The sequence below is a fragment of the Balaenoptera borealis genome (genome assembly GCF_965194805.1).
Source record: "Balaenoptera borealis genome assembly, chromosome: 13".
NCBI lineage: Eukaryota > Metazoa > Chordata > Mammalia > Artiodactyla > Balaenopteridae > Balaenoptera > Balaenoptera borealis.
Window position 1 is genome coordinate 88,383,459 of NC_138870.1, and position 478,024 is coordinate 88,861,482.

The 478,024-nt window shown below is 44.9% G+C and overlaps 3 protein-coding genes, 1 long non-coding RNA gene and 2 pseudogenes across 11 annotated transcripts; 3 read left to right on the forward strand and 3 right to left on the reverse strand.

Moving 5' to 3' along the window:
* Positions 1-11,236: 11,236 nt before the first annotated feature.
* On the forward strand, positions 11,237-72,401 carry TXNRD1 (thioredoxin reductase 1). 3 transcript variants are annotated; one of them, XM_082349915.1, is made up of 15 exons: positions 11,346-11,494; positions 12,979-13,088; positions 32,717-32,839; positions 34,304-34,376; positions 36,244-36,363; positions 39,730-39,872; positions 40,286-40,401; positions 41,988-42,213; positions 44,483-44,575; positions 45,160-45,236; positions 46,535-46,691; positions 53,158-53,265; positions 58,739-58,834; positions 62,115-62,249; positions 71,613-72,401. In XM_082349915.1, the coding sequence occupies exons 3-15, from the start codon at positions 32,753-32,755 to the stop codon at positions 71,673-71,675; spliced, it is 1,494 nt and encodes a 497-aa protein (XP_082206041.1). In that variant the 5' UTR covers positions 11,346-11,494; positions 12,979-13,088; positions 32,717-32,752; the 3' UTR covers positions 71,676-72,401. The 3 variants fall into 3 exon arrangements, with proteins under 3 accessions (XP_082206042.1, XP_082206041.1, XP_082206040.1); XM_082349916.1 differs by lacking the exon at positions 12,979-13,088 and having other exon boundaries at positions 11,237-11,494; XM_082349914.1 differs by lacking the exons at positions 11,346-11,494; positions 12,979-13,088 and adding an exon at positions 11,524-11,652.
* EID3 (EP300 interacting inhibitor of differentiation 3) lies at positions 22,502-24,850 on the forward strand. Its single transcript, XM_082349928.1, has one exon. The coding sequence runs from the start codon at positions 23,221-23,223 to the stop codon at positions 24,346-24,348; it is 1,128 nt and encodes a 375-aa protein (XP_082206054.1). The 5' UTR covers positions 22,502-23,220; the 3' UTR covers positions 24,349-24,850.
* A 90,198-nt stretch (positions 72,402-162,599) lies between the features above and the next one.
* Positions 162,600-440,917, forward strand: CHST11 (carbohydrate sulfotransferase 11). Of its 4 annotated transcripts, none has more exons than XM_082349929.1 (4): positions 162,600-162,854; positions 293,334-293,419; positions 378,712-378,741; positions 435,122-440,917. In XM_082349929.1, the coding sequence occupies exons 1-4, from the start codon at positions 162,737-162,739 to the stop codon at positions 435,974-435,976; spliced, it is 1,089 nt and encodes a 362-aa protein (XP_082206055.1). In that variant the 5' UTR covers positions 162,600-162,736; the 3' UTR covers positions 435,977-440,917. The 4 variants fall into 4 exon arrangements, with proteins under 4 accessions (XP_082206055.1, XP_082206056.1, XP_082206057.1 ...); XM_082349930.1 differs by having other exon boundaries at positions 162,600-162,839; XM_082349931.1 differs by lacking the exon at positions 378,712-378,741.
* On the reverse strand, positions 196,325-204,188 carry LOC309609061. Its single transcript, XR_014233239.1, has 2 exons — positions 202,429-204,188; positions 196,325-202,384 (listed from the first exon to the last, which is right to left on the reverse strand). It is a non-coding gene; the product is annotated as an uncharacterized lncRNA (long non-coding RNA).
* LOC309609037 (prostacyclin synthase pseudogene) lies at positions 262,735-270,909 on the reverse strand (annotated as a pseudogene). Its single transcript, XR_014249722.1, has 2 exons — positions 270,808-270,909; positions 262,735-270,551 (listed from the first exon to the last, which is right to left on the reverse strand). The product of XR_014249722.1 is annotated as a prostacyclin synthase pseudogene (transcript).
* On the reverse strand, positions 293,426-302,723 carry LOC309609053 (cytochrome b-c1 complex subunit 10 pseudogene; annotated as a pseudogene). The gene has a single exon. The product of its transcript is annotated as a cytochrome b-c1 complex subunit 10 pseudogene (transcript).
* Positions 440,918-478,024: the final 37,107 nt, after the last annotated feature.

Sequence of the window (478,024 nt, forward strand, 5' to 3'; positions counted from 1 at the left end):
AGTAAGCTGGAAAATACTTTGTTTTCTTAGAAAGGCCAATGACTTTACAGATTGAGGTAAGTGACAAAGACAAAAACAAATACCATATGCTAACACATATATATGGAATCTGAAAAAAAAATGGTTCTGAAGAACCTAGGAGCAGGACAGAAATAAAGACACAGACGTATAGAATGGACTTGAGGACACAGGGAGGGGGAAGGGTAAGCTGGGACGAAGTGAGAGAGTGGCATGGACATATATACACTACCAAATGTAAAATAGATAGGTAGTGGGAAGCAGCTGCATAGCACAGGGAGATCAGCCTGGTGCTTTGTGACCACCTAGAGAGGTGGGATAGGGAGGGTGGGAGAGAGTCGCAAGAGGGAGGAGATATGAGGATATATGTATATATATATACATATATATATATATATATATATATATATATATAACAAAGCTGATTCACTTTGTTATAAAGCAGAAACTAACACACCATTGTAAAGCAATTATACTCCAATAAAGATGTTTTAAAAAAAAAAAAAGAAAGGCCAGTGACTGAACATTGAACTAGAGACCTAGTAAACTCACTTAATGGGTAACATTGAACCCTATCAAGATGAGTAGGAGGTAGTCCAGCCTCCTTTATTGCAACAAGGCCTCAAAAGAGTTCCTGAGATTATTGAAAGATTAAGTGAGCGTTGTAAATCTGTAGATAAATGAATTCAGAAATATTCTGGTGGAGAACCACAATGTTCTCATCTGTCTTTAGAGTGGGAAAGTTGGTCTTAATACATCTGAAGTTATAAATGAGACATAGGTCACTCTTAGTTCAAATCAGCTCTGGAGTATTAGTTGCCAATCAGGAAGATTCAAGGCTACTTTATGGGTGACCATAGCCCTCCACCAACGATTTGTAGTCATAAACTGTCTTGGGATTCTGGAATTTGGGCTCTTGGAGAATCAGAGGGGGTGTTCCTCTCAATGTCAACTACCTAATAGGGTTTAAGAATTTGGAGGTTAATAATGATAATAAACTATATGGCACTTCTTTCATCTGTAAGATCTACAAGCTGTTTATGACTATTAATTAATACTCACACAACCCCTTGGCTCATGGTGAGGGTGGCTGATCTCCAGTTTTATAAGATGAGACGTCTGAGGCTTGACTGCAATAAAGCCTGTACCTCCTGAGGTTCTGCTGGCCAGTTCGTTTTCTAGATTAAAAAGGTTTTTTTTCCTCTAGAATTGAAATGGGACGCTGAGAGACCTAAAACAAATGGAATGCAGGAGGGGAATGTTTCTGCACTAGTGTTTGTACATTATGCATGTATGTATATGTAGTACAAAATGCACATATGTACATGTAATACAAAATGGATGAAAGACATGAGGAACTTTTTTTTAAGTTCCTCATGTCTTTCCATTTCTTTTAGCAAGTTGTTTGAGAAAATTACGTTTTTCTTCTACCAGAGAAAGAACAAGCTGTGAGCAATGAGAGTGGATGACTGTGAAAAATGGCATGCTTAACAATAGACTGCTAATTAAAAGAAAGATGAATAGGTTAGCCCCTTGAATTAAGTTTTAAACAGAGTCTAGTGTAACACATTTTTAACAGTTACTGTGAATGACTAACTTGTCAAAGGGGAAAATCCAAACTCTTAACCACACTGAGGTCTTCCTAGATTTGTACCATGCCTAAGGACATAATGATGATAATAACAACTCAAATATTGAATACCTACCACATTCTGAGCCCTTTACATCTACTTACTCATTTAATTTCCACAACTGCCACATAAAGTGCAGGTGCTATTTCTTACGGCCATTTACAGATAAGCAAACTGAGGCACAGAGAGGTAATGGAACCTTGCCTAAGGGCATGCCGCTTGTCAGCAGAAACGCCAGGTTATGTGATGTCAGAGGAGGCTCTGCTCCCATAACTATTGTGCCATACTGCTTGTCAGCAGAAAGCTAGATGAGGCTGTGAGATCAGCTGAAATATTCACAAAAGAGGAGACCTGGGCACATTTGAAGACAGAAGGCTTAAATATTGAATGGTCATGGATACAAGATAAGAAGAGGATGTTTAAGGGATGTGGAGTCCCTAAGACTACTTGGAATTAGAATAGGTCATGGGGCTCTGATAAAGGTGAGCTTTAGCAGAGGTAGAAGAATCCTTATCCTTTTGAGGTTGCAGTGAAGTCTAAGTGTAGAGAGCTGCCGTGCAGAGGACATGTAGGAGGGAAAGTAGTTTGTACCTGATGACCTTGAGCTTTTAGATGGTGTGCTGGAGCTGGCTCTTACCAGCTCAAGAGAGCCATGTTTAAACGTTCAGGAATATTGCAGGCAGGTTTGTAGCTTGAAATCAGCCAAAGTGGGGTATTTATACCACAGAAACTGGCAGATGCTTCAAGTGAGGGCTTCTCCCCGCAACTGCCACCCAAAGCTGGTTTACCAGGACACCTTAGACTCTCTTCTCTTTACTTCATGAACAGTCGAAAGCCTGCTATCCTGTCAGTTGAATTCAAACCTTGAGTGAATGCCTGCCTACTATGGGGAAGGCACTGTGCCAAGTACGGGGGTTGCAAAAACCAGCCCCCAGAGTGAAAATGACTGTGGTGGAGAGAAAAGAGCATGAGGACATAAGTCCTGGACTAGCTCTCAGACCTTTGGCCACTCACTTATCCTTGGTTTACTCATCTGCAAATGGAGATGATAATATGTATCCTCCCAAAGGGTTAGTAAGAGGATTAATGAGAACATGTAAAGCTCCTGGCACAGAGGTGCTCACTAAGTGACAGTTCTGAGAGCGGCAGACGTGTAAACAGACAGCTTTACTGTAGCCTGACATAAGAAATAAAGGAGTGACTAATTCTGTTTGATCAGAGAAGGCGTCACAGAGATCATGGTCCCCCAAGCAGGATTTCAGGTAGTTGCTTCATGGATTAATTCTGACCTGGTTCTTGTCAGAAAATTAACCTTTTTTTTTTTTTTTTGTCCCTAGAGCATGTTCCTTTTGCCTTTTTTTTTAGCCCGTACCTCACTATACATTATTGAGTAGTAAGACAAACAATAGATTTGGAGATACACACACCTAGATTTATATCCAAACTCCAACACACCTGCTTTGTGACCTTTGGCAAAATTCTTAACTTCCTGGAATTTCTGTTTCTAATTTTATAATATGGGTGTAATACTTGGATGATTTTAAAAATTAACTGAGAATGTAGGGGAAAGAGCCATACACTTAGCTGCCTTGGGAACCCCAAACTGAATCCAGCATATATTTATAGTTTCATCTCCCCTTATGTTTCTGCATGTCATGCAAAAACACACCATTTCTTTCCTACTACTGTGTCTTTGTACCTATTGCTCCCTCTGCCTAGAAAAATTCTGTTCAAGAGTTGAACAGCATCGTGGTAAGAGCCAAAGGCTGGGCATCAGTCTCAGCTCTGCCAGTTATTAGCTAGGTGACCACGGGAAGATAATTTTCCTCTTTATATCTCAGTTTTTTTCAGATATCTGTAAAATGGGGGAAATAATGGTATCTCACTCATTGGATTATTGTGAGGATTAAATTAGCCATGTAAAGACCCAAGTTTATGCCTGGCATATGGTAAGCACTGAAAAATTCTTAGGTATTACTCCCACTCCCATTACTACTACCTTTATTATTCCTCCAGATATGGTTCAAATATCACCTGCTTCCCCAATTTCCCTACACCATTATTTGCTTGACCTCTGTGAAGTTGATGGACCACCACATGTTCTAGGCACACTCCTAGGCATATTACAGATGTTACTTTATTCAGATCACCCAATATGTTCTCAGCCACCCTCTGGGATTGATCAAATTCTTGAAGGTCAGATTCACCTTTATAAGAGGACTGAGAATCTTTGACAGTTACCATGTAAAGACTCTTTTTCCTTTCCTCTTAGAAAAAGTTGAAATCTACAGGTTAACTAGTAATATCCCCACTGTACAGATCGAGTCTTTTGACAAACATTTTTTGAGCAATTACTAAGTGTGGGCACTGTATTAAGTGCTAGGAACACTGTGGTGAACATAAATAATCCTGGTCCCTGCCCACATGTGGCTATTTACATTTAAATTAATTAAATATAAATAAAGTTTAAAACTCAGATCAGCACTTGCACTAGCCATATTTTCCAAGGATTAAACAAGGAGAAATCAGATGGAGATGCTGGGGATTGAACCCAGGACCTCATACATGCAAAGCATGCGCTCTACCACTGAGCTACATCCCCATACGCTCTAGTTATGTTTTATTTGCTCAATAACTACATGTGGTTAGAGGCTATTGGGTTGGACAATGCTAATATAGAATATTTGCATCATCCTGGAAAGTTCTATTGAACTAAGCTGTTCTAGAGGGGGAGGCTGACATTGATCAAATAAGCATACTTAAAAATATAACTGCAATTGTGGTAAGTACTAATCAGAAAGAATACATGGTAACACAAGAGCATTTCATAGGGGAATTTGGCTTATGTGACTAAGACATGTTTGAACTAAGATGTGTTGAGTGATTGGGAGTTAGCAAAGCCTGTGGTTAGATTAATTAAAGGGATTGAAAAAAGGCTAATGGCTGGGGCATAGAGACGGTGGGAAGGTTTGGGTGAGATAAAGAGGTAGAAGGACCACAGAGGACCTTGTAGAAAGAGGATGAGAAAGCTGAGAGGCTTAGTAATTTGACTGTCTAATCAGTGATGGAACCTAGATTTGACTTAAGTCTATGCTGCATAATAGATGTATATTCAAAGTACTTTGCCTCTGTAATTTACAGATCTCATCTTGCTCCTTTCCTCTGTGGAAATCACCAAATTTCCTCTACTAGATTATTTCTTCAGCATTAAAACATGCTATAATAACTTCCTTCTTAGACAAAACAAAAAACCCTTCCTACATCCATCTTCAGCTACTTTCCCATTGTTTTCTGCTCTTATAGCAAAACTCCTTGAAAGAGTTGGCTATACTTACTACCTCCTTGTCGTTTTTTTCTGTTTCTTGTTGAACCGCCTCTACTTAGACTTTCTTTCCCCCCATCATTTTCAGTAAAGTCAGCAGTAACTTCCATGATTCAGTCCTTATCTTGCAGGATTTCTCAGCAGCACCTGATATAATTGATCTTCCTCCTTTTCGAAGCACGTCTTCCTTGGCTTTTGATTTAGCACATTCTCTTGGTTTTCCTCCTACCTCCCTTCTCAGCCTCCTTTGCTGGACCCTTCTCCTTTGTACTTTGCCAGGGCTCAGTCCTGGACTGTCTTCATTTCTCTAAATGCATTAACTTACTAGGTAATTTCATCCAGTCGCATGATGTGATGGCTGAGTTTATGGTACCCAGTTGTTTGGTCAGACACCAGTCTACATGTTGCTGTGAAGGTATTTTTTAATGTGATTAACACTGAAATCAATAGACTTTGAGTAAAGCAGATTACTCTCCATAATGTGAGTGAGCTTCCTGCAATCAGTTGAAGGCCTTAAGAGAAAAGATTGAGGTCTCCTGCAGAGGAAAGAATTGTGCCTCCAGACTGCCTTCAGACTCAAGACTGCAACATTAAGACCGCTGGAATTTCCAGCCTGCTGACCTGTTCTGTAGGTTTCAGACTTGCCAGCCGCCAAATGCTGTGAGTCATTCTCTCAAAATAAATCTTTCAAACTTCCTTGGTGGTCCAGCGGTTAAGACTCCACGCTTCCAACGCCGGGGCGGCACGGGTTCGATCCCTGGTTGGGGAAGTTCCGCATGCTGCGCAGCCAGAAAAAAAAAAAGAAAGAAAGAAAGAAAAAATCTCTCTCTCTCTCTCTCTCTGTTTCTCTGGAGAACCCCAACATTATCTACAATGCGCATTAAATACCTTTTATATTTGACTAACAATTTTTATTTCTATCCCTGACTTCTCCCCTGAATTCCAGATTTGCATACCAACTACCTACTCAAAATCTCCATTTGGAAAACAGTAGGTTTCTCAAACCATACTATGCATTTGTCCCAAACTATTGCTTTCCATCTCTCCCATTCCCATCTTTTCTCCTCCTCCCTGAGTATCCCCCCTTTTCCTTAGGGAGTGCCCCCATCTACCCAGTTGCCAAGGCCAAAACCCTGGAGTCATCGTTGATTCTTTTCTTTCTTTTACACCCCTCGTTCCATCCATCTGTAAAACTAATTAGGTTTATCTTCAGATATATGTTCTCACCTCACTAATCCAAACCTTCATCATCTCAGCTTGGACCACCACGGTAACTTCTTGACTGGCCTGTGTTCCTCCACTCTGAGTCCCTACCTTAGTCTCTTCTCCACACAGCAGAGCAATCCTTTAAGGATACAAACTAGATCATTTCCCTCTCCTCTCTTGTGACACTTTGGCTTCTTATCACATTAAGAATGAAATCCAAAGTTTTGACTATGGCCTTTGGGATCTGACCCCTGGCTACTCCTCTGACCTCACTACCTACCACTTTCTTCCTCACTCACTGAGCTGTAGACACATTGGTTCCCTTGCAGATCTGTGGACAAATCGGGCAGGCTCCCAGCTTAGGGAGCTGTCTCCTGTTACCTCTGCTTAGAAAGATTTCCCCCTCTTAAGTCTTGCTCCTTCATTTCACTCTGGTCTCTGCTCGAGTGCCACGTACTTAGATCTTTCCTGACTTCCCTACCCTACTTTATTCTCAGGGTACAAAGAATTCTTTCCAAAAAAAATTTTTTTTCCCCCTGTGAGGGGAGAAATGAAGTTGGGTGGTAACTACAGGGATTGGGCATATGGGATCTTGGGAGACTTTTAAAAGTGGGAACATTACAGTGTGTTTGTACGATGATGGGAATGATCAGGTAGAGAAAAAGAAACTGATGATGCCAGAGAGGGAGGCTAATGGGAGGAGTGAATTTATCGAAGATTGAGAAGTCAAGAAAAGATGAAAATCTGCACACAAGTGGAGAGGCTGGCCTTCATTAAATCAAGAGCGAAGGCAGGGTATATGGCAGCTTGGTGGTTGAGATGGAAGTTGGTGGGAGTTTGGGACTTCCTGGACAGTCCAGTGATTAAGACTCCTTGATCCCAATACAGGAGGCATGGGTTTGATCCCTGGTGGGGGAACTAAGATCCTGCATGCCGTATGGCACAGCCAAAAAAAAAAAAAAAAAAAAAAAAGGGAAATAGGTGGGGAATTCTGTCTGGTTGATTCTCTTTTCTTAAAGTAGAAAGCAGGTTATGAGCCAATGGCAAGGTGTAGGTGTTGTCGACTTAAAGAAAAACACACAACATAGGAGTTGTGAGTTTAAGTTTTATTCAGGGTCTTATTGAGGACTATAGCCCAGAGACAGCGCTCAGTTAGCTCTGAGGAGTTGCTCCAAAGAAGTAGGGGAGAGACCCGTTTATATATGATTTTTTTTTTTTTTTTTTTTGGCTAGGAAATACACACTGTCAAGCATACATCTTGGTAAAAGATTACTGCTAATCACAAAGAACAGATATCTCAAGTTAAGTGCTTATCTAAGTACGAGAAGATGCAAGAATCTGGGGTCATTGAAATTCTTCCTGAGATATACATCTAGCTATTTAAGGGCCTGTTTATCTAAAGCATGGAGTGCTTCATCCTGTTTCCATCCTAAATTCCTCTCAGGTTGGTGGGCAACTGAATTGGGTTCCGACTTAACCCTTGTAGAACTGGGTGGTGAGTGTTGGCGAGGGGGAAATTTCCCAGTCTACCCCTCTTGAGTTCTTATACCTGGACCAATAATAAAATTGACACAAGACCGATTAACAGGAGAAAGAGAAACAAATTTTAATTCATGCGCATGGAGATCCCATAGAAATGGTACCCAAGAAGTGGCCAAAGCAGGCAGCTTTTATACTTTTTTAGACAAAGAAACAATACATTTGTGAGGAATTGACAGGACAAAGAAACTTAGGTTTTGGGTGCCCAACTAGTGACAAATATCAGCAGAGTTTGGGCTTGGCGTAGTATATTAAAGAAGTAATGAGTTTGTTTATATAGTCTTCCTGGCCCCAAATTCCCTATCTTTTGCATTAAGGGTGTCCTTCTACCTCTAGATGCAAGGAGTGCACATTTCACGTGAGTGACTTATTTCCTATTTTCAGTGAGACAGAAAGGAGAGTCAGAGTGTCCCTCTTGCGTTGGCTGTTTCTTTTTTCTTTTCTAATTTATTTATTTAATTTATTTTTATTTTTGGCTATGTTGGGTCTTCGTTGCTGTGTGTGGGCTTTCTCTAGTTTCGGCGAGCGGGGACTGTTCTTCTTTGCGGTGCACAGGCTTCTCATTGCGGTGGCTTCTCTTGCTGAGGAGCTTGGGCTCTAGGGGCGCAGGCTTCAGTAGTTGTGGCTTGCGGGCTCTAGAGCACAGGCTCAGTAGTTGTGGCGCACGGGCTTAAGTCGCTCCGCAGCATGTGGGATCTTCCTGGACCAGGGCTCGAACCCGTGTCCCCTGCATTGGCAGGAGGATTCTTCACCACTGCACCACCAGGGAAGCCCTAAAGTGAAATTACTTTTAATTTCTGTGTTTTCTCCAGCAATGTTTTCTGGTTAAGTAGGGTACAGTATATGTGGACATCTAGGTTTAACAAGGGTGGCCCTTGCCAAGTCAGTACAATTGAGGAGTTTGGACTTTATTTAGAGGTTCCTAGAGAACTACTGGAGGTTTGCGCAGAGAAGACCTGGGTGTCAGAAAGGTGGTTCTAGCTCAGTGTGTATGTGTGAGAAAGGCTTATTGAGGAATGGTAGTTTAGTGCAATAGGACCCTTCATTGAACACCTGCATAGACCTGTTAATAGTGTCCTTAGATGATAGCTCAGGAACAGAGGGTCTTTTCCAGCATTTTCTGCATACTTACTATATATAACAGGTTCTGGGAGGGCATGATAAATCAAGCAAGGTTTTGCCTTCTCAAAACTCTCTTGGATTTAGGTGATTTGTAATTATTTTTAGGTGTTTGGGGACACAGAAGAGAGAAGGAGTGATAAACACAGGGTAGAAATCAGGCAAGCCCTCCCACAGGAGATGACATTTCAGATGAGCTTTGAGGGAGTAGGCCCTTGGGGGGAAAGATAATTTTAGGCAGGAGGAATAACATGAACCCAGTCAAGAGATGCAAGATGTACCACTAGAACAAATGCTGCATGATGAGAAATGGGGGAGGGGTGTGTGTGTGCCAGCGATCGGCTCTTCTTCCATTAACCAGCAACTAAATAGAACTAAGGCGTTCTATTTCCTGACAAGGGTAAGGCATCTGGGCCCTGAACTGTAGCAAGAATGGTTTGAAAGGAAAGTGAAGCTTTTTTTAACGGTGATTTTTTTTTTTTTAACTTAAAAAATAACTACATGGAGCTACTCTCGGGATTTGTGCTATAATCTGCTCACTTAAGAACAGTTTGAAGTTAAAATGCCTTATCTAGCCTTTTCTGGAATGCCATTAGAAAATGTTAACTATGGTAACTCGGACCTGTCTGTCCCTGAAGGCTCTTAGAAGTCAACCCTTATCACTTGCTTTTAGCACATTAAGTTAAATGATTTTAAAGTCCCTCTGTATCCTAAGACGTGCTTTTGCAATAAACTGTAGCTTCTATGGATGTTTAAGAATGTAGAGTTACGATGCCAGCTCATTGGTTGTTTTGTGTAGATTAAATGAAAGAAGGCACGTAAACTGGTTAGTGCAAAGCTTGGCACAGCAGCTGGGAGTAAATGGTAAGTTCTCTCCCTTAATCCCAGCTGTCTTTCCTTCACATTTTTCTTTCTTTGCTTCCTAAGTCATCTTGTTTCCTGAACACCTATGTGCTAGACCCATCTTCTCTTCTAAGGACCCCAGAATCAGGTTAGGCACTCACATAAATAACCACCAAACAGGGAGAGTGTCAGTTTAGCATCTTGTAGGGTAACAAAACTTTCCAGCCCCAAATGTGTCTCTTTGGTTTGAGGATGATTTGGGGCTGATTATTTTTAAGAAACAAAACCTCAGGAAGAACTTTCTACCTTCTCCCCTTAACCACCTAAAGGGCCTATTCAGGAAGAACAATTATCACCATAGAAAACTAAAGTATACCATGAACTAGGTGTGGTAGACTAGGGGCACTCAGCAAGGCCTGTTTGATCAAAGTCCTCTCTGGGTCCCATTGTGTCTGCATGACTCAGCAAACATTTGTTTATCAAACATTTGCTCATTTTCATCTTCCTGTAAGTTGCCTTCCCTTTGAAGTCCAAAACGCTTACTCTCTTCTCCTTTGCTGGGAAGGTATACAAGCTTCAGTCGCCTGACTTGTCCTTGGACCTCATATTCTGCTCTTGCTCCGCTACGTATGTAATTAAATTTGATTTTCTCCTGTTAATGTGTCTCATGCCAATTTAATTCTTAGACCAGCTAGAAGAACCTAGGAGGCTAAAGGTTTTTTTCCCTCCCCCACAATGTGTAGAGTGTGTGTGTGTGTACACGCGTTCTGAAACTGAGAGGCTGCAACAAGCCTCTGCCTTGCACCTGGGAGGGGACTCAAAAGGAGCAAATTGTGGCTTCACGGAGCCTTTAGAAACCAGCAACCTGAGCGTGTTTCAGTTTGGCAGTATCCAGACGAAGAAGTGGGAAAGACATTCATTTATTTATTTATTCATCAAATATTCATAGCCACCTACTAGCACAAGGTGCTGAGTAAGAATATGAGTAAGAGCAGGGAAGTATGAGAGAGTGTGGCTCACTTGGGCAGCTGGCTGCAGGTGCCTGGCATGGCTGGAGTTAAATATACTCAGTTTTCCTTAAACAACATGACGAACCAAAATCTGAGTGGGATAAGGAGGAAGTACTATAAAGCGAAGTTATGTGTTGGTGAAAATTTGTCACTTCTTTTCAGAATTAGTCAGGATGGACTAGAAGTTTTTTTTTTTAAAGCCTAATCGCTTCCTTTAGGGAATCGCCAGACTGACAAATCCATTACTTTAGGGCAATGGGTCCCAAACTGCTGTTCACTAGAATCATCCAGGGAGTTTTAAAAACCTCAGATGGCCAGGTCGCACGCAATACCAATTACATCAGAATGTCTAGGGGTGGGAGCCAGGCGTCAGTATTTTTGAGGATCCTCGCATGATTACCATCAGTAGCAAAGTTCTGGAGTCACTGCCCGAGGGCATAGTCCAGTTTTGTTCAATTAAGGCACACCCTTTTGGTTCCGGTTCCCAACATTCCTTAAATTGTTTTTGCTCCTTTCTTGCTTTGGGGGCGCTGTGAGCAGGAAGAGGATGTGCTGTCACCCAATTAGGAGATCCCACTTTGCTAAGCCCATCAGCCTAGTTGCCAGTGCTGCACGAGGAGTGGATTTTTGCTTTGTCATTCTGACTCTGGCGGTTTGCCCGCCCATTCAGAGGAGGGCGTGGCTTCTCGGAGCTACTGGGAACCCGCAGCCCTTTCTCTTCAGTTTGCTTCAGTCCCGCATTGCACCGGAGCGGCAGGTGCTGGGACGTCTGAAGGAGCGCCTGGTGCCCAAGGACTCGCGTTCGTGTAAGCTTCGGGTTTACTGAAAACGGAGGAAGCCCCAGGCCCCTGGGCTGTGAGCACTCTGGGCCGAGAGCATCCTCCTGCCGGGTGCCTTGTGGATGCAGGGGAAGGGGAGACGTTTGAATGCGTGTCTGAGTAGGGCCGAGGTTTCTCTAAGTCGGGTGAGCTTCTTGGCGGGGTTCATTGTTTCGCCCGGGTCGGTGAAAGCTTGGCGTGTTGGTAGGTGAGACCGGCCCCCTGTCGGCTGTTGGTTTCCTGTCTCTAGCTCTTCTTTATAGAGACGGTTTGCAGAATATCGGAGAAAATGGTTTTTGTATCATTTCTTAATGCACGAGTCTTGAAATGTAGGTGATAATATGATGAATAGATTGACAGAACCTTGTCAGCAATAAGCGAGTGTAACGATTAAAGGATGCCTTTCGAGGAATTTTCACACCACTGAATCCTCAGAAATTGTGAGAGATTGGCAAATCACGTGTGTCTCCGTGTGTTCAAGTGCGGAGACCAAGGCTTAGACTCCTGTGACTTTCCCTAGGCTGTTAAAGGAGACAACTAAGAGGAACCGGTGCTTATCTCACTGTATCAGGCAGTACAGGGTAGGGGTTAAAGGCTACACTGCACTGCCTTGTTTGAATCCTGGCTCTGCTGTTGACTGACTAGCTGCTTGAATTTGGGTAGGGAAGCTTTTCTGTGCCTCAGTTTCCCTATTTGTGAAATGGACCTGATTGGACCTACTTCAACAGGGTAGTTATGAAGATTAAGTATTAACATATGCAAAGCACTACAGAATCGTTAGCTGCTATTACTATTGTTATTGTCAAACAACTATACTTTTGGGGGCTGGTGTGGTTTTTGTCTCATGAATGGACCTGATGTCAGTATAACTAGAGTCTATTTTTAATTCTCACTGACTCATTCTCTACCTCAGTTCGCCCGTTTGTAAAATTGGACCAGTTGCACCCAGCATGTCATTTAGGGTGTCGCTGTATTATTTCAGGGTTCTCAAATCACCCCAAGTGGGCAGTGTTCTTAATTTTGCCTCGAGGTTTCAAATTTCAGAGAAACTTTGGAAGTTGGTTTTTTGGCATTCTGTGTATACGATGCAGAGTTCAAAGGAAGATTAAGTTGGGAGGTGTTTTATAAAAGCTGAGATAATTAATTGTGCCTTAAGCTTGCTTTTGAGGCTTTTCTGAATTCCAGACATACTGGGAAAGTGGGACGTGTATTTTAGAGAGACTTGCTCTTCTTCCATTCCGGCCGGAATCGTGGGGTTTGTAGTTGGCCTCGAGGCCATGTTTCCAGCCCGCGTGTAGGTCCGGACCCGAGCCGGCGGCGGGCCTTAGTCAAGGTCAGGGCCGGGGCTGGGGCCTGGGCGGTCGCCCGGGCGAGTGCAGTTTGGGACGCGGAAGCCCCGCCCCCGCCGCGCACTTCCCGCCGCGGCCGCGGGCGGAAAGACTGACCGGATCCGCTCTGCTTTTGCGCCACAGAGAATGGGCGGGGCCTCGAGGGAGCGCTCTGCGAACTGACCTGGGGAACCGACGTACCCGTTGTGTTTGTGAAACGGAGAAATCTAGGCGGCCATGGTCCAACCCTGAAGGTAGGTGGGGGACCTTAACGTCTCTTTTGCCGCCTGAACTGCGAACGAGCTCATCGATCCGGTCGTGGTCTCAAAGCCAGGGTGATCGTGAGCGAACCTCCAAACGGAGCACATCCTTAGAAAACGACAAAGAAACGTGGGGGCCAGCTCACGTGTTAATCGACGTGGATGAGACACACATTTCGGAAGTGGGAAGCTTGGAAGGGCAGACGGACCTATTTTCATCTTTTAAAATAGGTTTTTTAAAGTGTCCTTTTTCTTTCCTTCCCAGTAAATCCAAATAACTTAAAATTTTTTAGCAGCAGTGTAAACTGCTGAAAGTGAGTCGTTTATAGACGTACTGAGAAAAGTGGGTCAGGAAATGCTTTATCTTTGTCCGTCCCTATCGTCTTCCTCTTTAATTCTCGGGGAGGGAAACCCAGAAACCCCGGAACCCCAGGCTCAGGGGAGAGCAACCAGCAAGCTCCTAGAGTGAGTTCATTTCCCTTCAGGTATCTCTTTTCTAGCCCAGAGTTAACAACTGGGTAGAGGGGAAGAAGAGAAAGAAATCTTTCCTTTGGGTGGTGGTGAGCGTGGTGGCAGCCCTCCCTTAGGATCATCCACTGAGGGGTGGATGGGTCATGGCCCGCCATACGGGCAAGATGCTGGGAGGCTGGATGGGTCATGGCCTGCCATACAGGCAAGATGCTGGGAGGCTGGGTGCACATTTAGGGGGGGATATGCAACGTGGATGACCAGGTTAGAAAGCCTCAGAATCCCATCACCTTGATACATCTGCTTTAACTTTTGCTGATTTTTTTGTCCTCCTTGTCTGTTTGTATCAATGTAATGTTCAAGAAATGGGTCTCATACTTGAACATTGCCTTCTTAGAAGTAAGCCTGAGGCCTCAGTTAAATGTAACAATGTATTTTGATGTGTGTGTGTGTTTAGGAAGGTTATAACAATTTGTATTTTTATTTACTACCTTTTCTTTTAAAAGAATCTTATTTATTACCTTTTTTGAAGAATGGGTATAAGAAATGGAGATAGACTTCAAAGGCAAATAATAAATTAATGGAAAATAATTAAAGGAGATTAAGGCTTTTAGCTTGATATAAAATACACTGTGTTACTCAGACCTTTAGTTTGCAAGTAAAATGAGACAGAGTCCTGTTAATATTCTTTCCTGTCTGATCTTTTTTCCGCCTGTGTCATAAATTTGCACTTAAAAAGCTGTATAGGCATTTGATCTTTATATAAATTCTACAGATGGTCCTAGTTTTAACACCAGTGGGAGTAAAAAGTAAAATCACTTTTTTATAAGCTTTGCACCCACTTTATTGGTAAGATCTGATGTTCTCAATTCTTTATGATCATAGTTAATTTCAGACATTCAGTGACGTGCAATGCCATGAATGAAAAGCCTACCACCAAGTTATAATTAAATTTTAAAAAATGATTTAGTACATCTCCTTTAAGTAAACTTACCACTCTCTTTTGTATCATTTGATATATTTTTGGTTTTTAATGAGTACTAAGATGTGGAAGAAGACACAACAAGGTAAGGCTACTGCTTTGAAATGTTTGTGAATTTCTAGATAATTGTTGCCCACATTTGGGACTAAATGGTAGGTCTTGAAATTCTTTAGGGAACGTTGGGTTTGAGTGGAGAAAAGCATTTATTTAGTGGAGAATTGAGTGCTTATAGGATTAGTGTTATAATCCTGAAGTCCACACCATAAAAAAGGTTAAGATTTCCTGCTTTAGTTGCAACCTAAATAATGGAGAGGGAGGGAGCTCGTTAAAACATGTGCTTTTCTTTTCTCCTCTTATTATTGTTTTTTCCTTTGTCTTCCTTTCTCCTCAATAAATAGCAGCAGCAGCAAAACCTGCCTTGTTTTCACAGCGTACTATGGAAGACCAGGGAGTACAGCCCTATTACTAGGAACTGATAAATTTAGATGACTACCTACAGGATGAAGGCTTTAAAGAAGTGCCTTTCAAAAAACTGTAGACTATGGACCACCTGCACAGAGTCCCCTGGAGTGCTTGTTAATTAAACACACATGCTTGGGCTTTACCTGAGATCTTGTTCATTAAACCCTCTGTAAGGGACTAGGTTCTGCCTTTTAATTTATTTTAAACAAGCCTCCTCAGGTAATTCTTATAACTATCACGTTTGAGACTTACTTTAATGTATAAGGTAGTTTGGTCACGATTAGTTGCTAAATAATTAGAATCGAGGAAAACCAAACAAAAGATTACTGTTTAATATCTAAAAGGTGTTTGAAGATGGCAAAGAGTAACTTAACAGGCAAGTAACACTTTCTACCTGAATAGAAAAATGGGGAACTATGCTATCTGTGGTCAGGGCCTGTATGTGCATGTGTGAAATTAGCACTAGCTAGCTACTAAATTCTAAGAACTATGAATATAGTTCCTGTTGCACAAAGACATACGGCTTTCATAAACATTTTAGTTCTTAAGAGCAAGCTTGCAAATTTTCCTACAGGGACTCTTTCTTATATGTAAATCAGTGTCTCCAGGATTCCAGAGTTTTGAAACCACTCATATAAAATGAATGCCTGTCGGTGGTATTGAGAGGTAAAGCAAAGTGAGTGAAAAAGTGCTTACTGGAATACAAAGTGCCAGACATAGTTAAGACTTCAGTAGTTTGAGATAATAATCTTGGGAGATTAAGACTAAAACTTGCAACATGGGACTTAATTTCTTCCAGGCAATAATAGGAGAGAACAGGGACACAAAGCGGTGCATGATTAACATCCAAGGGAATTATGGAGCCAGTGTGGGAGGAGCTCAGAGGTGATGGTGTTGTGGTCAGGCTGGGGGCCCCCCACATTCTGGGCCCGGGGTAGGCACTGAAACAGGCAGGTCTCCTCTCAAGCCTAACTTCTAAAAGTTACCAGAAATCAGACTCCTAACTGAATAGACATCGGGAAATGAGTGGTAATTTAATAACTCTCTGACCATTCCCTTTCTTTCTTAATACTCTACCAAAACAGGCAGAAAACTTGATTCTCTCCTCAGATAATCCCTTCCGGGGAGATTAGTAGTGTATGTGCTTTTTGGCCTAGTTAAGGTTGAGGCCTAAGGAGAATTGAAGGACTGCTTTGACTCTGGTTTATTTAAGAAGGTAAGAGTAAGGACTAACAGTGTTTACAAGAGGCATAGATTGTTAGTGCAGCAAATAAATTTATTTGGTGCTGATTATATAGTAAAATTTTTGCTAGCTGTGAATGCATGGTGAGACCCAGTGCCTTTTCCTCCCGCTTTAACCAGGTGACAACACAAACCTCTTCTTTGCTGTCTGTCAGTCCTTGTACAGTGGTGTCACTGTTCTGGTCCAGGCTTCAGATTTCCTCTCACCTTTCCTGTCTGTTCATTTACCAGGGCCTGTTTCCCACACAGGTGCCCACTTCTTCTATTAACTTTTTGCCCAGGCTACTTGAGGTACTGTTGCCTCCTACCTGAACGGTCGCTAACTGGCTGCCCACTTCTGATCTCCCTGCCCTTGCAGTCCATCTGCTGCAGAACCATCTTCCTGATTGCTTCTTTGCTGCCCCCAGATCTGCATCCAGGATGAGTATGTATTTCTTAACTTGGTTTTCCATGTCCTCCAGGGTCTGGCCCCAACCTGCTTTTCTGGTGATCTCGTGCTCTGCCCCCTTTTACCTCTACTGGAAGCTTGTGGGAATACTGTTGGAGCTGTGGTCCCTAAAATTTCCCTCCTTTGTTCTGTTCTTCATTTTCTTTCCTGACTTTTCTTCCTGCTCAGACCCACTTTTCCAACTGCCTACCTGTGTCAGAGTACAAGGCCAGATTTGCCTGTTCTCTCCCTCCTCTGCTCCCGCAGCACTCCCACAAATCCCTGTCTCTGGGAAAGGAGGAGTCCTGCCAATATCAGAAGTGAAGAGTTAGACTTATTCCTTGTGCCTATGATTCTAGATCTGCCTTAGAGCTCATCAGATATTTAAATGAATGTCTGTCAATGATAGCAGCTACCATTTATTGAACGTCTACTGTGTGCTAGCCTCTAAATGCTGTGGTACCTAGTTGATTGAAATCCTTCCAGTAGTAGTCCTGTGAAGGAGGTGGTGTGATCCATTTTTACAGATGAGCTAATGGAGGCCCTCAGATCTTAAGGAGTATGCCCAGATGACACAGCTAGTAAAGCAGCAGAGCCAGGATGGAGCGCAGGCCTGTCTGTAAAGTTCACTCTGGTGTTCTCACACTTCTGGCACTTGGCTCTGTGTTACTGCTATTGGGATGCGTGCCTGATCTCCCTGGTGTGATTGTGCGCTCATGATTCATGGCTGAGCCCATGCACATCTTGGTATTCCTAGCATAGCTCTGGCAAATTGGCCTTTGTGCATAGCATGCTTGCTGAGTGGGACTGCATTCCTCTGTGCCTGCTAAATTATACCCTCCTTTAGGGTGAAAATGATTTATCTTTGTATCTTCCATGTATTATTTTAACACCTAGTATGCACTCAGTAAATAACCTGTGGAATGAATGGTTGATGGTAGGGCCGGAGGACTGACTTCAGTGAGGGATTTAGCTACAAGGTGTCTGATTTGGTGAAAGTGGACTGTCTCTGTTAGTGATTAAGCCCCAAGTATAATAGTTCAGGAGAGGTTCTAGGCAGCATATAAAGCAGTTCAGACTTTTTTTTTTAAAAATAAATTTATTTATTAATTAATTTATTTTTGGCTGTGTTGGGTCTTCGTTTCTGTGCGAGGGCTTTCTCCAATTGCGGCGAGCGGGGGCCGCTCTTCATCGCGGTGCGTGGGCCTCTCACTGTCGCGGCCTCTCTTGCTGCGGAGCACAGGCTCCAGATGCGCAGGCTCAGTAGTTGTGGCTCACGGGCCCAGTTGCTCTGCAGCATGTGGGATCCTCCCAGACCAGGGCTCGAACCCGTGTCCCCTGCATTGGCAGGCAGACTCTCAACCACTGCGCCACCAGGGAAGCCCCAGACTTTTAAAAGAGCTGTATGATAGCGGCATTGTCCATCTTCAGTTTATGTAGCTGTGTCCAGGTCAGTTGAGAAGAAAGTCACATTATGTCTATTTAGCTACTGTTTATTGAGCCCCTGTGTTCTCGATGTTGAGCTAGGCTCTGTCTTTGTTATCTCTAACTCAAGCCTGTAGGGCAATGTATATATTTTAAAATACCTTTGTCAACAGATGTTTGTATATGATTTTTTACAAAGAGTCGTGGCTGCTCTGTATATGACAGAGAAGACATCGGATAGAAGACATTTACAGAAGAGGAAACTCAAACTCCAAAGAAAGCACTAGTTTTGATTTTAACCCAGGGCTCCAGAGCTGAGTTTTTTCAAGGCTGCCTCCTTTAGAAGCCAAATACCCAGTGCTTTCCTACCCTTAGTCTATCAGAGTGATGCTCCTGGTCATTGCTGACTTCTGAGGTGTCCCAAGAGAGTTGATAGTGGCTCTTACAACAGGAAAGGTTCTATTCTCATCTCACACCCTTGTTTATGTTAGTTCTTCAGGCTTGGCAAGTCAGCCAGCACTTGGTTTTCTGAAGTGTCAGTTAAATATATGACTTTCAACCACAGAGCAAGGGTGGAAGTTTTATATATTCTAAAGTATTTCAGTGGGCAGGTCCAAATTATTTTGTGGGGCTTGATTGTCATTTTATCTTCTACTTCAACTAACAGTAAAGCCTTCTTATTTGAATAGAACAGTTATTCAAAGCCTCTTTTAGATACCAGGTTTTTTCAAAGAACCTGCTGAAGTCCAAGGAGCCATTTATGAGAAAAATATACATAAAGAATTGTGCGGGAATTCCCCGGCAGTCCAGTAGTTAGGACTCTGGGCTTGCACTGCAGCGGGCACAGGTTCGATCCCTGGTCGAGGAATTAAGATCCCACGTGCCACGAGGCACAGCCCAAAAAAAAAAAAAAAAAAAAAAAAAAAATTATATGCCATTTAACTGACATTAGAATTTAAATAAACCCACACTGATTAAATTTAATAAATTTTCCCAAAAAAAAGGAATTTTGCATATAATCTCAGACTCTTCATGGCCCTGATTCAGAATTTCTAGTAGAGTGGTTTACCCTTCAGAGTGCTATACACAGTTCCATTAGTTGAAGCCTTAGTAGGTTTTTAAATTTTATTATATGACAAATTTCTTTTCACTGGTATTATTACAGTGAGATATATTTCCCTGTCTTCCTTATGGATATTTAGCCTTTAAAATATTTTTCTGTTCCTAAAACAACATCCCAGGAGTGAAGCTACTGGTTTGTATACACTTTTTTTTTTTCCTATTTAGTGTCTAATGTTTATTAAACACTTGCTATCTTTGGGATAACTGAAGATTTAAGTACCTGCTCAATAGTTGAAAATATTGTCAGATCTATCACGTAATTCTCGTTTATTCAATACTTACAGTAACTTTATGATGTAAGTAGTAGTATTCTCATCTTACAAATGAGGAGACTGGAGGCTGACAGGTTAAGCAACCTAAGGTAGTGCTAATAGCTAATAGGTCATGAATGGAACCCAGGTTTGCCTCCTTCCACTGTCCATGGTCTTTTCAGAAACTCATTTAAAAAACACAGATATCTGCCTTGATCATTGGAAAGTTTACCTTTAATACTGAAAAGCTAAACAAAGCAAAAATATACACACACAAACATAACCTTAAAGGAAATTCAGATGAAAGAGAACATATACCTAACATCCAGCTACTCCAGCAAATCAAGCTAGGCCTTCACCACATCTCTTCACAGCTCAGTATTAAATCAATACCCTGGCAGGATGAGGGGAGAAAAACTGCTGTGAAAGGAGGAACAGAAAAGTGTCAGGAGGTAGCTAACAGCAGGATAAGCATATCTTTTAGAGTGCGGGACTCAAACCTGACTGGTTCTTGGCTTTGGCTCAGAGGTCTCTTAAATATCTGTTGGTTGTAGATTAATCAGGCAATAAAACCCCACTGGAAAAGATAGTGGGTCCTATGTGACTTTTAAAATTTGACCATAGAGAGACCTATAACCTATCACATTCATCCGTACCACCATGTTTGTGTTGAACACTAGGGGTTGTGGGAAGGAGCTTAAGAATGCTTGGAATGAATGAATCTGGACTTCTAGCAAAGGGACTGAATAATAATACTGGAGGAAAAAAGTGAAGAAAAGAAGAAAGGAAATGGAGGCCCTATGGAGCCTTTAGCAGCAACTCCTGAAAGAGAAAAAGGGGTAAGAGGGAAGCTAAATTATTTTGGAGGCCAAGTTGTGTGTTAAGGGACCTGAACTAGTCTTACCGCAAGAAGAAGGTAGACTTCAGTGATTTCTTTAAAGTACCCGCACTTTTTGCCTTCTGTTAAGAGTCACAGAGAAGTTTACTGGTATAACAAATTAGGTATTGCTGTGCATTCTTTTTAAGCTGCATTTATATAATTATTACTAGTAATTGGACCTCGGGTTAGAAAATCACCATTTAGTAACTTAAGGATTCACAAGTGTAGAAATCCCGTTCTTCAAATGATCAGGGAAAATCATTAGATTTGAGATTTGTATTTTGTAGCCACATCTAAACTTTGCGCTTTAAAGGCAGATTTTAAAAGGCAGAGTATAATGCAAGTATGACTTTCTGAGGATGACCTAAGTTACATGTTACCAAGGTTCTTACGAGCAGGGATCTAGCAGAGAATAAATTCAGCACTGAAAATCACAACTTAGTAATATGATGCTGGTCTTGATGTGTGCTGTTGCTCCGAGCAAGTTGTGTGGGCTGTTATCTCCTGTGACATCCCTATAAATGATATATTAGTAATACTTTATAAGTAAGTTGGGAGAATTAATTTATTTTTCTAAGGCATTTAAAAATTGTTTGATGAAAGGCTCTGTATGGAGCAAATTGGTGTCGGTCTGTTTTCCATCCTCTGAGCCAGGAGAAAATAGGCACCTTAGGGTGGGAAGGTTGGCTTATCTTTTGGAGTTCTTTTATAAATCGTTTTTATTGAATTTGAAATGGATATCAGAAGCTCCCAAGAATATGGTTAACTATAAAAGCAAACTTTTTTGAACTTGGAACTATGTGTTTTCATCAAAGATTTAAAACGGGTAAGTGTTAGTTTGTAATTGGCCAGACTTGGGGGTAAAATATGGCCCTTTGATGATCCTGGTCCCCAACTTTTTCTCTTTCTTTTTCTTCATTTCAGAGAAGCGATAAGGCTGACTTTCTGAAAAGCAGTCAACTTTACCTTTTTTTTTTTTTTTTTTTTAATTAGTTATTTTTGGCTGTGTTGGGTCTTCATTGCTGCGCGCGGGCTTTCTCTAGTTGTGGTGAGCGGAGGCTACTCTTCGTTGCGATGCACGGGCTTCTTGTTGCGGTGGCTTCTCTTGTGGAGCACAGGCTCTAGGCACGTGGGCTCGGTAGTTGTGGCCCACGGGCTCTAGAGCACAGGCTCAGTAGTGGCGCATGGGCTTAGTTGCTCCGCGGCATGTGAGATCTTCCTGGACCAGGGCTCGAACCCATGTCCACTGCATTGGCAGGCAGATTCTTAACCACTGCACCACCAGGGAAGTCCCAACTTCTATTGTCAATGTGTAAGATATATTTCTTCCATTAATCTGTGAAATATTTTGCTCCAAATAAGTTGGCAGTAGGTGCTGGAACAAAGGTTTTCATCTACGCTTACACGTTCAAGTGTGCATACTCAAATGCCTCCATGTGAAAATAGCTTTGCTTGGAAGATTTATAACCAAATTCTTGCTTTAGGGAAGCTAACAGTCTAATAGGGCAGGGTAATGTATATGCACAAGTAACAGTACTGCATGCTGTTTTTGAAAAATGCATGTTTCTTTCTGAATTTTGCCCCTACTTAAAAAGAATAATGGTGAACGAATAGTAATATAACTATTTTGAAGTAACTTAACATGAGGCTTGGCTGTTCATGTATTTGCAAGAAACTTTATGCTAATGTCAAAGAAAAATGAACCAGTGTAGATGCATAGGAAGGAAGGTAGGGCCAATATACTTCCTGGTGCCTTGAAACCAGAGCTTCAGATGCAATGTGGTGGTCTCTCTCTCTCTCTTTCCCTCTCTCCTTCCCCTCTTGTGACTGATGAGCTCTGAGCCCTTTCTCCAACTGTACGTGATTTCCTAGTGAACTAGGGGGTGTATTTTTCCAACATAGATTAGTCACCCGACTTACAGCATTCACGTTCATATCCTTATAACAGATTGTGTTTAAAATCTTCACAGATTTCTCACCTTTTAGGGTTCAGATTTACTATCCACTCGGAGTCTGTGACCCTCACTTTTGGCAAGCTTCCAAACAGCTCTTTGGCGGAGACCCTGTCCACTTTATTCTTGTACCCTTGGCTGGCGCAGCACCAGAGATCGCTTGCGTAACGCTTGGGGCCGGGGGGGCCGGGGGTGGGAGTGGGGTAAGGTAGCGCACCTTCCCGCATGCGCCAGTCCGGACCTGGCTTACCCGATGACCCCGCCCCCCACTGGGGTAGGTTAGAGAGGATTTGGCTTTTGAAGGTTTTGAGGGCCCGCCTAGGTAATTAGCACAATTTACATTAGTATAATTACAGAGTTCCAAGCAACCACCTTGCAAATGGACCCTGAGAGTTCAGTTTGTCTGTAATGGAGATACCGCAGGCCACGATCCTTGGCTTTGTGAGCAGTTTATAATTTAGCCAGATTTAGTTTCCCCCCCCTAAAAAGTCTTTTAATCACAGAGCGAAAAAACGGTGCCGCAACATGTGACAGCAAATGTTTTAAAGCACGGGACGTTTGGTCCCCCATAATTTTGTCATAAGATTGTCCAAGCGTTTCTTTGAAAGCTAGATGACACTGCCAGTAAACGCCAAAATAGTAGCTATCGCTTGAACCGAGCGGTGTTACTCTAGGGTGGGGGTGGGACCCATTCTCGCGCGCCTTCTGCGCCGGCCGGGGGCTTGTTAACGAACACTGAAGGGTCTGGCCTCCGCGGGGCGGGGCCGCCGGGAGGCGGGGCGAGCCGGGCGCGGGACCGCCGGGCTGCGCTAGTGCGCATGCGCAGGCGTCCTCCTCCGCGCCGGCTGACCCCTTGTTTCCGCCGTTGGCCGAAACACTGCGAAGGTCGTTATCTGAGCGCTACCGGTCGCCGACATGGCTGAGGAAAAAGATTGCCTGAGTGGAGACTTAGAGATGGGCGAGGAGCCGGTGGTGACCATTACCGGTGGTGCGTACTCTGGGAAGCAGGCGGCGGAGGAGGAGGCGGCGGCGGCGGAGGAGCCGATGAAGGTGGAAGCGGCGGTGGGGACTGATGCCTGCTCTGAAGACCTTAGCTGTGGGGAGGCCGACATCGACCCAAGCCTGCTGGAGCTGGTGGATGAGGAGAAATGCCGGAGTATCCGCAAGCAGTACCGGCAGCTCATCTGTAACGTCCAGCAGAACCGTGATGACATAGTGAACACGGCGAGCGAGTCCTTAACCGAGGCTCTCGAAGAAGCCAATGTCCTGTTTGATGCAGTGAGTCGAACGAGGGAAGCGGCCCTCGACGCTCAGTTTCTTGTTTTGGCTTCTGATTTGGGTAAAGAAAAAGCAAAGCAGCTAAACTCTGACATGAGCCTTTTTAATCATGTGGCATTTTGTGATTTTCTGCTTATATTTGTGGGTCTAAACTGGATGGAAGATGATGGACGTGATGCGCTGAGTGACTGTGATGATAATATATCTCGCTCTTTTTGGGAGACAGTACAAAAGGAAGCAACGTCGTGGATGCTGCAAGCTGAAACATTCCACTTTATTTTCGGTTCATGCAAATCAGAGACTTCCGCGCGGAAGCCGCGACTTGAGCACCGGAAAAAAGTTCACAGAATGGAAGAAAACGGGGATATGCCTACAAAGCTGAGGAAGCTGGACCTGAGTAGTAATCAAGAAGCGACAGAAAAAGAAGTAGAAAGAATCTTGGGATTGTTGCAAACGTACTTTCGAAAGTATCCTGATACTCCCGTGTCCTATTTTGAGTTTGTGATTGACCCAAACTCTTTCTCTCGTACTGTGGAGAATATATTTTATGTTTCTTTCATTGTAAGGGATGGTTTTGCAAGAATAAGGCTTGACCAAGACAGGCTGCCAATATTGGAGCCCATTAATATTAACCATGTGGGTGAGGGGAATGATTCCAGTTCCCATGGCAGGAAACAAGGAGTTATATCTTTGAGTTTACAGGACTGGAAAAATATTGTGGCAACTTTTGAAATTTCAGAGGCCATGATCAGAAACTCGTACTAAAGATTTTTGTTCTTAGTGTAGGAGACATTTTGTGGTTTTTCTTAAGCATCTCAAAATGGAGAGTAAAATCTAAACAGAAGCACATATTGTATCTCTTGTAAAGTGAAAAAGTATTTTCAAGAACATCAGAAATTGTTTTACTGTGCAGTGTATTTTTCTTGGTAGTTTATAAAGTTGTCATGATTTTCTGTTGCTAAAAAAAATTCACTGGCATGTTCATGGGAAAGTTTTTTTGAATGCTCCTTAAGACTTTAATAATAAAAGTTCTGAATTCCATAAATTAAAAGGTATTTGATAATTTTCCAAAAAAAATTAGTTATGGTGCTCTGTGATACTTACTGCCTTGCTTTCCTCTGCTCCAGGGAACCACAGGAATCCCAAATGGGGCTCTTGACCAGGTTGGGGGGAAGAGTGGGTGGAAAAAATGGTCAAGGAAGACTATCTGTAGGGCAGAGCCTAAGTGACGTTAATACTGTTAAAAAAAAAAAAAATTCAGATGCCATGCTTCGTTGCAAAGAAGACTCAGTTATATTAATGAGTGGGTATCCATATTCTAAATAATTTCTCCTGTGATTGGACTCAACAAAAGTAGAATATCTCTACTGTAGTAGGTGAGCCATCAACTAAATGCTGGAAGGCGAGTAAATTGGTCAAAGGTAAGGAAGGTAGTCTCGCAGAGAAATATGGAGGCCAAATACGTGGAATTGTGAGAAGTTATGGCTCCAGAGAGACCTGTAAGATTTTTTGGAAGACTACTCCATTTGAATGTTATCCTGGGCAAAAATTGGCATACCTCATCTGTTAGTGTCCTCAGGAGTAGCAGGTAACCTTTGCCAGATTATTTCAAACAAAATCTTTTAACATCCAGTTACATAGTCTTTATGTACTGGCTTCATTTCTTCTCTGGCCCCTAGCTTCCCTTTGTAATTTCTGCTGATACAGAGTGTCCCTCAGAATCAGTGATGTTTCATCATGGTAACAGCTTTGAATATTTGTTCCCAACTCCATTTTGATTTCTTAAGTAGGGCTTTAAATGCCTGGAAACTTCCTGTTTAAACTGAAATATGTGATTAATTAATCCAAGTTTTCTTCATTTTCTTCACTTAGGATAAAGCCATAACGGCTTTTTAGTGTTGTTGCTTGTAATTGTTTTAAGAATATAAATTACCACCTTATTTGGATGCTACTGCTGAAAATTTGGGTCTTTAAGAAAACAAGTTTTGAAGGTGCAGTGAGCATGCCTGTGCTTTCCTTGATCCCTATAGAAACTAAATCTTTGGTAGCAGGGGGTCTTGCCATTAAATCTTATTTGGCAAGTGGATAAGTATCTGCTTTGCATGGCAGTAATGATAAACTTTCCCACTAAGTCTAAATGTAGTACAGGGAAGGGAAATCCAAAGACTAAATGAATGACTTTGAGATCAAGAGAAGATTGAGATTGAGAGGTTCTTCAGTAATAGTGGAGGTTTTTAGCAAAAACAAATTTCTCATGAAACTGGGCCAATTATTTTCTAAAGTAGTCAATTTTTCCCCTTTTTTATATGAAGGGATGCTCACCCTTCCCAGTGTCTACCACCCTTTGATCTAGCGATTGTGGAAGCATCATTTGGTCTCAGATCCTCCCTTTAGCATGCCTCTACCAACCGGGTTCCTTAGGTTTTCCAGAGCTTTGCTGTTTGGGGAAAAGATAATCTTTGTGATAGCAAAAAGATCTTGCCTCAGGTCTACTCACCACCAGTTCTGTCTTTAAACGCCAAGTGCCTTTACTAGGAGTATTTGAAACTTAGTGATGACTAAAAGCATTAAACAGAGAATGTGGAGGTTTGGGAGGAAAGTAATCTTCTGGGTCTTCTCTAAAGTAATAGCTGTTAACATATAAATCAGGTTGACCACTTGTTTCTACTTTTAATTGGTTGTCATGACACATAGATTGCCTCATCACTTGGAAATTAAAGCGATTGTTTACCTTGAAGAAAAAAGGAAAATTGACCAATAGATAACTCATTTATAGAGATTAGATGTGAACCAAGCTGCAAGTCTGCTGGTTTCCCACTAATATAGTTAGAGTGCCTTATATTTCGCAGGTTCAGTAAAATCAGCTGAACTTCAGGAGAATATTATGGAAATCTTTTAAACTAGGATTTTGTTGTTTGACAGAACCACTCTCTGGTCAAAGGACGTGGGATCAGATCCTCTGTAATGTTCTAGTTGGAGACTTTGGGCAAATTAGTAAACCAGCAGACCTTTAGGTTTTTTATTTGCTAAGTGGGAATAATTACCTGTTCTCTTAAATTTACAGTAAGGATAAAATGAGAAAATGTATGTGACAAGTATTTTGAATTAATGGATGTGGTATAGTGAGAAAAGCAAGAGATTTGTAATCATTTAGATCTGGGTATAATTATTGACTCATGGGCAAGTTTCTTAATCTCTAAGGGTTTCTTTTTTTTTTTTTTAATTTATTGTCTTTCTTTATCTTTGGCTGCGTTGGGTCTTCGTTGCTTCACGCGGGCTTTCTCTAGTTGTGGTGAGCGGGGGCTACGCTTTGTTGCGGTGGCTTCTCTTGTTGCAGAGCATGGGCTCTAGGCGCAAGGGCTTCAGTAGTTGTGGCTCATGGGCTCTAGAGCGCAGGCTCAGTATTCGTGGCGCACGGGCTTAGTTGCTCCACGGCATGTGGGATCTTCCTGGACCAGGGCTCGAACCCGTGTCCCCTGCATTGGCAGGCGGATTCTTAACCATTGCGCCAGCAGGGAAGCCCTCTAAGGGTTTTCTTATTGTCATTTCTGAAATGGGAATGGCATGTGATTAAATGGGATGATATATACCAAACATCTAGCCCAAGGTTGGGCTCGCTGTGAGCACTCATGTTAGTCCCTCACTCAGTAGTAGATCAAAGTCAGAAAGTCCATGCTGCTGCCTCTTTCCATGGTGACATCTCTGTCCCGGTTCGTACACTTTGCTTTAAGTCTAGATGTCGTGACTTTCTCATATTCTTGCGTTTGTTGTGGGGAAACCATTACCAAGTGATTAGAATTGGCACTTTGTTAGTTCACTCAACAACTGTGCCAGGCACAGCTCTAGGCATGGCGGGTGGGGGGTGGAAAGTGGTGAACTGAAAATTGCCTGTCTCTCATGGAGTTTATATTCTAATGGCTGTATTAGTTTCCTATTGCTGTTGTAACGAACTACCATTTAGTGGCTCAAAAACAACACAAATTAATTTTCTTACGGTTCTGGAGGTTGGAAGTCTGAAATCGGTTTCTCAAGGTGTCAGCACGGCCGGTTCCTGTGGAGGCTCTGAGGAGAGAAATCTGTTTTGCCTTTTCGGAGGCCACATGTGTTCCTTGATGCACTAGTCCTCCGTTTTCAAAGCTGCCAGTGCAGCCTCTCTGTCTTTGCATTGATTACTGCAATGAAGTCTCCCTCTGCCTCCCTCTTATAAGGATACTTGTGAATAAGTTGGGCCCGTGGGATAATCCTGGAAAATCTCCCCATCCCCGGATTCTTAAATTACATCTCCAGAAACTCTTTTACAGGTAATGTATTCACAGGATCTGGGGTTTGGACTTCAGTGTTAGGGGACCATTGTTGAGCCTGTCACAGAGTGGGAGACCACGGTAATTCTGTCAGTGATGACTGCTCTGGAGAAAAACTGCTTGGAGAGTGGCTGAGAGGCTGGGTCGGGGTGGGCCCTGGGAGGAGGCATTGAAATGGAGTCTGTTTGTTCTAAGCCATTTGCCAGAATACTTGGTACAGAGTGAATGTTAACTATGACTGTGGCTCTAGACATTTTAGGCACATGATAGCTGGCAGGTCTAGATGGTTAATTGGTCGTGGAGAATCAGCTTCCCTGGTTCTCCTAGGAGGAAGGTAGTGTAGCAAGCATCTCTACTTCACTGGGCACAAAGACAATTCTCTGATTTGTACTCACCTCAGTATTACTGTTTGATAGTTTTCACCCAGCACCACCTGTCAGCATTGATTGAAATTTTCCCTAGGCCAGGAGTTGGCAATGTTTTTTCTGCAAAAAGCCAGGTAGTAAATATTTTAAGCTTTGTGAGCCATATGGCCTCTGTTGAAACTAGTCAACTGTGCTCTTGTTGCAAGAACAGCAGCTCTAGACAATATTGAAACAAGTGGGCGTGGCTGTTTTCCAATAAAATTTTATTTATGGATACTGAAATTCGGGTTTCATATAAGTATTGCTCTTGATTTTTTTTTTTCCTTTATCATTTAAAAATGTTAAGAAGAACCATTGTTAGCTCAGGGGCTGTGAAAAAAAAAAAAACGAAAACAAACTACAGGCCTGCTGGGTTTGCCCCTCAGGCTGTAGTCTGCCAGTTCCTGTTATAGACCTGGGGCCCAGGCTCTTATAGAAAGCCTGTAGCATTTAAACCATCATTTAGTTTTATTTCTTTCGTGGCCCATAATCCTCCAAAGCAGAGGCTTGAGGTATATCGCCTAGTGGATGCTGCAGCGTGCTGGCAACAGCAGTCAGATTTCAAAGGAAACAAGCAGTCAGCAGCTCGTATCATTTATATAATCACTGCAGACAAGGAACCCAGGCAGGAGAATTTAAGCAGTTTGCCCAGGATCACATAAGTGACAAAGTCAGGTTCAGATTTGGACTAAATCCAAGCTCCTAACCTATTATGCTACACCCCTGGTACATTTTCAGTGTTTTCCCACAGTTTTATTCTCAGGGATGAGAAAGCTGAACTGAAGCTCAGCCTCTCAGTGTACATAACAGAGTAGGAACTAGCACCCAGGTGTTTTATTCTAAGAATATTTTTGAACATCACATGCATGTGGAGTTGGCACTGGTGATGCAGAAATGAGACAAGATGCTTGTCCTTGTAGAGTTGATGGGATTGTGTGAAGATGCCAGCAGGGGCATCAGAGGAGGATCCAGCCTGCTGGGCACAGTCAAGTAAAGGCTTCCAGCTAAATCTTGAAGGACAGGAAGGGGCGGAACAGTCTTCACTAAGTGCTCTGAGAATCTGTGTTAATGCAGTTGCAAGAAACAGGAGAATGTTGTTTGGGAACCTTAGGGAAACAATGGAACAAACGGGCCTTACGTTGGTGTCTTAGGATGTTGGTAAAAGAGCCTAAAGGAATGCTTTAGAAAGGGTGACATGTTTGTGTACATTGAATAAAAATAATAAAACATCGTGCAGTTGATATACTGGATCAGAATTTGATGGGAAGAGGGCATTTCAGGTGAGAGGCGGTGCAGGTAAGTGCAGGGGACGACATCTGTAAAACATGCCAGAGCTTTTTGACTTAGCCCCTTGGGCAGGCAGGTTCCCTTTTGTAGGAAAGGGAGAATTAGTGACTGAAGGGATTTTTCCTACCAACCACGGTGCCAATATGCTTTATCTCACGCTCAGCAGTTGGGGGCGGGGGTGGGGTTGGGGGGAATGTTGATTTTACAAAAGGAAAAAACAGACTCCCAAGGATTAGGTGATTAGCCCAAGTCACCTAGCCTTGAGAGTGAGAGCAAGTATTTTCACCTAGGTCACTTCCACACCAGAGCTCATGTGTAATAGTTAAAAAAACAAAAACCTGTGCCCAAAGGATAGGAGTCATGTTTGGGGGAAAAATAAAGATGACTTACTCAGATTTTAAAGAAATCTGAATTGCTTTCAGCGTTGTGCCTTTCTGGGGGAGTCTGGAGCACTGTTTTTGCTGGGGGTGGGGTGGAGGAAAGGTGTTGAGAGGCAGATGGAAGAATATACAATCTGTTAAACCTCACAAACAGCTGCTGGGGGGGCGGTGTGTATGTTTACACTGCTGTCCTTGGTTCTCAAAATGTGGTCTTCATTCTGCCCACCCCCTTCAGGAAGTCCTTGAGGTCAGAATTATCTTAATACTAAGATACTCTTTGCCTTTTTCACTCATTCTCTTGCACGTCTACCATGGAGTTTTCCAGAGGCTACATGGCAGGCAGAGTGGTGCAACAGACTGAACACAGAAAAGGCATGAACTGTCTTTTATCAAGATAGTTATCACAGAGAATTACAGAGATATAAAATAATGCCACTCTTCTCACTAATTAAAAATGTTTTAATCAATTGTTTATGTTTAACAATGATGTTTGATATTTAAAATTTAAAGATATTTTAAGAACTTAAAATATTTTAATATTTAAGATATTAAAATTTTTTTCTTAGTTTTAGTTACCAATATACTAAGCCCCACATTAACCAAAGCTCTAAATAATTTAAGGTTCTAAAGGGATCCTGAGACTAAAAGTTTGAGAACTCCTGTTCTTTATCAGCTTCTCTGGTCAGTAGTAACCAATATTTCTAGCAGTCGTAATTGGAGAATGGGGGGCATTTTTTTCTCTTGTGTCTCTTTACCCCATCTGTGTGCGCCTTCCTTACACTGTGGAGGAGAGAGCTGTCTTATATTGTCTATCTTACTTTTATCTCAGGTGGGCAACCACTTCCTTGCAGTTAAATGACAGCAACTTCAGTTTTAAGTTGGATTAAAATTTTAAAACATCATGTTTAGTTCTGGGGTCAGCTGAATGCCTCAGTTGCCTGTCTTGCTGATTTTACTTTACAGAACTAAAAATGTTCAGGCTCACTCAGAGCTTTCTTTGTAAAATCTGTGTGCCTGGTTGATATAATTTGACTTAAACTTGAACCATAAGAACCCAGGTCTGATACAAAATTTCAGTACAGAACAGATTTTTATAAACATTGGTAGAGGGAGTATGTAGCTTTCCAGCATGACAGCGCATTTTCCTTCTTTTGTTTCAGTAGATGTGTTGGGGGAGGTGGTTATAAGAACGGGTGGTTTTTATTTAGGCAGCCAGTGATTGTGTTTTGGCACCATCTGTGTTAAAGTACATGCAGATAAAATGAGGCTGAGATTAAAAATGGTTATTTTTCCAGAAGAACATCTAGCTGCATCTATTTGTTAATTCTTTTCAAACAGCAAGTCAGCCCTTCCACTCTGAGATAGCTAGAGGGAGGAACGCTTGTGACCTGAGGCTTACATGGCTCCTTTGCTCTGAAGGGCTGTCATTACCAAATTGTCTTTCTCCCCACAGTGCCTTGCACTGGAGGAGGAGCCTCGGCCATAATGCCAGTTGATGAATACTGGCTCTGTTTACCAGCCTCTCATGTTAGACCTTTTGTACAGACGGTCAGGGTGATACAGTCTTGCCCCTGCTGTTGCTGGTTTCCAGGTGCTCTCCCTTCAATCCCTGAGCCATGGTGTGTACCTGCCGTGCTGCCCGGGGGCAGCCGCGGTGCCGCGCCTCCTCCGCCTTTCCATACTGCACCCCCTTCTACATCCCGAGCATCCAGTTCTACTGATCCTAAGCTCTTCCTTTTGTCCCCCACATCTGATGGTAGGCAGGAGAAAAATGTGCAGTCTGGGCTGGTAAATTTGGGGGCTTTTTTGATTACCAAGGTTAAAACTTGACTAAAAAAAAAAAGAAAAACATTTTTGTGTGCTTGTTAACAACTTTTCCAATCATACTCTCATGTTAGCAGATTTTTTAAATAAGAAATAATTTTAAATATTCACCGAAACAGTGTTCCATGCTAATACGAAATGTAACTAATGTGTTTTAAAACTAGTGGAATCAAAGGATATTTTAAAATTAAAAGTCTAATGTTTAGATTATAAATGCCAAGTACACGGAAACTACTAAATATAGGAGGCTTCATACATAAGCAGATTAAAGAAATGAGCTTTAAGGGTCACTTGTTTATTTATTTAACCTTTTTTCCCCATTTATTTAAAATGTCTTATGAAAGCAGGGACTTTTAACTTTTTGTTCAGGTCAGTGTCAATTAGTGATTTTGTTCTGAATTTCTAGATTTTACGCTTTACCTAAACAATGTAGAAAAACTTTAAAATATTTGGCTAACCTGTTTCAGTTGCTATTTACCAGGTCCCTATCTTAATCTATGACCTTAGCCTACTCATTATTCTACCTTTGACTAGAAAGTGAAAATGATTGCCAAATTGTATTGGGTCTATTAAAAACATATAGTACAGATGTTCTTAAAACCTAATTTAAAGCCTAGTTTAAAAATTCTAGGAAAAAAGAGCTGATCAAACTTAATTTAGGTCTAAGTTGATTTTGTCGGACCATCAGGGCCTTAGTTTTGTGTACTATGAGGACACTTCAGAGTAGCTATCTGTGATGTGGAGATGCATTAGGACAGTCCTAACAGAAAGCAGGTAACTGATGACCACTTGAAGGAAGGTTGAACATTTCCATTTGCATGCTATGATGTAAATCAATATTTTTCCTTTGCTTTTCTTTGAAGAAAGGTTTTTCACAAAACTTTTCAGACGTTGCTGCTTTTAAGTTATTTTTACTTCCATTGTTTTTCTTCTTTAGGCTTATCAGGAGGGCGGACTTCAAAATCTACTGAAAATGAATGGCTCCGAGGATCTCCCCGAGTCCTATGACTATGACCTCATCATCGTGGGAGGGGGCTCAGGAGGACTGGCGGCTGCTAAGGCAAGGAAGGCTTCTTGTGTGTTCTGGGATGTGGATAGAACAGTCACGCCCCCGACAGCATTCTCCAGGTTCCCTGTGGAATTTGTTGGAGCTACTCTTGTGACGTTTCATACGTTAACTTGGGCAGGGAACGTTAAGGACATTTTTCCAGGTTCAGCTGTATATTCTTTGTATAAAAATACTGGGGCCAGTATTTTGGGACATATTTTCATTCATTTTAAGTTTGGTTGATTTTTTTTTTTTTAAGATAATAAGGGGTTTGTATGCAAATGGCTTGAAAAGAAATAAATATATTTTTATTCTTTATAAATACGATAATTATTTGTTGTTTTCACTTTGATGATTTCCCTAATCACAGAACCTCCTCCCCAGTAGAAAGATGGAGAGCAGTTGGATTTCTTAAGCTTAATCACTAAAAGTTTTTGCCTCCCCTGTGTATGAAATGAGGTAAGAGTGTATCCACTCACTCTGTGGCCTGGAGGTGATGGAGTACAGGAAGTATAAATACAGGAGATTAGGAGTACGGCTCCTGGCCCTGAATTGAGATACATTTTCCATGTGTGAGGGGCCCTTGTGCCTGTCATTGTTCCCCATCACCTTGTTTTAAAAGATGAGGTAGTTGTCCTCCTCTAAGGTGTATCTTGTGAATCAGTAAAGGTAGATTCAAATGAAGCTGTCCAAATTGGGAGCAGGCTAATGTCTGGCAGCAAGCATTGCTTTGCTGTAAATGATTCAGGAGTAATCTCAGATTTTTTTTATTCTAGTGGTGGTGGCTTTGAAGGACACATAGACTCAGTCCTTTCAAATAACCTTTGGAGGTCTAGTTGCAAATACACAAAGCTTATTCTCTGAGAAAGATAAAGGATACTCTGCAGAATGAACTTGTGATGGTTGTCGTCACTCCCCTAAAATAGATTCGGAAACCTTATAGAGATCATCAACTTCTCCATTGGCTCTTCACATGAACATTTTAGGAAATCTGACAATTTCAGAAGAAAAACTTTTCCAGTATTCTGTTTAGAAACTGAAGTAGATAAAACTTCGAAGTACTTATAAAAATATTGTCTTACTGGACACAGGTTGAATCAAGGATTGTAGACTATCAGTATATCTGTTTTACTGCCTGTTTACCACTTGCTTAGAAATGGCCACATATTTTTCAGATTATTGCTTAATTTGTTATCGTTTGGCTGGAATTACATAAGAGGATTCTAGAGATTCCAGCTGACTGACAGTTCTACAATTGTAATCTGCATATTCTTTGAAGCTACCTTATGACTAAGTATTGCTTAACTTTTACCTTGGAGTTGAACTAATCGTTTTGGTATATGAAATTCTCAGGTATTAATGATTGGTTATGCTTTAGGCATTATAGCTTAGTAAAAATAGCATGGGTTTTCAACAGCCCATTTCCAGTCCATCATGTTAGCCATTCCAACTCATTTTAATAATTTTATTTTCCAGGAGGCAGCCAAATATAACAAGAAGGTGATGGTCCTGGATTTTGTCACTCCAACCCCTCTTGGAACAACATGGGGTAGGCTTTTAAAATACCTTAAAAGTGACCTTGTAGGAGCAGGTTTTTCCCTGGCATGGTTTAAATGGCCCCTAAAGTCCAATTTTAAAATTAAAAATTAAATAAGAAAAAAAAAATAACCGGGGCTTCCCTGGTGGCGCAGTGGTTGAGAATCTGCCTGCTAATGCAGGGGACACGGGTTCGAGCCCTGGTCTGGGAAGATCCCACATGCCGCGGAGCAACTGGGCCCGTGAGCCACAGCTACTGAGCCTGCGCGTCTGGAGCCTGTGCTCTGCAACAAGAGAGGCCGCGATAGTGAGAGGCCCGCGCACCGCGATGAAGAGAGGCCACCGCTTGCCGCAACTAGAGAAAGCCCTCGCACAGAAATGAAGACCCAACACAGCCATAAATTAATTAATTAATTAATTAAAAAAAAAATAACCCAAAACATGTACTTCTTTCACTTGTGCTAAGTTAAAATGGACTCCAGTTAAATGTTGAAATAGGTAAGTTTTATCAAGATGACTCAGCTGCTTCAAATTAGAAGGAGGCAAGAAGAAGCAGGAAGTCTGGATAAAACAGTGTCACAATTTCTAATTCATTCATCAAATATTTGTGAAGGTGTCACTTCTGTGTCGGGCACTGTTCTGGTGCTGGGTGTAGTCCCTCTGGCCTGTGGAGCTCGCACTCCGTAGTGACACTCGGCTAGCATTCTCCTGAGAGGGCTTCGATTTCCTCGCTGTGGAGTCCACTGCCATCTTGCAGTCTTACGCCATTTTGGCTGCCTCCCCACCTGTCTAACGGAGACAAGTTATCACCATGTTCTTTAAACTCAGGGACACTAAATCCTTTTTGGGGGGGGGTGGGGGGGTGGTGTCATGAATCCTTTGGTGAGAATCGGCGAAGGCTGTAGACCGCCTCCGTAAAGAGATGCTCGTATACACCAAACTTTCTGTGTGGTCCCAGGCCCACTGCAGTCCAGCCACGCCCAGCTCAACAACCCCTTGATCAGTTCTACTCCTAGGGCTGGTGGCAAGTGTAAGGTTGTGCACAAAGTAAGGCTTCAGTTTCTGGCATTTTTATCAGCAGTCAATTAATTTTGAATCTTTGAAGTATGTGGAAGTTGTGGAAACCTGCTCATTTTCATTTTAGGGTAATGTTGCTGTCTTTGGTCTGTAAGGCTCTCTGAACTTAGAAATCTAAGTCACGAGACTTAGTAATAAACTCATATAAACGGTATTGGCTACATTAAGCAAGTAAATTATGATGTTTAGTAGAATAGCACTGGTGCTTGGGGCAGGCCACCCCAAAATACGCACAGTGGCATATTGATTATTTTGAATTAAAGTTACTTAAGAAATGGCCAGTGCAAGAGGGACACTCTGGCTCTCCTTTTTGTCTCTGAAAGCAGGAAATAAGTCACGTGAAAGGTGCACTTCCTGCATCTGGAGGTAGAGAGACAGCCTTATCACAAAAGATAGGGAATTTGGGGCTGAGGAGCCTATTGTACACAAACCTGTCACCTCTTTAATTAATCCCAAGCCTAAACTCTTTAGATTCTTAAATAATTGGGCACCCAAAACCTAAGTTTCTTTGTCCTGTCAATTTCTCTCAAATGTATTGTTTCTTTGTCTAAAAAGTATAAAAGCTGCCTGCTTTGGCTACTTCTTAGGTCCCATTTCTATGAAACCTTCATGTGCACAAATTAAAATTTCTTTCTTTTTCTCCTGGGGATCTGTTATGTCAAATTTATTATTAGTCCAACCACAAGAACTCAAGAGGGATAGAAGGGAAATCTCCTCCTCTGTGATGTTAGTAATAATCGTTGCCCTTTTTCTTTGGAGGATTGTAATACAGGCTGTAAACTGATTTCTCAATGCTGTTGCAGGTCTCGGAGGAACATGTGTGAATGTGGGTTGCATACCTAAAAAACTGATGCACCAAGCAGCTTTGTTAGGACAAGCTCTCCGAGACTCCCGAAACTATGGGTGGAACGTCGAGGAGATAGGTATGTGGGGGAAGCTGCTCTTCCGTTTGTGCTTCTGAGGGGTTCAAGCTGGGATCTTGCAATGCGCCATCCATCTAGCAAGTAACCCGGAAGTTGTTTCTGTTGTTTGTTTTTTTAATGGATAAAATCACTGTGGTTATCCTGTGTCGTGTTAGCTCTGTAGCTATTATTATGTATGGTAAGAACAGATATTGCACTTGGAGTACCTTTTTATAATAGAAAACCAGAATTCTTTCAGATAAATTCTCATAATTATATAGAGTTTCCTAAGGAAGTGCAAACTACATTTGCTTTCCTTTGAAGCTATTACATTTCTCTCTCACCAAAAAAGTCTGTTCCATGAGCTGATATTTGGGGGGATTGTTTGTTGAGAAGGGGGTTTTGTTGGATTAAAAATATTTAAACTACCACAGAAACCCTAGAAAAGTTGAAGAGGAATCTGTTGACTTTAGAAGGTATAGATGACATTATCTGTAGAAGAATAAAAAGAGGTCTGGCACAGCTTCCTGGCTAATTAATTACGTAGGTCACTATGTCCTTGAAGAGTGAGACTCCAACCCTTAATCTGATTTTAGTTCTGAGGGACATTTGAGGGAAAATCTTCTAACCAGCAGCTAGGGTAAATTGTATTGTGGCTCTTTCTGAGTTTTAATTAACAGTTATTAGATACCCATATGTAAAAGGTATAAACACATGCTTTGAAAATTTTTGCTGTTATTCAAAACTAGTCATGCTTCCTTTGTTGATGCTTTTACTTGAAGTTTTCTTATGCTGGGGTCATATCTCTTTCCTCCGACCCTTAGAAGGCTGCTTTCTGTCTGTGACCTTTGGAGGCCCGAGGCTGGTACTGAGAGTTTTGTTATTTGGTTCTAAGGTGCCATGCTCCATGTCCTTTTCCCTTGCCCAACAAATAAGGCAGTTGAGCAGACTCTTGACCTATGGAACATGAATTTAACACGTCATCTGCTGATGGTCCACCTCTGTTTTTTTCACCTCTACCCCCCCACCTCCCAAGTTATTCACTCCCATGTCTGAATGCCCAACTGAGTCTGCCGTTAATCCACTCTTTCCCTTCCTGGGAGCCTACTATCAATGTACTACCCAGTTAACAACAGAATCTCCCTTCCGTTAATGTATTAGATTTTTTAGTAGACTTTTTAGAAATCCTACTAGTGAAGTTATATAATATTACTATCGAGTGCTCACGCTTTGTACTTGAGTCTGTGCTGGGGAAATACAGAGATAAATAACACAAATCTGTAGGTACACAGGTTTTGTTATCATTGATGTACCAACTAAGTACCCTGGGAGCCCGGAGGTGGGATCGGTAAATGATTTAAGGGGTGACTGGAGCTGATTTTTTAGATGTTGTGTCCTTGACAGCCAGCAGAGGAGGGGAAGGTCAGTTCATTTAGACAGTGAAGGAACGAGGTACATATTTGAAGAATAGTAAATACCCTGGCATCTCTAGAGCAGGGAGCATGTGGGGAACATAAGCGAGGACATTTGCTGTGGGCTGAACACCCTGGGTGGTTTGGGACAAGGGTAGGAGGAGGACCGTGGACCAGCTTAGGGGGCTGCACAGTTGTGCTGAGAGCAAGTTGGAACAGATGTTTTGTGATTGTTGGGGTAGTAGCGGGAAGAAAATGGGAAGAGGAGATAAAGACCATAGCTGTAGCAGAAAGGAAGCTACCATCTTTCCCCACTACCCACCTCAGCCTCCTGCCAGCCTTATGGATTCATCGAGGTCTTGCAGGACAGGAGTCGTGATTAAAGTCAGATCATCTCATTTTCCTCTTTATTCTCCATTCCATCTTATTCCAGTACATATGTAAGCCTGCTGTCCCTGGAGGGAGATCCCGTTGTTCCATTTGGCAGACAAGGAGACTGAAGCTCTAGGGGGTGGAGTAGTACGCCCATGTCATAGCTGAGAAATTGGCAGCACTAAGGTTTAGACTGAAGCCTTTCTGACTTCACAGCAGGTGGAGTGTGCACAAGTGGTGTTCTTTAAGCCCTCGTGGCTTCAGTGGCAACTCCTTTGTAGGACCAGAGTTTTAGGAGCTGTTGTAGGGGCAGGTACTTTCAGAGCTTTTGACATGGCTCTGTGTTTACCTCTCCTCACCATGGTCCCCACAAAAGGGGCAAGTTCTATATGTGGTCTGTAGGCCATACTCCTCTGGGTCTTTGGGAGGAAAACCTAAGAACCACTCATTTTATTTTCTAACCACTCTCATAAGATCTGTGATCCCTCCCAGCCCCATCGTTCCACACATACTCTTTTTACCAGTATTCTCAGTGAGACTTCTTTCCCCAGGGCACCTAGGGTTAAGATCCTTCCTTTGCCCCATTAAAGTGTAGGTTGTTAGCGTAGACAGACTTGGGCACTAGTGCTGACTCTGCTATGTACTACTGTGTGGTGAGGATTAAATTCAACAGTGTGATTAAAATAACCTGCCACTCAGTGAATGTTAGTTTCTGTCCCTTCCTCCTGGACTTGCTTCTTGTAACTCTTCCATATTCGGAGCGTCAGTAAATTGGAGCAGACTCCGCCAAGCACTTTTCTTGGCTCTTTGTTTAATGGGTTGTAGAAAACATTTGTGGATCTTACAGGAAGTTGTATATTTGAACAGTTTATTTCCCTCTTAAAGAGAAGGACATGTAACAAGAATACTAATCTGAAAAAGTCTAGTATTTGTTGGGAAAAGTAAGGTCGTTCCAAGCAAATTTTGACTTGTGCGGTAATAATTTCCATATAGTGAATGCCACTGGCCCTTAAATCTCAATCAGTAACAGCTCTGGAGAGCTATAACTCAGAGTCATGAAAATGTTATTCATTCATATAAGGTCTAGTACTCAAATTGGTATGTAGAAGTAGTGGATGTTAGCTTTAAACTGTCAACTCTTACGAAAAATGAAGTAGGTGGAACAGAATACTTAGTTTGGTTAGAAATGTAGGGAAGTACATATAATGGGTACTTAGAATCTTTAAGAGATAAGTATAGGCGTGTGCCGAGGCACATCAGAATCTCTTAGAGATTGTTACACATTCAGAATCTTAGGCCTTTACCTAAGTACCTTGTTACCCCAGCAGTCAGTGTTCGCAATCCAAGGTACAATTCCCATTCGTTTCTAGATAAAGAAGAAAAAACTTTGGGTATGGTTATTTTAGTCTTAAGAACTGCCAGGAATTCTGCACTATTTAATTGTATGGTAGTTTTCTAAAAGGGAAAAATATTTGAAGTTGAAAAGGTTGTTTATGTGCTTGAAATGAAGGACTTGCCCTTTTAGACTAAATAGTTACCGGGAAGTGATATTTACCAGGTGGCAGCAGAAAAGCTAAACATTTTGTCTTACCTTCCCGTGCAGTGAAACATGACTGGGAGAGAATGACAGAAGCTATCCAGAATCACATTGGCTCTCTGAACTGGGGCTACCGTGTGGCTCTGCGGGAGAAAAAGGTCACCTACGAGAACGCGTACGGCCAGTTTGTTGGGCCTCATAGGATTAAGGTAACCATGTGACAGCGTAAGTAGCTGTTTTTGGTGTGTTTTTAAGCTTTTGTTGGGGGAGGAAAAGAGAAGGTGATTATCCTAATAAAAGTGATAGCCACTGTGACCCAGACCATCCAGTTTGGTGATTTTGCAGTCACTTCTTAGGGACTTTCTCTTGTGGTGTAGTAAAGGGTAATCTGGATCTGGGGACACATTAGCTGGATTTGAGTCTTGCCTCTGTCACTTCCTAGCATTGGGACTTTGAGCGATCCCTTAACTACTCAGAGTCTTAGTATCTCTTTCTTACTGCATTAGCAAATTTTTATGAGGATCAAATTGGGCAATGTGGTAAAACAGCCTTTTTAATTATAACGTTTACAATTCTAAAGGATAATAATTTATTAAAAATCGATATATTGGTTCCTTCGTAGGCAACAAACAACAAAGGCAAAGAGAAGATTTATTCTGCAGAGAGATTTCTCATTGCCACTGGTGAAAGGCCACGTTATTTGGGTATCCCTGGTGACAAAGAATACTGCATCAGCAGGTAAGGACAAATTGCAGGGAGAAAAGGGGATTTATGCTTTTTCTTTTTTCTTCAAACCCATTTAATCCTTTTCCTGAAACTTAGTTTTTCCACCACATTTTTGTCCAGAGGGACAGGGAATTAGGAAAAAGAGAAAGGAAAAACTATTTTAAACCGGAGAACATTTAAAAAATTCAGAACTATAAACATTGGTCATCTTATCACGAAGAGTTAATATCGCTGCTAACATATAGATACATGCTTACAATATTTATATTTGAAATTTATATTTGAGTATATGTTATACGTGTATACTATATAAAACCATATGGATATTCACATTTTATAAAATAATTGATAGATACGTTTGTTTTTGTTTTTTCAAAACTAGAATCACATATTACCTTTATGTAGATACTAAAAAAATTAGAGGATAGCAGGCCATTTAGGTTTCTCAAATCCTAGTTTTTCCTTACTCTTTGCCATTTGTATGGTTGCATTGTCAGTGTAGAGGGACCTTCTGAAATCAGTGAGTCAAGCAAGAAGGTTTTGCTGTGTGGTTTATTTTTGTCCATCAAGTGATAATACTGGTGACATTATTGTTCAGGAGTTTTGAATTATGAAGTCATTAAGACATTGTTGTTAAGTATGTCTTCTTGGATGCTTTTTGCCCAGGAGTTTCTGGTTTTCTGATGGTGTTATAAATTATTTGTTTTCAGGCTTTTTTTTTTCTTTTTCTTTTTTTTGTAATAGGAGTTTATCCTTTGAGCCTCATCGGGGGCAGCTCACCTGACAACTCTTGTCATTGCTGTCTTGGATGGGCTCCCTTCTCATATTTTAAAAAACTCATCTCCCAACAATGCTTTTATGATCTCTTATGTCTTGTATCTTCCTCACTCTGCTAGAAGATTCTGTCAGGTTTTACGTTTTTATATTATAAAACCCATATGTTGAAAGTTTTTCCCCGCCCCTCTCCCCACTCTTTTTTTTTTTTTTTAATACTTTTTTATTTATTTGGCTGTGCTGGGTCTTAGTTGCTGCACGTGGGATCTTTTAGATGCGGCATGCGGGAGCTAGTTCCGTGACCAGGGATCGAACCTGGGCCCCCTGCATTGGGAGTGCGGAGTCTTAACCGCTGGACCAGCAGGGAAGTCCCTCTCTCTCCCCCTTGATAATTGGTGTTGTAGGTGAGGGGAAGTAACACCGGGTTTGCACCTCAGGGAGAGCTGAGTGGTGGGAGGAGGGTGGGAGTTTGGGTTTGCAAATGTATGGTTGTAAACATGTAAGTGGAGAATTATTCTGGATAGTACAGAATAAATCTGTTTGACTGGGAGTTGGGCTAATGTCAGAGTTGTATGGTTTACTGTGCTCAGCCACGGTAGCTCGAGCTGCTCCCAGAGCAGCTGAGTGGCAAGACAGGAGAGTGTCTAAGACCTTATAAAAACTTCTCAAATATTATGTGTGTAGCTAATTGAATGTTTTTAATCTTAAAAGTGTCTTGTTCTTAGGAAAGTAAAAAGGTCTACTTTGATATGGTCATTATTCACATATGAATATTTTTCTCTTCTTTCTTTTCTTCCTTTTTAAAAAAAATTTTTTTTTTTCAGTGATGATCTGTTCTCTTTACCCTATTGCCCGGGTAAGACCCTGGTGGTTGGAGCATCCTACGTTGCTTTGGAATGTGCTGGATTTCTTGCTGGCATTGGTTTAGATGTCACTGTTATGGTACGGTCCATTCTCCTAAGAGGATTTGACCAGGACATGGCCAACAAAATTGGTGAACATATGGAAGAACATGGTATCAAGTTTATAAGACAGTTTGTACCAATAAAAGTAAGTGGGGTTGCCTATATGTTTGTTGATTCTATACTCATGTTAAAAGGCAAGAGAAGAGAGTTGGGGTGAGTGATAGAAGCCTCCTTTCAGCATTATAAACCATTGGGAATGCTGTAATTCCTCAACTTGTGTGATTTAGGTGTATAAACTGGTACCTTCCTACCACCTAAATAGCTTTGTTCTTGTTTGCAGATTAATAATTTCCTTCCCTTCTCAACTTTACCACCTTTATTAGTTCTCTTCTGTTTAATGCTTTCCTTTATGCATTCCATTATTTTATTATCTTTGGTCTATTATACTTGTTTCTTTCTACATACCAGTTATTTAAATAAGAGTTTAAGATGACTGATTTTTTTTTTTTCTTTCAAAAGACATTTCTACTTTGTATACAGTATAGTCCACAGATGCACTATATTATTCTGGCCTCCCTGGAAATGATTATCTAATTTTGTTATGTGGGCTGGTCTTTTTTGCTCATTTAATCTTATTTTGAAAATGCTGAATAATATGCCAAGTTATATTTGAGACTTGTTAACATTACCACAAATGTTTTGATACATAAGAGTGGCAAAATCGATCACTTTGCATATCTCAAAGTAACAGTTTCCTTTAGGGCAAGTAAGGATGGGACTGTTTTGTTAAAATTAAGGAATTTTAGCTGTCATTTAAAAAATTGCTTCATGGGTTAATAACTTAGGTTTTTTGTGGGACCATGAATCTCTTGATGCTGATTATCTCTTGATGAGCATGGGAATCAGAATGACTTGGGTTCAAATGCTGTTCTCCCAGTTTCTTGCTATTATGACTCTGGGAGAATTACTTAACTTCTCTGGGCCTCAGTTTCTTCTGTAAAATGATGATAATTGATAGCACCTATCTTAGAGTTCTCATGAAGATTGCGTTAGCATTACGACGATGATTAGAAAACGACAGCTGTATGTATATGCTATACTGATAGAAAAGTGGCATCTTCCTTTATAATATCTTAACATTTTGGGCATTGTAGGCCCTTTGAGAATGTGGTGGACTATCCCTAGTGAAATAAGCTTGTGTCTGTGTACATAATATCTTGCTGGGGTTACCAGGGTGTCCCTGATGCCCGTAGGCAGGTGGTGAATGCTGGCTGTATTATAAAGTGACCCAGTGGACGAAGCCTTCTGTGGAGAGGAGGGAGAGAGAATGCATTTTAGGTAAGAATATAGCATGTGCAAAAAGGCCATGGGGAATGAAATTGTTCTAAAGGCAGAAAATGTGCTAGTTACAGGAAAGGCCTGACTGGAACACAGAAGTGAGTGAGGCAGAAAGGAATTTGAGGGAGGGATGAAGCCTTTAATATTTTTAAGCAAATCTAAGCCATGGACCAATTCAACTCTTCTCCAAAAATTAGAATATTTTAATTTAAACGGAAAGACATTTCCAGTATGTTCAAAGGGGCTTAACTACGTAAGAAAGGAAGGGCATATTAGAAGGGAATCTTTACTATTTGTTGATGTTGAAAATAAAATGACGCTTCACAGTTTTCCCATACAGAGTGTATTGTATTTTAAAGGTAGGGTAGAAATTGCAGTTGATTTTATGGGTCTCTTCAGTAAGTATTGTACAGAAACCCATGATTTGGCTGTTGACATCTATGTGTAGTAGGTTAATATGTTCAGACTCTTTTGCCAGAGCACAGGTACCAGGGCTTGCTCACCATTCCTACATCCTCACCTGAAGACAACCCCTAGTTATGACAAGCCCACATACCTCCTCACCCACTATGATTTTTAGGGCTTTTGAGGGCTTTCTAGCTCTTATCTGTATCGTGATTGATCTATTTCCATGCCTATTCTTTGTTGACAAACCTGAACATATGTAGTCAAAAGAGAATCTACGAATGTGAGCAGCATGGGATTAATGGTTCTGGGTAAGTCATAAGATAGGAGCCTGGCAGAAGCAGTAAGTCATTGGTTTAATTTTAGAGATTGTAGTGTACTTTCTCTGGCTTTCTCCTTTCCTGTGCTTTCTGTCTGAATTTTATTCCATTTGAGAACTATTTGAAGGAAAGCCCCTCTAGCAAACATTAAGCAGTGAGAAAGAAGGAAATACATAAAAGAACCACATGTCATCCTAAAGATGTTAATGCGAGGGAGATGGGACATAAAAGACCTTACAAGCCAAATTTCATGTTTTAAGTTTGGGTTAACCAGATAGAAGGAGAGGACATAATTAGCCATCTTGATATTGATACATGTCTTTATGGAGTAAAACTTTATCACTTTTGTAGGTTGAACAAATTGAAGCAGGGACACCAGGCCGACTCAGGGTGGTAGCTAAGTCCACTGATAGTGACGTAACCATCGAAGGAGAGTATAATACGGTAAGGAATGGACCTCGGTCCTACTTCATTAGAAAATAAGTGTGCTCACTGGATGTTTGCTGGGTTGCTAGTTCCAAAACCCTTGGTTCTGTTCCTATTCTAAGACAGCTTTATTACTTATGATATTATAATTTGTTTTGGTACAGGGATGGATTCAAATTTTCTCCTCTATAACTTAAATATTGTTTATCAGATGGCTATTAAAAGGTATCAACATTTAAAAATGAGCTAGAATTTCTCTGCTCCATGTTCTTTCATTTTCCCAGCCCACCACTTTAAAAAAATAACTTACTTCAGTCATAGGCTATGCTGTCTTTGTCGCTATACTTGGCTAGATTTATTAAGGAATTGTTAACTCCCTTTTTCTTAACAAGAAATAGGTAAGGCTTTTTACTATATCATGTTTAGAAGATTTAATTTAAATGATTTTGATTTGTTTAAACTCTTGCATTATTATCTTAATAGAATATGTCTTTCCAGGTCTAGAAAATGAATCACATCGCCTTAATAAACAAAAAAATATGATTAAATAACTCATGCAAGGCCTTTCTATTAACAGTCACTATATATTAATAATTTTTCAGGTATTGCTGGCAATAGGAAGAGATGCTTGCACAAGGGAAATTGGCTTAGAAAACGTGGGGGTAAAGTTAAATGAACAGTAAGAAAAAAATCTTTATTATGTTTTGTTAAGTACTATTTCAGTTATTTATAAGATCGATTAATACTGGAGTTTTAGATTTTAAAGTTAGTTTTTAACCATAGTTGGAACGTTCCCTTTTTAAGCTTAGAAGACTCTTCTTTCAGTGCCAATCATGATATTTCCTGTTTGTCTTTTTTTTTTTTTTCCTTTTCAAAATCTAAGTGAGAGATACACTGGCTTGCATTTTGTTTCTTTAATGTATATGTGTACAGAAAAAGATCCAGCTTCCCAGTGAATTGCTGGTATGTGCTTTGAAAGCTTCATTGAATATGCAGATCTGAACCATGTTCAAAGCTACCAAGTTTTAGGATCACTAGAGTGGTCGCTACATTTCTAGTGACAGCTACCAGTCTGAAAACTTTGATGTTTTATAAGTTAAAATCCCTTTTGGACTATACCACTGCACTGGGTAATTGAGACTCTGTTGTCTGCTTACAGGAGTAGCATGGGGTATTTCCCAGTATCACCCTTCTTATATCCAAGTAAAAACAAGTGCTCTGAGAGGCTAGCTGCCTTGGAAATTGAAAATACAGGGTGCCCCCTCTACCTCCTTCCAGGAATAACATTTATACAGAAGAGATTTCTTAATCTTAGTGTGAGCATTTTTGCTTTATTATTTTCTTTCCCCTTTGGGTTGGATAGACAAGGGAGTTGAGGAGGTCTGATAAGATTTAGCAGACCAAGTGTTCCACCATTTTAATAACCTACTCGCCTGTTTCCAACTGGGGCCAAGGTTTAGATTTTGTATAATGTTAACAGCTAACATTTATTCTGTACTTACTGGGGTCCATGGACTATTGTGCTTAATGTTTTATACACATTCTCATTCAGTCCTCACAACTCCTTAAGGTAAATGATGGTATTCTTTTTCTTCTCACAATTATTCCCATTATCATTATTCCCATTGATAGGTGGGAAAATGAGGCTTAGAGATGTTAAATAGCCCTCCCAAGATCACAGAGGTAATAACTAACAGACCTGGTTATCACACTTTAGAATCCTCATTCATTCTTAACCACTGTGTTCTACTTTTCCCATTCCAGGGTTTCTTACAGTTTTCTTATTCCTTTGATTTTCAGAATAGCTAGAATCTCTAAGCTTTTGGTTCCTCTGAGTTTTGTTGTTGTTTTGGTAACACATGAGAACATTGCCCTCAGTTAGAGCCACAGTTTTGGGCTTCTTTGGGAGAAAGGGGATTTTGATCTACTTACTTAATAGTGGTAATTGATGATGATTTTAACTGAATGAATTTGCAGGACTGGAAAAATACCTGTCACAGATGAAGAGCAGACCAGCGTGCCTTACATCTATGCCATTGGCGATGTGTTAGAGGGGAAGCTGGAGCTCACCCCAGTGGCAATCCAGGCAGGAAGGTTGCTGGTGCAGAGGCTGTATGGGGGCTCCGCTGTCAAGGTGAGTGTTGGGGCTGTCACCACGGACATGCTGTTGTAATGGTACCTCCCGGTGCTCTGTGTAGGGTGGTTGTGAAGTTTTCCAGGTCTTGAATAATTTAGTTATTTTGATGATGGCATCCTAGATGTGCTTTATTAACTCTATTCCAGACAAGACATTGTTAAGACCACTGTACCTTTGTGATTTATCGTGGAAATTGTCACTCTTAGAATCACACTAAGAATAAAATGAGCCTGGTTAATCAAGTTTCAGCACTATTATGTTCCATATACTCCTAATAGTTGCATTTTACATCAATTTCATTATTACCAATTTGAGTTATAATTTTCTAAATCTTTTTATGGCCCCTGTCTAGGCTGCAAAAGGATTTGGGGATCTAGGTAGTAATGTCAATGTGCAGAGCTATTTAAACCAACATTCAGGCTTTATTCCCCTGTCCTTTCTAAAAACAGATCTTCTGCTCTTGGAGTGTTGAATGTGTAAGTGATTTTAAAAGTCACTGCAGGAAATGGAAACTCTTGGTTGTGTGTCTCATGGGACTAGATGGCAAGAAAAGAATAAATATGCTCTAATTAGTTTTTTAAGACTTTTTAAAGAACAGTTTTAGGTTCACAGCAAAATTTAGAGGAAGGTATAGAGGTTTCCCTTATATCCCCTGCCCATTACCAACGTTCCTTCCCTAAATATTTTTTTAAAAGGATTCTAGAAATATCGATTGTAAAGAATTTAGTCACTACCCATTTTCCTTGTGCATAAATTATCATGGGTTGATTTAGTTTGGTTACAGCAACTGAGACTTCAAAGAATACTGCTAGTAGAATTTGTGACAAGCATTTTGAATGTACCTGGAGTTGGTTTGGATTGTAACATATGTTTTGAGGATAACAGGATTGAGGTTAAAAAAGGGTTTTTAATCCAAGGTTGTCTGATCATCCAGGGAATAGTAGTTGGTTCATATCACTATTTGAAATAAACTTAACTACCTCTTTAACTGTTGGAGTTTTTGAGTAATGGTGAACCAAGAAAGGGGTATTCAGAAATAAAATGTGAGGTGCATTTAATTTGTTTTTGACCTTGAGTCTTTGTGATTTCCTAAAACGGAAAGAGATTTTTTTATACCAGTAATAACCAGAGGGCAAATATACAAAAATTTGGTACTAAATAAATTTAAAATGATTGTAGCACAAAATTCCTTAAAAAAAAAAAACCCTAGTGAATCCACTTACTTTGGACATATCCTTCTATGTGTGAGCATAGTACTGTATTCTAGCATTGGCCAGGTAGAGCAAATTCTTTCTTAAAGTGCCTTAAGCTTTTATCAGCATCAGAATTTAATGGAAATTGAAATTAAAGGACTCTTTTTTTGTTGTTCGTTTTTTTCCCCCCGTTTTTAGTCTAACTAATATGACAAGTGCTTTACCGAACAGGAAAGTAAACAGGTGGTGCTAAGTCCCTGAGTTTGAAATCTCACCAGTCTGTCCTTCAAATATAGTAAACAAAGCTGAAATGCTAATAGATATCTAGGTTAATTGTATTTGGGGAAATTACACATTTTTGTTTTGCTTTTAAAGAACTGCGTAATCCTTTTAATTCTTTTTTTAATCCTTTTAATTTTGCCCAGTATGCATTAATTAGAACATTCCCACATATCTGAGAACGTCAGAGGATCCACATCTGCCTTCCTTCCTTCCTTTTAAAGGAGCAGCTCTCTGTTGAAAAATTCAGCTTAACATAAACACCTGCCTAAATTAAATCTGTTCTGGGATTTTAAGAGAACCCAAATTGAATCATGGATGTTTGTGCCTTCCCTCAAAATTGATAACATATTCATTGCTTCGTAAGAGTGTTGGGAGGAAAGGCGACAGAGAGCGGCTATGTTTGACGTGCTTGGCACTGTGCTAACAACTGCTGTATACACATACCTCGTTCCACCTTAGGGCAACTGTGGAAAATGCTGCCATCTTACAGGAAATTAGGTAATTGTCCAAGGTCACAATGCTTGGAGGCAGCCAAGGCATAAATCCAGTCTACATCTGATTGTAGGTACTGCTGTCTTAACGATGAAAATGTATCATCTAAGAAATAAGGAAGATTTGGGAAGTATGGATTATAAAGCGTGCTGAGGATAGAGCAGATGTCTCAAGACTTAAAGAATCCACCACCAAGTACAGAGGTGCTTCTACTAAATAAAATGAAGTGGAGGGCTTCCCTGGTGGCGCAGGGGTTGAGAATCTGCCTGCCAATGCAGGGGACACGGGTTTGAGCCCTGGTCTGGGAAGATCCCACATGCCGCGGAGCAACTAGGCCCGTGAGCCACAATTGCTGAGCCTGCGCGTCTGGAGCCTGTGCTCCGCAACAAGAGAGGCCGCGATAGTGAGAGGCCCGCGCACCGTGATGAAGAGTGGCCCCCGCTTGCCACAACTAGAGAAAGCCCTCACACAGAAATGAAGACCCAACACAGCCATAAAAATAAATAAAAAATAAATTAAAAAAAAAATGAAGTGGAAAATATATTGGAAAAATTTAAATGAGTCTTTTTAGCAACAATGATTAAAGTCATTTTCAAAGCTGCTAAAAATATTTGCCACTAAATATTCTGTTATTTTGGGAACATACATAAATGAAGGAATAAAAAAAATGTTTTTATCATTTCAAAAACAGAACAGATCATAAAGCTGAGTCAGCCTGTAGATGATGGACATTCCACTAAGCTCTTTAAAAAGCCAGATGATAAGGCACATGTACCAGCTTCAGAACCCAGTGTGATGGGCACTCCAGCTGTCATCTCCAAGGACCAGTAGTTGTCTCTTGGATCGTTTTAGAATTGCTCTCAAACACTTGAATTACTTTTATTTTCACAAATAGCAAATGTTAGCATCTTTATTATTACTTAAAGTGGTGCTTTGTAAATTAGTTCAATTTTACAGTAAACGTAAAACTATTTGATGTGGAAACTATAGAGAAACCACGGTACACATATCTGCAACTTGAGAATGGGTTGTGTTCTAGAAGCTTATTAAGTTGTTTATTGTGAAAACTGCAAAGTGTTTTATCCAAATAAAGTATTAAAAAGAAGGATTAGGGCTTCCCTGGTGGCACAGTGGTTGAGAATCTGCCTGCCAGTGCAGGGGACACGGGTTCGAGCCCTGTTCTGGGAGGATCCCACATGCCGCGGAGCAACTGGGCCCGTGAGCCACAATTACTGAGCCTGCGCGTCTGGAGCCTGTGCTCCGCAACAAGAGAGGCCGCGATAGTGAGAGGCCCACGCACCGTGATGAAGAGTGGCTCCTGGCTCCCACTTGCCGCAACCAGAGAAAGCCCTCACACAGAAACGAAGACCCAACACAGCCATAAATAAATAAATTAATAAAAAAAAAAAGAAAGAAAACCATCCATCTTTTAAAAAAAAAAAAAAAGGATTACATTTCTCAGGCTAGGCCACAATAGTCTATTTAAGCCAATTGGAAACTGAGTTTTTAGACCAAGGAGAAAAAATGTCTTTTATGTGGATCCAGATTTCCATCTGATACACTGTTTTCTGCCTGAAGAACTTCCTTTAACAATTGTTTAGTGCATGTCTGCTCAAGGGGAATTCCTTGGCTTTTTTTTTTTTTAAGTTTATTTTGCCTTTATTTTTTTTGAAGATATTTTTGCTGAATATAGAATTCTAGATGTACAGTGTTTATTTAAATATTTGCCCATTGTCTTCTGGTTGCATAGATTCTAAAAGAATATGCTATCATTTTTATCTTTGTTCCTCTTAAGATTTTCTTTTTATCACTGTTTTTTAGCATTTTGATCATTGCATGTTTTGGCATTCTGCTGGTGGTATGTAGAGATTTGGGGTTTATCTGTTTGTAGTTTTCATCAAATTTGGAAATTTTTTAGCCATTCAATTAATTTTTCTGCTTTCCCCCTCAGCCTCACATTAATGAATGTTGGTTCCCTCAATGGGTCTCTAATGCTCTGTTCATGTTTTTTCTCCCTGTTTCTGTGCTTTATTTTTTTAGAGAGCCTATTGCAATGTCTTCAAGTCCACTGATCTTTTGTTTTGCACTGTCTTGGGATATAAATCCCATTCTGTGTAGTTTGCATTTCCAGCAGTTTCTGTCATCTCTACGAGTTTTACTTATTTAAAATATATTTTCCTTTTCTCTCCTCAGCAGATTCCTGTTTTTCTCTAGTTTCTTGAGTCTACAGAACACATTTTATATAGCTCCTTTTTTTTTTTTTTTAACTATTTATTTATCTTTGGCTGTGTTGGGTCCCCGCCGCTGTGCGCAGGCTCCCTCTAGTGCAGCGAGCGGGGGCTGCTCTTCGTTGCGGCACGCGGGCTTCTCATTGCGGTGGCTTCTGTTGTTGCGGAGCACGGGCTCTAGGTGCATGGGCTTCAGTAATTCCTGCACGTGCGCTCAGTAGCCGTGGCTCACGGACTCTAGAGCACAGGCTCAGTAGCTGTGGCACACAGGCTCAGCTGCTCCATGGCATGTGGGATCCTCCCGGACCAGGGATCAAACCCGTGTCCCCTGAATTGGCAGGCAGGCTCCCAACCACCGCGCCACCAGGGAAGTCCCTATAATAGCTCTTTTAATGTCTTCTGTTAATCCCCTTATCTCTTTTGCAATGTCTGTTTCTTTTGATTGATTTTCCTCTTGGTATTAGTTTGTGTGTTCTTGCTCATTTGCATGTCGTGTTACTTTGGATGGATGCGCACTTTGTGCATTTTACACTGTTGGGGGCTGGGTTTTGTTGAATTCCTTTATATAGTGTTGGACTTTGTTCTGGTGGCCCGTTATGTTACAAAGGATTAATTTTATCCTTGTGTAGCTTGCTTCTCAGCTTTTTTAGGGTTTGTCAACAGCAGCCTTTCATTTAGGCCCAATTTAGTTCCACTACTCAGTTGTTACCCTTCCAAGGACCCTGCCCCGTTTGTCTTACTACGAACTCTTTCTCTACTCTGGCCTGTGGGAACAGAAACTGATTCCCGTCCTGTAAGAGCTCTGGTCATTTGGGGGCTCACTGATTTCCAGTGGTTCTTTCCTCACCCTTGAGTGCTTTCCTCTGGCATCCATTTACAGATCAGTACTCAGCCCAAATCTCAGGAGGCCCTCTCTGCAGATCTTAAGTTCTCTTTGTGCAGCTCCACCCACTTTGGTGTTCTGCCCTGCAGCTTCGGGCCACATTGGCTTCCCTGAACTTGGATCTCTGTCTCCATAACTCAGAAAGACCCTGCACTCTGTTCCCTCTCTTTGCACCAAGCCCTGGAAACTGCTCTGGGCAGGAGAGTAGAGCAATCGCTGGTCTCACCTCATTTGTTTCCCTTCTCACAGGGACCACAGTGCTGCACACCCTACCAGCCAGTGTCTTAAAAAGTATTTCATATTTGTCCCGTTTTTTAGTTGTTTAAAACAGGAAGTAAACCTGGTCCATTATGGCTGTAAGTGGATGTCTGCCTTTACTTTTGAATCGGAATTCCAAGGATTTGTGCTCTGTTTAGAGAAAAAAGACTATATATGCTATTTCTAGAGGGAGGCACATTTAAAAAATTTCACCCTACTCTGTTAGAGAGGGAGAGTTGTATTTTTCATATTTTAAGTGCTTACCTTAAATTTAGGCTTGACCTCTATGTCCAAATGTGACTGGGTAGGTTTTTACCAAATAACATTGGTAAACATATTTGGCACGTATATAATTACATTTTTCACAATTCACATCAACATATCAAAGGCTCTGAGGAATCTGATAGTTGAGAAACCTGTTTATTTGCTTAATAAAGCATTTTACAAACTTGTTTGACTTCAGAACCCTTCCGTCATCTATGCCTATTAAAATGTGCTTTGGAAATACTGTCATAATCATGAACTTTTTTGTTGCTGTGGTCTTCATTACCATTTTAATGGCTGCATAAGATTGCATGGAAAATAAGTACTACAGAATCACTTCCTTATTTGCATTTTAAAGCCACTCCAATATTGCCACTATTGATGAGAACTGCGGCATTGCTCAATTAATGCATGTGGCTTTTGCTATATATTAAATTATTATTATAGATTTCTAAAAGTGGTGTTATTGGGCCAAAAATTATTAAATGTTTTTACGGCTCTTGATTTCTATTGCCTGATTGATTTTCCAATAAAGTCTGTTAACTTCTGCCACTAATAATAGGAGACTTTCAGCACTGGGTGCACTGGTGTTGTTTTTGGCTGCTTTATTTAAGGGAGAGAAAGTATGTCCTTGTAATATCTGTTGGTAGATGGGTGGAGAAGCCATGCAAATCGTTTGTTCATGACTAGTATTAACAGACTTTAAACCTCTGCTGAAATTTTATCACATCAGTTAATGGTTGTCAGCATAGTAGGTTTTTATTAGTCTGCTTTCCTCTCCTAAATTTGAACCTTTTTGAAGTATATGCTCTTTTGAGTTATAATTCCTTCTGTCATAACTCTTTACCTCCATTTTGAAACAGTGTGACTATGAAAATGTTCCAACGACCATTTTCACTCCTTTGGAATATGGTGCTTGTGGTCTTTCTGAAGAGAAAGCTGTGGAGAAATTCGGGGAAGAAAATATTGAGGTAAGTTCTACTCTTTACTACTACTTTTCCCCCCAAAATTTAAAATAACTTTCAGCATACCGAGAAATTGAAAAATAGCCCAAAGAATTTCTGTATACCCATTATCCAGATTCATGTATTATTAACACTTTGCCCATTTGTTTTATACTTTTTTGCATGTTCTCTTCCTCTGTCTTTGTGCATCTGTGTGTATTTCTTTTTCCTGAACCATTTGAGAGTAAGTTGAGTGCCCCTTTACCCCTGAATACTTTAATGTGTATTTCCTATGAACTAGGACATTTTCCTGTATAACCACACAGTGGTTACTGTTTTTTAGACAATGTAATGTTGATACAATACTTTTATCTGACCTGCCTTCCATTTATCAGTTTTATCAGTTGACCCAGTAATACTTAGTTCTACTTTTTAAAACCACTTTTACTGGTTTCTTTTTATTATTTATATGGTTAAAAATACAAGGAAGGAAACTAAAAAGTACCTACATTTCTACTGTCTTACTAACTTTTTTTTTCTACCATTACCCTCTAATTTATACTAACTTTGCCAGTCACCTTTTATCCTGTATATAGTCAAGGAAAATGCACACGAAATAACTACTTTTATATATACAAATAATGCTGCACAAAGGGTCTGCTGTTTTAAATCACTTGGGAAAAAAGTTTCCAGTAAAAACTTCTAAAAGACCAGATTTGTGAATCAGAGTAAATTTTGTAATATAAAAGTCTATTTTAAATTTCTTAATCTTTTCTTTATTATATGCTTTAGTAGTAGCAGGTAATATCAGTCTATCAGTAACACATTATTAACACTTCTTTTCTTGATGAATTGGTAGATTGGGATTGACATATTACACTAATACGTATTAAATGGATAACTAATAAGCACCTGCTGTATAGGGCTTCCCTGATGGCGCAGTGGTTGAGAATCTGCCTGCCAATGCAGGGGACACGGGTTCGAGCCCTGGTCTGGGAAGATCCCACATGCCGCGGAGCAACTAGGCCCGTGAGCCACAACTACTGAGCCTGCGCGTCTGGAGCTTGTGCTCCGCAACAAGAGAGGCCGCGACAGTGAGAGGCCCACGCACTGCGATGAAGAGTGGCCCCCGCTCGCCGCAACTAGAGAAAGCCCTCGCACAGAAACAAACACCCAACACAGCCAAAAATAAATAAATAAATAAAGAAGCTTTCATTAAAAAAAAAAAAAAAGAACCTGCTGTATAAAAAAATTAAAAACATAGATGCAAAATGAACATAGATGCAAAAATCCTCAACAAAACACTAGCAAACAGTATCCAACAACACATTAAAAGGATCATACACCACAATCAAGTGGGATATATCCCAGGGATGCAAGGATTCTTCAGTATACGCAAATCAATCAATGTGATACACCGTATTAACAAATTGAAGAATAAAAACCATATGATCATCTCAATAGATGCAGAAAAAGCTTTTGACAAAACTCAACACCCATTTATGATAAAAACTCTCCAGAAAGTGGGCATAGAGGGAACCTACCTCAACATAATAAAGACCATGTACGACAAACCCACAGCAAACATTATTCTCAATGGTGAAAAACTGGAAGCATTTCCTCTAAGATCAGGAATGAGACAAGGATGTCCACTCTCACCACTATTATTCAACATAGTTTTGGAAGTCCTAGCCATGGCAATCAGAGAAGAAAAAGAAATAAAAGGAATACAAATTGGAAAAGAAGAAGTAAAACTCACTGTTTGCAGATGACATGATATTATACATAGGGAATCCTAAAGATGCCACCAGAAAACTACTAGAGCTAATCAATGAATTTGGTAAAGTTGCAGGATAAAAAATGCAGAGAAATCTCTTGCATTCCTATACAATAATGATGAAAAATCTGAAAGAGAAATTAAGGAAACACTCCCATTTACCACTCAACAAAAAGAATAAAATACCTAGGAATAAACCTACCTAGGGAGACAAAAGACCTGTATGCAGAAAACTGTAAGACACTGATGAAACAAATTAAAGATGATACCAACAAGTGGAGAGATATACCATGTTCTTGGATTGGAAGAATTAATATTGTGAAAATGACTATACTACCCAAAGCAATCTACAGATTCAATGCAATCCCTATCAAATTACCAATGGCATTTTTTACGGAACTAGAACAAATCATCTTAAAATTTGTATGGAGACACAAAAGACCCCAAATAGCCAAAGCAGTCTTGAGGGAAAAAAAAACGGAGCTGGAGGAATCAGACTCCCTGACTTCAGACTATACTACAAAGAATCAAGACAATATGGTACTGGCACAAAAACAGAAACACAGATCAATGGAACAAGATAGGAAAGCCCAGAGATAAACCCACGCACCTATGGTCCAACTAATCTATGACAAAGGAGGCAAAGATATACAATGGAGAAAAGACAGTCTCTTCAATAAGTGGTGCTGGGAAAACTGGACAGCTACATGTAAAAGAATGAAATTAGAATACTCCCTAACACCATACACAAAAATAAACTCAAAATGGATTCGAGACCTAAATGTAAGACCGGACACTATAAAACTCTTAGAGGAAAACATAGGAAGAACACTCTTTGACATAATCACAGCAAGATCTTTTTTGATCCACCTCCTAGAGTAATGGAAATAAAAACAAAAATAAACAAATGGGACCTAATGAAACTTCAAAGCTTTTGCACAGCAAAGGAAACCATAAACAAGACGAAAAGACAACCCTCAGAATGGGAAAAAATATTTGCAAACGAATCAACAGACAAAGGATTAATCTCCAAAATATATAAACAGCTCATTCAGCTCAATATTAAAGAAACAAACAACCCAATGCAAAAATGGGCAGAAGACCTAAATAGACATTTCTCCAAAGAAGACATACAGATGGCCAAGAAGCACATGAAAAGATGCTCAACATCACTAATTATTAGAGAAATGCAAATCAAAACTACAATGAGGTATCACCTCACACCAGTTAGAATGGGCATCATCAGAAAATCTACAAACAACAAATGCTGGAGAGGGTGTGGAGAAAAGGGAACCCTCTTGCACTGTTGGTGGGAATGTAAGTTGATACAGCCACTATGGAGAACAGTATGGAGGTTCCTTAAAAAACTAAAAATAGATTTACCATATGATCCAGCAATCCCACTACTGGGCGTATACCCAGAGAGAACCATAATTCAAAAAGACACATGCACCCCAATGTTCATTGCTGTGCTATTTACAATAGCCAGGTCATGGAAGCAACCTAAATGCCCATCGACAGACAAATGGATAAAGAAGAGGTGGTACATATATACAATGGAATATTACTCAGCCATAAAAAGGAACAAAATTGAGTCATTTGTTAAGACGTGGATGGATCTAGAGACTGTCATACAGAGTGAAGTAAGTCAGAAAGAGAAAAACAAATATCGTATATTAACGCATGTATGTGGAACCTAGAAAAATGGTACAGATGAGCCGGTTTGCAGGACAGAAGTTGAGACACAGATGTAGAGAACAGACATATGGACACCAAGGGGAGAAAACTGCGGTGGGGTGGGGATGGTGGTGTGCTGAATTGGGCGATTGGGATTGACATGTATACACTGATGTGTATAAAACTGATGACTAATAAGAACCTGGAGTATAAAAAAACAAACAAAAAAAATTCAAAAATTCAAAAAAAAAAATATTATCCTAAAGCCAACGTGCTTTGGAAGGCAATCCTTCTTCTTATCATTTTTTTTTTTTTTAATAAAATCACACGTTGCATTCTAAAATTAGGAAAGTTAGTTTTTGGATTGAAAAATAATAAAATGATATAATTTGTTATGTTCATCTTTTCCATTAGGAATGCTAAACATGAGTTGACTGTATTAAATAGGAGCTTTCTACATGTGACAGCCAAACCTCTTTCTGATTTTCAGCCTAAAATATCAAATTTTCACTTGTTTGCCTGTCTGTAATATTTCTAGATATTGTGTCTATTAGTGATTGTACAGTGAATGAAAGTATTGTTATCAAGTGAAATTTAAAACTATATATAAAAAAAACAAAAACACACTTCATTTCTGATTGTAAAAAATAGTATATCCTCATAGGAAATTTGAAAAATTAGGAAAATATGAAAACAGAAATTTAAATTCATGAAAAGGTAACTGCTATTAATATTTTTGCATATTCTAATTTCTAAGTATTTATATGTTATATATTGTGCGTGTGTATAATTTTGTGTAGGTATATATATTTTAGTTTAAGCATGATTAAGTTATGTGCAGTTTTCTGTCGTACTTTATAGTTAATGTTAAGTCACAAGCAATTTCCCTCTAAAAACACCGCTTTTAAAAATGGCTTGTGCAATATTTCCTTTTAGGGGTACTGTACGGTAACTTGGTAAGCCTTTCTTTTATTAGATTACAGTTTTTCACTGTTATAAATAGAATTTTGAATCTCTTTGCTACTCATTGTCTGTTACTCTGATTTTTTGCTGAGGATAGATTGTTATCAGAAGGTATTTAAATTTTAAGGTTCTTAATACATATATTCTGTATTTCTTCACAGATAATCTTTGGCATTCGTTTTATTAGAATTTGCATTTTTTTTTTATTATAAAAACAATGCATTTGAGTTGAAATCTTGTGAAATGCAAGGGAAATAGGAAACAGTTACTCATAGGCTTATGTTTACAACGCAGCAGTTGTTAGCCTTTGGGGGTAATTGCTTTAATCAATTTTTTCTGGGTGTAATTGTTGCAGTACTACACATTCAGTATTGTAACCCACATTTAAAAAAAAATCACATCATATTACAAGATGAAAGAATGTTATATAATGTTTACATAATCAGTACTTTTTAAAAGGTCCTGCCAACCATATGTGTTTTGAATTGAGGCTAGCAGTTGGAGGAGGAAAAAATCCCTTTAGTCATCCAAGACTTAAGTTTATGAAATATCAGTAAGGATGTCTGTTTGTCCTTCTATCTACCATCTTCCCTCCCTCCTTCCTTCTCTCCTTCAGTACTTTTGGTGAATAATTTCAGAGGAGAAAATGTTTTTGGAGGTATTAAGTAAGAACTAGATAATTGCTATAATTGTTCCTGGCACCTTACTTGTTTCTTGCCCAAAGTTGTCATTCCTATGAGGTAGCTAGATGGTGTTTTTTTGTTTTGTTTTTTTCCTAATGCAAGACAGCAAGTAATTACATGGCTTCTTTCTCTCATTTGTTTGCTCTTGTTGTTGTTACATGAGGTTGAAATGTAATTAAATGTAATTAAGGGATGAGCTTATAGCAAAAGGGCTTGTCAACTATGAGTTTAAAGTTATTTACCTTCTGACCAGGTTCCTATGTATTCCATGAATTTTATTGTTTAATGAAAGTCTAATAATTAAACATTAAAGAGCCTCCACCGTCTTCACACCACAACTCATGTTTGACAGACATACTTCTTAAGATGATGGGTCTAAATTGTGCTTCCCTCTTCTTAGGTTTTCCATAGTTACTTTTGGCCATTGGAATGGACGATTCCATCAAGAGATAACAACAAATGTTATGCAAAAATAGTCTGCAATATCAAAGACAGTGTAAGTGCTAATCTTATTTACTCCTTTCTACTAATTTTTCACATGGTACACACATTGCATTCCTTTAGTGTTCAACCTGTAGGTCTCCTGTTGGGACATTATCCCAGGGCGAGGCCCATGATGACACTGCTTGACTCCCCTCTGCAGTGGATGTAGTGGGCAGGCAGTCAGAACTTTCTGGAGGAAGGAACCAGAGGGACAACTTGAGAACTGCTTGTGTTTATTAGAGGGGACCAATGAAGCCATCGACTGTCTACAAATAATGACAAAACAAAAAAGAACAGTAATAACCCAAGTTTGTATCCTATGTATCACCATTCAAAGATATTACATAATTACTGACTATATTCCCCACACTGTACATTTCATACTGGTGACTGATTTATTTTGTAACTGGAAGTTTGTACCTCCTGATATCCCTCACCTATGTGGATTGAATCTTTATGAGAATTGGTATTTTTAACTTAGCTGAGATCTTACTTTTAAAAAAAGTGTCCCCAGTAAAACTATAAACAGTGCTAAAGAATCCATGTGTTAAAAGGCTAATAAACTCATTTTCTTATCTTGGGATTTGAGTATAATTAACTGATATATCCTGTTTAGAAACTGCCACTGTACACAGTAGCACAGTTGCAGATAGCTTTTTGTAGAACCCAAGGTTCTAGGAAAACCTGGATCCTCTACAAAAAAGATCATCATAGATGCATTTAAAAAATGGACATACTAGGATAACCTCTAACAAGCTATACAGAGTTGACATAGAGAACAATTTCATGTAGAGTTTTATCTTTTTAGACATAAGTTTTAAAAAAGTCATTTGTATGAGTATACATTAGATACCATGCTACTGTAGAAGAGAAAGGAGAAAAGGAGAAAATGTCAGACGTTCTCATTGGCAGCCTCATGTCTAGCAAGAGATACTTCATTTGCACAAGGCAATCAATGAAACCTCAAAAGTTTCTTTCACACCAAGCAAGTCTTTAATTTTAACTGTATCCAGTTGTTTTGTCCTTTTTTTTTTTGAACTGCCATGTCATTTTTTATATAATGGCATTTTTTTATATAATGTGAAAAATAATAGCATTTTTTATATAATGGCATATTATTTTTTAATAATGGAATTTTTTATATAATGTGAAAAATAATTTTCATTACCGGTAAACTCACCTTAATTAAAATGACTGAGGCGATAAATAGGATGACATTGTTGTCAGTTATTTTCATTAAAAAAGATAGTATTAGAAGAGACGAATACTTGTCATTGCTCTTTTGTCATGAGCCGTCTCGTACAAAAGCTTGCTTCTGGAACTTGACCATCCTTGGGGCTTGCTTTATTTATTTTGAGTCGGTCACTTCACACCACCTAAATGTGCTTGGTTTTAGATAATACTTGCTTACCAGGCTTTTATGCCTTTTGTGTGCTACTCTTTTTTTACACGAAATATTTAAAATTTACAGAAAGGGATGGGGAATGTACCTACCATCCAGACTCAAATGAATATTAACATTTTGGTGTATTTGCTTCAGAGCTTTTCTCTTATCAGAGATAAACCATCACAGAGGCAGTTTATAATAGCCTATATGTAATTGAACACTTGAAATGTGCCAGGGACTACTTAATGGTCCACATGTATGAACTTATTTAATCCTTACATAACCCTATGAGGTATGTGCTATTGTTATCCGCATTCATAGACAAGGAAACTGAAGCGTGGAAGTTAAGTAGTTGTGCCAGGGTACTTACTAGTTAATGGCAGAGCTGGAATTCAGTCCCAGGCAACGTAGAATCCATGCTGTTAACCACTAGCTGGTGCCGGTGCTGTCTTTCATATTCTTTCTTGATCCTCTACCCCTCACTCCTTCCCTACTCCAGAGGCAGCACAGTCCTCAAGTTGGACTCTCTCACCTGTTCATATTTTTATATGTTTGCTGCCTATTACTTACCATAAATGTTATACAATGTGGTTTAAAGAAGAGTGGTATCCTCAGCTAACTAGAAGCCTGCACTTTTTTTTTTTTTTTTGAATCTCAGTTTGAGATTTATCCATATTATTACATGTAAATCTAGCATATTTTAAGAGCCTAGTATATTTTGTGCTTTATTTATCCATATACACAACCCCTGACTGTCGGGATGAATAATGTAAGAGTCTAACATGGAATGTATCACATACAGAATGCCCTTCCTGTTTGTTTCCAGGAGCACTGCACCTTAGATAAGGCTCTGCACCTCACCGCCTGAGCTACCTGGTCTGTTGTGAGGGTGCTGGACTGGATGCAGTAGCCCCGAGCTGGCTCGGAAAGTCTGTGCAGTAGAACGCAACAGGCTTGCTTCCCTGCTCTTGGCAGAGGTAGCCTGAGTTTGGGATTTAGAATTTATCCAAAGTAATTCCCAGAGTTGCCAAATATTTTTTTTCCTTGCTTTCATTCATAGAGATTGACAAATATCATATGATATTGCTTATATGTGGAAGCTAAAAAAAAGGGTACAAATGAACTTATTTACAGAACAGAAATAGAGTCACAGATGTAGAAAAAAACAAACTTGTGGTTACCAGGGGGTAAGGGGGTGGTGATAAACTGGGAGATTGGGATTGACGTAATACACGCTACTATATGTAAAATAGATAACTAATAAGGACCTACTGTATAGCACAGGGAACTCTACTCAATACTCTGTAATGGCCTATATGGGAAAAGAATCTAGAAAAGTGCATATATGTATATGCATAACTGATTCACTTTGCTGTACACGTGAAACTAATATAACGTTGTAAACCACTATACTCCAATAAAAAATTTTTTTAAAAAATGTTTTCACATTGGAAGGATCTTAAGTCTGTGCTATCTACCCCCAAAACTTTAGTGTAAATGATTTTTTAATTTGAATGATTGCTCTTAAATGTTTCAGCTACCACAGGTCGTTTATCTGGAGCTTTGAGACAATCAGATAGAGGAGATGAGGGCACAATGGAGCAGCCCTTTGAAAACATTTTCCAGAACATATTGGTGCTTATGGGGTTGCACACATTTTTGCTTTTCTTGTTTTTCCTCATCATCATCCATGGCCGATTCCTGTCTTTTCCTTCTTGCTTGATGTCACCACACACTCTGTATTGGCCCATGTTGGAGTATCTTCAGCCTAGACAGCTTTTAGCAGCAAGCATTAGTATAAGCCTTGGCCATTTCTGAATGGGGGTTTTAGATTAGACTGGGGAAATATTCCAGTCTGTTAAGCGGGGGGAAAGCCGCATAATTGTATTACTTTTTTGTACCTTAGGAACGTGTTGTGGGCTTCCACATACTGGGTCCAAATGCTGGAGAAGTTACCCAGGGCTTCGCAGCAGCTCTCAAGTGCGGGCTGACCAAAGACCAGCTGGACGGCACCATCGGAATCCACCCCGTCTGCGCAGAGGTGGGTCGCTACGTTTTAAAGGCTCTGTTTCAAAGTGACCGTCACCTGGCTTACAGGGGGCAGATCTAGGACTCTGCAGCTAGTGTTCTTTCTAATGTACTCGAGCTACTTTTACCTCTTTAGAGCTTATTAGTGATGGAGAATATCTCAAAAGGAAGCCTTGTCTCTAGAAATGATTTTTTCTCTTTCATGTGTTTTTCATTCCTGGTAACCGGATAGTACCGTCATGCTAAATGGTAAAAATGGTGAGAGTGCTTTATAGAGATGTGCCTCAAATCTTTTATTTATCATGTGTCCTAAATTATTTTCATGGCAGTCAGCTAATAATGCCGTTCGTACCCAGAAAGAGCATCAATCCTAGTTATCCCTGAGCTACCTGGAGGCTAAATGATGTCTACCTTGTGAGCTTTTGACATCGAAGAATGAGAATGAAAGTGAGGCTTGTAAAAGATCAAGCAAATGGCAGTAGAACTGGAAATTGACCAGTGTGGGTCTCTGGGTGTCAGTGTTTCTTCATGCCTGTCAGTGCTCATTCCTAGAGTCGAATATTGTGATACCACTAAGTAGGGCCTGGAAACCAAAAAAGCGTCTAGCTGGAGAACTTGGAGGTGGGGAGAGGTTATCTCATAAAGAGGCTTAGGTGTACGGAGCTGAGAATTGCAGCCTGGAAAAATGTTCTCATTTCCTTTTTCTTTGCCTTTTCCCTGAGTAGGGATAGTGTCTTCCTCTGTATTAATATGCACCTGTTTAGTGGTATTATTCATAGAAAACTTTGTGTGTGTGTTGTTTTGTTCTGTGTTTCTGTTCTGTGTGGGTTTTTTTTTCTTTTTTTTGAAAACTGTTGTTCTTGTGAAGGAAAACTAAATTTCAAAAATTATAAATAAAAATTGAAAAGAGAATAGATTTTAAAAGCTCTTAAAGAACAGGCAGTATGTCTTTTATTCAGTGTAATGACTGAGACTGTCTAGGGAAGGAGCCAATTAACTTAATTTTTTTTTTTTTTCAAGAACACTTAGTGTGTTAGTTTCCTGGGGCTGATGTAACAAACCACCACAAACTGGCATTTGAAGACAACAGAAATCTATTCTCTCAGAGTTTTGGAGGCTAGAGTCTGAAATGAGGGTGTCAGCAGGGCTGTGCTCCCTTCAAAGGCGCTCTAGAGAGGATGCCTTCTTTGCCGCTTCAGCTTCTGGGGTTGCCGACAAGCCTTGACATTTCTTGGCTTGTAGATGCATCACTCCCGTCTCTGCCTCCGCTTTTCAAGTGATCTTATCTCCTGTGTATCTAGGCCAAATTTCCCTCCTATTGTAAGGATAATTAGTCACTGGATTAGGGCCCACGCAGATCCAGCATGATTTCATTTTAACTTGGTTACATCTGCAAAGACCCTGTTTCCAAATAAGGTCATGTGCACAGTACCAGGGCTTAGGACTTGAACATCTTTCTGGGAGACTTAATTCAACCCACGACAGTGAGTATATTTAAAAGTCTAAGATACTTAAGAATAACAACAGTCATCTCCAACAGGGATAAAGACGTAACTTCCCAACTTGGTTATGCGAGTGTCTAATTTTTTAATCTGAATTCGGTTTTCAGTGGGCTGGTTGAAAAGGCTGACGTGTGCTTGCCTCCTGCCGCCTCACTTGGTTGTGTTGTATCGTGTCGTGTCGTGTTGTGTTGTGACCCAGCAGCAGTGAGAGCGCGGCAGCATCTTCGCAGGATGACTGCCAGCTGGGCAGAGAGGTGCAGTGAAGAGGCAGGTGTCCTCCTGAAGCCCGGGCCCGCAGGGAGATCAGCCAAAGGCCTGCTCCCGCAGTACACCTGGCACCATGGGAACCCTTTTTAAGTCTTGATGTTTGCCACTGTGCCTCTCCACCTGTTGGTTCTCTTATGACGTTGAAGCTCAGAGGTGAATGTTCTACTCCTCTGATAGGGCTTTTTTCTTTTCCTTTTTTCCAAGCTGGCGGCTGATTAACGAGATGAAAACCCTGGATGCTATTTTGTCACTCCCTGAGCACATCTGTTGTGCAGCCATGTGCCAGGCACTGGGGAGCAGCAAGGATTTAGGATGTGAGTCAGAGCAGGGAGGCGGGTGAGGGAAGTGCCAGTGACAGTCCAGTGTGACGAGTCCTGGGGTCAGGGCTCGTGTCAAGTGGGGTTTGGGACAGGTTGCGGGGTGGTCCTTGCCTAAGAGGAAGAGAATGCATTGGTGTTAGTCAGTCAAGAGGGAACACCAAATAAGAGAACTCTGTGGGAGAGATCATGGCTTATTCAGGGACCTGAAAGGCCCTCAGTACTGCTGTAGCTTGAAGAGCTCAGAGAGGGGTAAAAAAAATAATAATAAAATTAGGCTGGAGAAGTAGGTAGGAAGGTCATGGCCTCAAAAACCAAGGCAGGATATTTCGACTTTATCCGGGGGCCATTGCAGTTCAGCTGAGAGAGGTTTAAAGCTGGGTCGGGGTTGGGGGGTGGGGGGAACGTGATCAGACACCTTACTGAGAGAAATTCCTCCGGCTGCGCTGTGGGGAGAGGTCCCCCGAGGCACGTCTGGAGGCGGGTGGGGGCAGGGCCCTGAACCGGGGTCGTGGCAGCGTGTGTCAGAAGACACGGTCCAGGCGAGAGGGAATAGGAGATGGAGTTGATCTCACTAGCCCACTGTTTGGAAATGGGAAGAACTGGGGGTGGTTCACATTTGCGGCTTGCAGTAGGGAGCGGTCGCGGCTTGCAGTAGGGAGCGGTCGGCTTGCAGTAGGGAGCGGTCGCGGCTTGCAGTAGGGAGCGGTCGCGGCTTGCAGTAGGGAGCGGTCGGCTTGCAGTAGGGAGCGGTCGCGGCTTGCAGTAGGGAGCGGTCGCGGCTTGCAGTCGGGAGCAGCCGTAGAAAGAGCAGCTTCCCGGGGAATCCCACTGCGGAAGCGCCGAGGTTCCTGAGGGCTTACTGACTGTCAGGACCCTGCCCTCCGCGTGCTGACTCACTTATTAGTCCTTACAGGAACCCCACGGGGCGGGTGGCAGGAGTGCCTCCATTTGACACCCAAGGGAATTGAGGACAGAGCGGTTGAGTGACCTGGCAGCTTGGAAGTGGCAGAACTGAGATCCAAACTCAGGCTGGCTGGCTTCCGAGGCACCACGCAGGGCAGACGATGCACTGCACACCTTCCCACAGCATTTGACGTGGAGATGCTGTAACTCACAGGGCCAGTGGGCCGTGCTGTGCGGAAAGTGTCTAGGGGAGTCCCTGGCATTCGGCAGATACTCAGTAACTGCATGTGTTAGCTGGTTTTCCCCAGGGTATTTCATTACAGAAGATGTGGCTTGACTAAAAAGTCATCATTACTGTATTCTGGGGAGAGGGGAGTTGGAGGAAGGAGGTATATTTCGAGAAAGCTGCTCTGGTGATTTCTTTTACCTCTGGTTTTGAGCAACTTGCTTAGAAACTAGATTTTGAAAAACCAAACACTTGTGACAAAATCCTGACTGTGGAAATCTTTCTTAAAGCTTCTTGATTGAGGGAAAGTAAAATTTGATCAGTAGGGGATTTTTAGGGACACTCTTGCTAAATGCTGAGTTCTGGCTGGCATAGTATGTAATTGGATTTGCTATTGGACCCACTGGTTGTTTTTTCTGTTTGTTTTTTAGCAAACAGCCATGTGCTGTAGAGGAGTGCCACTCAAAATGCAGTCCACAGAATGTTTGTTACTAGTCCATAATGAGGTCAGGATGGAAATGAAGAAAAAGGTTTAGAAACTTAAAGGGTAATTTGACAGTATCTAATATAATAGAAAATTGGGGTTGTAATTTTACATGCCTTTTAAAAGTTTGTTTCCTAATAATTTTTATCAAACTCCACAAATGTCAGTCCATTGGATGGATTAGAAACAGTAATAATTTGAAAATTGCTCCTGGGCATTGCTTTCAAGTGTTTAGAACTAGCCCGGCTCCCGTGCCAGCTGTGGGTGGTTTGCAGAATGATTCATTGAATGAACTCTTCTGTACCATTTCGATAAAATAACCTGGGCAGTTGCACAACCTTTGGCTCTCAGAAGTAATTGCTTACAAAAGTTGATGAATTCCTCAGTTGGAGGCTTTGCTTTTTGGAGCAAAATAGTTTCCAAAGGGTTTCCTTCTGGAATTGCTGGAGGAGGAGGAGACACTACTCTTGTTTTGACTGAAGGCCCCTTGGTGTCAGTACGAGAGGGGGTCTTAAGGCCTGGAGCGTCAGTGATGGCACAAGCGTTATTCAGTGTGAGGACGGTGTGGTGATAATTTATTCTGGACATCTGAGTAGTAATAGTTGAATAGGAAACTGATTACACATCATTTTGAGTAATAATTTCAACTTAAGTTTATTTGTAGAGAAAAAAAAATGGCTCAAGAAGAAGGAGCATCAGAGAGAGGACCCTGTGAAATGTCTTAAAATGACTTTTAGTGCCAGACATCAGAAGTTTTGTTTTATTAATAGTCAGCATAATCACAGTCTTCAGTGAAGGGAGTCTTGTGAGGCTGGGAGGTGTTGGCCAGATAAGAAATGTGTGAGGTACATGCCTACCGCATTTGCCCTTTTGTGAGTGTTCTTTGTGCTGGGATCGAAAAGCTGCCTCTGCTCATTTTTTTAAAATGTATTTTTATGAAAATTCTAAAGCAGCTCTGCACGTATAAAATCTGTGTAAGAATTGACCCCATCAGTTTTTCCGTTTAGACTAACCAACAACAGCAGTTCGGCTTCCCCCATCTCTTTAACATTAGCATGTTTTCCAGTATAAGAAAAATAGATAAGAGCTCTTTTTTTTTTAAATATCTTTATTGGCGCATAATTGCTTTACAATGTTGTTAGTTTCTGCTGTGCAACAAAATGAATCAGCTATATGCATACATATATCCCCATATCCCCTCCCTCTTGAGCCTCCCTCCCTATCCCACCCCTCTAGGTGGTCACAAAGCACCGAGCTGATCTCCCTGTGCTATGCAGCTGCTTCCCACTAGCCATCCATTTTACATTTGGTAACATATGTATGTCCACGCCACTCTCTCACTTCGTCCCAGCTTCCCCTTCCCCCGCCTCGCCCCCGTGTCCTCGTGTCCTCGAGTCCGTTCTCTATGTCTGTGTCTTTATTCCTGCCCTGCCACTAGGTTCATCAGTAACTTGATTCCATATATGTGCGTTAGCATACGGTTATTTGTTTTTCTCTTTCTGACTTACTTCACTCTGTATGACAGACTCTAGGTCCATCCACCTCATTACAAATAACTCAATTTCGTTCCTTTTTATGGCTGAGTAATATTCCATAGTATGTATGTGCCACATCTTTATCCATTCATCTGTCTATGAACATTTAGGTTGCTTCCATGTCCTGGCTATTGGTAAGAGCTCTTTTTTCCCCCCTTAATTTGTTTCCATTTTTGATGGGTTTAGTTTTTTAACCACATGTCCTACAAGTTCTATTTCTAAATGAATTCCTGAGAAATAAAACATAAGCTTGCAAATTCACAAGCCTGGAATTTGCTTTAATGTATTCCCTGTCTCATTATTTTTCTTCCTTTATAAAAATTGGAAAGAGAGCATGTTTGATGGTATTTTAAATTGCCCGTGATACCATCATCCGAACATAGCTATTTTCATTATCGCATATTATCTTTCTGTCCTCATCCACAGTCACACATTTTTTTGTTTTTTTAGTCACACATTTTTTAAACAAAGGAGTTGTATTGCTTTTCAAAAAAGAATTGTACTAGTTTACAGTGTCATCAGCGTTGAATTTGAGTGCTAATGAAAATGTTGCAAAATTCAGTGTAACTTTTTCTTTAGTAAGTATGAAAGATAACTATTACAAGGATTTCCACATATCTTTATTAATAAGGATGAACCTTTTGTTGTTATAATTACTGTTTTTTTGGATGCGAGTTGTTCACACATTTTTCTTCTGGGTTCATACTTTAAATGTTTTACTAGCCATTATTACTTGGGTCTGACTTTTTTGAGGTGCTGCTGATATATAGGAAGACAAAAGGCTTTGTTGCTGCTTTTAAGGCTAAAATAGACCACGGGTTTTTCTCAGTCTTGTTCCTCCTTTACACAAAAGTATTTTCCCCTTTTATTCACAAGTATTTTTGATGCTGATTCCTGTTGCTTTGACCTATATAAGTCAAAGTGGCCTCGATTTCTTGTGCTCTTTCCTCTTTGTATTAAAAGTCAGGAGACCAGTTGTTTCTCAGGAATCAGAGAATGCAGCTGACCAGAAAGCGTGTCCAGGTGTGCTGACAGTGGTACAAGCACTTGATGAGTCTCGCTTCCACTGGGCTCTCTCCCACATCAGCCATGGCCTCCTGTCTCAGTATGACACTTACTCAGTGGTTCTCAAAGGTCGGTCTGGGTTAGAGTAGGACAAATGGACTCTGCAGAATCTTACTAGAGTTACCTTTCGTCTTACTTGGTGTGACCGAAAAGATTTGGATTGAAATCTTAATTGTATTCAGTAGCCAAATAAGTTTCTAAGTTTAATTGATTTTACACCAAGTCCTTTTATGTCTTCATGCCTGGGCAGTAGAGATGATCAGTTTGGGTGGCGATTTTCTTTGGGGTTTTTTGGCCTGTAAAAACAGAGGTTTATTCCTTGTTGGGTGCTAAGGTCATCACGGAGCAGCTGCAGCTCAGCTCCAATTCCATCATCACTCCAGGGCCCAGCTGATGGGGCAGCCTCTCCTGGGGGCACAGCTGGCTGAATGGCAGAGGGACAGGAGGCATAGGAAAAGCACCTTGGTGCCCGAGGCTTCTGTTCAGGAGTGATGCTTCCCACTTCCACGTGTGTCCTTGGCCAGAGCAAGCCCCGGCCCCCCATGTCCGTGTCCAGTAGGGCGGGAATGTATAATGTGCGGTCCACACAGTGTCATCACAGGGAGGTGAAGGCACCATATGTTTTGGAAACTAACAAAAATCTCACAGTTCAGTCAGGGTTAACATGAAGAGGGATCAGATTTGACAGAAAAGAAGCAAAATATCTAAGACTTATTAATTGATGATACATCAGCAGTAATGGAAATAGAGGAATTAAGGGTCAATTCTAGATGCGTGGCACGTGGCCTGGTCAATCAAGTAGTGGCGCTGCCATTCACCGGGAGCCATCTGCCTAAAAGGGAGTAGTTGCCTGAATGAGACCATGACGAAAGCATCTAAAGGGGAGAGAGCTGAGGAAGGACCCCTAGGGCCATGCTGCCTGGCCTTGTTCATGCACGTGCACGTGTGGACGGTGGCATTGTTTGGGCAGCACACTGGAATAAGCAGATCAGGCACCTGGTTCTGCAGCCCACCTGCCCTGGGGCTCTGACCACCCTAAGGGCTGGGGGAAATCAGTGTTTTAGGGACGTCCCTGGTGGCACGGTGGTTAAGAATCCGCCTGCAGGGGACATGGGTTCAAGCCCTGGTCCGGGGGGAAGATCCCACATGCGGCGGAGCAACTAAGCCCATGTGCCGAAACTACTGAGCCTGTGCTCTAGAGCCCGTGAGCCACAACTACTGAGCCTGCGTGCCTGGAGCCCGTGCTGCGCAACAAGAGAAGCCACCGCAATGAGAAGCCTGTGCAACGAAGAGTAGCTCCCACTCGCCACAACTAGAGAAAGCCCGCGTGCAGCAACCAAGACCCAATGCAGCCAAAAATAAATAAATAAATAAATTTATTTAAAAAAAAAAAATCAGTGTTTCAGCAGCACACCTCTAAGCCATGGCTGAGGAATAGCCACAAAAGAAGGAAACAGGAAAGAGTGCTTTCACAGAAACAAAAAGAAAGAATTGTTAGAAGGTCAGTGAGATCGACAACAAGAAATGCTCCAGAGAGGCTGAGAAATGAAAGCGGCAAGGTGTCCTCTGGATTTGGCAATTTAGAGAGTTACTGTTACAGATAGACTGTAGGAGAGCTGCAGGTTTCCTGTTTGGGGAAACTACAAAGTTAAGCAACCAATGGTTAGTTTACCATGCAGTGGGCTTCTAGGCTTTGGACTTTGCGTTAAATTCTCAGTGCGTTGCCTACACTGGTGTTCCTGAAGAAGTTCTAATCTGTGGTCTTTAGGCAACCTGCATTAGAATCACTTGGGACTCTTGCTAAAAATGAGATTCCTGGGCCCCACCCTAGACCTGCCAAATTAGAATCCGTAATTTCCGTGTATTTTAATCAGCGTGAACAGGCTTTAAGGTTTGAGAGGCCTTGTTTTTTTTGTATGGGCAATCCTGAGTAGTAGCAAATCAAAGCCACCTAAAGATCTTAGGCTCTAAGTCCACAAGGACCAATGTTTCAAGGATGTGAAACCAGGAGAACTTGTCAGTCACTGCAAATGAGAGCATCAGTTGGTCAGGCACTTTGGAAGTCTAGCCAAGTCAGAGTTGCACCTGCCCTCCCACCCAGCAATTGTACCTCTAGCTCCAGGCACAGGGAGATGTACCAGAATGTCACAGCACATTGCAGATAGCATATTGGTTATAGCTTGAGTGGCCAGCAAAAGGAGCCTGGGTATGTAATTTGTAATATACTCACTATTTGAGTAATTGAATATTATAGTACAGGGATCCCCAACCCCTGGGCATGGCCTGTTAGGAACCAGGCCACACAGCAGGAGGTGAGCGAGGGACGCTTCATCTCCCACTCCCCATCGCTTGCATTACTCCCTGAACCATCACCCCCTTCCTGCCCGCCCCGCTCCATCCATGGAAAAATTGTCTTCCACGAAACCGGTCCCTGGTGCCGAAACGGTTGGGGACCACTACTATAGTATATATACTATACTCTAATATGATGTCGTATACTATAGTAATTGAATACTCTTCAGTGAGAAGTGGAAGAATTAGAGCTATCTGTGTCCATATGCATGAATAATAGAAATAAAGTATTGAGCCAAGAAAGCAGGTAGCAGAAGAGGATGTATATACCATCTTGCCATTTGCATATTAAGTTTTTAAAAACCTGCAAAAGAAAAGCACCAGTCGGGGCAGGGAGGGAGAAAGTTATCAGGAAGGGGATACACATGGGGCTCGAACCATGTGTTATGAAGCTCCCTGAGTTGGGTGGGCACAACGGTGTTTGTGATAGTACACTTCACTTCTTTCTATGTGTCCAGAATATTTCATGGTATATTTCTTTTAGAGAACTGATAAACAACCAGGGTATTATTTTAATCACCCTCATGCAAATAAGTGCTTTATTAGATATAAGCTACATTTTTTTCTCTTTCACCTTGGTTTTGAAATGCTTACCTTGGTCATATTACATCTCTGTTGTAAGTAGTCACCCAAGTCATTCTTAGTCCCGTGGTGTTACCTGAGCTGCGCCCAGTTAACTTCTGCGCCGGTGTCCGAGTCTCATGCTGTCTCCTCCCCTGCAGGTATTCACGACACTGTCGGTGACCAAGCGCTCGGGGGGAAACATCCTCCAGACCGGTTGCTGAGGTTAAGCCCCAGTGTGGGTGCTGCTGCCAGGACTCCAAACCACTGACGTATTTCTTGCCCAAGTCCAAGGCGAAGTTTGTGGAAGGCTCTCGGGCTTCAGCAGCCACGTGTCCTGTGCTTATAGCCCCGAGGCCCCCTTGGATCTCATGGGCCGGAGGTGACGTGTGGGTGGCAGGCAGCATCGCACTGGGGTCAGCATGACGCACTCGAAACTGACTTTCGGCAGAGCTTCGCAGAGGGGCGTCCATGAAGTCACCAGCCTCAAGCCCGCGCGGTGGGTGGTGATGGAACCGTCGAAGCAGTTTTTGCATGGCCTTTCCTTTGTAGGTTTTCTTATTCTCACTGTCAACCTTTCTCATGTTGGTTATTTTTTTCTTTTTTTCTCCGCCGTGTTAGTGAAAGTAGAGATGATAGCAGACAGTTTTTATCCAAAAGCAAGTCGTGGCCACCGTGTGCAAATAAGGCGGCTCGTTGCTGGGACGGCACGCTGTGGCTCCTAGGCTTGTCCCGGGGAGAGAGCGTCTCCCCAAAACAAGTGGTCACCACTGGCCAGGTGTGCTCCCAGGCACTATACCACCGATGATGAAATGGCTACCTGGCCAGCCTGTTGGAGGAATGTTCCACTGCAGGGAACTTGGTCGTACAGCGTGATCTCCACTGTTCTTCATCATGGAGGCAGATGCACAGCTGAAATGGGGAAAAACAATAAATGTCTTTATTTAGTCCGTTGTGTGCTGGTCTGAGTGAGCTGAGATCTTTTGCAATGGGAAACATTTAGCGCTTGTTTAAGACTTTTGGGGGGGTAGCTTTTGTTTTAAGCTAAAATCACAAAATACTACAGCTTTATTTTTCATGTGTGTTATGCATCTATCCCTTCCTAAGAACTACATTCATGGGAAAAATAAGTCTTTCCACACTTAACAATTTAACTCTTGTGGTAATTACTTTTTTAAAGAAAGCTGTTAATATCATAATTTATTATGTTTGAACACAGGTGGATGTGAAGGATTTTCATGTAAAAACCACATGGTTTTGGCTTTTTCTGTTGACTGTACTTGGTGGAATTTGGGCAGAAGTGTTTCTGCTCCATTAGCGTTCCAACTCGTATTATCACAAAGAGGTATTAACCCTACAGTTACAGATGTCTGGCTAAATGTACTGACGACGGATCTTATTTAGGCCGTTTTCCCACTACAGAAGTTGGATTTTAAACATGTTGTGGACGTCAGACCTCCCACCAGCAGTTCTTATAGCTCCTTTTTCGTTTCCTCCCCTCTGTGTGTGTTTCTCGGCTACAGCACTGAATGGTTGATTGAAAGTACGTTTCTCGGTCACCTCAGGGAACTCAGCATCTGCCCAGCATTTAGTCAGCAGATCCCCTAACCCTGTCTGCCTCACAGCCCTGCCTCACCCTCCGTCCCATCTGGTTGTGTGGAGACAATGGGAAAAGGAAAAGAGGAGAGGGGAATTGAGACAGCCGACTGTGTTCAGTTTTCTTTATTTATTTAAAAATTTTTTTTTTCTCATTTGTTTTTTTCTCCAAGTCTGCCAATCTCTGAAATTAGAACGTAGGCAGTACGGGGTGATCATGCCTAATCATGTTGTGATTCTGTCTTCTTTGTGGAATAGAATGTTCTGCCCCCACGAGAAGGATTCCACTTTATAGACTTGTCTGTGTAATTGCCCAGTGTATCAGAACTCATATTAAATTCCATGTATTTTTGTTATAAATCTTCTGAAAAGAAACAATGTGAAACCTTAAAAGCTGTTAATATCCACCCTGTGTGGCTTCTTGTTGAATGGTGGTCTTGGGATTGTTCAACTGAGAGCCCAGTGGACTTCAGGGCTCCTGTTGGCGATGGTGGGCACTAGGTGCTGAGTAAGTTTCATCGGTGCTGTGCTGCGGGGCTGGTTGGTGTGCTGAGGCTCACATTTTAGCCGTGTTGGCATTCCAGATCCATTTTCAGCTTATCCCCACTTGATCTGTCAATCTTAGTTTTTAAGGTGGCAAAACTGCCCCACCTGACAGCAGCACTGTGCGGGTGCATGAGCCTTCCTTTCTCTCTGAACTGGATCAGTAAGTGTTTACATTGATGTTTATTGTCATGCTCAGGTTATTCACTCATATGCACTTAATTTTCTTAACGCATCAGTTGTTGAGCAGAAACTCCTATCTTGTGGTAATCCTTACCAAAAACCTTCCCAGAATTCCTCTGTGTCCTGAGTAATTTGCAGAGTGCTAACAGTACCACTTCGTGCTTGTTACTGCAGCATGTACCAGGCACATAACAGCCCTCTCAGGACGCTCCTGTGCCCACTTACAGGTGGAAGAGCAGGCTCAGAGGTAGGAATCCTTGCTCAGGGTCACACAGCTAGTTAGTGGTATAGCACATTTTTGAAGCCAGAGACGTCTGTGACTTCAAAGGCCCAGAGCTCTCGACCACCTTGCAGTCTGCCTTCATTCATCTCTGACGGATGGGAACTTTCATGAAGGGCGACTGAGCCGAAGCCTGGGGTCCCATCGTTTTTTTCACATGCCCTCGAGCAGTGTTGTCCGCACAATTAACAAACACCTTGTCTGAGATGTTGTAGTGCTTTTTCTAACTGGTCTTAACACTGCCGGTGTATTTCCACACTACTGCCAGGATCTTATTCCTCAGGCTTCCCTTGCCCCGAGTCCCCAGGGTCTTCCAAAGCCCTGTAAATAGGCTCTGGGCCCTCTGTCAGACCCTGGGCCAGTCACCTGCACCTCTGACCTCTGCCCCAAAGACACCGCTCCTAACCCCCCTGCGCTGGATTGCCTCCAGCCAGAACTCTTTCTGCATGTACTCCACAGGACTCTGTACTTTCTCTAGAGCACTTCAGGTTACCCTGCACGAAGCCACTTCTAGATAATTAGGGTTCTTTACCTCTGTGTGCTGCGTAGCTTCCAGCACGAAGCCTACAAGTGCGCTACAGAGGCGCACAAAACTGTGTAATTGGGTGGGCAGGTAGAGCCTTAACCACTTGGATCAGTACCCATCAGAGATGACCACTTCAGGATACCGTTAATCTCTCGTGTCAGGAACCTTTGATCCAAATGTTAATGAAAGTAGAAAGGGCATAAACATAAAAATGGCCAGCCTCCCTCATTGAGGAAATACAATTAAACTGCTGTGAAATACCATTTCTGACCCATTCTGTGGCACAGTTTAGAGAGTTTGACAGTATCAAATGTTGGCAAAGATGTGGTGCAAATGGAACACATTTATTGCTGTGAGGAGTGTAAATTGGTACAATCACTTTGGAAAATGATTTGACATGACCCAGTAAAGTCAAAATCCTGTGCATACTCTAGGTGTGTACCCAGCACAGGTGTATCTGTGCACCAAAAGACACGACACTGTTAGCAGTAGCAAAAAACGAAACATGGAAGCAACCCAAATATTCATCAGAAGAAGAATGGAGAAGTCAACTGTGGTGTATCCATAAAACAGAAGGCAAGTAACAGCAAGATACATATTATAAACAGTGGATCAGTGAGTGAAAAGGTCAAAGGCATATGTACAGTGTGATTCCATTATATACATAAACAGGCAAAACTAAACGATATGTGTGTGTGTTTAGATGGACAGTTGGAGTAGAACCACAAGGGAAACAGCAATTCAAAATGAAGAATATGGAGTTTAAGCTGAAGGTCAGAGCAGAGGCTGGAGTCAGGAAGGGGCACCCAGGACCTAAAGGCTTCTTTCCTAACCCAAGTGGAGGACTTGTGCATTTGTTGCATCATTATTTATGTTTGTTACAAATGTTCCTTTGTATCTACTCAGTAGTTCATTCAAATAGCTTTAAAAGGTGGGGAGGGGGCAGCTGGGAGTATCAGAATGCCAGGAGCAGGAATGTGTCCATCAAGGTCTCACACAGGAGCTAGGAGACCAGACTCTAAAGACAGAGAATACAGCAGAAGGCCTTTCCTGACCATCTATGAGTCCATCCTTGATATGAGGTCTGGGAATGGGCTAAACATGCACTAGGTTTGGGAGTAATTGTGACACAGCAATCGATAATGAATACATGGGAGTTGGAGAGGTCGCACAACAAGCAGGCCAGGTCCTCTTTCTTAAACCCACTTTAAATCAGAGCACTCAACTTTTAACATTTCAAAAGATTTTATTTAGAAAAAGAAAAGAGCTTAAAATTTTTTTTTTTTTAATCTGAAATTCACTCCTAAGGAACCAAGGTTTTTCCTGCAGACCCTTTCCTACGGATGCCCTATATCACTGATACGGTATGTTGCCCTCTGGGCACTCCTAAGAATCTCCGGAGGAGCTGAGCAGAACAGGGTTTTCTGGATCCCTGGCTATCTCTGAGCGTGATCCCACCACTGAACAACCTTACTACAGCTGTTCGTTTCTCAGGCGCTATTTCATAGGCTTTGAGATTGGAAAGGGAGGTCAGCTTCTCCAAGTCCGTCTACAGATGCAGAAACTGAGGGCTAGACAGGTGAAGCTGACTGATCAACATCAAGGTCAAGGTTAAACAGCTAAACACAGATCTGAGACCAGAAGCCATCTGGCTTCCAACTCTGTGCTTTTCTATGACATGATACTACTTAGTTCCTGCCACCATCTCCTTTGTAAGTTCTCCTACGTGCTTAAAAACACCCAGCCATGTCAGCACACTCTGATTGCTGTGAAGATGAAGGGCATGGGAGCGTGTGTTGACTCTGAAAAAGCCAATAGGTAGGTCCTTGGCCCTGTGGTCAGCACACAGCAGGTGTGCAGGAAATGCAGGCAGACTGACCTGAAGGGAGGCATCAGAGCCCTCCGTGTTGGCTTTCCTGCGTGTGTGATGGGGACACCTTCTTGTCTGTCAGGAAAATGAGGTAGAGCCTGCCTCATAATTGCAAAAGCAGCACCTTGGAAGAGCAGTTGCTAAAGGAATGAAGAGACAAGAAACAAACTTCATGGCATGTGCTGTACATCAAGGCACAGTGGATACAAAGTGAATGAACACTGATGGTTAATTTATGTGTCAGCTTGACTGGATCACAGGGATGCCCAGACAGATGGTTAACCATTATTTCTGAGTGTGTCTTGAGGATGTTTCTGAATGAAATTGCATTCATCAGTGGACTCAGTAAAATGGTTTGCCCTCCCCAGTGTGGGTGGGTATCACCCAATCCATTGAGGGCCTTAATAAAAGGAAGGAAGAATTTGGCTCTTTCTACCTGATTGCTTGAGCTGGAACACTGACCCTCGGCAGTCCTGGTTCTCAGACCTTTGGACTCGGACTGAACTACTCCACTGCTTTCCTGGGTCTCCATCTTGCAGATGGCAGATAGTGGGACTTCCAGCCTCCGTATTGGCATGAGCCAGTTCTTTATAATAAATGAATCAATCTATCTGTCATCTTACCTGTCTCCTACTGGTCCACTTTCTCTAGAGAACTTTGACCAAAACAAACGCAGACCTCACTCTGAAGGTGTGTGCAGTCAGGTAGGGTGGGTGAATGTACACAGTTACTCCCTCAGTTTTTCAACAAATACTATGTACCAGGTACTGTTCTAGGCAGGAGAGTTCAGCAGTGAACAGAAACATCCATAATCCTTGTCCTCAAGGGGTTTACATTATAGTTGAGGGAAATAGGCAAAAATAACATAAATAAGTCATTGTATTGAATAAGTGGTGATAAGTGCCACGGAGAAAAATCTAAGCAGGGAAGGGGAGAGGTGTGTGGGGCGTGGGGAGTGGAATTTTAATTAAGGCGGTCAGGGAAGACCTCATAGAGAAGGTGACATTTGACTGAACACTTGGAGGAGGTGAAGGAGATCCTGGGGGAAGGAACATTCCAGGCAGGGAGGTCAGCAAGTGTAAAGGCCCTGAGGCAGAGAATGACTGGGATGTTGGGGGAATGACTCTAAGTCCAGCATGGTGGGTGGAGTCCAGCAAGCAAGGGGGGGAAGAATTAAAAGTCAAGGTCAGAGAGAGAACAGATAGGTAGGGTCTTGTTGGTTGTAGTAAGAAGCTGTAGCATTGGGAGCCATTGGAGGGCTCTGGACGGAGGAGGGGTGTGACCCCACTTCCAGGTGATCAGGAGCACTCGGGTGGCTGGTCTGAGGGCAGCCTGAGGCTTTGGGCCGGTTGGAGGCTGCTGCAGTGATCAGGGGTGAGAAGATGATGTCTTAGTCCAAGGTGGTAGCAGTAGGTATGGTGAGTAAATCCCAGTCTGACATAATTTGAGAGGAGAACCAATAGGACTTAGTGTTGGATTGGATGTGGGATGAGAGAGAGAGGTTCAAGGATGACTCCTACATTTTGGGCTTCAACACTGGAAGGATTGAGGCTGGAGGTGCAATTTCACCGAGATGGGAAAACTACGGAGGAGGGGCAGGTTTCGAGAGGAATATCAGAAGCTCGAGTTTTAGGTGCCGAGGTTGAGATGCCTTGTAGACATCCGAGTAGAGGTTTTGGACGGTTAGCTGGACACATGAGTCTGGAGTTCCAGAAAGAAGTTCAAGATAGAGAGTTAAATGTCAGAGCGTCAGCCCAGAGAGGATATTTAAAGTCCTGAGAAAGATGAGGCCCCAAGGGCATGAGTGCAGGTAAAAAGGAGAAAAGCTCTGCTAGAAACCAGCAGCTGCCCCAAAGGAAGGGACCCCATGCCAGGAGAACAGAGCAGGACTAGGGTGAGACTGTGCAACTCAGATTGACACTGGAACCCACATGCTGGGACTCAAACCCAGCCGGAACCCAGATTGGGACTTGAACCCAAGGCCTTTTAATTGAGATCACACACCTGGTTTCAGGACTTAATGAAGCTCAGGTTATTGATGTCTCCTTGCAGAAAGAATTCAGTGAGAGACAAGGTGATAGGTAAGAAGTGGATTTATTTAGAGGGAAACACTCTCCACAGACAGAGTGTGGGCCGTCTCAGAAGGCGAGAGGCCCTAAAATATGGGGTGGTTAGTTTTTACGGGGTGGGTAATTTCATAGGCTAATGAGTGGGAGGATCATTCCAACTATTTTGGGGAAGGGGCGGGGGTTTCCAGGAATCAGGACATGCCCACTTTGACCTTTTAGGGTCAGGACTGTCATGGCGCCTGTGGGTGTGTCATTTAGCTAATGTATTGCAATGAGCATATAATGAGGCTCAAGGTCTACTGGAAGTCGAATCTTCTGCCATCTTGGACCTAGTTGGTTCTAACCAGTTTTTGTCACGTCCTGTGGCTATGTCATTCCTTTAAAATGTCGTGCCCTGCCCCCTTTCCCTCCTGTTTCAAGGGGATCTCCTGGGGACCCTTCCTGTGAATGCCAGGTGGCAGGTTTTAGATCCACAAGGGGTGGGAAAAGATTCAAGGGGTAGAAAAAGGATGTTCCACACAGACAAGCAGTCAAGACATGGAAATAGAAAATGAGAGAAAGATGGAGAGATGAGTTGTAAGTTGCCTCAAACAGCAGGCCAACGCTTTGGGGCATCATTCTGGGGCTCTGGGAAGCGAAGAAAGTATACAACTGCGGGGCCGGGACTGGGGTGAGGAAAGTGAGGCAGGCACACTCAGGGTCACGTAAGAGCAGGAGCGACCCCTGCACAGCTCTGAGAATCAGATTCCGCACCCTCGGCTCCTCCCTCACCCTAATCCCGGCCCTGCATAGATGATGAGTAGCCAGGTTTGGGGCAGATCAGTGCCCTCCCTACCCTACTCCAGACCAATGCAACGTAGGCTAGAATCACAGCTCTGCCACCTCTTGGCCAAGTTATCCATGCTTAACCTCACTCTGCCTCGTTTCCTCATCTTCAAAACGAGAACATTAATCGTACCTTCCTAGGGTGGCTGCGAGGGTTAAATGAGTCGATACACGTAAAGCACTGAGAGGAAGCATATGGTAAAGTCGACTGTTATTGTCACACCGTTTGGTCAGAATAAAGAATGGAAGGAGGGTCGGAGAGATAAATTTGTAGGCAATTGCAGGTCAGAGTAAGAGATAAAGGGAGCCTAAAGAGGGAACTTGTCCTGAAAAGGTGAGGTGATGGATGTTATGAAGAATGGTAAAATCAGTGGGACCCAGCGGTGTGCTTGCATTCCACAATTATGTGTAAAGTTACTACTGTGAACTTGGAGTTGTTCTGAGAGCTGGTTGATTGGAAAGCAAGGGAAAGTCTAGTCTTCCAAAAAAGACTCTTGAGGGACAGAAGGAGACAAGTGGCCTCAGCTCAATCCCCAAACTTCCAGCTGGGCAGTTCAGCAGAACAAGCCTAAAAACGGGCTAAAGGGAATCCCAGGTGATTTAGGGGCTGTGGGTCTCGAAACAGGAGGAAGGTTTGAGTCTCCAGCAGGGCCTGGGGCAACACTTAACCGCTACTGCCCAAGGGGGCCTGACCCATGCATGGGTCCCTCAGCAAAGAGCAAGGTCTGAGCCCCATGAGCTCCAAGGCAAGTCCACTTGCTCTGTGAGTCCCAAGCGAGGCCCCAAACCCACAATGGGCAGGCTGAAGTGGAGGTTGGGTCATAGGTAGTACTTCTGGTCTCCGTGACGGGTCTCACCTGAGAAGGGAACTACCCATTCCATCACTGTGTATTAGTTTGTCCAGGCTGCCGTATCAGAATACTGCAGACTGTGCAGATTAAACAACAGAGTCTGGAAGCCAGAACTCCAAGAGCAAGGTGTTGGCAGGTTTGGTTTCTTTTGAGGCCTCTCTCCTTGGCGTGTAGACGGTCACCTTCTCCTTGTGTCTTCACATGGCCTTTCCTCTCTGTGCATGCATCGCCGTGTCTGTGTCCAAATTTCCTCTTCTTTTAGGACACCAACCATGTTGTCTGAGGACCCCACCACATGCCCTCTTTTGACTTTAATCACTTCTCTAAAGACCGCATCTCCAAATACAGCCACATTTGGAACTTACGGCTTCAACGTAGGGATTTGGAGGTGGTGAGGGACACAGTTCAGCCCGTAACACGTTCATTCTCAAACATTTCAGAGCCTACAGTGCCCTGTGCTAGACCCATATTCATGTTGAGCTAAAAGGACAAATGACATTGGTTTCCCTTTGAAATAAATGTATTAAATAGCAGTATAGCTGATACATGGATACAGGAAAAATCACAAAGGTGAGTTTTTTAATGGCTCCAGTTTAGAAAACACTGAAAGAGACCAAAATAGAAGTGAGAACACAGACTATTTGACTGACATGATCATTGAGTTTGTATAACTCTGCCCTTACAAATAGAAAATACACATTTTTCTTTTATGTCCATGAAACATTTGTAGAAACCACAAAAGAAACCTGAGTCCATTTCACAGAGATGTAATATAACAAGTATAATACCTGATTACATAAATCAAAAGCAAAAATATAAATTCAGGAAACTTACCCACCTGGAAATTGAGAAACATTCTTCAAAAACTGGATCAAAGAGGTGATTAAAACTATGATAACTGAAAACAACAGAAAGAATACTTATGGGATACAGTTGAAGTTGTACTCAGAGGAATATTTAGAGCTTTTTTATTTCAAAAAAAAAAACAACAAACCCAGAAAAATTAGTTGATAAAAACAATTTTCAAAAAAATGAAATAAAGAAAATATAGAAAGAAATAGTTCAAGAAGCTATTGTTTTTATGCAGAGTGACTAAGATGAGAAAAAGGAACGGAAGCTATGCACCAGGCATTATGCAGCATGATACAGGCTTTATTTTTTTAATTTTCACAATAATCTACATAGGTCTTATTCCCATCTTTCATAGGAGGAAACTGAGGCTTAGAGAGATTCTGTAATTTGCCTAACAGTGTATGATTCTTACATTACAAAATCGAGATTGAATCTAGGTTTTGAGCACTTGGTAAAATACAGATTCCAGGGTCTCACCCTAGACCAACAGAATCAGATCTTCAAGGGAATCAACCAACCTGGGGATCTGTATTTTTATCAAGTACTCCAGGTGAGTTTTATGAGCAAGCCCATCTTGGAGACACTAGGGTACATCCTGTGGAGAAGACAACTTCTCTGAACAGAGCAGTAGTAATAAAAAGGGAATTTAGTACTTGTCCAGGTACTTTGCACACATGACTCCTTTTCTATAATCCTCACAACTGCCTTTCTGAGGTCAGTGTCATTAATATCCCATTTTACAAATTAGGAAGTGAGCATAGAGAGGCTAATGAACTTGCCCAAGATCACAGCTAGAAAATGGCAGAACGAGAATTTGCACTTGGCCTGGCCCAGGGCCTGCGTTCTTGGCTCCTGCACTAGAAACAAATACCGCACATCCTCGAGTGGACTTAGTGGGGTCGATTGAGTGGAAGATGGGTAGGTGGGTCTCAGGCTCAGGAGGCAGGGGAGGTGCCGGGTTTGAGCCAGTACCTATACAGCAGGGCTATCGACAGCCACAAGGTGAGTTAGTGCTGCTGAGGCAGAGAACGCTGGGCTGTTTTATCCACTAAGTACTATGAGCGAAAGACCTAGTGTTTATAAAGACATTTGAGACCTTTTACAAAATGCTTCAAAATATGAAGGAAAAAAAAATTGGTGCAGCAAAAATTGCAATGGACGAGTCTTTAAATGCCTCCGTAATATTATTTCAGCCAATCAACTGCCGTTGGATCCAATGCCCATATATTTATAAACGTTATATTTAAGACAGGAAGGGCTGCAGTTCACTATGTTTGGAATGACGTGTGGGTAGCTCTGCAAGTACAAGGGCATGGGGGGAACAAAGGCCTTGAAATTGGCCCCAAGAGGAACTATGAAGAGAAGATGCACTACTAATGGGGGCTGCAGACAAGGAGAAAGAACTGCACCTCCAGGCCACTTTCTGTGCAGTGAGTGGTTCTGTTTTCATCTCTGTAAGAACCCTTAGAACTGTGGTACCCATTTTCCAAGTGAGCAAAATGAGGTTGGGAGTTACCTAGTCTTGTCCAAGCTCACACGGCTTGTGTGGAGCAGAAAGAGAAGGTATGCCCCCTAGTGTCCACCTCTGTGAACAGCAGGCTGCCGCTTCTGCTTCGCAGCCCTCCGTTATTTTGCTTGGAACACAAACTACCCTCTTGAATAAATAAAGCCGCAGAGCTAAAAAGTTGCAGGGCTTGCAAATCAAAAGAAAAGGACAAATACCTTAGCAGATAATACTGGAGAAACTCGATCACTGTATGTATAACTATAAAACTGCATCCTCATCAAGCACCATATAACAAAGCTAGGCTTCAAACAGTAAAGACCTAAATGTATATGGTACAACCATAAAGTTTATATGACAAATACAGAAAATATCTCTGTGATCTAGAGGTGGAGAAGGACTTCATACACCGTGCCCTCAAGGCACAAACCATAGGGAATTCCCTGGCGGTCCAGTGGTAGGACTCTGCGCTCTCACTCCCGTGGGCCCGGCCGGGTTCAGTCCCTGGTTGGGGAACTAAGATCCCACAAGCTGAGAGGTGCGGCCAAAAACAAAAGCACAAACCATAAGGCAAAACGACTGCATCAAAAGATCTGACCCACAAAGACCACCACGGAAAAGAGTTCTTAGAGAGGCAACAACATTGGGAGAAGATAGTTTCAGTGTCTAAAACTGACAAGAGACTTAGACCCAGATGACAACAAGGAATTCTGGCTCATCAATAAGAAGACAGGAACCCCAAAGGAAAGCAGGCAAAGGACACTGACTTGGTTATTCCTGGAAGAGGAAACCCCAAAGTCTAACAAGAGATGAGAGATGTGCACACTCATGAGTGATTAAGAGGTGAATGTTAATAACGAGAGAACGCCTTATACTCATCAGACCTGAGACAGAAAGCTGATTAACGCCGAGTGAGGGGACTCCCAGGCTCTGCCGGTGCGAGAACAGACCGTTGGCTTCTTGGTGTTTAGACAGATCATGCACCATGTACGCCATGACCCAGCAGTCCTGCTCCTGGCCATCAGCCCCGGAGAACTGGACAGACATCTCACATGTGTCCATAAGGGAACACCCATAAAGATGTCTGTTGTAGCATCGTGTGTGATGTTGGGAAGTTGGAGCCAATCCTGATATCTCTTACTAAGGGATGAATGAGTAGGCCAGGGGGAGGCAGAGGCAGGAGGATGCAACAATATTGCGGGATGTACCATGCGGTGGGTGAAAAAAAGCAAAACAAGAAAGAGAATGAGCCCTACAACTGCCTGTGTACATTAAAGATGCAGGCACATACCGCCATGGCCCGAGTCTTGCAAGGACCCCCGCAGACAGCACACATCGAGCAGATCAGAGCAGCCGACTGTGGAGCTATGGCACTACAGGGAAGTTGAAGAAAAAGAGAGCCTCTCAGGGTCTCTCTTTTCTTCCCCATTAAATGGGGATAATAACAGTCCTCACCTCCCAGAGTTGCCTCGAGGATCAAGTTAGTTTCGCACGTGATCAAGCGCTTAGAATAGGGGGCACAAAGCTGGCAGTGCTGGGTGAGTGGATGCCATTGTTATTATTATTTATTATTCTTATCAGTTGAGTTATGAGTAACTCAGCTCTCAGCAGATGAGGTCCAAAAATGTGAAGGGGCAGCACTGAGATTCAAGTTCAGGACAATTCCTTGTCTCTCTCTACTCCAGCCCCACTCACTCCCACCTACGACTAAAGCCTCCAGATGTCTGTCATTCCTGGGCCCCAAGCCAGGGAGTCTGTTGGGAATTGAGAGAGCACTACACATTTTTCAATACCTTCCCGGGGGACCCTGAGCCCAGTTGACGTGGGGTGTGTCTCAGAGCCTCCACTGATGGCTCAACGATGTGAGGGTGACCCCAGGGCGAGCGCGGGGCCAGCAGGAGGGAGACCAGAAGGAAAGGCCTGTCTCTGCCTTGGGGACAAGCACAGAGGCCAGGGAAGAAAAGGCCCCTCCACACTCTGGCCCACATCAGCCAGCGGGAACCCACACAGGCCTCATCTGAGAGTAGTTACAAAATTAAACAAGAGCACAGCCTTGCATTGTGCCTTCCCATTTAGGAACCCTGCAAGGTAACTTGATGGTGGGTGTTATCAGGAGCCAGTACCCCCCAGCCCTCCCCCAAAGCCCTAGCGTGGAAAGGGGATTTTGTGGGACGAGTCCCCACTCTAGGGTGTGGGGTGGTGATTGCCTTTGTCATAGGCACCTCCCTTCCCCGGCCCCTTTCCTGCTGTAGTGAATTTGAGCCTAATAGTTGGTGAAATGAATTTCTCATGGTGAAGTGAGGAGACAGGAACGTGATTAGGAATTCAATTACCTTGCCTGCTGTGTGGCTCGCACAGCTTAATGACTGCCTTGTTCTAAATTTCTTTTTATGATTCTTGTGGCATTCTGCCGGAGTCCACATTCAGGGCCATTAAGCAAAGGAAGGGAAGCAAAGGCCATCAGCAGCTGATCAGGGCTGGGCCTGCCAGGGGTCATTTCTTGGTAGGTGTGGTGTCAGGCAGCTCTGGAAGACTGGGGTGGGACTCCCCCACTGCCACATGCAGAATTTCAAGAGCTGTGCTTCACAAGGGCTTAGTTCACTGTCACTGTTATAAACTCTACTCTCCCCTGAATCTATGAAATAAGGATACTCTAAGAAAAGCACCCCCTCTCTGCACACCATCTGAGGCACTTTCATGCATCATCTCATTCAGCTCCCAGATGGACCCAAGAGCTGGGCATTATCATCTCACTTTCCAGAAGAACCTCTGGGTGGTAACACATGCGCAGAAAGGTAACACATGGTTTCTTCAGCAGATAAAGTACAAAAGGGGGAACAACAAGATGGAAGGAACCAGGGTTCCTTCAAGGACCCTCCATCTGCTGGATGAGAGAGAAAGACACGTGTCGTATTTGGACCACTCTTTGATATAGCAGCTTAGCCTGTACTTCAACTAATGCAGCCATTAAAATTTTTTTTCCAGAAAATAATGATATGAGAAAAAGCTTATAGATTGTAGATCGGGGGAAAAGTCAGTATATTAAAGGAGATGCTTAGGGCAGTGAAACTACTCTGTATGATACTATAATTGTGGATACATGTCATTATACATTTGTCCAAACCCATAGCATGTACAACACCAAGAGTGATCCCTAATGTAAACTATGGACTTTGCGTGATCACGATGTGTCAATCAATGTAGGTTCATGAACTGTAACATATGTAGCGTTCTGGTGGGTATGTTGATGGGGAGGCTGCGTGTGTGTGCGTGTGTGAGTGTGTGCATGTGTGTGCAGTGCGCGTGCACGCGCGTGTGTGCATGTACGTGTGCATGCGTGTGTGTGCGTGCATGTGTGTGTGCGTGCATGTGTGTGTGCGCGCGTGTGTGTAGGGTCAGGGAGTTATGTGGGAAATCTCTATACCTTCTCCATTTTACTGTGAACCTAAAACTGCTATAAAAAATCTAGTTTTTAAAAACCCCAGCTACATAGGTGTACACCAAATATAGAAGACCCACACGTTTTTCTGGGGTGTGGCCTCAGCCTTCCCACAGCTCACTTGAGAGGCCCACATGTTTATTGAAGGCAGTGCCTGGGACTTGGGGTTTTGTGTTCCAGTGAATAACTCTCTATGTAAGATGCTCAGGTAGGCTCAGCTGGGCCTGAGGGTCTCAGCATCCCTCCAACCAGTGAATGAGCAAGAATCCAGTGATCACAAGAAAATCAAGCCTGTTACTATGTAAGGGACCATAATGGCATGACACGTGGCATATCATGAAGTGACTATTTATGACAGTTGTAGGCATTTCTGAGCATGTTTTCATCTGATCCTTTTGAAATCAATCTTAACATTGTTCTGTGCAATGGTAAGCATGCCCCACCTCTTTTGAATTCAACACAGCTCCTTAAACTATTTCTAAGAAGCACACGCTTCGAGTTATAAGGGCCGATTTTGAGAGTCTGCGGATATCTTGTGAAATCTGAATTCAGTTATGGATAATGACAGTATTTGACTCTCTCTAAACTTTGTGCATTAGATCCACGAGGTGTTGTATCTGAGAAGAATGAGAGTGTTAATTGTATTTATAATGAAATTCATTAGTGCATAAATAAAGTGCATTAATATTTTATTCATAACGATTAAGGGCTGTGAGGCAGGCCAGCACTGTGGTGGGTACAAGGAGTTTTGAGCTATTGCTGCATTTCTGCAGCTTCCCTGCTCCTTTGTTCAGACACACGGGGACCCAGAGGTACTCACGCAGGCACGAGTGTACACGTCTGCACCGAGGCCCCTTGCGCAGCAGGAAGAAGGACGGTGTCCAGGGGACTCATCCTTTCTGGAAGCAAATACATGTCAGGCGTGATCTAATGGAACCTCCATTACTTGGATGTAACCGTAGAAACAGAGAGACCCCAAATGGTCTGACGTTCTGTGAGAGACAGGAGGCCCAGGTCCTACCAAGAGATGCCCTCTGTGGCTGGGAGCCTTCTCAGTAGGGTCTGTGCCCTCCGCCTGGGCTCCCCTTCCTTCAGAGGAGAACGGGTCCTGGGGAAGGGCTGCTCTTGAACCTCAACAAAGCACCTTCCAGCCTCTCTCGCTGGGGGGAGGAGGAGGAGGGGGTGAAGACTCTGCCCCCCAGCCCCCTCCCCTGCAGAGATCCCCGTGGACTTCCTGTGTGTGTCATCCCATACCCGATTCGTACTTTTTGTCACCTCTGTGTATTTACTTAGCACTATTCCTTAAAGTGACTCCCCTTCTTTTAAATGTAAACACAGTTATTTGAAAAGAAAATATATATCAAAATCATAAACGGGAACCAGCTTTATTTGCCATAAATAGGTATTAATTTTTTAAATACATGCAAAAGCATATTTGCATATGCTTACATACACATAAAATATTTCCGGAAGGAAGGCATATGGATCTCCTATGGAGAGAAGAGCTGGTGGCTGGGGATGGAGGTGGGGACAACGTTTAGTGACTCTTCCTGTATATTCCCATTGATACTTTCTGCTTTGGAAATTAAATAAAAACAAACGGTTTGGAAAAATGCAATGAAAGCAAAACATTGGCATTAAATTCTGGCTAGATACGTTGCTTCCTAAAGACGACAAGCTGGAGGCCTCTCCCTGATAAAGAGGTTTAGCAGCTCAGGGAGGTGGTAAGGATGTGGTACGCATCCAGCTGAGACTTTCTCTTTGATGCGATGAAAGGACCCAGCATAGTAAGAGGCTATCTTTCCCACGCTGTTATTCACTCCACCTTCCTTTCCGCCCTCAGTCATCCTGTCCCCAGGTCGCTGCATCCTGGCGCTGACTTAGGGTCGTCAGCGCGTTGCTCCGGTGTTGCTTCCAGGCCCCAGGAAGTAGGAACTGAAAGCAGCCCTAGAGGCCTCTAACCGAATATTCCTGCCCTGGTCCAGGCATCCTCAAAGGGGCCCTGTGAACTCCTGAAACTTTATGCAACATTTTATGCTCACGTGTATTTCCTAGGGAGATGGTGCCTGGTCTTCGTCAGATTCTCAAAGAGGTTTGTGGCTTCAAAGCTGCTCACTTTGCAGAAGCAGAAACTGAAGCTCAGAAAGGAGTGACTCATCCAAGGACGAGCAGCTCATGCCCATCAGACCCACCACAGTTGGCGTCTGTCAGCAAACTCTTGTGGGACACGTTAGTGAGGTCATGGGTGTGGGGAGTGGTCCTAGATCTCTAACCTGCAAGGACCCATTTTGTTCAGCACTCTGCCTCGGAGCAGGTGAGGGCTTCCCAGCCTCAATTTCCAAAGGAGGCATGGAGGTCCAGAGAAGTAGCTTTGAGGATGCTAATGGCTCCAGCATTTACACAGTGGTCGAATGTCACACTTATGCAAAGCAAAGCAACCTGAGTGTGGGACGCTCCGCCGTGACCACGGGAAAATGGGAATTTCTGACATCACCAACTGAGAAGGCGCTGATGACAGATAAGGCGCTGATGAGGTGTGCTCCAGGGCACCTCTGCCGTTCAGGTTGTGTTCCTTCCCAACTGTTAAGATGATTCAAAGACTGGAATGTGCATCCGGCCTAATTCCTCCGTAATTTTTGAGGTTGTCTCTCCCCTAGAAAGCGGAGCCGCAGGACTATGTTTTGGCCGCGAGTTAGTTCACAGCCTCAGGTCTTATGCGAGGTTGAAGGATCCTTCCTTTGATTAACGGATGTGTTGGCTGTTTTGGAATTTCTAACCCGATAGTTCTAGAGCAGTAGTTCCCAACTCCTGAATGTCCCCAAGAGGGGACATTCAGCCGAGTCTGGAGCCAGTTTGGGGAGGAGGTAGGGAGGGAGTGCTACAGGCATCTAGTGGGAGGAGGCCAGGATGCTGAGAAACATCCTGTCATGCACAGGACAGTTCCTGCCACAAAGAATTATCCAGTCCAGATGACCAACCTTGTCAAGGTTGAGAAACCCAGCTCAGGGCTACTTAGAATATCTTTCCAAGCTGTTTCCAAGTCTCCACACGAAAAACCCCACGGGACTCTAAAGGGACCCAGGCATTTGGTATTGGGTTGAGTCACCTCTATACTTTCAAGGCCTAGGATAGAAGCCAGATTATAAGAGGAGGGAAAATTGCATCTGCCAAGAGAAACTTCCCGAGCTAGGTGGAAAGACTAGGGTTCTGAATTATAGGAAGGAGAAAGAGCCACTGAAGCCGTTTAGTTATTTGTTCATTTATTCACTCAGAGACCATCATCAGGGGCCTCTGATGCCCAGGCTCTGTGCTAGACTTGAGGGCACATCTGTAGGTAAGACCAACAGGGTACCTGCCCATGTGGAGATTCCAGTCCAGTGGGGGGAACAGACCTTAAACAAATAATTGCATAAATAATTATTTAATTACATTGCAATAAGTGATACAACATACAATGAGTATTTGAAGAGAACCTGAGTATTTGAACAGGGTGAACCACTATAGTCTGGGGGGGTGGGGACATGGGAACTGGATGGGACCACACGAGTGTTTACACAGGCAGATGGAGGCTGAGGGTCATTATGTCCCTTTGTGCACATAGCAAGTGTCCATTTTTCCTGACATCATCCAAGAAGGTGGTGGCCAGGACCCAAGGGTACCAGGGACTGCATTCAACCATACCTCTAAGATGGGAGGGAAAGTTTGCTCAGTATTACTTAAACCAGACTTCTGACAGCTAAGACAGTTTACTTTTCCTTTCTGTGACTAAAGTCCCTACTGGTTAATGTCTGAAATTAATTGAGAATGCCCTCTTGCTGCACACAAACCTGGACCACTGACCCAGGAAGACATATCAATTGCTTGAATGAAGTACTAGACATTCATGGCCAATAGATTTTTCTGCTACATGGAATTTCTGCCACCACTGTGGAGGCAGCTGTGAAACAGTGGGGAGAGGCTAGGAAAAGGCATGAGAAAACTTTAGTTCATGTTCTGTTGATTAGCAATGGGACTGTAAACAAGACACTCTGTGTCTCTGGCCTTGCTTTCCTCATCTGAGTAATGGAGATAATAACACCCAAGGGTATTGTTTAGGAGCAGTTTTGGCTGCAAGTAACAAGCACTCAGTAACAGGAGCTTAAAGGAATGTTTATTTTTCTCACATAAAGAGAAGTCCCAAGGCAAGTGGTTTTGGCTACTGGAGCAGCAGCTCAGTGATGTCAGGGTTCCAAGTATGCTTTTTTGCAATTCTCTTGTCCTTTCCCTCATGGTCAAAGGATGGCTGCTGCAGCTCCAGGCATCAAGTCCATAGTCAAGGCAGTAAGAAGAGGGGGCAAAAAAGGGTGGAACTGCCTCTTTACTTTTAATTCAGCTGCCCCAACATTCTCCAGCAGACTTTTGCTTTTATCTCCTTGGCCAGAGCTGTGTCCATGGCCACCCCTAGCTGCAAGGGAGTCTGGGGAAGTGAGGTTTTCTTTTTTTTTTTTTTTAGCTTTTCTAGTCTAGTGAGTGGATTAGCATGTAAAGCAGAGACAACCTTGGGTAGTGGAGGGAGGCAGAGCAGAAACTAATCTTTGTTTCATGTCATCCTCCTCCTACAGCCTCCATCACTCCCCCTCACAGTTGTTGTAGGACTCAAAACAGATTGTGTGCATGAAAGAGCTTTGTAAAGTTATAGTCATCACTCAGAATATCAGAGCTGCCAGGAGGGAAAGCAAAACTAACCATCCTAAAACAGTCTGCTTTTCCCCCGTTTACTTGTTAGAAGGTTTGGATTTGAGTTAAATCATCATTAAACAGTTTCAGCATTTGCTTGAAAACCTCCCCTCTTGTGATCCCTCCTTGTTCTGTTCATTCTTTGTTCTCGGTGCAACAGGGGCCGGTCAGTTCTCTCTGCAAATAAAATCAGTGAGAAAACTTCCGTGTACGCTTCAAGGCATATATAGCGCAGAGAATGCCGACTGGGCTGGGGTGTGTTAATTCATCAGCGGGAAAAAAAAACTCTGTCAATATTTGCAGAGAAGAGAAGTCTCCACAAATAAGAAAGGCCACATTATGGAAATGGAATGTTTTGTGCAGAGAGACATTTTAGAATCAGAGAGGGTCACCGCAGAGGCTCGCAGGGTTAAGTACTTGTGCATAAGAGTAAGGCACAGACAAGTCTACTGGCTGAGAAATAAAATGAGACTTTGTGACCTACCCCTCCCCACTGCCCCACGTCCCCATTTGAAGAAATAACGGGCATTTCCCAGGAACAATTCTGTGGAAAAATCTAGAGGTGTTTATGCCAAAAGGACCTCGGGGAGAACCACCTCTACGAATCACCACAGTGTCCTGTGTTCTGAAATGGATTGGCTGCTTTGTTCCTCTTCAGTCGAAAAGGATTTAGGGGAGGGTGGCTGAACCAATAGCTTCTTAAATTGGACAAGCTGGGCTCAAACCTAGCTTACCACGTACTGTGTGACTTTGGGCTTGTCGTTTAACCTCTCTGTGCCTCAATCTCCTCAGCTATAAAATGAGGTGAAAACATCAGTACCTCCCTCTCACGGTTGTCATGAGGACTAGATCAGTTAACTTTGGTCAGTAGGGTACTGACAACGGAGCTTGCCCCTAGAAAGTGCTCCGTTGGTGTTAGTGATTGTTATTATATGTGAACCATTGGCAGATGGCAGATCTGGCCGTCAGGAGACACTGGCTTTTCCCCAGCCACGCCCATGAATGTCGCATGTAATCAGTCCAAAGACACGTTTTTTCTTTCTTTCCTCTTTGGTAACCAGAGCAGTGATTTTGCAAGCAATCATGCATTTTCAAGAAGGAAGGCACAAGAGACAGGGGTAACCAGGTGCTGATCAATGGCATAGCCCAAAGGCTAGGAATCCAAGCTTTGCCATCAGACACGTTTTGGTTTGAACTCAGTCGCTGCTACTCACTAGCACGGTCCTGGGGAAGTTATCTACCCTCATGTGTAAAGGAGAGCTGGTAAATGCTCCTGGGTCAGGGGGGGCTGCTCAGAAGATTCAATAGGACAATGATGTAAAAAGGTTGGCACCATGCCTGGCACACAATAAGGGTTCCGTAGGTTAGTTTAGTAACGATAATTCAGTCAAAAGCAGCCTGTGGCCGAGGGATTTGCCTCCCGATTTTCTGCCCCGTAATCTTTCATCCCACCAAACGGCAGACCCAGACCAAGTGCAGGTGGAAGTATTGCTTAGGTCCTGGCTCTGGGTGGAATGCTGCCATTTTCCCACTCCGCTCATTTCCAGTCACCCCTCAGCCTGCTGACAAGGTCCCGGAACCCTGGAGGGCCAGTCCCAGTGGCTGGGCTTTGAGGGGAGGTGGGTGTCAGGAGCTGGTGTTGGATGGGGAAGGGGGCTGTAAGCAGAAGAGACTGGACAACCTCCCCCCCGCCTCTGGAGTCCCCATTCCTGTTTCCATGCAGCGTGGGAGCGGGGAGAGTGGCTCCGGATGCAATCGCATCCTTCCCTCCGTCGGGAGAGAAGCGAGTTATCCAATCCGGGCGCTCAGGGGAAGGCGCTAAGCATGTTCGGCACATCCTTTCCCCTCTGAGAGCAGCCTGTCCTCAGGAAGAATACTTTCCACCAACCCTGCACCCCACATCCTAACAGTTTATAGGTGCAGGCCCAGGGGGTGGGGAGAGGCCTGCAGAGGCCCAGACCTGCCCCCATGATGGGGTGCAAGTTCATGCTGCAGTGGCCTCTTAAGGCACCTTGTGCATGGTCCCTGGTCTCCTGGCCTCCAGCCTGGCTCGTGTAGAAATGAGCTGCTGTTAATGGAAAACAAACTGATGGTTACTAGAGGGGAACGGAGGGAGGGATAGATTAGGAGTTTTGGATCAGCAGATACAAACTACTACATATAAAATAGATAAACAACAAGGTCCTACTATATAGTACAAGGAATTATATTCAATATCCTGTAATAAACCATAATGAGGGAATTCCCTGGCGGTCCACTGGTTAGGACTCTGCGCTTTCACTCCTGAGGACCAGGGTTCGATCCCTGGTCGGGGAACTAAGATCCCACAAGCCGAGTGGCCTGGCCAAAAAAACCATAATGAAAAAGAATGTGAAAAAGTGGTGCCTATACATACGTACATATATATAGGTATCACTTTGCTGTACACTAATACAACATCGTAAGTCAACATCGTACTTCAACAAAAGACAAATGAATGAAATGGGCTGCTGTTTTGCTCTCCATCCTGTGACTCCTGCAGGCTCTGGTGAGGGGTGGGTAAGAGAGGGGTATCCCGATTCCCCCCAACTCTGTGTGTCACTTCTACAGTCCCCAGTTGATGCGTCTTGGCTGCAAATGCTACAATTTTTCATTCAGAGGGTCCTTTTTGTATTTGAGACTCACTCAGGAAGATCTGAAAATTATTAAAGGATAGACTGTTTCGCCTTTGGGGCAGAGGCTGTGTCTGTTTCGTTCACTTATCCCCTGGGCCTAACATAATAGGAATCCAATAAACATCTGTTGAATAAATAACTGAAAATCAATTTAAGTAGTGAGTCTGTGAATATACCCAATGTACAAAGATGTTTGTTGCAGCATTATTTATAATAACGAAAAACGATTTTTTTATAGTCTGGTGAGGAAATCTGTGTATTGAATACAATGAAATGGATGCTATTATTAGAATCAACATGAGGACTATAAAAAACATGAAAAACTGTTTATGGAATAGAAAGGAAAAGGATATAAATGAAATTTAATAATACTGTGATTAAAACAATATGAACAATATGAAATTTATACGGATTAAGATAGGAAGGCACATTTAGAAGTAAATTATTGTGTAAAATTAGTGGGCTTATGAACAATGAAGAAACACTTTTGATGAAGTCTCACAGTGGATTCTAGAATATTTTCTAAAAATCTTTTAAAGAAACCCCAGCAGTACTTTCTAAACAGATGAACCAGTTGTTTGCTGTTTTCCAGGGTCTATTTGGTAAGCTGTGAAAGGCCCCAGTGGATAGGGGGCTTCTGAAAATTTCCATCTCCCCACCTCCTGGTGCAAAGCAGTTCGGACCTGGCAAAGTTATTCTTGGCAAATGTAATCTGTCTGAGTCCTCAGCGCAAAGAGCTTCCAGCAACCAAGGTGCTATAATCTGTGCTGGTAAAACTTGGTCCAGAGCGGGGATTTGACAGAGGGCTTTTCAGGCTTTTCTTTACAAGTCTGTTCCTTCTCCTTTTCTGTTTTTCAATTTTGGTAAACAACCCAGGGGTGTAGTCCTGCGTTCCTCCAGGTCCACGTGGTTGGGACACAGGGAAGGATGCCTTGTCCTGACTCCACCCCCCCGCCTCTGCCCCTGCAGCCCAGCCCAGACCTCTGTCCCCCCAGCCACTCCTCCGGCTGCCCTCATCCACCCCTCCCACCCCGGCACCCGCCTGTGGTCTCCCAGAGGACCCCAGCACTCACGGAAAGCCAACCTGCGCCCGCCCTCGCACCTCCTCCCGCTGGACCGCCCGTGTCCTTAATGCCACAGCTTGACTCTGTGTGGGACCTGCTGGGGTCCTGCCCAAGCACTGGGGTAACTTGCCTCTGGAACTGCAGCTTCGAACTATCCAGGGCTTCATTTCCAACAACTGCACCCTGGGACAGCGAAGTAGGTCTCTGAGGAGGTCCAGGTGGGGCTGGCCTGGGCTCTGCCCCCCCAGCCGGCGTGCCAGCAAGACAGAGGGCCCCAGCACCACCACGGTGGGCACAAGCCAAGCGGGGCCACTGGACGAAATTCCACTGCATCTCCTGGTGGCCCCTTCCTCTTACCCAAATTTCTGGGCCTTCCACTTGGATGAGTTAGAGCAGAACCCTGAAGGTCAGCTTTGGGGGCTGACAGATTAGAAGCGTCTTAGTGTTTATCTGGTCCCACGTGACATCACAGGACAAGTAAAGGCTTTCATTTCTCTTGTATTTCCCAGTGCTGTCATTTACTAGGGCAAGTTTCATAACTGCTGTCATCTATGCAGTGCCAGTTAGGGATGTGCTCAGTGTTTCGTATGCTCCATCCTCTGTAATCCTCTCCACAGCTCTGGGGTATGTGTACTCTTCAGAGATGAGGCCCAGAAAGGGCAAGCTACTGGCCCAGGGATGCCCAGCTTGCAGCTGGTGAAGGCAGGATCCAAACACAGATGGGTTTTCCTCCCAAGCTGATGACTTCATCCCCACTCTGTGCTCCGTCCTCCTGTCCCGCTAAGCCAGTATCCCTCACAAAGCGGCAGAATGATATATAGACCACGTTCCCTTCTCCATAAATCTACACTGCAAAAATTCTGACCTCTGAAAGTTGCTTTTTCTTTCTTAAACATACTTCTAGCTCCAAAACTTATCTACTGGCAAAACCTGCCCTGAGCTGCCACAAGGCTCTTTGTGATCTTGATTTATCTCACTTATTGTGAACATTCATGTGTTTTACTGAGGAAATCTTTTTTTTTTTTTTTCAAATTTTTATTGGAGTATAGTTGATTTACAACGTTGTGTTAGTTTCAGGTGCACAACAAAGTGACTCAGTTATACATATATCCACTCTTTTTTTTAGATTCTGTTCCTATTTAGGCCACAGAGGAAACCTTAATGATGACTTGGATTGTGGGTCTGTCCTGGAATCTGCTGGAGATACAATACGGTGCATAGAATGTACACTATGGTACTTCTCTAGAACCTGGAAAATTCTGAATTCTGAAATACATCTGGTCCCAGGGGATTCAGATAAGAGCCGTGGACCTGTATAAAGCTGCCCACTCACCTCACAGGGCCCCCCTGCTCACCCATTCCCTGCAGGATCTCGACAGATGTAGGCAACTTGGTCATAAATGTCAAAAGTTGACATGTACATGCCCTTTGACTCAACAATTCCTCTTCTAGGAATTTCTTCTAAGGATTTAGGAATAAGGATATTCATCCCAGCAAAAATCTGGAAACAGCCTAAACATCCCAAACTAGGGAAACAGTTTAAATAAGGGCTAATACATTCATACAGTGGAATGCTATGCAACCATTAAAATCGCTGCTTGACTTGTAAATTTAGTAATATGGAAAAATACTCATTATGTGCTGTTAAGTGGCCTGGGGTGCGGGAAACCCAAATTTACAAAATGGTACGTACTATATGGTCCCAGTTTTGTGAAAAGGGAAAAAAAAAAAAAGATAAAATGACAAGAAAGAACAGTGTCAGCACATTTCCACTCCTGGAAGAACCATTGTCTGCTTTGCATTTCTCTTAGACAAAGGGCAGCCCTGGGCCATCAGAGCGCTGAGCAGGCAGAACTGGCTGTTGATCTGTGATGATAAAGGACACCATCTGTCCTTATGTCACTAGGACCCTTCCTGTCTTCATCACTGCTCTCCCGAGTGAGGGGACCTGGGCATAGGTGGCCAAAGGGCCAAAACAGATTTTAATTGGGCACTTTCTGTAAACTGATGTGGGGTCATTTAGGGATTTTTTCACCCATTCCTTCAACAAACATGTCTTTTCTTTGCTGGGCACTGTGCTCAATGCCAAGGGTGTGGAAATGAATAAGACAGGAGGCTCCTGAACTGTACGCTGCCCAGCGGCTGTGGCTGTGTCTATTCATCTCTGTCTGCCATGTTTAGCATGGGACCTGCCATGTCCTAGGTGGGGCTGGCCAGACGAATGACGGATGAACAGGGTCCCTGTCATGGTCTAGGGAAGGGAAGCAGATGAAGAAATACGCTTGATAAAGTGCGGTTGGTGGCATGTCCCGGGCCGGGGGTGGGGGGGTGGGGGCGGGGACATACACAGGAGGGAAGATTTATTCTGAGGGGACAGGGGGAGGGGAAGGCTGGTGCTAATTCAGCCTTTATTGGTTTCACAAGCACTCTCTCTGGATGGATGATCTCATTATGCCTAACCGCATGGTTAACGCCAGCGCCAGTGCAATGAACAAGCTTATTCAGTGCCTTGGAGCAAAGAGGGTAAATGCCTTCGAGGTGCTGGGACAAAGGGGCCCTCATGTTACATCGCTAATAAAGGATGGTGACAAAGAAGACAATTCAGGCTCCTGCCTGTTTAACCCAGGGGGCTCTTTTCCTCTTTGATCTCTCAAGTCATGGGGGCCATGGGGAGGGGTGGAGTCCTGGGGGAATTCACAGGTGGAGCTGTTTTATTTTTCAGAATAGTTTCCCTGCCCTAAAAATGCCTTGTGATCTGCTTATCCCTCCCTCCCCCCAACCACGGACAACCACTGATCTTTGTACGTCTCCATAGTTTTGCCTTCTCCAGAATGTCATACAACTGGAATCCTACAGGACGTAGCCTTTTCACACGGGCTTCCTTCACTTAATAATATGCATTTAAGGTTCCTCCATGTCTTTTCATGGTTTGATAGCTTGTTTCTTTTTAGCGCTGAATAATATTCCATTGTCTGGCTGTACCACAATTTATTTATTCCTTCACCTGCTGAAGGGCATCTTGGTTGCTTCCAAGTTCTGGCAGTTATGAACAAAGCCACTATAAACATCAGCATGCACGTTTTCATGTGGACGTGAGTTTTCAACTCCTTTAGGTAAATACCGATGGAGTAACTTGGTTCATGGCCATTCTGCTTCCTGGTTCATGACCCAACAGGAAGGACCTGGCTAGGAGATGCACAGTCAAGGGCAGGGCCAGAGGTGGGGTGGATCTGGGCACCGATAGACAACTGGGAATTTTAAAAGTCTGTAAATCAAGGATAATACCAGCATTGCCTACTTCATAGAATTGTGGGGGAGAGGGGTGTCAAATGAAAAATGGATGTAAGAATGCTTGGTAAAGTGTAAAGCATGATACTCTGAGGCTTGAGGTTTTATATTTGTGCAATAGCCATTTTGCCACTGCATGGAGGCACTTGATAAATGTTATCTGCTTAATTTAAAAAATAAGTATTTATGCTCATTAAAATCAGTCACTTAACAAGTAGTTCCAGAGTGCCTGCTCTGTGCTAGAAACCAGGTTCTGGGGATTCAGCGATGAACTGAAGGATCCACTCACATAGATCTGACTTTCCAGAGAGAGCCCCTTGCCCCTTCAAGCGACAATGCACGTGAAAGTGCAATTGTAGGCCAGAAGCTCTGAGAACCCAAAGGCACTGGGGTATCTGTCCTTCATGGGGAAATGAGTAGGGGACACGTGAAGGGGGACGTTGGGCAAGGGAAGCCCCGTGTCAGCCTGGAGCCTTCCTGCATCATCTTCCCAACCCTGGAAAGTTCCCTCTTGACCTTTCGGAGGCAGTCAGAGAGACTGATGTCTGTCCACCAACCAGAAAATACAGCCACCTGCAGCTCCCTGATCACCGTGAGGTCACTTCAATCCCTTAACCAGGGTTTGTGGGTTCCCTTCCTTTAATAATAATTACGCCTAATGGTATTGAGCGCTCTGGATATACCAGGCGCCATTCTAGATGGTTTACATGCAGTAACGCATGTAAAATTCTCACAACTCCATGAAGGTAGGTCCTGTGTTATTCTTTTTATATCCGTTTTTCAGATGAGGATGCTGAGGTAGAGAAAGGTGAAATAGCTTGTCCAAGGTCCCAGCTGATAATCCATAGAGTTAGGATATGAACCCAGGCAGACTGAACTCAGCACCCATTCTCCTAACCCCTAGGCTCTGACACCTTTGATTATATGACGGTGCATAGGATACAGTCCACACACAGGAGGAGCTCAGGGCTTATCAAGGGAGACAGGCCTATAAATAAGTAGCTATAACGCGATGCAGTCTGAACTGTGATCATGGTCTGTGTCTGGTGGTGGAGAAGTGCTGAGGGGTGACTGCCCAACACTTGTCTATCTTCCTTCCTCTCCCCCCTTCCTTCCCTCTTTCCCTCTGTTCCTGCCTTTCTGTCTTCCATCTCCAAATATTGATTGAGCATCTATGATATACAAAGATACGGACCAGGCTACAGGACATACAGGGTCCTGTCCCTGTGGATCACTGTCTAATGGGGAAAGCAGAGAGTAAGCAATAATTATACTGATCCCATGAGTCTTGTGTAGGGTTATCAAATCGTCCTGGCTTTAGCACACAAAGTCCCCAATTCTGGGAACCCCCTCAGTCCTGGGCAAACTGGGATGGTTGGTTATTTTGGTTACCCTAGCTGTGTGAAAGGGGAAGCATGAATTATTAACTTCCGTTTGATTTACTTGTAAATTTGCTCATTTGACTTTTTTTTTTTTTTTTGGCTGTGCCACGTGGCTTGCGAGATCTCAGCTCCCTGACCAGGGATTGAACCCAGGCCACGGCAGTGAAAGCCCAGAATCCTAACCACTAGGCCACCAGAGAACTCCCTTGACTGCTGTTTTTATGTTGCCTTTCTTTTGATCATCAGGGAGGTTGAACGATGCTTTCGATGCTTTTTAACCAGTTGTATCTACTTGTCTGTGAATCAGTGGCTCCTATTACCAGAATTTGTCTACTGAGGCAGAGGCTCTCAAACTTGAGTGGACATCAGAACCGCATGGAGGGAGGGCTTCTTAAAACACAGATGGCTGTCTCTGATCCAGCAGGTATGGGGTGGGGCCTGAGAATGTGCATTTCTAACAAGCTCCCAGATGAGGCTGATACTGCTGGTTGGTTGGCCCGTCCTTGGAGAAGCAAGGGGAGAGCTCTTCATTTCACAAAGCGGTTCTCAACCTGGCTGCACGTAGCATCACCTGGGGAGCTTTCCAAAATTCAGATGCTCAGGCCCTCCCCTGGATTGAGTGAATCAAATCTCTGGGAATGGAACTTGGGCTTTGGTAGTTTAAAAAAGTTTCTCATGTGATTTCATCATCACTGTAGGGATGAGCAGCAAATGGGAAGGTGAAGAAAATAAAATGCTTTCTACTTTATTTGAAATAGGTTATTGTGTGGGTGTGTTTTATATTTTTTTAAATAAATTTATTTATTTTTGGCTGCATTGGGTCTTCGTTGCTGTGCGTGGGCTTTCTCTAGTTGCGGCGAGCGGGGGCTACTCTTCGTTGCGGTGCATGGGCTTCTCATTGCGGTGGCTTCTCTTGTTGTGGAGCACGGGCTCTAGGTGTGCGGGCTTCAGTAGTTGTGGCTTGCAGGCTCTAGAGCGTAAGCGTAGTAGTTGTGGCGCACGGGCTTAGTATCTCCACGGCAACTAAATTGCTCCTGGACCAGGGATCTAACCTGTGTCCCCTGCATTGGCAGGCAGATTCTTAACCACTGTGCCACCAGGGAAGTCCCATGTTTTGTTTTGTTTTGTTTTTTTCATGTTTTGTATTTTTAAAAATTAAATTAAATTAGCCTAAACCCAATCCCGAAGATTTTCTCCTGTCTTTTCCTGAAAGTTTTACAGTTTTATGTTTTGCATTTAAATCCATGATCCATTTAGAGTTATTTTTGTATTAAGTGTATAGTTTAGGTTGAGGGGTATTTTTTCTTTTGGTTGTGTTTTAGGTTTGTTTGTCTATGGAAGCCCAATTCCACTACCACTATGTATTGAAAAGGCTATCTTTCCTCTCTTGAATTACTTTTGCACCTGCCAAAAATCAGTTGAGCATCTTCGTATGGATCTATTTTGGGGCTCTCTATCCTATTCCATTGATCTATGTGTCTATTCCTCCACCAACACTACACACTCTTGATTACTTTTGCTTTTTAAGTCTTAAATCTGAGTAGACTGATTCCTACACTCTATTCTTCTCTTTCAAAATTGTTTTAGGTATTCTAGTTCCTTTGCTTTCTCATATAAAGTTTAGAATAATCTTGTCTATATCTACAAAAATCTTGCTAAGAGTTTGACAGGAATTGGGTTAAACCTGTATATCAAATTGGGGAGAATTGACACCTTTACTATATGGAGCTTGCCAATCCATGAACATAGTATGTCTCTTCATGTATTTAGATCTTCTTTGATTTCTTTCCTAAATATTTTGTGGTTTTCAGCAGAGGAGCCCTATACATGTTTTGTTAGATTTACACCTAAGTATTCCATCTTTTTGTGAACAACTGTAAATGGTATTGTTTTCAAAATTTTGATGTCCATGTGTTCCTTACTAGTATATAGAAATACAACTGATTTTTATATATTTATCTTGTAATCTGTGTCTTTTCTAAGCCCACTTATTAGTTTGAGGATATTTTTGTAGATTCCTTGGCGATTTTCTACCTGGATAATCATGTCATCTGCAAACACATCTTTCTTTCTGGTCTGCATGCCTTTTATTTCCTTTTCTTGCCTTACTTCACTGGCTAGAACTTACAGCACTATTATAAGAGTGGTAAGAGTAGATGTCTTTGTCTTGTTCCCAATCTTAAGTGGAAAGCATTCAGTCTTTCACCATTAAGTAGAGTTTTATGGGTTTTTTGGTAGATATTCTTTATTAAGAAAATATTCCTCTATTCTCATTTTTCTGAGTTTTTTTTAATCATTAATGGGCATTGAATTTTGTCAAATGCTTTTTCTGCATCAACTTATATGATCATGTGATTTTTCTCCTTTAGCCTGTTAATAGATTCCACTAATTGATTTTCAAATATTGAATCAGACTTGCATCCTTGGGATAAACCACACTTGGTCACAGTGTACAGTTCTTTGTATGTATTTCTGAGTTCCTCTTGCTAATATTTCATTAAGGGTTTTTGAATCTAAATTCATGAGGAGTATTGATCTGTAGTTTCTTATTTTGTACTCCCTTTGTCTGGTTTTGATATCAGGGTAATACTAGGATAATACTAGCTTCATAAAGTGAATTGGAAAGTGTTCCCTCCTCTTGTATTTTTAAGAATTAATTAATTTAAAAGAAAAAAAAAAAGAATTAATTAATTTATTTATTTTTGGCTGCATTGGGTATTTGTTGCTGCACACGGGCTTTTTCTAGTTGTGGCGAGTGGGGGCTACTCTTCATTGCAGTGCGCGGGCTTCTCATTGTGATGGCTTCTCTTGTTGTGGAGCACAGGCTCTAGGCACGCGGGCTTCAGTAGTTGTGGCACACGGGCTCAGTAGTTGTGGCTCATGGGTTCTAGAGCACAGGCTCAGTAGTTGTGGCACATGGGCTTAGCTGCCCCGCGGCATGTGGGATCTTCCCAGACTGGGGATTGAACCTGTGTCCCCTGCACTGGCAGGCGGATTCTTAACCACTGTGCCACCAGGGAAGTCCTTGTATTTTTTTTGATAAAGAATATATATAGTGTTATTTTTTCTTTAAGCATTTGATAGAACCTTCCAGTGAAAGCATCTGGGTCTAGAGACTTCTTTTGGGGGGAGCTTTTAAATTACAAATTCAATTTCCTTAACAGTTGTAGGCATATTCAAATTATCTAGTTCATATTGAATGAGTTGTAGTCATTTGTGTTTTTCAAGGAATTGGCCCATTTTATCTAAGTTGTTAAATAATGTGAATTCTCAATGGCTTTTTAAAATTCACTTTCCTCTATTAGTTCCTCTCACATTGAAATGAGATGCTGATTCCCCGACACACCTTCCCTACCCTCATTCAGGTCACAGAGCTGATAAATGACAAAAAGCATTATCCTGAGTGTCAACCCAGAACCAGCATCCTGGACCCTCAGGCAGAGCCCAGGATGCGACAGTCCCAATGTAAGCTCGCAGAGTTTCAGGGAAGCAGCTGGCCTTGGGCTTCTCTAAAGTGTCCTGGGATCCGAGAGGGCTGGAGATCCTCTAAGTCCTCCAAGACTCCCTAGAGCGACCTCAGAGGAAGGGAGATAGTTGGAGCCCCTTCCTCTGACCAGGTTTCAGAAGAAACGCTGGGGACCCTGGGCACCACTAGGTGGCGCTCAGAATGCACACTTGCTTGCAGTGGCCAGTGGTGGCGCCCAAGATGCTCAGCTTAGCAAGACAGGGCTGTGGGGTGTTTTGTTCTTTCAGTGAGATGAGCTCTAGAGTCCAGAGCCTGCAGAGACCTCAGGAGCACTGGGCTGGTGGAGTTTGCAGCACTTCCTCAGATTTCCCTGCAGACAAAGGTGCTAAAGCTTGAGAGGGTGGAGCTGGCTTTGAGGTGTCAGGAGCACCAAAGAGCAGCCGCGGAGAGGAGAACGTCCACCGGAAGCCTCTATCTGGTTAGGAAGCAGTGACCCACCCCCAGCCAGTCCTGGAGCAGAATCCTGAAGAATCTACCCCGGTCTCCTTCCAGGCCTGGCTACTCAGCGTCCCCCCTCCCATCCTAATTCCTCGACCAGGGATCAAACCCATGCCCCCTGCACTGGAAACGCGGAGTCTTAACCACTAGGCCACAGGGAAGTCCCTTTTTTTTTTTCAACCCCTGAGGAAAGAGTCCTCTGGTCCTCTGGAATCCGTCGGGACGCTGAGGTTGTTCCTGCCTCGGCCACTAACCGTGCACCTTGGGCAAGTCTTCTGCAGCATCTTTTCTAGATTCTGGACTAAGTCCAAATCCTGACTACCACTCACAGGCTGTGCCACCTTGCACAGCTCCTTAACCTTCGTGAGCCTCAGGTTCACGTCTGCCGCGTGGAGATGCTGGCACCCATGTCATAGTGCTGTGGCACTTTAATCTGGGTTGACGTGCAGGACAGTGTAAGCCCTCGGCGGCTGTTAGCGGTTATTTTTATTGTCACTCTTATTACTAGTTTTTGTGCCTTTCCCACCCCAGCCCAAGCAGTGGATGTATCTGTTTTCTGCTGCTGCTGTAACAAATGATGACAAACTTTGTGGCTTCAAACAGTGCAGATTTACTCTCTTACAGTTCTAGTGGCCAGAAGCCTATGATCAAGGTGTTGGCAGCATTCTCTCTGGAAACTTCTGTGGAGAATTTGTTTCCCTGGCTTCCAGAGGCCACCCACATTCCTTGACTCATGACCCCATTCTCACATCCCTCCAACCTCTTGCTTCTAACTCCCATCCTCTTTCCTCCCTCTTTTTTTTTTTTTTTTTGTCTGCACAGCTTGTGGGATCTTAGTTCCTCGACCGGGGATTGAACTCATGCCCTGCAGACTCCACTGCTTCCTGCAATGGAAGCGTGGAGTCTTAACCACGGGACCGCCAGGGAAGTCCCTTTCCTCCCTCTTTTAAGGATCCTTTTTACCTTGGACCCATTCAGATACTCCAGGATAATTTTCCCATCTCAAACTCTGTACCTTAATGATGTCACCTAGTGAGGAGAGGAGCAGTTTGTGAGAGACTCCAGGGAAAGTTCTCTCTTCCACAGGACAGGAATGAAAATGAAAATCACTTAAGCAGTAGGTGTGTAAAAATGCCATATGCGGAAGATTTTCATCACAGCATTACCTGTAACAGTGAACAACTCGAAGAAACTGTAGAATTTGGTTAAGTACGTGCTGGTGTATCGATAAAAAAATGCCCTGCTCTTACTTAAAATTATATGGTAACTATAAAACATGAAGAAAGGTTTAGAGAATAATATTAAGAGAAAAAAATTATGCACAAAACTCTGTGTGTGTGTGTGTATATATATATATATATATATATATATATATATGCTGTGATTATAACTATGTAAACATTATATGGATTTATAAGAATTAAAATTAGAAGGCCATTATTAATAAATGGAAATAATTACTTTGTAGGGCTGCTGGGATTTTGAGTAGTTAAAAATACACTTTAAACTATTCTACAGTGGCCTCTATATATTTTATTTTCTCTAAAGACCCCCCTGCAGTAATTTCTGAACAGGCGAACCAATTGGTTGCCATTTTCCAGGGTATGCTTGGTGAGCACATTATCCCGATTTCCCTGGCAGTCACCCTCCGCTCTCGAGGGTCCCAGCCTTCAGAGGGGCGCTACGTATGGCAGAGTGGAGGGACGGAAAGGGACAAGATCCCTCAGGATCTCAGCGAGGTGCTGGCCCGAACTCCTGCCCTCCTCCTGGGGGGGCCAACATATTTCCCAATTGTTTAACACGGCTGGGATTGGGCTTTTGATGGAGACAGAAAGCATCTTAACCTCAACCCTTTCCATGACTTCTCCACAGCTTTCATCTCATTTTAACAACACTATAAAGTCAACATACTACTTTAAATATTGTATATTAACGCATATATGTGGAATCTAGAAAAATGGTACAGATGAACCTATTTGCAGGGCAGGAATAGAGACGCAGACGTAGAGAACAGACATGTGGACACAGTGTGGTGGGGAGTGGAGGGTGGGATGAATTGGGAGATTGGGATTGATGTATGTGCACTGCCATGTTTAAAAAAGATAGCTAGTGGGAACCTGCTGTGTAGCACAGGGAGCTCAGCTCAGTGCTCTGTGGTGACCTAGATGGGTGGGATGGGGGGGTGGGGTGGGAGGGAGGTCCATGAGGGAGGGGATATAGCTGATTCACTTCATTGTACAGCAGAAACTAACACAACATTGTAAAGTAACTATACCCCAATTTAAAAAAAAGAGCCACTTTTGATACATCTCAGTGTTCATTGCAGCACTATTTACAATAGCCAGGACATGGAGGCAACCTAAATGTCCATCAGCAGAGGAATGGATACAGAAGATGTGGTACATATATACAATGGAATATTACTCAGCCATAAAAAGGAATGAAATAGTGCCGTTTGCAGAGATGTGGATAGACCTAGAGACTGTCATACAGAGTGAAGTAAGTCAGAAAGAGAAAAACAAGTATCATATAGTACCACTTCTATGTGGAATCTAGAAAAATGGTACAGATGAACTTATTTGCAAAGCAGAAATAGAGACACAGATGTAGAGAACAGACTTATGGGTGGGAGGAGGGGGGAAGAGGGGGTGGGATGAATCGGGAGACTGGGATTGACATATATACACTGTTGATACTATGTATAAAATAGACAACTGAGGGGAACATGCTGTACAGCACAGGAAGCTCTACTTAATGCTCTGTGGTGACCTAAATGGGAAGGAAATCTACAAAAGAGGAGATATATGTATATGTATAACTGATTCACTTTGCTGTACAGCAGAAACTAACACAACATTGTAAAGCAACTACACTCCAATTAAAAAAAAAAAAGAGCAACTTTTGGAAACTGTGTTCTGTAGAAACAACTTTCCTTATGCTCCCCTCCCCCCCATGTCCTTTGTCCCATCTTTTGCCCATCTTTTCCTACCGTCTTTTTTTCTAGAACTGTGACCCTCAAACTTAGGTCATGTCAGAATCATGGGGAGGAGCCAGTTTTTTAAATATAAATTCTTGGATCTCACTTTCAGAGTCTGCTTTAGTCCAGTTCCCGAGTGTGGTGTTTGTAGGTACATTTTTACCAAGCTCTCCAGGTGACTGTATAGGCACTAGATTTCAGAACCAGTGTTTGGCTACATTTTAGGGGTGTGCCCTGGAATTGTGGGCAGACCTAGAGGGGATAAAGAGAAGAGACCATCTGAAGAGAAGCAATACCATGCTTGCTTCCTTCTCCTTCAGATACGTGATCAAACATCCAAATGAAAAATGACAGTGATATTTGCAAATTATATATCCGATGCAGGGTTAACCTCCAAAATATATAAAGAACCCGAACAACTCAATAGCGAAAAAACCCAAACAATCCTATTAAAAAATGGGCAGAGGATCTGAATACAAATGGGCAACAGGTACATGAAAAGGTATTCAACATCACTAATCATCAGGGAAATGCAAATAAAAACCACAATGAGGGCTTCCCTGGTGGCGCAGTGGTTGAGAATCTGCCTGCTAATGCAGGGGACATGGGTTCGAGCTCTGGGAAGATCCCACATGCCGCGGAGCAACTAGGCCCGTGAGCCACAACTACTGAGCCTGCGCGTCTGGAGCCTGTGCTCCGCAACAAGAGAGGCCACGATAGTGAGAGGCCCGCGCACCGCGATGAAGAGTGGCCCCCGCTTGCCGCAACTAGAGAAAGCCCTCGCACAGAAACGAAGACCCAACACAGCCATAAATAAATAAATTAATTAATTAAAGTTAATGGGTTATTTAAAAAAAAAACACACACACAACGAGATATCACCTCATACCTAGAGGTGAATGTGGCTATTATCAAAAAGACAAGAGATAATGTGTTAGAGAAGGTGTAGAGGACCCTTGTGCACTGTTGGTGGGAATGTAAATTGGTTCAACCCCTACGGAAAACAGTATGGAGTTTCCTCAAAAAATTAACAATAGAACTACCATATGATCTAACAATTCCACTTTTGGATATTTATCTGAAGGAAATGAAAACACTAATTCAAAAAGATGTATGCATCCCCACATTCATTGCAGCATTATTTATAATAGCCAAGACACGGAAGCAGCCTGAGTGATGGATGAACAGATTAAGAAATTCTTGTATATATACACAATGAAATATTGTTCAGCCATAAAAAAGAATGAAATCTTTCCCATTTGCAATAACATGGATGGATTGGAGGGCAGCATGCCAAGTGAATAAGTCCGACAGAGAAAGACAAACATGGTATGATCTCACTTATACGTGGAATCTAAAAAACACAACAAAACACGGAGCTCAGAGGCCGGAGGTGGGTGTGGGGATGGGAGGGAGAAATGGGTGAAATGGATCAAAAGATACAAATTTCCAGTTGTAAAATAAGTAAGTCATGGGGACGTAATGTACGTATATTTGAAAGCTGCTATGAGAGTAATCTTAAAAGTTCTCATCGTAAGAAAAAAAATTTTATGTTAACTAGAATTATTGTGGTGATCATTTCACAATATATACACTGTATTATGAAATACAATATATTTCACAAATATTGAATCATTATATTGTAACCTGATGCTAATATAATGTTACATGTCAATTATATCTCAATTTAAAAAATGACTTGTGACCTGCAAATCCAGAAGAAACTTTGGTAAAGATGTACATGCACCTGATTGGGGTCAAAATTAAGCAGCCGAGCTGAAAATTGTGCCCTCGTGGAATGACAAATTGCATGTGCTCAAAAGATGCATTTAAGCAACTGGTTGAGATTCTGACGGAGTTTAACAGTTCTTTACAATTAGATGAAGGTGTGGACTTTGATGATTCAACCATTTTTATACACTTTGTTCTATTTATAATGAGAATGCAATACTATTAACATATTCTCATTGATTCTAAGATACAACCCCTGCCCCCCTGTACACACACTTTTAGCAGCTGTGTAATTGAGATGTCTTATGATCAATGTGTCAAGTCATAACATGGTTGTCATTGCCTGACATATCCAGAGAGTAGCACCCTTAAAAGAAACACTCCCTCATCGATGCCACTGATTGCCTGGAAGCCTACTTCAGGTTGAAAATATGCGCCCTGACAGCCTTGGGTTGAAAATCACTAAGAAGATTTGGTCTCTGTGAAGAAGTTTTTGAGAATAACTTAACCAATTTTTTTTCACTTATACCTTCCTATTTAGGTGTGCCCAAGGGCGACATGTGATATACCTAAACAAGTACTTTTGATAAACCTAAAATAAAAATGTTAAAGAGCTAAAGCATTGCATCATAGCTTAATTGGCAGCATTGTTTTTTCTTTCTTAGTTGTACATAAAACAGTGGTGCTTCTTACAACTGATGGCATCTTAGATACAATGAAATGAAGGAACACCTCACACACAGCACTCCCTGCTTGCCAGACATTAACATTTTATACCCGGGCTTCCCTGGTGGCGCAGGGGTTAAGAATCCGCCTGCCAGTGCAGGGGACACGGGTTCGAGCCCTGGTCTGGGAAGATCCCACATGCCACGGAGCAACTAAGCCCGTGCGCCACAACTACTGAGCCTGCGCTCTAGAGCCCGCGAGCCACAACCACTGAAGCCTGCGCGCCTAGAGCCCCTGCTCTGCAACAAGAGAAGCCACCACAATGAGAAGCATGCGCCCCACAACGAAAAGTAGCCCCCGCTCTCCGCAACTAGAGAAAGCCCGTGCACAGCAACAAGACCCAACGCAGCCAAAAATAAATAGATAGATAGATGATAGATAAAACGCTCCAATCTTTAAAAAAAAATTTATACCCACTAACTCATTCAAATCCTCCTGATTTTTAGTCTGTTTTACAGATAAGCAAACTGAGGCACTTGGGAGATAAGGTCACACGACTAGAGATTGGTAAAGCTGGGTGGGGTTCCCACCCAGGCAGTCAGCTCCAGGGTCCAGGCTCAGATGCTGCACCGCAGGATCTCGCGTAGAAGGGTGTAAATATACAATGTGTCAGTTAGTAACTGGTGAAGTGTTTTCAACTGGATTGGTTTTTTAGCATTTGAGGGAGCATAGAATTAATTAGGGAAAAAAGGTGCAAATATGTTGCAAAGACAAGGTCAAGTGTGTGACAGGCAAAAGGGCAGTAGAGGTAGCCTACATCAAGGTTATTTCTCACCCTGAACTCCCCAGCAAGCACTGCCTCATTTTACCACAAGCACCTCACATCAGAGAGTTTCTCTCGGTTTTCTCCTTGCATCCAGTGAACATTGAAAAGAGCAGGAACAAAAGCTGCTTGGCTGCTCATCTTTTTCCACATGACATGGAAATGGGGAGTGACTTTTTTTAAAAATAAATTTATTTATTTTACTTATGGCTGTGTTGGGTCTTTGTTGCTGTGTGTGGGCTTTCTCTAGTTGCGGCGAGCGGGGGCTACTCTTCGTTGCGGTGCACGGGCTTCTCATTGCAGTGACTTCTCTTTGTTGCAGAGCACGGGCTCTAGGCGCACGGGCTTCAGTAGTTGTGGCTCGCGGGCTCCAGAGCGCAGGCTCAGTAGTTGTGGAGCACGGGCTTAGTTGCTCCGCGGCACGTGGGATCTTCCCAGACCAGGGCTCGAACCCGTGTCCCCCGCATTGGCAGGCGGATTCTCAACCACTGCGCCACCAGGGAAGCCCCGGGAGTGACTTTAATGAAGACTTTTGCACAGATATTTGCTGCCTTTGTCAAAGAAAGAGACAGTCCCAGTGTTCAGGGATCAAATTCGGGGTTGAATTATTCTTCTTTGCAAAGGATTAAGTAGACATGAGGACAAAGAGTAAAAATGTGGATTCAGTATTTGACCTGATGGTAAAGGCTACCTCCTAAGTTTACTTTACTTAGCAGATTTTTTTGCCCTGAATTAGGGCAAATTTTATTTTACTGCTTTTACACACATGACAAGATTGATAGGATGACAATGAAATTTGAGAGATGGGTACCTGCAGTTGATCACGAAGACTGAATCTTTGAAGGATTAGTTCATTTACAGGTGACAAAAGTTACAACCTCGGTGATAAAACAAGAACAAAAGAACCAGTCGTCTTTGTTCATGGAAAATTTCTTTTGAAACCTGTTGTTTTTCCAAGGTAAAAACAACCATCAAAAAAAGAGACTGGGATCAGAGACCTTAAAGCCCATTGTCTGACCCAGGTTTCCTGCCCTCTCAGCAAGAGGATACTCGTAGACTGTCTCAGGACAGGAGCCCCGAAGAGGTGCAGGAGGCTTCTTCGCTCCCCGCCGCCCGCCGCCTGCAGCACTGTCTCCTGTGACTTCCCTGCCGCCATCTGCCATCTGACTTCTACAACCCACATCTTTATGCGCATTTGAATTCTCAAAAACCAGGAAAAGAAATTGCCTGGGTCCTGAATCTGCTATGCAGCAGGCACTCCCTTCAGTTCAGCCTGAATTTTCTGAAATGTACAGTCTTGGTAATTTAGCATTGACCAAAAAAAAAAAAGGCAGAAATTTTTAGGAAACTTATAAGTAATTTAAAGCATTAGTTTTGTATTAAGAATCAAATGCAAAAAAAAAAAAATTAAATGCGACTGTGTTATTGAGGAAAATGTGAAATCTAGATGAATTTAAAGAGAAAATTAAAATTAGATCCATTTCCGGCTTCCTGGTCAGCTTCAGACCAGACACCCTCCCAACCCCACCCCCGAAGCCCCCAGGGTTGAGCATTCATTTTCAGCTGCCCTGAGGGATACTGATGTGGAAAAGTTTGAGAAGTTCCACTTTACAAAGAGTCCCTTGAGCCTCATGGCCATTGATCGTTAGGCAGAAAAGTACAGCCAGTTCCTTCGGTCCTAGGCTGCTTTCCATTGCTGTGCACGCATGACCATGGTCTGCCCGTTGATGGGCAGGGTCTTCGGAGTTGAAGGCTCTCTCGGTAGAATGTCCCCTGTAGTTTTAGCCCAGGAGCCCATGTAGTGCGGTTTTCAAGGTTAAATTAGAGACCACCCTAGAATTTGGGGGCTGAACTGAGGCCTTTTCCTCTCTCTGTCCCGTCTGGCTTTGGTAGGGAGTCAGAGCTGTGACGGGCTCGATTTGGGAGCCTAGTGAAACAACCAGAGCACTTTGGAAAACCAACAGAATCCACATCTCTGTGCATAGAGAGGATGGAATCTTTGCAAATCTTTAAATAAGTTTTTCTTATGGTACTGAGCTTTTAAAAGAAGATAACACATTTCCATGTATTCTGATATTCATTCATTCAACAATATTTTTGTACTGCTTTAGGCATGAGGAATATAGCGGCAAACAAAACGGATAAAAATCCCTGCTCTCAGGTAGCTTACGTACTAAGGTGGGGAGAGAGAGAATTTTAAAAATCACTAAGATATCTAGAATATCTGATGGTGATCTATAAAGAAACATAAAGGAAGAGGATGAGAGTATGTGTGTATTAATGGGTTGGTTGCGATATTAAGTCAGATATCGAATATCACTTAACAGGTGACATTTGAGCAAACAATTGAGGGATTCTGGGTGTGTTGTTTTGAAGGGACAGCCTGTTGGGTTGCCTGATGAATTGGATATAGGGTGTGAGAGAAGGAGAAAAACTGGGGCGTATTGCAAGGTGAGACAGGCAGCTTCTGACACGGCTCCTTACGATCCCCGCCTCTTGGTAGTCATGTCTCTGTGTAATTCTGTTCCTCTTGAGTCTGGGTTGGACCTAGTGACTTGTTTCTAATGACTAGAATATGGCAAAGTTGATGGAATGGCACTTCTGTGATTAGGCTACAAAAGATTATGATTTCCTCTTGCTGGCATATTCTCTCTGTTGCCCTCTCAGCTTGCGCGCTTCAGTGAAGCAAGGTCCACATGGCAAGGATCTGAGGGCAGCCCCTGGCCAACAGCCAGCAAGGAATTGAAGCCCTTAGTCTGGCAACCCGTGAAGAACCAAATCCTGCCAACAACCATGTGAGCTCAGGGCGGGTCCTTCCCCTTTTGAGCTTTGAGATGAGACCGCAGTGCCTGCTGATACTGTGATTACATCCTGCGAGAAACCCTAAAGCTGAGGGCCCAGCTAATCCATGTCCAGGTTCCTCACCCACAGAAACTGAGAGATAATACACGTATGTTTTATTTTTTTATTTTTTTAAGAAATTCACGTTCTTTTATTTATTTATTTATTTATTTATGACTGTGTTGAGTCTTCGTCTCTGTGCGAGGGCTTTCTCCAGTTGCGGCAAGTGGGGACCACTCCTCATCGCCGTGCGCGGGCCCCTCACCATCGCGGCCCCTCCCGTTGCGGAGCACAGGCTCCAGACGCGCAGGCTCAGCAATTGTGGCTCACGGGCCCAGTCGCTCCGCGGCATGTGGGATCTTCCCAGACCAGGGCTCGAACCCGTGTCCCCTGCATTGGCAGGCAGACTCTCAACCAGTGCGCCACCAGGGAAGCCCTACATGTATGTTTTAAATTGTCATGTTTGGGGATAATTGATTATGCAGCAATGTATAACTAATACACAAGGGTTTTGGTCTGGGCAACTGGAAGAAAAAAATGATCACTAATCATATCATAAGATGAGTGTAGATAGAAGAGTTTTCTGGTTGGGAAATAGTCAATTTGGTTTTGGATATGTACAATACACCCATATTTCTGTTTCTGTGATCATGTTTCAAATGGTAGTTAGCTACCAGTATCTATGATCTAAATGCTCTCCCATGAACCACTTTAAAAAATGTTAATGCAGCTTCAGAAATCGGATTCTATAATAATTTTAGTCACAATTATTTCTAGAAACTGAGAACATCACATCCAGTACCAACCTATTAATTCTGGTGTCTCATTTTTGAAGTTTTTTTTTTTTAAGTTTATGCAAAAACTGGGATAATTTCATCTTTTTATCTCTATAAGGAAAAGATTTGCTGGAAGAAATTGACAGTACAAACCATTTAACAGAAAGAATCTTTAATTTTTAGCATTTGAGAAGTACTTATTTATATGTTAACGAAGTTATTCCCTGTCAGTAGAAGATTGCCAGCCTACTGACGCTTTGAATTATGACAGCCTAGATGATGACCAGAAGTAAGGCATGGAACCAAGAGAAATGAAGGAGGTAAAACTGGCAGGTGGTGGTGATTGGTAGGGCGCTGGGGTTAGGAAAAAGGAACTGTGCAGACATTGTATACTGCTTATCCACTCCCTCATCTTTCTTGCCCAAAGAGCACCATTTTGGTTCTGGTAATAGGTGGCCAGTGCGACCAGAGAGACTGGGTCTCTATAGGACCCCAGAAGGTGAATCGTTGTTAATCTCAGCCATTCTGATGATTCCATTCCCTTTGCCCATGACTGGCTTAGGAATGGACATACGACGAAATCCTGACCAGTGGGATGTGAAGGAGATCTCCACTGGGGCACCTCTGTGAAGTGTTTCTTTGCTCTTTAGAAGAGAATGCTGGGGACTTCCCTGGTGGCACAGTGGTTAAGAATCTGCCTGCCAATGCAGGGGACACAGGTTCGAGCCCTGGTCTGGGAAGATCCCACATGTTGCAGAACAACTAAGCCTGTGCACCACAACTGCTGAGCCTGCGCTCTAGAGCCCGCGAGCCACAACTACTGAAGCCCGCATGCCTAGAGCCTGTGCTTCACAACAAGAGAAGCTGCTGCAATGAGAAGCCCGCGCACTGCAATGAAGAGTAGCCCCCACTTGCCACAACTAGAGAAAACCCACGCGCAGCAACGAAGACCCAGTGCAGCCAAAAATAAATAAAATTAAAAAAAAAAAAAAAAGAAGAGAATGCTGAGGGGAAACTTTCCTTTTCTGCCTGTGGACATTGTTGTCTGCTCGTGTGACCTGGAACCCGGGAAGCCATCATGGGAGCATGAGGGGAGTCAGGCTAAGAGACTGAGTCAACAGGCCGAGGGTGGCCCAGTGGAAAGACAGAGGAACTTGGGTCCTCGGTGCTGTGTTTGCTCCACCACATTAACCAGTCCTAGAGCTGCTGCATTTGGGGGCTTGTTTTTATATGAAATGGACTATTTCCTAATGGTTTAAGGCAGTGAGTTGGGTTTTCTGTTACCTGCAGCTGAAAGCATTCTGAGAGAGGAGAATTCTAGGATAAGTTCTAGTTTTCTGGCTTGGTCAGCAGACTCATTTACTGAAACAGGAAATTCAGAAGGAGAAGGTGCCAAGGCTGGGGGCGTGGAGAGAAATGATGGCCTGGGTTCAGGATACATTTATTAGCGGTACCTGTGGGACAGCAAGGTGAGGACATCTGTGGAAGTTCCGATGTGCGGTCCTGCAGGTCAGGAGCGAGCTCTGAGCCGAAGGAGAGCTGTGAGAATCCTCGTGTAGCACAGAGGTTGTGGCTTTATCACAGCCTTGGCTTGGGCTTGAGTCCACGCTTTACCTCTTGATACCTGTGTAAGCTGGGTCAGGGAACTTAACGTTTCATTTTCTCATTTGTAAAGTGGAAATGCTTACCTCAGTGCTTCCCAAGAAAGAATCTTACTGTACTGTAGCAGAGACCATGCTAGATCTTCACTAAACCTGTTTTCCTTTCCCCCTGGATCCATGGGCAAACCTCATATCTCAGGGTTCCATGCTATTAGGTGGGGTCATATGGAGGAATTCTGGCCAATGGGATGTGATGCTCTCCCTTCCCGCATCTGCCAGCTGGATGCAAAGGATCCAGGGGAGGCCCTGAGGCTCCAGGGAATGACGGGACCTTTAGATGGAAGAAGCCTGGGTCCCTGAGTGACTTGGTGGAGAATCCCCACCTCCCAACCTACACAAAACTGTGACATGAACAAGGAATAAACCTAGACCGTGTTGTTTCTATAGCAACTAGCGTTCCCTACCCTGATTCACCTACCCAGCATTCCCTGCCCTGACTCACATACCCAGTATCTGATAATCAAGATGATTTAGATGGTACCTAAATGATTATAAACTTTAAATTGTTACCCATTTATTTTATAGGTATTAGAAAAAATATAGACATGCACAGAAAACTAGCTCACAAGTCTTATGATTTCAGAGATATTATTACTCGAGACAAAGGTTGATTTAATAAATTGAGAAGGTTAAAAATATCGAGTAAATGCAAAACAGGTGTTAGGTGAAAATGGTAAAAATGGTAATGGTGGCACACACACGGGCTTACTTTGTGAGGCGGTTGTGTGGCTAAAAGGACAAAATGTATGCAAAGTACCTCTCCTAGGCCTGGCACATAGTAAGTGTGTGATAAATGGTAGCTCTTATCTTGTAGCTCGGAAGCCTGTATCGTAGGATTTATCATATGCATCATGTGCCTGGCTTATTGTTTACTTGCTTATCACCCCTGCTAACGGTGAGCGCCTTAGGGATGGGGATCTGTCTTACCTCTCACAGAATCTCTAGTACTAGCTCAGTGCCCAGCACCTAATGGGAAACTGATAAATGGAGATTGAATGTTGATAATCTGGGGGCATAACATTCTTACTAGGATTACAGATTTGAATACACTGGACTATGAACCCCACACAGACAAGGCCCATGTCTGACTCAGTGCTGGGTCCCAGCACGCAACACAGCAGCTGGTACATCGTTGGTGCTCAGGAAAGATTTGTTGTAAATGAACATACTTATTTTAATCATTCTCGCAGACTCCTACACCGTCCACACGGGCCTGAACCTCGAGAACAGTACTTCTCACTATAGATGAGGGAAGTAAGGTCTGGAGAAGCAAAGTCAACCTAAGAGATCACACAGACACAGGAATATGCAGTGGGGCCTTTGAAAGTCCCATGGGATGTGGAATAATTCTTCATTATATAAGACTGTCCTGAGCATGGCGGGACATCTAGTATCCTTGCCAATGCCCACTCATGCTAATGGTGTCCCCCGTCATTGTGATCATCAAATATGCTCTCACAGATCTCCAGAACACCCCATAAGGAAGAGTACCCCAACTGGGAACTACTGGTCCCAGAGGCATGAAGACTGAGAAAAGGAGAATGACTTGTCCAAATGACTGAGCCAGGGTTTAGACACAAATCTCTGATATTGCGCCAGTAATCTTTCTCCAATCATTGATAGTATGAAAGTTCAGATCAAAAAGTGAGTTCCGGGAGGGAGCAGGGGTTTGGGGTTAGTCATGCCTTAGTACCCCAAGGTGGTGTTAGGGCTCCTGCCACCAGCTCATGAGGAGCGGAGCCCATGGGACTCCCCTCCCCTGTCCCCTTGTCCTTTCTCCTGTTTCCCAGCAGCTCAGCCCTGCATGCAGGAGTGGGGAGAGTGGGGCAGATGTATCTCCCTCTGAGATAAAAGCTGGCGCTGCCTCCTGATAGAACTGAGATGAGTGTGTGTGTTTTAAAGCAAATGTTTCAGGACCCGAGAAGGGAGATGTTAATGGCTCCATTCGAATCCAGTGGAATTTATTTTCCATCAGGGCCAGACTTTCTGAGAAGCGTGGTTCAATCAAGGTTAGACATGAAAGAAGCACTTGTGGGCTGAATGGACACAAAGTCAACCCGCAAACATTCATCCACTGCACATTTCTTAATTAAATCTCCAAAACTGCAGCTGCCTCTGGTTGGTACACAGAGAGACATGCTAGATTTTTCTTGCTCTTTTTGGCTTTTTCCATGGTGGAAAAGGTAATCTTTTCAAACTTGTTTTCACAATCAGCATTGAGACAACCAGCTAACTACCTACCCAGGCTGACCTGTGTGTCTCCATCTGAGGGGCCCATCAGTCAGTAATGACAAGTTTGGCCTGCCCTTTCAAAATGATTATTTTAAACAATGAATGGTGTTTACAGAAGTGAGGCTGGGAATAGAGATTCATAATGAATAGCTCCAGCAATAATTGCTTATTTTCTATATTTATCGAAAATGACTGCATACAGTATTGCTGTTTTCTCTGAAAAGAAAAATGCGGTAATTATCACAACTATTTATCTACTTTCCTATTTTAATGAATAGCAATTGGCATTTTTTAATTACTAGGGCAAAAAGGAAAATGTTACCCCTTGGATGAGAGGGCTCTAATGTCATTAAGAACACATTTGCACATTTATATCAGTAACTGTGCAGAGAAAAAAATATATATATATACACACACACATATATATATATGACATTTGAGCCTTGCAGCATAGCATCCAGCTGTTCGGCCTATGACAGAAAAGTAACTTGGGGTTGAAACTGCCCCTGGAATCCTCGAATGAGTTAGTTTTCCTTGGAGTTGTATGGGAACTACCTCTCTTAACCACAGAGGCATATTCTAATAGCACATGTTCACTTATGTTTAATGATATACTGGCAAATGCTCAACAACCAGCTTTCCACGGAGAAGAAGTCCCCATATATGTAGCACTGGCCAATTTCTATGGTGTAAATATTCCCTTCATGGCAGATTTTAAGATACCAACACGATATCATTGAACTTGCGTTTGGGTCGAGATGTGTATAATTGACTCTCACAAGCTGTGACTGGCTCCAGCACATCACTGGATATAAGTCACATCTGACACATTTATTGAGACCCTACTATGTGTGAAGCACTGTCCTAGGTGCTGAAGTCACAGCAATGAACCAAATAGGCAAAGTTCCTGCCCTAAGATTGAGTAAGAGACAGATGATCAACAAACAAGCTACATTTGTAGAGACGTGGATAGATCTAGAGTCTGTCATACAGAGTGAAGTAAGTCAGAAAGAGAAAAACAAATATCATATATTAACGCATATATGTGGAACCTAGAAAAATGGTACAGATGAACCGGTTTGCAGGGCAGTAACTGAGACACAGATGTAGAGAACAAACGTATGGACACCAAGGGGGGAAGTGGCAGGGGGTGGTGGTGGTGGTGGTGTGATGAATTGGGAGATTGGGATTGACATGTATACATTTAAACATGATGTGTTTAAAATGGATGACTAATAAGAACCTGCTGTATAAAAAAATAAATAAAATAAAATTCAAAAAAAACCAAACAAGCTAACTAGTGAACATGTAACATACCTTCGAGGAGCAATGAGTGAAACATGAGGCAGAGTAAGAGGGAGGGTTGTGACAGAGTGGGGACAGAGTGCTTTTGTGTACAGTGGATGGGGAGGGCCTCTCTGACGGGTGTCACAAGCACAGGTTCAATGAAGTGAAGGAGTGAGTCCAGAAGGATGCCTGGGGAAAGAACATTCTAGGGAGAGGGAAAAACAAGGGCAGAGTCGATGACGTGGGAGTGGGGACGGTGCCTGGGGGGTTGTGTTTGGTCTGTGTTTCCGAAGGGCCTGAGATGTGGGAAGCCTGGGGCTATCTTCTAGGACACAGATGTATTTCTGGCTATTCATGCTCCAGTGAAGCATTCTCGCCCTAAATATAGGCAAGGGTCGAGACTGGGGTTGACCCACAACTCTCTCTCTCCCACCCAAGTGCAGAGGCTCTCCTTCGGGATGTGTGATATCCTAGCTTTTATTCTCATGTCTACCGTGCCTCCAGCTCCTTCAGTTTCCTCAAGTAGATGGCTCCTGATCTCTGCGTCCCTCTTATGTTCAGACTTATGCCCCCTGCCTGGAATGGCGCTCTGCAGGGAAGAATTTGTTCACTGCTGATTTCCCATCTCCCATAAAACTGCCTTGTCTCCTGCCCCCTGTTCAGCATTCAGTAAATATTGAGTTAATTAACACAAGAAGATGCAAGCATCTAATTAGTTCATTAAGACTTCCAGCAAGGTCTGGCCTGAGCTGTTAACGCACACCCTCAACATTTTAAAACCCTCTTTCTGCCGGTTTTGCTCACCGTTCAGCACCTACAGAATTGCCTGGGAACAGGCACTCATAAACATTTGTTGAATGATTGAAAGCATGAACATTGTTTCATTCTAATTGACTTTTATTTTTATTCTAAATTTATTTTTATTTCTCCTTCATACATTATAGATAGGGCATTCTACTTATTTTCTTTCTCCAATTGTGTGGGAAGGGAGGTAAAATTATCTCTGAATTTCATTTCAGCGCTGTGGAGGAGGCATTACAATCGTTTGTTCTGTGAAGTGGTTGTTGGGTCTGACAGGTGTGAGAATTCCTGGGCTGGACAGAATGAGCCTCAGTTACTTTCCAGTTACTAACAGCCCCTGGGGGTCACCTGGAGCATCTCAGAGGCTGTAAGAGAACTTGGGCAGGCCGAGGGCAGCTCTGGGGACCTTGGGAAACTTCACCGGGGTCTTCAGTGAGACCCACATCGGGCACAAAGGCAGGCCTTCCTTTCTGGGCGTCCCCGATGAGCATGAGTTGGAATCAAGAGGGAAAACCGTTTCATTTCCAGCGCTTTTAAAACCTGTGCAATGATTCAGACAGTGGGGGCTTGAAGTGAGTTTCTCACTTCAAGCCGTATTTGATGTTCAGCACACAAAGAAAGTACAAAGTCAGAGAGGTGACCCGAGAAGTGAGGGTCCCTTTCTTGAGGGAGCAAAGTCTTGCCAGGTTTAAACACAAATCAGTGTGCTCTATGCTGATAATGAGATTGGGAAATATATTGACAGTGCAGGTGTTTTAAGTGTGAAGATAAAACAGACGGCTCTTTTTATCTATTTATCGGTGACAAGTCTCCCAGCTCAAGAGATTTTGTTGTACTATTTTATTTTATTTTTTTCACGCTGACTTCTAAAGTAAAGAAATTCACAGCAGGACCTAATCTTCAGAAATAGGTAACTGGCAGCTCAGGTTGGACTGTCACAGCAGTAATCATTGGCTCTGTGCCCCGCACCCTGCGATCAAGGCTGGAATGGTCATCTCTGTGTGAGAAACCGGGAAACCAGGCTCAAGAAGGTGAATGGATTTACCTGAGACCAGCCTTCTTGTAAGGGGCAGCTGGCTGTAAGACTTTTGACAGGAGAGTTCATAATAGAAGGCAGGAACCATGCTGTACAGTCAGGGTTCTCCAGAGAAACAGAACCAACAGGATGTGTATACATATATATTTAGAGAGATAGAATTTATTGTAAGGAATTGGCTCACAGAATTATAGAGGCTTGGCAAATCCAAAACCTGCAGGTTAGGCCAGCAGGCTGGAGGCTCAGGGAAGAGTTGCAGTTTGAGTCCAAAGGCCATGTGCTGGCAGACTTCCTTCTTACTCAGGGGAGGTCAGTCTTTGTTCTATTCAGGCCTTCAACTGATTGGATGAGGCCCACCCAATTTATGGAGAGTAATGTGCTTTCCTCAAAGTCCACTGATTTCAACGTTAACCTCATTCAAAAACACCTTCACAGAAACATCCAGAATAATGTTTGACCAAATATCTGGGCACCATGGCCCAGCCAAGTTGACACACTAAAATAACCATCACACGTTCATTTTAAAGTACATTTCTTAATGATAGCAAGGGTAGGCCATATTCAACATAGAAATATGAAAATTGCAAAAAATATAAAAAAGGAAAAACTCTGAGTCCTGCCAGGGTCTATTAGGATGGATATTCCTTACTATCTTCATTCTGGGCATGCAAACAGTATAACAGTGTGTTTTCATGCCCCCACATGGTGTCATTTCACAGTAATGTCTGGCAGCACCCTTTTTTTTTTTTTTTAGCAAGACCCTATGAATTTTTCCCCAGGTTAATAAATATTCTTCTCCATCCTGAGGTCTGTCTCACGATGGCTGTAATGAATGGCTTCCCCTCCTGCTCAACATCCTTTCTCTTTTTTTTGTCTGATAACAGCATTTGGCTCAGGTGGTGCTAAGTCCTACCTCTTGAGCCAAAGGATAGACAAAAGTTGTAAATATCAAGAAAGAGGGTTTTCTTTTCTTTAGGTTTATAGGCTGGCACAAGATAGGTCTAGGTCCAGGACTGCTGGAGGCCATTTTTGTCAGTACTTGGACTTGATCCTAAGAACAAAGCTGGTCTAGAGGAAAGCAAAATAGAGAAATGAAGAAAAACAGACTCCTGAGTACATTGTTTGAACACCTGGATCCAGCCATGCCTAAAGCTACTCTCCTTTACTTTTCAGCTATAGGAGATCATAAATTCCTCCTTTTTGGCTTAAGCCAGTAGAATTAGATTCTATCACTTTCCCCTGAAAGAGTTCAGAATCCTGTCTGATATGGTATCACTCCACCTGACATGCACCAGCACATGACTGTCTGATGTTTTTTGGTTTTGGTTTTTCTGATAATTTATCCATGATGGGAAAGATGTTGCAAAGGGATTTGGAGATTGCAAGATGACTTAGACATATTCCCTGATCTCAGGGAGCCTGTGATCCAGTAATTGTGGCCAAGTGCATTTTTGTCATCTACAGGGATGTAATTCCAACAGTTTGTGGGGATCAGGGCAGCTTCCCAGAGGGATAAGCATTTGACATTGACCTTGAAGGAGAGGGAGAAAGGGTTTAAAATTCCTTTTCAGGATCTAAAAGGTCCTCCATGGCCTAGTTTTGAACCACATATTCATGTGCATATGAATGGCTTGGAGATCTTACTAAAATGCAAATTATAATTCAGGAGGTCTGGGGTGGGGACAAGTTCCTGCATTTATAATGAGTTCCCAGGTGAGGCGGGCTGCTCTTTGAGGAGGGAAGGGAAGGCTCTTGCCCATTCCTCCAGCCTCACCTCACAGCAGCCTCTACGTGGCCCCTCTGCTCAGCCTTCAAGGCTCCTTTGTGTCCTGGGAGCTCACCCAGCTCTGACCTGCCTCAAGGCCTGCAACCCACTGGACCTTTGCCTGGATTGCTCTTTCCTGCAGTGGCGGTCGTGCTTCTCTCCAATCTCCCCTCACAGGTCCACACCTCAGCAGGCCATCAGCATCCTTGCCTGTTCCACATGGTGCTTCCCCAGCACTCGCTATTTTCAAGCTTGTTTCACATCACCCGCCGCTAAAGCAGAAAATGATACTTGCAGGGCTCACTGGCCTAAATGGATGAGGGAAATGCGGAGGGGCTCCGTATCTCTCACTCTGTAGTCCGTTCTTGGCACGTGGCCTGGAAGCTTGATTAGCAGTTACTAGAATCTGCAGTGATCAAGTTGAGTAGTTCACCATCTGCCTGAAAGGCAGAACCTGTTCATCTCACTCACGGCTCTCTCAGACACATGGCAGGTGCTCAGCAAATATTCCCCGAATGAATTGCACACATGTGTGGAGTGAGACAGGAAGCAGGAAGGACACCTGCGGCAAAGGGAGGATCGTGGGCAAAAGTGGGGAATGAAATGAGTCCCCCGGTTGAGCTGGAGCCTGGGTAGAGCACGTAGAGGAGGCGAGAGATGGGAAGGAGGGCTGGGACCCTTCCGCAGAGAGTGCTCCAGAGGCAGAGCCGGTAGGTGATGGGCACCGTGATCAGATCTGATCACAGACCAGCTCGAGCAGCAATCCCTCTGGCCGGTGGGAAGGGGAAGAGGGAGAACGGGGACTGGGGATGGGGCTCCAGTCATTGCCAGAAAGCTCTTAAGGCAGTTCAGGTGAAAGTGGAGGTGGCGCTGGAAGGGAGGAATGGAATAGATGAGAAGGCAGGTGAGGAGGGTGACGGGAAACACAAGACTTAGTGATTGAGTCAGGGTAAGGGACCAGGGACGTGCGCCCAACAAGGGTGATGCTCCGATTAGAAATGGAGAGGTTAAAGGGAGGGGCAGATTCTGAGTGAAATTAGAGTCATTCCTTGGTTCGCTGATTCTAGTTTGGAGGACGGATAGAGTTATATAACATGAACTTCCGAACTTAATGAAAGTGTATACCTGCGCTACTGACAGCCAAAGCGGGGGGTGCATCACCTTCTTGTTCTGAACGTCAGTGTCTGCGATCTAGAATGGGGGTGATAAGCATGCCTTGTAGAACCGTTGGGAGGTTTTGAGACAGCACACGTAGGTGAGCGTTCATGGGAGGATGCAGGGGACTGCGCGTCGTGCTGTGCCGGCCGGAACTCCTCCAGGACAGAAGCATTTATTTCCCCAGTTGCTGGGCATGTTGGTGGCTGATGGGTGACAGAGAGCCCTGACTCGCCCCAGGTCAGCCACATCCAGGGACGGGTGGATGTCGGGTCCAAAGGCTCAGCTCCCCGCCAAGCTGGGACAAGTCTGAAGCACCAGCCTAGCGACAGAGCTCCCAGTGGGATGAGCTAAGCTTTGTTGTGACGGCACCACAGCCCAGCCTCTCCCTCTGTCTAATCCTGCTTCCTTTCTTACCCCACAGGACAGGGTTTATTCCCAAGTACACTCCCCAGTAAACTTCCTGTATGTAAATCCCCATCTCTGAGTCTGCTTCCTGGGGAACCCAACTTTTGATGGATGATGGTATTATCTTGGCACAATGATTTTAAACCACTAGAATATCGGGTGTTACTAGCTGGGCAGAATCTTAGACACTAGTCTGTAAACCTTCAGAAGCTGAGAAAGAGGCCTGGCCTGTGGGTCAAGAGGCTTCTCACGCATGTCAGAAATTCTTTTTTGTGCTATTGAACCCTTCTTAGATTAATGTTTATAAACACGTAAAACAAATACATAGGATTGCAAACTAAACGAATTTTATCGAAACATAGTTATCAAACTGTTACAAAAATAAGGCTATGCCTATTAATATATGATACAGCCATGTAGAAGGTATTACGATACCGTAATATAGTTAACGAAAGATGTATCAGTGGGTCTAATAATCTAGAAAAACAGTGAGTGTTGATATCTCAAGATGTATATGGCAGCTGTAGTGTGATATGAAAAGATCTGACTTCTGTTGATGAGAAATTACAGGGTTTGCAAATACCGAGGTCAACAGAAGTCAAGATGTCATTTTCCCCTACGCACAACCATGGACCCCCTGAATTCTCTGCATGGAAGCCCAGGGGGTCTGTGGACCTCAGGTTTAAAAAAAAAAGCCTCGGTATTATAATGTCTGTCATCTACTTTAAGATGTTTAGTTCTAGATGGTTAAGCCAGGCAGGAATCCACACTCCTGGGGTGACAGATAACATTAGATCAGAAGGCTCCCACCTCAAGGCATCTGCAGCCAGCTCCTCTGTGTTCTGTATCTCTGATCAATGCCTGGTGTCTTACTAATTAGTACAGAGAATAGCAAAAAGGGGGGAGGTTTACTGGTGGAATCTGCGGCTAACAAATGTTAGAAATGGGCCCTCGTTAGTAAAATCAGTGGTATTCAAGATTAGGTGATTGGCTGAAATGTTTCTGAGACACTCTCCGTGCTTGGTTGAATGGGGCGGAAGAATCAAACAAGGCTGGTCCTACACCCTCAGGGATGGTGCCTGTGTCCGGCCACCTCGTTGGAGGTTAGCTGTTTGCCTAACGTCAACCATAGGGATAACAGGATCCTGCCTCTGAAACCTTGCTGTCTAATCCTCAAGAAAACTTTCCCTCTAACGTGTGAACAGATCAGTTAAAAAGTTGGAGAGCTGGAACTTTACCAAGTTTATAGTTGTGTGGTATAAACCATTTGTTAACTGTATGCTTGTTAAAGGTAAAGTCTGTGAAGTGTGGTGGAATTTAATCTGAGGCTCACTTTCAGTCTAACTGGTAGCAAGAGGTTGCAAGAGAAGTTAACCCTTGCCCACTTCAAACGTTCTGGAAAATTCTTACAGCTACCAAAAAGAACCCAAGAGATTGTGCATGACCATATTGGCTTAGGTCATTTTGCAACAATGACACAAATTTTCAAGAGTTCTGTCAATCTAACATCATCTACACCACCACCAGTACTTTACAAGAGACGGATTTAGGATACAGATGCGAGACCAGTCAGAGCAAAGTGGGTGGAGCTTTGAGTTAATTACCCGATGGATGTTTAGATAATTAGCCTGGAGGGGATGAGAGGAGGTCAGGGTCTAATGGCCCCAGAGAGAGGGTCTATTTGACTTGGCTGCTTCCCTACGCAGCTAATGTGAACAATTCTTGCTTTGTTGGGATGATTCCAGTCTTAGCAAACAGCCAGCAGGGCTTCCCTAAATGCTCCTCCAGAGGGAAATGAATCCTGAGAAGGGGGCGATGGTGGTCAGGGAGAGCCGAATGTGAGAGTGCTGTGTCTGCCCTCCTTGCTGTATTGGGCTTCACTGGGGATGAAGAAAAATCTCTTTGAGTCTTACTTGGAAAAAACACAAGATTTTATCAGGAATGGATCATAGTCCAAACTAATTCTTTCCTTTTACCAGTAATCCTGTTGTATAAAACCAAGTAGCAATCACAAGACTAGGGTGAAAGAAAATAATACACTGATGCATCTGTAAGTTATAAGGGAAGGGGAAGAGGAGGGAGATGAGTAGGAATCCAGTCCACATCACCTCAATAAACACTTTGCTCATCCCGAAACAGAAATTGTAGACCAGCAAGCTCATCCATCCAACCATCCACTCATTCATTTGACACATGATTTTTACTTCCTACAGTGCCCCAGTTCCTGTACTAGGTGTTGGGGTATGTAAAGAACAGGAGAATTAAGGTCTCATGGATCTTAGACTGGTGGGAGAGACAGACAACAGACACATACTAGATGTAATTACACAAATTAGCATGTAATTCTAATCATAATAAATGTTAAGGAGGAAAAGGAGGATAACATGAAAACATAAAACAGGAGGAGGGGTGGTGTCTTACCTAGCCTGGGAGATCAGGGAAAACTTCCCTGAGGAGGTGACATTTAAGTTGAGGCCTGAAGATTGAATCAAACATCAGGAATGGCTCCTAGCAGGTGAAGGGTGTGTCCGTGTGTGTCTGTGTGTGCATGTATAGAGCATTACTTGTAGAACTCATGCAAAAGCCTTAAGGTGGGTAGTAGCCCGGCCAAGTTCAAGAAGTAGAAAGAAGGCAGAGTGACTTAGGTGGGGCATAAAGGCAGAATGGTAGGGGAAGAGGCAGGGACTGTGCTGGGGATACGGATAAGAATTAGATACAGCTGTCCTTGGGGCTTGCCATCAAGTGGGAAAGATCATTGTGTGACTGGGTGAGTCATGGCAAAATAGAGGTATCTACCAGGGGGCTGAAAGGCTTCAGAGAACAGTGTGGCTGATACTGCCTAGAGGAGTCAGAGAAGGCTGCCCAGAGGAGGTGGTATTTGATCTGGGTCTCAATGGTTGCATAAGAGTTTGTTAAGCCAAGAGAAGGACAGAGAGGAAAGCATATGCAAAGGCCAGGTAAGCAGTCAGAGTGACCAGACCATAGAGTGTGGTACAGGAAATATCAGGAAATGATCCAAGACCACCATAAGAGCTGAGGGCCAAGGAATATTTTTTTCTTTTAATATTAGTTCAAATGTGAACTTTACTCTGCCTGATAGACACAGTCAGCTACATTTTTCTAATTTTAAACACTAAAAATATTGCCATCATTTTTGTTTTCTGGGTTCATAAGTGGATTCAATTCTAGTTCTTGGCTGGGTGGAATCTTTTCAACTACCCAAAAGCTAAGGCCTCTGCAAATATGTTTAAAATAGTTATATTTTTGCAGATTTATTCTACACTACCCAGCCCTGGAGTCTGTGATATTTACATAACTCAGATGTCTGAGCTGGGGGCCATGACACTGATTAAGCTTTGAGGAATTTACATTTTTCTATTTGGAGACTTACTGAAGCACAGAGATGATTCTTGCTGTATCCTTAAAATCCTCTCATTACACACATACACTTCACTGCCTAGATCTATCTGGGGGCTTCTTATTTCTGGAATATTCACTAATCCCATCCATTTTCCAGTCCGTCAACAACATACCTTGTCTACGATTTCCCATCAATAGACTCATGTATTTGTTTTGGTTAAATGTTAATATTTAAACTATACCAGTAATTAGCTATGCAGTAGTGTACTAGTTAATGGGGAGGAGAATTTGTAGTTTGCCAATTTCTATGGTGTTAATATTCCCATCATACCAATTTCAAGCTACCTATTTTTGACAACTGGCTCACAAAATTCCTGAAAATTTAGCGATTGGCACCCCACTGGAGCTGTGTGACCTTTGTCAGTTTACTTAACGTCTTCAGACTGTTTTCTCATCTGCAAAATGGAATAATAATAGTAACTACTGCCTGGGGTGGGTATGAATATTAAATAAGTTGATACATTGAAAGCATTGGCCAGGGTACCCATATGTATAATAGAATGTACATTCAACAAATAATTGTTGTGATTGTTGTTATAGTTTACAAGTACCTGATTAGTATTTAATGAATTAAGCCAAAACAAACAAACAAAATACTTCCTCTAGAGCTCCTATTAGGTTGTGGATTTCTACAGATTGCCAGAGAGGTGGGTCATGTATAGTTATTTTGCTGCGTATGAGCCTTTTATTAATAGGTAGGATTTTATTCACTTCCATTTAGCAAAAGATAGTTCTACAATTGCTTCAACAGCATCCTGCTAGTGTACTGTTGGACTTTCATGACTTTGTCATCTTAAAAAACAAATCTTTTGGCTTTTCATGATTCAAAAAAACACTGCTGAAAGCATGAAAAGTGTCCCTTATGATTTTCTCTTTAATACCTAGAAAAGACTGAATTATAACTTATTCCTTAGTGTATTTCAGAGGGAATGGAAATTAACTTGCCTGCTCTATGCCGCTAATAATATAGTACATGACGCTGTCAAAACAGCTTTATAGATTAGCAACACTACCCGCAGATGCCCTGCCAGCCTCCAGAAGTTGTATTAATGGGCAGCTGCTGAAAATCTGGCAGAGGGAGCATCTGAGATAATGGTTTTGGTGAGAGCTTCTGGAATGTCTCTTTTGATCCTTAAAGAAAAACAGACTAGGGGTGTAATAATCTTTCATTTTTATAATAAAGTGTCAGGATGTGTCTGGCTACACATTACAGAATACCTAACGATGGCTGGAGCAATAAAGACATTTAATTATCTCTCATAACAAGATGTCTAGTGATAGGCGGTTCCAGGTTGGTGCAGTGGCTCCGTGATGACTTTCTCTCCTCATCCTCCATGCGCTGCCTTTGTTCTTAGGCTTGTTGCCTCATGGCTGCAAGATGGCTGCTGCAGCTCCAAGCATCTTGTCCTTACACCACCATGTTCAGAGCAAGAAGAGGGGAGGGGATGGCTTTAGGGAACTCTCCTCTCATGACTTTTCTTAGAAGCCCCCAAGCTGACTTCTCCTTGAAGCTCATTGGCCAGAACTCAGGCACATGGCCATGCCTAGCAGTAAGGGAGGATAGGAGAGACAGCATCTGGCAAAGAGCAGTGGTATCATCATGTTGGTTTAGCCCAATCATGATTTATTGCCTGGAGCTTTGGGAGGAGTCCTCAGTCCCTGAACTCAAGGGCTCTTTATCATCTACCAGAGCAAAATTCAAGTTCTAGGTTCTGTTAGCAAGAGATGGGGGTGTGGAGGTGGTAGAGCAGTATATGCCACCTATAATAAATAAATGTCACATGTATGACCTTCATATGTTAAATTTGACTTTGTGAGGAAGTTGAGGTTGAGTAGTGGGCACCTGATTCTGTCTGCCCGACATTAGTTCCTCTTTCTTCTAATGACCAAACCTTGATTTGCCTTTGGTGAGTCGTCTCTTGCGGGCTCCTGGAACACGTGCAGTGGATCGAGACTCCTAGGGGTCCGGTGACCCTGGCTGATCCGCTCCATCCACCTTCAGTCCACAGTGATTGTTTCGGGGTTGGACACCTGGCCCAGTCTAGTTCATGAGCCTCAGTCCTAGGGGATTTTGGGTAGCTGTTTGAAACAATTAGGTTTCTTTGGGGGCTGCTGGTAGGATGTGAGCCTTGGCCATCTCAAGAGGAAAGCAAGACAAGAATTAGAAAAAGAGGTTGCTGCCAACATTGTGTGAACGCCTGATTCCAGCTGTGCCTCGTCTCCTTGATTTTGGCACACACAAGCCATCATTGTCCTTTTGCTTATACGAGTTTGTGGGAGGTTTGTCTATTGTCACAGAAAGAGCCCTCAGTTACCTTCTAAGTGAAACTTACCTGACCTCCTGAGGGAGCGTGACTCACTCTTTCATTTTTGCCCCCACTGACCTGAGCTAAGCTCCGTGGTCACCCTCTCAGTGCCCAGCATTGTTTTTTCCTTTATGTATGCACCTGTCTCTCCCACTAGGTTGTGAAGCTTCTTGTGACATGGACCATAGTAGCTAAGAGCACAGGGGCTGAATCCTGGCTCTGCCTCTTCCTGGTGTGACTGCTCCAGTCAAGTTGTTTAACTTCTCCAAGCCTCGGCTTTCTCATCTGTAAAATGGGGACGATATTGGCACTGCATGTATTAATTTCCTTTAGCTGCTGTAACAAGTTACCACAAATTTAGTGGCTTAAAACAACACAATTTTTTTTGGCCATGCCGCACAGCATGTGGGATCTTAGTTCCCTGACCAGGGATTGAACCCATGGCCCCTGCAGTGGAAGCACGGAGTCTTAACCACTGGACCACCAGGGAAGTCCTGACAACACAGATTTTTTAATCAATATTTTTTAAAATTGAAGTATAGTTGATTTACAATGTTGTGTTAATTTCTGCTGTGCAGCAAAGTGATTCAGTTATACATATATGCACATTCTTTTTTTTAATATTCTTTTCCATATGGTTTATCATAGAATACTGAATATAGTTCTCTGTGCTATACAGTAGGACCTTGTTGTTTATCCATTCCATGTATAATAGCTTACATCTGCTCACCCCAGCCTCCCACTCCATCCCTCCCCCAACCCCCTCCCCCTTGGCAACCACCAGTCTGTTCTCTATGTCCCTGATTCTGTTTCTGTTTCGTATATAGATTCATTTGTGTCATATTTTAGATTCCACATGTAAGTGATATCACATGGTATTTGGTTTTTTTTTTCTGACTTACTTCACTTAGTATGATAATCTCTAGGTCCATCCATGTTGCTGCAAATGGCATTATTTCATTCACAAAACAACATGGGAGTTCCCTGGCGGTCCAGTGGTTAGGACTTGGCACTTTCACTGCCAAGGCCCAGGTTCAATCCCGGTCACGGAACTAAGGTGCCGCAAGTTTCAGGGCACGACCAAAAAAAAAGAAAAAACCCACAGTTTTATTTTAACCTTACAGTTCTGTAGGTTGGAAGTCAGAAATGAGACAGGTCTCACTGGACAGAATCAAGATGTGGGCAGGGCTGCATTCTTCCTGGAGCCTCTAGGGGAGAAATCGTTCCCTTGCCTTTTCTAGCTTCTAGAGGCAGCTTGCTTTCCTTGCTTTGTGACTCCCGTTTTGCATCTTCAAAGCCAGCACTGGCGGGTCAAGTCTTTCTCACGTCTCATCACTCTGACTTTGCTTCCGTCGTCAGTTCTCCTTCTCTGACACCGACTCTTCAGCCTCCCTCTTCCCCATTTAAAGTATTCCATTGGGCTTCCCTGAATATTGCCCTTATTCCAAGCTCAGCCAATTAACAACCTTCATTCCATCTGCAACTTGAATGCCCCTTGTCATGTAACATAATATAGTCACAAGTGATGTAACATATGCACAGGTTCTAGGCATCTTTGGGAATCTATTATTCCACACCATATCATAAGGGTTTTTGTTTGTTTATTTGTTTTAATGTTTAAATGAGATAGTACATGTATACTGGTACATAGCAAGTGCTCAGTAAATGTTGGTTATCATCTCTGTTTCCTCAGTGCCTGGCACATAGCAGGTTCTTGTCATAGCTACTCCTGCCATTGAGATGTGGAATCTATGTCCCCTCTCTTGAATCTGGGCTATGAGATTGCTCAACCAATAGAATACGGTGGAAGTGACACTGTGCCAGTTTTGAGGCCCAGGTCTTAAGAAACTGACAGCTTCTACTTCCTGTCTCTTGGGACACTGGTTCTCAAAGCCCAGCCACCATGCTGGGAGGAAGCCCAAGTGGCCCCATGGAGAGGCCCCCATGGAGAGGACCTGACAGCCAATGCCAAGCAGACAGCCATGGGAGAGAGCCGGCTTAGAAGTGGGTCGTCCAGCCCTAGTCGAGCTGCCCCAGCTGACGCTGAGTGGACATGTGACACGCTGTCCAGCAGAGTCCTGCTCAAATTGCAGATGTGTGAACAAATGAAATGGTTATTGTTGTTTAAGCCACTAAGTTGGGGGTGATTAGTTATGCAGCAACAGGTAAAAAACAAAAAAAAGGCTCAAAAAATTATTCAGGGAATGACTAAGTAAATAAACCATCAGGATTTAAAGAGAGGAAACAATCTGCTCTTTAAAAGATTCTTGCACGTTTCACCCACAGATCATTTTAAAGCTTATGAAGCATCTTCACAAGGGCCGTGAAGGATGACGTCTTTACAAATGACTAATGCCCCAGCTGCATTTGCACCTTGTAACAACCAACTGAAAAGTAAAAACCTTCAGGAATGGCCACTTCACTCTGAATGGCTGGACTGGATGGAGGTATTGACACAGGCTTTGTGAGTTGAAGCTACTTGGAAAGGAAGATCTCAGAGTTCACTCTGCTGCAGTATCTATTCCCACCCCCGCCCCTACCCCCAGGCTAAATCCTGAGCAGGGAGCTGGAATTGGGTTTCCAGGGTGGGAGGATCATTTCCCACCCAGTTCTGGCATCACACAGGGTGACATTCTCATTCAGGTGCAACCCAAGGTTCGATTACATCCCTAACAAGAAGGCTGAGGGGAGAGCACAGAAGCCCTTTCAGAGGAAAAAGGCATTAAGAATGCAACACCAAGATCTTGATTTATAACGTTCACATCTACCTGTCAGTCTCCTTGGATACGCCTCTCAGTTGCAGGGTATGGTTTCGGTTAGGAATTCTGCTCACATGCCGGGGTTGGTAGCTGCATAATTAAACGAAAAAGAGCCACCCAAGGAAGCTGGAGAAAGATGACTGCCTTCGGATGGATGGCTAGGGAGGAATCCTAGGACCTTGGAGCCCACTGCTGCTCTTTGCCACTTCTTCCCACCAGAGCGGAAGGTGTTTTGCTGCCTACAGAAGGTGGGGTGTTATCAGAACTCCCTCTGACCTTTATGATTGATTGCATGGCCTAGGTCAGACGCAATGGCTTACGGATCCATACGTGCCCTCCCTCACTCTGCATTAGGCCAATTCACCTACCCAGGCGTGGCAAGTGCAGGGCTAGACCACTATAGTGGGTTGAATAGTGTCCCCCCAAAATTCACGTCCACCCAGGACCTCAAATTGTGTCCTTATTAGACATAGGATCTTTGCGGATGTAACTGGTTAAGATGAGGTCTTACTGGATTAGAGGGGGCCCCAAATCCAATGACTGGTGTCCTTATAAGAAGAGGAGAGGACACAGAGAGACACACAGAGAGAAGACCCTCTGAAGACAGAGCCAGAGATTAGAGGGATGCAGCTACAAGTCAAGGACACCAAGGATTGCTGGCAACCACCAGAAGCTAAGAGAGAGGCAGGGAAAAGATTCTCCCTCAGAGCCTCCAGAAGGAAACAATCCTGACAACACCTTGATTTCAGACTTTTAGCCTCGTGAACTGTGAGAGAATGAATTTCTGTTGTTTTAAGCCACCTGGTTTGTGGTACTTTGCTATGGCAGCCCTAGCAAATTAACACAACGGTCCAGCACAGTGATGTTCTAGGCAGGGTACAGAGTGAAAGATGCAGGAGGGACAGAGCCGAGAATGCCCTGGTTCTCTCCCAACTCACCAGGAAAAGAAGTCACATTTGGGGTTGGAGGGAGAGCCAGGAGTGAGACCCTAGTGGTGCTCATTCACGCGGAGACTGGAAGCAAGATGAGAAGTGTCTCTCCCAGCACCACCAACAGACTTCACCCCAGTGGAGCAGAGCCTTAACTGAGCCTTGCGTTCAGCTAGAGCCCTGACCTGGTGAACTTTCATTTTTTCCTCTCTCTTTACTTGTCAGAAAAATAAACAAGCTTATCTCAAGTACTAAATCAAAACACAACCAGGGACTTCCCTGGTGGCGCAGTGGTTAAGAATCCGCCTGCCAATGCAGGGGACACAGGTTTGATCCCTGGTCGGGGAAGATCCCACATGCTGCGGAGCAACTAAGCCTGGGCTCCAAAACTACTAAGCCTGCGCTCTAGAGCCCGCAAGCCACAACTACTGAGCCTGCGCTCTAGAGCCCGCAAGCCACAACTACTGAGCCTGTGTACTGCAACTACTGAAGCCCGTGCGCCTAGAGCCAGTGCCCTGCAACGAGAAGCCACCGCAATGAGAAGCCTGTGCACCGCAACGAAGAGTAGCCCCCGCTCGCCGCAACTAGAGAAAGCCTGTGCACAGCAACAAAGACCCAACGCAGCTGGAAAAAAAAAAAAAAAAAAAAAAATTAAAAAAAACCCATAACCATGTCCAAGGGTAATCATAACCACACACAGATGTTTTTATCCGCAGATTCACATGTACACTGTTGGTCTCAAGAACAGTGACCACAGCTGTTCAAAATGGCATGGGTCCACGGGGCTCAGATTACTCAGGCAGGAAAGGCCACTAATAAATGCTGTATTCTCAACCGCAGGTCTGGGTATGGCTTAGTAAATAAGAATATGCAATCAAGCAGAACATATATGTATTTGCCTTGAAAATTGTAGTTAATCAAGTTTCACTTCTGTCCAAGCCAGCCTAGGGATAGAGCCAAGCCCAGATGACACAGAGCAGCGGTGGATCCTGGTGACATTGCCTGAGGCCTAGATGAAGCTGTGCCTGAAGCCATCTCTGCCTACTGCCTTTTTTTTAAAAAAAATTGAACAGCAGTGGAGAAGGCCGAGTTAATCATAATCCTCATATCGTGGCACTTTATGCAAAATCTCCTATTTACTTCTTTATTTCCAATAACTCTTAGTGCTTACTCCTTTTTCCCCTCCCTTCCTATGGGCAATCTTTCTGATGTGTCTAACATGTAACTTTGTGTTTGTATGCTTTGTTGTATGTATTTTTAATTTACACAAATTATTTTGTCGTGTCTCATTCTTCCTTTTATTTTTTTCACTGAGTAACATGTTTTTTTTTGGTTTTGTATGTTTGTTTATTTTTTGGCCGCACCGCATGGTTTGTGAGATCTTAGTTCCCCGTCCACGGATTGAACCCAGGCCCTCGGCAGTGAGAACAAGGAGTCTTAACCACTGGACTGCCAGGGAATTCCCGAGTACCATGTTTTTAAGGTCCATACATGAGACTACGGCTACCATGCTATCCATGCTTCTTATTAGTTCATACTTCTCCCCGGTGTACATTTACTATATTTTATATATCCATTCCCCTGCCACAAAATACACTGCATGAACATACCGTAAGTGTCCCCTGATAGAGCTGTGTAAGAATTTCCAAGGATCATAACACTCTCATTAGGATTGCTGGGTCCTGGGAGCACTTCATCTGACTAAGTTGCCTGATTTCCCTGGGTAGTATCCCAGTCTACACTCCCAACAACAATGTCTGAGGGTTCCCCCAGCACTTGGCATTTTCCAGCTTTCTTGTTTCTGCCAGCCAAGTAAAAATAAGGTAATAGCTCATGTTTTTAAAATTGGCATTTCTCTGATTACTAATGGTTTTGAGCATCTCTTCATATAGCTATAAGTATTTTGAGTCACCACTTCTACAAACCGCCTTCTGTAAACTTCTTTCAACTGCCTGTTCATACCCCTTGTCCAGTTCCTTTTGTTGATTTGCAAGGATTCCTTATATATTATAATGATTAACCCTTGTCGGTTTTAGAAATGGAAATATTTCCCTCTGTCTTTCATCTGTCCATGAACTTTGCCCATAGCGTCCTTTGTGGACCAGAAATCTTTAATTTTAATGTCATCGTGGTAGGTAGAAATCTAAAGATGTCCCCCCAAGATTCTCGATCCCCGATCATCCAATCAAACACTAATCAAGGTACTGCAGTGAAGGGACATTGCAGACGTAATTAAAGTTATGGGCTGTGATAGTCCGTTCTGGCTGCTATAGCAAAACACCAGAGACTGAGTGGCTTATAAATTTGTTTTGTTTTAAACAAAAATTTATTTCTCATAGTTCTGAAGATCAAGGTGTTGGCAGATTCAGTGTCTGATTCATAGATGGCACCTTCTAGCTGTAACCTCACATGGAGGAAGAGGCAAGGGAGCTCTGTAGGGCCTCTTTCATAAGGGCACTAATCCCATTCATGAGACTCTGCCCTCATGACCTAATCACCTTGCAGTGGCCCTACCTCCCAATGCCATCACTTTGGGGCTTAGGTTTCAACTTACGAATTTTAAAGGACACAAACGTTCACACCTCAAAATAGGGAGATTATCCTGGATTATCTGGGTGTGCCCATGCCAAGCACTTGGGTCCTTAAAAGCAGACATTTGTCTGGCTGACATCAGTGAGATGCAAGAGGAGAAATCCAGGAGAAAGGAGGTCAGAAAGACTGGAATCGGAGGAGAACTTGACTGTATCCTGCTGGCTTGAGAGAGAGAGGAAGGAAGCCACTAGCCAAGGAATGGGTGCGGCCTCTAGAAGCTGAGAAGGATCCCTGGGCTGACAGCCAGCAGGCAAACGGGGAGCTCAGACCCACAACTGCACGGAACTCAACTCTGCTGACACCCCGAATGAGCCTGGACATGGATTCTCCTCCACAGCCTCCAGACAAGAATCCAGGCCAGCCTGCTGGGAACCTAGGCCAAGCTCCCAGCTGAGTCCACTGGACTTGGGACCTACAGAACTGTGAGATAATAAATAAATGTTGTTTGAAATCAAAAAAATTGTGGTAATTTGTTATGGCAACAATAGGAATTAGAATAGTCATCAAATTTATCAGTCTTTTGCTTTATGATCTGTGCCTGCTTTTGAGTTAAAAAAAAAAAAAAAAAGTCTCTCCTAACCTATATGTGTGCAACATTGCCAGTGGGTGGGGTGATCACGTCCAGAAGGTGAAAATTACTTTTGCGGGGAGGTGAAAGGAATCTTAACTCCTTCTACGTGTAAAGCACAGAGATACATACAATATGTAAACAGAAAATCAGTATAACTGTGGTATTAAAATTTCCCTGGGGTGAGGGTCAGGGGTTACAATTAGGGGGAAAATGTCTAAAAAAGCTCCTTGAGAGGTGATAATAGAAAAAGCTTGAGAAACATTGACCCATGTCACAATGATAGTCTATAGTTCAAAAACTTAACTTTATGGTTCTATCTTTCATATTGAGGTTTTTAATCTATGTAAAATCTTACTGAGTTCCTCTAAAAGAAATCCATATGGGATTTTTATTGTGACTGCATTGAATCTGGGGGGGAACTGACAACCTTAAAATATTAAATCATCCCACCAAGAACATAGAAAGTCACTTCACTTATTTGGATCATCTTCTGTATCCTTCCCCAGAGTTTGAAAGTTTTCTCCATAGAGGTCTTGTGTATTCTTTGGTAAATTGTTCCCGAGACACTTTAAAATATCTGTGACTATTATGAATGGTGTCATATTTTCAGTTCTGTATTTATTCAAATCTAAGATGCCATCAATGTAAGATGCATCCCAATTTCACAGACATTAAAATGTGGAAAAAATTTGTCTTAAAGTTACTTTTTTCTATTGATGTATTGCTGGTGTAGAGAAATGCTATTGATTTTTATGGGCTAATCTTGTATCTGGCAACACTGCTTATAAATTCTAATATTTTGTCTGTTGATCCTTTTGGTGTTTCTAGGTAAATGATGACAGTTTTATCTCTTACCTTCCAATTTTTACACCATTTCCTTCTTTCTTTATAGCCTTGGCTATGATCTGTAGTACTATGTAATCATTAGTGGTGATAGTCGACTGCGAATTTTCAGTTTATGGGCTGGTAAGTTATTCTTCTTAAGTCAGTATGCTTGGGTTTTCTGAAATTTACAATCCAAGAACCCTAACTGATATGAACTAACTTCTTCAAGGATATTGAGTGCGGAACTATATAGCCAGTTCTTGAAGGAATCCAGATTCTTTAGTCATCTGTCTTCTCCACGGCACCTGGTACAAATTTAGTGGCTTAGTCCTGCCTTGGTTTGTGGATAAAGGCAAATTCTCTTAGAAAGGGGTGTGGGCAGGAAGTGAATAATTGGTGGGCTTAGCAGAGTGATAATAATAATTAAGATAATTACAAAGATAATGATTCTTCCATCTTTATGATTTTCAGTTTTCAAAGTAATCCTTTATCACATTTGATTCTCATGATAGTCCTACGAAGTTGGGTAGGAAAAGTATCATTATCTTCATTTTCCACATGAGGAAAGGAGAGTTTTATTTTCTACTTGGGTCCATGGGTAGCTTCTTGGGAATTGGCTTACAAGAGTTGGTGGGGACAGGGCAGTGGGGTAGAAGGGTCCCTGGATGGAGTAGAGCTGGGGGGCGGGGGCTGCTTATCTAAGACAACCTGCAGAGCATGGCTCAGATATAGAACTAAAAGTGAGCAAGTGCACAGTGTCAGAAAGAGTATTGGATCTGAATGGAGGAAGTCTAGGGTGGTAGTTCAGAACTAAGACTTTGAACCCAGGTTGGTGAGAGGCCATGACTGAAAAAAAGCCCACATCATATTTAAAATTTTATGTCTGCATTGTGCTAGCATTTGCAATAATGCTATGCTAGCGTATTGCTAGGACGGAGCAGCCCTGTTTGAAATTTTGTTAAAAGTCCTTCAGCCCCTATATCAGTGAGGGTTCTACCAGAGAAGCTGAACCAGTAAAATTCATATATATATATATATATATATATATATATATATATATATATATATAATATTTCCTACTGGTTATAAATGGAGAGATTGATTGATTGCAAGGAACTGGCCGAAGCAACTGTGGGGACAGTCTAGGCAAGTCTGAAATCAGTGGGGCGGCCGTGATGAAGGGCAGGCTGACTTCTTGGCCTTGAGCTGAAGCTGCTGCTCACAGGCAAAATTTATTCTTCATCAGAAAAGCCTCCGTGCTGCTCTGAAAGCCTTTCAACTGATTGAATCAGGCCCATTCAGATTATCTAGGATAATCTTCCTTCCTTAAAGTAAACAGGTTATAGACTTTAATCACATTTATAAAATACTGTCCCAGCAACACCAAGATGAGTGTTGGATTGAATAACTGGGAACTACAGCCTAACCAAGCTGGCACGTGAAATTCACCATCACAGCCCCTATGGAAATATACAATAGAGCATGTTCATCCTTGAGTTCATTCTCACTTGAGTCTGTTGACTCAGGACAGGGAAGGCTGTAGAAAGCGAGAGAGCTCTGAATTACATGAAGGGGAGACAGTAGTAGGTTGATGACATCAGTTTCTTCCTCCCAAACGACCTCTCCCAATCTTCCTTACTTGCTGACTGGCTGACTGGCTTACAGGAGCAAACAAGCTGTATAGGTATAATATAAATCAGAGAGAAATATTAAAACCAAAAGAGGAATGTCCGCCCATTGTGCCTGAGCTGCCCCACCCTGCCTCTTTGCTATCCTTGGAAACAGTGCAAAACATAGATTGTGTAGGTTAGAAGAGAATTGTATTGTAAAGTTCTTGCATTTGTTCCATTTTCCTGTTTAGTTATTTATTGTGCCCTTGTATTTTGTAGCTTTTCTTTTTTGTGTTTTGCAAACTCTTCTGAGGGTAATGTGGTGAGTTTCGAAGGTGAGGAATGAAGTGGAAGAGGAGAGTTCTAGGGCTAGGTCTACGGACAGTCCTGATATGGTTAGCGATGAGGGATAACAGGTGGAATCTGACACCAGAAGTCAGTGATGAGAAATTACAGCCTCTGAGACACTGCGCTGTGCTACTCAATTAAGGGACACAAGCGACGCTGTTCTTTACAATGAAAGTCATGAACGTGATTCCACAGGCTGGTGACCCACGAGGTCCTGTCCCACCGTGTGTTGGTGTGACAAAAAACTCGAAAGTGCAGCCATGGCCTGGCCCACTGAAAAGATGCTGAGCTACAGGCCATGGCCATTGGATAAGGAGAGCTAGTCATTTTAAACAGCAATTGGAATCTCAAACAAACAGTGTAAAGCTTTGGAGAAAAACTCATACTCAGGCACAGGAAGCAAATTATCCAGCAGCAGAACTTAGTGCCCAGAAAAATAAAGGCCACACAGTTGCTGAAAACCTAATAGTACCAGTAAAATTGTGGCGAGTAAAGTGCCAGGACAAGATGCAGGATGAGGAGTTGGAAAGGTTTTTCTCTCAAAGAGTATAATCAACATAATGATGACATGTCACATGATGCTGAAGAGGTTTCTATAATAAAGTGAAAAACAATACCTTCTGTATCCAAGCTGATATGTCAACAGATTTCACCAATACATGTCATGGTGTAGCATTTGTAAAATTTATAAATGATGACATTCAAGAATACTTTTTCTGGGGCTTCCCTGGTGGCGCAGTGGTTGAGAATCTGCCTGCTAATGCAGGGGACACAGGTTCGAGCCCTGGTCTGGGAAGATCCCACATTCCATGGAGCAACTAGGCCCGTGAGCCACAACTACTGAGCCTGCGTGTCTGGAGCCTGTGCTCCACAACAAGAGAGGCCGCGACAGTGAGAGGCCCACGCACCGCGATGAAGAGTGGCCCCCGCTTGCGGCAACTAGAGAAAGCCCTCGCACAGAAATGAAGACCCAACACAACCAAAAATAAATATAAAAATAAATAAATAAATAAAAGATTATTATTTAAAAAAACCAGAATACTTTTTCTGCTGGAAGGAGTTGCCCCAAATAAATAAAGACCAACATGTATTTTTTTTCATTTAATTTATTTATTTTTATTTTTGGCTGTGTTGGGTCTTCGTTGCTGCACATTTCTCTAGTTGGGGCTACTCTTCGTTGCCATGCACGGGCTTCTCGTTGCGGTGGCTTCTCTTGTTGCGGAGCACAGGCTCTAGCCGCGAGGGCTTCAGTAGTTGTGGCACGCAGGCTTAGTTGCTCTGCGGCATGTGGGATCTTCCCGGACCAGGGCTCGATCCCGTGTCCCCTGCTTTCGCAGGCGGATTCTTAACCACTGCGCCACCAGGGAAGTCCCCCAACATGTATTTTTTATTAAGGTTTTTTTTGCATTATTTGATTTGATTGTTCATTGTTAAGGTATAATTGCCATACGATAAACTGTCTAATTTGATGAGTTTTGACATATTTGTACACCTGTGAAACCATCGCCACAATCAAAATAATGAACGCACTCAGGAACCCCAAAGCTTCCTCATGCCTCTGTGTGTAATCCATTTCTCTCTACTCCTGGGCCCAGGTGAAAATATTGATCTCACTGCTAGTATAGTTTGCATTGTCCAGAATTTAATATAATGCAATCATATGGTATGTATTCTTTGGTGTCTGGCTTCTTTCACTCAGCACAGTTATTTTGAGACACCACAGAATCATCCCGTTGTGTGTATCTGTAATTTGTTCCTTTTTATTGCTGAGTTGCATTTCATCGTATGGATAGACATTTGATTTGTTTCTTTTGACAAAGCTGCTAAGAACATTCATGTAAGTATTTATGTAAACATATGCTTTCATTTATTTTGAGTAAATACCTACCTCGAAGCGGAATGGCTGGGTCACATGGTAGGTATATGTTCAACTTTATAAGAAATTAATGAACTGCTTTATAAAGTGGTTGTACCATAGTATATGTATTACCTGAAGACTGTAAGAGTTCCAGTTGCTCTACATCTTCACCAGTGTTTGATATGGCCAGTCTTTTTAATTTTAGCCATTCTAGTAGTGGGTAGTACTATCTCATTGTGGTTTTAGTTTTCATTTCTTTAATTACCAATATGTTGAGCATGCTTTCACGTGTCTACTTGCCACCTATATCACTTCTTTGGTGAAGTGTTGTTCAAATGTCTTGCCCATTTTTTTTTATTAGGTTGTTTATTCTTATTGAGCTGTTAGTACTCTTTATATTCTAGATATAAGTCTTTTGTCAGCTATATGTTTTGCAAATATTTTCTTTCCAGGTGGACTTGCATTTTAATTTTCAGAGCTGTCTTTTAAAGAGCAAAATTTTAAATTTTGATGAAGTCCAATTCGTTGATTTTTTTTCCTTTCATAGTTCATTTTTTTTGTGTGCCCTATTTAAGAAATCTTTGCTAAGCCCAAGGTCACTAAGATTTTTTTCTAATGTTTTTGTTTAGAAATTTAATATATTTAATGTCTTTTCATGTTTGAAAACAAATGGTCTGTCTTGAAGGAATTATTTGGCATCTGTAGGGATGGTGCTCCATCCTTGGTTGACTCCAGGAAAGGTTTTGCCTTTCTTATAAAACAGAAAATCTGGATGTTGTCAAAACATACTGCTTTCTTCCTTGACACCTGATGGTATGAAAAACTCTTGGTGATTAACTGAAAAAGTTCTAGTTGATGCTACAACAATAGTTAACTTTATTAAAGAAAGACAAATTCATTCAAGATTGTTTAAAAATGGTGTGAAAATCTGGGGTGAGGAAGAAGGACTTATTTTCTCTTGGAACACTCACTCTTGTGATCCAGCTGCCATGTAAAGAAACCCAAGCTGGGTACGTGACCATGGGAGAGAGAAAGAGAGATGTCCAACCTTCTGCTGCTGCGGTGCCAGATGTTTGAGCAAAGCCATTTTGAGTGTTCCAGCCCCAGCTGCCATCTTACTGAAGCCACAAGAGAGACCTCAAGTGAGACCAGCAGACACTGTTACCAAGCAAAGAGCTCAGTGCCCAGCCTACATGGAAGCCAATGTCACGGCACCGGTTTTTGAGAAAAGAAAGAGCTGTGTTACGAGGCTGACCAGCAAGGAGACAGGAGGCAAGGCTCAAATCTGTCTCTCCGATCTGGGGTTTGGTCAAACTTCTATGAATTAGGGGAGGAAGGTTGGGATGTGCAAGTGCTGGTGGGCAGGTTTCAATTGGAGGGCCTTGGAACTTGGCCTTTTATGATAAGGTGTGGTATAGGGGCTTCAGCACCGGATCTTCCTGGACAATGGACCCTGTGCTTCTGAAAGGGCTCTGGCCTTCAGATTCCGGTCATGTCCCTGTCCTTTGGTTCTAGGTGTGGTTTGAGGTCAAAATCTTCTCCTCTGAGCATGCTTCGGCTGCATGACTTGCAGTTTTGTTCCATTGTCTCTGAAAAACAACTCAGTATCTTGTTAAAAACAGGATAGGGCCCGTTTGGGGCTGGTTCTGTGGTTACAAAATGAACCATCTGGTCAATGCAGAGAATTTTGTGAGTTACTAAAATGGTTGTTGTTTCAGCCATTAAATGTTGGGATAGTATATTACCTGGCAATAGATAGTCAAGCAATCTAGTATAAAGGTCCCCAGTGAAGCTTCCGGGGTTGAGAAGATAACCCTGCTGTAGAGTATGACATCTGCTCTCTTCCAGCCTTTGGGAATGTGCTTCCACTACTGAAGAAGGGCAAAACTCAACCTCTGCCTCTGCAGCTGGTCCCCAGCCTCCTCCGAGCTCAGCCAGACCTACCACCACTGTGCCCAGAGCAGGGGGGTCTGTGGGTCAGAGCTGTGGACTCATATTCCCCTAGGCACTCCTGCTTCGGAAGTATTTTCCCTCGTGCCCCAACATCCCTCTCTCTGCCTTTTCTCTAGAAAGATCTGTGGCTCTCAGGTTTGTTGCAAGAAAAAACACACCTATGTGACTTGTTAAAATGCAGACTCCTGGCCCACGATGCTGCAGATTTGGCTTCAGGATGCATATTTTTACATAGCGGGTGATTGTGTATAGGCTGTCATGGGAACCGTGTTTTGAGAAACTCCGCCCTGGGTTCCCAAGGTTCTCCTGGTGGACAAGGGGCATTTCTCTGTCACGAGTTGTTCTGGATGAGTGACAGTGTGAACGTGCGTGTGCGCGTGTGTGTGTGAGCGTGTGACTGTCAGCAGGCGAGCATGTGTGAGTGAGCAGGGACGTGTGATAACGTGTGTGTCAACCCAGCACCGTGAGCGTGCGCGGAAGGTACTAGACCCCGGGTAGGACACAGGGTCGGGCGGCCGCGTGTGCGAGGGGCAAGCCAGGGAAGGGGTGTAGGTGCCCTCGGGAGGAAGAGAAGACCTTTGGGGTGGGTCTGGGTCCCACCCAGTTAACTTGATGGCAGGGTGGGTCCCACCCAGTTAACTTGATGGCAGTGGCTGCTGGTCCTGGTGGCCGCCAGCGCCCAGCAGCTGCTCTGTTTTTCCTACAAGCACATGCTCCTGTGCTCCGTCTGAGTCCAGAAGCTCACGTTATAAAAAGGTGTCCTGTGCGGGTGATGGAAAAAGGGCAAAGAAAACCACGTGGACCTGGGAGGGGATCTGGGCTGCGCTGGAGCTTGGCAGGCGGCTGGGCCCTCCCGAGGCGCCCACGGCTCCCTGCCAGCCCTCTGTGGCCCGCGGCCACGCTCGTCAACGGCCTGGACGCTGGGGATTTCACCTTGTTTGGTACCGCCCCTGGCCCCCTTTAAACGAACTCCTGGCAGTCGAGCTGGGAATTAGTTGTGGTGTGCTTTTCAAAAATTCTTCACTGCCGTTTGGAAAGTGAAAGACATAATAAAAGTAATAATAACACTTGCTAGAATTTATAGAGCGTAGCTCTCCCTTCCAGACACTGCGTTGAGTGCTTTGGGGGCATTTACTCATTTAATTTCAACTTGGAAGATCACAGACATCTTCTGGAATAGCGATCCTGAAATTAACATTTAAAGCAAAGTATAGATTATCTCTGCTTAAAAGTTTTAAATAAAAATATAACATATAGGAAGATGCACAGTCCACCAGCGTGCACCTCAATGAGTTAGCACAGGTGAGCACAGCTGTGTAACCAGCCTCCAGGTAAAGAAATAGAGCTTTGCCTCCTTCCCAGACCCCTCCCCCGGCCCTCGCAGAAGTGGAAGGAACCGCTTACCCTGCTTCCTTCCCAAAGGAATTGCTGTCCTTTCCTCTAACCCCTAGGTTCATAAACTTTCTATGAATTGAACCACACAGGTAGTTTCTTGTGTCCAGCTTCTTTCCCTTGATGTGTGTCTGTGAGATGCATGTATGCAGGAGCATCTGGCAGTGTCTCCTTCGTTTTCTTTGCTGTATAGCATTCCATTGTGTGACTACATTGCGTTTTATTTATCCACTCTGTTGTTAACAGATTTTTTTTTTTTTCTGGCTTGGGCTATTACAAATAATGCTTAGATAGCTCCACTTTTCCTTGTTTGGTTTAAGGAAATATTATGATATGTCCATATTCAACTCACAGTCAAAAGTGCTAGATTCACATCCTGGATACACTACTTACTAGTTCTGTGAACTTCAGGAAAAGTCCTTAACCTGTCTGAGTCTCATTTTTTTTCCCCCTCTGGAACGAATAATAATGCCTGCTGACTTTAGTTTCCTCATCTTTCAGTAGGAATGAATAAAATCTACTTCCTAGGACTACAGGGAAGGATGGATAAGATAAGGCCTTTCCTTGATTCCTCCTGGGACTGTTGTGGACTTAAATGAGGTCATTCCTCTCATGTGCTTGGTGACATCCTCAGAACTGTGCCAACACATTTCCCTGTCCTTGTGTTAATACTGGGAAAAGAAAAAAAAGAAGTATTTGTTCCTGGATTATATTAAAGAGAAAAACCACAGACTCCAAATGGTGTCACTTGTGCTAAGGCCCATGATACCAAACTTAGATTTAATACCTAACCTAATTGTAGTTTCAACGTTCACCAGAAATGTAATCTTAATCAACCAGTCTGAAATTTTCCAGTCAGCACAAATGAAGTGATTTTCAAGGGGACTATCTATTCCTGCTGTCCCCCTCTTTCCCCAAGAAGACGCAATCTGCATGATAAAACCTTTGTAGTTCCCTCCCCCACAAAAGATGTCCTGGCCTAAAAATAATCCTTTTGTTTCTTTTACTAAGAGCTCCCTTGCCCCATCCTTCTTCTATATAAACCTTCCAATTTGTTCAACCCCCTCAGAGCACCAGGGATGCTGGCCCATTCGTGAATTACCTAATAAAGCCAATGAGACCTTCAAATTTACGTGCTCGAATTTCGCTTCTTAACAAATATAAGACTGTACACTAACCAAATAGTTTGCTCATCAAGACTGACAGCTTGGTCGTGAAGAATCTCACCCCGTGATTCACACCAAATCAAAAGCTATTGTATCACTATATTTGAAGCAAAGTATAGATTACTATACTATACAAAGTATAGTATACAAAGTATAGATTTGTCCCCAAATCTCAACAGTCTCCAGCTATGCAAGACCCACTTTGAAACCAACCATCTCCAGCCCTAAACCCTGTAACTGTCCTCCTAGACATCCTTCTTCTGAGACATCACTCAGATGTTGTCATGGTGATGTTCTCCCTTATTGCAGTAAGTCCGATGAACTTGCGTGACCTATGGGTTTTTCTGGGCTTTTGGGAGGTCAGTGGTCAACATTTCCCTTTCTGCCCTCCTCCTCCTTCCATAGGCATCATCTCATCTGATCTTCCTAACAGTCCCAGAAAGTGGGTATTATTTATCCCTATTTTATAGATGAGAAAGCTGAGGGTCAAAGAGAAGTAGCTTGCTCAAGGCTACAGTTGGCAAGTAGAGGATTTGACCTCTGGCCCACTCTAAGTCTCTGCCTGTCTTTGTGCTAAGCACATGGGGGGCATTATTCATGTTGTTATTACCTAGAGTCAAGCTGAGTCATAGGGAGCTTGGCCCATCAGGGCTCCTGAAGACATGGAGGCAAGAGTGATCTGACCACTACCTCCTGCACTGAGTCATCTGTTCCAGACCCTATTTTGTAGGGGAGAAGGGGCTTCTTCCCTTCTAGGTTCTACTCTGAAAAGGTGGAAGTCCTCACCTTAAATACCATCTTCAGCTAAAGACGGGAGAAGATGTCAGGGGTGGAGAGTCAGTTATGGGAGGTGACCAGGAAAAAGCACAGTGAACAAGGGTAAGGTTGTGATGCAGATTTAAGTCCTTGCTTTCTCCACTGATAAGAGTTTCTAGAAGCTGAGTCATCCTCCTTTTCCTGGTGCAGCAGAGAGACACCCTTACAAATGGAGATTTCCTTATACACGGAAACATCTCTTAGGAAGGGTAACTTCTACTTGATTTTCAGAGCTTCTCCCACGTCTGCCGTTTCTTAAAAATAACCAATTTAAAATAATCCTTATTCCAAAAAGACACACTTTGGGGTGGTAAATTCTGCTCCCCTACAGTTTATATTCTAAACTAAAATAATCTGCTCACCAAGACTGATAGCTGAGTAGTGAAGACTCCCACCCTTTGGCTCACATCAAGCCAAAAGCTATTGGATCATATTCTATTCACCAAATCCCAAACACATGTTACTATTCCATACTCAACTCTCAGTCAGAAGTCCTGGATACAGTACTTCCTAGCTCTGTGACCCTTGAGAAAATTACTCAGCCTCTCTGGGCCTCATTCTCCTCTGGAAGGAATAGTGCCTAACTTACCTCAGTTTCCTATTCAATCAACACGTATTTGTCAAGCATCTACCACATGCCAGGCACTGTTCTAGGAGATTAAGGAGCCAATAGCACAAAGATCCCAGTGTTGTTTTGTGCCTTTGTCTCTTCAGTCCCGCCCCCTTTTTTCTTCCAGTTTTACTGAGATATAATTGACATACGGCACTGTATAAGCTTAAGGTGTACAGCATAATGATTTGACTTATATACATCATGCCATGATCACCACAATAAGTTTCGTGAACATCCATCCTCAGATAGATACAAAATTAAAGAAAAAGAAACAAATTTTTCCCTGTGTTGAGAACTCTAGGGATTTACTTTCTTAATAACTTTCACATACAACGTACAGCAGTGTGAATTATATTTATCATGTTGTATATTATATTCCCTGGTACTTATTTATCTTATAACTGGGAGTTTGTACCTCTGACCACCTTCGTCCAATTCCCCCTCACCCACACCGTTCAGTTCCCTTTTCTGAGAAGCTTTCTCCCCCTGAATCTACCCTCTTCCTCTCCCCCGACCTCCACATATTTGCCTAGCTATTGCCTCCTCATGCTTCTACTCTCAGATCTGATGTCCTTTACCCTAGGAGCCATCCAACAGAGCACTGGCCACTGTTTACTGAAATGCTGGGGAGCTCAGTCTCCACAATTGTCTCCCCATCACCTATGAGCTTCCCCAGGGCAAGGACCAGATTCCCTGCACTTTTGTATCCTCGGTGCCTGTTACAGGGCTTGGCTTATGGTACAATCTCAGTATAAGTTAAATATAACTTTTCTTGCACAGGTGGCCAAATAATACAGTGTGATGGACACTCAGGGCACATCTGTTGAGTCATCAGCACTCCAAGGACGTCAGTACTGCCCTCAGAAACCAGAATTTAGTCCAGGTAGGTTGCAAGGGATTCAGCCATATTATGGGGGTCTGGGTCAAGAACTTGCCTTCTCCAAGCCTCTGTCTCTCATCTGTTAAATGGGAAGAACAAGAGCTGCCTTTACATATATCCAGTGTCGACTGAAGAAAAATGCACAACATAAAAGTTCCAAGTTACGTTTTATTTGGGGACCTTACCGAGGACTATAGCCTGGGAGACAGCCTCTCAGGGAGCTCTAAGGAACTGTTCTGAAGAGGTAAGGGAGGAGCCAGGATATTTAGGAGTTTCTGCTGAAAAAAAAAAAAAAGAAAAAACTATGTGGTCAAACATTGAAAGATTACTGCTAATCCCCCAAAACAGACATCTCCAGTTAATGATTTTAGTGCTTCTCTGTGTATGGGAAGATGCAAGAATCTAGGCTCATTGAAATTATTCCTTAAGCATGCATCTTAAAAATCTAGGACCAGTATCCTGTTTTAATCCACCCTGAGTTCCCCTGAGGGCACACCATTGGGGGACAGCTGCAGTGGTTGATGGCTTGATGGCAGGCAACCTTCATTGTTTACTGGTTTGGCAGGCAACATTTTTTTTGTCCACACCAGCTTAAAAGGTGCTTTATATTATTTTAACTCATTTAATCATCTCAACACCCTCGAGGGAGGGGCTATGATAATTGTCAATTTATAGACAAGGAAACCAAGGCACAAGGGGTTTGGAGAATTTTCCTAAGGCTACACTGACACAGCCAGCAAGTAGCAGACCTGGCAAGGAGACTGTGATCTTGACCACTACAGACCACCCTGCCTGGGGCTGTGGCTGCCACCCTAGAGACTCATTACAGAAACTTCCATAGAGCATGTTAGCACAAGCTCTTCCCCTGTTCACCTAGAGCCAGTTCCTGGCAGTAAAGTCGCGGCCAAACACAGCTTCCTTTGAAAGTCCAAACTGTTCCCCTGTCTTTCTTGATGAGGCCTCAGGAAAAATGAATTGTTGCCTCTGTGTCTCTGTCACAAAGAAACAACTGCCTTAACATAGTAGCAGCTTGTGTGTATGGGAAGCACAGGGAAAACTAATGATAATGAATTCATAAGTTCAATTCCAGATGTGTTGATGATAAAATGAATTGATAAATTCATTCATTTATTTAACAGATATTTATTGAGTACCTACTCTGGCAGTGTGGAGAACTAATTCTAAACAAGGCAGTTGAGGCCCTTGCCTGGATGGAGTTTATGTTTTTGAGATGGGAGGTACAAAAAAAAGTTTTCGTTGTTTTTTTTTTCCCATACTTTTCCTTCTTTTATTTATTTAGTTTGTCCAAATTTTGGTATTTTGGCTTTTCTTCAAGTATTTCATTCTTGCATTTTCCCCTAAAATATGAAAGAAGAATTTAAAAGCATTTAAATTTAAAAGCATATATATGTGTATGTGTGTATATATGTAAAAATGAGAGTGTTAAAGAGGGATTTATACAATCTAAGAAACATGAAATTATAGCATTGGAAAGGAACTTTCTGATCCAGACACCTGTCTTGAGTGAATTCCATATGAAAAATCACAGCACGTTAGAGCTGGCAGGGACTTCTTAGGTCTACTAGGCCAATATTCCTCAGGCACTGATTTATGGGATGGCCTTGGATTTCAGGGAATTTTTTCCTACTTATAAAACTTTAAAATCTGAAGGTATTTACGTTTGACTCACCTGGACACAGATGGATAAAGACAAACTTGACTCTCCATGGTCAAGCCAAAACTGAATTTTTTATGGACCTATCTGTAAATATAATTTCCCTATGAAGATTTGTAGGGTTTTATTAAGGATAATGAATAAAAAAGGAAAGCTTAATAAAAAATTCCTAACTTGGGACTTCCCTGGTGGCTCAGTGGTTAAGAATCTGCCTGCCAATGCAGGGGACACGGGTTCGAGCCCTGGTCTGGGAAGATCCCACATGCCGTGGAGCAACTAAGCCCGTGAGCCACAACTACTGAGCCTGCGCTCTAGAGCTCTTGAGCCACAACTACTGAGCCCGCGTGCCATAACTACTGAAGCCCACGCGCCTAGATCCCGTGCTCCGCAACAAGAGAAGCCACCGCAATGAGAAGCCCATGCACCGCAACGAAGAGTAGCCCCCACTCACCGCAACTAGAGGAAGCCCACACGCAGCAACGAAGAGCCAATGCAGTCAAAAATAAATACATAAAAAATAAATATTTATTAAAAAAAAAGAGTCCAGAGCCTTCTCCCGGTGGAGTCACACAGGATACTCTTAACTGCTTTAGCAGTGAGTTGTGACAACACGTGTGAAACGGTGTCTATCAGGGAAGCTCCACTGAGCCTAGGAGTCCAGGGACTTTACTGAGGCCAGTCATGTAGGGACCCTTTGCCTAGCATGTACCAAATTTTCAGACTTCCAGAAGGAAGGCAGGGGTCTGCATAAACCATACTGTTAATACAAAGAGTTTTGGCCTAGCGAGCCACTGTTTTCTGTTCTGGGGATGGTGAGAGCCCTCTCCAAATCCAAATTCTCAGATGCCAGCCAAGGGCTACCCTTGCAGATACTCTCAGGTCAGCTACATTAACTCTTTTCTGCACAAGGCCTCGGATCCACATGTGTCTTTTCTGGATCAGTGACCACTGCATCACAATAGGTTCTAGGTTCCGTTGGAGGCGACTTGCTTTCTGAAGCCATGCATATCCCACACAGGCCACAGGAAGCTAGGAGTGGTGTGGCAGGCCACCTCGCCTGTCAGACACATCCTTCTACTGTGTCTGCCACCCTGTGCTGGACTCCTTTCCACCCCTCCGCTCCAAGTTACTTATGGGAAAATATGGCATGACCCCCCTCCTGCTAGAGTCCGATATGCCCCTTGGGTCTGATCATTCATCTCTGGCTGGGTCCCAAGGCAGAGGTGGAAGGCGGTACAAGGTCCTGGCATTTGAACTACTCCCCCTGCCTTCTTTTCTCTTCTTCCCACAGTCCACTGCGGTGGGAACAGGTGGCTTCCCATGTCTTCTGGGTCACAACATCATATGTGGAGTAAACTCTGGCATCTGGGCCACCTGGCCTGGTTGTTGCTAACGGGTTAATGGGAGCTAAAGAAATATAGACAGTCCTTTTCTCTCTTGGCAAATCCTGGCTTCCAGTACTACTTCATGACTCAAAGCTGATGAATGACCTTTTTGCTTTAGATGAGGCCTTTCCTTCCACGGGGAGAGAAGCCTCGTGGTACACAAGGCATGGCTGGCTGCAAAGGTGGGTGAAATTTAACATCCCCGCATTTCATTCCAGAAATGATCATTTGCATTTGTATGATGCATCACGATGTAAATGTGCTTTTACGAACATTGTCACAACAACTCAGCCGTTGAGGTAAGCATATTCATCGTGCAGATAAACTGAGACTAAAAGAGGGCTGGTTCATGGCAGAGGTTGGACTTGAATTGATGTCATCAGACTTGATGTCCAGGAAACTTCTGACATTCATTGCTGGCCAGAAATCTTTATTGACTTTTGTACTCTATGGACAGATGTGGTAAAAAAAAAAAAAAAAAAAAAAAAAATCTGTTCTTTCCCATCCAGCGCGGTAGTCTGAGTAATGGCCCCCAAAGATGTCCAATCCTAATCTATGGAACCTGTAAATATGTTGCCATTGAAGGTAACATATTTACAGGTGTGACTGAGTTAAGGATTTTGAGATGGGAAGAGTATTCTGATTATCTGGGTGGATTCAGTTTAATCACTAGGATCCTTATTAAGAGGGAGACGGAAGAGTGAGAGTCAGAGAGAGAGACTGGAAGATGCTGTGCAATGGCTTTGAAGATGGAGGACAGGCTACAAGCTAAGGAATGCAAGTGGCCTCCAGAAGCTAGAAGAAGGCAAGGAGACAGATTCTTCCCAGAGCCTGCGGAAGTGACACAGCCCTGATGATACCTTGATTTTAGCCCACTGAGACTGCTTTTGGATTTCTGACCTCCAGAGCTGTACGATGACAAACTTGTGTTACTCTGAGCCACTAAGTTTGTGGACATTTGTTACAGAAGCAATAGGAGACGAATACATCTAGCATCCCTTCTTGTAGCAGAATCCGTCTCAGCCTCTTGGGGTGGTTGCCTCTGGAGAGCCACCCTGCCCCCACCCTTGCTTCCTGTGATGTGGGTGGGGCTGACCCCACATCTGGCTCCAGGACGAACATGTTATCCAGGCCTGGCCAATGAGAATACCACATGCTCTGTCCCAGTGACAGGTGAGGGCATGAGCACATGACCACAGCTGGGCCCAGCAGAATGAAGCGCTGGACTCTTGCTGGAGCCGTTGGGAAGGAGGCAGGCAATTGCCACCGTGGGTGCAGAGCTGAAGCAGGTAAGCCTGGAGCAGGTGGCAGCCACCTGAGAATAAGGACGACACATAGGGGAGCAGAGCTCTGGAAAGAGACATTGTCCTCAAGACAGTGCTTGAAACCTTGAATCCAGTCATGCCTAAAGGCGGCTTTGACCCTTGAAGCTCCCAATTACAGGAGCCAGTAAAGGTCCCTTTTGGTTCACCCGAGTTGGAGTTGGATTTCTGAACCCAAATGTCGCTGGCTAATAGAGTTGCTTGGTCAGAGGTCATCTAAATGGTAGCATTGGATGACTGATTTTGTTGAAGTTCAACACTATTGAGCATAGCCTAGTACTACTCAAGAGGAGGCGTGTTCTTGTCCAAATGGCACTGACCTTGCAATTAAAACCATGGAGAAGAGGTGGATCCTTTCCGCCCAGAGAATGTTACCGCTGAGTATTACTACCTGAGTCCTTTTACTTAACAGAGCCTAACAAACACTTAGGTATCTGGATATTGCATTTCTCTGGCTTTATCTCAGGTGGCTACTGAGACCCAGGGAAGGAGAATGACTTGCTTCAAGCCACATGATCGGCAGCTGGCCGACCTCGGATCAGAACTCCTGCCTCTGAGTCCCGGCACCGCGCTCCCTCTGAAGCATCTCATGTGAGCATAATCCCTCCCGCTCCCACGGCTCTGAAAATTCACACCCTACTGTGTACAATTAGTCCTTGCTGCTCTCCCTTGCTGAGAAGCAGTCTTAATTTCATTTTCAGAGCCCTGGGTTTGTCATTATCATGATAAGATTATTTCACATCTTGAATATTAAAAATTTGACTCCGCAAAATAAGGTTTGTGTTCCAAGGTGATTGTTGTTTACCAGCCCCCAACATTCAGCCTGCTCTCTTTTGAGAAACGTCACTTTGAGGGTAAGTCGCCCGCCACCTCCCCCACTCTCAGTAGAGGTCATGTTCAAAAGGATCTCTGTTTGAGTTCCTAATATCGATGGCATTGCTCTGACTCATCTACAGGAACCTAGAATTATCAGCTTTCAATTCTAGAATCACCCCAGCATCTTAAAGTTTACGTAGTCCCATGTTTGCAATTCTCTGAATCATAATTTTTTCCTATGATTTAAAGACGTCCTTTTAGGGAGTTCCCTGGTGGCCTAGTGGTTAGGACTCTGGGCTTTCCCTGCCATGGCCCAGGTTCAGTCCCCGGTCAGGGAACTGAGAATTCCGCAAGCCGTGGCACAGCCAAAAACAAAAAAACAAAAAAAAAAAAACAAACTAATTAAAAAATAAATAAAGGTGTCCTTTTAAAATTAAGACAATTTTTTAGAGCAATTCAAGGTTCACAGCAAAACTGAGTGGAAAGTACAGAGACGTCCCGTATACCTGCCCCCACTCATGCATCACCTCCCCATTATCCACACCCACACCAGAGCAGGACGTTTATCACCACTGATGAAGCTGCACTGATACATCATAATCACCCCAAGTCTATAGTTTCCATTAGGGTTCGCTCTTGGTGTTGTACATTCTGTGGGTTTAGACAAATGTATAGTGACATGTATCTCCCATTATGGTATCATACAGAGTATTTTCACTGCCCTAAAAAATCCTGTGTGCTCCAACTCTTCATTCCTCCCTCCCCCCAACCCCTGGCGACCGCTGATCATTTTACTGTTTCCGTAGTTTTGCCGATTTCAGAATGTCATATAGTTGGAATCATACAGTGATTGGCTTTTTTCACTTAGAAATATGCATCATTCCTTGCACTTTCCTGTGGGGAAAGTAAGCTTTGGAAAGTCAAGTATGTATCACTCAGAGTTCTTGGTTAAAGGCAACTACTCTGCTAGCTTAAGAGGATCGTGAATATTTTAAAGGCTGTTCAGTAGCTCACAGAAATCCAGGAGGGTCAGAGAAACAACTAGGTGCCCACTCAACTGCAAACAAGCCCCTCAGGGTCTGCTCCAGTAAAGACATCCCTGTTGCTGTCTGTAGTGGGTTGTAGCGGATGGCTGGTGGCCGTCATACTTTATAGGTTATAGGTAACCACACTCGGTGCCTCAGCCCCACTGCTGGGATAAAGGACACCTGTACTCCCAAAGGAGTTGTTCCAGTTGCTTCAAGGAAAATGTATCATTTCACACAAACCTTTGCTACTTTGATACACTAAAATGGTGTTGTCTGTTTTGGTTTGCTTGGCTTAAATTATTGAGGTTGTAACTTTCCCCATGTTCTATTATCGAGTTATATTTCCTGCCTGTCTATATGAAGAATTCCGTCCATGTTTTTTGTTCATGTGTCTATTGGGGTCTTGGTGGTGTTATTAGTTGCTCACATGAGCTTTTTATATATAGTAGTTTCATATTTCATTTTTCTTTCCTCCTTCCTTCCTCCCTTCCTTCCTTCCTTCCTTCCTCCCTCCTTCCCTTCCTCTCTCTCTCTCTCTCTCTCTCTCTTTTTCAATGAATATTTCCATCACATTTTTACTTGCTGTTTACCTTTGTTCCTTTTCCTCTGACATATAGGAGTTTTATATTTTGGAGATGAATATTTGACAACTATTTCTCAGGCTGCCCACATAACCCAAGAGATTGTTTTATGGAAAAACATCTCTAACCCTGAATATTTAGATAATTCCTTTTTTTGTGTCCTGCCACCTCACAACACGTTTGGGTCAGTAGGTTTGTAGAGAGCCCTTTCATCTCCAGAGAGGGTCATAAACAACTCTGAGAGGCATGGTTTTTCACTACACCCCAGGGCAAAAAAAAAAAAAGATGAAGGTGACTATTGTTTGAGCCAATCTTTTAGACAGACTCATCTTATCCTCCCATCTAAACAACTGTTGAAGGGAGAGAGGAGAGGGGGGCAAGAGAGAATGTTAAACCCTGGTTTAAAAGTCACTGAGGTTTGACCTGCACTAGGAAAGGCTCTGAAAGTGAGCATGTCTGTGAGTGCAAAGGGGAAAATCCAGATGACTAGTGGAAAAATCTCTCTGTTAACTCCTGATTGCCTGTCCCCCAACTCCCGTGCGCTTATATGACCTCTGTCCCCAAGCTCCTCAAAGGGTTGATCTTGATTAGGCATGACCTTGATGAGAAGTCTAGGCGAGGTGCTGTTCGATGTTTGAAGAACGGATAGACGTGGTTGATTCACTCTGAAGCATGGGTCTTGGTGCCACATAACCGTGGTTCAAATCCCACCTCCCACCTGCACATAACAGCTGCGCAAATGTGAGCAAGTCCCTTAATCTTTCTGAGGCTCAGTTTTGTCATCTGTGTAATGGGATGCTCACACTGTCCTTGTGTGACTGAGATGAGGGTTAATGGTGGTGGGTGTCACGTGTTAGCAGTGTCTGGCCCGCGGCAGGTAGCAACAGGAGCCCATTGTAACATATCAGGAAATTAACTGGCAGTCCTCGAGGGTCATCTGCTATGTGTCCGGCATTGCAACAGGTCTGTGGCAACAGGTCCCAATGTCACCCTCCCTGAGCTTATGCAGTGTGTCCCAGGAGATGGGGCATAGCTCACCAAATGACTCGCACCTGTATGACAGTGTAGACATGCTAAATTATAGAGGAAGGGCCCAACTCTTACAAGCGGGAAGAGATCTCTGTAAGCTGAAGTAAGTAGCGAAAGCATCATGGTGGAGGTAGGGGTTTACCTGGGTTTTGGTGATTTAAGAAACATATTCTCTTTTTTTCGACAGAATATTTTTCCCTCTGAAAATGAAAATAGCTGTACAGTTTTCCTTTTTAAAAATAATATGTACTCTTTAAAAAATAGTTAGAGGGCTTCCCTAGTGTCGCAGTGGTTGAGAATCTGCCTGCTAATGCAGGGGACACGGGTTTGAGCCCTGGTCCGGGAAGATCCCACATGCCGCAGAGCAACTGGGTCCGTGAGCCACAACTACTGAGCCTGCGCATCTGGAGCCTGTGCTCCGCAACAAGAGAGGCCGCGATAGTGAGAGGCCCGTGCACCGCGATAAAGAGTGGCCCCCGCTCGCCGCAACTAGAGAAAGCCCTCGCACAGAAACGAAGACCCAACATAGCCAAAAATTAAAATGAATAAATAAATAAATTAATTAATTAAAAAAAATCACTTCCACCATCAGTATTTATGGCTTCTCTTTTCTCCATACCCTTCCCAGCAGTGGTTATCGTCAATATTTTATAATCTTCGCCAGGCTGATAGGTAAAAATGATATCATTCATTTAATATGTATTTCTACACTGCCTAGCGTCTACGCTGTCATGTTAGACATGATACAGGAATGGTCCCAGTGGTCCCAGAGCTCAGAGACCACTGGAAATAGACACGTTGAATAAGTGCCCAGTGAGGTTTTTCAGTGATGTAACCTCATGTCTAACAGTGGACCAAGGAGGTGGCTGTTCTTTTCTGCCTCTGTTAACTCACGTAAGGACACAGATGGTAGGGAGACAGTACAGGACATCCCAGGGATTCAGGGGAGGAAGATGAACTCAATTATGCTTTTCTACAGCATCCTTGGAGTCCTATTATTAATGTCTTGAGGACTGCACCTGCCTATGGGGATTTATATTCTGAGGTGGCATACTTTAATTGTACAACATGGGATAAAATAATAATAATATTAAAAGGTGCTGGAACAACTGGATATCTGTATTAAAAAAAAAAAAAAAAAAAGACCCCCATGTTTACCTCATACCGTACACCAAAATCCACTCAAAATGGATCAAAGACCTAAACCTAAGTGCCAAAAGTATGACACTTTCTTCAAGAAGCCACAAGAAAAAAAATCTTTGTGGCACTGAGTTAGGCCAAGATTTCTTTAACAGAACACAGAAAACATGAACCATCAAAGAAACAATTAATAAAATGGACTGCGGCAGTTTTCAAAACTTTTGCTCTTCAAAAGGCACAGTTAAGAGAAACAAAAAGGCAAGCAGACTGAGAAAAAATATATAAAAACATATATCTGAAGAAAGGCTGGTATCCAGAATACATAAAGAATTTAATAGTATTACAACTAATGAAAAAAAAAAAAAAGAAATAATGAAAAAAAAACAGCAAAAGATTTGATCAGATATTTCAGAAAGGAAAATTTCTGAATGATCAAGAAATGCATGAAAAGATGCTCAACATCACTAATCATCAGGGAAATGTAATTAAGACTACAATGAGATATTACTGCACACTCAGTAGAATGGCTAAAATCAAAAAGACCCACAGCACTAAGTTCTGACAAGGATGTGGGACTCTCCTACTTTGCTGGTGGGAATGCAAAAGGGAACAGTCACTTTGAAGAAGACACAGTCTCATAGAGTGTCTTAGGTAGTTTTCCAAGATAAATGAAAACATTTGTTCATACAAAGACTTATATGCAAATATTCATTGCAGTATCATTCAGATTAGTTAAAAATTGGAAAGAATGCCAATGTCCATCAACCAATGGATAGATAAATTGTAGGAAATTGATTATCATGGAATACTGCTCAGCATTATTTCTTCCAGAGTTTTAAATTTTTCCCCAAGAATGTCTTTATTAAATCCCTCAGGCAAGGTAGCACAAAGCCTGCTTGAAATGGAGGAGCGAAGAAGTAAAGAATACCAGAACAAGCACAATGAATATTTCAATAAATTACCATGCCGTTAATGTCAAAGTGTGCTTAAGAAATGCTACTGTTGTCACTGAGGAGGGGGCACAAGGAGGGACTAGTAGAGGTGAAAAGGGAAGAAGAAAACAGGGAAGGCACCCAACAGTCACTGAGTGCCATGTCATCCTCTTCGGTGTTCTGTCCTTCGAGGCAGCTGCAGCTGCCTTCATTTTATAGGTGGAGAAAGTAGGGCTCAGAGGGGTGAAGTGACCTGCCGCAGGTCACACAGGTCCACCGGGTCTGTCTGAGCCCTCAGTCCAACTGGCAGTCTGGGAAGAGAAGAGAGGGGACCCTGGACCCACCGCCACTGCCTGGCTTCTGGCTTTTCAACCTTGGATCTGCCAGCACCAGCCCCGTGACCCTGGGTATGTCACCTTTCTCTGCCTCAGTTTTCTCCTCTGTAAATGAAGATAAGAATGGCCCCCACCTGGAGGCTTGTGGTGAGGGGAAATGCATAAAGCATTTTAGACACCATGTGAACGATGGCTCCCTCTGTGACCATGCTGGAACAGGGGTGCAGGGTGGGCAGGGGGGTGGGCGAGACCATCTGACTGGGGCTGGAGGGCTTTGGGTCATCTGGATAGGAGTTTGGGTGGTGACCAAGGACCCCCAGTTAAGAAATCCTGGAGAGGGATGAGAAGTTTGGGGAGCTGATTTCTGGGCTGCGCGTGGAGACGGGGAGGGTGGTTGAGGCCACCTAGAGGGCAGTCGGAGGGGGCTTGGGGTAGTGCCCAAGGGTCCGAGGGTCTGACAGACCTCCTTCCTCAGTAAGGGAGGGAGAGGAGTCTCTTGGGCCTGAACTGGGTGGAAGGGCAAAGGCAGCATCAGAAAGTGAAACAGAATAATAGCGCCTCTTTCTTCCCTCCTTCCTCTCCTTCCTCCCCTATTTTCTTCCCTCCCTCTCTCCTTTCCTCCCTCTTTCTCTATCGCTTCTTCTGTCCTTTCTTTCGTCCCCACCTTGTTCTGAAAGGCCAGGGAAGAAGAGCCTCGCTCAGAGCCATGTCATGAGTAACCCACTTGTGTCCTTGTGGTTTACCTACCTGAAGAAGAGTTGTACCCTAAGATCTCCACATGCTGTGGGCACATGGTTTCTGATTCAACTCCACAAATATTTACTGTGCTCTGGTTAACTGAGTGTACTTTGTGCTGGAGGTGCCAGAGAGATGCAAACAGGCAAAGCCCATCCTGGGAGGAGTCAGTCTGGTGCCCCTGGCTGATGTTGGCCCAAGACATGCCCCCCCTTCCCCAAGGATGCAAAAGAGCTCTCTGTCTACCAGTGCCCTAGGCCCACATCTCTCTCCAACAAAGTGCAGAAACTGGCGCCAGTTCTGCAAGATCTGAACAAGACAGTACATTGAAGGCATCATCTACAGGAACGAGGTACAGCTCAGCCTGCAGGTATTGGCGGGCTTGGTAAATATCTGTCGGTTCACTGCTGATGGCAGACACAAGCCGGAATTCTGATTTTGCATCAGTTTCTTCCTCTCCTCTGAATTTTCCAAGATCATCCACACACATAGAACTTTCTCCTCAACACCGTGTTCAGGGGCCACGCCAGGTTTTGAAATAGACCCCAGATTCATTTGTATGTTGTTTCACTTGGAGAGTAAGATTCATGCCTCACAATCAACCAAGGTTTATTAGCCAGGCCCCACGATGAGCCTGGTGTTGATTTGCAGAAACTCTTGGGGTAAAAGGGAATTTAGAAAAATGAAGGAAAATAAGGTCTGAGGAGGGATGAAGGGTTGCAGCCAGGAAGACTATTTCTTTTTTTTTTTTTTTATAAATGTATTTATTTATTTATTTATGGCTGTCTTGGGTCTTCGTTGCCGCACGCGAGCTTTCTCTAGTTGTGGTGAGCAGGGGCTACTCTTGGTTGTGGTGCGTGGGCTTCTCATTGCGGTGGTTTCTCTTGTTGCGGAGCACGGGCTCTAGGGTGCGCGGGCTTCAGTAGTTGTGGCACATGGGCTTTAGTAGTTGTGGCTCGCGGGTTCTAGAGCGCAGGCTCAGTAGTTGTGGCACACGGGCTTAGTTGCTCTGTGGCATGTGGGATCTTTCTGGACCAGGGCTTGAACCTGTGTGCCCTGCATTGGCAGGTGGATTCTTAACCACTGCGCCACCAGGGAAGCCCCAGGAAGACTATTTCCCAAATGCTTTGGGCTCTCTGACTTCCTGGCCTGGATGGGATGTGGAACAGTGGGTGAGTAGTTCTGGTTGATACATGATGAGCAGAAGTGACACGTGCTCTTTCTAGGTTGGATCACTGAATTGTTGGGGTCAGACCTGCGAGAGACCCTCTTTCCTCAGGCACTGCAACCGGCCAAGTTCTAGGTGGGGGCTGCTTCGGCCTCATCCTGTACATGGTATTCCACATGTTCAGCTCCTCTGCTGACCCACGGCAGGCATGTGGTGGAGCGAGACCTAATCCCTGGTTGTTTTAAGACACTGAAGTTAGGGCTTGTTTGTTATTGCAGCATAACCTCACCTGTCCTGACTGCTACACTTGGAAAACAAAAAACTTGATTTGAGAGGCAGCCTTCCATTGACCTCTCTTCAAAATTCAAAATATCAAATCTCCTTTCTCCTCAGTCTTATCAGTCAACACTGTCCTTTATCTGGTCGATATTTATCATGTAGCATGCATAAAAGATACAACAAAGTTTTGTTAGGATAAGAATGGAAAGAAAACAATGACTGTACTTGTGGTTGGGAAGTTTATTACTGTGTGATGAGGAGACAAGAAATAGAACTTTTCTCTCACCCCTAAGGGGCACAGAACAACAGAATCGCAGACCACTACCACTGACCGTGACCGTAGATTTTAGAGGGGATCTAATTTAACTTCCTAGCCCAAGAAGGCATCACCTCTCCATCTCAGATTTATTTTTACCTACCAGGTGCCAGTCGCTCTGCTGAGCACTAGAGAGAAACAGAGATGAATAAAACTCAGCTTAGTAGGTACAGTGACCCAGGAGGGGTTTGGACCTAGTGCTCAGAACACAGAGGAGGAAAAAGGCCACTTCTGGTGAGAAATCAGGGAAGGCTTCTTGGAAGAGGTGGTAGTTCACTTGTCAGAACCTTATCCCTCACTGTATGTTTGGGCCCATTCCTGACTGTGAGAATGCAGAAAGGTATGCTGGGCATGGTTCACCATCCTTCCTCACCAGGTGGGCCAACTCAACTCACCATGACCCACCAGGGATTAGGCTTCTGACCTCTCCCTTGGCCCTGAGACTTCCCAGACTGCCTTATGCGTGTCCAGGCTTTTGTCCAGGTACAGTGTGGTCTCTGCCCTGGCAGGCGAGGGACCAGTTGGGTGACCTGGGAGCAAATCCCAGCCTGCTCTATAAAACTAGGAGTTAAATGAGAGCCTGCTGTTCTAGGCCAAACACTGCAAGTGCCCATCTAGTCATGCTCCCTGCGGGGAATCCCTGCCTTGGTCAAGGATGGACAGGTGGGTGGGTAAGGGCAGCTCCCATCCCTGATCTCCCGTTGGGGGGAATCACTGGAGAATGACTTTGTACTGGATCTTGTTCAGCTCGGCTGCTTTAGTAAGCAGCTCATTCACAAGTGAGCACAAATTAATACAGTACAAACCGGCTACATAAATATCGTGCTATAATTGATTGTCTTCTGTAATCAAAGGCAAGGCTGCTGACTTTGTTACTTTCCCTGCTTAGCAACTGCTGGAGGAAGACTTTGCGTGGAAGGGAACTGAGGTTGTTGAGGTGGTTTTTGCTGCAGGTATCTGTTTGCAAATTGTGTCTCTGATGTATTGAGAGGAGGATAAGGCCCATTACATTCAGATTCAATAAGTATCAAATGCCTGCTGTGTGAGAGGTATAGAAAGACCCATTATCTTATTTCATCACTAATTGCGTTAATAGTAGTAAAGATCTGATAATGTGCGCAAAACTTATTGTAGTCTTTACAGTAACTTTTTTTCCTGGTATATATTATCGTTGGAATTTAAATAACCCTTTAGATCTTCCATTCTAGGTAGCTTGATAAGTGGACTATAGGAACCGATTTTCTCCAGCTAGTACTAGGTAGGTGAGACAGTGATCTCTGCACTGTTTACCTGCATCCAGTTTGACTGCTAAACAATCTAAACACATGGAACTGGAATTTTTAAGTCACTTCACTCAACACAAGAAAGCAACGCCATCTTTCCATTTACCTGCCAACGCTAAGGCGGGCTTGGTTTTTTCCAGCAGTTGGTTGTACTGGGAGGAGTGACTTAGTGGGGGCATCCTCTCCCATCCACCCTTCTAAGACTCTGCCCTTTGGAGGATTTGGAGGGAGCTCTACGCTTTGGGAAATCAGGCTTCGAAAATCCACAAAACCCCTTTTGCCCTGTTGAGGTGGGGTGAGTGTCAGACTGCATAAATCCCGGGGAAAGCTCAGCTGTCTCCTGACCCCTGAGAATTACGCAGTTTTCCTAACCTTGACCTGAAGTCAGACGTCTTTAATCCCTTTCCAGAACGTCGCTCGTGGTGGGCTGTCGTTGGAAAGAAAAAACAAAACAAAACAAACAAACAAACAAAACCCTAAAAAACAAAACAAACCCCCCCCCAAAACCGCCCTATTCTGAGACTCGGGAAAAGGGCACTCGCTCCCTGGGGGCTGGGGACAACTTCCCGGCTACCCTGCCCAGGGATTTTAAATAATCGCGTACCGCCAGACCCCTTCGCGCTTCCAGTGCCCGACCCGCACCCCGCCACCTCCCTCTTCACAGGCCGGCAGGAGGGGGTGGCAGCACCGAGGCGATTTTATTCGTATTTTTTTCCTCCGGGTTTTGTCATAGAAACGCTGACACACAACCACCAGACTGCACGCTGACACACAACCACCAGACTGCGGCCGGCCCGGCGGGGGACTGAGGGCTTTTGGGACCCTGCGGGAGCGCGGCGCGCACTCCGCGCTCCCCGGGAAACAGCTGGACGCGACCAAATCCCCGGTAGGGGCGGGGGGAGCGCGACGCTCCGCCCCGGCGCTCGGGTCCCTCCCTCCGCCCGGCTCTCCGCAGGCGCCCTCCCCTCGCCGGGGGCTGTGAGTTGCATTTGGTAAAACCCAGCCCCGGAATATGTGGCTCTTTGGAGCGCAATGAAGTAGCCTTTGGAGAGGAGGGAGGGGGCCCGTCCGACAGCCACAGCGGCCAGAAAAGCGGCAGCGGCGGCGGCACCACCACCGCTCGCCCCCCAGCCGCCTGGCCCGCGAGGAGGCAGCGGCGGCCGCTGGCGGGGGCGGAGGCGGCGGCGGAGAGGCGAGGAGGAGCAGCGGGAGGAGCAAGAGCGCGCAGCCGGCGGGTCCACGCATCTCAGCACTTCCAGAGCAACTCCGGCGCCTTCCACACCCCTGCCCGGGGCTGGGGGCTCCGAGAGCGGCCGCGAAGCCAACCCTATCCTCCCTGCGAACCCTGCCCAGCCCTGCCCTGCGCCTCCCGGGCTCCGCTCCGCGCGGCGGGTTTCCCGCTCCTGCGCTCCGGGCGCGCCTCCCGGACGCCCGGGTCCCCGCAGCCAGGACAAAGCCATGAAGCCGGGGCTGCTGGAAGTGATGAGGATGAACAGAATTTGCCGGATGGTGCTGGCCACTTGCTTGGGATCCTTTATCCTGGTTATCTTCTATTTCCAAAGTATGTTGCACCCAGGTAGGGGGCGCGTTAGCGTGGTTTTGTTGGATATTTTCTGCTCTCTCGCGCTTTTGCTCCCTCGCTCGCTCCGCCTGCCTTCTGCCTCTTCCAACCTTACCTCTTCTCTGTGGGCCACCTCGGGGTTCCTTGCTGACCGAGTCCGCCCGGATACCCGAGTCGGGATGGGGAGGAGGAGGAGGAAAGATGTGCTCTCTCTTCTTCTTCCTCCCGGCTCCAGGCTGGAGGATGAGACCCGAGGGGCGGTAGTTTTGTTTTGTTCTGTTTTCTTCTTTGTGTCTCTTGTCCGTCTGTCTGCGAGGTAGCAGGGCAAGCTAGAGGTTGTGGGAAGCTGCTGAGGGTGGAGGGTGGGTTTGAAGAGAACGAAACTCCTTCCCGGCTTCTGCCGAGGTCCGAGGATGAAAAAGGCGCCGGGAGCCAGCCGCCCGGCGCCCCAGCGCGCTGCCTCTTCCTGGTTGGGGGGCCGGGGGCGAAGGGTGCGCGCCCCGGCGAGGTTGCCAGTCCCCTCCGCGAGCTGGGGAGCCCGGGGCTAGGCTCCCACGTGTCCGGGGCTCGGCACCGCGCTGAGCAGGTGTAGGGAGAGGTTGGGTGCCCGGCACTGCCCCTCCACCAGGCTGCGGATGGGGTCCGGCGCCAGCTGTTTGCCCCGGGGTTCGGCTCCGGCTCCGCATTGACCTTGCGGCTTGTGCCCCGGGGCCTGCTCCCTCCCCGCAACCCCGCTCCCGACCCTGTGCTGGGGGACTCAGAGCTCCTGGGTCGCGCGCGCCACCGCAGTTTGGGAGGAAACTTTGGCCGGGTCCTGGGCTGACCGTCAGGTTGCATCCCCCACCTCCTGCGTTCCGAGCACCCCCGGGCCCGCCGGGCCGTGTGGGAATGAGCCCCCTCCCCGCAGTCCCCGGTGGCTTAGACAAGTTCCACACCTGAAATCTGCACTCGGGAAGGGACAAGGCTTGCTCCTTCCGAGGGGCGCGAAGGAAAGTTTGAGACCTGGGGAGGGAGGGACGACCTCGACCGTGGCGGCCCCGGGTTCGCAGCTCCGCTCTGGAGCCCAACAGGTAAAACCTTACAAAGAAGCTTCCGGGGCAACGGGAGTCTCCCCGTGGAGCCATGGTCCTCCACCCCACCAGGCCCCCACTGGGCCACATCGGCTCCCAGATCCATTTTTCACGCCTCCGAGTTGCCTTTCTCAGTATAGTCACAGCAGTAACTTGCTTTTATAATTGCAAGGAGGGAGGTGCAAACACATTTCCTTCCAGGGCTGTAGGGTTGGTGTTTTCTTTTTGCCTCCCGCATTCTCCTTTCAGTGTGTGTCTAACCCAGACGCAGCCCCGAATTCATCTAGCCTGCATTTGGGTCGACGGCATAAAGCTGTTCTTTCCGTCAAACAGGCAGGGCTGCCCGGTGCGGGATTCCTTGACAGCTCAGGGCAGAATGGCCTCTCTGCCCCGCTGGGCCTGGAGCAGTTGTTAAGGCGGCCACTTTGCCAAGAATATGGTCATATGGCCTGGCACTACCACATGTAACCTCAGGACACCAAGCCAGCCTTGTAAAGGGTGGCTTTTGTTTGCAGCTGGGTATTTTTAGTTTCATGTCAGCAAACTACAGCGGTGTTTGTCTCCTCACCCAAACCGGTGGTTGTGAAACTTCTAAGGGAATTTAAAAATGGACCTGGCTTGCTTGCCGGCTGCCAGGCGACGGTTGCGATGGGCAGGACCAGACAGACAGTGCCATCCCGGGCCAGATTCCCCTGGGGCGGGGTGGGGGGGCGGGGGCTGGAGACTGGGTGGTGTACAAATACACTGGAGCTCCAGCGGTTTAAACAAAGGGCCGAATGATTTGGTCTAGACACTACAGATGTGTTTAGGCCACTTAAAGTTTTGCCTGGACCGAACATGCCAGGTAATTCTCTGCAGAAATGCCTGGAACAGGGATGAATATTAGTCTCCGGCAGGAATGTACTTTAACTTCTCTGTACCTGTTAATTGTCCGGTGAGATACTAACTAGAAAGACTGCTACTGTCCATGGTTTTCATGCATCCTGGGCTTTTCTTATCCTCTGTGAGAATTAGGAAATAACTGTCTAGCCAGAGATACCAGGAAGAAATTCCCAACTTGTAATTTGCACTTTGTGAAAATTTCCAGCTCCAGTTGGAACATTAAGTTGACTTGAAAGCAGTGGTGTTAGCTCCTTTCAGTCTGGCCTTTTGGAACCAGGGACAGAACCTTTTCCAAGGCTATGCTGATAAGGATCCTCTGCTCTCAACCTTGGCTTCCCTTCCGGGTCCCACTTCCTCCCCCAAAAATAGCATTTGTTGATTATTTGTGTCTATATGAACATGTTCTTCTGATACTTTCCCCCAGTCCATAGCAAAGACTACTTTCAATACATGCTATTGAATGTAGAACTGCAGGTAATTCAATTGAAAGGTCTTCCTTATTTTTTTTTTGGCCACGCGACAGGCGTGTGGGATCTTAGTTCCCCAACCAGGGATCGAACCTGCGCCCCCTGCAGTGGAAGCGTGGAATCTTAACCACGGGACCGCCAGGGAAGTCCCGAAAGGTTTTCCTTATTTTGAATTACATATGGTTCCATGAAAACTCCATGTCAGTGTCAATGGGACATAAAAATATGCTTTGAAATTCATATTAAACATTTACCCCCCCCCATTTTATTAAACTACACTGTTGATGACAGCTGATGCTATATCTTTTTCCTACCGCTTTGCATTTCCTTAAAAGTTAGCTGCTCTTTGGTTCTCCGAAGGATTTAGGGTAATGATAGCTGATCCTTTAGCCTGGCTCTGCAGTTTCTGTTTCTCCAGATCACTCAGGGAGAGGCAGAAGGGACCACAGCATGGCACAGATTGTGTTGCTAAAAATTTGGAGCCCTCTGGCAGGAGGGCTATTTCTATTTCTATCTGAAATAGCAAAGTAGTATTCAAAAAAGAAATGGATTCCTGGCTTCGTTGATGGCTAGAGAATACCTGGAATGTGTGAGGAGAGAGAGAAAGAATAAAAGGAGACAGCTGGCGGGGTGGGGGGGCGTGGCGCTGGCTGTCTCTCCCTCTGATTCTAATCTAGGGTTCATTGTCTTCTGTACTTTTCTAATATATAAACTTTAGTAATTGATCTTTAATTTGGTTGGAGGGTTCAGCAGAAGTGGGCCTTGTCAGTAAAGGCAGTTTTCTTTAGAGCTTTGACACTCTGAGTTAATAGTCTTAGGGCAGGGACTGGGTTTTAGACCCCATTCTAACCCCAGTGTTTGGCACAGTGCCTGGTACATAATAGTTTCTCAATAAAATATTTGCTGGATGAATGCATGAAGTGGCTAGACTCTAGGAGACCTGCTTCTCCAGTTTCTGGGAAGGTTACATTAAACCTTGCCAAGAATACCTGGTCAGTAAGTCTGGCTCTCTAGGAGGAATGTGGAACACCGGGGACAAGGTCTGGACACTTCTCTGCCCTCCTGGCCTCTGAGATCCCCCGAGTCATGGATCAGGTTTAAGCTCATCATGCGCCAGACAGGAGCATTCCCCATGGCCTAGATTTGCTGCCCTGAAGTGTGAGGCGGTGAGACACTGCTTGGGTGTCCTGGGTACTGGGGAGGCTTGGCCTCATTTAGCCACTGACCTATAGAACCCCATCTGCAGGGGACACCTTCTGTGGGCGTGAACCGCTCCTGATGTCGGTGAGAATGGAGCTCCATGCCTGTGGTTTCTGCACAGGTTTGACTCCATCAGCGATCATGTCCTGTGAAAGTGCCTCCCGAGCATTGACGTGGCTCGCATACCTGCCGAGACCATACCTGCCCCAGATGGCTGGCCTCTGATGGAGCTGCGTTGGGCCAGGCAGAGCTGAGAGGCCGCCAGGCTGCATTTGTGCTGAGTGTGTGAAGGCAGCTCCTCTGAACCTTCCCTTTGTGTTACTCCGTAGGGTTGTGGTTTTGTTTGAAAGCTCCTGTTCATAGGAGAGAAGCCTGCGGAGAAAGCCTTTTTTTCTCTCTTGCTCTTCCTCTCTCTCTTTTTTTTTTTTTCCTTTTGCGATATGTTTACTTTCATTGTCGCTTGGGATTTCTTTGCCTTGCTTGAATGTATTGAAAGATTATACCCTTTATTTAAAGAGTTCTTGGGTTACCCCTTTGTAGTTCACTTGGTTAGATTGGATGTGAAATGCTCTTGGGTTATAATTTTAATTTAATTATAAACGTAATATGTGCTCATTTGAGAAAATTTAGGAAGTACAGAAGAAAAACAATCATCCATTAATCTACGACCCAGAGGCAATGGGTACTTTTTTTCTGTATATTATGGAATATATATATTAAAAAAAATTTGAGATCACATCCTGGATTTTGTACCTTGTTTGATAGATAATATGTATTTTAGACAAATACATCATTATGGTCATTATGGTGACCAGTTATTAAGTTTAAAGACAGAAAATTTAACCACAAACTTTTAAATTTATAGAGTTGCATATACCTCTCACCTTCCATCCCCACCCCTTTGCAGGATGTCAGTTTGGTATCATGTCTTTTTTTTTTTTTTTTTCCCCCTGCATGTATTTAATTTTAAAGAATCTTTTTGCTGATACATGAAATGAATTTGGAGTTATACCAGTTCATAGGGACTGTTCTTTTATATCTGACATCTTTATCCTTTGAAAAGTTGTCAAGAAGGTCTCAAATATGACACTGTTTTAAATCCTGGAAACAGCATTAAATGACTGAAAGATAAGATGTTTCTAGCATGGGGTCTCCCCTTGGTGGTTTAAATGTTTGCACCTCAATGGGGAATTTCATAGTTGCACAAAGGTAAGACAGATACACTTAGGCAGTTTCCTTTCACAGTTATAGCTGCTGTCCAGGAGTCTTCATTTCGTTGCCTCTGAAATAAAAGTGGTGATTGGGCACCAGAAAAAGAGTGGTTGGGGTACTTCTGATGGGTGAGGGGTGGGAGAATCCACCCTCCAGCAGAGGCTGCTGTTTGTATTTATCTGGATGAAAAGTCATTTTGCTTATGACGAGCTCTGTGGGCAACAGCCATTTAAAAACAGGAAATCAAAGGCTTACAAGCATGGGTACCACCCTTTCCCTTCTTAAACCCACGAAAAGGACAAAGCTCTTCTTAATCTGGGGACGGTGAGTGGAAAGACTTTCGTGAAAGTCACGGCTGCTTGTAAGGTCAGAGTCTGAGACAAAACAGAAGTTGTTTTACATACTCATTTTCACTTTTTAGTTTTTCTTCTCTTGACTTTTGAGACCCCATCTTTATCACTGGTGAAGAGGGAGGCAGTTCTGCCTCTGACATCATTGAATAATCTGATCTGTCCATTAAAAATTCCTAGAATTTGTAATTTGATGCATCTCACACCAGATGTGATTGATCAGAAAGTAAGAGTGGAGTTGCTTTTTCTTTCTCTCTGTCTCTCCTCTACTCTGTGTGGGGTATTGTTCTAGGCACTGGGGATGCAATGAAATATTATTTTTGCCCTCATGAAACTTACATTCTAGTGGGATAGGCAGGCTTTAAGGAAATTCAGAAGTCACATAGGTGCCACATCAGATGGTGTGAAGAGAGAAAAACAAAGCAGGGGAGATGAATGAGGGATGTGAGAGGCCAGGCTTGCAATTTAATATAGAGGACGTTACGGGATGTCGCTGACAAGACGACTGGACCACAGAGACTGGAAGGAAGTGAAGGAGCTGACCACGTGTCTGCCCAGTCCCAGGCAGAATGTTCCGGGCAGAGAGCAGCACAGGTCTGTGCCCTGCGGCAGGACCATGCCTGACAGGCAGCTCTGAGTGTCTGGAGCAGAGGGAGGAAGAAGCTGAGACTAGGAGGTGGAGAGAGATTGTGTGGGCCTTGGCCGTGACTGGGGACAGGATGGGAAGCCCTGGAAGAGTTTGGGCCGAGGACTGTTGGGGGATGGGGCACAACAGGGGTGGATGAACCGAGGCCTCTTGCTTGCGCTTCTGTGTTTATCTTCAGCAGCCCTTGGGTGCACTTGGGTGAAGTGGTTACCATGTAAATCCCACTTCCCCTCCACCACCCCCCCACAAACTAGACCACCCCGTTGTCAATTTTTTAAAGCAGTACAAATCAGAAAAAAAAAAAAAAAAAGATTTGACAGGAATTTTAACTGAGCTTGTGTTGGGAAATTCTTAAAATGTTCCGGGTGTGATCTACGGCATTCATAGATGAGAACAGCCATCAACAGCCGCTGACTTATGGAAGCACTCAGGAAAAGTAGAGATTGAATGGATTGATGATTTGGGAGTGAAAGACCCAGGTCCTACTGTGGGCATTCTGCCTAACCCTATGAATTATTATGTTTTATCAATTCTAAAACACTCATTTTTTTCCCCACATTTTCCTTTTTATGAAATTTGATGTGTTGTAATTGATAGTATCTTAGCACTGTGCTGACCTTTAACGGAGAGCCTTTTTTTTTCTCGGAGGAACATAAAGTGGCAGTGTCTTACAGTTGATGGCTTCGGACCCACCTCTGTAAATCGTGAAAGTACTTTTTGTAACCCATGGTGCACTCCATAACCTCAGTCAGGTGATGAAAAATGGCACTCAGGCTGCAACTGAGGGCCTGGAGGTACCTGATTAGCCCTGATCACCTGCTTCATACAGGCTTTGCCGGCGTGCAGGCCTTTGAGTCTTTTCTGCTGTGCCTGGGAAATTTGCACCTATTTTCAGAGCCTCAGGGCTTGCAGTTAGCATGTCTCTCTGGTTAACTGATGAGGTTGGTAAGAGTCAGAATGGGGACGTGGGGGAGTGAGTTATTTAATGTGGGGCTCAAACCTGGAAGTTCACAGAGAAATAGACCTCGTGATGTTTCTTGAGGAAAATGTCACTGATGTGGATTTTTACTTTCTTTCGAGGCCACTGAACGCCCATGGCCTTCGTCATTTCTCTTCTCTAGCCCTTTTAGAAATGGGTAGTAGTTATTTGTTTACTTGTACATCTCCACATTTTGAGGAACCTCTACCAGGTTCCTCTTTATAGCCTCTAAGGTCGGCCCAGAGGTGCTTAGGAAGCATTTAAAGAGTAAATAAGTGATTGGCAAAGACGTCTCTTCTGCCCCCTTGCCCACCTCACCAATATGCGTACGGCCCAGAGGGAAGAGCCAGGTTGGTTTGCTGTATCCAAATAGCTTCTGGTGCGGTCTTGTTTTATTTGTCTCCCAAACCTCTTTGCTCCTGGTTTGCTAGGATTCAGTCAGGCTTCGGGGCAGGAACTAGAAAGCGGTCTAGGTATTTTAAGCAGAAAAGTATTTAATGGAGGGAATCTTGTCCTTACCAAATTGTTGGGAAGGCTGGAGACATAGAGCTGTCGGCTGGACCTCCGTGAATGAGTCTCAGCTAATAGTAGTAGTATATGTAATAACATATAGGCAAACATATATTGGCACGGCTGCTCAAAAAAACTGACCCACTAAGTGTGCTACCACTTCTGAGACTGTCTCTGGAACTACTGAATCCAAGAACAAACTAATGACACTGAGAACCTGGGATCAGAAATCTCAGTTGCAGAATCGGGGTGCTTCCCCCACTGCAGCCACCTCTCGACACCCAGAAAGCCATAGGGTGGTCCCTTCCATGCTGTTGCAGAAAAAACCCTCACATCCCCGTCCCCGGGAGGGTGAAAACAACCCAAAAGGCAGGAAGGTGTCCTCTTTCTAAATCTGAAGTGAGTGCTTCTATTTGGGGGAGTCAGACTCACATTCAGAACCCTAGCTTCAAGGAAGCCTGGGAAACACAGCTTTTAAATCAATAGCCTCTGCGGTATAGAAAGACCTTCTAGAAGGGGGTGGAATGGATGGTGAGCCGACATCCAGAGTACTCACCACACCCTATTGGTAAAACATATGTGAGCAGCCATCCCCCACATATTTTGTTTATAGCAAGTGTATACATATCACTCCCATTATCTAAATATGTAGGATAAGGATATTTCTAAGTTTCTAACAATAGTGATCGTAAATCCACATGTTCATTACCATCTGGGAAGTTCTGTTATCTAACTCCCCGTCAACTCCAAGTCTCTCATCCTTTTTGCCTTGTGATATGGCATACAAGACTCTGGGAGAGAGAGGAATGCCATTTTCCTGTGTGCGTGCGTTGTGAGTATTATCTCCAAGCTGTAGTTTCTTTCTTTTTTTTTTTAACTTGGCCACGCCGAGCGGCTTGCGGGATCTTAGTTCCCTGATCAGGGATTGAACCTGCGCCCCGGCAGTGAAAGCACCACGTCCTAACCACTGGACTGCCAGGGAATGCCCTCCAGGCTGTAGTTTCTTGACTGGGATCTCTTTAAGCCTCTATTCCATTTTATGAGGATTAGTTTAGGTGAAAGTAGATAATATAATCTGTAAATCTACTTACGATTCAGTTATAAATGGTGATCCATCAAAATATGCTGAGAGCAGTGGGGTGACTGAGTTCCTTTGTCCTTCTTCCGTCTCCCTCCTCAGGATGCCTGAGTTTCGTAAATGGCATGTAACTTGCTATGACAGTTTAGATGGGGGTGTTTGTTTCGATTAATATTTAACATGAATTCATATTTTTAACATTAAATTTCTTTTTCTAGAGTCAATGAAAATGGAAGGCCTGATGTTTCCTTCCCAGGCCCCTTTGTGCTAGATCGAATGTCCACTGGACTTTGGGACCCCAGGTGTAAACTGGTCTTGAATATAGTTGCTGATTGTCAGACCTGCCACAGTCAAGTGTGGGTGAAAGTACAGTGTTCACCTGGAGCTCGTTCTGGCAGTGGTGAGTCCGAGTTCGGCTTTGGATACATAGTATGGGCAGGAATGATATTTCCAGTATCACTGGAGTTCAGGTCCCACTCAGATAGGTATGGATAGAAATAAAGAAACTCGGTAATGTAAGCGTTGAAATCCTAATCAATCTCTGGCTTGAGTGCTTATCTTAAAAGCCTTGTGAAAAAAAACCCACAAAGGCAACGCCAGTGCAATAGGCTGGCGGATGGGTTTCTGTTAGAAACTGTTAACTTCACAGGATCCCAGAAGAGGGAAAACACAAAGGCCCCTCTAAGGTAGTGTTGTTAACACTTTACATTTCTTAACAGTGGACATATTTTACCTCCAATACTGTTGTTCATGATCGTTCACTATGGTGGAAAAAAGCACAGAATTTGCAGCCCAGGACCAGCGTTCAGGCCCTGGCTGTCCACTGTATCCATTCGACATCACTCAAGATATTTTTGTTGAATACTTGTTAAGGGTTAGGCTCTGTGCTCGGTGCTGGAGATACAGCAGGGACCCAAACAGACATGGTTCATGTCCTCATGGTACCTTCAACGGACGGAGACATAAACAAATGCATGTTTAAACCATAGAGTGTGTGTGATGGTGACAAGTGCTGCAGAGAAAAAATAAAGCCGGGAAGGAGGATGTGACATGGAAGCGGTGAGGGGACTACGCTTTTAAATGGAGGGGTCCGGGAAGGCTCCCTGAGAAGGGGGTTTTAAGATTGAAGGAGATGCGGGTATAAGGGGGATGAGCTGATAAAGAAATTCAGATATTTATTGGGTATTATTTCCTGGAGGCTGACATGGGTCACGTGCTTAACATGTATTATTCCTTACAGGACTCTTACAAGGTTCACCTATTATAGTCACCATTTTACAAGGCGAGGTGGGGAGACTGAGGTCACACAGAGAGGAACTGATGACACGAGAGTTAAACCATGGTTGTCTGACTGTTGCTCTGAATGTCTAGTAGGGGCTCTCAGTTGGGGGCTCCCCCCTGGCCCCCACATTTGGAAATGTGTCTCGCCATGCTTGTTTGTCCCAAGGATTGAGGACATCAATTTAGTGGGCAGGGCCAAGGATGCTAGACATCTCGCACGGGGTGGGATCTTTGTGCCCATCAGATAGTCATCCTAACCAAGGGCCAATGATACTCCTCCTGGAGAAATACCTCAAGACCCTACACGTTTCATCGACATCTGGTATAGTACCTGGCCGTACTCGATGACTTGGGAGGGTGCCCGGCTCATTGTAGGGGCTTAATAATTGATTGAATACAAGTCACAAACGCAAGAGATTTACTCTCCTCGTTTGCCAAGGGAAGGTAGTAATATTATCTCTCTTCCGCGGTGGTGGTGAGGATTAAATGAGAAATGAGATGTGAAAATACATTGAAAATGGACGCAAAAACAGTGTATGCATATTGTTAAAATAAATGCACTGTGTTTCCTCATTCTAAGATTTTAATCTTTGTGTTGACAACAACGCTGTTGTGTTTCATTCTGCTGGAATCCTGAGCAAATGTTTTCATGTTTATCCGTTTCGTGGGTGTGACCTACCCTGTGAGGTTTACCGAAAGGGTCCTCTGTCTAGACTCCTATGATATCGTCTTTCTGGATGCCCTGACCCTCTGTCTGCTGTGCTGTCGCACCTCCCATGCCAAGGCCAAAGCTTAGCTGTGCCTCTGTGTAGTGTTTTGCAAAAGCTGAGTTTACCCTGTGAAAGATCAGCTTGCGGTTCCATGCTGAATGCAAAGGACATGGGTTTTCCCCCCAATTGTGCACATAAATTACCCCTCAGGTTCCCGTTAGCTTTAAGAAGTGACACTTGAAAAAATACAACCCAGGGCACCCGTCAGTGCCATTTCTGCAGCGGAACTCTGAGGAGGATGAAAGTCGTTCCAGAAGAATAGCCATTAAGGAACGGCAGCCCTTACAGGAGCCGTGGTTGGGTGCATTGCACAGGCCAGGACCGAATGGCCTGGGTCTCCACATTCGAGCCTGTGGTGTGCGGAGGAGGACTTTCTGAGTTCTTCTTGCACTGGGGCCAGTCACCCCCCCCCCCCTTAACTGCGGGCCTGGTGGGGCTTCCTCTGCTGGCTGGCACTTCTAGCAGGGGCAGAGGCCCATTTCTGCCCGTCATCACCAGAGCAGGTACTGAAGTTTAGTTGAAAGACTGTAATCCTGATTTGCGCGAGGCCCAGGGTTCTTCAGCCTGAGACGGAGGGCCTATCTGATGCTCTTCCACTCCGCCTCTGGCCCTTCAGACAGTTCCTGCTGGGCTTAGTGCTTAAGGGAGGGTGGGAGTCTGTCAGTGCTCCCAGTTCTTTACAAGAACTTTATCTTTTTAAGCACGTGGCGCGCCGGATGAACTTCCCACCTCATCTAACTGATTTAGACCAGTGGTTCTCAACCGGGGACAGTTTTGCTCCCTTCTCCTCCCCAGCGCAGGGACATTCGGCAGTGTCTGGAGACAATTTGGTTGTCACAGCTGGGGAGGTGGGTCCTACTGGCATCTAGTGGGTAGAGGCCAGGGATGCTGCTAAACATCCTATAACACACAGCACAGCCTTCCACAAGGAATACTCCAGCCCAAAATATCAGTAGTTGGGAAATCCTTATTTAGATTCCATATGTTGCTGATGCTTTACTAAAATAACACTAATGAGATGATCACTTAGTGATACTATGTATCAGACAGTATGCCAGCTGCTGTACTTGGATAATCACATTCACTCTTCACCACAACCTGGTGAGATGGGCGTTTACCAATCCCATTGTACAGATGAGGAAACTGAGGCTTCGAGAGGTTAAGAAGCTTGCCTGAGGTCATAGAGCTGGAAAGTTGGGACAAGATCCTGCCTGGCTTAGGTCTAACTGACACCGGAGACTGTTCTCTTCACCTCACCAGTGTATCGCATCTACATGTTCTTGGTTTTAGCTAATTAGGTCAAGAAGTAATTATTTTATAAGGGCCTTAAGCACAGCTGTAGATTCTCTGTGGGGCATTCAGTGATAGCCCCTTCTCTTCTTACCTACACTCTATCCTGGGTGAGCACATCCCCTCTTGGGGCCAGTGCTATCACCTGTGTTCAGATGACACTCACCTCTCTTCAACTTGGTTGCGTCTTGAGGTAAAATTCCAGTTCATATGTTACCTCCTGTGTGAAACCAACATCCATCTCCTCTTGGCCAGGTAAGCGGATGGGTGTCCTTCCCCTGTGTCCCAGGGTACTTCCTATGTGCACGCCTCTGTCATTACGTGCGCTGGTGCATTGGCTCGTCACGAGCAGGCCGTGTCTTGTGTGCCACGGTATCCCAGCACCTAGAATAGAGCCTGGTAATGGTAGTTGTCTTACTCCGTTTGGGCTGCTGCAACAAAATCCCACAGACCGGGTGGCTTATAAACAAGACATTTGACCTCTCATTGCATCGCCACAGGGCGGAGGGGGTGAGGGAGCAGTCTCGGGCCTCTTTTTTTTTTTTAAATTAATTAATTAATTAATTAATTTATTTTTGGCTGTGTTGGGTCTTCGTTTCTGTACGAGGGCTTTCTCTAGTTGTGGCAAGCGGGGGCCACTCTTCATCGCGGTGCGCGGGCCTCTCCCTATCGTGGCCTCTCTTGTTGCAGAGCACAGGCTCCAGACGCGCAGGCTCAGTAGTTGTGGCTCACGGGCCTAGTTGCTCCACGGCATGTGGGATCTTCCCAGACCAGGGCTCGAAGCCGTGTCCCCTGCATTGGCAGGCAGATTCTCAACCGCTGTGCCACCAGGGAAGCCCTGGGGCCTCTTTTTGAAGGGCACTAATCCCATTCATGAGAGCTCTGCCCTCATGACCTAACCACCTCCTAAAGGCCACGCCTCCTAATATTATCACCTTGGGCATTAGGTTTTCACAGTATGAATTTTGGGGGGACACAAACATTTAGACCATAGCAGTAGTCACGTAGTAAATATTGATTGAAAGGACGAATACATTGATAGTAATTGGTGGCCAAGAAGAAAATCCTTTATTGGGATGGCAGGTATGGAATTTTCAGCAATTTCACTGCTGATTTGATTTCGAGTGTGATTCTACAATGAGCTGCCAGGTAAGAGAGCAAAGAGCAAATCACTTAACACCCTGGTTAGATGTAGACACAGCCAAAAAGTGAACAGTTCTCAGAGATACGGTTATTATAACGCTGTAAGCAGTGTGTGCCGGGATCTGCAGATGCAGCTCGGAGTACCCTGCTAGGGCAGCGCTGCCCAATAGAAGATGCTGTTAGCTGCATATGTCACTCTAAACTTTCTAGTAGTTGCATTAAAAAGGTAAGAAGTAACAGGTGAAATTAATATCTAAAGTAGCATTGGGACTTCCCTGGTGGCGCAGTGGTTAGGAATCCGCCCGCCAATGCAGGGGACACTGGATCGATCGCTGGTCTGGGAAGATCCCACGTGCCGCGGAGCAACCAAGCCCGCGCGCCATGACTACTGAGCCTGCGCTCTAGAGCCTGTGCCCCGCAGCAAGAGAAGCCACCGCAATGAGAAGCCCACGCACCGCAATGAAGAGTAGCCCCTGCTCGCTGCAACTAGAGAAAGCCCGCACACAGCAATGAAGACCCAACGCAGCCATAAACAAGCAAAGTAGTATCATTTTAAGAGGCAATACATATTAAAAATCATTGAGATATTTTGCATTTCTTTTTTTGTACCAAGTCTTCAGAAACTCAGTGTATATTTTACATTTACAGCACATCTCAATTCAGATTCACCACATTTCAAGTGCTGCATACTGAATAGTGCAGCTCTGAAGTGTTGGAGAACTTTCAATGCATTGGATTTAAGTTTTTTTGTTTATTTTTTTCTCTTTTTTTTGCCCCTTCCCCCCTTTTCTAAGGGGATGTTTTCCTTCCTGGGTTTAAGCTGTACCCTTTGGGAAGACTATTGATTCTCTTAGGACTCTAGGTGTTAAATAAGAGATATATGTTGTGGAGTCGCATATGTATAGCTGAAGTAATTTCAGGCCTCTAAGGAATCTTCAGTCTTGTTAGCTAATCAATCGCCATCTGAAGCTTGACTCTCCTAATGAGAGCCTAACAAACTCTGTAACCTAGAGAGTCTGTCAACTTCATTCTACAGATGAAGTAGTGGAAACTCAGAGGGGTTCAGGGAACTGCTTAAATTTGGTTTAAAATGGGTTCTAAAGCAAACATTTGCGTGCAGAGACTGGTCCAAGGAAGAGTCATTCTATCGAGGTGGACAGAAGCACACATGATTAACTGTCCGATGGGGCCAAATGTGATTGGGGTTACGAAGAGAGAGAGAAACAGCTAAGGAAGGGAGGGGTGATTGATTTAGAGAGGGGTGTTGAGGAAGACTTCAGAGGAGAGGTGATGTTTCTGCACTGGGCCCTGGAGGACGACTGGAGATTTGCTGGGGAGATTTAAGAGGAGAGAATGGACACTTCAGGTGAGGGTACCTGCCAGAACCAGGGTGGGGTGGGAAGGAGAGCGATGTCTGGGGACACAAGAAGCTCCAGGCTGGAGAGGTGGGTCGGCCACCAACCTGGAGGGCCCTGAAGGCTCTGAAGTTTGAATTTTATTCTTGGGACCTGGGAGCTATAGAAGGTTTAGGGTCTCCTGTTTTTCAGATGATGAAATTTAAGTTCAGTTGAATGAAACTGTCTTTGAAGAAATGTCTATTTAGGTCTTCCGCCCGTTTTTCGATTGGGTTGTTTGAATGAAGCTCTCTTGTTTCATTAGAAGGGCAGAGGTTTTCAACTCACTTTCTCAAAATGAACTTGGAGCCATTTTGAAAGAGTTTCTATTATTATTATTTAATGGGGGAGGGGTGGAAGAAGATTATTCATGAATGTCTAAAGTGCAAAGTAAGTAATAGCTTAAAAGCGCTCTGGGACGGGATTGAAAACTCCGCTGTTTGCATTGCTCCTGCCGAAATCAGAGGCCACGGAGGTTACGTTTCAGTCGCTCAGTTAGTTGCTAATGGTGCCCTCCGTTCACCCTGGGAGGGCCCTGGGAGAAGTGGCAGGAGAAAGGGAAAGTGTGTAAATAGTTGCAGGGCGGAGAATTTCTTGCTTCATTGTGGGCTCTTGGGTCTGTCTGGGGTTGTCAGGTTGCGGCTGTGGGCTGCCCCGGAGGTGAGCAGTGTAGGCTGGACCGAAGTCAGACCCTTCCTCCTGGGAACCAAGACCCCAGGCTTTAAGGCCCCGTAGAGACTCGCCCTGTGCGCTGTGTGTGGGGTCTGATCTCTTTGTCTCCCTGAAAGATGCTGCCCTGTGTAATCTTCATATCAAAAGGCCGCCTCTTTTGAGTCCCCACTCCTGGGCTGTGGGAGAGAGGGTGGGTTAACTGTAGAGCTCTTGCACCACAGAAGAAGCCATCTCTCGCTTTCAGAATCACTTCTGAGGGTCATTGTGCTTGGTAGGAAACTGAGGGCCCCCTTCATTTTCTCTGCTAGCCAGTGGCACTTGACATCCATTGGTAAATATCCTCAGAGCTGGTTTCCTCATTGGGGTATCTCATCACCTTTGATCTCCTTTTTTTCCCCATAAAATAACAACCCACAGGGAGAACTCTCCCAAGTGCTTAATTAAAAAAAAGGAAGAAAGAAAAAGCAATACAATGTCATTACAGACGTGCAGCACTTTTTAAGGGGGTGTGTGGCTGTGCAAACTACAGTGGTTTTGGGATTTATACTTGCAGACTTGTAAGGATTTAGGGATTAGGGATTGGAAGGTCTAATTTAAGACAGTACTTATTATTGGGAGTCTATGCCAAAGTACTGGAATGGAGATTATTTTGAAAATGGAAGAGGTAGGTCGTGAATCCTTTTAGGAGCCAAGGTTTTACGGTATGTAGGGCTCTCTGTATAATTCTGCTGTTCAAAAATAGAAGTACAGGTTTGAAATCAGAAACTGAACAGGCAATTTTTTAGTCACCTGTAATAAAACAGCTTTTATTGGGAGAGTGTGGGCCACCCATGAAAGACAATTATGTGCTTAAAAATATTAACTAGTAATGGTGGCCTTGCTCATTTTAGCATAATCCATTTAACTCAGGAGGGGAGTGGTTCAGGGTTCTTTTCTACAGGATTCTGGAAAGAATTCTTTTGAGGCTTGTGCCGACTTTTGTTTCCTGTGTCTGTAAAAGCAAATTGAGAATTTAAAAATAAATATAGGTCTGATAGCAAGTGCCTTCCTGAAAGTGGCATTCAAGCAACGTGAAGGATGTTGTCATTGGAAAGTCACAGCGACATTCCTCCTATATTTTCATAGGAAATAAAAGAGCCATGAATTCAGAGCACTGAGTTCTCAGCATGTAAGCCTTGGCTGCCATAGCTGAGGGTTTGATTTGTTCTAAAACAAGGGTAACCCTGACTGGAAGAGGAGGTGCAGTTAAGTTGAAAGGGCATTGGGTGAGGGGTCAGGAAACAAGGGTCCTGGTCCTGGTTCTTCCACTTCCTTCTGGGGACCCTCTCACCTGTTACTAACGGATGTCAACGTTGGCAGTTTTTAAACTGCTGCTTCAATCCCACAGGGTCCAGAGCAGATAACTTAATGTAAAGGAGGGTTCCAGACCCCACCCATCTCAGAGTGGCTCTGTGCCTGTTTTATATTTTGGGGTTCTGAGTAAAATTTTGTTAGAAGAAAGTGTTTCAAGGCTAAAACCATCAACAACTTTGCAGTTGACTGCTGATACTATTTCTAAGACTGTTTCTCCCCTCTCAGATTTTATTCTGTTAGCAATTCTCAAAATTGATACACATTTACAGTTAAATCTCAGTTGAAGTGAATAATTACTGTTAATCCAGTATGAACAGGCTGACATCTCTACACCCCTCCATCCTTCACTCAAACATTTATTGACCAAACATTCATCTGACTACAGAGACAAATCTAAATAAGACTTAGTTCCTGCATTCAGATAACTTGCAATTTAGCTAGTGGTGACAGACCCATAATTGTGAGCTGTAAAACTTTGTAAAAACGGCTCTGGGCCTCTAGAAAAAGAGGAGTAATTAGTTTAAGGGAGGTCAGGGAACTTCACAGAGGAAGAACATTTGAGCTGGACTGCAGTCATTCATTCAGTTATTCAACAAGCATTTATTGAATGCCTTCCGTGTGTGCCAGGACCCTACCAAGTGCTAAGGAAACAGCAGGGGACGAAGCAGACAAGATCCCTGTCTCAATGGAGCTGACATTTCTTGGCATACAATCTATCAAGTGGCAAGGTTGGCAACACCTCTGGCTCCTTTCCATCATCACCCCACCCCTGCCCTGCAATATCAAAGTAAAGCAATGGTTTGTATATATATATATTTTTTCTCTTTTTCAGATTATAAACTTAATTCAGGCATATTATGGAGAATTTTGGAAAAAATGCAACCCACTTCCAAAAATGTCACCGCTGATCCTACCGCCCAGGAAGGATCTCTGTTAACCTCTAGTCTGTTTTCCTATGCATCCATACAAATGCATATATTTATGCATCTATACAAACATATGTATTTGTATAGATGCATAGACGTTATCATGCATATATTACAGTGTGTCTTGCTTTTGCTGCTTTGTACTGAATCATAGGCATTTTTCTCATGTCATCCAATTTTCTTTGAAAACACTGTAATATTCCATCATATGGATGTCATAATATTCCATTGTATGGATATGTCATCATATGGATGTAATTTAGTCATTCTCTTTTGTTGAACATTTTTGAAAATGATTTTCCCTCTTAAAAAATTGCCACAGTACACCTTTCTGTACCTAAACCTTTGTCTGAGTTTCTTAATGTCTCTTTGAAATAAATTTTCAGAAGGGGAATGCACAGGTTATAAACTATCGAAGGTTCTTGATTGGTGTGGCCAGAGTGTTATCTAGGTGGTTGTATCTATTTATGTTCCAACTGCAGTGTATGAGAGTGTCGGTCGTACTGATGGCAGCCAGTTTGATTTGGCTGCTGTCCAGATTCCTAACAAAACCTCCCTCAAACTCAGCATGGATGGTCTTGTTTAGTTTTTGGTCCATACTAGATAACAGGCTTCCAGAGAGCACCAAGTGAGTCCCCAGTGCCTGCCCTGTCACAGACTTGCAATAAAATGAAGGTTTGTTGAATACATGCTTTTGTGTCTGAACGAGTGAGCCACAAAGGGTAGGAGGGAAGTTTCACTTGACAACTGGGAAGAGAAGAGAACTCCCGTCCTTGTCCCAAATCACCTTATCAATGGACTTTCAGGAAGAGGGAAACCCATCAGTACACAAGTGCTTATCTGAAAGCCACCTCCACAATCTCCATGCATGTCCGAGAGGCCTGTTGATCATCCACAGGGTTGAAATTCACTTAAAAGATATGTGTTGACTGCTGACTCCTTGGGCGTCCTTTATCTTTGTTAAATCATTTAGTCATCTCAACAGCCTGGTGAAGGTAGCACTCACTTTTAGGTGGGACTCAGAGAAGTTCTGTAAGTAACTTAAGGTAACACAGCACTATGGTCTAAATATTTGTGTCCTCTCAAAATTCGTATGTTGAAATCCTAACTCCCAAAGGTGATGGTATCAGGAGGAGGGAACTTGGGAGGTGCTTTGGTCATGAGGATGGAGCCCTCAGGAATGAGAATAGTGCCTTATAAAAGAGGCTCCAGGGAGCTCCCAGCCCCTTCCACCAGGTACGGGCACAGAGAGAAGGTGCCAGCTATGAAGCAGGAAGATCACGCTGGCACCCTGATCTTGGATTTCCAGCCTCCAGAACTGTGCAAAATTGATTTTCTGTCGTTTATGAGCCCCCCAGTCTGCGGGATTTTGTTGCGGCTGCCCGAAGACACACAGCTGGTAAGTGGTAGAGCTGGGATTCCCAGGTCTGTTGGACTTCAGATGCTCTTAACTTCTGTGTGCAAACATGGGCTAGTGTCTGTGTGAAAACCTCCTTTCTGTGATTGAGGAGGAAAAATGGATAGCAGGGCGATCCCTGAGCTGGAAGGAAAATGGACAACTGCTCAACGGTTGATAAGACATAATAATAGCTCTAGGAGGCATTGTGCACTCAATGGTCCTCAACCAACGTGAAGAAGGAATTCAGATGAGAGGGTGTTTGTGTAGTGACCAGGACCTAGGTATTATGGCACCATGGAGCCATTCTTTACACGCCTTGCACCATTCCCAGAAGGGTGACAGTTAGCAGTGCCCTGAGAAGGAAGCCTCTTCCTGGGCAGCTGTGCCTTGATGCTCTCAGGGTTGGGGGATCAGGCTCCCCTAAACAGGAAGCAGGAGTAGAGGGGGTGGGGAGAGAAAACCAAAACCAAACCCAGCTCATGACTATGTCTTTCCTTTTGCAAAAGTGAAAGAGACAGACACACACACACACACACACACACACACACACACACACACACACACACACACACACACACACACACACACACCAGATGGGGGTTTCCTGTGTGCTCTCTGCATTGCCTCTGCCTTCAAAGGGGAGGCCTGGATATATTTAATCATTCTCTTTTCTTGGGTATTTTAAAACAAGATTTTCCCTTTAAAAAAAAAGCCACAATAATCATTTTTTTTTTTAAATTATTTATTTTATTTTTGGCTGCATTGGGTCTTCATTGATGCACACAGGCTTTCTCTAGTTGCGGCGAGCGGGCTTCTCATTGTGGTGGCTTCTCTTGCTGTGGAGCACAGGCTCTAGGTGCACAGGCTTCAGTAGTTGCGGTGCGCAGGCTCAGTAGTTGTGGCGCACGGGCCCAGTTGCTCCGCGGCATGTGGGATCTTCCCGGACCAGGGCTCGAACCCGTGTCCCCTGCATTGGCAGGCGGACTCTCAACCACTGCGCCACCAGGGAAGCCCAATAATCATTTTTATACGTTCATCTTTGTATTATTTCTTTGAAACAAGAATGGAAAGTAACTTATTCTTGATATTAGAGTGAGACTGGATATAAGCCACTCTGGTGGCAGCAGCAAGGGGTGTTTTAGGGCAGACTGTAGCCGCCCCCATAATTTCCACCAGCCTGCACTGGATCGCCCCAAAATACACACTAAGGAAAAATGCAATGTCTGCTATGCAGACGTAGTACCTGGCACCTCTCTTCCTCGAGACAGTCTCCCCAAAGGCTTTTCATCTCTGAAGTCTGGAGTCATCACCTTCCCCCTTCCCATATTCTTTCTACGCACACCCTGACTCTCCATCAACCTAGCGCTGTGGTAGAAGTGGATGATGGGGAAGTGAGATGAGTCTAAAATAGCTGGCTATTAGGTTTCCTGTTAAATAGGATGTGGTGAATTAACTTCGGTTATCTGTGTGTCTAGTTCAGGCCCTCGTGCAACAGTGCGTGTACAGAGGGCCCCGGAGCGTCCTGCCTGGGCTGAAAGCAATTTAAGCAGCACAGGGACCCAGTAGCCACCTTGGAAAAGCCACTGTGATTTAGCTCTTTGGGAAATGAAGGTGATGTTCCCTGTAGCTGTCACCAGTAGCAGGCAATTTCAAGAGCTCCAGGAGGTGGCTGGAATCATCTAGTCTGGTCGTTTTGGGGCTGTTGACATGGTCTGGTTCCTAACGCACAGTGGGAGAGGCCGTGAACTGGACCCTCTGTTCCAGGAGGTTATTGGAGGGAGGTTTTTTTCAAACTGTAAATGACCACATGGAGGGAGGAGGGTGAGTGCCTGGGGTGAGGAATGTTCAAGGGCCAGTTTCAGAAAAGTTACCTGTCTTTATGGCATTTCCAAACTTGCCTCAGATATCTGAGGAAGTCTTAAGGGATTGGTCAGGAGTCTTTTTTTTTTTTTTTTTAATTTTTATTGAAATATAGTTGATTTACAGTGTTGTATTAGTTTCAGGTGTACAGCAAAGTGATTCAGTTATACATATGCATATGTATATATATATTCTTTATATATATGATACATATATATTCCTTTTAGCATTCTTTTCCATTATAGGTTATTACAAGATATTGAGTAGAGTTCCCTGTGCTGTACAGTAGGTCCTTGTTGTTCATCTATTTTATATTTAGTAACGTGTATATTTTAATCCCAAACTCCTAATTTATCCCCCCCGCCCTTTCCTCTTTGGTAACTGTAAATTTGTTTTCTATGTCTGTGAGTCTATTTCTGTTTTGTAAATAAGTTCATTTATGTCGTTTTTTTTAGATTCCACATAAGCAATATCATATGATATTTGTCTTTCTTTGTCTGACTTACTTCACTGAGTATGATCTTCTCTAGGTCCATCCATGTTGCTGCGGATTTTTTTTATGACTGAGTAATAGTCCATTGTGTATATATATATGGGTCAGGAGTCTTTTATTTTTTTTATTTTTTTATTTTTATTTTTAAAATTTATTTATTTATTTATTTATTTTTGGCTGTGTTGGGTCTTCGTTTCTGTGCGAGGGCTTTCTCTAGTTGTGGCAAGTGGGGGCCACTCTTCATCGCAGTGCGCGGGCCTCTCACTGTCGCGGCCTCTCTTGTTGTGGAGCACAGGCTCCAGACGAGCGGGCTCAGTAGTTGTGGCTCACGGGCCCAGTGGCTCCACGGCATGTGGGATCTTCCCAGACCAGGGCTCGAATCCGTGTCCCCTGCATTGGCAGGCAGATTCTCAACCACTGCGCCACCAGGGAAGCCCCAGGAGTCTTTTAGATGCAAATCTTCTTCCTCCTAACCCCAGTCGAATTGGTTCAAGCCAAAAAGGGACTTTGTTTTGGCTCAGGGAACTGAGCGTCAGTAGGGCAGGATTCAGGGACTCTAGGATCTGGTCTTTTATGCCTTATCTCTCCTTGTGGTGGCAGGATAGCTGTCTGCACTTCCAGCCTCCATCCCATCCTCTCAGCAATCCCAGTACAAAGAAAGGGTACTTCTCTTTCCCACTAGTTTCCACAGAAGTCCAGGAATAGAAACTCCATGAGGGCAAGGATTTTTTTTTTTAAATAAATTTATTTATTTGTTTATTTATTTTTGGCTGCGTTGGGTCTTCGTTGCTGCACGCAGTCTTTCTCTAGTTGTGGCGAGCGGGGGCTACTCTTCCTTGAGGTGCGTGGGCTTCTCATTGCGGTGGCTTCTCTTGTTGTGGAGCACGGGCTCTAGGTGCGCGGGCTTCAGTAGTTATGGCACACGGGCTCAGTAGTTGTGGCTCTCGGGCTCTAGAGCGCAGGCTCAGTAGTTTTGGCACACGAGCTTAGTTGTTCCATGGCATGTGGGATCTTCCCGGACCAGGGCTTGAACCCGTGTCCCCTGCATTGGCAGGCAGATTCTCAACCACTGCTCCACCAGGGAAGTGCAGGGATTTTTATATTTTGTTTACTGTCACATCCCCAGCTCCTAGAACAATGCTCGGCTTAATATGTGTTCAATGAATAAATCTCTTTGGTGTTGCTGAGGTCAGATGTCTAGTCCAAGAGTTGGGCTGGGAGTGGGGGAGGATGGATCCCAAAGCAAACTGGGGGTGCTGATTCCCAAGATGCGGCATTGGATGCTAGACAGAAATCACCCAGCGTTTGAGTTGAGCTGTACCAAGGCTATCAGGCCCATATGAGAGCACTGGGGGAGCCACGAGGCAAAACCAAGGTGACTACTGAGTATAAGCCTGATAACCGGGCCAGCAGGAATTCTAGCCGGATCCTGGAATCCTCTAACTTCATGATGCCCTGATGGAAGAGTTCAGGTAAGAGCTTCCAAGACTTATCTTGCAGCAGAAATAGGAGGCTTGGAATTGGCCGTTGAAACCTTCTTGAAGGTTTCCATGGCCACTGGGGACTCCGCCCTTTCTGGCCTTCACCTCACCCCAGAGGGTGGACACAGCACATCTAACACCCAGGGTCGTTCGGCTTCTGTGCAGCTGTGACAACAGTAAAATGACTGAGTTTCCATTTTCCCTGCAAAGGGCAGACCGACACAGGCTCCTCTTCATGTTCCCATCCATTGTCAGACTTGGGAGCCGGGTCACGGGGAGCCTTGAATTCAGGTCCAGAGGTTGGTCTTTAACGTTGCACAGCGGTTTTCTGATCAGCGGGGCTCATCGTAGCGCTTGAGCTGAAAATGGAAACAGTGGGAGAATGAAAAGGCCTCTGACCACAGACTTCCTGCTGGCCGCCTTCCTCCTCCACGCGGGGTGCTCCTCGGGTTGTAATTACCGACACGCCGTTTTTAGGTGGCGCGGCAATCTAAGGTGAATTGGGGCTTTGCACAGCTTGCCTTGGTTTACAGCTGGAGCATAAATGATCACGCAGCTCTGTGTGTGTGTGTGTGTGTGTGTGTGTGTGTGTGTGTGTCTCCCCTCTACTCCTCACTGCCTCCTCTGCTCTGCTGGGGCTTCAGTGCTTTTCCTGCCCCACGAGTCTCAATTTGCTGGGTTGCTTCCAGGCCACGGTGCCGCCGCTAGTCATTCCTGCTTGACCTTTAGATTTTTTCTCTTTAGGGAAAATATGATCCTTAGTCTGTATTCCCCAGCAGATGGATTTGAATCACAGGCCGTCTTCCCACCTCATTTCACACCCATGGAAGAAAAGTGTTTTAAAGTCCATGCACATTTAAAAAAGTTTTTTATTTTATATGGGAGTATCGTTGATTAACGATGTTGTGTTAGTTTCAGGTGTACAGCAAAGTGATTCCGTTGTACATGTACATGTATCTGTTCTTTTTCAAATTCTTTTCCCATTTAGGTTATTACAGAATATTGAACAGAGTTACAGAAATGAATATTCATGAGAGGACCACTCTGTGACTAATGGCTATTCAGAGGGGCGTGCCCGCTTTTGGAGATGATGACTTCAGCTTTTCGGGGGTCTGGATTTTGGCCTGCTGGGGACACAGTGTGGCTGGACTGTGCGGTTGGCTGGCCAGAGTCTGATCCTGGGCCCCGCAGCCGTGTGTGCCGAGGAGTTGGGGAGAGCCAGGCCGAGTTCGTGGGCTGCCTGTTCTGCTTCATTCCTCTGGATGGTGAGAGTGTCTAGAGGGTGTGTTCCCGGAACTTTTCAGTCAGGCTTCGCTGTGGTGTGTATTTAATGACCACACATGAAAGGCCTGACTGCCAGGGCCGCCCCTAGGACAAACCGAATCATGGAATTTCAGAGCTGGAAAGAGCCCCCGAGCAAATCTGAGGGAGGAGACAGACCTTCCACAGGACCAGGGAGACCCCGGCTCGGGGCTCCGATTCCACTCCCGGATTTCTGATGGAGGAACATGTTTAGAAGCACCAGAGGACTTGCCAGCTTCCTACTTTTGTTACACAAATTAATAATGGTCCAATTTAGCAATCTGGTAGAGCTAGGTTTTTAAAAAGAGGCAGACCCAGACGGAGTTAAGACTAAACACAAGCCAACCATATTTCTGGTCTGAGCTGTTTTCAAGTCTCACCTTGCTTTTGGTGAATCCACTGATGGATGCGTTAGACTAGGTAAACGAAGGACCCAGCCTTGGGTGATTTTCATTTCTCTTTGCCTAAAAATAGTCTTCTCCCTATCCCGTGACTTTGTCAAAAATTCTTGCTTGTAATGACCCATTGTTCCCAACAGTTACTAGGCTCATAATAGTGGCGCCTCTTCTTGAGTGCCTTCTACACGCGATGCCAGGTACTTTAGAAGCAGCCTTGTCTTACACAGCTTTGGAGAGGTCCTCACAGATGAGGAAGTTGGGCTTGGAGAGGTAGGGAAATTTTTTTCAAGGTCACCCGTGGAACTTAGATTGCTGGTTCCTTTTGCGTTAAGAAACCTGTTAAAAATGCACATGGAACAGTATGTATCTCTTTTTGTTAAAAACATAAGTAAATCTTCCTGGGTGGAAGGTAGGTCATTTTATTGTTTCTGCCTCCTTGTATGTATTCTTTGCATACCGGTAAACGTTTAAAAAAGACGTATTATCTGACAACTAAACTTTTGATGTGGATGATTTTTTTCTTTTTTGTTAAGTTAGCTAGGGAGGGGCCAGGACTTCTAGGAATCAGGCTGTGCATGTGGGAATAGTGCTTGAGGGAAGGAGGAGAAAGAGGCTTGTTCTGTCCCAAGAGGCAGGTCCAGGTCAAGACACCCGGGAGACTGAGGATTTGCTGCACCAGCTAGAGCATCCGCAGAGTGGAGTAGTGTGTGTGTGTGTGTGTGTGTGTGTGTGTGTGTGTATACACCTAAGCCTGCTGCTTTTTCACTGTTGTATTAGTCTACTTGGGCTTCCATAATAAAATACCACAGACTAGGTGGCTTCAACAACAAAAGTTTTCTCACCGTTCTAGAGGCTGGAAGCCCAAGATCAAGGTGTCGGCAGGTTTGGTTTCCTCTGAGGCCTTTCTCCTTGGCATGTAGATGGCCGTCTTCTCCCTGTATTCTCACATGGGCTTTCCTTTTGTGCACATGCATCCCTGGAGTCTCTTTTTGTGTGCAAATTTCCTCTTCTTATAAGGACACCAGTCAGATTGGATTAGTACCCACCCTAATGGCCTTTTTAAAACTTCAGTTACCTCTTGAAAGGCCCAGTCTCCAAATACAGTCACATCCTGAGGTCCTAGCGGTTAGGACTTCAACATATGACTTTTGGAGAGATGCGGTTCAACCCTCAACAACCATTACTGGCATACTGTGGCAGCGATCTGTGCCTCCAGCATTTCAAGGGAGCCGAGGGCCACCGGGCTTCCCATATAATCTGTCGCGGGAGTGTGAGGACGAAATTGAGTCTTAGACCAAATTCTGCCTCATGTACATTTCCAGAAAGCAGCCACATAAACATTCATTTACAGCTTGTCCTTGGAATCTGGTGAAGTCCAGTTGTCTGTACTTTTAGGCTCTCTGACTGCATCCTGCATGGACGTTTCCCTCATGGCAGGTGAGAAAGCTCTGGGGCAGCATTCAGCTCACTTTTTTTTTTTTTTAAATTAATTAATTAATTTATTTATTTTTGGCTGTGTTGGGTCTTCGTTTCTGTGCGAGGGCTTTCTCCAGTTGCGGTGAGCGGGAGCCACTCTTCATCGCGGTGCGCGGGCCTCTCACCATCGCGGCCTCTCCCGTTGCAGAGCACAGGCTCCAGACGTGCAGGCTCAGTAGTTGTGGCTCACGGGCTTAGTTGCTCCACGGCATGTGGGATCTTCCCAGGCCAGGGCTCGAACCCGTGTCCCCTGCATTGGCAGGCAGATTCCCAACCACTGCGCCACCAGGGAAGCCCCAGCTCACTTTTTAATTGAATCAGGCAACAGCATCCTCTGCAAACATCTGCTCACAGAGCAGGTGATGCTCTGGGCCAGAGTGTACTCTGAAATATGTGGGTCTTGGCCTACAGTTTGTTGAGGAAAAGTAGATAAGTTTAGCCAAACCACACATCTTGTACACCCCTCACTTCATGGATGCAGAATTAGTTCTAACATTCACTAAGCTACATTTCCTACCTTCTGGTGCCTATGGGGAATAAAGATGGCAGACGTGCTATTAGACAGACAATGGGGAGTGGGATTCTGATGGTCATCTGTCAAATACTGACCATCCCCAGCAGTGTGTGTTTCCTGTTTAGGGACCTTAGATGTTACCTGACTGCACCTAGATTAAAATAGACATACCCTATGTCACACAGCTGGTGCCAAAGTGTTTTAAAGTAAATTGCAGACAATATAAGGGTTTGTCAGAAAACTTTACCATATCAACATGGTGTCTTGAGCCTGCCCTGTTCCCAGATCAAGACAGAAGCACAGTGATTTATTTCCTTCCTTGAACATTTCAACAAAATCAAGAGGGAGATTGGATTTGATGCTGCATTTTTATTAAGTCTTGAAACTTTTTGCTGAACATTGGTTAGGGGAATTGGAGAAGTAGAGATGGGCCTTCTCTCAGCCTTTGAAAAGAGAGGATAGATTCATTGGAAGAACGGACATTTAAAAAAAAATGCTTTAGGGATATCCCTGGTGGTGCAGTGGTTAAGAATCCACCTCGTAACTCAGGGGACACGGGTTCGAGCCCTGGTCCAGGAAGATCCCACATGCCGCGGAGCAACTAAGCCCGTGAGCCGCAACTACTGAGCCTGTGCTCTAGAGCCTGTGAGCTGCAACTGCTGATCCTGTGCTCTAGAGCCTGTGAGCCACAACTACTGAGCCCGTGTGCCTAGAGCCCGGGCTCTGCAGAAAGAGAAGCCACCGCAATGAGAAGCCCACGCACTGCAGTGAAGAGTAGCCCCCGCTCACCGCAGCTAGAGAAAGCCCACGCGCAGCAACGAAGAGCCAACACAGCCCCCCCCCAAAAAAAAAATGCTTTAGTATGTGTGATGAGTCTGAAGAGACAACAGATCTCAGGAGTGCCTATTTTTGAACTGTTTCCAAAATCTAGAACAAGATTTGAGAAATAATAAAATATTGACCATCGTTCAAAGAGAAACATACAGGGTGATCTTTGGCAAAGCTTGTCATTTTGCTTACATTTCACTCGTTTCTCTAACTTGTTGTGAGCCCCTGCTGTGGACCAGGTCCTTTGCTGCATGTCAGGGGAAGTCTCTGACTCTTTTTGATCTCTGTCTTCGCATGGAGCTTAGGGGAGACAGTATACTGAATCATTTATCCAACAGGCATTTCTGAGAGCCTGTTGCGTTTAGGCATGGTTCCAAGCTTTCAAGTATTCGCTCACTGGGTACATAGCAAATGCACATCCTGTTAGATTTTCTCCAGATATGTCCTCTCGTGACCATCAGAGAGAATCCGGGCATTGCCAGCCCTATCCACCATACCCACTTCATTTGATCCAGAGTTTTCTGAGAGTGACCTGGGGTAGGACGGACAGGAGAATTTAGCAAGAGCATCTAAGTAAAATCTGCGTAATGAAGACTCGCCCCTTATCCCCAAGATCTGTTCTTTACACAGTAGTCTGAAAGAGAGTTAAAAACAAAAATCCAGAGCTTCCTGTTGTACTTAGGATGAAATTCTGACCACCACTTACTAGGGTCTACAGGCTATTCAAGACCCAGTCCTTGCCCACCTTTTTGACTGTTTCCTACTACCCACAGCCTCACCGGCTGTGCTTCAGTTCCATGGATCTTCTTCCTATCTCAAAAACTGCCTCAGGGTCTTTGTGCTTGCTATTCCCGCTACCGAAATGCTGTTCTTCCCGAAGACTGCCTGATTTCCATGAATCAGTCTCCGCTTACATGTTACCCCCCTTGGAGACACCTTCCCTGACCATCTGTTATAAAGAATTCCCCCTTATTACATCACTCTCTTTTATTTCCTTCAAAGCATGTATCACTCTCTGAAATTTGTTTCTTTCTTCTTTTTCCTTATTCTTGCCTTTTTCCCCCAGTCAGCACAGAGGCTGCCTGAGGGCAGAGCCTTTGTCTTTTCATTCCTCCCTGGGTATCCCTGGCATATACTTAACTGCCGCCTCCAAAGTAAGAGCTCAGTAAATATTATTGTTGACTCACTGAATGAATAAATCCCTGTTAATGCCCTTTGGAAGCTGTGAATGAAGAATGGAATTCCTGTTTAAAATTATACTTTTGGCTGTTGAATGGTGCTTCTGGAACAAGACTCAGCTTGGAGATACCACCATGGGGTATGACATCAGTTGCGCTGATTAGGGTTTTATTAACAAGCGCCCAGGATGTAGCTGAGGAAAATTTTGAGTTGAAATCCTATGCCACACTTACCCATATTTCTCTTTCCTGCTTTCAGCCAAGTTAGATTTTCTTGACCAGAAAAAAAAGATCAGAAAGTGAAATAAGACAGTAATCTAAATGGTGTGTTACAGCTCAGTGGTTTGCTGGCAACACGACGTACAGGCTATTCACATGCATGGGGGTAGTTTCTGATCTGTGTGTACTTGGGAACTGGTGTCTATTGACGTCTCAAGATCTTTACTGCTTTCTCATCAGATGATGGATGTAGAAGAGAACATTTTTACCTGGAACCAGGTAGGCCTTGGGACATTTAATTGGCTCTTTAGTAGACACAGGTATTTTCAGAGGGCCCCAGGCATTCCCTTAACAGCTATTGAATACCACCTATTAGATGTGAGGTGCAGGGTGTACATTGGTGAATAATACAGACATGCCGGCTTGTAATCTGGTGGCTTTGGACCTGTCCTGTGTGAGAGAGGTGGAAATAATATATGCAGATATGTCAAATGCTTCATAAATGGTAAAGGCGTTTTTTTACTTACGTGGGAGTTGTGCCAGGAAAGCAGACATCAGGTTGGCAATGGAGGGACCATTTGAAGGCCTGAGGGTGTGAGCAGCCAGCAAAGCTTCCCTCCCGCTGTCTTTTTCCCTTCCCTGACTCTGGTTCAGACTCACGCTGGCAGTGACTCACCCTGGGAGGAAGGGAAGGACAAGAGGGACTTGTACATAAGAAGATGGGTTTAAGGTCTGTGGAGGGCAGTCCCTTCTGAAGCATTTCATCAGTTGGTGCGATGCTCCCTGGGGTCTGACATGCGCAGAGATGAGCTTTTTGTTATTTATGACCCAGCGGCTGTATGAGGATTTGGGGCTAGAGGCCGGTGGATAGAATTGGGCTCATTTCCCCCGATCTCCCACAGGAGTCCCTCTGAAGGCATGCCCGGGAGACGAAAGATAGAGCCTGCACTACCAACCAGAGCCCTGGAACTTGGTAGCCTGCTGGCTGGCCCCTCTGGCTGCGGCCTCACTGGTATCTCTGAGCCCTCACTGCCTTGGAGCCATCGCTTCACATGTTAAATGTTCCTTATCAAGGCTCTTATTTGAATGGTTCGGAGATAACATCTCCAAAGTGAAAAGTAGGGTCTCCACTTAGGAGGATGTGATAAGTGAGTTCGAGGCAATTTCCCAGGGGAAGGATTTTGTCTCAGAGCATGAAAAAAAAAAAAAAAAAAAAATATATATATCTATTTAAATTAATTAATTTATTTTTGGCCGTGTTGGATCTTTGTTTCTGTGCGAGGGCTTTCTCTAGTTGCGGCAAGGGGGGGCCACTCTTCATCGCTTTGCGCGGGCCTCTCACTATCGCGACCTCTCTTGTTGCGGAGCACAGGCTCCGGACGCGCAGGCTCAGTAGTTGTGGCTCACGGGCCCAGTTGCTCCGTGGTATGTGGGATCTTCCCAGACCAGGGCTCGAACCCGTGTCCCCTGCATTGGCAGGCAGATTCTCAACCACTGCACCACCAGGGAAGCCCTATATATATTTTTAACATCTTTATTGGAGTATAATTGCTTTGCAACAGTGTGTTAGTTTCTGCTGTATAACAAAGTGAATCAGCTATACATATACATATATCCCCATATCCCCTCCCTCTTGCATCTCCCTCCCAGCCTCCCTAGCCCACCCCTCTAGGTGGTCACGAAGCGCCCAATCCATTCTCAGTCAGAATACTTCTTTTATAAATTTATTTATTTATTTATTTATGGCTGTGTTGGGTCTCCGTTTCTGTGCAAGGGCTTTCTCCAGTTTGCGGCGAGCGGGGGCCACTCTTCATCGCGGTGCGTGGTCCTCTCACTATCACGGCCTCTCTTGTTGCGGAGCACAGGCTCCAGACGCGCAGGCTCAGTAGTTGTGGCTCACGGGCCTAGTTGCTCCGCGGCATGTGGGATCTTACCAGACCGGGGCACGAACCCGTGTCCCCTGCATTGGCAGGCGGATTCCTAACCACTGCGCCACCAGGGAAGCCCCAGAATACTTCTTTTAAAGTTACCTTCTCAAACTCCTCCACTCCTGAGCCTCTTGCTAGCAGCAGACTCCCACGACGAGCTCTACCACTTCTGGGAGCAATCTTGTAGGCAAGCATAGGCGTTCTGCAAATTGCCATGAATTCTGAATAATAACTCTGGGGTGGGGTGGGATGGGGGCTAGCTGACTGACTTGGAGGCATCTAGAGGTCATTTTTAAAAAGCATGTAAACGATGCAGTTGCTTTTCTGGGTGGAGAGATTTTTTAAAAAATTTGATTGTAAAAATAACATAAAATTTACCATTTTAAACATTTTTAGGTGTGCAGTTCAGTAATGTTAAGTGTATTCACATCATTGTGCAACCGATGTCGAGAACTCTTTGCAACTTGCAAAACTGTATCCATTAAACAATTCCCCCATTGTGCCTCCTCTCAACCCCTGGCAACCACCCTTTTACTTTCTGTCTCTTTGAATTTGACTACTTAAGTGTCATAAAGTAGTATCAGTCTTGTGACTGGCTTATTTCCCTTAACATAATGTCCTGAACGTTCATCCATGTTGTAGTATGTGTCAGAAGTTCCTTCCTTTTTAAAGGCTGGATAATATTCCATTGTATGTATATACCACATTTTCTTTATCCGTTCATCCATCAGTGGACATGTGGGTTGCTTCTACCTCTTGGCTATTGTGAACAGTGGTGTTAAACATGGGTATGCAAATATCTCTTTGAGATCCTGCTTTCACTTCTTTTGGATTTATATCCAGAAGTGGGATTGCTGGGTCATATGGTCATTCTATTTTTAATTTTTTGAGGAACCACTGTACTGTTTTCTGTAGCAGCTGCACCATTTTATATCCTCACAAACAGTGCACGAGGGTTTCGATTTCTCTACATCCACGCTGGCACTTGTTATTTTCTGTTTTTTTGATAGTAACCATCCTTGTGGATGTGAGGTGGTATCTCATTATAGTTGAACAATGCAGTTTTATTACTTTATACTTTATGTTGTAATCAATATATAAATTGGTACTAATCCAAACTAATAACAACTGTTGATTAAGTCTTCCAAATATTGTACCTTGCATGACTTAACTCTCACTACCACTCTATGAGGAAGGTTCCATTTTTCTTTTTTTTAATAAATTTATTTATTTATTTATTTTTGGCTGCATTGGGTCTTTGTTGCCCTGCTTGGGCTTTCTTTAGTGGCGGCAAGCGGGGGCCACTCTTCATTGCAGTGCGCAGGCTTCTCATTGTGGTGGCTTCTCTTGTTGCGGAGCACAGGCTCTAGGCACGTGGGCTTCAGTAGTTGTGGCACACGGGCTTAGTTGCTCTGCAGCATGTGGGATCTTCCCAGACCAGGGCTCGAACCCGTGTCCCCTGCATTGGCAGGAGGATTCTTAACCACTGCGCCACCAGGGAAATCCCTGAGGAAGGTTCCATTTTACCCCATTTTACAGATGAGGAAATTGAGGCTCGGAGACTTTGAGTAACTTATCCAAGGTCATACAACTAGTAAAGGCTTACATCTGGATTTGAACCTGGCTGTCTGGCTTCCAGAGAATTCTCTGCCTCCTTTTTCCTAACTAACTAAGCTGTTTAAAATTCACATCCTGAGCTGACCCATATCACAAAAGGTATAATAGATAATGAGATCCTTCCTTGAGAATAGAGTTCCTTCATGGGCTCAGGAGTTGAAGATTCCAGAATAAGGCCCATGCCTCAGTCGTTATGGAAGTGTGTAAAGCCCAAAGCCAGGACTCTGCAAATAGTGGCCAAGTCTCTTTAAGCCCTTGGCTTGTAAAAGACTCTGTGCTTTTTTGGCCTGAATTCCCCTAAGTCTTGAGTAAATAATAGAAAAAGTGAGGAAAGAGACACATAATTTTGAATATTTTTTCATGACACTATTCAACTCCTGAATTTGGTTTCTCTTCTGTGTGTGCATGTGTTAGGGGGAGGGGGATGTTGAGTTAATGAGCTATTATTGCATTAGAGGGTTTATTCTTAGAGCCCCTGGATTTTCTAGAAAGCCATGGAAGCATTGGAATGCCTGCCAACTTAAAAATAAATGTCAAGTACAGTCTTCCCTTGATATTCTCGGGGGATTGGTTCCAGGATCTCCCGCAGATACGAGAATCCTCGGATGCTCAAGTCCCTTGAATAAAATGGCGTAGTATTTGCATATAACCTATGCACATCCTCCTGTACACTTTAAATCGTCCCTAGATTACTTATAATACCTAATACAATGTAAATCGTGTGTAAATAGTTGTAAATACAATGTGAATGCTGTATGAATAGTTGCCAGTGCATGGCAAATTCAAGTTTTGCTTTTTGGAACTTTCTGGACTTTTTTTTTTTTTTTAAGTGGAAGCGAGTGTATTCCATAGGCAGAAAGTAGTCCCTCTCAGAAGGTGAGAGACTAGAAAATTAAAAAAAATTTTTTTTTGTTCCGTGTTTGGTTGAATCCGCGGCTGTGGAACCTGCAGATACAGAGGGCCGACCGTACTTGGTTTATTTTTTGTTAATCTTTATCTTCTTTAATTGTGTTTTTTGATCAGGACTAATATTAGTCAATTTTCCTTTAGGGTGTTATTGAAGTGACTGCTGGCCACAATTCCCCATATCAGTTCTCATGTTTGTGTTGGATTATTGTGTTAACAAACGCTTCAAATTACATTAGGAAAAATACATTACGTTATTTCAAGCCAGGGGAGCAATTCCACCTCACATCTGCTAATCCTATCAGTAAATAATGGCGCAGGGCCAATGAAATTTGCAGGCCCACTCCTCACTCTTTGAGATGTTTTGTTTACAGTTGTCTTATTTTGGCACCATAAAATCAAGTCTCCATTAAGAACTCAACTCACAGACTCCTCCCCTAAAACTTTTTTTTTTTGTTTTAAACAAGACAGAAAAACCCATAATGTGTCGTTTCCTATCACAAAATCCTACACAGAGTTTGAAGGATGAGTTTTATGGTGTGTTCTGAAGATCATTGAACTGGGGAGTCTGAGAGAATTTGCCGTCTAGAAACAGCCTTTCCACTGGAGCTGGGGAAGGCAGGCCTCCTCATCCCCATCCTGGGCTCAGACCTATCTTTATACTTATGCTGTGGATAATTTAGCCACCTTCTAACTGTGTGACACTTGGAACCCTTATCCATGACTTATAAAGGAGAATAACTGCCCTCATGGGACCTCTGCAAAGATTTAACAAGCCGAGGTGCATCAAGGACCTGGCATAATACGATTGTCATATGCCTTAAAGGACAGTTACTGTCATTAACAGTGTTACGGGCTGAATTGAGACAGGATCTTTAAAGAGGTGATTGAGTTAAAATGAGGTCATATGGGTGGGCCCTAATCCAGTCAGACTAGTGTCTTTGTAAGAGGAAATTTGGACACACAGAGAGTCAGCCAGAGGTCCGTGCTCATAGAGGAAAGACCATGTAAGGACACAGGGAGAAGGTAGCCGTCTGCAAGCTGAAGAGAGAGGCCTCAGAAGAAATCAACCCTTCCCTGACACCTTGATCTTAGACTTCTAGCCTCCAGAACAGTGAGACAATAAATGTCTGTTGTTTAAGCCCCCCAGTCAGTGGTATTTTTTTATGGCAGTCCTAGCAAGCTCATACATGAGTTCATTCCTCTGATGTTGTCACAACTTCTTGAGTACCTTGTGAATGAAAAAAAGGTTCACATACTATTTTTTCTACAAATAGTTTCCTTGGAGTTTTCTTCTTTAGTTGTTTTCTGTGTTTTTCTAAGAGGGCCCGAAGTCTGTTGGCCTCCACTAACCTTTCCTCCTGTATGTTGATTTCTGTCTTCTTTGTCCCACTCTTTCTGAGGCCCTGGATCAGTGACGGGGTAAGATGGCATGGAGAGGAGGAGGGCCAGGTGACAGCAAGCGTGCTGAAGCCAGCTGCTCCTTGACAAGCCGTTTACTTTGTCCGCGGCCACTCTGCCCTGCATGAGCTGCTGGTGGGCATTTCCTGGGTCATTCTTCCTGTCCCCTACTTCGTGCCATCCTGTGGCTCCAGGGATGTTGGACATCACGTTTCACCTTAATAACGTCTCCATCTTTGTCGGCGGAGGGGTGCCCTCTCTCCCTCCTGGTCTGTGCATGGGTAAGATGTAAGATGTAAAATGTTTCCCTAAGCATATGTGTCCATTTTTATTTAAAAGGCTTTACTGCCAACCATTACTGGGAGACAAGCAGATAGAATGAAGAGTGACTAGATTTTAGGGAAATCTTCAACTGCCAGGGTGAGCTTCACTTCAGCCCAATAAAAAGCCAGAAGAACAAAGGAATGTACACATGGAGAATAGGGATAGTGTTAGTGTCTCATGACCGCAGTAATCTACTGCGGAGTTCACAGGAGGGCCAGGCCTTCAAAGATGCTTTTGTTGGAAACTTCCCTAAGAGACCCTTTTCATTGAAGATTTCAGCAAGTTTCACTTCTGGGTTATCTGACTTGTCGGGAAGGGGTCTTCTTGGTTATTTGTGCAAGTCTTAATGATTTCCAAGAGCCCATTCAAGCGGATGTGGGGAGGATTCAGTTCAAAGGGCTGAATGCTTGAGTTAGCTATTGATTTTAATAGTCTTTTGCAGCTGATAACATGGTGAAAATTTTCTTTGAGAAAACTTCTAATAGTTTTTAGGTGGCTGGAGGAAGGGGTTATTTTTGTTAATATTCTTTACCAGCAGTAAGAAGAAAGAGGTGATTGAGTTTTGAATTTCTTCTCATGGTGTCTTTATCTTTTTAACCCCTTTTCAACATGGCCGCCACTCTATTGCTCCGCAGCCTTCAATGGCTCACTATTGCCAGTCCTCATCCTTTTTTTTCCCCCAGGATTAGCTTAATTTAGGTCTCTCTGTCTGGTCCATGGTTCTTGTTTTTCAATTCACCTGGATCCCAAAGAATAGAGCAAGCACTTAACAAATGCTTATTGGTGAATCTTTTCTGTGGGGAGGGAAGGAGTGTTAGGTTTTTTATCCTTTTCTTAGAGGCTGTTAGAGAAGCAGACAGTTTTTTTTCTCATTCTTTTTTTCATTGAAGTGCAGTTGATTTACAATATTATGTTAGTTTCAGGTGTACAGCAAAGTGATTCAGTTATATATATATTTTCAGATTATTTTTCATTATAGATTATTGTAAGATATTGAATATAATTCCTTGTGTTATATAGTAAATCCTTCTTGCTTATCTATTTTACGTATAGTAGTTTGTATCTGTTAATCCCTAACTCCTGACTTATCCTTCCCCCTCTCCCTTTCACCTTTGGTAACCGTAAGTTTGTTTCCTATGGAGAAGCAGGCAGTTTTGATGTATTCCTCTGCACCGGGGCTTTCTGTAGAGGCCACTGGGGTGGGGGTGAGGGTGAGGGGCGGGGGTGGGTATCTCTGAGCCTCAATCAGAGCTGGGGTGAGGCCTGTAACCAGCCATTGGAGCCTCAACAGTTGAGGTAGAAACACCTGTAGCCTACTTCCGGTTCCTCACCTGAATGGGGTGGGAAGGGAGAAATTGGGGGAACCCCGTGTCCAGGTGCCTGGACTGTTCTTCGACCCCGCACCGCCCCAAAGCCTGGAACAGCAATTGCTTGTTGGGTCATTAACTTTATGCAGCTCTGGGGCCAGACTCTGCATTCTTTAACCTTGGCTTCAGCAAGAAAACGTCAAGAGGGAAGATTTGGAGAAAATGTGCCCTGACAAATGGATACAGAACCATGCTGGTGGGTCATGACAGCTTTGTGAGTATAACGTAGTCGTTATTGTATAAATCAAATATACACTTAAGTCTGGACAGCAGGTAGCTCAATATTGGAGAATTCAGACCAAAAAAAAAAAAAAAAAAAGACAGGAAGAGGAATCATCAAAAATAAGCATGGGTTCTCCGGGGCCTCCGACTGCCTCCTGCCATGGTCTAGGTCCTCAGCGGCCCCCTCCTCTCATTCTGCCCCCCCTTTTCTCTTGTTATCATTTTCTGGGCATCCTCCCTGGCCACGAGGCTGCCACCGTAGGGTTTAGGGCATTCTCTGAGCCCCCTGTGCCTGGTACAGGCAGCCTGGGGCCCAGTGGGGAAGCTCTCCATCAGTATTTTTTGATAGAGCTAAGTAAGATTCATATGGCTTTGCAGGATTTGATTGTGGACTTTTAATCCAACACCCCAGGTGACCCTTAAGCTCCTACTGTTTTTCCCTGTAGCTATCTTCTGAGATACATTTGCCAGGCCTTATTAATAGTTTGTTTTTTCCGCTTTGATTTATTAGATTAGAAGCTCCGTTCTTGACCTCCCCTCTCCTTGGGAGAAGTTCTTGCTTTGTCTCCATAAAACATTGCTGTTGGGCCTTTTCCTGGTTTATTACTTTGCATTAATACCTGGCAGTTTACATCTGAGCTCTCCTTTTATTTCCTAATGTGTAATATTGCCTCCCTTTCGGAGGGCCTGGTGCTTGCTAAGGGTTTATTGGCCTCTTTTTTTTTTTACATTGGGAGGTAAGGGTTTGGATTTATCAGTCCTAGCTTAGTGATAGGCGGCACAGAGAATTTTAAATGTTTGTTTTAAGCCACATGATTAGCAGGGGCAAAATGAACCAAGGATCCAGAAATGGATGAGAGAGGAAGAAGGTGAATGAACTTCTGATGTCTTCCTTTGTTGTCTTACTCATACAAGACTCATTTGTGTTTGGCGTGGTGTTTCTCTGTGAAGGGATAGAAAGGATTACATGAGCTAAGAGAGGAGCGTTCAACAGGAAAGGGGTAGAGGAATAAAATGCCATGATGATTATGACGCTGGATTTATTGAAGTTGCAGGTATACTTTTCCCCACAAGACCTACTTTGGTAGAAGAATTACAAATCCCTTGCATTGTGAGTTTTCAGTTGGATGACAAAGCTGCCAGTCATTTTTCACCCTAGGTTGGTGTGGGACTCACTCATCCACAGGCTTTTAGTTTCAATGCATGTGATTCTCTGCAGTAAGGAAGGAGAGGAATTGAACTATTGCAGCAGGCTGGCTGGCTAGTCTGGGACATTAGGGAATAAAATGGGGGGAGGTTCCTCAGGTTCTGGTCTGTGTAGGGCCCCGGACGGGAAGGTAGGTTTGATCAAGGGGGTTGAATAGAGCCCTTTGATTCCATCCCTAGCACAGGGCCGGCATTCATTGCAGACAAGGGCCTGTTGGTAAGGACGCTTCATTCCTCTTGGAGTCCTTGAGGATTGCAAGGGCTCTGGGCTTCTCAGTCTTAGAGAGAGAGGGGCAGAAAAGTGGAACAGCTTTTCAGAGCATTCTGGAATAAGAGATGGGACCAGGTTCTGGGTATGGAGTAGAAAGATGCTCGAGATAGGACCCCTCCCACTGGCATTCATAGCTGGACCATGAGTCCATCTGTCTTTTGCAGGTTTCCTGTCCTTGACTGTAAAGCCTGCACCTAGGAGTTACCAGGGAAGGACAGGTGTTAGCGTGCATCCTGGGTGGATACATAGTGGGACCCTGGGATCCAGGAAGTAACGAGAGGGCAAACACCAGGTCCCTGGAGGCAAACACCCTAATTTTGCTAGGTAGTCTTGTGGAGGCACCGAATGGAAGGTGCTGGGCTCAGAGTACCTTTCTCCCTCTTGGGGAATGTGGTCTAGCGTTTGATGGTCAAATCCTCAGTTCCAGTCCTTGCCCAACCACAACTAGATCCTTGACCTTGAGCAAGTCATTTAAGCTTGCAGATACTCAACTGCAAAATGGGCTCAGGTTGGGTTGGGGTGCACCCTCGTGGGCATTTGTGGGGATTAAATCAGCTCATGCAGGAAAAGCGCTCAGCCTCAGGGCCGGCCGTAACATCAGCCAGGAGGGAGTGAACTTGTAGTTATAGTTTGCACGTGTCGAGCTCCTTCAGGTGCCCCCAGATGCAGGAGGAAGGAGTCAACCTCCCCCTCAGAACACAGGGCAAGTCTTTTGTTTTTGGCCGTGCGGGGTCTTAGTTCCCTGGACCAGGGATTGAACCCACGTCCCCTGCAGTGGAAGCACGGAGCATGGAGTCTTAACCACTGGACCGCCAGGGAAGTCCCCAGGGCGAGTCTTAAGTGCCTTCCACCAAACCCTGGTGTCAGTCACTGAGGAATGTATTAATGCCGGTTTGGGTAAGGCACAGCTGTGAGCAAACACGTGACCTTCCCCTCTTCCCCTGACAGCACCTCCAGGACCTCAGCTGCTCTTTCCTATTCCTTCTACACGCATGGTTTTTACAACAGACTGGATTGGCCAGATAATTCAGTTAATGGAGATACACTTGTACCTGTTGATCGCTATGCAGCAAAACAGACAAAGACATGAGCCCCCAAACAGAGCTCATGTCTTCTCCCCAGATTGCTAGTCATTTAATTGGATGGAGATCATTTGATTAGTGAGTGGTAATTTCCATCTGCCCTGCAATCAGTCTTTGAACTTTTTAGCCACCACCGGCTGTGTGTGTGAGACAATTAACATGTGAGCTCTCTGGAAGGCAGCGGCCGGTGCTAAATTGGGCAGCTGACAGACGTTGTGCAATTCAAACCATCACATGCGCCGATGAGGTGGAGAAGGGAGAGACCGAGGGGAGCCATCGGGAAAGAGTTTGAAGGGAGTACAGCAACGCAAAAAAAATCTTGTTAGACTCCAAAAACTCCTGAGGCCCAGACCCCAGGAGAGCAGCTCCTTATATTGAATCAGGAAGATAAGGATCTTATCAGCGCTTCTCAAACTGGATTCAGGAGGTCTGGGGCAGGGCTGAGGAGTCTTTCTTTCTAACAAGCTCCCCGGTGGTGCTCCTGCTGCTGGTCTGAGGACCACCCTTGGTGTGGCCAGGTCTTAGATGATAGATTAGGCATTACCTACAGATCTGTATCAGGTGACTAAAGGTGTTAGTTACAAGGGAGAAGGAACTGTGGGCGCACGGGACTAACACAAACGCCTTGCCAAACGTTCCCCGCAGTGGTGTAGTGGCATCGCATGGGCTGTGTTCAAACCCCACCTCTGTCGCTTCCTAGGTGTGTGACTTTGGTGTCTTAGTCTGTTTGGGCCGCTCTCACAGAACACCACAGACTGGGTAGCTTTTACACAGCAACTTTATTTCTCATAGTTTTGGAGGCTGGAAGTCTGAGATCAGGGTACCAGCATGGTCGGATGAGGGCCTTCATCTGATGGAAGGGGCTGGGGATCTTTCCTCACCTGATGTCCTCACCTGATGGAAGGGGCTGGGGATCTTTCTGGAGCCCCTTTTATGAGGGTGCTAATTCTATTCCTGAGAGTTCCACCGTATGATTTAGGCACCTCTAAAGGCCCCACCTCCTAATACCATCATCTTTGGGAGTTAGTATTTCAATATAATGAATTTTGGAGGGAAACAAACATTCACACCATAAAACTTGGGCAGTCATTAACCCTCTCAGAGTCTCATTGCCCACCTGCAAATTGGGGATGGTAATTCGTACCCACCTTTATTTATTTAATTTTTAAAAATGGAAGTATATATATTATTTTCAGATTCTTTTCCATTATAGGTTATTACAAGATATTAACTGTAGTTCCCTGTGCTATACAATAGGTCCTTGTTGTTTTATCTATTTTATATATAGTAGTGTGTATCTGTTAATCCCAAACTCCTAATTTATCCCCTCCCCCGATTTCCCCTTTGGTAACCATACATTTGTTTTCTATGTCTGTGGATCTATTTCTGTTTTGTAAATAAGTTCATTTGTATCATTTGTTTTTTTTAGATTCCACATATAAGTGATATCAAATGATATTTGTCTGACACTTCACTTAGTATGATAATCTCTAGGTCCATCCATGTTGCCACAAATGGCATTATTTCATTCTTTGTTATGGCTGAGTAACCCACCTTTAAAAGTGTGTGTGCATTTAGGAATACAAGAGCAAATCTGTGTAAATGCTTACAACAGCTCCTGGCCCATACAAAGTAGCCAACAAGGTTCTTTCCATCCTCTCATCTGGGAGCACCTCTACTTAATTGGACTCGACCAGTGAGACTTTCGGCCTGTGGCCTTCTGTCCCCAGCACGTATTTCAGGACTGGGAAGCTGGCCTCCTCTCACCTGGTTCATGGCAGGGCTACCTTGATCCCTCCTGGGGATTCTGGCCACCATCAGCACATGGGACCCGTTAGGACCTCTAACCCCTTTCTCTGTTTCAGGTACTGATGGGAAAAGCCAAAAAGAAGGGCTGTGACTGAATGGACAAGGATTTATGGGAAGAAAAAGAAAATCCTTGTAAGAAGAGAGAAAAAATATCATTGGGCAGATTCATGAATTAAAAGTGGTAAAACGCTTTTGGGCTCAACCTAGTGTTTTTGAGCTCAGAAAGCCCCTCGGTTGCTTTGCTGTAGGGCAGAGACTTGGTCATAGTAACTTGGTGTTTAATTCTAGGAATTGCAGGTCTGTTCCTGGGGCCAGGTGCCCCAGCAGTCCCGGCTTCTACTTACACCCTTGGGGCTGTTGGCTGAATATTAAAGTTGGTTCAGGAAAGTTCCCTTCAGATACAGGAAATAAAAAAGCAACAAGATAGGGCCTCTGGGGTTCTTAAAAATGAGCCCACTTCCCGTCCCACCGTAAGTGCTGGGTGTCCTGGAGCAAATTACTCTTGAGCTCTGAGCCTCAGTTTCCTCATCTGTAAGATAGAGTCCGTCAGGCTTCCTTGCAGCGTGGCTTGTGCTGGGGTGAAGGAGGTGGTGCACGCGTGTTGATGCTCTCCGTAAATGTCAGCTGTGTCTTTCTGGCTCTTTTGAGTACCTTCGACTGAGCGAGCCGTCGTCAGGAAACGGTTCCGGCCCTCCGGCTGTCTTCCCTGGGGATACCCGATGCACTCAGGGCAGCGACCTCGCAATCAGTGTCTCGCTGCCGCAGAGTCCGCGGCTGGGAAGGAACCTCTCCAACGGGCCTGCGCTCGCACCGCATGCAGTTCTGCAGCTGTGGAAAGAGTCTCACGTGTGCGTCTCATTTCCCACGACTGCCCCTGGCTGGAGCAGCCCCGCCTCACCCGACTCCATCTGACTGTGCTAACGTAATTAGCGGCAGGTTTCCGCAGCACTTAAGACAGTCAGGCCCCGCGCGCGCTGCCTTCATTCCTGCCGAGTGCCACGCTGGAGGTGGGATGCGGCCGCGGTGGGCCCGGAGCCCATGCTGGGGCCCGGTGTGTGGTTCATGCTGGTTGGATCGCACGGGACAGCCTGAGGACTCTCGGTAGGATTTGGTTTCTTTGAGTCAGTAGCACCTCTGGATGGGGAGGGGGCCTGAGTCACTGACGAAGAGGGTAAAATCCTAGAATTGGGGGGCCTTTTGAAATGTTCTGGTCTACTGCTTCCTAAAAACCAGTTCAGGGATGAAGTGCATAAGAATATCTTGAGAAGCTTATTAGAGAAGCTGATTCCGGGGCCCGGCGGGGGTGGGGGGCCTTGTGGGGAGGGCACCACCTAATCTGTATTTTTATTTATTTTTTTATAAATTTATTTTTGGCTGCGTTCGGTCTTCGTTGCTGCGCGCGGGCTTTCTCTAGTTGCGGCGAGCGGGGGCTACTCTTCGTTGCGGTGCGTGGGCTTCTCATTGCGGTGGCTTCTCTTGTTGCGGAGCAAGGGCTCTAGGCGCGTGGGCTTCAGTAGCTGTGACTCACGGGCTCAGTAGCTGTGGCTCGTGGGCTCTAGAGCGCAGGCTCAGTAGTTGTGGCACACGGGCTTAGTTGCTCCGCGGCATGTGGGATCTTCCCCGACCAGGGCTTGAACCCATGTGCCCTGCACTGGCAGGCGGATTCTTAACCACTGCGCCACCAGGGAAGACCCTAATCTGTATTTTTCAAAACAACTTCCGGGTGATTCTCATACGCAGCGAGGTTTGGAGGAGCCCTGCTCTAGGTCAGCCTTTTTGGTGGTGGGGCTGTATGCAGAGGTGCAGACCTGATTCTGTCACTCCCAGCTTCACAGGGCAGGCAGTGACAGACCTAGAACCCAGTCCTTGGAACCCAGAGGTTCTTTTTTGGCTTACAGACCCCTAGGAGACAGGCCTCTCATTTGTGCATACAAACTTCTACTCCGTGCCAGAAATTCAGCCCAGCAGAAAAGCATTCTCATCTAGCCAGTGGTTCTCAGCTGGGGGCTCTTTTGCTCTCCCAGGGGACATTGGATACAGCTGTAGATATTTTTGGTCATCATGACTTGGGGAGGAAGGGGGGTTATTATTGGCATCTAGTGGGTAGAAACCAGGGATGCTGCTAAACATCCTACACTGCACAGGACGGACCCCCACAGCAAAGAATTATTCAGCCCCAGATGTCAGGAGCGCTGAGGCTGAGAAACCGTGGTTTAGACAGATGCTTCTCTGACTTAACTGTGTACTCAGTCCTGATTTAGTAGGTCTGGGGAGCGGCCTGAGATTGTGCATTTCTTTTATTTTTTTATTTTTTAAAATTAATTATTTATTTATTTATAGCTGTGTTGGGTCTTCGTTTCTGTGCGAGGGCTTTCTCTAGTTGCGGCGAGCGGGGGCCACTCTTCATTGCGGTGCGCGGGCCTCTCACTGTCGCGGCCTCTCTTGTTGCGGAGCACAGGCTCCAGACGCGCATGCTCAGTAGTTGTGGCTCACGGGCCCAGTCGCTCCGCGGCACGTGGGATCTTCCCAGACCAGGGCTCGAACCCGTGTCCCCTGCATTGGCAGGCGGATTCTCAACCACTGCGCCACCAGGGAAGCCCAGATTGTGCATTTCTAATAAGCTCCTGGTCGATGTTGATGCTGCCCTTCTGGGGACCACTCTTTGTATAGAAAGTGTTTTTACAGCAGTTGATTTCAGGGTGACACTGATGTGGGTTGGAATCACAGCTCTGCTACTTAATTAGCTGTGTGACCTTGGGCAAGTTACTTAGCCTCTATACATTTAGGTTTATCCGTCTGTAAATTGGGGAGAAATATTACTTGGGCTCAAATGAGATGGTATCTGTAAAGAAGTTGGCCTTGGCAAGCAGTCAATAAGTGCAGCTGTTATTTTCATTATTACCGTTGTTATTATTTGCTTAGCAATTCAGCTTTATTTTTCCAGCATTTCATTATTTACCTACTTTGTGCCTAATGCTTTGCTAAAATAGGATTAGTTGGAAGGAGGCACAAATGATTATGTCTGTGATGGTGAATTATAAAGACAACTAGTGTCAATTTTCCTTGTAAGTCACTCCACCCTCTGGCACTGGGTGGGAAATTGAGGCTGGAATAAATGTAAAATCAACAGTGTTCTTCACATCCATGGAACACAGTTATACTACACTTGCTCATCAAAAGTGAGTATGGAGAGAATTTCCTAAAAATAAGGTGCTTGTTTTCTGAGTTTTCATTCTAATGACGGTTTTATGGGTAATAGGGAAACATCACAAGTGAACATAGATACCCAGTATCATCAGCTTTTGGAAATACCGAAGTCATCTAGCATATGAGGATTTCAGAGCAGGTTTAGAGCATGGGGTTGATCTTTGTTCAAAGCCAACATTACCATGTATTAGTCATGTGACCTGGGAGTTATTTAATATCTCAAAGCCTCAGTTTCCTCATCTCTAAAATGGGAGAAAAATTGTACCCACTTCTAGAGTTGAAATGAGGCTGATGTGAGATGAAGCATAAATTACCTGCTGACTGTGGACCAGTATTGTTCTAGGCCTGCAACTGAAGGTTGTCACTAGGAAGACTGTTTTCAAGAGTCAATGCTTTAGAATCATGTGGGAAACTTACTATGTATGAATACAGCTTCTAGGGCCTCCCTCAGGTAGTCTAATTCATTAGGGCCAAGCTCAGGAACCTGCATTTCAAATAAGCAGCCCAGAGGATTCTGTACTGGTGTGCCACTTTGAGAAACGTAGTCCTAGTACTGAGGTTAGAGTGGTCACCTTTGGTACCATGGTGTTCGGCAGAGATGGAAAACACACAGGAAACCTGGCCAGGCGGAGGGGTAAGAGGACACAGTAACTCTTGCGAGTTGTTCTGACAGACTTTTTATTTTGGCAGAGGGTTATCTTTCTTTGCCAAGCCATCATTCATTACTTGGAAAGAGGAGGCAGAGTGGGGAGGGAAGAGGGGACAAATACAGCTGGCTGTCAGAACAGTTGACTTCCAAATGGGATAACCTCAAAGCCAGGCTTAAGCACTCCAGAAGCAAGAAGTGGAGGTGAGGGAGGTGAGAGCAGAGGCAGGTGCTGGAGGCATTTCTGCAGATTTCCTGGTAAAGGTGAAAAGATGATGCTGGAAAGCCTGGCAGGGGGTGAGCATGGGGAGGAGGGTGAGTGGAGAGGAAGCCCCTGTTGGCTCCAGGTGTGGGTGTTACCGAACTCAAACTTGGATCTGCTTGCCCGACACACAGCAAAGCCAATCTGCTGACACTGGTGGTGGTGAAGGAAAACACAGTGTTTACGGCAGGGTGCCAAGAAAGGAGAATGGGCAGCTTGTGCTCCAAGACTCGAGTTCCCTGATGGCTTTCAGGGAAGGGTTTTTAAAGGCAACATTTAGGGTGAGGGCTGCAGCTTGTGGACCTTCTTCTGATTGATTGGTGGTGAGGTAACAGGGTGATGTTTCGGGAATCTCCATCATCAACCTTCTGGTTCCAACCAGTCTGGGGTCTCCATGCTTTCGGTCAGCAAGTAGTCATCATCTTCCACCACGTAGGGGTCTTAGTTTCTGCAGAACAACTCAAAGATATGCATCAGATTCTTATCCATATCCCTTCAGGAGGAACTGTGACTCTCTCTTGTCCTGATCATTAACTGCTTGAGTCTGCTTTTTGGAACTCAGATGGCCAAAGAAAAAGCGGGGCGCCATGGAGCGGCTTTTGTACCCAGGAAGGCCCTGCAGGGTCCTACTTGGTTTCATTCCCCCCTTTTCTTTGATACTCCTCAATCCTGAGGGGAACAGGGATGGACAAGAAAGGGAATAAAGTTTTGGATAGAGAGGTTAATCATAAACTCAGCAGGGGAACTCGGTTTTAGGGGGACTCGCTTTCACTGGCCCCGAGGAGGCATCTTTGGAGGAAAAGGATCTGAGCTGTGACAATGCGATGCAGGGAAAGGTAGGGAGAGCTCAGGTGTTGCAGAGCTCCCGGGGAGAGCAGATGGTCCCCATCATGCCAGCACTAAATCAATGACTAGAGGGAGGTGAATGCCACCAATTAGCAGGATACCCAGGATCCCTCCTCCCAGCCTGGAGGCCCCACCTGGAGCCCAGGCAGAGCACTTTGCCTTCTGATAAAGATTCAACTCTCACTGCTTTATGGAGAGAAGTTATGGTGAATGAAATGGATAAGAGCAAAGACTATAGAGCCATTGCCTGCCTTCAAATTCCGGTTTTGCCACATACCAGCTGTGTAACCTTGATGAAGTTACTTCACTTCTTTTTGCCCCTGTTTCTCCATCTGTAAAATGGGGATGATGACAGTAGTACTCCACCAGTTATTGCTGTAATAATGCTGCCTAGCAAACAACCACTAAGCCTCAGTAGCACACGGTAATAACTGTTTATTGTTCACGCATCTGGTGGTTCAGAGGGCTCTGTGATCATAGCTGGCCTTGCTCACATGTCTGAGGGTCACTGATCCAGAATGGCCTTGGCTGGGATGAGTGAGGTGGTTGGACTCAGCTCCACACGTGTCTCTCATCCCCTGGCAGGGTTGCCAAGGCAAGTTCTCATGGATGTGACAGAGGTGCAAGAGACGGTGAGCCAGTCATGCAAGTGCTTTTAAATCCACTGTGGAATGTTAGCTCACATCCCATTGACCAAAGCAAGTCCCCTGGCCAAGCTCAGAGTCAGAACGTCGGGCAGAATGTGCTGCCCAGAATGGCATGCAGACTTCCATGGCCAAAGGAGTACCTCAGGGTGGGGTGAAGAAACGGGGCCATTTTAGTGACTTACCACAATTACTAACCTCACAGTTTCTTATACAGGCAAACCCTCGCTCACCCAATTATCATTCTTATGACGTAGGATGTATGATTTGTGTGTGTGTGTGTGTGTGTGTGTGTGTGTGTGTGTGTGTGGATATGATGATCATGTGAGAAAATGTGAGGGTGGCAGTGGAAAGTATCTCCTGTGATTGTTCATTTGATGGGACAGTCCTTCGAATAGCTGACCTACCATCATCACCACCACCACCTAAGGCACAACCAGAATTATCGTTGTCATCCTTTCTGCTCTTTGCCAGATCATCTCCTCTTGGCTAACGTTCCTAACCAGCTTCCCCCACACAAGTAATAGTACTCTACTATTTTGTGTTTTCTACATGCTTCTATTCTATCATAGTGTGTTTGAAGTCCAGTATTTGTTGATGGGTGTCTCTTTGCCCCTCTTTAAGAGGGTAGAAAACATGTCTCTGTGCCTTAGTATCTAGAAGAGAACCTTTCATATGCTATCAGTTAATACCAGTTGAGGAACTATTGACAGAGGAGTTTTACATCACTCTTGTGATACCCTTGTTCTAAGACCAAAGACTGTGGGAGAAGGCCCCCATGCTGCTATGGTTTCAGAGGCACATAATAAGAGTAGCATTCACAGGTGACACAGGACACTGGGTTCTGTGGATAGGCACATTTTAGGAAGCCCCAGAGCAAGTAGGGGCTCTTGATGCTTATAAATGGACTCTTCATGACTGCCTGTATTATATAAGGTAACACTAACTTCTGTAACAGAAATCACCAAGTCTCAGTAAATGAACCCAAGAAAAATTTCTCACGCAGAAGTCTAGAGTAGGAGTTCCTGCTGGGACAGCTCTCCTCCATTTGGTGTTTCAGGGACCCAGCCTCCTTCCATCTTGTTGATCAGCCATTTTCAACCCAAGGCTCCCAAGGTCATTCTGAAGGTCATCTCCTTTTTGTAGGCAACCAGGCAGAGGGATAAGGACGTTGAGTTTACTGAGCCAGGCCTGGAATCGGTTCCCATCACTTCTGCTCCCATTCTGCTGGCCAGAGCTTGGTCTCCATGGGGCAGAGAAATGTAGCTAGCTATATGGTCATTGTCTGTTTAGCAAGACCTCCCATGACAGTGTTTATGTAAGAGATGTGCAGCATTCTTTTTTTTTTTTTTTTTTTTAACACCTCTTCACTGTTAAGCCAATCTTAACCAAATCCTACTTCCATTTCATGTAACACTGGGTCTTGGTCTGCAGCCCTGTGACGAAATGAGGATCTTGGAACCAGGAAGGAGGGGTTGGAGATGTGAGCTGCTGTTTATGATTTATGATTGTTGCTCTGTGCCTTTCCCAGAACACAGTTAATTTTTAGGCTAAATGTTTATATGTGTGGTATTGCTGGCTGGCAGCTGCAGGGACACAGTGCCCAACTTGCTTGGTTTAAAACCTTTGAGATCAGTGATAGCTGAATGTGCTTTTGGGAGCAGAATTTAGTCTGCAGGGAGTTAGTTGGTGACTATTGAATTTAGTGACTGCAGCTTCTTTCTCCTCGTCGTGGAAACATCGTTTGTACAGCATGTCTTCCATAATCAATCTAAGCGAGGCATTAATGAGAGTCTCTTGTTCAGCAGACAAAGCTTTCTCTTTGTTGGGATTGAGATGCTCAGCTAATTTCCTGGGAGTGTATTTATGAGAAAGAAGGTGGTTTGTGATTCTTGCAAGTGTATACGTGAGGTTCCTGTATTTTTTTTTTTTTTTAAGGAAAAGTCAACAACCCATTGTGCTCTTGGAAAGTATTTTGGTAGCTTGTAATTTGAGGAATGTACCCACGCGAGTCCCTAGTTTTACGGATTTGGGAAATTTGTACACACTTTAAAATAGGTGGGGTGGAGGGGGAACGTTAAACACGGACATCTCACTTGGAAGAACCTCTTGTGTTAGATGTGAAACTGCCATCAATCAAAGCATTATGGGAGACGAATTTTCTAGGCTTTGTGTGTGGAATTTCACTGACAAGAAGTTGGACAAAGTGCCAGAGAACGCTCGATTCCATCAGTCTCCACCCTCATGGAGTTTACAGCTTAAATTCCCTTCCCTCCGTAAAAGCAATTTTCATCGCTCCTGTTTAGTAATAACATCTCTTTCCCCTCCTCCCACTGTTCCCCTCACCTCGCCTCAGAAAAGCAGGTGCTCACTTCTTTTTATCGCTTAGGAAATTCTGTTTGTGGGTCCCATTTGTGGGGCTGGCCAGCAAAGCTTATTTGACATTTGGATATCAAGATGCCAGTTTCTGCCTTCCTGCTTTTTCTCAAAGAAGGGCTGTGCTGTATGTTATCATAGGGTCTTGCCAGCGTTCTTCCAGGTCTCCTCTTTTTCAGTTAGTTTGAATCCACATCACGTTAGAGGAAGTACAGTAGACAGTCAGTGGTATAGTTGGGCCACGCATCATCGATTTCATGGCTTTGCATAGCTTGCTGAATGTTATGGCACCTTGTCTCAATGGTGAAATGGTTTTGAAAAGTAACACTCTGGAACTAATATGTTATGGTTGGTAAGTTTTCTAGTCAATGGAAGGGAATGAGCTTGGCCAGAGTCTGTGACCTTATGGGAATTATTTATCCTCGCTGAGCCTCAGTTGCTTCATTTAGAGACTAGGTCTACAAATGCTTTCCTTGTTAGGGTTGTTGGGAGAATGTATCTATGGTTCCTCAACTGTAATTAACATACATAGGACTCAGTGATAACTACTATTAATTATTATTTTACACAAAATCACTGTTGGTGAGAGATTTAAAATTAGCCATGGTGGAAATGAAATAGAATATCAGAAGCAGGGATTTTTCTGGTATGATTGTATTTTGTAATAATCTACAGCATCCTTTGCAGAGACAAATCCATAGTAGCTGGTACCTTTGGTACCTATTATTTACAGATTCAATTCCACAAATGTTTATTATTTAGCACCTATGGTGTTTCAGTGCTATGCTGGGAACTGTTCGGTTAAAAAGGTGGGACAGAGTCAACAAGGTAAGATAAGTGCTCTCCCTCTAAGACCTTATAGTTGGAATGACTCTATGCCCCAGTTTGCCATGGACAGTCCTGGTTTACTGTGGTTGTCTTGGCATAATTATTAATAGTGCCCCTTTCATTTCAAAAGTGTCCTGTTTTGGGAAGTCAATTATATGGTCACTAATATAGTCAGTTATTGAGGCAGAGGGAGTTGCTTGAGAAGAGGACTATTGAAGTACTGAACAGGAAGGAGCACAGTGAAAGCTGTTCCTCCGTGAGTTGAACTCAGGCTAGAGGTAGAACCAGAGAGGAGGTGACAGAGGGAAGGCATTTTGGAGCTAGATTAAGCGCTACCAGTGGGATTAACAGAAACCCAACTGGAGACGCCAAACCCAATCGAATCGAATTCCGGAGTGTGAAGAACCAGCCTCAGATGCTCAGGCTTTTTTTTTGTTTAGGTTTCATCCATCAGCAGGTCCCCATATTTTTTCGTGGAGACCTTGACCATTAAGCTTTAACTTTTGCTTAAAGAATTCCCTAACAAAAGGAGGGAAGGACATCTACTGCCTGTCCTTCAGATGCTGAGCTACGCTGAGTTATTGCCCTGGTTTTTATGGCCATTTCCTTTCTGATTCTAGGTAGGTACTCAGGTCTTGAGAGGTGAAGCCCAGGGTTAGTTTTGCATTTCCACCAGGGATTCAAAATAACCTGGTTCCTGAGTGGAGGGGGGGCAAGGTAGTTAACCCTTCCTTGACACAGTGTTTGAAATTGGAGGGCTTTGGTTTGTTTGTGCCACGTCTCACATACACTGAGAAAACATTGGTTGCAATAGATTTGAGAAGCATTATAAGGTGATATATCCATCTGTCCAGAGGTTATTTCTAAGGCAATAATCATGTGGAATGCAGTTCAGACTTTTTGGATTTTGGATGTGAATTTTTTTTCCCCCGAGTGTTTGCCTTTGGTTTGAGTGTCTTAATTACTGTTCAGGGAACCTTTAGGAAATTAAGGTGGAAATAGAGTCACGGCTGGCTTAGGTATTAAAGTATAACACTATGTGTTTTTTGTGGAGGCTTCACCTTTAGAATTCCTATTTGCCATCCTGGGCAGCACAACCAATTTTCTGTGTCGTTAACTTTTTCCTGTAACACCAAAGGGCAGGAGGCTGCTGGTATCCACATTTTCTTTCTCTGAGGCAAGTTGAACAACCATCAGTGCTGTGAGATGGGCTGCCCTCTTGATTTGGTATTTGTGTTTTGATACACGAATCTTTGCTGATTCTGGTGCTTACTTCATTGGAATGCTCCTGCTAATACTCTGAAACCAATAATGGCAGCCACTATGGAAAACAGTATGGAGGTTCCTTAAAAACTAAAAATAGTTACCATATGATCCAGCAATCCCACTCCTGGGCATATATCTGGAGATAACCCTGGTTTGAAAAGATACATGTACCCCAGTGTTCATTGCAGTGCTGTTTACAATAGCCAAGACATGGGAGCAACCTAAATGTTTATCGACAGAAGACTGGATAAAGATGTGGTCACATACACAGTGGAATATTACTCAGCCATAAAAGAGAATGAAATAATGCCTTTTGCAGCAATATGGATGGACCTAGAGATGGTCATACTAAGTGAAGTAAGTCAAAGACAGATATCATATGATATCACTTATATGTGGAATCTAAAAAAATATATACAAATGAACATATTTACAAAACAGAAGCAGACTTACAGACACAGAGAACAAATTCATGGTTACCAAAGGGAAAAGGGCATGGAGGGAGGGATAAATTAGGAGTTGGGGATTAACAGATGCACACTACCATACATAAAATAGATAAACAACAAGGACCTACTGTACAGCACAGGGAACTATATTTAATATCTTGTAATAACCTATAATGAAAAAGTATGTATATATGTATATAACGTATAACTGAATCACTTTGCTGTACACCTGAAACTAACACAATGTTGTAAATCAACTATACTTTAATTTAAAAAAATCAATAATGGATTGAGGTTTTTGTATCCATATTGGCAAGGATTTGTGACAGTCTGTTCCATGCGGAAAGAATCCTGGCAGTGGAGTCAGAAAGCTACGTTCTGTGACTTCAGGCCTCAGTTTCCTGAAGGTAAACTGAGGTAGAGAAGGATGTGAAGAACCACCCCTCCCAAGGTTGTCGTGAGGATGAATGAGATGATGATCGTGAAAGGACTCTGGGCCATCCCAAGGGTGTAATGTTTTAATGAATAAATCACCAAAATTCACAAAGACCTAGAACAAGGATGAGCAAACTGTGGCCCACATGCCAAATCTAGCCCGTCTCCTCTTTTCGCATAGCCCTCGAGCCAAGATCCTTTTCACATTTTAAAATAGTTGGGAAAAAAAATCAAAGAATAATATTTCCTGATACATGAAAATTCCATGAAATTCAAATTGCCAGTGTTCTTAAATAAAATGTCACTGGAACTAAGTCCTGATCATTTGTTTACGGATCTTCTGTGGCTGCAAAATTTTGCATGACTGTGGCAGGGTTGAATAGTTGCTCCAGAGACAGAATGGTCTGCAAAGCTGAAAATGTTTGCCTGGCCCTTTACAGGAAAAAGTGTGCCAACCCCAGCCTAGAACAATGGTTCTCGTAGCAGGATGAACCAGGTTCTGCACAGAGATCTTTTCCCCTGATAATGCTAAAGCTTGGGGAAAGATGAAGCCCCCAACTTCCTCAGGAAGGACTCTAAGCTAGATTGTTTGTTTGTTTGTTTGTTTGTTCATTCATTGTTTCACCAAATATCTCTTGAGTGCCTGCCATGTGCCAGACACACTTTTGGGTGGTGAGGGAAAAGCAGTTAAGTGACACAGAAAAAGATCCCTGCCCTCATAGAGCTTACAATCTAATGGGAGGAATTAGATACTACACGGGTAAAAGTACCTGTCACGTCAGGGGGTGAACACTGCTCTGGGGGAAGGCTTGGATGGTCAGGAAATGTGAAAGAGGTGAGGTGTGAGCCCTGAACACACATGATGGGTTGGGGGCAATGAGGGCGAACTGCCCAGAAAGAGGGAAAAGCAAGCTGCAAAGCCTTGGGATGGAAGCACTGGGGAAAGTCAAGCAAAGTATGGTATGCACAGTGGGGTTGTGTGTTTATTTTCACCATTGGCCACAGAGCTTGGTAATCTGATTTATGGTCATGTTAAAATAGTATCTGTTGTCCTCTTCAGGCACATTAGAAAACAAGAAGGGAGACGATATAGTACAGTGGATAAGATTGGAAGTTCTGGGGCGGGGCTTCTTAACCTCTGCACTGTTGACACTGAGAGCCAAATAATTCTTTGCTGTCCTGTGCACTGTGGGATGGTTAGCAGTATTCCTGGCCTCTACCTACCAGATCCCAGTAGTAATCCCCCAGTCGTGACAACCAAAAATGTCTCCAAACAATATCACACGTCCGCTGGGGGCAAAATCACCCCCATTGAGAACAACTGCTCTGGGGTTAGGTTGCTTACCAGCTGTGTGACTTTTGACAAGTTACTTACCCTCTCTGGGCCTCAGTTGTATCATCTGTAGAGTGAAGGTAATACCTCCACCTGCCATCCTAGGGCTGTTGAGATGGTTAAAAGGGGAATGCACCCAGCACAGCGTGGTGCTTGGTGTGGCCCAGGCCGTTGACAGATGTTAGCTGGGAGAGCACAGACCCTGGCTCTCACTTTTCTCTCATTCACCTTGTTCTTCAGCCGAGAGCACATTGTCTACCCATGGCCTAGTGAGAAGTGTATTTATATGATTTATGTGATTGGCTCAGATCCTTGTGTTAAAGTACAAGCCAGCAAAATGTCATCTTTTGTGCTTTTTTTCCTTTAATAATCACCATCCCTCCTGTGTGGCTGCCATTTGACAACTTCTAAATTGACCTGTGATGCAATGAGGTGGACACGATTTCTTCCACTTTTAGCAGTGGTCAGAAATGGAGGGCCTCCGAGCCAAGGAACACGCCCGAGGTCCCCGAGTCGAAGGGCGAGAAGCCCTAGCTCACGGTCATTGGTCATCGGGCTCTGGGTTGCCTGGCCAATGGGGTGTGAAAGGGGAGGCCGGTTGTGCAGTTAGGAAAAGGGAGAAGCCTTTGCACTATTCCTCTGTGGCTCTGCTGTTAACACATCCGTTTAAAAGGGCTTCTTTGCACCAGGGAGCCCCCAGGACACGCTGGCTGACTCATGTCACCCTTGGCCCTCCTATAGAATGAAAGAGACACCTGCTGTAAAGAGGAACGGCAGCCAGGGGAATCGGCGGACACTAGGCAACCTGGCATTTTTATCTCCCAGTCTGCTCAGGGCACCTAGAAGGGGCACGTGGGGAGAGCCTGAAGGATGTGCCTCTGTGAATCCGTGTCCGTGTTGGACTCATTTGGGCTTATTTCCTCCCCTGCACCTCCTCACCCGTGCCTGTGCTGGTCACGGGACAGAGTTCCTGTTGGTGCTTCCTTCTAGACTGTTAGATGGCCAAGGAAGGATGAATAATGTTTTGAGCACTTACGATGTGCTGGGAAGTGCTCTCTGTGCATTATCTTGTTTCACCCTCTTACTCCTCCCCATCAGGGCTCTTATCTCCACTCAGAGACCCGGAAGAGAGTTCCCAGGAGGTTAAGTAACTTTCCTGGGCTCAGCAGTTAAGTAATTTGGAGAAGCTGGAATTTGATCCCCATGATTTTTTTCTTTCACAAAATCTTGGACGCAACAGAAGGGGAGGTTGACGATTCTCCAAAGAAATTAAAATTGTACACCGAAGCTCGGTGCCTGGTGGGATTCCTGGGCTCCACCCTCAAAGCCTTTCACCTGTCATTGAATCCACTTTTCAGTATGCATGTGGATGAGCCCCTTGAAGTCCGTCTCGGTGATGGACCCACAATGGATTGACATCCATCTGGGGAGTTATTTTTAATAGTATCATAGTGTCTTCTTCCTTCTGCCCATCCTCTTCCTTCTGAAGCTTGTCAGATTTAAGGTTAGTTAGGAGAACCGGCGTGCATGAGGGAGCCTTCCTGACCCCTGTCCCTGTCGTCATCCTTTATAGAGCACGCCTGGATGTGGGAGAATCCCCCCCCCCCCCCCCCCCGAGGGATCTGGTTTAAAAAGCAGATTGTGATTCCTTTGTAGTCCTGCCCTGGGGCTTGAGTCTGCGTTACAAATAAGCTCCAGGGTGATGTTGAGGCTGCGGTCCACCGCTCACACTGGGTAGCCAGATATATCAATAGATGATGGTGCTCTTGCCCCTACTGCAGAGGCTGAGCCAAATTCTTAGGAGTTTTGGCCCAGAAGAGACTCAGGAACCAGGCTCCAGGAAGAGTTCCATCTTTTAGCGGCACATGGAGTCAACGTGATGTGGTGTTACTTAAGTTGACTACTGATGAACCTGGTGAAATTAAACCAGACATTTTATAATTGGTCCCTTCTCTTAAGAGAGTAGCTAGCATTTTCTGAATACCTACTATGTGCTTTTACTTTTTTCCACTGAGTAGCACACTGGATCCCTGGACCTAAGGTCCCTTTGGCAATGAGAAATGCAACTCATTTCTAATAAGCTCCAGCTTTGAGTCAGCAAGCCTGCCATCGATTTGCATGCCAGGAGCCCGTGGGTAAGATTTAGGTTTTACGCACATTTTCATGCTGTATTTCCTTCATTCGTTATATGGGTTCTGAGGGAGCTGGCTTCTTGGAGGCCCAGTAAGGAATGTTAGGGAGCTTTGTCAATTGCCTCTGTGCCGGATTCACTTAGATTCTCATAAAGCCCCTGGAAAGGCCTTCACTCTCAGACCCCGTAACGTCTGTGCCTGGTGATCTGGGCAGCACTTAGGAGAGCCTGGGCAGAGATGCCGTCACTATCACTCTACCCCAGGCTTTCCCCTCGCTCTGTATATGGTGGCTTGTGTGAAGAAAATGGGAGACTAGAAAATCATTTACGTGTCACTTGCAGGATAAACACTTCAGGTAATGAGACAGGATTTGAGGACTTGAGGATTTGAGTGGGCAGGTGACTATAGCCAACCCTTCATTCCTTCTCTACAAAATAGTTAACATGCTGTCTGCCAAGCTGCCTCATGAATGTAGCATCCAGCTGGAGAGGTCGGGTGGGTTTATTCTTTTATCTGTGATCTGATATTAATTTGCCTTAAACAAAAGAAGTAATTTATGGTGTAATTCTGAGGCTTATGGTGTTTCTACTAAGTCCTTTCATCTTTTAAAAGATGGTGCTATGCATTTTAATAGAAACTATTGTTTTCTTAAAAGTCTTTTCTTTTTTTTAAATGCTTTCTTCTCTCTTCAATCAAATCATAGAGTTGGAGCTAATACTGTAGGAGATTTGAGGCCCAGGGCTGCAAATCTTGAGGGGTGTGTGTGTGTTTCTTTCTTCATAACAGTACCAGCCATACAGAGAAGTGTGGCACGATACCTTTTGTGGACAAAAGCACTGTTTCTCTACCAGGGGATTTGAGCCTTCACAAATTGTACTCAATTTGGGTTTTTGTGCCTGTGTATGACGCTTAGCCAGTCTATCAATTACAGACTTCCTTTAAGGAGTTTCCAGGAAACTCACTTACCATGAAGTTACAAATTAATGTTTTTCTAGTTTAATTACAGCAGTTTCGAAAGGAAGCACCTTTCAGACCATTATCTAAAGCCAGCTTCCTTTAAAATTAGAGGAGGGCACAGCGTGATAGATGGAAATCTGCCCTAGCCTGCTCACATTCACGCGTGCCTGGGGGCAGTCACGTGATGTGTTTTTGACCTTGGAGGAGAGGATTGTTTTTTTGGAGATCAGGGCTGGGGATATATGCAGAACAGTGAGTGGACCGCCTTTCTCTTAAGGCTGTCATCACACTTGTCCAATTGCAACTCTCTCTTTAGTAACTATCTCCCTGCCCTCCAGTGAAGTGACCCCAAGGAGCCCATTGTTACGGTCCTGGCTTGATGGATAATTACTGGTTATGAGGTTTGGTTTGACACCAGCATTTTGCGTGATAGCCTGTTGGATTTGCTTGGCTCAAGTTGATATTTCCATTCATGTGAGCCTGCGGCGTGGAAGCACGGTTGCAGTGGGGTTTGCCAAGATGTGAACATTTCCTGTGCTGTAGCCGGACTAGGACAGCTGTCCTGAGAGCTGTTTCGGCAAAGCCTTCCCAGTTGGTTGCATTGAAGGTTCTTCGGCAGGTGTGGGGTTGACTTCTGAAGGATGATAGTCTGGTTTTCCTGGGAGACTACTTGCAGTGTGTGTGTGTGTGTGTGTGTGTGTATTTAGTATAAGAGGGCCCCACTAGGAGAGAAGGGGACTCTGTCAGAGTATAGGAGCTCCTTCTGTCCTTCCTAGCTGCTGGCATCAGAACAGGACAAGGGTGCAGATTTGTCTTCAGAGTCACTTGTCTTTGCACAGCCATGCAACAGGCAGTGAGGGGGATGTAGTAGCAAAAAAACCCAAAAAACCTTATTGCTTATCAGCTGTAAGCCCTTAGAGTAGTCTCTGAAGTGCTGAGCATCAGTTTCTTTAATCTGTTAAGTGGGTCTAATAATACCTGCTCTGCTTATCTCACATGGTCTTAAACATCCTGTAAGATACCAACAAGTAAATGCTTTATAAACCAAGAAGGAATAGATATGGGTCCGTTCAGTGAGAGGCAGTATAGCCTGATGGTTAGTGGAGATAACGTCAGCAGAGTAGTTGTAGTAGTTGTGAGTAATAAGAAGAGCTAGTTAGTTCATGGCTGGTAGTTAGGAGGAGTACTACCGCTGCTACTACTTAGCCAATTGTGGGGTTTTTTGCTTTTTTTTTTTTTTTTTTTTTTTTTAAACTCTGAGTTTACTGTAAGACAGATGGTTCTGTCGCCTGACATTCCAAAGCACTTGAAGGAGATTCTTAGTTAGGGTGTACTAGTTTTGTTCCGAGATAGGATCTTTTTCCCCGCGGCATGGCCCTGGCAGTGGACAGCTGTATGCATCGAGCCAGTGTGGCAAAGTCTTCTGTGGCTGGAGCTTAATCTGTCCTGGGCTCTGAGCATCAGAGGGGGAGGTTTTGAATTCCCTTGAGAGCCCTTGACCTTGGCTTGTCTCTGCTCAGGAAGTCAGACAATCTACTGCCCCTGGTACATGCGTCTCCCCTTGTGTTTTCTGGCCTTGGAGGCTGTGGGCCTTTTGTTTTGAAGTCAACTGCCTGATATTCCTTTGGAATATGTGAGTCGAGGGGGAAAGAGTTGGACATGTTCCGAATCTTGCTGGTGGACTTTTTTCATCTATTAAAGGAATCTTGGCATCACTTAATTAGACATCTTTTCCCCCCCAGTTGATTTGATTAAATAATAGTAGTCATAATAATAATAATGATAATAATATTGATCATAGTTGATCTCAGTGTCCCCTACCCCCAGTGTAGTTGCTCATATATTCAGTGAGCAGTTGGACTTGGAGACCTACAGAGGAAGATTTGGAGATTTACCATTAGCTTCAAGTCTGGGGAGACTTTAAGGCAAACATTGTTTTTTTTTTTTTTTAATTGAAGTATAGTTGTTTTACAATGTTGTGTTAATTTCTGCTGTATACAGCCAAGTGCTTCAGTTATACATATACATATATATATGTACATTCTTCTTCTTCTTTTTTTTTAAAGTTATTAAGCCCCAGGATGCTTTCCAAGAAAGGCTTTTTTAAGAAATAATTAATTAATTAATTTTATTTTTGGCTGTGTTGGGTCTTCGTTGCTGTGCACGGGCTTTCTCTAGTTGCAGTGAGCGGGGGCTACTCTTTGTTCCGGTGCACGGGCTTCTCATTGCAGTGACTTCTCTTGTTGCAGAGCAGGGGCTCTAGGTGCGCGGGCTTCAGTAGTTGTGGCTCGCGGGCTCTAGAGCTCAGGCTCAGTAGTTGTGGCGCACGGGCTTAGTTGCTCCACGGCATGTGGGATCTTCCTGGGCCAGGGCTCGAACCTGTGTCCCCTGCATTGGCAGGCAGATTCTTAACCACTGTGCCACCAGGGAAGCCCTATACATTCTTTTTTTAAATATTCTTTTCCATTATGGTTTATCACAGGATATTGCATATAGTTCCCTGTGCTATACAGTAGAACCTTGTTGTTTATCCATTCTATAAGTTTGTGTCTGCTAATCCCAAGCTCCCAATCCATCCCTCCCCCACCCCCTCCCCCTTGGCAACCACAGTCTGTTCTCTATGTCCGTGAGTCTGTTTCTGTTTCGTAGATAGGTTCATTTGTGTCATATTTTAGATTCCACGTGTAGGTGATATCATATGGTATTTGTCTTTCTCTTTCTGACTTACTTCACTTAGTATGATCATCTCTAGGTCCATCCATGTTGCTGCAAATGGCATTATTTCATTCTCTTTTTATGGCTGAGTAGTATTCCATTGTATATATGTACCACATCTTCTTTATCCATTCATCTGTCAGTTGACATTTAGATTGTTTCCCTGTCTTGGCTATTGTGAATAGTACTGCTATGAACATTGGGGTGCATGTGTCTTTTTGAATTAGAGTTTTGTCTGGATATATGCCCAGGCGTGAGATTGCTGGATCATATGGTAACTCTATTTTTAGTTTTTTGAGGAACCTCCATACTGTTTTCCACAGTGGCTGCACCAACTTACATTTCCACCAACAGCATGGGAGGGTTCCCTTTTCTCCACATCCTTTCCAGCATTTGTTGTTTGTAGTTTTTAATGATGGCCATTCTGACTGGTGTGAGGTGGTAACTACTCATTGTAGTTTTGATTTGCATTTCTCTAATAATTAGTGATGTTGAGCATTTTTTCATGGCCTTGGCCATCTGTAAGGCAGACGTTCTTTTTCTCTGGATTTCTACCCTTTCCTTTTCCTATGTAACCACTTTCTTCTTATCCACATGCATATGGCAGTACATATCTCCCACTGGTGAGCACCGCAATCCAATTTCAAGCAGGGTGGTTTTCTCCCTCCTACAGCTTTCCTGTGCTCAGAATCTTGGGAACACCCCCCCCCCCCCCACCTCCCGACTGTCCTGCCGGCCTGGTGGCTACTGTGGTCTGGGTTTCATATGTTGTCAGAGCTGACAGGGGATTCAAAGATGGTCTCATACCACCTTTGCATTTTGGAAACTCAGGCCCAAAGTGAAGTGACTTGCCCAAGAACATTGAGTTAGTGGGGCGGCCAGATAGAAACCTTTGTCTCCTGACTCCTCCTAGCCCTGGCCTAATTCCGAGAAAGCAGGCTGTGACTTCTGCCCCGGAAGGTCCGGCAGAGATGATATCCTGGAGGGCGATGTCCTGCATGGGGGTGTCAGAGTACCCCACTCTGCCCCTCTCGGGGACCTGGGTGACTCTGATTCTTTGGACACTGAGGGGAAATGGGCTTGGGTCTTCTCTACCATCTGATTAAGATGCGGCTGTCCCTCCCCCAACCTGGGGAATGGTATCCTGTTTCCCTGCCCGTGGGCATTTTCTGCCTTTATCTCTCTCCTGGCTGCTGCGTGGGACGCCCAGGCTGTGGCCTGCAGAGCTGCCCTGCAGGCGAATGGACTTGTTTGGCCCAGTTCCTGCTTGGTGGTAAAATCCCAGATAGGATCTTCACACCCTCCCTACGCCCAGAAAATTTGACTCTACTGAAGCTGATAAAATTGGGATGTCTGTCTCCACTAGCGTTGCTTTCTCAGTTTTATTAATCAATAATAGGAAATTAAGTCAAGAAGTTCCCTGAATCCGCACTAGCCTCTCAAATACTTTTATGGGCTCTATGTTCTAATACTCTCCCTGGCTCTTTTCCTCAGAAGATTTTTCTCTGCATCGTAGGAGCACAAAGCAGGCTTTCTTGGGAAAGCCTGGGAATTCACACCTCCTGGGCAAATCAGTATATATTTGCAGGTTCCGGATCGAATCTGCGGGTGGGTGAATCCGCAGGTACAGAACCCGCGGATACGTAGGCCAGACTGTAAGGTACTTTAGCATCTGGGGATTTTGACATCCATGGGCGTGGGTAGGGGTGCTCTGGAAGCAATTGCCGCAGAAACCGAGAGACGACTGTATTACGGTGAGGCCCAGTTTTCTTATCTGTAAATGGGTGTCTTGTGCCAGTCTTGAAGATGTCGTAAAGATGACTTGACATTATACTTTGTGTGGAATATGTCTCCCTCGGTGTTTGGTGCTTGGTGGGTCTACACATTGCGGTGGGTGCTGTCCAGAGAGCCTTCACTCCAGAGTGATCTGTGTAGGCGTCTTGCAGGGGTTTTCAAGCAGCTGGTCATCAGTTACCGGGGTGCTTTCAGACACTAGCACCCCCAGCACCAGATACCTGGGCCCCTCTAGACCACCCACTCATTCAAATTTCTAGAGGTGGGCCCTGCATTCCGTCATTTAAAAAGGCCCCCTAGTGCTTCTTTTGACCCTCAGCCATGTTTGGGAACCTCTGCAGGGTGGGTTTTTTTCTAATCATCTTTGACCAAGGCTATGTGGTGGTGTGGTATAAATGATATGAGGGTTTAAATATTCTGGCCATGTATTGGTGTTAGATTTGGGCTCTGTTTTTCATAGCAGGTTATTTCGATGGGTTGGGACGCTTTGGGTGGGAAATGGGACAATTATAAGAAATTGTCTAGTAAGAGAAGATGTGATGCTTGACTAATTGGAAATGGATAATTTGCTCCTAAAAAGGCCTTTTTCATAACATGAAAGTCAACTGGATTGTCTCTATTCTGGTGCCCCTGGGTTCACTTGCTAGACACAGAGGTTTGTCTCTGAGATAAAAACTTTAAGATGGGGACAGTCAGCTTGCAGTTTCCTCTCTGTGTTGAGATGTGTGGGTGGAGTTTCTCCTCTGTCTCCCTTGCCCCTCCCCCCCACCCCCCACTCCTTCTCTCCCTCCTCCTCTGGCTGGCTGGGTGCTGGGAGAACTCTTAATCACCTCCTGCAGGACCTTGGTGCTTGTGGAGTCAAGGAAGCCAGCTTAAGTTCTGGCTCCAACCCTTAAATGGCTGGAAACTTCATAAAGATGGGAACTCTTCCCAGCTTGGAACTTAACCTGAGTATGGCCTGGCACTTATCGTGAGACCTTGAAATGTTTCTGTTGAGCAATGAGAAATATATCATGGTTGGATGTAAAACGTGCCCCTTTCCCTTTCCTGGTTCTATGACCTGAGACAAGAAATTGAACCTAATCAAGTGAGCTATGGTTCTCTTCCTGGTTAAAAGGGGTGTTCACATTCCTGTCCTTAGCTTTCCCAAATGAAATAGTATGTAAAGATGTTTTATAAAACCACAGAGCCGTGTCACCTCGTATAAGGAATGTAAGGAATGTTTCGTTGCTTGTTAGAACACTGGCATTTACTCAAAATTTTTGCTGATTGTTTGCCTGTTATTTCTATGTTTAACATGGCAAATTATTTGTATGTTTCTTTTTTTTTTTTTTTTTTTTGCTTTCTAGTGCCCTGGGAACCCTGCTGCACCCAGGCACTTTGAAGAAGGGTGTTCTGGGAATCTCACATGGGTCCCCACCCCCACCCTGGCTATCTTTATAAGTCCATCTCCTGTGCTGTGTTGCTGGAGAGAGAGGATAGATGCCTGTGAGCCCTGGCTCTGACCAGCGGCCTCAGAGCTGCGGTGTTCACAGAAGCCAGAGGATTGTTTCTTTCTCTTTGTTCCTCAATCAGAATCAAGTGGCACTGCAGGACTTGTTTTCTGGAGTAGTTATTGACCCAAAGTGTCTTTCTTGTTACTAATTGTTGCTTCCCACTATGGTGACTGATGAATGGGAAGGACACAGGGAGAAGATGACGAATATGCTTTGGTGCCGACAAATGGGGCTGCCTTCCAGAAAAGTTATTTGCATTCAGCATGTGTTTAGTTAATGGGCAGTTATAGAGTGCAGTTGCTGGCATCTGTCTGCCTGTCCTTGGGGAAGGTCATAGATCGGAAGCAGCCCACGTTTGGTCCTACTGTCACTGTGCTAGTGGGCTCTGAAGCTGGGTCATTTGTTTATCTGAGTCCAGGGGGACGGTTGAAAAGTATATATTTGGCCAGAAACAATCTTAAACATACAAACAGAGGGAGAATAAGTTCCTTACAGATAATTTTCATTTTTAAGCATTGGAATAAGCATCTCTTCGTCCGTCCACCCACGCATCCATCCATCCATCCATCGATCCATCCATCCATCCATCCTCCATTTTGGCAAATGGTTTTTAAGCATTACTCTGTGCGAGTCTGTGCTAGACTCTGGGGATAAGAAGTGACATAAGACATGATCCCTGTCTTCAAGGAACCAGCAGTTTGGGTGCAGGATGTTTTCCTAAATTTTAAGTCAAATTCTTATTCGACACATACCTATTTTTGTATTGTTTTGGTTCTCATCTCTTTTGAACAAAGAACGGCATGTAACCATTGTGACATTCTCACTTGTTTTTGTAAACCCAAGTTCTGGTTGGATTTCATGTTTTGCATAACTCTAAGCATAGTGTAAGTGCTTATATTATTAAACACAAAAAGAGGGAAGAAATCATAATCCAGAAAAAAAAGATCAAATCTTAGGACAGCAAAAATGTATTAAGGTACCCACTGGAATTCTTAAAAGCTTTTTAAAAAGCCTCATCATGTATAATATTCAAAATTGCTTTTTCAGCCTTGGGTAAACTTAAGTGCAAAACATCTTCTAAATATATTAAACTAGAAGGCCAGTTGGGTGGCAGAGAGTTCCGTCTTTCAAATTAGCACAGAGACATGCCATTACCATTAGTGATTCAGAGCATAGATTTGGAATCTGACCAACCTGGATTTGGATCTCCATTTTGCTGCTGTCTACCTGTGTGACCTTGGGCAAGTTTCTTAATCTCTCTGAGCCTCAGTTTCCCTCTTTGTAAAATGGGAATAGCGACAGTATTCACCTGAGAGAATTATTATGAGGCTGAAGTGAGAGCAGAGATTTGCCAAGTGCTTAGCACAGGCCTGGCCTGTAGTAAATGCCCTGGAAAGTCTAGCTATTTTGATGATTATTAGGAGAAAAGGGATTGGGGTCGTTCCAAATATGTATATATAAATCTGGGCAACTTGAGGTTTTAGTGGTGGAAATGAGATACGTGATGCCTTTTGGTTTTACACAGCTAACAATCCCCTGAGAAATATTAATGTAATGCTTCTCCTATAGCCCCTTTTTGCATCTTTGGTGTGACGGGCATGAATGGTGAGCTAGCTCTTTTTGCAGCTAAAGGGTTGGTGAGTGTTTGTGCATGTAGAGAGAGCAGGGAGGTGAGAGAGCTTTAAGCCTCTGGGCAGTGTCATAGATTTTCAGCCAACAGGCCTGAGCTCTTAGTGTATCATTCAGGTGGGTCACCTACTCAGGTGAAATTTCTGAAATTAATTTCAACAAATCAAAAGGCAATTGGTAATTGTAGCTGACATTTTTTAAAGGGCCAACTAGAAAGTTGGATTTTATAGTAACACTTGAGGCAAAGGGTTCGGTGTAGTGGAAACTGTTTTCACAAAAGGATAGTTTTCTTAAAAAAAAAAAAAAAGAGAGAGAGAGGAGGGGGGTTTCTCTTGGTGTTTTGTTTTGTTTTGTTTTTTTTCCCATGGAAGGTAGTTCTATATACTGTTTATAGAGGCCTTGATCCTTTTTAAACTTTAAGGAGCACAATTGGCCTCCATGGTAATAAATCAAGAGCCATATGGCGGCTCAGGGACCCTTAATTTATGTGCTTGACTTCTTCCCCCAAATCAGCTGGCTACTTCCTGGGATGGCGTACTTGATTGATGAGTTTCTGGCATTTTGTGCTGCTGGGATGTCTTTTGAAGTTTCTCCTATGGGCCCTGATGTTTGCCCCTGTGAGGTGTTAATGTTATGGGGGCCTCAGAGGGGCAGCTGGGGACACCAGAGTTCTTGTTCTTCTGAAGGGTTCACTTTCAGGCATTGGGTCCCCAGGCTCCCAGCTTGTGTTTGGAAGACACTGCAGCATTGTTTTTATTCCTGTTCCCCAGACCACTGTTTGTTTAGCTTCTGGGGCCCCCCAGACCCTGGCAGGTATTGGTGCTGGGTGATCAGGCCCAGTCTGGGAACATGCTGGAACAGTGGGTCCAAGAAGAGAATCGAATCCACATGGATGGGAAAAATCCTCCCAGCAGAGGACAGCAGGGATTTGCCCTGGGTAAGAAGAGATTGTGTCTTGAACAAAACAGCCAAGTTCCAGCTAAACACATGCCCGGGGTTGGTCCCTGCATTGTCTCTTTGGTGGCCTGCCTGCCTCGAGGCTCTCCCCAAATTCCATTCTCTTCATCACCAGCAGAGTACTCTTCATCCAGTGTAAACCTGTTTATGTCACTCTCCCCTTGCAGCTCCTTTCATGGTGTTAGGGGTTGAATTGGGACCTCCCGAAATTCACATGCTGAAGTCCTAACCCGCAGGACCTCAGAATGTGACTGTATTTGGAGATGGAGTCTTTAAAAAGGTGATTAAGATAAAAGGAGGGCATACAGGTGGGCCCTAATCCAATCTGACTGGTGTCCTAATAAGAGATTAGGACACAGACATGCATGCTCGAAGAGGTAAGGCCGTGTGAACGCACAGGGAGAAAGCAGCCGTCTACAAGCCAAGGAGAGAGGCCTCAGGAGAAACCAACCCTGCCACGACCTAGATCTTGGATTTTTAGGCTGCAGAACTGTGAGACAATACACTTCTGTGGTATAAGCCATCCAGTTGGTATTTTGTTATGGCAGCCCTACCAAACTCATACACACCGGCTACCTTTGACTCGGGAATAAATTTCCAGCCCCAAGGAATGTCACAGGAGGTCCTTTGTTTTCTGGCTTCTGTCCGCCATTCTCCCCTGCCTGATGAACTATAGATCCTTCAGCTAAATTCAAGGGCTACCTGCCCTGTGACACCCTCTTAGCCCACCCCTCTCTGTCCCCGCACACTTGGATCTCCCCCCAATACTCCTGCAGCACCAGCACTTACCTCAGCTACAGCTTTATCAATCATTCTATACTTGTCTGTTGTTTTGTCTCTTTCCCACATTAGATTCTGAGAACCTTGAGGGTACGGATTTTGTTTATCTCTTCACCCTAACACGCAGCTCTGAGCCTGGTAGTTAGTCAACATTTACTGAATCAGTTAAGACATACCATTTTCTTAGGAAGCCCTCGTTCCCCAACCTTTGTACTGTGTTAGAAGAGTTGATAAACCTTGATTCTCTACGGAGTGTTGCTGGCTCCCCACAGGTGTGTCCCCAGGTGGCAATGATAAAATCAGTGATTTTAGCTCGTGTTGATCGTGCACGTTCTGTATGCCAGATGAGCATGTACCTCATCTAACCATCCTGACACCCTTTCAAGTAAGCTTATCTTTGGATAAACTTGAGCCAACTTTCCCTAGAGGATGGTGTAGCCTTAGCTGTGAGCAAGAAGATCCGAATGTTAAAGGCTTCCAGGTCCTTCCTGGCAGGCCTTGATACCCAAAGCAGAATTTTCTGAAAATGCTCAATCGCATAGCAAAATTTCAGTGAAACTGGTGAGAAAGTGAAACCTGCTTTAACTCACTCTTCATTTGAAAATGTAGGGAGGAATTGCTTTCAGTGAAAGCTCTGTTCACTAGAACTGTCATTAATTCCCTGGGCGCCCTGCCGCTTGGGAGCTGGCTCTTCTTCCCCCTGCCACTTTTTGGATGTGGAAACTGAGACCTGGAGAAATTTCTGAGACTTTGTCAGGTCCTAAGAAAAGTTAGTGAGTGAACCAGCCTCTGTGCTGCTTTTCCTTTCAGATAGAATTTTAAATTCACTCCTCACTCTTGGTACTCTTGGAACTTTTTAGTTGTACTTGACTTTGAAAACTGGTGAAAGAAGAATGACGACTTAGCTGTTTTTCGATTGAGCGCACTTGACAGCATTTCCTTGTGCTGCTGTGTCCCCGGGACCGACTTTGCAATTCTTTCTGAATTGTACCACTGAGGAGAACCGCACGTACCTTTTGGAAGGGAAGTGAGAAGATTAAAGAAGTGTAGAAATGCAATAAGCCTGTCGCTGGACTTAGAGGACCTCAGTCTAGCATTGAGAGACCCAACTTAGGTGAAGAAATAGCTGTGTCTGCAGCACTTCAGCAGCATTCCTGTTTCACTGTAGTGCTCAGATCAGCCCTGCAGAGGAAATGAGATTTAAACGGAGAGGTGGCAGAGTCTCTAACTGAGCTTCCTTGAATCTGGGGAAGGAGACAAAGGGCAGGCTGATTCCCCCAGAGACTGAAATGGCCAAGGGCAGCCAAAGAGTTGTGGCCACTCCCCCGTGGCTGGAGAGCTTAAGGCTGGCCTCAATCTTTGGAAGTTGGTCAGATCCCTTCCTTGGTTCAGGTTGACTGGTTTTGTGGCAGGGAGGTGTTATATATATGTATTTTTTTTCTTTTTTATTGAAGTATAGTTTACAATGTTGTGTTAGTTTCAGGTGTGCAGCAAAGTGATTCAGTTTTATATATTTGTGTTTTATCAGTTCAGCTATTTTGAGAGGCTCAAAATAATAATTGCTTCAAAAAAATGAAAGTTAATTTCTCTCTGAAATATGGCCAGGGTAGAGGGGCCCAGGAGGCTTATAGAAGTCCCACAATGATCAGGGACTAAGCTCCTTTTACCTTGTTGCATTGCTATCCTTAATATGTGCCTTCTATCTCATGGTCCAAGATGGCTGCTTTAGTTCCTGCCATCATTTTCTACATTCCAGCCAGGAAGGGGAAAAGGGAAGTGGAGGGTGTGGTCTGAAGTTTGCCCACTGTCTCATCCCATTGGTGAGAGCTTAGTCATATGACCACATTATTCAAAAGTGAGCTAGGGAAATTTTAGTTTTTAGCTGGTACCTAACTAAAAGCTCTATTACTATGTAAAAAAGAGAGATTGGATATTAGGGAACGACTGGCAGTTTCTGTTCAAGAGTTAGGTGTTCAATAAATGTTAGTTATTATCACCACCACCACCGTCATTACCACAGTCATCACGGTCATCATTTCTGATCTTAGCCTATAAGATCATCCTCCATGAACTCATGTACTAATTTGCCCCTTATTTTCCATTTTAGACCATCTTAGCTTGTACTTTGTTCCATTGCACAATTTGTTCCCTGTGCATGTACTTCTGACCCCTTTTTATACCTAGAGGTTGGCAATGTAACCACAGCCCTCCAATATCTGTGTGACAGAAATTGATATTAAAGCTGGTGAAGACATTGACGATTTAGGAATAGGGGAGACTAGAGCATAAAATCTTAATAATCCATTTGGCAGCTTAATTAAAATATTGCAGGAAAAGTTGACGAAACGAAGAAAAAAGTCCAACTACCTTTAAATGTAGGTTAAGAATTTGTTTTATTTTTAACCACTTCCACTCACATGTTTGTGGGCCTGTACTGAAGATGCCTTGAATATCCACGGAGTTCTTCTCATGGCATTAGTCTGGCTATCCAGCCTCCTGACTCTCCTTTGGGGATTTCAAGATGCAACAGGCTCAAAATCCTTGTCCCTGGAAGGATGTGGAAGCCGAGTTTCTTTTAATTCAGAAGCACTTGAAATAAATGAGGGGATTTGTTCCATAGACCCTTATTCATGATTTAAATGCTCTGCAATAGTCTTTTCTGGTAGAGATGGTTCATTGAGAAATCACATGGACTTTGGACTCATTACAGCCTTGAGGAAGACGGATGCCACTTTCCTGCTATAAATCCCAGTGAGGCTAATTTAATGGAGCTCTAGCTAGCCTTCATGGTTTCCATGAGCCACATCTCACCTCCATCATTTGTCTCCTCCTTTAAAAAGTACTGTGTCAGAAAGTGACATTTTTTCTCCTAGGAGGAATTGTGCCAAGATTATAACCTTGCTTCTTTCTACCAAGTCACTTATCTTTAAAGATGATGGGCCATGGAGACAAGGGACTGGGATATCTTTGGACAGAAGAATTGATGTCATCATCATTTTTTTACTCTCGCTCATCCTTTTCTCTTCTCAGCCCCCGTTGATGCTCCCTGAGAAATCTCTTGGTAATTCCTCTCCATTATATTCCTTCTGTTACTGTTCTAGTCAGGCCTTCAGCATCCCTTGCCAGGACTGTTGCAGTAGTCTCCCAGTTTCCCTGCCTCCTGCCTCTCCCCCATCCCATGTGTGTTCTCCCAGCATAGATCTGGCTGGGTCACGTTCTTGGTTATAGTCACTTCTTTCCATTGCAATCAGTGGCACGGAGTCAGCCTTCCTTGGCATGGGGTCCAAGGCCAGGCCATTACTATGGTTGTCTGCTAGCATGTCAATAACAGGCAGAATAGTTAGCATGATGGTAGGTATTCTTTTTTTTAAAAATAAATTTATTTATTTATTTATTTATTTTTGGCTGAGTTGGGTCTTTGTTGCTGGGCGCGGCTTTCTCTAGTTGCAGAGAGCGGGGGCTACTCTTCATTGAGATGCGCGGGCTTCTCATTGCGGTGGCTTCTCTTGTTGAGGAGCACAGGCTCTAGGCATGCAGGCTTCAGTAGTTGTGGCTCGTGGGCTCTAGAGCGCAGGCTCAGTAGTTGTGGCACGGGCTCATTTGCTCTGTGGCATGTGGGATCTTCCCGGACCAGGGCTCGAACCTGTGTCCCCTGCATTGGCAGGCGGATTCTTAACCACTGCGTCACCAGGAAAGCCCGGTAGGTATTTCTGCATAATCCTCTTTTACAGCAGAAGAAATGGAGGCTAGGGAGTTTAGGTAACTTATCTCATGACGCTTGCTAAAAAGTAGTGAAATCAGAATTGGTCTCCAGAACTGGTGCTCAAGCTTCACATCATGTGTTGGACTCATTTCTTTCTGGCCTTTCTCTGGCCACTTCCTTTCCTCATGCCCTGGCTTCCAGCCCCACTAATCGCCTTTCACGCCTGTCTTGTTGCCTTGAACAGCAAGCCCTGGATATTGGCCATGTCACCGTGTCTATGCCTTTGCCTTTGCAGTTCCTTCTGCCAAGAGTGCCTTCCCTTGCCTTTTTGACCAGCAGAGTTTTCCTTCAGGGTCTAGTTCACAGCCTCCTCTCTGAGGATTCACCCCTCCCCCTCCTGTTATGTAAATGAGCCAAAGATGGCCACTGTGTATTGGCCCCAAGGTTTTTATTTCTCCACTGCAGGCTGAGACCCAGGAGCTCAAAAACCTGCTGGTGCCAAATGCAAACTTCTACACATCCAATTGCTTTAAAAATAGGCCAGACAAGCAGATTTTTAGCCATTTAGGGTCTGTCTGCCTGCTTTGCATACCCCGTGAAACTGCACCCAGCATCTGTTGGTCGTTGCTTAAGACGGAGCTATGTGGTTCTGAAACCCCAAGCTGCTACTGCCCTTTGGAACTCTGTGACTCTAAGACTCCCCCCACTGCTGCTGAATGACATCCCTTAGACAAGTAAGCCTCCTCTGCAGTTCCCCTCCCCCGGGAGTTCCCTAGTCCCCCTCCCCTTCTGAATGGTGGACCCTGAGCCAAGCCTCTGGTTGGTCTCTTGCTGTGAAGGACACCCCTTCCCAGTAAAGCTTGTCGTGGGTCTCTCGTGTTCATATCTTTTTCCTTGATCAGCCCCCAAATCACTTGAACCCCTACACCCCCAAAAGGTTTGATCACTCTTTTATGAGTTCCCATCATATTTTTGGAACCTGCCTCCGTTACCGTACTCATTGCATCCTGCCCCAGTTGGCCATGCATCACAGACCAGGAATCAAGGGAGCCTAGGGGCCCTGAGTTCAGAACTGAAAGAAGTTTCACCCGTGAACATGATCGCACTTTCCCATCATTATAGACCCATTTATTGTTTTGCACTTAATCACACTTCACCTTGACGTCCAGTATAAAAGTGTCGGTATTTTGTGAAATAGTAGGGGTAGGTCTCATGAGTTTAATTTTCCCTGATTCAGAAGAATTAATGACCATTGGAAATACATTGAGTAGGAAGGATGGCTAAAATTTAGAGCACTTTTCATCAAGTCTTATTTTGATGGTTGTGTGTGTCCCGCCCCCTCTTTTATCCGGTTGGCCAACAAAAACAGAATAAATAGAATAAATAAACAAGGGGGAGGGTTACTGGCATTACGAAAGGATTCTTAACAGGGTTCCTTCCCAGGTGTGCTCCCCTAAGACACTGAAGTGGTGGCTTGTGGATCAGTAAGGCTTGGTGGGGAGAATGGAAACGCAGGAGCCAGCGGCAAATGCCGAAAAATATGCAGTGACATGAAAGTGCTCTGAAATGGCCTGCAAGTCACATGCAGCTTTTCCAGAATAAGCCTTTTTTTGGGTCTAGCTCACGTCCTGTTTATATAAATCTCCATCGGATTGGCCTAAGGCTGGCAATATGAAGGCATTTCTTTTGCTTGCTTTCTTCTTTTATTTATTTTTTGATTTTAATTGTGCAGCAGTTTTTTCCTAGTTTTATTGAGAAATCATTGACATACGTTACTGTATAAGTTTAAGTTGTACAGCAGGATGGTTTGATTTACATATATTGTGAAACGATTACCACGACAGGTTTAGTTAACACCCATCATCCCATAGAGACAGAATAAAGAAAAAGAAAAAAAATTTCTCCTTGTGATGAGAACTTTTAGGATCTGTTCTCTTAACAACTTTCCTGTGTGTTCTACAGTAGTGTTAGCCATAGTCATGTTACATCCCTAGTACTTACTTACAACTGCAAGTTTGTACCTTTGGACCACCTTCCTCCAGTACCCCCCCCCCCACCCCGCCCAAGGCATTTCTTTAGAATGAAACTAAAACATACTCTCCCCACAACCCTTTAAATGGGATTAAAGTTACCCCATAATAAAAGGAAGGTCTTGGGTTAGTAGAAATGCTCTTTAAAAAAACAAAACAAAACCCCCAAAATCCTAAAATGTGGTTTTCTTGGCATTTGGCAGGGTTCATTTTGAAGAGCTGAGTTCTCTTTTCCTTCAGAATTATTAATGTAATAGTGATATAACTCTTTTGTTAATAAATTTTATTTATTTATTTATTTATTTTGGCTGCGTTGGGTCTTCGTTGCTGCACGCGGGCTTTCTCTAGTGGCGGCGAGTGGGGCTACTCATCATTACGGTGCTCGGGCTTCTCATTGCGGTGGCTTCTCTTGTTGCGGAGCTTGGGCTCTAGGCACATGGGCTCAGTAGTTGTAGCACGTGGGCTCAGTAGTTGTGGCTCGTGGGCTCTAGAGCGCGGGCTCAGTAGTTGTGGTGCATGGGCTTAGTTGCTCCACGGCATGTGAGATCTTCCCGGACCAGGGCTCGAACCCGTGTCCCCTGCATTGGCAGCCAGATTCTTAACCACTGCGCCACCAGGGGAGTCCTATGATATAACGTTTTAAGGGCAAATAAACTTATTGAGCCAATCAAGTTATTAAAAATTTCTGTGACCAGTTGGGTTTCTTAGTTGAGAGTATCTTATTAAGGAGGAAGAACAGCAAAATGAGGGTCCAGGGCTGTTCCTTTCATTCCCGTTTTCTTTGATGGCATAATAGACACCACACACGAAGACATCGGCCCTGAAACAGTGTGTGGTTTCCCTAGCGATTCTCAAGATTTAGCTTCTTAACTCTTCTTCCCTCAGAGCCAGGGAAATCGAGCAGGAACACATTTCCGACAATATTTTTCCAAGTGGCAATTAGTCAGTTTGCACTCACGGCTTCTCTTTAGTAATTTCCATTTCGCTGAACTTTTTGCTTAGCATGGAGTGACTTTTAAATTCGTTTTGATCACATTAGAAACACATACCTGAGGGTTGCGGGGTGGGTGGATTTCAGCTGATCGCGTGGAGGATATGAGAGAAACTGTTGTCATCTTTGTGTTTCCTTCCAGGAAGGAAGGCTTCCGGGGGGGTAGTCCAGTATTGGCTTTGCGTGGTTTCTGCAGTGCTCATCTCCAGTCTGCCAGATTAAAGAACGGGATGAATGTGTCGATTGATTTCTTGGGAGCTTTTGTTTTGATTATTTGCATACTGGCTCATTAAGTGCCGGCACATAAGGCCTAAGATTTTTTATTTTTATTTTATTAAGGAGCTCAATTTTTCTTTGTTCATAGAAGCCACCCATCTTCATTAGGCAATTTAAGATGTGAATTATACACTTTTTAGAGAGTAGCTAATTAGGGTAAAACCTGACGCCTTTGCATTTCCATAAAACATCTTTCTGCAGCAAAGAAGAAGCGAGAAGACTACACCGTACTGAGTTGTAAATAGCTCCCACCACTTCTGGTGGGAGCTATTTCTTTTTGTAAGAAAACTTGTAAATGTGAAAAGATAGCACGTTATGCCTTCTCAGCCTCTTTTCAGAGGCTTCACTGCCCTTCGGAGTCTGTGGGCTCTTACAGCCCAGGGGCTCTCTCCTTGACATCCCCATAGAGACTCCCTCATCCTCCTGGACTTCGGGGTGGATTGGGGGTAGGAAGACAGGAGTCTAACGATGTCAGAGTGTGACACTCTCTCCTGTTCAGGTGGCAGCTTGTCTTTGGGAGTGTCTGTCCTTGGCGCTCCATGGGTCATCCTGCACTGGGTCTGAACTGCAGACTGTCTCAGCACAATAGGATCTTAATGTCTGGGTGTTCTAATCTGCCCATCCCAACGAGGCCTGCATGTCCTTAAACCTCAGGGCCAGATCTCACACTGACTCTGTGCTGCATTCCAGAAACCATGTGGAATGTTGCTTACCTAGAGGAACATAAACCTTAACATTGTGGGATGGAAGCATTTGAAAATATCTTCTCCTCTCCTATTGCCAAGGTGGCTCAATGTGCACTAAAATTACATCCATATGGGTACGCTGAGCAGATGGGGAGCTTTGGAGGGGTTGGAAAGTACACTGCCTTATGTATCTGTGATGACACTCATTTACCCAGAGGAAACCTCAGAGTTATAAACCGGGGCATTATTGCCTAAACAGGATCATGTCTTCATTTATGGTGCTATAGAAAATTTAATTTATACATATACATATGAAAGAGATCTTAGCTCTGGATTCACTGTTAATAATCAGATTCATTTTAGAATCCCACATACAGTTAGATGGTGAAGGACAATTCTTTTTATTATATTACATTAACTTTCCTTTATGACATCTATTAGTTCAGCTATTTTCAGTGGTAGGTCAGCAATATTTAGAGGGGATGTACATTAGAAATGGGGGAGAGACTGTAATTTGATAAAGCATATCAATTCAATTTGTCATATATATATATATATATATATATATATATATATATATATATATATATATATATATATATATATATATAATGCAGAGAGTAAAGCTGGACAAGTCTTCTGGCGCAGTAGGGACCAGATGGGCTGGGAAGGCATCTTAGGGACATAGGTTCTGAAAGGCTGAGAAATGATGCCTTGGGGTTCATGAAAAATGATAGTGGGTACTTTCTCACATCCTTTTGGGCCAGAGTAAGACCATTTAATTTAAGTCTGGTGTTGGTGTCCATAAACCCTGGATGTAAGTCTAATGAGGCCAATCTCTCCTTCACATAGAGCGGTCTGTGAGTTTATGGCTTTTGTGGCTTGGTAAGGGCTCTTACTCAGACATGTGGTCTGAGGACCACCAGCATCACCGTTGTCAGGTATTAGAAATGCAGAATCTCAGGCCTCACCTGCCCATGTCGTGTCCTTGTATAAATTGCCTGCACCTTTGCTTCGCCGTCCTTCCCTGTTATCCACAGTAGCCCACCATGGATCACTTTCTTCCTTGGATGGCAAGGAGTCCAGATTTGGGATCATGACAACTGCACTTATCTTGGCTTTGCTGCTTGAAAGTCATGTCACGTCTCTCTGCCTTGCTTTCCTCATCTATAAAGCGGAGAGAGCAGCAACGACCTCATAGGGATTTTTCAAGCATTAAGAAGAGAATATTTGTAAAATACTCATCCAAGAGCCAGGCAGATAGTACGTGGTGGTTATTAGTGCAGCAATGGTGATATTCATGTCATATTTCCCTTGCTGATGGTACGTACATGCCTTTGAAAGAGGCTTCCCGTCTGCTTCATCTTTGTTTTCTTCCGTGCCCCTTCTCTGTACCTGGAACCTATTTGATGGATGATGGAGTTGTTGTCTAGCACTAGCATTAAAATCCTTGGTCTTTGGAAAATTCAGTTTGAGTGAGAGATGGCAGTCCTGATAACTTTAACTCCACGGGGAGCATTCTAGAAGGCTACCTATTATGAGACAGCTCCTTTGGTGTCAGGTTCGGGCAAGTCCACGACTGCTCTTTGGGTGCATACCACATTGCACACAGGTGTGTGGAACGAAAAGGAGTCGTTGCTGAGAAAAGGCCAGCTCACAGTTTCCATCATCATGTCACTTTGGAATGAGATGGAAAATGAAGAGCCTGAATACATTTTAAATGGGCTTAAATTGCATATCAACTTGGGAAAATGTCATCTTGGAATGGGGTGTGGTTGTGAGACACAGAAGCTCTAAAACAACAGATCCTAGCATGGTGGGCTAGGGTTGACCATGGACACAGCCAACCAATCAGGTGGGACTTTTAATCACAGGCATCCTGAGGGCCCAGCATTGAATTAGCACTGGTCTTGCAATAGTCACATGGGCTTTTCATCATATTAGGGGATAATGAGGTCAAGTATTAACTGGTTGGGTTCTGAGGTCTGATGACCCGGCTTGAAATCTTAGCTCTGTCTTCTAGCAGCCGGATCACTGAATCTCACTAAATAGATGAATTTATGCCCTGCCTGGTCCCCGAGGTTTTGAGTTGGCTGATCAATAGACATTTAAAGAAATCTTTAAGAATGGCTATCATCAAAAAGTCTACAAACCATAAATGCTGGAGAGGGTGTGGAGAAAAGGGAACCCTCTTGCACTGTTGGTGGGAATGTAAATTGGTGCAGCCACTATGGAGAACAGTATGGAGGTTCCTTAAAAAACTAAAAATAGAGCTACCGTATGACCCAGCAATCCCACTCCTGGGTATATATACGGGAAAGACGAAAGCTCTAATTTGAAAAGATACATGCACCCCAATGTTCATAGCAGCACTATTTACAATAGCCAAGACATGGAAACAACCTAAATATCCATTGACAGATGAATGGATAAAGAAGATGTGGTACATATATACAATGGAATATTACTCAGACATAAAAAAGAATGAAATAATGCCATTTGCGGCAACATGGATGGACCTAGAGATTTTCATACTAAGTGAAGTAAGTCAGACAGAGAAAGATACCATATGATACCACTTATATGTGGAATCTAAAAAATAATAAATGCAAATGAACTTATTTACAAAACAGAAATAGACTCACAGATATAGAAAACAAACTTATGGTTTCCAAAGGGGATGGGGTGGGGGATAGATTGGCAGTATGGGGTTAACAGATGCACACTACCATATATGAAATAGATAACAAGGATATACTGTATAGCACAAGGAACTATATTCAATACCTTGTAATAAACTATAATGGAAAAGAATTATTAAAAAATATCTATATGTATAGCTGAACCACTTTGCTGTATACCTGAACTTAACACAATATTGTAAATCAACTATACTTGAATAAAAAACCTTTTAAAGGCATTTTTAATTTTGGAGTAGCTTTAGATTTAGAGAATAGTTAGTACGGATAGTGAAGATAGTACAGAGTTTCCATATACCCCTGACCCAGTTTCCCCTATTAACATCTTATATTAGTGTGGTACACTTGTTATAACCAATGAACCTATATCAGTACATTATCATTAACTGAAGTCCATATTTTATTTCGATTTCCTTAGTTTTTGCCTCATGTTGTTTTCCTGGTCCAGGATCCCGTTCATGAGATCACATTACATTTAGTTGTCGTGTCTTCTTAGGCATGTGACTGTGACAGTTTCTCAGACATTCCTTGTTTTTGGTGATCCTGACCATTTTGAGGACTACTGATATTTTGTAGAATATCCCTCAGTTGGGATTTGTCTGATGTTTTTCTCATGAATTGACTGGGGTTTTGGGATTTGGGGAGGAAGACCCCAGAGGTAAAGTGCCATTGTCCTCACATCATATCAAGGGTACATACACTCAGCATGACTCATAACTGTGGATGTTGACCTTGAGCACCTGGCCGAGCTAATGTTTGTCAAGTTCAAGTTTCTCCATTAGAGAGTTGTCTCCGCTCACCTGCCTTTCCATACTGTGTTCTCTGACAGGGAGTCATTATCTGTAGCCTATACTTAGGAGTATGTTCAAGAGAAGTTTTTTTTTTTTTTTTTTTTAATTTTTCCCATACCTTTATCCAGCACTTTCTACATCCCACATCTTATTAAAATCCACCCTATTTCTTTCCGCCACTAGGTTGTAATTTCCTTTATGGAAAGAAACATGGCTGATTTGTATAAACATTATAGGTCAGTTGGCCAGATTACTTGACATTTGGGATTTCCTGATTTCCAATCCTTGGTCTTTGGAAAATTCGGTTTGAGTGAGAGATAGCAGTCCTGATAACTTTAGCTTATATAATATTATATATATTATATAATATTACCCCAGTTCAGTATTATGGTATCCATCATTGGGACTCTTTACCGTCTGCATTTTGAGAAATGCTGATTTTTGAATAGTTGAGGCCTAAGGATTTCACAATAATATCAATGAAAGCTCACACCTACACATACTTCTTATGTGCCAGACACAGTGTTAGCCTTTAACACATGCTAACTTTTTTACCCTATAAAGCAGCCGCTATTAATGTCCTCATTTTACAGATGAAAAAAGTGAGACACAGAGAATTGTAGTCAGAGAAATATTGCCCCAGGTTGTACAGCTAGTAAACTACAGAGCTGGGCAATGGAATTTGGAGAGCAAAAAGTTATCTGTGTGTTTGCTAACTGTCCTTCCCTGCTATCCACACTAGCCAATAACTCCAGTATCCCTTTCCTCCTGTGACAGCAGAGAGTGCAGGCTTTGGAGCAGAACAGCCCTGCGTTTATTCCTGGCTCCAGCACCTACCCGCTGTGTGACCTTGGGCAAGTTATTTCCCTTCTCTGTCTCTGCATTCATAAAATGCAGATAATAATAATATTGGTACCTCCCTGAGAGCTTTGATAAGATAATGCAAGTAAAGCACCAAACCTAGCATTTAGCATATATTACAAATACAACTGCCATGTTTTCTGAATTAAAAGTAGGGAAACACAGATGAAAAACTGTGTCAGTTTAGGGACGATAGATGAACTATTTAAAATAGGGATCATCTCCTAAAAGTAGGATGGCTGCCCAGTGGAATTATAAGATACTCACAAAGAAGGTGGAGGAGCTCAATGGTGGAAGCGACTGAGAAGCTGGGACAAGGCAGGACCTGCGTCGTTTGGGAGGGACGTATCTCAAGACCATCTCATATACCCCAAAATTGTCAGCCATAATAGCATAATACATAGTAAAGCATAAACTGAAAAACTTAAGTTATCTTTTCAGACTCTTAACAATTATCTAAATACAGGAGTAAAGGTCACAAATAACATTAATAAGTAAAGCTTGTCGTTAAAGTGACCTATGTTTTAAAATGTTATTGCAATTTAAGATCCATAAGAGGAATATAGATAGGTAGCATCTCAGATTTAGGGAAAGTCACCATTTTTAAGCTAAGGACCATCAGTTCCTAGACTTTTAAATTTTAACTTTGCTTCTATCAATAGCTCTGGCAGGCAGCTTTTCGGGGAGAGCCATATTTTTGCAAAGAAAGAATGAAAGGAAGAGAGAATGTGTCAGAGATAAGAAACCCCATGCCATCGCCAGGTGACCGGAGGCCACACTCCTGGCCTTTTCCACTGTCACCTGGATGCTCTTGACTCAGATTCGTGCCTCAGGAAAATCAGAAACAATTGACATGTCAACATGTCAAGGACCTTTGGGGAACGTTGCAAATGGGTAAACCACAGTGTTTGGTCTGGGAATGCCAAGTCTCCATCCTCTCTAATTACAAAGCTAATGAGAATTGGAGACAAGGGCTGCAGATGGCCTGCAGTGGGCCAGGAAGAATTTTGATGCCCTAAAATGGCACATGTTTTCATCCTGGAAACATGGTCTTATCTATTCGTGTGTGTGTTGGATTGAAGCAGTGGAATGGAAATTGAACTGTACCTCTAAGATGCGGCTTCCTGAGTTAAGGTTGAAATCAGGTCAGAAAAATACTTTTCATCTGCCATGTTTTGAGAGCAAAAGCAAAGAGTCAGTGGCAGAGCTTCTGAATGACTTTTAAAGGAAGACCTGGCATCCCTGAAGTATCCAATACACTAGCTTGTAAGAACAAGGATCAAAATGAGACACACAAATTTTTGTTCCACAGAATGTTTTCAGAGTAAGAAAAGGCTCTGGGATTATATCCAGCAGCCCTTTTCGGTTTTGTTTTGTTTTAAACACACACACACACACACACACACACACACTTAAAAAGTTTTCATCTGCCCTGGTCATGCTGTCCTCATTTGATGATTAATTGTGAGTCTTTGGCTTTGTTCTATAGACGCCAAAGCTCTTGAAGGTGACGTACACGGAGTGGTATCAACCTACAGAGTGATTCCTCACAAGACTGAGAAGTTAACATCTTAAATGACAATCTGTCTTAACATCCCTTTTGGGAGTTTCTTCTCAGTGTCTGCAAGACCCTTCACATTCAAAGTGGTCCATGTTCAGGTGGGAATGTAAATTGATACAGCCACTTTGGAGAACAGTATGGAGGTTCCTTAAAAAACTAAAAATAGAACTACCATATGACCCAGCAATCCCACTACTGGGCATATACCCTGAGAAAACCATAATTCAAAAAAAAGCATGTACCACAATGTTCACTGCAGCACTATTTACAATAGCCAGGACATGGAAGCAACCTAAGTGTCCACTGACAGATGAACGGATAAAGAAGATGTGGCACATATATACAATGGAATGTTACTCAGCCATAAAAAGAAACGAAATTGAGTTATTTGTAGTGAGGTGGATGGACCTAGAGTCTGTCATACAGAGTGAAGTAAGTCAGAAAGAGAAAAACAAATACCGTATGCTAACACATATATATGGAATCTAAAAAAAAAAAAAAAGGTTCTGACGAACGTAGGGGCAGGACAGGAATAAAGACACAGACGTAGAGAATGGACTTGAGGACACGGGGAGGGGAAGGGTAAGCTGGGACGAAGTGAGAGAGTGGCATGGACATATATACACTACCAAATGTAAAATAGATAGCTAGTGGGAAGCAGCTGCATGGCAAGGAGATCAGCTCGGTGCTTTGTGACCACCTAGAGGGGTGGGATAAGGAGGGTGGGAGAAAGACGCAAGAGGAAGGGGTATGGTGATATATGTATACATATAGCTGATTCACTTTGTTATACAGCAGAAACTAACACAACATTGCAAAGCAATTATACTCCAATAAAGATGTTAAAAAAAAAGAAGTGGTCCATGTTCAGCTTGCATATAAGTTCTGGGCAGTTCTTTCCTTTCACTGAAGCAAAAATAATGGTAGTGTTCTCTCTTTGATTTCTTAAACCTCCTTGTCTGACATTTATGAGGCAGTTCTCTTTAACATTTAAAAAATTTCCATGCTGGCCCAGTGGGTGTTCTGAAATAGAATTTTGGCCATTGCCTCTTCCTTTTGAATCCCTCTGCTGAGGCTGGGGTATTTACTCAGAATGCATGTGCTCAACATTTTGGAGACACTCTTCCTCTTTGCTCCATTTCCTGGGGGAATTGGGAAAACAGCTGAGAAAAGGGCAGTGAAAGTTATTTCAGGATAGCTAATCTGAAGGGAAAGAAGTATCTTAGGAGTAAAGACCATCAGACAACCTGTTGTTAGACCATAACTAATCATTGGATAATAATGCATTTTAATTCCTAGCAATTCTCATGTCTATCATTCGAGATCTTGGATGTGAAGGATCAAGTTGGGATAACAAGTAATTTCATTTTTCCTTAACTGAGAAAAGTGAGGACTGCATTTTAAAATGGTAGTATAGAACATCGTGGAGAATATACTAACATTTGTCTTAAGATAATCCACATGCAGCTGCCATGAAAAACAGTATGGCGGAACCTCAAAACTTTGATGTAGAATTACCAGTGGAGTTCACTTCTGGGTATATACTCAAAAGAATTGGAAGCAGGGATTCAAACAGATATTTGTACACCGATATTTATAGCAGCATTATATACAATAGCCAAATACTGGAAACAACCCAAATGTCCATTGACAAATGAATGGATAAGCAAAATGTGGTGTATCTGTGTGTAATGGAGTATTATTTACCCTTTAAGAGGAAGGAAATTCTGACACATGCTGTAGCATGGATGAACCTTGAAGATATTCCGATAAATGAAATGTCGGTTACAAAAGGACAGATACCATATGATTCCCCTTATGTGAAGTACCTAGAGTAGCCAGATTCATAGAGACAGAACATAGAATGTTGGCTACCTGGGGCTTGGGGGAGGAAGAGGAAACAGGGCGTTAGTGTTTAATAGGGACGGTTTCTCTTTGGGAAGTTGAGAAGGGTCTGCAGATGGCTGGCTGTGGTTGCACAACAATGTGGATGTACTTAAATGCCCTGAACTTTAAAATGATTAAAATGGTACATTTTATATTAGGTCTGCTTTACCAGGGTATGTAAAAAAATATTCCACACATACCAGCACATGTACCCACTTGCCTTTTGGGGAGGACACACTGGAAACTGGTCCAGTGATTATATAAAACAGGCCAGGGCCTAGAAGCACAGTGTTCTGGCACACAGTGTATGTTCTGTGAATTCTTTCGAACAGACCGTGGTTGCCTAGGGCGGGTGGAGGGGAGGAGGGAAGACGTATTTTCATCACAGGTATCCTTTCACGCCTTTTGGAATTTTTGGGTACTGTGCGGCTTCATTACTTATTCAAAAAATAAATTCACCCCTCAGATCCAGTGGCAGTGAGGGTGGTCCAGGGAGATGTAAGTTCACCTGAGAACATTTTGGGGCCATGGAAGGGTCATTGCTTTGTAGAACAGTTGACGATGGCACTCAGCCTCTGAGAGGTCCTCAGGGACAGAGGGCTGGGCAGGGGAGGATAGCTCTGTGTTTCAGTTTTTATGTGAGTGGGACAGGTGGTTTTCTCAGTATGTCATAGTTCATGTGTTTTCATTTGTTCCTGGATGAGGGGGAGGGGTGTGGTGATCTCTTCTAGCCCTGGATGCCTTTACATTTTTTCTGCAGAGGAATGTGGTCTTTCCCCCTACCCTCCCTTCCCTCCTTCCTACTCTGGAATTGGCCCGGTCTTGCAGGAGCCCAGAAGTGTAAATTGAGGGAAATTAGTACATTTGGTTGAATCCTGCCTGATGTCCTTTATCTGTGTGTGGCCTCCTGAGACGCACAGTGACAGTCACCAAAGTCATCTGATACTTCCCCCTTCCCCCTGCCACCTCTACCTCTCCCTCCCCGGCTCTAGTAACCTACAGATTCCACTCACCTGGGCTGATTATTGATCTTCTTCCCTTCGCTTACTACGGGCACCGGGCACCGGTTAAGAAGCATGAAAAGAATGTCCATATGTAGGATTTCTAAAAAGAACCTTCCTGATTCTGAAGAAGGTGTTGGCCGGCTAGCCTCTCTGGGCTAGTTTCTCAGAAAGTAATGAGCAGAGTTAAGGATATTAGAGAAAAGTGTAAACTGTTGGGAATGTGCCCCATGTCAGCATGGAAAAATGGACAGCTTTTGGGGGGAGGGAAGGGGAGAAAATTTGTTCTGCTGTTGCAGAAATCAGAAGTTTGAGCTGAAACAATGAACTGTGGTGGTCAGAATCCTTCCCTGGAGATAACAAATTAGGTACTGTCTTTTGGGTTTTTCAAAATAATAATAAAGGCCTTTCCAACCCCATCTGAATCACTACAGTAAATTTATATGGGGTGGATGCTGGCCTTCTCACAGCAGCCGTGCGGTTTAGAAGTTCACTGTCAGTTTGCCCTGTGGCTGGAACATGAGGAAGTGCTGTTTGGTTAGATCCGGATGCAGAATCCTTGTTCTGAGAAGCGGGAGGTGTCGGCAGTGGTACAGGGTCCTTCTTGTCTGGATGGTCTGTCTGGAAAGCGGAAATCCCTAGAGAGAGGCACAGATCCTGGCTGAGTATCCTTGCTGTTACCCCGCAGGGTGAGAGGGACCAAGGCAGATTTTGTTATAAATTGGAAAAAGAAATCCATTTATTGCCTTCTTAACTCCTCTGCCGTGTTGTGCATGTGAGGTTTAAGGACTATGCGCCACTGGCCCCTCGAGGGTAGGGGGCGGTCTCTCGGCTCTCCTGAGCTCTGGTGTTGTGACCCTTGGAATGTATCCATCATGTCAGTGTTGCTTTGTGGAGCTGGTCCAGGTTTCCTTCGCTGAATGAATGCGGACTGTGTTCCGAAGAAGGGCAGAGGGAGAAAAACCACCCTGAGTCAGGTTTTTGAGAATAACAGTCCTTGTCTCTGTCTGCTGGGTACACGCTTGGTTGATTGATTGAAAATCTAGAAACCTGGGCTTAAATATAGAACAAATGGATATTAAGATTTTTTTTTTTTTTGAGAGGGAAACTAATATTTGTTGAGTGGAAACTCAGTGTTCTAAACAGAATTTTTTGCATAATTCTCCCAAGATCTAGGGAGGCAGATAATAATGAGTAACATTAATTACAAACAAAACTATGTGTCAGGCTCTCTTCTAAGTATTTTGTGTGTAAAATTTACAGATTACTCCTTTCAACAGTGTTCTGAGGGTAGATGCAAGAACTCAGGATGCTGAGACACATCAAGGTTAAGTGACTTGTTTAAGATTACGCTTGGTAAGTGACAGAGCCGGGATTCAAACCCAGGTGTTCTGGCTCCAGAGCCCAAGCCTGAACTTACCCGCTTCCCTAGGGATGAGGAGCCACATGTGACTTGCCCGAGGTCATCGGACTATAAGTGATCTGTTTTATTTCTCATTATTTGTGATTGATCAGGGGTAGTGAAAAGTTTCGCTTTCCTTCCCAAGGTCTTCTTGGCTAGCATTAGCATAATGGGGATACTCTGAGCCACCCAGGGTGCCCATTTAGAAAGCTCAGGTTTTGCTTCAATGCATATTGAAAAAGGAATTGCAAGGCCACCCAAGAAAGAGGCGTGTGCAGCACTTGGAGATCCTTTTTTCCAGGATGGGGAACAGTTCTATCACGTCAAGTCCCTACAGCTGCTTCACTCCAAGCACTTCTTTTCTCTCCTGGACAAAACCAAAACAAAGCAAAACAAAAAGTCCAGAGAGAAGTGGTGATTGGACTAGCCATGTTCCCTTTGGATAGTTGGCACTTGCTCAGGGATTGAGCCCAAACTTGCCATGACAAATAACAGCCCCAGGCTGTGCCTTTTCTAACAACATCCTCTAAAGCACTAGTTAAGCGGTGCTTAGATTTCCAAACCAGATAGATGCTTTTCTTTGCAGATCAGGATTTCTAAAGCTGGCGTATGTCATAGAGACACCAGAGCAACCAAGTAGAGAACTTACATTTTCTATTTAAAAATTTATTGCTAATAAAGGACTCAAGTCTTTTGGCCACTCTAGCAAATACTGATGTTTTTTTCTCCTGCTGTGTCTAGGGAGAATAGTTTGTGATGGGGATGCCAGTGGGGTTAGAATTTTCTGTGATGGGGGAGTAATTGGAATAGTACAAATAGTAAGATCTGTAAAAAGGAATGCAGCCCTAGCAAAGGGGGTGTGCAGTTACAGGCAGATGGGCCAAGGGGATGGTCTGATTGCCAAGTGGATTGGAGCCCAAGTCTAAAGGTTTTCAAGTAGGTAATTAGCAGAGGAAGGAGCCAAACGCAGGCCTGCTGGCGCCTGGAACAGCAAGATTTTCCGTTCAGGTTGGATAGTCTTAGAGCTGAGATGGGTGCATATCAGTTAACAAATGCAAGCGCCTGATATTATGTTCATGATTGGGAGCGGGGATCATAGAGGAATGAGCAAACAGGATTTCTGTTCCTGAGCAACAGAAGGTCTTGGGCTGAAAGATAAATACATGCAGCAATGGAGAACAGTCCAAGGCAGATAATTAAGCAGTAGATTGCGTGCTTTGCTCCCAAGTGCTGGCATCTCTAGTTAGTGGTATACCTGACACAGCACAGGCTCTGGAGTCAGAATGTTTGGGTTTATATTCTGGCTACCCAGGCTGCGTGGCCTTGAGCAAATTAGTTCATCTTTGGGGGTGTCAATTTCCCTATCTATAAAATGAGAATAGTTCTAGTAGCTACCTCATGAAGTTGTTTTGAGGATTAAATGATTTTCTTCCTGGATAAAAAGAAAAAGGCCACTTACCCCTGCTTCTTGCTTTTGAACACAGGCTCGATACCTAGAACTGCAGCAGCTCTCTCGTACACGTGAGGCGATGAGCATGAGGGAGAAAGTTGATGACGTTGGGATCATTAATGACCCGGCTGGGCAACCAGACCAATGCCTACCTCCAGACTCTGGACTCTCTCCATTTAAGAATGAACCACTGCTGGTTGAGGTTTCTGTTGTTTGTAGCCAAATGTATCTTAATTCATACAAATGTATTACCAGACTGGAAATTCACTGAAGGCAGGGCAATGACGTAATCACCTTTGAGTTCTCAAGGAGAATCTAACATAATACCCTGCATACAGTAGGTACTGAGTGGTTTATGAGGAAGATAGATGGTTGGAAAGAGGGGAAGGAGGCTGGTTGAAGCGGTATGCTGGTAAATGTTTAACTGTTAGCTCTCTGGGGGAAAAAGGTCCTGATTTGTAGCATTCGTCAGTTTCCGTGGTGTAAATATTTCCATCATGGCTGATTTCAAGCTACCAATGTAGCTTGAACTCAGTGATGGGGAGAGAGACACGTGTGATCAGCTCTTGTGAGCTGGTACAAACCAGCCCCAGCTCACCACTAGAGGGACAGAGGGGAAAAAGGAGGGAGAGAGAAAAGGGAAGGAAAGGTTTTATTAAAATTGATAATAGTAATAATGGTAATAATAATAGCACCTCAAATTGACTGAGGATTTACTCTGTGCCAGGTTCTGCTCTGAGTCGCTCCCAGGGGTCTTCTTTCTCCTCCTTGTCCTGAGCAGAGTCACATGATCTTTTCCAGCTACAAGAGAGGCAGAGAAGAAAGAACACAGGGGAGTGGGCAATGCTATAAATCAACGGTCCCCAACCTTTTTGGCACCAGGGACTGGTTTCGTGGAAGACAATTTTTCCACGGGGGAGGCGGGGTTGGGGGAGAAGGTTCAGGCGGTAATGCGAGCGATGGGGAGCGATGGGCAGCGGCAGATGAAGCTTTGCTCGCTCACCCGCCGCTCACCTCCTGCTGTGCGGCCCAGTTCCTAACAAGCTGTGGACCGGTACTGGTCCAAGGCCCCGGGGATGGGGACCCCTGCTATAAATGGCTTAGACCATTCATGTGTCATTCTCTAGAGGTGGGCTGCTTGCCTCTCTGAACGCAGGTAGGCATCTGTCAGTGATAAGGGACAGCTCTCAGATGGGCAGCCAAGAGTGTCCAAAAGGCAAGACTTTCCAAGCAGAATGGGATATTTTTCAAACTTCAAAACTGCCTTTTCTGCAAAGTTAACTAGCTCCATTATCATCAGAATTATAAAGTTCTCCCCTGCCTTCCTCCATCTCTGGATACTACTCCAGACATCATAAACTGACCTTGTCCTTCACAGTAGAACAGTTGGTTTTCTCAACCAAACAGGTACCAACACCAGTGATAAATGAGGTGGGAAGAAAAAAGATAACATGTGGATCGTCAAAACACGATTGCAATAAAACATCCAGAAGAGAAAACAAGTGCTTCTGATGTGCTGACTCGCTGCATTTCATTTGGGCTGTGAAGTCCTGCGTGGGTTTGGGGTGGGGACCAGCTATGGCCAGAGCGAAGTGACGAGAATGATTGGGGTTCCTACTGCAGAATTCCTTCCTATGGGATCAGCTTCCTCCTTTATACATTCTCTGGGCAGACTGCTCATATCAGACTCCAGAGTTATCACTGTCCTCTGGCAGGTAGAAAATATAAAGGAAAATGCCAACATTGGGGTTATTGTTGGGGGGGGGAAAAGGCAAGAACTAAAGGATATTCCTGTACTGTCTTCAGGATTTTTGCAGATTTTATATCTAGGTGTCAGTTTCTTAAAAAAAAAGAATTACAAGTGATTTATCGGTTCCACCTCATCAGAGGCCCAGAGAGGGTGAGCAAAGGCGGGGAGGGAAGAGATGGGAGGAGATGAATGATTCTGCTTGGAGGACTTCTTGTGAGCTTAGGCTCTGCTGTGTATCTAGTGAACGTGAGAATGATGAAGCGCTCAAAGACCAGACCGTGCTTTTTTTTTTTTTTTTTTTTAATCTTTATTGGAGGATAATTGCTTCACAATACTGCGTTAGTTTCTGTTGTACAACAAAGTGAGTCAGCCATATGCATACATATGTCCCTATATCGCCTCCCTCTTGAGCCTACTTCCCATTCTCCCTCTCCCACCCCTCTAGGTCATTGCAAAGCACCAAGCTGATCTCCCTGTGCTATGCTGCTGCTTCCCAGTAGCTAACTATTTTACATTCGGAAGTGTGTATATGTCGATGCTACCCTCACTTCGCCCCAGCTTCCCCCTCCCACCCCGTGTCCTCAAGTCCATTCTCTATGTCTACATCTTTATTCCTGCCCTGCAACTAGGTTCATCAGTACCATTTTTTTTTTAAGATTCCACATATATGCGTAAACATACAGTATTTGTTTTTCTCTTTCTGACTTACTTCACTCTGTATGACGAGTCTCTAGGTCCATCCACGTATCTACAAATGACCCAATTTTGTTCCTTTTTACGGCTGAGTAATATTCCATTTTATATATGTACCACATCTTCTTTATCCATTCGTCTGTCAGTGGACATTTAGGTTGCTTCCATGACCTGGCTATTGTAAATAGTGCTGCAGTGAACATTGGGGTGCATGTGTCTTTTTGAATTATGGTTTTCTCTGGGAATATGCCCAGTAGTGGGATTGCTGGGTCATATGGTAATTCTATTTTTAGTTTTTTAAAGAACCTCCATACTGCTCTCCATAGTGGCTATATCAATTTACATTCCCACCAACAATGCAAGAGGGTTCCTTTTCCTCCACACCCTCTCCAGCATTTGTTGTTTGTAGATTTTCTGATGATGCCCATTGTGACCGGTGTGAGGTGGTACCTCATTGTAGTTTTGATTTGCATTTCTCTAATAATTAGTGATGTTGAGCAGCTTTTCATGTGCCTCGTGGCCATCTGTATGTCTTCTTTGGAGAGATGTCTATTTAGGTCTTCTGCCCATTTTTTGATTGGGTTCTTTGTTTTTTGATATTGAGCTGCATGGGCTGTTTATATATTTTGAAGATTAATCCTTTGTCCATTGATTCATTTGCAAATATTTTCTCCCATTCTGAGGGTTGTCTTTTCGTTTTGTTTATAGTTTCCTTTGCTGTGTAAAAGCTTTTAAGTTTCATTAGGTCCCATTTGTTTATTTTTTTTATTTCCATTACTCAAGGAGGTGAGTCAAAAAAGATCTTGCTATGATTTATGTCAAAGAGTGTTCTTTCTGTGTTTTCCTCTAAGAGTTTTATAGTAACCGGTCTTACATTTAGGTCTTTAATCCATTTTGAGTTTATTTTTGTGTATGGTGTTAGAGAGTGTTCTAATTTCATTCATTTACATGTAGCTGTCCAGTTTTCCCAGCACCACTTACTGAAGAGGCTGTCTTTTCTCTACTGTATATCCTTGCCTCCTTTGTCACAGATTAGTTGACCATAGGTGCGTGTGTTTATCTCTGGGCTTTCTATCCTGTTCCATTTATCTGTATTTGTTTTTGTGTCGGTACCATATTGTCTTGATTACTGTAGCTTTGTAGTATAGTCTGAAGTCAGGGAGTCTGATTCCTCCAACTCTGTTTTTTTTCCCTCAAGACTGCTTTGGCTATTCGGGGTCTTTTGTGTCTCCCTACAAATTTTAAGATTTTTTTGTTCTAGTTCTGTAAAAAATGTCATTGGTAATTTGATAGGGATGCATTGAATCTGTAGATTGCTTTAGGTAGTATAGTCATTTTCACAATATTGATTCTTCCAATCCAAGAACATGGTATATCTCTCCATCTATTTGTGTCATCTTTGATTTCTTTCATCAGTGCCTTATAGTTTTCTGAGTACAGAAAATACAGTTTTCTTTTACATCCTTAGGTAGGTTTATTCCTAGGTATTTTATTCTTTTTGTTGCAGTGGTGAGTGGGATTGTTTCCTTAATTTCTCTTTCTGATCTTTTGTTGTTAGTGTATAGGAATGCAAGAGATTTCTGTGCATTAATTTTGTATCCTGCAACTTTACCAAATTCATTGATTAGCTCTAGTAGTTTTCTGGTGGCATCTTTAGGATTACCTATGTATGGTATCATGTCATCTGCAAACAGTGACAGTTTTACTTTTTCTTTTCCAGTTTGGATTCCTTTTATTTCTTTTTCTTCCCTGATTGCCATGGCTAGGACTTCCAAAACTATGTTGAATAAGAGTGGCGAGAGTGGACATCCTTGTCTTGTTCCTGATCTTAGAGGAAATGCTTTCAGTTTTTCACCATTGAGAATGATGTTTGCTGTGGGTTTGTCATATATGGCCTTTATTATGTTGAGGTAGGTTCCCTCTATGCCTACTTTCTGGAGGGTTTTTATCATAAATGGGTGATGAATTTTGTCGAAAGCTTTTTCTGCATCTATTGAGATGATCACATGGTTTTTATTCTTCAATTTTTTAATATGGTGTATCACATTGATTGATTTGCATATATTGAAGAATCCTTGCATCCCTGGGATAAATCCCACTTGATCATGGTGTATGATCCTTTTAATACGTTGTTGGTTTCTGTTTGCTGGTATTTTGTTGAGGATTTTTGCATCTATATTCATCAGTGATAGTGGTCTGTAATTTTATTTTTTTTGTAATATCTTTGTCTGGTTTTGGTATCAGGGTGATGGTTGCCTCGTAGAATGAGTTTGGGAGTGTTCCTTCCTCTGCAGTTTTTTGGAAGAGTTTGAGAAGGATGGGTGTTAGTTCTCCTCTGAATGTTTCATAGAATTCACCTGTGAAGCCATCTGGTCCTGGGCTTTTGTTTGTTGGGAGATTTTTAATCACATTTTCAGTTTCATTACTTGTGATTGGTCTGTTCATATTTTCTATTTCTTCCTGGTTCAGTCTTGGAAGGTTATACCTTTCTAAGAATTTGTCCATTTCTTCCAGGTTGTCCATTTTATTGGCATAGAGTTGCTTGTAATAAACTCTTAGGATGCTTTGTATTTCTGCAGTGTCCGTTGTAACTTCTCCTTTTTTCATTTCTAATTCTTTTGATTTGAGTCCTCTTCCTCTTTTTCTTGATGAGTCTGGCTAAAGGTTTGTCAATTTTGTTTATCTTCTCAAAGAACCAGCTTTTAATTTTATTCACCTTTACTATTGTTTTCTTTGTTTCTATTTCATTTATTTCTGCTCTGGTCTTTATGATTTCTTTCATTCTACTAACTTTGGGTTTTGTTTGTTCTTCTTTCTCTTGTTCCTTTAGGTGTAACGTTAGATTGTTTATTTGAGCTTTTTCTTGTTTCTTGAGGTAGGATTATATTGCTATAAAATTCCCTCTCAGAACTGCTTTTGCTGCATTCCATAGGTTTTGGATCATCGTGTTTTCATTGTCATTTGTCTCTATGTATTTTTTGATTTCCTCTTTGATTCTTCAGTGATCTCTTGGTTATTTAGTAACGTATTGTTTAACCTCCATGTGTTTGTGTTTTTCACGTTTTTTCCCCTGTAATGGATTTCTAATTAGCGTTGTGGTTGGAAAAGATGCTTGATATGATTTCAATTTTCTTACATTGACCAAGGCTTGATTTGTGACCCAAGATGTGATCTACCCTGTAGAATGTTCCCTGTACACTTGAGAAGAAAGTGTAATCTGCTGTTTTCGGATGGAATATCCTATAAATATCAATTAGATCTATCTGGTCTATTGTGTCATTTAAAGCTTGTGTTTCCTTATTAATTTTCTGTCTGGATGATCTGTCCATTAGTGTAAGTGAGGTGTTAAAGTCCCCCACTAATATTGTGTTACTTTTTATTTGCTCTTTTATAGCTGTTAGCATTTGCCTTGTGTATTGAGGTGCTCCTATGTTGGGTGCATATATATTTATAATTGTAATCTCTTCTTCTTGGTTTGATCCCTTGATCATTATGTAGTGTCCTTCCTTGTCTCTTGTAACATTCTTTATTTTAAAGTTTATTTTATCTGATATGAGTATTGCTACTCCAGCCTTCTTTTGATTTCCATTTGCATGGAATGTCTTTTTCCATCCCCTCACTGTCAGTCTGTATGTGTCCCTAGGTCTGAAGTGGGTCTCTTGTAGACAGCATATATATGGGTCTTGTTTTTGTATCCATTCAGCAAGCCTGTGTCTTTTGGTTGGAGCATTTAATCCATTCACATTTAAGGTAATTATCGATATGTATGTTCCTATTACCATTTTCTTAATTGTTATGGGTTTGTTTTTGTAGGTCCTTTTCTTCTCTTGTGTTTCCCACTTAGAGAAGTTCCTTTAGCATCTGTTGTAAAGCTGGTTTGGTGGTGCTGAATTCTCTTGCCCGTAAAGCTTTTGATTTCTCCATCGAATGTGAATGAGTTCCTTGCCGGGTAGAGTATTCTTGGTTGTAGGTTCTTCCCTTTCCTCACTTTAAATATATCATGCCACTCCCTTCTGGCTTGTAGAGTTTCTGCTGAGAAATCAGCTGTTAACCTTATGGGAGTTCCCTTGTATGTTATTTGTCATTTTTCCCTTGTTGCTTTCAGTAGTTTTTCTTTGTCTTTAATTTTTGTCAATTTGATTACTATGTGTCTCGGTGTGTTTCTCCTTGGGTTATCCTGCTTTGGACTCTCTGTGCTTCCTGGACTTGGGTGGCTATTTCCTTTCCCACATTAGGGAAGTTTTCAACTATAATCTCTTCATATATTTTCTCAAGTCCTTTCTCTCTCTCTTCTCCTTCTGGGACCCCTATAATGCGAATGTTGTTGCATTTAATGTTGTCCCAGACGTCTCTTAGGCTGTCTTCATTTCTTTTCATTCTTTTTTCTTTATTCTATTCTGCGGCAGTGAATTCCACCGTTCTGTTTTCCAGGTCACTTATCCCTTCTTCTGCCTCCGTTATTCTGCCATTGATTCCTTCTAGTGTATTTTTCATTTCAGTTATTGTATTGTTCATCTCTGTTTGTTTGTTCTTTAATTCTTCTAGGTCTTTGTTAAGCATTTCTTGCATCTTCTCGATCTTTGCCTCCATTCTTTTTCTGAGGTCCTGGATCATCTTCACTATCATTATTCTGAATTCTTTTTCTGGAAGGTTGCCTATCTCCACTTCATTTAGTTGTTTTTCTGGGGTTTTGTCTTGTTCCTTTATCTGGTACATAGTCCTCTGCCTTTTTCATTTTGTCCATCTTTTTGTGAATGTGGTTTTCATTCAACAGGCTTCAGAATTGGTGTTCTTCTTGCTTCTACTTGTATGCCCTCTGGTAGATCTGTTTTTCTCTTTCTGACTTACTTCATTCTGTATGACAGACTTTAGGTCCATCCACCTCACTACAGGTAACTCATATCCAAGAAACAAACAATCCTGTTAAAAAAATGAGCAAAAGACCTAAATAGACATTTCACCAAGGAAGACCTATGGATGGCCAAGAGGCACATGAAAAGATACTCAACATTACTAATTATTAGAGAAATGCAAATCAAAACTACAGTGAGGTATCACCAGACTGTGCTTTGCAATGAGGACTAACTTCAGCTGGAAGAAACGTCTAGAAGAGCAGAGTTCAAAGAGGCTGTGATTTCTCAGCAGCCTGCAGACTGTACACTGGGAGTCAGGGTTGATCCCTACCTGACCCCTTTGTTCCAGGGGAACCTTGGAGGAGGTATCAGTCTTTTGGGGCTTTTCCAGTGTTGAACCTACAACCACAGCAGAGGAGCAGTGTTGGTTCTTTGTTATTTATAGTGTTTTTCCTGGGTTGGCTGGCCTCCTCTCATGAGGTCCATCCTGTTGTGTTATAAAGGCAGAATTCCTATAAATTAGACATCAGGATCTGGGGAATTGGTCATCCGCCAACTATTTTGACCTTTCTTTAAGCAGAATGGAAAATACGTTGTACGTTTACCCTGCTACGCGCATTGCCTCGTTCTTCTAAAGCAGAGGCTGGCTAACTTCTTAAAGGTCCAGGTATTAAACATCATCTTAGGCTTTGTGAACCATATGGTGTCTGTCACAACTTCTCAACTGTGCAGTTATAGAGCAAAAGCCATCTGTAGGTGCTAAGTGAATGAATGGGTGTGGCCGTCTTCCAGTAAAACTGCGTATTTACCAAAACAGGCAGCAGGAAGGGTTTGGTCTGTGGGCCATTGTTTGCCTGCTCTACTCCCCCTGCTCTATGGGGCGTCTTAGATGGAGTGGAAGCCTCTCTCTTGCCAATATGGATGACACTGCATTGCAAATGTCAATGCGTTATTATGCTACAAGACCCTTCCCCACTTGAGATGAGAGTGGGGAATGAAAAGGGGACAGTAGACCCTCCCTTCTTGTCCCATTGATGCTGATGTGGCTAATCAAGGGGTGTGGAGGCAGAGAACATCTTCAGGCCACTTTAATGATGTCACTGCTCTTGTCTGGATGGTGAGCCGCCAGGGCTTGCAATGCGATGGTGTTAGTGTGTTTTGTGTTGGCTGGCTGGTTGGCCACCATTTAACTTTCTGCCTAGGACTTTGCTAAGACCTTCCTTCTCTTATTTCCTTCATCCTTCTAATAGTCTAGATAAAGAGGAAAATAAGGTGAGTGCTGACGACTTGACACATATGGTAGTTTAGTTCTCTGCAATTTTCAGGCTTTAGTCTTATTTCAAAGGCAACCTACTCTGCCATCTTGAAGTGTGGGTTGGGATTCACTGGCTTTTCCTTCCGGATGGGGGATGGCTGAAGAAAGGAAAGCAGTTTCCAGTTTTATAAATGTGATTTCCTTGATAGACTTCCAACAGGAAAAATTAACACACAGTTGCACACTGCACGAATCTATTTTCACATGAAGACCCAGAGGAGGTACACTGGGGTCAGGCTGATGCCTCATAGACCTACACATTCAGTGTTAAAATGTTCAAATGCTGGCAGCACAGTTCCATGTGGTGGGGTGCAGGGAGGTTGGCTGGTCTTGTACCTTGTGTCTGCTTGCTTTTGTACGCATGTATTGGTTATAGATTGTTAGGAGTAGTTCAGCTTCAAGCGACAAAAGCCCTCCTCATGTTGCTGGAACCATCCAGTTTCAATCACTTTGAGGTCTTGCAAGAAGAAATAACATAACCTTACCCCCTCTTTTCTGGCTTACACTGTGCCATTGTAACTTAGGTGGGTGCCCTCTCTGTGAAAATGCTGGATTAACATCTTTTGCTAATTACAGCTGATTTAACAGAGTGATTTACAGGTGATTTAACAGTGGGGAGGCTTCATGAGTGTGAAGAGTATTTTTAACCCAGCCATGTGGGTTTGATAACCATTTGCAGGTGAGTTATGGAATTTGGAGCTTCATGTGAGGCTGTGGGGAAGCAGTGGGAGGTGGAGGGGGACTGAGGCTGTGGAAGACTTGCATGTGGACAGCCGTTGGGTGATTTGATCCTGAAGTGGGTTGGTGGTCTCCTTCCACGCTCTGATGACAGTTGTCAGTTGGTCTGCTTCATAGGGTGTGAAATTGACACCCTCGCTGTTTGGGATGGTGAGGCTGTCTGGGTGCTGTTATGGGTACAGCTGGAGTCAGAAACTTGATCTGCAGGGCATTTATTCAGTCAACAACTATTTGTCGAGTGCTGTAGACCAGTTTCTCCAATTTTCATGTGCATTCAGCTTACCGGGTGATCTTGTTAAAATGCAGATCCTGACTCAGTAGGTCTGATTCAGTAGGTCTGAGGTTGGGCTGAGATTCTGCATCTCTAACAAGTTCCTGGTTGATGCTGGTGCAGGCACCACACCTGACTCGCGAGGCCAAAGCTCTGTGTCATTTTGGTGACATATGACAAGATGAAAACAAGCTTCTTCCCGCCTCGGTGTCTTACTTTCCCACCCACCCACCCAGATGCTCCTTCCCTGGGTCTCTGCCTGGCTGTCTTCTTCCTTTCATTCAAGTCTCAGCAGCAGTGTCACCACCTTGGAGAGACTTGTTTCCCTTGATGGCCCAAATCTAAAGTAGCTCCCCATCTCTAATTTACCTCTTACATTTCTCTGAGATTATCTTGTTTCATATGTCTTTTCTGTCTGTCTCTGTGAGAAAATGAGCTCTAGGAGAGCCAAGTATGTGCACTTGGCTGTTTTGTTGACTCCTGTCTTGTCCTCCCATCCTCAGCTGTGCTAGCAGAATGCCTGGCAGATAGTAGATGCTCAGTAAAATTTGTTGCATGAAAGATCAGAAGTGCCGTCTTTAAGGATCCCACCGGCTAGATGGAGAGACAGAAAAGTCAGTAACTAGTTGTGTCTGTGGTGTTAAGAAAGAGTGTAGGGAAAGAGTTATCGGTATAGAGTAGTGTGTCTTTAAAAAATCTCTCTGGGCCTCAGTTTCTCATCAGTAAAATGAGCTTAAGTAGCAGTACCTCCCACATACGTTTGTTGTAGGATTAAAAGAGATAATAGATATAAAACACTGAAACCCCAGTACCTGGCATAGAGTAGAGCCTGAAGCAATACCAGTTGTGATGATGAAAATGGTGAAGGTGGTGGTTATGGAGGGAAAGCCTGACTTTTCACTTTTCAAAGTGCCCTTTGAGCTCTCTTTCAAAAGGCAAGTGGTAATTCTTTAGGGCAGTATATTAGATACCAGTGCCATGTAACCAGTTGTCACAAATTCAGCAGCTTAAAACAACACACATTTATTATCTCCTAGCTTCTGTGGGTCAGGAGTATGGGCATGGCTTAGATGGGTCTTCTGCTTCAGGGTTTCTTTCAGGTCATGGTGAAGATGCCAGCCAGGGCTGTGGTGTCATCAGAAGGCACAACTGGGGAAGGATCCACTTCCAAGCTCACATGGTTGCAGGCAGGATTCAGTCCCTTGCAGCCTGTTGGATTCAGGGCCTCAGTTCCTTCCATCTGTTGGTTGGAGGCCTCCCTCAGTTCCTTGCCAGCGGGCATCTCCGTTGGGCAGCTCACAGTGTGGCAACTTGCTCCATCAAAGCCATCAAGGGAGAGAGTGATGGCCAAATAAAAGTTGTAATTTTGTGTGATGTAATCACAAAAGTGACATTTTTACTGTATTCTATTAATTAGTAGGAAGTTGCTAGGCTAGCCCTACTCAAGGGGGAAGGGAGATTACACAAGGCTATGACTGTCAGGATTTGGGGATCATTGGTAGTCATCTTAGAGTCTCTCCACCAAAGGCAACAAGAGGGAGCAAGACTGGGAGCAAGGATGCGTGGGCTCTGGTGCTGGCGCCGCTGCTCCTGGCAGTGAACGAGGGTCTGTCCCTTGCTCTAGCCTTCCATTTCCTCTGCAGCACACAGTGAGCTGAGGCATTTTCACTTGGGTGCCAGGGAAGCTGGGGCTCCACGGAGGCGTCTCAGGGGCTGCTGGGGAGGATAGAGGAGTCGGGAGGTGTACATTCCCTCCCCATCAGAGCAGCTTGGCTTCCACCTGTGTTCGAGATTGGCTCTTCTGTCCAAGGTTTTCTTTGAACAGAGACTTCCACGACTTAAAATCAGGTTGGAACCATTTGCACCAGCTGCCCTCGGAGGGCCCTCTTCTGCTGGCCCCATGTGGTTCTCTTAGGGTTCATAGTGGCTTGCGCCAAGACCAGAACTGTAGACCCTGAGCCAGTTAATGACATTGGCATCATTCTCCCATCCAGAATTACGGGAAAGAGGGACCTGAGGCTGCACTGGGGTGGGTGGGGAGGTGGGTTACTGAATTATTGGAAGACCAGTTTCTAAGCCACAGTGGGTCCTGGTTTAGGAACTAACTGCTACTAACCAGCTGTGGGACCTCGGACCAGCTGCCCAGCCGCCCTGGGCCCAGGTGGAGGTTGGGCTGCATGATTTTGAAGCCCCTCCTGACCTTGCCTGGTAGGTAGGCTTCTATCTGATTGCTGTGTCCAGAAGCGTTAAAATTCATTGTCTTCCCGGGAGCCAACTGTCGCTCCATTAAACAGCTCGTCCCTGAGGCAGATGGAGCTGGCAGGGGGACTGTCCTTAAAAGCAACAGGTTGGGTGCTTGGCTGGCTGACAAAGGAAGTCTCCGGGGAGGTCCAGCCTCCCTGCTGCTCCCTGGGCAGGGGCTCTGGGCCCTGTCACAGCCTGAGGGGCGGGAGAGGGGCCCTGCCCTCTGGGAGAAGGGGTTACTGAGCCGGGGAGGGGGGAAGTGCTCCCAGAGGCAGACCCTGGAACACTTGACAGAGGTGGAGGACAATCCTGGGATGAGCTCTGGAAGGACAAGAAAGACCTCCCAGGAATAGGAATTGTAGTAGTATCAGCTGATGCTTTCCTGAGTCTTCTGTCCGTGCAAGATAGTTACGTACACTATCAATAATACCGGGGATGACGTGGTGCCCCATTTTACAGAAGGAAACTGAGGCTCCGAGAGCTCAAGGGACCTGGCCCAGGTGACTCAGCTGGGAAGTGATGGAGCTGAGACTGGGAGCCAGGTTTGGTTTCAAAGCCCCCCCTCTTTCCATTGCCCCCAGTGAAAATATCATAAGAGGGATGCAAAAAGGGGTTCTAAGTCAGGTCACATTCACAGACAGGCACCTGGCGGTTAGGATTTGGACCGATCTTTTTGGGGGACACAGCTGAACCCACAATTGTGGGGATGCCTTTAAGGTGAGAATAGGCAGAAAGCGAGGGGTAGGGCTCACGCGTAGCTGGGACCCCTGAAGCTGGAGAGGCCAGCTCACAAGGGCTTTTGGACCCTGCTGAGGACTTTGGACTTAGTCCCCGACTAGGCACTGGGCAGGGTGGGGGGCATGGAGTGTGGGTGTGGATGGTCAGGTGGGCGTGGTGAGCGCTGGGAGGAGGGTGCATGGGACGAGGACAAGAAGGGTGTGATCTGGGGGCCATCACGAGTCTTCTGTAAAACCCCTCTGGGAGAGACGAGCAGGGCCTGAACCCAGGCGTGGATGGAAGGGTGAGAGAGGAGGGGTGGGGGGTGACTGGGAATTGAGGTGGCCAAGTGGGCAGGGCTCGATCTTGAAGGCAAAGGGCAGGAGAGGAGGGAGTGTCTGTCGAGTGATTTGAAGGAGTCAGTCGAGGAGGGTGGACTTGCCCTAGAAGGAGCAGAGAGCATGACGGGAGGAAAAGCACGCAGGAGAGGCACGGAAGCCTGGCCACTCCACCTCGTGGGCCTCGGATTCAGCTCCCAGAGAATGTGGAACCTGGCCTGGTTCATCTGAAAGGTGCCTTCCGGCTCTCACATTCCGAGGTTTCTGTGATTCTGAACCAGTGCAGGCTGCGGCAATCAGAGGAGGCTTCGTGGGGGAGGGGGTCTTGACTTGGGGGAGGATGTGGAGGGCGTTTCAGGGGTGGGGACGGCTGACACTGAGGCCCAGAGCTGAGCTGAGTGCTTTGATGAGCCCGGGCAGCAGCAGGGCCTGTCCTCCTGTCTCGGGACATGCAATTACTGTCCCTCATCAATATTTCAGTCTCCGCTTTCACAGAGCTCTTCCCTCTGCCTTTCACCTTTGTCAGCGGCCTCCGTAAAGAAAAGGAAGAAGCGCCGCCGGCCCAGCCGGTGGGCCCGACAACAGAGGGGCTTCCCGGGCCCTTGAAGCCTTTGCGTTTGTTTGTGATTGGAGACAAATGAGACTTCTGGAAACTGAGCCCCCGGTCCCTTCACCTGCAAACTGGAGGCTGTCATGCTTGTCCCCCCCCCCACCCCGTTCCTCAACTCCCCTCCCCACGGGTGTAAAATTAATTCTGTTGTGCCATCCTCCTTCTCTCCCTTCAGACAGAAACTCTTCATCCCAAGCCCTCAAACACTGGGATCACCTCGAGTAGAGACCTTAGAGACTTTTCAGAAATTTTTTTTTAATTAAAATTTAATTGACATTATCTAGTTTTTGTTTTCTTTTGTTTTGGCTGCTCCGGGTCTTAGTTGCGGCATGCATGCGGGATCTAGTTCCCTGACCAGGGATCCACCCCGGGCCCCCTGCATTGGGAGCTCAGAGTCTTAACCACTGGACTGCCAGGGAAGTCCCCAGAAATGGTTTTAACTGGTTGTCAGAGGCAGGGGTGGGCAGTAGGTGAAATGAGTGGAGGGGCTTCGAAGCTACAGGCTTCTAATTAAAAAACAAGTAAGTCATGGGGATGTTGTGAATAGCATGGCGACTGTAGTTGACAGTACTGTATTGCATATTTGACAGTTGCTGAGAGAGTAGATTTTCAAAGTTCTCATCACAAGAAAAAATATCTGTGACTGTGTGTGGGGACGGATGTTGACTTATTGTGGTGATCATTTTGCAACATAGAAAAATATTGAATCCTTATGCTGTACACCTGAAACTAATGTTATATCTCAGTTTAAAAAATAGAAACTAGTCATGTCAGTTTAAAAATGGAAAAATTTTAAAAATGGTTTTAAGCTTCTGTGTAGGTGACTACTTTTGAAGCAGAATCCTCACCTACACGGCATAAAGAAACGCTGTGGTTCAATTTTCCGTCTGGGGTCAGTGCGGAACCCTTGTCTCCTGTAAGCGGAAGAGGCTATGCATCTGAGGGCAGAGCTTATGTCACACAGGTTTGGGCCCCCCCACTGGGAGCCAGGGCTTGTGGTTCCTCAGTGTCACGCAGTGGGGTGGGGCGGTGCTCCCAGAACACCGTTGGCACCCTCTCCTCTAGCACTGCTCGACTGAGACACCTCCCTCTAGCATCTCCCTCTCTCAGCTGTGAACGCAGGGATAGGAACATTGCCTTGCTTGTTTTTAAATCTCTGTATGCTCAGAGCCTCATGTAGTAAGTATACAATAAATGTTGGTGGATACAGATTAATGTATCCAAGGCATTTTGCAAATACTTACTGAGCACCTGCTATGTGCCAGCCTCCCTTCCAGGCTCTAGAGATAAGAGCAGTGAACCAGATAGACAAAGCCTGCTCTCACGGAGCCTCCATTCCTGTGGGCAAGACACACTATCCATGAATGAACACGTGGGACAAATGACATGATTTGGGGTGATGAGGAACGCCATTCAAGCAGGGTTAGGGAACAGAGAGTGGGAAAGCTATTTTGGAAGGGATGGTTGAGGAAGGCCTCTCTGAAGAGGTGACTTTTGGGTAGGCACTTAAGGGATGTGAAGGGGTGAGCCAGGTGAAATTCTAAGGGAAGAGTGTTGGTGGCAGAGGGAACACCGAGGATGAAGGCCCAGAGGTGGGGATGAGCTTGGCAGGTTAGGGGAATGGTGGCTGGAGTGGAGTGGGAGAGCTAGGCAAGGGCTAGATCATGCAGGCTCTTCAAGGTCAAGGTTGGCTTCATTTCCAGGAAGTCTGTTGACGCAGAGGATGACCCTGGGGGTTTCCTGGCAGTCTTCCATGTTGTCTACACAGAATAGAATCCATTGGTAGAAACGGCTTTGTGGGGTGGCCCCTTGGGGGCCATATGTTCTCAAGAACAGTTATTTGAGATCCTACTACTACGGGGAGACACTGAGGCGGCATCAAGGACAAGGCAGACTCAGAGGAAGGAGTCTCTGCCTTCCAGAAGCTCTGTCCCGCAGGACTCAGGCTCCCTCCCTCCAGCCTACCCTCCTCCCTGCAGCTCCAGTGGGTGGCACACGCCAAAGTGGGCTGGGGCCTGGGTTTCCCCCGGTGGGCCTCCTGCGTGTGTCTGCGTGTTTCAGCATCACAACGTTCCCCTTTGCGGATTGGTCCATCTTGGGTATTAAATCTAGCATCCGGATGCTTAGGCTTGGATCCCAGCCCAGCCACTCTGTAGCTCCCGATCTGGTGCAGTGCCTGGAGCCACATGTGAAATACATAGATGTTGAAGGAACGGGTGAACAGCGTGTTGCTTTGGGCAAGTCACTGAATCTCCTGGTGTCTCAGTTTCTTACCTATAAAGCAGGGATAACAGAGGATTAAATGAGACAGTGCTTATGATAGGAGTCTGAGTCGCTGTGCCCAGTGTGTAGCAGGTGTGCAGAAAACATAACTGCTATTTTTATGACGTTGTTCCCGTCGTCCCTGACTGCTCAAGGCTTTCAGAGCCTAGTTTCCTTTCCACATTCACTCCCCATCATATCTCTTTTTCTCTCCAAGTCTGTCCAAGATGAGACTCAATGATCATTTGCCAATGTACTATTTTTCCCCCAATAAGACATTTGCCTTTTACCTCCAGGGGCCTCTGATGGTGGGACTTGAAGGTTCCTGGCTGCACATGGTGATAAAAGTCAGAACCAGCTACAGCTGTCTCTGAGCTGCCATCCTGGAAGAGACTCCAGAGACCACCTTGTGCAGCCCCCATATTTTTTAGGACATTAGTAACTTGCTTTCTGTATTGGACTGATATTCGGTATTCTAGGAGTCTGCAGGCAGCGTGGCAGGGGTGGGGAGATGTGAACGCGTGAGGATGCCAGGGCCCAGGGGAGGAACCGTGTGGTCCTGACATCACCTACCGGCGGTTAGAAGCCTGACTAATGAGGGCATTCTGCACTTGGTGATTTCTTGTTCTTGTCAGCGGCCCCTTGAGATCGGGCTGGTCTCCAGATCTTTTCAGAGATAAAGGAGCAGGGCGTAGTGTTCTTTCTTCAGCAACCGTCGCATCTCTCTCAGCCGGGCAAGCTGGCGGGAAACGGAAACGGAGGCTGAGAAGTTGGGATGGAGACACCCAGACGATGTTTACTGAGTTTCTCTGAGCCATGGGATGGGCCACGTGGAAACCACCTTCTCCTTTCCTCATGCCTCCTCTTTGTCTTCACTCCCTAGGGCCTGGCAACATTCCAGATCCTCCGGCCCTGCCCCACTGCAGCCCCTAGAGGTGTCTAGTCTGTGTTACTACAGCGTGGAAAGGACAGGGCTTGGAAGCCGTTCGCTGGCTGTGTGCCCGTCCCATGGAGTTAAACATCACGACTCTGGGCCTCGGTGTCACTGCTGTATGGGAATCTAGAATGTCCCGCACAGACAGGTCATGAGGCTTCAGGGTCCCCGTAAATTATTCTTTCTCCGTTGCCTCTCCCAAGGTCTGTCTCAATATCCATAGACATCATTATTGTCACCTGTGTCGCCGTTCTCTTTTTCCTTAGTTGCATTGAGGGGAGTGAGGGTCTTTCTATAAAGTGAAAGCTGCTCATAATAGAAATCATTTTAGACCCTCACAGAAGTTATTATCGTGACTCAACAGCTGTGCAGAAATGCTGGGAAACCATTCCCCTTGTCCCACTGGGTCCCAGTGGAGGAGAAACTTGTGACCGCACCTTGGGGGCCTGCGCTCACAGGGAGCTTGTAGGAGTGGGTTTGGGAGGGATCTTCCCAACACAAACAGCACTTTTTTCTCTATTTGCAGCAAGGGGATGGCTTTGAACCCATGAGTGTGGCCTTTATAACTCAACGCTCAGAGTGTTCGAACCAATAGGCCTTTAGAGATTCTAAAAGAACCCTCTGTTTGGGACTCAGTTCTAAGATCCTGAAAATCATCTATCAGGAGGGTCCTTTGAGCTAATCCAGGTACCAGCAAACACACCTCCCATCTCTCCTTAGTGTGACCACAGCAGACATCACCAGTAGATCCTAGCACTTTTCTCCACACTGAACTAGAATGGAGCCTTGGGATCCTCGCCCCACAGTGTCCAAGACTGAGAAACCCTATCCTATGCCTTTGCAGTTATAGAAATTGAGACCCAGAGCCTTACATATCCAGCTCAAGGCAGATCTCCTTGTTAGGTGGGCTAAAACATACACACACACAATGTTCATACACACATAAAGTTTATACACATATGAAGTTTATATAAGCAGCTTTCATAATGTATAAACGCACGTGTGTGTGTGTGTGTGTGTGTGTGTGTGTATAATAATATATACATAAAACTTCTCCCCCTAGTTCTTTAAATCTGAGGACCGATTCACCAGAGGCAAAATTTGCTGACGTCCCTAAAGAATAAAGTGTACCGTCACTCCGATAAAATATCATAGCCACTTCAGTCAGCCACATTAAAGCTGCAAGAATCTTTAGGAAATTGAGCCTCGTGGGTCAGACGGACCACATTTTGTGGAACAGGCGAAATGCATCTGAGGTTGAGGGTGACTGACAAGTCGGGACATTTTTAGATAGGCAGGGAAGTGCAGTTACAAAATACCTTTGAGCTTCAATCAGATCTGGCAGAAAATTCAATCCTTTTTTAGAAGGCAGAGAAAGGTTTGTTTTAAATGGTGAGTTTCTCTTTGGGTAGAAAGGTGTTCCTTGGGTGCGTGGGACTTGTGTCACTGCCCTTCTTTCCCTGCCTCTTCCACTTCCTTGTGTCTCTTAAGATCCAGCTTCCTTCTCCGGGAAACTTTCCCTCTCCTGACGGCACCTCTAGTTACATTCCTGCTGAGATACACTGTCTTGTGTTCTGTTGTTCTGTCCTCAGTGAGACATTCCCAAGCTCCAGTTGGGCACGAGCTCTCTTGCGGATCTGCCTCCCTTCCTGAGGTATGGAGAGCGGTTCCAGGCCCACCTTGAGCTGTGTGGAAGGTTTAGAGGCTAAGCTGGTCCATGCATTTGTGGCTCCCCAGGGCAGGTCACTATAGGGAAGGACCAATGTGTCTGTTCCTTTCCACACCAGGATTCACAGGCTGGGGCTGGGCCCTATCACCAGGGCTGCTATTTAGGGCTGGGGTCTCCTTGCCTTCCAGCCTCATGGATGCTTTGATGCTGACTGCATGCAGGGGCCAGGCTCTCCTCTCTCATTGCAGTTTACTGATGCTCTTCTGTCTTGGCAGCTCCCGTTGCCATGCAACAGCCAAAGGTACCGCGCCAGTGGGCCCCTCCCACTGTTTGTGCATCAGCCCTGCTGTCTGTCCCCCTTAGCTCTCAGTCCTGCTGCAGGATGGGGATGGAAGGACCTGGAGCAGCAAGCTGGGCCAATTTTAATTGAATTCTGCTTGCTACGCCTTCACTAATGATCTGTACATTAGCAACTTTGAACAGAGCTAAGATGGGGTGAGAGTGGCTAATGGCTGGTTGCCTAGTTGCTTCCTGGGACTTTGAATGTCATCTTGACGTTTTACAAATGTGACTCTTTGTTGCTGATGGGACCTCCCCTAGAAATACAGTGACAGCCGCACACTGTCATGCTTTGTTATTACTTACTATGTGTTTGTATTCACTTAAGCGTGAAGGCAATATTAGTTCCATTTTACAGAAACTAAATCTCAGAGAGGTTAAGTAACAGCCAAGATCACACAGCAAGTAAAAGCAGAACTGGGATTCAATCCCAGGCAGTGTGGTTTTATAGTTTGTGTTCTTAACCAGTATTCTATACTGCCTTTCTACTTATAAAAGTTGAAACCCACCCTAGGAGATTTTAAAAAGCTAATGACCTACTTTTAAAGGCAGTGCTGCCTTATGTATATAGCTACATTTATTAAGTAGTTAATAAAGTAAGTACTTAAAACTGTGCTAGGCACTCTTTTAAGTGTTCTTATCATAGCTCATTAATCCCCACAACAGTCCTGAGAAGTATTACTATTATTCTCATTTTAGAGATGAGAAAATTGAGGCAGGTGGAGATTCAGTAACCAGTCCAAGGTCATAGAGCCAGGATGTGACAGAGCCCGAATTGGAACCCAGTAGTCTGATTCCATATTCTACACACATAAGTAAAACTACTAGTTTATAAAAGAAAATAAGGCAAACTTCTTGACTTGGTGATTGTGGGGGAAGAAATTCTAGGGATAGAGAGGGATAGAAAACCCTCCGGGAGTTGCCATACTAGTTACTACAGCTCAGTCTATGAGACCCCTCATTTTTCAGAATGTTTTATATTCTGAATGAAAGAAAAAAAAAAAAAAGCACATGACAAATAGAACCCGTCAAATTTACTTAAAGGAACAATCATTAGGATTTGTGGGCGGTTTACTTAAAAACCAGTCTCCCTTATGTTCTCAATATTCTGTTATGAGCAGTTGCTTTTAAAATTTAGAGAAGAACTCAGAGGATGTCTGATTGCATTTTGTAATCTTCCTAACTCGTTGCCCACAGCTGAGCACATCATAGGCACTTGGGAGCAGAGTGCACATGCTGGATTGATTGAAAATTGAAGTGTTATGTGTGGGATTAGAAGACAATGAAGTGGGGAGATTCCAGGCTAGGTATTTAGGGACCACATTTTTTGGGTGCCTCCAGGGTACCCAGGCTATACCTTATCCATCTATTCTCCCACTCGTGGATCATTGGGGGATAAATTACAGCATTGTCAGTGATGGTGGTGCAGGTAGTATTGGGGTGGTGCCATTGACCATGCGGTGCTGGGAGCCCCCAACACCTGGCTTTCCCTCTTGAAGGCCGACACTCCACGTAGCCATGTTGATTCTGCTTCATAATCTTAGTTTACAGTTGGCAGAAGAGGACAGGATTGCGAAAGAAACTCTTCACAGTCAGCGCGCTTGGCCATCCCAGCAGCTCCGCTCCACATTCTGCCAAATTGCTAAATTCAGAAACGGTTAACAGTTTTGACATATCTGATAACCTACAAAACCGACATGTCCTGGGTTTGATCTTCCCATCTGTGTCAGAGGAGCATGAAATGAGCATGCGAGCCAGGCTGTGATGCAGCCCATTGGGGAGGATCTAAATTAAATCTGTGGCTCCCCTGCCGTCCCCCTACTCGACTGCTTTCCAGTCCCGTGTGCCCCCCACCCCACCCCTTCCTCCCAAAGGGTTAAGTTACACAAGAGCGGGGCCCAGGTGCCTGTTTCTCTCCTTCTCACCCTGTTTGTTCCTCTCCCCATCACTATCTTCCTTGTTGATCTTATTGTCTAAGAGAAAGTTGACTCATTTGTAACATTTAAACCAGCCTCCCCCTCCCACTAGTAGGTGTGTGAGCAGCTGGGGGCTTTACCATCTGTGATCCTCCACACTTCCAGCAAATTCTCTTTCTACCTTTGTGGCGCGGTGCAACCAACCCAAGCTCCGTGCCTTCTCTGTGTCCCATCTACCCCCTCTCTCACACCAGGGATCAAGCTGGAGGGTGATGGGCGTGGGATGACCTCAAAAAAAATCCCACTCATTTCCTTCCTTCTAGAAAAATGTGCCAGGCATTTAGTGTTAGGGATAGAGAAGTGAGTACACAGGGTTTCTGCCCTCAAGGAGCTCATGCTTTTAGGAGGAAAGGCAACAATATGCGTGTTACTAATTGCTGCAGTTTATTGAGTGCTCAGGATGTACGACGCACCGTACTTTACCCAGATGATCTCATCTGATCCTCACAACAACCTTGTGAGCTTAGGAAGTCTTCTCATTTTATTTTATTTTTTATTTTTATTTTTGTTTTTTTGGCTTTAGGTAGTTTAATAAAAATTTGGGGACAGAATTTATTTCAACAGATGCACTGCTAGGCCCCAAATGGCCTTTTTATGGCCAGCATCTGCTTTGACTGGTTAGGGTCTGGACCACACCATTGTCAGGGCCTTGGACGGCAGCCCATGGGGGTTGGGGGCAGAGCAGTGGGGTCTCCTCGTTGTGCCCCGTCTGCCCGAGCTTGAGTGGATATCATTAAGGTGAGAGAAGCAAGAGGGGCTGGGGACGGAAAGAGCCTCATTTTGGAACTTAACCTTTGCAGCAGATAATCTGCAGAGCTTTTGGTGTCTTTTCTTCGCTCCCCTTCTTTCCCCTTCCCCAGACACAGCCTTCTAGGAAAAACAGTAGGGAAGGGATAATGCTTGGCACCGTTGGGTGTGCAAAGCTCTGTACCCAGGCCGAACGTAGGCACAGAACGTTGGGCGACTAGGGACAGGCTGGGTGCATGGAGTCCCATACGCCCCGGAGCCCAAGGCCGGATGCGGTAACGGACAGGCACGTCACGTTCCGGCTGCATCAGCCAGAAGCCGTACCTGCTGAGGTCAGACTCGGGCATCTCCACGTCCGGGCTGATCAGCTCCAGGTCACAGTGCGCCAGCACAAAGAGCACGAGTTGTTTGGTGCTGCTGGTGGCGTAACCCCTCCCCAGGCACTGGTTGTGCCCTGCTCCCCACGTTATGCTGTAGTTCTTCAGTCGCTTCCCATCCTCGCAAAAGTCTTTCTTCTCTGATCCATCAGGGCTCAGGCATCGGTCGTATTTAAATACCTCTGGGTCTGTGTAGATCTCCGGGTCCTTCTGGGGACTCAGGAAGGGGAAGAGGGGGAGGCGGTCGCCACATCGCAGGGTGAAGTCCCGCCCCTCTGCCACGGGCAAGGCCAGGTCCACCACGACCTCGCGGTGATGACGGGTGCGGCGGTGAGCCTGAGGCTGTCACTCAGCACGCTGTCCAGCACAGGCACGCTGTCCAAAACCTTCTGTGGGAGGGCGGTCATCTGCGAAATGGGCTGCTCTGCTCGCAGGAGAAGAGGCTCCAGCTCTCCACGGACAGCAGCCAGGGCCTCGGGGTTCTTGAGGAGGAAGAGCGGGAGCCGGAAGGCAGCAGGATCCACATTCCCCTGCGTGGCCCAGAGCTGCAGCACCAGCCCGTGCCTGCATCTCCTCCGACACGCCCGTCTCCTCCAGCCATTTGCTCTGGTGGGCCCAAGTGGCCAGCCTGGCAGGGGACGGCAGCTTCCCCAGGTGACCTTCGACCCTGCACACCTGGTCCTTATCCCCCAGTGACAGGGAGCCACGTGCCAGTTTGGGGAGCAGCAGGTCGAGCTGGCGGAAGGCGTGGAAGCCGTCGGCTGAGTGGATGCGGTCCTGGGTCTGGCTCTCTCGGGTGTGCGCGCTGTCTCGACGCGGTGCAGAGTCAGGCAGCCGGCTCTGAGCGGGCGGCTGTAGGAGAATTCGAGGAGTCCCGTCTCATGCCAGCCACTGCCTGCTTCCCTGGTGTCACCCAGCAGGACAGTGTGGAGGTTGGTATACACGGCTTCCGTGCGCGCCTGGAGTTCTTTGTGGAGGAGAGTCAGTTTCATTTTGGGCTTTTCATCGCTGGGGCTGTAATGAGAAGCTGCACGTCGAAAATCCTCTCCATGAGGAAGACGGCACAGGCGTGGAAGTCCAGCCTGGTGCGAGGCTCCCACACCACCATGTCATAGGAGTGTGGGTCCAGGAGGACAGTGGCATACCTCCCCCCACCAGCACACTAAAGATATCACCATGCTTCTCCTTCATCCCAGTGAGGAAGCTGGCGGCATCTTTTCCAAACTCCAAAGCATAGCCCAACCGGGGGATACTGCCCAGATCCGGCGGAGCCTCGCCAGGTCGCCTGTGAGCCAGCTTCTCCCGAAGGCTCCGTTTAAAGGCTGGCGCAGCCCAGGGCTGGAGGAGCCCAGCGTGCACCAGCCCTCTCCCAGCCCAGGTCTGAGCCCACAGACAGGACACGGGAGCGGCGGTTTTCACACAAGAGGCAGGAGGGCAGGATGGTTACGAGCCTGACTTTAGCACCACACCTCCTGGCTTCAGATCCCAGCCATGCTTCTCGCTGGCCGTGTGACTTTGCTTCCCTACGCCTGCTTCCTCACCGCGTGGGCCGGCGGGTCAGCAGCAGCGCGGCCAGAAGACCGAAGACCACGGCCCAGGACGTGGCAGGGCCGGCGACCAGGCTGCGGCTGCGGAGCACTGTCTTCTCATTTTAGAGATGAGAAATGGCAGGGATAGTAGGTAAATTGGCCAAGGTCACATGACTGGTAGGTGGTGGACTCGGTCCTCTGTCTTCAGAGGAGCAAAAATGCTATTATTTTTATTATTCATAATAACATTTATTGAATATCTACCACGTGCCATGTATCAGGTGCCTACATACGTGCTGTCTTTCAGTCTCTCTGAAATACTCCGAGGATGGTTTTATCAGACAGTCATGACTTGCCGAGGACAACACGGTAGGAAGTGGCAGCTTGGGACTGATACCAAAGTTGGTCTGATTCTAGAACTTCCAGGCTCCTAGCCCCTGGGCGGTATCACCTCTCATTAGAGCAGTGCAAGGTTCACCATCAAACCAGCCACTTGTTAGAATGAAAGGAAGAGCTTTTAAACTTGGCTCCAGGCCCACAGGCATGAATGGGTCTCTTAGAGCTTGACGTTCAGGAGGGAGGGGACCGTGGTGAGGTCCCTTCAGGTCGGGGGTCAGTGCTCTGAGGAAGACACACAGGATAATGGGATGAAAGGGATGCTGGAGAAGGCGGGGCAACAGAGCTGCAGCCCGAGTGACAATCTGGGTGAAGAGGGTCTTGGCTGAAGCATAGAAAGTTCTGGAAGCAGGAACAGCTTGACCATAGGAAGGAACAGAAATTCCTGGGTGTGTTCTGAGATCTCTGAGTGGTTCCGTGGGGCTGGAAGGTGACATCAGTGGGTGAGGTGGGATGCAGTCTGCAGACTGTCCTGCCTGAGGCACGGAGTCCCCACGTGGCTCCCTTCTGAGGGAGGCCGCTCTGGGAGCAGCAGGGTTGGAGGGCTTTCTGATAGAGTGGAGAAACTCACATTTGAAATAAAAGGGTTGGCTTCTCAAAGTCATGCTTGTCACCTCTAAGCCAAAGGGCCGTGATTTGTAATCACAGGGTGGATGGCACGCACAAGTTCTGGTCTTTTCTTAAATAATAGAAGTGTGAAAACGGGCATCTGTTAGATTTGTTCCCTACCAAGCACCCCACGTGCAGCGTATTAATAAATACAATAAGAGTTAATATTTCTTAAGTGCTCCTTGTCTGTGTTCCAGTGGGTTGAGAGCTTTTCTTGCATTAGTCCCTTTAGTCCTCATGAGAGCTCTGTGAGCTTAGTACTCTTTTTATTCCCGTTTGAATGATATGGAAGCTGAGGTCTAGAGAGGTGAAATGTAAAGAGCCCAAGGCCACACAGTTGGGAGAACAGGGCCTGGAACCCCTGATGCAACAGCCCGAGGAGTCAGCCAGGGCAGGTACTATCAGGCCCATTTTACAGAGGGAGAAGACTGAGGCATGGTCATGAAAAGGGTGTGGAAGAGAGTCGGGCCTGGAATCTGGGTGTTCTGGTTCTGGCGGAAGGTCCACTAGCCGTGGGGAAGGTGGGAACCGCACACTCTATACTTTGCCCAGACTTATTCAAGGATTCAAAGCCAAGGGCCTCCTTGAAGTTGGGAAAGAGCCCCTGGCAGCCTCCACTGGGGAGCAGTCCCCGTGGCCACACCCCTTTGGCTGATTCTAAAGCCCACGTAAGGGCTGCATCTGGTCCACCTACCCCCCTGCTCAACCCTTTAATACACCCCAAGTGCCTCCAAATCACCTGGGACATTTTTTAAAGGGCACATTCCTGGGCTTTGAGAGAGGCCTGTTGAATCAGGATCTTGGTCATGGGACCCTGGAATCTGCATTGACCTTCCCCCAGGCAGTCCTGAGGGGCGTTCAGGTTGGAGAACCACTAGTCTAGGTCTCAGTACTGAGCCCTCTGGGAAGGGTGGAAATGGCTGTGGATTTACTCTAAGGCTCTAGGCATGATGCTTAAACAAATTTCGTGGTTACTTTGGCCAGGCGAGAGGCTATTATCATCAGCCCCAGACGTTTTGGGGACAGGCTGGAAATAGCTCGCTGGCTGAGTGTTTCTATTTTGCATCAGTATGATTAGGTGTGTCTGGGGGCTGCAGTCTAAGTTTTTTTTTTTTTTTTTTTTTGGTATCTTTAAAAGACATTGTGGTAAAATATACGTATCATAAAAGTGACCATTTTAACCATCTTTAGGTGTACAGTTCAATGGCATGAAGTACATTCACATTGTTGGGCATGCAGCCCAATCCAGAGGGTTCCTTTTGGAACAGTCTAGGAGGAAAAGGCTGTGTACACATTAGGTGCTTAATAATTTCTTTCAGATGACAGTGGAGCAGCGGGGGTTATTGGGGTGATGGGGTAAATTCTTAAGCATTAAGTAAGCATCCCCGCTTCAGACTTTCTTGTGAGCCACTTAACCTCCGTCTGAGATGCTGGTGAGCTATGTTTAACGTTCAATTTCTATTTCTGGGCCAGGCAGGATGATGAGTTCATTGTCTGGTCAATGCCAAGGGCTGGTCGATGCCAAAGGCAACTTCCCCTGCCTCCCCCAGTTCCCCAGCAGAATAGAGGCTATCTCTGTAAAGAATCCAAGTTTCCCTCCTATGTGTGTGTCGCTAAGAGGCAACCCACGGTCACGACTGGGACTAGGGTTTCAAATGCTGCCGACTCAAGACTGATTGAGTTGAGAACCCAACAAATGGGCCTTTTTATATTTAAGAGGAGATTTTTTTTTTTTTTTTTTTTTTTTTACCGTGTGTCAACAAAAGATCTGTAGATCATCTTGTTATAAATTTCACACTGCTGACTTCATACGTATGAGAGCGCTCACGACCCATTTACATTTTTTGGTGCATTTGGGTTCATTTCTGTGGTTACCACTCTGAGGAGGCCTACAAAAGCTGGCCTGTTCGGTGGTGGAGCGTGGTGCCAGTGGAATTTGGTGAGCCTCACAGCAGCGGAGGGGAGGGCGTTGGATCAGCACGTGGACTGAGTTGCAGAAGGATTGAATTTTGCAGCTGGAAGGGATCTTCTATAGAGTAACCCCCCTGATTTAAAGATGAGGAAACTGAGACCCAGAGAAGGGGGTGGGTGCTTACCCAAGGTCACCCTGCTGGTGAGGAACCCAGCCCAACACGGGCCTCCTGGTCCCCAGCCCACTGACTTTCCACTGCATCAGACCTTTCTAGTTCTTGAACTCTGGCTTCCATTGACCGGTTGGCTTGCAATATTAAAAAAAAAAAACAAAACCTGAAGATAAGTTTTCCTGAATTGAGAAGTCTTTCCAAAATCATTTATAGATCATGTGCCTTCTCCATTTGCCTTTTCCTGTACTAGGGTAGAATCAATCTTTGCTCCTGGGCAGACGCTTCAGTTTCTTTCCTAAGATCTTTATCTTCCTGATTACATTTTGGAACCCCCTGCCTCTGTTCTGATGAGAGCCCTGGGTGCCGTGGCTCTCCTTCCAGGATGGCAGCACAGCTGGTTTGAAAAGTGGAATATTGAGTCATCAGCTTTCTGGCGTGGCTTATCCTTTCCCAGAATTCTGAAGTCCCATCTGATGTTATTTAGTCACTGTCCTTTCAGTCTGGGAAATGATTCAGATATAAGCTACACAAAGAACTCAGCAGAGCCCTCTGTGATAGGGGTTCTCGAGGAGACGTGGAAAGCTGGCTCTATTGTTTGGACACCGACCATCGCTCGAGAGCCAGACCCCTCACATTCCCCAGTAAAAACTTCTAGGAAGATTCTGGGCTCTTGTGATGTATAATCGTCTCAGCTGCAAAATCAGATTAATTGATGGACTAAATATTGTGTTTATGGAGGACTTATTTTGTACTGACCCCACTCAAAGTAGGAGGTACAAAAAGGAATTTAACATGGTCTCTGACATAGGGAAGAAGCCATGAGTTGGTGCCCCGGTATCTCTTAAGGGGCTTTATTACATGCTTCTGTTTTCTTGTTAGCCTTAAAGAATCAGAGAAAGTTGCTAGAAGAACAACAAAGGGCACTATTGAGCCTTGAAGCTCAGTGAGGGCTGATCTATTCTCTTTTGCCTCTGTGGTCCCAGGACAGTGTGTGGATGCTCAAAGAATATCTCTTTGCATGCACAACCCCTCCCCCGCCTTCTTAAAACAAACTTCCATAAAGGAGGCACCTTTTGTGCAGAGGGATAAGACTGAACCTGGGCCTGTATTACCTGGGTTTGAGTCTCTCTTCCACCACTGAGCTCTGTGCCCCTGAGCAAGTCACTTACGTCCCCGAGCCTCCGTTTCCTCATTGATAGAATGGAGACGCCATGGTTCATCTTGGGACTGTGGGTGCATCACTGAAGCTCTCTGATCGGGGACTTCTCCTTTTTAAAACAAGAGGCAGTGAGGATGCGTGTGGAAGGCCACTGGAATAGGCAGACAGCTAAACAGGTATTCATTGTTATTCATCCCGTGTCAGGAATGGGCTGTTTTACTCTTTCATCTCCAATGGAGTTTCAAGGGAATACTTCCATTCCAACACAGGTAACTTCCGATTGCCAGTGTGTTGGTGAATCCCCTGGGCTGCGTCCCTGCCCACCCAGCCCCGATTCTGCTGCCGTGCTCACAAGACGCAAGGTCGTTTGAGTAACTTTTGAGGCCAAATGTAACTGGAGGTAAAATCTAAACGTTCAAGGATCCTGCTTAGCAGTCCCAACCGACCAGAAGCGACATTTTGGATCACCTACTGCTTCTGAATGGCTTGGGTCACCACACCCTCAATTATCACCGGCAGTGATAATTGAGAGGCACATGGAATGGTTATTTACAAATGGTTATTTGTAATTGATAGACCACCGATAATGGTCACATAAGGTCAACCCTAAGTAATCAGTCCCTTTTATTTCTTCTTTTTTTTAAAATTTTATTTATTTATTTATTTATGGCTGCGTTGGGTCTTCATTGCTGTGCGCGGGCTTTCTCTAGTTGCATCGAGCAGGGGCTACTCTTCGTTGCGGTGTGCGGGCTTCTCATTGCAGTGGCTTGGCTTGTTGTGGAGTATGGGCTCGAGGGTGCGTGGGCTTCAGTAGTTGTAGCACGCGGGCTCAGTAGTTGTGGTTTGCGGACTCTACAGTGCAGGCTCAGTAGTTGTGGCGCACGGGCTTAGCTGCTCCGCGGCATGTGGGATCTTCCCGGACCAGGGCTCGAACCCGTGTCCCCTGCATTGGCAGGCGGATTCTCAACCACTGCGCCACCAGGGAAGCCCAGTCCCTTTTATTTCCGATAGACATTTGAAGAAAAGGCTTGAACATTGAATAAAACCATTTGCTTTTTGCTGTCACGGCCCTTCAGTTATTTCATTAAGGGATTGAAGCCAGAAATCATTTGTGACTTTTCCCCCATACATTATAGATTTTGGGGATAAAATATCTTTTGGGATTTCTGTTAACAAGAAGGAAGAGTCTAGGCTTAAGCAAGAGTATAAAAGAAAATTGAAACTAAAAATTGGTTTCTCGATTTGACTAAAGTTTCCAGTACAGTAAAGCCAAAAGCTTTGACTACATGCACGAGCCAGCATAGTAAAGGTCAGGGTGTTAAAACAAAAAAGTTTAATTACAAAAAAGTTTAATTACTTAAGTTTAAATTCGACATTGGGCTGCCTGTTTCCAAATACCCTGAAGCTCAATTATGCTCATCATGAAAAGCATGTGTTGATGTTTATTGAGATCAGAGGGAAGTGAAAGGCCAAAGTGCTTCTGTTTCTATGGCCCTCCCACGTCTGTCCTGATTTCCCTCTCCGTGAAGTCACTCACCCGTGACCTTGGACATCCAGGAGCTTACTTCTCCCATCAGAACCTCTTAGAAGCAGGTGCTTCCTGCATCCTCACTCTTATGGACTTGGGTCCTGCTCCCAGGATGCTGACCTCCTTGACCTTCTGCTGGAGGAATAACCTCAGACTTGGTCAGATGGAGGACCACCTGGAAATCACCGTGCTCTATTAATATATGTCAATGTATGTATATATCTAGTCATGTATATGTCAAGCATAACTGTGTCAAAGTTTATGGGAGAAAAGCTTGATAATAGAGAAAATTCGACCCCTATTTGTTTGCTTTTGATGTTGTGGTTTTTCAAATGTTTAGAAAGCTGGTTGTTATTTGATTTAGTGGCTTAACATTGGAGACGCTGTCTGGGATTTCTGGCCTCAAAAATTCTATCACCCTTAGGGCTAACATCTTTAGCCACTTTGCTCTACCCTCTGGCCGTGAAGTCCGGGCAGTTATTTGGAGGAGGGTTGGGTCTTATAATAAGGGGGTCTTTCTTGGTTCTGCTAAAGACCACTACCCCACTCTGCCCTGACACTCACAGGGTGTGGTGGCTTCCAGTGTTATTCAGGCCACTGGTGCAGGGACCTTGGCGTTGTGATGAATGGCTCGGGTACCGGGCTATCTCAGGGGGGCTGCTTATCCTGGAGCTTCCTGCCTGCACCTGAGCAAGCCTTCTCTTTGGGGTCACCCTCAGAGGGTACAGGGCATTTTGATGCTGCAGCACTGTGTCGTTTGGACTTGAGGATATTTATCTTGGCTTGGAAAAGAAAGCATTAAGTTTGCAGTCGGGAGAGAGAGGAGAGAGGAAGGGAGAAAGGCAGGGAGGGACACATTCCTTCCAGGGGTTTAGACTTTAAGATGAGGCGTGGGGATGGGGATAGGGATGAGGGGAGGCCCACAGGTCTGTGGAGGGAGTCAGGGATTGTCACCACCACCATCATCATCATCCTATCCTATCTTATCCAGTCGAAAAAGGCTATGATTGTAAGATGCCCCTCGATTTCAGAGAAGTTAAAAAACATGAAAATGACATGAATCATGGTTGGCAATGTTGGTGCTTTCATCTCACGTAATCCTCTTAATCTTAAAAGGCAAGTTCTCTCGTTCCCATCTTATCGGTGAGAAAACTGGGACACAGAACTTGCAGAAGATCACTCAGCTGGCTAGTGGAGGAGCTGAGATTGAAGGAGGTATTCTACCACCCTTAGGGCTAACATCTTTAGCCACTTTGCTCTACCCCCTGGCAATGAAGTCCGTGGTGTTTGAACACTTTGATGTCAACATTTTGACCCAGCTGTGTCAGACAGATATGTTAACTCTGTTACATTACTTTTAGTAAGTAACTTAAATCTCATTGACATGTTTTCACATTATTATTCTTAATAAGGGCTGGACCCAGGGTTGTGAAATGCTGCTTTCGGTGTGTTTCATGTCTGCTCTGCTCCTCCCCCTCTCCTACATCAGGTAGATCTCTGTTGGTAACATTCAGATAATAAACACTTACCTGCTATACTAGTCTAGAGAATCTGTTAGTTACTGGCTGTGTGACTCTTTGCAGATACCTCTCTGCACTTGCTTCCTCGTCTGTAAAATAGGAATGACAACACTTAACGTTTCAGGATGGTAGTGAGGAAGGGAAGGTTAAATAACGTTTACTGAAGTACCTGGCATTCGGCATGGTGTATAATAGGAACTCAAAATATGTTCAGCTTGTTCCTGTCCCCCTTCTCCCTGGGTCACTGGATAGTAGGTGGCCACAAGCCCTGAACCAGAACCCTTTCTAACACACCTGGCCATGTCTCATACATATAGACAAGCAAGTGGCTCTCACATCCCCTTGTAGCTGGAATCATTTGCAAACACCTTATTATTGTTTTACAGCTTTTTAATTTGCCTGCACAAATAGAGCCTGCCTGGCTGACTTTGAAGGAATTTTAATATCTAAATGCAGCCTGGACGTGTGTGCTGCACCCCAGGAGGGCATGCCTTCCTGCTTATCATGCCAGCAAGGATCTCGTGCATGACTTCCTTACTTTTCGGAGAAAGATGGGACTCTGTCTCTCCATATTGTCAGAAAGGTTTTTTTTTGTTTGAAAAAAAAAAAAAGTCTCAAAATGGGGAACATTTTCGTGGGGAAAATCGCTGCGGTAGCTCAGGTCCTTTCTTGCCCCTCCTTGGGTTCATTCCCATCCCATTGCATGTCTTCGGAGGGACTGTGGAGTGAGGTTCAGCCTTGCATCTTGGATTCCCTAAGAGGGAGGGAGGGAGGGAGGGAGGGAGATGGGAAGTGTGGGAGTGTGTAATAGGATACAGCTGCAGTGGTCTTTTCCCTCTGACCATATTTCAAGAATAACATTTGAAGCACAGCCTAGCTTCCCCCAAAGGCCACATGTGCCTTTTCTGCCCCCATCCTGAGCCTCCCCTTCACTCATTTTTGGATCTTCTCCTGCACCTGCCTCATCCCTCCACTACTTGGTGGTGGCAACATAAATTACACTTCAGCAACTTATGGCCCTGAGACATCCAAAAATTAAGTGCTCTCATTTTTCAAAGATCTATTGGGGAAGACTGTCCACATCAGTGGCTGCAGATAATTTTGGTGTCCTCTTTGAGAAAATTCCAGCTTTTTGTTTGGAATGTCTCTGGCTTTCCAGTAGCACCTTTAACACTGAGAGCTGATCTGGATCTAGTATTATATTGAAGCCATCATTTTTAAGTGGGAAAAATGATATACAACATAGAAGAAAGGCACGAGGCACTCTGACAATTGTTTTCATTTTTATATGTGTGTACATTTACCTAGCCAAGATCCTGATCCTCATAATATTATGAATTCTGCTGCTTTCACTTCAACCTCTTTTCCATATCTTCGTTATTGCTTTTAATAACAGTATCGTTTTTTTGAGTAGTGAATATACTGTGATTTGTTAATGATGTACCTAAGTGAACTGTGATTTATGAAATTATTCCTCTGATCTTGGACGTCTTAGAGTGTTTACAGTTTTTTCCCATCAGAAGGGAAATATTATAGTAAACATCTTTGTGCATAAACCTGTTAGCTTCTGTTGAATTGTTCCCTTGGTGTAATTTCCCAAGAGGGAAATTGCTGGAGTTGAAGGCAGTAAACATCTTCACAGTTCCAGTGATGTAGCGCATATGGGGATATTTTTAAAAATCAGTGTTCTCTCTGCTAGCGTCTTGTGCCAGAAACATGTCAGAAGAAAATAATACAAGTGAACAATTAAAAAGATAATTTCCATCTTCAACTCATCTAGACATATGGAAATGAAAATGTGGGTTTGCGTAGATGGGTGGCTGGCTGCCTTGGAAGGCTCCAGCTCTTTATTACTGTGACTGTGTCTTTCACTGTGGGAGACGATCTGTAGCTGTCTTGTGCTTCTGGAGAAAAGGTGTGCACGCTGTCTGTTCAACACCCCCGCTTCAGCATCCTGAACCTGCCTTACGCTCATTTGGAGCGGAATGGTTAGACCTCCATCATACGTCACCAACTGTGACGAGAGTTCCTCTCCCATTCGTGAAATAACCTAGTGTCCACAGATTAATATGTGTATATCATGTGTACAGCAGTGAGATTTTGGGTTGGAATAGACGAGGATTTTGAGGTGCTCTTTTGGGAGAGAGAAAAAGAAGGTACTGGACGTCAGGAATGGTTAGCTAATTATAGCTTATTGAGGACTTATCTCAGACCAGGTGCTGTTCCAAACGCTTGACATGGATGAATTTATTTAGTCCTCAAAACATCCCTACTAAGTAGGCATATCATTATCCCCATTTCACAGATGGGGTAACTGAGGCCAAGAGGTTATCTTGTCAGGGTCACACAGGACATGAACCCACGTGTATTCGTTTCCTAGAGCTGCCATAACAGAAGGACCACTGTGTGCGTCTGTCTGTGTCCTCCCTTCTTATAAGGACCAGTCATTGGATTTAGGACCCACTCTAATCCAGGACAACCTCTCTTAATTTAATAACATCTGCAAAGACCCTATTTCTAAATAAGATTCCATTCTGAGGTTCTGAGGGGGACAGTATTCAGCCTACGACACTATGGGCAGGGTGGAGAAAAGGGAAAGAAAGCAGGAGCCCAGGCAGGAGCAAGGTTTGACCAGATGGCCCTGAGAGAGACACAGGATGGGCGAGAATCCCCTTGGGCCTTTGAAGAGGCTGTGTGGCCGGGAGCGAGTGGAGGAACCCTGTGCAAGAGATGGGGGTGCCTGGCACAGCCCGGCTGTATCAGCGTGAAATGATCCTGCCCGGAGCCAGCTAGCTTTGTGGGGCTGGCTTTAAGGAGTAGGTTTGGGGTTAATGCCCTGCCATGCTTGAGTAGCTTGAGGAAAGGTTACCTAGAATAGTTCCCTTCTCAAGCAACCGAGTTATTCATTACACCGTGTCTCTGAAGCTGCGGGGGAAGCCCAGAGGCAGACATAAATGTCTCCAGTCGTAAAATCAGACTTGGAGCACCAGCCACAGGGAAGAAAGTATTTTGGCATATTATCTGCATCACTGCAAAATAAATTCATAAGCATTCCAAGAAAACTGCAGGGGAGAATGTAGAAATTCTCCAGCAGGCAAGGAAAGGTAAATGAAAATTAACTGTACCATGCCCATTAATTATTCCTTCCAGGTGTGTAGAATGTAATTAATATGATGCGGACCGCCGTGCTGTCTCTCTTGTTTTATTTAGGTGACCATAAAAGGTAATTTATAAGGGCTTTCCTAGGTTAACTGCCAATTTAATTCCTTGGACTGTGTTTTTCCACAGGCTCTTAGGTTTCTCAACAGTAAAATTCATCCACCGCTGTAGGGGCTTTCAGGAATGTGTGGTGAGGTTTGGGTTGGGGGCTGCTTCTCTTCACCTCAGATGCTCAGTGTCTCCACCCTGAGACCAGCCCGAAGGTGCCAATTCCTGTTAATCCTCTGTTAATGTGAGCGTTTTCATGTCACTGAGTGTGACAGTCGTGTACAAGAGAAGCTTTTAAAGAACTCTAAGTTATAAATCTAGCAAGCTAGCCTTTAAGTTAAGAATCTTACTCTGCAACTCATAAATCTAGTAAATTTTAAGTTACATTTAGGATAGCCTCTGATTAATCATTGACCCTTGGACAAACTTCACCTTCTTTTAACGTTTTAAATTGCACTTAAAATCTCATATACTTAATGTCCTTTTTGAGTACTTCAGATGTCTGATTAACAAACAAATACTTAAATAATATAAATCTAATACCTCAATGATAAACATTAAGTTTCTTAAATGCTCCAAATGTTATATGTAAACGTAGAAGATTTCAACTTAAAATCTCAAGTCAAATAAATTGTTCAATTAAACCCTCCATATTGGTAAGGCAGGGTAACTCCTCCTACTTGAGTAGGTCAAAATCTTAAAAATATTAATCTTATGGGTTTTCTTCTTAAACATTTCTGTACTTATTTAAAATAATAGCCTTATTGAGATACAATTTACATATAAAATTCACTTACTTTAAGTGTAGAAGTCAGTGAATTTTAGTATGTTTGCAGAGTTCTACAACCATCACCACAATCTAATTTTAGAACATTTCCATCACCCTAAAAAGAACTTTTGCATCTATTTACTGTTCCTTGCCTCCCTACGCCCGGCCTTACACAACCACTAGCCTACTTTCTGTGTCTTTATATTTGCCTGTTTTGGACTTTTTTGGTACTTAATTTGAAATCATGCTGGGTTTTTAAGGAAGCAATTTTGATGTCTCAAACAATTTTGGGGTCACCTCCAGCAATTTTTGGGGTTACTGCCTCCGTGGCTGGAAGTGTCTTTGTGAGCCGACCCCCGGCTGGGGAGCTGAGCTCTGCCTCCGAGTGGGCGCTCTTGTAACCCTTGACCCAGACTCAAGTCACTTACTGCCTGATTCAAATGTCTCCCCACGGAAGACCAAACCCCACCTGGGGGCTTCATTCCATTCTGATTCCCTGCCCGCCCACTGGGCTCACTGCCCTAAGACCCAGTGAAAGTGGCAGCTGACTGCAGACCGTGGTGTCTCGCGCCAAGGCCACGGTTCTGAGGTCACGCCCGGCGAGCCACGCTCCTGTGACCGCCTAACGTCCTCACATCCCACTCATAGGCCACCAGTCAAGGCACTCACCGAGCAGCCTCTTGGCCTATCTCGGATTCACGCTCCATGTCCCAGTGAGACAGCTTAGAAAGCAAAACCCCGGCAGGGACTCAACCAGATATTTGTACCTCCACGTTCATAGCAGCATTATTCACAGCAGCCAAAAGGCGGAGGCAACCCAGGTGTTCATCAGTGGCTGGATGGCTAAACAAAAATGTGGATATACATACGGTGGAATTTCATTCAGCCTTAGAGGGAGATTCTGACGTGCTACACCATGGAAGAACCTTGAAGACATTACGCTAAGTGACATAAGCCAGACACATAAAGGACAAATACTGTTTGATTCCACTTATATGAAGTCCGTAGAGGAGTCAAACTCATAAAGACAGAAGGTACCATAGAATGGTGGTTGCTAGAGGAGAGGTGATAAGCGGGCAGGTGGGTCACGTGGGGCCTCCTGGGCCATAGAAAGGACTCTGGATTTTGTTCTAAGATGGTGGGAAGACTTCGGAGCAGAGAGGATGTTGTGAACTGGTTTATATTTTGAGAAGGTTATTCTGGCTGCTGATAGGGAGTAGGGTAGGGAGGCCAAGATGGCAGCAGGGAGACCAGTTAAGAGGACTTCGTCCTAGCCCCAGGGGCGGTGATGATGGCTCGGACCAGGTGTTAGGGACCAAGATGAGCTGATGGGGGGAGGGGGTGATGGCAGGTAAGGCACAGGAATTAAGAATGACTCCTGGCTGTTGAGTCTGCCCAGCTAGGTGCATAGTGGTGGTGTTTACCACAATGGGGAACATCGGGGAGAGGGACGTTTTAGGGGTGGAAGTCATGAGTTCTCCTTATCAGTGTTTATTGTGTTCAGCAACCCCAAGTTGAACCTAAACGAGCACTCTTATCCCTGACCTGATTCTTTCAAGATGTCTAAGTTGGGGAGTTTTAAACCGTGTCTCACGACCCATCGGTAGGTTGTAAAATCAATTTAATGAGTTGTACTAATATTAAAGAAAAATAGAAGAGAATAGAAAATATCAGAGCATCACGTGTAAACTGGGTTCAAAAGGAGAAAGGGACGAGGAACAGGAGTCAGGAGACCCTTGTTCTGGCCATACCTCTGCCTCTAACGAGCCATGGGGCCTGGAGTGAGTCCCTTATGGCCCTGTGTCCATTGCCTCACCTGTGAAATGGGGCTGGGGTGAGGAGGGCTCCACTGGATTCACCCCATCCTCCCCCCTTTTCTCTCCTTCGACTCTTCCATGCTCTCTCAGTAGGCGGACCACAAACCGTACTGGCCAGAAAGGTCATTATTGAGCTTTGCTTCCTGCCATGTCTGTTGTTCAGTCAGAACCAATTCTGAGGGTGCTTTCCCCCAGCTGTACATACCCAGGCCCTTCACTGGTGTGGGGGTCATAGCACCAGCTGGTCTCTAAAGACCCTGCTTGTCCTAGATGTGCCTCTGTCTGTACTAACCTATCTGGTCGACAGCTGGCTGCACTTGGGCAGGGACCTTGTGCTTTTTGGAAGTTGGCACAACCCTCTGCTCTGGGCACGTTTTCACAGAAGGGCCAGGATCATCTAAAAGAGGGGGTGGTTTGATTGCCATGGATTTTGGTGAGTGTATGTGATAGCTGAGTTCTTCTCCCGGCAGGTAAGTGTTGTAATGTATACAGTATATTCTTCAAAGCCGAGTGTCAGAGTCCCTCAGTGGAAGATTTCTATGTAGTAAATCTCCTGGCTTTTAGATGAAACTGTGTTCTTTCTCTTCTTGTGTTATACCAAGCGCATTCACCTAATTCTTAGATTTATACCCTTGACCTTCATCTCCGGAAAGTTTAATTCATTTTAGTTCTACAGCCACAGGTTAGACATCAGGAGCTTTGAGGAGCTTACAGTGAGTAGGAGGGAAGATTGACATGGGAATTAGCTATAGTAAGGGTTCAGATTAGTCCCAAGTCAAAACCCCAGATCCCTCATTATTCTAACTGCTTGTAGGGTGTCCAATCAGGAGAAGCAGATCTGGAGATGTTTTTGAATGGCTCTGGGATGTCCCTGTTGGAGGGACTGTGAGAAGGAAGGAATAGGAAGTTGGAAAATTGAAGTTTATTAATTAGGTATTAATGGCAGCTTAGGCTGAACCCGGCTCCCACCTCAGTGTTTGGGGCTCCTGAAAAGTCACCTGTGAACACAAGTGTGCTGAGTGTCTATAAAACACCTGAAGGTCCTGGTTAGCTGGAGAACACCGGGTCAATATTCAGGACTGCCTTTTTGCCTGGCCTCTTCCTGTCCTGAACGTCTGTGAGCTGTAACGTGTCTCATTTCAGAGGAGTAGGGGAAGCCTGCGGGGTTTGGATCCCAACTGAGCTACTCACTAGCTGTGTCATCCGGTAAATTCTTCAATCTCTCTGAGCCTCAGTTTCCTGGTCGTCAAAATGGATGTGATTCCACCTACCTCCAGGGTGGTCGTGAGGAGTAAAGGAGAGACAGTAAGACAGGCTAACGTTTATGGAGTGAGTGCTTGTCGAACTCATTTCAGGCACACGACAGATCCACGAGAACACATCATTCATTTTGCTTTATGTTTTTGTTTGTTTGTTTGTTTTAACCTCTTTGACTAAGAAGGCCAATGAAAGAATGTTGAGGAAGTTTGCTAGGAAAGAACATGCCAACTTCTTCTCTTTGTTCTTCTGTTATTAGTAAGTGGATTGGCCTGATACCTTTTAGCTGAAAAAAATCTCTTTGGTGAAACCCTCAGGTCACTTGACCTGTTGGTTTATTTTCATTCATTTGACACAAATGTGTGAGTATCTACTATGCACTAAGCACTCCCTTAGAGGGGAATAGAGAGGGGCAAATGAGGTAGCATGGGGCTTGGCCGCCAGGGACCCGAGTTGGAGGGGACCAGCTAGCCTAGCGGAGGGCAAGCCTGGCCCTGCTCTCCCAGCCCTGCTGTGGGACCCTTGGCCATTCTGTGCCCTCCTGGGGCCCAGTTTTTTCCTCTGAAAATGAGCAGGGGTGGTCAGATGGGGCTAAGAACCCCTCAGTCTCTAAACATGAGTTTTGATTTTTTTTTTTTAATTTTTATTGGATTATAGTTGGTTTACAATGTTGTGTTAGTTTCAGGTGTACAACAAAGTGAATCAGTTACACATATACATATATCCACTCTTTTTTAGATTCTTTTCCCATATGGGTCATTACAGAGTACTAAGTAGAGTTCCCTGTGCTATACAGTAGGTTCTTATTAGTTTTTTATTTTATACATAGTAGTGTGTATATGTCACTCCCAGTCTTCCAATTTATCTCTCCCTCCCCCTTACCCCCAGTAACCATAAGTTTGTTTTCTACATCTGTGTCTCTATTTCTGTTTTGTAGATAAGTTCACTTGTACCCTTTTTTTAGATTCCACATATAAGCGATATTGTATGATATTTGTCTTTCTGTGTCTGACTTACTTCACTCAGTATGACAATCTCTAGGTCCATCCATGTTGCTGCAAATGGTATTATTTCATTCTTTTTTATGGCTGAGTAATATTCCATTGTTTATTATGTACCACATCTTCTTTATCCACTCTTCTGTCAATGGACATTTAGGTTGCTTCCGTGTCCTGGCTGTTGTAAATAGTGCTGCAATGAACATTGGGGTGCATGTATCTTTTCGAATTATGGTTTTCTCTGGATATAGGCCCAGGAGTGGGATTGCTGGAGGGTTTTGATTCTTAATTCTTTGCAGACAATGAATGCTGAGGTCTGGGCCCATGGGTTCAAAGTGGCTCAGAGTCCTTGAGATAAAACTACATCACGCAGACCTGCAGATTCCTCCTGAGCATTTAAAAAAATTTTAGCAGACCGTACCATAGTGTTTACAGGGTCTTGCTTACCTCTCTTTACCTCTCGGAGAACTCCTTAGGCTGGAGCCAGTTCTGAGCCAGAGTGTGATATAGAATAGCCCTTGGAGCTTCATTGCTCTCCCACCCCTCCCCGCCCTTCCCTTTATTTTGCTCTCTCCTCCTCTGTTCTCCAGTTCTGAGTATTCCTTCCAGAGATCCAGCCACAAACCACATTCAAGTTCTAGTGTAAGCGAGTGCCTCAAAGGGGGTTTCTGCCTTTGCATTTTAAAAGGAGAGTGGTGGTCCCAAGGTCGATGCTGAACTCCGAAGGATGTGAGTTAATCCCTGAAGGCGAGGTTCACGTGTGCATCTGGTACAAGGTTGGCTTCTTCCCGCTCTGGGATTTCCTAACCTGATTCCCCCCCAGTGGAATTTCAGGCCAGAGCCCTTGGGTGACTGGAATGAGAGGGTTTTGTTCTGAGAGCTTGCCCCTGAGGCCCGTGCTGGAGACCACCCAGCTCTGCTTCCATATAGGGCTTTTTGGGGGGAGAGGGTCCCCATTTATAATAATGATGATTTTTACTATTACTATTATTTGTAGAAGGTATTTTCCACTTGAAAAACCTTTTCATCCCAACCTTTGGTAGTGGGTTGTAAACTGGGAAGAAATTGATGGAACACCTGTTTCACAGCCAAGTACTGCTTTTCCTTTCCCAGCCTCTCCTGGCCACATACTCTTCTCTCCCTCCTTCCCTCAATCCTGCTTAACCTCCACTCGGGTCCTCTGTTCCTCCACCCTTGCCCCTTATACCCAGGTCTTCTCTAGGGCTTTTTTAGCCTGCGGTTCTCCAGGGAGACCTCCTGCTGTCCTGTGCTTAGAAATTAGGAACTTTGAGTCAGAAGGGACTCAGACATCTTCTGGTTTGACCTCGTCACCTGACCAAGGAGAAATCTGAGGCCCAGGGAGACCGTGTTCAAAGGGAGACGCTTCGTGTGGTGGCAGAGCTAGGGGATCAGGCCTCTGACTTTTCCCATGGACGGTTCTGGGTGCCAGGTCCCAGGTAATTTTACATTTTCATTTAATTCCCACAACCACCCTAAGATTTAGGCATTATTGCTGCATTTTAACACTGAGTTTCAGAGATGAGGACATTGACCCAGTGTCCCAAGACTAACCTAGAACTTGAATCCGGTTCCGGTGGACTCCAGTGCCTGAACCTTCTCATTCCACAAGGTGCAGCTGGGTGACCATCTCATCCCGGTGTGCCTTTGGCACAGTGACGTCTGAAGTGGATGGGGGAGAGCTGTGATGTAGGGCCTTTCAGGGCGAGCTGTGGGTCCCACAGCTGAAAGCAGCATAGCCCGTCCTGACGGAATTGGCTCCCTCTCGGGGAGTCGGGTATCGCTTGCCCTTCTCCTGACTTGATGAGATTGACTCAGACACTGCCCCATTCCAACGTCCTTTTGACAGACGGGCTGGACCGTACTGGACCAGGGCACCAGCACGAATTGGTGCATTGGGAGAAAACACCTCTGTAACTGCATCACTGCTGTGCGCTTAGAGCGTGCAGTGACAGAGGAGGCATGCCCAGGCTGTTAGCAAATGAAGGGATTTGAAAAGTGTCCGGAGTCTGCTGGGTGTTAGGGCTGTTTGGCCAGCGGGAGGAGTGGAGACCCATCTGGACTTGGGTGATTTAGTACATAAGTGCCTCACCTCGAATGTTGAGGGAAGTGAGAGCACTGATTTTTGTGGTGGGAGCTCTAAGTGTAAATACATCTTTGCCTGCCTTTAGCGATAGCATGATAAGGTGATGAAGACCTCCGGTTCTGGAAACAACCTAGGTTTGAATTTACTACCTGCTCTGCCATTTGCTGGCTGTGTGACCTCGGGCAAGTTACTTAATCTCTCTGGGCTTCTGTTTCCTCAACAGTCAAATGGGAATAAATGCTATTATTCAGTATTTCTAACTTATAGGGTTTTGATGAGAATTAAATGAAGCAATGTAAAAAAAAGGCTTCGCCTCAAGTCAGGCATCAGGTACTTGGTAAATTCTCGATAAATGCTAGTTCTCATGATTATTATTATTAGCTAGTGCTGTATTTTATAAGACCTGAGTTCCAGCCCAGGCTCTGCCGCTGGCTGCTCTGGGGACCTTGGCAAATGCTTCAGCTCTCTGAGTTTCTTCTGTGAATTGAAGGAGCTGGACTGTAATCCAGCTGAGAATTCCGGTGCAGCAAAAGCAAGTTTCCACCCCGGATCCCACAGCGTTTTAGTTTTATGTCTTTAGACACAAATTAACTGCACAGGCAGGGTCACAGGAAACCACTCAGGGAATGAGACGGGCTTCCCTCCTTTGTCACTCGGTAGCCTTCTGTCACCTGTTCTCAGCCGACTGGGAGTGGAGCGTCCACTTACGAGCATTCTCTTCATCATAGCGTGAAGCGGCAAGCGTGGGTGGCTTGGTTTTAATTTTAGCTTCATTCATGTATGTTGGAAAAGTGACGGTTCCTGATGTACAATGATCTGACCTACGATTTTTTAACTTTACGATGGTGTGAAATCGATACATATTCAGTGGAAACTGTACTTTGAATTTTGATCTTTTCCCCAGGCTAGGATATGTGATCTGATCCTCTCTTGGGCTGCTGGGGAGCTGCGGGGGCCCACAGATTCTGGTGAGCACGCGATCACCAGGATAAACAACCGATACGCTCATAGCCATCCTGCACCCAGACAGCCGCTCCGTTTTTCACTTTCAGTACCGTATTCAATAAATTACATGAGCTATTCAACACTTGATTATAAAATAGGCTTTGTGTTAGATGATTTTGCCCAACTGCAGGCTAATGTAAGTGTTCTGAGCATGTTTTAAGTACGCTAAGCTAAGCCATGCTGTTTGGTAGTTTAGGTGTATTAAATGCATTTTCAGCTTAACAATATTTTCAACTTACGATGGGTTTATTGAGACGTAATCTCATCCTAAGTCAAGGAAGATCTGTATACCCAACTGTTTCTGGGTCCAAGAAATCATACTGTGAATTGAACCTATTAGATTCTTATAAAATGGTCTTGCATTTCATTGATTTGAGTTTAGAAAGGAGGAAACAAGTGCTGTAGCTAAATAATACTTGTGGTGGCAGGTGGGCAGCGGAAGGCCACCGTTAAATGTCCTCAGGGACTCCTTTCTTAGGGCTTTTGATCATCAGACCTTTCATTTTCAAAGGAAAAAAATAACAGCAGCCTGTTGATACTGGCAGTTTCCTTTTTACATAGCAGGAAACAATCTGTCTGATGAGTGTAAAGGAAGCCTTAAATCCTAGATCATTCATGAACCTCTTTGAGTACCTACTGTGTGCCAAGCATCAGAGAAACAACATGGATAAGATGGAGAGGGTTTTTACCCCCCCCCTTACTTAATGTCTGGCATATCCTAGGTGCTTAATAAAAATTTCAGTAAGAAAATTAATATGGGCAATAACTGTTAGTTAATAGTTTGGCTGTCACATCACATCATTTTGATGACTTGTATAACACTGGGTTACATTTTAAATCACCTGTCCTAGAAACGGTCAGCCAACCAGGTCTGGGGCCAGGAGGAAACTATTGAGATGGTGGACTTGACACCTGCCGTTGGTCCAGCATAGCAGCCGAGAGCATGGGCTGCCTATGTCAGAATCCTGTCTTCATCTCTTCCTAGTCACGAGACCTAGGCGAGTTCCCTAACCTTACTGTGCCGCAGTGTTCCCATCTGTAAAGTGGGGACAGTAGTGGGCCCACCCCATAGGGTTGTTATGTGGATTAAATGTGTGCTCTGCTTGGTGCACTGTGGGTGCCCTCCAAATGTTAGCTGCCACCCTGTGCGTGTGGTGGTCACTCGACCTCCTGTGATGCATTAGGCACACAGGGTAAATAAACCCATGTGCGTGATCGCTGGCCCTTCCTTTGCCTCCCAGGCCCTAGCAAGTAGGTCCTCACTGCTATCATTTGGGTATGAAAGAGCTCAGTCATCAGGTTGGAGTCTCAGCTTGGCAACTTTCTCCCTGCGTGACCTTGACCTTGGTCAAGTTCCTGAGGTTAAGGGAGGCTCAGAGAGGTTATCTGGAAAATACAGGTACTTCCTTTACTGTGTGAAGGATTATGCTGAGCCAAGTGCCCGGCACACAAGGCGTACTCCATAAATGGAGGGATTGTTATCAGCCCCATAAAAAGCACCCAAGGACCTGGCTTTTGTGGCCTGGGGTGCCGGAGCTGGTTCGTGGGGCACCCACTGAAGTCACGGGCTAGGCCTGCAGGAGGCCCCGAGGGCGGCCGGCCTTGGGAAAGGGCCCACAAGGTCAAAGCATTTTAAAGGCCTTGTATTAGAAAAAGAAAACAATTAGATAATACTGCCCCCCCATAAAAGCTGACTTTTAATGGGTTCTGTGGTGGGGTTTTCTCCGTGGCGGTCTCGTAGCCATAGGTCTTGGGGAGACTGTCTGCCTCTATGGGGAGAGTTTAATCTTGCACGGTGTGGGCATAATTTTACAAGTTTTACGGCTGTTATGTCTCCCCTGAAGTGTTGCTGTGTCCTTGTGCGCTGAGGGCAACCTGCGTGCAGTTAACAGTTTACCTCGTTTTGGGTGGAAATGAAAAATGAAGTAATAAATTAAAAAAAAACACAACGTGGATTTTTCCCCTCTTGTGGAGACACCCGTGGAAGAACAAAGAACCCGTGTCTTCCCGGACCACTTACTCAGATTCTAATGGCTTTTATGTGTAGACATTTGCCCACAGGATCCCCTCCTCCCCAGAGAGGGCCGCAGGGCACGTCGGGTCTGTTTGGGGCTTGAACTGCCTTCCCCAGGGCAGGGGTCAGCGAACGACAGCCCAGGGGCCACATCCAGCCCACCGCCTGTTTTTGTGAAATGATTGGGAAAAGAAAAATATCCAAAGAAGATTTCCTGACACGTAAGAATTACATGGACTTCAGCTTTCAGTGCCAGAAATGGAGCTGTATTGGCACATAATCCCGCCTGTTTGTTTGTGTGTTGTCTGGAGCTGCTTCTGCCCTGCCCCAGCTGAGCTGAGAAGTTTCCATATACTGTGTGGTGCAAAGCCAAATACTCCCTTGCCCTTTATGGAAAAGGTTGGCTGACCCTGCTCTAGGAGGCAAAGGAAGTGAGAGAAAACAGCTTCAAGTTTCTTGGAATTGATGATTTATTCTCAGGGTTTCCATGGGGCTCAAAGTGACGAGTCAAAGGAGGATTGCATGAAAAGGAGTCAGTTCTCCTGGAGACCTTCCAGAGGAATCGGCTGCTTGTGGAGATGGCTCTCCTCGCTATTCTGACCTCAGGTTGGCTTCTGAGCAGAGGGGCCTGAGTTATCCCCCTCCGGCCAGCCCTCCCCATCTGCCTGGCTTTCCTGTAAGACTCCCGAAGCCCAGCTTGAGGTCTGGTAACTTCTCATCAGCTCCCTTGATGGTTCGAGAATAAAGAAGTTTCCACCTTCCCTCCCAGGAGGCAAGTGCTTTTTGTCATAAGTTCTGTGCAGACCTAGTTGATGATCTCCAGTAGCTTCAGAAATTTGTAACAGACACTTTTTGGCCAGCCCCAGGCTTAAGCATTCTGCATATAGTAGTAACTCATTTAATCCTCACAACCAACGCAGGGAGTGAGGTCTTCTTCTCACCCCCATTTTACAGAGGAAGAAACAGGCACAGAAAGGTTAGGTATTGCTTAAGGTCATACAGCAGGTGTGAGGTAGAGCCAGGATCCAAACCCAGGCTGTCTGCTCAGGAGTGTCCTGCCTACTGCCACTACACTGGGGGGATTCTTTAGGCCTGTGAAAGGATCTGCTTTCCTTGTCCCCACCCCCCCCCCCGCCCCTACAATGTCATTCCACAGGAAAACGGCCTCCTATATGAGAAGGAAGCACTCGTTGCTTCGTTAATTCATCCCTCCCTCCCTCCTCCTTCTCCCTCCCTCCCTTCAACAAATAATTGTCAGGCGGGTGACTATGTATTAAACTCTGTGCAAGGGGCTTCACGAGTGAGGGTGTTTTGTGAACAAGAGGAATGAAAAAAGAATCTTTTTTCCTTTGAAAAACATTTCTTGGTATCCTCAAAGCTGTTGGGTTTTTGAGAAGTTCACTTAATTCCTCCTCTTTTATTCATTGTAAGTGCTCATCCTTACAATGAGAACCATAAACCGTAAATCTCATCCAGAACCATAAACCCGCATCCTTTCTGCCTCAAGCTGATATTGTCATTAACAATAACCTAATGTACAAGAGGCTTTGGGGAGGCTGGCCCTCTGACTTACCCAGTGGGAAGAGCCCGCCTGGGGAAGGCCCTGTGCCATTCTCCCCCTCGACACCCCGAAAGAAGGCTCCCACAGGGGTGAACTCACCACCCAGCTCGGGAACCAGGAATAAGAGGTCATAACTGATTGTGGAGGGAGAAGGCTGCCGAATTTTAAAAATAGCACCAAGTCTGGCGTTGGTAGAACTCGCTCTCTTGGGACAACCGTTACAATGTCGTCTGCAAAAGTTCAGGGTTTTAGATGCCTGTCTTGTTTTCTGAAGGATTTGCTGGGCAGAATTTTCAGCATTATTTATGTCCTTCTGGGTGTGGACAAGCCTGAAGGCCAGGGAAGACCCATGGGCCCCCATGGCACCAGGCAAAGGATCAGCTCAGCCGGAAGCCTGTTCTCTCTCTTCCTTCCCCAACTGTTTCTTCTTCCCTCCTCTGTGCCCTTTTCTTGGTCAGACAGCAAACGTTTGTTGCTCATTTCTGATGAGCCTTCACTTTCTCTCCTCAGTCATGCGGAGGAACCCCTTCGGTGTGGACATCTGCTGCCGGAAGGGGTCCCGAAGCCCCCTGCAGGAACTCTACAACCCGACCCAGGTAAGCCCTGGAAACGTCCTTGCTTCTCAGCTTGGTCTCCATGTGTCAGTTTTTTGGGGGGTGGAGAGGGATTGAAAGACTCCCAAATTCTGGTCTTTGGGTATTTGAAACTTCCCTCCCCTGCCTGGCATTTTACCTTAAGTGGTTGCTTTCTTGGTCACCCTTTTGCTATAGTATGGCTCTGAAATTCTAGTGAGAGGTATTTAGAATGAGAGGAACAGCTTGGTAGAGTGCGGGGCTGAGCTTTCAGACCTGCCCAGGTTTTGGATCCCTGAGAGCCATACAGTTGCAGGTGCCAGCAAGGGGGCTCTGAAGTTGCAGAGCCTGCCAGGCTGTGCGGTCTCCCCCTTGACACCCCCAAAGAAGGCTCACATGGGGGTGAACTCACCACCCAGCTCCCACGTCTGGTTTTTAGAGCCCAACGATGTCCCCAGGAGTTGCACCTCACTGCGTCAGTTTGACAAGACTCCCTTGGGTGGGGAGACTTTTTGCTTAAGTGACTGTCACAGTAAGTTGGACTTGATTATGAAAAGAGTTCCTCTCTGAGCAAAATAAGCTCCAGCCAAGGCAAAGTGCCCTCCATGGAAAGCTAGGAGCAAAGGGAGGAGGCCTGGTTGCCACGGTGATGGCCTTGTTGGTGTGTGTGGGTCTTGACGTGGAGACTCCAAGGCTGGTCCTTTTGCGGGAACATGAATTAGCTTGTGATGCCAAGAACTGGTGAATGAACAACTAGTGGCCCATTAGCTGACCTTTGACAGCTGGTGAGAAAGGGGGGGAAAATGTACTGCTTTGGCTGTAATCTTTGAGGTTTATTTTGTATCAAATTCTTGATTTAGTATTTCTGGGGACCAAGGTGCTTGTTAGAGGAAGAAACTGCTTGGTTCCCCAAAAGTGATGAATTCCCAGAAGTCTTGCAAAGGGATGAGCCTGAGAACTTTCTGATTCCACATCTCCATCCTGTCTTTCACCCGTACTCCCGTCTGGAAAAATGGACTCCTGAGTTTGTGCAAAATGGGTGGCCTAACCATGTTAGTTTACTCCCCTATCAGCCCACCGCTTTGGAGCTCAGTGGGATGAGGCCAGATTCACCAGGTAACTGCAAACTCAGATTGCCTGAGGCCTCCTTTACTGGGTTCTCTGGTGACGCAGCAGGGAATTTGTATTTTGTTTTGCTTTTGTTTTTTTTTTAATTTATATTGACGTATAGTTGATTTACAATGTTGTGTTAGTTTCAGGAATACCGTAAAGTGATTCGGTTATACATATATATATATATATAAAAATATATATCCTTTTTTTTACATTCTCTTCCATTATAGATTATTACAAGATATCGAGTATAGTTCCCTGTGCTATACACAGTAGTTCCTTGTTGGTTATTTTGTATTTGGGTTTTGTTTGGTGCCCAAATAATCTGATTATTGCAGGCCAGTCTCCCAGCCTGTTCACGCATTGGTTTTAGGGAAGAGGATTTCTGGAAGGCCTTTGAAAACAACACACGCTATTGAGATGCAAAGCATCCCTCTCTTCTGTTGACGTCCTCTGTTCTCAGATCATTATCTATTCCAAAACCAAACCATTGAAGTGCTCCTGCTTTCCTGAGGAAATTTTACAGGCAGCATATGGGTGTCATGGGAGGAGCTATTTCTGAAGTAGATGCCCCTCTGGGCAGGAATTCCATGGACTGGGTCTGCGCCTGTCACTCTTGTGTCCCTGTAGTGGGTGGCCCCAAATATCTGTGACTGAAAGAACGAAAGTCCAGGTTTAAATTCCTACTTCAGCTCCAGCTGGTTGTGCAACCTTGCATACATGATGAGTCCTCTGTAGGGGTCAGCTCTCCCATCTCTCTGGAACGTTGGGAGGATGAAATAATTCTGATGTGTCAGGGGCTATGTAAACATGATCCGTCATCACCACGGTCATGAGAATGGCTTCACTCGTGGAAACCTTGATTTTAGAGTCAGACCTGGATTCGAAGCCTGGTCTCATTTATCAGCTGTGTGAGTGAGCACAAGACATGTAACCCCTCTGAGACTGCCTCTCTCCTTTATAACGCGGTGCTGACAATTCCTGCCTTGCAGCCTTCCGTGAAAAGATGTGCCTTGCTCAGTGCCTTTTGTGGAGTTTGCTCATTCCCAGGTTCATTCATGCATTCACTCGTTCATTTCTTCACGCACTCTTACGAGTGCCCACTATGTGTAGCACAGTGCCAGGCACTGGCCACAGAAGGGTGAGCAAGGGCCTGTGTGTGGTTAGCCTTCCGTGTCTGGTTCTCCTTGTTATCCCAGAGCTGGCTTGAGTGGGTTATCTGGTGAGGGGGGGGACCCTGCTTGGTCCATTTGTAAACCAATCAGAGGAGAGAGAACCTTCCTGGGTAGAGCTCATCCCTTCCATCTGGTGGTGTTGGGTTCAGATGCTCACTTAGAAGCCTAGGACCCGGGAGGGAAGATGGGGCTGGAGAGGCAGCTCTGGGAGCCATTTGTGAGAGCCTAGGTGGGTGAGTCATCAGCCTCCGTCAAGCACTCACGGGCAAGCTGTCTGGCCCCTTTTGCTGGTAACCAGGAAAATGTCCCTGCAGGAGGATCTCCCCGTTTCCTCGGGATGTTGTCCCGGGATGTTTTTTCTTAGGCTGGTTTCCTTTACAAGCTGCAATTATGTTCTCTTCCCACGCACGTTCCGTCGGTGACGCTTCTCAGAGAAACCGTCTTGGTGATCTTTGGGGCTGCCGTGAGCCGGGGAGTTCAGAGCAGAGAAGGGAGCAGGAGTTTCTGTTGAGTTGAGTAGGGTTTTGTGTCCCTGAGACGTTAGCAAACATTGCATCCGTTGGGGCTTGGTTGTGGTTTCTCGTGTTCCCCTACCAGCCAAGCTGTGGAAGCCGCTAAGCCTGGATTGATGTTATCACAGAGGCAGATGACAAGCTCTGTAATTGCTAGAAACTGAACTGCTCCCGGAGATGCCGTTTCCCCATTTTATGTTGATTGGTGGTTTGGGTTTGATATATAATGGTGAAAATAGGAACCGTTTATTTTAGATGATAAGAAAACCAACACAATGGCGAGAAGCACCATCTTAGTTACCAGGAACTGGTACTGTAGGCCAGATGCTATCTAGATGCCTACAAACATCTCGTGGAGTGCTTGTATTAAGCCCCGTGCTAGGTAGTGCACCCCCATTTTATGTATGGGAGAACTGAGGCTGAGGAGGTTGTCACACAGCTTGTAAGAAGCCGAGTAAAGATTCAGATCCAGGACGAACTACAGATGCATTTATCTCCATGCTGTATTCACTGGCACCAGCAAAGTTCTCTTGGCAGGAATTACCCCATACAAAAAACAGAAGAGAGAGAGAGAGAAAAATCTTATCCAGATTTTCACTGGACAAACTCTTAAAAGCTCCCTTAGGAAAATTGGCTATAATCTGATTTTAGTGTCCAAGGTTTTCTTATTTTAGTGCCTCACAAACCCCTAACCATTAAAACAACAATTGGTGAAAAAGAAGTTTGTAGTTGATATTCTTAGAAAAACTGCACTCTGATGTCTTATAATTTTCCTGGTTCTCTGCTGTCTTCCTGGCCCCAAAATAAAACGTAATTGCTGATCAGATCAGCTGGCGTCAAGTCACCGTAAGTTCAAGAGTTGCCAGCTGCATATTTGTGGGCCGAGCACATCTGTGGGCCGCCCGGCTCAGCTCAGACTGCAGGGTAGAGCTGTGCCGTTAGCCATTAATAGGGCATAATTGCCCCTAAAATGCCAGCGAGGGTGAGTCCTGCCTCGCCCACCTCCCGGTCCTCCCGTGGGTTCCCTGAAATCTTCCCAGCATCACTCATGTGGTTCAGCCCTGCCCTGCCTGGTTCTTTCTTTAGCGTTTATACTTGCTCTGTGATTACCATGTTCTGAGAATACAGATACTCAGCCCAGGGGCTGACCAGGAACTCCTCTAAGTGCTGAGTCTAGGCGGTCTTCACTCATGTACCAGGGGCGTGCGGGCCTTCCTAGGGACCTCTGAGGACCAGTCAATATAATATTTTGACCAGTCAACATTTTATTATAATAATAAAATTGGATCTTTATTGGTGCAATCTTCAATGTGTTAAAAGTAAATTTACTTCTCCGTAAGGTAGGCTCGAGGAGGAAGGATGGAGAGAGGGAGAGAAGGGAGGTAGGAAGGAAAGAAGGAAGGGAGAAAGAAAGGAAGAAAGTTACTGTTCAGTGAATGTATAATACACGTCAGTGACTCTTCTAGGTGTGACTCTTCTAGGTGTTTTCCACACGTATCTAATGGTATCTTCACAACAATCCTAAAATCTGATAGCCCCATTTTTCAGGTAAGTTAACTGAAGCTCAGAAGGACTGAGCAATTTGCCAAGATCCCACAGTCCCTAAATGGTAGTGCCGGGTCTATCTGACCTGGCGAGATAGTGGGAGGGAAAGAGCCTATCCCGTTATCTTTCCCAGGGGGAAAAAGGCTCCCTTGAGGTTCTTTTTCATGGTGACTCAAGCTGAGATCAGGGACATGCTCAGGATAGTTGTAAAATTCCCAAAGGCAGGGGCCAAGGCTCATGGAATGGTATGGAATGCACAGTAGATGTCCAATAAACAGTTGCAGATTTTTTCTTCTCACTGAACATGATATTTTTGGAGAGGCCTTTGTCTCCTGGCTGGAACCAGACTAAGCAGGAGTCACCCCCAAGAACTCTGCTGTAGGATAGCACAGCTTGGTGACATTTGGAAGTTGGGGTCTTTGATTAAGTTTTAGATTGAAAAAAGCTTGAGTTGTCCAAGGGAGGGTGGGAAACTCTTCTAGCTCCAATCTAAATAGTTTTCTGAGCAAGGCTTGCCAAGATTCGTTTTGTCTACAGATGTTCATAGGATAAACAGAGGAAAAAGACGTCAGGAAGAGAGGCATGTAGGTAATAGAACATGACAAGTGCTGTGTGATCGAAGCATTCTGAAAGGTTATGGGGGAATCAGGAGTGAGCAATTAACCCTTTGAGGCACAGGACACAGTGCGAGGCTTTCTAGAGGAGGTGGCATTTGAGCCAGGCCTCTGAGGACACATCAGACTTCACTGGACAGAGAAGAGGGGACAGCCTCCCAGAGCGAAGGAACAGCAGGAGTGAGGTGCACAGGTGCGACGGTCCATGGCACGTTCAGAGAATGGTGAGGGGTTTGTAGCTGGCGTGAAAGAGCATGTTGGAAGCTGATTGGAGAGAAGGCAGGCAAGGCAGGTTGGTACCAGCTGGATAAGGCTCATTCGCCCTTCTGGAGGGTTTAGTCTTCAGCCACCGGCAGGTTGGTGGTCCCGAGGAGCCCCCTGGAGATGGTGTGCACCTTACAAACCAGCTGTTGCTTCTCACTTGGCCACTTGTTAGCTCCGGGGCTTCTCTAAGGAGGTCTGGCCCCTCCTGGCCGCAGCCTCCTCATCTGTAACATGAAGGGGTTGGACTGGACCCGTGCTTCTCAACACCTCCTGCACTCAGGAGCTTTGAAAAAATGACCAGTGCCCAGACCCCCAGAAATTCTGATTTTATTTGTTGGTCTGGGATAGGGCTGGGGTGTCAGTATTTTTCAGAGTTCCCTAGGTGATTCTGATGGGCACCCAGAGCTCAGAAGCACTGGGTTGGAGGTTCTGTAAGGGCCCCTCCAGTTTTAAAATCTTCGATTCTTTGATTCTTGCATAACCCATAACATGAAAAGCAACTCACAGCATGTGCATTGAGGTTGCTCTCTATCTTTCCTACTGTCTTTCTATATGAAGGCCCGTGTGAATCATTTGCACTCAGCCTCATCCACCAGGACACGGAGACCACGTTCCTTCCTGTGCTGCATGGGACGGAAGGTTGTTGCGTCAGTGCCCTGAGTGTTGGGGACTCGTTCTGTGAACAAACCCAAAAAGTGGAGCCCTAGGGCAGAATATTGGGTGGAGCCCTGTGTAAACGAAACTTGAGCCACTTAGCTCTTGATCCCATAAGAAGGAGAACCTAGATTTGTTCCAAGCCAGACATCAGGTGGGCGCTTCTGAAAGATCAGCTTCAGTCTCACAAATAAGCATGAAAGGGAGAAAGGGCTCTCTGCCTTGAGAATCGTTCAGGAAGAACAATGCTGAATGGCCGTGTCCACTGGGGAAGGCAAGAGAGAGCAGACATTGTACAGCCCCCAACTCTGGTCAATTAATCCCTTCATTACCAACCACCTGGTAAATGACGAGTCCCTCTAATTATCTTGCATTGACCCAACAGCTGTCTACCAGCCGAAGAGGGATTAATTGATTTAGTTGTGGACCGGCTCCTTATGCAAAGATATTACTTACTGTCAGCCTAGCAGAACGGCAGCTGGCTGGCAAAGATGAAATATTACATCAACTTGATCTTACATACAGCACTTGGGAGAATGCTTCATTATTAATTGCAAATTACAATAGATGAGCAGAGCCCATTGCAAAACCCGGGGACAATGGGCCGCCTTTTCCACTGTGGCCAGTGGCTTCATTATTCTTGAACCAGGGAAGGTGCCCTGGTCGGATTTCCAATCAAGCCTGGACAGATGGTGAATCTAGAGTCGGACGCAATTCGGGTTGGAAGAGATGATTGGATGCTGGAAGGAAGGGAGGGATCCCAGCCCAGGTGTATGATGTGGGGCAATTACTTAACCTCTCCAAGCCTCGATTTCCTTATCTGTAAAATAGGAGCATGATACCAGTCTTGCAGGTTTTTGAGATTTAAAATCGTGTATGAAAAGCACCTAGGGTGGTGCCCAGGGCAGAGTTGGTGATAGTCAGTAGCCGTCAGTGATCTGGGTTGAGTTAGGTCACCTGGGACTTCTCTTAGGGGGTCTGGGACCATGCTTGGTCCCTGTCCTGCAGGCTCAGACATTTGGCAGGTGTGCACTTGAAATAATAATAATAAGATTATTTTGTTGAATAATAATAAGATAGATGATTTCCTCTTGCCTGGAAGCTACTAGCTATTCATCATGAGCACTACCTAAAAATTTTGATTTATGTTATGTGTCTGGTAGACTCAGTTATAGGGAAGCTTGCTGTGCTGATTTTTAAGGCCATGAGTGCCTCTGTGTGTGTGTGTGTGTATGTGTACACTCAACCCACATCCTGGAAAATGGGCGGATTCAGCTGTTAAGTTTTAAAGGTCTCCTGTGGTTGTGTCTGTCATACCCACAGCACGTAGCTAAGTGCCTCATTAATAGTTGTTAAATAAGACCATCTCTGGGCCGTGTTAATGCGAGGTCCACATTTCATTCAGGCTGTTTTTATAGGCAGTTTTTCTGTTTCTGGAAGCCTAATTTGACCCAGTATATTCAAATCTGGATAGCTCGGTGCTCTAATGGGGTTTTTCTGTGTCAGGCTGTGTGGATATAATCTGGCATATTTCAATGAGAGGAGGGCACTCAAGTGACAAAACAACCTCAGCAATTTCCAAGTGGTAACACAGCTGTAAAATCTGCCATTTTTGGAAAGTTATTTCCTAAATTACCCTCAATTATAAGAGGTCTCTACATAATTTGATTTTTCTGTAAATTATACAACTCAGGGAGCTTCTCAGCCAACTGGATTTTAACCTTGTTGGAATGGATAGAGCTGAGACAAAGCCCTGGCTTGCTCTCAAATTCTCTGTAGGAAAGACGGGTTTGGGGGATGGGGTGGGGTGGGCGTCAGCTTACCCCCATCCGGCCTCCCTCTTGACCTGCAGGTCTGGTGGGGAGCAGGGTTTCCACCCTGCCTCCACCACAAATTACTGTGAACTCTGGGGCCAACAGCTGAACCTTTTCAAACCCTTCAGACCTTGTTTATAAAGTAGGAATAAAATACTAACTGTTCAGTTATTAAGGATTAAATTAGAATATATATAGCAAGTTCCGGGCATATGGCAAGCTGCTCAGTCGATGCTGTTTTTTTAAATTCATATTAGCTCAGATGAAAACTCCTCCAGGAAGCTCCCCCTGATTCCCCCCCCCCGCCCCCCTCAAACTCAGGTTAAATGTCCTTCTAGAATGGTGCTGCCTACTCACAATATAATGTGACTTGTATATGCTATTCGAAATTTTCCAGCAGCCACATTTAAAAAAGTAGAACAAAAACCAGGTGAAATTCATTTTAATAATATACTTTATTTAACCCAGTATAACCGAAGTATGATCATTGCTACGTGTAATCAATAAAAATATTAAGATATTTTGCACTCTTGTTTTTGTACTGAGTCTTTGAAGTTCTGTGTATTTGACACAGCACATCTCACTTGGGGCTGGCCATATGTCACATGCTCAATGGCCACACGTGGCTGGTGACAGTCATACTGGACAGTGCAAGTCTGTCCTCACCCCCATGCCCATGTTTCCCTTGTTTGTGACACTTATCTTATGTGTTTGAAATGATCTCACTAGGCTTTGAGCCTCTTGAGGGCAAGGGCTGCGTCATTCATCTTGGTACCCTGTGGCTACTCCAGCCAGCCACAGAAAAGGAGCTCAGTAGGTGCTTGGCACTGAGCGAATCGCCTGTCCCTGGGCCTTGAGCAAGCCCGGTGTGTGGAGATCATGCTGAGGAGGCGACCAGGGCTTCGTGCCCCCAGAGACGCTGAGGCAGCCAACCACCAGGGCGGGAGGCTTGCTGGGGCCCAGTAGGTCCTTGGTCTGAAGAGGACGTCTCCACTCCAGGCTGAGGCCTGATGTTTCTCCTAAAAAACATCCTTCCAAAAGTCCAAGTGCAAGGACCATGGAAGGGCTGACACTTAGATAGATGCTGGTCATTTACACCTCAACTTAGGTTTTGTTTGTTAGTTTTTCAGAGAGAGGTTTAATGCTGTGTGCACTCACACACCAAAGCTGTTTTCACAAGCATAGAAAGTCTAACTGTGTATTTCCTCGAGGTCCATCCCAAGAGCGTGGGCTGTTTCGGATGTGGATGGAAGTAGGCAGCACCACCAGATTCCAGAGGGGTCTGAGGGGCGTCGGTTTAATTAATTGTCCTTCTTAAACTTGCCATTGTTGTAGGGCACCCAGTCCAGAATCAGCCGCCAGCCGGTGGCCCACACCAGTCCCACGGGGCCCATGGCGCCCCACACGCCCACCGTGGGCGTCCAGTTTCCGGCCAGCTCACGGTAGTGACGGCCCAGGAAGTTGCTCAGCATCACGGCGCTGTCCTAACTGCTCAGCTTCGGTTTCATAAGATTCTGTCTTGAGACGGGCGTGTGACAGTGTGGGGAGCGTGGAGAGAACAGGCACAGGGAACTGGATGCTTGAAAGAACTGGAGAAAGTGAATCCCGGACTCAGAAGGAATGGGGGGAGGGTCGGGGAGGGGACTGCTGAATCCAGACCTCGCCCTTCCTCAGGACACAGCCCACATTCAGCCCTGTTTCCTCCTTCCCTCCCCTCCTCCCTCCTTCCCTCCCCTCCTCTCTCCTTCCCTCCCCTCCTCCCTCCTTCCCTCCTTCTTCCAGAGCAGGTGGCACAAGTAGGAACCCAGTAAAAATGCACTGAATGAAATGGAACTGAAATTCCTGGATGCCATCTTTCCTTCCCTCCCTTATTACATACCTACCGTATTCATTTCCCACGGCTGCCGTTAACAAAGGACCACAAACTAGGCGGCTTAAACCACGAAAATGTATCGTTTCCCATTTCTGGAAGCTGCGGGTCCGAGATCAAGGTGTTGGCAGGGTTGGTTCCTTCTGGGAGCCCGAGGAAGAATCTGTTACATGCCCCTTATCTAGCTTCTGGCAGGTCGCTGCTGACCTTCGGCTTTCCTTGTTCGTAGAAGTATCACCCCAGTCTCTGCCTTTGTTTTCATATGACATTCTCCCTGTGTGTGTGTGTGTGTCTGTGTCCAAATCTCTCTTTTATAAGGACTCCAAACGTAGTGGATCAGGACCCACCTGCTCTAATAGGAGTTCATCTTAACTAATTACGTCTATAGTGACCCTCTTTCCAGATAAGGTCACCTTCTGAGGTACCGGGGCTAGGTTTTCAACATATGGATTGGGCAGGGGAAGGGTGGCGCAGTGCAACCAGTGACACCTGCTGTGTGTATGGCGCTGTGCTGGATGCTGGGGCACTTAAGACAAGCAAGTACTTGCCCTCTATTAGTTCATACTCTAGTGGGCAACTCAGGCCAGTAAACTGACCATCACAAAACAAAGTTCTATTTGAGTTTGGTACTCGATGCTGGAGGAGCGTAGATGGACCAGGAAGTTAGACGAGGCATGTGCACGTGGGAGTATGTGCTCCTGTGTTTGTGTAGCCTTTGTCACCCTGACTGAGCAAAGACACGGGAGGTGACACACAGAGGACCATCTGGTCCTGCCCTCCCCCGCATAAACGCCAGCTAAGGGGAGAGGATGTCCTGACTCTCAAGGGACTGGAGCACCGTCCCACCTGGGGGGGCACTCCATCCATGCCCCTCTGGTGAGGACCGGCAGCCCAGGGATGCGTGAAAACCGGTTTGACCATAGCTCCTGACTTCTAGAAAGGTCTGCAGCTCCAGTGTCTCCAGCTGATAGTCTGCTGTTCACTATCTACATGACCACGCCAGAGGACACCGCCAGGTTGGCCCTGCTCCAGCCTTGGCAGGTGCAGAGCTGCTCTGGAAGGAAGCTGGAACAGGCCACAGGGGTGGGACGCCCAGGCCGACTCCGCTGCTGCCTAAAATGGCCTGTTGCAATGTTTCCTCCCCTTTGTCTTCTGTCAGGGGTTGAAAGCCACAAAATGGCCAGCATACAGTTCTGGCAGTCATTTGGACTCTTGGAGAAACCGCTCTGCCCTCCTGTTCCATCTCCAGCCCGTGCCCTACGGGATGTCCACAGATACGCCCACAGCTGTAACGGCGTCTCGCCGATGCAGGGCTTGGCTGTGGAGAGCTCGGCCAGCTCACTGCTTGCTTGGATCCAGGCCTCACATCCTGTCCCAGTATTTGGGGAAAAGTTCTGAGAGAAAGGGGCATGTCTGAGGCCCTCCCTAGCCGTGGTTAAGAGCACGGGCCTTAGAACCAGCTGGAACCCCATAGCCACCGCCTGCCAGCTGTGACTTGGGGAAGCTGCTTACCTTCTCTGTGCCTCAGGTTTTTCACCTGTAAAATGAGGATAATACATACTAGCATCTATCTCACAGGGTCCTTGTGAGGATTGAATTTGAATCCACAGAATGAGGCCGACATAGGTGTTCGCTGTTTGCTGTTATTGTTATTCAGGCACAAAAGCCAGAAAGGAGGAAATGATCCTGGGGACACGTGAGCAAGCTGAAGTTCAGATCACTTGGAAGGCAGGGCTCCACGTAGCTGACTCGTCTTCTACCTGTTAAAAGGGAACTCCGTCTTCTAGAGCAGAGGGCCTCTGTTTTGGCTGCACTTCGGAAGCAAAAAAGGAAATTTAAAACATTCACACATTCAACCCACTAAATCAGAATTTCTGGGGGTGTCGGTACTTTTTTAAAAGCTCCCAGTTGATTCCAGTGTGCAGCCCAGTTTGACAACCACTTGCTCTGGCTTTTTTCCTACTCAAAGACAGGTCCGGGGACCAGCAGCCTTGGCATCACTTAGGAGCTTGTTAGAAATGCCTTGGCTCCCACACCAGCCTGCTGAATGGAAACCTGCATTTTAACAGGGTCCCAGGTGGTCTCCAGCATCCTGAGAGAAGAGTCCACTCCCTGGGGGCTCCTCGAAGCAGCAGCTGTCCGTGTATTAGATGACCAAGGACAGGGGGTACAGAGTCTGCATGGATTTCAGAGGCAGAGGCCAAGAAGAGGTCCCTACCTTTCGTGGAGCCTGGCGCGCTGTTGCTTTCTGGAAACTTAGAAGACACATGCTGTGTTTATGCTGCACAGGGTGCTTGTCAGGGGCAGGGAGCCGGAGTCCCGTGGTGGGCTAGATGGAAGGGCAGCCTCTCGGGTCCCCTGGATGCGCTGAATGTTCATAACTGGCTCAACTTGGAGGAAAAAACGTGACTTTGAACGGGGACCCTGGAAGCGAAGGCCACTGTGATGCCTTTAAAAGGCCTCGTCCTTTCTGGGTGCTGAGTTCCTGGGGTGAAGGGGATTTGCTGGGTGAGGAGCTGAGCTCCCTTGGGTGGCCGCAGTCTGAGTTTGTTCTCCTCACGGTTTGGGCTGTTCCTGACCTCACGTTGTCAGGAAACAGGAAGGAGGCACCCAAGGTAGACCCTCCGTGCTCCCCTACCCCACTTCAGCCTTTACCTCCAAATGACATTTTGAGGTGTCACCCTCTCCCCTCCCCCAACCCCAATTCCACCACCCCCCCTCCACTGCCTCGAAATGCCAGGCGCAGCAGATCTCAAGCAATGGAGTTTAACGGGAAGAGAATGGAATTCAGAGCCCAAAGTCCTAAGTTTAAATTTCTGCCTCTTTCTGCTTACTAGCAGTGTGATCTTGGTCAAGTATCTCAGAGTGGAAAATAATTTATTTAGTTCTAGCTGAAGAGGCCACATAGTATAGCAGTTAAAACTGGAGTTCTTGGAATCAGGCTTCCTGGGTTCAAATCCATACTTGCTGGCAGAGTAACCTTGGGTCATTTACCTAATCTCTGGGTACCTCAGTTTCTTTATCTGTAAAATGGGGAGAACAGCAGTCCCTACCTCTTTGGCTTGTTATGAAGATTTAATGAGTTGATTTGTGTCAAGTGCCTAGAACAGTAGCTGGAGGCACAGAGACAAGTATGTTAGTAAATATTCTTTTTTTACCTTTACATTTGCATATTTAAAACTTTCCACTGTTCTTTTCAAAAAAAATTGTTATCACAGTTCGGGTTCTAGTAACTGACTTTTAAGAGAAGCTTCTCTTGCCCAGTGACGTTTATAGTTCCTCACATTCAAACAACCTGTTGTTGCTTTTCAAATGCAGCAGTCCCCATTTTACAGGTGGGGAAACTGAGGCACAGAGAGGCCTTATTGGCTTTTAAAGTAACACGTGCAGGGTCATCCGATCCAGTCAAGGAGTTGCAGAGCCACAATTCAGCCTGTTGTTCTTGGGACCAGGCCACCTCCACCAACTCAGCTGGCATAGAGATTCGTTGACTACATGGGTGACCCGAACGCGTTTGATTCTCAATTCATTGGTCCTTAAAGTAGTGATGGAACCCCCTGCTCCCCGTGAGAACTTGTAAATGGGCTGGCTCCTGCCTGCCTTTGGTAGGTGGTGACCACGGCGCTCCAGGCACACCTGGGTGAAGGACGCTGCTTGGTCCTGGGGCCCCTTCTATCCCAGCGGGCAGGATGTGGTGAAGGGGAGCAAGGATGATGGGGCCTCCTGTGCTGGCCACTTCTCTCCTGGCTTCTCAGTCTCCCCCAGAAACTCACTCACCCCTCACGAGTCAGACAGAGCATCTTTAAACCAGGAGCAAGATTGCTCAGGCCAGAGGTGGTACCTGAAATAGGCAAGTTACAGGAAGTGCTTCTGAGGGTTTAAGAGTTGGAAGATTGCTTCTTTGAGTTCTTCCCTGCCTAGGCACAGTGACCATCTGTAATTGTCTCCTCCATTCATTCATTCTTCTTTTTTTTTTTAAAATAAATTTATTTTATTTATTTATTTATCTTTGGCTGAGTTGAGTCTTCGTTGCTGCGCACGGACTTTCTCTAGTTGCGGCAAGCGGGGGCTACTCTTCGTTGCGGTGCATGGGCTTCTCATTGCGGTGGCTTCTCTTGTTGTGGAGCACGGGCTCTAGGCGCGTGGGCTTCAGTATTTGTAGCACACGGGCTCAGTAGTTGTGGCTTGCGGGCTCTAGAGTGCAGGCTCAGTAGTTGTGGCGCACGGGCTTAGTTGCCCTGCGGCATGTGGGATCTTCCCAGACCAGGGTTCGAACCCGTGTCCCCTGCCTTCGCAGGCAGATTCTTAACCACTGCGCCACCAGGGAAGCCCTCCATTCATTCTTGTCAGGAGTGGCCTGTTGCGTTCATCCCCCCAGGTCTGTGTTATGAGCCCAATGGAGACACTGTTTGGCGGCCTCTTGCCATCCTCTTGCCGTCCTCTTGCCAGAGCCCTGACCAAGAATCAGTGTTCAAATAGGAATCAGGATGATTCCAGGTCTCTTTCCTAATTAGCAGGAAGCACAGAGCCAGTGAAAGTAAACAGTCAGCTTGGTAAGGCCAGGGTGGGGGCTGCCCATTTGGGGAGGGGTTGGCCACACTGATTGGTAGATCCACTGGGCTTCTGTTGTGTCAGTTGGTTCCACAGCCTGGCACAGACCATGGCAGTAGTTGGCAGAGGGAATTATAGGCAAGGGTTAACTCATCCCCAAACCCCTTGATCACTAAGAGTAAAGAAGTAGGTAGACTCACACTAAGCCAGTGGTTTTTGCAGATGGAACATTCTGGGTTCGACTTTTCAAGAGCAGCCTGGAAGTCCATTAACAAGGGACACGTGTAATCTTTCAGAGGAACAAATTTGAATCAGAGGAAGCCAGTCCCTCAGCTCACAAGTGAGCCCAGCCATCCCCTCAGCACAGCAGCTTTGTAATTCTGTAATCATCATTCCCAAAGAACCTTCATTCTAGGACTGGTGGAGCCACTTGAAAATTTCATCTCATTTGGTAGGGAAATTGCATGCTAGCATGACATTTAGAAATGAGAAGGCTGTCTTGGGACCTGTCCCTCAAACGTATTTTGTCACCACATAGACTGGCTCACAAATGGTACCCCCGCTTTCTCCCACGTGCTACGTTGGGTCTCTCTCATTCATAGGATGGTTAGTCTCAGTTTAGCCTCTGGGCCTTCACTCTCAGTAGGTTTTCCTTCATTTTACAGGATAGACGAGCTGGTGCCTGAAAAGAAATGTGACTTTTGAAAGGAATTGGCAGATACTACAGGAGTTCAGAGGCGGCTGATACCCAATTATTCACGGTCATGAGGGAAAGGGGTTGAATGAGAAATAGAAATCCACACGTAACCCAGACCTCTTGTTAATCAATAGCCTGCTCTTCCACCATGCCTTTAACCTTCTTGGGCTGATTCATGGCTCTCTTCAGAACTGAGATCCTGAGTGATCAGTACAAAAGAAATAATTTACCAACCCCTTTCTTAATGAGGAGCATCGAGAGGAACTGAAATTCTTTTTTTTTTTAATGTATTATTATTACTGTTTTTGTTTTTCACTCAGAGTAAAGTGTCGTTTTTCTTGAGCAAGTGGCAAAATGAGCTTCTTCTGTGGGTTGGTTTGTTCATTGTTGTCTTATCCGAGAACAGCATATAACACAGTGATTTTCTTTTTTGCTAAAAAGAAAAAAATTATTGGGATTCAGGCCTAGAACGCTTTGAAATAAAAACCAGGAGCCAGGAGAAGGAGGGTCAATTGCAATTGATAATTGAGTCTCCTTCCCTAGGATTTTAGGGCATAACTCAATCCGAGGGGAAGGAATGATAAGTATCTTGTTGAGATAAAGCCTGGCCAAAAACAGCCCCTGGCAATTGCTGCCATTTGTTATCTGATTAATGCACAAGGTACAGTCTTTCCTGAGCCTAAGAACCCCTGCTTGTCTTTATCGGTTGCGCGTTGTTCCAATTGAACTTGCGAAATAGCAATGTCCAAACCCACTGCAAACCTTGGGAGGTGGTGGTGCTTCTGATCTCAAGCTTTATGCAGTAGGATCCTGGGGAACCCCACAGACCACAGCCAACAGTTTGGGGGCACCTTACTCAAGGCCTAGGGAAAGGATCCATTTGGGGAATAAAAGCCAAGCCTGACTCAGAGGTGAAGTGTGCAGCAGGAGCTGCTACACCCACTTACGGGAACCAGAGCAGACATCTGTTCTTCCTCTCTGGTACTGTCCTTGCCCTTGCCCTTGACCCAGGGTCATTTAAAACCCAGAGTCTGTAGTCACTCGCTTCCTAAACTGTGGTAGGCAGAATGGCCCCACAGAAGACATCCACATCCCAATCCCTGGAACCTGTGGCTGTGTTACCTTACAGGGCAGAAGGGACTTTGCTGGTGTGGTTAAGTGAAGGATTTTCGGATGGGAAAATTATCCTAGATTAGCTGGGTGAGTCCAGGGTAATCACAAGGGTGGTAAGAGGATCAGAGACAGAGTGGCAGATGGAGATGGGATGCTGATAGAAGCAGAGGTTAGGGTGCTGTGAGGATGGGGCTCCGTGCTAAGGAATGCATGTGGCCTCCAGAAGCTGGGAAAGGCACGAGAATGGATTCTCCCTTAGAGCCTCTGGAAAAAACTGTCAACACCTTAACTCTAGGACCTGTGACCTCCAGAACTGTAAGAGAATACATTGGTGTTGTCTTAAGCCACTGGTTTTGTGGTGATTGTTACAGCAGCAATAGGAAACTAACAAGCTCCCACCTACGTCCAGGGTCCGAGGGAAGCCTGGGAGATGCTGATGTCAGGAGAGCAGAATCTAGCAGCAGTAGTGTGAGTGTGAAAAGTGGCAGTAGTGATGATGAAGGTGCTGTGATGCTGCCTTCTTCAGAGGTTGTTTTGAGCATAAAGTGAGCTACCATGAAAATACCCAGTAAATCTAAGTTGTGAACCAGCAACCCTGATTGGCCGAGGCACTGGCTCATCGTGGCTCATGGCCCTTCAGGGACAGGCCAAGCAGGTAGAGCCCAGATCCTTACGTTTGTAAGCGTCTCTTTTATGACCATATATACCACCTGAAATTCACATCAGAGCACATTTGTGTTGATGGGTTCCCATAGGTGGGAGTTACTACCACTGTGTTTAGTCAATATATTAAAAAAAAAAAAAGAAGAAGAACTGAATACATATTGGGAGTTTGTGTTGTATTTGTCACGATTTTCCTTCACAATTATATCATACTTCCCGTGTTCTCTAAGTACCTTCACAGGGGCTAGCTTCACTGAAACTCACAATTCTTTGAGGGTCGGCAGGGTAGGCATCATCTCCCGTGTTGTAGATGCCAAGAGAAGGAAGCTCCAAAGGCAAGCTCTTAATACACGACTGAGATGAGGCTAAACTTGAACATCTAGCCCAGAGAGGGGAGCAGATCATGCTGGTTAAGAGCAGACAGTCCTGCCAGTCACTAGCTGGGTGACCTTAGGCAAGTTACTTGACCTCTCTGTGCTTCAGTTTCCTATCCGTCAGTGTAGGGATAATCATAGTACATACCTCATAGGTTTGTTGTGAGGTCTAAGTGATCATAAAGCCATAAAATGCTTAGAGTGATGCCAGGCACATAGTAGGGTGTGTGATTGTGTCTCAACGGCCGCAGCACCAGCTACACAACCATAGCCAGAGTCAGCCGACTACATATTTCAGTGCCCACACTCCATGATTGCCCACATACTACAAGCCAAAAGCATCCCAAACCATCCCGTTCTACTTGAACATTCCAAAGTGCTAAACTAAGTTGGTGCCTTAAGCTCTAGACCAGAGGTCCACGAACGTTTTCCAGACAGTCAGAATTTTAGGTCTCTGTTGCAGTGACTCAACTCCGCCCTTGTAGTCTGAACGCAGCTGTTGACAATATGTAAATGAATGGACACGGCTGGATTTGGTCCACGGGCGACCGCTGCTTTAGACAATGCTGAGAGCCAGAAATCCCAAGTTCAAGTCCCAGCCTTCCCACCGTACAAGGGCGTTCTGGAGCAAGTCATGAAGACTCCCAGGACTCATATCCTTCACCTCTAAAAATAGGAATCACAGTGGTGATTCTTTCAAGAGAATGGTGAGCCGATGAGAGCGTTTGTAAACTGTAGAGGGCTGAGCCTAATTTGGTTATTAGTATTTTGTTGCTGATGTACAGTCGTGGTCCAGGCCACCTGTGGTGGATGAAGCATGCACGTGCACTTGGTAGAAAATGTTGGGTGTTGGCCGACCAGCTCTCCTGTCTGCAAATGCATGATGAAATCAGGAAAGGGCTATTTGATTTCAATTACATTCATCTTCTTTTGGGATATGAGAGGAGCACCAGCCTCTCAAAGCTTCCCTTTCCTGCCATGAGATATTTCTCAAGAAACAATGCTTTCATTTTAGCCCCAATTGATCTCCATTCTGGAAATTGCAAATGAGCAAAATGACCGTGATGAATGGGGGCTCGTGATGAATGGGGGCTCGGGAGAAACACAATGCTCGGGCTCAATGTCTCAGGCTGGAGAAGGGAAACCTGGAGGCATTATCTGGGGAAGATGGGCGGGAAGTGGATTGCCGAGCTGAATTACAGGACGGTTGGTGAATGAATGCATTGTGCTGAGCAATTATGCATCTCATTAAGATGCCCTCAGTTTTGGCCCCAATACTACGGGAATTGTCAGAGCGATTATGTGCAAACCTCAATTTTGAGGTTTGAAAAGCGGTCAGCACATAATTGGCAGGAGAAGAAAAAGAAGGGAGATGGTTCGAAACAATAGGGATTAAATGGCTGTTGAAGCAAAGAAGACAGGGATGTGAAGAGGCACGTTGATCACTCAAGACTCAGTGTGTGTGGTCTCAGGGTCACACTCGGGCCACGTGGACCATGCATTTGGTGCCCTTAATAGGCCTTCTGGGAATCAAAGCGGTTTGCTCTGTAGAAAGTTTCAAGTGTGCTTGGGACATGTTTATTGAATGAATGAATGACTGGTGCTGGCCACATGATTGTCAAATCAGTGAATGAAGGAGGGAAGGAATGAATGAACAAATTTATAAACCAATACTTCATATGAAATGAAATGATAATAGTACCTACCATTGTATGACTGGTGGGAGAATTAAATGGGAGAATGCATCTGAACCTGCAGCACAATGCCTGACAGTAGCAGGCACTCAGTTTCGGCTGGTACTGTTATTACGTTTCCGCATGTGTATTAGTCTGCTTGGACAGCCATAACAAGATGCCACAGACTGGGTGGCTTAAACAACAGACATTTATTTCTCAGTTCTGGAAGTCCAAGGTTAAGGTGCAGGCAAGGTTGATGTCTGGTGAGATCTCTCTTCCTGCCATGCAGACAGCCGCCTACATGCTATGTCCTCATGTGGCCTCTTCTCAGAGAGATCTCTGGGGTCTCTTCCTCTTCTTCTAAGGGCACCAATCCTGTTGGATTAGGGCCCCACCCTTATGACCTCATTTAAACTTAATTATCTCCTTAAAAGCCTTGTCTCCAATTATAGTCACACTGGGTGGGGGGAGTTAGGGCTTCAACATATGAATTTGGGGAGGGCACAGTTCTATAACACTCAGTAAAGAATCAAACCTTGCTTTTGCCTAACCCTGTCACTAAGCAGCTACACTGGAATAATCTTTTCCTGGGAAGAGGAATTGGAAATGTCCCAGTGTTCTGGAAAATTGGGTGGATTTCCCACAGCGTATGTCCTTCCACATGGGGGTGTCTGTCTCGTGCTCTTCAAAGACCCCAGCAGTCATCCTTTTACTCCCCACTGTTAGACAAATGGGCAACTCACTCATGCTTTTTTTTTCTTAAAAAAAGCAAAATACCTGAACTCTCTCTCTAAGGCTTCTGTAAAACACGTGCCCTGGGAGAGGAAATCGACCTCGTGAACCCACTATTCTGTGTTAGAGAGAGCACTAACTAGATCTCATTTCTTTTTCTATTTTCGTTTTCATCTCCAAATATGCCTGGAAGACAGTGAAAGCTCATTAATTTGAACCCTGCTCATTTAGAATATGTTACATTTCCTCCAAGTTCACCATGAAGTAGGAATTCGTGAAGCAAATTAATTGTGTGAACATAATTAGAAAAGACGAGTCGTGTAGAGCTGGGAGGTACCTGGAGGTGATCCAGTCCTTTCCCTTGGTGGCTTTTTCTTTTCAGATGAAGGAATTGAGGCCCAGCAGGCAGACCTGGCTCCTCCAAGCTCACACAGTGGGACTGTTTCCCTTCCTTTAGGACCCCAGCCTAATTCACGGAGTCTTGTTTGTTTGTGAAAGACACAGGCGCTTTACCACTATGGGTTCCTTTTACTATGTGGACTTCACATATTAAAAGTACATTTAAAAAAATATTCTGCATTTCAAGTTTTCCACTAATTATGACTGGCCTTCTCCCAAGTTAGTTTGAGCTATTTGGTGAGGTTTTATAGTTATTTAATAAGAAAAAGCTTTTTAAAAACCTTATAAAAGCTTCTGTACAATTCATTCTAACCAACACTCCCCCTTAAAATTATGTCACTAACAACTTCTTTTTAAAAGGCCAGAACTTTTGTCTATTCATGTTAACCTTAAAAGCAGCATTCACCGAACCCCTGAGAAACAAGAAGTGTAATACTTTCTAGGATTGGGGCAGAGCAAATGAAATTAATGCACGTGAAAGGGTTCTGTACATTTGGGAAGCATATACAAATGCTTTATGTTTTCCTTTATTGCCGTCTCTGGTCTGGGCAGCCCCCCAAAGAATGGTCGAAATACGTTTGTGGATGTAAAGGCAGAATTTCTGTGGAGATTCCCCAGGGAATGGGCTGTTTTTCCATGGGATTTAAACAAATAAATGAGATGCCTATTTATTAATTTAAATCAAACTGTAACTGCCACAAGGCCTGGAATGTTCTCACCAGCACATCAGCACGTCCTCTCCCTGGAGTCAGACCAATTAGGGCACCAGACAGCAATCAACAGATTATTTAGTGAGCCCTGGTTCAGAGTACCGGTGAGGTGGACAAAATTACAATGTGTTCCTTAGCCTTGGGACTTGAGGAATTCTCTGCACAGCCATGGTCAACAAGAGTGGAGCACTCCCAGTATTTGGGGGGGCTTCTATATCTCTCCTTCTTGGATATTTAATGCATCTTTAACTCCATTTTGGAGATTGTGGAAGATGAAGGGTTATTCCCTTATTCGTAAGGCCAGTTCTGTACTTGGTAGGATGATGAGGGTGATGGTGATGGTGATGATGATATAGCAGCGGTGGTGGTGGTAATAACAGCAGTAGTAGTTGTCGTTAACATTTCTTGCACACTCACTCTGTGTACCAGGCACTGTTCTGGTGCTTTGCACACATTATTTGAATCATCACAACCCTGTAATGTAGAAACTCGGTTTGACAGATGATGATGACAAAGCCCAGAGAGGTTAAGAACTCGCCTTAGATCACACAGCTGGCAAGTGACAGCAATGAGAAGTTAACCCTGGCCATCTCGTGCCCTCTCACTGCCTCCTGGCCTAGTGCTCTGTCTCCACCTGCCAAGGCTCTTAACGAGTCCCAGGACACACGCTGCTCCCATACGGTGACTCAGAGGCCCGGGAGCAATGTGTGTCAGGGCCCCGACATTAAGCCTGAGGTCAGGAGACAGGAGACAGGAGTTCTCTTTCTTAATCCCAAATGTCCAAATGTCCCATTTCTCCTGTGTTTCCTTTAGGGGGCCTTATCTTCAGTTGACAAGCGCTGACAGGTGGCCCCTCACCTCACAGAGCCAACTGACCACACGAGCCTAGTCTCTTTAGGGTTCAGTTTTTTGCATTCAGGAAAAGACAAAGGGCAAAAGATTTCTGTTTTCAGCTGCCAGGGTCACAGCATGGGCCTCTCAAAGCTTGCTGAATTTGGAAGCATTTCTGGTTTCCTTCTCAGAAAGCAGTAATTTGACTTTGGGCCACCGGTGCTCGGTGAAATGAGTTTGTTATCAAGGGTAATGTGTTGAGTTCCTCTGATGCAAGAGGATCAGCACCAGCTATAATGAGCAGCACCGTTTCAGTTGAGCTGGCTTCTCCCTCCCTCTTCAGTCTCATCTTGGGCCCCTCTTTCCCTTCCCAATCATTACAGGACCTGGTTCAGTTCCTCTGTTGTACTTGCTTCTTCCTGCCACTGGGCCTTTGCACGTGCTGTTCCCACTGCCTAGAAAGTTTTCTCCTCTCCTCACCTCTACTTGGTTAACTCCTGCTCAGCCCTAGGACCTGTTACATGTTCCCTTAGCTCCTTTACTTCTCCTTTTAAGCCCTTTACCTATTGTAATTATTTTATTTTATTTTTGTTACTTAAGTGCCGTCTTCCCCATTGGATGCTAAGGTCCATGCTGGCTGCCTCTGTGCCTGCTTTCTGGCTAATGTAGTTCCTGAAACATGGTGGCTACTGGGTAGACGGGGTGAGAATGGGGTGCCCCAGTCTTCAAAAGATCTGGGTCTTCTGGTCAGTCTATACCGTAACTCCTTTTCCATCCATCCCAGATCCCAGATCTAGAATGGCCGATAGAGAAGTGGTTAAGATGAGAACTCTAGACTCAGGCTGTCTGGGTTTGTATCCCAGCCTTGCCTCTTACTAGCTATATTTTTCTATTGCTGTGTAACAAATTACCACAAAGTTAGCATTTTACAGCAACACACATTTATTATCCCAGTTTCCACGGTACAGGAGTCTGGGCAGGCTCGGCTGGATGCTCTGCTCAGGGTCTCACCAGGCTGCAATCCAGGTGTCGGCCAGGGCTACAGTCCATGTGAGGGTCAGGTCCCCTTCCAAGCTCTCGTGGTTATTGGCAGAATTCGTTTTCTTTTAGCTGTAGAAATCACAGCCGCTTGGTTTTTCTAGGCCAGCAGGAGAGTCTCTCTGAGTTTAGAGAAAGTCTAAGCCCTCTTTAGAATGCTCAAAGAGGATGGGGCCCGATAAGGTCAGGCCCATCCAGCATCACTTCCTTTTAGATTAACACACAGTCAACTGATTAAGGACCTTAACATCTGCAAAATCCTTTTGCCTTATAATGTAACGTAATCATGGAAGTGATATCGTATTCCCAGGTCCTTTCTGCGCTCAAGGGGAGTGGATTATAGAGGGCATCTATATCAGGGAGCCAGAAATCACAGGGACCATCTTAGAACTCTGACTATTAATCTAGCTGTGTGGCCTTGAGTAGGTTGCTTAACCTCTCTGTGCCACTGTTGCATCATCTATAAAGTAGGAATAATAGTAGCACCCACTTCATAGGGCCTGTTATGAAGATTAAATGAGTTAATTTATGTTAAACGCTTAAAACGATTCCTGGCAGGTGGTGAGTATTCAGTAAATGTTAGCCGTTACAACCATAAAGATGACGATAATCCTCAACCAAGCCAGTGGGATCCAAGGTTAAAAATCCAACCCACCAACTGGCTGGAAAATGAAACCTGAGAAGCCAGGCCGAAGGGGAAAGAAGAGACTGGAGACTGTCAATGAGCTTGGTAAATAGGCCATGCTAAAAGGAAAGCTGACAGCTTCCATGCCACGGGGCGAACACGGGTGAAGCAGATGGAAAGCTATATCAAATTACTAAAGCAAATTGGATATAAGTGGGCGCACGTGCCCACCATTTTAGTTCCTTTCATTAAAGCATCTCTTCTCAAGACAAAGAGCAATGTTACCTCTCCAGAAAGCTTAAAATCCCTTACATCAGGAATTAAAAAAAAAATTTTTTTTTTTAAAGTCTTTATTGAATTTGTTACAGTATTGCTTCTGTTTTATGTTTTGGTTTTTTTCTTTTTTTGGCCGTGAGGCATATGGGATTTTAGCTCCCCGACCAGGGATCGAACACGCACCTCCTGCATTGGAAGGTGAAGTCTTAACCACTGGACCACCAGGGAAGTCCCTACATCAGGAATTTAATCAAGGCTGACACCCCGAATGTGAATAGATGAACATAACTGGATATTTGGGCAACTTTTGTAAGCAGCTGCACCCCCAAATTTAGGTTTGACCTAAAGGAAGGCTTTCTCCTGAAACAGGATCCCAGTTGGTTCAGTTTAAAAATAAGGGTTCCTCGTCACCCTGGTGAGACCTACCACCACGTGAACCGGTATCGTGAGATGGGGCTGGAGGGAGGCTGCTGCGGAAACCTGCTCCGTGATGCCTGCGTTTTGCTGGGGAGCGTTAAGAATTGATTTGTTGCTCCGTCTGGGATGCTGTTAACCAAATGTGGGCAGACGCAGCGAGGTGTGTCAATGAAGCAAGTTCACGGTGGCATATTTATGCATGGCGGCGGGCAGGGAGAGGAAGATGACGCAGCTTCTGTCTTTGGAAGGAAGTCACTTCACTGAAATCCCTCTCAGTTGGGTCACGCAGGGCAAGTCATTCACTCTCTTTAGATTGTGTACTTTACATCTGATAATTCAACTCAAGTACTATTGACGGTGGTGGTGGGCACCTCTGGCACTCTGCCGAGACCCCCTCGCATCCCCTTATGGTTTCCAGGCACCCATCCTGCAACTTCTACGTGCTTTGTTTCTTTTTTTTTTTTTTTTAAATTTATTTATTTATTTATTTTTGGCTGTGTTGGGTCTTTGTTGCTGCGCGTGGACTTTCTCTAGTTGCGGCAAGTGGGGTCTACTCTTCGTTGCGGCGCACGGGCTTCTCATTGCGGTGGCTTCTCTTGCTGCGGAGCATGGGCTCTAGGCACACCGGCTTCAGTAGTTGTGGCACACGGGCTCAGTAGTTGTGGCTCGCGGGCTCTAGAGCGCAGGCTCAGTAGTTGTGGCTTGCGCGCTTACTTGATCCACGGCATGTGGGATCTTCCCGGACCAGGGCTCGAACCTGTGTCCCCTGCATTGGCAGGCGGATTCTTAACCACTGCACCACCAGGGAAGTCCCTACATGCTTTGTTTCTAATGGCTGCACCTGCGACTTGTTTCTGAGGCTGCATTTGGGCTCCTGAAGTTGCTTCTTCCTATGCACAGAGATAGGGAAGAATCCAGGATTTACCTCTTCCTGGGCAGCCCTGAGCCCCGCTCCATCATCCCAAGGTGCGACAAACTCAGAAGAGTGAAGTTATGCTCCTGAGCTCCCCATGGGATCCAGTTTAAGACTGGCATTAAGCCTGAAATTACATCCTTGCTGGGCTTCTTCACTCCCCTGTCCTACTCCCAGGACCGGCAACATAATTTGTAGGGCTCCTTGTTAAAATATTATTAAAAATCAAGATCTCGGGGCTTCCCTGGTGGTGCAGTGGTTGAGAATCCGCCTGCCAATGCAGGGGACACGGGTTCGAGCCCTGGTCTGGGAAGATCCCACATGCCGCGGAGCAACTAGGCCCGTGAGCCACAAGTACTGAGCCTGCGCGTCTGGAGCCTGTGCTCCGCAACAAGAGAGGCCGCGATAGTGAGAGGCCCGCGCACCGCGATGAAGAGTGGCCCCCGCTTGCCGCAACTAGAGAAAGCCCTCGCGCAGAAACGAAGACCCAACACAGCCAAAAATTAATTAATTAATTAATTAATTTAAAAAAAAATCAAGATCTCAAGATGGTGACAGCAGAACGTTACACCCAGCATGAGACCCTTGTGATTGGCAGGCCCTGTGTGACGTCACAGGTAACACACCCGCGTAGCTGGCCCTGCCTGTTCCTTCCGCTTTCCTGGGAGCATCGCTTATTAAGTCACTTGCGCATGAATTCTTGTCTCGTGCTCTGCTCTGGATGGATTCTAAGATGCATACGGCACCAAGCCTTCCCTTGAGGAGCCGGGGGAAGACAGATGAAGGCACAGATCATTATATCACACGTCAGACCATGAGGCGAAGCCCGATCCTGGAGGTACCCACAGTGAGCGATGTGGGGAGGAAAATGCTGTCTGTGAGTTCATGAAGGCTCCTGGGTCCAGGCCAGGATTCTTTCATCTGCCCTGGAAACATGCTGTGCGCCCCAAATGCTGGACAGATAGAATTGGGGTTGATGGTGTGGGAGAGGGGATAAGAGGTGACTTCAGAAAGGAGGCACAGCGTGAGCGACGGTGTAGAAGTAGGACCTCTGTTTATTGAGCAGGGGCCTACTGTGTCTGTGTGCTCAGTGCAGAAGGTTTGAATTTAAAATGACCCAATCCCTGCCCCCAGGTTGCTCCTGAGAAATGCTTACAATCAGCTCAAGTTGAATTCTGTGCAAGGGAAGTGCTAAGCTGAAGTGGGCGAGAGGAAGTACTAGTTATGAGAAGGAGTCTGGTCTTCCAAGAAATTACCATTAGTCATTATGAGTCCTAGAGATTCACATCAACGAAAATATTCCCTAACCGTGAAATCTCAGGAATTGACAAGGTGTTGGGATTCATTTTGGGGGAGATGAGGGGAAGCCTCTGGAAACTACTCCATGTAATTGGTTGCCTAGTCCACTCAATTTGGTTCCCTAAGTCTAACTCATCAGTTTGCTCGGATGAAAGTGTTAAATCCTCTTCCAAGTTTGTTGAACTCTTATTTGAAATGATTCCAGGTCCCTGAGTTGCCCGTCAGCTGCATCCCAGCCTGGGCTGGGGTTGGTGCTCTGCAGACAACACCCACTCTTTCCTGCTCCTCTCCAGGGAGCCCACAAACACCCTACCAGTTCCCCAGAACACTGAAGCAATTGTTGAAATGAAGGAATCTCCACCACCGAAGCCGGGAAATGCAGGCACTCGCTGTGGTCCTCCCAGGGAGGGCGGGAAGGGGAGGTGGTGTTGAAATGCCCGTGGTTCTGTGGGGCCCTGGGAAACTCTTTTCTTTATCATCGACTTTGTCAGACTGAGGCCATCCCTCATTTTTCACAGCATGCCTACGGGCAAGGCGGATGATAGCTCTCCCACTGGGAATAAGGGCATAAATGCCATAAAAACCACGGGGCTTTGCCAGGAAGCGGAGGTGGGGACTTCTTCTGCTTTATGTTGTGCTGTCTTTCTAATACTTGAAATATTTAGTTGCTCCGATGTGAGCATCCAGTGATCACGGCTCATGATTCTTCCTTGGCAAATGTCCCATTTGGGGCAGTAATTCACAATTTCTTCACTGCCTTCTATTAAGCAATTAAAAGAAGGCACAGATTATTCTTATGGATATATATAATCAGATGGTTTTTAATTACTTAGTGGTGCTGGGAGAGGGAGAGAACAGTGAGGGGAAGAGCCTGACGGTTTCCTCTCTTCCTCTGCTGTCTTAATTTGGATTTATTTTTTTTCCCGAGGCTTCAAAAGCATCCTTGAACGTGGCTGTGCACAGTGGGGCCCCTGCCAGCCTCAGGCCACATCTTAGGGTCCTGTCTCCCAGGAGGTTTCTTCTAGCCCTTCTGACACTCCAGTGCCTCCTGTCATCTGACTGTTCCCTCTGCCTGTGGCATCCTCCGCAGTCTCAGATCCACTTACCGTGGCTTCCTCAGGAAAGCTTTCTCTGGTGCCCCCAACTAGCTTAGGTCCCCTCATCATAGGCTCTCACTGTGCCCTTTGCTCTTCTTTTATAGCACTTCATTCATTCAACAAATCTTTATTGAATATCTACTATGTGGCAGGCTCTGTTCTAGGCACTAGTGACAGATCAGTGAACAAAACAGACACAAACCCCTGTCCTCATGGAGCTTGTGTATTCTAAATTCATTGAGATTGTGATGATGAATAATTATTCGGCAGTTAGTTTATTGACGTGTCTTCCCCACTAGCCTGGGAGCTCCATGAGGACAGAGCCATATCTGCCTTGACCAGAGTCTTCATCCTGCCAAGGGCCATGTAGACATGCAGTAGGATCTCGGGGAACGCGAGGCGGCTTGTGATCTGATGCCTGCCCTTTGATCATCTCGGCTCCCCAAGGTGGTGGTGTCTTCCCTTGGAATCCAGACATCATCATGTGGAATTAGCTTCTCAGGAGTGGATTACAGCCCATGAGAGGGAATGTAAGGGAAGAGGAGTCAGCTCAGTCATGGGTCTTCCAGAACCCCGGGGGTCTCCTCTGTCTGTCCTCTGTGATGCACCCCACAAATCTTGCACCATTTTGAAATCTCTATTTAGCTTCTGTGTAGTTGTACAACTTCTTGGGGTCACTGAATTTTATGGCAGATCTGTACTTGCTGGGTGATTGTGACGGCCCCTTTACTTGCCCCAAGGCCACCTCATTCAGGTGTCACGAGGGGTGTGTTTTAGAGTTGGTTGGGCAACGTCTATTTCAGCAACTTTGGTTTGAACCCACGACTGGCTGCTTCCTTCTGATCTGTCTTCACTTCAGGCATTAACCTCCTAAAAGCCCACCTGGAAACTTCCACTGAAAAATGCATCATCGCCTTCCTCAACAAGATGTGTTTGCTCCATTTATCTCATGGGGCGGTTTATGTGACCACGTGTTCATTATGCAGTCATTCATAACGTAAGGGAAGGGGCAGGGCCAGGACTGGACAGAGGCAAGCAAGGCTCCTGGGTTGCAAAAGGTCAGGCAGCGTTGACTGTCAGGGCTGGGCAAGTGCAGGGCAAGTGCAGGTGCACAGATCTGGCCCTGGGAGGGAGAGTAGGAGGGTATGTGGGTGTGAGTGAAGGCATGAAGGCATGAAGGCCCTTCTCTCTGGTGCAGCAGTGGAAGTGAAATCCTGCCTGGTCTCTATAGCTAACTCCACCCCCTTGTAGATTTCACCGATCACAAAAGCCTTTCATTAGGTGATCCCGACGCCAGATGTGAGCCCAGGGTAACACATTGAGGGGCCTTAACACAGCCTTTCCTGATCCCCCCCCCCACCATGTCTGTGCTTTGTATGTTGCAAAAGCCTGTGAAAGACAGTGTAAAGAAGGGAGAGGGCCAGAATCTCCACCTTTTCAGGAATAAAAAGTACATATTTCCTCTTAAATGATCATTTACAGGCCCCTTCCATCGCAAATGCTACCTGGTCACCTGGCGGCACGTGTCCAAGGCTTCTCATCTTTTAATACATGCCTAGACTCTTAAAAGGACTGTAATTGCCAGTTGTCTTACAAGCAATCATCTCATCACAGGGTGGTTTGGGAAGAGAGTTCAGGAGGCAAACAACGGCACGAACACCTGGCAAATCCAATTCAGCTGGATAATGTCTTTGAACCAGACAAAAAATGACTGCGTTGACAGCTCCGCGTTTCCAGACATTTGGTGGGTTGATATAGCCATAGGAAACGTCTATGGCCACGTCTGCTGTCGCAGACCTTATCTGAGTGTTATGAATCCCATTTCTCACTTCTAATCGGGGAAGAGTTCATCAGTGCGGGTTTCATCTGAGAAGTGAAGTAGGGAGCCCAGTGGTTGCAGATGTGGGGTCATGGCTCAGTAATCGCTAGTGGAGAAGCAACTGCTGCTGGTCAAGTCCTCTGTGTTCAACAGATCCCAGGCTAACACGTGACACGGCCTGGGCAAGCATCATTCCCATTTGGCCCCGTGGTGGTTTTCATTCCAGGCAGGATGGGCTGGACCAAATATAATTTAATAACTAATAATAATATAGCTAATGCTGACGGTGGGTTATGTGCTAAGAGCTTTACATGAAGTTCTATTACAGATTGTAACCGTGATCACCCCCATTTTACAGATGTAGTCACTGAGGTCGAGGGAGCTTGGTGACTGATCTCGGGTTGTGCAAGAGAGCATTGGTGAAGTCGGTATCCAAATCCAGGTCGTCGGCCATCCTATATCCTCATTTTTGTGCTGTTCAGTGTTCTCAGTGTTGACTTCTCCACCCAATCCTGCCACCTTCTTCTTTAACCAGACTGAGTTTCTCTCTGGCTCAACTAAACATCACGGGCCACCCCGTCCTTTCCAGAGGACAATGGAGGCCTGGAGAGTGGAGACCAAACCAGAGGAACATCCCGGGTCTTAGCCCTTTGCACAATTCTGCACGTTTGTTCTCTGTGTTCTCTCTGCCAGCTTGAGGTGCTCCTCTAAAAGTCCTTGGCCCTTTGGGCATGCTCCAGTATTCTCCATCTCTGTGGCACCTTTTATGGCCAATTCAGGTAAAGAGGCAAGAAGGAGCACCCTCTTTCCTTCTCTAACACTTGTTTTGTGTGTGTGTGCGCCATTTATTTAATTAGTGGCATTGTATAAGAATCTGAACCTGAATCTTGGTTCTGCCACTTACCAGCTGTGTGACCTTGGGCAAGTTACTTAACCTCTCTGTGCTTCACTTTCTTCATCTGTAGAATGATGGTGATATTAGCAGTAGGTGTGGAGTGAAGGTGAACCAGATGCCTGGATTTGAACTACCATACTCCCTAACGGAGGTGGGATGGGAAAGGGTGATCAGCACCCAATGGCTGCTCAAGTTACCAGCACCTACCACTCTGGGGACACTCTTGGGGCGGGGGGTGGTTGGAATGGGGTGGAGCATGGTGTGAAGTTGGGGTTGGGGTGACATAGAAAACCAGCTGACACATCTGCCAGGAATCCCCTTCTATTGGCCTGGCCAGTTTGCAGAGAAAGAGCTGTGGGAATTTGTCTCCAGTTCCTTTACCTGTGTTGCTGTGATGGAAATCTCCACTGAATATGTGAGGGAAGAGTTTCTTTATCTGCACAGGTCCAGGTCCTGCAATTCCTTTTGTTCCCTGTAATGTTATTTTCTTTATTTTTCAGCTTTTTTCCTCCCTTTTTTTCTAAAACCAGAAAGGTATCAGCAGTCTTCAAAGAGTGGTGGCTTTGAGCTTAGCAAATCTCAAATATCAACGGCAGGCACAGATCCAAAGAGCTGTGTACATGCCTTTTCTCCTGGCACTCAAGCTGAGCATGTCTTTTCTAGAAATGTCAGTCTGGGAGTGGAAAGCTTGAAAATGTCAGTGTAAAGTGCATTTCCTGGTCTTGTTACTCTAGATGCACCTTGGCTCAGTGACTTTCAGGGACCGGGGTTCTCAGAGCTACATCTGGTTTCCCATGACGTTTGTAGGAATTTTATGCCATCCTGGGGTCACTGGGACATGCGGCAGTAACTTCTGACTTTTGCACTTTGAGATACAGGTTTGGAGTCCCATATCCTATATCGCCATTTTTGGTATCAGTTGACACGGTTTGGACTATAGTAGGATATACTTGTATATTACAGTTTGAAAATTAATATGACAAAATATTTTAAAGCAGCTGGTCACAGCACAGAGATTGAATGTTCATAGCATTATTCATAAAGGCTTTAAACTGGACACAATGCAAATGCCTACAAACGTGTGAATGGATATATAAAATGTGGTATATCCATGCAATGGAGTACTATTCGGCAATTAAAAAAGGAGCAAGTACTGATATATGCAATAACAAGGATGAATCTCAACAACATTATGCCAAGTGAAGGAAGCTGGACTCAAAAGACTACAGACTGTCTAATTCCATTGATACGAAATTCTAGAAAAAGCAAAGCTATGGTGATAGCAGATCAGTTGTTGCTTGGGGCTGGGGTGGGGCAATGATTGACTGCAAGGGGCAGGAGGGAAGTTTTTGGAGGTGATGGGAGGATTTTAAAATTTGGATGTGGTTGTCCTTGCAGTTTTTAATGTAATTTACATTCACTGAAACATCAATCTGTACACTTAAAATGGGTAAAATTTATTGTATGTAAGTTACAGCTCAATAAATTGGTAAAAATGATTTTTAAATGGCAAAAAATATAATTGGAATGAACAACATGACCTAAAAATTGGGCAGAGGACACGCGAAGGCATTTCAGGAGAGAATACAAACGTCAATGAAAAGATGAAGGTGTCCAACCTCACTACTAATTTTTTTTAAAGGGGAAATTAAACAATGAATCTGGACACAGACCTTATGCCTTTCACAAAAATTAACTCAAAATGGATCACAGGCCTAAATGTTAAATGCAAAACTATAGAAGATAACTCCTAGAAGATAACATTGGAGAAAATCTAGGTGAACTTGGGTTTGGTGATGATAACCTTTTAGATACAATACCGAAAGCACAATCCATGAAAGAAAAAATTGATAGGTTGGACCTCATTAAAATTAAAAATTTCTGCTCTTCAAAAGACACCGAATGAAAAGACAAGCCACAGACTGGGAGAAAATATTTGTAAAACACATATCTGATAAAGAACTAGTTTTCAAAATATGCAGAAAACTCTTAAAATGCAACAGTAAGAATACAACTCAATAAGCATGTGAAAAGATGCTCAACATCCTATCATTAGGGAATTGCAGATTAAAACAATAAAGAGATAGCACAACACACCTATTAGCATGTCTAAGATCAGTAACACTGACACCACCAAATGCTGGTGAGGATGTGGAGCAACAGGAACTCTCATTCCTCTCATTCATTACTGGTGGGAATGCAGAATGGTACAGCTACTTTGGAAGTTTCTTACAAAGCTAAACATACTCCTACCGTATGATCCAGCTGTTGTGCTTCTAGTTATTTATCCAGATATGCTGAAAACTTATGTCCATACAAAAACCTGCACATTGATGTTTATAGCAGCCTTATTCATAATTGCCAAAAGTTGGAAGCAACCAATGTGTCCTTCAGCAGGTGCATGGATAAACAGACTGTGGTACAGACAGACAATGGAATATTATTTAGCGCTAATAAGAAACAAGCTATCAAGCCATGGAAACACATGGAGGAAACTTACATGCATATTACTAAGGCTGTATACTATATGATTCCAACTATATGACCTTCTGGAAAAGGCAAAACTATGGAGACAGTAGTAAGAATGGTTGCCAGGGGTTGGGGGGAGGGAGGGATGAATAGGCAGAGCACAGGGATTTTCAGGGCAGTGAAACTATCCTGTATGATATTGTAATGGTAGATACATGTCATTACACAGAGAGTGAGCCCTAATGTAAACTAGACATTGGTTAATAATAATGTATCAATATTAGCTTCTCAATTGTAGCAAATGTATCACACCCATGAAAGATGTTAATTGTAGGAGAAGCTGGGAGTGAGGAGTGAGGGGGTAAATGAGACCTCTCTGTCCTTTTTGCTCCATTTTTCCTGCAAACCTAAAACTGCTCAACGCTTCCCCCACCCCCCTCAAGTCTATTAACTTAATTAAAAAACAAAACAGTGGGCTGACCTTACTCACCTTCACACTGGCAAAAATGAAAAGGTGGATAGATGCTCCTAGGTGCTGGCCAGGGCATTCAGCCTCTGGAGGGCATGTTAGCAATGGGTAACAAAATGAAAAGTATGTAATGCCTTGAGCTGGCTTATTCCACTTCTGGGAGTTTGTCTTAAAGCAGTGGTTCTCAGCTGCCTAATGTCTGGACACAGTTTTGGTTGTCACGGGGAGTTGCCACTGGTATCTAACAGGTAGAGGCACCTAACAGGTGGTGCTGCTAAACATCCTTCCCTGCGCAGGACAGACCCCCCAACAGAGGGTTATCTAGTCCACATATCATTAGTGCCGCTGCTGAGAAACTCAATTGGGAAAGTGGGCAGGGACATAGATACTCATCTCAGTGGTTCACAGTAGTGAAAAATGAGAAATACCCAAAACATGATTCAGCAGAGATTAGTTAAATAAAAGACAGTGGTATTCATACTGTGGAATCCTGTGCAGCCTTTAGAACGGCAGTGCGGAGCTACGATTTTAATATGAAAAAATGTTCATGAGACATTGTAAATGAGAAAAGATTACAGAGCAACACGCAGAGAATAATTCTGTCATTGTGAAGACACACTGTCTGTGCATTTCTTAAAACATCTGGGAAGATACCTACCAAAATCTCAAGCCTGTGTCTGGGTGGTTGGAATATAGGTGATTTTGACCCTCCAAAATTATTTTTGATATTTAGATTTTTTTTTTACAATGAACAGTTATTTTTTAATTAAAACAATAAAGCAAAAGTGCATTTTTTTTTGAAATTAAAAAATTATGCAACTGGAAATGTAGTCAAGTTGGCTGAAGTTTTAAGGTTTATTTTCAACTATGACTTACATTTGAAAGTATTTTAAGGAATGAACTCCCATACCGATTAAGAGCCCACTACATGCCAGGTTTCAATACATCTCATTTACTTCTCAAAAGATCCTGTTGAGTTGTTGTTCCTCAGCTCTGTTGCAGGCAGCAATGGGGTTATGCCCTGTGGTTTCCAAATCCCTTTCCTGCTCTACCACAGTAGGGTCTCTGCCACAGTGCATGGTAATGTGCTGATGTTGGATTATCAGTAATATGTTAGATGTTCTTCTTTATGTTTTTAAAAATCCCTAACACATGTAGGGGATTTCCATTTTGAGAATTCAGAGAACATTCCTAGAATTTCTATTCATACATAGAAAAAAGTTTTCAGTACTGTTTTCTTTATTTGCTAACGACCCTTGGAGAGCTTTTTCTTTCTTGGAAAGTTCCTTTGTCTGGAATAGCTCATTCTAGATCAGGGATGGCAATGTGAGTTGTGCCGAGGAGTCGGGTTTGAGTCTCTTGAATGTATTTACTGGCTCCCATGAAGCAAAGACTTCACAGTTCCAACCCGCGGCGAGCAGGGAGCACATCACAACGTTCCCCGGCTGTCATCTCACAGTCAAGACACTCATACCTTATTCCCCTGGTACTGAGAGGAAGCAGTTTGAGTTTCCTTATTTCCCCTGGGGTTTGGGAGCTCAATTAGCAAGGAAAGGGAACCCTTAAATGTCCTCAACTTTGCCACCTGCTAGGAGGCTGGTTTTCTTGGACGGTTTCTGCACGGGAGTTGTCTGGTGTAATTTGGAATGACTCACAGCATGGAGAACCATTTCATCTTGAGAGGAGAAGGCTTCCTCTCACTAATCTCAGCCCTAACTGATGCTGAGGAGAGGCTGGTGGGAAATGAGTCCTGCAGCCTCCACCCGACACTCACCAGAGCACACGCTCCTGAGTATCTGTTCAGAGAAGTTTCCAGACATCCCCAGGTGTTCCCTCCCTGTCCCTGACACACCTGGGCATTTCCTGCATCCTCCTGCTGTATTTCATCTCAGATTGCCTTTAGACTCTCCACCCCTTAAAATTACATGCAACGACCTCCCCAGATATCACCATATCACCTTCCCGCTGAGGTCTTTCCGTCCGTCCCCTTTTAAGTGGTTTTTTTTCTTGGTTCCATCCTTCATCAAGGACAGATTCTATTTCCTGCCTCCAGTGTCTAATGGGTGGCCAGTCATCTCCCTTCAAATGCAGAGTAACTTCGCACAGCTGCCAGAAAGGCACACCTGTATCCCTGCAGCTGGCCTGGCACGGCCTGGGGATCCGGCCAGCGTCTGCCTTCCTGCCGGAAGAGTGTTCCTGCTTCGTGGTTTGGAGGCCCAGGGAGCAGCTCTGGGGAACAGGCTTGGAGTCTGGGTTGAAGTCCTGGTTCAAGCGTTTGGCAGCAAGCAGCGGGACCTTGCCCGTGGCACTGGCGCTCTGGACAGGGTAGTTCCGTCTCCAAGGGAAGCAGCAGGACTGGCCGGGTTGGGTGGGGAAGAACATTGGGGAACCCCAACCCAGGTCCCTGCCTTGAAAGTGGGGTTAAGGCTGCACCCCCTGGGTGCCTGAGTCTGTGAGACAGTCTCGGGTCAGAGCCGAGAGGAGTAATTGCAGAGACGGGGCCTGGGCGTTGGAGTAGCCTGGCTTATCTGCATGAATACCCGAGGACAGATCCATTGAAGCTGGGCTTATCGTACTTTCCAGTGAATAATAGTAGTTACTGTGGTTTGAGAGCCCTCACTGTGTGCCAGGTACTTGCAGTAACCCTCTGGGGCACGTACCCTGGTTATCATCCCCATTACACAGGTGAGGAAACTGAGGCTCAGAAAAGTTAAAGGAACTTGCACAGCACAGAGCCAGGGGCTAGGCCAGGACTAGTGCTCAGGGCCTCCTGGCTTCTGCTTTGGAAGAGGTATTTGCCTTGGAAACTTGGCCTGAGCTGGGGGAGGAGTGACCCACAGGTAGGGGTGGGTACCACACTTGTTTTTGCTTTGGCCTCTCCCGAGTTTGCTGTCTGTCTGCTCGAGCTCTGGAGGTGTGTCCCCAGACCCTGCTTTCCCCGAACTGGACCTGGCCTCCAAGGACCTGCAGCCCTCCACCCTGCCCTCCTCCTGGCTTAGCTGAAGACTAATCCCTCGTCCCATTAGGTGAGCCAAGACAAGATTAGGGCTTTATTAAAAGGAAATTAAACTAGGAAATGAAAGGATAAACAAATCCCCAACGAGAAAAGGCAACAGCAGCAGAGCAGATGAGTTTACAGAACCCAGTTCTTTATCCTCCAGGGCTGGACACCTCCCCACGCACCGTCCACCTCCTGTCTTCCCCGCCCTCGCCAGCTCTGCAGGTCGGCCGTGGTCAAGATGGCTGTGCGGTGCTTTCAGCAGACGTGGTTCTCTAGGGGCCTGGGCGGTGGGGCCGTGGTCTCTAGCACCTTGCTCGTGTCTGTCCCTCCTTTTGGCCCTTTTCTGGGTCTCACGTATAGAAAGCGTCTCCCTGGGGAATGGACCCAGGTAATGGCTTCTGTACATCTTACCCCCTCCATGGGGAGAAGCTGCGTTTCCTACTCCTCTGTATCCCACGTCCCAAGGCCGTGGGTGGCCCACTCCGCCCATCTCTCTAGCCTCACTGTTCGTCCTCTCTGCTCCTGCCCCACTGTCATTTCTCTGTCACCTCAAGCTTCTAAAGGCCTCCACCTGTGCTCTTCTCTACCTACAGTGCTCTTCCCCTGCCACCTGTTTTCTTGCCCAACTCCTACTTTTTCTTTAGACCTTGTCTTAAATGTCTCTTCTCTGGAAGGCTTTCCCTGACCTGCCTAAACTAGGTTCCTCATGGCCTCTTGAAATCCTCCTTCACAGCACTCATCATAGTGGTAATTGGGGATTTCTTTCATGCCCATCTCGTCTGCCAGACTCTAAGCTCCTTGAAGGCCGGGGCCGATAGGTCCCACTCAACCCTAAATCCCTAAGCCTGGCAATTACTATTTGGCTATTCAACCATTCACCTATTCAGTTATTCATTCAACAAATACTTCTTGAGTGTCTACTGTATACTGGGTGCCATGCTAGGTGCAAAGAATACAGCAATAAACAACACAAAGTGCCCACTGTCATAGCACTTGCTGATCAGCCAAACATTCCGTGGTTAGGAACATCTGTTTATTCTCACTGAGATGCTTCCAACAAGGAAAGTTACCAGCCAATGGACGGGCTGCCTCAGGTGGAGGTGAGCTCCCTGTCACAGGAAGCATTCAAGAAGAACCTGGGTGACCGATTGTCATGATGCTGCAGGTAGAGCCTCCTGAAGGTCCCGTTCACCTCCAAACTTCTTTGATTCTCTGAAGGACACCATGGGCTGGCTGCCGTTGTATAGGCGTCAAGCCACAGCCAGGCTGGACCTATAGGGAGGAAGCAAAATGAGATCAGGAAAAGGGCCCTGGGCAGCCTGCAAGGTAGACTTTGTCATCGTGTTTTCCTGGTGGAAGTAAACAGGCTCCTCTTGAAAGCTGGAGCCAAACGTTTTCACTTTATGTAAAATAAATTTCCATTTAAAAAATATACCAGGAAAACTATTTTTTGAACGTACACTTTATTTGGACAGATTATGAAAAGTGATCATTTTGGAAAACACAGAAAAACTTAAAAGAAAATTGGAAGGACTTTAATTTATCTACCCAAAGATAATCATTGTAGACATTTACATTTACATTATTTTCTTTCAGTCTTTTTTGATGAATATATAAACACACATTTTTTTAAAAATGGGATTACATCTTATATCTTGTTCTTTTCATTTAGTAGATTGTGAGCATTTTTTAGTTACCTAAATATTGTTCCAAAATAAGATTTTTACCTACTCTATGATGTTTCCATTTACGGGTTATCTATTGAGATCACCCCAAAGCTTAGTGGCTTAAAACAATAACAGTCATTATCTCTTACAATTTCCATGGGCCAGGAATTGGAGAGTGGCTGGGCTGGGCAGTTGTGGTTTGGGGTCTCTGGTTTGGTTGCGGTCAGGTGTTGGCTGGGCCTGCAGTTATCAGAAGGCTGGACTAGAGCTGGAGGACCTGCTTCTAAGGTGGGTCACTCTCATGCTGGCAGGTGGCGCTTTCCTCATGGCTTTTCCGCTGGACTGCTTGAGTGTCCTCACAACATGGCGGCTGGCTTCCCCCCAGAGTGAATGGTCCCAGAGTGAGAATGGGCCAGGCAGAAGCCGTGTTTTTTCTACGACCTAGCCTTGGAGGTCACACAGGGTCATTTGGGTAGTATTCTCTTTGTCATACAGGTCAGCCCTGTCGTACTGGAGGACATGAATACCGGGAGGGAGGATCACTGGGAGACACCATCAGACTGACTGACTACCACACCATCCTATTTCTCTAACCTCCACTTACTTAACCAATCCCCTGTTGCTGGGCGTCTATATTATTTCCACTGTTTTGCTATTATATGGAACATACAGTCCTGAAAGCCTCAGGCACCTGATATTTTACAAGTGCCTCATCTGCATTTGGTTTCACTTTGTCCAGTCAGGGTTTCAAAGTCATTTGGGGCCTTACCCAAAGCTGGGCCCCCTTTGAACCACTCCCTTTAAGCATTGACATGATGACGATCCCCTGAGGGGATTGCCATGGTAATTCAGTGAATTAGCAAGGTCTGGCAGGAAAGAGAATCCAACTCAGGCTCTAATGAAGGAAGCACTTACAGAGATGTGAGCAGGGAAGGAGACTAATAAGATTAGAGGCATCCTGAGACTGGCCACCAGAGATAAGCCACTGCCACCCTGAGGCCGGAAGGGATGGGGCCACAGAACTGCCGGAACTGTGGTGCAAGCAGGGAAGGATATCTTCCCCTAATCTGTCTCCTCTGTCCATTCTCCAGTCTCCGTCTGCTTCTCTTTTTCTCTCTCTCTCTCTCTCCCTCCCCGCTCCGCCGCCTCCCCCCCCCCTCCGCTTTCCTCTCTCTCCTTCTGCTGGTTCCTCCTATTGGCCAAACTGAAACAGAGGTCAACCAATAGCCAGCATGGAGCCCTGTTGATGTGGTCCATGGGGTCAACCTACAGGTAAAGAAAGAAGCATGGGAAATGGATGGGAGGATGGAGAGAAGAGGGAACAAAGAATAACCAACTCACTGTTAGTATTTTTGGAACATCTGTAGGGTACAGAACAGAGGTAACTAACCCTGCCATAGTGTAGATGTGGGGTAATTTTTTTAAATTAATTAATCTATTTATTTATTTATTTTTGGCTGCTACTCTGCGTTGTGGTGCACGGGCTTCTCATTGCGTTGGCTTCTGTTGTTGCGGAGCACAGGCCCTAGGTGTGCGTGCCTCAGTAGTTGTGGCACGTGGGCTCAGCAGCTGTGGCTTATGGGCTCTAGAGCACAGGCTCAGTAGTCGTGGCGCACGGGCCTAGTTGCCCCACGGCACGTGGGATCTTCCCGGACCAGGGCTCGAACCAGTGTCTCCTGCACTGGCAGGCGGATTCTTAACCACTGCACCCCCAGGGAAGCCCCGGGGGTAATTTTATTGTTATTAATCATCATAACAGCAGTTTAGCCATAATGTGTTAAGTATTTTCCATGTCCAGGGCAATGTATTACATTACAGGGCATTTTACACACGCTATTTCTAATCCTTATAGCCAATCTGTAGGGCACATGTTATTATGAGCCTTTTTCAGGCAAGGAAAAATGGGCTTGGAAAGGCTCAAGATCCTGCCTGAGGTTACAAGATGAGTAGCAGGGCTGGGATTGGACTCCAGTCTGCTTTACTCTAAACTCCAAATGCCTTCCTCTCTAGCAGCCTAGGCCAGCCCCACAGGGTGGACCGATGTGGTTTCTGCAAGAAGCCTTCCATGGCTTCTTCTAGAACAGAGCAGTACTTTTTAAAAAAAGAATAAACCTTTGAACACACCATCTCATCTGGACAGCTGCCCAGGAGCTGGAGTATCGTGTGTTTAGCAAATTATGAGTTTTGCGCCCGTGCATACAGAGTAGTCACGATCCCCCTTGGAATAACGGAGTGAGGAGTGCAGCACTCGGCATGGGAGCTGACCTAACAGAGGTCGCCTTCGAGATCTTAGTACATTACGGCGCTGAGGCTGCTGCTGGGCCAGGCGCACTCGCATCCCCTGAAAACAGCGTCCTGGCAGCCCTGGGCACCCAGGAGGCACTCCGTCAATTACTTGGTTTTAGAAGAAAATTTTCCCCATGCTGCAGATGGATAGGTGTGAGGAGAATTGGAGGGAAGAGGGGTGGAGGTGGCGGTGAGGAAGAGAGAGAATGTAATGGCATTACTTCGCGCTCAGCATTTTGCGATAATGAAAATTACCCACTCTGTCTTCAGTGCTGGACATGTGATCAGAAAAATTCAGGAACTTCCCTGCTTTGTCTTCATGCACATCCTTGGGGTTCTTGCCGCAAAGGAAGAGTGGCCGTGGTGACGTTGTGCTGGGGAGGTCACCTAGGTGGAGGAGGGGCTGGAGCTCTTGGGAGGACCTTAGCCCAACACTTAGGTCAGGGTGTCCTGGGGCTGCAGCCAGAACCTGGTGGGTTCGGGGGATTTGGTTTGCACTTCTCTTCCCAGGAGAGAATCTTCTATTTATACTTCAAACTCTAGGCGCCATGATTGAAATACCTAATCAACCCTGGGGTCATGAGACACCCGGTTAATCTTGCTAGTTGGAATCCAAGTTCATGCAGGGCGGTCTCTGGAAGGGTCACCAGCACACTCTGCTTCCTCACGTTGGCGATGTAGGCACAGCATGGGTTGGGGAGTCGCAGTGGGGAGGAGGTGCTGATGGGGGTGGGAAGCCCATGTGTTCATGAAGTTTCCAGGCCAACAAAAAAGGGGGACCAGGTTCCCATCCAAGTCTTTGCCAGCCAGTGGGACAATTCATGGACTGGAATATGAAATTGAATTTGATCTGAGCCTACAATGTGGAAAGCATAGTAGTGCTTGGCGAACTGTGACCCAGGGTCCTGCACTCAGTAGGTGCTCCCTCAGTCAGCATTGCTGAGAGCCTCACAGTGTAAGGGTGGATAAGAAGGGGGCCTTGGGAGCGAGACCACCTGGTCTGCGTCCCACGCGCGGTGATCCTGGGTGAGTCACAGATCACCGTAGCCCTAGCTGGTAGGGTTGTTACAAGGGCTAAATGACTTAGTACTTGTGAAGAGCTCAACACATAGTATGTGTTAGTCATTACTGTTCCTAGTTTTTAGCCCCATTTTCAAATAGATGGCCCTTTATACCTGGATTTTTCCAGGACCCCCTGACTGGTGGCCCCATTGCCAGTTCACCTCCTGGTCCAAAGCTATCCAGCATGACACCATCAGATTAATTTCTAAATTAGCTTAAAGCTTTGTGCTCATTGCTTATTTGCACTAAAATATTAATACTGAATGTAAGAGCCCTGATTTACAATTTGGCATCCGTTCATGGGAAAATGGTCTGTGAGTTCACGCTGAAAAGAGTTCAACGTGAGCCAAGAAAGTGACACCCTGGTTTGTTCGGTTTGAACTGGAGGATGTTCGGGTACATATAATTTAATTATATGATCAAACATCTCCTCTGTTCAGGGCGCTGTGCTGTTCATCGTCACATATCTCAACAGGGCCACCTCCCACCCCCGCCAATATTTTTGAGAAGGGAAACACTTTAAACAAAAATATTAACTTGGGACCTTGGGACCTCAGATAAAGAGAATGGTTCCAGTTTGGGGTGGGGTGGGAGAAGCCTGGGCCCCTGCTCAGCCTTTCTCCTGTGAACCAGTCCTGTGCAGGCTTCCCCGGCCTCACCCGCTCCCAGGTCACTGCTTCTTTGTGCCGGTGGGAAAAGTGACTGGAAGTGCCCAACCCAGGGCCATGCTGGGAGGTTTTGATGAGATAAACCCAGAGGCCATGACTCCCAGCCCAGTGGCCTTCTTTTTTTTTTCTTAAGCCTTTTATTGCTCTTTGCTCCTTTTTTTTTTTTTTAATAGATCTTTATTGGAGTATAATTACTTCACAGTACTGTGTTAGTTTCTGTTGCACAACAAAGCGAATCAGCCATATGCATACACATGTCCCCATATCCCCTCCCTCTTGTCTTTGCTCCTTATTTTTTAAAAAAACTTGTTGTTCCTATTGCCCTTGACTCCTCCCAATTCCAGCTCTTGCTAACTTGACCTAGTTTCTTATGCATTGGATCTTGCATCCAGAAGTTCCCGATAGGTGTTTGGGGGTCGGGGTGAGGGTGATATCTCCACGCTCCCTCTACCCAGTACAAAATTAATCTCTCTCGCTCTCTCCCTCCCCTGCGCCCCCCCCCCCCCATCCTTCATCCCCCTGTCTCTTAAAATCCATGAGCAAGGCCACTGATTTCTGGATTTAATGATTAGGTGACATTAGACAAGGCCGGTAATGTCCCTCAGGCTCCGTTTCTTTATCTGCAGTGGAGGGATAAGCGTACCCGCTTAGCCAGGCTGTGAGGCATAAAGGAAGTGTGGCCGAACCCAACACAATGTCAGGTCGCCTCCTTCCTGCCTATCCCAACTCTGAGAGAGTCATGAAAAATGCAGAGGTTGGTGTGGGTTTTTTTGTTTTGTTTTGTTTTTTGGGGTGGGTTTTTTTTTCTTTAGTGTTATTTTAACAGTCGTTTACATTTTCGGTGCAATCGAACTTGCAGTTTGATTGAGAGGAGAAGAATGACCACCAAATAAACTAAAAATGGCACTGGGCAATGACAGTAATTGTCGACAGCAGGATGATTGATCTCATTACACAAAGGAAGCAGCCTGCTGGGGAGCGGGGCCTGTCAGCCCCTGCAGGCAGCAGCTGACGCCGCCGGGTCCCACGTCCTGGGGGGCTGCAAGAGGCCTGGAAGGTCCAAACAGGTGAGGGGACAGCAAGGGGGGCAGCCTGCCTGCAGTAGGAAATAGTGCCATATAGCCAGCAAACGATCACTGCTGTGTATCCTGCTGGGTTGTCTCCGGAGAACAGAAGGGAGCATTCAGGATAATTTAGAAAATATTTTACGACTGCTGTGTTTGCTCTTGACTCAATCAAGCCCAGTCCTGGTGGGGAAACTGTTAAATTCCTAAGACCCAAGACAGAGACATCATTTACAAAGCCAGTCCAGGAAGAGCTACCGTCTTCATCTTGGAAGCCCCGACATGGCTCCCAGGTGGAAGTGAGGCTGTGAGTTGGTGAGTCTTGTTGTTGGTTTTGATCCTGAGCTGTATTCCTTTTCGGAAGCAGGTGCAAAGGGCCAGGGGCTGCCACCCTGCTCCAAAGGTGATTTCTACCCACGCTGTGGGCCAACCCACTTCACCCAGGGCCTGATGACCGCCCACTCCATCTAGGGAGGTTGTTTACCTCCTTTTTCAAAACATCGTGGTAAAAAAACACGTAACATAAAATTCACCCTCTTAGTCATTTCCAAGTTTACAGTTCAGTAGTGTTAAGTATATTCACATCGTTGTGCAACAGATCTCCAAACTTTTTGTCTTGCACATCAGACACTCTGTACCCCTCAAACAACAGCTCCCCATTTCCCCCTCCCCCGGCCCCTGGCAAACCACCTTTCTGCCTCCTGTTTCTGAGTTTGAATACATTAGAAACCTTGTGTAAGTAGAATCATACAGTATTTATCTTTTGGTGACTGGCTTATTTCACTTAGCCTCATGTCCTCAAGGTGCATCCATGTTGTAGCATGCTACAGGATTTCTTTCTTTCTGAAGGCTGAATAATATTCCATTACATGTATATGCCACATTTTCCTTATCCATTCATCCATTAATGGATATTTGGGTTGCTTCCACCTGCATTTAACACTTTTTAAACAAAGATTTCCTGAGCACCTACTTTGTGGCAGGTACCCTGTCAGCTGCCACCCCCAGCACCCCCTTTTCCATGTGCCAAACTGTATACAAATGGGAGGCACAGTGTATGTAAGCTAAGTCCAGTACCTGAGAAGAAAGAAAACTACATCTCCCTTTAAGTGAGAGCTAAATATGGACCACAACCACAGTAGCCCTATAATGTAACGACCCATGTTTATCGAGTCCCTACTATGTGCCAGGCCCTGGTCTGGGGTCTGTATTTGTGACATCATTTTACATCATCTCCTTTGATCATATCAACAGCCTTACAAACTAGGTACTACCATGATATCCAGGGAGGAAACAGGCTCAGAGAGATGAGGGGACACACCCAAGGCCATGTTGCAGGTAGCGACAGGATTAGGACCCAGGCCGTACGGCTCTGCACCTGCAATTCCTAAGTGGTGGGTGCATAGTTTTACTGTGGAGTCAGGCCCAAGCAGTGAGGAGTGTCCCGAAAAAGCTTCCTGGGCAGTTCCCCTGCATAACCTTGACCAGTCACCCCAGACCCTTGTCTCCACCCCTCTTCCCCCAAAAGAGTGTCAGGGACCTGCTGAAAAACCTCAAGAGGGTGCTGTATTTACCTCTCAATGTCCCTTGCACTTGCAGGGGGCCACGGTGCTGCTCCCAGGGCAGTGAACACACCCTCACCCTGCCCCATGGTCTGGAGCAAATCACGGAGGGGTGGTTTCCCAGTTGGCAGAAAGCAGTGGGGTGCCCTGTGAGGCCAGGGGGCGCCCAGTGTGCTGGGCCTCTTCTTTAGCCTTTTGCTGTCTTCATATGATAAGGTAAGGGGTGCCGGGTTTGCGACGTTCATTTTATAATTATCGAGCACCTAATATATGCTAAGGGCTGGGGATGCGAGGATAATCTAGAAGACAAAGACCCTGGCTTCACGGAGGGAGCTTCTTTGAAGACTGCGACCGGAATTGTAAAGGAAGGAAGCTCTCTGGCTGCCCGCAGCGCTGGACAAATTATTGGACAACTAACGCTCTGCCTTCAGAATGCTCCGGGTTTATCCTGGCGCTTAGTGGAACCCAAAGCCTTTTCCATTGGCTCCTCCCTGTCAAGTTTTCTAAAAAGCCAGGAGTGTGAGAGAAGCTGCTTGCTTGTCACAACAGGATGGTGATGAGATCAACAGCAAGATGCCCGTAGGCTCAGTGGGAAATGGCCCAGGATGCGGCAGCGTAAGGTGGGAGATAACGCAGTGCGCTTCCGGCTGGGGTACAGCGTCCTGGCTCCCGGGTTCCCCACGGGCATGACACCCTGCACAGAGGAGGGGTCTACCTGGCAGGGAAGCTTCCTTCACCATTCCTGTGGGGGCTAGACCTCCTGTGTACCTCCTGCCCCCAGCCCAAGGCTCTTTAGAGATTTTGGCCTGTTCACGCACCAGGAGCAAGGAGTTGGTGCCAGATGACCCCAGCACGCTGCCCAAACTGGGTGATACAGGTCCCTTCCAGAAGGATGCTGGTGAACTTGATAACCATGCATCTCCTCCATCCTTACTTCCTGTTCATCTCCACTGCTAGCTTCCCCCAGATGTAGACCTCATCATCGGACCACCAGCCCCTCCTTCTTCAGAATGGAGATGATCACGGCACCTCCCCTGTGAGGACTGAGTGAAATCTATGTGAAATATTTGACACAGTGTCTGGCAAATAAGGAACCCGCCGTTAGCTCTCATTTCTCTTGGCCTTTGCCTACTAGCACGTGTGTTTTGGGTCTTTCTCTCTGTCTACTCCTTCATGAAATTCTGGGACATGCTCAGAAGTTGCGAGGAGGAGGCTGCAGTTATGCCCATTAACAGTTGACGGAAATGGCAGGGGGCTTTGTGGAGTCGACAGGAAAGGTTTCTGCGTGCCCTGCTTTGGGTGGTGGTGGGGTGAGCATCTTTGCAGAGCTTGGAGCAGACTTCCAGCTCTCAGCACAGATCCCCCCACCCTTGGAGCTGGAGCAGCAAGAAGGTATTTTCCACTCTGTGGCATTTCTTTTAATTCTTTCCTGATTGATTTAGGGGATGTCAGTGTGGAGGCAGCTCTGCCCCTCCAGCCTCAGCAGGATGTTGAAAGATGGATTCCTTCTGTTTTCACTCCCTTGAAGACCCATCAAGCCTTTACCCTGAACCCCAGGCTGGAGGATGAGGGGCCGTGCCTGTGGCGGGACAGAAGGGAAAACTGTCTTCTTGTGACTCCTCTACGATGTGCATGGGGAGCAGGAGCCCCTCCCGAGGCTGAGACAGGTGTGTGGCAGGCAGGGGACTCCTTCTCAGTTTCCACAGCCAGAGGTCACTAGCAAACATCAGGCTGCCTTGCCTCACTTCTTGTTGCTCAGATAGAATATACTGGAGGATCAGCATCACAGATAAACTGTTCTGTGAAGTGGATAAGAGAGTTGGGTAAAAAGAAGAGTGGAAATGTAATTGTCTCGAACCCTAGAAGCTCAATTGGGTTAGAAAATTCCAGAGTGTAATGGGGATGCTGTTAAACCTGTTAAATCACTGTGGGCCCATTCAGATATAAGTTACAGAGACCTCACTATAGTGGCTTATATAAATTAAGAGGGTTTTTTTGTCCCTTGTCATGAGAGGTGCAGAGTTAGAGTTGCTCTCGGGTCAGAAAATTTCCCTTGTGGTTGCAAGATGGCTGCTGTAGCTCCAGTTATCACGTCTGAATTCCAGGCAGCAGAAAGGAGGAGGGGATGCAAGACCAGTGCCTAGAGCTAGAAAGCAAAGCTTTCTGAATAAAGTCCAGAAGATTTCTGGTTACAGTTCATTGGGCAGAACTATGTCAGGTGGTCATCACGAGGGAGGTCAGGAAATTTACTGTCCACTCCCAATAAAATCAGGTACTCTTTAGGGACTTCCCTGGTGGTCCAGTGGTAAAGAATCTGCCTTCCAATGCAGGGGATGTGGGTTTGATCCCTGGTCGGGGAACTAAGATTCCCACGTGCCACAGGGCAGCTAAGCCCGTGCGCCACAACTACTGAACTCGTGCACCTCAACTAGAGAGCCCATGCGCCACAACTAGAGAGAGAAAACCCGCACACCACAACTAGAGAGAAGCCCGCGTGCCACAACGAAGAGCCCAGGCTGCAACAAATGATCCTGTATGCCTCAACAAAAGTCCTGCATGCCTCAACTAAGACCCAATGCAGCCAAAAAAAAAAAAAAAATCAGGTTCTCCTTGGTAAGGAACAGAGAAGGGGTAAATAATTAGCATTCCTACTATAGTACTTCTCTTGAATTAAACCAAATCCTGCCCCTTTTAATAACCTCCACCCAACTTTCCTCATTTTTTCTGTTCATCTCCTATCCTTTGTCTAAGTCAAGCCTGAGACTCCCCAGCACTGAGATGCAAGTGGTCAGTCTGGGACTGAGGTCCAGGGTCTGTCTTCAGACCAAAGATAGTATGTACCCTGACGTCATCACAGCAGACAGTTTGTCTCAAGTGGCCACAGTCACTGTTTAGATCCACCTCCACCATTGAGAGTCAGGGTGCACGTTGTGACCCGTCCTTGGCCTCCATGGAATTTGAACTCCAGGACCTCCTCAGCCCCAGGCTCACTACAGTCAGTCTGACTGATGCACAAGTGGTCCCTGCCAGCTTTGCTCCGGGGGGCATTGGAATGTTGCCCCCAGCCAGTGAGTTATAGAGTAACACACACCCACAAACCATCTTCATACTCACAGGGGGTTTTGGGGGGATGGAGGAGGAGGAGACAGTAGAGGAGAAAGGAAGGTCAAGCCCTTATTTATTGTCTTTCTGTTCAACAAGCGTTTATTGACCCTTTCTAGAGGCTACAGAGGTGACCCAGCCCAAGTCCCTGCCTCTTGCTCATAAAAGTTCGTACAAAAGGTTTCATTGTTTCTGATATATGGAATTCTTTGCAAAAGGACCGCATGCTGGGAAAGACCTATAGACATTGCCTAATCAAACTTTTTTTTTTTTTTTTTTTTTTAATTGATGAAGAAAGGAAGCAAGTGTGGCTCAGGGAAAGTGAGTTACATAGGGCCACACAGCTTGTGAAGCTTCTAGAGCCCAGTCCCAGCCCTGGGTCTCTGCATAGTCAGTCCGGCCCTGTGCTACCACATTGATTTGTTTTGCCAGTTACATAACAGTCTAGTGGACCACGTTCCCTGGGCTAGGGAGCATCCATAATTCACAATCTGCAGGTCTTTCTCATCTCTGGGAGAGAAACAAAAAGAGTAAACCTCGAGGGTTTCACATCCTTCACCTAAAATGACCATTCGTCCACATTTTACATTATTTTCAGTTATCTGCATTTTCTTCTAATACAAGACTCACTATGTTTGGTTAATTCTCCCAGGAGAAAGGCATGATTGATTAGGAACTAAGAAGCTGTTCATGGAGAGCAACGTGAGGTCTTTTAGCAACCCGTCCCTCACGCAGGAGTTTTCAGGATGGAGAATTGATCCGGGAGTCCCAGTGCCTTCTTTCTTGCGTGGCAGATGAGAAAAACCCCTCAGAATCATTTGCAGGCTGGCCGCCCAACCCCATGTTCTGTCTGCGAGCAGCATGTGAGAAATAATGCACGTCGCATTTCACAGCTTGGAAAATTAGCAATAATTGTCTCAAATTGCTGGGCTTTGGGAAGAAAAAGAAGGAGAGAAAATTCCAGTGCCTCGTATGTTTGAATCACCAGGGCATCGTGGCGCTGGCCACCTGAGCAGCTTCTGCCACCTTCCCCCTCGGTTGCTGCAAGCTCAGGCCTTGGATGGACGTCTGTGCATTTTGGAGGGTCCGAGGGCCCCTTTGGAGTGTGCTGGGAACATGCGGAGGGAGAATGTCGCTCAATGAGCCACTGTGTCTGCCTTGGCTCAGGCGGGAGTGCGGTGTCCAAGGGAGCCTGGGCCCGAATAAAGACACACTTTATTTCCCTTTCAGTTGACAGAGGGGGATTTTGAAGGTAGCAGGGGAAACAGAGTGAGCAGTGTTCAGGGACGCAGCCCACCTTCCTGGGTAGTTTTCCACTGCCACGTCCCCACCAAAGCAAGCTGGCCCAGGAGACTGAGATTTTACAAGCACGCCGTGTGGACTGGGGCTGCACACTGATCTGGAGGCCCTTTGGCAGCGCCCCCATCTGCAGCATTGCTTGGTCAAGGGGATGAGGAAGATGTGTATCTGCGAGTGATTTAGTTTCCTGCAGCTGCCATGGCAAATTACCAGAGGGGGCAGCTTAGATGATGGATATTATTGTCTCCCAGTTCTGGAGGCCAGAAGTCCAAGATCAAGGTGTGGGCAGGGCTGGTTCTTTGTCAGGGCTGTGAGAGCAGGAGCTGTCCCAGGCTCTCTCCTTGGTTGATAGATGACCTTCTTCATGTTCACACGGCGTTCTCCCTGTGCAGCTGTCTGTTCACAAATTTCCTCTTCTTATACAGACACTGACCATATTGGATTAGGGTCCTTCCTAATGACCTCATTCTAACTTGATTACCTCTATAAAGACCCTATCTCCAAATAAGATTACTTTCTGAGGTACTGGGGGTTAGGACTCCAACATATGAATTTTGGAAAAACACACACAATTCAACCCACAGCAGCATGTACCTTATATTCCATCTTGTTTATCTGAAGATAGGGAAGCAGCTGTGGGGCCTGTTACTCTGGCATTTCATTGTGGATTGATGATTGGCCCTTTTTCTCTGCCTCCTTCTTCCATCTTCCTCATTCCAGACATACCTGTCAGAAACCCCCAGCATCTGAGCCCTGTTTATACCGCAAGAACTAGAGCTACTCCTTACTGATTGCTTCTTCAAGTACCAAGCAAGGTGCTGGGTACTTTGTATTAACTCGTGTAATCCTCATGATGACCCTTGAGGTCGGCTCTGTTATCCCCACTGTATAGACAAGGGAACTGAGGCACAGGAAGGGCAAGTAACTTACCCAAGGTCACACAGCTAATCAGTGGTAGAGCCAAGATGTGAACCCAGGCCATTTGGTTGCAGAAGGTACATTATAAACTACTTCCACTTTACTTAACAGACTCAGTATTCAACATGAAGCCCTTCATAGCTTCCATGCTCAAGAATTGGGGTATTGTGATGGGTGAGAGCACAGGCTCTGGGTTCTGCGTCTGTGTGCCATTATTTACTAGCAGTGTGACTTTGGCAAGTGATGGAACCTCTCTGTATCTGACTTTTGTCATCTGTAAAATGGGGATGACATTCTCATAGGGTTGTTTGGGGAAGATCACGTGAGTGACTGGCATATGGTAACTGCTTAATAACTATTATTATTGATGATAACATTATCTCCCCACCTCGTTCTCCATCTTTACAGTCCAGAGCAGTGCTGTGCAGTATGGTAGCCCCAAGCCCCAGGTGGTTATTGAGCACTTGAAATATGGCTAGTGTGAACCGAGATGTGCTGTAAGGGTTAAATACACAACAGAATTTGAAGGTTCAGCACCTCTCCCACCTAATGTAAGTTATCTCATTAACAATTCTATATTGATTATACATTGAAGTGATACAGTTTTAGATATATTGGGTTAACTAAAATACATTATTAAAAATAATTTGTTTTATTTTACTTTTTTAATGCAGCTACTAGAAAATGTAAACTGGCATGTGTCGCTCACATTGTACTTCTGTTGGACAGTATTGGTCTAGACCGTAGACTGTAATCTCCAGGGGCCACATCTGTTTTGTTTACTGCTGTATCCTAGCATCTTGCTCAGATCCTGGCCTTATAGGAGATGCTCAAAAATATGGTTGTTGATGCAGTTTTGATTATACAGAGGTTCTGTTCTTAGCACCAGATAGGTCTGTAGGGTACCAAGCCCAGAATGGGGAAAGCCCTGAGTTCCCAAAGCTTGGAGAAGCCCTGTAGCCTGGAGTTTCTAGCTCACCCTTGGACTTGCCCAAGCTGGCCTCCCACTGAATGGCTAGGTTTGATGGCCAGGCCTCCGCCTCTCGTGAGGTAGCCTCGCTATTCAGCCCAAGGGAAAACACGGCTGTGGAAGTCTCTTCTATTTTCAGAGAAACCGATTTTGCACAGAGGACATGAAAGCTCACTTTGTCAGCCAAAGGAGGCCCATGAAAGAGGTCACTGTACACAGTGAGCAGGAGAGAAAGGCCTGAAGGAAATTTCCACCAGGTTTGAGGTCCTCTCCTGGACTTGGCATCTCAGATTGAGCCTTATGAAGATAGAAGATTTCGTCTTTCTGACTCTGTCCCTCCTCCACATCCCCTTCTTCACAAAGTGAACCCCAAAGCCAGCCCTCATAAGGGGTGTGTATCTGACATTCCCCTCTGACCTCACATCTGTGGGAACTGATGTTATCTCCACCCACGGTCCTGACAGATCCCAAGATTTGAGGTTACTGAGTGAACGAGCCAGGGGAGGAATTTCAGTCAAAGAATGCTGGAGCTGGAAGGGGTCTGAGGGACAGGTCCAGTCCCTTCTATCTTGGATTTCCATGGTTCTTATCCTTCCCATGACATCTCTGCTGCTAGGGAGGGCTTGGCACACAGGAGACGTGAACCCACATGACCTCGTCCGGAGCTTGACCTGGTCCACTTTCTCCTCCCGCCACGAGCCCGGGCTTTTCTCATTCACTCTTCTGAGGGTGATGTGACAGAGTTTATATGCACATTGATTCCCCTGTACCCAAATCCTGATGTAGCTTTGTTGGAGTCGTGTGTTTTGGAGCAACTGACAACTTCTCTGAGAGTTGGTTTCTTCTGTTAACATGGAAATAGTAGCACCTGCCCAGCTTGTTGCTGGGGTTAAATGAGATAGTATGTAAATAGCAGCAGGCAGTGCCCAGAACGTGGTAGACATGAGCGACCCTTCTCTACTGGTTCCGAAGGGTTTGCTCTTCCATCTCTCCCTGCTCCGCCTCCTGATTCATGGCAGCTTCCTCTGACCAGGGCAGGTGAGAGTCGGTGAAGTCTGGTCTCTACCGCACACAGGATTTTCACCCCAACTGAATGGCCGCTAATGAAGAGTTCTCTTCCGTGGCACATCGGAAACTTGGAGGAGGTATTCTGGAAGTTGGAGATTATTAGTACTCCTACCTCCTTGCTTTTCAGAAGCCACCTGTTCCTTCTCTTTGTGTCAGGATTAGAGCAAGGAATCTTGGCAAAGAGGAGACGTTGCTTTTGATTAAACATCCTGAGCCTCATTTCCCATTTTGGAATGACTCAGTGAGCTCCATCTGGGTGGAGAAGGGGAGCAGGAAGTCATTTTTACATGAAATATAAACTCAGATGGTCCCAGGGGTTATTAATTAAAGTGAAGGCTTTTCATTGCCTAGATGGCAGCCGGCACGTAGTAGGATCTTAGTGTGTGTTGATTTCTTGTCCTTGGTGTGGTACCTGAAGCAGGTCGTAAAGGAAAGGAAAAAGGTTGGAGCCCTCGACCTGGGTTCAGGGGGCAGCACAGACTCTCATTAGCAGTGTGCCCTTGAGCAAGCCACTTTCCATCTCTGAGTCCCTGGGAATTTTCATCTTAAAAACTGGGAATAACTGCAACTCTGTCTACTTCATGCAGTGGTTATGAAGACTGAGTAACTAAATGAAAGTATTCTGTAATGGCAACACAGAATATTAGTTCCCCATCCTTAATTATTGTGGTTAATGATAATACTTGTACCTCTTTGATTTGATTTGGGTAAATATTTGTCAATTCCCAGTCGTGATTCAAACTAGATTTTTTTCAAATGATACAGTTTCTAGACCATTTCCCAACCAATTGTCAACCACGTTTGCTTTCTAGCGGCAGAAACTTAGGTGTCTTTCATCTTTTATTCCTTTCTGCCTGATCCATAGGCAATCCCCTGCTCACCAAGGTACCAGATGGGAGATCAGGAGTGCTTTTGAAAAGAAAGAAAAAGCTCTTTGAAAACACTGCTGATATAGGATGTTTATTTAATTTCAGAGGAGGAGGTGGCTGGTTTTGTTTTTTAGGTGTAATGCAAGTAGAGTTTATTGCTACTTGAGTTTTCAACTGGTTTACTAATATTTTTTATAGCTTCTTATTTTAATGTTTGCAGGTCCCCAGATGCTGGGATTTACTGACGTCCGTGAAGGGATTGATAAATGATTTAGTTGAAATAGCAAAACTGGAGGCATTGTATGAATTAGAGATTGTGCCGTGGAACCCACTCTGGAGTCACAGATTTGTTTAGCGTGATCTGTGTTCTGCAGCTGTTCCTCACCAAGTCACAGGAAAAACAAATATCAACTGTTCCGCCAGCAGAGCGGGGGGGGGGGTTACCCAAGGGATTGGGGTGAGACCTCTAGAGAGCATCCGATGGGGGCTGGCAGTCTGGTCTGGGTTAGGTCAGCAGGAGTGGGCTTCCCTCTCTTAATCCACTCTGCCCTCACTTCTGTGTGAGTCCAGTGAGGTTTACCTACATGGATGGAGGGGAGGATGGACACGTGATCCTTACATCATATCAGAGCAGCTATGGGACTTCTACAAACAGATTGACCCTCCTCTGTCAGCTGGGGTAGAATCCCTCTAGAGTTTCTTCCGACCTCACGATTCTCTGTTGAATCTGCGATTTTTCTGAGGCTGATTTCTGTGGGTTTGTCTTGCTGTTACTTCTTCTCTGGCACAGAGATTTTTTGCAGGTTTTTTTTTTTTTTTAATGTGATGTGGAAAAATACACACAAGGGAAACACGCAATTGAACCAATAACATCATAACCTCTTTCCACTGATCCATGTAACTTACATTCCTTTTTTTTTTTTTAATTTTTATTTATTTATTTATTTATTTTTGGCTGTGTTGGGTCTTCGTCTCTGTGCTAGGGCTTTCTCTAGTTGTGGCAAGCGGGGGCCACTCTTCATCGCGGTGCACAGGCCTCTCACTATCGTGGCCTCTCTTGTTGCGGAGCACAGGCTCCAGACGCGCAGGCTCAGTAGTTGTGGCTCACGGGCCTAGTTGCTCCGCGGCATGTGGGATCCTCCCAGACCAGGGCTCGAGCCCGTGTCCCCTGCATTGACAGGCAGATTCTCAACCACTGCGCCACCAGGGAAGCCCTGCAGTTTTTTAAATGATTATTTTCTATGATATGAAAGAAATACTTGTTTATAACAGAAAATTTAGAAAATACATACAAGTCAAAATGAATAAACTAGAAATTGCCAGCAAATCCATCATCTAGAGATAATCATTGTTATCAGTTTGGATAAATACCCTTCCACTTTTTTCTCTGGTATACCTCTGTATATTTTTAAAAAATGGACACACATAGCCTACATTGCTTGGTAACCTGTTTTATTCACTGGTCCTTTTTTTTTTTTTTTTTTTTTTTTGGTCCTTTTTGAGCAGTTTTCCTCCATAATAGGCGACGGCCTCTCTTAGACTGCTGTTCAAAGGAGCTTATTCACACTGACCCTAATAAACAAGTATCTGGCTGGGAATCGTTTGCCCAAGTGCCCTTGCAGAAATGTGAGATTGGCTGCAGCGATGCGTTTCTCTTTGGGTTGCTTCAGTGTCATATTGAGGGCACTGACATAGTACAGAAGCCCATCCCCCTTTCTTTAGCCCATTTAAGGTACCATTCTTTTTTTTTTTAAATATTTATTTATTTGGTTGTGTGAGGTCTTAGTTGCGGCGGGCAGGCTCCTCAGTTGTGGCAGGCAAGCTCCTTAGTTGCGGCTCACAAGCTCCTTAGTTGTGGCTCTCCAGCTCCTTAGTTGCGGCACGCGGGTTCCTTATTTGTGGCACGCAAACTCTTAGTTGCAGCATGCATGTGGGATCTAGTTCCCTGACCAGGGATTGAACCCGGGACCCCTGCACTGGGAGCGTGGAGTCTTATACACTGCGCCACCAGGGAAGTCCCTAAGGTACCATTCTTAACAAGTTCATAAGGGTGACTTATTTTGTTCCCTTTCTTTCTTCCTTCTATCCATCCATCCATCCATCCAATGTATTGAGCAACTAGGCTGTGCCAGGCATTGTGTTTGGTAATAAGGATGCAGAGATGTATGATCCAGGCCCCTGCCCACCAGGAGTTATCGGTATCCACTCTGTATTGCTTCTTTTCTATAAACCCCTAAATGCTGACTACACCTATAGCCTAATACTCAGTGGGACCACAAGATGAATATTAGAGTAGACTGAAGTGGCAGCAACATTTTTAAAAAACCGTTTCTCACTACGACTATTATGTATCTCATATATCAAAGAAGAATGAGGATTTTTGATTCTTTTTTTATTTTAACATCTTTATTAGAGTATAATTGCTTTACAATGGTGTGTTAGTTTCTGCTTTATAACAAAGTGAATCAGTTATACATATACATATGTCCCCATATCTCCTCCCTCTTACATCTCCCTCCCTCCCACCCTCCCTATCCCACCCCTCTAGGTGGTCACAAAGCACCAAGCTGATCTCCCTCTGCTATGCGGCTGCTTCCCACTAGCTATCTATTTTATGTTTGGTAGTGTATATATGTCCATGCCACTCTCTCACTTTGTCCCAGCTTACCCTTCCCACTCGCCGTATCCTCAAGTCCATTCTCTAGCAGGTGTGCATCTTTATTCCCGTCTTGCACCTAGGTTCTTCTGACCATTTTTTTTTTCTTAGATTCCATATATATGTGTTAGCATACAGTATTTGTTTTTCTCTTTCTGACTTACTTCACTCTGTATGACAGTCTCTAGGTCCATCCACCTCACTACAAATAACTCAGTTTTGTTCCTTTTTATGGCTGAGTAATATTCCATTGTATATATGTGCCACATCTTCTTTATCCATTCATCTGTTGATGGACACTTAGGTTGCTTCCATGTCCTGGCTATTGTAAATAGAGCTGCAATGAACATTGTGGTACATGACTCTTTTTGAATTATGGTTTTCTTAGGGTATATGCCCAGTAGTGGGATTGCTGGGTCGTACGGTAGTTTTATTTTTAGTTTTTTAAGGAACCTCCATACTGTTCTCCATAGTGGCTGTATCAATTTACATTCCCACCAACAGTGCAAGAGGGTTCCCTTTTCTCCACACCCTCTCCGGCATTTATTGTTTGTAGATTTTTTGATGATGGCCATTCTGACCGGTGTGAGATGATATCTCATTGTAGTTTTGATTTGCATTTCTATAATGATTAATGATGTTGAGCATTCTTTCATGTGTTCTTTTTTTAAGTGTGGCCTTCTTAGGTCTTGGAGACACAGCAAGGCTATTCTATTTAGATTTAGACGATATTCCCCTCCCTCATTGTGTGTTCTAGAGAAGCATGGCTTTCTGTAAAAAGGTAAAATTTATTTTTGCCAGTAAAATATACCTCAGAGCCCAGCAACAGCATTCAGCAGGAGGAAGTACCTCGCTGGACGCCGGCGGCAGTTCCTGTAAAATGGTACAAGTGTGAACAGCCTCCACTCCCCCCGTCAGACAGCGTAGGCTGCGTTTTTTCCAGGGAAGTGGGGTTGTTTTTTTTTTTTATGATGCCATTTCCACTTCCTAAGACCGCCGTAGATTTATAGGGAAATAATTCTTCCAGTGGGCCTTGTGACATCCTTAAGTTTTACATGTGCCACTTATGAAATTGCTAGAACCATTCCATGCAAACATTTCCATGTCACCAACCTAGGCCCCTTTATTACATTTATGCAACTACACTGTGTGTGGTTTTTTAAAGATACCCAAATATTTTTAATAACCCCAACGCTGAGGCAAACCTTGGAGGTTAATTATATTAACGAATGTGGTCGACACCCTTGCTATTGAGAAAGAAACAGACAGTGGCTCCTGGCCCTGCCTGAGTGCTGCAGACATATCTTCCACTTAGCATAGAGCAGGAAGTTCCTCCACAAGCCCTCTCATCTTCACTTTCCCCTCCCTGCTGTCGTCTCTCTAGGTAGTCTGGCCACTCTTGAGTTGATTGCAGATGTATGGGAATAGCCTGAGTCTGAGGTCTGGCTCTGTCCGCCCAATTTGTTAGCTGTGTGGCTTTGGTTAAGTTACTGTCCTCCACTGGGCTTATTTTTACATCTGTAAAAGGCTGTAATAATAACATTCATCTCAGGATTTGGGGGAAAATGGAGCTTTGGGAGGGGAGCAAGAGGCAGTATAGGAAGAAAAGAAGGAAATAATACCACCTTACCATCATTTAAAAATGTATCATCATCCGGAAGACTCTCATTTCAAACTGTGCCATCAACGTGGAGGTAGTTGCGCGTGGAAGTTACAAGCGCAGGTTCTGGGGTCATGCTGCCTAGGTGTTTGGCAAGTGTATCAGTGTGTGGCTTTGGGCAAGTTGTGTATCCTCTTTGTGCCTCCATCTCCTCTCTGTAAATTTGGGGTAATAAGAGTAACGATTCACGGAGTCATTCTGACCATTAGCTTAGGTAATCAATCTGCAGTGCTGTGCATAGTGTCTGGCCCATGTATGGTCAATAGATGTAAGGAGTAGCATTCCTAATTTTTACCTTTTTTCTGCCTATCTCCACTTGTAAATTTGAAACAAAAATTTATAATTTTTCTCTGGATACAGAGCAAATATCCACTTAATGTGTTTTTCCCCCCTTCGTTGTTTCCTTCCATCCTTCCTTCCTCCCTTCTTTCTTAGCATATTTAGACCAACATATGTAGAACTGACATTGGGATACTTTAAATAGCTACCAGTTTCAAGTTCTGTTTAAGTAGGGGTTAAACATGTATTTTGTATTATGAAATTGTGGCAAGTGTAGCTTCTCTCTCACTGAAGAACACCTGAACTATTTTCCTCAGACTTTCCAAACAATTGAACTTTGGATGGAGGCAAGAATCGAGAAATTTAATAAAAGAAGTTTGGGGTTTCTTTTATCCAAAAGGCAATACAGAAGACCAGGGGCTATTGTGAAACATGGGCAGCCTCTTGCAGCCCCCTCTGCCTTGAGTTCTGCCTTGCCAAAGCAAGATTTTATTAAGATGAGACTATCCAATTTCCTTCTGTTGTTCTTGGGACTCTGCATTTTTGTAACCATTTGCATCTGTCTGCATGTTGAATTCTAGAGGGTGTGATTACGGACAAATAAAATGGGATGGAATAATAGGGGCATCTTGCTACACTGGTATTCAAATTCAGTATTCAAGGCTCATCACGCCTGAAATACAGATTTTGCTCTGAAATACAATGGATGGCCAACAAATGTTTCTTGATTAAACAAAGAAGGAAAGAAAGGAAAAGGAGGAGGAGAGGGAAGGGAGAGAAGGAGGCGCAGATAGGAGCATCCAATATGTAGAGGTAGGTTGGGGTCAGAGAGGTGGGGAGCGGTGTGATAACCCCCGTGTCCACAGTTCTACGGTCCTATGTGTGGTGGGGTCTGGAGAGAGCCAGAATGATAAGTTGTTGCCCCATCCTGTTCTCCAAAACTATGCCAAGGGTAGCTGGCAAGGACTCTCTCTTGGTCATATTCCTCCTGCCTGGCAAATAGTAGGTGCCTTAAAAATACTTGTTGAATGAAACATTCCATTAACCTGACGGCTACTTAATGAACATAGCCATTTCCATTTACAGAACTTGCACTAAATGATGCAACTGTATTTTGAGAGGCGAGTGGTCCTGACTCGTCTGCAAGAATCGTTCGGTTTAGTGCATTTGGTCCAGCAGAGACTCCGGTTCTTAATAGTCATTTGACTTGAACTGTTGACTGCAAACATTAAGGTTCTTCTAGCCTCTCTCATAAAATGTTGACAGCATCTTGGTGCCACGGAGGTCTGCAGGTGTCCACCTCCCTGGCCACTATTTTTGTAATAAAATGTGAGAGTCATGCAGCCTCAGCCCCCACGACTTGGTGTTCTATCTCCCATGGGTCCTCCAGCTCTCAGATTGCACGCCTAGGCTGTGTCTTCCACAGGTTTTGCTAGAACATGGGTCTAGCTCTAGATAAATGTTACACGTTAATAACACATATGCTCTCAAAAACTCTGGCCCTTGGAGTTTCATGCCAGCCCTTACCTTGCATCTCAATTAAGGACAGAATTTCGCCCTTTGTTGGGAAGGGGCCCAGTGGAGACAGGGCACCGTGCGACAGTGGCCCTGATCTCTTTATCCATGTCTCCATACAGAGCAGGATGTTGAAACTAGAAGGGACTCTAGCATTCATCCAGCCTCTGCTTCCTTTTCTCATTTATCACCTTGGGCAGCCATGAACTCCCCTGGGCCTCAATTTCCTCATCTGTAAAGCAGGGGTAGTAATGGTCCTACCCTTAAAGGTTGTGAGGATTGAAGGAGGCATGTCAGCTTCTTAGCACTGCCTGAGGGCCCAGGTGATATTGGTTATTGTTGTCACACATTCAGATTGCCTGGAGGGCCTTTCCACCACTTGAGATGCCCAGACCTACTGAATCAGAGTCTCTGGAGGTGAGAACCCAGGAGTTCGTGTTTTTTTGAATCCCCAGAGATCATTTGCGTGTTCAGCCACAGTTGAAAGTACTGATTCTAAAAGAGCTGGATTCATGGGGTATTCTCTTCGGGAGGCGGTGTAGCCAGTATAGCTTCTCATAGAAGCTAGAGTCAGAATATTTGGGTTCCAACCCCAGCACACCTCCTTCTGCCCCCCAGAACCATTTGCCATTGACCTTGAGCCAGTGACTTAACGTTGCTGGAAGTCAGTTTACTCAAGAAAAGAGGACAATATTAGCACCCCTCATAGGGTCATATAGGGATTAAATGAGATAATATTATGTCAGTCTTATAAGTACCCCAGTAAATGGTAAGCACTTTATACATATTAAATCATTTAATCTTCATAACAACCCTAGGTGGTAGGTACTGTTATTACCCACATTTTACATATGTGGAGACAGATACACGGAGCATTTATGTAACTGCTCTAAGCTCACAGGTGTTTGAACCCACTCCCAAGATGCCGTGCTCGTGATGTGCTGTCAGCCGAGCCAGTGGATCCCGCTAGATGGCCTGTGATTGCCTGGTCCAGGAGCAGCAGCTGACCACACGAGTAGGGGCAGTACATTCTCCGTAGTGATGTTTATCTCATCTGGGGCTAGAGATCAGCTGTGTGGTGCAGCCGGGAAGAGGCTTCCCAGGTCCTTCCCAGTATCTTGCCTGGGAACATTTACTGTGCGCCTGGGTTGGTCGGCAGTAATTCGTACCAGTCTGATGGCAGCAGCCCCCAGAGAAGTATGGGTCATGGCAGAAGAGGCAGAAGCTCACCCCAAACCTGTGCTTTTCAGAGGGTGGTGGATTGTGGGGATTTCTAGCCCTCCATGAACTGTCCTCCTTTTTGGAACCAGTACAGTTGTCTTCCTGTAAGAACAGAGAAGCCCCAGGCAACGCTGGGTTCCAGAAATGAAGGCATCCTCAAACAGCCCTGGCAGCCCTGCCATTTCTCTCTTCCATTTTCATGAGCGAGGATGACTTCCCGCAGGAACCAGGGGGGTCCCCAGCTCCAGCACGCCTTAGGCGCACAGCCCTCTGCAAGCAGCAAACCTGCACAATTGCCGCTGTCTCCTGCCAGCCAGCTGGGCTGAGTGTTCCTGGGCACCCGAGCCTTTTCCTTCCCCCTCCCCACTTCTCCTGCCCCTCTCACTCCAAACCCTCCTGAATGTTCCATTCTAAACAGCCACAATCAGGAGCCTGTTCCTGTTCTGGGAGAAAGAGCAGCATGAAGGCTTTTAAACTTGCTGGGTAATTTAAGGTATTTATCGCTATTTGGAGAACTTTGCTTATTTTGAATCCTTTCCCCCTCTGGCTTTCAGAAATGGTGCAAGTGATTTTTTTTTTTTTTTTTTTCCTCTCTGAAAAGGATGCTTCTGGGTCCTTCCACTGCCCCCGAGGCTGGATTCTGAATGCAGCCTCCAGACCTGGGTGCATTAGCTGAGGTTTTGTTCATTCTTCATGCAGGCTGTCCATAAACATTCACTAGGCGCCTCCCCGGTCCAGGCCAGACTCCTGTTTGCAGACTGCTCCCCGTTTCCATGCCAGACTTCGAGGGTTTCCAGCACATGCAACAGCAACCTTGGAGGTCAGGGAGCATGCCTGACCTTTGCATCCAGGTTGACCCTGAGGTCAAGCCATGCTCTGCCAAAGAGCACTGTGACCCTGGGCACAGTTCTCAGCTTCTCCAGAACTTTTGTTTTTCATGCGTAGAAAGAGTATGATAACAGCGCCTGCCTTATTGCTCTGGAAGTCGGACAACCTGGGTTCAAATCCCAGCTCTGCCACTTCCTCATGCTGTGGTCTAGGCCTCTCTATTTTGTGAGTTAACTTTAAGTTCGGAATAACAGGGAATCCTCAAAAGGGAGCGAGAACTAACTGGGTTAATGCACACAGAGTGCTAGTGCCTGGTACTTAGAAAGGGCTTGATGAAACCAATGGTGGTTGAGAGAGAAAGAGGGAACACACACACACACACACACACACACACACACACACACACACACTTCCGTAGCAAGAGGCACTTGATAAATCTAACTCTCTCCTTCCCTCCTTCCCTCAAACCTGAGCCAGCCAAGAGCTGGACAGCAGCAGAAGTTTGCCAAGAAGTTGGAAGAGTCTGGACTCTCCACTCAGCTTCCTGAAGGTCTTACTCACCTGATAGGAAGAGGAAGGAGAAGGGTGTCCCCTCCCCAGGTGCACTCTAGCCGGAACAGTCCACAGAAAGTCCCGTGGTCTGCTGACTACCCTCTGTCCTTAAGATGCTAAGGGAGGCCCTCTCTAGGGGACCCACAGCAGAAACGGTGCTCAAAACCAAGGCTCAACATCTACAAGGAACGTCTGCTCCCTCGGACAGAGTGTCCTTCCTCCTTCCTCCCTTTTCCATTCATGTCCCTCCACGAACTGCTTCCATCTCCCCCGTGTCCCCAACTCAGCCCTCTTCATGGATCACACACACACACACCACACTCCCGGCTTAGTGTTTCTGCTGCTTCCTTTTCAGTTACTTTGATTTCCCATGTGTGGATTACCCAAAAAACAACAATGGTTTTCCTGACCTGCCTTCTGAAGGTGATGGGCAAATGTGAGCCCTAAGACCATGTATGGAGATGAAAAGATAATCACCAGATTGGAAGGTTTGAATTAAAACAGAGGCAAATGGCGAGTCGTATCTTTTCTCATTAACACGGGGTGGGGGCAGGTGATCTTTCTTCTGCAGCTTCATTACATCTAGTCTGTTGTTCTGCATCCCCTCCTCCTGGAAGCCTCCTGTGATCTCCACTCTGATCAGGTACTACAGTTTTGTCCTGCCGGGAGCCTAACCAAGGGATGCAGGGGGGAGGGGGGGCCGGGGGGCAGGTCACAGCCAGGCTGCTTGATTGACATCTTGACCCTGCAAGTGATTTGTTCTGCCTTGGCTTCCTCATTTGCAGAATGGAGCCATTATTAGCCCCTATTTCGTGGGTGGTTAGGAATATTCAGTGAGGCGATCCATATAAAATATTTAGACTGTCTGGCCACCTATCATTACTATTATTATTATTATCATGATTTTCATCACAGAAGCACTTATTAGACTGGACCGTAATCAGTGATTTACTCATCTGCTTCCTTCCCCCGAGGGTCTGGCAGCAAATTAAGAGCCAGAACGGTATCCTATTCAACTCCAGGGAACAGTGGTCATGGAGAAAAGGCCACCGTTACAAGCAAGGTGATAATTTGTTTCCAGAAGACTCCTTTACTTCCAGAAAGCCTCCCTTTAACTTATGATTTGATATTTAGACATTTCACTCAAACAATTTTGTTCTCTTCTCTCTCTCTCCTTTCTTTCTTCCAAATTGCACAAAGTAAGCGGAGTCTTTTCAACAGCCCAGAGGATGCCCCCTGTGTCCCTTATAGTTGTGTGGCAGCGGGAACCCTGAAGCTGGCCAACTGGGCAGTGACTCAGCGATTTCCTCCCTGTAACTGGGGTCACTGCCAGCGTCTCTTCTGATTGGTCAGGGACCGTATCATACTGGTTAGAAAATAGTATTTTAATTATCAGCCTTGGAGGAAAGAATGCTCAGATTTCTGCTCTGATTCGAGATATTTTGATACCATTTAGGGCAGCCCAGGTTTTTGATCTTGGCTGTGAGACTGCCAGGGCGGTACAAGGGCAGTTGTTTCCGGATGGACGGTGAACAAGGCACGTGCATGGTACCTACAGGCTCCCCAAGGCCCATCTGGTCCACACAGTGGGATGGAAACTGCAGAAATAAGGGGGCCGTGGAACAGTTTCCAAGGTTGGCTCTAGCACGTGGAGTAACAGCTCATAGGAGTGACATGTACAACTCCGCCCTATCCCCGCTGTCCGGCTGTCTTGTTGCAGGTGACCGTGTGGAGAAAGGCGGGGAAGAGCAGCTCGCTCCGGAAATGGAGAATAAAAAGGTTGTTGCTTTCTGCCTCCTGGCAAATTCTGCTAAAATACCACGGTGAATGAGAAACTTTAAAGGAAAAACACTTTATGAGCTATCATGTGACTTGCGTCCATGGATGCTGTGAGCAAGTGTTTCTGCGACCTGGCCGCCTGCCCGGCCCTGGCCTTCTTCAGTAGGAGAACGTGTGAGTGGGGTTGGCTTCAGACCCTAGTCCGCCCGTTCTACCTCCAAATAGACCTCGGGAGGAATAACCTCCCGAGCGGGCAAGACGACCCCCTGTGATGGGCGGCTCCGTGCACGGCTGGGAGCGCACGCACTGCCAGCGGCTCTCCTGGCTGGGAAACTGGCTCGTTGTATCGACTGCGCGTCTCCCCCTGCAGCTTCCAGACGGGGAGCCTCCCCTGCTCTCCCATGCCCCTCACTTGGCGCCGTCCCCTCCACTGCGTCCACCCAGACACCCAGGCCTGAACCAGAGCCTCAACTCCTGATGCGGAGTCTTACCTTCCCGGCTGCTTGCCTCAGGCTGCCGTGACCAGCGACCACAAACCAGGTGGCTTAAAACAACCGAAATTTATTCGCTGTCAGTTCTAGAGGCCAGAACTATGCTCCCTCTGGAGGCTTTAGGGGAGAATTCACTTTGCCTTTCCCAACTGCTGGTGGTTCCTGGCTTCCGGGGCCTAGGGCCTCATCTCTGTCCATCCTCACGTTGCCACCTCCTCCTCTGTCTCTTACAAAGACATTTATCATTGGATTTAGGGTTCACGCTGGTGATCAAGGATGGTCTCATCTCAAGAGCCTTAACTTTATCACATCGCAAAGAGCCTTTTTCCAAATCATGCAGAGGTTCCAAGAATTTGAATGTGGGTATATTTTGGAGGGGGGCACATTCAGTGCAGGTCACCTCTTAATGGAAAGGTTAGTTATATGGATTAACACTGACTTGAGGTTTTCTATGATGCGCCTAAAGCATTTTCTCAAGAATAAACATCTGGTGATATCTATTTCCAGCTGTTTGACAGATTACTTAACCTCTTTGGACCTGTTTCTTCACCTGTAAAATGGGAATAATAATCATAGCCCCTACCCATAGGCTTGTTGTGAGGATTAAATGAATTCACACAAGTGCAAGGCTTTGAGTGCCATCTGGTGCATAGCAAGTGCTGTCTAAATATTAGCCATTTTTACGGTGATTATCATCATGGCATTGTAATCACTATTGGAACCTACATCACACAATGAGACTTTCCTAGACCGCTCATTTTGTTTTATTTTACTTTTAAAGTCTTTATTAAGTTTGTTACAATACTGCTTCTGTTTTATGTTTTGGTTTTTTGGCCCCGAGGCATGTGGGATCTTAACTCCCTGACTAGGGCTCGAACCCCCACCCCCTGCCTTGGAAGGTGAAGTCTTAACCACTGGACCACCGGGGAAGTCCCTAGACTGCTCATTTTACATTTAGTGTATTCTTCTAATGTGCTGGCCTTTTATGTCTCACTTCTTGGAATTTGTTGCTGTGTGACCTTGGACAAGTTCCTTAATCTCTCTGAGTCTGTTAGAACGTCCCCCCCTGGCGAGGCTGCTAAAAGATTAAAAACAGTCAGTCGTGTGACACATGGTTTACATCAATCCACGTTGGCTGAACAGTGAAAAAACAGCATGTGTACAGTTTGCGGCTACTTCACAAACACTGGTGGCTTCTTTCTTCCCTGCCTGTGTCTTTACTGCTGCTTGGATTTTCTCTGCTGTTGGCTCTCCCCAGCCTATAGTGAATGGCTTGCAGTTAGTTTTAGTCAGTTTCCTCCTCTGAGCCTAATTTTTCTTCAGTTTCCAGCACAGGTAAGGCTGTGCATTCCAGGCTGCTGTCCCTGAGCAGTTTCTTGCCGGCACATTTGGGGAGGAAGTTCATCAATATCTAAGCAAATCAGAACTGTTCTATTCGTTAAAAGATTTTCAGGTAAATTCTAACTTGGTGTGCCTGAAACTCCTAACCTTTCATGAAAATGCTGCATTGTCCCCCTCAGTGGTCTGTCACAGTGGGCAGGAACCAGATCATAAATCCTACAAGAGCTAATATTTCTATAGTACAACCACTCTTCCATCACCCTGGCTCTGTCAGGCACTGTCCTCAGCACTTTACTTTCCATCCTCCCATCCTAATGATGAAAGTCCTGTTACGATCCCCATTTTACAAATGAGGAAAGAAAGGGGTGGGATAGGGAGGGTGGGAGGGAGACGCAAGAGGGAGGAGACATGGGGATGTATGTATATGTATAGCTGATTCACTTTGTTATAAAGCAGAAACTAACACACCATTGTGAAGCAGTTATACTCCAATAAAGCTGTTAAAAGAAAAAAAAAAAGAAATGAGGCCCAAAGAGTTTCAGTAACTTCAGTAACTTCTGGAATTCGAACCTAGGCCCTTGGAGTTCAGCAGCTGGATTTGAGCCCCTCATTAAATGTCTGCAACAGTTTCTAGGAGGCACAGAGTTCCATAAATGTTTTATAGAATTAATTGAATGTTGAATGGCTTTTCCTGTTAACTGAGGGACCTCAGTCTTTGCTAGCGAACTAGAACATTTTCTTTGCCCCCCTGGCTTGAGAGTAGTGCAGATTTTTCTCTTTTTGGTTTTCCCATCTACACTATAATGCCCTCGTCTTCATACTTGTGCATGGTATGAAAGGATGCATATTGAAAAGGATGGTTTTTCAGTCTCGAATGCTGTGTGACCTGGGCAAGCCACATCACCTCTCTGAGCCTTAGTTTTGGGGGGTTAATAACATTTAACACATTAAATATGCTAATGTATATAAAGTGCCAGGCACGACATCAAGTCTCAGTATACAGTAACTTGAAAAGTAAAATAAAAAATACTTTGCATTTTTCTGAAGGAAGGTGTTGTATAGCTCTCAAGATGTATTTTAAACTGTACTTCGCTTAGATAAATCTTATACAGATATCTCTATTATAATAGCATATGTTTTTAGTGGCGATCACTCTAACGTTATGTATATTGAACATTCTGGCCAAAAAGTTTATAAAGAAATACTTTTAAAATTGAATGAGAAATGGCTGATGATAATCATCATTATGTATGAAACAGAATCATTTACCACTGAGGTAGATCTAATTAAGAAACGATAATAGACATCAATTATTTCAGCTTCTCGGCGGGAGCTGTGAACGTTCACGTGCTTCCTCTGTAACATGAAGCATGGTCTCAAATTGCCTCGCTTGGAGCCTGGCCCTTTTCCACCTGGATGATGAAGAGTTCTGGCTTTCCAATCTTTGTTTTTCTTCTCTCTTTTTCTCTTTGCTGTGTAGTATCAGTAGGATGTATTACTACCTTCAGGATCCAAGAAGTTGACTGGGACCAGGAGTAATAGTAGCAGTAATAATACTAACGGGAACAACTGCTTATTCTGAGCTGAGTGCTTACTAAGTGCCAGGCATCCTGCGTTAGCGACTGAAGAACTGCCAGCTCTGAGATCAGACTCCTGGTCCTAAGCCATGTACTTGACTGAGCAAGGTACTGCTCTGTGCCTCGGCTTCCTCTCCTGTAGAGTGACATTCATAACATCACACTTCTGACGGGGTTGTTTTGAGGTTTAAGTGGGATAATATGTGTTTTGTACGTAGCACGCTATCTGGCAAGCTGTAAGCGCTTGGTGATGTTAATTACTGTTAATGCCTTAAAGAACTTTCTGGTGGAGGTGGCTGTGGAACTCGGGCTCAGAGAGGCTTGGGGGCTGGCTCAGGGTCACGTGTACATTAGTGGGGGTTGGGGGGCGGGCTCAAGCCCAGCTCTGCCTCCGGCGGTGGGGCTCACATCCTGTACCCTCACACATCTCAACCTGTCATCATGGGTGGTGTTGTCTGCACAAGAGGGAAACTGCTCAGTGATTCCTGTTTCTACATCAGTTTGATTTTTGAGTCATTATCTTACTTGGGCAGGAGACCGACCGGGCTTTGGTTTGTGGATGGTGTATTAGCTTGCTGTCCCAAATTATCACAAATTAGGGGCTTAAAACAATACAGGCGTATTATTTTACATTCTGAAATGGGTCTGATGGGGCTAAAATCAAGTTGTCAGCAACTCTGAGTTCCTTCTGGAGAATCTAGGGGAGAATCTGTCCCTTGCGTTTCCCAGCTTCTAGAGGCTGCCTGCGTTCCTTGGCTGGTGGCTGCATCATTCCAACCTCTGCTTCTGCTGTCGCATCTCCTCTGACTCTTAAGCCTCCTGCCTCCATCTTATAAGGACCCATGTGATCATCAGCTGAATAATCCAGGATAATCTTTCCAACTCAAGATGCTTACATCGGCAGAGTCTCTTTTTGCCGCCTGAGGTCACACACTCACAGGTCCCAGGATGAGGGCGTGGACTCTTTGGGGGGCCATCGTTCTGCCTACCACAGATGTTGCTCCTCATCTTGCCTCCGTCCTGGCCATGTTCTCCTTTCTCGAGCTGCTGTGTGGTGTTGGCTTTAGGGCACGGTGGATTTAGTCCTAATCCCCGGCCCCTCTCTTTACTGACCTGTGAGCCCAGGCCAAGCGTTTCATTTCTTTGTGCCCCATCTTCTCCCTTCCTCATCTGAAAAATAAAAGCTTCAGCACCCGTTCTGCGGGGCCAGTAAGAGCACAAAATGAAGTAATGTGTGTAAAATGCCTGGTCCTAATTGGCTCTCAAAAATGGGAACCATTATTCTCATGAAGATTACTTTCAAATTATTTTTAATGCTCTCGTAGCAACAAACAGAGCCCAGTGTCCTGGTAAAAATGAACAAGGGTCTTAGCATGCAGGTCAAGGGGTCCCTGATAATGGCCTACAAAAAGCAGAGAAAAATCCCAGCCTGGTTCCCACTCACCAGAACTGGACTCGGTTGGGAACAAAAGGGTTATTCAGCTGACCAGATGATAGGTGTGAACGAGAAGGGGACGGGGAGCCAGGATTAGCTTGTCCAACAGTATTTTATTGTGAAGGCTGCAGATCAAGGCAGTCTTTTGTAACAGCGTTTATATTAAAAGAGGCACAAGATATTTTACGGCCCCTATCGAGGCCCAGAGCCTAAATAGCAACCCTGTTTGATCAGCCTTTCACAGGTTATATTATGTTTCCAGGAGGGATTGGGTATAAATCTTTCAAGGTGTCCATGTGAAAGTGGGAGGAACCACTGGGAATCTGAGGGGAGTAAAACAGAGAAAGCAAGGGAAGTCCAGGCCCTCTGAGCTGTCACAGAATTTCAGACATGGGGCGTGGCCACCTTGGGTACCGTGTTGCCGAAAGATGGGCAGTTGGAGGTTGGGAGGCAAAGGGAAAGTGAAATCTTTGTTTCCTGAGGAGCCTTCTTTCTCTGCCAACCTCATCTCATATCACGCTGCCCACTAGGCACGTCCCTCAAACTTATTCCCACCGTGGGACTCGGGCGGTGGCCATTCCACTCTTGGAGCACACATCCCCATGGATCTCCGTGTGGTTGGCACCTTCTTGTCAAGTCTCAAATGAAATTTCACCTCCCCCAAGAGGCCTTCCATCCTCCAGTCACTCCGTGTTTCATTGCCTTGTTGTATTGTCTTCACAGCACTTATCACCATTAGAAGTGGTCTTGCTCATTTATTTGTTTGTCTGGTGTCTCTCTCACCGCCTCTGGAATATAATCTCTAAGGGAGCAGGGACCTTGGCTGTTATCTCCTGCCATCACCCAGTGCTGGGACATTGCCGCACACACGGAGGGGTATTTATGATAATAATCGCTGACACGTAGCACTTATTTTATGCCTCATCCCTTTCGGAACCAATTCATTTAATTCCTCTCAACTCATCCATTTCACAGATGAGGAAACTTGAGACATAGTTTGATAAATGGAATAAGTCAAATTAATTGACTCTTCAGCCGTATTCCAGGTATGACTGAATTAATTTAGTAACTATCAGTTTTCGATAGTCATTCTGTGTAACAGAACACCCCATTTCTTCCTGATGATTGTCAAGGGCGCCACGGAACATAAAGAACAGAGTGGGAGCTAGAGACTGCATTTTATATTTTCAGAGAGTTGCTGCGCACATTAATTGAGCATCTACCCTGTGTCAGGCATTCTGCTACATTTTATCTTATTTTATTTATTTGCTGGGATTCAGTCTCCATTGTTGGGTGCATTTTATTTTTAAGTACACAAAGTCCTGGGAAGTACAGCATTGCCCTGTTTTGTCCAGTTTGGGAAACAGAAACCTGAGGGAGGCTGAATACCTCACGCCCACAGGGTCTCTGTTCTATTTTTATTTCTCCCGAGATTCTCCAGATAAAGTCTCTACCCCACAGCAGAGCACTTCGGACATGGTAGATACTCCATAAGTGTTGGCTGAATGAGTGAAGGGGGGAAAGGACACCAACCAACCTGCGAGGGCGGACGAGGAAACTGAAATTACTGTCTTCATCTTCCAGACAAGGAAACTGAAATTCAGGGAGATTCAGGTCAATGTCACCCAGCTAGTCAATTAGTGAAGATTCAATTCCAGACATTTCCAACTCCCAGCCAGTGCAGCCTGCGTGAATGGGGTTCAGGACCCACAGCATCTCCTCTGCAGTCTAGAGGCAAGGGGGGATGATAGTCTACATGTAGCTTGTGACACCCTGGGAAGCTGCCCACTCAGGACCAGAGTCACCCGGGAGCACTGCTGGGTCCCCTCTGAGTGGAGCTCTGGGATCTGTGTTCTGCACTGGCCTCTGCCCTGTGCGTGGCTCGGGGAGGAGGGGTTGAGAATAGAGGGAGCCCTCAAAGCAAAGCCATCCTGCCTGGGGGTTTTCCATGGATGGTGAGGCCAGGCCTGCGTGGACGATGAGTGGGATTCGTGGCTTGGCCAGAGCGTGGCAGCCGAGCCCGGCTGCAGGGACATCCGGCACTGACACCTGCCATAGTGGGAGCGGGCACCTTGCATCTCTATGGAAACCACCCTTGCATCATTGACAACAGAGCGCGGGAAAAGGTGAAACAGAGCCCCGCCCTGCGGAAAGTCGTAGCTTCCAGAAGTGCAGCCAGAATCCTTGCCAACTCCTTATGGGCGCCGTGGCTTTCTTCCAGGATATCCACTGTGGCCCTATAAATACAGGTACACTTCCTGAACAGTGTCGCTCAGGATACCAGCTGTACTATTCAGGGTTGTCCAGAGAAACAGAACCACTAGGATGTCTGTATGTATGTATATGGAAAGAGATCTATTACGAGGAATTGGGTCCTGTGATTATGAAGGCTGACAAGGCCCAAGATCCGCAGGCTTGAAACCCAGGAGAGCCAAGATGTTTCAGTTTGAAAGGCCAGAAAAATCTGATGATCCTTTCTGGGAGGGTCAGCCTTTTTGTGCTATTCAGGCCTTCAACTGATTGAATGAGGCCCACCCACATTGGGGAAGGCAATCTGCTGCTTTAGTCAGACTACTGATTCAAATGTTAATCTCATCCAGAAGCACCCTAATGGACCCACCTAGAAAAACATTTGACTGAATGTCTAGGCACCCTGTGGCCTAGTCAAGTTGACACATAAAATTAATCATCACACCAGCCTAGCAAGACATCCCGCCACCCTCCAGAGTTTCTGGAAGAGTTGGGAAGTACTACCTCCTATAGTCCTTGGTAATTCAAAGAGCACCCTTGGATGCCAAAGGTCCTGATAAGTCCTGCAATGAAAGGAACCCTGTTTCCATCTGGGTGGGATTGGGTAAAGGAGCAAGAGTATCAGACAAGCTTCCTAAAGGAAATGTCACCTGAGAGGGATGTTGAGGACTAAACAGGTGTTTCTCTGACTGAGATGTCTAGGTTGAAGTAGCAGCGTCCATAATATCCTGTTGGCTTTTCCCTGCCTAAAGGTATGGCAGCAGCATTTGTTATATGTTTTAGTTCTGTCCCTGGTGACAAGAAACCCTCGCTGACCACCAGACACAAGTGGGTCAGTGATTCCAGTAGACTCCTGCTTACCCCAATGTTGGAAACCCCAGTGATGTCTTGGCCCAGATCTTGGTACTAAAGGTTGCCATCTCTCTGGAGTTTATGGTCTTGTTTTTCACCACAGTGACTTTGAGAAAGGGAGAGATAGAGACAGACTAGAGTTAATAATGGTGGCCTCTCTATGGTCTAAAAGTTTAACCCTTACGCTCTCTGATTTTTCACGTGAAGCCACCTCGTTAGGGAACGAAAGCTGACCCGTGGCCTAGATGCGTGATCCCAGCGGCAGCAGCGTGATGTAGCGAAAGTGCGGAGAATCGGGTTCTGGATTTGAATGCTGCTCCTGACCCTAACCAGCTGGCTGCTGGGGCCACAGCGGTCAGTCCCTGAGTACCAACCCTGCGCCAGCGCCACCAGGCCAGTGCCTGGCACGCCCCGTGCCTCCATCTCCAAATTGATCTAACAGGGATAAGCTCCCTGCCTTCATGGACAGGTGTGAATCCGCTTGAAGGATGTGCTGTGTACCGCGGAAGGGCAGCTGACCTTTGGCAGGAAAGAAGGGAGTGGAAGAGGGAGAGAGGAGGGTCATGAGCAGAAGCAGGGATGGAGGTGGCTTGAGGGGGGACAGCAGAGCATCCTCAAGAGCAGGGGTTGACGCCTCCTGGCTCAAAGCGGAGCCCGCCCGGCAAGGGATGACTCAGCAGACAGGCAGGTCCCATACTGAGGCTTCAGCAAAGCGGAGAACGCGTTCCGCACCCCCACTTCCCAAGAAGAGAGAGAGAGAGAGAAATTCTTGATATTTATAAAAAATCATCAGTGTAGTCGTCATGCGGAAAATCAGAAATGGGTTGGACGTGATGGTGTAACCTTGTTTTCACTCCCAGTCATATTTGAGAGGGGGCCTGTGGGTTTTGTCAGGACTCAAGGCTGCTGGAGGTCTAAATCCAGCTGTGGCTGCACTGAGCGATTTTCATGGAACTGCTGGGAGCAACTCAGTGGAGTCAAAGTAAGTCATTCAGAACATGTGGCCCAGACTCATTTTCCTCAGGAGGTGGTAACATACTGTGAGATTCTCCTGCCACCTACCCCAGACCTTATAACTTCAGTGGGGTCCATCCTTGATTTGCTGACACCACACTATCACCACCCCACCCCCAAGGGAACATTTTTTTAAATTATTATTTGAATGGTTTTATTTGACATTTGAATCTCTTTCATTGCTGTATCCCTTGGCACATTGGTGGACAGTTAGTAGAAGCTTAGTAGCCATTTGTTGGATGAATGAAGGAAGAAGTGAGTGAATGAATGAATGTGTGAGTGCATGCGTTGACATCTATGGGAAAATGCATTCCTATAGGATATTCACCCCTGGATTCAGTTCCATCACGCTGGTGTTTCTTAGCCATGGAACCCAAGCTGGAGAGGCAGCCTGGAGAGGCCTGGAGTCCTGCCAATCTGGTGGATTAGCAGAAGGCCAGAGAGGAGAAAGAATGTTCCCACAATGGTTGGCACTTGACTGTAAGTGGACACTGCTGGCAGAAGACCAGTCAGCAGTGGAAACGAGGGAGAAGCCAGGAGACGCGGCAGAAGCTAGAGGAGGGCAGGGCTGCAGATCCCCAAGCTGATGGCATTATTGGCGAGAGAGGACTCTTTCTGCAAAACTGTGTCCAGACCCATGGGTGTGCCTCCCTTCCAAAGGAGCCCTTCGTTTTCTTTCTTTCTTGAAGGATTATAGGATAAATAGGAATTGGTAGGAAATACAAATAGACCGGTGAGTGGGTGGGTGGATGGATGGATGGATGAATGGGTGGGTGGGTAGATGGGCATCAACATGGGACATTATAAAGAGCGTTGGTCTTGACCGGCAAAGCTAACAGCCTATTCCCTCCCCAGGCCCAATTCTGTCATCTGTAAAAAGAGAACAGTAAACCCTGGCCCTCCCTAGCTCCAAGGGCCATCAGAAAGCTCAAAATAAAAGCCAGACACCTTTGTTCAGTCCTGGTGCTCCGCAGCTGTAAGGAATTATTAGCCGGGTCACCTCTTCCCCTCCAAAGACTACCTGTCATCCCCCACGTTGCAAATATATTATGATTAAAATGCAAGAGTAAGTCAGAATCTTAGTAAACTCTGTGATCACTCTGGAACCCCTCCAGCGAACTCTGCGTGGATTTTTCTTTCCTCCTCTCAGCTCCCAAGCTACTTTTCTTATGTTGGAGGTTGCCAAGCTTTTATGGCTATTTGGCTATCTTATCCATGCAGATGCTTAGCTTTAATTTATGCTGAAATAAATCTGCAAAACCTCATCTGTCTTGTTGTTCTAGAAGCATCAGGTGTAAGGCCTAAAAAAAAAAAATCCTAATATATGGTCTCTGAAAGAGCTGAGGTGCGATCTGCCTGCTTCTTATTCAGTTTGGCTTGAAATTCTTCTTTTCTATCCCTTGATATTTATATATAAGCAAATTAGGTCGTTTGGTATAAAAAAACTTATTTTATGACTCTTAATATGTAGGCTTGTCTCAAGTCACTTAGAGTGCTTTGTATTGAGAAAAACTAAGCTGTGATTTATCATCCAGTGATAAAATCTGAATGCCCTTTTTCCATTTTTAAACATTAATCATTAAGACATACTATGTTGAGTCAGCGACCAGGGATTCAAACACTAATTTGCTGTGTGACCTCAGACAAGTCTCTCAGCCTAGCTGAGCTCCGATTGAACACCTGCTTGGAGGACTACTTTGAGGATTAAATGTGAAACTGTATGTGGGGCGCTTGGCATATAATAGCACTTAGTAAATGCTATTAGGTAGCACCATTGTTGTGGTCGTGCTGATGCAGGATTTTGGGTGAGAGATCAGGCCCAGACTTCCCTTTAGAGCAAAAGTCAGGTCAAAATAACAGTTCCTGGTGCTAATCCTCTGCTCTCCGTCTGTGTATTCATTCCCTGATAACCTGAATTGATTTGCGCCCTTACTCTTGTGCTATCTGGGGATTTCTCAGACTTATGCTCTGGTGTTTTCTGATGGCTGCAGAAATTCATTCAAAACATTTCTACACAGCGATTCCATAGGGTTGACCTGACTTTTCCTAAAAGTCAAATGAACAGCAGCTCAACCTGTCTCACCATGCTCCGGGGCTTGGCTGGCCGTTCCCCAGGTGCCAGAGTGTGGGACAGCCATCCTCTAAGAGACAGTCCTCTGCATTTCCTAGCTCACCCAGGGGCAGAAGACCCTAAAGACCAGGTAGCTGATGAATGATTCCTGTCATAACGTATAGGAAACTTGATTCTGGTACATACTAGGCCCACACAAATTCATTTCCTATATGTCACTCTCTATGGGCTCTTTTTTTTTTTTTTTTTAATTTTTATTGGAGTATAGTTGATTTACACTGTTGTGTTAGTTTCTGCTGTACAGCAAAGTGAATCAGTTATACATATACATATATGCACTCTTTTTTAGATTCTTTTCCCATATGGGTCATTACAGAGTACTGAGTAGAGTTCCCTGTGCTCTACAGTAGGTTCTTATTAGTTGTCTATTTTATATATAGTAGTGGGTATATGTCAACCCCAGTCTCCCAATTTATCCCTCCCCCCTTTCCCCCTTGGTAACCATAAGTTTGTTTTCTACATCTGTGTCTCTGTTTCTGTTTTGTAAATAATTTCATTTGTACTGTTTTTTTCAGATTCCACATATAAGCGATATCATATGATAATTGTCTTTGTCTGACTCTATGGGCTCTTGATTTAGAATTTTAGGTTCTGGACAAGGCTTGCAGTTGTGGAGACTACTACATCTTAAGGCTCTCTTTTGTGAATTGGTTTCCCTCTGTCTGTCTGTAGGGTTGGATTGAGACTTGTTTGTGTGTAGGTCCCAACTTACAAGGCACGTGGTCCTTCTCATATACGGATGCCACAAAGCTACAGTTAATGCAGCAACCTCTCTGGATGTTGCCAGGTACCAAGAGGGGTTGTGATAGAGCCTAGGGTTCAGGAGTTGCACTGGGAAGCCAGCAGGGCCCAGGCCAGTCACCAGCACTTCTGGGGCCATCATTTTCACACCAAGTGTTTTATGACTTGTCATCTTCTCACTTGGGTGTTCAAGCCAATGGTTGCTGACTGAATTCTCAAAAGCACCTTGCACATTAGAGGTACTAAGTAAATGTATATAAATCCTAGATAGCACAGCAGTAATCATGACTCATAATAATGGCTTGCACTTATTGGGCACTTACTGTGTACCACACTATGCCAAATGCTTTACTTGGATTATCTCATTTTACCCTCCAACCATCCCATTAAGTAGATGCTGTGAGATCCCCATTTTACAGATGAAGAAGCTGAGGCCAAAGAGAACTTTGGCTTCAGAACTCACCCACAGTCACAGCTAGAAAGCAGGGGCAAGACTTTGATCCCAGGGTGGTCTTTAGACAACTTCTGGAAGTGGACAGATGCTCTGAGGTGAGATGGGAGGATGGATACCAAGGTCAGTTGAGCTCAAAATTCCTTTCAAGGAAATGGACTTTTCTGCCCAGAACTGTCATATGCCAGACAGCACCCAAGAAAAATTTTCTTCGCAGCTTTAGATTTGAGATTGAGAAATAACTCAGATGCAGTCTTCTGGTCCACGAGCCACTGTCATCACACCGCAACCACATTTCCTCCTGTTTATTGCTGGTGGATAGGGGTGGGGTTGTCGTTCTGTATTTCCTGCTCGCAGCCAGTACGTGGAGGGGTAGGAGTTCACACTTGAGTTTGGCAACAGTGTGGTCATGTTTTCTGTGTGTCATTTCCCAGCATGGCGTCTGACGGGCCTTATAATTCTCGGAAAACACAAAGGTGTGTGGTTATCTCCGTGTCTGTAAACTGGGGACCCTGTGTGGCTTTAAGGCTGTCACGGCAGAGGAGAACCTTGGAGAGCCGTGGCTCCCATCCTTCCATTTTGCAAATGAGATGCAAGCATTCACGTGACTCATTCTGCTGGGCTTTAACTGTGGATGAAACGGTTTGCTGTTAGAAAAGCGGGTTCGGAGAAATTGCTGGCGCTCTCGTCCTGGTCCTTGATTTGGCCCCAGCCAAACTTCCTCCCTCCCCAACCTGCAAACTCAGGGCCGCAAATCAGTTGCTGCCCCTACAGCAAACATGCTTCCTTCAACTAGCATCACAGCGGAAGCTCCGGCTGCTTCTGAAGGCGGGGCCGGTGACTGTCCTAGCCCATGTCGAGCAGACCCGTGAGAGCCTCGTCTCTGTGCTGTGTCCTGCTTAAGACTGGGGCAAGACTCAGCCCCAGGAAGCTAAGTGGGCCTAGTCCGTTCATGATTCATTTAACAACCTTTTCTGGAGCACTCGCTCTGATTACGTGATGAATAACAGTAACTATATTTATTTGATATGCTTCTCTGTGCTTGGCACTGTGATAAGTGCTGTCTAACATCAGTGCCCGAGACATCCCAAGGCTGGAGTGGGCTGGGGAGACACCCGGCCTGTAACATGGGGGAGAGGTTTGGGCCACCCTGGGAGAGGCAAAGCCCCAGGAAGACCATCATCGGGAAGACACAGGCCAGCAGAGGCACCATCTGTGTCCAGCTGTGTCCCTGCCCCCAGCTCTGACCCTGCACGGGCTTTCCCAGCCCTCTCTCCCGAGAAGGTCTCTCTCTCTCCACCTCTCTTTACCATCCCCCCCCCCGACCCCCATACATACCACTTTCACAAAATCCTACTGTATATTTCTGATTTAATACCACTGTGCAGAAATCACAATTTAGGTCACGACTGGGTAGATTCCGTGTGGGAAGCTGGATGAGTCTGCTCGAAGTTCTCGAGAGCATTTTTAATTTGGCTAAGAGTGATTACCTCCCCATTCAGGTGGGCTCAAACTCTTGGGGGACTCAGGTGAAGATTTAAATATAAATGATTCCCATGTAGCCACAGGAAATCAATTGAGCAGAGAGAGGACTGGAAAGAAAGAGCAAGCAAGATTTAGTTTTCATTAAAATCACATGGTGCCTATAAATAAGGTGAGAATCGGTTAATAGCTTTCTATTCAAGGGGAGTTGGCATTCCAGAGATTATGTATGGGGGGCCTTGAAAATCGACACATTCCTTTCTAGTCACATCTTTTGTGCATTCTGAGGGTTGAATCACTTTATTTGTAGTTTTCTTTTCAATTAGCTAAAACTATTGTTACTTTTTTTTTTTTTTTCTTTATGTTCACTATTGTTTCCTCTTGGGTAAGAATAAAAGTTGACCTTTAACTTGTGAAAAAGGGAAGTATTAAAACCAACATCCAAAGCCTTCTTCTGGCCAGTCATGGAGCAAACAGTGAGAAACAGCCTGCTTTGAAAGAGAGAGGAGTATCTTGGAAAATTTCCCCAAGCATAAAGAGGCCTCACCAAGATATTCATTGTGGTCCTAGGCACCGTTTATAATAGGGGATTGTTCAGATAGCTAAATAAACTGTGTTCTATGCAAACTATGAACTACGATGCAACAACTGGGAAGAACAAGGTAGATCTAATCTAATAAAAGTCATATCCTACTGTTGAAGAAAAAAAGCAAGTAGCTAAAAAATTCTTTCAGTCCAATACCATATACCATAAGACAATTGCAGTATATTTTCTGTGGGCACACTTATGATAGAGGCATAGGAATGTACAGAAAATAGTCTGGGAGGACTTTAATCAAACTGAAAGCAGTGCCTACATCTAGAAAGGTAAGAGGGGACCAGGAATGACGTATGGAGGTACACCCTCCTTGGTCCTTGGAGCTGCAAGCCGGAGGACGAAGCTGTTGGCCTGAACGCTCCCTGACCAGCTCTGTGAAGCTGGACCTTGGGGTTGGCTTTGCCCCGCCTCTGAGGTCGGGCGTTGTTCATCCAGGCAGTGTGTGTGGCAGTCTACCAGGACAAGACGTGTGTTACTCATCGGGGATTCAGTGTGACCAATGACAACAGCTCAATCCTTATGTAGTACCTGCAGTTTGTCAGGGACTGTTCTAAGTGTTTTATGTATATTAGCTCATTGGATCCTCACAACAAACCTATGATGTAAACACTATTATTATTTCCGTTTTACAGAGGAGGAAATTGAGACACAGAGAAGTTAAGTGATTTATCCATTGTCACACCGCTAGAAAGTGGAAGAACTCTGACTTGACCCCAGAGCTGTACACTTAAGCTCCTATTCAGTACATAGGATGGCAATGTGATTTATCCTCCAAACTGGGATGCTTGTGAGAATGAAAGGAGCATCATTCATACTTATACAGGTCAACAGGCCTGAGCTGGGGCCATCCCAGGCAAACCGGGATGTGTGATCACCTAAATGGCACTGTTTCTTGCCCCTGACAGACTGGCGCCTGCCCTCGTAGAGTCTGGGGCTCAGGGCGTGGGAGACGAGAAAGTGGCAGCGCTAATGCAGTATGCCACGTGCCAGCATGTGTGGGTTACAGAGGGCTGGGAAAAAAATGGTGGCACAGAGTAAGGCCGCTTATTTGGTCTCTGGGAATCAAAGAGGGCTTCCTGGAGGAAGGGGCAACTCCGCTGATACTGATGGATGAGGAGTTCGCCAGGCAGAGCCTAGTGTGTTGTGGTGAGAGCTGACCTTGGAGGGATAGCAAGGCCTGGGTCTAGAGAGGACGTCTCTGGCTCTGGCCTCAGGCACAGCCCTAGGCTCTGGGACCTCAAATAAAATAAGATGTGGTTTATATCAGGGGTCTGGAGACATTTTCTTAAAGGTCCAGATAGTAAACATTGTAGGCTCTGTGGGCCAAGAGGCAAAATTGAGGATATTGTGTGGGAACTTATGTAACCATGTAAGTGTAATCATTTAAAATATGAAAATCATTCTTAGCCCTAGGACCAAAGAAAAGGGGCAGCTGATTGGATTTGGCCCTGGGTGGTTATGCCACATTTACCGTCTTGCCCAGGTTTAACTGGCATATCTATTTGTCAGAAAGCTTTGCCGTGTATTATATAGACGGTGGTGTAGTATCAAGGACATGACACAGCTCAAAATCTAAAGACCAGCCCGCACACCGCAATGAAGAGTGGCCCCCGCTTGCCACAACTAGAGAAAGCCCTCGCACAGAAACGAAGACCCAACACAGCCATAAATAAATAAATTAAACACACACACACACACACACACACACACACACACACACACACACACACACACACACAAATCTAAAGACCCGTCAGCCCTGTGTTCAAGCTCATCTCTGCACCCACGCAGCAGCCGTGAGGCTCTGACAAGCCTCTAACCCTCCCCGAATCTCAGTTTCCTAAACCTGTAAAATACAGATGATAACCCCCTACTTCCCAAGGCTGCTTTGAAGACCCAGTGAGAATCCACTGGTTAGATCCCCTTTCCTCTTATTCAGCACTCATCACACACTTATTCTGTGCCAGGCAGTGCCCCAGGCTCTGAGAGATCAGAGCTGTACCTGGTAACCAGGACACTATTCACAGGTACTTTGTGAGTCTGTTTTTGGTGGTCATTTCCGAGCAAAATCTGGACCCGTGGTCAGGAGCACAAGCCCCTGTCCTGAGGCCGCCGTGATGGAGGGAATGAATGTGATGTAGGATGTGCCTTCACCAGAGTCGCCAGCCAGGATTCTACCTGGGCTCATGTTTACTTCAATAAAATGAAGCCTGATTGTGGCAGAATGGGTGTGAGGTTCTTTGAACTCCTGGGATAAAAAGACTGAGATGTCACCAAAGCCTTCATCTCTGGCATCAGTCCTGGGGTGAGTGGGGAGTGATTAAAGCCCACTGGTGTCTTCCTTTTGCCTCAGAACTTTCTGCCCTCTATGTGCACTTAGTCAGAACGATTTTTCAGGTCTCAGCTTTGATGTGGGAATTAGAGTTCCCCGGGCCTGAGTCAGATTCCAGGCCCCCGCGCCGCAGAAGTCGGGAGCTTCCACTTGGCTGAGAGAGTTCCCACCAGACCCTTTGTTGGGTGGGAGACAAAGCAGCCAGAGAAGATTCTGGAAATTGTTGGTCCTTGAATCAGCTCTTGGGAAATTGCAACAGCAAAGGGGATGGGGAGTTCTTTGGAGATAGATGAGCTGCCCTCAGATCCTGGCATTGTCACTTAGCAGTAAGTTGTGTAAACTTGAGCAGGTAACAGGACTGCTTTGAACCTCAGTTTTGCCCAACTGTAAAAGGGACATGGTATGGCCTGTCCACCTGGTTTGCCATGAGGACTAACTAGTGAAAATTGCTAACGGTTAGTGAGCGCTTCTTATGTGCCAGCTACTGTGCTAAGGGCTCAACTCTTCAAGGTGCTATGAGGTGAAGGTACTGAGCAGAGAGGTGCCATGTCTGCTCCAGGAACCTAGGCAGTTCTGTTCCAGAATCAACATCCTTAATCATTAGGTGACATTGCCCCATTAAGAGAGAGAAAACTCATGAAAACGGAAACACAGTTCTCAAACACACGTATGTGTATGTGTGTGTATGTGGACATGTAGTTCCACTTCTTGAGCAAGCATTTCCTGAGCACCTACTCTGCAAAGCCCTGGAGACATAAAAGAGACTAAGGCACCGTTCCTGGCAGAAAAGGGAGCTCCAGGCAGCTACTTCAGTCTTGTTTCGGAACTAGTGATAAGAACGCTTCCTTGCGCTCAATTCTACCCCTCCTGTGCTTTAACTTACTATTAAATCATTTTAAAAGTTCTTTTCCCCCAGAGCACTTGGCCAGAAGTGGGGGAAGGCATCCACTGTGCAGAAGCAGCCCTCGTGTGTCCCATCACAGTTCTCCTTTCTTGTGCACACCCGGTGTTGCCACATACAGGGGTGACTTGGATGTGACACTTGGCTGTGCAGTCATGTTCCTGGACTGCTGGGAACAGTGGGAGAGCCTGGGAGGAGCTGACGGGATGAATAACATTAGCGGAGGTGTACATGTACGGAGGGCCTTGTGTAAATAAATGATGTGACCCCCCCCCCACCCTCTTTTGGCAGTGGTGCAGGGCTGAGAAAGGGCCACGTGGGATAGGAGTTTATTTTGCCTTTGCCAGAGCAGTCATTCTGAGTGTATACAAAACAGTAGACCCCAGGGGCACCTCTAGGTATGTTAAATCACCATCTGCACCCCCTTTGCTGTGTGAAGACCCTAGTTGGTAGGGCTCACAGAACGGTTTCTCAAGTCTCCTGCTTGGTTCCCACCCACTCTACCTTTTTTCTCCTTCCCTCTCTCCCTCTCTCTCTCTCTTTCTTTCTTTTCTTTTTCTCAATTTGGAAAATCTTTGAAGATAAAGCAAATGATATAATAAACACTCTTTTACTCACCATCCCAAATTAATGAATATAGCATTTTGGCATCTTCGCTTCAGCTCTTTTATAGGTCTGCCATATAATAGAAGTAAATCGTCATCAACGTAGAAATCTCTTTTGAACTTCCTCTTCATCTCCCTCCTCTCAACCTCATATTATGAATATACTATGTAAATCCCAGTCTGTGTTTTCACACTTTAACTTCTACTGTGTGTAGCCATATACAATATACAGTATAGCTATGTGTGTCCACAGTTCGTATAGGTACTATCATCCTGAATATATTATTCTTCAGTTTGCCTGTTCCACTCAACCTTGTGTTTTGAGGTTCAGCCCCATGGGTCTCTTAGTTTAATTGCTGTATCGTTATCCTTCATATGACCATACCACATTTTATTTATCCGTCTCTCTATAGATAGAAACATGGGTTGCTTCCAATTTTGCGTCATTAGAAACAGCACTGATTTGGACATTCTGGTGCATGTCCACCTCCAGATGCACAAGTGCAAGAGTTTCCCTGCAGTCTGTGTGTCAAGACACCCACCAGCAGTGGGCGAGGGCTCCTGTTTCCCTGTATCCTCCCAGCCACTTGCTTTGGCAGATGTGTTGCATTTCTTACCAAATGAATGGCCTCTCTATTGAAAAAATTGTAAAATAAGGAAAAAACTGAGGAGCTGGCGCAGAAGTGTCATCAGCCTGCCCACGAAGAGGAATGCTTTGTAAATCCCAGGATTCAGCATCTTCCTTCTGCGGGGCTCTTAGACATTCTGGCTTCGTGAGCCTCTTCTCTTTTCCCTGGGACTTTTCAGCCTCTAGCACAACAACATCGCATATTGGCTTTAGCCAAGTGAAGTGTGACTCCCTACAGCAATTTCACCAACTCTGGATTTTCTTCCTCTGGGTCATTTGAAAACATCTGTGCTTCATCTCCCATCTGCTGTCAGTACTTGGTCCAAGTCTCATTACCCGCCTCTCAGCTGGACAGCTGCCCCTCGACCTCACTGGCTTCCCGGCTTCAATACCCGCCCCACCCCCTTTTAAGACTGCCGTTCATTTCCTACAATCATTTATCAACCCATTTATTCATCCATCATTGACTGAAGCCCTGCTATGTGCAACCCTGTAACTACAGTTATGGCTCCTGTTACCTGCTGGACCGAATCCAAATGCCTTAGCCTGGCCTTCAAGGCATTTCTCCATCCCAGCTCCAGCCCCTTTCCCCAGCATCCTTTCCACCTTCTCCACCCCAGGCATCCAGTCTCTTGCCCACAGTTCTCCGAACACTCATGACAGTGTTCTCTCTCCCTCTGCCAAGGTTCCTGGTCTCCACCTGTTAAACGCTTTGTGGTCGCTTGAGGCTCAGCTCAATTCCTGTCTGAGGAGCTTTCCCAGTGCTCTGAGGCAGAACTGATCTTTTCCCTCCTATGTTCCCATAGAGCTTTGCACATCATTACCCATCTTATCTTGCCAGCTACTGTGCACCCTCTTCCAGAGCATGACCCATCCTCATTCACCTCTGTAGCCTCAGGGCTGAGGGCCATGTCTGGCATACAGAAGGTGCTTGATTAAAGCTTTTAATGAATGTCTCCCAACTCCTTCATTGCTGCACTTACCAGTTCAGCACAGGTACCACTGCCACCCAACTGTCCGTTATTTGTTAAGGAAGTTTTCTGTTGAGCAAATTAGTGCCGGAGACATGATTGAAGGTTTGTTTAATCTTTAGAAAATTAATTAGCTTTTAAAGAGTTTAACGTAGTGTGTGCCAATGACTGTTTTTAATCAGGACATCTTATCTAAAGCAAGCACTCTTTTGCGTTTACTCTGTTTTTCACAGTAATTCTACTGAATGTTATCAAACGTTGTCTTTAATTCAGATTTTGCTAATTCAGATCAAGCTCGTCCTAGTCCTTATGAATTAGAGAAGAGTCCTCACTTGCTATCTGGCCAATCCCTATTAGGCGCCATAAATGACCAGGCTGCATTTTAGAAGCTCACAGTAGTCGGTCTAAAGTGAGATGTGCTGTAAGTGTAAAATACACACTGAATTTCAAAGACTTGGTACCCTCGAAAAGGAAAATCCCTCGTTAATATTTGTCAAATATTAATGACATATTACAGCAATTATATTTTGGATCTACTGAGTTAAATAAATTGTTGATTTCACCTGTTCCTTTTTACTCTTTTTTTTTTTTTTTAACATCTTTATTGGCGTATAATTGCTTTACAATGGTGTGTTAGTTTCTGCTTTATAACAAAGTGAATCAGTTTCCTTTTTACTCTTGATGTGGCTGCTAGAACACTGTAAAGTACAAGCGTGGCTTGCATTACGTCTCTGTGGGACGGCGCTGGTCTGGATTGTTGGGTCACGGAGAACATGGTGCTTGCCTCCCGGTAAATTTCAGATAGTCGGTGTTCATTAAGTGTCTGTTGGATGGATGAATGAATGAATGAATGAGGTTGATCACTAACACGTGGCTTCTTCTTATCTACTGTGGGACCTCAGACAAGCTGTTTCACTTCCCTGGGCCTCAAGTTTTCTCATGTGTAAAATAAGCAGAGTAACCGGAGCCCTGTTATCTGCTTCCAGTTAGATCTCTTCAGTGATTTGGAAAAAGGATTTTAGTTCTCTACTTCCAGGGACTGCAAAACATTGCTCGGTGGGGGCAGGAAATAATGGTGTCCCCAGCTTACTGAGTGGTGAGGTGAGAAGCCTCACTGGGAACTCTCTATAATTTCATCTTCTATTGCAGCCCTTCCCAGATTGCCTCTTGGTCTCACTTAGAACCAGGAATAGTCTTGCTGCAATGCCCATCTTTCTTACAGCTGTCCCCACATAACTTCTGGAATTTATTATTCATTTTTATCCCATCACACATAATCGATGACTCAACTCTAGCACTATCAGATTAAACATCAGTGAGGTTGTTTTCCCGCTCCTACATTTGCACTGAAAATTATATATTCATGCGGCCATGTGGTGGTCAAAAGGGCAATTAACAAAGTCAGATCATCTAGGTTCAAATCCCTCCCCCTGCATCTTACTGGTTATGTAACTGGGCAAGTTAACCCAGTACCTAATTTTCCTCATCTGTAAAATGGGGAAAATGCTAATAATTAACTCATGTAAGATGGAGAGGGTTACATGAAAATAATGTATGCAAAGCAATTAGCACAATTAGTACCTGGCACCTGGTAATATATTATTGTATATAATTAATTATATATCATAATTCATATATATATGATTATGCTATTGATTTCATTTGCAAAACCTTTATTCCATACCCACGCTGGGCCAGACATTATTGGGATATGGCCCCATATTCCAGAGAGAGAAAGTTTTCCCCCCATTATAGCAGCTTTTAGGGAAGATGGCATAGCAAAAAGATTAAGGGGGTAAGCAGTCATGAGATTCAAAAAGGAAGAGTCAGAGGAGCTGGCCAGGCAAAATGTAACAAGAACAACAACAACAATAGTTATAATAATGCTAAATGCCTTCCATAGTCTAGTCCCATTACACGTTCGTTACACGTGTGGTCTCATGTCATCTTTATAACGACTCCATTTGACACATGGAGAAGCTGAGTCTCAAAGGCCGAATCCAAGGTTGACCTACCACCAAGTGAATCCAAACTCAGGTCTTTCTGCCCACAAGTCCTCTGCTGCTTCTACCACCTCCAGTTCTCTCCATTCAAGTGATGGGATCATTTCTTCTGATGTGTCTGAAAACCTTCTTTTCCTATAATGAGACATTTTCCTCCCCAACATTCTTGAAAACCAGGCAAAAACAAATCACTGAGGTTGAAACCAGAAGACTGCCACTTTCTGTGAAGCGTACCCCTCAGGCACTCCGTGGGTGGGCTGTCCTTGTAGAATAAGAGGGGTCTGGTGATGATTAAAGCTGGGATGGTGGGCTGAGCTACCTGGGTGAACGGAGCTCCCTATCATGCAGGAGTCTAGCAGAGGCTCAAGGTGCAGCATTCAGGAATGGTCAGCATTTTGAGAGACCGGCGAGGTCCCTCCAGGTGAGACTTCAGGATGGGAAGTCAGGGATGGAGCAGGAAATTAGACAGGAAGCCGGGACCTGGGCCGCCCCAGGCCCGGTCTGCATGATCAGTTCTGGTGAGAGTGGGCAGGGAAGGTGGAGCCTGACGCCCACTGCGGTGCTGGGACATGGCAGGGGCACAGCCATGTGACCCTGGCCACAGACTGTCCTGTGGTTCCCTCCCCCAGCCCTGGGCTCCAGTGCTTCTCCAGGCCGACGTCTCCCGGGGTTGGGTCAGGGTGGACTCAGCAGACCCTCACTGCTGGTAGCCAGGCTGGCCTGGGGCGGGCAGGACTCACAGGTTCACGTGCTGCACCAAGCACATGGTCACGTGGGTGCCAAGCTCACCGTGGATTCTAAAACATCCACCTTTTATTCGTTCGACAAGCAGGCTGAGAAATTCTTCTCTCTTCCATTTTCAGAGATCCTTGGAGAGAGTTTCTCCACCTTGGGTAAGTCACGATAGCATCTCCTTTGCCTGCCATTTACAAGTTGTCTGTGGCCCACTTCAAAGACACCCTAATGCCAGCACCTTCTAGGCGCTCGATAAATAATAATTGCTAACAGTTGGGGAGTGCTTCACTCTGTGACAGACATTGTTCTAGATCATGCTCTGTACTATTTCACTGAATCCTCTCAGCAATTCTGTGAGAGTTCACAGCAGTCCTGATTTATAGAGGTGGAAACTGAGGCACACAGAGGTTGAGTCCTTTGCCCAAAGTCACGCAGTTAGCGAGGTCAGAAACCCAGGGGGCCCTGAACCTGAGCTCTGAACGCAGACACGAAGCTGCAGACCTATGGGATGGGTGTTGGAGAACTGAGCCCAGGTGATTCCTCAGGGTCCATCAGGAAGCTTCAGGAAGGACTCAGACAGCCCTTCGTGCCAGCAGGTCAAATGCCCTCCAGCCCACTGCAGCGGGTCATCTCCCGCCCCTTCTCCCTCAGCTCCTCCTCCGAATCGTCCCTGCCCCCAGCAGTGTCTTAAAACATGTTGGAAACATTAACTGGTCCCCTGCTATCCGTCCTCGCTGGCGTTGGCTCAGACAGTGCAGTTTAGATATCTTTCCAAGGGCAGACAGCGGGTCAGTGAGAGTCGATAATGGATTCCAGCAGATTGGACACCGTTCAGATGGAACGCGAGCCTGGTGTCCACCTCCTCCTCGTGTACTAGCAGCGGCTGGGCGCTGCCCCCAGGGAGGGGCCTGGGCCCCAGGGCGCCTGGGGGGCTCAGCAGGCGGGTGGTCAGGGCTGATCTCCTGGCCGCTCAGGCTCTCTCGGCGTCTTCCCTTGTCAACGTGCCCTCCCGTGCCTGCTGGTTCTTGGAAACTCGCAGGGCTGGGGCTGTCTTTTTGTTCCTGGCTGCATTCACTGCAACAGTGCCAGCCCATAGTAGGTGCACGATAGGGTATTTGTTGAATGAAGCATCGGTAGTTCCTGTTCAGAGCATTATTTGGCTGACACATGGGCCCCCGGGGCTCCAGTCTTGTCTCCCCATCTGCTTCTTGGATGTCTTCATGGGACATTGCACATTTAACATGCCAGGAGCTGCCGAAAGCCGCTCAGCTCACACCTCCCACCTTGGCGCCTGGTAGCCCCCTCCTTCCAGCTGCTCAGGGCAGAATCCTCAGAGCCCATGTGGACACCCTCTTTTTTCATGCCACACGTTCAGCCAAGACACAGTTGCTCTCAGCTCTGCCTTCAAAACAGACCAGGAAGGCAGTGGCTGTCAGACAGTGCTGTCTCTTTCCTACAGTCTCGCCTGGACTATCCTTGCTTCCAACCTTTTCCCCACCAAAGAACATTCTAATGCTCTAGCCAGAGCTGTTCTAGAACGTAAGTCAGATCACGTCACTCCTGCACTCACACCTCCGCCTCACTGTGAAGGCCCAGGTCCTCCCCGAGGCCTGGGAGGCCTGGCGCTCACCACCCCGTTCCTTCCAGGCTCCCTGTGCTTCCTCAAACATGCCAGGCACACGCCCAACTGGCCTTTGTCTTGCTTCCCCAGATACACTCGTGGTTAGCTTCTGAGGAATCACTTGTGTTGCTTTGAGGATTAATGAGTTAACATGTGAAAAGCATTTAGGACAGTGCCTGGCTCATTAGCTTTTAGTTACTGCTGCGTTCCTATTGTGGATCTTCGGGGCCTAATTCATAGCAGACACTCAGGTTGGTCAATGGGCTACATGTCCAGGGCCTGGCCCAGTGCCTGGCACCAAGTGGGAACTCAAAGGTTTGTTGAACTAAAAATGTAGAGGTGAGGCAGTGCACACCCCGCCTGGTACAGGCCATGAGAACTGAACAGTTTGAGAAACAGTTGGGAGCCCATCATTTCTGTGTCCTCTGAGGCAAAATCTCCTGCCTGCCCTCACTGCTCCACCAGCCTGGGGAACTACCCCTGCTTGGGTCCCTTCCCCAGGGCCTAACCCTTACTTCCTGGCTCCAAGCTCAGACATCAGGAAAGCCAGGGATAAGCTCTCCTGGCAGGAATTGAACCCCTGACCAAGCTTATGGGGTGCCTGAGACCGTGGGGAGAGGGAGCAGGTGACCAGATGGAGGCGGCTTCCCCTGCAGAGATGATCCCTTTGTGCTGGGCTTCACTGCCCTCACCTTGGGCGCTCAGGTTCTGCCCAAGCATTCTGGGAATTGCTGCTGGTCAGGGAAGGGGGGTCGTTGGGACCTTCTGCCTCAGCTGTCACCGCTTCTGGCCTTTCCTTTCTTGACCCCTCCACTGGAAGCTTTTGCGCCAAAGAGTCTGAAGATGAAGGCTGTGGCCCGAGTCTCTCCTGGTCTCTCTCCAGGGCAGAAAAACCTTGTGAATCTGCTCTCTGTTTAGAGTAGCTTCTAATTTGAAGCAGCTGCTGTCCCCAAGCAAAACCACCCTGTTGGTGTCCCAGAACGCCAGCCTTCGGAGGTCTCCCCTGGTTAATTCGACCTTGGCTGTTTGTTCCTGAGGTGCAGAGGGAAATGGAAGGTTGTTGTGTCCCCTCCCAGGACCCCCTTGTCCCCTAGGACCACCCCGAGAGGCACGCAGAGCTGCACGCCCAGCTTCAACCGCGGGGCACCCGGTAGGGGGTATTCAGTGCATGAGAGTTTCTGCCTGTTTATGTTCCATGTGCCCCAGTGTGTTGGAAAACAAAACGCATGGAAACTGCTTATAAATAAAACTACACCATGAAACTACCCTCCTACTCGGAGGGGCTGACCCAGCTGTTTGTCAGAGAAGCATCTCTGCTGCTGATGAACAACACGCCCTTTTTAGGCAAAACAAAGAACAGTGCTCTGTGCCCACGGAGCTTGCTTTTGGAAGGATCTTGGTTTGGGTCATCTGGTTTATGCAACATTCTTATTTTTTTTTAAATTTTATTGAAGTATTGTTGGTCTACAATGTTGTGTTAACTTCTGCTGTGGAACAAAGTGACTCAGTTATACATATATGTATTCTTGTTCATATTCTTTTCCATTATGGTTTATCACAGGATACTGAATATAATTCCCTGTGCTCTACAGTAGGACCTTGGTATCTATCCATCCTATAGATAATAGTTTGCCTCTGCTAGTCCCAAACTTGCAGTCCTTCCCTTCCCCCTCTCACCTCCCCCTTGGCAACCACAAGTCTGTTCTCTATGTCTGTGAGTCTGTTTTTGTTTTGTAGATATGTTCATTTGTGTTGTAGTTTAGATTCCACATATAAGTGATATCCTATGGTATTTGTCTTTCTCTTTCTGACTTACTTCGCTTAGTATGCAACATTCTTCTTTTGTGAGTGAAAGCATCATGGTGGGTTTGAAGTCAGGGAGACCCAGGTTTCAGCTCCAAATCCATCACTTACTCACTGCATTTATTATGTCTCTCTGAGCCTTCATCTTATCATCTCTAAAATGGGAATGATAATACACACCTTGCACAATTTCTGAGAGCACTAGAGACCATGTTGGTACAGAGCCCAGAGCATAGCAGGTGCTCAGTAAATGGGAGTGTTATTCATTGACCCATGCAACAGCTATTTATTTTGAGCACCAGTTGTGTACTAGTTAGGGAATAAAAGTGGCCCTTGTAGAATTAACATTCTAGATGAGGAGCCAGATAACCAGATAAGCAAGTCAAATAGGTAAGTCAGGAGGGAGAGTTGCATTTTAAATAGTGTGGGCAGGGAAGGCTTGCTGAATAGATGGCATTTAAGCAAGAATCTAAGGCAGAGAGGGAGCTGACCACGCAGACAGCCCTGGAGAAGCAATGCCAGCCTCGAGGGGGAGGCTTGCCCACCATCTTTGCTGCTTTTGACGTGAGCTTTCCTACACGTGTTCTCTGAGCCCCATTGCCTGGCCTTCTGCCCCTTCATTTCTGAGCCTTATTGAGCGATCGAACCACCCTCCACAAGACTGACTGTGTCTTCAGGGAGTTTGTCTTAATAACAGAATTAATCAGACCAAACGTTTTTTTTTTTAACATTTTTATTGGAGTATAATTGCTTTACAATGGTGTGTTAGTTTCTGCTGTATAACAAAGTGCATCAGCTATACATATACATATATCCCCATATCTCCTCCCTCTTGTGTCTCCCTCCCACCCTCCCTATCCCACCCCTCTAGGTGGTCACAAAGCACAGAGCTGATCTCCCTGTGCTATGCAGCTGCTTCCCACTAGCTATCTGTTTTACATTTGGTAGTGTATATATGTCCGTGCCACTCTCTCACTTCGTCCCAGTTACCCTTCCCCCTCCCCATGTCCTCAAGTCCATTCTCTACGTCTGTGTGTAAGTCAGAAAGAGAAAAACAAATACCGTATGCTAACACATATATATGGAATCCAAATGTTCTTTTGAAATGTTCCAGGGAAAGAATGACTATGAGCCAGTGTAGGGCTGCCAAATTTTTATGTGGAGTACTTGGGGCAACATGCAGCTGAAAGGCGAGGGGAGAGCAGGGCTGGGGAGCGACAGACAGAATCGTGACTGGTGTCTGAATCAAGGTCAGTTTCTAACCTTTGACAGTGGAGACTGGAGACAAAATACAGGATAGCCTTTCTCCCCTGCCTCTTACCATGGCCAGCTCCTTTTCATCACTCAGGTCACCTCCTCCGGGAAGTCCTCTCTGAGCAGCCACTGAATTACCTTCAGAGATATTGTCGCCACCTGACATTATCTTAAGTGTTTTGGGGTTTGTGGTTTATTTTCTCCTTTAGAATGAAAGTGCCAGGAGGGCAGGAAACTTGTTTCCCAAGAACCTAGACAAGTAGTTGGCACATAGTAACCGCTCTATGTTTGGTAAATGGATGGATGAAATTGCTTTATATAGAGCTGGGGGAGGAATCACTGTAGACCAGTGTTTTTCAAACTGCAGGTTATGTCCCATTAGTGGGTTGCGACATCAGTTTAGCTGGCATTTAAAAAAAATGAAATAGAAAAGAATTTAAAATATCAGAGTGCATTACACGTGGTAAGGGTCAGTATTGTTTTAAGAAAAATATATACATGCATGTACATATATCCCATATATATGCAATGACATACTTTATTTCTCACTGTGGAGTAGTCAGAAAAGTTTGAAACTCAGCAGTGAATTCTAAGTTTTCTCAGGCTCGATCTTCAAAAGGCACATTCTTCCCTCAGAGACTGTAAACGTAGTTACATAAAGTTTACATTCTGGGGCCCCAGAGTCGGACTTTAAGAAAAGATTCCTTTGTTTCCTATTAACTGAAAAAAATGAATAACTTTCTGCTGTAGCGGGGACCCAATCTCCTAAGTCTCTCCTGACATGCATGGGGTTATTTACACACTCACACACCCCATATACACAGTCACGCAGATACACACCCAACAACATACAAGCACACACCGACACATACACACATGCACCCAGACACATACACGCTCTATACACACACAAACACACATTCGTACACACAGACATGAACACACAGTAATACAAATATATATCTATAGATACAAACACACATGTACACAGTGACACACAGATACAGACCCATTCATGCGTCCACGGACACAGAAACGACATAAACAGACACCGTTATAAATATGCGCATGCGTGCACACACATACACTTATATCCACACAGGAACATCCTTACTTTTTCCATTTTGTGCACGGTGCCCCCCTTCACCGTGGAGACTCCCGGGCCATTTTCAGACGGGCACTCAGGCAGGGGCACCCGCAGAGCCCAGCCTGCCCCTGACCAGCGTCCACGGGTAGTCAGGCTGGGCGAGTCCACCGGCTTTGCAGGGACAGACTTGCATTTGAACTCCCGCTGACTGGCTGAGTGACCTGGGTCAGAATCCTCCATCTCACAGAGCCTGATCCCTCACCTGGGGACTGGGGTAGGTCACACCTACTTCCCAGGGGTCGGGAGGCAGAGGAACGAGCTGAGAGCGGGCATGGCGTACTCGCCAGCTGTCCCAGCACGAGCATCAGGACCCGCTGTGCCCCTCTCTCTGTGTGATGTTGGACCAGCTCCCTGGCCCATGTTTCTTTTGTAACAAGGGGATATCGCCTCTCCGGCAGAATCCTTGAGAGGAGGAGCTAAGATCCGCAGGAGGATATGGGCACAGTGGCTGACGAAGCTTGTCACACACTCTATCCCCCAAGGCTGCATCTTCCCCCGTACCCCCATCCAGCCCACACCACCCCGTGCTGTCCTCTGAGACCACACAGAAGCCAGGCTGGGCTCTCCCTGGAAAACCACTCTCTCTGCCATTTAAAGATCCTCCTTTGAAATAACACCTGTAACTTTGGGAATGGATCCACTCTCACTCCTGCGTCATAAAGACGAGCTTCCCCATCTCCGGAAGGCTCTGGTATGAAGATCCCACGTTACCTGCATCGAGGCCCCCTGGGGTCTCCCTGGGGCACATCAGTTGAAAAGATTGTGTCATTTTCACCTTCATAGTTTCATGGCCTCTGGCCATAGGGGAGGAGATGACAAGAGTCGTGAATGTAGAGAAAGAGAAAGGTCACCAGGATGGAGTGGGATGGCGGTCCTGGTCCAAGGACAAGGCACGTCCCAACAGAGCAGCCAGGATGGGGAGAAACAACGCATCCCAGATATTTTCTGCCTTACGTTTTGCCTCCAGAACAATACAGAGCAGCAGGTGTCAGTGACAAAGAAACTGAAAAACGAAGAAATGCATAAAACGTAAGCAGAAAGCAGCAGAGTTTGTCTGCCACCTGGCACTGCCTCCTGGCCGTCCCAAGCCCAAGTCCGTGTGTGGGGAGCCCGTGAACTGCGCTGCCCACAGACCCGCCACGCGCCCCCGTGGGCTCCACGGCATACTCTTCTCTGCTTCCCTCTGTCATCAGCCAACAAATGAACGTTTGCTGAGTCTCTGAGATACGCCCGGCTCACGCCACGCGCCTTTGGGGACAGGAAAGTGAAGGAGACAGGCACCGCCCCCACAGAGGTTTTCAGATGGAATCGGAATCGGGGCCCTGTCACTGCCAGGCATGGGAGATTTGTTTCTCTGCCAGTTCAGGGCAGAGCTGGGGAGGCTGAGTGAATTGCTTCAAACAAAGTGGTTAACTGGGCACATCTCATTTAATCCTTACCACTTCCCTCGGAGGAAGGGGCTGTCGAAGAACCCAGGAAGTTGCAGGGCTGGGATGTCTGGTCAGCGTGTATGGTTCTTTCACTTAGAAGCCAGCCACAGAGAACCACATACTGTTATGATTCCATTTGTGTGAAATGTCCAGAATCGGCAAATCCATAGAGGCAGAAAGTAGTTGAATGATTGCTTAGGGCTGGGGGGGCCAGGGGCTGGGGGGTGATAGCTAAGGAGAGCGCTGATAGGTACAGGGTTTCCTTTTGAGGTAATGAAAAGGTCCTAAAATGAATCGTGATGATGGATGTCCAACTCTGTGAATATTGCAACCCATTGAACAGGATACTTGAAATGGGCGAGTTGTATGGCATGCGAATTTTATTTCAAAAGAGCGAGTTTTCGATTTTTCATTTAAAGTCGAGCCCTCTCCCTCCCACTCAGCTGGCCTGCTCCTGCAGCTGGGGAACAGCTGGGTCAGGTTCTGCTCTCTCTCTGCCTTGAGCTTTTAAGTGAGGGGGGCGGGAGGAGTGGGAAAGATGCAAGAAGATTCTTGCACGAATTACGCAGTCTTGAGTTGGCCTTGTCTCTCTCTAGACCCAGCAGATGCTTCCAGCAGGGTCTCTCTTTCGTGGGTTGTTTGGAGACTTCTCTGTCCCTAAGGATCTCTCACCTTCATCTTCCATAACGAGGCTCTATTCCAGTTTGTTGCTGCCACCTCGTTTCTCAGGATTGGGAATTCCATAGTTACCATGCAGGTGGCCCATGCATGGTATGGGTACCATGCAAGGGATGAGCCTTGAGGGCCCTCCTTGAGTGGGACCCCCATCTGGTCCTTGGGAAGCCACATCCATCTCTTCCCTGATGAAGTCTGAGAGGGCGGGCTGCTCTCCAGTTCAGCAAGCGTTATTTGTTGTCAAAGCTGCTAGGAAGTGGCAGATTTGAGCCTCAGACATTGGGTAGATGTGGTCCCATAAATGGTGGGGAGGCACATATATTAAATTCTTTGGTGATTTCAAAGACCCCCTCCCTCAATTTAAGATAAAGGGGGAAACCTCCCAGCCCTCTCACTTGGGTGTGTTTGCAGGTGGGATTTTGGCTCTTCAACGGCTCTCTCCGGTAAACCACTCTAAAATCCCTTTCCCATCTCCTAAAACTCCACTCTTTTGTGTTGACGTGGGCAAGGCTGGGTGGGATTGTGGGTCGGGTTAAGAGTTGGGCCACTCAGCACTTGGTGCCTCCTTTGCAAAGTCTACCGATAGTCCGGTACGTGCTTTGTATTGAGCCACCTTATGTATCATGTAGCTTCATGCTTCATTGGAAGCTTCCATTTCAATATCCTGATGCAATTATAAAATATTTGCAGGGGAGGGAGATCATATTCTCACATCTTCCCTGGAGCAGCCGTGTCGTGTTCAGTAAAACCGTATTCATGCCAAAGTTGAGCTTGTCCACTGCATACATTTCCTGAGATGCCCCATAAATGCTTTTTAAAGATGTTCCTTGTCAAACGGTGCCTGAAGTTTCCAAATGGATTTGATTTTTTTCACTTGTTTATGGATGAGCTTTCTTTTGTAGGAGGTCCCAGTATTTTCTTGCCCCACCGAGACACCATTTGAATAGGTTATATATCCAAATAAATTGCAAACGCTTTTAAGAAAAGTAGAAAGTTGATGTTGCGGAATTACACTGGAGTTTTGATCTGTTTGCTGGCATGTTTATCCTGAAGCTTCTGGCGAGGATGTCACAAGAAGACAGTAGAAAACAGTATTAGAAATTATCCTCCCTTTTCTTCCTCTGTAAATAAACAGCCAGGCTCATTTTTTTTTTAACGCCCTTAGTGTTGATTTTACAATTAATCTTGGGAAGGACCCAAGGACAACATCAGCCAGTTTATAATTGAATCCAAATTTGGGGGTGGAGGGCGGTGGCGGAAGTGGGAAAGAAGTTTATTCTCTTCTCAGCCACGTGTCATTTTTTAAGCAGTGCCTTCAAGGGTGAATTTAAAAGGGACTTCAGAGGGCAAAGTCGAGTTGGCATCCAGACTCTTTGCAGATGAGGGATGCTTTTGGAAACAACTTTAAAAGGAAACAACTAAAACGCAGAACCTTGTTAAAAACCTTGCGTCGCTTGGTTCTGAGTTCATCTTAGGCTCAGGATCTGACCCGTTTGACCCGTCTCTCTCCAACAAGGAAAAATGAGAAGCCACCATAGATGGAAAAATCTTCCTTGAAACTTCAGCGTGGTCTACCTGAAGTTTCACCAGGTCTACCTGGTGCTTTCTCTGACCCCAAAAAGTTAACTTTATGGGAGGGACAGGATGGTGGGCACCAGACGTAGGTAGGAAAGGAATATCTCAGGGAAAGCTGAGTCTCCTTGGAAATGTGTTGATTGGGTGTGAGGGTAAATGAAGGTTGGGCTGGGTGGGGTCGGGAATGAGTTGTTAGGATGGAAAAGTCACACCGAGAGCTTCTATTTATCAAGCGCTCACTCTGTATAAGGCACTGTGTGAGCATTTTACACAAATGGTCTCATCTGGTTTCTTTGAGGTCAGTACTGTTATTACTCTCATTTTACACCTGAGGAAACTGAGGCACAGAGGAGCCCAGCTTCCCCCAAGGTCCACAGCCAGCTGAGAGGTAAAACTAGGATTTGGAGGCTGCTTTCACAGCCCCTCTTTTACTCACCTTCCCTGTTGAGGTAAGAAGCAAAAGGAACAGATGATATCTTTTGATTGTGTATTTACTGTGTGCCTGATATAAAGCCTCTCACACCAACGTCACCTCTTATCTCTACTTCCTCTTCATAGATGAGGAAATTAGGACCCAGAGAGGTTAGGTAACATGTCCAAGGTCACACAGCTAGGAGGTAGTGGAGCTGAGATAAAAATCCAGGTCTGTCTGGTCTAAAGCCCACACAGCCACCTTCTCTCAGAGCCACTGAATTCCGGAGGCCTGGGGAAAAGTTTTTGGTGTGAAGATAGCTGGGCAAGTCTACAATGATCCGCTGTTAACCCTCAGAACTCGTGGCCCGGAGGAATCCTGGTTAGCCAGAGCCTGGTGCCCTCCGCAGTCCCTCTGACACTGCATGTACATTCTTTAAGCTGATGTCATCATTCTTTAATCCTCTCCTCTCTCCTCACCAGCACAAACGGCCTTTTCCCCTGGGCTGAATGGATGGGGGCCGTTTCTCTCATTTTATGGGGTGATGCGAATCTGAGCTCTGCGCAGCGTGGCCGGGTACTTCTCATCAGCCCTGAGGGCAGGGGTTTGTTATTTTAGGGGACAGTCTTCTATTGTTCTGTGCAAGCACGCCGTGATTCCCTTCCTACCTCCTGCTATAGGACCCCAAGATAAATAAGAAAGTGCACTCGCTAAAGGACCCCAGCCCCTCATTCCCGCGGCTGAGCTGTGAGGACCCAGGGAGAAGGCATTCTTAGGTTCTCCCGGGAGCCACGGAGCTCAAATTGTGCCTTGTCAACCAGCCTGGCCGCGCTGTTCTGGGCGCTCAGCCTCTTCAAACACAGGCCAGACTGTGGTTACTTCCAACCCAGGCCCCCTCGGAATTCCAGCAGGTATTGGAGGACGTGGCCAAGCCGCATTTATTCTGCTTGGGCATTTGACACGGCCTGGCTTTCTCATACTCTTTAGCCAAGACGACAGTGAATGCGTGCGTATCTGTGAGGTGGAGCCCTCCCAGGTGGAAATCAGCCGGGCTAAGACAGCATCCTGCGAACGTGGCTGTTCACCTGCTCTTGCCCACTCTGAGCTCTACAGGTAAACCTGCAAACCCAGGTAGGAGACACCTCCTCCAGGTGCACATGGCCAGACGCAAAGGGACTTTTACGTTCAATTGTGCGTGAGGATAAGAGAACCGCACCCACACTCTGTGCGGTTTACTCTACAAGGGTGTCTAATGGCAGGTAAAGGGCATGTGACTAAGTGGACCCCTGGTTCTGCGACCTCCTCCCTGGGGAGCCCTGCAGATGAAGGACATCCTCTGGACCACGTCTCAGTTTGTCCCATGTGGCTGATTCCCTGAGGACTAGTCTCACTGGGGGCGTTTGTTTCCTGTTCAAGGCCATTCTTCCCCACCTCCCCTTGATGCTGCAGTGTGGGGTCTCTCGTCGCAGGGATGGCTAACAGGTTTCCTCCACGCCCTCACCTCTGCCTCAGCAGAGGCTGCCCGGAGAACCCAGTTGGAACGGCGGGCGAGGCTGGACGGTAGACACGTTGGGTGCATTTTTGCCAGCCTGCCGTGAGTGGGCCCTTTGTGGTCCTTCTGGCAGCGGGTTCTCCTTGGGGTCAGGACGCTGTGCTGTTTGGGGAAGCTGGGCAGAAAGAGCTGCTTCCAAGTCTCCCCGACCTGTTATGTGCCAACAAGATGCCTAGTGGGCAGCACCTTGGCCCCCTGCCTCCCCCGAAGGATGTCTCGGAACATTGCGATTTGGCCGTCCCCAGTCCAGTATCGTGGGGCTGTGCACACGCACTGATGTTTATATACATTCTGAAAGGTCAAACCAAGCACACGAAGAAGGAGCTCAAAGAGGGACCCCCCAGGGGAGCCCCATCCCTGTGAGCAAACTGACCCAAGTCCCCATTGCGAGGCAGCCTCCTTTTGCGGGGGGCTTCCTCTTGCCTCGCCCACAAATGCTAGAGGATGAGCAGTTTGGGGCCCCGGGGGAAAGGCCCCAGCCTGGGAGGTGGCAGAGCCGAGTGCAAAGCCTCATCTGCTCCCGGATAACTCTGGGCCTTGGGCAGTTTCACCCTCTGCACACGGTGGCTATCTTCCCTGCCTTTGCTCCCTGTCTGGGCTGGGCTGAAGTCAGAGGGGCCGAGGGATGAATGGTAAAGGGCGTGAAGATAGAAAAGGTGCTTGATAAATGTCAGGCATCGGGTTTGCTTTGATGATGATGGTGATAATAATGCAGATGGTGGTGACAACGATCCTGAGCTCAGCCGGACATGGTACTCTTTGATATTTGACCTGGAGCGGCATCCAAAAGTGAGCTTTGGTGGTGGTGAGGAGTGCTACCTAGTACATAGTCTGTATGATAGCACAGCACATAGTTTAGATACAGCCTAGTAGAGTGATAGGGAGGCTGCCTGGGTTCCAAATCTGAATCCACTACCACCCAGCTCTGTGACCTGGGGCACATCACTCATTCTCTCTGTGCCTGAGTTTCTCCATCTGTAAAATGGGCATGATGGCAGTACCTCCCTTGTAGAGTCCTCGGTTTCAAAGACCGTGGGCTAGCACTGGAGACCTAGTGTTCAAATCCAGACCATGTATAAGCTCGGAGTATCTGAGCTAGAGGCAGAGTTGTGAGAAGAGCCCAGTCTGAAGTCCTGGGTGTGAATTCTGCCCAGGCCCTTGGCTTGCCAGCCCCTGGGCGAGTTCTGGGCCGTCTGGGAGCCTTAGGGTCCTCATCTGTAAAATAGAGACAGTACCGGTCGCTTCTCTCAGAGCCATCGTGGGGATTTAAATAGGACTCTTCCTGACGTAAACACAGCTCACGCTGAGTCTGTGGTCATTAGGTGCCAGCTGCCCAGCAAAACACTTCATATTGTCTCACGTAAGCCTCCCTGATCCCATCAGGCAGGTACTTTTTTTTTTGAATCCACAAAACATGGTTTTATTTTTATTTTATGTTTTTAAAACTTTTATTGGAATAGAGTTGATTTACAATGTGTTATTTTCTGCTGTACAGCAAAGTGAAACAGCTCTACATATACATATATCCACTCTTTTTTAGATTTTTTTCCCATATAGGTCATTACAGAGTATGGAGAAGAGTTCCCTGTGCTATATAGCAGGTCCCCATTAGTTATGTATTTTATATATAGTAGTGCCCAACCTTCCGATTTATCCCTCCTCCGCCCCTCCCCCCCACCCCGGCAGGTAGTATTATTGTTCCTTACTTTATGGATGTGGAAACTCAGGCCCCAAGAGGTTAAGGAGCGGCGTGTTGGAGGGGCACATCGAGGGGTGCTGCCGCCCCTCCAGGCTCCCAGGGCAGCCTCCATACACAGCAGCCCCCTCCCAACTCTGCGGCGGCACCTGTGGCTCACCTCCCCCTCCCCCCAGCAGGAAGCCTCGCCATCTTGCTGCCTCCACCCCTTGGGGAATATTGCGCAGGGATGAATGGGTGTGGGATTGCAGGCTGTTGCTGGAATAAATGAGCTCATGTGTGTCGTGCCTGTCTCTTGCTGAGTGAGCGTCAGCCTATGAATTCTCGATGAGCTTACCCAATGGACAGTAATATTGGATCAGCGTTTAAATGGACAGCCTGTGTGCGCTGAGAATGAACAGTCAGTAAAGGCCTGTTGCCTGTCGGCTGGCTTGCCCTGCTCGGGCTCAGGCGTGGAGTCCCTGCCAAGCCTGGAGAAAGGTGCGGCCCCAGCCCCAGGCTCCAGTGGATCTGGTGGTGCTTATTTTGCACAGGGGGTGCCAAGGGCTCTGGGACACTATTTAGCATTTACTTGCACACTCACCTTCTCAAAATCACCGGCACCTGCTCTAAATGGGGGCTTGTCATTCTCTAGGCCAGAGGGACATCTTGGGGACCACGGTCATACCTACATCTTCTCTGGGACGATCCCCATCCCCTGTCGTTTTAAATGCAAACTAGAAGAGTATATAAAACTGCTTGGATTCCAAATCTGGTCCACCACCGCCCAGCTCTGTGCCTCAATTCCCTCATCTGTAAAATGGGGGTGATAACCAGTGCCCCAGTACCTCCCTCATGAGTGCTTGTGAGGATTGAATGAGTTAATATATGGAAAGGGCTGGCATAGTGCCATGTACATATTAGGCTCCATAAAAGTGTTTCTATGATCATCCTCTGTAAATACCTGTTAGAGATCAGTGTCCACTCTTGTCTTTGAGCTCCATGAGGGCAGGGGGCCTGTCTGTCCTGTTCACTGCTGTGTCCCCAGGACCTAGTGCCAGGTCTGACATACGGCAGGTTCTCAGAAGGTACCTGCTAAAAGGGTGAGTGAATACATGTAAACAATACTGCTCCAAGTGTAATAGGGGGTGGGATGGTAAGAGTGGTCTCTGGATGCTCCTGAGCCCTTTAGGGGCTCACAGGCCTAGAAGGAAACGTCTGTGACTGTATTAATTTCCTATGGCTGCTACAGCAGATTACTTACAAACTTAGTGACTTAAAACAACACAAATTTACATCTTACAGTTCTGGACGTCAGAAGTCTGATGTGGGTCCCACTTGGCTAAATGAGGGGATTTTAGCTTCTAAGGGCCCCCTGCATTCCTTGGCTCATGGCCCCCTGCCATCTTCAGAGCCAGCAACAAGCCTTTCCCACATTGCATAACTCTGATATTGACTCGATATTGACTCTTACCTCTTCCCCATTTAAAGGACCCTTGTGATTATATTGGGCCCACCTGGATAATCCAGGACACTGTCCTTAAAGTCAGATGATTAGCAGCTTTAATTCCACCAGCTACCTTAATTTCTTCCCCCTTTGCCAGGTAACAAAACATAGTCACAAGTTCCAGGGATTAGGATGTGGACATTTAGGGGACTATTCTTCTGCCTACCACAGGGACTTTCATTTATTCAGGAGGCTGGGAAAGCTAAGGTAGAGACTCTCTAACTGCCCGAAACCATTTTTAGAGGATCAAGGTCTTAGAATCAGCACCTCTTTCACAGTAGCTCCTCCTGAAATTCATGACTCCAGACTGTGCTGTGGTGATTCTCTGGAGCTGGTGGTAGGTGCCAGTAAAACCAGCCTTAATAAAGGATCATAGCCCAGAATCAGAATCAGGAAATGTTCAGGGAGCCCCTCCCGTGTGCCAGCATTAGTTGCACTTAGCCGCATTCCTGCTATTCTAAGCCAGTCTTTATGAGCACTTACTATGGGAAAGGCACTCTCCCAGGCATGGGATGCCCGTTATCTCACTGAGTTCTCATGACAGGCCCTTAAGGTAGGTGGGTAGTTGTCATCCCCACTTGACAGATGAGGAAACCATGGCACAGAGAGGTTTAGTGATTTGCCCAAGGTCACACAGCTCATCAGTGGCAGAGCTGGGATCTGAACCCAGAGAGTTGGACTCTAGAACACTGCTCTCCCCTGGTTTGCTCTCCTGCTTCTCTACCATTCACGTTCACACACATCATCTCATTTCAGTTGCACAACCGCCCCGTGAGGGGAGGGTTTCTTTTTAATCCCCATTGCTAAGATTAGGAAACCGAGGCCAAGAATGATTGCCTGGCCAGCCCAGCCTTACTCAGCTGCATAGTGCCCTGCTTAGGCTGTTTCTCCGCATCAGGCTGCCTCATCATGTGTTACTGATAAAGAATTAATTTAGAAAAATGAATGTTTTCACAATACTCTCCACCCACCTAGTCCCTTTCAGGAGTGTTGGCTATTTTTAGTCCCGCCCCTCCTCCCTACAGGTAAGTAATCACAGCTATTTAGAGGGAGAATTGGATGGCATTTCCCGCCTGCCAGCCAGGACTTTCATTTAGTGCTGGTCTGAAGATTGCAACAGGCAGGCAGATGTGACGCTTGAAAGAGTATGCACGGCTGGTCTCCCAGGATCTCCTTAATGAAAAGTTTCAATCCTGTGGACGAGAGTGGAGCAGACACAGCCATCATTACTACCTGTGTCTAAATTAAACAAGACAAGGGAGGCTCTTGAGAAAAAAGGCAGAAGTTACTGCGGGCTGAAAGAACAAGCTGCGGGAGGTACGCTCCTGTCAGGAAAGGTTCTCTGACTTTCCAAGGTGCATGGAATGCCAACGCATTTCTCCCTTGGAGAATCAACATCCACTGAGGTCGAGGGCACAAAATGGGCACAGCTGTGCCTGCGGCCTCCTCGTCTTCTTGTCCTCTGGCTCCACCAGGGTGAGCTGCAGGCCTGGCCCCAGGACTCTGACTTGGCTGCCGTGGTTCCAGAATGGGGGGACCCCGGTGCCAGACCACCCCCCCGCCGATGCACTGTCTTCTAGACCCTCCATTTGGCCCCCTGGATGACAACCTGAGATCCAAAGTGGCCCAGTGCATTTGTTCTAGAAATCAACATGCCAGCTGTCACTTTTGCTGTACAAATACATTCATCCAGTGACTCCTTGCCCACCATTATTCATTCATTCTCTCTCTCTCTCTTTCTGTCTCTCTCTGACACACACACACACACACACACACACACACACACACACTGCTGGCTGCAGTCTGGCAGGAATGTAGTCTTCCTGCTATTAATTGGAGCCTCCTAACTACAGACGCAGCATAACAGTCTATTCATATTTCTTTTTTAATTCCAAGAAATGCTGCTCTAGCTAATACCTACTTCACGGCAAATGGCTGGTTGGCATATCAGCACTTTTCAAGTTGTAAACACCCCCTTTGAGCTGGGACTCCTCATTTCTTTGAAGTGTTCTTCTGAGTGAAGAGTTACTGAGTGGCCAGCAGGCCCGGGGGGCACAGAGGGTGAGCTGCCCGGAGAAGTGGCCGGCACCGGGAGATGCTCAGGGAGGTGGGCGGCCAGGGCTGATCCACGGGCTCCGCTCTTTCCAGAAGCTCCAGGAACCGGGGGCACCCAAGCCACTTGCTACACGGCAATGCCGGTCACAGCTTTCTTTGCCGGGCACCCATTTCCTGGCGTAAAAGTGCAAATGGTGTAGGAATTGGTCCCCTGCTCCGTAGCTTCTCGAAAGCAATCCCTCTCTCCAGACCTCCTCTGCCTTCCAGGCTCTTCTACACTTTTGAGTCTGAGGCTGGTTTTTATAAACATGTCGCTTTTTGTAAATTGAGTGAGTGGACTTTCCTGGTTCCGTAAGCATTGCTGGAGGCATCCGGGGCCCCAGGAAACACACTTCCTCCTGAAACGTACCCCCAGAGCAGGCAGGATGGCACTCAGAGTACCGTACCAGCTGTCATTTCCTGAGGACCTACTGTGTGCCGGGCATTTTACCCACACGATCTGATTCTCTTCTACGTAGTGGATGACATGACTTTGCCCTTTTCTCTGCTACGGAAGACGGAACCGAGGAAGGGTTGGTGAGCTCATCCGTGGCTTCACGATTCTGAGAGGCAGAGCCAGGACTTATGATGTCAAACTAGGACAAGCACTTGAGCTAAGTTTCTGGGGACTTGGGCAGCCGTCACTGCCCTGTTTTTGAGATGTTTGTCTTCAGTTCTGTCCCCATTGCTCCCCGAGGGCTGTGACTCAGACTCTGGTCGTGCAGGCCCCTCGCCAGGTTCGCCGGCCCTGCACTTCCCCCAGCCATCAGGACGCGGGGTCCCGGGCCTGGGCAGCAGCTACGCTCACCCCATTGGCTGGGCGAGTCTGCCCCTGGTCTCCCCAGGACCCACTTGCCCTGAAGATGAATTGTCACAGCCTCTAATTTCGAACAGTATGAAGTGCCATGGTCAGCGCCAGGACTGAACAAAGCCAGCAGATGCTTGGCCTTTGAGGGAGGAGAACACTGCGAGCTCTCCTTCGTCTTCCTTTTGATTTGCTATTCAATTAAGAAAGAAAAAAAAACTGGAGAGGATCAGTGAGTAGAAATCTAATTGGAAAAAAAACAGAACCAGTTTCCACAAACAGGAAGTGTGGTGTCCGTGAGCTGGTCGGATGCTGCTTCGTGGCTTTTTAAAACGACAGTGCATGTTCTAGACCCAGTGTGCATCTCCTCTTGCCTCCCTTCATGAGCCTGGGTTCTTAGGCTTAGTTTTCCGGGGGTCAGAAGAACAGGGCTGAGCATCAGGGATGCGGGGCGACATCTTCTGCCCTCTGCTCTTCCCGCCACTTTTGCTTCCTTGGTCGTACCATCCACCTACTCATGTCTTCTTGGGAAATGTTTGCTTGCAAAGGGTAGAACTCCACCCGGTGCTGTTAAAACAAAAAAGGAATTTATTGGAGCAGCAAACCCTGGGGCAGGAAGGGCATTTAGGTTTGCACCTGGCCCCCACCCCACTGGGCATCAAGGGATCAAGGATTAGGCTGTGACTCTCCAGCGCTCTCTGGCCCTTGAGTCTCTGCCACTGCTGATTTCTTTGTCTCTACATCTCTCTCTCCCCCCTCCCACTCTCCCTCCTTCCCTCCCTCCCTCCTTCTCTCTCTCTCATATACAGACCATGTAGCCACCTTAAAAGGGTGCCTTCAGCCTACAGCCTTCATTTCCATATGGTCCACTGCCCACCACCAGCTTACCCGGTCCCTCTGATCTTTAGCACCACATTCATGAGACAGAGCATATGTTGGTCCATGTCTCTCTCTGTGCCTCAGTTTCTGTAAAGATAGGGATACTAATAGTACCCATGTCTAGAATTTCCGTGAGGATGAAACGAGTTAGTGTTGCCTAACTGAAACTCAGATGAGTATAACTCTGTACCTGGTACATAATTAGTGCTCAAAACTTGTGGTTGTTACTGCTGTCCTTTCTATTATTCAGTGGTCCTTGTGTAAAGAGTCATGTGGTCAGATGTTTTCCAAACTGTCTCAAAGAGAAAACAACCGGCATAGAAAAAAAGTTTGTTTCTCTTGAAGAACTAATATGAGTACTTGATAAGTAAGATCTTTGTGAGATATTTTATAACGTTCAAAGTACTGCCACGTACACATTTCATTTGATTGCCCTAATATTCTGTGGTTTTGTTAAGACTGTTCAGTAAGGGAGGAAACTGAGGTGTTGAGAGGTTACAGTATTGTCTGCAGGTATGTGGTCTGTGAGTGACAGAGCCTCAATTCACATCCGGTCTCAACTCTAAATCCTGTGTGTTTTCAACTTTATCAGAGGTGGAAGGTTTCATAAACATCATATTTCCCTTTATACCTTGGCCGCTAGGAAGCTCAAGCTAAGTGTGAGGCCCACATTCAGCACTCTCCTAACCATGGTTGTTAGTATATTTCTTATACTGTATTGTCATCAAGTGCAGTACTTAGATATGGTAGATTGGCTTTTGCATACGTGCATCTATTGCAAGTAGATAAATCATGTCCTCCAATGCATTCAAAAGTGATGAGGATGAATTTAACTTCTAGAACACTGTGGTTTTTGTTTGTGGGAGAGGACAGGTTCTGGTGGACGTAGCCTGGACCCTCTGCCTTCCTGTGATTTGAGTCTCTTTTCCAGCCTCCATGTCAGGGGTCTTTGCCCATCTCTTTCCAAAGTAAAAAGGGTCCCTTCCTCCTCCCCAGGCTCTCTCTCTCTGCTCCCCTCTGATACCTGGGGTGCGGGGGTGTGGGGCTGCTTTTCTCAAAGGCCCTGGCAGTGACACATGGTCAAAAGTTAGCTGAGACCTTTCTGAGGCTGAGATGGGGACAGCATCTTTCCAGAGCTGTAATCAGGGTCAGCTCCTTAAAGATTTTAAACTTGCCACGAACAAACTAAAGTGTATTACAGGAAGGGTTGATGTGTGTCTGGGTGGAGTCTAATGGTTTTCTTGGATTTTGTCCCCTAGTTCTCAAGGGAGGTGATGCTGGGGTACCCAGTCGGACATCTCACACAAGATTCTAATTTCTTCCAGAGTTCCCCTTCCCCTAGACAAGAGCCAGACATACCTGGCCTGAGTCCTGACTCCGGCCCTCTGCAACCTCCCTGAACCTCAGTTTCCCCCTCTGTAACATGAGGGTAGTGTCACCTCCCGCAGGAATTGTGGTAGCAGCCAGCAGTGTTAATAACACTGATAACAAGGGCAGCTGGCACTCGGAGAAGACTTTACCGTGGGTGTGAGAATACGAGGTAATGCTTCTTGAATGCTCACCATATCCCAAATGCAGTGGTAAGCACTCTGTGTATTTTAACTCATTAATGTCTCAACAGCTGAGGAGAAAACAGAGAGGTCAACAATTTGCCCAGAGTCACACAGCAAATACATGGCAGAGGCAGGACTCCAAGATGAGTGGAAGGCACTAGCTCAGACCACGGCATGCAGTGGGTTTCTCTGCCCTTCCCCAGGGACCGTGAGGCCAGCAGCCTGTTTCCCTTGTGGAATAACGCCTGCCGGCAGGGCGGTCAATACCTCCCCTTGTTCCTCTTTCTCTGACTGCCTTCCACCCTCTGCTCTTCATTTTTTTTTTTTTCTTCTGTAAAAACCCAGCCTTGGCCTTAGCAGGCTGCGCAAGGGACTGATTTTGCAGCGGAGGTGAGCTGGTGAGCATTTCTGCTGCCTCTTGGGGCCTGGTCTTTCCGAGGGAGCCGGTTTACAGTTGTTTGAAACACAGGTGCTTGGTTTACAAAACCCAAGGTTGTTAGTCGATGAAATGCTCATCTCCCACCAAACAAGGTGGGGTTCAGACCCTTTGGGCTTGGGGGCAGTTCCCTCCTTAGAGCACCTGCACGGTTCCAGGGCCCCAGCTCCCCTGGGAGGGATGGAGACACCCCACTGGCTCAGCAGGTGGCCCAAGGGCATCTGACCCGAGAATGCAAAGGTGTTTGTCTGACTCTCCCTTTAAATTTTCTTTAGTTTTGCCAAATCAGTCCTCTTTTTAATCTAGGTGAATCCTCTCCCCCAAATTCTACGAACAGACTTCCCGACACACCCATCCAGTGGGGCTTTGTCTTCTGAGCACCACCTCAGGGTGGTGGGGCAAGTCTGCGTGGTCCCCAGAGGCCCATAGAACCGGTGAATGGATTATCTTCCCTACTGCTTTGCTGCCGCCATCTTGAATAATCAAGATGCAACTGGCCAACAGAGATCTCTTCAGCCTTTAAGTCATCAAGCCCTTTTGTCCATCCCTTAACCAGTGAAGTAGGATTGGCGAGAACAGTGCCTGTGATAAAGGCATTGCTCAGCGAGGCCTCTGTCACCCAGAGGACAGGACAGAAAACAAATATGCCCCCTTCCCACGTGGCAGAGAGAAATAGTTGCATATTTCATAAGGGGTTCTTAGTGTCTCATCTAGAATCCTTAGCAAAATATGTAACCAGACCCTGTTTCATCCTTTGCTCTAGGTCCAGCTTCAAAGTTCAAAGGAGATTTTGTCCTTTTCATTATCTGACAAACCATGTAGAAGTTAGGTTTTGGGTGGTCTCTGCTAACCAGCAGAGACCATATTGTACGTCCCTTGGGTGCAGAATCCAAGCTTGAAGTAGACACTGGACCTGCCCCTCCGGGTGTTCTAGGAGAAAACCAAGGCAGCTGGATTAAAATGGAATTCTAAGGGGCTTTTAATTAAAAGGCTGTGGTATAGACCAGAGGCCAGGGTTTGGTACCTGCTGTGAAACTAAAAATGGACCCTTTCCGCAAAGCAAATGGGAGAATCCCAGTGATGATGGGTCACTGGGAGTTGGAAAACAAGAGAGGCCGCACACATCTGCCTTCCCATGTCCACATACCCCGCCCCACCCCACAGACAAAGGAGTTCAGCAACCCTGCTCCAGAATGGGTTTTTCTGGAAAGGGCAATCCAGGTATACTGGTGTAATGGTCTAGGGTGGGGTGTGCTAGGATTTGAAGTGCCTCAAAGTCTACTATAAACCTGCTGTGGGGCTGAGACATTAGAGTGTAATCTCTCAAGATGTTTCTAGACACGTGTTTTAACTGGACTTAGATATGTGTGATTAGAATCCACTGCCTAATGAACCCGTGAGCCAGGTTGGAGATAGCTGAACAATCTCACAGCTGTCTAGCAGAACTCAGGGCCCTGAAAGACTAGGATATGGGACAGATAAATCTGGGTAGATGGATTAGGGAAGATATTAGGGACAAGTCTAGAACATGTCAGATAGTTTAATTAGGAAGGATGATTTTGCCCATTTGGCAGTTTTGTCCAGTCCACCACTGTAGGTGTAGGTCACCACTGTAATTTTGAACTGGTAGGTCTCTAGGAATCTAGGAGGAAACAGGTATTTATTTGGTCTCCCCCCAAGTGATGATGTAGTCATGGCAATGACAAATTACATGATCAGAACCTTCTAAAAGGGATGGTACCTACTCCTGGCCCATCACTGGGGGTTCCTAATATCTTGATTGATCAAATTTTGTGTTATACCCCTCAGGGTCCTACACTCCAGACCCTTTAAGGTCCACCTTGCTCCTGGTGCATCCCATTCAACCCATTGAGGAGCAATAGGTGGGTTAACCTAGCTGACAGTTGACCTCAAGGCTGGGGAAATGGTCTTTCTGCCCAGGTGACTGAAGTTACATCAATCCAAACAGAAATTCGCTCCTCCAAGCCCAACAATGCAGGGCTCTGGAGCCAACAAGAGGGCTGGTGTGGGAGTGGATGGGCTCCAGGAGCGCAGGGCTCTCAGGAAGCAGGTTCCTCACACCCTGGTGTGGTGTCTTGGATGGTGGTGGAGTGGAGGTGATGAGACTGGACCGATCAGTCCGCCACCCAACACACTCCCAGTGTTCCTCAGTGCTTGTTGAATGAATGAAGAAGCCGATGTGCCTTTATAATCATGTTTAGACAGAAATCTACACTCAGAACCCAAGGAGGAAATCTTTTGTCCTCCAGTCTCCTTCATTCAGTCTCATTCAGTAGGTATTTATTGAGCATCTATTACGTGCCAGGCAGGGTGTAGGTGTAGCGGTGAACACACAAACAAGTTCCTTGACCGCATACAGCTTGTAGAGGACAAGCAGATGGTCATAGAATCATGAGAAGTGCTGGGAAGGAGGAGGAGCACAGGGGCCCTCACCTGCTCAGGAAAGTCCTCCCAGGAAGCGACATTTTAGCCTCTGCCTGACAGGTGAGTTAGGGGTCAGCTGGCAAAGGGGAGAGAGAAGTGGATCCAGTGCCTTCTGGCAGATGGTCGGGTAAAATCCAGTATTGAAAGAGCTGATGATGGCCTCTAGACATAGCATGATTTTAGAAAACAACAACAATAATAATAATGGCTGCAATTTCTCACTGCTCTCCATCAAGAGAATCTTTACCTCCCTTTCACAGGCTGTGGCTTTAAGTGGGTGAGTGGTTCCTTTAGAAATAATTAGAGATTGTAATCAGTCACTACTCAGAAGTCTTGCAGGAACTCATTTGCAAGTCTCTTCAGGCTTGGCCTTAAAACTTCCCTAAAGCTGTGAGGACATGTCAGTCAAAGCCCCTGAGAAACCATGCTGGATTTCAGACTAAAAGAGAAGAGGAAGTCAGACGTGCCTGCAGTCAGCAGACACACCAGCACACACCATTTCTTAGTCTCGGTTCAGAAGCCTCTGGAATAATCAAACGGTCTTCAACTCCAAACTCCTTTTAAAAAAAAAAAAAAAAAAAAGGGAAGAGTCCTGAGGTTAGTTTGCCTCGGCTGTGAGTTTGTTGTCTTTAAGAAGCAAGGAGTTGGAGTTGGAATGGGAATCTCAGACACAAGCCACCCATCCCTCTGAGGTTAGCGTAGATTTCAGGGTCACCTCACCTGTGCTTTAAAACTAGTCTGTCTTAGTGCTGTGCATTTTGCAGTGTCCCTGTGGCAAGTGCTGGCTACAGTGTGCTACTGTCCCCCTGGTTCAACTCAACATTAGAGACCCCTGAAATTCTGTCCCCAGTGACTTGAACATCCAGAGGCCCCATCCCTGCCCAGGAAAGCTTGCTCCCCTCCTGGTCCCTCCCCTGCCCTACTTGCTGGAGGGGATGGGGGAGAGGATAAAGGGGCAATGGCCACTGAGGAAGGCGGTGGGCAGAAAGGGACAAGGTAGACAGCCAGCATCTTTCTCCCTCAAGGGCCAGTTAAAGCAATACCATCCTTATTTTTGGTCGATTGTTGGAAGGGAAAATGTGGCTTACAAAACAGTGGAATCACAATTAAAACGTAAGGACGAAGCTGGAAAAATACACCAAAACATGAAAAATAATTATCTCTGGTGAATGGGAGTTTGGGGGATTTTTATTTTCCTCTTATCATTTACCTCTAATTATTACTTTTAGTTTCTAGAATTGTTTTAAATATTATAGCAAGAAAGAAAAAAAGAGAGACTGAAACAGAGACATGGAGGCCAAGACAAGGTGGCAGAGACACAGACACACGGCTGGAATGACCACTAGACCAGGGCAGTCTAAACTTGCCTCCTCTCCGACTTCCTCTGTCACCTTGAACTAGCGGCTCTTTGAACTTCAGCTTCCTCTTCTGTGCAGTCGTGCCTGTGACTCCTGTCTAGACCATCTTATCAGTTGTTGTGATGCTCAAGGAAGAGGATGTAAGGGACCTGGTAAATTATGAGAGATTGTGTATATGAAGAGGATTGCTTTTATCCAGTAATTAGGTGCTGAGGATTTAAACAGTGTTTCTTCACAGGTGATTTACGGGAATGATTTGTTAAGAATGCAGATTCCTGGGCAAAGATTGGATCCCTGGCACAGATTGAATCTCTGAGAAAGGGGTGGGGGGTGGAATTTGCATTTTTAACAGGCACATACGTGCCCCTTCACCTGCCCTGCGGATTCCTGTGTTCGTTGAAGTTTGAGATCCAGGCGTTTAAGGGAAACAGCATCGTAGCAGGAACATGAGAAATGGATGTGCAGGCCCATACAGTGTGCATGATTAAAGTGTGTGCTTGTACGTTTAGAGGAAGCTCGTGACGCTGGGGAAGGGAGATCTACAAAGGGTAGGTCAGATTCAGAAAGGCTAAGAGGACAGGCGGTGTGGGACATCTGGCTGGGGGGTGCCTGGGGAGCAGGGGCACAGAGGTAGGTGGGGATGTCCTCTCCTTTCCTGGTCTTCCTCTCTGCATATGTGTATCAGGCTGCTGGGGTGATTTTGCACTCTCTGGTCCCTGATCTCCACCTGCCCCCATGACTGGGGGCTCTAAGTAGCACTGGGCTGGCTGTACAAGCTGGCACCTGGTTCCCTAACGCACTGGGCTGGCTGGTGTCAGATGCCAGCAGGGCCAGTCCAGAAACAAAGGCAGCACCAGGGCCTGCCTCTCGGGCCTTGGATGCACTGGTCTGCTCCCAGTAGACTCTGAAAACTCCTCCTCTGCTCCCCCTACAGTTCCTTCACTCGTTCCTTTGAGAGGCAGCATGGCGCCGTGGCCAGCACACTCAGGAGCCACGTGCCTGGCTTGGAATCCTGTCTCTGCCGCTCGCTTGCTCGCTGTGTGACCTGAGACCAGTTACGTAACCTCTCTGTTCATGCAGCCTCTTGTCTCAGAGGGCTGTCATAAGGATTTTCACTGAGATAACCCTCACGAAAGCCTTGTCACAGAGCTTGGCACATAGGGAGGGTTCCATGACTGTTAGCTACTGACAAGAGTTATCAGCTGTTCACCCGATAACCGTTTATGGAGCATCTACCATACTAGGTACAGAGGAGGGACCAGGAGCTGAGCTCATGGTCTGGGGCCTGAACAGGTGTGAAACAGCTTCCTGTGACACGGTGAGATAATAGCAGCATGTCCAGGACACAGGTGTCACAAAGCAGCTGCCTCATCAGTTGGTCCAGAGGAGGAGACACTTGGATTTGGCCTTGAAACAAAAGGGGGCAGAATGCAGGGGCAGCATCCCACGGAGAGGGAAGAGCTGTGAAAAGCCCCGTCTAGGGTGTGACATCCTCACTCATTGTCTGCTCTGCTTGCAAAGAAATGGGACAGGAGGACCTCTTGATCGCTTACCCTCTGTCTCACAAGAGGCCAACAGTTGAATCCAAGGCCACCTTGGAGCAGGCAGAAGATGCAGCAGTTCCCTAGAAGGACTCTCCTGGCTCCTGGATTATAGCTGCCAGAAGAGTCCCAGCCTGGCAGGCACCCCGTCCCAGCCGTGGGGTAATTAGCCTCTCAGAAGCACCTCTGCAGCGTCCCAACGTTAATGCCAGTACAAGGATGAGCATCTGCCATTGACCCGCGGCAGCTCTCAGCGTCCTTCTGAGCGTGGCCCTCTGCTGTCCGCTTCCAAGCCGTCTTCGTGGGGCCAGTTTTTGCTGCCTGCCCCCTTTCATCCTGTTTGTGCCTTGACTTTGGCCATCTCCTCCAGCATTCCAAGCCAAAGAGCATAAACTAACCAGAACCTTCTTTGGAGGACTGGTTTGCTGCTCTCATGGGCTTTGGAAGAGCGGAGTGTGGACATACCCGTCACCCAGACTCAGCTGACCCCCGCCTGTAAACAAGTGCAGCCCAAACAGTTACTCCCCCGCCAGTAAACCAAACAGGAAGTTCAATCCATAAGCAAACCAAAGCCCGAAGGTGTGTGCTAAAGAGATTTCATTATTTCCCAGTGTGTGTGGGCCGGTGGCTCTCTCCCACACTCAGACCTTGGAGGGTGAGCCCTGCTTGGGTCAGAAGTGTCAAGAAAACAGATCTAAAGGGAGGCTTTTCCTGGTTTTGTTTGGGGCGGGATGGGGAGCAGAGGATGGGGGGAATCTGGTACCTCCTGTCCTGTAAATGGGCTTTCAAGCTATCACTCTGAGGCCACATTTTATTATAGAAGAGCGAGCAAGCTGGTGTGAACCCCTGTATCCCTCCCTGCCGGCCCCAGGACTCAGGCCCAGAACTGGACCTCTCTGAGTTTCAGTGTTCTCATCTGTCAATCAGAGATGCTCTTACCCACCTCTCAGGGTTGAGGAAGGGACTCGGGAAATACACCAGGTTTCTAGCCCTAAGGAAAGATTTCTGAAATGTTAGTTCTCTCCCCTCCCCTTCTCTAGGATGATGTCCCGGCCTGAGTGTAATGATTCCAGAATGTGGTTTTGAATGAAACCGTGGCTTTCCCCAAGGAGCGTTCACTCACCAAGTAGTTTTGAGCGCGGCCTGGCGCTGTGCGGGCACGAGGAGCCAGCTGTGGGGCCTGCCCCCGTGGTCTGAGAGCCAGGCAGGTACAACGGTCTTTGCTGGAGTGTTTGGTGATTGTAGGTCTGCCTCTCCATCCTGGCTCTGGCCTAGGGCTGGAGAAGGGAGAGCCAGCTCCCCAGCTATGCTCCATCCCTTCAAGGAGATAATGGAACTGCTGGTGGCCAGAAGTTGTGTTCTGGTGGCACCTCATGTATCAGGGGTCAGGGAGTGTTGGGTCATATCCGTGCCCTGTATGGCCTCCTGGGATCAGTGACTTCCTGGTGTGGACCAGGCTGTGGCTATAGCATGTTCTGTGTTGGCCCACGTGCTGGAAGCCAGCAGGGCTTTTCCTGTACACGTGCAGACTGTGGAACAATGGAAAGCAATGATACCTGTTATTCTAAGGACCTTCGAGCCCTGACCGGGTCCCGGAAGGAGATCTAGACTATGGCATGTTTTCATGGCTGTTTTAACCCCAGGGGCATTTGTATGCGGCCTGAAAACCAAATCACTGGACTTTCACTTACTTTAAAAAAATTCATCTCTCACATTTGAAATCAACCCTCTTACCCCATCTCTCAGTTCCCCCCCATCTCTCTTCCGTTCTCCAAACCCACCGTCCAAGGGGTCAGGGATGGGAGAGACTCCAGGATGGGGGATGGGCAAGAGTATCTGGCACCTGTGTTACTAGATAATAAAACACCTCTTGGTGTTGTGCCGGCTGAAATCACCCGGTCCCATTGTCCCTCAAGTCAAGGTGTTGGGATCAAACCTGAGCTTGGTCAGGTAAATCCCATTCATATCGGTGTCACGGTGTCCCCGAGGCATTTGCTGAATCCGGGAGGTTGACGTCATCTATCAATACCCTTGGTCTCCAGCGTCTCTTTGGCTGCCTCCTTCCCAGCTTGCTAATCATTTACGAGACCAGGTGGCAGAACAAATGGTGATTTATTTTGCAGGGACATGAAGAATTGGAAACTAACTTTCCTTCTAGAATGAAATATTTATTAAGCATTTTTAAGCCCTTATTTCTGGACACATTGTCCACAAAGAGGGCATCAGCCCTGTGCTTTGAACTTGACATGTACCATCTTGTTTAATCCTCCTTGTGCACTCTTGTGTAGTAGGTGTTTCCAGCCCCGTTAGAGGTGGGGAAACTGAGGCCCAGACCAGTTAAGTGACTTGTTCCGGGTCACACAGCTGGGATTCCCACCCCTGCCCCTCTAAAGTGTGTGCCTCTTCCACGATGCTGTGCTGTCATCAGGCTCTTTAACTAGAAGGTGATGTAGGTGAGAAGTATCTTGCACATAAGTGTAGAGGGCACGAGGCCAGACTTTGATTTTTGCTTGATGTAAGATGTCCAGATCACACAGGGAAACGATCTCCACATCGATTCAAGATTGCCTAGTGGAATGGAAGAAAGAGGAAAGGGGACATTTATAAAGCCTTTGTGGATGTCACAGACTGTGGATGTCAAGAAAGGGCCTTGCCTGCTGTGGGGACATCTTCAAACCCAGAGAGTTCCTCAGTGCCCACTCCTGCACCCCAAGCCTGCCCACCAAGCAGGACTGAGCCTGAGCTGGGGTCACTTGGTGGTAATAGCAGGTGGTAATTAGCACATGCTGTGTTTCAGGCATTCTTCTGAGCGCTTTACCTATTCTGTGAGCTTGGTTCGACTGCTATTCCCACCTAACAGATGAGGAAACTGAGGCACAGAGAGGTAAAGTAACTTGCCCAGGGTCACACAGCTAACCAAGTGGCAGAGCTATGACTCAAACCCAGGGAGATTGGCTCTTATCTACACTGGCTCTGAGGGGAGGAACTCTGCATTTTGAGACTTGAAGTTAGGAGGAGAGACGGGCTTTGGGGAGGAGAGACCGGCTTGGGGGTGGAGTGGGGAAGGAGGTTCTTTGAAAAGCAAGCTGGGGTGATTTGAGCTGGGGATGCCGAGGTGGCTGCTCTCCAGCGCCACCCCTGGTGAGGATGAAGGACTGAGTAAATGTTCACGGGTGGGAATGTAGGCTTGGCCCCTCCCTGCCCCTCCAGCTCTCTCTGCAGCCTTTGGCTGGGCCCAGCTCCTGGGAAGAATGCTGCAGGGCTCTCCCTGTGCCAGCAGCTCCCAAGACAAACGGAGGGGAGGGCTGGGAGGGCCTGTCTGCAGAGTGGCACCTGCTGAGTGCTGCCGTCAGGAGGGACACAGGGCGTTCTTGTTCAGACCCGGCTGGCAGAGAGGTCGATGACTTCACACTTGTCTACAGAAGTGGATGTGCCTTTCTGTTATTCCTATTATTTTAATTCTTTTAAATTTCAAAGCAGTTGGAAATACTTAACTGCTGGAGGAAAATCCAGCCCCAAAATCCAGAAAGAGGGTGGTTGGTCTCAGGATCTGATGTTGGTTCTGCCCAGGAGAGAGGTCCCTGCTGAGGGGCCAGTAATTCCAGGCCCTGTGTAGGCATGTGGTGGATGGCGTTCATTTCCCTTTCACCCAGGACCCATTTGACAGAAACAGAAACTGAGGCTCAGAGAGGTTGACTTGTCCAAGGTCACGTGGCAGACAAGGGGTAGGGTTTAGACCCGGGAGTTCAACCCAAGCACCTGCTCGGTCCTCTACCCTGGTCGTGAGTACAGATGTAGGTGGAAAGTGGGATGGACTGCAGTACTCTAGTCCCATATTTCTTACTCTGCCAGGAGCAAGGGTGAGGGTGTTGGCTCATTGCACCCTTCACCCCATGGGATCGAATGTGTCATGTTACACAAGAGCTTAGAACAGTGCTTGTGTTAGAACAGCACTCAAAAAACTCAGCTCTTCTGGTGGTGCTGTTGGCTCTGCTGTTAACAAGAGCAACGGTGATGACGATAGTAACCCTATGTGCTGTAAGAGAGGTAAATCCGGGCCCCTGGGGGACGCCAGGAAGAGGGGGTACCCAACTGATCTGGGATGGGGGTGAGGGTGGTCATCGTTTTGGAGGAAGGGAGGTCTGAAAGCCCACAGCAGTTAGCAGGAAGAGTGGCAAATCGGAGGAGGTGAAAGGAGTGAGGCTTTGGGTCTGCACAGATCCCTGCGCAAGGAAACGCAGCACTTCCGGAGAAGCCGCAGTGGCGGGCGTGCCCACCGGGCGACAGGGCCGGGACACGTGGGTCCTGAGTCCAGGCTCAGGAGTCTGAACTCCCCGAGGAAGGCAGTAGAGACTCGTTGGGGGCTTAAAGCGCAGGAACAGCGGAGTCCGAGCTGTGTTCAGAGGGACTGATCTGGTCAGGATGGGCCCCGGGCTTGGAGCGTCGGAAGCCATCCAGGCTAGAGGGGATGTGGTTTGCGCCAAGGCTGCCAGGGTAGGGAGACGGGGCTGGGCTGCGAGGAGCTGATGTCCGGGCGTCTGGCAGGGCACTGGGCACATAGCAGTGCCGTTCCCAGAGGCGAGGACGCGGAAGAGGCAGGTGACAACCACCTTCAGATATTTGGAGGTTGAGATTCCTGCGGGACGTTCCCGGGCCAACCACCCGTGGGAAGGTGAGACCATGCTTCCAGCTTCCCCATGAATCCCGCCTTCCCCGAAGTCTGCCCCTACAAAACGGCAACCCTTGTGTCCCTGAAAGGCCTGGGGAAGGAGCATTCCACGCGGAAGCGACGGGAAGTTCAACCACCCTGAGATGAAATGAGTGCACCCGGTTCAGTGGAAGGAGGGAGGAAGCGGGCTGGACGATGGAGGACGGGAAGCAGGGAGGGAGTGTTGCCAAATCTGGCTCCCTGTGCACCGATGTCGAATAGAAATACGGAGACAGAAAACTGGAAGACAAGAAATAGAGAGGCTTTTTCTTTTCTTTGCCAGGCCAAGGGAAGACACAGTAGGCTAACTCCTCAAGAACTGCGCCCCCCTCCTTGGGGAATCAGAGAAGATTTTATATGGGGGGCTCGCAGTCCGGGGTGTGTGATAAGGATCAAAGTAGTGAAGGTCTTGCATTTCTTTTCTTCTGCAAATTCATGGCCAAAGCTGGCATCAGGCGGCTCAGACCGGGTCTGGTGTCCCTGAAGTTATGGGCCCCGTGACCTTCTTTCTGAAATGAAGAGTGCTACAAGGGAGTGGGGGGGGGGGGGAGAAGATATGCCAGGTGCAAAGGGTAATTTGTATGGAGTCAGAGCGTAATCAGCTTTGTGAAGGACAAGTCTAGCTGTAAGTGTTTGTTAGTAGTAACAGCTAAAGAATAACCAAAATTGCTTAACTGTTTCAGGCTTGTTTATGTTGTTTCCCTAGCCTGTTCATTGTTTATCTTCCTTGTTGATCAGAGAAGTCTCATTTCTACTTTTGCTGCAACAGGAGGAAGGGCGAAAGGCAGGCAGGCAGGAGGGAGGCCATCTTGCAGCAGAGGATGCTGGGAAAGAGGCCGGAGACGCACAAGCTCGCAGGGTGAACGCCGGGCCTGGCGGAGCTGGAGCTGCCCCCTGAGGCGTCCAAATTAGCCCCTTGTATTTCCAGATGTTTCTGGTTAGACATTCCTATAAAACTCGAGGAAAATGCCCCGCCCTTCTGGATTCCGGCCTGTTTGAAGCGCACCCAGGCTGACTGCGCTGTAGCAGAGCCTGGAGAAGCAGGGTGGGCAGGGGCCTGGGACCCTCATCGGGGGCTGCTCTGTAGCCGCATGGACGGCTGTGCGCCTGCGCGAGGTCCTGGCGCCGGGGACGTGACCGCTCCGCTGTGCCCAGAGCTGGCCGAGTGAGGGCCTCATAGAGGCTGGTTCGGCTCTGATCTGCTCTCCACCCGGGTGCCCATGGAAGTCAGGGCCCCTTTAAGTTCCATGAACAGAGCTGTAGATGTGCTAGAAGTCGTATGTAAACCACCCAGAAAATCCGGTTTATGAAAGCCGTGGAGAAAGGCATCCGTCCCTGTGCCCTGTGAGGCGTGCTGATTGCCGGGCTCGATAGAAACAAATCACAGCTTCAGGAGACAAGGCAAAAGCCACATGGTGTGGCTTACAGAACTGAAACTGGTGGTATCTTTGGGAAGAAAATCTGTTTTCTCTTTAACACCATTTATCGATGATCTTTATGCGATAAATTCTGAGAATTGTTGAAACTTCTTAACAACTTCAGGAAGGGCATTTAATCAGCGCTTCCTTCCTAAGAGCTTGGTTCAGTAATCACTGCCCTGGTGTTTTCAATGCCCGCAGAAGCCATGCCTGCCCCTCCAAGGTAGATCTGGGCAGTGGGTGAGCCTGTGTGCTCCAGGCTCTTCCTGATGGGAATGACTTAGGGTCATAAATAAAGGTGGATCAGCTACAGGTCAGCGTGGGCGTGACTAGGCTCGAGGCCGAAGACCCCTGCTCCAGAACTGGGCCACCAGGGTTAAATCTGGCCCCTACGACTTACAAGCTGTGGGTCTTGACATAAGTGTTGAAGCTCCCTGAGCCTCAGTTTACTCATCTGTAAAGTGGGGATAGCACTTCTAGGTTATCCTGAGGATTGACTGAGATGGTGGCTGTCGAGTGCTTAGTAGGATGCCTGGCACATGGCAGGTGCCTGGCCCTCCCGTCCCATTACTGGACGGACACAGCCAGCACTATCCTCGTGGCACGCAGGCACAGTTCCCACACAGTGGACTGCACTCCAGGCACAAAGGTCCAGGTCACAGTGGACCTCTCCGTCAAAGAGCGAAGGTTGACGACCTTGGAGAAACGCTTAACTTTCTGGGCCTCAGGTTCCTTATCTATAAAACGAGGTGTTAGTTTACACCTCACAGAGGTATCAGAATCAGAGGTGAAATTAGGTAAAGTCTCAGCACAGTAGGTCTGGGTCTGCCATGGCCATCATTGTGACTCCATATTTGACAGACGGGCCTCCTGCTGTCAGTCAGGCTCTGATGACCCATGACTTCATTTAAGGATGCAGCGTTCCCCATGGTAGTAAAGGGACAGGAGCCCTCATGGACCCATTTATTTCTCAGTCCTCTTGGTCCCGGGCAAGAGTCTATTGCCATGCAGAACCCCCATCCCAACCCGGGGTCTTCCTGGTCCATCCCTGTCCCTCCACCATATCTGATCCCGACTGGACTCAGAACCTCACCTGCCACATGACAAGTACTCGCTAAACGTTGACCTCAGTAAATGCAACACCTGGTTTTCTTCCTTTTTCCACCTAAGCCTGCAGGTGAATTTGTAGTTTTTTGTAGTCTGGCCACCTTGGGGTCGTAGACTTGTTAACGAATGGTCAGTTGATCTAGAATCTTCTAGATCATTCTGTTTCACTCCAGACCTCACACTGACCCTTTGCCCAGCGCCTTCCTCAGGGCAGTCCAGCAGACACAAGAGTGGAGGTATTCCTGCCTCTCTTGAGTGACTGCAGTTTTTATGGTTTTCAGAAGAAAACAGAAACAGGGGAGGAGGAATCCCCCAGGAGGTGGTTTTGCACCCAGGGCCCAGCCTGGAGAATTTGCAGAGCAGGGGGAAGTGAAAGGTGAGCCCTGGGGGAGGGCAGTACCAAGGCTCTGTCTCCTGGGAACAGGGTGGTAGCCTGTCCCCAGCTGTCATCATGTGCCTTTGGTCCCTGGAGCTCAAGGGCCTCCCCTGGAGGCTTCAGTAACCACAGGAAGTAGATTCAGTTGTGAAAATCAGTCCCCCCAGGCCCTGACCCCACTTGCTTTTCTGAACCTCTTGTTCATTGCTTTGGCTCAGAGAATGCCACTTAGTCTATAAAGAAAGATTCCCAGCAGCCCACCTTGCCCCGCCAGTGTAATTATGTCTGTGAAGCTTCCTTTCCGGAAGGCTGGGATGGGGGTGTGCTGCAGCCTCCCATAGGCCCCATAGACTCATTCAGCTTTGGCGGATCAGCCTGTCCCTGTCACTTGGGGCGCACAGCCTGTGCAGGGACAGCCCCGCTCTCTGTTCTTGCTGAGTCTTCGTGCTTCCAGTTCCCACCCCAGCCCCGGCTTGTGTGGCCTTTTAGCCCAGCTCACAAATGCTCCTCTCTCCAGCTTCCCAGGAACACTCCTTTCTCGGGGAAATCATTTCCTCCCCCAGAAAAAGGGCATTGCCTGTGCTATCTTGTCCTGCTTCATCCTCATGCCCACCTTGTGACATAAAGAGCTCTCAGGTATTGAGTACTTATGTGCCAGGGCATACATAGCTCTTCTCGTCTGATCTTTTCCACCACCTTCGAGGGAGGGGCTGTTGTTTTGCCCATTTTACAGATGGGGAGATAGAGGCTTGGGGAGGTTAAGAAAGCCCTACGCTTCTAGGCTCGTAGGCACTAGATCTGGGAGTCTGACACCAGTGTACTCCTAACCCCTGGGTGAGCACTTGTCAACTGCCACATTGCATTATGTTTTCCTTTCCTCATCCATGTCTGTTGTTAGAACGTGAGATTTCTCCCCAGAGACATACCTTATCTGGCTCTGCACTGGCCACCCGCCAGTGCCTGAGCCTGGGGCTTGGTTGCTTAGCCTGTGCCAGCTGAGGGATTGAGACGAAGTATGGAGCAGCTGCCAGGCGTTCGGTGTCCCTCCTGGGCATGGAGAGTAGGGCTGGGAGGTCAGTGACCTGCTGGGCAGTGGGAGAGGGGCGAGCCAACCAATCCAAAGCCCACCGAGGGGTAAAGTGGGGGGACCTGCAGGTTGTAGACTGGGTCAGCTTGGAGGCTAGGGTACCAATAGTGTGCCTGCCAGAGGTCAGGGGTCAGAGCCTTTTCTGCCCCGCTCAGGAGCCTGGGCCAGGAGTCTGGGCGCATGCAGCTCGAGCTTTCTCTCCCACTCTGCCCTGGACTCGCCACTGTTTGGCCTCCACCCAAAAGAGACAGGGGAAGTGAAAGGACAGATGACATCAGCCACTCTTCCCTCCTTGTTGGCACCTCAGGGCAGAGGTCTAGCTGGGGAAGGTGATGTGGGGAATTTCCGCATCTTTTCATTGTTGCATTGGCCTGAATAGAACATGAGTGATGCCTCTGAGATAGTCCCCTGTGCACCCGCAGTGCGTTGGGCAAACAGCGAGCTGTTATCACCGCCACATAGAACCTTAGGAGGTCGGTGCTGTCCTAGGCCCCATTTTACTGATGAGAATATTGAGGCCCATGTCAAGTAACTTGCCCAACTTCCATAGCTGGTAGGTGGTGGAGCCAGATTTTAAGCCCAGGCTGTCTAGCTGCAGAGTCTGTGTTCGGAGCCATTCTGCCCCTTGATGGAAACAGCTACAAAGAAGACCTCTTTTTTTTCCCCCATGGGAAAGCAGTTTTAACTTTGAATATTAATTGCATGTTCATTAGTAGCAGCCGTGGGCCAGGTGATATGCTTTGTTCTTTGCCGACTTTATCCCTTCAAACCTCATGACAGCCTGTAAAGTATGTGCTGCCATCAACTTCCACTTTACAGATGAGGAAACTGAGGCTGGGAGGGTGGAAATGCCAACCCTGGGTCATGGCACTGTCAGGGGCATTGCCAGGATCCATGTCCAGATGTGTCTGCCTGACTTCAGAGTCTGATGTCTGATCTCTGTGTCAGGTTGACTGAGCAGAATCCTAGACTTCCTAGGCAGAGTAAGAAAGCAAATACTCTCAATATTTGTTCAGTATTTATTTAATGGGATCAGGAAGACACTGATTTTCTATAAAAATTGTATCCTGAAATTGAGTCACTTATTTTCTTCCACTGGCCCAAATAGTCACTGTTCTTTTTTTTTTTTTTTTTAATTTTCTTCATTCTTAAAACTTCTTCTATTTTTTAATTTAATTTTTACTTTATATTGGAGTATAGTTGATTTGCAATATCGTATTAGTTTCAGGTGTACAGCAAAGTGGTTCAGTTATACATATATCTACTCTTTTTCAGATTCTTTTCCCATATAGGTCATTACAGACTATTGAGTGGAGTTCCCTGTGCTATACAGCAGGTCCTTGTTGCTTATCTATTTTATATATAGTACTGTGTATCTGTTAATCCAGAACTCCTAATTTATCACTCCCCCCAACCTTTCCCCTTTGGTAACCGCAAGTTTGTTTTCTATGTCTGTGAGTCTGTTTCTGTTTTATAAATAAGTTCATTTGTATCATCTTTTTAGATTCCACATATAAGTGATATCATATATTTGTCTTTCTCTGTCTGACTTACTTCACTTAGTATATAATCTCTAGATCCATCCATGTTGCTGCAAATGGCATTATTTCATTCTTTTTTATGGCTGAGTAGTATTCCATTGTATATATGTCCCACATCTTCTTTATACATTCCTCTGTCATTGGACATTTAGGTTGCTTCCACGTCTTGGCTATTGTAAATAGTGCTGCAGTGAACACTGGGGGTGCATGTATCTGTTCGAATTATAGTTTTCTCCTGATACATGCCCAGGAGTGGGATTGCTGGATCATATACAGTAGTTCTATTGATATTTCTAGTTTTTTCAGGAACCTCCATAGTGGTTGTACCAATTTACATTCCCACAACAGTGTCAGAGGGTTCCCTTTTCTCCACACCCTCTCTAGCATTTATTGTTTGCAGACATTTTGATGATGGCCATTCTGACCAGTGTGAGGTGATACCTCACAGTGGTTTTGATTTGCATTTCTCTAATAATTAGCAATGTTGAGAATCTTTTCATGTGCTTTTTGGCCATCTGTATGTCTTCTTTGGAGAAATGTCTACTTAGGTCTTCTGCCCATTTTTCGATTGGATTTGTTTGTTTTGATATTGAGCTGTACAAGCTATTTCTGTATTTTGGAAATTAATCAGTTGTCGGTCACCTCATTTGCAAATATTTTCTTCCATTCTGTGGGTTGTCTTTTCCTTTTGTTTATGGTTTCCTTTGCTGTGCAAAGGCTTTTAAGTTTGATTAGGTTCCATTTGTTTATTTTTGTTTTTATTTTCATTACTCTAGGAGGTGGATCCTAAAAGATATTGCTGTGATTTATGTCAAAGAGTGTTCTTCCTATGTTTTCCTCTAAGAGTTTTATAGTAACCGGTCTTACATTTAGGTCTTTAATCCATTTTGAGTTTATTTTTGTGTATGGTGTTACAGAGTGTTCTAGTTTCATTCTTTTACATGTCCAGTTTTCCCAGCACCACTTATTGAAGAGACTGTCTTTTCTGCATTGTATATCCTTGCCTCCTTTGTCATAGATTAGTTGACCACAGGTGCGTGGGTTTATTTCTGGGCTTTCTATCCTGTTCCATTGGTCTATATTCCTGTTTTTGTGCTAGTACCATACTGTCTTTTGTTTTGTTTTGTTTTTGAATTTTATTTATTTTTTATACAGCAGGTTCTTATTAGTTATCCATTTTATACATTATTAGTGTATACATGTCAATCCCAATATCCCAATTCATCTCACCACCACCACCACCCTGCTTTCCCCCCTTGGTGTCCATACATTTGTTCTCTACATCTGTGTCTCTATTTCTGCCTTGCAAACTGGTTCATCTGTACCATTTTTCTGTATTCCACATATATGCATTAATATATGATATTTGTTTTTCTCTTTCTGACTTACTTCACTCTGTATGACAGTCTCTAGGTCCATCCACGTCTCTACAAATGACCCAGTTTCATTCCTTTTTATGGCTGAGTAATATTCCATTGTATATATGTACCACATCTTTTTTTTTTGGGGGGGGGGCTATGTTAGGTCTTCATTGCTGTGCGTGGGCTTTATCTAGTTGTGTCAAGCGGGGCTACTCTTTCCTTGCGGTGTGCAGGCTTCTCATTGTGGTGGCTTCTCTTGTTGCAGAGCACGGGCTCTAGGCACGCGGGTTTCAGTAGTTGTGGCTAATGGGCTCTAGAGTGCAGGCTCAGTAGTTGTGGCGCACGGGCTTAGTTGCTCAGTGGCATGTGGCTCTTCCCGGACCAGGGCTTGTACCCTGTGTCCCCTGCATTGGCAGGCAGATTCTTAACCACTGCGCCAGCAGGGAAGCCCTATCACATCTTCTTTATCCATTCGTCTGTCAGTGGGCATTTAGGTTGCTTCCATGACCTGGCTATTGTAAATAGTGCTGCAATGAACACTGGGGTACATGACTCTTTTTGAATTATGGTTTTCTCGGGTTATATGCCCAGTAGTGGGATTGCTGGGTCATATGGTAATTCTATTTTTAGTTTTTTAAGGAACCTCCATACTTTTCTCCATAGTGGCTGTATCAATTTCCATTCCCACCAACAGTGCAAGAGGGTTCCCTTTTCTCCACACCCTCTCCAGCATTTGTTGTTTGTAGATTTTCTGAGATGCCCATTCTAACCAGTGTGAGGTGATACCTCATTGTAGTTTTGATTTGCATTTCTCTAATAATTAGTGATGTTGAGCAGCTTTTCATGTGCCTCTTGGCCATCTGTATATCTTCTTTGGAGAAACGTCTGTTTATGTCTTCTGCCCATTTTTGGATTGGGTTGTTTGTTTTTCTAATATTGAGCTGCATGAGCTGTTTATATATTTTGGAGATTAATCCTTTGTCCGTTGATGCATTTGCAAATATTTTCTCCCATTCTGAGTGTTGTCTTTTCGTCTTGTTTATGGTTTCCTTTGCTATGCAAAAGCTTTTAAGTTTCATTAGGTCCCATCTGTTTATTTTTGTTTTTATTTCCATTACCCTAGGAGGTGGGTCAAAAGAAATCTTGCTGTGATTTATGTCAGAGTGTTCTCCCTATGTTTTCCTCTAAGAGTTTTATAGTGTCCAGTCTTACATTTTGGTCTTTAATCCATTTTGAGTTTATTTTTGTGTATGGTGTTAGGAAGTGTTCTGATTTCATTCTTTTACATGTAGCTGTCCAGTTTTCCCAGCACCACTTATTGAAGAGACTGTCTTTTCTCCATTATATATCCTTGCCTCCTTTGTCATAGATTAGTTGACCATAGGTGCGTGGGTTTTTCCCTGGGCTTTCTATCCTGTTCCATTGATCTATATTTCTGTTTTTGTGCCAGTACCATATTGTCTTGATTACTGTAGCTTTGTAGTATAGGCTGAAGTCAGGGATCAGATTCCTCCAGCTCTGTTTCTTTCCCTAGAGATTGCTTTGGCTATTTGAGGTCTTTTGTGTCTCCATACAAATTTTAAGATTTTTTGTTCTAGTTCTGTAAAAAATGCCATTGGTAATTTGATAGGGATTGCATTGAATCTGTAATTGCTTTGGGTAGAATAGTCATTTTCACAATATTGATTCTTCCAGTCCAAGAACATGGTATATCTCTCCATCTGTTTGTGTCATCTTTGATTTCTTTCATCAGTGTCTTACAGTTTTCTGAGTACAGGTCTTTTACCTCCTTAGGTAGGTTTATTCCTAGGTATTTTATTCTTTTTGTTGCAATGGTAAATGGGATCGTTTCCTTAATTTCTCTTTCTGATCTTTCGTTGTTAGTGTATAGGAATGGAAGAGATTTCTGTGCATTAATTTTGTATCCTGCAACTTTACCAAATTCACTGATTAGCTCTAGTAGTTTTCTGGTGGCAGCTTTAGGATTACCTATGTATAGTATCATGTCACCTGCAAACAGTGACAGTTTTACTTTTTCTTTTCCAGTTTGGATTCCTTTTATTTCTTTTTCTTCCCTGATTGCCGTGGCTAGGACTTCCAAAACTATGTTGAATAAGACTGGCGAGAGTGGACATCCTTGTCTTGTTCCTGATCTTAGAGGAAATGCTTTCAGTTTTTCACGATTGAGAATGATGTTTGCTGTGGGTTTGTCATATATGGCCTTTATTATGCTGAGGTAGGTTCCCTCTGTGACCACTTTCTGGAGAGTTTTTATCATAAATGGGTGATGAATTTTGTCAAAAGCTTTTTCTGCATCTATTGAGATGATCATATGGTTTTTCTTCTTCAATTTGTTAATATGGTGTATCACATTGATTCGTGTATATTGAAGAATCCTTGCATCCCTGGGATAAATCCCACTTGATCATGGTGTATGATCCCTTCAATGTGTTGTTGAATTCTGTTTGCTAGTAATTTGTTGAGGATTTCTGCATCTATATTCATCAGTGATATTGGTCTGTAATTTTCTTTTTTTGTAGTATCTTTGTCTGGTTTTGCTATCGGGGTGATGGTGGCCTCATAGAATGAGTTTGGGAGTGTTCCTTCCTCTGCAATTTTTTGGAAGAGTTTGAGAAGGATGGGTGTTAGCTCTTCTCTAAATGTTTCATAGAATTCACCTGTGAAGCCATCTGGTCCTGGACTTCTGCTTGTTGGAAGATTTTTAATCACAGTTCCAATTTCATTACTTGTGATTTGTCTGTTCATATTTTCTGTTTCTTCCTGGTTCAGTCTTGGAAGGTTATACCTTTCTAAGAATTTGTCCATTTCTTCCAGGTTGTCCATTTTATTGGCCTAGTGTTGCTTGTAGTAGTCTCTTACGGTGCTTTGTATTTCTGCGGTGTCTGTTGTAACTTTGCCTTTTTCATTTCTGATTTTATTGATTTGAGGCCTCTCCCTCTTTTTCTTGATGAGTCTGGCTAAAGGTTTATCAGTTTTGTTTGTCTTCTCAAAGAACCAGGTTTTAGTTTTATTGATCTTTGCTATTGTTTTCTTTGTTTCTATTTCATTTGTTTCTGCTCTGATCTTTATGATTTCTTTCCTTCTGCTAACTTTGGGTTTTGTTTGTTCTTCTCTCTCTAGTTCCTTTAGGTGTAACGTTAGATTGTTTATTTGAGATTTTTCTTGTTTCTTTAGGTAGGCTTGTATAGCTATAAACTTCCCTCTTAGAACTGCTTTTGCATCACATAGGTTTTGGTTTTTTGTTTGTTTAATTTTATTTTTTTATAAGCAGGTTCTTATTAGTTATCTATTTTAAACATATTAGTGTATATATGTCAATCCCAATCTCCCAATTCATCCCACCACCACCCCCCGCTTTCCCCCCTTGGTGTCCATACGTTTCCATCCCATAGGTTTTGGATCGTCGTGTTTTCGTTGTCATTTGTCTCTAGGTATTTTTTGATTTCCTCTCTGAGTCCTTCAGTGATCTCTTGGTTATTTAGTAATGTATTGTTTAGCCTCCATGTGTTTGTGTTTTTTACGTTTTTTTCCCTGTAATTCATTTCTAATCTCATAGCATTGTGGTCAGAAAAGATGCTTGATATGATTTCAATTTTCTTAAATTTACTGAGGCTTGATTTGTGACCCAAGATGTGATCTATCCTGGAGAATGTTCTGTGCGCACTTGAGAAGAAAGTGTAATCTGCTGTTTTGGGATGGAATGTCCTATAAATATCAGTTAAATCTATCTGGTCTGTTGTGTCATTTAAAGCTTCTGTTTCCTTATTTATTTTCATTTTGGATGATCTGTCCATTGGTGTAAATATATCATGCCACTCCCTTCTGGCTTGTAGAGTTTCCACTGAGAAATCAGCTGTTAACCTTATGGGAGTTCCCTTGTATGTTATTTGTCATTTTTCCCTTGTTGCTTTTAATAATTTTTCTTTGTCTTTAATTTTTGTCAATTTTGTTACTATGTGTCTCAGCCTGTTTCTCTGTGGGTTTATCCTGCCTGGGACTCTCTGCACTTCTTGGACTTGGGTGGCTATTTCCTTTCCCATGTTAGGGAAGTTTTCTACTATAATCTCTTCAAATATTTTCTCGGGTCCTTTCTCTCTTCTCCTTCTGGGACCCCTATAATGTGAATGTTGGTGCATTTAATGTTGTCCCAGAGGTCTCTTAGGCTGTCTTCATTTCTTTTCATTCTTTTTTCTTTATTCTGTTCCATGGCAGTGAATTCCATCATTCTGTCTTCTAGGTCACTTATCCGTTCTTCTGCCTCAGTTATTCTGCTATTGATTCCTTCTAGTGTATTTTTCATTTCAGTTATTGTATTGTTCATCTCTGTTTGTTCTTTAATTCTTCTAGGTGTTTGTTCTTTAATTCTTCTAGGTCTTTGTTAAACATTTCTTGCATCTTCTCGATGTTTGCCTCCATTCTTTTTCTGAGGTCCTGGATCATCTTCACTATCATTATTCTGAATTCTTTTTCTGGAAGGTTGCCTATCTCCACTTCATTTAGTTGTTTTTCTGGGGTTTTAGTTCCTTCATCTGGTACATAGTCCTCTGCCTTTTCATTTTGTCTGTCTTTTCATTTTGTCTATGTTTCTGTGAATGTGGTTTTCTTTCCGCAGGCTGCAGGACTGTAGTTCTTCTTGCTTCTGCTGTCTGCCCTCCGGTGGATGAGGCTATCTAAGAGGCTTTTGCAAGCTTCCTGATGGGAGGTACTGAGTACCATACTATTTTGATTACTGTAGCTTTGTAGTATAGTCTGAAGGCAGGGAGCCTGATTCCTCCAGCTCCGTTTTTCTTTCTCAGGATTGCTTTGGCTATTCAGGGCCTTTTGTGTTTCCATACAAATTAAAAAATTTTTTTGTTCTAGTTCTGTGGAAAATGCCATTGGGAATTTAATAGGGATTACATTGAATCTGTAGATTGCCTTGGATGGTATAGTCATGGTGACAGTATTGATTCTTCCAACTCAAGAACATGGTATATCTTTCCATCTGTTTGTGTCGTCTTTAATTTCTTTCATCAGCGTCTTATAGTTTTCAGAGTACAGGTCTTTTGCCTCCTTAGGTATTATTCCTAGGTATTTTATTCTTTATGATGTGATGGTAAATGGGATTGTTTCCTTAATTTCTATTTCTGATCTTTTGTTGTTATTGTATAGAAATGCAAGAAACTTCTGCGTATTAATTTTGTATTCTGCACCTTCACTGAATTCATTGATGAGCTGTAGTAGTTTTCTGGTATCATCTTTAGTATTTTCTATGGATAGTATCCTGTCATCTGCAAACAGCAGAGTCACTGTTCTTTTAAAAAAATCATCAAGACTTTTCCCAGTTCTTGCTTCACTTTTCTTTAATGGATTCCTCAATCAAGCCAGCCCAGGGGGACCTTTGCCATGTTCCCTATACTGGCTAATCAAAAAGGTCACTGGCTCCTGTTCAGTTTCAGAAATTCCACTGATCATGACTCACATGATACTCCTTAGGTTGCTGGAAGCAGCGTTGTTTGCTACATCTCACAGAGATGTTTTAGCACGATGTAGGTGGCACTTGGGCTGGCCCACCCATCACTCAGTTCCTGGATCCATCCCTGTGCCATGGACAAGGGCTGCTGGGAGGATGGAACAAGAAGGTTCCTCTTTTCACCATACAGTCCAGCAGCACAAAGGGGAAGAAGACTCAGTTTCTGGTCCCAGCTTTTCCACTTCCTGGGAGTAGGTGGATGGGTTAACATCTCTGGGCCTCAGTTTTGCCATCTGAAAATCAGAACGTGGTATCAGATGATCGCAAAGGTATTTTCCGACTCTGAAGCTCTGTGTTCCAAGGGCTCTAAGGCTGTAAAATCACTCTGCAACTCTACAAACAGGACATGCCCACCTCTGATGCCATTAACTTGAGGGTCTTATTCATCTGTGGGCCCCTGATCCAAATCCATGACGTCATGTATGGCTCCATTATGTGTATTTGTATGTCCCCAGAAGTGACTGAGAAGCAGCCCAGGTTCTTAAGTTTCTCACTAAACAGCTGTGAATTTAGACATGCTTGTCCCTGTAGCACTCAATGATGGCCTTCCTGTGGCACTTTCATTATCCTCCCAAATGGGCCATCGTTGAACAAGGGAAAAGGTAGTAAAGCAGCTGAGACAGACAAAAAAGTTTTAGTATTTGAAAGGCATTAACACGTTGGCACAAAGCTAATCATTGTTTTCTGAGTCCTGCAAGTACTGGGCACTGAGTGCCCGGCCCTTGGGACACAGCGATACCCAGGCCCTGTCCTAATGGCCTTGGAGGAGGGAAATAAGTTGAACTCACATTGTTCACGGCGCTATAACCGTAATTGGGATGGAGCAGCTTGAGACAAAGGGGTCTGGGTGAAGGTGGTGAAAATGGCTCTTTTGGGGCCCCAGGTCTGTGGATGGGGGCGAGGAGGAGGTGCTTCCTAGGCATGGGTGGGAGCAGGGCTTTGAGCTCCCGTCTCAGAGCTGGCTCCACCTCCCCTCCTAGTGAAAGACCAGCCTTGCCCTCGCCAGGAAACACACAGCATGCAGACCTGAAAGCCTAAGAGAATGTACCCTTTGAACAATAGGGAAATGGGATATTGTTGAAACATGCTACTTGATTAAGAAAGAAATTGACCTCTGGGGTGTCTCCTAATCCATAGTTCACTGACTCTGAAATCCCAGGCACACTGTACAGTCTGTTAATACTTATTAATAGCTAATCTCTCTGTAGCTAGAAAATGGCTCTTTAGACCTCCAATTTGCTCAACAAACAGCTGCCAATCCAAGTCGCCTCCAATTGCTTCTGTCTCTGACATCAGTGAGATATTGAATCGCCGTGAGCCAGGCGTTTTGCATAGATGACAAATGTGTTGGATGTTAACTGCAGAACCTGTTCATGTAAAAGTAACGTATGATCAGCAGTTTTCAAAATGGGACACAGGATCACCAACCTTGGAATCGGCCTGGTAGAATCATCCTGGGGCAGCCGTCAAGAGCAGGTACCTAGAACAACCAGACCCACTGAGTCAGAATTTCTCCAGGTGGCGTCTAGGAATCCATATTTCACCAAGCGCACACTGTGATTCTTACATACACTAAGGAGTGAGATGTGCTGTTAGGCTATGGGAGAGGCAGGGTAATGTGCTCGCTATACTGTCGGCCACTTCGGAAGCTACCCTCTGTAATATTTATAGTGATAAAGAGAAGTGCTAAGTGCTTTCCTTGTAAGCTCTCACTGAATCCTCTAAACAACCCTGAGGAGGAGACACTATTGTTGTGCCCATTTTACAGATGGGGTAACTAAGACCTGAGGAGGTCAAGTGATTTGGGTAAAATATGAGTAGTAGAACATTCTGGTGAGTCTAGGAAGAGAACCAATGAAGTCAGTCGGTCCCAAGGAGGGAGAGACCAGAAGGAGAAACTGGGGGGGGGGGGTCATAACCCCCTGCCTCAGAAGAGCATCGCCCTCTGGGAGGCCCACGTGGGTGGGGTGCCGTCGGCCACCTCGGCTGGGAGAGGGGTGAGCCGTTGGAGGCTGCACAGTGGAACCCTCCCCCGGCCTCCTGCCAGCAATGACTTCCGAGGGTCCCAAAGCATCAGTCAGCAGTGCACGTTCCACCTGCCCTCCGACTTCTGCTTTCCCAGGAAACCCAGCCTCCCGAGCACGTGGGAGGCACATCCCTTCCCTGCCATTGTCCCTGTTCCGGGCCACCATTCATCGGACGCCGGTCCAGCTTGGCAAGCATCCCCATCCCTGCACGCCCCCCCCCACCCCCGCACCCTGCCCAGGCCTCCGGAAGCCTGAACAGCTGATCTGAGATGGCAACGAGCCCCTACAGCCACACCTGGTCAGGCTGAAAGGGAGCCCTTGGCACCAGCACCCTCGAGTGATTCTCCTCCTGCTTCCTGGCCTCACCCTTCGGGTGGAAAGTGCCACTTCCCACGCCCCCCACGTCAAAGGCTACTGCAGGCACCCTGAGCCCATTTCCACCCGGCACCGAGCACCCCAGCTGCTTGTCTCTTGGCCTCCGGCCTCTGGGCTGATACTAAGCTCTTGCCTTGCAGCTGCAGGATCTTTGCCAGAAACCCTCCATGGGAAGATGGGCTGGGGCTGCAGATTTAGGCACCTGGAAGCCCATGCAGCCTCTTCAGCCATTTTGTGGCCTTTAAAATCCCTGTCACCCCCAAGTCATTCATTCATGTATGCATGCATCCATTCGTTCATTCAACAAAGCTTTGAGTGTCTAGTATGTGCCGGGCACCGAGGACGTGAGGATGAACACAAAGTAAAAAGTACCTGCCTTCTTGGAGTCTACATTCTAGAAGGGAGAGACACGCAAAATAAGTAGATTGTGATGACAGTGTTAGGAGGAGGTATTACAAAGAAGAGTGGGTGGGCAGAGCTGAGGTCCCAGGGGCGTCTCCTAGTAACCACTGCTGATCGTGAGCTCTCCTAACTGCATTCGGGAACTTCTGCAGTCTGGCTTGTTCCACCTGACTCTTTCCCCCCTCAACTGCTTACGGCTCGGTTAACTGAGCAGGGCAGCTGGGTGGGAGGCAGTGGTGGGCACAGCTCAGAACAGCCCTTTCCAAGAGGGCACCTCGTTACTAGTCCCACTGTCCAGTGCCTGGGGGAGGGCACCAACTGGTGGCCCCCGTGCAAATCCAGCCCAAACAAGTTAAAAAACAATTTTAAACACCATTACAAAAATTATTTTTTGATTGTAGCTAACATTTGAGAATGCAGATGACACGTAAAATCGGGTTTTCTGGCTTCTCTTGAGAATTTGAACCATCCCAAAAGACCAGGTCCCCATTCCCTCACGACCACATGAGCAAGATTTAAGTGGCATCTCCCGCCTTCAGTGGCTCAGGGACTCCCTGCTGGCTCCAGAGGGCATTTGAGTTTGTGACCCTAACCCAGGTCACCACATTTAAACCCTGATACAAAAGAAGTACCTTAACCCTCTGCTTGCTTGTTTCTGCCCTCAAAGTACCCAAGGTTAAAACGCAGCTCAGAGCCTTAGCTCACCTGTGGCCGTGTCAGCTGAGCCTGGCTTGGGGGCTGCATCCAGAGGCCAGCTCTGGGCCCTCCATCACCGAGGGTCTCCTGCACCACTGCCTCACCTTCCAGGGCTCAAAATGCTTCCCATCCATTGCACCTTTTCCTTCTTCTTTTTGCTTTGGAAAGGTAGGAAAAGCTCCTGTAGAGATTCAGTCCTTATTATTAAACAGTTGATTCCCTAGTGACAAGTTGAAATCCTAAGAAACCAATTTTCTGAGGCAAAAATATACAATGAGAAAAAGACAGCCTGTTCAGCAAGTGGTGCTGGGAAAGTTGGGTGGCCGCATGTAAATCAATGAAGTTAGAACACACCCTCATACCGTGCACAAAAATAAACTCAAACTGACTTAAAGACTTAAACATTAAGACATGATACCATAAAACTCCTAGAAGAGAACATAGGCAAAACATTCTGACATAAATCGTACCAATGTTTTCTTAGGTCAGTCTCCCAAGGCAAAAGAAATAAAAGCAAAAATAAACAAATGGGACCTAATCGAACTTACAAGCTTTTGCACAGCAAAGGAAACCATAAACAAAACAAAGAGACAACCTACAGAAAGGGAGAAAATATTTGCCAACGATGTGACCAAGGCCTTCATTTCCAAAATATACAAACAGCTCATACAACTCAACAACAAAAAAACAAACAACCCAATCCAAAAATGCCAGAAGACCTAAAGAGACATTTCTCCAAGGAAGAAATACAGATGGCCAATAGGCACATGAAAAGATGCTCAGCATTGCTAATTATTAGAGAAATGCAACTCAAAACTACAATGAGGTACCACCTCACACCGGTTAGAATGGTCATCATTAAAAAGTCTAAAAATAACAAATCCTGGAAAGAGTGTGGAGAAAAGGGAACCCTCATACACTGTTGGTGGGAATGTAAGTTGGTGCAGCCACTGTGGAAAACAGTATGGAGGTTCCTCAGAAAACTAAAAATAGAACTACTATATGATCCAGCAATCCCACTCCTGGGCATATATCCAGACAAAACTATAATTCAAAAAGATACCTGCACCCCTATGTTCATAGTGGCACTATTCACAATAGCCAAGACATGGAAACAACCTAAATGTCCATTGACAGATGAATGAATAAATAAGGTGTGGTACATATATACAGTACAATGGAATACTATTCAGCCTTAAAAAAGAATGAAATAATGCCATTTGCAGCAACATGGATGCAACTAGAGATTATCATACTAAGTGAAATAAGTCAGAAAGAGAAAGACAAATACCATATGATATCACTTATATGTGGACTCTAAAATGTGACACAAATGAACATATCTATGAAACAGAATTACAGACATAGAGAACAGACTGGTGGTTGCCAAGGGGGAGGGGGTTGGGGGAGGCATGGAATGGGAGGTTAGGGTTGGCAGATGTAAGTTTTTATATATGGGATGGATAAACAACAAGGTCCTACTATATTGCACAGGGTATTATATTCAATATCCTATGATAAACCATAATAGAAAAGAATATTTTAAAAAAGAATGTGTATATATACATATGTATAACTGAATCACTTTGCTGCACAACAGTAATTAACACAACACTGTAAATCAACTATACTTCAATTCAAAAAAAGAAATAAACCAATTTCCCTGGCAATGCTAATGTCAGTTAATGTGGAATCAATTCTTTCCTAAACCTTTTAAGTTTTGCAACAGGTTCAGACTAGATTCTTTCTTTAAAGGCTCAATGTTTTTCTCCTTTCTTTTCTAAACATAAAAGTTTTTAAGCATTATAGAATTCCTAGTGGTTCTCTAAGGATACAGGAAAGACGTTAGAATTGTGGCCTTCTAGACCTTTGATCTCTGGCCCTACAGGATGGAAAGCCCCTAATTTCAAATCTGAAGACCAGGAAGGTGAAATTTGCCCAAGATCACACACAGGTCATTGCTCAAGTCCACTCCATGCTTTAGTTTATATAGCTGCTGACATTGGAGCCTCTAAGACATGGTTCCCACCTGGGCAGCTTTCGAATCCCCAGGGAGCTGGCCATACCCAAAGCAATCACTCTGGGCTCAGATCTCTGGGGTTGGGCCCCAGCCCTCAGTGGTATTTAAAGCTCCCCTGTGAGCTGCCAGGATGGAGACGCATGGCTCCAGCAGCTGCCCTGGAGACGGTAACTCCCGGGGGAGCTGCAGATCCTGGGAGGCTGCACGGTGCAGGGGCTCAGAGCACAGGCTGCCTGGATTCAAAACCCAGCCCCAGTTCCTAGCTCCCTGGTCTTGAGCAAGTTACTTATTCTCCCTGCGCCTCAGTTTCCTCATTCATAAGTTGGGAACACTAATGATACCAATCCCCTAGACTGGGAGGATTAAAAGTGGCTGGTACATAGTAAGTGCTCAAGAAATGGTAGCTAGTATAAACGTGGGCCTCTTTTTTGCTGTGGATGTGGTTTCTTCAGGGATTCCTCATGACTAGCCTTTCTTGTGAGAGTTTAGGAATTACTATACCAGAAGGAAATATAATAGAATCATAGCAAATCAGATCCCCGGGTTTTCCTCTCCCTCCCCCAATTCTGAAATCAGCAAGATGATGGCAGTGCCGCCAAGATGCTCGAAGGGGTCTTGTATTAGGATTTGCAAGTGGAGAACCTGAGGCTGGGCCCAAGCAGGCAGTTGTTAATGACAGATTCTGCCAACCCCACTCTCTTGATGCCTTTACATTTACCTTTTTCTCTGGGTTTCCATTCCTCTGCATCTCCTCCACCCGGGACAGTAAAATGGACCAGCTGCTCCTCCTTCAGTTTGGGTCCTTGTGTCTGAAAGAAACTGTAAACACCGCAAAAGACGTTTTAATTTAAGGGAAACGTGCTTTCCTTCCTTTTAAGATGAAACGTAGTGAAGTTTTAAAGACTCAAACAGTCCCTAAATTTGGTACTTCAGCTAATTACAGTTGCCTTTTTTAAATGTCCAAATTAAAAATAGACATCTAAGTGAGAACGCAGGACACAGCCCAGAGCCTGTAGCCATGTTCACAGTTTCCTAGAATCAGCCTTCCTCTGACCTAATTTATACTTTCGGGAGATCAAAGGGAGGTGAGGGGAGTCGAGGTTGCAGCTGGAGGTAGACCTAGGAGTTGCCTGGCAGCAGATGACAAACTTGGCTCTGTGTTCTATAATTAAGAATAGCTTGAATTGGTGAAAGATGTTAGATTACAGTCCTTTCCTCATAGTGGAAAGATGTGGTTCTCAAAGTGTGGTCCTCGGACCAGCACATCAGCATCACCTGCTGTAATGGGCTGAATTGTGCCCCACCCCCAGTATTCATATATTGGAGTCCCAACCCCCCAGTACCTCAGAACGTAACCGTTTTTGGAGATAGGGCCTTTAAAGAGGTGACTGAATTAAATCGAGGCCATTAGGGTGGGCCTAATCCAGTAAGACTGGTGTCCTTATAAGAAGAGGAAGAGGACTTCCCTGGTGGCGCAGTGGTTAAGAATCCGCCTGCCAGTGCAGGGGACACAGGTTCAAGCCCTGGTCCAGGGAAGATCCCACATGCCACGGAGCAGCTAAGCCCGTGTGCCACCACTACTGAGCCCGCGTGCCACAACTACTGAAGCCCGCACGCCTAGAGCCCGTGCTCCGCAATGAGAAGCCACCGCAATGAGAAGCCCGTGCACCGCAACAAAGAGTAGCCCCCGCTCGCCGCAACTAGAGAAAGCCCGCGCACAGCAACGAAGACCCAACACAGCCAAAAAATAAATAAATTTATTTTTAAAAAAAAGAAGAAGAGGAAGAGACACCAGGGGTAAAGATGCACAGAGGGCTGACTGTATGAAAAGGCAGCAAGAAGGCAGACATACGCAAGCCAAGGAGAGAGACCTCAGAGGAAACCAACCCTGCCCACACCTCCAGGACTCTGAGAAAATCCGTTTCTGCTGCTTAAGCCACCCAGTCTGTAGTATTTTGTTATGGCAGCCCTAACAAACTGACAACCTGGGAACTTGCTTAAAATACAGATTCTCAGGCCCAGTCCCAGACCTACTGAATTGGCAACTTGGGGTGGATCCAGCAAACTGCGTTTTAACAAGCCCTCCAGGTGATTGCCATGCAAGCTCAAGGTTGAGAACCATTCACATGAGGTATTGGTAATACCTGGCAGAGCCAGCCCAGAAAAAGATGACACGTGGTCGGAAGTACGGGCCGGTCTGCTGAATATAAACTTCTTTTAGTAGTTTCCGGAGAAATCCCACTGGGATCTTTAAGTGGGACGGTGTGTGAAAGTGCCCTGTGAATGCTGAAGGGCCCTGTGGACACAGGTGATAATGACGCGTGCTACTCGTCTCCCACGAAGAAAGCGACCCTCTGAATATTCCAGCATGGGCACACTGAATCCAAGAATCTCCCTCCTCGACTCAAATTTCTGAGTCCCCAACACTGCGTATATTTTCTGTCCCAAGCAATTGGAATGCTACTTCTTTCTGAGAACAAAAGCAAGGAGACTTAATCCCGTTTCCCCTTTTGTCCCTGCTATGAGGAAGCCCACCACCAGAGAAGATCCTCAGTCACAGCCCTTTTAGTATATTTGTTTTTTCCTCTTTCAGTTTTATGCTACACATATGTCCTTTGTTATGGTCTCTTCAGACACCTTTGAGAAAGGAAAGAAGAGGGGAGAGAAAGGGAGTGAAAAAGGAAAGAGACTGATCTCAAGCTCAGATAATTATCAGAACAACAAGCCCTCTTTGTAAAACTGATACAACATGGTTGGAGAAGACAGATGTTTTCTTTCTGTGACAAGGGAGCAAGCTGTTCACCAAGGAAATGCTCTTCGCTCCCTCCTCTTCCTGGATAGATGTCAAACTGATACTCAGGGAACCTGTTAGTTGCTGAAGAGTTGGGACCATTACAAAAGCTCCTGTGAACCCTGACTGGGGACAAGTGTGGAAGTGACATAACCAGATCTGCATTCTCCTTAAGGTTAGAAATCACTGCTTACCTGATTACAATTTCTAACACGCAGTTGGTCCTAATATCAAAAATGGAGATATCTGCAACAGCCCAGGCCGCCATCCGAAATCTTTCCTGCCCCATCCTGGCCATGATGGTGAAGCATTCTTCTCTTCCCTCTGACCTGTCCAGGGCTCCCCTTAATCCAGGTTTCTTAAACCAAGGTTCAAGGGGTCCACAGATATAGCTCCCAGGGATCTGAGTTCTGAGAATTATATTAATTTTATATTTTTAGTTTATATTCTTATTTGTATTTTGAAGAAACGATAAAGCATTTCTGGATTATCAGGGCCACACCTAGCCCTGCCATGTGAAATTATGGCACGTGTGTTCATTGATCATCTTGGTAGTAACGTGTAACTCAATTTTTATTGTCTTGGGCTCATTAGAAATGGGCAGAGACAAAAAATATATAAATGATGCATTTGGACCAAGTAAAGGTCAAGTGATATTACAGGGTGCTGGATTTTATAGTAACTAGAAATGAGAAAGCGGTGGGAAAGTTGAGCAGCACATAGAGGAGGAATGCCACACTGCAAAGAGCCTCTCCCGGCACAGACAGCAAGTGCCCTGTGCGTTTCTAGTAGGGCTTTGGTTCCAGTAAAACATCATCATCTGTCAGGTTAATGTTGTTCACTTGAATGTTTCCATTTGTTTTGGTCTTCTCTACCTAGTTTTATATTTGTGCATATTTTAGTACCATTATACTTTTAATAAGTTAAATCAACACTAGCCTGAAATTGTTTTAAAATAAAAAGTTAAAATAAAAACAAAATATTTTGTTAAAAAAAAATCAACACTAGAGGCCTGGGTGAATTCCTTCCTCTGAGAAGGAATTGAGAATATGTCTCAGGATTGAGAATATGCTTATTCTCTTGATCTGTGTCCCAAAGTCCTCCTGAGGGAAATTGTGCTGCCTTATTGCAGCAGGTGCACCATTTGCCACCTAAACTGCCGTGGAGAAGGAGGAAATGGAAGAGAAAGAAACCACAATACCACATTCCAAAGCCCCTTTGAATTATTTTCTGTCTCTGCAATTGGATGTAAAACAACGCTGTGGTATCGTTTCCATTATTCATGGCTCTGTGGTCCTGAGTGCAATATTATCTGACATGCTACCTCCCTGGGGATTCAAACGGCCAGAAAATTGTCTCCAACTGAAAAAAGCTGGGGAGAAAGAAGAAAGACCCCTTGCTTCTCTGCTCATTTAGCAATTTATTGCCTTCAAAACTGTCCAGTAGTGATTCAAATGGACAAAATTGATGGGCCCTTTTTCCTTCCTAGTCCTATTTCCTTTAGGACAGTTCTGGTTTGGGTTAGGTTTTTTAAGTGGCATGAATGCTCTTCTTAAGGTGATGAATACATCTGTTCAGAAATCAGGAAATGCAAAAGTCAGAGTTTTACCATTCAAACTAAATATTAATTGAACTCCATGACCTAGGGCTGGCCTGCAACAAAATTATAGAGCTGGTGAAATTTGTCTTTGAGTTTTCTGGCCTTCTTTCTTGGATTTATTTTTTCTTCTTTCATGAAGAATGCATAGGGACTTACCTGGTGGCGCAGTGGTTAAGAATCCTCCTGCCAATGCAGGGGACACGGGTTCGAGCCCTGGTCCGGGAAGATCCCACATGCTGCGGAGCAACTAAGCCCATGCACCACAGCTACTGAGCCCGCGCTCTAGAGCCCATGAGCCACAACTACTGAAGCCCGCGTGCCTAGAGCCCGTGCACCGCAACAGGAGAAGCCACTGCAATGAGAAGCTCGCGCACCGCAACGAAGAGTAGCCCCCGCTCGCCGCAACTAGAGAAAGCCCGCTCTCAGCAAGACAACGCAGCCAAAGATTGATTGATTGATTAATTAATTAAAAAAAGAATGCATATATGTTAACTCCCTTCAGTGTACCATACCTTGTCCAAATTCTGAACTAGACTTGATCTTATTGTCTAAATGCCAACCCATACTTTTTATTTGATTTAATCAACACCCCTGCAGGGTAGGTGGCACTATTCCCATTTTGCAAATAATAGAACCGAGGCTTAAAAAGTTAAGGGTCTTGCCCAAGCCTAGGTCTTCTGATTTCAGATCTTACCCACTTTCTATTGAGTGCTCTAATCCCCTTTCCTTACTCTTTTATGTAAAAATATCTTATATAATGTTACCCTCTCTTATACATTTATATTTTCTAACAATTTGCTCAAAGGTATGGGCTGAAGGCTTGGTTCCTGTATTAGTTCCCTAGGACTGCCATAACAAAGTATCATAAACTCAGTGGCTTAAAATAACAGGAGTTTATTCTCTTACAGCTCCAGAGGCTGGAAGTCTAAAATCAAGGTGTCAGCAGGGCCACACGCTCCCTGACGGCTCCATGCGTACACCCTTCCTCGTCCTCCCCTGCTTCTGGTTGTTGCCGACAACCCTCGGCATCTCTTAGCTAGTAGATGCGTCACTCCAACCTCTGCCTCTGCCATCACGTGGCCTTCTCTATGTGTGTCTCTGTGTCTCTGTATTCTCTCCTTATAATGACACTAGTCATTGGACTAGGACCCACCTTCACTCAGTATGACTTCAGTTTAACTAATCGCATCTGCAAAAAACAGCCCCATATTTCCAAATAAGGTCACATTCCGAGGTCCCCCATGAATTTTGGGGGATCACTATTACAGCCTCTGTTAAAGAACGTTCTGACATCTATGAACAATTGGGAAATTTCTTTACCTACAGAGGGGCCTTCCCCCTTTCCTGTGCAGTTTCCCTGAAGAGATTATTAGCTGATTCATTCATTCACTCAACGAATACTTAGTGACCGTCTACTATATGACTGGCACTTTTGCAAGCACTGGAGCTACAGCCCTGGAAAGACAAAGTTCACACTTCATGGTACTTGCATTTGGCAGGGAGAGCCTTTGGCCGGTGTGGTATGAAGGTGTGGCCGCAAAGGGCAGGCACCACAAGTCTCTATGATAGGCCCCAGAACTGGTTCCTCCTCACTTCTAGCACATTCTGCTAGTCTGAGCGAGTCACAGCCAGAGTCAGGGGGCTGGAGAAATAGACTCGACTTCTTGAAGGGAAGAGTGACAGTGTAGGATTGTAAAGGGGAATGACCATCAAGAGGGCAGTGACAACTCCTTCCAGATTTCCCCCAGTTGCTTATGAGACTAAAGTAGCAAGAGAATCTCCTGTTTGCTCATGGAACTTTCAGAACATTAGCACTCTGCCTTGGTTTGCTTCCTTCCCTTGAGTGTGGAAATTTCCAGTGGTGATAGCATCTACTTCAGAAAATTGCTGGGAAGATTAAAGATAATGTATTTAAATAACCTGAAGGTGTGAAGGTGCCTGACACAGAGTAGCTCCCCCAGCTGTCTGCTGTTGTCTCATACCGGCTGATATCACCGTCACCACCATCGTCGTGGGAACCACGAGAGAAGACAGACACAGAGCCCTAAAGCAGGATGTAATGACTTCTCTCCAGTGGCCACCAGGATATCCCTCAGGTCCCCCATAAACTCATCAGTGTTCCTAACTTAAGCCCATCCCAACTGCCCTGTGCACATTCTAGAATGAGTTGTACAGATTGTGGTTCAGAGTTGGAAACACAAGGCCAGCTTCTTGGGTCCCACCCGGGCCCTTGGCTCTACTGACTTGCCTGTGCAGGTGGTTTTAGGGGCAGCGGGATTTCACTGATCCCTCCGCATTCCCTACTCTAGACCACCCGCAGTCCAGCCTGGAGAGGGCAGTGGCTCTGTGCTTTGGGTCCCTGTGAATCAAGGGGTTGCCCGACTTGAGAAAACCAATCATGAAACAGACGGGGCATTTGTGCTGTAAAGGACACTCAGTGGGGAGGGTGTTTAGAGGAGGGAATGGTTCTTCCACTTGTGTGGCAGGGGCATGTGTCGGGCCTTCGTGGATTATCCAGTTTACACCAGCAGAAAGGGAGAGGGAAGAATCCCAGATAGGAGTGGCTGGGCCCAACAGGAAAAGAGTGAATCATTTGTTTCTTTGGAGCTTCCTTCAGTTCTAAAGGGGGCGGAGGAACGGGAATGAGGTGGGAGAAGTAGGTTGGTGCTGGACTGGGAAGGACCTCAGAAGACGATTATGAGGATGGGGACCCCATTCATTCCGGGGTCAGGGACACAGCCATGTCATCTGCAGCCCCAGAGTGGCTATTCCATAGCCCTGGTGCCCCAGTCTCTCTATAACTTTAATCATAATATTGGTACCTTTGATATTTAAAAGAAGAACCATACATCTGAAACTAATACAACATTATAAATCAACTATACTCCAATATAAAAGAAAAAATTAAATTAAAAAAAAAAAAACCCGTCCCCAAGCTCCAGGGTGCATTCTCTCAGCTCAGCAGCTTGAGAGGAAAGGGAGCTGCAAATGAAGGAAAGCAGGTTCCCAGATGAAAATCAAGGCACTGGTACTGAGGAAGCAAAAAGCAACAGATGTCCACAGTGACAGGCTTGTAGAAAAATTGGATCCCCTTGCTTTCAAATAGAGCAATCAAATGCCGGAACTCCGTGCTTTCTTCCTGCTTTAATCAAGAAGGCTGGAGGACTGGACATCAGATTAGAGTGGAAAGTGGGCAGCTTTGGCTGCCAGGCAGACCTAAGTTTGAATACTGACTCTCTCACTGTGTGAGCGCAAGCTAGTAACTTGACATCTCTGAACGTCAGTTCCCTTTTCTTTCCAGCTGGACTCCCAGCTCCATAAGGGCAGTTACCTTGTTGCGCTTTTTCATTAGTGCACCCCCAGTGCCTAGCAGCGTGCTACCTGGCACAGCGGCAGGTATTTGATATTGTTAAATAAATCAATAACGGTTCAAGTTTGTTGTACGGAGAAAAGAAAAACTGTATATATGAAGCTCTAGTAAAATGCCGGGCATGTAGAGGGTGATGGGTAAGTTATAGAGTTGGTCATTATCATTACTCTCCAAAGGAAGCATGGTGGAACACAGAACCGAAATAGTCCCGACAGCTGATGGAGAATTGGAAAGGGAGACAGGCCATTTAGGTTGTCAGTGGCTGCCTTGGTGGCCCGCATTGGCCATCGTGTTGTGGATGTGGCCCAGTGTAAACATCCCACACAAGTACTGAGTTCTTATCCTTCTTGTGTCCCCTCTGCAGCTGGAGCTCTCCAACACGGCCGTCCTGCACCAGATGCGGCGGGACCAGGTCACAGACACGTGCCGGGCCAACAGCGCCGTGAGCCGCAAGCGGCGGGTGCTGACCCCCAACGACCTGAAGCACCTGGTGGTGGATGAGGACCATGAGCTCATCTACTGCTACGTGCCCAAGGTGGCGTGCACCAACTGGAAACGGCTCATGATGGTCCTGACCGGGCGGGGCAAGTACAGCGACCCTATGGAGATCCCGGCCAACGAGGCGCACGTCTCGGCCAACCTGAAGACCCTGAACCAGTACAGCATTCCCGAGATCAACCACCGCTTGAAAAGCTACATGAAGTTCCTGTTCGTGCGGGAGCCCTTCGAGAGGCTGGTGTCCGCCTACCGGAACAAGTTCACGCAGAAGTACAACACCTCCTTCCACAAGCGCTACGGCACCAAGATCATCAAGCGGCAGCGCAAGAACGCCACGCAGGAGGCCCTGCGCAAGGGCGACGACGTCAAGTTCGAGGAGTTCGTGGCCTATCTCATAGACCCGCACACCCAGCGCGAGGAACCCTTCAACGAGCACTGGCAGACCGTCTACTCCCTCTGCCACCCGTGCCACATCCACTATGACCTCGTGGGCAAGTACGAGACGCTGGAGGAGGATTCCAATTACGTCCTGCAGCTGGCAGGCGTGGGCAGCTACCTGAAGTTCCCCACCTACGCCAAGTCCACGAGAACTACTGATGAAATGACCACAGAGTTCTTCCAGAACATCAGCTCAGAGCACCAGACGCAGCTGTACGAAGTCTACAAACTCGATTTTTTAATGTTCAATTACTCAGTGCCAAGCTACCTGAAATTGGAATGAAGGGTGGAGGTGGGGAGAGGGGCGAGAATCGTGCTTTTTAATTTAAGATTTTTATTTGTCAAAAGAATTCTATGGATATTGGGTTATTTTGTAAATTAATATTTCTTTGGGGATGATGCTGCGAGCAGCATAGTGAGAATTATTTAAAATCCTTAGTGGGGAAGGACGGCTGTCTTTGCAGGGGACTAGGATGGGTGTCCTTGTTTTTTAGACATGAATCCCCCAACACTGTTTCAGAGGTTTCTTTGTGTTCTGGTGAATTCCATGAATTGTGCATCCCATAACTTCTAATTAATGTTATTTATAGTTATTTAAACATGGTCTCTGTATAGATTTCTTTTTGTGGCAGCAAGATTCTGACGTCTTTGCAGAAGAGATCTATGTTTCGTTTTGTGCTTGCAGCAGCTCGTGCAGGGGCATGAATGTTCTCCTTATTAACCGCTCAGAGAGTCACTGTGATAACCACCATTGTGCTGTCTGTTGATACCACCATTCTTGAAATTCTGCTAGAAATAAATAGAAAGAGGCACCTTTGCAAGGGACTGATTCCAAACTGATTTCAGTCGACCCAAACGTTCCTCACACGAAAGAAAAGTGATTTTTTTTTTTTAACCCAAGGAGAGAGCTGATTGTAGCTTTTTTTTTTCCCCCCACGAGACTTAGCAATCTGGTAGAATAGGCTTTTCTACAGAATTTTTTAACTGGCAGTGCCAGTTGTGATGAAGGTGAAGTGGCTGGTGGTTTATATTCAACAAGTATTTATTAAGCAACTACTATGTGCTAGGCCTAATTCTAGACCCTGCGGATAGAGCATTGAACAAAACCAATAGTCTTGGCCCTCAAGAAGCTTTACGTGGACGCAGAGTATCCAGCTTGACAATTAGCAAACCCCTGATATTCATGGACTTAACATGAGGTTTGGACTATTCACGAACAACCCCAGAAGGTTCAGGATCCCTACAAATTTGCATTTTTCTATGGCCCAAATTTGAAAACCACGTGCTTGGAACAGGCCACTTAACTTGGTGAGTAATCCAAGCTCATTGCCCAACATAAGAGATGACAAAAATGTTTCCTGTCATGTGCCCACTCCAATTTATTGGTAGTATCCGCCTTTAAGCCCCAGAACAGATTTGCCAGGCACAGCATGGAAGAGTGCTGTGATTGATTAGTGATGTCTGCCTTGGGTGAGGGAAAGGGAATATTCGCCAACCGTCTCCTCCTGTCATTTCCAGCCCAGCTTTAAGGTCTCCACCTAGAAGTGTTGTTTTCTACTGTTTGCCATATAAAAGATTAAAATTTTGTGGCAGGACTCAGACATTGGAGGATTTGCAATAGCCTGGCATTTCTACTCCTTGTGAAGGTCAGAGGCGGACTGTTTGTACACTTATGCATATCCGCTCCTCCAAAGGCCAAGAAACCATCGGCGCCTTTGCAACCACCAGCAATGAACAGCAAGGATAGCCTTCTGTGATGGTAACCCACGCCCTTTTCCTCTGGAAGGCTGGAAACATTCCATTCCCTGTTCCTTGCTAATTAACGTCTGCACATGCTTCTCATTTCCGATGCCTCCGTTGAAGTTTGAGCCATATCCCTCTTACAGCTAGTGTATGAGTTGGTAGCAGATACTGTATATAATAATAATAATAGTTCTAATAATAGGGGGTGGGGTGGGATGGGGTGTGGGTAAGTTTTGCTTTTTGTTTTTGATGCCGTGTATAGCACAGAGGGGAGAAGAATATTCTAAACGAACAGAAAATGAGTAACTTATTCACAGAAACTATTAAAATTGTATTGTAAAGCTCCCAGCCAGCTCAGTGAGCAGCAGCTGCCATGTCTCACGGAGGAAATTATTTTATTGAATGTGAGTGAGGTGTGCACTGGAGAGGGTGGCCGAAGCTATTTATAAGATGTTGTGTACCTTCTTCCAAGCTCTCTCTCCTTTGCGAAGGGCACGTCAACTGTACCCTTGACGAATAGAGATTTATGCAATGTGTTTTACCAAGTAGAGTGACAGACTTCATCTGTCCTTGGAATTATTCCTGGACCCTATTTCCAGGCAGGGGACACTGTCCTCAGAAACAAAGCTTCTGCTAACGAAAGAGGTTTCTGGCGTTTCCTGATAATGTGCTTCAGAGAACACAGGTTCTCCCCAGACACAAGTTGGTGTGATGCAAAATAAGGGTTTTGTAGTCAGATATCCTTGGGAAACAAAGCTAAGTCCATTTCCTGTCTGCAGGACTTTTCAGAGCCTTGAATGTGTGCTGTACATTGTGAATTCCCAAGAGCATCACTGATGGAGTCGGTGGCACTTCCTGACCTTCTGTGAGCGGGATACTCTCTTTTGCAGATCATCTCAGAGAGCTAGCGTTCCACTGAATATTCTTTGGCTAGGTTGCTTTAGCACATCTGAGGTCTTCAAGGATAAAAAACCGCTTCCCTGACACTCCGCTTCCAAAAACAAAACAAAACAACAATAAAACAGCACCGCAGTCTCCACCCGGTTTATAGCAACGAAGGTACTTTATCAAATGAATTCAACTTTTGCTTAAGTGCAATGGTTCTAATCCTGGATATTACATGGGCCATGATTCCCTCCCTCCCAAAGGGAGTGCTGAAGAGTCTTGGGCGGTGCTGACAGAAGGAGGGATGGGGGAGGGGCACAAAGCCTCAGTTGGTCCCCCTAGTGCTCTAGCCCAAGGTTGCTCAGTGCAAGCCAAGAGAGCTCAACCCTTGCTGAATGCTCCTTCGATTCTATAGTTTGGAATTGTTCAGTGTTCTTTTTGTACTTTAAGCGGAAATTCATGTGGATTTCCCGCGTTTTGCATTTCCACATCTCATCCGTCTTTGATCAGCTGTGATGCCTTCTTTCATTCGTCTTCTCGCTCTAGTGGGAAAGGGTGTCCTTCAGGGGACGATACTGCGGTATGGTTTGGCCATGAGGGGCTCTTTCTCCTGTTTTGTGTTCATATTTTATTTTCTAATGGCATAAAAACTTTTTTTAAAAAAATCAATTCAACTGTTTTTGCAGAAAGTAGAAAGAACTCTGTGTCCTTGGTTAAAAAGAATCCATGGGTGAAAATGTGCCTGGGAAACAAAATTTCCTGGTTCTTTCGTTCCTTTTCTTTTTTTTTTTTTTTTTAAGAAGACTGTTTGAAAACGCTTTCTACTGCATGCTTAGCTGGAGAAAAGTACAGGCAGGTGTCCCATCTCCGAGCCACTTTTCAGAGGCGCTGCTGTGTTTTCAAAACCAGGTACAGAGTAGTATTTACAAGGACATTCCTGCTTAACCTGTCCCTTTGGTTGGAAAACTCTAGAATATTAGCCACAGGGTTTGGATTCCTGCAGCTGCTTCAGACCCTCCCCCTTGCCTGCCTCCCCAGCTGGTCTGGGAAGAGGGGCAGTCTGCTGACCTGTTGGTGTCTCAGAGGGGACCTTCCTTCCCACCTATCCACCAGGTGAGTTTCACTGTCCTGCCCATCCACCTGTATGGCACAGGACAGCAACGGGCAGTGGAAACTTCGGTCGGACCAGTGTCCTGGTGGCAAAGGCGTGGAAGCACCAGGGTCTGATTCCCTACGGGTAGAAAATTCCCAGAACAAAAGCGAGTCCCTAGCACCCTTAGCTGGTGGGGTCTGGACCAGTGCTGAGGTAGTGACTGCAGAAGTCCCTGTTCCAACCTGGCCAGAAGCCGAGGGACTCTGACCCTGGTGGGTGGGGCTCAGAGCAGATCTCTCACAGCCTGACCGTCCCCTACACACACACATGCAATCTGAGATGCCCCGTTCTGTACGATCCTGGGAACCAGAATCTCTTGCCCACTCATGTCAGCAGGACTGACCTCATCACTCCCCCAATGTTCCCACAACCAGTATTTCCTCCAGCCTTTTCCATCACAACCAACTGGACCCTATGAACAGGCAGCAGGATCTTCTACACCAGCTTGACCTTCGGCCGTTAACGGGCGAATTTCAGTCTGTTACCCTTTGTCAGGTACAGAAGGGGCTGCCCATACTCTTTTTCTTAGGAGCGTGCTCAGTATGGCATATGGACATATAATTTAACATCTTTGTGATTTTCTTTTTTTACATATTTGTGTGCAGTAGAGGGCCTGTTGTAGAAAACTCTCCCTGTATTTTACTGTACTGTTCAAGAAAGCTGAATTCCACATTGCCAACAAAAGCGTGAAAATGTTCATGAACCTTCCTCCAGGAAAAGCCATTCAAGCCTGATTATTTTTCTAAGTAACTTCAATTAAATTGAAGAAAGAAAAGAAGCTTCTCTCTGTGTATGGTTTGTTCATGGCTCACTGACAGAAGACTGCAGGGGTGGGCTGGGCTGGGCTGTGTCCCTTAGCATGTGCGGGGCCCTGCTCACGTGTATCAGAGGATGGAGTGGGAGAGACGCACATGCAGACCCCATTGCAGTCTTGGCCGTGGCAAAGACCTCCATAGACCCGAGCCCTTTCTGTTTAGTGGATGAAGAGAAGCTTTCTTCATTCCTGTTTTGTCTGTAAATTCTTTGTAAAGCGATGCATTAGAAGGCCCACCCTGATCATGTAGGCTACCACCCCCGTGAAAGATAAGGAAACAGGCCCTGAAAGGCTAAAGGGCGTTGGTGGCAGAGGCGGTATTCACACTTAGGTTGATGTGCCTTCAGAGTTGTGGCACTCGACGACACGCCTCTCTTAAGTGCCTGTCTTTGGTTCCGAAGTTGTAGACCTGCCCTTCAAAGCCCCAATTTTCTGATTCCGAATCCATTCCTTTTCTGATGTCGTATATAGCTTCTTTCAGTTCCCCTGATGGACATTTTTAGCTTTATTGATAAGAACTATTTATTTATTTGTCAAAGAAGAAATCATCTCAAAGTTGTACCTCTATTTTACTGTACCCTAAGTTTAAAAAATGTATTATGTAAACATTTTGACATGAGAATACTGAATTCGAAGATATGTCTCATTTTTCAACCATGCCGGATATGGTATCTGATATGTCCACTCACCAGCTGGTTCTCACCACCAGTGGCCTGGCTCCCACCCATTCCTGGTGTCATCACTGTCCTTGCTCTGGTCCCCTCTGGTTGGGAAACGGCCAGACCATGGAGCTTAGTTTTCTGAAATGGATGGGAAATGTTCTTACTTCTTAATGTGGTGGGTGGCTATGACTGTTACGGCCTGTCCCTGTCTCACTTGGGACACTAAATGCACTAAACGTCAGTGGGAAACAAGGCTGGATGAGGACACCCCCAGCCTTAGTTTACTCCCCATGGAGTAAGACTGAAATGCCCTCTTGTCAGTGGTCAGCTAATCATTATTTCTCATGGTGCCACAGGTGCCCTCTGGCTGACGCTGCAGAAGCTACAGAAACCAAGGGGCCTGTGGCCCAGAACACTGCCAGGGCCAGGGGTCATTACGGATCCACCACCAAGTGAACAAAAATAGCGTCAGGAAGAATCATGAGTATCCAGTGCCGAAGTATCCTTTCCTGGGAAGAGCGCTCCTTTCTCAAGTCATGTCTTTCCTACATTTTGGTGTTCAAATAACTTTTATAACGGTAGATATTAAGTGACATTAGAAAATACAAATACTGGCAATTTCATGTCAGCCCCCAAAGTCATTTCAGATATTTTCTCAGAAAGTCATGATATCCAAAAAGACCAGGAACCATTAGCCAAGAATGCATTTGAGGGGGCAGAAACCCAAGAGAGTTTAGTGGAGAACAGCACTCTGGGGAAATCCTTCCTGGGGACAATTCTGAGCTTTGCACAGCTGGTTCCCAGACTCCTGCTGGCACACCGTGGGTCCCGGGGGTCCTGGGATGACTTACAAGAAGTTGAAGACTGATCTGGTCTACATTCACCTGTAGGGAGTTTATCAGATACCTTGGGTCTGGGGTGATGGACATTTCCAGTATAAAACAAAAAAGGGACATTCTAGCAAGACTGACGTGAGAAAAAAAACCCAACCAAACAACCAACCTTTTCCCTGGTCCACAGTCCTCTCCTAGAGCCAGCCTCATCCCCATATCGTAACAACCCATAGATAGAACAGTCAGAATGGAAGCAGCCTGCTGATTCTGAACACGTGGCTGGCTGAGAACTGTTCACAAACACAGTGCCTCAGTCTCTTTCTCTTTGAAACAAGAAAAACAGCAACATCTGAATTATGCCAAAGTTGAGATAAATAAGAACCCCTGAGGTTGCTAGCCCCCAGTTCATCCACCAAGGAGTTGTTTATAATCTAGAGGTAATCACATCCTGTTTGGGCCTGTTTCCTCACCTGTAAAATGACAAAATTGAGCTATATCTGTGGTTTTTCAGTTTTTTTGGGAAAAAAAGAGAGCCTCAAAACTTTGTTGTGTGCTAAACACTAGTATGTAAAACAGATGAAACAGAGATACTGTGATTGAATGGTTTGAGGCCCAGCTGAGCCTTTTCTTTTCTGTAAAATGCCTTTGGACCTCCAGGGAACCCTAGGATTCTAAGGAACACCATTTGAGAACCACAAAGTTAGACGACCTCATCCTTTCCAGTGTTGACATTCTCTAATGATCTACCCAAATGCTCCTCTGTGGCTCTTTGTGGCTTTCCGCCAAAGAGGTCAGTTAGCAATTAGATGGTACCGTGGAAGTAAAAACTGTTTCAAAAGGAGAGTTAAGGCAACAGCATTGAAATGAGATTAAGATGGAAGAAATAAGGGAAAAGAAAAATAGAAATGTAGAAGCAGCTGCAGGAAAGAAATAGCTCACACCCAGATTTAAGATGGGGAACCAAAGTTTACACTCCTCTTTTTCAATGATCTACCAAGAAAACACTGGCTCCAAATTCCTACAAATCTCCACTAATTTGAAATACAAGATGCTGGAATGACAAACAGTCTATTAATCTGCTTTTTATTTTTCAATGTTTGTTTTTAAAAATAATAGAGAGTCACGTTACGGGAGAATAGCAAGGGCTTCAGATTTCACGTTGGTTTGGAAAAGCCAGCAGCTAGAGAAAGATTATTTTGTGGCTGCATCCAGCCTTGGAACTTTACCTGATAGACTAAGCCAGACACAACTTTGTGCCTGGAACCAAACTAGCAGCAGGATGAAGGAAAAATGCCTAAAGAAGAAATGAAGGAGGAGGAAGGACCTCTGACTAGGAATGATGCCTGTATGCTGAGTTTCTCTGTACAACGAGCACAGACTCAACTGCGGGTGGCTTGGAATTGTTGGCTTTTCATGTAATCTTTTCCAAAAATATGTAGCTTCATAAACAAAGTTGACCACAAAAGCGGCGAACTTTTATTAATTTATATAGTTTACTGTATGACTTGTAATGCATTAAATGTCTCCATTTAATCCTCAGAACAACCAGCAAGATAGATACTTTTTTGTTTTGTTTTGTTTTAAGATAGTTTTTTTTTTTTCATTGAAGTATAGTTGATTTACAATCTTGTGTTAGTTTCTGGTGTACATAGGTAGATATTTTTATTCTTTTTACAGATAAGGAAGCAGACGGATCCTTTAAATGACTTGCCCCAAATTACTCATCTAATAAGTGGCAGAGCCAGGATTCAAACCCAGGTCTGGTTGACTACCTAGCCCACTGGAATTAGTAACACCGATGGGCCAGCAGGGGAGGGGGCCAAATTCTGGGGATGATACTGCTACAAGCAGCCATTAATGAAGGGACATTACAACTGTGGCCAAAGCGCAAAATCTGATTAAATACAAGCAAAGAGGGTATAAAACAAAAGAGCTGGAAGACTAAAAGGGTAAGCTTCAGACTAAAATAGTCACAGAAAACTAGACGAGCTACCCAGATAACTTAAGTTTCTGCCAGTGTTCTTGATGGGAACAGCTCAGTCCCCTCCTGTTTCGCCTTTCCTCTTGCACCACTAGTCACACTCACAACACTTCTGACACCAGATGTGTGTGGGTTTCCCCACAGCAAGCCATTCCCTGTGACACCAGCGGGGTGTCCTACGATTTCACTCAATTCTGACACCATCTGCCTGGAGGTAACATCAGATCCCACAGGTTAAGGCCTCACTCCTACAAGACTGCTCACCCACCGCCCCACGTCCAATCCCAAGTCCAGGCTGTCACTTGTGCTTCTGACAGATTGGCTATAAAAAAGAGGTTCCCACCACCCCTTCCCTCAGGTTCAATTAATTGGCCAAAGCGGCTCACAGAACTCAAGAAAACAGGTTCCTTATTGTTTATAAGTTTCTCATAAAAGGATATGATAAAAGATACAGATGAACATCTAGATTCAGGAGATGCATAGGGCGAGGTATGGGAAGGGGCTCGGAGCTTCCACGGCCTCTCTGGGTGCCACCTCCAGGTGTTCACCAACCCAGAAGCTCTCCAAACTCCACACTTTGGGAATTTTTTATGGAGGCTTCATCACGTAGGCACGATCAATCATTAACTCCATTTCTAGCTCCTTTCCCCTCTCTGGAAAACAAGGGATGGGGCTGAAAATCCCAAGCTTCTAACCATGGTCTTTCTGGGGACCAGTGCCCCCACCAAGAGTCACCTCATTAGAACGAAGGACACTGCTATCAGCCAGGAAATTCCAAGAGATTTAGGAGCTCTGTGTCAGGAACCTGGGTCAAAGACCAACTATTAGAATAAAAGATGCCCCTAGAGCTCTGATCACTAGGAATGCCAAATGTTTCAGGAGCTCTGTGCCAGCAACCGGGGCAGAGACCCATGTTTATATTCTCTATCGTCTCACAGTTGTCTATTATAGTATCTTACCAGAACGCTAGACCAAGTATCGACAAATTTGGACAAACTATTTAGAAAGGTTGGACTTCAAATAAAAGCCAAATGGCAAAAGTGAAATTCAAATCGGGGTCTCAGAAGAGTCTGTGAGTCTAATGCATGGAACGCATGAGCCATAAGTATTCTGATGGTCTGGGCAGACTAACGTGGGCTTCAAATATAAGCCCCAAGTCAAGTTTCAAGGGCAGCCATTCAGGACAAAGATGTTGTATAGCAACGCTGCACAGTGCACCCTGGGTGGGCAGTAGTAGGATGAATGACCTTTCTGAGCAGCGTAAAGAGGCTAGACAAAAACAGGTCAAGAGAGAAAGGCTGAAGGGCAGGTGGGAGTGTCTTGGGGCAGAAACAGCTTTGGATGTCTGCATGGTTAGACACCCTGCAGACGTGCCCGCTGTTACTCTAACCCCGGGGCAGATCTCCTGTAAGCTGAGTCCTGAGCTTCCCCACCCCTTCTAAGAGCCTGCAGCTGTCAGGGATACACTCATTCATTCATTCAAACGTGTTAAGCATCTGCCTATATGAGACCCTCAGCAGGACGCTGAGAATATGGGGATTCTTATAACTCATAATCAAGTGGAGAACACAGGAATGTTAACAGATAGTTACAACATAGCCAAAACATACATGAAGATGACACATCAAACTATCCCTGGGAAAGAAGTGATCCAAGTCCGTTGCTGGAGAAAGAGAAAGGTGAGGGATTAGAGCAGTGGTGATTTTGTCCCCCAGTGGACAGACATCCACAACAAAGAACTGCCTGGCTCAAAAATGCCAAGATTGGGGAACCCTGAATGGGACAAATATTAACTGCTGGGGAGGGGGTAGAATCTATGGTTTTTAGTAGCTAAATGGATGTGTGGGTGAGGAAGAGGAAAATGAGGCAAGGAAGAGTGGCACGTTCCCAGCTTGGCATACAGTCGCTGGAGACTGGGCCATTCATGGAGATCAGGAATTCGTTTCTGGAAAAGCTGTATATTACTTGGGAGCTTGCTAGAAACACAGTTTCAGGCCCCACACCAGCCCTCCTACGTTTTAAGAAGCCAGGTGATTCACATGCATGTTCACATTTGAGAAGCGTTGGTCTAGAGAACCAGAGACCGTCTGAGACAGAACCGTAGCTGTGGGGGAGAAGGGGTCATCTTACATTATTGCTTATTCTTCCAGCAATTCTGAGGCATGAGTATGATCAGAGCAACTGTGTCTGGTTGCACAGGTTGTACACTGCACAAAGTCGCCTGGTTGAGGATGGGGCTGATATTTGACATTTACCCTGAAGAAAGAGATGCGTTTTTCCTACCCTGATTGCCAAGTTACCTGTGTAGGGGCTGTGACCACCCAGAAGGTGTACTGTTCTAATTTGCACAAGAGCCGTATGGCCTAGCAGTGGCCCTAGATATAGTACAGATCCACATTGCCTTACCTGCAGTTTTTAAATCTACAGAACCCTGAAAACCAAAAGGTTTTCCATAGATTTGCAGCAAGCTCACTTGGCAGCAAAACCTGACCTTAACTAACAAGAGACTAATTATAGTCTTTATTTATCCCACTTACTATGAATATTTCTACATTTTCCCGCAGAAATATTAATGTAAATATAAATTAATTTTCTTATGGGGTACAGCTCCATACACTACTGGAGCATGAGGTAATACACGCTATTTACACAGCATTATTTTTCTGAACTTTGAAAAATTCTGAACTCTAAAACACATCTGGGGACTTCCCTGGTGGCACAGTGGTTAAGAATCCGCCTGCCAATGCAGGGGACATGGGTTCAATCCCTGGTACAGGAAGATCCTACATGCCGCGGAGCAACTAAGCCTGTGCGCCACGACTACTGAGCCTGCGCTCTAGAGCCTGCGTGCCACAACTACTGAGCCCGCGTGCCTAGAGCCCATGCTCCGCAGCAAGAGAAGCCACTGCAATGAGAAGCCCGCGCACCGCAACGAAGAGTAGCCCCCGCTCACCACAACTAGAGAAAGCCCACGCGCAGCAACGAGGACCCAATGCAGCCAAACATAAATAAATAAAACACATCTGATTCAAGGGTTTCAGATAAGAACTGTGAACTTGTACTAATCCAGTTTTACAGATGGGGAAACTGAAACACAAAGAGGTCAAGTACACGGGGGAACCAAGGTTCAAACCCTCTCCTCTTTCTGCATCACACTAGTTCCAAGAAGCTTATTGAGTAAGACGCTGGTCAGTACACAGTCCGGGCCCTTCCCTCACAGGCACTCACAGTCTATTTTCAGACAGAAATATGGGTAAGAGGCACCAGGACCTGCCTTTTGTGTGGGTCTCCCGTAACAGAATGCCAGTCCCCATACTTGAGTGGCACACTTCCAAACAAACCTCCAGATGTTCTGAAAACACTTAGCCCAAAGCCATGCACCCCAGAAGCAGCCATGAACTTCAGCCTCATTGACAGACACAGAATCCCAGCAAGATTACAAAAGAATGAAAGCGAGTGAATTCTTGTTGGATCTGTGATTGAGACAAGCAGACTAGAGCAAAACAGCATGGGATGGTGTTCTGTTGTGCTATTCTTGTTCTGCAGATGGAGGTCTCCAGCAGCTGCAGAGGGATCCAAATGCCTGTTCCTTCTTCAAAAGACATTGGTGTGCTTTGGAGACCATAGCGCCTGTCATCTCTTCAGAACCGAGGGTTGCTCATTCCCCTGCTTCAACAAAGAATAGACTTTATTCCAATGGAAGTCAGCCTGGAGCTATAAGTTATCAACCAGATAAGAGTCAGTGTACCAGAGTCTCTGAAATTTTGCAAACTCTAAAATTATATACGTGTGATGTATCCACAGCTGTATTCTTCACTTTTGAGCTTGCACGTTTGGGTGTTGCCACAAGGTGAATATTGGAAATTTGGTATCTTGTCGCCAAAAGCAAAGATGATCCACTATCTAAAACAAAAGCAAATATTTATAAAAATATTTGCTTTTTAAAAAACCTTTAAAAATATTTCGGTGAATATTGAACTCAAAATCACTTCTGATTCTTTCCATTGGGTATATACGAATTATACATGTATGTGTATTTATCACTTTGTTATTTTATAAACACATTTACATCTCTTTTCTGGAAAGTGTTTATTTAACTCTATTGTCCATTTAAAAATTGGCTTGTTTGTCTTACTATTGAGTTGTAAGAATTCTTTCTAAAATTTGCATCAAAATTCTTTATCAGAAATGTGTTTTGCAAATATTTTCTCCCACTCTGTAACTTGCCTTTTCATTTTCTAAAAGGTGTCTTTCAAATAGCAAAAGTTTTAAATTTTGTTGAAGTTCCACTTACCAATATTTATCTTATTGCAGGTTATATCCTATGTAAGAAATCTTAGCCCAACCTAAAGTCTCCAAGATTTTCTCCAATGTTTTCTTATAGAGTCTGTTATAATTTTAGCTCATACATTTAAATCTATATTTACTTAGAGTTAATTTTGTACATGGTATGAAGTAAGGGTCATAGTTAAGACTGTATACATATCCAGTTTTCTGACCATTTTTTGAAAGAACTGTATTTTTCTCACCTTGGTGCTTTTGTCAAAAATCAAGTGACCACGTACGTATGTATGGGTACCTTTCTGGCCTCTCTATTCCGTTCCACTGATCTGTATGACTTTCTTCATGCTGATATCACACTGTCTTAATTACTGTAGTTTCATAATAAGCCTTGAAATCATGTAAGTATAATTTCCTCCAGTATGCTTTTGTTTTTTTATTTGCCCTGGCTATGACCTCTCATACAAGGTTTAATAGAAGTGGTTAGGAGGAAAGCATTCAATTTTGACTATAAAGTACAATGCCAGCTGTAGGTCTTTTGTAGATGTCCTTTATCAGCAAATTGAGGTGGCCAGTTTGCTATTTTATTAGGGATTTTTCATTTATGGTAATGGGAAATATTGTTCTGTAGTTCTCTTTTCTTGTAATGTCTTCATGTGGTTTGGTGTTATGCTGACCTCATAACATGACTTCTTCTATTTTCTGGATGAATTTGTATAGAAACTGTATTATTTCTTCCTCAAATGTTAAGTAGAACTCACCTGTGAAGCCATCTGAACCTGGAATTTTCATTATGGGAAGACCTTTAATTACAAATTCATTTTATTTAATAGGTATATGGATACTTAAATTATCTAATTTTTCTTGACTGAGTTTTGGTGGTTTATGTCCTTTAAGGAGTACATCCATTTCCTCTAAACTGCTGAATTTATTGGCATGAAGTTGTTCATAATATTCCTTTATTACTTTAATGTTTGTTGGATACGTAATTAAATCCCCTTCTATGTTGGTTGTTGGTGTCTTCTCTTTTTGCTTCAATAGTCTGGCTAGAAATTTATCAATTTCATTGATTCTTTCTAAAAATAAGCTTTAGTTTCATTGATGTGTCTCTGCTGTTTTTTCTGTTTTCAATTTCATTGATTTGTGCTCTCATCTTTATTATTTTATTTTCTTCTTCTTGCCTTGGGATTAATTTGTTCTTTCACAGTACATTAATTTGCATCCATTCTTCTTTACTAATATAAGCACTTAAAACTATAATATTCCTTCTAGGCGCTACTTTAGCCGCATTCCATACATTTTGGTAAGTTGTGTTTCCACCTTCATTCAATTCAAAGTACTTTCTAGTTTTCCTTGTAATTTCTTCTTTGACTCATGGATTACTTAGATATATGATGGGAGTTTTCCATATATTTTTAAGTTTTTTATTTCTAGTTTAATTCCATTATGGACAGAAAGATATAATTGTATCATTTCTATCCTTTTAAATTTACTGAGACTTGTTTTATGGCCCTGAATAGGGTCAATCTTGCTGTATGTTCTGTGCACTTGAAAAGAACGTGTATTCTGTTGTTATTGGGTGGGTCATTCCATAACCATAAACTAGGTCAAGCTGGCTGATAATGTCGTTCAAGTCTTCTATATCTTCATTGTTTCATCAATTATTGAGAAAAATGTTGAAATCTCCTATTATAATTGTGGGTTTATCTATTTCTCCTTGAAGTTCTATCAATTTTTGCTTCATGTATTTTGAGGCTTTCAAAATTAGGTGCATACACATTTAGTATTATTATGTTCTCTTGCTGAATTAACCTTTTGTCATCATGAAAAGTCCTGTTTTTCCCCATTAATATTCCTTGTGCTGAAGTATACTTTGTCTTGATACTAATATAGCTACTCCACTTTGCTTTTTTCAGTTTGCATTGTATATCTTTTCCTGTTCTTTTACTTTTAACCTCTGTGTCTTTATATTTAAAGTAGTGTTCTTTGTTATAAATGGATCTTTTCAATCTAATCTAATAATCCCTGCCTTTTAATAATAGTATTTAATTTAATCTAATCTGACAACTCCTGCCTTTTAATTATTTAGACAATTTACATTTAATGTAAATATGGATATTACTGGGTTTAAATCTACCAATCTGTCATTCGCTTTTAATTGTCATATCTTTCTTTCTTCCTTTTATTGTCTTTCCCTTTCTTTTCTTGGATTTATTTTTTTTAATGATTCCATTTTTTCTCTACTCTTCAATTATTATCTATTCCTTTGCTTGTTTGTTTTTAGCAGTTGCTTTAGGATTTACAATATGTACCTTTAAACCTACTACAGTCTATCTTCAAAAAATATTATACTGTATGTACATTTTGTGTGAGAACCCCACAAGAGATTACTTTCATTTACTCCTCTTTTCCTTTTTGCTATTTTTGTCATACATTTTGTTCTGCATGTAAGAAACTGTATGATATCTTATTATTTTTGCTTTATCAGTCAATTATCCTATAAAGAAACAAAAAGTGGGGGAAAATTTTAATATTTACCCATACATCTACCATTTCTAGCACTCATTATTCCTTTGCATAACTGTAAATATCTGGTCTCATTTTCCTTCAGCCTGAAAAGCTTCCTTAACATTTCTTGTAATGTAGACCTCCTGGTAGTAAATTCTCTCATCTTTCGTTCATCTAAAAACTCTTGATCAAATTTGAATAAGTCTGGCCATTACTTCTTGAAATACTCTTTTCGGCCTCCACCCCCTTTCTAGGACTCCACTTGTGCATTAGGCCACTTGGTGTTGTCCCATTCATCACCAATGCTTTGTTCTTTTTTTTTTTTTTTTCAGTTTTTGTTTTCTCCGTGTGCTTCATGTTGGATAGTTTCTATTGTTTTATCTTCAAGTTCTGCAATTCTTAATTCTGCAGTGTCTTTTCTTATGCTAATCCCAGTTAAATTTTCATTTCAGACATTGTATTTTTCATATCTATAAATTCCACTTAGGTCTTTTAAAATCTTCGATTTCTTTTCCTTACTATGATCATATTTACATCTTGAGAATGGAATATGTATATTAGACTCTTTAATGTTCTTGTCTGTTAATCCATCATCTGTCATTTTGTGGTCTCTTTTTTTTTGGCTGCACTGTGCAGCACGTGGGATCTTAGTTCCCAAACAGGGATCAAACCCACGGCTCCTGCACTGGAAGCATGGAGTCTTAACGACTGGACCACCAGAGAAGTCCTTGGTCTGTTTCTATTGACTGATTTTTCACATTTTCTTGCCTTATTGTATATCTATGAATTTTTAATTTGATGCTATATATTTTTTCTCTATATAATCTTTACTTTTTTTCTTCCAGTATTATTGAGATATGATTAACATACAGCACTGTTTATGTTTAAGGTGTACAGCACAATGATTTAACTTACATACATCATGAAATGATTATCACAATAGGTTTAGTGAACATCCATCCTCTCATATAGATACAAAATTAAAGTAATAGGAAAAAATTTTGCCTTGTGATAAAAACTTTTGGGATTTACTCTTAACAACTTTCATATATAACCTACAGCAGTGTTAATTATATTTATCATGTTATACATTATATCCCTAGTACTTATTTATCTTATAACTGGAAGTGTGTACCTTTTGATTGCTTTCATCCAATTCCCCTTTCTCCATGCCCCGCCTCTGGTGATCACAAATCTGATTCTTTTTTTTCTGTGAGCTTCTTTGTTTGTTTTAAAGTATAGTTGACCTACAACAGTATGTTAGCTCCTGATACACAACATAATGATTTGATATTTCTATACATTTCAAAATGATCACCACAATAAGTCTAATTATGATATGTTACCATACAAAGATTACATAGTTATTGACTATATTCCCTACACTGTGCATTTCACACCTGTGACTCATTTATTTTGCAACTGGAAGTTTGTACCTCTTAATCTCCCTCACCTATTTCTTTCCTCCCCCTACTCCTCTCTTCTCTGGCAACCACTGGTTTGTTCTCTGCATCTATGACTCTGTTTCTGTTATGTAGTGTTTGTTCATTTGTTTTTTTTTTAAATTCCACATATAAATGAAATTATACAGTATTTGACTTATTTCACTAAGCATAATACCCTCTAAGTCCATCCACATTGTTGCAAATGGCAAGATTTCATTCTGTTTATGGCTGAGTCATATTCCATTGTGGCTGTCTGTATGTGTGTGTATGTATATATGTGTGTGTGTGTGTATATATATATATGTGTGTGTGTGTGTGTGTGTGTGTATCACATCTGCTTTATCCATTCATCCATTGATGGACACTTAGGTTGCTTCCATATCTTGGCTATTGTAAATAATACTGCTATAAACATTGGGGTGCGTATATCTTTTCAAATTAGGGTTTTGTTTTCTCTGGGTATATACCTAGGAGTGGTATTGCTGGATCATGTGGTAGTTCTATTTCTAGTTTTTTTAAGGAACCTCCATACTGTTTTCCATAGTGGCTGCACCAATTTACATTCCCACCAACAATGCACAAGGGTTCCCTTTTTTCCACATCCTGGCCAATACTTGTTATTTGCTGTTTTGGGATAATAGCCATTCTGACAGGCATGATATCTCATTGTGATTTTGATTTGCATTTCCCTGATGATTAGTGACACTGAGCATCTTTTCATGTGCCTGTTGTCCACCTGTATGCCTTCTTTGGAAAATGTCTATTAAGATTCTCTGCCCGTTTTTTAAATCAGGTTGTTTTTTTGATGAGTTGTATGAGTTCTTATATATTTTGGATATTAACCCCTTATTGTTTGCAAATATCTTCTCCCATTCAGTAGGAGGCCTTTTCATTTGGTTGATAGTTTCCTTTTCTGTGCAAAAGTTTTTAGACTGATGTAGTCCCATTTGTTTATTTGTTTTGTTTCCCTTGCCTGAGGAGATACATCAAAAAAAATTATTACTAAAACTGATGTCAAAGAACATACTGCTTATGTTTTCTTCTAGAAGTTTTATGGTTTCAGGTCTTACATTTAAGTCTTTAATCCATTTTGAATTTATTTTTGTGCATGGTGTGAGAGAGTAGTCCAAGTTTAATTCTTTTGCATGTAGCTATCCAGTTTTCCTAACTCCATTTATTGAAGAGGCTGTCTTTTACCCATTGTGTATTCTTGCCTCCTTTGTCAGAGATTAATTACCCATAAAAATGTGGGTTCATCTCTGGGTTCTCTATTCTGTTCCACTGATCTATGTATCTGTTTTTGTTCCAGTACCATACTGTTTTGATTACTGTAGCTTTGTAGTATAGTTTGAAATCAGGAAGTGTGATACCTCCAGCTTTGTTCTTCTTCCTCCAGGTTGTTTTGGCATGCTTGATGTTTTAAATTTTACATTGTTGAGTGCTGGATTTTTTTTGTATTCCTTTACAGGATGTTGGACATTTCCTGACTTGTGGATTAGACTGATCCTTTTGTGGTCTATTTTAAACTCATATAGGGTAGGTGTATTATTATAGAGTTAATTAAGTTCCATTTGTAAGGTGTGACCTTCCTGAAGATCCTACTTAGCACCTCGAATATGCAATAAGACCTTTAACTCTGGCTGGAGGCAACTCAAATCATTCCTGGCACTGTGTAACCTCTGAGAATTATTTTTTAATAGATCTTCCCAGCAACTGTCCTTTCCTTGGAAGTTGTGTTAGTCTGACCTTATGGGATTTTACTCTAGATATACACTCACTGGTATTCAGTCCAAAACTCAAGGGACCACAATCCAAATTTCTGAAGCTCTTTCTCATGTATCTCTCATCACTTGGATACCTTACTCTGCCAATTCTAGCCACCTTGGCCTTGCAGAATTCCAATCTGTCTCCTCAAATCAGAGACTGGTGGACTGGGTCTGGGAATTTTCTCAGTGGGCTACAGTCTGGGAATTACCTCTAAGCAAAAAGCCTTGACAATGGGAGACCTCATCTCAATTGTTCCCTTTTCTTGAGGATCACAATTCATTTCTGCCTGTTGTCCCCAACATCCAAAAATAGTTGTTTCCTATATTTTGTCCGTTTTATTATTTTTTTTTTAATCTGGACTGTGTTAATCCCTCATGGTCCTACACAAATGTCTGCTTGTTGTTTCAATAGCTATAGCAAAATCTACACCCCATAGCTTGTTACTCCTTTAACACTGAGAATTTGGATTATTTCTTTAATTTTTAAAAAAATTATAAACAGTGCCAGTATGAATGTTGTTGTTTAAAAAAAAAAACCTTGCATTTTCTTCAGAATATATTTCCTCGATACTTAGTGAACTTATCAGAACAAACAATGTGAACAATTTTGTAGTTCTTGTTGCAATATTTCCTTATTGTTCCTAAAAAGATAAAACCCATTTACAGTGCCACTAGGCATTGTAATATGAATATATATTTCTCCTGATTGCCAGCATTGGACTTTTTAAAAAGATCTTTATTGGAGTATAATTGCTTTACATTGTTGTGTTAGTTTCTGCTGTATAACAAAGTGAATCAGCTATACGTATATATATATATATCTCCATATCCCCTCCCTCTTGCATCTCCCTCCCACCCTCCCTATCCCACCCCTCTAGGTGGTCACAAAGCACCGAGCTGATCTCCCTGTGCTATGCAGCTGCTTCACACTAGCTATCTATTTTACATTTGGTAGTGTATATATGTCCATGCCACTCTCTCACTTTGTCCCAGCTTACACTTCCCTCTCCCAGTGTCCTCAAGTCCATTCTCTACGTCTGCATCTTTATTCCTGTCTTGCCCCTAGGTTCTTCAGAACCTTTTTTTTTTTTTTTTTTAGATTCCATATATATGTGTTAGCCTACGGTATTTGTTTTTCTCTTTCTCACTTACTTCACTCTCTATGACAGACTCTAGGTCCATCCACTTCACTACAAATAACTCAATTTCGTTTCTTTTTATGATTGAGTAATATTCCATTGTATATATGTGTCACATCTTCTTTATCCATTCATCTGTCAGTGGACACTTAGGTTACTTCCACGTCCTGGCTATTGTAAATAGTGTTGCAATGAACACTGTGGTACATAACTCTTTTTGAATTATGGTTTTCTCAGGGTATATGCCCAGAAGTGGGATTGCTGGGTTGTATGGTAGTTCTATTTTTAGTTTTTTAAGGAACCTCCATACTGTTCTCCATAGTGGCTGTATCAATTTACATTCCCACCAGCAGTGCAAGAGGGTTCCCTTTCCTCCATACCCTCTCCAGCATTTATTGTTTGTAGATTTTTTGATGATCGCCATTCTGACTGGTGTGAGGTGATACCTCATTGTAGTTTTGATTGCATTTCTCTAATGATTAGTGATGTTGAGCATCCTTTCATGTGTCTGTTGGCAATCTGTATATCTTGTTTGGAGAAATGTCTATTTAGGTCTTCTGCCCATTTCTGGATTGGGTTGTTTTTTTGTTATGAGCTGTATGAGCTGCTTGTATATTTTGGAGATTAATTCTTTGTCATTGCTTCATTTGCAAATATTTTCTCCCATTCTAAGGGTTGTCTTTTCATCTTGTTTATGGTTTCCTTTGCTGTGCAAAAGCTTTTAAGCTTCATTAGGTCCCATTTGTTTATTTTTGTTTTTATTTCCATTTCTCTAGGAGGTAGGTCAAAAAGGATCTTGCTGTGATTTATGTCATAGAGTGTTCTGCCTCTGTTTTCCTCTAAGAGTTTTATAGTGTCTGGCATTACATTTAGGTCTTTAATCCATTTTGAGTTTATTTTTGTGTATGGTGTTAGGGATGTGTTCTGATTTCATTCTTTTACATGTAGCTGTCCAGTTTTCCCAGCACCACTTATTGAAGAGCCTGTCTTTTCTCCATTGTATGTTCTTGCCTCCTATATCAAAGATAAGGTGATCATATGTGCGTGGGTTTATCTCTGGGATTTCTATCCTGTTCCATTGATCTATATTTCTGTTTTTGTGCCAGTACCATATTGTCTTGATTACTGTAGCTTTGTAGTATAGTCTGAAGTCAGGGAGCCTGATTCCTCCAGCTCCGTTTTTCTTTCTCAAGATTGCTTTGGCTATTCGGGGTCTTTTGTGTTTCCATACAAATTGTGAAATTTTTTGTTCTAGTTCTATGAAAATGCCATGGGTAGTTTGATAGGGATTGCATTGAATCTGTGCAGATTGCTTTGGGTAGTAGAGTCATTTTCACAATGTTGATTCTTCCAATCCAAGAACATGGTATATCTCTCCATCTGGTTGTATCATCTTTATTTCTTTCATCAGTGTCTTATAGTTTTCTGCATACAGGTCTTTTGTCTCTTTAGGTAGGTTTATTCCTAGGTGTTTTATTCTTTTTGTTGCAATGATAACTGGGAGTGTTTCCTTAATTTCTCTTTCAGATTTTTCATCATCAGTGTATAGGAATGCAAGAGATTTCTGTGCATTAATTTTGTATCCTGCTACTTTACCAAATTCATTGATTAGCTCTAGTAGTTTTCTGGTAGAGTCTTTAGGATTCTCTATGTATAGTATCATGTCATCTGCAAACAGTGACAGCTTTACTTCTTCTTTTCCTATTTGGATTCCTTTTATTTCTTTTTCATCTCTGATTGCTGTGACTAAAACTTCCAAAACTATGTTGAATAACAGTGGTGAGGATGGGCAACCTTGTCTTCTTCCTGATCTTAGAGGAAATGGTTTCAGTTTTTCACCATTGAGAACGATGTTGGCCTTGGTTTGTCATATATGGCCTTTATTATGTTGAGGTAAGTTCCCTCTATGCCTACTTTCAGGAGAGTTTTTATCATAAATGGGTGTTGAATTTTGTCGAAAGCTTTTTCTGCATCTATCGTGTGGTTATATTTTTGTGGTCTGATTGATAGACATTAACATTCCTTCATTAACCATGCCTCCTGGGAAGGTACTAGGCAACTTCCCTTTCAGAAGAGCCTTCATCCAATTCAAATCTGCAGAGCCCCTCATGAAAGTTCTTGCAGCTGTGGGATTTGTTTCAGTATGTCTTACAAATGCCCTTTGGCTTCTAAAAGAAAGGTTAACCTGGTCTTTGTTAAAGGTCAAGGCAAAGGTCAACCTGGCCAACGCTTTGTGAATACTGACAACCCCATTTCTCTTAGCTTTGTGCAAATTTTCCCCAGAGACTTCCTTTTTTATTCTCTAGTGTTTTAAGGGGTAAACTCCAAATTTGTTTTGTTTTTATATCTCTCAATGTTTCTTTTCTTCTTAAATCCTTAGAAGAGCCTGTCTTTAAATCGTCTGTTTCAAGCTTTAACCGGCAGCTGTCTTTCTTTGAGCTTTGCTCCTATGTGGATTTCCATAATGTTTCCTCCCCATGACTGAATTGAGGTTGCCATTCAGGTCAGAATATTGATCTTTAATGATTTCTGTTCATCCTGGCCTTTCCTATGGAACACTAGACACTACTGGGATCTGCTTTTTCTACTTAGTTTATCGAGTACCTGCCAGGATTTCCGAAGTCTGTCCGTTTGGCTTGCATTATACTGCCTGCTTTTGAGATTTGGTCTTGATTCAGGTTGCTGTACTGATACCACTTCCACCTTACTGAATGACTCTCTGTGCCAATGCAGTAACCTTCATTTAAATTTTTCATGAACTTCCAAACACTGGGTTCAAATGAAATCTTATTCAGTAGTCCAATCTTGGAATAGGAAAGAACAAATCTGACACCATATTGGATCTGTTTCTTTTACTTTAACCTTTGTATTCCATTGCTTTTGCTACAAGTTAAGAATGTTGCCTATAGCCTGAAATATACAGGATAGCCCATTCTCTGGCTCTGACCTTTAAAGGTATAACACTTTTCCATTCATATAGAGATTAAAAGTTGCAGAACAGAGAATACCATTTGTCTTGTTGGAGGTTTATAGGAACATTGTGTCCAGACCTATGTGGACAGCTGCAAGAACAAAGGATTCTGGCACCAAGAAGTCTGCAACAACCAGCCACACCTCCTTCCCTTTTAGTATAAAAGAAGCCTGAATTCTAACTTGGGCAATGGTTCTTTGGAACACTAGTCCACCATCTTCTCGGTCTGCTGGCTTTTTGAATAAAGTTGTTATTCCTTGCCCCAACAGCTTGTCTCTCGATTTACTGGTCTGCCGTGCAGTGAGCAGTATGAGCTTGGACTTGGTAACAGTCTGAAAAAGAGACACACCCAGAGCTGCTTTGGTCTTTGTTGGTGACGGGAGAAGGGAACTGAGGAGGTCTGGAGCCTTCTCAACCTCTTGGTTTCCCAAGGGAACTCTGAGAATCCAAGGGCTCCTTTGAGGAGTTGTACTCAAGCCATTCTTGCTTGTCAAACCCACCTTCTCACCTCAGTTTCACTTCCTGTCCACATTCATGAGGCTTTGTTCTGTCTTTCATGCTTGCTCCTCTTTCCTTTTTTTTTTTTTTTTTTTAATAACTTCTCTTTCAAACCTGGATTCATTCAAGGTTCATTTTTTGATATTGATTATGTCTTTTTCGTGTCTTTTATTTTATTTTTAGTCTTTATTTATTTATTTATTTATTTTTTGGCTGTGTTGGGACTTCGTTTCTGTGCGAGGGCTTTCTCTAGTTGTGGCAAGCGGGGGCCACTCTTCATCGTGGTGCACGGGCCTCTCACTATTGCGGCCTCTCTTGTTGCGGAGCACAGGCTCCAGACGCGCAGGCTCTCCTCTTTCCTTTTTAACAACCATCATTTCTTAATCTTTCACATTAACTCATGTCTTATCCTTTATGATTCCTTGAGGGTCTTTGCAAATCTGAGCAGATTTGGTTAATTTCTTTTTAATCTCTTTATTCTTAGGAATTGTAAGCAAGCCAGAAAAGAAGTGTTGGATTTTTAAAATACACATATGGGCTTCTTTTTATTTATTAACAGCTTTTATACATGTTCAATATTATTCCTTAAAGCAGCTGTTTCTGTGGGTTCTCTTTCACACCTGCCTGTCACTTCAGATTTCCATTTGTTAATTTACAAATCTGAATTGGAAGTGATAAAAGTAAAGCACAAGGTAATTTTACCAGTTTAAAATTTTACTTAAGTATCTGAGAATCATTTAGAAGCTCTGTGTAAACCCAGCTAGGATCACAGAGAGACCACTGCTTTATTCTCCATCCCCTAAATACTGTTTCTGTGGTGTTAGTACTACTATAATATTTGCCAAACTTGTATTAGTTATGTTTGTGTATTTTTCCTCCACTAGATTGTAAAATTCTGAAGGGAAAATTTCTTTTCTTTATCCATTATTGTACTTGGTATGATGTAAGTGAATAATACATGCTTCAGTGGGAAAGGCATCATCTATTTATACTTCCAAAAAGTATTAAGAAAGCCTATTAAAAATGTTTATTATCTTGATGTTGGAGAAAATATGACACAAACTGACTTAAAGAGGGAAAAAAGAATAGGGATAATGTTCCTTTTCCTAGATGGAAAAGTATATAATGTTCACCATTGGTCTCAAAGAGAGGACATTTTCAGATAAGTGGCTCTTCAGCTTAGTGAAATGGCGAAACAACAGAGCTGACAGTACTGATAGCACTTTAATGTGGAAAATACAAGAGGGAAGACTATCCAAATCAAATACACAGAAGGGATCACTATATACAGTCGTCCCTTGGTATCTACAGGAAACTGGTTCCAAGAGCCCCTGTAGATACCAAAATACATGGATGTTCAAGTCCCATATATAAAATGGCATAGTCCAGTGGCCCTCTGTATACCTGGTTTTGCATCAGCAAATTCAACCAACCAGGGATGGAAATTTCCATCTGCAGTTAGTTGAATCTGCAGATGTAAAACCCAGAAATACAAAGGACTGACTGTATATTTATCGAAAAAAATCCTCATATAAATGGATCCAGGCAATTCAAACCCTATGTTATTCTAGGGCCAACTGTAGTTGGAAGCCATTATCTCCATGTTTAGTTTTGACAAAAAGACCCAAGAATGAACCTAGCCTCGTTGCTAAGCATAAGCAGCAACACAGCACAGCGGAGATGATGGCCCTCCTGCTGTGTGCTAAGCAAATGCAGACCCTTGTCTCCATCACATAGATCTGAGTTGCCTCACCTGGGGTGGATCAACAAGGGCCTGGCCGGGTACCTCTGACACAGTCAGCAGTTAGCTGGCCAACATCATTAGTTTGGTGTTATTTGAATTTCTGGGCAAGGCTCTAAGTAAATATCCACCACACTTAGCTTATCCATTCATTCATTCCACATGCACTTATTGAAACATTGAGTAATATCAAGATGAATAAATAACAGTCCTTGTCCTAAAGTTGGCCACAGATTATAGCATAATAATAATAAAATATAGTAAGGGACTAGTTCAATATCTTGCAGGGAAATCATGTGTAGACAATAATACTTTAGCACTCATGTTTGCTATTCTATGATTGGCTACTATTCCTTGCCTCCCAATGTGGGAATAACCCCTTTTGCAATATACATGTTACTCAGGATCCCACAGCAATGTCCTCCATAGAAATGTCCAATTATTGCCCTAATTATTCTAAAGTGAAATCCATTAGTCAACAAATTAAATCCATGCGTGGTCTTACTCTTGACTATAAGCTGTTAAAATAATTAAACAAGGAGACCGTTAGACTGGTGCTTGCTTACGTAAGCCGTATGGTATTAGAGCCAGCAAAATCTAAGCCTGTAACTGCTTCAAGGTTATGCGATCAACACAGTAAGGAAAACCAATCACAAACAGCCAACTAGGCTTTAAAATATAGCCAATCAAATAATTTCCTTTCTTTGCTTCTGCACTTTCTCCATATAAGTCTTTACCTGGCTCTTGTGGGTACAGCACTCCTAACCACTTCCTATTTGGCGCTGCTTCGAATGTACTTTTGCTCAAATAAACTCTTAAAATTTTTAATATGCCTCATTTAATCTTTTAACAAAGCATATAGCAAAGAACCTCCAAATATTTGGAAAAGCCATCCAAAGCAAAAGAACACAAAGCAAAGAGAAGAAATAAATCCAGAGGAAATAGAGAAGATAAAAACAAACAAAACCCACCAAGTAGAGCTGGTATCTTCCAAGAGATAAGAGAGGATATTGTATTCATAAGACAAGAAATGCCAAGAACAAGGAACAAATAGAGAATAAAAAGCACTCTTGGAAATTAAAAATAGGAGAGCCAAAATAAATTCAATTGAAGGACAGGGAGATGAAGAAACTTCACAGAAAGGAGATTAAAAAAAAAAATACAAAGATAGAAAACAAGATAGATGAGAGAGGTGGTTAATCTACCCAGAAGGTACAATTTCCAACTAATAGGAGCTCCAGGGAGATAAGACAGTGAGTAGAAAATTATCCAAAAATAGTAAAAAATTTTCCAGAAGTAAAGGAGAAGTAAATTTCTCTGTTCAGCACAGTGAATAAAAAATGCCCACACCCAGAGGCATACATATCATTATAAAATTTCATAACACCAGGAACAAAAGCTTCTGGTAAAAAAATAATAAAGGCAAGTAGAAAAATAAAGGCATTAACATATAGTGGGGATGATAAGAAATAAAAATTACAATATAATGGAGTATCTTCTGATTGAAGATGACATACTGAGCAGTTAAGTTTACCACCTTTATCATCTCAGTGAGTTTCCAGGAACAAGAAGTGGTCCAGGGTGCTAGTAGTGAAGGTGATGACAGATGGTCAAATTTTAGAAATATTTTGAAGATAGAGCTGACAGGATTTGCTGATGGTTTGGCTATTAGTTACAAGAGAAAAAGAAAAGTCAAGGATAACTCCAACATTTTGGACTCAGCAACTGAAAGGATAGGGTAGTCATTTATTGAGATGGGGAAGACTATGAGAGGAGCAGCACACTGTGGGCAGCGCTTGGTTTTAGACAAGTTAAATTTGTGATATATATATTAGTGAGCTATTGCTGCATAACAAATTACCCTGAAATGAAGTGGCTGAGAAACACCAAACATTTAGTATCTCACACTTTCTGTGAGCCAGAAATCAGGTAGTTCAGCTGGGTGCCTCTAGGTCAAGGTCTCTCATGAAGTTGCAGTCAAGCTGTTGACTGGGGCTATGGGTTCATTTGAAAGCCCAGTTGAGAGTGAGGGGATCTGTTTCCCAGCTCACTCATGTGGTTCTTGGCAGGCCTTGGTCTCTGACCACATAGGCCTCTATGCAGGGCTGCCTTATGGCATGGCAGTTGGCTTTCCCCAGGGTGAATGACCCAAGAGAGAGCTAGAAAGAATGAGCATCCAAGTTGGAAGCCACAGTCTTTTATTTGCATAATCTTAGATGTGACATCCCATCATGTCTGCCATATTCTATTCATTAGAAGCAGGTCAATATGCTCAGCCTGCCCACACTCAAAGGAAAGAGGATTATACAAGGGCATGAATACCAGGAAGTGGGGTTCATCGGGTGTCCATGTGGCAAGGTTATGTGGGCAGTTTGAAAAAAATCTGGAATTTGGGGGATAAATCCAGCTAGAGAGTCATCATCAGGCAAGCATGTTATTGGGTATTCAGCCTCTTAGACAATCTTGAAAGAATAGGAGGAATCAACCTGGAGTCTCCAAGAGCATCTCCCAGAACCATATTGCAGAACTAGTCTGGTAAAGGATCTGCTGTGGTCCCTGCTGCTGCAGATCTCAGAGAAATTTGCTCCTGTGTCCCCTCAGTGCAAAATAGATGCCAGGTGTCCTAGCAGTTTCCTTGTATAACCAACTTTAGAATCAAAGTTCTTAAAGAAACATATTTTGATCAACAGAACCAAAGTCTATGTTCTAGTTACAGGGAGCTGGAAATGTGATTTTTAAAATACATCTGCATTAATGTCATGGAGAAATATTAGAATATAGAATGTTCAAAAGAGGTGAGGCATCTATAAAGGACCATTGTCATCACATTCTGAAGGAACCAAGATAATTTAGCAGAAATTGGAGATTATAAAACAAATCTAACTAAAAGCCACAGGATATGGATAGGTATTATGTTCATTAAAAACTCCAAAAAGGAGCAAAGAACAAGAAATAGTTTATGATAAAGATATGGATGCAGAAATTTAAAATGTAATAAATTAGGTGGAAGAGAAATAGATGAGAAAATCTCCCAGAATATAGAAAAGAAAGAAATGGAAAATCTGAGGGAAGAAGAAACACATAATCTCAATCCAAAACAGCCCACATTTAACTAAGACATCCTAGAAAGAAGAGAGAAAATGGAAGCCATGAAAGTATCTTTAAAACAATTTTTTAAATTTCCAGAACTAATGGAAGATACTTGAAAGGGCGTTCCAAGTACCAAGTTCATTGAGTGCAAAAGGACCCACAGAGCTTTAGTACCATGAAATTTCAAAATACTCAGGGTAAAGATAATGATGATAAAATTGATTCCAAAACAGAGCTAACACTTTTATAGGGCTTGCTGTGTATGAGCAGCTGTTTTAACTTTATATGTATTAGGTAATTCAATCCTCACAATAGTCCTATGAGTTAGCTACTACTACTACTACCACCGTTATTATTATCATCTTTTTTCACATGAAAATTCTGAGCAATTTGCCCATGGATACAGAACCAGCAGGTGGCAGAACTGGGATTCAAACTGTAACTGAGCAGAACCCCATGGGGTCTTCCCAGGACAGACCCTCCCCCCACCCCATGTCCTCCACCTGCCCTGCCTCTTGTCTGTAGAAAAACTTTATCCAAAGAATAAATTTAGTCAGAGAAGTGAGAAAATGCAGAAAGAAAGAAAAACAGTCAAGCAAGACAAAATAATAATAGCTTAGCCATTAAACAAAGTCAAGGACTTTAGTTCCTCCTCAAGGTCTATAGATAATATTCTGAGCCATATCCTTTGAGCTGTTTTGCAGATACTGAAATCCCCACCAGGTGGAAGAAGTTAACTGTATGCTGCCCACAAGCATGTAGACCCCAGACTATGTGCAACCAGAAGGACTAGCTGACCAGAGATTCGTGGCTCAGATAATGTTCCAGCCACAAGTGAGACATGAGCACTATTTGGAATCGTGTGATTGAGACAATCGTCTCTGAAAATAGAAGTTTATCCCCTCCCCAGAATGTAGCCCTTTCCTCTTTTCCCTATATAATCTCTGAACAAAACCTGGGGAGTTGGTTCTTCGGGATGTGAGTCTACCTTCTCCCAAGGATTGCCAGCGTCCTCAACAAAGCTATTTTTCCTTTTACCCAACACTTGTCTCTCAGTATTGGATTCCTGAGCAATGAGCAGCTAAACCTTAATTTGGTAACAAAACCAGTAGTTTGGCTTAGTGCTCTTAACCATTACTTTTTCAGTGACACTAAATTCTAGAAGGCAGTAGAGAAATGCCTTCAAGGTTCTGAAGGAAAATGATTTTGATTGCAAAATTAACCAAAATATTAACCAGGTATTAGGGGAACATAATACATGTTCACACATGCAAAAACTCAGATATCCAAAGACCCATTTTCAGACATGCAAAAACTCAGATAAGCAAAAACTCATTTTCAGACATGCAAACACCTATCTATTTTTTTCTGGAAAAGTAACTTGAGGATCTACTGTGGCAAAAGGAAAAATAAATCAAAGAAAGACAATGACTTGGGCTCTAAGGACAGCGAAACTCAAGAGTGTATCAAAAAGCACTCCCAGGATAATGTCTACACACACAGCCTAGAAGGAAAAGCCAGTGCATACTCCTGGCCTCAAAATGTATTAAACAGCTGGAAGATATTAGTGATTAGGGAAAAAAACTTACCTTCTCAACAAGAAAGAATTTAAAACACCAGGGGCACAAAACGGTACAAGAGTATTAATTCCAAAAGCAAAACAAACTACACATTGCACGATTCAGACTATTTGACGGAGTTGAAGGGAAGAGAATGGATTTGACTTTGACTCTTGGGATATCCCCACAGATATGAAATTAGATTTCCTATTTTGCTCATCCAGCCAACTTGCCCGGCTTCTTAATGAAACAATGTTTATTTTAACATAACTTTCTAAACTCTGTCTTCCACTTAAACAGACAAAGTAACAACACAGCTAACTGGACTTGGAGAGAAGAGAGGAGTGGACGAATATGCAGGCATGTAAATTCCTTTATCATACACATTAGTAAGTAAAGACACAATATCTAAAGAGTATGGACCAAGAAACAAGTTTAAGCACATTACTTAAAACTGCAAAAGTAACCAAAATAAGAACGAGTCATTAAAAAATATAACCAGCAAAATCAGGAGGGTGTCAGAAAAGGAGATGGTATAAGTGAATTAAATTTCACATTTTTTCACGCTGGTAATTCAGAGACAGTGCTTAAAACCAAGAAATCACGAAGCAGAGGTAAAACCATACAGTTTAGCAGCGGAGGTAGCCGTGAAAAGACTTAGAAACCAAAACAGTCAACAGGGCTTACCTCTGAGCAGTAGGGCTGGGCATGGGCAGCAAGAATTTATCTCCATCTTGTTGGAATTTTAATTTCCAGATGCATCTTGAAAGACATCCAAAAAGGGTGAGCTCCCACTCAAAAAGCTGGGGAAATGGGGAACCACTGCCCCACAGCATTCACGAGCACTGGCCATCCTACTGCCATACGTCTTCAGGTAAGGAGCTCAATTGCAGATGGCAGATTTCACAGTTCAGAACCAATTCACATTTTCCCTCTTGTACCGACACAGATGCGATGCCTGTGTCTTTGCCAGTGCGTGGACTGGGCCTGGAGCGGGGCCACGGGTAGCGGCTGACGCCATTTCTGAAGAGACTCCGGCTGACACAGCGGGTAGCAAGCGGGGCCCGACTCCACGCTGAACGCACCTGGGAGTAAAGGAGTAACGCCGCTGGTGCGGGGCCACGGCAGGGCGCCGGCTCTGTCAGGGAACCCTGCTCTGGCCTCTCTGGGTTCTGCAGCTTTGGGACCCCTGGGAGACAGTGCCCTTAAAGGGGACACCAGGGCTGTCAGGGCAGGTGCTGGCCCCAGCGGCAGGACCACCCCTCCCCAGGTGGTGTCTTGAGCTTCCAGGATGAACTAGGAGATAACTGAGCTGAAAAGCCTGAGAGAATTATTGTTGAAATAAAGTGAGAGACCCCCAGGGCCGCTTAGAAGTCACTGGGTGAGACACAGAGAGGGAGCTGGAGGTTCTGGGATGTACAAATAGGGTGATAAGCAGACACCTGAGTAAGTACTGCAAACATACTGTAAACACGAGACCTTATTTGTGCTCACAGGTTGGTGAGGTCTGGGGAAACTTGAATTATATTTACCCAGCTTCCGAATTATCATCATCATCCCCATCCTATTCGCCAGAAACTCAGTATAACAGCAGGCGTGCTTTATCTCACCTTCTTTTTGGATGTAAAACATGTCGTCTGTGTCCCGTTCCAATTTCACAGGTCTGACCCTGCCATCCACAGCGCAGTCAGCAAACCAGCAGCCGCATCACCTGGGAACCTTTTAGAGGTGCAAAATGTCAAGCCTCACCCAAGCCTGCTGAATCAGAATCTTCCCTGTAACAAAAGCTCCCCACTCCCAACACCCCTGATTTATAAAAACATCGAAGTCTGTGAAGCCCTGCCCTGAAGGAGTAGTTCTTAACCTGACTGCACTTTAGAACCACCTGGAAAACTGAAAACATTTGGGTGCCTGGGCCCCACCTCAAGCAATTAAATCAGAATCTCTGAGTGTGGAACCAGGTGGCCGTATTTTATAAAAGCTTCTCAGGTGACTCCAATGGTCAGCTAGTGTTGGAAACTTTTGCTTAAAGAGTCAGTGTGCTTAAATTTCAAGCAGCTCGTGCAGCTCAATATCAAAAAAACAAACAGTCCAATCCAAAAATGGGCAGAAGACCTAAAGAGACATTTCTCCAAACAAGATATACAGATTGCCAACAAACACATGAAAGGATGCTCAACATCACTAATCATTAGAGAATTGCAAATCAAAACTACAATGAGGTATCATCTCATACCGGTCAGAATGGCCATCATCAAAAAATTCTACAAACAATAAATGCTGGAGAGGGTGTGGAGAAAAGGGAACCCTCTTCCACTGTTGGTGGGAATGTAAATTGATACAGCCACTATGGAGAACAGTATAGAGGTTCCTTAAAAAACTAAAAATAGAACTACCATATGACCCAGCAATCCCACTATTGCGCATATACCCTGAGAAAACCATAATTCAGAGAAAGTCATGTACCACAATGTTCATTGCAGCACTATTTACGATAGCCAGGACATGGAAGCAACCTAAGTGTTCATTGACAGATGAATGGATAAAGAAGATGTGACACATATATACAATGGAATATTACTCAGCCATAAAAATTAATGAAATTGAGTTATTTGTAGTGAGGTGGATGGACCTTGAGTCTGTCATACAGAGTGAAGTAAGTCAGAAAGAGAAAAACAGATGCCGTAGGCTAATACATGTATATAGAATCTAAAAAAAAAAATGGTTCTGATAAACCTAGGGGTAGGACAGGAATAAAGACGCAGACATAGAAAATGGACTTGAGGACACGGGGAGGGGGAAGGGTAAGCTGCAACGAAGTGAGAGAGTGGCATGGACATATATACACTACCAAATGTAAAATAGATAGCTAGTGGGAAGCAGCTGCATAGCACAGGGAGATCAGCTCGGTGCTTTGTAACCACCTAGAGGGGTGGGAGGGAGGCTCAAGAGGGAGGGACTATGGGGATATATGTATACATATAGCTGATTCACTTTGTTATACAGCAGAAACTAACACAACATTGTACAGCAATTATACTCATATAAAGATGTTAAAAAAAACCCTGCATATATCCTGATTTTTTCACTTATAATGTGAGAATATCCCCCATGTCATTAAATGTTTTTGGAAAATATGATTGTACATGATGATATATATTTTACATATATTTTGCAAATTAGGTACCATAGTTTTTTTAATCATTCCTCTATTGTTGGACACCTAGTTTGTTTACAATTTTTACTCTTATCAGTAACTGCTATGAATTTTCTCATCTGTAAATCTTTGACCCCTTCAGAGAGTATTTACTAAGAGCGGCAAGTACCTCATTTCATCCTTGGAACTCTCCTGGGCACTAACAGCAGGAGTGGTGTCACATACGGCGCTTAGTAAAAACTCATTAACTTCACTCATGGTCTAGATCAGCTTGCATTGGATCCCTATAAAAACTGTCTCTTTAATATTAAGTTTTACGAAATCACTAGACTGTGCCAAATCCAATTAGCATCTATATGAGCTAGGCATCTCACATCTTGTTATATTCAATTTCTGAAATGCTATTAGCAGAAACCATTAAGGCACTAGGGAATCAAAGCACAAGTAATAATTTTTATAAAACACTTTCCAATGAATGTATATATCATGCATATTTATTCATCTGCTACAGCAAAAAAAACCCTATTCAAAGGATGTCCTTTCAAGAGGAACTATTTAACAAACCTTAGGCAGTACTAGGTTTAGGTTACCTTCCTGGTGCCTTATATGATGTATATCATCATATATGATGTATACCATTTTATGCAAATCATAGCATCAAGTCCAGGTTTGATAGTCAGGTACAAACAGCACACACATGCACGTGCAGACAGGCACACACACTCACACTCTGTGTATAACAGTAACGCCCCAGTACTGATAGGACAATCAACCATTAATTCACCGAGAGAAGTAGAACGCCAAGACAGAGGAAACCTACATCCCAAAGCTACTTGACTATTGCCTTTGGGGAAAGCAGAATAACAAAAACCAAAACACTTCTGGAAATCACCTTTAAAGCCTTTTTAGTTTTACCATCACCACAAAGTAGACTGAACCCAAATGGTATTTTAGTATCTGCCCAGCCCTGGGCCCAGAGTTGCTCACAGAATACAGGTTAACTTAACCAAGATTGAGACTGAATCCATTTACCTCTCATTCTTGCAGGAGTTTTGGAGCTACTTCCATACTCTGTGGTTTTACCTGATAGAAACTCATTTTGATATGAGGAAAAGAAATTTGGCCATATTCAATCTAAGGGTGTCCTCCTTCCTAAACAATCTAGGGAAAATTGGAGATTTACCATTCAAAAAAAAAAAATCCAAGTGTTTTCTATGCATATTCTGTGTGTAGGCTTTTAGATCTATTTATGTTATATAATTTTACCTTGCAACTTTTACTTCTGAAAGTGCCTGGTTACAGTAACACATAATGTATAAGGCAAAGGTTGTTTCCTGGTCTATTCTTAGCAGCTGATAAAAGAGCCTTTCAGGTCACCTGGCCTGGGATGTGCAGATTGGCTTGGTGTGCACCCCAGAGATGCCAGTCCTCCCCTCTGCCCTCTCTCTTAGAGAGCTCACGGTGCCAGAAGAGGCAATCCAATTACCTAGTGACCCCTGACCTTACTTGGCCTCAGCTGATTGAACGCCAGACCCAAGATGAATCAATTAGGTTTTCTGCCCTGAGGAGTTGGTAATGTGGTGACTCCATGACTTGAGTTGGCTTGCTGTGTGTTTCTCTTTCTTGTGTTCCCCAAATAGCTGCAAGCACTTCAGCCTCCTGAGTTGTGTAATATCCAAATAAAATGTCATGAGTGCTGTGGTGGAGACAGATGTCATGTGTTCAACCAAATTTCATTTCCTTTTTTCTCTCCTTGGGTACACAGGAAGACCACATTTCCCAGCCTCCTTTCAGTTAAGGTAGAAGTGATGTACACCACTTCCACACCTGGTCCTTAAAAATGCATAATTCCCCAGCTTTCTCTTTCTCTTCTGAAGTTACCTTAGAGGCCATGTGTTTAAGATGATGTAGCTCTAAGATAGAGAGGAACCTCATGACCCACACCCGGCTAAAAGGTTCACTGTGTGAAGCCACTGAGATTCCAGAGTTTACTTGTTACCCCATCCTAGCCTAGCTTATCTTGAAGAATAAAAGCCTCATCCCACATAGTATGACAATTCCCAAACCTTTAGAAATATTTCTGAAAATTTCCAAGGACAGGAGAAAGGACTTCTCCTAGTCCTCTTTGCCTTAATTCCTGTACCTTTTGAATTCTTGATGCCTCGGGGGCCGTTGTCCTTGCTTTGTATTCCTTTCCCTCCTGCCCCGGAAAGGCTTTTCTTCTTTTACCACAAAGCTGTTATATGTTACAATCTTTTTACTGAAAACTTTGAGACAATGAAGCAAAATGTCACAGCACAGAACACAATTTCAAATTGACCATTTGACATAATAAAGTTTTATGGCCATCCCATGGGGGTACAGGTTAACAATTCTGATACCGTGTTACATGTGTATTGGAACTGAACAATTAAATAAATATATGGCAGATGGTGAGCCAGACTTCTCATTGTTGGAGTGGGAGTTTACAGATAAGCAAAAAGAGGCTAGAATAATCTGTGAGGTAATGGATTAGAGTTGAAGACATCAGTATGAACTAATGTTTATCCTAATATAGATATATATGGTTACATATAGAAATATTCATAGGTATATGTATATGCATAGGTTAGTATACACACATATGTTTCCTTGATGAGAAACATATGTGTGTATACATACATAGTCCCCAGCATTGCTACTGGGGAGTTGTTCTTCCAGGCGAAAGAACAACTCCCCAGCAGCAATGAATATACCTACTGCCCAGATCGTGGTTTCTAATTCTCCAATAAAAGGAATCAGGGCTCCTTGGAGAAATTGCTGATTCTAGGACTGGGGCAGGAAATGTAAAAGATGAGGCTTAAAAGTTCTAGTCTTAAGGAAAAAAATTGTAACTAAGTGTGGGTATGGATGGTAACTAGAATTATTGGGGTGATCATTTCGCAATATATACATATACGGAATTATTATGTTGTACAACTGAAACTGATAGAATGTTATATGTCAAGTATATGTAAAAAAATAAAAATTTTAAATTTTATTTTAAAAAAGTGAATAGGCAAGTTCTCCAAAATTTGCAAAGCACATATTTCACAGAGAATTTATATATGAAGAGCTCTTACTGCTCAAAAGACAAACAGCCCAGTAAGTTGAAGATGCTGGTACTACAGTACTTTCAGGAAACATGATATAGCCTCTGGAATAGAAAGACATTCTAACATCTCTTATGACACACAAAGCTAGTAAGTGTTTATATCCATCACAGGAGATTGCTTCTTTTCTCAGACCAAGAGGAAACAATACAAGGGTAGGGTGGACGATGTTCTCCTTTCCAGACACCATGTATGCATAATATATGGGAAAGAATTAGTCCTGGAAAAAAATCTAACTGCAGTAAAATAGTTTTTCTATTCTCTGGAGTCCTGCGATAACACACTACAAATATTGAGGACATATACATTAAAAATCCATATCGAACTCTATTAATTCAAAGCACTATAGGAAAAAAAAAAGGGATGAGCTGGGAGCATCTTGTAGTGCTAGAACGTAAGAAAGCACACAAAAAGAAAAAACAGAACACAAACCCCACAAGAATGGGGTGTGTCAAAGTGATACAGGAGGCTACTGAAAAGAAAAGAGCTCCTAATGGCCAGAGCTGGGCAAAATTTGAGCAATAAAATAAAGTAGTATTGGCATATACCCTGAGAAAACCATAATTCAAAAACAGTCATGTACCACAATGTTCACTGCAGCACTATTTACAATAGCCAGGACATGGAAGCAACCTAAGTGTCCATCGACAGAAGAATGGATAAAGAAGATGTGACACATATATAGAATAGAATATTACTCAGCTATAAAAAGAAATGAAATTGAGGTATTTGTAGTGAGGTGGATGGACCTAGAGTCTGTCATACAGAGTGAAGTAAGTCAGAAAGAGAAAAACAAATACCGTATGCTAACACATATATATCGAATCCAAAAAAAAAAAAAAGGTTCTGAAGAACCTAGGGACAGGACAGGAATAAAGACGCAGATGTAGCGAATGGACCTGAGGACACGGGGAGGGGGAAGGGTAAGCTGCAACGAATGAGAGTGTGACATGGACATATATACACTACCAAATGTAAAACAGATAGCTAGTGGGAAGCAGCTGCATAGCACAGGGAGATCAGCTCAGTGCTTTGTGACGACCTAGAGGGGTGGGATAGGGAGGGTGGGAGGGAGGCTCAAGAGGGAGGGGCTATGGGGATATATGTATGCATCTAGCTGATTCACTTTGTTATACAGCAGAAATTAACACAACATTGTAAAGCAATTATACTCCAATAAAGATGTTACAAAATAATAAAATAGTATTGGATTATAAGCCAAAGTATAAAAGAAATGTCCATGAGTCCATACTGACATAAATAAATGACTGAATAAATGGGAGAAATAGACAAATAGTCTCATGCAGAAAAATTCTCTTTCCAGCTCTGCCCAGCGACCTTGCCTGTCATTACCAGAAATGCCCACTAGGGAGTACCTCAAACAGGCTGCTCCCTCCACCCGCAACCTCTCACCCGCCCCCAGAACACATCTGATGAATCTCTTTTTATCAGGTCGACTTTCTTCCTGTGCTCTGTCATTCTTGTCACGAGCTCAGAATTCTCCCAGCTGTTTTCTGAGCTACTGTGGCTCCCCTGTCACAGCTCTCAGAGGAAACATGCATTAGGGAGTAGAACTTGCAAACGCGTTAGCAGAAGTGAGAAGAAGCTGTGGAGGTGGAGGGGGCAGCTCTTGCTGGGGGGGCTTTACAATTTTTTTTCCATTTTTATCTATCATTTTTCTGGATTTGGCGAGAAGGGGTGAGATTTCAGTGTTGGCCATTCTGCCATCTTGAAACTGGTCTGCCCTCTAAAATGTGGAAACAATAGAGTTGTTTCTTTCCTTTCTCCTTAATAGCAATTTTTCCTTCCTATAACCAGCCAAATGCCCCCTGCAAAACCACAGTGTATGGATTGGCAATTTAGTTTCCCAAAATTCAGTAGTAACTGTGCAGGTTTTCCATATTTAAAACCATTTTTTTTCTGTCTCTGGTTTCCCAAAGACTCTTTGACCTTACGATTAAAACAGCAACGGCAACTACCAAATGACTGCACTAAAGACCACACCTCCTGACTCAGTGTTGTGAACTGTTATCATATCCGTCACTGATACCTGAGTTCAGAAGAATGGACAGTGTGTGTCTTACCCCTGGAGTTGATGCCATACCCTTCAGAGGGGGGACTCTCCTGCATTTGGGTGGACAACTCAGGTGGACTTGATTTTCTCACAGATATTTCAGTCTGTAATTCTTGATTCTACTGTTATTATTTCAATCTTATAGAAATAGTTTAGGGGAAGGTAGAAAAACTAATATTTGTCAAGCACATCCCACCTGCCTATTTCGTTCCAGACACTTGATCTTTTAAATTTTCCCTACCACCTCGTGAGGTAGGAATCACTACTCCCTTCTTTTTTTTTTTATATTTTAAGTAGGTGCAATTTATTTTTATGAAAATGGTGCATTAATAAAGCCACTGAAATCCAAATATAACAAATATCTCTCTTCAGTGTTGTACAAGTCTTCTTTTGTGAACCAAAATGCAAAATATTTCTCCTCTATGAATTGGGAAATTGGGATTGACAGTCTACCCCCTTCTGATGAATGAGAAACTTGAGTCTTGGAGGTTAAATGAACTGCCGGAGGTTGAGCTGCTCATTCAGGGGCAGGATTCAAACCCAGCATTCATATCTCTAGAACACACCAAACAGAAGAGGATCTATTTAACTGAAAACATTGTGGAAAACATGGTCTCCCAATAATTACTCTTCATTCAGCCCTTATAATATACATACTTTATTCCTCATCTTTGTGAAATCTGTAAGGTAGTTATCATCACTGTTTTATGAAGAAGGAAACTGATCCTCAAAGAGGTTGATTTGCCTAAAGTCAGGCCCATGGTTGCATAAGGGTGGAACTGAGATTAGAACCCAGGTGCATGTTGTTTCAGAGCTGTGCTTTTTTGGTAAATCAGCTGGCTTTCTGGTGAATTCACTGATAGTGACTGTTTATTGAGGTCTAATTATATGCCAGACACTTAATGGGAGAAATGTTCACATATTGAAGTCTGGGGAAGTCATTCTGGCTTATATATGAGCTAACTTGAATTTTATGCTAACTAAAACAGCCTGTTTATGGCCTATCAAACATACATTGTACATCTGCTTTAATCACTAAAGAAAAGGGTGCATTGACCAGAAGTAAAGAATGTCCATGTTAAAAATAATGATTAAATGCCTCCCTTCCTGGGATGCCAATTCTGGTCCTCCCTGTGCCAAGGCCATACTGACTCACTGTGTACATGCTGATTTTTTTTTTTTTTTGAAACCTTGAAGGAAGGTATCCTTGACTTGTTTGATGTTCTTTGTTCTGACAAGATATAAAACTGTGCTGAAAACCATGCTTCTCTAGAGCAGTTCCTCAGAGTTATCTGAGAGGCTGTCTCCCAGGCTATAGTCCTCAGTTTGGCTCAAATAAAACTCTTTTCTGTTCCTATTGTTGTTTGGTTATTGATTATTTGTGTTGACACACTGAGCCCTTATCATCCATCAGAATGTAATGAAGTTCCTGGTGTGTTTGCCACTGCACTACATGAAAATGCCTGGAAGAGTTTTCCACATGTGTAGAGTGTGTTTGGAGTGGTCTGACTTAAAATGTGGTGTTCACAAAAGTCCTTTTGGAAATGCCGGAAAATATACTTCAAAGAGACAGGATATCTTCATCCAGAGCAGCTGAAACTAGAGACAAACAGAGGCTCTGTGTGACTGCAGATTTAGAAGTTGCTGGTATTAAGATCTATGGATAAAATGTATGTTGGCTCCAAATATACATCCTAAGTGAAAAGTCATAAAGGCAAATTGCAGTGATTGATTTACAGTCCAACTTCTCCCTCTACATGGGCATCTTTAGGTAAATGTTCTATGGATGGTAACAACGGGGTTAAAACATTTTTTTAAATTTGATGATGGGGGATGACGGAAAAGTTCTGGAGATGGATAGTGGTGACGGGTGTACAACAATGTGAATGAACTTAATGTACTTAATGCCACAGAACTGTGCGCTAAAAATGGTTAAAATGCTAAATTTTATGTTATGTATATTTTACCACAATAAAAAAGTGCACAAATTTAAAAAATTAAAAATAAGTTTAATGATGAGTAATGATTCTCCTGTATAACAATGAGGTGGCAAATAAGTAATACAACATAGATAGAGCCCCTCTGTTGAAAAAAATGCATTTTTGGTAACTATTTGAATCATCGAAAATAGGTTTATTGAGGGATAGAATACCAAATTAGTAGCTCAATATGGCTCCAAAGTTAGTGTAATGTTTATTAAAATGGAGATTCTGATGTCAGATATATACTGAAAAGAGAAACATGACAACACAGCCCAGGCCAGAGGGCGTTTCCATGCTCCCTGTCAACAACATCCACAGGTAAATGTAGCACTCCATCTTTCAGTCTGGGTTAGCTAAGTGATGGAAGACTTTAGTTGTAAGTCAACCTTTGAATTTAAATGAAATTTAAATCCACCATAGTTAAAAGAATTTCTTCTGAATCAGTCATATATGCTCTGAACATGCTAGAAAATTGCTCACCATTACCAAACAATATGTAATTGTGTATGCACTCATACACAATTTGTGCTTTGGAGAATAAAGGAAAAGTACGACATGGTTCCTATTCTTAAGAAGCATGTCATCTAACCTTATTTGCCAAGCAGAAATAGAGACACAGACATAGAGGACAAATGTATGGATACCAAGGAGTTAAGGGGTGGGATGGGAGGAATCGGGAGATTGGGATTGACACATATAGACTATTGATACTTTGTACAAAATAGACAACTGAGGGGAACATACTGTGTAGCACAGGGAACTCTACTTAATGCACTGTGGTGACCTAAATAGGAGGGAAATCCAAAAGGGAGGGGATAAATGTATATGTATGTCTGATTCATTTTGCTGTGCAGTAGACGCTAACACATTATAAAGCAACTAGACTCCAATAAAAATTAATTTTAAAAAAGTTATAGAAATATTTTGAAAAAAAATTATAAAATGTAAAATACTTAAAAAAAAAAAAAAAGAAGCATGTGTCTAGTTAGACACTAGCCTTCCATCAGTTTCTAGAGTAGATCAAGCTCATTCTCTCCTCAAGGACTTTACATTTGCATTTCCTTTGTCTGAAATGCTAAGCCTCCATAGGTTTTCACATGTGGCCCTTTCTAGAAACACAGATTGTAGCTCAAAGCGCTACAGAGGGCTTCTTCTCTGAACATCTCATGTAAGGTACTCTGCTTCCCTCTGCTCTACTGATATCATCATCATCTGATTGATTTTCAATCTCCACTCTAGAATATAGCTCCCATACAGACTTTATTATCTGAGTTGTTTACCAATGTGCCCCAGCTCCTAGAATAATGCCTAGCATAAAAGAGGTGCTCAATAAATATTTGAGTTAAATTGAATCAATCGGCTAGGTAGATTCAAATATTTGTCAAATTAAAAGTCTAGGATGAGGGATGTGGCCCACTGACACACAGCTAGGAAGGGCTAAAGCTGGGATGTGAGCTCTGCTTATTCCTGCCTGTCATTATACCTAGGAAACCAAAGTCATAAGTAAGAAAATCTTGGCAAACCTGAGATGTAGCCCAGTGGTCAAAGAAGATGAGGAAAGAGAAAAGGTCATGGGGTGTCAGGTGCAAAGCAGAGAGGAAATGGTGAGGAAGAGGGGGCAGGAACAGCTTACTGTACAGAGACCTGGCAATTTGACAGGAGAGGGGACAGAATCGCCAACTCTCTGGACAGCAGGCTGCTCCTCTTCCTTGCCATTTCCTCTTTGCACCTGACAGCCCATGATCTTTCTTTTTTTTCTTTTTAAGAGGCTGAACAATGACTAAATGCTAATTAGAGATAGGGATTGATTGTCTAGAAAAGTAATAATTATGAAGGAACTCAAAAAATAATGAAAATTTGAACAATCCAGAAGAGTTTTAAAAAGAAAAAAGTATCTGTAATCATATCATCCAGAGGAAAAAACATTTAAAATATTTTGATGATTTAAAAAATTGGAATCATTCCATCAGTCATTTTGTACACAGTGCTGGTCGCACATTGTCACAAATGTTTTTCTAACTCATCAAAGGATTTTTCAAATATGAATTCATTGACTGTATAACATATTGTATTTAATCTTTAAATATTTAATCTTTTTTTTAACTTTTAGGCTGTTTGCAAATGAGAAATTTCAAGCTGAAAATTGCTGCAATGTACATTCTGATTATTCTCTTAGAACAGATTTCTAGAAGTGGGATCAGTAGGTCAAAGAATATATTTTTCAGGTAAAAATTTTGCATTATTTTTTGCAGAAGTAATACCCACACGGTTCAAAAATCAAAATGACGTAAAAAGTACCCACTGACAAGTCTTGTTCCTGTCCCCGTCACTGGGCACCCTATTGCTCTTTGTCCCCATAGGTAACAATTCCCCCCCCCCCCCTTTTTCCAGTGTTTCTTTCTCAAATATTTATCCTTATTTCCCTCATTCTTACAAAAAAGGAGAATATTTTACACACTTTTCCATGCCTTGCCTTTTTCACCTCATTCTTTCTCCTGGATGTCTCCCCCTATCAGTTTGTAGAGATATTTCTCACTCCTCTTGTCTCCCAGTTGTGCTATGTTCAATGGTGTGATTGTACCACAATTTATTCCACCAGGACCCTGAGTTGTTTTCCTTTGCGATTATAAACAAAGCTACAATGAATAACCTTGAAGTACACCATTACATAGATATTTGGGAATATCTGTATTTAGATTCCAAAAATTGGATGTCGAGTGACCTCTAGGGTGTGCGGGGCTCCAGGAAAAGCTTTGCAAGTCCCTGGACCTCATAAGCAATTTGAATTTTAAATATTTTACAAAAGTCTTGGGCCCATGTGAAGTATACAGATATATCGATGAAAATTTGGTATAATGAGTAGAAAAGAGGTACTTACATCTTTGTTGATTGTTCAATGAATGCAAAGGTTCTTCATA

Excerpts from the sequence above, each read along its gene's own strand:
- TXNRD1 (XM_082349914.1), top strand. The coding sequence starts at position 11,590 with ATGCAGGGGAAGGGGAGACGTTTGAATGCGTGTCTGAGTAGGGCCGAG. Across the intron at positions 40,402-41,987 it reads AAAGAATACTGCATCAGCAG|TGATGATCTGTTCTCTTTAC; the intron begins GTAAGGACAAAT and ends TTTTTTTTTCAG. Across the intron at positions 62,250-71,612 it reads TCCACCCCGTCTGCGCAGAG|GTATTCACGACACTGTCGGT; the intron begins GTGGGTCGCTAC and ends CCTCCCCTGCAG.
- EID3 (XM_082349928.1), top strand. The coding sequence starts at position 23,221 with ATGGCTGAGGAAAAAGATTGCCTGAGTGGAGACTTAGAGATGGGCGAG.
- CHST11 (XM_082349929.1), top strand. The coding sequence starts at position 162,737 with ATGAAGCCGGGGCTGCTGGAAGTGATGAGGATGAACAGAATTTGCCGG. Across the intron at positions 162,855-293,333 it reads CCAAAGTATGTTGCACCCAG|TCATGCGGAGGAACCCCTTC; the intron begins GTAGGGGGCGCG and ends TTCTCTCCTCAG. Across the intron at positions 293,420-378,711 it reads AACTCTACAACCCGACCCAG|AGATCCTTGGAGAGAGTTTC; the intron begins GTAAGCCCTGGA and ends TTCCATTTTCAG.